This window comes from Styela clava, chromosome 5 (assembly GCF_964204865.1).
Source record: "Styela clava chromosome 5, kaStyClav1.hap1.2, whole genome shotgun sequence".
Lineage (NCBI taxonomy): Eukaryota > Metazoa > Chordata > Ascidiacea > Stolidobranchia > Styelidae > Styela > Styela clava.
Genome location: NC_135254.1, coordinates 4,374,957 through 4,951,672, shown reverse-complemented (window position 1 = coordinate 4,951,672; position 576,716 = coordinate 4,374,957). Strand labels below are relative to the sequence as shown.

Below are 576,716 nucleotides of genomic sequence, written 5' to 3'. Positions count from 1 at the left end.
TTTACCCGTGAACGCATTTAAATTTACAGAATATTTTTCATATCGTTGTTATTTTTACTGTGTTTTTGTTGAAGTACTCTCATACGACACTCGAAAATCGATATCTCAACATATAATGTCACTTGTTGCGCTTTGAAGTACTCGCCTGACCAGGTCGTCATGGCGTGTCATCAAGGATGCGGATGTCAGCAAAGGTCAGAGCGTTCGAGTACGAAAAAGATTTAATAATTTAAATAGTTTCAGTATTAAAAAACGAACTGGACCTTTGGATCTTTTTTGTTTGTGAGATTTTTTGAAGGAAGGTGTCTTTACCTTAGAAGCTAGGAAATTCATCTCTGAGGGAAGTTACAGGCGATCACCAGAGTGCCGAAAGCTACTAGGACGTTAGGGCAGGGGACGGCAACCTATGGCCCGCGAAGTGAAATAATCCGACCCGCGATGCTTCACTGTAAGTTAGCGACAAAACGGCGGCTGCAAATTATCACATTATTTTAACATTACAAAGACTATGCGAAGAACTAGGATTAATGATGAACATTTAGAAAATGTTCTAATCTTGGCGTCGTCCAGTGTGTCACGTGACGTCGAAAAGCTATCAAGCGTCATGCAACAACAAATGTCGTTTGTAAACTTTTTGCCTAGTAAGACAACTTGAGTTCACGTTCGTCGCAGTGTTCGCTCACTATTTAAAGTCTAAAATTTTAACATCTGATCTGTGTAAAAATGTGATTCATTAGCCACCCGGCGGCCCGCCAAGATTTGCAACTCTTAATTTTGGCCCGCGAACGACAAAAGGTTGCCGATCCCTGCTGTAATTATCGCTTAGAAGTAGTCAGTAAACACCTATTAGCGAGAGTTATAAACAACATCCTTAGTTCAAACTTCATTGATAAATTGAGTAGTAATCAGTAGTTATTTTTTCGGTACTCTCGTAGTATGTGTACCAGGTTGGGGTTAGGCCATAATTTTATTCCTACTTTTCTTATTTCAGTTATATTACGAGTTCGGGGATTGTCTGTGTTAGCCAAGTGAATATACCCCCTGTCCATAGGCTTCAGCCTCTTCACACAACTTGATGTAAAGTAGGCAAACAAAATTAGGTATCTCAACCAAGCAGCGGCACACTCAATTAAAAAAGTTTAACAGAAAATAATAATAAACAGGTCCAACTATATACGTTATGTAAAAAAAACACATTAAATACGTCAAGAAGACCTGGCATGTCTAGCAATCGTGCGCTTAAACAACTCATAGCTCATATTTTCGGTATTCCCGAAGTATGTGAACCAAGATGGCGGACGGACACCGGAGCATAGTATGTGTATCAGGTTAGAATTAGGCAAATGATCCCCGTAGTATTTGTACTTGAAATCATGGCCTAATCCTAACCTGGTACACATACTACGTTCCGGTGTCCGCCATCTTGGTACGCATATTTCAGGAGTATCATATTTTCAACTGAAAAATTCTCCAAAACATAGTAATATTATATTTATTAGTGATCGCTTACAGAGTTTCCGATTTACAGCGTCAGTTCGTGAACGAGTCATAGAAATCCGAATTGGCTGCATAGTGTTCCTGATCGTAAAAACTTCTCGCGTTCAAACCGAAGGTTTTGATGAAACGGGTAGTCTGCTATTCCGACCTTTACAACAAAGTAGTAACATAGTCGACTTATCAGTAGACTTACAATATATCAGAAGCAAAAAACGATACAGTGTAGACAACACAATTCTCTTTCTGAAGTAGTGAAGCGTTCAAACCAACAAAAATGTATTACAAAAAATATTAATGACTTTCATACAACATAGTCAGGACATTCAGGTCTACCGACCGGAACGGCGGGACAACTTACTGAAATTGTGATGGTCCCGCCGAGACGTATGGTGAGCCCACTTATCGGTGCCTGCTTGATCGATCCCTCGTTCGGAGCGAAAATGATGGAAAAGTATATTTACAAAAAGTAGTAACATAGTCGATTTATCGGTAGACTTATCATATATCCGAAGCAAAAAAAAACGGGGCGCTACGGATTGGACAAGCATTCTCTATAATTTTTTTCGCTTTCTGAACTAGTGAAGCGATCTGTTCAAAAACTAAATTGTATTAATATGAAATAAAAATAAAGTAATCATAACTGCCATTCCGCATAGCCGGGACATTTAGGTCTACCGACCGGAACGGCGAGACCCCCCGCCTAAAGCGAGACGTATGGTGAGCCTACTTATCGGTGCCTGCTTGGTGGAACCCTCGTTCGGAGCGAAAATGCTAGGAAAGTACATGGAACCAAACTTTGGTTTTAATTATATAAGATATGTCGAGGAATGTGCGTTAGTTGACGCATAAAGAACAAAATCAATATCCCTTCTATTTGCTTTCTGGGAGTAGCGAATTTATGCACGAACGAAGACAAAAATATTATTATTCCAGTTTCCCGACGTTTCGCTGAATAATATTTCTGAATAATTTTCTCTGTGTAGTTTATCAGATTTGTTTTTCATCATTTATTTGTATTCCTAGTATTGCTTTAGTTATTAAATGTTTTTTGCTAGTTTCGATCTCAGTATGTACCGTAGATACCGCAGAATAGATACCCGTGGCGACAATAGCAATTTCCCGCAGACTCCGAACAAGACTACAGAAAAGTAACGCTTTATATTTAATTGAATAATTGGCGTTCCAAAACTGTATATATACCAATATGGAGGTAACTACTTTTGTTCACCTACTTTACATCAAGTTGTGTAAAAGAACTGAAACCCATATTTACTAGGCTAACACAGACAGTCCAGACCTCGTAATAGAACTAAAAAAAGGAAACTCGGAGTGAAAATATACACACACCTGGTACACACACTATGGGAGTACCGAACAATTCACATAAAGGAACAATATAGCATTTATATGTCAGGTTCGGGTTAAGTTAGGCGGTAATGCACTGTAGCCCAAGGCCAACCATAAAAACTAGGTCTCTCGCTGCCATCTTACTGAGAGACCTTCTGGTGATCTTTGCAGAAAACAATGTACTGAAAAAAATTTAATTTCACTATCTTATATAACTAAATCAACTTCAGGGATTATTTTAGTCAGTGTCTAAGTAAGCAGTTTACTTATGTATTTATTATTTTGATTTTTGCGCAATGAATCGAACGGTCCCAGGCCATCGAAAGTTTCAATCCAAGTCTACGCCGCGTATGGTTAACATTCTGTAATGAACATTGTGCTAAGGCATAATTCCTGTCTTATACGCTTGCGTGATCACGCAAAATGCGTAACGTGATTGACGCATTTAATCCTAATAATATCATTTGTTTTCGTTCTAAATATTTTACGTTTTCACGCTTCAAATATAGTCAAAGGAGTTTATGTTCTCATAGTAGGCTTGAGTGTTTCAAATCGTCAGGACTTGTCGTGATATTTGTAAGGTTGCCAAGTGCATTGGATAATGATGGTAATTGATTCAATTGCTATTTAAAAGACTCCATTTGTAGAAGGCTATTTTTTGCCATAAAGACTGCAGGTTAGGGACTGATATACTCGTATATTGTGTTTGAATTGTTGCCTTTATTGCATGTAGCTTTGCTCGAATGGACATATGAATGGCCTCATTCATTTAGCGCTATTATGCTGTCACATTTGCAACAGGCTAGGAATAAGGCCGGTCATTCCATTGGTAATGGAATTAGCTATTGCATAGATTCTCAAAGTGCTTTGTACGGAGCTCCAGGGTTCAGGGAGAGAAAACTCGCGCGAGCTATCCGTTTATTTATTTAAATACCGGATATTTTTCAAATACAAAGGAGCAAATTGAGTCATTGAATAAAATAATTTCAGTTTTTCAGAAACAATAATCGGTAAGTAACAATGTCTTTTTTATTTTTATACATTTATTGCGGGGCTACGTAAATAATAGTCAGCCTCATCACGGGCTCCACAACAACAAAATTAAGATAACCTCTGGGCTATTGCCCACGGTTCGTAAATGAATGGTTAGGAATATGCAATTGCTATTTAAAAGGCAGTCTCTGTGGGACTATTTGTTTGCCATAATACTGCAGCATAGCAATAGGGACATATATCGTTCTTTGAATGACTGCCTCCATTGAACTGCTTGCACCTTAGGAATGGAAATTTGAATTGCCTCTTCCGTAGAGCGCTATTAAGCTGTCACGTTGGCAACAGGCCAGGAATCGGGCTGGCATGTGGGAATGGAATTGCATTTATCCTTTTACCACGCTGACTATATACCATTAAACGTGGCAAATGAAACACCCGATAAAAAACCCGTTAAAAAAAATAGGTATTTTTATACAAAAGAAAGGCGATACCAGTATTGAGAGCTTTTAGCAGAGGGCCGCGAGTCACGAAAGTTTGGGAAGCACTGTCTATAGTCTATACCAGGACTACTCAACCATTTTTACCGGAGGTCCGCATACAAAACTTCAAAAATATTGGGGGCCGGTCTTTCCAGAAATTATATTTCGGCATCTTTAAACACGCAATTCCTCGGCCGACTAATGATCATTAGCTAATCAATATTGTTTGTTATGGCGTTATAGTTCTTTTCATTTAGATTTAAATCTATAGAAGTAATTTTATAAAAATAAACTTCAAAAATGGAGCTAATGATCGAAAATAAAGAATTAGGCGCGGTCCGAATCAAATACCCGGAAGGTCCGGATTCGGACCGCGGTCCGCCAGTTGAGTAGCCCTGGTCTATGCAATGATTATATTCTCTACACACGTGATTTTTCTCTTCCCAGTTATAGGCCGAACAAGTTTGTTCTGGAACTTGAGTTTTAAAACGGCCGCGACCGAAAACAATCAACGTAGTAAATTTGCATGGGCTGGTATGGTACGAAGTATTGTCGGTTAGTTACATTAATTTTAAGTGAATTGACTGTTATTTACTTAATCCTTAGAGTGTAATGCATTTATCATTTTACCACGTTGACATTTTACCATTAAACGTGGCAAATAAAATCCCCGATGAAAAACCCGTTAAAAAAATAAGATATTTTTATACAAAAGAAATGCGATACCGAGTATTGAGAATGAGAGACAGGGAACCACCAAGCTATTCAATGCTTATATTATAAACTACGTTCGTAATTCACCTTTTCCCAGTTATAGGCAAAACAACCTTGTTCTGGAAATTAGTTTGAAGTGGTCATGGCCGGAAACAATTAACTCAGTGAATTTGCATGGGCTGGTATGACACGAAGTCTTGTCGGTATTTAGCAGCTTAGGTAATTCGAGAAGCCAATGAATCACAATTTCTACAACTCAAATTTCTTGTTCCGTACTGGGATTTTGATTGGGGGACAACCAGTGGGTATCAAGGCAAGCAGACGACTGTTAAAATTTTGGATTTTTTTTTTGTAACTTTTGCGGGTATCACTGAGCGGGAATCTAATCATAATTTGAAGCTAGATTTAATATTACTTATCGATTCCAATCGGTTAGTATGTTGATAGGTATTTGTCTGTCTGTATGTCTGCCTGTCTGTTAGATGCACGCGATATCTCACGAAAGCCAGATTGAATCTGCTCCAGATTTTGCATGTGCATTCAACATATGTCGGACCAGAAGCCTATTGATTTTGGGTGAATTATGTCGTATAATTAGCAAGTTATTAATTAATTAGTGATGGGACACAAGGTGTCACAAAGGAGTAAAAGCGCTGTTTCGAGGGATCCCCTAACTTTCGATCGATAAGTCTTCGGTCTCCGACCGATATTCTCGCTATAAGTATTACAACGAATAGTTACAGCATTGTAAAATCAAAAATATACGTTTAGCTAATCTTTTTAAAACAGCTTTTTCAAAATTTGCCTATAAGCTCCGATCTAAACACTTGATACACGATATTATTCCGAGGTTCCGAGCCTTTTTTGAAACGATACGTTGCTGCAACATGCTTTTTAACAGTCTTTTATGTTACATTGTGATTAAGCTAATACTCGTTACATTTGGTTATTGTTGTTTTTGCTAGGTTGTTACTAACACTCGTACTTATAATGTATTCCTATGTTATGTATGACATCACACAAGGGTCTGTCAAAGGCTTAAGCAGGGATATTGTTTTTATATGACGCTCATGCGCGCCGTTCGCTTCGAACGTTTTTATCATTCTATGTGTTTATTAGGGTTAGGTCATAATTTGATTCTAATTTTCCTTATTTCAGTTCTATTACGAGTTCGGGGACTAGCGAAGTGACTCCCGTAGTATTTGTACCTGAAATTATGGCCTAACACTAGCCTGGTACACATAATACGTTCCGGTGTCCGCCATCTTGGTTCATATACTAAGAGAAGATCTGTTATTTATTGGGAAATCGGGAATCTTTCCACTTCGGCATCGCCTACACAATTTATTACACTGTCATTGTTCGAGTTCCATAACGCGAATTTTCGAATAGATTTGCCACAACGCATATTTTCAAAAAATTCGCCACAACTTTGAGTTTTGGAAAGATTCGTCGCAACGTGAATTTCCGAAGGGATTTGCCACGACGCGAATTTTGAAAGTTATTTGTCACAACACGAACTTTCGAATTGTATTTTGAAGAAAATTATGAAATATCTACAGTAAAATACAAGTAACTTTTTTGTGTTTTTACCGTTTTTTCAAGGGCTCTTATGATACGTACAGCGAATTGTATTTATATTATATACATATCTAAAGCGTTCGACTCTTATGGCGTGTTTTATTTTTCGCCCGGGCTTGAATACTAGAAGCATACGAAATGTAATACTATTCTTATATCTGTCACGCTGTTTTAATTGTTGTATGCTGGAGGTATCGTTGACTTAACACATCATGAAATAGGTAATACTAAGGAGTTTATATCGAATTTAAACGAAATAAAAAAATATTCGCGTTATACCTGAGGCGTCAAACAAGCGTTTTCAATGGTGCGCCAATATTTTGACTTAGAGAGGTAAATACCGTTATATTTAGTTCAGATTAGCTCCAAGTGGCGAACCACGGATATCAGTTCAGTTCGACGTGTGTCTAGTCAGGGCCGGATCATGGCCTTTAGGGGTCTTAAGCAGCTGAGACTTGGTGCCCTACAGATAAAAAAAAATCAATAACAACAAAAATATAACCAGTTTTTTATGTTATCTGAAGTTGAAAACAGTAAGTTTCAGTATTGAAAGCCAAGTTATGATTAATTATATTTCAGGAAGAAAAGTAAGCAAATATCTACCAAACGGGCCAATATTGAAATCTTGACCATCTGACCAACTCGAAATTTTTTGATAAACACTGATGCACGACTGAAAATTCGACTTTATGTGTTGCTCCCGTTTTCTTGGTGCCCTAAGCACGTGCTTATTCTGCTTAATAGTTAATCCATCTTTGCGGCAAGGCAGCTTAATTTTGTGTCAAACAACGGATTTTCGTTTAGGTCCAGTTCGACGTGTAGTCCAGTAATCCTCTTGCACATTAAGCTTGTTTTCTTGTATTGTGGTATTGTATGACAACATAAAATATTCATGTTAGATATTTGATTATAGATTCTCAGTTTTCATACCGGCCAGACCAGTATATTCCCCAGTTTTTTATTTGAGAGAGGTTGTTTTCACATTAAAGGGATGATGGATATTTTGGGTTCCATTACATTTGAACCCACGTACATTTGAACCCATGACAATTGCACCTGCATACTATTGCACCTGAGGAAATTTGTTTTACGGATATTTGAACCCATACTAACCCTAACCCATGGGTTTTAGCACCCGCATATAGATTGAACTCGCGGATATACGCATGGGTTCAAATGTACGTAGGTTCAAATGTACGGTCACCAATATTTTGCTATTGCCGATAAAACTATTTATAACTTGTGTTATGTATTTGATCGATCATCTGCATCGGCGTATAATCCACTTTCTTGATATACAATTTTATTCAAGTTGGTAATTAGAGTGCGGTGTCACACCTTGAAATTTTAATGAAGGTGTTCACTCTCTTGGGGGTTGTAGGGAAATCACTGGGTCAGACTACCGATACTGTAAAAGATTTGATACTACTTCGTTTTGGCTTTTGTGACCATATATTTGAGCATTGCTCTCTTGTCTTCATGTATTGTTGTTTCGTATAACAACAGTTTGAATATAGGGCGCTCCAGAAGTATGTGTACCAATTGAGCGGGTCGGAGTGCTATTTTTAAATCCATCGGAGTCGAAGTATAAATTTATATCTCAGAATATTATAGAATAATTTTTCGAGCTTCCAAAATTTGCGAGTGTAAATTTTGAAATAAAACATATAAAGACTGGCACTCGATTAGGTTGCAAATTGTAGTAAAAATTTCGTTATATCAGAGTTAGGAGATGATGTCGGAGTCGATTTTTGTCTATCCGGAGTGAAGCGTTTTTTTGAATAGCTCGGCGGTCGATGTAACACCTCCGACTTCACACCTCTCTTTTAATATAAAATGTCTGTTTTTTCTCACTAGGTAAAAGCTGATGTCGGAATCAAATTTATTGTCTATCCGTAGTCAACATCCGGATTTTGGGATAGTTAGGAAACTGATGTGAATACCACCTGCTAAACAACTCGCGTTTGAGTAAACAATACAATACATATCACATTACTATAACAACATATTACACGTATTCGATGCCTGAATAGAGAACACTATGCGTAGCAATGAAGCTATTGTATTCAAATGGGTATTCAAAATTAATTGATTCGCGCGAATCTCAGTGTCGACTTATGGTAATTGTGGCGTGGTTTCCATGGGTTCACTTCGTTTGTTTCACACATTACCGGTGGCAATGATGATTCAAAATTGTAATAACGGAATTCTTATGAAAATTAGTTCTCATTAGAAACGGGTTCTCTCGTATCAGAAAACGTATGTGTGTCTCTAAGTAAGATATGTTAACAAATGCACCTATATGACGTCACATTTTTTGATTACGTCAGGATTTTATACGTTTTTCTATGTCACTACATACCGTCATCTCGTAAACGTAAACGAATGACCTCACGCTTGCTACACCAACCAATAGCAGTATCGGTCGATGGTATTCAACTAATCTATTGTCTAATAAGCGCCGGAGTTAGATTGTAAATCGTATATACCGCATATGCTCGTTTTACCGCCCGATCTATATTAAGGGCCCGTTTGAATAGCCGCCCGTGCGAACAGAACATAAAAATAAATAAGGGCCGGTGCTTGAATACCCGCCCGATGTAAGAGCTGATTTTTTAGTGGTAGAGAACAATAGAAAATAAGAAGCGCTTTTGTCACAACGCTGTTGAATTTTAAGCGCCGGTAGATAACACTCACGCCTTAGGCGTCCAAGTACATAACAGATAGCATTGATTACGTAACACCATGGTTCTCAAACTGGGCGTCGCGACACCCAAGTGCGTCGTTTCAATATTGATAGGGCGTCGCAAAACTTTTCTTTTTTTGTGGATTTGTACCAGCGGTGCGTAGAAAAAGTCAAAAGTTTCGTTATTCTCGTTTAAATCATACTTGAGAACTGGAAATAACAATATATTTATTATTGTAACGGTCGAAAACAACAAGCGCCCGTGGTTGAATGAGGGCCGGTTAGTGAGTTGGTTGAAAAAAATATGGGCCCGGGCTACAAAACGAGCAAATACGGTAAGCCGTAATGATTCAAATCTTTGAGAACGGTCTCTTTTGTATCGAACTCGAGTATGTGTTGGAAAACTAGTTTCATTATTTTATTTTTTTTATATCATAGGGCATCAAGATCTTGAGTTCTTAGGGTAGAGTATTTTATCCGGTCCACTTGTTGTTTCTGCTGAAATTACGACTATAGTTTTATAAATATAAATTGCTGTTGGAGATATTGATGAAAATAACGTCATAATGACCCTTGTTACATTGTGCTTCTTATTAGTCTAGCTTTTGTTTATTATATGTAACTGGACCACTCAGAAAAGTAATTATTGCCCGCTTCTGGCTTAGGGCCTATGAAGTCATGATCCGGCCCTAATAGCAAGAGAGCGTATGACCATTGTGTTATGAAATAAGAAAGCAGTGTGCGTGAAATATAATTACAGTTACGTTGAATAGGGCAACGCACGAAGGTCGAAATTAAAGGCTATTGTATCGAAATGAATGAGGGACCTTTCGCGAAGTTTGATCGGTTACTATACGGATTATTCATAGTAAAATATGTAACTGGTGAAAGCGGTTGATATAATTTTGCCAGTTTTTCGACTGTCTATTTATTTTATACGAAAGAGGCATAGCTAGCACGCAAAACGACTTCATTTTTCCTTTTAGAAGGAAAACTCTATTCCCTTCCTAGTTTCATTGTTTGATAAGGCTATTTCACGGTGTGTTTTTATTTTGTTGAGCATGGATTGTTTGAACGTAATGGGATTTAGAATTTACCAATTCAAATAACACTATAAATACCACTGGAATGGTAACCAGGAGGCCATGGGTGCTGAAAGCCGCTGGAAAGAAGGGCGGAGCCATAAAAGCTTGCGAACCACAGCTGAAGAACTTCAAAACGTTCGCTGCTTAGTGTTAGAAACTAGATTAAAAGATGAATAGAATAAGATTAAAGCAGATCTCCTTATGCAGTTAGATATTTAAAACTGCTTGCACAGGGCTAAAGTCGTGAATACCTGTCATTAAATAGGAAAAAAACAAGAAAAATCCGTGCAAGATGGACGACATTTTTGTGTATATACTTCAAAATTCACGTTAATTTTACTCATTTCAGTTATTCATAATTTAAAGATTAAAAGCGAGATATTTGGCGCATTAAGGAATATGGACATGCATATTTCATGACTTCACGACAAGAAGGAGGTTGGACCGACAATGAATACTGAGCGCCGATAAATGGAATGAAACAACGAACTGAATTTATTCAAATTGATCAAAATTTTTGGGAAATGTTGAAAATTTTGACTTTTTGAAAATTATATTGACTTTTTCTGGTAAATTAGACGAGTAAACTGTCGATTAAAGTAACACAAACTGAAATACGAAAATTTATCGGGATTTCAAAGAAAAATATAAAAAAATTCGACGCTTTTGGGATTTACAGTTGTGGCTTACTTCGAAGATTAAACGCTTTTGGACCGTAAACTGCCGCGTTCAAGGAAACTGAAAACATTCTATATTTGAAACAAAAACTGCAAAAGTTTTGTAGAGTGCGCGGAGTGTGTAAAAAAGTGTACTCAGAACTTTATCATTTCCGAAGAAACGCATTTGACTCTTTTGCGATATTTTTTCGAAAGATTCAGTTATTCGGAACCACAGACTGCTGCTTTCAAAGAGACTGTATAACGCTAAATATCTGCAATAAAAACTGCGATTTATCGCAATCAACGGACTGAAACAGGCACAAAGAAGGAGCAAAAATTTTGTGAAGTGAAAAGGAATAAGACTCAAAACTTTATCATTACAAAAGAGACGTGAAATAAACTGAAATAGAAAAGGAAAGGCTCTCACACCTTACCAGGATCAATCTAACGCAGGACAAAAGAAGGTGCAAAAAGTTTTCGAAATAAAGATAAGTGTGTAAAAGATACAAACAGTACTCTAACTTCATCACTTCTAAAGAGACATAGCTTAACTACAGTAAAGACTAGCAAGTAACACTTTACCACAATCGACGCCAAAAAACAAGCAAGCATACGAGAAACGACGAGCAGGCATCTGGATTGAAAAACCTGAATTTTTCAATTCAACCAAAATTCGTGGACTTGTGTTGCCAAAATGAAACCTCATATGAATTGGACTATACTTCTCCTTTCGACTTTACTTATACAAGCAAATGGACAAGAACCTCCGAATGAAAATGGTAAGTTATATTTTGTAGGTACTCCCGTAGTGTGTGTAGCAGGTTAGGGTTACTCCATATTTTTATTCCGATTTCACCTATTTCAGTTCTACTACGAGTTCGGGGACTGTCTGTATTAGCCAAGTGAATATATCGCCTACCCATAGGTTTCAGTCCCTTTACACAACTTTATGTGAAGTAGGCGAACAAAATTAGTTACCTCCATATTGGTACACATACTTCTAGAGCGCTATTATGTATGCGTGTTCTTCACGCCTAACAAGTTTATAGATAAGCAACCAATTTTACTTGCTTTCTAAGTTCACACTTTTCGTCAGTATATATACAGGGTGGTAAAAAAGTAACGCGAAAGTAACAGAAGTTAAGATGAAATGCTACTTAAAACATTTGACGACTAACACTTTTTAACAGTATTAAATTAAAGTGAAATGCTATTTAAACATTTCACGACTGACGCTTTTTGACAGTCAATCTTTTTGACGTTACCATGACGAATAATTTCCCTTAATATTGCGTAATTTTTTATCACCCTGTATATATATTTTCTTAGAATCTCTCATTTTTTCTCAAATTTCGATCTCAAATTTCGATATACTTCCGTATTGTCTGAAGTTGCTTGACGTTATCTGCTGGTAAACTCAGCAAATGCTGTCGCTGACTCGATGACTTCGATAGCCTTTGACGACCTCTCGTTCATTGCAGTTAAAATAATGTACTTTTTGTTTTCAGTGTATTTTATTTTTTTTGTTCAAATTCACAATATTTGTTGCGCAACAAAAATAAATCGGAATCTCCAGACAAGAATTCAGAACAATCACTGATAACCATAAACCACTAGATTTTGGAAGAACCGGAGGGTTGCTCAACAGACGTCAACAGACGCAAGGCCACAGCACGGCCCGCCAAGCCATTTAATGTGGCCCGTGTTATCGCTAAGCTTTTTTCCCCATTAAGAATAAAATCCTAAACAGACAGTTTGTGTTTAAAACGGCGCTCACATAAGTAGTAGAAGTACATGTTTTGCCTGGTGCTGTTATTACAACAGGGCTAAGGCTAAGCGATAGCTCCTCAACTGCTCTGTCCCACGGGTCTCCCGTTGGGAACTATGAGATAGTAACTCCTCAGTGGCTGTTAGTCTGAAACCGCATAAAACTATTTAATACACTTTGTATGGATCATGAAAAAATTGCTTCAGTAATTTATTTTGATATTTTTTTTCAGGAAAGACAAATGTCAATCCTGCCAGCGTCAAACCGCAACCAAGACAAAATGTAGATTCGGAAAAGCCTCCCACGGGTGAGTTAGGCTCGTGATTTCTAACTATGTTAATTTTAATACAAGAGCGTAGCCAGGTTTTTTTAATGGGGGGAGGGGGGGGGGAAATTTTAGAATTGCCAAGTTGAACCGAAAGAGCTAGCGAGGTGCTATGTGTGATACAGGATAAATGCTATTTCCTCCTTTTAAGTGAGTCGATGTGAAGTTCCTCAATAGCCACAAAACACAATTAAACGCTCTATCCACAAGCGCAGATCTCGCCCAAGCGATAATTCGGTGACTAAATAGTAATTCCGATAGTCTCAATTACTATTGGTGCTCCTAATTTATGGAATGTTATGGCTGGCTATGCCACTACTTGACAAGCAGAACATCCTGGGTTTAAAGGCTCGATAATACTCGAGCACCAATACTATCTTTTTTTACCCACCGGAGTCGGAGTTTATATTTTCGTACACCCCGAAATCTAAATTTTTCTTTTTATTCCGACATCATCGCTTGAACTAACTTCCTAATTAGAATACTAGATCAGGGGTGTGCAAACTGCGGGCCAAATGCGGCCCGCAAGAAGAAGTTGTGCAGCCCGCGGAGAAATAACAATTTCGAATGGTGTACCCGCAAAACGAGTATTTATTCTTTTTCGTCGCAAAGCCCATACCAGTCATATTAGCAAAACAAGCTAGCAAAATTCTGTCGCAAAATACATGATTTATATTACAAAAACGTGTTTCTCACTGCATTCGTTTGAAGTCGGTGTGACAAAAAAATTTAAATGGCAGTTCCTCAGAAGTTTATGCGTTTTAAATCTACTTTTTCTGCAAGAACCCCCTAATAATGTCGTAAGATCAATAGCAAATACCGGCAATTTTTGTGCTTGCAACTACCAGAAAGCCTAAAGTAAATAAAGGTGCGGCCCGCGGCTTCACCCAGTTAATTGTATTTGGCCCGCCAATAAAAAAGGTTGCACACCCCTGTACTAGATAATCATCTTTAAACGAGACAAGTCACTAATGCCCGGCTAAGTGTAAATTTGTGACTCGTTATCTCTGACTCCAAAAAGTTCACGACCTTTTGAATAATTGATCAAAGAGACTTCGTCCTAAATAGATACCGATGATGAAGGGTTGGTTTCGGACTTCTGGCCATTTGGGACAGTTGCTTTCAGCTTTAAAGTTGTTGCACAACAGAGTCGGTCTCTAACCCCAAGGAGATTACTTGGAACATATTTGTAGAAAAAGCATAACTTTTGAACAAAACAGTCTAGATTTCTGATTCTTTGGGTACGAGTCCAAGTTCGAACAAATACTTTTCTTTTAATTTATCTCTTGGGGGGGGGGGGGGGGTTAAAGGAGCCCAAAATAAATATATTGATTGGCATTGATTTGAGCAGACTTGTACAAAATAATAAAAAAAAACTCACCAAAAGTGAATGTACCAATATGGAGGTAACTAACTTTGTTCGCCTATTCTACATCAATTTGTGTAAAGGGACTGAAACCTATGGGCAGGGGTATATTCACTTGGCTAATACAGACAGACCCCGAACTCGTAATAGAACTGGAATAAAGTAAATCGGAATAAAATTATACTCTAACCTGGTACATACACTGCGGGAGTAACCAGAAAAAAAGTACTCGCCATAAAACACGTCATAAAATATTTCAGTCCCATAAAGACAGTGACAACTATTGTTTCCGATGTTGACTATTTTACTTGACGTCTATACTGTGTTGATACAGCTGTTTGCATAGTTTATTACAATCGTGATTCATCCAAGCCAGAGATTGTAAAAGCATATGTGGTGTGGTTTTCTGTCTTGTTATTCCAATTAAACATTGGCTTTGCGAAATTCTACTTGAGCTGCCATATTTGTCCATTTTATATCTGTCTGAGAGAGGTATTTTCTTTGCGTGTATATAAGAGTGGGCATTCCGTATAAAATCATACAAACCGGTTCGCACAAAGATTCCGAATCGACGCCATCTTGTTTTCAGTCGCCCGTTTGCATGTTGGATGATATGCTGTCTTATTACTTGGTTGAAACATTGGATTTGCGAAGTTTCACTTGAGCCCCACTTCACACGCCATTACAAAAACAATTTTGTATTATTATTGAATAGAATTTTTTTTGACGGGACATAAGCCTATGTGTATATATTCTCATCTGAAAGTAATTATAGAAATTCCGTAATAATTTTATCCTTCAATAGCGGCCCCTTGCGAGTGCGATATAATACATATTTCATGTTTCAGCTAAAAATAGCTCAAGAAATTTGTTGTTATTGCGATTAAATTTAGTTTTAGCACGAGGCTTATTGCTTTCCGCTTTTGCTTTTTTAACACTGTAGATATTGGTTATAAAATGTAACTTCAAACGTCACACTTATATAGCCCTTGAAACATGTATTATATCGCATTGCATGACATACGACGATGAACTAATGAGAAACATCCAGAATCGTCCCAGAGCTTTAGATGAAGGTGTCGAACCCCCTGGTACTGTGTGTATACCCGTATATGAAAGGAATTCGCAAAATTTCACTGAAATATTTTTACACAAAGCTTTCGCTTTGGCGACGAAAAAGTCTCGTAAAGCAGCCACTGATAGGGAGCTGCCACTATTTATTAGAAAGTAACGAAATCTTTCCGGTTCCGACCAAACTTTTTTTTACATCCTCCTGGAATTTGAATCCGAGATGTGTAAACTGCGATGCCAACACAGTTAAGTCTAATGCTCCAACCCTGACACGGGCAAACTATTGCCCACAGGCCAAATCCGACCCGTTGAGTAATTCAATCTGGCCCGTCTGATGCCGCCACAACCAAACTAAAACCTAATTTTGATGTTTTAGCTAAAAATAGCTCAAGTAAATTGTTGAGATTGCGATTAAATTTAATTTTGGCACGAGACTTATTGTTCTCCACTTTTGCTTTTGTAACATTGTAGTTATTGTTCGTAAAATGTAGCTTTTTACGTCACACTTAGATGGCCGCCAGTCTGCGTGGGCAAAATATTTGGATTCTGTCCCAAAACCTTGCTCACCCCTGCCTTAACCGCATGGCCACCGCACTATCAACAATTCACCTAACGTAATACTATATTCTTCAATAGGAACACCCGTCATTCCGATGGCGACGATCAAATTCAAAACAGCAACAACACAGCAGCCCACAATTCCGACGCCTGCTGGATCATATGGGGAAAGGAACACGGGACAAGCTCTCGCGTCTTTAGTGTTCATCGGTAAGTAGTTATTACAAGGATGGTCACGGTTTTTCGACCAGGTTTTTATCTTAACAAAGAAAGACCCAAATTTAGGGGGTCGGCCCAGCTAGATTAGGGTTGCAATACCGTCCGGAAAATTTTGCGTCCGGGAAGAGTTTAAAAAATGCTCAAATGTCTGGAATCCGAAATTTTACTGCACCTGCAATTGTACTGTGCACACTGCTAATACAGAACATTGTTATTTCGTACCGTGCGCATATTTTGTACTACAAGGTCATGAAAATAGTCATGCACTGTCCGGAATTTTGCTTTTTTAAATATGGTGACCCTAAGCCAGATGTCTGATATGGTACACTGACAAAAAATGTCGCACACCCCGGTCTATTGAGTGCGTCTCAATTTAGAATATATTTGATGCTTCGAGTTTAAAAATGGTACCTAACTCGGTTTTCGACATCGCTGACGAGGTCGCATTTTGGCTGTATGACGATTTTTTATCCTCTTTTTCAATATTTCACCCGCATTCGGGTTAGATATACTCAGTATGTTCCCTTTAGGGCAGGGATGGGCAACTTCTTTAGTCGGCGGGCCAGATGTGGGAAAATGAAGTCCTCGGCGGGCCGGATTATAACATGAATTGTATTCAATATCTTATTCGCTAATGCATGAACGAAAATTATAAATCGCGTTTAAAGTAAAGTTTAAACTTTACAAAAAATAGAGACCAAAAAACACATAATGAATTTATCATAATCTACTAAAACTGTAATAATGTAAAATCATAATGAACTGATGTACAGTCAGCGGGCCGGTCAAAATTTCGTCGCGGGCCGGACGCGGCCGTATGTTGCCCACCCCTGCTTTAGGGTGTAGTAGATATTTTGTTATTAGTGATGAAACTATTTGTAACTTATAAAAACGTGTTATGTATTTGGCTGATCATTTGCATCGTTACATGCGCCACTTTCTCGATATTCAGATATGATTTTATTCAGGTTAGAAATTAAAGTTTGGTGTCAAATCTCAAAATTGAAGGATTTTTGAAATTTTAGGGAGGGTGTTCGCCCCCTAGGGAAATCACTGGATATCCTTAAATATATTTTAATACTTATGACTAATATAGTCACCGCGAAATTTGAGCAAAATGTCAATAAATGTTGAAAGAATTGTACTGAATCATATCGAGGCCTGATGTTATAAAAACCAGCAAAATGTCACGTTGGAATGTCGAGCCACGTTCGATTCAGAATATATTTATTGCCAAATTAAAATTAATTTGAAAAGCGATGTTTTCACAACAATGGCAATTTAGCAAAACGCAAAACGTGTGGCGATCTATCGGGCCTTGTAAGATTGAATAATAAAAATGAGGATCTTTCGTACAAACCCCCCGCCAAAAAACAACCACGGCACCGCTTAGAATAAAAAAAAATAGGATACTCCTGAAATATGCGCACTAAGATGTCGCATAACCTGAACCCTAACCTGGTACACAACCTGAGTTCAGGTTGTGCGCCATCTTGGTGCGCTACTTCAGGAGGTCCAAAAATAGTAATTATCCAGCTAGGGTTAAGGTGAGGGATAGGAATGTAGTTCGCGCTGGGAATTTTGAAATCATACTTCGAACTCCAACTGGATAATTACTAATTTGTTATTTGAAAACGTGATTTCATTCAAACTTTGAACTCTTGTCTCTTTTTTGCAAACATAGTAAGGTAGAGTCTATAACAGTTGTTCCCAGTCTTTTATAGCTCGTGGCCTCCCTCTGGTGGCTTTCAGCACTCATGGGAATTCAAATTTTCAAATCATTTCTAACCCTACATCTAACCCCAAATGGATAATTACTAATTTGTTATTTCAAAACGTTCCGGGGGTGTTTTTATCAAATCTTACATTTTTGCATTAGTAGCGGGGGCTTTGTGTAAAATTGACAGCGAAACAAAGAAGTAGACTTTTTCTACCTTCAAGAACCGAAAACATAAAATTGATTAGTCCATTATTACGGCGCTTTTCTCGCAATAACAACAATTTAGTAAATCGATGTAGGAAAGGGGCGTAACCATGATTTTTAAGAGGGGGGGGGGGGGCTTCTAAAACAGGCGACCCGATTACGCCACTCGTTAAAATAGCCAACTTTTTTTTATTTGAAAGTATCAAAATCAACCAACCTTTTAGCACTAGTCGCAAATGAATTTGATTCCTGGTAGCATATCTTCTTTACGGGGTATCAGTGGATAGGATTGCAGGTGAGGCGGCTTCATATGGCGAACCACAGCCTGTCCTGTAAGTTTGGGCGATATGTAGACAATGCAGTACAAAACAATTCTGTCATAAATATATAATTTTACTACAGGCATTTACAAATTACTGTGGATGTCGACCGATATTTGGTAGTACAGTAAAGGCGACTTTAAATGGTACCCCACAATTGGCCAGCCTAACACATTGAAGGAAATTCGGTTAAAAATGAAACTCAGAGTTACAAATGGAATATCAAGTTTCATTCAGGGACGCCTGCGAAATTCGACAAAACAAATAACCATTTTTCTGCTGCGTAAAATATTCAATATATGGCCGATGCGAGCTGACATATTAATTCAATTGCGTTCATCGTAACTCGACTCTGCGTCGACTTACGTTGAAATAAAAGAACTTCTATTATGTTATTTTTATTACCTTTTCGCGCCATCATAGCGACGCTTAATTACCAAATCAGCACGTACGCGCGTAAATGAGTGCTTGAGGCTTGTTGAGACGAATGAAGAAAGTGTGCACCAATAAGATAGGAATGCGTGCCTTCGACGCCCACTAGCGGTTGTTATGGGCATTGAGGTCCGATTTCGAATCATTTCGTTATTTTTTCATCTCGGCAGTTGTTTTTTCAGTTTTTGTTATTATTTTTTTGGGGCTATTAGAATATTGGAAAAATTGCGCAAGTAATTCTACAATTTTAAGGGGAATTTATCGATACCATATATTGTTTTGGCCCTCACAGATGTATAAATGAAGTAAAAATATGTTAACAATTACTGAATGAAAAATAACAAACCTGGTTAAGATATATTGAGAATAGACTTCATGACAAAATTGAAATTGTAAAAGAACTTTATGGACACCCTGTATATATATATACTCATTTTTTTATGCTCGCATATGTTTGCTGTTTCAGGACAAGACACCATGGTATATCAAATGCTAAAGCCATATTACAAGCTTTCCTCTCCCACTTACCATAAGATAAAAGGAAAAAATTCTATCCTATTCTGTTTTTTACAGCTGTCGTTGTATCAATATGTGTCGTTGGCTGCATTGCGTTCATCGGTGGAGCGTATTGTTGGTACAAGTAAGTGAATGATTTGATTAAAACTTCTGCACGAGTGGCGTGTTTTGTTGTGAGAAGCTTTTTTGCAGTCTCTGTTTGTATGAATGATCTGACAAGGATGGGAATAGAATATATCCCCATTGCAAAATATGTCGGTTTGCATGTTCCCGTCTGTCACTCTTCTAAAGTGTAACCATTGCTGCAAGTATAACTGACCTTCTAATCCTAACTGCATAAGCCCTGCTCAGGAGAAATTGTTCACTTCGGCGTGTTTTGTTGTGAAAAGGTCTTTTCGTGGACTTTGTCTGTATGAATAATGTAATAGGAATAGGTGATAGCCAGTAGTGGGATTCAGCCGGTTCTATAGAGCCGTCTCACGGAATTTATAAAATCAGCGAACCGGTTAGCATTACATGACTTTTTGTAACAGAACCGCCTGAAAAATATGACTTTTGTATGAATGGAACCGGCTGACATAAAATTTGAATCCCACCACTGGTTATAGCCCCATCGCAATGTCTGTTCAAAGCAATGTTCCTTTTTGAACTAAGAGTTGGAACAGTTCTGATAAAAGATTTTTAATCGACAACAATTAGTGGTAGGGATGGGTATATGGGACCCCAACCCCTTGTAGACGGCTATGGGGCTTCCATATATATGAAATGAATATATGATTGGCATTTGAATGTTTCGCCAGACCATAGCAAGGTTTCCTTGGATAGGTTTATGCTAGCAACGGAGGATTATGGCTTTACCCTTGAGTTTTCTCAAAGCAGAGTTACCCCAATTAAAAGTAAAAAGAGCAAAGGCGGTGATAGAACAGTACAAATGACCACTGGGGCTATCTAACTGTCTATACCTATACTACAAACATATACTTCAAATAAGGGGATGTAGCTTGCTCAAATCTAGAAAGGTCAATTTTTTAAGGACCTCAACCTTCGATTTAGCGCACTTCTAATTAAGAATATATAGGTTTAAACTACATTGCTTATCTTCACTGTTGTACGTGTGACAAAAATGAGCTGTGGTATACGTTTGTGATAAAACGTTTTGTGTGACTAGATTTGCTGCGTAGACTTTTATCGCAATAACATATCTATAAATTGCTCATATCATACCTAAATACAGGGTGTCCATAAACTCCTTTTACAATTTCAATTTTGTTATGGAGTCAGTTTTCAATATATATATCTTAACCAGGTTTGTTGTTTTTTAATCAGTAATTGTTTAAGTATTCATATTTCATTCAATACATCTGTGAGGGCCAAAACAATATATAGTCTCGATAAATTTGCAGTTTTCAAACCTTTTTTGGACTTTATGAACACCCTGTATTCCTGTGATTAGTCACCGACATTGATCCCAACTAATTCAATGTAGTTTCAATGTTGTTTGTGCAACTTAGCCGAGACTTAGGCGGAAAAACATTTTGTGCTGCACAGGCATAGCTTGTGGAGAATTTGGCATTTTGAATTGTTGGAGGACGCAAGTTTTTAAAAATTGATGACGTCATAACAAGTATTTGTTAAATAAATTATTTGTAAATTCGAATTTAGATATCGTAGTATTATTTTACCTCATCGAAATATTTAAAAAAAATTCTAATTTGTTGACGTCATACCAGTGACGTTGCTATTTACATAATTACCCAAATTAAGAATGTGTGAAACTATAATTCACAATAATCGAATGAATAAATATAATTTCGATATAATTTGCCAAAAATTGAATTGGTCTGCACAAAAGTAATTCTGCCTAGTCACGGCTGAGTGATTTCTATACTTCATGATTGAATGCATTTTTATCTCTCTAATTCATCACACTGCATGATCGTAGGCACGCGGGCTTGTCTCCAGCTGCACGTCGTGTTTTTTATCGGACTTCCGATTCGAGTGTTCTAATTCACAATGAATACCGACCCATGGGAGAAACCAGTGAACCGAATAGTCACGTGACACCGTAAGTGTGGTTTGTTTGTTTGTTTGTTTTATGTCGTTCGTCTGCAATTACTAATGTTGTCGTAGTAAGTAGTGGATTCTTGTATATCACTGGCTGCTCACAGAAAGCCTTGCTAGTAGTGAAAGACGTAAAAAAAAACTTGAAGCGATGCGCAACTGATAAAAAAAAAGAATATGTGCTTTACTAATATGTCAAATGCTATTTCCGTTTTTCGTCTTCTATCTGGCAAATTTGTATGAAATTAAAGAAAAATACAAATATTTTCATCTCCCTCATGAGGTGTGTATGTACGAGCATTCGAAACGTTAGCTGAATTAAACATTTGTGAATATTTCTGGTAGAAACCAGACAAATATAGCGCATGACCATGTAATTTTTGTCGAAGATAAATAAAGCACGACCGGTGCTAGCCAAACTATATAATTTGCCGACGTTTCGAATTGCTTTTCTCTCTCTATATATATATACGCTAGACTCCTTTCCATATCAGGCTCTGATAAAAATTTTCTGAATAGAAATTCGAATTTATTTATCCTCGACATTCGCAGTTAATTAATGTGTTGTGCTGAGCTATGAGCCTTGCATTTTAATTCATGCTTTGCCAATGTCTGTCTTTGTGTCTTTTGATTTGACGACATCTTGAATAAAAATGGCTAAACGGGGTTATTTCTCGGTAGAAATCTCAAAGTATTAGCCAATCAACGTGCAATAATGATAGCTCAAGCATCTATAATTTCATATTATAATTGTGACCAAATAATTAATAGATTTAATTCAACGTATTCGCCAGTAACTGCATATTCTTCAAATAACTCTATTTCGCAAAAAATGATTTGAAATGGCGGAATCTTTCATGGACAATTTCAATATTACAGGAACAACAATATGTCAAGGTTAGCAGAGAAGACCGATTACCCAGCGTATGGAGTGACAGGACCGAATCCTCTAAGGCAGTCTTATAATAAAGGACCGGTAAGTTGATAAGTTTTTGAACACGTAATGGACTATTTTGCAAAGTCGTTTTTGTTGGCAATTTCTTCTTCTGTCAAACCCGGCGCCCTAGAAGTGTGCGTACTAATATGGAGATAACCAATTTTGTTCGCCTACTTTACATTAAGTTTTGTAAAGAGACTGAAATCTATGGACAGGAGATATCTTCATTTGGCTAACACAGACAGTCCCGGAACTCGTGATAGAATCAAAATTAGGAAAATCGGAATAAAATTATGGCTCAATCCTAACCTGGTACACAAACTACGGAAGTACCCAAATCTCTATTCTCCATAAGTGATGGACGATTGTATTTTTCAAATTTTCGACGCTAAAAGATCTGGCAACTAATAAATTGTTATCACTCACTTCCGTTTGAGACAAATGAAGGGGAGTTTTATTCAATTTTAATTTCCGACCGGATTGATTCGAAAACGCCTCTCCTGCTTCAGCATTCGCAATCCGCGAAAACTGTTAGAACTCGTATTAAAGCTGTTTGTCTTTCTCAGACGATAGACGGAAACCTCAATCGAAGTGCTGAAGTCTACCATTACCAACAACAAAAGCAAAAGTTGAAAGCCATAAGCAGGTATGTGATGCATCGAGTCAAAAAAATATTATCTGGTACTCTGGTAAAACAGACTAGAAATAGACGGTCACTCAAACCGTCGAGAAACCTATTTTAAACGACCCCTTCCTCACGCTTTTCTCCTTGAACAATGCCATGTACTGACTTCTGGCGAAATTTAACTAGCACTTATTTATTCAGGAGGACCATAATCTTTCCGGTTCCGCATTGACGACCCAATTTATTCTCCCTCATTTGTAATTTTTTTTGTCGTTTTCCACCACTAAACCGCCCCTGTGCTAAAGCCCACTGATATTGAACGATATTCAAGTTGCAACTAGTTTTGAAAGGACCTGGACTTTTTGGTTCGTCATTGCTTACCCAACTTATTACCTCCTCACTTATTTCTCTAACTAGTAATTTGGTTTCTGCGGGACTAACTACTTATCCTTCTTCTATACTTTTGTGCCGGCGGATCCGTATGCATAATATGCAAAAGTGCTGTAGAATATGTGAAGATAACTATCCTAGGTGATGCAAGATTCGCTTAAGATAACTAACTAGTAACCCCCCGTTTTCTAGCGCATCAAGCGAAACGAGTGGACGATCACGCCAAAGCACAAGCGATACATTGAACGACCCCATAACGTCGTCAGACGGTCATGACAATGACGAAGAGAATAGCGACGGAGAATACACTGTGTATGAATGTCCTGGATTAGCTTCCGTAAGTCGATGAGAGTTAAGATAGCCATAAGGATAATACAAAATAGCAATATTACTAAGGCGATCAGTGCGTTGTTAGCAAAAAAAATGTTAATTATACCGAATATCATATGAAGGTGTGCCCGTTAAATATTAGAAAATATCGACGTTTAAACAAATATTGGGTTCCAACATGATGAAGAAACACAAATATTAGACTTTTAGCGATTTTTTTTCATCTCCAAATACTAAAATTTGTGATATTTTTGTGCGTTAGTCGTGGAAAATAGTGATGGAGAATACTCTGTTTATGAATGCCCCTGGATTAGCTTCGGTAAGTCGATGAGAATTAAGACAGCAATTCAGTCAAAGAGCCATAAGGATAATACAAAATAGCAATATTACTAAGGCGATCAGTGTGTCGTTAGCAAAAAAAAGCAAGTTAATCGTGCCGAATGTCATATGAAGGTGTGCCCGTTAATTATAAAAAAAACAGCGACATTCAAACAAATATTGGGTCCCACATGATGAAAAAACACAAATATTAGACTTTTAGCGAATTTCTTTTATCTCCAAATACTGAAATTTGTGATCTTTTTGTGCGTTAGTCGTGGAAAATCGTAATGGAGAATACACTGTTTATGAATGCCCGGGATTAGCTTCGGTAAGTCGATGAGAGTTCCTGATTCTAACCTAACAATTTTGAAGTTGAGTTTTAAGACTCATAGTGACGATACAAAACAGAAATACGACTAAGGCCGACATTGGCAGACTACGGCCCGTGGCCCAAATCCGAACCGTTGGGTATTTAAATTTTAACCGCACGATGCTTATTGTTTCCTACTTTTGCTTTTGTGACAATGTAAATATTGTTCATAAAATGTAACTTTTTACGTCACACTTACGTGGCTCAACCCTGGACTAAGGGATGACTCCGTTGTGAACGTTGCAAATATTCCACTAAAATGTTAACTGTACCGAATGTCGTATGAACGCGTAAGGGCCGTAAACAGCAGCTTTCGAAGGAGATGGTTTTGAAATTTCTAAATGCTAAGTTAGATCGAAACACCTAGCGGGTTCGACCGTAGGCCGGAAAACGGTGGTTTTCAAAGTGTCTTGAATGTCTAAAATGCGTTTCGATATAGAAAAAATTGCTATGTATGACATAAAAAATGAGTTTTCTTCATTTCAAAATGGTGTTCTCAAATGTCTCCATTTAGTGTCCAAATAACAACAAAAACGTCTCCATTTCGTGTCCAAAAAGCAATGAAAATGTCTGCTCAAAATAAACTTACTCTTATATTTTCAGACTACAGACGAGCCGATGGAAATTCACAATCCATTATTCGCCGATTCCGAGTCATCGTTCACTTCCTATAACGAATCACAAACACTAGGTGGCGGGATATCCGTGTCGAAATATAACTATTCAGCAACAATAGCAAATCAAGGCTAACTTCGGACTGAGTCGTCATAAATAATGCCGTAAAAGAGCACGTCCACAAACCATGACGTCATTGAACGTAATATTTCGTCATTGGGACGTGATACAGTGACGAAACAATCCATCTAAATGCACGAACTTTTATTGAAAGACGCAAAATTTCCATGACTTTAATTTTTTTAGTTTTAGTTCTGTTAATTGGCGTTTTGGGATATTATAGCTTAGCTGAGTGCCGAGAAACACTGTTGTTCCGTGTGTACTCCCGAAGTATGTGAACCAAGATGGCGGACAACGGAACGTAGTATGTGTACCAGGTTAGGCCATAATTTCAGGTACAAATACTACGGGAGTCACTTGGCTAGTCCCTGAACTCGTAATAGTACTAAAATAGGGAAATTTGGAATACCATTATGGCCTAATTCTAACTTGGTACACATGCTACGTTCCGGTGTCTGCCATCTTGGTTCACATACTTCAGGAGTACCGTTCCGCGAGCTTCTTCAAACAGCAACCGAAATTTCGATCGTCGTGGCGATCTCGGTCGTGCTTCTGCGAGTCTGGGAGTTAAATTTTTCTCCCAACTGGCGACAAACAGGCGGACAGGCCCCGTGCCAATCCGAAAAACATGGCGTTTTCGTTAATATTCAATTTCTAATGTTTATTTGTTTTTGGCGCGATCGGGCACCAGCGCAATTTTGAGATACTGCTTGTTATTAGATAATATAATAAAGATTTCAAAATTTTCCTTTAATATATATTTTAGCTGCGGTGTAGTATGTGACCAACACCCATCGACTAATCAAAATGTCTTAAGAACTATACCTAGATAATGAGGGTTATTGGGTCACGCCTTCCTCTCACAAACAACAACGGCTAATATGACGTCACGTTTGTTACTGTGACGTAAATATAAAATAGTTCATCATTTTATGACGTTTTGTTTTTTTAGGTGCTATGACGTAGAAAAAAATATGACATCATAGAATGACGTCATATTATTTCCATTTTTCAATAGTTCTCTCCCAAAATCCCGTACGCCACTGGCAACAAGGATTGAAAACCATAAGCTAGGATAGAAAAGTTTCCGAAGGTCACATACTACGGCGGTGCTTTTTATTTTTTATAGCTTTGGATTTATTGTGCTGTTATTTAATTCTTGGTGAGCCAGCAGTTGCTATTCTGTTTCTTATCTTTATTAGGTGTTGGCGATTGAAATTTTTAATTCCGATTCCGGATAGCTAACTAATTTTTCGACTACTTAACTGCTTTTTTTTGTAGTGAAACGTGCAATACGTTGATTAGTTTTAGTTTTACTGTAGCAGACGGTGCTAGAAACTTTAGAAATATTTGAGCCATTTTGAAAAATTGTTATTGTTGTTACTTGAAATACTTGGATAAAAAATTTGGCTTTTTTTTCACTGATGGACCTGAAATTCTAGAAGAAATTCTAAGAACTTTCCATTTGTTATATTAATTTGTTTACAAAATGTCTTACTTCCTGGCAAAATTGTTGTTGCTGAAACATAAGTCACGTTTCATTTCGACTACTAATATCATTCAAATTTCAGTTTGCAGTTATGAAAAATTCAGTTCCAGCTTATTTGCCTGTGTTTGACTGGAACTCAACCCCCCAAAACGCAAAAATAACAACAAAAGTACTTTTACTCAAGGTTAGCGATTGGGTCATAGATTTTTGTCGGTGGACCATATAACCAGCTTCGGACATCTAGCTGAGTTACACAAAAAATAACAAGAAAAAGCAAGAGAAGAAATGTATTTTATGTAGTTTTCACTTTTCGATCTATATATGACATTTTTCAGCTGCTGTTTTGAGATATTTTATCATTTATTGCTCAAAGCTTTAAAAAATTTTTTAAAAACCAAACTTTACGTTCCGATTATATAAAAACCGACTCCATTGCTTGATTATATTTTCCCGTGTGTCCATACTTAAAACTTTAACAATTATTATTGGGTGGATTTTAGCTACACGTCGTGACGACTTTTTATTGTTGTTCCAGTGGACTTTTTCCAACTACACGTCGTGACGATTTGTTTACTTTGCACTGCACTGTCACGTGATATTTTAAAACCTGTTGCAATAAATAACACAAGCTCTTTAAAACCGTTTTATGCCAACAATTCGGGTATTTCTAGGAAAAGGCGAATGTTGAGATTAAAAGAAATTGTTTGAAACTTAAGATGGGAGATCAGAGCAATATTCACCAAAGTATATCAATGAAAAGTCACCACTCGAAATACATTTTTTCTAATTTTTCAAAACAAACTTCTAAAGATTTGCCTTTTTGGGTTGAAGCTAACGATTCTGTGGGCTCTCAATCACGGCATTGTTGCAGGAGTTTGGAATTTTTTAGTTGCATTCGTGGTAGAATTTTCAAATTTCCGGAAGTCGGTGACGAAGTTTTTGAATTTTGAATGTTATCGGAGTCAAGCAGGAGTTAGATCCGGAGTAGTTTTCGAATGGGTAAATTTGAAACAATGGCTCGGTGGTGAGGCGCATTGTGCTGAGCATTAGGAATACGCTTGCCGCCGCATCTCTGATTACCCTTCGTGGAATCGCAGGTTCGAATCTCATGCGGGGATGATCATGTGCGAGAGGATTGCTGGACTCCTCGCCGCCGTAGGGTGGTTCACGTAATCGCGCGTCGGTTGCGGCTTTCTCCACCATCAAGTCCAGGCTTCCGAAAACGAATAACTGGCTAACTAATCCCATACCCGACCTGGAATGGTAACCGGACGAGAGGCCATGGTTCGCCATATAATTAAGCTGTCTTGTCAACTGTCCTCTCCCCCGGGATAAGGGGCTCCCGAAGTAGGCGAACCAATATGGCGGACATCGGAATGTAATATGTGTACTAGGTTAGAGTTAGGCCATAATTTTAGGTATAAATACTACGGGAGGCTCTTGGCTAGTCTTCGAACTGATAATAGGACTAAAATGAAGAAAACTGGAAAAGAATTATCGCCCAACCCTAACCTGTTACCCATGTTACGTTCCGATGTCCGCCATCTTGGTTCGCATACTTCGGGAGCACCAGTACGTGTCGTCAATTTACCAAAAATAAATCAAAATTTGGAGTGAAATATCGCGCCCCACTGGACCCATAAAAACATGAATAATGCTACTAGCTGGAACGTTACCAGGAGTTTTCTAATATCAGAGACCGAAGACTTATCGATCGAATATTAGGGGATCCCCCAAAACAGCGCTCTTACTACATAGAGACACCTTGTGTCCCATCACTGATTAATTAATAACTCGCTAATTATACGACATAATTCATCCAAAATCAACAGGCTTCTGGTCCGACATATGATGGATGCACATGCAAAATCTGGAGCAGATTCAACCTCGCTTTCGTGAGATATCGCGAGTATCTAACAGACAAACAAACAGACAAACACCTATCAACATACTTATCGATTAAAATTGATAAGTAATAATGCTACTATCAGGGGCGTAACCAATAGTTTTCTAAGGCGGGGCTGACATTTTGGTACTCCCGTAGTATGTGAACCAAGATGGCGGACACCGGAATGTAGTTTGTGTACGAGGTTAGGGTTAGGCCATAATTTTAGGTACAAATACCACGGGAGTAACTTGGCTAGTACCCGAACTCGTAATAAAACTAACCCTAACCTGCTACACATACTACGTTCGGTGTCCGCCATCTTGGTTCACATACTACGGGAACGCCGGAACCTCTACTGCAGAAGTCGGCAAACTTTTCTCGTTCGCGGGCCAAAATAAAAGTTGCAAGTCATTGGCGGGCCACACATATTTTTAGAAAGACAAAAACCGAAGGAATAGCCAATAAATCACATTTCCCCACACAGATTTCAGGTAAATTTCAAGCAACGCGCGAAGACTGATCATTTGAATAACTTTTGTGTCATTAAACCATTTGCACTTAGCATCAACTTTTTTACGTTTTGTTGCCAATTGTGTAATCATAATCAATTATAGGACCATTAAACGAGTGATTGTGAATTATATACTTGTTAAGTTATAATATAATTTGGTGTCGCAAAACAAAATTCTGTCACGTAAAGAATATAATCGTCAATACTGCTGTTTTGTTAATATAATTCGATGAAGCGTCGCGGGCCGGATTATATTGCTCCGAGCCGTAGTTTGCCGACCCCTGTTCTACTGCCAAGTTAGACCGCAACAGCTAGCGAGTCCGAAAAACGTGCGCCTTGAGGGGTCTAAATGAGATTTAATCTAAGAAAAAATGGCTGTTAATGATACAAATGGTTTTCTGTCATATTTTCTAAATAATAATATAACGAAAATATCGGTCAGAGACCGAAGTCTTATCGATCGAAAGTTAGGGGATCCCCCAAAACAGCGCTCTTACTCCATAGTGACACCTTGTGTCCCATCACTAATTAATTAATAAATCGCTAATTATACGACATAATTCGCCCAAAATCAATAGACTTCTGGTCCGAGATAAGATGAATGCACGTGCAAAATCTGGAGCAGATTCAATCTCGCTTTCGTGAGATATCGCGTGCATCTAACAGACAAACAGACATACATACAGACAGACAAATACCTATCAACATACTTACCGATTAAAATCGATAAGTAATTACCGATTAAAATCGATAAGTAATTATGATCAAAAGCAATTTACTGCGTGAGTTGTGACAAATAAATAAGATACAATAATTTCAGTTTTACAATTCTTTTCCAAAATGGGCGGAAGGTAATCTCTCAAATGTTCTTGCCACAGTATCACATATGGCTGCACACGATTCAATGGCCTGACGTGTTTTACCCTTTACAGTATGCGAAGTCGACGCGTTATTTGCTTTTCGAAGAATGATCAATTCATCTTAGTTAAGATATTACATTGGATTACCAACTACTCGCCTTGAATTTCAACGTTAGGCAAGTAAATGAAGTTCAAAAATGCAATTATAATCTCTCTAAAATGGTAGTCACTCAAATTGGATGGGCTAGGAACACCCCTAGTGTAGATTTGAATACGGCAAAAATGTTACCGCAATATTTGTTATCAAAAGTCTTAAAGTCGTTATCAGTGCGCAATTTCTGTGTAGCTATTTTTTAGCATTGCTCTCGTTAATTCATCTGGTTATTCACGATTAAGTGCTATTCCAAGGACTTAAATTGGCGCTCCAGAAGTATGTGTTCCAATATGGAGGTAACTAATTTTGTTCTCCTACTTTACATCAAGTTGTGTGAAGAAACTGAAACCTATGAGTATATTCACTTGGCTAAAGAATCAAAATACGGCAAATCGGAATAAAATTATGCCCTACCTTTACCTGGTACACATACTACGGGAGTACCCTCAAGTTAAATATTTTATCAGCTTCAGCCTCCAAAAAGCGGGCCCACTGCATAAGTTTTGTGACGAGAATATCAGCAACGCTTGGTCTTGTGATTGACTCACATGGCTGAGCTTGAAATAAAAAAAATTGTCATAATTTGTTTTGGTTTGAAATCGTTGTCAGAGCAAATCAAAACATTGGCTCAATTAACACTGTTGTAACATACAGGCAGGGCCATATTTACCTTTAGGCAAAGAAGGCCAAACGTATAAGCCTGAAGCTTCGAGATTTCGACATTTGATTTTGAATTATCCTTCGTTTCCAACCCGCTTTCAAATTTTAAATGCGTAGTTTACGATTAAGCCGATTTGAAATTTATTATAATACTTTGACAACAAGAAAACGAGTTTGCAGGTTTGAGTTAACATCAGAAATTCTTCTCAAATTTCGAGGAGCTCAAAATTCCTCATAATTTGGGCAAGATAAATTATTTAGTTTATTGTATTTATTGCGGTTATAACAATATTGGTTTTGAAAGTCGTCTTTAATTGCCAATGTAGACCGTAACAGCTAGCAGGACTGGCTATGTATGATGCAAAATTTTTTTTTTCATATTTAACAATTTGAATTTCAAACGCAACCGCACCCCTAACTCTGACTGGATAATTACTGATTTTCTTATTTTGGACGTTGGCGGGAGGTTTTGACTTCGTACAAAAGATCCAAGTATAGATTTAATATCTGCTTTGCTTCTTCCGCGCCTTGTTATGAGCAAACGCAATAAATATTTAAAGCACATCAACGTCTTCACACGTTAAACATTAAAACTAGGTAATTAATTTTTATTACCGAGGCCAACCGGTAATTTGGTAAACAATGCGCGGAGAACGCTGACCAGTACAATATTTGTCAGCACGATAGCTAAGACATCGTAGTAGCCAGTGAGGTTGAGTAAACACATTGTATACACCGTGAGAATAACAAATATAAATATATAGGTTGATTAAATCTTATCTATAAATCTCTTCGGAGGAAAAATTTGAAAATCCTATTTTTGCTTATCGGCCCTTCTCGCGATAGAATAAAACAAATAATAAAAGATAATTATTATTACTTATCTATTTTAATCGGTAAGTATGTTGATAGGTATTTGTCTGTCTGTTAGATGAACGCGATATCTCACGAAAGCGAGATTGAATCGGCTCCAGATTTTGCATGTGCATTCATCTTATCTCGGACCAGAAGCCTATTGATTTTGGGCGAATTATGTCGTATAATTAGCGAGTTATTAATTAAATAGTGATGAGACACAAGGTGTCACTATGGAGTAAGAGCGCTGTGTTGGGATCCCTAACTTTCGATCGATAAGTCTTCGGTCTCTGACCGATATTCTCGTTTATTAATTGATATTTTTGCTGCATGTCGAATCGCCTCCCCTCTCTTTTTAAACGTAAAAATAAAGTTCCATAACATACATAGCAATTTTCCGTAGTTAGAAATGTGTTTTCTGAGCCTCAAGAAACCTAAAAACCGAACTTGGAAAATAAAAATTTCAGTCCCCCCCCCTCCCTCCCTCTTTAAACTTTCTTGCCACGCCTCTGTACTAGTGATCATCATTTAGTAGTCGGGCGCCTATTTCTAAAATGTCCGTAGCCTATTAACAATTGGGTAGCGTAGATTTTTGTTTTTTTATCAATTCTAAAAAAAACATCGTGTTTCAAAACAAGGGCTTGTTTTAAATTAATTTTTTTCTGTATTTTTCATTGAAATATCCCTTGCATCGCCGCGAAATTACGCCAAAACGTTGCATTCTGGCAGCTGCACACGCAGCAGGAACTGTGATTTTTAAAAATGTAAGTAAAAATTCCTATTCTGACTTTGACTCCTATTGCGTACATTTATCGCCACGTTTGTATCTACACCGAAGTCATAAAATTTTAACCGAAATGTTTATCCGAGATATCAAACAGACGTTTTGAGTGAGAAAGCTGATTAACTATTGGGTAACGTATGTCTGTACCAGAATATAATATAGGCAATGCCGAAAGAAGAATAAAACCCAGTCCTCATGAAAGTACCAGTGGCTCTTTGTGAAAATAATCCTCGCCTCCGAAATTACAAAACCTGACCATCATTTAGTAGCCGAGACCCTATTTCGAAAATGTCTGATCAAATATTGGGTAGCGAGTTTATGTTCAAACTCAGGGTGTAATAAATTTTCATTGAAAAGTTAAAAAACCGGGAGAATGTAGTCCTTCCAAAATTATTAGTGACTACACGTGGAAATGCTTGTTCTAAGCCACTAGTAAAGTGAAAGTATTCGTTTCTGCAAAAAGAGTCTTTTTTTTGTTGTTTTTTCCTTGCATGAGAAATTCAAAATTATTATAAAACGAAAGTGGGCCACGAGAGATAAAAAGGTTGAGAACCACTGTGCTAAGCGGAGGCGTGAAATCGTCGCAAATTCTCATTTGTCGAAATCGTAAGTGAATCTTACGTGCTCATTATTACATCTGTTAATACATGATTAATACTAATCCAAATGTTTATTCAAAAGGCGATAAATGAAAGTAATAACGTCGATTTAATGTGAAATTCAACACAAAACATGCTCAAAATCATGATTTCCAAACATCAACAGCCGCTTCCTTTCGATATAATGTTCGTTAACGACGAATTTCCCCAATAAAACATAAGTCGGTACCGTCCTGTAATTTGGTTACGGCTAATTTTTTTTGATTCTGTTTTTTTAAGGTTGGATTACGATAATAAGATCAGGTTATTTCACACATTTTTTTTATTTACTCTACGTTAGGGCGGACCCCCCCCCCTTTTTTTAAATGTAAAAAAAGGCATTTTTCGGTATTATTCATCGCTTTTAGGCCATCAACACTCTTGAAAACCCACGTTTTCCGGCCGGACTGAAACAGTCTAAATTGGAAATTTTAAAACCGCCAACAACCCTTTCTCTAAATCATGATATACAAACATAAACAGTCGCTTCCTCTCAGTATAACGTTTGGTAACGACGACGGTTCCCAATAAAAATATGTCGGTACTATCCGGGAATCGTCATGTTATTATGTTGTTGTTGTCGTTATGAAAAAAATTGCTCTTCTCATTCATCGATGGACCAATTTTTTTGATATTTTCAGTGATTAAATATTTTAATTCTTTTCTAGAATGCTATTATTTTTCTGTGTGCTCTATTGGATTCGTTTTCTTATGTGTCAGAAATTGCACACCTTGTGTTGGTTTCACGTTTTTGGTACCGGTATTCTACTGTGACAAATTGCATACACGTACTGCTTCATTTGGCTTCCGCGTTCATATATATTTGCCCCATCTCTTGTATTTTCTACTAATATAATTATGACCGGTAACCACAGGGTTAATTGAACGACGTGATAGACCGAAGACAACAAATGGCGGCAAAATATTCAAGGCATGTCAACTCATTCCATGGTTGAGATACTTTGCTAAAACATTCTCATGCGATGCTAAAAAACTCGTAAAATAAAACCTAATTTGAGTATTTCAAAACAAAGAAACAGCTTAGGAATAGGTCTCCAAGGATACCTAAGTCTTTAATTTAGAGTATTATAGACTGAATATTATTTCCCATAGATTTAACGCTAGTAAAGAAATTGGTTTACTAGTAAATTATGGTTGAATTTATGGTAATTTTTAAAGCTAGTAAGACAAACGTTTCTACACCTGGGAGACTTGTTTTCAACTTTGTGTTGTAACAGGTATTTTATAATGATAAAAAAGGGGTACTCCCGTAGAGTATGTTACATATTAGGGTTATGTCTTAATTTTATTCCGATTTTTTTTTATATTTTAGTTCTAGTACGAGTCCGGGGACTGTCTGTGTTTGCCAAGTGAAGATACCTCCTTCCGTCCCTTCACACCATTTGATGTAAAGTAGGCGAACAAAATTAGTTACCTCCATATTGGTACACATACTTCTGGAGCGCTGATAAAGGTCGACTGAGAACGCGAAAAATACTTCAATATTGGATAAAGTAGTTAGTTTTGTAAGGAGCATTTCTATATTATCATTTCAGTGTTCGCCAAATCAATAATTTTTCAAACATGAAAAAGGAAAGTCGATAAGACGGTTAATCATATCATGCAGAGGCAGTTGCTGGCTCCATTAAGGGTATTTTGTATTAATTTGAGTTATTGGACTGTTGCGACATAAAATTAATATTTAATGATTTTCTCCAATAGGAAACAGAATGCCGACATAGAGGCTTATCATAACATGGAATAAGATTAGAAACGGGTACAGTAGGTAGCTTAGTTTTAATACTGTGGGTTATTATCATATACAGGGTGTCCATGAAGTCTTTTTATAATTACAATTTTGTTATGAAGTCAGTTCTCAATATATCTTAACCAGGTTTGTTGTTTTTTATTCAGTAATTGTTCACGTATTTTTACTTCATTTAATACATCTGTGAGGTACAAAACCAAATATGGCATCGGCAAATTCCTTTTCCATTTTGAAAAATTTTAGGATTTTATGGACACTCTATATCAGGGTGGTCCAAACCCAGGCTCGCGGGCCAAACGTGATGTAGCAATATGTCAAAAGATTTTTCTGAATAATTTTATTACGAAACAACACGAAGTGCGATTTTTTTGATTACTCTCCGAATGTGACGCGGGCCACAGATAATAAAGCGGCGGGCCACATGTGGCCCGCGGGCCTGGGTTTGGACCACCCTGCCGTAGAGATACATAGCTTCAGGTGCTTATTGGCTGCTTGTACATCGCCATGTTCGGAGTAAATGGCGCGAAGAAGTGACATGTAGAAATACAATCGTTGTCTCTGTATCCCAAAATTCACCAACTCCATATATTTCAACGGGGCGGCATTTAACCAAGAAAATTCAAGAAACGCGATAAAAAAGCGCTAACATGAAAAATTACAAAAATTTCATTAAGCCGGTTTATGAATGGATACAGACTGTGCTCTCGTTACACCAACGGACCTACTCGTTCGCGCATTAATGAGCTAAATATTTTTGGACCAGGTTACAGCAGAAAAACACCGTTGTAACGGTCGAGTAAGCAAATAAAATGCGCGATAAATTACAAGATTTAGTGCCGAGCCAGGTTTTAACTATTGCGGGGTCTCACGCGAAATGAATTGCGTTTGCGTGAAGATGTGGATAGCAATCAAAAATTAGGATTTTGTATATAATTTAGTCTTCACATTTTAACTAAATACCGATTAGAGTAATTTTATTTCGCGAGTTTGCATTCGCGGAATGATAACGCTGACTCAACTTTCAGAATAAAAATGCTGACTCATACATGATTATGATTCACATTGGTTAAATTTAAGAATTTATATTTAGAGTTAGTTCGGGTCCTTCTGCGGCCATTTATGCTGCCGTGTCCAAGGCAGCATATGACTAGCAAATCATGGCGGTGCTTTTGAAAAAAGTTGAAAAATTTTGCCAAGAATAGGAACTGCTCCAAAAAGCATTGGAGCATGGCGAAAAATTCACAAATATATAACAAATAACTAACTAACTAACACAAATATATTTCTGTTAGTGTGCAGTAAGGCTCTTGCAATATATGCATACGGGTCCACCGGTACGTTGATAAGTGGTTATTCCCGCAGAAGATAAAGCATTAGGGCAAATCCATAACTTTTGAAAATTAATAAACAATTCTTGTAAATATATTACATAAACAAAAAGATAAATTCCTAACTCGAACAGATTTATTACTAATATTCTCTTCAATAAATTACACCGCCTATACCTTTCTTGGTACTCCAGGAGTATGTGAACAAGATGGGGAACACCGTAACGTAGTATGTGTACCAGGTTAGGGTTAGGTTATAATTTTATTCCGATTTTCCTTATTGTATTTCTATTACGTGTTCGGGGACTAGCCAAGTGACTCCCGTAGTATTTGTACCTGAAATTATGGCCTAACCCTAATCTGGTACACATACTACGTTCCGGTGTCGGGAGTACATACCTAGTTTAAAATCTAGAGATTACCGTTAAGTTAAAATAAGAAATGTGGAGTAAAAAACACGGGAGATGATGTCATAATTACAAAATAACATGCTACACCGAATCTTGACAAAATGGGAACACGGTTTTACCGCTAATCTAGAATTCACATTAGTTAATGTTTGACCTCGCTGACGATTTAATTTCGTAAAAAATAATCATCATTCTTTGATCAACTGTGGACATTGCATAGAATCGTTAATTTATACTCGAATTATACATGGCTCAAGGTTAATCCTAGCTAAAATATTTCGAGATACGAAGGCTCGTAATATTGATGAAATTATGAACATGTTATGTAATGGCGGTCGAGGGTACCCGTATCGCATGTGGTTGTTATTTATATATACAGTGTGGTCGCTAGAAAAGCAGAAAATTTGGTACTCTAGAAGTATGTGAACCGAGATTGTGGACACCGGAAAGTAGTATGTGTACCAGGTTAGGCCATAATTTTATTCCAATTTTCCTTATTTTAGTTATATTACGAGTTCGGGGACTAGCCAAGTGACTCCCGTAGTATTTGTACCTGGAATTATGGCCTAACCCTAACCTGGTACACATATTTCTTTCCGTTGTCCGCCATCTTGGTTCACATACTTCGGGAGTAACAAAAATTTGAGGGCCAGGTGAGGTCACGAATAAAATGCGTGTCTACTCATTTTTTTTCGATATGATTTTATTTCTAGTTTTAGTTTCTAGGTTGTTTTAGGTTGATACCTTTTAGGTTCTACTAGATTGAGACACTGCTCTGAAGTTCACAGACAACATTTTGAGCATCTTTGAGTGTAATATGACCTAATTATGCCTTTAAAAAAACTTTGTAAAAGTAATTTTTGTCAAAATGCTGTTTGACTAATTTTCTGTTTTCCTAGCGATCACCCTGTATAATTGAAGCGATGCTTCTTTTGAAGTTAACGAGCCTATGTTTATGAGTAATCGGCCGCCCTACAACTTTCTGTGAGTAAGATAAATCTAATACAGAGAGATTAGAACAGAGATTTCAAAAACATTTAGCTAGTTTCAAGGTAATTTCTTGGCATGTTATATATTGAATGTAGTGTTTCTTCGCTATATTTTGACCTGACAACCCATATTTTCAGATTTTAGTAACTGAGTTGCCTCTTAAAACCATTAATAAGCGGAAAACTATAAGGAACCTCTCGTATAGCGAGTTTCGAGGCAGCGTTTCTCGCATGTTGTTGTGTTGTTTTTTTGATAAATTTTTGGCTTGCTGACCCAAATTTTAGAAGTTTCAGTAATTTGAAATAGTGTTCGTGCTTTTTAGTTGCACTGAGGATTATACAGATAAAAAAGACCAAAAATTACGATAAGATCGTATTTTGCGAGTCACACACAGATCGTGGCTGTGATAATCTTAGGTTTATCATTAGTGGTTTGCGGACCGATTTTAGCGAATTTCAGTAATCGGAATTAGCCGCTCATTCATCATTTTCATTCACTTAGCGATGGTATTGTAGCCAGGGACTTAGCTTTGAAAAGGGAGACGTTTGAGGGACCCTCGTTCAAAATGTGAAAAAGCATTTTTCTGTATCAAACATAGTAATTTTTCGTGGCTTAAAACGCTTATCAGGTCCTCAAAACTCTTGGTAACAGTCTAAAAATAGGATCCCGGCAAAATTGAGTGTTCCTATTTTTCCCGATAAGAAAAGCAAGTCTAATGTTTGCGTTACGTGACCTAATGTGGGTCAACGTTCCCGGGCTTTTTTTTAATGTACATATTACTGTTCGCATAATTTATTTGATAGTAGTTGATTATCGCCCCACCATAAATTTGAATACCTGTTTCAATTTGCTTCTGTTTATTCCAGCTCAAGTTAAGTGATGATATTGCTACATCGTCTAGCTTAGTGATTCGATGATTCTCAACCTTTTATTCAAGCGACCCAAAACTTTTGAAAAATTGATTTTGCTTTGTGACCTAAGAATGTGCGCAAACACTAAACGACATGTGGTGCTTTTATGACCGTTAAATTTAATTACTCAAAATATCCAATCGTATATTACTTATGTTCAACACAATTCTATTAATTTTGATAGCGCACTTAGCAACTCGCCCCTTTCGGGACAGCTGCTCTGGGCCATCGCGCGCATAAAGATTTGATCGATAACACATTTTGGCGGGGAGCAGCGCAGCAATAACCGCGTGGCCCCGTTATTTTAACTATACAACTGAGCGAACCGACTTTAGTGCTTTGTCACTCTTTCGCTTGGAATACTTAATCACGTGACTATGAGATTGCGAAATGTAAACCCGACTTGTTTTGAGAAAAAACGAACTCCAGGGAGAAAGTAACGCAATAGCTGGATGGACTCGTGAGTCTCGTAGTATTTATTAGTTGCCGGATAAGCGAATAGAATAGAAGTTTCATGTTTGCTAAGGAGATGAAAGTCGATAATGCGGCATAATAATATGTTGGCTGGGTCGTGTTTCTTTGATAATAAGAACAAGGATGAAAACAATACCTATCCTGAATTTTAAAAATGATTTTAATATAAGTCCTCTTCTTAAAATAAGACCTAGTCGATAAATTTTTCGCATTTTGTATATTTAAAAATCTCGGAATTCTCTTCATTGTATTTTTGTTTTTGATGAATGAAAATAAAATACATCTCCCCAAATAAGCCCCAGTGGTATTTTTCGAAAGAAAATTAAAACACGGTACCAGTTTAGTAGGGTTTAAACCAGGGGTCGACAACCTACGGCCCGCGTGCCGGATCCGGCCCGCGGAGCAATATAATCCGGCCCGCGACGCTTTACTGAATTGTAGTAACAAAATATAGCTGTTTTGTCGATTATATTGTCTACGAAAAAGAATTTACGTGTAGACTAAATTATATTATAACGTAACAAGTATATAATTCACATTACTCATTTAATGAGCCTATAATTCAATTATAATTTAGACAAATGGCAACAAAACGCAGTAAAGTTGATGCTAAGTGCAATTGGTTTGATGGCGCAAAAAATATTCGAATGGTCAGTCTTTGCGCGCTGCTTAAAATTCAACTTCTGATCTGTGTGATAAAATATGATTCATCGGTCATCCATTCGATTTTCAACTTTCTAAAAATATGTGCGGCCCGCCAATGACCTGCAACCTTTAATTTTGGCCCACGAACGACAAAAGGTTGCCGGCCCCTGGTTTAAACAGTTATACCGCGAACTGATTCGAGCCGCAGGACGTGATTGAGAAAATACCGCGATTGCTAGAATAAACACCGTATGATTAGTAGTATTTATTAGTGGCCAAATTGGTAAAGGTGGAAAACTAGAATTCGGTTGGAAACCGAAGACTTATCGATCGAAGGTTAGGGGATCCCCCAAAACAGTAGTCTTACTCCATAGTGACACCGTGTGTCCCATCACTAATTAATTAATGACTCGCTAATTATACGACATAATTCATCCAAAATAGATAGGCTTCTGTTCCGAATTATGATGAATGCACATGCGAAATTTGAAGCAGATTCAACCTCGCTTTCGTGAGATATCGCGTGTATCTAACAGACAAACAAACAGACAAATACCTATCAACATACTTACCGATCTTAAGATCGGTAAGTATGTTATTAAGTATTTGTCTGTTTGTGCGTTTGTCTGTTAGACACTCTCGTATGTTACGCGATATCTCACGAAAGCGTTGTTGAATCTCTTCCAAATTTTGGATGTGCATTCATCGTATCTCGGACCAGAAGCCTATTGATTTTGGATGAATTATGTCGTTGATGAATTATATAGTTAGCGAGTTATAATTAATTAATGATGGGACTCACGGTGTCGCTGTGGAGTGAGAGCGGATGAATCAAAACTGTTTCTGTTTTGAGGGATCACCTCACTTTTGATCGATAGGTTTTCGGTCTCTGACCGATATTCTCGTTTGAATATGGGCCACTCTTGGTACTATAAAATGGTTGCACGTAAACTCACTCGGGCGTGGGTTTGCTTCCCCATTTGCAACTTTGCTCTGATCATCAATTTTTTTCAAAAATTCGAAATTATCAAAAAGAGATTTTATTCCTGAACGATGAGATCTACTGATACACGGAGATAGGGAGAATCGCTATTTTTCAAGCAATCGTATGACTCGGGCCAAAGTGATATTATATTGCTCGGAGAGAGTTTCCATCACATGTTAGTGAGCGCGCAATTTGCTTTGGGCAACTTTAAAAAGCTAAACATTGTTGGAATAAGCAAAGTATATACCTCTGATATACAGAGTGTAAGGAGAATAGGCCTTTTCAAGCAATCTCATGACCCGGGACACGGTCAAACGAGGACCGGAGGATAGGCAGTTTTGGGTCACATGACTACGCAAATTTTCTCCTATTCAAAGTTACGTTCTCCTCTTACGTTTGCCATGGTCACTTGTTGTAGGCTTACCATACGTCCCGCTTCAGGCAGGACAGTCCCGCTTTTTAGCGTCTTGTCCCGCCGTCCCGACAAGTCAGCCAAAAGTCCCGCTTTGGCTGAAGCCATCCAGCATATCACACGAACATGTTCTCGTTACTGTTGTTGCTGTGTAGCGCAACGCTAGCCTACTTACTGAAGGTGAATGAGTTATTTTGTTTGTTTCGTTGTTTCCCGCTAACAGTGTTAGCGAACGTATCACATGTAAAATCAATTCTAATCGAAGACAACATGGTCAATGAAGACAGCCAGGATGGCTTTAAATGTAGGCCTATGTAGTAAAATCGGAAACTGTGAAGTTACAGGATCACAGCTAAGGGGTCGTGTCTTTGGAGGCGTCCCGCTTTGAAGTAAAAAAAATATGGTAACCATAACTTGTCGTCAACGAGAGAGGGATGACGAAATATTCTATCCAGAGAAAATTACAATCTAGCCGTAACTTTCAAATCAATTTTTTTTATACCAGGGTGCAACCTGCGGTCCGCCGGCCAATTGCGGCTCACAAAAAAAAATGTGCGGCACGCGGAGAAGTGCCCATTTTGAACGGTGTGCGCCTCGCGGAAAAGAGTTTTAATTTAGTTTAAATTTGGTACGTACGGATATTCCAATGCCAACAAAAGTGCGACTCTTTTGTATCTATCCCTCCTCTATCAAAAGTTGTCTTATACCAGCGATGGGGAAAATACGACCGCGGGCCAAATCTGTCCCGTTGGGTAATTCAATCTGGCCCGTCTGATGATGCCACAACCAAACTAAAACCAAATTTCGATGTTTCAGCTAAAAAAAAATAGCCCAAGAAAATTGTTGAGATTGCGATTGAATTTAGTTTTGGCACGAGACCTATTGTTTTCCACTCTTTTGTAACACTGTAAATATTGTTCATAAAATGTAACTTTTCATGTCACACTAACATGTCCCGCCAGTCTAGATGGGCGAAATTTTGGACCCTGGTCCAAAAAACCTTGCTCACCCCTGCTTTAAACATTGTCATATTCGACTTGTTTCAGAATTTTTCTAGACGTCACGTAAGGTGACAATTAATTTTTCACATGGTTATAAGATAATTAGTGATAAAATAATTACTATATTGACGGAATTATTGAGAAAAGAATAAATCTACTAATTCTGTTGTTTTCTGACCAAAGAGATCATCACAAATTAGGTTATAAAGTGTAAGGAGAAATGGCTCAGGGCATATGCGGACCTAGCAATACTACAAACGTGGAATGAAGGATAGACAGTTACATGACCACGCAAATTATTTCTTATTCAAGTTACTTTCTCTGTTTACATTTGCTATGTTCACTTGTCGTCAAAGATACATTGCTCACGAAAGATTTCACCCAGAGAAAATTCCACTCTGACCCTACCTTTTTTATTTTATCAATTTTGGTGTTTTTGACCAAAAACTATCACAAATTGGGTTATAAAGTGTATTGAGAATTGGCCCAGGTTATATGCGGAAACGTGGAGCGAAGGATAGGCAATTGGTCACATGACCACGGAAAGTATTCCTTATCGAAGTTACGTCGTCTGTTTACATTCGCTATGGTCACTGCTCGTCAACGAAACATGAAACGAAAAATAAATGGTCAAGCGGGCAGACAACGCGTTCAATTATCTTGGTAGGATTTCGAGAAGACCGAGTTATTACTTATCGATCTTAAGATGGGTAAGTATGTTGATCTGTGTTTGTCTGTTAGATGCACGCCATATCTCACGAAAGCGAGGTTGAATCTGCTCCAAATTTTGCATGTGCATTTATCATAGCTCGGACAAGGAGCCTATTTATTGTGGATAAATTGTGTCGTATAATTAGCGAGGTATTAATTAATTAGTGATGGGACACGCGGTGTCACTATAGAGTCATGTATCGAAACGGCAGTTTCGATCGATAAGTCTTCGGTCTCCCACCGATATTCTCGTTTATTTATCGGTCTTCTTGCGTTATTAGTCGTATGAAACCCATCTATCGTTCAGTTAGGGAGGAGGGGATTCGGAATCTTGTAACAGCCAAGTTAGACAGTGACAGCTAGAGGAACCAGAAAACATGGGCTTCAAATATCAGGGACATGGGTTTTCAAAAATCTTCAAGCTACAAATGTTGCTATGTATGATACATAAAATTTTCTTTTTTTTGTTACCTTTGGAATGGGGGGGGGGGACTTGAGTCGTAGGCCTGGGGTTCCGATCCGATTTTACTTTTTTAACCCTAGACCTGAGCAGTGTCTTTCTATGACTTTAAAATTCAAAAGTGTTGCACATACGACGCTGCAATTGCAGACCTGTTACGTCTTAAAGCAACAATTTCTAGTAGACAGAAATTTTATTTTTAAAACTTCACTATTTTAAACTTTAAACCTGTACAGTGTTATCTTAGAGTTAGCCTAATTTCTAATAATAGACATGGGTACATGGGAAGGCCATATATCACCGGGAGTAGCCTTCTACTCATTCGGGATTGTATTCTGCGTCCAAAACTCATGGGCTTATTTCATACGAGGACGTAAATTTCATCGGATGCCTTCAAAAACGAATACAAAGTTTGGGAAAGTATATTCTAAGTGAGTACATGTTTATTGAAATATTTCGTAATTTTGCTTTGAACAAAAGTACGCAAAAATAGACGATGTTTTCTTAATAGAGTTGTTTCGCATCCCCCTAACCTGCGAGTTCTTTACTGGTTATACACATGCAATCGTTTAAATGGCATCACGATAGTTTTGTGAAGAAGGATATCAAACTACCACAAATGTTTTACTTATTTAAATAACTCACATCTTGGTATATCTAGTCTGACATTCCCACAAACGCTGTGGAGTTGAAATACCCATCAGATGCCGAGCCATTTAAAGGTTTATTATGAGCCAAATTTGTTTTCTACTCCGGGAACTATCAACTTAAAACTTTTTTTTTTTGAATAATTGGGAAATAATTGGAATTAACTCTCCAAAATTTGACACGAGCCGAAACAGCATTTAGTAATTCCACATTCCGCAAAACCACAATTTTTGTTGCTGGGAAACCTAGTGGATTACCTGCTAATTATTTTTTCTTATTCTACAGGGTGAGACAGTTCCCACTCGATTCATTCATGAAGATCATTTACGGCTTCGGGGCTGCAATGGCGGAACTATTTTACCCACCAGGTATAGTAGGCTCGTTCTGAGTTCATGAATTATAGATTGGCAATAATCTTCATGCCTGAAGAGACAATTACAAAATCAGAACTTCTTCGAATCCTTACTTAAAAAGTTGGAAAAATCAAGACTTCGATTTTTTAATTCAAAAAATATTTCGGCTAATATGACATAACTAGGCAAAACTTAAAGCTGTATACATGCGTCAACTGATACATAAAAAGTTATTATCTTGTCTGCCAACAAGGCCCGAGACGAGTCCCATCTCTTCAGTGGGCTAATAATTTTGGAAAGACCGGAATCCTCCCAGTTCGAAATTGCTCATTTTATTACACCAATAGATAATAACGAATAGGTATGAGGAAAGTGATTGTATCGCCGTTAGAGAAGGGAGTCTGGCCTCCTCCATATAGTTCCACATTTCTAACTGATATAATTAATGCGACTTGTATTACAGGCACAAACAAGTTAATCCTCCTTGATAGCAACGGAAATTGGGTCCATATGAACGAATGGCAACACTTCACGATGTATTCGGCATTTATGATCAGCGGAATTGTCGATATCATCAGCCAAAAACTTCTTAAAGAACGGGAAACAACTCTCGAGAAAACAATAATAGCCATGGCGTTTTATATTACTGCGCTACTGCTGTTTTTCCATAAGCACGGGAAGGTACGTTTTCTAATTAGTAAAAGTTTTACTTTTGCGCTATTATCACTAAGCTACCGCTATTATTTCATAAACATGTGAAGTTACGTTTTGTCATTTGGCGCAAGATGTTAATTTAGTACCTGCATTTAGTCAAAAGATGATTTAGAATTGCTTTGATACTTTCCCTTGGAAGAGAGCTCTAGCTAGACCAGGGGTTCTCGACGAGAGGCGATTTCTGGGTAGTTGCCATGGCGTTTTCCATCACTGCGCTACTGCTATTATTCCATTAACATGGAAAGGTACGTTTGAGATAGTTTTGTTTTATGGTAGTTTTACACTCTTACTTCAAATTCTATCTAGATCAGCAGAGTTCCTTCACTAAGGTTTGGGGGTATACCAGACCCCACTTGTAAATTTGATATAAAGAAAATCATTTTATAAAAAGATCCAATGTGACTACATAACAGATTACAGCGTCTTCTGTTGCGTAATAGGTGGTATTATACTCTCACTAAATTAGCTTAGCCTGGGTTAACTGGCATTAAAATTCCACGGTTCCGATTCCGTGGTCTTTATTTCATCCTGAATGCAAGAGCGCAATCAGCCCAATTATTTTTTTTTTTGGGGGGGGGGGGATATTTTGTTTGTATAATGACGTAATACAACGCTTACTCGTGCCTTTTGCTCCGAACAATGATAGATAAAAGCAGTCACTGATATCTAACATTTTCAACTCACCCGAGTACGCCTATGCCTGAATGCGATAAATTAGGCGGGCAATGTCGAACAGGAATAATTCCGGTCTTCCAAACCAAGAGCGTAGCCAGGGGGTGGTTTTGGGGGACGGAACCCCTCCCCCTCCTTTTGAAATGTGAATAAAATAAAAGCATCTTTCTGTATCATATATACATACAACTTAAAACGCTCTTCAGACCCTAAAGACTCATGAAAACATAAGTTTTCCGGCGTTCGGTCGGACCCGCTAGCTGTTTCGATTTAACTTGACATATGAAAATTTCAGAACCCCCTATTGAGAAGCTGAGAGCCTAGTTCGGAGCGAAACACGTAAAAGACGTCACATAGAAATTATGATAAGACCCATACATAGGTATTAAGATAAGCATAAGTCTTTCTAGAATTTTACCATGACGAATCTCCCCACACACGGTAGCCATTGTCCACATTATAATAAAAAACTATAAGTAGTATTTTACTTTTTATAGCAAATATCGTTGGGCGCCTCAGAAGTATGTGTACCAATACCAACTTTTGTTCGTCTACTTTACATCCAGTTGGGTAAAGGGACGGAAGCTTATGGGTAGGGGTAAATTCTCTTGACTAACACAGACAGCCAAGAAACTCGTAATAGAACTAAAATATGAGAAATCGGAATAAAATTATGGCTTAACCCTAACCTGGTATACATACATACTAGGAGAGTACTTATCTTTGCACTAAAATGCTACGAGAAGATTTCCCGCCTTGTGAGATATTTAACAATACTAGGTTAAGTTTTTCATTATTATAACGTCACACATGGAATATGACGACATTTTGTATTATAACGTCACATTTCGTAGTTTTTCTCCAATTGAGGCCCGAATAGCTCAGTGTTTAAACGACATTGTGAAATATGTCCGTCTTGTGTAGCAATAGACATAATGACATCATAATTCCTGCCCGATGATGCCATACTTTGTAATTTCTAATTTCAATGACCCCATCATCGAAGTGCTAAATACACTATATTATGTAACAATGTACCCAGTGTTTGCCACTCGAAATTACAAGCAAACAGTTCTCTATCGTATCATGTTTGCTCCCAACCCACGATCGGTTTTATGAATGAGCTGTTAGGTTGGCCCACTTCCGAGTCTGCTTGTGAGAAAATTTAATTAGATTTACATTTTGATGAATAACAGTTTTTCTTAAATATGCTAAAACGGTCACCCTACCCTAACATGACTATATAGATCACTTTAAAATGAATGCAAGTACCCACGATTGTATGAATGAATTGGGAGGTTGGCCCACTTTCAAGTTTGCTTGTGAGAAACTTCGGCGCTCCGGAAGTATTCGCACCAAGATGACGCACAACCTGAACAACTCTAACCTGGTACAATACTATGTTCAGGTTGTGCGCCATCTTGGTACGAATACTTCGGGAGTACCGAAAATTCAATGTAAGTTTCTCATGGAGATGACAGATATAGGTCCCGAGTACAACAATACTGCTGCTAACTAGATAATTAATAGAAGGGCTGCAAGAAGACACTAACTGATTAAGAACTCTATATATAGCTTTATACATTGTCATAGATAGTGCGATTCCAAATAGGGTCTTCAAAACGCTATTAAAAATTTCAAACAACCAACTATTTTTAGAAAATCTCTTATATTTTTATTATGTAACAATGTCCGTACGAGTTTTTACACTCGATACCACAGGCAAATAGTTCTCTATTGTCTTATGTTTGTTCTTAACCCACGATAGGTTTTATGAATGAAGTGTGAGGTTGGCCCACTCCCGAGTCTGCTTGTGTGAAATTAAATCAATTAGGTTTTCATCATGATGCGAGAGTTACGCTTGGTTGCTTGTGATTCTTGTCTTGTTAACTTGTTATTGGATATGAGTTGTTAACAAATATAACGAGAAAGTATTCGAACCTAGGAGAAAATCATTTACGTTTTGTTTAATCGTTCTCCACTATTTGACCAATAGAATTTGCATTTTAATGCAAATATGAAAAATACGATTATCTATTTAGTCGAGTCCCCCCCTCCCCCCCTAATTGTTAAATAGACTGTGTATGTTCGCTGTTTTTATACGAAGCTCATTGACGATGTCCCCTATAAACAACGCCCTATATAAGCAGAAACTGAAACCCAATTTATCGTACGCTCTGTTTTGAGATCATTCATCGACCGAGCGTAGGCGGTTCATCGGGAGGAAGGAGGTCCGACCATGCAATGTGAAAAATTAATATACCAATTTCTGAATTATGGAATACTTTCCCGATCAGCGAGATTTTGCGTACAATACTTCATCGCGTCAATTCGTCGTATTATACGTGCTCATTCGCGCTGTTCGCTACGAACAAGGCTCTCTACAAGCGGGCACATAAATTCAGTTTTATCGTGACGAAATTCATTAGTTCGCTTTCTTATCACGGACGAGTCTTATGAACTGTCATTCAAACTAAAAACAGCGTTTTTATTTGTTTGATGTTTGAGGGGCGGTCGCAAGAACAAATATATATCATTCCGTGTTTGATTAAGATCCGGTCGTTGGGTATTTCAAGAGTCCTTAGGGACTAAAAAGCGCTTCAAGCTACAAAAAATCGGAATGCATGTTGCAGAAAAATGTTTTTTTTTTAACATTTCAGAATTGTCGGAGACGTCCCTGTTTTGCAGACATTCATCGAACGAGAATAGGCGGTTAAGTAGTTAAAATATACCTAGTTTGAGTTACATCGATATTTCACTGATAACTGCAATTTTATTTTATTTTTTAAACGCGAATGTGAAAAAATCCATTATCAATTTCTTGATAATGGAATACCTCCCCCAATAAACGAGATCTTGGGCACGGTTTGTATTACGTATATTCGTTTTATAATACGAAGCTAATTCACGCCGTTCGCTACGAAAATCGCAATGTATCGTTGCGAATTCTCATACAGTCCGCTTTTCCTACCACATAAGAGTCTTATGAACTGTCATTCAACATTCATTCATTCACTGTTAACTGCAATTTTATAGTTTTAATGCGAATATGAAAAAAATCCATTATCAATTTCTTAATTCCGTAATCCGTTCCCCTCAACGAGATTTTGTTTATGGTTTTCGCTTTCCTACCACATAAGAGTTTTATGAACTGTCATTCAAACTGAAAACGGCGCTATCATTTGTTTGATGTTTGAGGGGCGGTCGCAAGAACAAATAGATCAAGATTCCGTGTTTGCTTGAGATCCATAATAGACTTGTTAGATTTCATATGTGAACTAAAGGGCAGTTCACTCTGTACCGCATTACACAATGGTATGTGACCAATGGGTCGTATTTGGGTATTCCCGTAGTATGTGAACCAAGATGGCGGATACCAAAACGTAGTATGTGTGCCAGGTTAGGGTTAGGCCATAATTTCAGGTACAAATACTACGGAAGTCACTTGACTAGTCCTCGAATTCGTATTAGAACTAAAATAAGGAAAATTGGAATAAAATTATGGCCCAACCCTAACCTGTACCACGTTCCGGTGTCCGCCATCTTGGTTCACATACTACGGGAGTACCCGTATTTGTACTGTTTTAAGTTTAGAGCACCGGCAATGCAGATCCAAATTTATGGAATGTATCTCCAAAAACACAACACATAAATGTCATAATTACTTATTATTATATGAAAGTAAAGAAAAACCTTCTCTGTCACCTTATGTAGTTTCATTAGCTCCTGAATTTTCACTCATTGCTCGTAACTTTGCCCGGAGATGTGTCTCCTTTATTTCTTAGTGGTATTTTAATAACAGTCAGGGGTTCTGTTTCACACACAGTTATTCTTCAGCGTTCGCCTACAAGAGATTTATGTATGAACTGAAGGATGATTCGCCTTGCACAGCATTTCACATTCCGTAGTGACACGTGACCAAGGGGTCGTATTTTAAAATTCGAAATTAGGGGTAGCTAATGGTTTCAGTTTTCCTGTTTAATTTGATCCTTTCCCGGACTTCAATCAATATTTACTAACGTATATTGCGTCGTCATGATTTTATATTGTATTCCTTATTTCTGAGAGAGTGCGCATGCCCTTGTATTGAACGAATTACTTTATTTTAAAAAGAAACAACATATCAATTAATAAAATGATCAATACGTACATTTCGTGTCCTATGAAAAAGCGTCTTGTCTTGTTAATGGTGAAAAATATTGCGAACACTTTGTTAATGTTTTCGGTTATCTTAATAACGATTGGACCATATCGAGTTCTGTTCCAATTAAAAGTATAGTATTACATCATTCAGCTTTAAATATGAAACACAAATAGCATTTTCCATTCCATAATGGTATTAGGAAGGTAAATGGTCATTGTCTATTTCGAAAAACGGTTGCCTTATCTTATTACAGCGTTCCCCTTCAGAAAAACAGGAACCAAACTGCACTGCAGATTGTTTTTGGGGGGTTTGCGAGAACTAGATGCCACTTTGCATTTATGAGTTTCTCGACTGCAATGCCGTTGAGAAAACAAAATCTTTTAGACTTAAAATAAAGACCTAAAAATCTGAAATAAAAATGGGGCAGTGTGAAAGTGCCTGAATGTGTTTGAAAGTCGATCAAAAAATATAACTCTATCAGAGTGGAATTCCCTCCAAACTCTTTAGCGCCATAAAATAATCTGCCGCATCATCCTAAACGCTTTTGGTAATTCATATGGGTGTTTTTGTACACAAAACAAAGATCTTACAAAGATTTGTAAGATGATATGCAGCAGAAAGTTTCTCATAAATTTAAACATTGATTAAATATCTGTGACCCACACTCTTTCGTTCCGTGATAAAATATAATTTTTGACCCAGTCATTGAAAAAAGGTTCGCCATCCCTGTACTATAACATGTAGAATGAAGTTAAACAGAAAAAAATAGTGACAAAAAAGGGGCGTTGAAATTTCGAAATCCGCATTATATACACTCTACATCAGTGCTCTTCAACAGGGGTTCCGCGGAACCCTAGGGTTCCGCAATACATGCAGTGGGGTTCCGTGAGTTTATAGGGTTCCTTGGGGGTTCCACGTTTTTTTTTTAGGGGAAATCATTTCTTGCTTCAGCATGTTGATGCGTCGTTGCGAAGTTGTTTAAAGAGTGTAGACATGAGTATGAGAATTCAAGAAAATTGCAAAGAAAATGCAAGAACAACCTAGTCATTGAATTTCACACTTGTTACCTTTTTTCTGTTTCGTTGTTGAAGTAGAAATATTTGATTTACAAATATTTTGTGTTACGAGTATTTCGTGTTTTATTTTTGTTATTTGGGGTTCCATAAAAAATGATATCAGGGGTTCCGCAATAACAAAAAAAAGTTGAAGAACACTGCTCTACATAATGTTACGTTACAAAAATCACCCAATTTATCAACTTTTCTCTTTAGGGAGAATTAGAACTGGAAGCACATGGCCTACTTCTGTACGCAAACCTTGCTGTGTGTGCGTCGTTAACACTGGAAGTATGGAGACCGTTTGATCAGAAATTGATATGGCTGCATACATTGCTGATCATGCAAGTATGGTTTAATTGAATTTTAATACTTTCAAACTAAGAACTGTAACCCAGGGAATTTCAAACTGGGGATCGCGATCCCGCAAGGGTGCGAGCAACGAATTTCAGAGGTCACAAAGAGTACACCAATTAACATAAAGTACTATATCTATTGTACTTTTTTTGACTTTTAATTCGAAACACATATATTAATGTGCCAATGTAGTGCGAAACACAAATATAAATGATCAGAGAAGAGGTGCTTCCATAACAATGCCGACTTAGATCGCAAGACAAGGGGTCGTGAAAAATTTTAATATATTGGAAAGGGTAACGAGACTAAAAGTTGGGGAAGCCCTGATGGAACATGTATTAATTCAAAAGTTCTAGAACGGGTTCGCTCTTGTGTCCAACTAACTAACAACTGGTTCCCTCGTTTCAGAAATCTACGCCAGACTTATAGCTTTAAAAATAGGAACGGGTTCGCCAAAATTAGGTATGGGGTATTAATTCCCTTTAGGGTGGTGTAGAGAGATCACTGACTGTAACCCTAAAAAGAATTCTTGTAAATGACGCAGGGGAGAGAAGTTGGATATTATAAAATTCGGTTCCAAATAAAAATCGGCTCCGAATTTACAAAAATTTTGACTCCGAACTCCGAGAAACAAATTTTAATAACAAGAGTTTCTGCAAAAACGTGTGTTTTCTTTAATCCGCTACTTGTGATGTGTACACAGAGTCGTTTTATTTTGAATAGCGTGGGAATAGTGGGAAGTCATATGAAAATTTTGTCGGAAAAATATTGAAAATGCGTATCCTTTTTAACCGCACATCAGAAATCAGGGTCGGGGTCAAATTTATGCAACTTTCGGGCGGATGAGTTTCCGGGTTCGACAAGCAGCCTGCCTGTGTCTCTACATCGAGGAAACGTGAAGGTGAAAATTTATAATTTTTTTTGCATTTAGATGGGAAGCTGGCTATTCCATCTGGCTTACATCTTATTCCGACCGATCGGCGGGGAGAAATGGGATTCCAACAACATGCACAATTTGATGATACTCCCGATATTCTACAGCTGGCACATATTCCTGAACTGCACGGTGATGGGAATCATCCATGTCTTGACCTGGATATACTACAGGGTGAGTTATTGCCTATTTTTATATCAAATATCGCCACTTTGTGACGCACCAGAAGCAGGCGTGGGGAAAAGATGCGCTCGATTTTTAGAGCTACCAGATTGCCTCAAAAAAAGAAATTTTAAAATGTATCAGTGGGGTTTGGTATTAGCAAACTTGTAGTAAAACATAGGGCGTATTATTACTCAGTGTCCCATTAAATTTAGGTTTATCATTCATTCATAGCCAGCCACCTGTGTCATGTGTCTGCGTGATCCGTAACGATGATAATACAAATGCAACGAATTTCAATTCTTAACCCTGGGATGTAAAATAACGACTTGCAAACGTGTATCGCAGTGGTCGGCAATTGTTAGGTAACACTGGCCCAAATATAGACATTTCCGGTGGAAGTCGCACTAATTTCCGCCCAATAACAATCGCCACATAATACTTCAAATTATTACTGGGCCAAATAATGACATTTCCGGTAGCTTGCGGGCCGAACTAAATTCCGTTCATGGAAAATCGCCAATTAAACCTCCAAATTATAACGTTCCTGCGACTCTTATGCCTGTGTTGATTATATCTAACGGTAGGCACACTTAGCTAATTACTACAAAACAAACGCCATACAACAGCGCAGATAATAAAAAATTTGTAAGCAACCCTTCTTTGTCTTCATGAATTGAAAGTGAGGCCGCTCAAAGACCACAGGAAATTTGTTTGCGGGCATTTGGCTCGAGTGCCGCAATTTGCAACCACTGGTGTGGCGTGTTTTGCGTTGCTTCGAACACGGTTTTGGACATGTAGTAACGTAACAAACTTCATTTTTTAACCCCAGGACGACTTGCAACCGTAAAAATACTTCGTTATATTTTGCATTGCTTCGAGCAAGTCTGTGGACAAGTAGTAACAAATGCCATTTCTAACTCTAATATATTAATGGACGACTCGCAATGGTAAAAAGCATGTTTTGAGTTGTCTGGAACAATGACATCGGACATGTAACAATATTGAATTCTTAAAACTGAAAAAAAACAGGATATTTTGCATTGCTCCGAATGGTTTTGGAAAAGAAATATCATTCATCAACGACAGAAATTAAATAAGAATTATGATCTGAATAGATCGGATTCGGATCGAGGCAAAAACCTTGTTTTTATAACACCGGCTGTGCTTTATATACCCTCAACGTAGATAGAGTAAATCGGTTGTTTCCTATAAGCTAAAAGAGAAATGTTCCTGACTTCATTATAATAACAATTTTGTCACGTACGAAGACGCGGAAAATCACCGAAGGAAAGCCGTGAATCAAATGTGTCAACGTTTTAACTGTTATTTCATTTTTTTGTGAATGGCCTGTTTTGACTTTCATCCGTACCGGTATTTATGGTGTTATTTTGATTGATAGATTCCAAATCTCATTATGCTTAAACAAGTCATGCTGCCAAAGTAAAAACACCATGTGAAATGACCTTATCAAGAAAGAAAGAACAGGATATTTTTTTTTTATATAAAGTGAATAATAAAACCAGTTTTGCGCCGAGCACTGTCCCCCCTTCTAACTGCTATGTGCCCCCCTAAGGGGCCACGTGCCCCTGATTGAAAATCGCTGGCCTAGCGATTGAAGCGTTGAAATTAATTGTATTGCAAACTTAGCTCCCACAGGGGTGGGTATCACAATGCTAGGCGCAAAACTGATTGTACTTTTGTCCTTTACAAGAAAACTCCCCGTTCTTCCCAGTTTCTTTTCGTAACAAGGTTATTTCAGAGGTTGTTACTTATCGATTTTAAGCGGTAAGTATGTTGATAGGTATTTGTCTGTCTGTTTGTCTGTTAGATGCACGCGATATCTCACGAAAGCGAAATTGAATCTGCTCCAGTTTTTGCATGTGCATTCATCTTATCTCGGACCAGAAGCCTATTGATTTTGGGCGAATTAGCTCGTAAAATTAGCGAGTTATCAATCAATTATTGATGAAGTGATCTAGATTTTTGAGATCCGCCGAGTGTGTGTGTGCGATGCGCAGTGCGCAAGTTACAAGAGCGGATGAATCGAAACTGCAGTTTCTGTTTTGGGGGATCCCCTAACTATCGATCGATAAGTCTTCGGTTTCCAACCGATATTCTCGTTTTCACTTTGTTGAGAATGAATTGTTTGAATAATTAACACTATATATACCACTGGAATAATAAACAGGGGGACATAAGTGATAAAAGCCTCCGGATAGGAACCACGAGCCATAAGAGGTTGGGAAACCACTGCTCTAGGTAAATATAAATGGACAACAATCGATTTATTCTTGTGGTCGTATAGCATTACTCATTTCATGAATATTTGTTCAAAGCAAATATCATAAAGAATGAACACGTGGGAGATAGCACATGTCATATTTCACATAAAACGCCGTACCCAGGCGTGAAAGATGACCTTCGGACCGTTGGCCGGGTTGGACGATCATTTTTTCCGATTCGGTTTCATATCTATGCGTCAAGATAACCGATATTGAATAATTATTGCGGATCTAAATTTCATAAAACTTTTCGTTCTGAACATAGTCGAGAAATATTTGCCACTTGGCCATATTTCACAAGGGCGTGCTCCGAAATCTGTTGACCTATTCATTCTAAATATTTAATAAATATTCATCAGTAAAGTACATGGCGCAGTGTGAAAATTATTAGTTAGTCGTTAATAACATCTCCGCCCAATATAATGAATAACTAAATACACATATCTGATGGTAATGGCTAACCCAAAACAAGTAACTCACGATGGTACAACAGTTCGTTGCCCGCGCATAACACGGCTAAAAAAACACAGCTCAATATACTTCATTTACGACGTAGAACAGTGGTTCTCAAAGTTGATTAAACGAAGGTCAAAATTAGAAGCGGAAGGATATTCGCGGGCCGAAAGAGGGCCTGCAAGGGGCCATTGCTTATAGTACTGCTACGTATTAATAAGATACCGGTACAATTGAACTATCAGAAATATACACATGCTCAAACTCTGATAATGACGTACCAATGCCGGTATCTAGAACGAAAAAAGTAGAAACAAATTGTTAAACTATTTTACTCAAGTTCGGCGGGCCATATTAAATCGATACGCGGATCGCGGTTTGGGGACCGCTGATTTAAACCTTACCGTGTGTACATATAGGTCTATAATTTGCCGCCAGTTAATATTTCAAAATACACCCGATCAAATCTTAGACACGCCTTTGACATCTCATTTGATGAGCTCATACCGTACCGATACGTACCGTTATTACATATTGGTTGGTAATTCGTCGACCGTCAGTATTTAAAATACACTCGAACGAATATTCCGACACGATTTTGGCAACTCATTTAACAACCGTACCGGTTATGCGCAATCGCCATTTCCATTATTTCGGCAAATGATTTTCTGTTATGATAGTTATACTTTAGAATGTAATTGCTGTCCTAATAATAAGTAAAATGTTGCCCCAAGACGTGGTCCATCATATTACTAATCACAGAATCTTGTTAAATTGTGTCTCGTGTTCATTGACTTGTCAAACGCCAAAATTCAATTAGGTAACATATTTCTATCCCCTTCGCGTGCGTGACATTCGTGAAGTTTAAACAACTTCAGTTCAAATAAAATATTGCGCAATAGCTTATAAGGTTATGTTTTTATCAGCTGTTAAGTTCATCTCAAACTCAAATAATTTTTTTATCAAAATTAATCACTGTGGCAACAAATCCGAGGTAGCAAGGAAGCAACGAGAATATCGGTCGGAGACCGAAGACATATCGATCGAAACTGCGGTTTCGATTCATGACTCTATGGTGACACCGCGTGTCCCATCACTAATTAATTGATAACTTGTTAATTATACTACATAATTCATCCAAAATCAATAGGCTTCCGGTCCGAGATATGATGAATGCACATGCAAAATTTGGAGCAGATTCGTTTTTGTGAGATATCGCGTAAAATACGAAAGTGTCTAACAAACAGACAGACAAACAAACAAATACCTATCAACATACTTACCGATTAAGATTGATAAGTAATGAGAACAGAAGGGACTCATAATGCATTGCACATGATCCTAATAAGCTCAGTAATATTTGGGTAAATATATTATACCTGGTTTACACTACCCAATTGGTACTTTTCCGTGATCGATATTAAATCGGAGACCATTAATATCGTATTTTTATCTTCCCTCGCATTTGATTGGTTTTTAAATCCGAACCGAAAATAGGCGATTTCTAAGGAAATATCAGGGGGTTAGGTCACTACCTGATTCTATTCCTTCTAAAAATACCGACAACTCATTGCGTTCAGAGCCTAGTTCGGAGCATACGCGTAAAATATTCAATAAATCGCGCAACTTATGATGGATGAGTTCAAGTTGTTGCAACTCGTGACACAATGCTCTCATAAATCAGTCTTCGCTATCCAGGCGTTAGTAACGGACGCTTATCGCTACTTCGAAAATGTTAATCACATAACTTGCTTCAAAGTTGTCAAAATAAGACAAACTAAGGCAACTTGAGGTTATTAGTTCACAGAGGAATTATTAGGTTGCAACTTGCAGCGCAATTTCAAGACTGACTATGATTAAAGAATATTGTCCTACAAATAGGCTAGTTTTTAGTTTTGTTTAGTCAGTCGTACTTCACAACATTATACATACGATCAAATTTTGTATTTATAAATGCATATTCTTTGGTATTTACTATAGCGTGAGTTCTATCGCTGTAATACGTTGCCTCCAAGCAAGGTGCAGTCTCAGATTCCGCCTCAAATAGTTGACATCGATTGAGGGCAATTCAAAATGTTGCAGAAGGGATTCAACCCTAGGGGAGACCTCAAGCTACAGTACCAGCTTGTAATGGCCGAACTGTTTTGGTATAATGACGTGATATAAAGCTTACCCGTGCCTTTAGCTCCGAACAATGCTAGATAAAAAGAGTCGCTGGCTGATCTCTAACAATATCTTAAAGAATCTCTCTACCGAGTTACTTCGCTGTGGAAGTTATCCGAGGTATACAAGCGCGCCTTCCATCTATCTCGGTTGGTTCATTTGATGGAAGAATTATTGATACCACGCCAGGAAAATAGTGTTGAGAACGAGGTATGAACTTACGTCTCACTGCAAATGCCGCAAAAGTTGCATGACCCCTCCCCCCCCCCCCCCCAACCTGGCTACGCCTATGCAAGCTTGGGGTAGATACCACCCTATAATAGCGCCGATTTTTGCCTCGATGCATCTGCATTTTGTCAGGTTTTAAAATATGACGTCTACATGGAAATTTATTATAATTGAACGTTCTTGTCCCGTATTATATTTGAACCTGTTTGACACGAAAATAGCGAACAACCTCGGGTTACTCGGGTACCTATATGTTTAATAAGGAAAACTAGTGTTTTGATACATTTTTTATCATCTTGCAATTTAGCGTATCGGGGGAAAAGACGGGAATTGTTTGCATATTTGGTCTTGCAAATTTGTTTGCCTAATGAATTGTAATTATGAGAGATTCCTGACGTATGAATGCCGAATAATGTACACATTTCCAAGGCGCATACTTTAACTGGATAGCATTTAATTTACTGAGCATTTTTAAAAGTCTGGTAAAGAAGGCTTGCATAACCATAAGTTTTTGTTATCATAATCTGAGTTCGTAACTGGCGTCGAAGTCAATTTTTTAAAACTCAGAGTGGGTAGTGAAAGCCAATTTTTTCATCGACAAGAACGTAACTAAATTTGTTTTGCAAAACACATTTAAAATGAGCTCTCTTTTATTTGCGCACATGCCGCCCGTTAAGCGAGAGTATAGTAACACACGAGTGCCAACTAGTGTCTCAATATTTATCAGAAGACGACTGCAGTACTATACATTTGTCACGTATCCATCGGGTAGCATATTCTGTTTACCTGAGGCAATACCTGCCTGTTGCGTGAAAGTGGTGGCATAATTAAAAATATTCATTTTTAAAAAATGTAATGGAAAATGTATTCACAAATTCCAAACAAAAAAAGCTTTAAGCAAATATCTGTCGACTACGGAGCTGTCAATACTCGAAATCGCCAAAACCACGGATTCGGCATAACATCCTAAATACTATCAATTAAACTTGAGAAATTATTATCAGCGCTGGTCCACAATTGATTAAGTTCCGAGATCGTATATTACTCCGACGATACCAGCGCTAAGAGCGATTGTGGGATATTGCTAAAGTGGCCCATCTATTACATTAAATACACTCATGCGCGTAGAATTTGGGATATTTTGTATAAAGCGTTTTCTCAAATCTCACTTTTTTGCATTAACTTCGTACAAAATATCCGAATTTTGCAAACCTAATAACATTAGTACTTACGGTTTGGGTCTTTGTCCTACAGATCATCACGGCTCTTCGAAATCTGCCATTATTGAATGATTCATTGACTTATTCAGAAAAAATCACAAATTTAATAATAGTAACCTATGTTTTAGTACCGGGTCAGCTCCAGCTACTCAAGAATTGATAATTCAGAGCTGCAATGCTGCATGCCATCACATTCTGATGACAACGATTCGACGAACGGTGGAACATTCAGAAGCGATTTCGACGAACCAATTCCAAAAAAAGATTACAGGTAAAGTAATTGCTAATGTTGGTATTTACGCTCTATTGTCGTTAATGTAAATGAGATGAAATAACTGACGACTGGTTATCAAGCGTAAGAAGATGCACCATAGTACCCAGCTTGCCTGGTAACAACACACAGACCCGTCATGGACTGGCTACTGCTTAGCTTTACCGGCAACTGCCTTCAAACGTAAAGAGGTGCGCAATCGTACTCCTGATTTAATAGCTTATCATTGCTTGACTCGCGCCTTTGCGTTGTTCACTTAACTGCCTGTTAGTAACCACATCCTCCGCCAATAATTCCGTGCATTTGGTTAACAACATGCACCCGTAATAGACAGGTCACTGATCACACTAGATGAGAGGCCGCGTAGTGGTTTGCCTTTTATTTCAGTCGTCTTATCAACTTTCCACATCTTTGGAATAAATATCTAAATCTTGGGAAAATTCATTTCTAGCATATTTACCTGTATGTGACTGAAACTCCCCCCCCCCCCCCCGAAAAAAAACAGCGATATACCAGTAGGCCTATTTAGCCTGACGGTTAGCAAATGGTTTATGTAATCGCTGTCTGGTTACATTTCCCACGACGATATTTGTGGAGCGACACATTCGCTATCATGGTACGCATTGCCTAACCTGATTAGGTCGTCTGAGCACCTTTCATCGCCTTTTCTACCCCTTATCCTCCATTATAAATATACAAAATCTTCATCATAAAACGAGCTAGCCCGACAGCCTACTGAATTACCTCTCTTCCAATCTTCAGAAAAGCAAACGGCGGCTTCCATGACGTCACTATGGATGAAGAAACAGCATTTATGACGTAACCCAACGCAAAAGCAACAGATTCACTACAGCGTGACGTTTCTAAAATAACTATCGTCTGCCTAAAATCACAGCACTATTTGTTCAAATGCACTATTGTAATTTTTCATCGTGTTTGCCAATACCTACCTTCAACTATTAATTGTATCTCTCTTTGCCTCATAAATACATAAAAAATATAGCATATGTCATGTGGATAATGAGTCAAATTTAGCTGCCTTCGATTGACACATTCTAATTTGAAATTGTTACCGCGTGAAATTAGAAACAATTTCAACTGTTTTAACCGTGGGCAACTAAGTGTACCCTAATATTCTATAATAGCACTTGTGCTTCCCCATTTAAAAATTTCTCAAACATGTGTATCCCACTTGTTCCCATACTATAACCTTGTCAAATTTTGTCACACTTGAGGGTAAATATATATAGTTGGGAAATTGGTATATGAAATCAGATCCAAGCTACGTCCTGGGATGAGATAATATAAAAACGTTGGACAAACGAAATAAGCGTATGGAGGGGGTTCAATATATATATAGGCTTATAGGGTGTTCGTGATGTCTTAATTTTTTTTTTAAATTGCAAAGGGAATTCATCGATACCATGTATTGTTTCGGCCCTCACAGATGTATTAAATGAATTAAAAATACTTAAACAATTACTGATTAAAAAACAACAAACCTGGTTAAGATATATTGATTGACTTCATAACAAAATTGAAATTGTAAAGAGACTTCATGGACACCCTGTATGTTCTTGGTAACAATAGATTCAAAACTTTGGCTGACAGCTTGAGTATACATACGAAACGAAACATGGGACACGACATGTTTAGGACACCCCCATTTGAACTGCTATATTTAAAAAACTTTTGCTAGACATGACTATTTGTATGTCAACACGGAATCAAATATTTCCTGATTGATGACCTTTCGAGATCTGGCCTTGTCTATAAAATTTCCACAGCTTCTGTGACTTCAAGTCTGACGGTTTACTTGCATAAAACTCTTGCCTGGCCCAGGGAGTACCCAGAAGGGTTAGGGGTCGGACTCTCTTTCCGAAATGTAAAAAAAAGCTTTTGTCTCCATAATACATAACAATTTTTCGTAGTTTGAAATGCTTCTTAAACATCCAAGACTTTTGAAAACCACGTTTTCCGGGTCCGCTAGCTGTTACGATATAACTTGAAAATTGGAAATGTCAGAACACTTCCTTTGGAAATTCCTGGCTACGCTCCTGGTACTGACAACCAGGCAGTAAAATTGGGGGAGGGGGGGGGTGGTATTTCGATTCAGCCCCAAGTCATCCAAATCCGACCTAGCTTTGATAAAAATTTTGACTCTGACTTCCCATTCGGATAACTCCTGTTACCGATTAAGTTCAGATAATGATTGGGATATTTTGTACAAACTCCCGTCACTGATGCAAAAGTTCGGGTACTCCTGAAGTATGCGCACCAAGATGTCGCACAACCTGAACCCTAATCTGTTACACAACCTGAGTTCAGGTTGTGCGCCATCTTGGTGCGCATACTTCAGGAGGACCTTTGAGACCCGCCCCACCCATGCATGTAAACCGGTGGACACGAACGACTGAAGCAACCTCTTTTTATTTGAATATTATGCGTACTTTCTTTAATAATTTCGTTTTACTAATTTAAAAATATAATAACCCTATTATGCCTATACTATATATTTTGCGAATGATTAGTTTGTGACTTGCCTCGATTAATGTATTTCACATATAGCCTAACAGAACAAACAATAATTGGGGGAATAAAGTTGGGGTAAATGGTGAGACAATTAAGATGTCTGGCGAACGCTTACAGTGAATGGTTGTGCAACCAGTGGCCCGCGGGCCAAATGTGCCCGCAAAGAAAAATTGTGCGGCCCGCGAAGTGCCAATTTTGAATGGTGTGCGGCCCGCAAAATGAGTTTTTATTTTAGTTTAGTTTGGTACGTACGAGTAATTTTAATCCTTTTGCGTTGCAAATTATATACCTGGGTCTAATTTATTATCAATGCCTATGACGTCACAATGCAGTTTTGTGCTTGCAACCACTAGAAAGTTTATGTTATTTAGGTGCGGCCCGCGGTTTTACCCAGTTATTTCTATCTGGCCTTCCTGTATTGAAGGTTACACACACCTGTTTTACAGGAACATGGTTTACGTAATCCTTGATTGATAACTTTCGATGAACCGACACCCTCCTGTCACAAAAAATATGGCAATGTTAATACGACGAAAAGGAGTGCAATTTCCTCCTGAATGCTTTAAAATGCTGTCACTGGCTGAGGGATTGCAATAGTCCTGTCAAGGCCCTCTTGATTTGAAAATGCTTTGCGATTAATAGTGTGTACCGATCACTTGCCGTGAGAATTATCAACTAATAGTATTTAACTAATTCTATATTATCTATTTAATTTTTGTGTAACGTTTCCAATATACCAAACCATTGTTATATTTTATTTCGAGTAATTAAATAAATAATTACTAATTAAAAGTGTTTTCGTATATATATATAGGGTAGACAGTGTCGTACCTAGGATCTCGTTAAAGTATACAAAAGTTTAAATCTGTGACGTCATCAGTAGGACGCATCCACATAAATTTTCGGTACTCCCGTTGTATGTATTACCAAGAAGGCATACAACCTGAACATAGTATGTGTACCAGGTTGGGGTTATCAGGTTGCGCGCCATCTTGGAAACATACTACGGAAGCGACCCAGGTTAGGCCATAGTTCCATTCCCATTTTCCTTACTTTAGTTCTATTACAAGTTCGGAGACTGTCTGTGTTAACCAAGTAAATATACTCCCTTCCCGTAGGCTTCAGTTCCGTTACACAACTTGATGTAACGTAGGCGAATAAAATTAGTTACCTCTATATTGGTACATACACTTCTGTTGCGCTCTCAAATACTGATGCGAGTCAAGGATCGGAAGGAAAGAAATTGAATTTCTGACATCTCGAACGATTCGCGTCCATTATTTTATACTAAGAATTCTTGATTAGCAATAGGCACATGAGAAATTAGATTTCAAGTAACATCAATTAAAATGTTTTCGAGAACGTCGGATTTATCGCGCTTTTGGCGTGGTGGATTTTCAATTATACGTCATATATATATCTAAATATTGTAGCTTACTACAGTAAATACTACAGTCACTACAGGGTGTTGAAAAAGTTGCGCGAATTTTTTTGTCATGGCAACGTTAAAAAGGTAATTGTTAAAAAACTTCAATCGTGAAATGTTTAATGGCATTTCACCGTAATTTAATTCTGTTAAAAAATTGTCTGTCGTTAAATATTTTAAGTAGCATTTCATCTTAACTTCTGTTAATTTTTCGTTACTTTTTTAACTGTATTTCTAGCTCTGGTACGCACAGGATTTCAAGGACCGGAAAGCAGGTTTTGATGTGTTATACCTATATAGCTTTATTTTTATACAAATTCAGTCAAAGCATTTGATTAATACAAAATTTTTGAGGGGGTAGTTCGATCGTCGCATGTCCCGCCAGTCCATATTACCCTAATTTAGATCCACCACATACAGAATAGCGGAGTATTTTGGTACAGACAAAATGAGGCGCAGATCTTACCACTACATGGCAGCTCCTGCCACGAACTAACCGATGGTGGCTCTTGCCATGAGTTATGGCGTTAGCACCGGATATTCACAAAGTCATGTACCAGATTTTAGTTTATCATGAGAATTATATCTACTTAAACCTAACCCCAAATCCATCCAAACTGTATCAATGAAATAACTTATCCAATATTTATCACCATCAGGGGCAGCCCTGCTATTACAGCCGACATGCCGTGGTTATGGCAGCAAAATGTTACCCGCTTTTGGTTTTCAATTTGCTCTCGCCTTTGTGGCAGCTAAAAAATCAGTCGCCACGGGTTTGATCATAAGGCCATGGTTTGGAAATCCCGCCATGATTTTGCGGCAGATTCAGACGCCACGAAATACTTGAAACTGCACTTGGACAATATAGTAGCTGGATTAATCCATTCTACTGCACTGATTTAAAGCTTTGCTTCAGGCCGTGGCTGTCCATATAATTAAGCTGTCTTGTCGGCTTTCCTCCCCCAGAATGAATATGTAAATCCTGTAATTACTTATCGATTTTAATCGGTAAGTATGCAAGCATGTTCGTACTCTTTCTAATCCTTACTTAATATGTACTGTGCAACTTCCCAGAAACGCCAACCAAAATGTACATGAACAGCACCGCTTCGAAATAATATAAAGGGATATCCCAATTCTGTAAACAACAAGGTTTATTATTGCCTTGCAGCGCCATCTTGGGGCGATGCTGTTCTCGCATAAAAACGTTTCGCGCTGTGCTAATTTTGTAGCCATAAGTCTTAAGCTATTTTAAGGTTGCCGCTGACAAATAGACCGAATGGTCATTTCGCGGTTATCCCGTCATTCTGTACAAATATTTTTTTTATTTTTCTTGTTTTCATTTTGTTATATTTTATCGGAATGACAAATAAAAAACGATTTGATTGATTGATAGGTTTTTGTCTGTTAGATGCACGCGATATCTCACGAAAGCGAGGTTGAATCTGCTCCAAATTTTGCATGTGCATTCATCATAGCTCGGATCAGAAGCCTATTGACGTTCGATGAATTATGTCGTATAATTAGCGAGTTATTAATTAATTTGTGATATGACACACGGTGTCACTATGGAGTAAGAGCGCTGTTTTGGGGCATCCCCTAACCTTCGATCGATAAGTCTCCGGTCACCGACCGATATTCTCGTTTCATAGTTATCCCATTGCAAAAAAACACTTAGACTGGTACAGAATTGTGTACTCACAAAATAAGTTTAAAAAATAGTTTGTTCCACAGCAAGCAAAAAGAGAAAATGTAAAAACAGGCGCAGGAGTTCAATTAACTGATTTACATTTGTGAGGCGAATCCTGACTTTTATCGGAAAAAATATTACAGGAAAATTAAGTATACTGGTGCACAACAAGCCTACCGGAACATTCAGATTTACCATCTATACAGCACCTTTTCCATATGTATATTAAATAACTTGTATATTAAGACATCTAGTTAAAATTTCAAATTCACCCAGGGTAAGAGTTTCAGAATGAAAGTCAAGATCATTATTTTTAAGTAACTGCAGTTACAGCACAGCATTTGATATGAAAAACATTCATCGCATCGGAAATAAAACATTCGTGCCAACATGAGTTGGAAAACTTGATAAACATTAGTGGCATTCAAAAGGAAAATTTACAAGCTAAATTTTTGAGAAGGACTGTTTACAACATACGGGAACTTGCAGCTGATTTCGTGTAACCATATCATTATTGTTGATAAAGGCGATATTTGAAACAATCCCAACCAAGTCCACGCAAGCCCGCAAATAGTAGAGATGAGGTAATTTTTTTAACCCTCAAAGCACACATTATTAGCTTTGTTCTGTTTTATCATTACTTTTAGCCTCTTTTCGCATTTTAAACATATATTTTATTTTCCCTAAAAGTCCTTTTTCTTCCGGTTCAGGGATTGTCTCTAGTTTTGTTCCACTCATTTCGGCTTCTATTTGTGGAGCGTAGAACATGTCAAATAATTCTTTAGCTTGAAGTGGAGGTTCATGGTGTTTTTCAGCTCTGCGAAAAAAAAAAATAATGTTTGGTACCGTAGTGTGTGTGCCAGGTTAGGATAAGGCCATAATTTTATTCTGATTTTCTTTATTTTAGTTACGAATTCGGGACTGTCTGTGTTAGCCAAGTGGATATACCCCCAGAGGTTTCAGTCCCTTTACACAACTTGATGTAAAGTAGACGAACAAAATTAGTTACCTCCACATTAGCACGCACACTTCTGGAGCACCTAATTTTTACCTTTAAATTATTGAAGCATTGACGCTAATTAAGAAAGGATTTTCCTATTTACCCCGGGAAAAGGAAAGCCGATATAACTGAATAATGACAAACCACAACCACTCGTCCGATTACCAGTCCATGTTAGGTGATTGGGTTAGTTAGCCAGTTGTTTGTTTTTTGAAACGTGAACTTGATGGTGGAGGAAGCCATTACCGCCCAGCGATTACATGAACCACCCTACGACGGCAAAGAGTTTGAATACACAAACTTGATTCGGTCTTACTCTTGTGTCTTGCACACTATGCAGGCCTCGTTCTTATATACAGGGTGTCCAAATAATTTTGCCCAATTTTATGGTAATAACAATAGTAAGTTTAAATAAATTTTATTGTATTATAAATAAGAACTACAAGCACAATAGGAACTATAAAAAAACATAAATTTTGGATAAACTGAAATAAATATGAAAAAAGACTGTTAATTAGGAACACTTTAAAAATTGTTAATTTTTTAGGTAACTTCAATCATCGCTTTCATAAGCATGAATTAGTGGCTTTCTTCTTCCCAATTTCAGTTTTAAAATGAAACTCCCGGCGATGACTTACACCAGGAATTTCCAAACATTTAAACTCTGGACTCCTTCGAATATATTAAAATTTTTCGCGACCATTGTGAAGTCAGCATTGTTATGCCAATGTCCTATGTATTCCGGATGGAATTTATTTTTTGCACTAGTTGTATATATTGTACTTTATGTGAGATTGGTGTATTCTTTGCGACCCCTCAAATATCTTGCCCCTCCCCCGCAGGGTCTTGCCCCCAGTTTGGAAAGTCCTGGTCCAATACAAAATAACAACTACAGGTGTACCCACCCTTGTTAACGAATCCGATGCCCGGCATGGACTGGTAACCGGGCAAGAGGCATTGGTTTGCCATTTGATTAAGCCGTCTTCTTGGCTCTCGTCTCCACCGGGATAAATTTCAAATCTTATCATAATTACACAACATTGACTCACTTGTAAGACACGTAAGGTTTTAGGTTGAAGTCTTTCAAATCCGGAACCATTATCATCGGAATTTTTTCTCGAACGGGAATAGTCTGACCAAGTTCATTTACTTCTTCTTCATCCAATTCACCCATCGCTGTGAGAAAGAGAAAAATTATTTTTTGTCATTTTACTTCAAGTTAGGGCTCTAAATCATATACTAAACATGGAGAGAGCACTCACGTGTGGAATAATTTTAGGCAGGCCCGTAGCCAAGAGGGGGCCTCAGGACCCCTTTATGAAATGTAGAAAATGCATGCAGCTAAACTTTTATTCTATACTTACACGTTTCCCAAGGTTTTGGCTCCTTTTTCCTATCAGTATATCTTCCTTGCATAGGTCGTCTGAACGAAGCCCGAGGTGTTCGCCTTCTATTAGTCGGCACTGCTTTTTCAATGCTTGATCTAATGACTGCGGTTAGTCTCATGGTTATAGTTATTATGCACTGAATAAAATAACAATTATTTTAGTATCAAGATTGAAAATAATTTGGCGAGAAAGAATTTTAAATTGGTAAAATAAGCAGTAAAGGAACTCAAGATAAAGAGCGTTAAGATAGGATTTTCAGTTTAATTTAGGACACAAAAACCGGGGCAGAGCCAGGAAAGCTAAGGGGAGGGTTAAATTTTGAATTAAAAGTTAGACCGTATCAGCTACTAGGTCCAACCGGGGGGGAAATCTTGTGTTTTCAATAGTCTTGAGGGACGAAACTTCGTTTCAAGCCACGGAAAAGGAAATGCTTTTTTTTACAATTTATAAGTAGAGAGGGGTTCCAACCTCAAAATCCCTGGCTACACCCCAGCAAACAACACAAAATAGCAAAAAGTTAATAGCACAATTACACCAAAAAATGCAAAACACATTGCGATACAAGAAAGCAGCAACATCAACACGAGGAAAATATTAAATACATTTCAGAAAAATAGATTTCAAAAGCTGGGATCGAGTCGAATTTTCATTCGACCTGACTATATCGGTGAATAACCTTGTTTCATAGTTTCAAGGTTAGGGGTATCGCTTATTGGAAATTGCACTCACAGGCCTATTTAAAACCCAGCAGTCAAAGCAACCACTTTTAACAGTTATCAAAAACAAACATTTATCTATGCAGCATTTTCCAACTATATTAGAGGCAGCCATTTTTTTATGTAAGTGTGCCATGAGTTTCTTCCCTTTTAATTCGGCGCTGCGCGAACAAGAAGTTTTAGAACCGCTGAACTAAGCCATTGGTTTAAAAAAAAGTTATAACTTATAAATAATAGCAAGAATAAATATTTGTACCATTATTGAACACGAAAAAAATGGAAATTTAAAAACAAAAATTGTCACACTTTTTTAGTTGTCCCACATTTAAGAAAAAGTAAGGTAGCCATATAGAAAATCGCATTATCGCAAAATATACTGTTAGATTGCAGATGTATTACGAAGGAAACACAACCAGGGTTCCCGCTAATTTTAGTTTAAAAATGTGCAAAACATAGTCCAAGGGCCACAACCTGGCCCGCCTTGTCGACAGTCCGATTTTTACCCGAAAAAAATCCGAACTCGTCAGTTTTTGTTTAAAAGGCACTGCGTAAAAATAAGTAATTTTTTGATTTTGTCGTTGCGTCAAATCGTTTGGCTTATGAGCGCACAATCGAAATGACATTATGCTAACTTATTTCCAACAGCTACAACTCATACGTCATGTTACAATTTGTAGGGTCGGCTTTCAATAAATTCATCATTTTAAGAGGCCGGCTTATATGCGAGGATATACGGATGTAAAATAATCTGGCATCAGGGTTTAATATAAACCAGCAAGGAATAAAGAAGGAAATTGCAAATCAATACATAAAGGAAGCTGTTGACATGGTTTATTACGGGCTATAATTTATCAATCTTGAAAAAATATATTTTTCGATTTTAAACTGCTGTATCTTTATTAAAATATTTTAGTTAAAATTGCTTAGAATTAGGTTTGATATCAGCTCAATTGCTCAATCACCTATTTTATGGTATTATTTTCAGACGGAACTTTCAACATTTATATATGCATACGATAATGCTGCTATTTTCAATTTTTCCTGAGAAAATAAGTTGAATTAGATTGCACTAAATAGATCAACAACACCTAAATTTTTAATAAAACTCAGGCGTCGTAAGATAGAAAGGGGCTGAGAAATTCATAAAGCGTGACCAGTCAGCATCATCATATTAAAATATACATAAGCCAATGCTGCTAATTTCAATTTCTTTCTGGGAAAATTGAGGTTGATTGAATTGCACTAAAATAAAATTTTCTAAATAATTTAGGCGTCATAAGATAGAATAGGGCCTAGCCATTTTTCCACTTCAGTGACTGACATTCCCTTCCTAGTTGCATAGTTTTCGACTTGATCTTTGGCAATTTTACCGACAGAAAAATAATTCGAATGCTCGTTCGCAAAGTACAACCCAGAGACGGATGCAGCCGGGTTCATAGCAAGCGATTCTGTCAATTTGACGCCAATTTTTTTATCTACGTTCATCAAATTCCACATGGTTAGTTTTTCTGTGTGATCGGGTTGGCTGGGGTATCCAGGTGCAGGTCGAATACCTTTATATTTAATTTTATGTAGTTCTTTCGCCTGTAAACGTTCTTCTTCGCTGTACCCCCATAAATTTTTACGCACGTCTTCATGTAGATATTCAGCGAATGCTTCTGCTAGTCGGTCGGCGATAGCTTTCGCCATTATACTGTTGAAATCATCATTATTTTTTTCAAATTCAGCGCACATTCCAGTCACGCCGAAACAACCGACAGCAAAAAATCCAAGATAATCTTTCACCCCCGATGAACGTGAGGCAATGAAATCTGACAAACAATAATACGGTTCGTTGGATTCATCGTCTTTTTCTGCTTGTTGCCGAAGCCCATAAAATGTCGCACTTGGGGTCAAAGGTCGTGGCATGCCATCTTCTTCAAATACATGAATATCGTCTCCTTCTGAACAAGCAGGGTAGAACCCAACTATACCTTGTAAAGTCAGTAGCTTCCTTTGAACAATTCGATCTAACAATTTTTGAGCGTCGTCAAAAAGTTTTTTAGCTTCCTCCCCAACTGTCTTGTCTTTAAATATTTTTGGGTATGCTCGATTTGGATATTTTCCTCGTAATTGCCAAACGTCGAAAAACGGTTTCCAGTCGATGTACGAAGTCACAATTTCGAGATTGAAATCAATAAACTCTTTTGTCCCAATAAACGTAGGCGTTGTAGGTTCACGGCACTTTTTCCAGTCGATAGCGAGCCCATTTTCTCTAGCTTTTTCCAACGATAGATATACTCTATCAAGTAAATTTTCATAATGGTTTGTGCGGACGTCTTCATACTCTTCAGCTATTTCTTGCACATAGACAGGTTTCAAATCCTCGTTAAGAAGTGAGGAACACACAACAACGCTTTTTGAAGCGTCAAGAACATGAATAGCCGGCTGGTTATACCTCGGAGAAATTTTCACTGCTGTATGAGCTTGTGATGTTGTAGCACCACCTATCAGTAACGGAAGTTTAAAATTTTGACGTTCCATTTCCTTTGCGACGTGTATCATTTCGTCTAACGATGGAGTAATCAATCCCGAAAGCCCAATAATGTCGGCCTTGTTCTGAATAGCAGTGTCAAGAATTTTTTGGCATGGTGTCATGACCCCTAGATCAATGACTTTAAAGTTGTTGCAGCCCAAAACGACGCCAACTATATTCTTTCCAATGTCATGGACATCTCCTTTTACGGTAGCGAGGACAATTGTTCCATTATATTGACTATTATCATCGACTTCAGTCTCTCCATTTTGGACTCCGTTCACCGCTAACCTTTTCTTCTCTTCTTCCATAAAAGGTAGCAAATACCCTACAGACTTTTTCATCACTCTTGCGGATTTGATAACTTGTGGTAAAAACATTTTTCCTGCGCCAAATAAGTCACCAACGATTCCCATCCCTTTCATTAGAGGACCTTCAATTACATTTAGCACTCTTGGATATCGTTCAACATTTTTTTTGCACTCCTCCGTGTCTTCAATGACATATTTATCTATTCCTTTCACAAGCGCATGTTCAAGACGTTTTTCTACTTCAAATGTTCGCCATTCTTCCGTTTCAATGACCTTTTTGCCACCACGACCTTTCGTTTCAGCGTACACTAGTAATTTTTCTGTTCCAGCCGAGTCTTTATTCCAAATTAATTTTTCGCAAAGATCAAGGAGTTCTTCATCAATGTCGTCATAGACAGGTAAATTACCAGCATTGACAATTCCCATGTCCATCCCTGATTTTATGGCGTGAAACAAAAATACTGAGTGCATTGCCTCTCTGATTGCGTCCATTCCACGAAATGAGAACGATAAATTTGACAAGCCGCCACTAACTCGTGCACCAGGAAGATGTTCTTTTATCAATTTTGTCGCTTCGATGAAATTTATTGCATATTTATCGTGTTCTGTCATTCCCGTAGCTATGGTCAAAATATTGGGGTCAAAAATGATGTCACAAGGGTTAAAGCCAACTGTTTTCACAAGGATATTATACGAGCGAGTACAAATTCGAATTTTATCTTGAATTTCTGTCGCTTGACCTTTTTCGTCAAATGCCATAACCACTACAGCAGCTCCGAATCTTTTCACGAGTGTTGCCTTGGCGATAAAATCCTCTTCGCCTTCTTTGAGACTAATACTGTTGACGATGCATTTCCCCTGCGTGCATTTTAACCCCGATAAAATAACTTCAAAGTTCGAAGAATCTATACAGAAAGGGACTTTAGCGACCTCTGGTTCTGCACTCAGCTGGTTGACAAATCTCGCCATTGCTCGTTTTCCATCTAACATTCCGTCATCCATGTTGATATCCAGAATTTGTGCTCCCATGGCAACCTGTTGCTTAGCGACCTCTACTGCTTCCTCGTAATTATTTTTCTGGATTAATTTCGCAAATCGACGCGATCCAGCGACATTACACCGTTCCCCAATATTAACGAAATTAGTGTATTTGTTCAAAATTGCAGGTTCAAGGCCAGAAAGGAACATGGAAGTGCGATCAATGTTTTTCGATATTTTTCTCGGCGGAATTTCACTCACAGCGTCTGCAATTGCTTTTATATGTGCCGGTGTCGTTCCACAACATCCTCCAACAATATTAACTAGTCCTGATGAAGCGAACTCCGCTAAATATTTTGATGTCATTTCAGGTGTTTCGTCGTATCCCCCAAAAGTGTTAGGAAGGCCTGCATTGGGGTAACAAATGATACTTTTGTCTGAGAAATTACTCAAAGCTTCAACAAAAGGTCGCATTTCTGCGGCGCCGAGAGCGCAATTTAATCCGATGCACATAGGTTTTCCATGAGAAATGCTGATCGCAAATGCTTCTACTGTTTGACCAGACAATGTCCTCCCACTTTTGTCTACAATTGTGCCAGATATAAAAACAGGAATATCTTTTACGTGAGAATAATCCTCCATTTCGATTACTTTTTCGACAGCAAAAATGGCTGCTTTTGCATTGGCTGTGTCAAAGATGGTTTCAATGAGTAAAATATCACATCCTCCATCAACGAGGCCTCTAATTTGTTCAGAATATGCCTCGACCAATTCATCGAAAGTTATGTTGCGAAAATCTGGTCTTTCTACCGACGGAGAGAGCGAAAGAGTACGATTTGTCGGACCTACGCTGCCTGCTACATATCTTTCTATTCCAGTCAACGCAGAAACATGTTTCGTAGCTTTTTTCGCTAAAATCGCAGACGCTTTGTTTAATTCATAAACAACATGTTCAAGTTTATAATCAGACTGTGCAATTGACGTTCCACTGAAAGTATTAGTTTCTACAAAATCAGCACCAGCTTTGAGGTAATCCACGTGAATATCGTAAATCAAATTTGGTTTTGTGAGACTTAGTAGATCATTATTACCTTTCAAAGAATGAGGGTGATCACAAAAACGTTCCCCGCGAAAATCTTCTTCTGTTAATTTATGTTTTTGAATCATAGTTCCCATCCCTCCATCAAAAATCATGATCCGACGTTTGAGTTCATTTTCGATTTTTACTCGAATGTTTGAAGAAATGTTGTTCACCTTGTCCTTCATTTTGGCGATTATTATGGTATCTTATAAATCTAACACTAGATATAATTACTGAAAACACAAATTGATATGAAATAAATGAAAGCAACTGCATTTTCAGATGTTACCAACTGCATTTTCAGATGTTACTATTACTGTATCAAGCATTACATTCACAGATTTACAAGGTACCGTAAGCCTGTAAGTTTTATAACATAATGTCAAGGTCTGTTTGCAGGTTTGTTAATTGTCCTCCATGGCGTCGATAATATCATGCCAGGTTCCACAAATAACTCAAATCTGAAATATCAATCAGAAGACTGGCCCACATTAAGTCACTAAGAGTTTGCCATATTATTTTCGTCCCTCTATCCTCGGGTCTTGTGTAGTTTCGTACGTAACGTACTTCTAGTAGGCGTAGCATAACAATTTTTTGACATGCCAATCCTAACCCTCACCTGACTACGCCATCCAAAAATTACGTCACAATCACGTCATTGAGCTTGCCAAATGCTCGTACGATCGCCCGAATTAGCATCGGCGCCGACGACGTCTGCGCGTCTTGGATGACAGTTCGCATAGTTTGAAGGGCTCTATTACGTCACTGTGACGTTGTAGTGACGTAATTTTTGGATGGTGTGGTCAGGTGGGGGTTAGGATTGACATGTGAAGAAATTGTTATGCTACGCCTACTAGAAGTACGTTAGGTATGAAACTACATGAGCCCCCTATCCTTTGGGTCCTGATCAAATATATGAATATCTGAATATGGAAGAGCCTGTCTTACAACACTGCTAACTTCTGAACTAATATTCTAACATATTTATGAATATCATTTTGACCATCCTGCACTGCATTTCAGCTTTTACTGCTAGATACCAAATCCTGCCTGGTTTGCCAAAATCGACATTCTGTGTTACAAACACCTTTTCAAAATGCTAAAATAAATTATCATTTCAGCAGTTTTTTTTTCTATTAAAGTCATTTTTTTTTTAAAGTTATAGGCTTAAAAATGTGATTTGCCGGATAGAGATCTTTCAAATAAATTACGCATTCTGGTCTCCGAATACCTACCCTAAATTGCAATGTTTGCAGCAAAATGACTAGTTGACGGCAAACCACATGAAAAACATGCTAAGAGAAACGTCTGACGCTCTGCAGCGAGTGGGACGAAAAAGACGTGCAGTCGGTTTATATAAGATCCTCGCATTCCAGGTCAGCGCTAGAGAGCAGTAAAATAGCTGAAGCGTGTCTATGGAATAAAAACGTAATCTCATAATAAAATCTTTTAAATGAAAATACAAATAGAAAAAATGTTGTACTATGTTATAAAATTTTGCTTAGATTATATTCCTTCTGTGAATATCGCATTTGGATAAAAGAAACGCAGGTTATTACTCATTGTTAAGGAAATATGACAAAGCAAATCCCGGGTACATTCGTTGGCAGAATCAAAAGAATACGTTCCATCATTGAAAATATTTCTTTTGAACCAAAATAAATATTATGTTTTTCAGACAAAGGGTATTGTATTTGGCCATAAATTATATTTAGTTTTATTTATTTTTTCCAGAATGGAACATATACTTCAAAAAATGCGCAACATTAAAATATTTGTTTTAGTTTCACATCTTTGCTTTTTTGCGCGTGGGCAATGCTCTTACCTTTAAAACTGTTTAGTCATGTTTCTTCAGCGCTCTGCTGCTTCTTCAGGTCTGTCAGTTCAGAGGTTGAAAACTTGTTAGAAATAGCGCGCTGTTTACCGAGAGCAAATTACAGTCGTTTTAATATTTATCTTAAGGAGCCAGTTCGCTATTTGATTAAGATGTTATTGTAATCTTTGATTAGACTGAAAGTACGATAGCCTACTACCTTCTGTACTATTATTGTACGTGGATCTTACTGGATATACTATCTGCATACCTACCTAATTTCACCTTGCAATCAATCACACTACTGCACTAACGTTACTTCAAGATGAACAAGGAAGTCCAAACCCAGATTCTGGCAGCTATCTCATCTCTTCAGGCCAAGCAAGAAGAGCTAATGTCACATGCAACTCTATTATCTGCCTCTAAAGACCATGGCAACCAGTCCCAGGATATCATTAAGTTCCAGAATGACGTGGCTCAAATCTCCTCCAAGATCCAGGAGATTATTAGCAGGCTGGAGACTTGTGAAAAGCAACAGGACGATTTAGAACAATACAGCCGAAGAAACTGTGTGATTCTCCATGGCTGTAGTTCTGTGCCAGAAACTGAATACCATAAGTTCGAAGACTTCGTAGTGAAAACTCTCAACGACAGCCTTAAACCCAACCATCCTATTGTGAACACTGACATTGATATTACTCACAAATTAAAATCAAGATCTCCGAAGAACCCCATCATCATCAAATTCGTCAGAAGATCAACGAAGAATATGGTGTATGGTAGAAAAAAAAAACTCAAAGGCAGCGGATTGTCCATCACTGAGTCCTTGACCTGTAGCAGGCTCAAGCTACTCAGCGCTGCCAAGGAAGCCTTCGGAAAACAAAAAGTGAGCACAATGAATGGGATTATCTACGCTTACCTAGATAAAAGGCGAGTAATATCTTCCTTAAATGATATCACTACTCTCTCTCGTCCCCTCTACTCCAAGGCTGCTGCCCGTTCAGTGGGACCAACCTCAAGACGTAGCGGTAGCCTATGAGCAGCGGGGAACGATTAACTCATTCCTAATCTCCATTTTTCTTATTTAAATAGGCTAGTGCTGTCTAATCAATGGTTCTGCATCTTTCAAACATCTGGAAACCTATATAGCCAGACTAGATATTTGACTTATTTATTCATTTTTATTTTTACTTTTATTTTGTTGTGCCACTGCCATGAAAACTAATTTAAAATACCCATGTAGAAATTGCCACAAATCAGTTCGAATCAATCAAAAAGGTCTTTATTGTGACATTTGTTCTTCTTGGATACATTTAAAATGTACCAATATTTCTGGACAACAATATGAAAACCTTGAATCTGAAGCTGATGAAATACCTTGGTGCTGTTTCCTTTGTGAAATAGACTGTATGCCATTCTCTTGTCTCTCTGATTCTGAAATATCTGAGTTATTTGTTCCCCTTCATACAGAAAAAGCTGAAGCCCAGGCACTTGCCAAAATTCTTGATCCTGAATACCTCAACAAACTGTTTCTTGAATCAGCCAATACTGATACTGATGAATTCAACAACATTGATAGTGTTTTCTTGTACAATTGCTCAAATCAATATATCTGCTCCAGTGATGTCAATGCCCTTAAATTCAACGACAGCCTTAAACTAAGTGGTTTCATGACTCTCTCCATCAATATCAGATCTTTAGCCTCTTTCAAAAACTTCACAAAATTTGAAGCACTAGTTAATTCACTGAATTGTAAGCCTCATGTAATTGCTGTAAATGAAACATGGATTGTATCTGGTACAAATGGCCATTTCAATGCACTGGATGGCTATGTTTTTATCTCTAATAGTAGATCTCATCACCGAGGTGGTGGTGTTGGTGTCTACATTCGAAATGATTTGAAATACATTGTCCGCAAAGATATTACTATAATGTGCGAAAAGGTTTTTGAATCTATATTCATTGACATATCATTGGAAAATAAAACAATAACCTGCGGTACTATTTATAGATCACCACTAACTGATGAATTGAACAATGCTAACTTTCGGAATCTCTTGTCCCAAGTTCTCTCAAAGATGAACAGGTTGAATTATAATTATATAATGGGTGACTTCAACTATAATCTTATTGATGAGTCCAATATGAATACCAGCCTATTTGTTGATATTATGCACAACATGGCCTATTATTCTTTGATAAACTGCCCCACCAGGATAACTTCAAGTTCTGCTACCTGTATAGACCACATCTGGACAAACGTATATGATAAAAAAATTAACAGTGCTGTTTTAGCAGAATGTGTTTCTGATCATCTGCCGATTGTACAATGCTCTCTTCTAGAAAAGCAAATTCAGACCAGAATTGAAACGCTTTATCGCCAGTTTACTTCGTCCAACTTGAATACTTTCATGAATGAACTGAATTCTATTGATATTGATGACTTCAGCAGCATCGAGGATCCCAACACTTGCTTTGAAATTTTTTTTGAAAAATTCTCCACTGCTTACTCTCAATCTTTTCCTTACAAAAAACAGACAGACAGATCAAACAAACCTTGGTATGATACTGAGTTACGGAAACTCAACAAAGTCAAACAAAAACTTTATAAGAAATTAATAAACAATAAAAACATAAATGACAAGCACAAATTACAGTTCAATGAATGCAGGAACCTTTATACTCGATTGCTCCACAAAAAGAAATCAAATTATTACAAATCTAAATTTGCTTCTCACAAAGGCAACATCAAGGCAGTGTGGAAAACAATTAATGAACTTATTGGTAAAAATAAAACAAATTCTTGTCCTTTGATTGGATTTGATTGCAGTAATACACAAACTGCAAATAAATTCAATGAACACTTTTCCCAAGTGGCACAAAGCCTGCTTGACTGTATGCCACAACCAGCTGGCTGTGACAAAAATTACATTTCATATCTTGGGAAGCAAGAATCCTCATCCATGTTCTTAAGGCCAGCTACATCATTAGAAATAAAAAATATTATACGCGATATGAAGCCCAAGTCAAGTTTTGGAATCGATGGTATTCCATTTAAAATATTGAAATATGTTCCAGAACATATTATTGATATCCTGACATATATATTTAATCTTTCACTATCTAGTGGATTATTCATTGAAAGCTTCAAGACATCCAAAGTTCTTCCTCTCTTTAAAAAGGGTAGTGTTTCAGATCTTGGAAACTATAGACCTATTAGTCTTTTACCATCATTTTCTAAGATTCTTGAAAAAATAATGTATAGTAGAATGTCAAACTACTTTGAAACTAACAATGTTTTCCACTCGCATCAATTTGGTTTCCGCAAGCATCACTCCACTGCTATGGCTGCTAATGTTTTGGTACACAAACTGACCAATGCGTTTGAATACAAACAACATGCAATTGGAATATTTCTTGATATCTCAAAAGCTTTTGACACCATTGACCATTCCATCCTCTTAAGTAAGCTCTATCACTATGGAATTAGAGGCGTTCCATTCAATTGGATCAAGAGCTACCTTCAAGACAGAAAGCAAATTGTGCAATATGACAACTCATTCTCTACAAATATTTGTGTCATGAAGCACGGAGTTCCACAAGGATCTTTACTTGGCCCATTATTTTTTCTAGCTTACATTAATGACATGTCCAGGTGTCTGAAATCCTCTGAGTCGATCATGTTTGCTGATGACACTAACTTGATTCTTCATGGGGAAAACCTTGAAGATCTATTCACAGTTGCAAACCAAGAACTAACCAACATTTGTAGCTGGATGTTAGTTAATAAATTATCTCTGAATGCTAACAAAACTAAATTTGTATTATTCCATCCAAGCAAGCATAAAAGTGTGAGTTGTTCAAAAAAACTACTGCTCAATGGCAATGAAATTGAAAGAGTGAAAGAAATAAAATTTCTAGGAGTTATCTTTGATGAAAATCTGTCATGGAAATCACAAATAATGCATGTTATTGGTAAAACAAAAAGAAACCTAGCAGTTTCTGCCAAAGTATCCCAGTGTGTTGATCAATCAGCTCTACTAGCAATGTTTCAATCATTACTACTTAGCCATATTCGATATTGTTGTTCAGTCTGGCTTCATGGTAATAAAACCCTTGTCTCAAAACTGCAGAGTATTTGTAATAATTTTTTAAGAATAGTTTTTGGTAAAAGAAAACGTGAAAGTGTAGAATCTTACTTCAAATCACTAAATATACTTAAGGTTGAAGATATGATGAAATTTGAAATATTATCTCTAGCTCACGACTTCCATAATAATGCGCTGCCCAATTGCTTTAATGACATACTTGTCAAAAATACCTCCAACCGAAGAAGCAGTTCTGATTTATTCGTACCTTTCATGAGTAAATCCGTGAGTCAGCATTCCTTGTCTTTTACTGGACCCAAACTTTGGAATTCTCTTCCCTTAAATTTGAAGACCTTAAAGTCCAAAAAATCTTTTCAAAAACAAGTCAAGTCTCATTTAGTTTCCAAATATTAAAAAATTACTACTGGTGGTATTCGTCGTATTCGATGACAAAAACTTGGGACACTCCACACTTGCACATTATTGTTTTAATGAAAATGTTGAACAGCTATAATAATATTGTTATATCTTGCCACGACTTGGCCAGAACTAGTTCAGCACCAAAGAAATGGTATTGTGACATGCTTGAGTATATATATATATTTTTTTAAATATATAGGTAGCTAACGTACCCGGATGATATTTTCTTTAAATAACTGCACACATTCTATCACTTCACGCTCGTGTTTTTATCTTTTTCTAGCTGTGATGTCCTTATCATACACGCTTGGTCTTATGTTTGAGTGGTGGTATAAGGGTTGTAGATAGTACAATATTGTTCCTGCAAGGTTACTAATTATTGCAACTAGGCGAGCAGTAGAGCTATGTTGGTTTCTCCCCTTCAGATTTTAATTTGCTGTGGGTCATTGTAATTGGATGTGGTTTTTATATCATTTATGTATGCATGCGTTTTATGTTAAGGCATGGTGTTTGAGTTGACTTGTTGGCCAAGGTATAGATAGTAAAATTTTGTGTGTTTTTTGCATGGTGTGATAAATTTTTCTCTGTCCCAAGCAGAATGTCATCATAGATCATCTATCCATCGCTATACAATGACAATACATCCCATTTAATTAAACAATTATTTTTTACCTGTAATAAATAGTTCAGAGCGTTCCCCTTCACCCAATCATTGAAACATCTACTCGCAGTTTTATTTTTTGTTTTTCAGGTTACTTCAAAGTGATTAAATGAAGTAAAACACATAAGAAAAAAAACAAAAAAAGACTCCGATATCCTGTGAAATAACAACCTTATTCCTATATCCTTGTCTGAAATCAATACCCAAGAATGAAAAACCTCACTTACACCCTTTGTAACCAATTTATTTCCACATCCTACTTTACTTAATTATAGTAATTTTAGTGTTACCGGTAACTTTAATTACTTACTACAATCTGGACTATAATTTGGCAATAATAGGCTCTAATTTGGGGAATGAAATGGTCTCGCCCACCTCTTCATGCACCCAATTCTGGCAACTTTGGTTGGGCAACTTGGCATTTGACTCCAACTATAATCAGCTTGGCAATATGTTTTCAATAGAATCTTCCTTTTATATCTTAATTAACGATTAGAAGATCGATCAATTTGGCAATGGCAATCATTACAAAAATATCAATATGGTGTGGCAGAAAATTTTTTTTTTCTTTTCTTGTATTTATTTATTTATTTTTTTTGTTTACTGTATAGTATACCCTAAATTTATCGCGTCTTATTCTTACTTAAATAAATTCTCAGTGGTTGTGTGTGTGTGTGTGTGGCTGGTGGGTGCATGTGAGCGTGTGTGAAATAACTTAATAATTTTAGGTGAGTAAACACGTACCACTTCCTCTCGGCAAAACCTTCCATCTTATATTTTGTACGTCATAAACCTTATCTAAGGTTTTGTTTGCTCCCCTGATTTCATAATCAGTTTTTATTTATTTGTTTTTATCTGTCAAATGTATTGTTATGCTGATTATGGAGTCGAAATATACTTATACTTATACTTATACTTATAATATAATTTTGACTGACTAATTATGTACAGCCCAGAGGCCGCATGTAGACGGTTGGGCCATGGTAACGTTGTTCAAATAGTCCATTATAAACTCAACTAGTACCATATTCTCCCAGACTGGATTCCATAGCAGGTGCACGCACGAGAGCGCTAGCGCTCCGCAAAAATGCTCGCGAGCGAATTCAATTTTGCACGCGGACAATTTGCAATTGCTCACCAATGTAAATCGGTTTAAATGGCTTTAAAATCAATAATCCAGTAATATGAAGATGCCAAAATATTATAACTCCACAATTGTCGACAAATACTAGCTTGCAAGATTTGGTCTAATCGAAAAATTGCGAAGCAAAAAAGACCATATCGTGTTGAATGGTAGGAATCCTGTGAGAATAGTTATGGACGAAAAGATCGCCTTTGCACCAACGCTGGTCAGGTACGGCTCTGATTCAGCGTATTTTTCATGCAATAATTTTACACGAATGTACTGAACAGTACCGGTATCTGAAGTCGCACAAACACTCTCAAAATCATCGACAAATTGTAGAAATAATGTTTGGGGTCAAAGGTCAAACAGCAATTTTTGGTCTGATTCATCGTATTTTTTATGCGATACCAGTAATTTTACGCGGATGTATTGAGAGGTATCTAATGTCAAAGTCAGTTGCACGCGGGCGCAGTTGTCTTGCAGTCGTGACTTATAATTGCACGCCAGGAATTCTTATCTGCACGCGGGAATTTTTGATTGCACGCCCGATTTCTCGTTCAAAAAGGCCATGAAATCCAGACTGGATATTCTCCACTACTGCCACTATCAAGTCAAGGTGTCAAGGCATCTGAAATTAATTATTTGGTATCTAATCCCACACACGACACAGACTGGTAACCAGACGACAGGCCATGCTTGTCTCTATAATCATCGAAATTACACATGACCTGTCACATGACCAAATTGCCGTTTTCGTTCAAAACAAATGCCAGATAGAAAATATTTTCCTTTGGTAATCAGATTATTCTTTTCCAAGGAATTCAATGATGGCGTTTTTAGATTGCGCTTCTTTGTAGTATTTTGCGCAACTTCATTTTACTTTATTTTCATCAATAGTGAGGGTCAACCATGTCCAGATGTCTCCCAAGGGCGGGGTGTTTGTTCATTGGCAAAATTGGATTCTCTAAAACGAGACAATGTTTCTCGATCTGTAAAGTGTGCCGTACTGCATTCAGTAATATGTACCTCAATTTCAACAGCTTTTAGTATTGTAATTAAACAAATAAAAAAGATTATGGCGTCACAAGGCTTACAAACTGAGAATATGTGCTCAATTCAAGAAGATGTTGGAAAACGTTTAAAAGATTTTAAATTTAGCAAAAGCAAGAACGCACGTGCAATAATTTTGAAAGTAAATATGTCTGAAGAAACTGTGGAAATTGAAGATGAACTTGATGACATCACAACTGAAGAACTGATGGAGGAATTACCTGAGCGACAGCCTCGCTATATAATTTATAGCTACGTGCATGAAACGTCTGATGGTCGCGTGATGTACCCACTTTATTTCATTTACTTCAAACCTACTGGCTGTAAACCAGAACAGGTTATGCGTTATGCCGGATGCAGAGACGAGTTATATAACCTCAGCGGAGCTGGAAAAATGCTGAGTCTTGATGAAAAAGAAAATTTAACGGATGAATGGGTACGAGCACAAGGAGGTTTGAAGTGATTGTTACATCATAAACTGTCTTGATTACTCATTTTTATCGGCTTCGGAAAACATTACTCATAGCCGAAATGTATTCATTATTTTCAGTCAGCAGCAATTAGTCATCAGAATATTGTTCAGGCTTTATTAATTCTGAATAAGTTGCCAAATTGATTTTTTATTATTTTAATATTATATTGAGAATATAATCAGTGTAAAACGACATTTAAAATGTACTTAAAAGCAATGATTGCCACGTTCTTTTATATGAAATAAGTAATGTATATCAGAAAATATGTTCTGAGAATAAATTTTTTTAGTGTACTGTTTATTATAATCTATAAGTACAATGATTCATGTTAATTTGAATGAAAAACAGTTTCTGAAAATTCAAGAAATTTTTCCCACTGTTGTAAAAATGCTCTATATTTCGTATTAGCATTCCAGAATATAATTTGCCATATTCATTCTGAGAGACAAAAACGCTGAGACGCTTAGTTGTGATATATACCTGAGTGCAATAATATCAAAAATGTTTTGTATTTCGATTATGTTATTTCTACGTAATGGTTGTTAAATCTTCATGCATATCTATGATGGCCTATTGGTTAGGTCTTGTATGACTATTTTGGTATGGAAAGCTAGAGATTTGTGCTGCAAATCCCCTTATAACCCAAACCATAAGCGTAGCCGGGTGGCTGAGAACCATGGCCCCCATCCAAGAATTTTTAGCATTTCTTTTTTTTTAAACACAATTTTTTGAGACAAAATTATTACGCCTTTTCCAACATCATTTTACGCTATTCTCGAACGATTAACTGAAAACCGACTCTTCCTGGCTTGCTTTGTATACCTTGGATAATTTTGACAGCTAAGCAAGTCTGTAGAGATAATGTTAAATATCAGTGCCTGCTTTTATCTTGCCTTGTTCGAAGCAAAAGGCACAAGTGAGTGTTGTATTATGTCTTTATGCGAAAAATATTGCTCCCCCCCAAATCTTGGGCTTGCTACGCTCTTGTTCTTTGCTGTAACTCTATACAGTTTCATTAGCTCTTGACACTTTATTCTGAATTTTTGTCAAAAAATTTCGATTTTGCTTTAAAAAATTCTTTTAGGAATATTTGAAATTGTAATAAATTGCAAGATACAATCCTGGAATATTGATCTTTCTAAACATGAAACCCTGGGATTGTAAAATTAAATTTAACACAACATTGGCTAACTTTATTCTGTTTTGATTAAAATTCCCAAAATTTTGACTTTGACTTGTATTGAACTGTAGTTATGCCAGTGTGCTAAACACTGAATATTCATGACATGGATAAAAAAAAGCACAACCGGTCGATGTAATTTGTCGAATTTCTATGCATTAAACGTCATGAGGGTATGATATGGAAAAGACGATAGTAAATTTTATTTTATTTGCTAACATCGGTTGTGCCACCTCTGGTGGTAATTACGCAACATTGGTTGCCGGTTGGGCTTTATTAATCCACTTGGTGGCGATTATGTGCCGCCGAATAATCATGCCTGTTATTTTTATCGTATTCTTAATTATGTATCTTCATTATTTAGCCCCACTAGCTTAATTAATAGAAATTACCAGTACAAATATGGCAACAGTCAAGTGCCTCACACGTCCGGAAGGAGGATTTTCATTTGAAAATTACACAAGGTAATTACCGTAATTATCTAGGCCTAAAATGTTTTGGGATTTTGAAAAGAACATTTTGTGATTAATTATCTGGCAGGTATATTGAATGGGGGGAAAACCACTGAATAGAATAAAACAAACCCTTAAGATTCATCGAGAACTGACGTCATAACAAAATCGAAATTGTAAAATGACTTTATGAAATTCAACCTTTTATTGTTTTATGCAGATTTATTTGTTTATATCTCAATATATTTCCTTCACTGAAATTTCCGCCAATGGCATGACCGCATGTGATTTGGGTGTGCTGATATTACATTGTGCAAGACTGCTTCGATAATCCAAAATATGAGTACCGTATCTATCAAAATCCACCTATCAGTCAATAATTTTTGTATATGCCTGTAAAATATAACTACCCTTTATATCACAAATTTACCGTAGTAATTCACTACTGAATATATAAGCATAAGGTTTCTCTTCCACATAGCATAAAGTAAAGATAGTTAGTTTTGCGCTACACCAACTGAAATATTTCTGCTGTAAAATTGAGTAACACACAACTTCTTCAATGGGAGCTCTTGTATTTGTGGCTTTGCCCCGACTTGCTTCTTGTTTTAATTAAACTCTTCTCGTGTATTATTTTGTCACTTTTCTTGTATAATAACTGTCAAAAAGAGGTAAAATAGCCTACAAAGTGAGTTTTCAAACATTTTCTAAAGATCAGTTCTATTTCCAACAAATTTACATAAAACTTTTTTTCCACAGGAACACTTTTCTTGAGAATAAAGGACTTGCTCTGCCTCGAGCGGTGAAAACCGGGACAACTATTTGCGGCCTCGTCTACGCTGATGGAGTAATTCTGGGAGCTGACACTCGGGCCACTGAAGGAAATATCGTTGCAGATAAAAACTGCTCCAAAATTCATTACATTTCACCCAATATTTAGTAGGTTTTTTGCTTTTCCTAATTATTCATTTAAGATGCCTGAACTTTAGTATAGTATCTCAAAATTTTACTTATATGCGTTTAGGAGGATCTACTTTATCTACCTCAGGGCTTCCGAAATTTTTTAGCTTGAGTCCCCTTCTAATGTATTAAAATTATCCACGAACCAAACCCTGTTAAGTCGGCATTGTTACGCAAGCCCTGATCTTATGAGTTAGGGTTTTCCAAAAATTATAGGTCGTGACCCCTTCGATATATTGAAATGTTTTGCGACCCCTGTTCACGTTTGAATAGCTAAACAGTTCGAGATACGCAAGTACGAAATTCTCCTCTGATCCTATGTATTTTCTCGAAATCGTGAAATTTATGTTTTGCACTAGTTATAATAATTGTGTTTGAAATAGAGCTCTGTGGCCCCTCGGTGGAACTACTGCTGGAGAGAGCAGGGCTACTCAACTGGTGGACCGCGGTCCGATTTCAGACCTTCCGAGTGTTTGATTCGGATCGCACCTAATTCTTTATTTTGGATCATTAGCTCTACTTTTTAAGTTTCATTTTATGAAATGACTTTTATAGTTTTGAATATATGTGAAAAGAATTATGACACCATAATGAACAATCTTGATTAGCTAACAATCATTAGCCGGTCGAAGAAATGCGCATTTTAGGATGCCGAAATATAATTTCTGGAAAGACCGGATCCAGATAATTTTAAAGTTTTGTATACAAATCTTCAGTAAAAATAGTTGAGTAGCCCTGCTATAGACCAGGGCTACTCAACTATTTTTACCGAAGATCCTTATACAAAACTTCAAGAATATTTGGGTCCGGACTTTCCAGAAATTATATTTCGGCATCTTCAAACACGCAATTCCTCGGCCGACTAATGATAATTAGCTAATCAAGATTGTTTGTTATGGCGTTATAGTTCTTTTCATATATATTTTTAAATCACTAAAAGTGATTTTATAACGAAAATTTTAAAAGGGGGGCTAATGATTCAAAATGAAGATTTATGCGCGGTCCGAATCGAATACCCGAAAGGTCCGGATTCGGACCGCGGTCGGCCAGTCGAGTAGCCATGCTATAGAGTAAAGCAATACAGAACTGTATATTGTTTTATAGCTGCTGTGGTGCTGGGACAGCTGCCGATACTGAAATGACAACACAGATGATTTCATCGAACCTAGAACTCCACCGACTCGATACTGGACGCGTCACCAGGGTTGCAACGGCAAATAGAATGCTAAAACAATATCTGTTCAGATATCAGGTACATGTCATCAACAATAGAGATACCAAATGGTCACACACATGACAATTTCAAGAAAATTTGCTTAAAATGTGATCAATCGCTCTCGCATCTACTAATAGGACAGGAGGCACATCTCAAAGCACTTTTTACTATTGCCTACTCATATTTATTATACATTGAATAAATAAGTCCTATGTTTTTAAATCACGGATGTGCAACCTGCGGCCTACAAGAAAAAATTGTGCGGCCCGTTGGCCAGATATGGCCTGCACAGAAAAATTGTGTGGCAAATGGAGAAATGTCAATTTTTGATGATGTGCGGCCCATGAAACTTGTTTTTAATTCTGTTTAATCTGGTACGTGCGAGTAGTTTTACATTTTGAGTGGGCCTGGGAGCTTTGTACAAAATATCTGAATAAATTCATACTTTTAAGCACGCTAGTCACAATTCTTATGTCAGTACAGGGAGTCCTCGGGTTACGACGGTAGCGACTTACGCTCGCGCACTCCATAACGCTGTTTCGAGAATACGAACACACTCCATAAAAAATATAAAAAATAATACTGTACTGTACAGTATTTGCTTTTATTCATGTGATATTTATTTGTTTTCTGTTTTTTTAATAAAATAATTCTTTGCATTATTTGTACATTTTATTACAGTACCATACTTTACAATACAGTACGATATGTAGTGGAGTAATTTATGTACTGTACAGTATAATGTTCCGACTTACACTGAAATTCGGGTTACACCGCGTCTCGGGAAGGGAACAACGTCGTAAGTCGAGGACTCCCTGTACATTCCCCTTTCAGAACTTCTTCTTTAAAAACGGTATCACTGACTGTCATTTCTTTACAGGGTTACATCAGTGCTGCTCTTGTACTTGGAGGTGTTGACTACGCAGGGCCCCATCTCTACAGCATACATCCTCATGGGTCAACCGATAAGCTGCCGTATGTTACTATGGGTACGTTGGGATAAAAATAAATCAAGAATTATTTCAATTAGATAAAATATATGCTTTATAGCCGTGTTTTTCAACGTATGGGTTGTGACACAAAACTGGGTCAACTGTAGGTCGCTTGTTTTTGTTTTTTCAACAAAAACCTATAAGTTACTAATTTATATTTTCTAGTAAATTTTATTGTTGATTATATATTTGGCATTACAGTGTTGCTCAATAGTATTTTATGTATGGGAAATATTACTGCGTAAAAACTTGTCAGCATTTATTTTGCTAAGTAAAGCCATGCCACCATTTCGAAAACTTGTTGATGGCCCTCTCACCTTTGGGGGTAATAAATGTTATTCAAACATGATTCTTTTATATTAGTCATCAAGTTTGCGGGTGTAAAAGTGCTACATGCTGATTAGTATTTGATTTATTAGTTGATTTGCTAATTAGTAGAGATTTTACAAAATTTATTAAAAAGAAGTTGGGGTCACTCGAAAAAAGTTTGGGAACCACTGCTTGATAGTAGTGCTTGGTACATAAATACTGGGTCCAGAGACGAGACAGAGTCACTTGTCATCAAAAGTTAGAGTACGAGCTCCCCAGGACAAAATGGCAATCGTTGATACTCCCGTAGTGTGTGTACCAGGTTAGCGTTAGGCCATAAGTTTATTCCGATTTTCCTTATTTTAGTTTTATTACGAGTTCAGGGGACTGTCTGTGTTAGCCAAGTGAATATACCCTCTGCCCATAGACTTCAGTCCCTTTACACAATTTGATGTAAAGTATGCGAATAAAATTAGTTACCTTCATGTTGGTACACATATTTCTGGAGCATATGATTACATATTATTGTCTCACCAACTTTCCTAATGTAAAAATAAATTGTCCAACGTAAAGCTTACAGAAAATCTTTCCATATATCGATTTTGGTATAGTAAATACTGAATCGTTCATTTTTTACAGGTTCCGGATCTCTCGCTGCAATGGCAACTTTCGAAGCTAGATATGTTCCTAATATGAAGGTAAGTGTTCATTTGAAAAGAGTTTCTGTCCTATTACACATATCATAGGGGGTGATATCATAAGAATATTTTCTTATTTATGCATTTCGCTCTGATTTTTTTTCGCCTAGCTGCTCTAATAGGTGATTGAATCAAATAGTATAGTCATCTTTATTCCTGCCACAGCATCCTTGCGGTACATGCATACAGATCCGCTTCCACAAAGGCATAGAGCAAGGAAAAGTAGTTAGTTAGTTTCCATATCTCTAACTGATAGTTCTCCAATGAGCTTTGTATATGCAGTCACTGATATATATAGAGATACTAAGTTTTGAAGCACTAGGATGTTCCTGAATACGTATTGCCTGCATGGAGGTATTCTCAAACTTATGTCATCAACATACTTGAATACAATATGCTAACTACTAAGCCAGGATTTTGCAAACGGGACCCTCGGCCTTCCAGGGAGGGCACGAAACTTCCTCAGGTTCTCATTTGTGTTAACCACATTAATTCAAAGTAAATTAAGGGTACTCCTGAGCTATGCGTACTAAGATGGCGGACACCGGAACGTAGTATGTCTACCGGGTTAGGCCATAATTTCAGCTACAAATACTACAGGAATCGCTTGGCTAGTCCCCGAACCTGTAATAGAACTAAAGTAGGGAAAATTGGAATAAAATTATGCCCTAACCCTAATCTGGTACACATACTATGGGAGCACCCTTCAGAAGGAGGTGAAGTATCATAGAAAATTGGGATCTACTGTACAAGGCGAACGTTCTCACATTATAAAACTCAACTCCTTTTTTTAGAAACAAGAAGCTATGCAGTTGGTCAGAGACGCAATAGCTGCAGGAATATTCAATGACCTTGGCTCAGGGTCAAATGTTGACCTCTGCATCATTAGCAAAGGAAATAAAGTGGAATATTTGAGACCGTATGACATTGCTAACGAAAAGGGTGTAAGGTGAGATATAATTTTATACTCTAGTAAATTTCACCCAATCTCTGGACCAGGAGTGGGCAACTTCTCTAGTCGGCGGGCCAGATTTGGAAAAATGAAGTCCTCGGCGGGCCGGATTATTACAAAAAATACTTCGGTATCCGATCTTTGTTAAATTAAAACTTAATATAAAATCTAATTTCTTGAATCTATTTATATTTAAAATCTAATAAAACAGATAACAGTGGTGGGGAATGTTTACAACGCTCTCTACTTTGACCTTATATTGTTTGTTTAACAACGCAATCGTGCTAACGCAATTGTTTGTTCACTAAGGCAATTGTTTATTTCACCAGCTCGCACTGACAGTGCGGTGAGAGTAGAGCGATCGGCAACTTTCAGGAATGATGCGTCGGACAGTCAGAGGGCCGTATGTTGCCCACCCCTGCTTTGGACTGTCTTACTAGGGATCCCGAATTCGGAAAATTAGCTCCAACTCTGGCATTTCAAGTCTTTAATTGTTGAGTGTGTCTTATGAATGAAGTTTTATGTTTCACTCTGAACAAGACTTCGAAACAACAACCCACTAAAAACAAATTCCAGAAAGCTCAGTTGTTAGGAGGGCTCTTTTAGCCTCTGTTTGAAATTTTGACTTCTTAGGTTTTTTGAAATTACAACTTAGGCTCATTGGCTGTTTATTGACATATTTTGCTCTGAACAAAAACTATGAACAGTCAGCCTTTGATATATATTGTTATACAAGGAGCTGCTTATGAATAGAAGGACCAGGATCTTCACAGTACTGACTCATCTTTTTCAAAGTTGGACCCCCGATCTTTCAATGTGATTTATATTGAAACTCTCAGTACTGGAGAGATTTCCATTTTCAATCTCGCTGCATTAAGACGAACGTAGGATAGGGATTTACATATTTATCCAGAGGGCGAGGAAACTGCTCGAACATATGGCGAACCACGGCCTCTCGTCCTGTTACCAATTCATGTCGAATATAGGATTAGTTAGCTGGGTATTCGTTTCCCATACATGGACTTGATGGTGGAGGAAGTCTTAACCGAGCAGCGGTTACGTGAACCACCTACGCTTAGCACGATGTACTACACCGCCGAGTCACAAATACTGACTAGTGAATAAATATTAAACCACAATTTTTTGTTATAGGCAAGGGGACTATCAATTCAAGCCTGGCACGACCGCAGTTCTTTCTAAAGTTGTCAAACCGTTGAAATTTGACGTCGTTTCTGAAACAGTGCAAGAAGAAATGGACACAAGTTAAAGCAGAAGACTAAACTGACTTAATTTAGACTGTTATGTCTGCGAAGGTTCCAATGTAAAGTAAAACTGTTTGGCTGTATATAGGATTGGCCATACTCGAATAGTTCGTGTTATAGGATTCTGTCTTTACGTTAATTTTAATTTGAATCCTGTCAATGTAGTATAAATGTGATTTCTGTGCAAAAATGGCGAATTTTTTGAATATTGTTCATCTCAAATTTAGTCAGCAGCCACATTTTTTGCAAATGCCCAGTTGTAATGATACTTGGATTGGCTAGTTTTTATATGTAGTGTTCACCACAAGTTTTTGTGATCTGGAATAGAAGTATGTGAGAATATGACAATAATCTTTGTGCTATGTGTGTCTTTCAGAAGTGTGTGCACTTGGCTTGAAGTTGGCGTATTGTGCTAAGATTAAAAACCCACTTGCCATTACATCTCTAATTATAGGGGTGCTTTTAGGTGAAAAAAATACACCTTGCCAGGGTTGGTTCCATCGAAGTGTCAAACTTGCTTAATATAAATTCGAGCATAAGTCAATGTATCAAACTTCTTTCTTCCATGCATGGAATTTTTCTGAAAGTTCAATGCTTTGTTTTCGTAGTTTTATGCTCGGCAGTGTGGCACATTGTGTTTAGCGTGAGAAATATGCTTGCCACGGCACCTCTGATTACCCTCGGGATAGGAACCCATGCGGGGGATGGTTATGTGCGAGAGGATTGCTTGACACCTCTCCAGTGAGGTAAAAGTAACTGCTGGTCGGTTAAGGCTTTTTCTGCATCTAGTCCATGCTTCTGAAAACAAATAACTGGATAAATAATCCCATACTCGACATGGTCTGGTAATCGGACGAAAGGTCGTGGTTCGCCTTGATAATTATCCGCTACCCTCTCCCCCCCGGTATTAACATGTAAATCATATACACAGTTCTAACTATAAGAGTGCTATAGAGGAGAAAAATGAGGGATCCTCGCCAAGATGGTCCATGAAATGAAACAATAAGAGCCTTCGTGGGTTGAGGTACATGTTTGTTTTTCTGGCGCAGTGAACCTCATCAAAGTGATTCGTTAGACAATTTTGGGAACAACCGAAAACTCACTGTAATTATTATAGCATATCCCAATGCAAAATTACACCATTAGCAGTCCAATACAGCACTGAACTAAGCAAAGGGGGCGCTCAAGAAGAATATGTACCAATATGGAGGTAACTAATTATGTTCACCTACTTTAGATCAGGTTGGGTGAAGGGACTGAAACCTATCGGCAGGGGGTAAATTCACTTGGCTATCACAGACAGTCCCCAAACTCGTAATAGAACTAAAATAAAGAAAATTAAAAAAAAATTATGGGATAACCCTAACCTGGTGCACACACATCGAGAGTAGATGGCACAAGTCGACACTCTTCTCCATCAGCCGGGGCCAATAAGGAGACGCATCGAATACGAGCATAGCGCTTTTTTATCGATAACAAAAACGAAATGGTGCGAGAAATCGAAAAATAAAAAAATGTGTTGTTTCAACTATCGGTGTTAAAATACTACTTGTGCCTTTATCACTAAAAATGCAGGTGTGGAAGGACGATATTACCGGGCACAGGCTTTACCTTTCATAAATAGGATTTACATATTTATCCAGGGGGAGAGTAAAGTCTATAAAAAGGCTTAACCATATGGAGAACCACTCCCTCTCGTCCGGTTACCAGTTCACGTCGAGTATGGAATTAGTTAGCCAGTTATTGGTTTTCGGAAGCATGGAAATCAGTTCATGATGCTTCAATATTACTAACTGCATGTCAACTAACTATTAGCATGATTGGGACTTTAATTTAACCCTTATTCTAACCATCTTGTACAAGTTGCAAGCATAAAGTGGGACCTATTAGATACTCCCCAAAAGTCCATGCTTCCGAAAACAAAATAACTAACTAATCCCATACCCGACATGGAATGGTAACCGAACGAGAGGCCGTGGTTCGCCATATGGTTAAGCCGTCTTGTCAGCTTTCCTCTCCCCCGGGATAAATGTAAATTCTAAAATTTATCGTTCAATGAGGGGGGATTTTACTTTATTTTTTTTTATTTTTTTTTTTTTTTTTTTTTTATTTATTTACGTGTAGTCTTACTAATTTCAGAGCTTGCTGGCAGAATTTTACGGTCTAGTGAAAAAGGCCAAATCGGACGCTCATTAGAATAATGAAACAAAAACGATCACGATGAAACCTACAAATAATAAACATTCATGCCCAGGTAACCACATTTGCTATAAGAGACCGTGTTAAGTTTTGTTTTGTTCATCCACTTTTAATTTTCCGTGTGGGATGGGTTTTAAATGAATAAGATATATCTATTATCGAAGCGCAAAACACTATCAAGTGTCAATCACCTTAGCCTGGGTCTGCGTTCCACCAAAATCGTGGTAGGGAAACTTGTTGAAATGGGAGGTAAAATTAAAGCTGTTCTTATCAGAAATTTTCACTTCGCTTATAACTTTGAAAAAGAAGCCACTGATAAGTGAAGAACGTATACGTGAAAAATCTGGGGAACATATAATAAATGAACAAAAACCATTTCGGCTGTGATTATGCAAACATTTCTTGTTTACTACCGTAACAGTGGCTAATCAGCAAGATGCAAAAAGTGACATAACAAGACAGTTTTAGCAGACGCTTCTGTCACTCAGACAGATTTTTAGGCATGGCTGTAAACATTACCTCGTCTTCGTGTTCTCGCACTGTATTTTGTTTGTTTTCAGCTGTGTTTCGGAAATTTATATATGAATCAAATAACTCAATGATCATTTTGTCTTCGTATGAGTAGTTTTTCAATTTCAGCAATCATAAATTAGTCTGAAAATAGCTGTGATAGACTAGACCTCTGTACCGGTGCTTTTAGATCAAAGGTGGTTGAATATTCTGAATCGGAATGATTGTTTGAAACCTATAAACCAGTTTATAGGCGGCTACTCGCGAAACCACACTTAAAGTGAGCATCAAAAATTTTGCAATGATGAAGTATAAGAAGGATTTTCCGGGGGTCAAAGGTCGGGGCAACGTCCATACTGTTAAATCCGTTATTTCTCGTTTTATTTTTGTTTTCTGATGCAGGATCCTAATAAAAAAAAGTCTAAAATTTTCGATATAATGATCTGAAATTTAACCGCGGGTAATATTTGTTTGTATAATAAATAAATAAACCAAAGTCTCATCTCGGCGGTTTTATGACATCCGAGCTCGATATGACATTCGGTTACATTGGTGACAGAATTTTGTCGAGAATTTATCTTCTTGCAGAATAGACCTGAGTCATTCAAAACCCATCCTACGCGCAAAAATAGAAGTGGCTTAAACAAAACGATTTTAACATTAGCTCTTATGAAGAATGTTGTCACCAGAGCAGAAATTTGCATTTTTTGTAATTTTATAGTTATCTTTCATTGCAGTCTTGACGTGTGCAGTTTCCAGAATAGTTTGATATTTTTATCATGATAAACATGATCAAGATTTGTGACAATCGTTCATTGAAAATATAATGGGCGTGGTGTTGCCGCTGACGTCACTCCACCTTGTCAGGGGCAAAGCGTGTATATAATATAAGCGAGGCAACGCTCAGACAATGGACGCCATCTTATGCCTATTGTTCTCGGCAATTTAACACGGCGCCTTATGAGAAGTTCCAACACAATTATTGAAACATACCTATTATTTTCACTAGTATTTTAGGTAGAAAAATTTTGAAGGTCGCGTTTTGACGTAGAACCTTAGCCGAACAAGACTATATCCTTTCATGTTGGCCAAATTACATTTATAGTACATTAAATTGTCTTTGAAGACAAGTATCCGGTTCCGAGTTGCTTCCGAAGTAAATTGGCCATTTTAATCATCATAATTAACCATTTGACAATGGCGTTCCTTATGACGTCACAGATGAAAAGTTGTATTTATTCGTCGAAATTACCGGCCGACCCAACTTTGCTTCAATGGCCGTTTCTATTTTCTGGTCAACATTTTTCGTCTATCAAGCTCCATAATGCCTTACTGCTCGGCTCCAAGCTGCGCTAGAAGAACAAATGACATTGTAGGATTGTTGCGGAGACATTTTACTGCCTCAAATTAGCGTATCACTATAAAATCTTTGAAAAAATGACCAAAAATGGTTCTACGCTGTGTTTGGGGTCAAATTTAACGCATTAGATAGTTTTTTATTCTTAATTTTTTTTATTTATTTAGATAGCATATATCTTAAAGTTCAAAACCCACCCTTCAGTTTCATTCTAGCCCTTATACCAGCGGACTTATTCGATTCGGTACAACAACACAACGAAAATTTCCTATAAGACTCCATTGTTTCGTGTTTCCCAAATATGGCACAAGATGGCGTCCATGAACTTGTTTAACATTAGGCAAGTTGGTTGCCGGCCGTTGGTCAGGGGTTCTCAACCTGGGGTTCGTGAACCCCCAGAAGATTTCCAGGGGTACTTGGACGGCAGTCAAGTGTTTGTGAGTTGCTGTTTTTTAATATCCTTTATTACTACCAGAGGAAAAAGCGTGTCAATTAAAATAAGATTAGATAGAAACATAGATTTTCCCTGATGTTGCGATTGTGACGCAACAATGTGAAATTCACGGCTTTGCAGGCAAACTGTGAAATCTCAAAAGACAGTGTGCTGCGAGCGTTGGAGAAAGTGATTATGCTTATTGAAACTTGGGAGAGATTTTAAGAATTCATTAGTTAGGCGGAGGACAAGGGCAATAATATCGACACATTGATTTAATTTAGTTACATCTGGTCAATAAATTGTTGTTTCAACAAATCGTTGTTCAATAAATCACAACTTTGTTTGGTGTCTGATTATCGGGGGTTCGCGTTGATTGTTTCGTGACTCGGGGGGTACTTGACAGAAAAAAGGTAGAGAACCCATGACCTAGACCAAGGATGTGCAACCTTTTTCGCAGGCGGGCCAAATATCAATAACCAGGTGAAACCGCGGGCCGCACCATTATTTAACAAATGTGCTCTATTGGTTGCAGGAACAAAATGACGTTTTTTTGTTATTGATCTCATGTCATCATTAAGAGTCATTGCAGAAATGATAAGGTGGAACGGATAAATTTATTAAAACTGTAATTCAAATATATCTTCACACCCAATTTAAACGAATTCAGTAAGAAATTTGCTGCTGGTTTACTTTCCTGACTACTTTTATCCAAATTTGCTTGAATAGAAGTGCTAGCAATTCGATATGACGCAAATGTTAGAGAAAAATATGTTGCCGAAATATGCCATATTTGAAACCATGACTTTTTTCAAATGTGGAAAGTTATCTTGGTTGAGATGTTTTCAGTGAAATACGCCAAGATTCATTTCCAAACAACTTTCTGTCAAATCTTATTCTAGGTTAGATTTAGACAAAATCAACTGATAGGCTGGAACCAAAACTCATTTAGCTTTGGTATCTTTTAATATTAAATTATTTTAAACTGCTCTACAGTTACCTCCGTGGGCCGCACAATTTCCCCTGCGGGCCGCATTTGGCCTGCGGGCCGCACTTTGCACACCCCTGACCTAGACAATGACATTCTGCCAACGCGTTGTGGTTTGTGAAATATGCGCTCCAGCTGCTTGTGTTTCTTATTATGTGATAACCGAATACCGGGATCACAACATACCGTGTTTTGACGTTTGAAAAAAGACTTATTTAAGTTAGTAAAGTTTATCCGGAATGGCAGTCTGTTCACGTATTCAGTCAGATTCACTTTTCCTTACTGGCTTTGCGCATATCCTACCGGGACAGCGAGCGACCTTTCTCCGGGGTATGATGACATGTTTTTAACCTAGTTAGAATACCGTTACTGATTAATGTAATAGATCGGAGTTATTTATCTTGGTTTTTGCATACAACTTATACTGCCGGGACCTATTTGCTAACATTATCGTTATGATTTAGTTTTCACCCTCTTGGTACCGGTACCGGTGGTTTGAAATAAATAACACGTCAGCATGCCTTTAGTAGATGGTTGCTAACTGTAAAGGTATAAATGCGTAAAACTAGTAAACAAAAGCGAGTGAAATGGTATATAGATAGACTATAGATAAAATACTGTCAATGTTACACGTCAAATTGTTGACTAATGAACGCCCCCTGACTAAAAAGATGGAAGAAATTTATTTTCCTTATAATATTTAGTCTAATGAGAAGGATGAGCCTGGGTAAATGCCGCCATTCTATTAATATCCGGTATCATTTTAGTCAGAAACAGTATTAAAGCTCCTCGTCTGACTATGTCAAGACGGTTTCTCTTGTTATCCAGAAGCGCGGTCACGGCACTGAACGCACGCTCTACCAAGTATGAGCTGGGGAAGGCAATGGAAATTTTTTTTAACACAATCCCACACGTGAGGATATTTCAACTTGATTTGATTCTGTAGCCAGAACGATTGATGCGAAACACTGAACTTTGGTTTGAGTTCAAAATCGCTTTGCAATGTTATAGGTTCCTCCTCAAGAATTCCATGTTCGGAAATATTACTAAATGGGTCAATTATCCATGACGGAATATCTAATTGAAATACATCCGTATGAGTATAAGTTTATTTCGACTCCATAATCAGCAAAACAATAAGATGAATGGTAAAAATAAATAAATAAAAACTAATTATGAAATCAGGAGAGCGAACAAAACCTTAGATAAGGTTTAAAACGTACAGAATGTATATAAGATGGAAGGTTTTGCCAAGAAGATGTGGTACGTGTTCACTCACCTAAAATAATTGAAATATTTCACACACGTACCCACACACACAACCATATAGAAGTTATTAAGTAAAGGGAACATGAAAAATTACATACTGGTAGTTAATAAAAAATAAATAAATAAAAATTACTTGCCACACCATATTAATAAATTTATGATGATTGCCACTGCCAAATTGATCAGTTTTATAAATGAGAGTGAACAGTAAAAATAAACTTTTTTAAAAAAATATATTGTCAAGCTGATTATAGTTGGAGTCAAATGCCAAAATGCCCAACCAAAGTTGCCAGAATTGGATGCATGAAGAGGTGGGCTAGATCCTTGAAACGAACTTTCATGTCATTGTGTAATTCCTGAAGAGACTTTCTGTAAGTGTCTATGTCATTATTAGGTATGCTCCTGCCACTAGTCTCTATACGTAGCCACTATATGTTGTAAGCGTGAGAATCGAAAAAATTCTCGCCGAGATAAATTTCGTTCATAGACCACAAGCTTATTATTGAACACGGACACTGCCGATTTTACCTTTATTAGATTTATTTCGTCTCTTTGAAGAGATAATTTCAGTTCATTAAATTTAGAAAATATGTCCGCTAAGTAAGCGATATCATTTTTGACCACTATATCATCATTTAGCGAGATTCGGATCGCAAGTTTGTAGGAATTCAACAACAGTATCGAAAAGTGAGTAAAATCGGGTAAGGCAGTTCCCCTTGGAAAGCCATCTTACTTCGGTGTGGAGTAGTAAGCGCTCAAATGCTTTTCATTGGTTTATTTTATTTACTGCCTTGATGACTATCGTCAAAGCAAAACTAAGACAAGCGCTCAAGTTCTTGGCCACCAAATGTTGTTGGTGAATTACATAGCGAAAGTCAGCATACTTGAGCTTTCTTCTTTCGGAAGTGTAATGAAGCCACGGTAAAGACCAGCCATAGCTGGAGCGCCATCAGTTGCACAATCTATGATATTGGTCAGAGGAATATTGTTATCTTCGAAATATTTTTTGACCACCCGAAACACTGTTTCGCCTCGAGTGTCTGATTCCAGCGATAGAGCCATTGTCAGCTCTTCGTATAAGACTCCATCGTGCACAAACCGAACACATCCGAGTAGCATTGATTCATTTCCCGGTAATGTGAACTCATCTAGTTGAATTCTGTATTTCTAATTAAACTGCAGAGCCTATCTTCTATATCAGGGGCCATTTCATCAACTCGTCTCTGTACTGTATTAATGCTCAATGGAATAGACTTGATAATTGTAGAAGACGCCTTGTAATGCAAAACCGTTACCAAAACTTCCTTTACTGGTGGTAGAAGTAACTCTTCACCAATCGTATGCGGTTTGCCTTTTTTTGCTATCATCAAAGACAAAATTGTAAGATGCAAGTAAACCATCATCGCTTTTCTGGGATAAATTTGAAAACATGTTAACCTACCATGTTTTTTTGCTTATTTAAATTATCCTAGAGTGTCTGAAAAAATGCAACATTTTTGTCTGCTTTATCCGGATGAATTTTTGTTAAATGCGGAGAAAGCCTGGACGGTTTCATCGCTTCATTAAAAAATGTTTTATTACAAAGCAAACACATCGGTTGCGAATCAGAATTTGAGGCTGGAATGAATCCATATTGGAGATAACTTGTGCTATATTGCCTCAAACTCATTGTGGTGCTTTGAAATTAATGTTAGTATACTGTTCTAATCTAAATCAGTTAAATAGCTTAGGTCACTATCTTAGATATCACTAACTTATGCAACACGAATTTTTAAATATTGTCAGGTGCAGCATGGCATCGCAACAGTTTTGACCTAAAACTGTGCCGTTTACCAAGTCAAGTAGCCTAGTTAGTTACTCAATGGCCCCAGAAAAAAAAATGAATTAACTAGTTGAGTCGCAACGTATAAATGGTCCTACCTTGAAACGCGGCAGTTTAATAAAACTGCAAGTTAATTAGGAACTAAACAACGAAACATGCCGGACAGAAGAAGAAGGAGAGCGGTGAATGAAGGATTAATACACGTCTGCCATGCGCCAGACTAGTATTGTTACGAAACAGTGCGGAATAAATAAAAAAAAGGCATAAGCTAATACGTCAAATGAGATCCCTCACACCAGAATTACGAGCAAACCTGGTCGAACAAATCAAATAACTGTAGTAATTAAATTATAGTTGTTGTCAGCGCCCCCAATCGCCCAGTTTAATATCAAGCGCCCCCCAATTTGCAGTCAGCCCCCTTGGTTGTCGAAACGCCCACAAAGGGGCGTTTTCGTCCACTTTGGGGACCGCTGGTCTTGGTGGAGTGACGTCAGCGGCAACACCACGTTCATTAAAATTTCAATATACGATTATCAAAAAATTTGACCATGTTTATTATGATAAAAATATCAAAAAATATATAAAAAGTATTCTATTCTTAAAACTGCACACGTCTACAATGACAGATAACTAGAAAATTACTAAAAATGCAAATTTCTGCTCTGGTGATCACATTCCTCATAAGAGCTAATGTTAAAAATCGTTTTGTTTAGGCCACTTTCATTTTTGCGCGTAGGATGGGTTTTGAATGACTAAAGTCTATTGCAGGGGTCACCAACTTTTCTGAAGCCGATAGCTACTTTCTGGGTACAGATTAAGCCGAGGACTACCATTTCAATGCACAGTTTAGTTTAGTTGGTGGCAATTTATACTATACGTATCGATGTTTGTTGCAAGCCATTTCCTTGAGATATAACTCCAAATATAGAACATTTTTAATACGCTTGTATTACGCTGATTTTAAGTGAAACAAACCAAAATGCGCTTGTAAATCAGCTTGTCCACTTCACTCAGCTGACAATGCTAAATGATCGAACAACGATTTTGTAAATATTTTTTAAAAATATTTATTAAAAATTAAATAAACGCTTGTATGGCGCAGCATCCAATTTTGTCAGATATTATATTTCGTGTAGTGTTTTGTTTAACGTAATCTCCTGTGATATATATGAACATGTTGAAAATAGTATACTTGTATTGTACCCTATTACACTGTTTTATATTTATAAATATAAAATTGTAAAAACAGCTGCATTTTGCAATAGCCAAACTTATTTTACCCTCTTTAATGTTTCAGTTACACGCAGTTTTATTTATCGATTTATTTTTTGTTACATTCTATTATTACCCTGTGCTTTTCTTTTTAAACAATAAGATAAAACAAAAGCCAAACTTATTTCACCCTTTATAATAATGCAGTTACCTGAATTGTTGATTGTGATTTGATTTTTTGTTGCACCCTATTACCCTGTGCTATATTTTTAAATATAAAACAGCAGACACGGCTAGATCAAACGAGAACCAAACTTAGTTCACCTTTTATAATAGCACAGTTGCGAGCAATTTTGATTATAGTTTTTACTGTATTTTTCCCTGCTATGGTCATATCATAGACTAAGAAATACACATACACCCGAAACGACTGCATTTCGCAACAATCAAACTCAGCCTACCCTTTACAATAACGCAGTTACATGCAATTTTATCTGCTATTCAAAATTTTTGTTTTACTGTATCTGTTTTTGTTTTACTGACTGCTCTGACAAACAAAAATTTAATACGACTGTCCAAAAGCAAATATAAACAAAATGGGGCCTAAAGCGTGATTATTATTTTAATCAGATCTAAAGACAGCCGTTGCAAAATGTAGTTTTACATAATCTACGGGTCATTCATATTCTATACTCTTTCACACACGATCCAACAATAACCTTATTATTCAAAAAATGAATATTATAAAATTAGGGTCCATAGGAAAGCAAAAAAATGTTTAAAAATGAGAGCATGTTTTCATCAACATATACTTTTATCTGTATCAATCAGTCCACAGCTCAAATATTTTATGCTGGTTTTATATTTCACAGACGACGCCAAACTCTGGCCAGGATGGTGTCCCAGTGAACACTCCCTGAAGTTTATTATCTGGATCTTTATTGACCACAATACCAATACTTGTGTGCGTTACATGGGATTTTGGATTATCAGGATACCACACTTCTGGTGGCAGAGTGACAGCCTCGCCATTTATCAGCAAGAGCTGATTGTTCTGTAAAAATCAAATAAAAATTTTAAAATCTGTTTCTTGAAATGATTAGACTAACAATTAGAACAGAAAATAAAACTGATAAGTAATCAACATGTTCTAAGTATGGTAGGTAAAGTTACATTGAAGTATTTAGGTGTTAGGAACTACATGGAAATCAATGAAGCCCAAAATTATCGAACATACTAGAATTCCAGTTTATGACATATCAATCTGACCTTATACTGCATGCCTGTGAACACGTCAGTTCCCAACAAACCAGCAGGAACCACTGAAAGTAGATAAGTGTGAAGTAGATTGTAATGCGTCAAGTCGTAAATATTCGCCGGTTTTCCGTAGTTCAATGATTTGCAAATTAATTCAGCATCTTTCAAGGTGACGTTATCAATTTTGTACGCAATTGCTCGGTAGCACTTCGAATTGTATACGACGCCACATTCAGCTGTAAAATATTAAATCATTGGTATGTTATATTCAGAAAATGGGGTCATCCAATTTCGATTCTTTCATTTCATAAAAATACTGTATTCTTTTATTTCAGAAGAGAAAACACAAAACAAATCACACGGTAGCAACAAAAAATGTTGTTCCGGAGGCGACAATAGCAGACACCTTTTTGATACGCGGAGTCGTAACTGAATATTGGTTGATTCAATCACTTAGCTACGGATGCGTATCCGATTCCTAAAGTTTTCAATAAGTCAAATCAATATTCAAATCGCGCTATGAAAATCTGTTTGTTACGTTTTGAAAAGTATAACTGGTATTGCATTCAAATTATCAAATCATAAAAACATAACGAAAATCACTTTGAATATGTTTCTTCTCATCAAGACTCTTCTTGATCAATCTGGCAATTTCTGCAAAAAATAGAAATATGTTTGCTTTAAAAGAGTAGGTTGAGGCGTATTTTGTGTTCCGTATCTTGAGGAGACTCTATACAACTTTGCCTTGTATATATATAGTGTATATAGTGACACCATAAAAGCGTCATACAGTTCGAAATAACAAAGTAGAAAACAAATACTGATACAATAGCATCGTGCATTGTGATTGCTGAAGTTATAAGATCGTGTCGCCAAAAAAATTTGAATAAATTCTCAATTAAAAAAATGTTTTGTTTTTCAAAATTAATCACAAAGTTAGACAAACTCACCGGATCCATCGTTTTTCTGTAAAATAAATATAAAATGCAGATATTTAATAAATTTTTCATGACTTGTTTTATATAGTATTAGTTCAGTCGCATCACATGTATCAGTCGAAAGAACGCTTCGCACATGATGAAAACCTTGACTACTGCTTGAGTCGTCGTTTTCTTCGAAAATAGTACAACTTTTCTTATCACTTACCTGATTTCCCAAACCTTATTCGGGGTGAAGTCGCAGAAACGTTTTATAAGAAATTACCAATTTTATATTTACCTGGCAATTTCCAACTTGAACGAGTTTCCCATTTTTAATCGTAGAAACGCAGGATCCAGCTGTCAAGCATAAAAGGGAATTTTCAAAGTTGGCAAAAAATGGCAAAACAATATTCCAAAATCAACGGATGTTTCTACGTCATTGGTTTCCTAATTTGGCGCTCGCGTAGTATTCGTACCAAGATAGCGCACAACCTGCTAAACCTAACCTAGTACACATACAATGTTTAGCTTGTGCGCCATCTTGGTACGAATAATACGGGAGCACCCTAACTGGATGGATATTATACCAGAAGCAAATCTTACCTGGTAATTTTTGCGCAAACAATCCACAGATAAGTGTGATTAAGTAAATTAATTCACCAAAATACATGTTTGTTCTGGAACGGTTTGATGTAGCTACTTAATGCTTAGATATGAAGTTAATATCTGTAAAACATTTATAGGTATGTTTACTAAGCTTATATGAAACATCGAATAGTCCACATTAGCAGCTTTCAATCCTTATTCACCCAACGTAAAAGTGCAATTGCGGACAAATCAACTTACCGTTCAACATTTTTTGGTATACGCCAATACCTTCTGCTATATCGCTAATTATAGAATAGTAAAATCGCCCGCATACTACAACAACCAAATTTGATCCAACTAGTCGCTATGATGCATGTGTAGCAACAAAACGAACAGTTCTGTTTGATAGCATTGCAACACTAAAACGTCACGTCAAATTGCCGATCTTTGCAAAAGACGAAATGGAACAAGCCTTGCCACGGAGACTATATCAGCTTTCTACATCATGGGATTGCAACCTGCATACCGCGGGCCAAATGCGCCCCTCCCACATTGAAGGTTACACACCCCTAAATCTACTTCATGCAATTTACGCTCTTTTCCGCCCGCCCGTGTATCATTCCATTTCTTTAACATTTGGCATCTAAGTTAGTACAAAAGTCAATAACATTTAACACTATCGTTTCCTATTCTGCTTGACGCTTTTTCTTGCGCTACATCTAAAAATAGTAAAATCGCCCAACATAGCAAAGTAACAAAACTTGATTCTTTTGTTGAAAAAGTGCAATTGGTGGCGATTTATACTATACGTATCGATGTTTGTTGCAAGTCATTTCCCTGGGATAAAACTCTAAATATAGAAAAATTTAAAATGCGCTTGTATTACGGAAATTTCAAGTGAAACAAATCGAAAGGCGCTTGTAAATCAGCGTGTCCACTTTACGCAGCTTACAATGCTAAGTAATCGAACAGCGATTTTGTCTCCGCTATTTACAAAAATAAATATATTGAAAATTAATTAAAAGCCCGCATGACCCAGCATCCAATTTTTGTTTAGCGTAATATCCTGTGATATATATAAAAACATATTGAAAATTATAATATTTGTGTTGCACCTCATTACCCTGTGCTATATTTTTAAATAAAAAAAAAAGCACTAACGGCTCTATTTCGCAAGAACCAAACTTATTTCACCCTTTATAATAAATCAGTTACGAGCAGTATTATTTATCGAATAATTATTTGCTGCATCAACCCGTGCTATGTATTTAAATATAAGATTGAACAAAAACCAACCTTGTTTCACCCTTTATAAAAGCGCTGTTACAGGGAGTGTCGATTATAATTTAACTTTTCGTGGCTTACTAGGGATGGCGGAATCGAGTCCGGATTCGATTACACACTCGAATCTTCGCGGAATCGACTAGAATCGATTCCGATGCATTGGAATCGATTCTCGAGGTTAAAACTTGGATTGCAAAGAATGTGTAAAGTTTTGTGTCAATTCCTTCACATATATGTATAAACTGCTTCACTGCTATGTTGAGTTGCTACGACGACGCAAACTTCACTATATATATATATATCGCTAGAAGGCTTTAACGTTTATTTAGTTTAAAAATCTCTGTGGGTTCTGAGGGATTCGTTTTTTTTGTGCGATTTTGTCTCCTGTGACAGATTGGATACCCATACTACTTAGTTCCGGTCTTCTTGGCAGTCCAAAATTTGAACATCGTGCTCTTGTTTGATTTCATATGGTATTGCTTAGGTGCGTATGTGTTTTCGGTAAGATATGTCGAGGAATCGGATAAGAATCGAATACTTGGCATCCTTACCTATTACCCGGTGCTATATTTTCAAATGTAGGATTAAATAAAAACCTAACCTACTTCACCTTTATAATAACGCAGTCACCTGACGTGTTGATTGTAATTTAAATTTTTGTTGCACCGTATTACTCTGCTATATTTTTAAATATAGAACAGTAAACACGACTAGATTAAACAAAAACCAAACTCAGTTCACCCTTTATAATAACGCAGATTTCAAATTTTTTCACTGTATTATGCTGCGCTAAAGTCGTAAATACAGAATTGTGAGCACAAAACAAAAACCAAACTTAGTTCACCCTTTATAAAAGAGTAGTTACGGAAAGTTTGGTTGTAGTTTAATTTTTGTTGCGCCCCATTCCCCTGTGCTTTATTTCGGACACGCGAAATGTACCTATAAATCGTCTTGTTATTTTTATGTTGTTGTTAGTATCTCATTTTCTTGTGATGAAAAATTGCCCAATCTTTAATTTACTGGATAAACTACTTTAAAAATGTCCAGTGGTTAAAGATTCAGTTTTTTTTGCTGGGATATCACTTATATTTATTTAAAACCGTTCTGTGGCCTGTATGGGATTCGTTTCATGTGTGCAATTATGTCATCAAAATTGCGCACCTTGTGGCGGTTCCGCCTTGGCTTTAATATTTGAAACGCAATTAATTTCATTTGATCGTCTATTCTATTTTTACTTCTACCCCTTCCTTATCAATATCGGATTCGAAAATGTCCAAAACAAAAACAGAATCTTTCACACATACGAGAAGTGTCATCTCAGTAATTAATTTAAAATATCACTCGATTCGGATTTGAAACTGTCACTAAAGGACTTCGGCTACCTCTTTCAAGTCCAAAAACATAATAAAAAATATAATATGTTTGTTGCACCAAATTACCCAGTGATATTATATTTATAAATTTTAATGGTGAAAACGGCTTCATTTTGCAAGAACCAAACTTAATTCACCCATGCTATATTTTAAATACAGAACAGTAAACAAGACTAGATTAAACAAAAACCAAACTTAGTTCACCTTTTATAATTCTTTTTAAATCACATATTATAATTAGTGTGGTGTTTTGTTTAACATAATCTCCTGCAATATATATAAACACCGGACAAATTAAATAATAGAATAGCTTGTTGCACCCTGTAACCCCGTGCTATTTTTATAAATGGTAAAATGGCTCTATTTCGCAAGAGCCAAACTTATTTCACTCTTCATAATATTTCAGTTACAGGCAGTGTACAGTTACAGGCAGCTATGTATCGATCAATTTTTTGTGGTATTCTATTATTACCTTGTGTTTTTATTTTAAATATAAGATAAAACAAAAACCAAACTAATTTCTTCCTTTATAATTATGCAGTTACAGGACGTTTTGATTATAATTCAAATTTTTTGTTGCATCGTATCACCCTGCGCTATATTTCAAATATAGAACAGCAAACAAGACTAGATTGAACGAAAACCAAACTTAGTTCACCTTTTATAATAGCGCAGTTGCGAGAAATCTTGATTTTATTTTAAATTTTTTTTGTACTGTATTATTCTGGGCTATGCTTATAACATAGACTAAGAAATACGTCCGTTCACCTTTTATAATAGCGCAGTTGCGAGCAATCTTGATTCCGTATCGCGAGCCACTTGCACGTGACAAAATTCTTTCCGAGCCGCAAACGCAAACGTTTGTACCAAATATTAATATCAGCTAAGTCATGATTTCGCTGTAGGTAATTTACATAATACATAAAAGTAGACTTACCATAATTTCTTGGGCATAATCCGGAACAAACTCAAAACTATGAATGAAATAACTGGACGAAAGGCCGAAGACCTGAGTTTGGCAAATTTATAAGCTTTAATATTGCATTACTCCACAGAATCTCAAGTTCTAGATTACTTTCAGCATAATATGACTCAAACAAAACCAAATGAAAGTTATTATGCCTTCTCCAACTCCAAGCATAATAAGGCCTCTAATGCAGCAATTGCTGTAGTTTCATTGAAGTCAATAGAATAATGACGCAATAAACGTCACTCATTATTCCCTATAACTAAAGAATTTCTCAAGCTATGCGCGATATTTTACTCAACCTAATGAGCTGAAAAAATTAAGATATAATCCTCGCGTTAAAGCAAAGTTATGCCTTTTGGAACGGAATTATTCATAATTTTGCTTCAGGTTGGAATTATTTTGAAAATTTCACTAAAGTAAAATTCCGGGACATTTTGCTAACCGGGACGGGACACCGGGACAGGCGTTTAAACCGGGACTGTCCCGGCCAAACCGGGACGTATGGTAGGTCTACATAAAAAGCAAGTTTATTAACATGAAATCAATCAATTTAATAATTGCTTTCTAGTTTCTGAGTAGGGCAGGCAAAATATTCGAATATCAAGTCGAATAATAGAGGAGTAGGTCACTATTCGAATATTTGGTAAAACTTGCGTTTTTTTGACGACCGCACGAGAACACACACATCACGTCGAAATTGAGTGTTATATTCGCGTTATAGTGTTTTTATTCATTTCTTTTTAAGACTAAGAAATACGTCCACATTGCGCAACAACCAATAATAGTTTGGTAGCGAGTTTATTCAATTGTAAGCGTTTTTGTTGCACTTCATTACCCAGTGCTATATTAATGACTATAGAATAGTGAAAACGGCTGTATTTTGCAACCATCAAACTTTGTTCAGCCTTTATAATAACGCAGTTACAGGCAATATTATCGAATATTTAAATTTTGTTTGTTTCACTGTATTATTCTGCGATACATTTATAAATATAGAACTGTGAGCACGAAACAAAAACCAAACTTAGTTGCCCCTTTACAATATTTCAGTTACGGATAGTGTTATTTATCGATTAATTATTTGTTGATTTACCCGTGCTATGTATTTAAAAATAAGATGGAACAAAAACCAAACTAATTTCACCCTTTATAATAATGCAGTTACAGGAAGTTTTCATTATAATTTAAATATTTGTTGCACCGTATTACCCTGCGCTATATTTTTAAATATAGAACAGCAAACAAGACTAGATTAAACGAAAACCAAACTTAGTTCACCTTTTATAATAGCGCAGTTGCGAGAAATCTTGATTATAGCTTACATTTTTATTGTACTGTATTATTCTGGGCTATGTCTATAACATAGACTAGGAAATACGTCCGTTCACCTTTTATAATAGCGCAGTTGCGAGTATTCTTGATTATAGCTTAAATTTTTATTGTACTGTAATATTTTGGACTATGCCTATAACATAGACTAAGAAATACGCCCACATTGCGCAACAACCAATAAGAGTCCAGTTGCGAGTTTATAATGTTTAGCATTTTTGTTGCACTCCATTACCCTGTGCTATATTTATGAATATATAATAGTAAAAACGGCCTTGTTTTGCAACAATCAAACTCTGTTCACCTTTTATAATAACGCAGTTACAGGCAATTTTATCTGCTATTCAAAATTTTTGTTTTACTATATTATCCTACGATATGTGTATAAATATAAAATTGGGAGCACGAAACAAACACCAAACTTAGTTTATCCTCTATAATAATAGTGCAGTCACGAAAGTTTGGTTATAGTTTTATTCATTTTGCACCCCATTCCCCTGTGCTATATTTCGTTTTGTTATTTTTATGTTGTTGTTATTATTTGATTTTCTTCTGGTGATGAAAAATCGCTCAATACTTTATTTACTGGATAAACTACTTGTCCAGTGGTTAAATATTGTATTTTTTGCTAGGATATTACTTCTATTTATTTCAAACATTTCTGTAGCCTCCAAAGCATAGGTTTCCAATTGCTACGTACGGAGCAAAGGGGTCCGCGAGCTGTTCGATTAATTATCAAAATACTGACGTGGACAAATTTGTAACTCTCCAAAGAAGCAGTAAAAAATTTGACAACAGTAGCGTTGAAATACGGAAAATATCGTAATATGACAAAAAGTCGGTAATTTGAATATAACAATATCTATAAGCAGGAGCTCATATATCAGGATTTTTGACATCCGACATATTTTTAATCCACACGAGAACAAAAAAGCAATTATCAGGCTTGTCCACGGGATTCTCATACGGTTGTCCACAAGAGCTTTGTTTTCTGGGCATAGTCCAGAATAATACTGTACAATAAAAATTTGGGCTATAATCAAAATTGCCCGCGATTGCGCTATTATAAAAGGTGAACTAAGTTTGGTTTTTATCTGGCCGTGTTTACTGTTCGATATTCAAAAATATAGCACAGGGTAATACGGTGCAACAAAAATTTAAATTACAATCAACAATTCAGGTAACTGCATTATTATAAAAGTTGAATTAAGTTTAGTTTATGACTAATCCTACATTTGAAAATATAGCACAGGGCAATAAAGTGCAACCAAAATTTAAATTATAATTAACACTTTCCGCAACTGCGTTATTAGAAAGGGTGAAATAAGTTTGTTTTATCTTATATTTAAAATTATAGCACAGAGTAATAATAGAATGCAACAAAAAATTAGTCGATAAATAACACTACCTGTAACTAAATTATTATAAAGGGTGAAATAAGTTTAGTTTTTGCGAAATGCAGCCGTTTTTACATTTTTTTATTCAGAAATCTAGCACAGGGTAATAGGGTGCAACACAAATATTATAATTTATATTATGTTTTTATATAAATCACAGGATATCACGCTAAACAAAACACTATACGAAATATAATTTGTAATTACAAATTGTATGCTGCGTCATGCGGGCTTTTATTAACTTTTATTTTTTTTTCTTATAAATCGTTGTTTGATCACAAAGCATCGTCAGCTGCGTGAAGTGGACTCGCTGATTCTACAAGCGCTGGTAGATTTGTTTTACTTAAAAATTGTGCAATACGAGCGTATTTCATATACTGAATTGTATATATATATATAAATATACATACATATTATATATATATACAGCAGTGGTTCCCAAGTTGGGTCCGCGCACCAATGGGGTCGTTCGCAGGGTCCGCGAAACAAACCTGTTATATGGCTGACAGTTCGATAATGCAAGATTAGTACTTGGATTTGCAAATATACATTTGTCGCCTTTTTCTGCTTCGCAATCACTGGTCGAGACACTAATTCTTCACTTTCTGTTTCGATCACGCGGTCCCACCCTGATGTCACAGAGTTGCAGGCCTGTGATGTCACAGAGAGTGTCCGATTGCTGCCATTACAAGTTAACTAATGCTGGACAATGATTAGAATTGCCCCTAATTGCACTTTAACGATGGGTGAATCAGGATTTAATGCTGCTAATGTGGGATAATCGATGTTTCATATCAGCTTACAAGAAAGTAAACATACTTTTAAATGTTTTACAGATATTAACTTTGCATCTAAGCAAGTTGCGTCATCAAACTGTACCAAAACAAATATGAATATTGTCAAAGTAATTTACCTAATCACTTTCATTTATGGATTGTTTGCACAAAAAATACCAGGTGAGACTTGCTTCTAGTATAATATCGAACAATTTTAGGAATTTAGTCAACCAATGACGTAGAAACAAATTCAGATTTTTGCGCAACAATTTTCCCTTTTATTCAACTTTGTGTGAAAAATCCCGTTTTATATTTGACAGCTGGATCCTGCGTTTCCAAGATTAGAAATGGGAAACTTGTCCAAGTTGGAGATTGCCAGGTAAAATTAAATTCGCTGTTTCTCATAAAACTTTTTGCGCCTTCACTCCGAATGAGGTTTGGTAAACCAATGACTGATAATGAAAGATGTACTGTTTTCGGCGTTCCAGAAGTGTGTGTACCACTATGAAGGTAACTTATATTGTTCGCCTACTTTACATCAGGTTGTGCAAAGGAACGGAAGCCTATGGGCAAAGGGGTATATCACTTGGCTATCACATACAGTCCCGAACTTGTAATATAACTAAAATAGGGAAAATCGGAATAAAATTATGACCTAACCCAAACCTGGTACACATACTACGAGAGTACCCTGTCAAAAGGGATGGCCCGAAGCTCTAATCAATGTTTAGATCCTGTGCGAGGCGTTCTTTCTGTACAACTAATACAATATAAAACAAGTCATAATCAATTCATTAATGATCTGCATTTTTATTTCACAGCAAAACGATGAATCTGGTGAGTTCGTCTGACTTCGTAGTATATTTTATAAACAAAAATGTATCACACTGCACGATGCTGTCGTATCAGTATTTGTTTTCTAATTTGGTATTTCGAACAACACGACGCTTTTTATAGTGTCACTATATTATTCAACTTATATAAAGTCGTCAGCGTCTCAATTTACGGAAGATAAAAATCGCTTTATCCGCTCTCCTAACTTGAAACATATTTCTACTTTTTTGCAGATATCGCCAGACTGATCAAAAAGAGTCTCGATGAGAAGAAACAAAGTAATTTGTCCTATGTTTTTATGATTTAATATAATATCTGTCACACTCTTCAAAACATAACGAATGAATTTGCATTGCGCGATTTGAATATAGATTTGACTTTGAATATATATTTGAAGAATCGGATCCTCAGTCGTCGCTGGGTCATTAAGAATCCACAAGATGTCTGAAATTGTTTGCTATACTCACCTCCGGAAACAAATTATTTTGTTTCTGTCGTATGATCTGTATGGTATTTTCTTTTCTGCTGTAAAACAATAAAGTATTTCTGAAGAAAGTATTATTAACTAAACAAACCTACGAAATATAAATTTGATGACATCAATATTTGAAGTCATTTTTTGAATATAACTACAATAATATTTTATAGATAAATGTGGCGTCGTATACAATTCAAAATGCTACCGAGCAGTAGTGTACAAAACTGATAACGTCACCTTCAACGTTACTGAACCAATTTGCAAATCATTCAACTACGGAAAACCGGCGAATATTCACGACCTTATGCATTACCTCTTACTTCGCACTTATTTACTTTCAGTGATCCCTGATGGAATGTCAGGGATTGACGTTTGGACGGGGATGGAGTATAAGGTCAGTTTGATAGATCACAAATCGGAATTCTAGTATTTTTGAATTTTCGATAATTTCTGGCTTTCATTGTTTTCCATGGAGTTCCCAACAGATAAGTAGTTCAATGTATTTTCTCCCACTATACTTAGAATATGTTGATCACTTTTATTACGAGTTTAATTTTCTATTGTAATTGTTAGCTGCATTATAATTTCAAGTAACAGATTTTAAAACTGCTTATTTGCAGAACAATCAGCTCTTGCTGCCAAATGGCGGGGCTGTCACTCTGCCACCAGAAGTGTGGCATCCTGGTTATCCAAAATCCGATGCGTCGCACACAAATGTTGTTATTGCGGTCAATAAAGATCCAGATTATGAATTTCAGGGAGTGTTCAATGGTGGACCATTCTGGGAAGAGTTTGGCGTCATCTGTGAAATATAAAACCAGCATAAAATAATCACAGTATTCTGTTGACTGATACTGATAAAAGTTTATATAAATAAAACGTGTTCTGATTTACCATAATGTTCTTGCTTTGCAATGGACATTTTATATTTATTGATTCTTGAATATTTGGGTTGTTGTTGGATTGTGTTTGACCATACATAGAATATGAATGAACCATAGATTTGCTGAAATTTTAATTTGCATTGACTGTCTTTCAGGCATTGTAATCCCATTTTGTTTATATTTCTATTTATGCTTTAGGATCAAAATTTGATTCGTCAGTGAAGTCGGCTTGTGGTTAAAATGAGTCAAAACAGAAGGCCGCTAAGTATGTCTTAACGAATGAAACTTACTTTTCAATACTTTTACTTCAAATATCCTTTACTATTATTAACCGTATAACCCATATATGAATTCCAAATATAACCAAACAAATATATGAACATGATTCCATCATGCACTGGTTTCTTTGTTGTTTCCTGCCAATTTATAGGAATCAAACAGAAAATGAAATGCTCGTAAATTAAATTACTCATGCATGAAAATGACCACGCCCATCATATTAAGGGGTATCTTGGGTACATCAGTAAAAGAATATTCGAAGCAAACCAGTTCAGTATGCTTTTGCTTTTAGTGTTAGTTTTGCTTGAGGCACACACTGGGTTTTACGCAAATCACAACAGCGCATGATTTGACATGATCACCGTTCTGAGGTCACATACAACGTTATTCAGCTCGTATTCTTTTCGAGTCACTAGTAATCCGTGTTACGTCTCCTTAATGATTAGTTGATGATTACTTTCTTTTACGACGGAAAGATTGCAAAAGTTCTGCAGTGAACATTTTTGTACGAAAAATATGCTACGAAGTATGACGAACTCACCTGATCCATCATGTTTGCTGTAAAATAAATTGAATATACACATCATTAATTAACAAAGTGGTTATATCATGTATTACATTGTATTAGTTCAGTTGTATTGGAAATCAGGACAAGTCGTAATCGACATAACCAATTCTCATCGAGATGTAGAGTCTAACACATGGGTGGGCAAGGTTTTCGGATCAAGGGCCAAACATTTTGCCTACCTAGACTGGCGGGCCATGTAAGCGTGGCGTAAAAAGTGGCATGTTATGAACAATATCTACAGTGTTACAAAAGCAAAAGACAGTAAGCCTCATGCCAAAACTAAATCCAATTTCAATCTCCTTGAGCTATTTTTTAGCGCAAACATCAAAATTTGGTTGTGTCCGCATCAGGCGGGCCAGATTGGACTACCCAACGTGCCAGATTTGGCCCGCGGGCCGTAGTTTGCCCATGTCAGGTCTAACACCATGCTCAACGCTGCATGGGACGTAACTATTGCCTGAGCCATTCAAAAATAACAAATCTTTACCAGTTACAGCTCTTCAAAACTAATTCGGAGTGGAGCCGCGAAAAAGTATTTATTCTATTCTAAACAAGAAGCTCTTGATAAAGGTTTGCTCTTATTATATCTTGGAGTAAAAATGACCGAGGTCTTAAATAGAGCAAACCTTAATACCTCGCCGGAAACCGGAAATACTTCGCCAATATATATCGGTCATAGTCGCTTTCGCACGCTTCAAACAAGCGAATCTCCCAAAAGCCCCATTAGGCAGCAGCCGACTGTTTTTTCGTTTCGCTTACAACGCGTTTGTCGCTCCTCGGTATGCGATCACATCTTTCTCTCTTTTCCCGAAAATAAGACCTGTCCTTCATTAAGACCCAGCCTGAATTTTAAAAATGATATTATTATAAGCCCTCCCCTTAAAATAAGACTTAGTCAATAACTCGAAATGTTTTTCGACTTAGTCCTGGTCGATAGCAGGAAATCTCTCCTACACGTTTTAAATGATTACTAATCTATGTTTTGCAGATATTTTGAATAAAAACGTGGTATTTATAAGAAAATGGATATCGGTTTTCATATTTTGTATATTTGAAAATCTCAAAGTGCTCTACCTTGTAATTTTGTTTTTGATAAATGAAAATATAAGACATCCCCCAAAAATAAGCCCTAGTGTTTTTTTCCGGAAGGAAATTGAATTAAGACCCAGTCTTATTTTCGGGGAAACACGTTAACTATAAACAAAGTATTATATATTTATCATAAGGTTAGTTTAAATCTGTTTTTCCCTTGGGGAAAAGTCTCCAGAATTGTTAAAAGACTCTGAGCATATGGAGGATCGATTCGGTTGGGATGTGGTGGGTAGGGTTGCCAACCGTCCTTTATTTCAACGGACAATCCTTTATTTGAGATTTTTGTTCTTGTTCTTCTTAAGATGATAATTGTACTTTATTTTTTCCAACGTCGTTTTGCCCGATAGTTATAGTACTGTGTTTGATATTGTTTCGTTCTTAAATCGCCTCCGTTTATGTATTTGCAAGCTTTTAATTATTCTTTTTAATTTCGCTTCGGCACGGCTCAAATAGCCAAATAAATACCAATTTTATTAACAATTTCAAATATTTTACATTAATTTTCCGAAGATGACAAGTGGCAACCCTCCAAGATTGAAGTGAATTTTAGTTCAATAACTAGAATTTTAACTAGAATATAATTGGTCTCTAAGATTTTAGATTATTTCTCAACTCTGCGATAACGTATTTGGAAAAAAGATTTGAATTTGATGAAAATTCAACATTTGGAAAATAATCTCTTTTGGATAATCTTTCTCCAAAATATCAGAAACTTGTAAAAATTGTAGAGCATTCGAAGCTAAAAGACAAACTTAATTTGCATATGTTTAATCTTGATAAAGTTGCACTCATTCAAAAACAATTTGGCACGATTCAAAGCACTAAACTGTTCACAGAATGCAGCTTGAGTGGGTCAATGTTAAATAAACATTTAATGAAAAATACATGAAGATTTTTTAATATATCTTTTTAGCTTGTATATAATTTGTAGTTCATTGTTTTATATTGTTCTTTTCTGCAAGTTACAAAATAAATGATGACGGTAATCTCTGTCCTTTATTGAGACTTTTCATAGTCGGCAACCCTAGTGGTGGGTCTGGGCACAATGGTAAGTGGGCACAGTTTGATGCTTGGAAAGGTATACATAGTCCTTGAGGCAAACGACATCTGTCAATGGAAATTTGTGATTAAGGAATAATAAACACAGAAAGTAAGATATTTACAGCCTCAAATAACACCTCTGCGATTTAACAAAAGGCAACCGCATGAGTTTGTAGCGACGTTTTTTCAATATGTGTTAAAACAATATTTATCACATTACATCAATAGTTACCATTCCAATTCTATAATTCCCATCACTTTTGCATATTTCATGAATTCAGCATCAGTATCATCCAATTCATTTGAATACATATCACCAGTTGGTTTCGATTATGAAATTTTTAGGTTATTATTAGAAACATAATCGTATACTAGCGAATGAATATGTTACACTAATATTAATAAATTAAGACATAATAATCTTATCTTACAGCTACCAGTACTTAAGATAAAATCATTTATATTAAAATATTAAAAACATTGGCAAAGTGTATTTAATTTATTCACATGCATTCCATATTTCCTATGCCTTTCCAAACTAAGTCGTGTGTTTCAACCCCTTTTTCTTTTAGCCTTATTACATCTGGTGCGACTTCCATTAATCCACGGCATTTCGTTTCATCTATTAAACCCGACAGTAGACAGAAGCAACATCAAAAGATCCATTTAGGGAGAAGTGGTATTTTGGTACTCCTGTCCACGTTTATTGAACAGTCTTGTAATTTCTAATAAACCGTTATAAGAATTATAAACTTGGCATTATAAAATAAACTTGATTTTATTCAATGGGTATGTTTTTGCTCGTATGACAATGCATTGTCGGAGTCTAGCCAAGGCCTTGTGAAAGTCGAATTGGTTAGCCCAGTGGTTCCCAAACTTTTTTGACCATCGCCCCCCTACACTAGTTTACACAACTTCATCGCCCCCCGGCACTACAAAAAATGGAAAGTCAGAAACGAATATATTGCAGACCAAATAAGTAGACAAATAATAGTTTATGGTGTTTTAATGAGATGGATGAGCTTGGTGTTCTTTAGCGAGTTTTCTTTATTATATCTGAAATTACCTAGTTTACTGATGGAAAGGCGATTTCATTGTTTTGATAGCAATAGTAGCACGGCTCAAAAAACCCTTTTTACTATAGTGATAGGTCGGAAATGAAAGAATCCAGAGTTCTACCTCCTCAAAAACCGCCGTGTACTCTTGTCTTATAGCATTTCTCTCCCTAAATTCACCCCATTTCACATTAAAATAATGAAAACAAAGTTAATTTTTCCAAAGTTATTATTATGATTTTCGTACATCTCATCATTCCTACAGCCTGATGACCTGCACCAAAATACTCGATACCCGATTCCTCATCCTACCACGGCCTCCAGTCCGATCACCACTCCATAGAATTAATCAGCTATTTGTTTTTGGATTCATGGACTCGGATGTGGAAGACGCTGTGACCGCCTATCGACTACGGCCCATGGATCGGCAAATTTTATCTCGCTCGCGAGACAAAATTTAGGGTTGCTAGTCTTTTGCGGGTCGCATATATTTTTTAAAAAGTAAAAACGGAACAGCGCGTGAAAATTGCGACAATTCGTGAACTCAACTTAATCATCTTATTAAAAAATTAATACAATGACCTTTAATGTGACACTTTCCTGTTGCTGCATCACTCTTGGTGGCTTTACGACGCCAAGATTGGAACATTTTCTAAATGGGCTAATACCAGTTTTTTGCTTGTTCTTTGTAATGTCCATTTTCGGAAATAATTGTTCGCACGAATATGTACTTCCGAACATCTAAGTGAATATTCTCGCATGGTTTGTGAAATTTAAATAAAGATTTTCTTCAAGAAGGTACATTCTTACAAAAATTACGCAGTAATGAATCTCTCGAATAGAAATATCCCTTGCCCTCAACATCAACTTTTTTTCTTCGTGTTACCATTTGTCCAATTAGAATTAAATTGTAGGCTCGTTAAACGAGTAGTTAGCTGTTCAATAGAATTTTCAGGATATAATAAAATTTAGTCTAAACGTGTCTCACGATAAATTCTGTTACGTGAGAAAATGTAATTTACTCCTCGAGCGTAGATTATAAATAAAATAAATTCATCGTCAAAACCGCCGTTTGGATGTTTACCCTTGTTTACATCGTGACATTGGCCAATCAGCAAAATGCAAAAATAAACGTAACAATACCCCCTTTCGCATCCGCTCAGACACACTCACTCAGACAGACTTTCAGGTGTGGTCGTGAACATTTCTCATTTTCCCGTTTTTGGATTATAATCGTTAGTTTTTTGTTGTTTTCCGGAAATTTAATTCTAAATCATATACGTCAATGATTACTTTGTCTTCCTATGAGTTTCAGTTTAAATACAGTAATCAAAAATTAGAGTAGAAATAGCTGTGATAGACTAGGCTAAAATTCTTTATCGGTACTTTTAAAAAACAGATTGTTGAATGATATATGAATTATGATGATAGTTTGAAACAAATATCCCATTCTACACAGGCAACAACTCGCAAAACCACTCTTAAAATAAGCACAGAAAATTTTAAAATGGTAAAGTATAGGAAGAATTTTCCGCGGTCAAAGGTCGGGGATAGGTCCATTCAGAGAATCGTCCCTGGCCAGATTATTTTACTCAGGCCGTATTTTGGACCTGCGACCACTGGGATACGCAAACTACCGTACCTTACTGCGGAGACGAGTACAGCAATCTTTTCGCGTGTGATAATCGACCACGAGATTCAAGCCTGTGAATGCATACAGAGTACAGAATTAAGTGCACTGTGCGCCGAGCAAAAACAGGTTACGCGAAATCGCCCCCCTCTGTATCGTTTTCGCCCACCGGGGGGCGATATCGCCCACTTTGGGAATCACTGGGTTAGCCGACTCTTGACGGAGCCAAATTGTTTAGTCAAGATCTCGTCGAATTCAAATTGTTTAGCCGAGGCACTGTTGGAGTTCAAATTGTTTAGTCAAGACTTTGTCGTAGTCAAATTAATTAGCCAAGAACTTCTCGGAGATCAAATTGTTTAGCCAAAATTTTGTCGGGTTCGAACTGTTTAGTCAAGGTCTTGTCTGGGTCTAACTGTTTAGCCCAGGCCTTGTAGGGGTCAAACTGTTTAACCAAGAACTTGTCGGAGATCAAAATCTTTAGCCAAGAACTCGTCGGAGTCAAACCAATACGTTCGTTGTTGCAAATCAATTGTTTAGCCAATATCTTGCCGGAGTCAAGTTATTTAGCCAATACCTCGTAGAAGTCAGATTGATTATCCAAGAACTCGTCGTAATCAAATTGTTTAGTTAAGACCTCATCGGAGTGTAACTGCGTTAGCCAAGTCCTTTTCGAAGTCAAATTGTTTAGGCAAGTCATTGTCAGAGTCAAATTTTTATGCCAAGTCGTCCTTGGAGTTAAATTGTTCAGCCAAGACCATGTCGCAGTCATACTGTTTGAATAGTACCACCAAGACCATCGCAAGCGGGCTTACCAGGACTCGTCGCAAAAAAGACCAGTTGAAAACTTGAAGTTCTCATGATTACTGGAACAAATTAAAAAAAATCGCTATAATATTCAACAAAATCGAGGTATCTGTGTGGAATTCGATAGTTCTTGCCAAGAGGATGATAAAGACGCATCTGTTCGATCCGTTCTTAATATATCTCGGATCGCTATTCGCTTCGTGTTCTGAAATTCTTTCGATCATGTGGAACAGCGACATCCACCTGGTCGGGCAGTTTACGACGAGTATGTGGCTTGGGAGATAGAATCGTTCAATCGTACCTAGAGAAATTTTTATGCGAACGATGCCACAAGTCTTTTCTATACAGAAAATAATCGAGTGATGCGCAAATCCTACAGCAAGTTTGCAATTGCAAGGTTTAAATGTGACCAAAGCAAAAACACGGGTCAATACGATTCATGTCGATTTCATATCTGTCCCATTGTTGCAGCGATGTTTTTTTTACCCAAGCTTGAAGCGTACATTTTAGCGTATCTGCTATATTCAAGCCAATGTGGTCCCCTGGTATGAAGTGCGTTTCTAAACAGCATGAACCCATCTTCCAATTTGCGGTTATATATTGTGCTGACACAGGCTAATGTACGCGGTCCACCGTTGTAACTAGGCTACAGGTCCGTCGTTAAAGCATCACGAGCAGCATCCATATAAAGCCGGTATAGGTATCTTTGTAAAATAGTTCCAGCTGGGTGAACGGTACCGTTTGTTTATTGTTCACAGAATCTCGCGATAGCCCTCTTTCTTAACATTGTAGACTGGCATAACCACTTTAGCTAGACAACTCGTTATTGCTTCTGTAACGCTATTCCAGTGAGCGCTTGATTTTGGATATTCAGCTCGTTTTCAAAGCAGGTTTGTATGTTGAATAGCGTTTTTGGTTATTCGCTTTCACGCATTCAAATTCCTGAAGATGATGACAGCGGAGATGATTGAGCAGACATGTTGTTCTTGTTGTGCATATTTTGGTTGAAAACTTTATGTTACACAATATACAGCTAGCATAATCTTTTTCTGAGGCTGTTTGTACGCGGAAATACTTCCACATCGTATACTTCACTCCGATTTTTTCAACAAACACCCACCTTCCCTTCCGCTATGTTAAACTATGAAGCCGACGACAACCGCGCGAATAAAGCAGAAAAAAGCCTTAAGAATCGAATACAGCTGCGAATGTGACAAAGCAATTAAGGCTGTGACGTTTAGGTAAATCTTCTAGAATATAAATTATGTAAAATCTCGCGACCCAGAAATCTGCTCGAATACTAGGCGTTATAGTTACAAAATGAACTGATGACCAACAGCAGATGCCAAGTTTTTACGCTGTGATACTTCCCAACATTTACTGTTGAGCAACACTTCAATCACTGAGTTTGAGGTCATTTTTTCTCGCTGTGTAGAACTCATTAAGTCGACGGAATTGACTGCTTCGAACGCTTGCGGAAAGTGGTATCGACTGCAAATGCATATGTTGTATAAATAAAGCCGCTGCTGGTACAGCCCTATAAATACATGAAGAATGCAAATAAAACACCGGCCCATCTCATGTCTCTCGGTAGCCTACTTCTACTGCATTAGATTAGATCAAGGTTTCCCAAACTGAGATTATATAAATTTTCCGGGAAGTCGTTCGGAATCAGGGTGAGATTAGTGCAGTGTAGCAATATTCCTTGCTGGTCGGGCATAGTTTCGGACTGGGTGGGATTGAGGTCAGTTTGACAGGTCACAAACTAAAATCTGAGTTTGATACATTTTTGTACATTTAACTACACCGGCTTCAATATTGGCTCAAACCAGTTTTTGGGCAAGTTGAGCAAGTGGGCAAAATAAAAATGCATTTGTATGATTGAGAGACTGTGTGAACAACAAAATTTAAAATATAGGATTTTATTGTAGACTTCGAATATACTGTGACGTGATGAACGATTTATCTCTTGGTATTTTTTGAATATAGTATTTTAAAATATGTGATATTTTCTGATTTTGACAAGTTTTCATGTAGTTCTGTGGCGGGACTGGAATTGTCCTATTTTTTATTGTTTTGTATTTTATTTATATTTAGTGTCTAGTTATGGCATATGCATTGGTGTGTGGAGTCTGAGCCTAATTCGCCCAATAGTTAGATTCAGTTACACGACTCCAACCACCACTGCATATGGTCAGCCTCTTCTTGCTTCTGCTGTCGCTGGGTGAGGAACGTATTTTGTCGCTCTTATTTTATCTGCTTTAAAAGTGGATTTTACACTATTTTAATAAAGTCTTTTGTTTGCATCGTGAACTTCGAACCTATTTGCGTGTCTTTGCAGCACACGGGATCTTCTGAAATAATTATTACTAGACTATATTAATGGCTAGCACCTACCGGTATTCCGGTTAAGTCGTACTGTTGCAGTTCTTTACATATGAGTGTTAACTTGTAGCGTTAACCTGTCGTATTTTGTCTCTGTCGAATACTTTTATTATGAAGTCTATTGCTGAAAGCAAATACTTTTATTCTTACTATGTCAGTCGCATTTACATTTCAAGCAACCGATTCTGTTGAAAACTGTTTGTTTAATTGTTACAGAGCAATCAGATTTTTGTATCAAGTGGAGGAACTATCACTCTGCCAACAGAGATATGGTATTCTGATAATCCTAAATCCGATCCATCCTCGACAAATGATGCTGTGCAAGTTTCTGAAATTGCAGAGGATGAACATCAGGGAATGTTCAATGACCCACCATCTTTGAAAACATACAGTGTCAGTTATAAGAACAATGAATAAGCAATGAGTCTAACTCTATTTCTAAAATAATTCTTTATTCTTATTAACGGTATAATTCTGAAATGGGCAAACTACGGCCCTCGGGCAAAATCTGGCCCGTTAGGTGATTCAATTTGGCCCGCCTGGTGCTGCCATAAATTTATGCTTTTTATCAATGCTGCATGCACTACATAGTTGTTGTTATTGAAATCGGTATTGTGCAATGGATAGGCTTGTTAGATTATGATAGTAATCTGTGTAAGTTCTATTTTAGGTTGCCACAGACTTTCCTGCTATGGGGACGTTAACAAAACTTGTAACACTGTAAATATATTTCTTTTCATAAAATGTAACTTTTCACGTCGCCCTTACATGGCCCGCCAGTCTAGGTTGGCAAAATATTTGGCACCTGGCTCAAAAACCTTGCCCACCCTTGGAATATAATCTATAACCCATGTCTTGAATTAGGAAGCTTGTCTATTGAAGAAACTCTTTGCTCAGAAAATGTAATTCATAGCTGTCTCACAGCATGTGATTTCTATATATAACCAAACATGGTAATAACTATTGATTCAACTATTTGTGCGTTTTCTTTGAGCCCCTCAAGAGTCGCTTATGGGGCCTATATTTTTCTTAATTATGATTAATGATTTCCCTAAATCACTCAAAAACTCTGATGCTATTCTATTTGCTGTTGACACCACCCCTTTCCTACAGGGGAAAAATTTACCAGACTTTCTTGAAAAAGCTAATGCTGGCTTAACTAATATTCAATCTTGGCTAACTGCTAACAAGATTTTTACGATCACCGATTTTTATCAAGATCCTCATTTGCTAAATCATTGAGCTGAAGTTACAAACTTTCTATCACTACCAAATATCCCACGTGACGTGTCGTGCGTCAAAACATTAGATTTTTACAAAGTATGGTCACTTCACCCCTTATTTCCTATGCATTAGCCGACAAGAAATGCGTCGAAACAGAAGATCAGTCAAGCGTTTACTATCTGCAACATAACAACGGTATGACAATGGTCATTTTGAATGGTATTAATGGTGCAATAAACACGTTTCACAACGAAGACTTTGATTGTGACGCAATAATGGGCGATTGAATAATGGCGCACATGAACTTTCGGTGTAAAAAAATGCACGACGAATCATAATATGTTTAATGGAAACGTGATGAATTGTAATTTGCAAGTTATGTTTTCCTTGCAATAACCAAGGCGAAAAGAGCCGCATGAAATCGTAGCAAGAGCTGCATGCGGCTCGCGAACCGCGGGTTGGCCATCCCTGGTCCAAGGCATTAACCACATCCAAGATTTCAAATAACAATCTTGGGCGAATGAACAGTTCGCCCTAAAGAAATAGAGATGCGGTATTACTTGTACCATTAGGGTTCTCTCACATCTGTTCATACGACTGTGTTATTCCTTAATTGTTTAATTAAGTAAACGTGCGTTATTGCGTTAACGCATAATTTTGCCGCACTGCGTCAACGCAATGAGACACGCTGCGTTGACCGAGATTTGAGTTGAGTTTAGATGCTTTGTTCTAAGGTTTGGTGATGACTTTAAGCAAAAATCAACGATTGCGATTACTGTTGTGATTGAGGAAACGGGATGATAAAAAAAGTTGTATATCACCGACCAACAGTATTACCCTTAAAGTTCCAGCAATATTGACTTTATCATAAAAGCAACATGCTGCTTCCATAATCTATTGAGGAGAGATGCAACAGTTGACGAAGATGTGAGAGTGGCTGCATGTCATACCCGGGAGTGATGGCCGTGCAACACAGAACGCTCACTCGGTTCGCCACACCTTTGCCAACTACTTTTCAAGGAAAGGTGATGTGCCCTGGCAAAGGCACCATTGCTGATTTTTGCGCAAATGCATGGACGATTACTGAAATAGAGTGGTTACACGAATCTTATACGTTAGTACAAATAGTTCAAACAAACGTTTTATTACAAACTTGTCAGCATCACACTCTGTGTGTAAATAAAGGTATGATTTAATCAGTGTCATCTGTTCTATAAAACAAATTAATTTGGTTTTTGAGTAAAATGGACAATTTGTATGATTTTATGTGTTAAAAATAACAACGGACGAGACATGAAAACAGGAAATTAGTTTATTTCAAAGAGAAGTGAGGTAAAACGCATTCGTTGGGTCGCCATATACAGTATAATCACAATTTATGAGTCAAGATGGCTGGATGTAGAAGTGAGGAGCGACCAAAACAAGAAAAATGATTAGTCCGTGGTTCATGGAAAGTTTCTAAAATGCATCATTCATAGTCAAATGATGTCAGGTCAGGACTGGGGCGTTTGGTACTAACTTTTATGTCGAGTCACAGCGCCTACTGCGGTGGTCCATCGAAAGTTGCAGCGGGTATACCTTTTTGGTCGAGCCACAGCGCCAACTGTTTCATTTTGGCGCGCAACGGTGGGCAAATTTTGTTTAAAATATTGATAAGCTCATATGAGATTTTTGCGTGTTTGCTTTGAGCTTACTGGTAATGTACTGTTAATCTGAGGCCGTAAATAAGAGAGAGGTTGTTAGGCCTCGTTAGCTTCAAGAAAAATGCTTTAGTAGCCCTCTGATATCCACTGTTCTATAAATAGCGCCATTTTGAGAGCGATATATGCGAGTTATCTACTACACTTATTGAAAAATGGCTGGACAGGCAACTAGAGTTTTAGATGTAGAGGATGTTTTATGGCAGTTGGAGAACGAGGAATTTATTCCAGAAGATGAGTCGGACAATGACAATATGAAAATGTCGGATTTTTCTGAAGAAGAAGACATTTTAGAAAGTCAAGCCGATGAAGTTTCGTACTAATTTGTTTAATAGATTTCAGTGAGATGAGATAAATTTATTTTGACTCAATCGATAACGTAACAAACAATTTATTACTTCAGATGATGAACCGTCAACTTCTACCGCTCCACCTGGAAGACGGGGAGGGGGCGCTCTGCAAGGGCGGGGGCAAGAAAAAGGGCTCGGCGGTCGTCGTCGCGTGGCATTCGCCCGTCTTACAACTAGACAAATTCTTTCGTTGGGAGGACAATCTCACCCTTTGGGGGACAAAGACGGGTACGCAATCGCCAATTGAAAGAAAACTCGATTCCGGTGACTTTCTTTTTTAAATTTTGACGAATTGACGAATCTCAACGCCGTTAGAAAACTCCAAGGTGAGTCTCCACAAATTTTTTGTTTCATTTTTGTGTTTACAATAAAGTATAGAAGTATAGTTAAATATAGAATTATATTATTTTTATCAAATCAATCAATGAAGTTACGACAATATCAAAACGCCGTATGCTAATTTCATTTTTTTTACAGCGGCCGCCGTTGCAACAGTGACTGAGTCGATGGAATGGGAGCTTGTCACTGCGGCAGAATTTCATTGTTTTTTTGGGCTAATAATGCTTATGGGAACAAGAGAGCTATGCTCAAATATATGGACACGTAGCGCCACCCAATGGCAATAATTTTGATGACGTCATAGCGAAAAAAAAAGTAATAGCCTTCTGGAGAAAAATTTTATCTTCAACCACTGAAAATTTCAAAGCAATTGGTCCAGTATTCGAAGAGAAAAGCGACTTTTTAAAAACGTGTCAAAGAACAAGAACAACAACAAGGATAACAAGAACAACAACAACATAATATTGAAACGATCGTTATGTCCACTACGTGTCCAATAATTCGTCTTCCAGTTGTCAATTTTTATTGGCAAAAGAAGAACTGGCTGCTAGATATTATTCCCTGCTTCAATGAAATCGTGACCAGAAAGCGTTTCAGGGAAATTATGAGGTATTTGCATCCATGCGACGAGATATTAGCACCTGATGCTGCAGATCCTGACAAAGACAAACTATTCAAAATACGGCAATTCTTGTTGCTGATTTTGCCACTCGTTCAAATTGAATATTCAATGGGCCGAGAAATATCAATTGACGAAACCTTGATCCCGTTCAGGGGCAGAATTAGTTTCCGCCAATTTATCAAATCAAAGCGGGCTCGCTTCGGGATCAAGGTTTGGGTTTCAGCTGAGTCTTCTATCTGCTTTGTATCGCGACTACAATTCTACACTGGGGAAGACTCAACTGCAAATCCAGAGAATGGACTTTCATCGCGTGTCATAAAGTACCTTATCGATCCGTTTGTCGGAATGTACCAACGTTTATATGTAGATAATTTCTACACTATTCCAGAACTTTTCAAATATTTGCTATCTAAGGGGCAGTGGCGTAGCATCCATCCCCGCGGTCGCGGGGGAGGGCACAGCGCAAAGGGGCCCCAAGAGGTTAGAAATTTAGGCTGCAAAACATGAAGCTGCACTGCAAAACCAGTAATGAACATCTTATAATGTTGATGTTAGTTCTGCTCAAATCGTTTTGTTACGTAACAGTGCCAGGGAGTCATCGATTTTCGGCGTCGTGTGGTTTGATCGTACCGGCACAATTACGAAGGCTGCCAGAATGATGTCGAAAGCAAAACCTCTCAGTGGCGCACAGAAACGCAGAAAAAGGGCAAAAGAGGAAGAACGTATGAAAAAAAATTAAAGTGACCAAGATAAACGAAATATTTGAAAAACAAAATTGAAACAAGTAGACTCGGGAATACCGAGCTTAACTGAGGAGGAATTAGGCCTAGCATCGCTGGTATCGGTAGAAAACTCCGGAAAACCAGATACGTGTTCAATCTCCAAAATTGATGGTGCCGGCGCGAATGAAAGTTCTTCCAAAACTTACACGACAATTATCACAGGTAAGCTACTGATTTTTGAAGCAAATTGAATAAGTTGCATAATTTGGTGTAAAAACGACTAAAACTTAATTTTTAGATGATGATTCGCTAACGAAGCTGACACAATGCCAGTATCCACTATCCATCGGACATGGGGAACTTAATTGGCGTTGAAATCAACGCACAAATTAAAAAAATTATAATAGACGCAGGCCCGTGTCGACCCCGAGGGCCTTTCCCGAAGAATACACAGCGGGAAAACAGATGTTTTCCGTACCATATTACACAAAACAAACAAAGAGAAAAGATTTGAGCATAGAACGACCATGGTTATGCTACTCTCCAAGACTTGAAAAGGCATACTGCGAACCATGTTGGTTATTTTCGAAAATTACGCAACATGGAGATAGCACAACGACGCACATAGAACTGTGTCTGTTATATCAAAAATGGAAAAGTGGTTCTACGATTGAGAAACTGGCCGAAGAGAAATTTCGACGCAGTAAGAATTTTTGGAGATTGATCGTTGAACGCTATATCTCTATCATACTTATGCTTTCGGCGCGAAATCTATCGCTACGGGGTCATAGAGAGAAACCTCTTCGAAGGTAATAACGGCAACTTTTTGGGGGTTGTTGAATTGCTTTCAAAATACGATAATGTTATGGGGAAACCTATTGAAATGCCTTCAGGGTCAGGGAAGTATCTCAGTTCCACGTGCCAAAATGAAATTATCCAAATGATTTCTGGCAGGCTGAAGCAGACAATCATTACGGAAATTAAAGTGGCTCGGATTTTCGTTCCGGATGTTCATAATAACCGGTCTGATTGGGACCCATAGGACCTCGCGACGCGTATGTGGGTCCGGCTCCCTTCAAAGATTACAGAACGTTGGCCGGCACCTTCCTTTGTTTGACGGAAGGCAGGTGGTTTGCCCCGTTTGTTCGATGAATAATCAAGTGGCGTCAGGAGACGGTAATGAAAAATCCTATGTTTCGTGCAGCCGTATCAAGTGCGATGTTCACCTTTGCTTTCTCGCAAACATACTTGTTTTGCAGTCTGGCATACTAAATTAGAATACTGGAGATAGATTTATTCTATTATTTTTGTAAATAGTGTTTTTTTTACGCATTTTGTTCATTGTATATTCATTTCGCATTTGACATTTTTTCTATTTTGTTTGCACCAGTGTTATTTTCTTATTGTGTTTACTTCTTTTTGTTTTCACATTTGTATTTAATAAACATATCTTCATGGTAATAACCACGCAATAACTAATGGGTAATAAAGTACGAACTCTCGACTAAACTTTCGGCTAAGTAGGTCAGATACAAAACAAAGTTTAGGTTTACGTCATTGGGAAGAATGTTATGTCTTTCTGTTTCATAATGGAAAGCGCGCAATAACACATTTATGAGCAATAAGGTGCTATCTAGGCCAAACATGCATGTCCGACTGATGTCTTCAACGTTTCGAGATGAGCGAATATTTTCGGCCAAGTATTTCAGATAGGAAACAAACAAAGTTCACTTCATCGGGCAGGATGTTATATCTTTCTGTTTCATGATAGAAAGCGCGCAATAATTCATTTATGAGCAATCAAGTGCGAACAGGCATGGCCGACTGCGTTTGTTGACGCGAAGGAGTGAAGCATGAACTTCCGTAGTTTGATAACAATTTGGCTTACGTAACTGGTTCCAGATTTGTTTTGTGGCAAACTTTGATCATAAAAAGACAAATAGAAGCATTGAAAGCACAATTTGAAAAACTTAATCCTTTAGGGGCCATGAAGTATAGAACATCAAAAACCTACGATAGAAAATTATCGCTTTTTTTGAATAAGTGAAATACCACGTAAATCCTTTATAAGCAGCGACGTCTAGCGAATAGATTTCTTGTCAATAGTTTCAGCAAACCTTGAGTGACGTCTTTGGGGTTTATGATGGAGGATTGATGGGCAAAAATGGGCCAGGGTCAAGCGCGGGCAGAAGGTTTTTAATTTTATTTATAGAGTTTCGTTGCATATGTCAATAATCAGTGCCATATGTTCTGTTTTTGCGTGCAACGTCGGGCTATCTTCCGAAAAGTTTCGATTGTTATTTAGCGTAAATTTAATTTTGTTGTGAATGTCAATATTCAGTGTCATATGTTCTGTTTTCGCGGGTCAATTGCGGGCAATCTTTTGAAATTGTTGTCCTGGAAAGACAAATTAATTTCGTTTTTAAGTAAAATGGACAATTTCTATCATTTTTTTTGTTAGATATAACAGCGGATGATACTTGAAATCGATCAAAAAGTTATGCTCGCGAAAAATGATTCAACTGAACTAATAATGATAGACGAATCAAATTATTGTGCCGAGTAGAACTTTCCATTTTTGTATAGTAGGAATTAGTTTATGTTAAAGGGAAGTGAGGTAAAACGCGTTCGTTGGGCCGCCATACACTGTATAATCACAATTTATGAGTCAAGATGGCTGCCGCGTTAATACTTTGTATTCGCTAGTTTATGTGCTGGATGTAGGAGAGAGGAGCGTGCATAAAAACAAAAAAAGGTTATTCCGCGGTTCACGGAAGGTTTCCAAAATGCATCATTCATATTTGCAAATGATTTCAGGTCAAGAATGAGGCGTTTGGTACTAACTTTTATGTCGAGTCACAGTGCCAACTGGCGAGCCATGGTGGCCAAATTATGTTCAAAATATTGATTTAATACTGCACAATTTTAAATAGAGTTTTGTTGCTTATGTTGATAATCAGTGTCATATGTTCTGTTTTCGCGCGCAACGTCGGGCAATCTTCCGAAATTTTCCAAATATTTTCTTCGGTCTGTACAATTAATTATAAAGCCTAATTTAATTTTGTTGTTTAAGTCAATATTCACTGTCCTACGTTCTGTTTTCGCGCGATCTTTTGAAATTTTTCAAATGTTGTTTTGGGACTTCTCAATTGTCAAGATACATTAATTTGGTTTTTGAGTAAAATGTACAATTTCTATCATTTTTGTGTTAGATATAACAGCGGACGAGACTTGACGTCGATCAATAAGTTATGCTCGCAAAAATGATCCAAACTGAACTAATAATAATGGATGAGTCGAATTTTTGTGCCGAGTAGAACGTTCCATTTTTGTATAGTAGGAATTAGTTTTTGTCAAAGGGAAGTGAGGTAAAACGCGTTCGTTGGGCCACCATATGCTGTGTAATTACAGTTTATGAGTCAAGATGGCTGCCGAGTTAATACGCAGTATTTGTTAGTTTAGGTGCTGGATGTAGGAAAGAGCGTAAAAATAATAGTCCGTGTCGCATGGAAAATACGGAAACATTTTTCACGTTTTTTGATTCAAGATTGGCTACGCTAAAGTGCGTTTTTCCTAATTTACTGCTAAATTTAACAGAGAGAAGCGAGCATTAAAAAAGATGATTGTAGTCCGCGGTTCATTGGAAATTTTCAAAGTGCATCATTCATAGTCGTGAATGATTTCAGGTCAGGACAGGGCTGGTACTAATCAGTAATCAGTAATCAGTAATAAAGCATAAAGGTATGGTTTATTCGTTGCTGATCCTGTTGTCGCCCTCAGCAAACCATGGGTTCCACTGTAACCAATAACCATGCGCCATCAGAATTTGACATTTATTGCCCATTGTTAGCTAATGGGCATCACAATAGCATTGTTGTGATACAATCCACTAACGCCATCTCCATGGCTACCGAATCAGTGGTGTTCGGAGTTGTCTTTTCTTTTGTTGAAGCCTAAGTGACTATTATAGTCACTTTGGTTGAAGCGAGCGATTGCTGGTTACAGCAGATCGTCTCGAGATATTTTATGTATTTTTTTCCTCAATTTATTTAAACTTAGTTCGTTTTTTTGTTTTTTAAATTATAGTGTTAGACTTATTTTATAGGTGCCGCTGCTCGATAACCAGTATTGGTTTCTCGCGTCTCCTTCACCCTGAAATATGGCCAATTTATAATTTAATTTATTGCAATTTGTATGTTTGTGCCTATTTTAAGTATGGTGAGAAATAAACTACTGATTACTGATTACTGATGAATCATTCATATTCGCAAATGATTTCAGGTCAGGACTGGGGCGTTTGGTACTAACTTTTATGTCGAGTCACAGTGCCAACTGGCGAGCCATGGTGGCCAAATTATGTTCAAAATATTGATTTAATACTGCACAATTTTAAATAGAGTTTTGTTGCTTATGTTGATAATCAGTGTCATATGTTCTGTTTTCGCGCGCAACGTCGGGCAATCTTCCGAAATTTTCCAAATATTTTCTTCGGTCTGTACAATTAATTATAAAGCCTAATTTAATTTTGTTGTTTAAGTCAATATTCACTGTCCTACGTTCTGTTTTCGCGCGATCTTTTGAAATTTTTCAAATGTTGTTTTGGGACTTCTCAATTGTCAAGATACATTAATTTGGTTTTTGAGTAAAATGTACAATTTCTATCATTTTTGTGTTAGATATAACAGCGGACGAGACTTGACGTCGATCAATAAGTTATGCTCGCAAAAATGATCCAAACTGAACTAATAATAATGGATGAGTCGAATTTTTGTGCCGAGTAGAACGTTCCATTTTTGTATAGTAGGAATTAGTTTTTGTCAAAGGGAAGTGAGGTAAAACGCGTTCGTTGGGCCACCATATGCTGTGTAATTACAGTTTATGAGTCAAGATGGCTGCCGAGTTAATACGCAGTATTTGTTAGTTTAGGTGCTGGATGTAGGAAAGAGCGTAAAAATAATAGTCCGTGTCGCATGGAAAATACGGAAACATTTTTCACATTTTTTGATTCAAGATTGGCTACGCTAAAGTGCGTTTTTCCTAATTTACTGCTAAATTTAACAGAGAGAAGCGAGCATTAAAAAAGATGATTGTAGTCCGCGGTTCATTGGAAATTTTCAAAGTGCATCATTCATAGTCGTGAATGATTTCAGGTCAGGACAGGGCTGGTACTAACTCGTATGTTAATTAATAGTGCGAACTGTTTTGTTTTGACACACCAAGATCAACAATCTTTGTTTTAAATAGTATTTTAGGGCTGCACAATTATTTAGCGGAAAATGAGTTTTTTTGCTGATTATTGTTAATAATCAGTGTCATCTGCTGTGTTTCCGCGCGCAGCGTCGGGCGACCTTTTGGCATTTTTCAAATGCTTAAAATTTTGTTTTGAAACTGCAAAATTGTAAAGAATTAATTTAGTTTTTGAGTAAAATGAATAATATGTATCATTTTATGTGTTAGAAAACAAAAAGTTATGCTCGATGAGAATGCTCCACAAACTGAACTATTAAATATGGATAAATTAAATTTTTGTGCCGAGTAGACTGTTTGATGTTTATATAGTAGAAATCAGCTAATGGCTAACGGAAATGACGCAAAGCGCTGTCACGGGACTCGTTGCCATATTCGGCTTTATAATACTTTATGAGTCAAGATGACTGCTCTGAACTTTTGATATCATTAAATATTTTTACAGATATTTTCTTTATAGCTAAGCATTTAGTTGCGTCATCAAACCTTTATAGGAGCAAACATGGATCTTATCAAAATTATTCTGGTCTTCTCTCTCATCTGTGGCTTGTTTGCGGAGCTAAAAGTACCGCGTAAGATTTGTTTTGTATACAAGTTTATAGGTTTTGCAAAACTGAATTGCAGGCAATCGTGTCTACATCCATTCCCGGCTTCTGGTACCAAAAATTTTAAACATAAGAGATTTTTCAAATTATTTGCAAAATTTATTACATTCAACGAGTGGAGCAACACTTATGATTTTTGGCGCATGATGATGTTATATTAAACTTTACGTTTTATTTTGACAGCTGGAACCTGCCGTTCCCAGATTGTAAAAGGGAAACTCGTCCAAGTTGGAGATTGCAAGGTAAAATTGAGTTTTTTTTTAGCTGTTTTCACTATTTGACTCTTGAGCTTGGCTTTGGCTAGCAGTCACTGTTATGTATGAAGTTACTATTTGTGAAGTGACTCTAAGCTTTTCTGAATTTCCAACCCAATTTTCAATCCGACTTCTGTATCTCACGCAACTAATATCATCTGAAATAACTTACGTGTTATATTCCCTTTACGAATCATCTGTATTTTATTTATTTCACAGAAAGACGATGGATCCGGTGAGTTTGTCCTACTTCATGATGTGTATTATGTTTAAAAATACTTTCGTGACTATAAAAGTATGACAGACTTTTGAGTCATAACTACGCAATGGTCAAAAAATATTCTTGGCGTGAAAAATAGTTAAAATATACTGTGGTTAAAAAATTAAACAAGGTCGTCCATGAAAAAAAAAACTGTGGACAATATAATATGACTGATTTAAAACGCCTTACCCAATCCATTAATAAAATGGAACATTTATTTACAGATATCGTCAGATTGACCCAGAAGAGTCTTGATGAAAAGAAAAAAGCTGAAAGTAATTTATATTTGTGTTTTTTGAATTATATTTGACTATAAAATAAGCCACAACCGTCAAAGCATTAGTATTTAATTTACTGAATACTTCAAGTATTGGACCCTGAGCTGCCACTGGGTGATTAACACAACCCCTAGTCTAGGATGGCCCAAGATTGGCAGCTCCGCGGGCCACAAAATTACTTTTGCATTGTTCGCGGGCCACAATAGTGCCAAAAACTTCGTTCGTTTAACTTCGCTAGTTGCCTCAGCAAGCCATAACACCAGTCAAGTCAATTCACTGACATTAGTGATGCAACAATATGTCAAAAGGTTTTTTGGTTAATTTTATGACGAAACAACACGAAATGCGATATTTTGATTCCTCTCCGAATGCGACGCGGGTCACAGATAATTAAGTGGCGGGCCAGATGTGTCCCGCGGGCCACATGTGTCCCGCGGGCCTGGGTTTGAACCACCCTGCCCTAGTCGGTCACGACCAACCATGTATTTGAACTTGATAGCTTTCATGATATCTGACACAGATTTGTGCTGTCGTTTTTTTATGTTTCGTCTTATTGATTTTGTAAAGCAAAGCGACAAAATCCCAGATCATTAAAATATTTTGAAATTCTAATTTTAAAAATTCAATGACAACAATAATATTGTTTTCAGACAAATGTAGCGTCATATATAAGACAAAATGCTTCCGAGCAGTTGTGTATGGTACAGACAACGTCACCTTCAATGGCGCTCAATCCGTTTGCAAATCGATGAACAACGGAAAACTCGCGAATATCTACGACCTCACGCATTTCCAGTCGCTGCTCCGTTATCTACGCCCAATGATCCCTGCTGGTGAGACGAGTACAGACGTCTGGACTGGGATGGAGTATAAGGTCAGTTGATGGATCACAATCCAGCGGAGTTTGACTCATTTTTGTAAACTTCGCTGTATCCAAAGCTTGTTCTTAAAAAAATTACAAAATAATCAGCAGGTTAACGATACCTTATATTTTATTAAGAGATTGGATCATTTGAAAAACCCAATATATAGAAACCTGGTCCACAAAATTATTTTTGCATTGTTCGCGGGCCACACTAGTGTCAAGAATAGGTAAATAATACAATAAAAAACAAACAAAAATTCTTTATACATTTAGTTTAAGATTTCGAAGTTCTTTTTACGAAGAAATTGATTCCGCAAATGTAAGTGCTTTCGAACATCAATAAGATTCTCAGAGAAAAATCCCTCAACTGTTGATAATGCTCATTGCTCATGATATTCTAAAATGCCGTTTTAGATAATATTCTTTCGTCACCGACATATCAAGCAAGCATTGTGGTATTTTCCTTCCCGTGTCCAGGCAAAAATCTGGTTGGATTGGTTGTTTTATTTTGAAAACTCATGTTTACAAAATAACTCACAAATACCTGCAGTTTGATTGATTACCAAATGTGAGGTACATGAAGGTAATTGCCAAATTTTCTGACATAGAGGCATCATTTTTTGTAATACTGTTTAGGATGGTTGAAAAAAAACAAGCAAAATTTATTATGTTAGGCCACATCATTAATATTTAGTTATCATGCATAAGCCAACCTAGGCTAATAGATTTCGCATTCGATTTTTAGTTTTCCATGATGCCTATATTAACATATATTCCCGACCAAAACGATAGAAAGCCAGAGCCAAACACATCACCCAACTTCGCTAGTCATTATCCTAGTTAATTCAGTGACATTAGTGATGTAACAATATGTCAAACGATTTTTCTGGTTATTGTTGTGACAAAACAGCACCAAATGCGATTTTTTGGTTACTCTTCAGCAAATACGACCCGTCCACAGATATTGAGACTGCGGGCCTGGGTTTGGACCACGCTGATATAGAATATGATTGTAATTTCAAATATATTGTGACGTCATAAACGAACGGTGCGAATGATATTCTGGTATTTGCCTAATATTTTAGAATTTGTGATATTTCCAGTAATTTCTAGTTTTCACTCATTTTCATGTAATTCTTAACACATCACTTGCCATACTTTGTCTATGATACTACCAAAAAACATATTACTAAAGGCCAGTATTTTCATTATTCATCTAATATGTCAGTTGCAAACAGATTTTGAAGCCGTTCATTCAATTGTTACAGAACAATCAGCTTTTGCTGTCAAGTGGAGGACCAATCACTATGACAACTGAAGTGTGGTATCCTGGTCATCCAAAATCCTATGCATCGTGGTCAGTTGTTTCTGTTGATATTAATAAAGTTCCAGAGTCTGCATATCAGGGAATGCGCAATACAAAACCATCCTACTCGCGCCACGGTGTCATTTGTGAAATATAAACCAGCTCAAAAAGTGGCAGAACTCCGTTGACGGACTGAATTATATAAACGACAAAGAGTTTTCACTTTTTCTTACTTATATATTTTTTTTAAATATTAACCCATGCCTTGAATTGGTCGCCTTGTCTACTAAAACTTTTTGCTCAGAAAATAAAATTCATAGTCTACATGTGATTTATGTATGTAACCAAACATCATATTAAAAATTGATTCGGTCATTTGTGAGTTTGTTATTATTTTGTAAATTTATGGGAATTATGCAAAAAAGGAAATGAACCGTAAAATAGCAAATTACTCATGCGTAAAAAAATGCCACGCCTACCAGATCTAGGGATATCTTGGGTTATGGCAGGTATATTAGGGAGAGAATCTTTGAAACAAACTTAGTCCAGTAGTAGTCTGATATTTGAGCGAATAAAAATCAACTGAGCTAGGAGGCTTACAAATATGACTTGGCATGATTATCATTTATGTGATTCAAATAAAACGTTATTCAGGAAAATTCTATTGAAGCTTTTAAATGTGACTCAGCATAATTCAAACAGCTAGAGTCAGGTAGAAGTCTGTAAACAAGAGATTCCCGACTTTTTATGGCTCGTGGTCTACTTCCTGAGGCATTTAGCACTCATGACTCCCTGTTTATTATTCCAATGGTATTTCTAGTGTTATTTCGATTGGTAGATTCTAAATCCGATTATTTTCAAATAATTCATGCTCCACAAAGTGAAAACACCCCGTGAAATAACCTTATCAAACAATGAATCTAGGAAGAACGGGGAGTTTTCTTGTCGAGGGGGAAAGTAAAATCAGTTTTGCGCTTAGCATTGTGGCCCCTTCAACTGCTATGTGACCCCCTTGGGGGACACGGGACCCTAGTTGGGACCCGCTGGTCTAGTCATCCGAGTGAGGGGTCAAGTCGATCATTAGACTTTTCTCCACGCCAAGTTCGAGTCATTCCATTGAATTGACTCGTGCATTGCATTAATGTAAACTCAAATCAAGTGTGTAAATAAGCTAAAACCCTTTTTCAGTGCATTATGAAGTCATAATACTTGTTGACTTACTTGTCTGAAAAGCGTGTTCTTATCATTTAGTGCGTATACATGGCAACGATTATCGTGCCAAACCCGTATTTTGACCGAATCGCGTTCATGTAAACACTTTGGTTCGATAGCCAATCATGATTCAGCGTGTTTGAACAATGCACGACGTTACCGATAACTTGTGGAATTATTAAAATTAGTAAAAACAGAATCGATTATAGACTAGGTAAAAACGACGTGGACTCAAAATCGATTCCGAGTCCAAAAATGCGTGGATTCGACTCTAATCCGAATCCCGGCTCATCCCTACAACAAGGTTACCTGATTGAGAAAAACAGTTCAACATGAAGCATCAAATATTCGTTTATTATCTGCATGGGAAACCGAAACAATTAGCACTGTTGATTCAATGTTGTTGTTTTATTACATACATTGCACAGTAACAAAATCAAAACCATTGTGTTGTGGCATGGTATAGGCAAGTTTTATAATATAAATGGATTTTTCCTACCAGAAAGCTTAATAAAGTGAAGGATATCAACTTAATGGAATGACTGCTGAGAGACAGTATCCCTGTAGAATTGTAGATGAACTAGAACAGTTGTTCTCATTCCCATTAGTTATATAATTCTTGTCTTCTCTTTGCTCATTGTCAGAAGAGAATCACCTTGGAATGTTTTTTGGGAATTGTATTCTGGACAAAAACATAAATGATTGTCGAAGTGCTGGCATACAATTTTCTACATGGGTACATAAAATTGTACATAGAACTATAGCCCAAGTCGAAAATCAAATCTGAATTGTTTGTTTCAAAGCAAACCAATCACAGCAAAAAAAAAAATTATAAGTCGTGTGTATCCATCCTACAATTTGATTTAAAAGTCATTTTTATACCTATTTAAAAGTCTGACCGAAATGGCAAAAATAATAACAAAGTTACTCACTTTCTAAAGGGTTTCGTAATCTAATCAATTCTTTTAGCATATTTTCACAGTACATAATTTCCAAGTTTTTATAGTCAGATCAGATTCTTCTTAGAATGTCGGTTATAACTATGCTGCTGATTATCCTGTTTGATTTTGTAATGTAATATAATTAGCTTAATGTGTGTCAAAGTTTTGACGCAAGGCAATCTCAAACATCTTTAAATAAAACTTCAGTCTGTCTTTCCAATGACGTTGTATTATAATACAATGTTTTATATTATTCATTTACAGCAAAAATTTTCACACGTTTCTATGTTAGTCCAACCCGAAGAATGGTGAAAAGTCCTATTTATAGTTTTCCAAAAGTTTAACAGAAATGTATGTCTGATACAAATCACTAGAATTACGAAGTGTTATGAAGGTTCAGACTTACTGAAGGGTCTGGTTCTCCAACCAATTCTTCTAGAATATGTTCATATTACATAAATTCAAAGTTTTTATAGTCAGTTCTTATTGGATACTCTTTCAGTACGTCATTTGCAAATGCTCATTGAGAAACAAGTTACAAACTTGAACGTTTAATTAGGATTTTTATATTATAATTCTGTTCTTACTCTTGCAGGATATCACTTCTCTATGCTCATTGTCAGATAAGAATCACCTTGGAATGTTTTCTGGGAAATGTATTCTAGACAATAGGATACGGTTTGTACAAAAAACTTAAATGATTGTCAAAGTGATGGCATACAATTCTCTTCATATATACATAAAATTGTAAATACAATTATAGGCTAAGTCGAAAAAGACATCTAAATTGTTTGTTTCATAGTAAGCCAATCACAGCGGAAAAATTCTAAGTCGTGTGAATCCATCCTAGAATATGATTTAGAAGTCATATATATATCTATTCAAAAGTCTGACCAAAATGGCAAAAAATAATATCAAAGGTACACACTTTCTAAAGGGTTTCGTTCTCTAATCAATAATTTTAGCATATTTTCACAGTACGTAATATTTCAGTTTTTATAGTCAGATCAGATGATTCTTAAGAATGTCGGTTATAACTATGCTGCCTATTATCCTGTTTAATTTTTTTGTATTGTGATCTAAATAGCTTAATGTGTGTCGAAGATTTGACACAAGGCAATCTCTCAACATCATTTAGTAAACTTTAGCCTGTCTTTCAAATGACGTTGTATTATAATACAATGTTTCATTTTAATCATTTACAGCAAAAATTTTCACAAGTTCCTATGTATGTCTGAAACAAATCAACAGACTTACGGAGTGTTATAAAGGTTTAGACTTACTAAAGAGTTTGGCTCTTAAACCAATTCTTCTAGAATATTTCCACAGTACATAAATTCAAAGTTTTTATAGTCAGTTCTTATTGCATACTTTTTTAGTACGTCATTTATAAATGCCTATTTTGAAAACAAGTTACAAACTTGAAAGTTTAATTAGGATTTTCATTTTACAATTCTTTTCTTATATTTGCAGAATATTACTTCTCTATGCTCATTGTCAGAAGAAAATCAGCTTTGAATGTTTGCTGGGAATTGTAATCTGGACAATAGGATACGGTTAGTATAAAAACTTAAAAGATTGTCGAAGTGCTAACATACAATTCTCTACCTATACACATATAAGTGTATTTAAAATTATAGCCCAAATCGAAACTGACATCCGAATTGTTCGAAATTGTTTGTTCCATAGCAAACCAATCACAGCGAAAAATATTCTAAGTCGTGTGAATCCACCCTAGAATATGATTTAGAAGTCATATATATATCTATTCAAAAGTCTGACCGAAATGGCAAAAAATATTATCAAAGTTACACTCTTCTGAAAGGTTTCGTTCTCCATTCGGATCTTTTAGCATATTTTCACAGTACATAATTTCTAAGTTTTTATAGTCAGATCAGATGCTTTTTAGAATGTCGGTTATAACTATGCTACTGATTATCCTGTTTGATTTTGTACTGTGTCAACATCAGCAGCAAATATTTTCAAACGTTTCTATGATAGTCCAACCCGAGAAATGATGAAAGTCATATTTATAGGTTTCCAGAAATCAAACAGAAATGTATGTCTGAAACAAAGCACCAGACTAACGGAGTGTTATAACGGTTTAGACTCACTAAAGGGCTTGGTTCTCCGAAAAATTCTTCCAGAATGTTTCCACAGTACATAAATTCAAACTTTTTATAGTCAACGTTCAATTGCATACATTTTTAGTACATCATTTGTAAATGCTCATTTTAAAACAAGCTACAAACTTGAAAATTTGATTATGATTTTCATTTTATAATTCTTTTCTTACTTTTGCAGGATATCACTTCTCTATGCTCATTGTCAGAAGAGAATCACATCTGATTGTTTGCTGGGAATTGTAATCTGGACAATAGGATACGGTTAGTACAAAAACCTAAATGATTGTTGAAGTGGAGGCATAGAATGATCACCTATATATATAAAATTGTACATAAAATTGCCAATTTCATCCTGCTGTAGCAAATCAAACAATATTATGTTTCTGTTCATCGATAAGCAGCTAAGATCTATTACATTTAATTAACAACTCCTTAATTTTCAGTTTTTTATTTGCGACCAAAATCTACATTATCACCTTAGAGATTCAACAATGGTGCATTTTCTTTTTTGCTGATAAAGTAAATTTTGATTAGTTGCTTCTGAAAGGTTCCAGGATTCAGCCATTTTTTATATTTTGTGCTCAGTTCATAACTGGCAAATGCCCTTACCGGTTTTGATATTTATGGCCTTGTTAGGTGGTATGGTAATACACCGATAATCTAGTTTGTTACTTTGCGAGTTGAATATATTGGCCACAAGACTCATGAGGATTATCAAAAAGATCTCCAACATACAATATTAATGTCTTTGACCCGACATCTTGGTCATAATATTTGTTTTACAAATCAAAGCATCAACATCACATCTGAACTTTCGGTATTTCATTATGTTTATAAAACTCTTCCCAAGTTCAAGTATTCCTATTGGACCTGCCATGCAATGACAATGGATTGCTATTTGGTTCTGGTTAAGTTAAAATAGTTATCTGCCACTAATGGATATATTTTATCTCGATATTGCAAATTATACAAAATTTAGTTTTTTCCTAGACTAAGTATGAGCCTATAACAGTGTGGGGCTCACTGTGATCGCATAAGACACGACTTGTCAATTTGTTTTTTAATGTGGTTGCTTTGTATCAAGTAATTGTAAATGTTTCCAGGTTGCAGCAGTAATTTGATAATCACTTCAATTTTTAATTGTTATCATGCCAGAGATTCAGATTCAGATAATTTATTTTTATCATGCAAGAATCAATGCAAACACAACACAAAAGTGTATGAAAAAATTGAAATATACACGTAAGAAATAACGTCAAATATTATTTACAATCGATAAGGGGTCGCGAAGGACTGTAACAGTCTTCGAGTCAGCGACACCTGTTGGCTGATTAATTCAGAGGGAAAAGACTAAAATATACTAATTTAATAATTTAAAAGTATCACAAAATGAAAATCATAAAATACCACTGGAGTAAGAAATGGCGAAACAGCGCCCTCATCATGGGCTTAACTGTGCGTTCACCGAACAATGACAAAAATGCTTATTAATATGAATAAGCAGAAAAAGAATGCGACTCGTTGTCAATAGCAAGCTCAAGCTGGAGTTTACGACTGTGGTGGGTTGAATACGGATTAAAAATCAAGAACTATTTTATCACTTCACACAATAATAGTTATATATGGTAACGTAACATGATAGATAAAGAGATAACAGTATAGCAATAGTTCATTGTTTGCTGTCCAAGATGATAGATAAATAAATAAAATATAATATTGGTAATGCTGAACCGATGTTTGGATCAATTGTGAATTTGTGACAGTCAACTCCAATTGCAGCTGTAGAGGAAGATGGATACACCTAGCAAATCCAGCGCTCCTTCTCCACCACCCAGAAGAAAGAGTCCAAGCAATCAACCTATGCGTACTGCTGCAACAATGACCAACACTATTGAGTTAGACGACGTTACAAATTTGGTGTCTGTTCTCGAAAGTACAGTCCTTAAGACTTTACGCATCGAGATACTTGCCATCATTGAACAACATATTGAGAAACATCTAGAAAGATCTACTTTTGACTCGACACATGCCATCACCAACAGTGCATGCTTAGAAGAATCTTTAACATCTTTGAAAGACTCTATAAACGAGATCAAAACAGAAGTAACATCCTTCGGTCTAATCAAAAATGAGATTCATGAAATAAAAGAGAGCCAGCACTTCATGTCAAAAAAGTTTGATGAGCTTTGTTCCAGCCAAAGTGAGCTCAAAAAATTAGCAATCAAAACAAAAAAAAGAGTGGCTGACCTAGAAAATCTAGTACAAGAACTAGAGGAGGAAATTGACATTTTAACAGAGCGACAGCAAGACCATGAACGTCGCTCCAGACTTGATAACCTGGAATTACACAACATACCATTCTCAACCGGTGAAAACTGTGAAAATCTGATTACCGACTTGTGTAAAAAAATTGATGTCCCCATACAATCATTCGACATCTCAAACTGCCATAGATTATCAAAAAATAATAAAAAAAAACCATCACCAATAATTGCCAAATTTATCAATAGAAAAACGAGAGACCGAATAATAAAGAATCGAAGCAAAATCAAATCACTTGACATTTCAACAGTTTTTCCAAAAATCTCCAGGTCAACCAAAGTATTTGTCATCGAAAATCTTTCGGATACCAATAAAGATCTATTTTTTAAAGCCAGGGATTTAAAGCGTGCTTGTGGATATAAATTTTTATGGACAAATAATGGAAGAGTTCTTATCAAAAAGAACCTGGATACTGCTACCATCCCCATAATCACTGAAGATGATCTGCTTTTAATAAAGTAGGTTATTATATGATATTCATGTCTATTTATTAACTTTTAATATTATCAAGTGTATATATATCCATTTTTCATATTCTCCCTAAGATAAATGGCTAATATTTCTAATTGTCTATGTGACAACATAGAAGTTTCAAATTTGAATGATATTCCAGTTGATATTGATTTAACAATTATTCACATCAACATTCGATCAATTCAAAAAAATATTGACCCATCAATTGAACTCTTGTCAAAATTCACTATTCCCCCTCATATAATAGCAATTAGTGAAACAAAATTACATACCGGTAATAGTCACTCCTCCAATATAAGCATTGATGGATACAGATTCATTCATACCCCTTCTGCTTCAAAAGCAGGGGGTGTGGGTGCCTTCATCAGAAACGACATTACTTATTGTGAAGTTAGTGACTATCAACTCAATTATCCAAATTCTGAAGACTTATGGTTCGAAATTAGCCTAACAAATGTATTCAATAATATGAGCATTGGCATTATTTATAAACATCCGAGAAGTGATATTCCTGAATTTACAAGCATTGTTGAAAAGTGCATCTCAAAATTATCTAAAAAACATTTTATAATAGTGGGAGATCTTACTATCAATTTACTCGCATCAAATACCAACACCCAAATTGCATCTTATTCTGATATGCTTACTTCCTATAATGCTATTTCTCTCATTTCAAAGCCTACTAGAGTTACACGTAGCTCTTCCACTCTTATAGACCACATGTATTCAAACATGACAGATGTGCAAGTTAATTCATATGTGATATCATCTGATATCACTGATCATTTTCCCATAATGTGCTGTCTTAAAGGCATTAAACCATCCACTATAAATGATGTCATATTATCAAGGGATATGTCTTCATTCTCTATCGATGAATTTCGGTCAGATATACTACACATAGTTGATGAACGCTTTGTCGCGTTAAACTTGAATTGTCATAATTTTGATAGACTATTTGCAGAATTTATGCATTCTATTGCTTGCCTAATCAACCGCCATGCCCCATTGAGACCACTGTCACGTCGACAAATAAAGGTAAAGCAAAAACCGTGGATAAATAAAAAATTACGTGACAGCATCTGTTTAAGACATAAGATGTTCAAATCTCACCACTTATGCGGCAATAGTTCTCAATCCTCATACTATAAAAAATATCGCAATTCACTAACACATGCCATTGAAGATGCCAAACAAATGTATTTTCAAAAATTGATTGCCCAAAACAAAGGCAACCCCAAGTGTACTTGGCGAATTGTTAATCAAATAGCATCTACTAAAAATAAAAAAACCAAAAGTGTTAATGAAATTGATTTGGAAAATGGCAGAACCATTAAAGATAAGTCCTTGATTGCACAAGAATTCAATAAATATTTTTCCACTGTTGGGTCCAACCCTGGTACTAAATTCTCCAATGATATGGATGGCTTTAAAATATTTCTAAGCAAGCGTGTAAATCAATCCATATTCTTAAGTCCTGCAACAGTGAATGAACTGACCATGGAAATAGTATGCCTCAATGAGGGTAAAGCGGTTGGCGCTGACAACATTCCCAGTCGTTTCCTTAAGTATGTGGCAGACATCATAGCACCTTGTATAACTGAGTTTTTTAATAATTCACTTCGATTGGGGATATTTCCATCTTCACTGAAAATTGCCAGAGTAATTCCAATCTTCAAATCTGGTAATACAAAACAAATTTCAAATTACAGACCTATATCCATATTATCTGCTGTTGATAAGGTTTTTGAACGTCTAATTTACAGGAGGCTAATGGACTTCTTTACAAAGCACGATGTTATAAATAAATCACAGTTCGGTTTTCAAAGCAATCACTCCACGTCACATGCCATCTTAGATACTATTTCTCATATATATGATAAATTAGAGAGGAAAGAATATGTCAGTGCAACATTTCTCGACCTTAAAAAAGCTTTTGATACTGTCAACCACAAAATTTTAATGTATAAGTTGTGGCATTACGGTATTAGGGGGGTAGCAAATCAACTCCTTACTAGTTATTTGACAAGTAGAACTCAATATGTTCAAATAGGTACATATTGCTCCTCTGTCTTACCTGTGACCCATGGGGTTCCCCAGGGTTCGTCCTTGGGTCCGGCTCTGTTCTTAATTTATATTAATGATCTTGCACGTAGCTCCACTCTATTTTCCAAATTATTCGCTGACGATACGAACCTTCTCGATAGTGATAAGTCTCATGTTGTGCTTCAATCCAGAGTGAAAACTGAAATACAAAAGGTTGCTCATTGGATGGAACTTAACAAACTAACATTAAATGTGGATAAATCAAAAACTATGTTGATAACTCCTAAAAAACCAAAACGCATTGATGGTTTAAAAATCCAAATTGGGGGGACTATTCTGGAAAATGTGGAATCGTATAAATATCTTGGTATCGATATTGACAATAAATTGAACTGGGATATTCACATATCCAACATTACCGTTAAATTATCTAAGGCGGTAGGAATGTTGTATAAACTTCGATCATACACCTCAGTGTCAACTTTACGTATGGTTTATTATGCTCTGTTCCAGTCCCATATCCAATATGGCATTGCGGCCTGGGGTTCAGCAAGCAAAATGTTACTGCATCGTATTGAAGTCATGCAAAACAGGGCAATCCGTGCTCTTACACACGCCGGACCTCGGTGCAATTTAGAATCCTACTATTATAAGATGAAAATACTTAAAAATGCAGATATTTATAAAACTGAAGTGCTGAAAATTATGCACCAACATCATAATAAAAAACTGCCGGCTGCATTCTCCGGCTATTTTGTTAAGCAAAGCGCCATTCACTCTCATGCAACTCGGTCTTCTGCCAATAGCTCATATTATATGACTCGCTATTCATCTAGCCGCACACAAAATTCCATTAAGTTCATTGGTATAAAACTTTGGAATATGCTTCCAGTTACCATACGCTCTAAGAACTATAATACATTTAAAAAAGAATTAAAAAATCACTACCTCAATGCTTATAACATCCAGTAGTCTAATTCACTGGTCATCAATCCTGTATTTGATGACAATTTTGCTGAATGTGATGTTTTTCTTATTTGTTCATATCATTCATTTCCAGCGTTATTGAATATTTTCACTATTCTTACACAAGCTACGTTACCCCAAATCTCTTCGCCGTGTACTTAACCTCTCGTATTGTGATTCTGTTGCCCAAACTTCATTATGTATTTATACCTCCAAAACTAATTCCCTTATTATGGTTTGCTGGGAATTCCCCGTAATTTATCTCCGCAAGGCAGCGTCATGTCAATCAGAAGCCCGACAGCTGTGACGGTGCCGACCCGAGCATGACGCTGACGATTTGAGCATTTTTTCCCCTCCTGACGCGCTCTTGTTTTTCTCTCGTTTCTCATGATTATCTTCGATTTAACTATTTTCTCCTAACTGACTTCCCCAATTCGACTTACATTTTCCAAATTGTGTTCATTCAAAAAATATATATGTTTAAATCCTGTTTATTTAACTTCATCTGCTGCTGTTTACAGCTATTTAGGTGTCGCTGACACGTTAACTTTATAGTTTATTCGCGACTCCTCGTCTATTGCAGTCGAATTATTGTACGTCTGTTATTTCTTCTCTCGATTTATTTTTACTGTTTATTTGTACAATATTTCTTGCATGACGGAAATAAATATCTGAATCTGAATCTGAATCAATTTTACAAGAAAATTGTACGAATCATCATTCCATTGCCGAACAAAACTGGGAGGTATAGCTAAACATACAGTACCGGCAGACCGGTGCGTTGACAAACAAACTCATCCACTCAAAGAAACAGACGAATAGCCCCCAAAGTAAACATTTTTCAATGCTTGTTTGAATGCATTGTAATTCTTGATTCGAATACTTTCAGATAATGAATTCGATAACATAAAACCTACATATTTTATTGAATTTTGGGTACGCTTTGTGGAAAAACGACGCACATAGTAGGAGCCACAGGCAGAAGAACGAGATCTGTGTGAATGAATACTGCTTTGCTTCGAAAAGTAGTCAGAAAATGTTACAGGGAGATCTTTGTTATGATGTTGGTGCATTAGTTTCAGAACCTCTATTTTATGAATATCTGCCAATTTAATAATTTGCAGTTCAACGTAGTTTGGGTTAAGTTGATCATGATGTCCACTACCAGAAACAGCACGGATGGGTCTAGTTTTATCAGCTGTGCCCCATGCAATTATGCCATATTGAATGTGGGTCTGAAAAAGTGAGTGATAAACCATGCGCAAAGTTGTTACCGATATAAAATGCCGAAGATTGTATATGATCCAAACCGACTTAGATAGCTTAGCGGCCAAGTTCGTTATATGCGTATCCCATTTCAATTGACTATCTAAATAAATGCCCAAATATTTAAAGGAAATGACATTTTCTAATAGAGTGTTGCCAATTCGAATTGGAAAATTCAATAGAGTTCTATTTTTGTGCGGTGAAATAAGCATAGTTTCGGACTTGGCGATGTTTATAGCTAGTTTGTTATCCCTCATTCAATTCGTTACTTTTAAAATTTCACTGTTCACTCTTGACTGAAGAGCTGGGAGATTTTGTCGCTATCGAGAAGATTCGTGTCGTCTGCGAATAGTTTTGAGAAGAAGGATGAACAATTGGCAAGGTCATTGGTGTAGATTAGGAATAATAAAGGCCCCAAATTAGAGCCTTGTGGGACCCCATGTGTTACAGGTAAGGTAGAAGAGCAGTATTTACCTACTTGAACATATTGACTTCTATCACTTAAGTAACTAGAGAGGAGCTTATTAGGTAAACCCCTGATGCCATAATGACACAACTTATAAGTTAATATATTAGGATTGACAGTGTCAAAAGCCTTCTTCAAATCGACAAAAATTGCACTAACAAATTCTTTTTTTTCTAATTTGTCATAGATAAAAAAGATGGTATCTAGAATTGCATGTGAAGTGGAAAGATTATTTTGAAAACCAAATTGATGTCTGTTTATTACATCATGTTTTTCGAAATAATTAGTAAGCCTAACATGGATCAGACGTTCAAATATCTTATTAATTGGAGAAAGGATTGAAATTGGCCTATAATTTGAAACAAGTTTTTTATTACCAGATTTAAAGAGCGGGATTACTCGAGCTACTTTAAGAGTTGAAGGGAAAATTCCAAAAGAGAGTGAGCCGTTGAACAATTTTGTTAAGAACGGTGCAATAAGGTCTGCGACAACTTTGAGGAAGCGAAGTGGAATGTTATCCGGCCCAACTGCCTTTCTCTCATTCAAATTAGGTAGTTCCACTGCCAGAATCAGTAGCGGGATTTAGAAAATGAATTTACTAACTTGATTACGAAGATACGGCTTAAAGTCACATACTTTATTGGAGAATTTGACAGCTAAGCTAGACCCGACTGTTGAAAAATACTTATCAAATTCAGATGCGATCGAGGGACCATCTTTTGAGATACTGTCGTTATCGAGACATCTACCTACAATTTCATCCATCGTATGATACGATTTATTTTTCGTAACAGTAATCTCGTTTACAATTTTCCATGTTGACTTTGGATTGCCCTTGTTTTGGGCTATAAGATTTTGGTAAAAAATCTGCTTAGGTTTGTCTATGGCTGAAGATAATGTGTTTCGATACTTTTTGAAAAAAGTGCACTGGCCCATTATTACCTCTCAAATAATGGGTTTTAAACAACTTGTTTCTATGCCGCAGACTATTGATCAATCCTTTGGTTAACCAAGGTTTTAACCGTAGCCGTTTTTGTTTACGCGATAATGGTCAAACCGGGGCATGACGATCAATGCAACTGACGAAAGACTGTATAAATTCGTCAAAGATGCTTTCAAAGTTATTAGCAATAAATTGAATTAGGGCAAACCGATTATTTAACATGTTATGAACCTCAGATCGAAAGGCATCAGTTGAAAATCTTGATATGTCTCTCGACAATATACAATTATTTTTTCTAGTGGGTTTGGTGCCACTTAGACAGCAAATGTGTGGAGAGTGGTCACTAATATCTGAAAGCATAACATAAGAATTAATTTTTAGATGTGTCAAGTTGCTGTACATATTGTCAATGAGGGTGGCTATTGTGCGGCCTACTCTTGTGGCTTTGGATATAATAGAAACAGCATTACGTGACACAAGCATATCAACATAGTTTGCTATGCGGGTATCATTGGATGCTGAAAATAGATTAATGTTTAAAGACTCCGACAATAAGAAAATTTTTTTTTGCCAATTTAGTTAAACATAATTCGAGAATATCTGTAATACTAGGAATGTCATTTTGTGGGTGCTTATATATAATACCAATTGCTAATTTATCAATAGTATTTTCTAAAGCGATTTCAAGCCACAAGTTATCGCAGTTCGGATATTGGACTCTGTATTCGAAAATTTCGGTTAAAGTTATATCATTTCTAACGAATGCACCAACACCACCTGCTCTAGTGGGAGATGGTGAATGGATGAAGCTATGGCCATCGATACTAATATTAGAAGAATAGTTATTTGATAATTTTGTTTCGCTTATTGCTATAATGTGTGGGGGTATTGACAAATGTGATAATGAAAAAGGTAATTGATCAATGTTTGTCTGAAAAGAGCGAATATTCGAATGGAAAATAATTAGATCCGAAAACATTCTAGTTGAATTGAAACTTCGATATTAATGCATTCAAAATTCATATTATTGGTCATCTAGGTGAGAATAAAAAAATAACAAGGAATAACATAAAAGATCAGATTGCTGAGAGATGAGCATTACTAGCTGAATGTAAAATAATACTAGTAAGATTGACTGACCTATTTGATATATGCCAGGTCATCCTTATTTCTGATCATATTTGTTTTAGTGACATCATTTTTCTTGATAAAAATTTTGCCATTATTAGTCCATAATCATTTATAACCACATTGTCTTTTAAGTTCCCTTGTTTGAAAATACAATGATTTGGCTGATTTAGTTAAATTCTCCACAATAAAAATATTAAAGAAATTAAAGATGTTTTTGGGATCCTTAGCTGTTCGCAGATTTTTACGATTCTTGATTATATTGGTTCGAGTTCTTCTTGAAGTAAAGCGAACAATTATTGCAGATGGTTTATCTTTGTTGTTGTTAGATAATCTGTGAGAGTTGTAAATATCTGAAGTTGATAATTTTACTCCAATCAGATTAGACAGATTGCATACAAGTAAGTCAGTGTTTTCATTATTTTTATATGTAATTCCATGAAACTCGAGGCATTCTAATCGCGGTCTTCTTTCTTGGTCTTCTACTCACTCATCAAGGTGGTCACATTCATCCTCAAGCTCTTCTACAAGTTCTTCTAGGTTTTGAATTTTTTTTGTTGTTTTTTAACCAAATCTTGAGTGGAATTAGGAGTGTTGTTGATGGAATCAAATTTGTCAGATAAAAATTTCTGACTGTCTTTTAGTTCAGTCTGGAGGCTATCGTACCAAGTTCGGTTATCATTTCTTTCATAGATGAATTCAAAATATGTTGGAAACTGCTGGTGGTGATATGAGAAGAATCTGATGGACTAGATCAGTGGTTCTCAAACTTTTTTAGTCCCAGAGCCGCATTTCAAACCTCAAAGTTATGAAGAGCCGCACACAAACAACGCAAAGTAAAAAAGCAACAAACCTTGAGCGCGTATTAAAAATACCAAGTCGTCGTAACAACAACACACGTAACAACTAGGGCTGGGCAAAATATTCGAATATTAAAATATTCGAATGGCATTTTACTATTCGAATATCCGGTACCACGTGACCTGCGCCGCTCTGCTTGGACACCGAACTCGCGCGTCTCCAACTCAATCGTGAATTGTGCGAGATTTCCCAATGGTGACAAATTTGAAAAGTCGTTCGTTTATCTTTGCACTTAACGTATCGTTTCAATTCCATATTTTGCAAATCCGACCGTTCTGAAAATTTAGAAACTTCAAACCAGATTAGTTATTTAAAATAAATTCCCCAGATTTCAAACTCCGCATGCTTGGTGACAAGTCATTAGCCTTTTCTTGCATTACCGAACATAAAGTTGATTAAAATTAAAAGTTGAAATCACTTTTCGGCGTTTCATTGTGAAAAAGGCGATTTTAGGTCGTTAGAAAACTCTAGGTATATGAATAGCATGGATTTTCAAAAATGACCAAAAGTTTTTCCAAAAGCTGGTATGAGTTATTTGTATGAAAAACACTCATTAAGTTGTAACCAGATAAGAAATGTCATGTCCTACTCCCTAAACACTTTCTATTAGCTCTTTATCCGTGGCCAAGTAATGTTTCGAATATGTAAACATTTTACTCGACCATGCATAGCCGTTGAGCCAAGAGTAGAACGTAAAATCTATCGTGAATTTCGTTGTGACAATGCACACTGATTCGTTCACGAATTGTTGCGTCTATTATCGTCGAAAATGATTACAATTGTTAAATTTTGAAGCATTTAGGCATAATAATTAAGCCTTACGGCATGACCTATTCAAAATCATTAGGTGAAATGCTGAATTTGCAAATTTCGTAAAGAAAATTGAGCATTACTCAGTAAGTATTTTAGCTATAATAACCATCGGGGTGTTGTTTTGTTGAAATAAAATCGTTAAAACTTGAAGGAATTAGTTATAATCCAACATTCAGGATTCACGCAATCGTAAATTTGCTAGGTTTGTCTATCTAATACTAAAATAACACGAACACCATAGAAAAGCATGAGAAACTCACTTACTGGTCTCGGTTATTACAGTTCACTTTAAACAGGCACAGTTAATTTACAAGCGGTGATAAGGAAGATCAATTCCACGGCAGCGGATAAAACTAAAATTGATTTGGTTTTGAAATCAGCCCTTAATGTATTCAACAGCTGTCGCTGATGTGAACGCAAGGGTATACTAGAAATATGAAACTTGTAATACGGCGACCCCTTAAAGGTCGGGAATATATAAAACCAACTTTAGGATATCGCTGCCGAAACGATCGCGGCGACAAAGACAGTCAGCGGATTATGATGAAATAAACCATTGACCAGTAAAAAAAAAGCTTTATTGTCAATTATTCAATGTTTCTATTATTTTCCAAATGGAGTATTGACCTCCGACTTTTTGGATCCCTGTTATGTATAAAAATATTCATTATTCGACTATTCGGTATTCGTTAACAATATTCAAATTATTCGATTCGAAAAAAGATTCGATTTTGCCCACCCTACCCTAACAGCCATTTAATTTGGCTTTGATTTCTAATAAGTTTGTCAAAGTGGGTTGTAATCGTGGAGGATGAAAGGTGCAATAGCTGCTTGATATGATCACCAGATGTTTCGGGACTATTTTCGATTGTTGGAACAAAATTAAAATGCTCTAAAAATTTAAATAATCATTGAGTTATTTGATTTATACATAATATTTGAAAATGCGACAAAAACTGAAAATCCACGAAAGCAAGCCAATGATTACAGCCATGTCTAAAATCTTTGCAAGTGAAAGTGTCCGAGTGGCCGCGAAAATGCTTACTGTTGCGTCACTATTGCATCTTGTAGATTAGTCAACGCTACGCTAATAAACACGGGGGAATCCATTCGACTTACAAATAGACTTCCGAATTTTAATTTCAGGTCAATGATGAGTTTTCAATGAAAAATTTTCTTTGAAAGTAATTAATTTTTGGAGCATCAACAAGAGCCGCAGGAAAGGTTGTCGAGAGCCGCATGCGGCTCTCAAACCCTAGTTTGAGAATCACTGGACTAGATGGTGATTGTTTGGTGGCCAAACATTCGTCAATCATCGAAGGTAATTGTATAAGAACGTGGCGAAGGATTGTTCTGGTTATAACTGCCATAAGAGTACTGTCTTCATCCCGTGATGTACTTGGAGATTCGGGATTAAGTCGTTTTGAAGTATCCATAGTATATATCGGATGATGTTCGAGTGATACAGAAGAATGGTCATGAAATAATAGTCTGCTCTTTGTTCTTCAGTGCAGGCAGACAAAGCAATACATTAATTATAAGTTACTAGTTAGTTAAATTAGCCTATTTCCATCTTAAACAGCGAATAATGAAATCCTGAAGTTTACTGATATTTTTATCTATAGGATTGCTGCTGTATATGCTTTAAAACAGATAATGCCTCGATTAGTCAGTTTTTTTTGTTTCCTAAGTTTCTGGTTTAATAGATATCCTTAGTTATCCTTGAACAATGGTTTTTGAACCCTCATGTCAAACAAGTTTACTGCTTGGCCATCATACCTTCAATATTAAGATTTTGAGTTTTAAAAGTGCAAAACCTATTCACCAATAGACAAATACAACTTTATTATTTTTAAATTAAAGGTTTATAATGGTTACTGATAGCTTTTTCTATAGTTGCTGTACTCCATCACTCAAGGTTAAGCCCCCATAAGATAATATATTAGAGAATTTTTTTAATAATACCAGTAACAATTTCAGTAATCTCTTTATTCAGTGTATTTGTGGAACAATATTATTCTTCCTGAATCAGAGATTTATATAGGAATATGTTTTAGAATTTTGATATGAACCACTTTGACTATCATTATTTGAAAAAACATTTGCTGTCCCATTCATCTAAGAACAAATACCAATGCAGATTTGTTTGGGTGTATGTTATACTTATTTAATAATGCAGATTTATATTATATTAAAGTTTTCTTTGAACAGTTTTATCTACTGTATTTAGCCAGTTGAAATTTATGATTCAATTTGAGCACTGCAATTTTGTATCACAACCTACTGTTTTGTTCAAGTGATTCCTTACTGAGATGCTGTATAATTAAGTAGGCTAGTGTGATAGAGTAGTTTTTAGTAGTGTTCAAATAACAAAATTCAATTAACTTTATTATATGAGATAGAATAGGTTTTACAAATTTTTTTCTGGGCGAAAGGAAATCCGATAAGACAGCCTATTCATATAGCCAACCATGGCCCCTTGTACACAGTACAGTTAGCAAGTCCATCCATGTCAGATATGGGATTAGTTATCCAGTTAGTTATTTCAGATGCACTTGATGGTGGAGAAAGACGTAACTGACCACCCTACGGCAGCGAGTAGTTCAATATCCCTTTCAAACATAATTATGTCCCACACAATTCGAATCTACAAACCCATGCAGTTGCAAGATTATCAGGTGTGCGGTAGCGAGTGTGTTCCCAGCGTTTAGCACGATGCCAAGTTGTGAATCTGTCTTCCGACTTTATAGTTATGATATAGGATTTGAATGAAGGTTAATAAAATCTTTTATTGCTTTTTGACTTGCAAATACTTTTTTGTTGATTATATAGCTGCAAATATTCATTTAGATGACGTTGTGATAAATAGAATTATTATGGCATTAATGTATTTCCGTTTTAGTTGTATTAATATTTGTAACAATACTTACGGTGAAGTTTAATTAGTCAGTATATTAATGAAACAACTTTGGGATTATCATTTGTTATTATTCAACCAATTATTCAACTAATCAGGATAAATCAAAAATAATTTTAATAATAAATACAACTTTTGGATATTTTTTTGAATAATAAATTTAAGATCAGAATTCTTTTTTATTTTAAAACTTAATTTTGCATGTTACAAAAACTACATTTTGTTAAAAGTAAAGTCTATTACGAAAGACAAAACAAACAGTGATGCGTGCCACAAGGAGATAGTAAACAAGAATTTTTATTATTAAGTGGCCTTATACAAATAGTGGTTTGTTTGCATTGATTCAGCTGAGATTTCATATTTTTGAAGTGTTCAGACCCCTTATCTATACATAAAGACATTACAAACATGATATTTCACAATTCTATGGTCTAGTTTGTTGAGCTATGTTTCATTTGTAAAAGTAAGGTCAAAGCTAACTTCTAATAGATAGATACATTAATGTTTGCAGTTCACGCTCGCTAATTATAATTTTTATATCTCAGTTTAGTGAGTGTACGAAGATGAATTCACAAGTAATAGACCAGACTATAGCAAAACAGTCAGACCGTCTCATGACATCATATGACAGGTTCAAAGAAAAAGGATTTCTTTGCGATTTCAACATCAACGTTGGTGAAAAATCATTCCGAGTGCATCGTACTGTCTTGGCAGCCTCTTCAGAATACTTTGAAGCAATGTTTTCAAGCAACTTGAAGGAAGTTCATGATGGTCAAGTTAATATGAAGGGGGTTGATCAGGATGGAATCGCACAATGCGTAGAGTTCATGTATAAAGGAAAAGCAGATTTAAAAATAGAAAACATTCAGCATATCCTGCATGCTTCCAATCTTTTACAAATGGTGGAATTAACAAATCTTTGTTTTCAATTCTTGAAAATTAAGATTTCTCCTATAAATTGTCTCTCTGTAATCAACCTGGCTCATATGTATAATCGCCATGATATAAAACAACAAGCCGAACAGGTCGTGATTGATAATTTCCAATCTGTTATTTCTTCCAAAATGTTTCCATTCATCACCAAATCAGATCTCTTGCGCTACATGAGAAATGAGACTTACCAAACATCATGGAAAGCCGTGGTGGCATGGGCAAATGGAAAAAAAAACGTAGATATTTCTGAACTTGTATGCATCGATCAAATTCCCTTCAAATTTCTTCTGGAAACTGTCCTTAAAGAACCCATTGTTAAAAACAATAAAACAGCTGAGAAATCGGTAATCACTGCATTATTTTCTGATGCTAAAAAACTCGAGACAAACCTTGATATTGACAACTGCTTTATATTGAAGAATCTTTTTGAAACCAATCTAGTTCCTGAACAAACGGCAGTTAAGGATACCATTACACGATTTTTGGAGACAAATTTTGAACAAATTAGTAAGAAAAATGAATTTCTGGATATCAGCAAGGATGATATACTAAGACTTTTCAAATCTTCAGTCACAAAGTATACTTCGGAGGCTGTCAAATATGAGTCGATGATGAAATGGGTGAAATACGATGTCAAAAACAGAAGAAAAATCTTCCAAGACTTGTTTAGTTTCATTAAAGTCAAAGATTTATCTCTCAAGTTTCTAAAAGAGACAGTTCGACTCGAACCTTTAGTAAGAAAGTCAGACAAGTGCTATGATCTAATAGTGGATGAATTCATATATAGAGCATCTTCAAAAGGTGAAGAAAAACCAAATGCAGATAATTCCTTGACTTTACCAGATTCAAAATCTTCAGAGGATGACGAGAAGGATCTTCTGACGTTGGATGTGCATCGGGTTATGGCACTGTCAGTTCCAGACCACCTAATGAAGGTTTATTATACTTTAAATACTGAAAAACAAAGATACCGTACTTTCCCTGTCAGTTTGTATGGAACGGCGGTCTTACAATGTGAATCTGAAATATCTCTCATTGAAACTCTCATTTTAGGGCTAATAATTAACCTCGGATATCTGCTGCATCAGCTCATTAATCGAAAAATTTGATAATACTGAAAAGCATTTTGTATTCATGTCTATGTCTAGGTGCAAACGGAATTGAACTAAATTTCAAGCCTTAGCGTTGCAAAAGCCACATGTATGAATAAATTATAAAATCTATAAAATGGAGTAGATTTTATATTACTTTGTCTAAATGATGTCTCTGAACCAGGTCTCAGTTACTGTATAATTTCATGATTCAGCATATTTGAATTTGCCCATGTCCGTGTTGTTTTTCCATAAACTCAACCTATCCGAGATATTTTATACATTAAAACTTTTTTTAAGATGTTATGTTACAAACAAGGCTATGTACTTGAAACGATTGATATCTATTGATATGTAAAGAGATAATTTATTCTGGAGAACCAGAGTTTTTTCTGTTAGGCATTGCCTGTCAACTAATTACACACTTGGGATGAGGGGTGGAATAGGGTTTAAATCTAAGATGTGTAATCTGTAATGCCTACAGTTAATTATAGCACTTCAACCACAAGGCCATGGCATGGCCCAAAACTCAAATAACCATCAATAACTCAATTAACTTTCAGTTCATTTTCATTTTACGAATACATATAATTTGTAGATATTATGGTACCTTTTAAATATTACCGAACCTCTTAATCACGAGCATTTTTGCTTAAAAAAATGAAACATTGATTTTGCTACAAGTTTTGGTTTTATTAATCCAGATGCAGAATCTCACTCTTCAAATCAAACTACTCCTGGTCTAAGAATTATCAATCAACAACCGCCTGATGGGAAGCTGTCATGGGATTTCTTGCAAGAATTACTGCCAGGATATGAAAGAATGGGTGCTATTGTCATCACCTACTCATTTCCTGCTGGATGTCTGAAGGTGAGTTATGAAACAAATTTAATTGTTGGTGGGAAAATAAATTATGGATTTTCTATATTCAACAGTCTTATTCAAGAAGGTTCTTATGCATAATATAAATCCCCACTGCGCATTAGAACTTCACTTGATTGAATAATCATTCCTTAATTAAATACCAGTGTAATAACTGAAGAATCACAATTTGTTGAAAAAAATATTTAGGGATATCTACAATCTAATGATTTGATATTCTATAATTCTTTGGTCCCTATACAAGCAACCACTGATATCTAATGATTTTTTAAGAAAAACCTATAATTTATGATTTTCATGCCTATATAGTATGATTTTCTAGTTCTGCATTTCCTATTCAATTTATTTCACTCTTGGAATGGGGATTTGAACCGAGATGTTCAATATGTAATGTCAGCATAGTTCAGCCTAACACTTTAACCGTTAGGCCATTTCACAGGCTTATATGGGTTGACTCTGGTTCGTGCTTTGTCCGTCTATACCTAATTTAGACTGGGTATGGTCATAGAATTCAGTTCTGATGGAAATCAATGCTTTGAAACGTTTGTTTTTGAGACAAAGATTAAATAAAGTATTTATAAATGCAGTAGAATCATAAAATAGTCATGTGAAGCTTGTTGAAATCTGAATAAAATTAAATTATTTATTTGAATTTAAGATGCTTGTAATTTAGTTCTTCTATTTTCACTTTGATTTAGGCCCAATGGTGCAATAAAATCATGGCATAGCCAAATATTTAACAAGATTCCCCATGGATAGGTCCTGATTTCAATGTATAATTGAGGTATGGAGTTTTCAAATTGAAATAATATATTGAAAATGAAAATACCAAGTATTTTGATGAAATTTTCATTTGACTTCTGGTGAATGTTCATAGATATTCTCATATTTATATCAGTTTTAACCAATTCCAATGTATTAGAGATGATTAGTTATGTTTTTTTCTTTAGGGAATTTCATATGAGGCACAAGATTTTGCTGAATATTTGCCAAATACTAATGATGGATGGATATATCTCAACTTACTCAATCAAGCATTCATTGCAGGATCGATTTTCAAGATTCAAGAAGTTGGTAATAGAAGAGGAAATCTTGTTTGGAGCGATGATATTCCTCATAAGACTAATAATACTGAAGGAACTGAGAAGTAAGTACTTTGCGTGTTTTGTGATTGATGAGTATTTACTGTATTTCAAAAAATATTGGCAGATAAGGAAGAATAAAACAAATTTTGAAATTTTGTTTACCCTGCGTATTGCACTATAATTCCATAGAACCAAGTTCTGCACTTTAAAACTCTAAGATCATGATCCAGCATTGTTTAACAAAAAACTTACCATACTTCTATTATTTTGTCTATGAGCATGTTCAAACATAGCTCATGAACTTATTCTTCTTCAGCAATGGTTATCCAGATCCGAACCATACAATGAAACTGATAGAAGCATTGGAGGTGAAAGGATTCGTGTTTGATGTATCAATACCGGTGAGATAATTGTATTAACTTGACACTCTGGAAAAATATTGCTGAGTCCACTCTCCCGAAATGCATCCATATAAATAGTCTTAAATTTCTGAAATAACAATTAGATAATCATCACTTGAAACTGAATTGAGTAATGAACTTGCTTTTGGTATCGAGGTAGATAAAAGGTCGCTCGTTTACATGAAGTTTACTCAGATTCAACAATTTACAATTCGATTTAATTCTAATATTCGATTTGAAAAGCCCAGCCCCAAAGACATCATAAAGTGCTCCACTGTCATATATGATATCACAATCACATGGTTTTCAAAGGTTTTGAAGTGCAAATTTGAAAGCGCTATCTTTAATGAGACACTCCGTGTGCTGTGCAGGTTTTATTGATAATATAAATCCAGGCCCCAATTTCAATTCTACCCAGTTCTTTTGATTTCAAGTAACTGCTTGGCCATTTCACTATTGTAGTACAAATGTGTAAGATAAAGTAATTTGAAAATATAGAGATAACAATTTTTCATACCCCTTTTTTGTTTATGTTCGTACCTCCGGACAAGGCTCTGTACAATCATCCACTGATATGTGAATGACTAACATTTTTTACAGATACTGTAATTTTACCAGTGACAAGAAATTAGTTTGGTAGTTTGGGAAATTAGTAGCTTGGATGGATATGATAGTTATAGCAAAAACAATATATTTGAATGAGCTGCCCTATCATAATGTACAGATTGACAAATTTTTGCTTCGTTTAATTGACTCTCATAAAAAAAAAATTTATTTCACAGAAATTCTGGAAAGCAAACTTGAGAGATTTCCTGCAACACTGATTGCACTGTTTCCTGCATAGGATAGTGAACTTTGATATTGAACTTGCCTTCATTAAAACTGCATCAAGGGCCAAGATAATAATTTCATTGCAGCTGTTATGCTAATGTTGTTTTTAATCAAATATTATAAATGATGAAGCAATAAAACTATAAATATTATGAGAAAATTTAATAATCCGAATTGTAATCGTGCAATTTCCATATCGGCTCAATTTTGTATTGACACTTGACAGATCATGATATTAGTAAAAATCATATTGCTTGGAATATTTTGGAATCAGAATTTGAGCTCGGAAAGTTATTTATTGTAGCCCCTTAAATGTTCAGTCAGTTGTTATTAATTCTAAATATTCTGATATTATTTTTTACCCTGCTTAATAACCAGTAAATATAATGATATCTATTAGGTTTTCTAATTTTTTACATTTTTATTATATCGCATTTGTGACAGTTTAAACTGAACTGATACTGTGATATAATAGTAATTTATTTTGATCTCCATTTATTCAATTCTAGCAAATTCTGCCCTGTAGACATGACTGACAAATACTGTGATTTATACCTACAGTATTTGCTTTTAATTCTCGTTTTATGCAAATTATACTAGAATTTTTAAGAAATATTAAAATATGCAATTGTTTATTGTTTCACAAATATAAAAAGAATACTTGATCCCGATTCAATGTTTTAGACAACATTTTCACATTGTCACCTCCCCAACAATTTTCTGTATCACCATCCACTGGTAAGTAATGAGCCATTGAGCCAACATAAGGAACTGTGATACCAACTGACGGAATTTAATGCTTTACCCACTGGGCCCATTGTATTAATGTTCATGTTGCAATTTTGTGTGAGCATTATGACATTTGCATATCCTACTGTTATAAATATTTTTCGGTACTCCAGAAGTATGTGAACCAAGATGGCGGACATCAGAACCTAGTATGTGTACCAGATTGGAGATAGGCCATATTTTATTTCAATTTTCCTTTTTTCAGTTCTATTACGAGTTCGAAACTTCCCGTAGTATTTGTATCTTAAATTATGCCCTAACCCTAACCTCGTTCACATACTTCGGGAGTACCTCTTTCAATATGAATTTTTACTTTTTATCATTCATTACTTTTGCAATTGAGCCCAAGTCTTACATTGTTCCTTGCATTCAATTGGAATAGGCTCACTCACTCTAACAATTATGTTCCCATTTTGGCATGACCTTTTCAAATTTTATTTATTACAAATTTAAGATCGTGCAATCACGTAATAGCATCAAGTCAAATTACACATTTTTTTCAATAAGTCACCGGAAGTTGACTTGCTCGACTGTTGGTATCCTCAAGTGATAAAGCTCGCATGGAAAAACACTTCCTTATTTCTCTCTTACCTATGTGTCGATATTCAATTGGACAGTTTTATATCTTTTCCGAGTATCAATATAGTGTTGTATATTTCATAATTGGATCTACTGCATATGTATACTTCATACAAGAAGTTCTGAACTCACTACATTCCATTCAGCTTGCAACACCTCCAACCATTCAGTCACCTGACCAGTTTTGGACATCACCAGTTGTGTTGCCAATTGTCAACTTTTCAGCTGTCAAAATGCTGAAAAACATGACTTGACTTTTATGTAATGCTTAGGTCAGTATTTCATAAATGTCATTCTCTCAGTCCCATCTACGAACTAACACTACAATAGCTCAGTTTTCATTTTCTCTTCTACCTAAGCTTGAATATGCCTTCCACTTTAAAAGATTTAAAGAATGCCATTGTTTCGTACCATTGTTGCCTAGTGTTTTACATGGCTCATTTTAATATTTATGGTCCTCTCCTTGTGCGTACCATTTGACCCACAAGGTGCTTCTCTCTTAGGAGTGATGTGATTTCCCTTCATAAATGAAAATTATGAATTTTAGATATCCGAAACAGAGAAATTTAAGTTCGTTTGATATATACAAAAAAAAATATTGAGAAATTAGATTACTGATTGTTTTATCTTTGTGTGCTTCAAGATGGAAATAACACTAATCGTTGTTTTTTCAAAAACACCTAGGATTGTTGTCCTTTTTTTATTACATTGAAATTGGTTTATGCAATTCACGAAATTTGAAGATTTTATATTTGGAACAATTTCTTTGATTATTGATTGTTTATATATCAGTGTTTCTAAAACTTTTAAGCCTAGTTTGAGAATTTATTTAGTTTCCCCACCTAAAAATAACTAGCTAACAATAAGCTACAATTAAAAGATAGTAAGGCAAAGGTACTGGTATATTTTATTCAAAAAACTTGTTGAAAATACAAGGCTGGAATGCAAATATCCAAAATAAAGAAATGTACGGTAAATAAAACTCCCCCTGTAGTTCCCACCGTTTGAGAACCATTTCTATATATAATAGATGTGTTCTTGGAATTATGCGTCTACCAGTTTTTTTATTTGATCTTGATTATTGTTCGTCTGCATGATTTCATTGAATAAAAGGTTGATTATATACAAGTAATGTATGCATATCTGATGAACACTCTTCTGAGAATTTAACCATCGTTGAAGTGACCACATTTTTCCGGTGGGCTCGAGAGCTTTTTTCTAGTCATGAGCGCGACTAGTTATTCAATGACAAACACTTTAGCCAACTATTACCAAATAACTTTCCATAGTTCATCTAGTTATTCATGTCAAGCATAACATATTGCCATGGCCCTGAGTTACTTCCCGTGTTATAACAGATTGGATATGGCGATAGCTATCTAATTATCCTCTCTATTTCTGGTCTTAGACAGTTGAGAAAGCAAAATTGAAGATTCCAATGCTTTAATTTGATGATTTGAATTTACTCCAGTCATTTTGTTATTGACCCAGTCAACTTCAGTCTAGTTGGTATTTAGTTTCAATATGAGTAGTTCTCAATTATTACATACGCCTTTTTATTTTAGGGTTATCACAAAGATCTCTAACATACGATATGAATTTATTTGATCTGACATTTCAGCCATAATAATTGTTCTACAAGTCCTAGTATTTACATATGAACGTTCTGGATTTCATTATCATTATAAAACGCTTCCCAAGTTCAAGTATTTTTATTTGATCTGTTATGCAATGACAATGGTTTGTTATTTGGTTCTCGTTGAGTTGAAATAATTATCTGCCTTTAAATGATATAGTTTAAATTTATATGGCAAATTAGACACGAGCACGAGACCTATAATATTGTGCACAAGGCACGACTCATCAATTTTATCCTTTTATACAAAATGTTATGATATTTACTTTTTTCTTTTTATCCACAAGTGATAATTGACTCAATATGTACTTTTATTTTTAATTCTATTTTGTTCTCATTATTCTTGTGGTTGCTTCGTATTTAAATAATGGTAAATGTTTCCAGGTAGCAGTAGTTCTTAAATTATTACATCTTGTTTATGCTTTTTGTTCATTTTATCAATGGTTGCTATTATGCTTTCTGAAATTTATAGTCTATTCTTAATCAAAGTTGCTACTGTATATGTCTAAAGTCAGATAATGCCTTAATTAAATGGTCTGTTTATAATTTGTTGTTTAGTTTCGATTGTGTTAATACTTATACCAATATTTCCAGAGCATCGTAATTTTTCATCATATCATTTATCTAAAAACCAACTTTGTTTTTCTTAAATAAAAGGTTTATAATGGTTGTTGATAGCCTTTAGCCTGTTATAGTAGCCTGTTGTTGTACTTCGGTACTCAAAGTCATTCCCCCATGAGATAATTTATTAAAGAATTTATTTTGTATCAATACAAATACCAATTTATCCATGATATTCTCATTGTTCAGTGTATTTTGGGAAACATTCTGATTATTTCTGAGATTTACGTAGGAATATGTTTTGGAATTTTGATGTGAACCACTTTGACTATCATTATTTGAAACAAACATTTGATGGCCTAACTGCATTCATCTAAGCATAATTACAATAACTCCAATGCAGACTTGTTTGTGTGTATTTTATGTTTAAATAATAATGCAGATTCATCTTTTTTAAATTTTTCTTTGGGCAGTTCTATTTACTGTACTTGGTCAGTTTAAATTTTATGAATCATATTAAACACTGCAACTTTGCTCCAGTTAATATACAGTTCTATTGAAGTGATTCCTTACTGAGATTCTACTTACTGAGATGCTGTATAAGTAAGTAGGCTAGTATGATAGAGTAGTTTTTGGTAGTCTGCAAATTACAAAATATCAATTAACCTCCTCATTACAAAGGACAGGATAGGATTTATAAATTTTTCTTGAGGTAAAGGAAAGCTGTATCTGTCTGCTGACTTTATAGCCATGATATAGAATTTGGGATTTGCGAGAAGATCAATAAAATTTTCTATTGCTCTGTGATTTGCAAATGCTTTCTTGTTGATTACATAGGGGGAAAATAGCATTTTTCATTTTAGTTTCCCCTGTAGGCTATTATCATTTATAAGAATAAAGTTTATACATTACTATGTTTCACACTTTTGTCGAGTAGATTTATTTGAGACATATTCAGTTGATGCCAAGATCAAATACACCTATGCAGATTTGTTTTAGTGAATTTATACGTATTCAATAATCCAGATTCGTCGAATGTAATTTTTCTATTTGTGCAGTTTTATATACAATAATTACTCTGTTGAATTTCTAGATTGATTTTGAGCGCTGCAATTTTCTTGTACAAAATATACAGTTTTGTTCTTAGTTTCCCCTTACTGAGTTGTTTATACATTTAAATAGGAGTGTACCCCAGTTTGTGAACCTTGGTAACAGAGATCTACTCTCTGTTTAGACCAGTAGTTTTTGAGCATGCCCTCTTGTCAGAAGTTGTCGAGTCCCATGCCCCACCTCATAAATAGGCTTACAATAAGCTCTAAATAATAGATAGTAAAGTGAAAGTATTTTTCATTCAGAAACCAAGTTGAAAATATGTGGATGGAACGTAAATAATGAAATAAATGAAAAGTTGTAAGCAAAATTTGCTGTTGTTTTCATCAGTGCAGTTGTATTTGACTGACAAGATGTTTAATTCGAGGTTTTGTGGTAGATAATCTAACATATATTTTTATTGTTTATAGCTTCACATCCCCTCAAAAAATTGTCTGCGCACCCCCTGTTTCAGAACCTCTGGTTTAGACAGCTTTATATACAGTTGTTAGACTATTGAAGTTTCTATATAAAGTTTGAGCACTGTAATTATCCTCCACCAAATATACAGATCAGTTCTAGTAGTTCCTTATTGAAGTAAGCTAGTGTAGAGTAGATTTTAGTAGTCACCAAATTACAAAATATTATTTGAATTTATCACATGAATCTAGTAATTATCGACCGTGTCTGCAGACTTTATTATGATATTAATACGATGATAAACAATTGAAGTGAGTTTCAGGGAAACCTTTCATTACTCTGTGGTCTGCAAGCTAGTTTTTTTGTATAAATAGTTGTAAATGTCATATAGAAGGAGAACAGCATAAATATAGAAAATATTTATTAATTTGAGGTTGTATGGATTATTCATTAAGATTGGAACTTTGTTACTTTGTTAAATCAATTTTGAATTCAGGCAATGCCAACCCTTTCCAGATCATCCCTAGAATTATCAAATGCAAAAATACCAATTCCATTAAGTTATTAATTTGGAATCTATGTTGTAAAAATATTTCTAAATTATTATTTTATAACAAAATTTGTTTAAAGCAAGGTCACACATGACATACTCCTATTGACAATATGGGTGATCACAAAAGTAACAAGTCTACTGAGAATATAATAAAAATGAGTATTGCCGTAGTATGTATACCAGGTTAGAGTTAGGCCGTAATTTCATCCCTAATTTCCTTATTTTAGTTCTACTACGAGTTCGGGGAATTTTGTCTGTTTGTTTTTGCCAAGTCAACATACACCCTACCCATCAGCTTTCGAACTTGATGTAAAGTAGATGAACAAAATTATTTAGCTCCATATTGGTACACATACTTTACATCAAGTTGTGTAATGTAAACAAAAGGTAGTAAAGAATTACACTTCAGCAAATATCGATTGGATTAAAGCTTTCTAAATCAATATTATCGGGAAAACAGCGATTAGGCAGTGAATTCACAAGAATCATTTACTAAAAATATGTTCTGGTTTTCATAATATGTGATATGTATATATTGTTTTTTCTCCTAGTCTTGTGACATTACTAAAATTATTTAGGATTATTATTAATTAATATTCAACTCATTAATATTAATTATAATAAATCAAATATAAATCTGATGAGATTCGTCAGTACAAGTTTTGGATATTAAATTGAAAATTAAAGTTGACTTAAGAATTTATGCCTTTTAAAACCTAATTTTGCATCTTAGAAAAACTAAATTTTGTTAAAAGTAGAGTCAATTACGAAATACAAAACAAACAGTGATGCGTGTCAAGAGGAGATAACAAATAAGAATTTATATTAGGTGGCCTCATACTAGAAGTGGTTTGTTTGCATTTATGATTACAGCAGCCAGTGATGTGATATCGGGACAAAGTACAGAACGTAACTTATTATTATTAAATACAAACCTCTTTTTGAACTGTTTAAAATTTGACCAAAATTTATGGCATTTTCAGGTTGAAAAAAATTCAATTTGTTAGTTAAGGCTATATCAATGAATCCCAAAATTTTTAATATTATTACCCATGAATCAAATTTCCAAAAGCTCAACTACCTCTTTCATAAAAATATCATAGTAAGTAGTAGTAAGTAGCATTCAAATATTTCTGCTACTTTGACAAAATCGATAGCAAAAAAAACGGGGGTAGTCAGCAGAGCAATAGTAGGGGTGTTGAAAATTTTCAGGTACCACACCTAACTGTCAACTTCAATGCATATAATCGAACATTCAATACTCTGTATCTTTACTTTTGCTGATAAACGTACTTTGTCACACAAGGTCCAGAATTCGATTTTGGATGTATAGTTTCATTAGAACAGTGACAAAATTTGTACTCGTATTCTACTCTGACCAAAGAATGTATTACTGGCAAGGTAACATTACAGAGAGATTTAATATTGTCAACCAAGAGTGATGTCATCAATACAGAAAAAAGGAGCAACAACAAAATTGTTTTGGTATGGTCAAGAGGGAGCGATACGACCATTATCATTCTCTACCGTAATTGCTATTGAGAGTTTTACAAATGTCTCGAAATCTTTGTGGTTATGTCAGTTTACTTGCGCAATTCCATGATTTCACACAATAGATCGAGGACCAAAGCAGTTGAACATGATCGATGTTTGAGGCCTTCTTAACATGTTAGATTTGAAAGGGGGTTTCCCTGGTAACAACAATGCCATCAATCAGATATATAGGTAACCTTATTTGATTTTCGTTAGAACATTTATCAAATCACGAACACCCGTTAAATCTAGTACGTTTAGAGAAAATGAAAAATAAAAAAATAGATTCAAAATATTTTTGCTTTGTTGCTTACTTTTAGCGGGGTATGTTGGAGCACGAAATCTGGCCGCACTGAACAACACAAGAACCTACAATCGGCCACTAATAAACTGTTTTAAAATGAACTTTTCCTCCGATCGGTTCCAAATTTTATGCCCACCACCTCAACCAGTCTGTAGTTAATTGGGTAGGCAATACCGAATCGGCAATATTCCGTCCCTTCCAAATGCAGTGACTGCTTGTACATGACGTTGGTCGAAAAAATACGCGAATAAGCGTCATAAAAATATGCTTGTATGCCATGTATATCTTATCAACTGTCTGGTCCTGATTAATAATAAATAACATTATTCTTATATTAATATATCCTATTCACTTAGAACGACTTTTGTGATTTTTTATTATATGGTTTTATCTGACGACCGTAAGCGGGCGCTAGATATCAGGTATTGAGAACATGGTCAAATTACCTATCATTGACTTACCATTAATTCAGTTTAAACCACCGAATTCAGTCAGTGAAAGCAGAATTAAACGATAAATGTTACCAGCAAGTCATTCTAAATCATCTAGTTAGTAGTTACAAACTTAAAAAATATTGTATTGTTTATTTTAAGATATATTCAATAATAAATGGATGCATGAATGAAATAAATAGGACCAATTAGGAAGAATTAACAATATACTAAGTAAATCCGTTTTAATTAGGACGACTTTAAGATGAAAAACGTATGAAAACAATAAGGGAGTATACAAATCTCAATTAATGTTTAAAATGACTTCTATATTTAATTGTTCAAAAATAGTAAGACAGATTCAATAAATGGGCTCAGTTAATTGTGTAGGTGTTCAGAATGTCAACTAGGTAAATGTTGCAGAAAAATAGGCATATTTTACTTGATCAAAAAAAGATTAAAGTTACTGGAGTGTTAGTGACTTATTGGTTTGTATAAGGGTCGAAAGTAACTTCCAGGGTAAGAGGGCATCAATTTGTCAAGTTTCATTCTGAAAGGTGCTGGATTCTAGACTGATAATGTTCTTACAGTGCTCTATAATTTACCAATTTCATCGTGATGCAGTAACTTAAACAATATTAGGTTTCTGTCCATTGATAAGCAGCTGATGAAGCAGCTAAGGCCTATGTCATTTATCTCACAACTTATTTCCAGTCTTCTATTTGTGACCAAAATCTACATTATCACCTTCAGAAGTTCAGCAATTGTGTATTTTCTTCGATTGATTAAGTTTTAATTTATTACCTTTTTATATTTTCTGCTCAGATCATAACTAGCCAATGCCTTACTCCATTATGATAGATATGGCCTTGTTAGGTGTTATCTTAATACACCAGATAATCTAGTTTGATATTATGTGATTTGCTTAGATTGGCCACAAGACTCATCAGGATTATCACAAAAATCTCTAACATACGATATTAATGTATTTGACTCAACATGCCAAAATCTCAGTCATAATTACAAGTCCCAACATCCGCACTTTTGGATTTTCATATTCATTATAAAATTCTTCCCAAGTTCAAGTATTCATATTTATTCTGTCATGCAATGGCAATTTTGAATTCAGGCATTACCAGCCCCATCCTACTGTGGGGCCAAGAGATAATATACAATTCACAAAATAACGGTTGGGGTGAGACTCAGAATAGTTCAGGTCGTTATATTCGGGAAAATAACAATGAGGTAGTGAATTCACAAGAATCATATACTAATAATATGTACTAGTATATCATAATATGTTCTAACAATATATTTATATAGATATGTATTGTTTTATTCCTAGTTTGCGGACAATTATTCATAGTGAATTAAAAATAATAAAACCTGATTTTGCATATTACAAAAACTACATTTTGTTAAAAGTAAAATCTAATATGAAATACAAAGCAAACAGGGATACGTGTTACGAGGAGATAACGAATAGGAATTTTTCATTAAGTGACCTCTTATTAAAAATGGTTTGTTTGCATTTCTGATTACGGCAACCAGCTATGTGAAATCAGGGACAAATTACAGAAGGTAACTAATTACATAGTACAAACCTCCTGTTCGACTGTTCACAACTTTGGCAAAATTTATGTCATTTTCAAGTTATTGAAATTTATTAATTAAGTATATGTATTCAAAATCCATATTCATCAACCTTTTTCAAGCGAAACGAAACATTGTTTCCTGCCAAATACTCTCATCACATGAACTTATATAAAACTCACCCAAAACTTCAAAATTATGGAATTGATAGGATTTGAGTTAAAAATTATAATAGACTCTATCAATAATTCAGAGTAAACATAAAAAGGCATATACACATAATTTGTAACAGAAGGTCCCATGAACAGCTGGTCAGATTAGTCTGGAAGTTTAGCAATATTTAGCTTGTTTATTTTATGTTATACGACTTTTATTAAATAGTGTCAGATTCATTGTAAGCAAGGTTTGTGTTATAATGTTATAAAAGTATCATGCTGATGTTCGCAAATTTATTATCTTGATTCATTTTATTAGAAATATATATTTTATAAGTCACGTCTGAAAACAGGGCAGTATGCCTAAATTTAGGCCTATCATTTATTGATCATTATATCTTGATGTTCATTTTTGTTGATATGACTGTGAAATGAATGAATAAATCTTGGAATCTGGCAAGCTCACATTAAATACATTAATACTACTACATTAATTAATTAAGTTACCAATCAATTTGTGCAATCAAAATCAGTCACATTTATTCAAATATTTCTCAAAATCTTGCAAGAAAGGTTTCATTTTTGATCTACATTTTCTTATAATAGTAATCACTGTATTGATGTTTATATTTAACAGGGTCGTAAATATACTCTAGAATTCTATTCAATAAGCAGTATAAAAGAGATTTTTAGCATTTATGCATTATTGTTACGTCAATGAACTAAATATTTAACTTTTCATTTTGAACTCTTGATCGAATTTGACAAATTTTGACTTGTCATCTTATGGTAGTGTATTTTATGGCTAAATTTATTGTCTCTTTTGAATAGGAAAATGTAAATTTATGTCTTCTTTAAATAAAATAAAGAGTGAAATATGAGTATATGATATAATGTGATAGAGTAAATACCAAAAAGATAAGAGGCAGAGTTGAAATAAAACAAACCAAAACCGATTCTAAAACATTATAACTTGTTAAATTCTAAAAAAGTCATGCATTTCGTGTTGCTTCGCTTCCATAAAAGTGTTATGAACAGATATATTCAAATTATTAGTGGCTGCTATAATTCTTAGTCTGGTCTGGCATATCCTACTCATTTAAAATTGTGGGAAAATTGCGGTGACTTCTTGAACCTTGTAATTGATTTAGCTGATATTTTTAGTTTTCAGCGCTCAGACCAATTATCAATATATCATGACAATACTAACTTGATATTTTGCCATTCTATGGTCCAGTTTGTTGAGCTATGTCTGATTCTAGGTTGTTTGTGAGCTGAGCTAGTAAAGTTGAAACTTTTTTTATTCAAGGCATGCTTGATAGAAACTAAACTACCATTTTCATATCTTACTTTAATGCTTAAATTGTAAAAGAAAGAAGATGAATTCACAAGTAATAAACCAGGCTAGAGCAAAACAGTCAGATCGTCTCATGACATCATATGACAGGTTCAAAGAGAAAGGGTTTCTTTGCGATTTCAACATCAACGTTGGCGACCAATCATTTCAAGTGCATCGTACTGTCTTGGCAGCCTCTTCAGAATACTTTGAAGCTATGTTTTCAAGCAACTTGAAGGAGGTCCATGACGGTCACATTAATATGAAGGATGTCGATCAGGATGCGATCGCACAATGCATAGAGTTCATGTATAAAGGAAAGGCAGATTTGAAATTAGAAAACATTAAGCATATCCTGCATGCTTCCAATCTTTTACAAATGGAGGAATTAACGAATCTTTGTTTTCAATTCTTGGAAATTAACATTTCTCCAATAAATTGTCTCTCTGTAATCAACTTGGCTCAAATGTATGATCGCCGTGATCTAAAACAACAAGCCGAAAAGATCGCGATTGATAATTTCGAATCCATTATTTCTTCCGAAATGTTTCCATTCATCACCAAATCAGATCTCTTGCGTTACATGAGAAACGAGACTTACCAAACATCATGGAAAGCTGTGGTAACATGGGCAAGAGGAAAAGATAACGTAGACGTTTCTGAGCTTGTCTGCATTCAGCAATTTCCCTTCAAATTTCTCCTGGAAACTGTCCTCAAAGAACCCATTGTTAAAAACAATAAAACAGGCAAGAAATTGGTAATCACTGCATTATTTTCTGATTTCAAAAAACTTGAGACAAACCTTGATATTAACAACTGCTTTATCTTGAAGAATCTTTCTGAAACCAATGAAGTTCCTGAACAAATGACAGTTAAAGATTCCATTAATCGATACTTGGCGACAAATTTTGACCAAATTAGCAAGAAAAATGAATTTCTTGATATCAGTAAAAAAGACATACTAAGACTTTTCAAATCTTCAGAAACAAATTATTCTTCTGAGGCTGTCAAATATGAGGCGATGATAAAATGGGTAAAACATGATGTCAAAAACAGAAAAAAAATCTTTCAAGACTTGTTTAGTTTCATTAAACTCAAAGATTCATCTCTAGAGTTTTTGAAAAAGACAGTTCGAATTGAGCCTTTAGTAAAAAATTCAGAGAGATGCTACGATTCCCTTGTGGATGAAATATTTTCACGAGCATCTTCAAAAGCCGAGGAAAAACCAAATGCAGAGAATCCCCTGTTCCAACCAAATTCAAGCTCTTCAGAAGATGATGAGGAAGAATCTTTCGCCACAGGGGGTGCATCGGGTTATGGCTCTGCCCAATCCAAACCACTTAATGGTAATGAAAGTAATACATTGAATACTAAAAGTCAGGAATAACGTGCCTTCTGTGTAAGTTTTCATAAATCGGGGGGTCTTAGACTGGGAATTTGGAATGTTCCCATCAAAATTCTCATTTTAGGGCTAAAATGTGACCTCTGACCCAGATTTGAGTTACTGGATAAACTCATGATTCAGCATATTTAAAGTATTGGTAAACCATAAACTCAACTTCTCAGAAAATGTTTGATGAATTCATTTTATAAGACATTAATTAACAAACGAGGTCATACACTTGCAGCCACTGATATCTATTGATTTGTAGGAAGGTACTTTATTCTGGAGAACCTGATTTTTTTTGTAAGGCATTGCCTGCCCAATCTATTATACACTTTGACTCAAGGAGGGTGGTATAGATATTAAACCTGAAATGTGTAATCTGTAATGCCATCTTACAGTTTAACCGCTAGGCCATGGCATTGTCCCAAAACTCAAATAATCACACAAAAGCTCACTTACATCCAGGAACCATAATTTTCATTCTTTCATTTTATAATTTTAATATATCATGGTACCCTTTAAATATCATCGAACCCCTCAATCGCAAGCATTTTTGCTTAAATAAGAACAAACATTATTTTTGCTACAAGTTCTGGTTTCATTCATCCAGGTGCAGAATCTCAATCTTCAATTCAAACTACATCTGGTCTAATAACCATCAACCAACAACCATCTGGATGGGAGATGAGAAGGAATTTATTGCTTGAATCACTGCCAGGATATGAAAGAGTGTGGACTAGTGTCATCACCTACTCATTTCCTGCTGGAAGTCTGATGGTGAGATATGAAACCAATTTAATTGTCGGTTGGAAAATAAACTATAGATTTAATCAAATCAAGATTCTTAATCAAGAAGGTTCTTATACATAATATTGATCCTCAAATGCAAATTAGTATATATATATATATATATATGAAAATCGATTTTATGCATCGAATGCCAGTGCAATAAAGAGGAATCACAAATCTTTGAAAGTAATATTTAGAAATGGCCTATAATTCTTGGTGCAATTATTGTACGGTAATTGTAAACTTTATGAATCGATTCATTGAGTGGTTACAAATATATATTTTATTGTGAGTGAGATGCAAAATCATTACATATGCCAAAAACTACTAAGTGGAGCAGGGGTGCGCAACCTTTTTTTAGGCGGGCCAAATAAAAGTAACTGAGTGAAACCGCGGGCCTCTAAACTCTACATACGTCTCTAAGTACATCTCTGGATACAAAAATTTGTAGTTTTTATTTAGTATTTCTCTGTTCTTTCTTCTCGCCATGTGTACCTTGCAGAATTTTCTACTTGTGAAAAGGTTTCCGTAATGGTAAAAAATTATTTTGTTCCAAGCCCCTTCGTAAGTAGAAAAGTTCGTAAGTATGGATGCTTTTTACCTGAAAATGCATTCATCCGCTCCAAGCCCCCATAAATTTTGGTATACTATTTGACTGGGCTAAGCGAAGACCACGGAGATGAGGTGGTCGGAGGAGGCGTTAAAAGTTGAAATCTAAGAGAGAGCGTAATGTACAAAAATGAGCACACGCACATGAAATTTAAAATTAGAATTTACTCTTTTTATTTTGCAGTTTTAAGAATTAGGACCGAAAGACTTCTTTTATTTTGCCATTCGGCGCTGATTTAAATATTTCATGTCGGCTGTTATGATTTCATTTTTGAATATATATTGATACCGTTAACTTAAACTGAACGATATTGTCATCAACGACGCCGCGATACATACTATATATTAATTATGAAATATTTTATAAGCTCTAGTCTAAATTGCAAGAAATGAAATAAATTTCCCCTGTGTTCGGTCACTATTAAATGAAAGGATGAATGCAATTAATTAAACAATTTGCTTCTAGATTTATTGCCGAGGTCGCACAAACTACCTTGAAAAAATTGAAATATACTATAATATTTGTAAAATATTTTTAATGAAAAATATCCGTGATGTGTAACAAGCACTTCAAGTCAGAGCTGATTGAAATCCTTTCATGCCGACTGTAATTTACTACCGACTGCCTATGAATACGTTAAAAAATGAAATAATTGTGAAGTGTTTTGGATCAAAACGTTGACCACGGGCCGGATGAATTGGACACCCGGGCTTCAAGCACTGCATTAACGTAAAATAAACAAATGTCACTACACGCGTTTTTTGTTTTCAATTTTCGGCCTTTCTTATGTAGAAACTCTTACGTTAGTCGAAACAATATTTTAACAAACAGAATTTTTGTAAGGTGAAGTTTCTACTGTACAGTATATACAAGCATAAAAAATTGTTTATATTTTTGATTGATCCTATGGTGCGATGTTCGGGTCTTGGCAGAAATGTTTAGTTAAGACGCAAAAATTTCTAAAGAAAACTGCTATTTAAAATTGTCACACCGAATTCAGTGAGAAACACGCTTTCATAACATTGTGTATATTTCAACGAGTTCTTGCTAGCTAGTTTCTTTGATATGTTAGTGGCACTCGGGTACTGGTATAGGGTATTGGCTATCCCCAGTAATTTATTTTTATTATTCATGACTTTTGCTCTGAACAAGGACCTATACAAGCAGCCACTGATATCTACCGTAATTATATTTAAAGAGCTATTATTATTTTTTCAAAGAATCAGGCATTTCTGGTTCGCGTTTATTTCACCCTGGATGAGGTGGTGGGCATGGGGATCTGAACCGAGATGTTCAATATGTGATGTCAGCTTAGTTCAGTCTAACGCTTTAACCGTAGGCCTTCGCACAGCCCAGAAGTTTGAATGCGGTATTGTTAATGTTTACAATAACCCACATGAGTTATTGCCTCCCATAGAAATATACAGAATCATGCAGTATTGGTATAATGCTTATAATATATGTGTTGACTCTGGTTCATGCTTTGTCCGTCTATGATTAATTTAAACTGGGTATCCTGATCGAATTCAGTTCTAATGGAAATCAAAGCATTAAAAAATTTGGTATTGATATAAAATTCAAATAGAAAAATAGTTTGTGTAGTAAAATCATAACATAGCAATATATAGATCATTCTTGTTGAAATCTGAATAATATCAAATAAGATGTTCATAGAATTTAGTTCATCTATTTTTAATTTAGAATTAGATTTAATGGTGCGGTGAAATCCTGACATAGCCATAATTTCTGATTTTCAACGTATAATTGAGTTATCCCGTTGTCAAGTTAAAATGATGTTTTAAAATTAAAATACCAAGTATTTTGATAGAAAGTTATTTGACTTACTTCTAGTGAATGTTCATAGATATTCTGATATTTATTTACGTTTTAACAAATCCCCAGGTATGATAGATGATTAGTTATGTTTGTTTCTCCAGGGTTTTTTATATGAAGCTCAGGAATACACGGAATATTTGCCAAATACTTTTGATGGAAACATATGTCACAACTTACTCCATCAAGCATTCAATGCAGGATTGATTTTCAAGATTCAAGAAGTTGGTGACAGACGAGGAAAAATTGTTTGGAACGATGAGTTTCCTCATAAGACTAATAAAACTGGAGGGCCAGAGAAGTGAGTGCGTTGTATGTTTTATGATTACTTACCCTACTTCAAATTAGGTTATTACTGGGTATTGCTCTACAACAAAATTCAAAGTTCTTTCAAAATATTAGTTTTGATAACTAAATTTCTATTCAGGAAAAATATTATAAAATTGTGTTTACAGCTCGAAGTACATTTAGGGTATTGCCGATTTTTAAAGATTTTTGAAGCATTAAAGGCATAATGGATACTTCATTTGAATTTATTCTTGATTTTTTGTGAACTATTCTCAAGTATCTTTAATTGTAAATGATATATTTTATTTGGAAAGACATACTATTTTTGATCTACCGGTCTCAAACATAATCAATCACTATGACCAAATGTATTTATTAAATAGATTAGAATTTAGCGTTTCCCAAACTTTTTCGGCCACGGAACACTTACACTTTTTATCTCGCCTCGCGGAACACTAAAAAATGAAAGGGTAAAAAGAAAAACGGTGTAATGTAGCGGTTCCCAATGGGTTCGTCGTGGCGAGTTGCCAAATGCGCCGCAAAAACTAACAGAATTATGTTGAACATACCTAAAATATGATTGAATATTTTACATATTTCATTTATTATAAATGTTTTATTGTTTCTCAATTTGAATGCTGTGTATATGAATCATTATACCTTTCTATATCGTTTACTTTCGATTACGTAGTGTTTGCCTCTTTAATGTTAAGTCTAATGGAGATAGACGTACTTTCTGCAACTTTGCGAGCTGCAGTTTATTGATCTGCTGAATCGAGTTTAGCGAACATGAGTAAATTTTTCAGCATTTCAAAGTAAAATCAGACAGAGATGACGGAAGAAGAGTTGACCATTTGCCCTCATTCTTTAAGACCTACCTGTTTGCCTATTGCTGCAAACTTGATAATGAACTTAACAGTCAAAGAGCTAAGGCCGACGGTTAACGAATATGCCCCTACCCTACCTTAGTTAGTCCGCTTTAGGCCAACGAGACACGATATTGAACGGTCAGTTGGGCGACAACTTCACGATCCCTAGATCGCCATGGCGACCCGTTTAGACGTATTTTGATTTATTTTCCACGGAACACTCGGAAGACGGAACACAGTTTGGGAAACGCTGGATTGGATATTTATATTATAATTCTAAAATGTTGTATTTTTGGCATCTGCATCATGGTTATGGTTCTTAGTACAAATGATATTCTTGTAATTCACTCCAATCAAACCAATGGTGACATGAGCAAGAAGTAAAGTCAATTAGGACAATTTTTGGTATACCATAATTTATCTTAAATTGTGAAATGACACAAAGTTTGAAATCCTTTTGGTATCGACGTCAAAGCCAGAGTCGTATTTTCGTCTTGTCAAAAAGTTTTGATTTCAGACTTTTGAAGCTAATGTCTAATGAAGCTAAAGTTTTCTCAAACTTTAAACAGAAACTATATTGGCCATTTGTAGCCATCATGACTTTTTCTCAATTGCTCAGACGAAATTTTGGTACTCCTGAAATATTTAACCAAGATGGCGAACACTGGAACGTAGTATGTGTACCAGGTTAGGGTTAGGCTATGATTTCAGGTAGAAATACTATGGGAGTCACTTGGCTAGTGCCCGAACTCGTAATAGAACTAAAGAAAATTGGAATAAAATTATGGCCGTACCAAACCTGGTGCACATACTACATTCCGGTGTCTGCCATCTTGGTTCGGGAACGACGAAAATGACTTTAAATCCCTAGAACCCAATTGTGTACTTCATTACCCCCCAGGCAGGATCTATCATTGTTAAATACAAAACTTACAAATTTTCAATTATTTTTTATTTAAGCAATGGATATCCAGATCTAAATCATACAAAGAAACTGCAAAAAGCATTGAAGGCAAGGGAATTTGAGTTTGATGCATCAATAATGGTGAGATAATTTATTCATTTGACACTCTGGCAAAATAATGCTTTGTCCATTTTCCCCAACATGCATTCATATAAATGGTCTTGAATTGCTGAAATAACAAAGTAGATAATTATCGCTTGAAACTAAATTGAGTAATGAACTTGCATTGGTATCTGAGGTAAATAAAGGATTGCTTCTTCACATGAAGTTTTGCCCGATTCTAATAATTTACAATTCGATTTGATTCAAATATTTGATTTGAAAAGCCCATCCCTATTTGAAAAAATTCAGATCCAAAAGCCCTTTCAATGAGACAGACACTCTATGTTAGGGGTGGGCAACTTCTCTAGTCGGCGGGCCACATGTGGGAAAATAAAGTCCTCGGTGGGCCGGATTATAACATGAATAGTATTCAATATCATATATTTATTCGCTAATGCAAGAAAGAAAATTATAAATCGCGTTTAAAGTAAAGTTTTAACTTTACAAAAAATAGAGACCAAAAAACACATCATTAGTTTTGTGGTTGGGAAATGTGGAGCTTGTGGAAACACAACATGTTTGCTGCCATATCATAGTGTACAGATTGACAAATTTTTCCTTTGTTCTATGCATAATAATTCTTTTTTTATTTCACAGAATTTCTGGGAATTTAGATAGATTTCCTGCAACACTGGTTCCACTGTTTCCAGCATAAGATAGTGAACTGAGATGTTAACTTTGATCTTGAACTCGCCTTCATTAAATCTACAACAAAGCCAAAACAATATTGCCAATGCAGCCATTGTGCAAATAATATATTTGATCAATTGTTACAAATAATGAACCGATAAAACTATAAATATTATGATGAAATTTTTTGTCAACATAGTATTTGGGAGATTTCCGTATGGGCATAACATAATATAAGTAAAACAACCAAGGCAGCCGAAGCGTAAGACTCAACTGTGCGGGCATCTCAGATTACACATCTTAGGTTTAAATTCCATGCCTCCCCCACCTCCACCCTACCCCCACCACACCCAGCGTGTGTTAGATTGGGTAGTCAATGCCGAAGCTTAAGATTTTAGTTCTTTCAAATTAATAGCAGATCTCTACTAAGTGGCTGCTAAATATTAATATTTTTGGGGCATTTTTTGATAAATTTGTAGCTTCCATTGCCCAAAACAGGACTTTGAACAAGCATCCAATGCTGAATATGAAACTTCTACATAGCAGGAAAGAACTTAAAATACTCCTGTTCAGCAGTGTATACAACACTTAGGGTGAGGTGTCTTATTGTGCTGGTATGAATTGAACATGGGTATTTTAATCAAACATGCTAACATAGTCAAGTCTAAACACTAGGCTAATACGATGCCTGTATTGTCAATATATTAAATTCGGTGTAAAGTCTATTTATTCGCATTATTTATTAATGAAAATATGTTGAATAAACTGACATTTTTTTGTCAACCCATATACTACAAAATTGGATACCGTAATATTTGAATCAAGATAGCGGACAAGGGATTGTAGTATGTGTACCAGGTTAGAGTTAGGTCAGAATTTCAGGTACAAATACTACAAGAGTCACTTGGCTATTTCCCGAACTCGTAATAGAACCAAAATAAGCAATATTGGATAAAATTATGGCCTAACCCTAACATGGTACACATACTACGTTCCGGTGTCTTCCAACTTGTTTCACATACTAAGGGAGTACCCAAAATTGTTCTGATAATTTGTGGCAGGTTATACCTCAACCAAAAATTACTTAATCAAGTCTGATATGATTCAAAATATGTCCAATCCAACCCTGTGTTATTGAGCTCATGAATTACGTTTTGTATAAATATTCTATTTTTGCTCTGGGTCATAATTGTTAATTAACCACAACTAAGTATTTTATTAATCCAAGTTTCAATGTTGTTCTTATGCATTTCATTATATTACTTTTAGGGCATATTGTAAACTTTTCCGTAGATTCCCCACTGCTGCTGCCACGACGTGCTTCATAAAAGTTCCTAATCCACTTTTGAACAGCTTGTATTGTAAAATTGATTTTTTGAATTAATAATGAACCTGATTGTAGATCAATTCCAACGTGTGTTGAATAGTGTGCTTGGCTAGCCTAAATTGTTCCTAGCTTTCTTTCTATCTTTTTGGTCGACAATATACGCTAACAACATAGGCCTCAGAGAAAACTAAAATTCGTTGGAGAAATTTATCAGCCTAGGTTGGCTATGCCTACTGATAGCCGTTACGTCCTAACAATATGATCCGTGCATGATTATCTCTTGCAGCCAGCTCGACAGTATCACAAAAACTGCTGGCTGCTCCAAAAGTATGTTTACCACTATGGAGGTACCGGTAACTAATTTTGCCTATTTCATATCAAATTGTGTAAAGGGAATGAAAACTGTGAGCAGGGGAATATTCACTTGGATAACATAAACAGTCTCCAAACTTGTAATAGAACTAAAATAGGTCAAATTGTAATAAAATTTTGGCCTAACCCTAACAGGGTGCTTATTCTACGGGAGTACCAATGTACCAAAGTTACCCTAGCAGACATCTCTCAGCAGACATCTCTCTCGTTTTTGAACGCCCCGATCACTGTTGCCAGAACTCAGATTTCAATTGAGCGATGCGAGAGTTTACGAAAAAGGCATCGATGCAAAATCAGCTGATGCTTTATGCGTTGCCAGATTAATCATAAAAACTGTGAATAATTGCCAAAAAATCACAGTTCTCCCCAAAATATAAGTGTCTCACAAATATATCCGCTTAGTATAAGAAAGACAAGTATAAGTGCTTATAATGGGAAGTAAACACAACGAGTTTAACAAATATTGGATAGGTGGAAGAGATACTTATTATCGTTTAAACCTGTCCCAGTCGTCAATTTTTAATAAAATTGGTAAAAAGACCTACTTTGCCTCCAAAAAGATGTGTCTTACAATCATAACTCTTCATTTATACATAAACAACAGTAGTACATTTAATAAAGTGTTTATACAACGAGTTTCAAAAAGTTTGTATGGGGGGAAGATATTTCTATTCTCGTTTAAACATGACCCGCTTGTCAATTTATGATAGAAATGGCAAAAAGACCTCTTTGCTCCAAAAAAAGAGTGTCTTGTAATTACGGTCCCCACATTTACAAAAGACCAGTAGTAGTACATATAATAAAGTGTTAATACAGCGAGTTTGAAAAAGTTTGTATGGGGGGAAGATATTTTTATTATCGCTTAAACATGGCCCGATAGTCAATTTATGAGAAAAATGGCAAAAAGACCTCTTTTGCCCCAAAAAATAAGTGTCTTGCAGTTATGGGCCCCACATTTACAAAACACCAGTAGTAGTACATATAATAAAGTGTTAATACAGCGAGTTTGAAAAAGTTTGTATGGGGGGAAGATATTTTTATTATCGCTTAAACATGGCCCGATAGTCAATTTTTGAAAAAAAAATGGCAAAAAGACCTAGTTTCCCCAAAAAATGAGTGTCTTGCAATTACGGGCCCCTCATTTACACAAGACCAGTAGTAGTACATATTATAAAGTGTTAATACAGCGAGTTTGAAAAAGTTTGTATGGGGGGAAGATATTATTATTATCGCTTAAACATGGCCCGATAGTCAATTTATGAGAAAAATGGCAAAAAGACCTCTTTTGCCCCAAAAAATGAGTGTCTTGCAGTTATGGGCCCCACATTTACAAAACACCAGTAGTAGTACATATAATAAAGTGTTAATACAGCGAGTTTGAAAAAGTTTGTATGGGGGGAAGATATTTTTATTATCGCATAAACATGGCCCGATAGTCAATTTATGAGAAAAATGGCAAAAAGACCTCTTTTGCCCCAAAAAATGAGTGTCTTGCAGTTATGGACCCCACATTTACAAAACACCAGTAGTAGTACATATAATAAAGTGTTAATAGAGCGAGTTTGAAAAAGTTTGTATGGGGGCAAGATATTTTTATTATCGCTTAAACATGGCCCGATAGTCAATTTTTGAAAAAAAATGGCAAAAAGACCTAGTTTTCCCCAAAATATGAGTGTCTTGCAATTACGGGCCCCTCATTTACACAAGACCAGTAGTAGTACATATTATAAAGTGTTAATACAGCGAGTTTGAAAAAGTTTGTATGGGGGGAAGATATTATTATTATCGCTTAAACATGGCCCGATAATCAATTTTTGATAGAAATGGCAAAAAGACCTATTTTGCCCTAAAGAATGAGTGTCTTGCAGTTATGGGCCCCACATTTACAAAACACCAGTAGTAGTACATATAATAAAATGTTAATACAGCAAGTTTGAAAAAGTTTGTATGGGGGGAAGATATTTTTATAATCGCTTAAACATGGCCCGCTAGTCAATTAATGATAGAAATGGTAAAAAAACCTAATTTGTCTCAAAAAATGAGTATCTTACAATTACGAGCCCCTCATTTACACAAGACCAGCAGTAGTACATATAATAAAGTGTTAATACAGCTAGTTTGAAAAATTTGTATGGGGGGAAAATATTTTTATAATCGCTTAAACATGGCCCGCTAGTCAATTTACGATAGAAATGGCAAAATGACATAGTTCGCCCTTAAAAAAATGTCTTATAATCAGGGTCCCCCATTTACACTTTGGGTAGTAGACACACTCATTGCATTGGATAATTAGTTGGTCTTAGTAGTAAGCCACCACACCACGTCAAGGTGCCAACTATCGTGATGGTTTTCATCTCAAAACTGGCGACGATCGAGAGAGAAAACCCTTAACTTTGGCATATATTGCAAAAGGTAAAATAGACTGATCATTTGTGTGTCCATGAAGCCGATGGATCTGAAAAATAATTGTAGTTAGGCATATAGTGAATATATAACGAAAAAATTTAGCATCGATTGCACTTCTCGCAATGCCATTCAATTTTGCAATCTCCCAGTGCCTCAGTTGGCACAGGAGTATTGCAACATTCCGGGTGGTACCATTCCAAACATGAAGTGCATTCTATCATAGTCTGATTTTGTATGTAGGGCAGTCGGCAGTTACAAAATATCTGAATATCCATAAATTTCGTATTGGTTTTATTGTGGTTTCGGCCGATATTAAAATTTGGTGAGAATCGTTTAGAACTTATGCCATCATAAATCTTTTTTCGCAGATTTATCTCATCGAAAACTATATCCTCTGGTCTAATTCTTTCGCATAAAGCTATGCAAAAACTTATTGCAAATGGTCCGCAAGATGCACCTAGCGTTTGTTGCTGGACGGGAGGAAATTCAATCTGTAGTTTGTTTGTTCCTAATGTTGGCCGCATGAGAAGCGAAATAGCATATTTGTCATTTTCTGTGTATTTCAAGTACGAACTATCATAGATTTGAATGGTATTCTGATTGAAAGAAAATATGTTTGACGCAGCTACCCAGTGATTATCATGCACGAACAAAATTTGAATAAACTTTTTGAAAGGAGCGTAGACCTTTGGGCCAGATATTGTGGTATAAAGTGTCGTGCTTTGAAGGCCGTCAGCATTCGGGTACTGCGATGACAAAATCAGCGATGCGGTATTTATAATGTCCGATGTGAACCAATCCCTTTGGAAATTGGTATTGGAGCTCAATATTTCAAAGTCAACGTTGGACATATGTACCAAGTTTCGAAAATCAATTTTGGGTGACCTAAATCGCAATGCCATTGACTGAGAAGACCCCTCACATATTATTTCCGTTTCCAATACATCATTATCAAGCAATTCTATTGGGCAAGAAGCTTTCAGAGGTCTAGACGGTGGCTGTAAATATATACCTTTCGATTTATCATTACCCATATTTCTACATATTTTACCCCATTTCTCAATTTCTTGGTCAATTTGGTCTCTGTTATCGACTTTCCTCTTTTTGGGACGAACAATCAAATTATCCTGATATTCCCTAATTAGGGAATCATGAAGTTGATCATACACTACAGCGATCTCGTCAAGACGTTTAAACCGCCTGTTGTTGAAACGAGTACGCTTTAGCTCCTGTTGACTTTTCTCCATGATTCCCTGTGTTCGATTATCTTTTGCTAAGTTCTGTTTGTTAGAGACCGATGATTTTGCGTAAAAATGCTTATACTTTTCATAGCCTATTGTTGTACCAAACCTGCCTAAATCACCTACTAGCAAATCGCCCCATAGACAAATTTTGGGTACATAAAACGTTTTAAATTTAGTCATTACTTCCGGACAATAAAAAGAGTTGGAACCACAAAAACCCGCATCAGTAGCAATTTTTGTAGCTCTAGCAATATCCAGATATAGTAATTCGGTAAAAGGATTACTCTCACTCCAGTCTGCATCTGGTAAAAGTTCACCCGATGCTTCATGATCGAAAACACATTCGGGTGGGGGTGGAATATTTTGTTTTTCGATACGCTTTTTCAAGTACGACCAGCTATTATCAACAAGATTCGAATTCAGGGATATCAATAATATTGTCAAATGATAAATAATTTTACGAAGTTTTTTAATTCCCTTATGAATTCCCGCTTTACTTTTGGAACCCTACACGCCAATTGCTTGAAATTTTTCATGGTATGACTGGTGCATAGGTGAAGAAAGGGTCGGGAAAGCATATCCAAATTTGCACTGCCTTGAATGACCGAATAACAGCGTGATATGTAGGCCTCTAAACTTTCGCGCATGTTTACCTGAATTATCGACTTAATGAGGGCCATACTACCATCACATATAAAAACTTTTGCGGGAAATCGTTTGGTCAATTTGGAAACATCAGAACGGAATTGTGACAAAAAGTTCGAAATATTTGCAATGTTGTGCCGATTCGTAACAAACGTTGCAACAGCAAATGGGGATTTGTCCTTTTGGGGATGGCGAGTAACTATTTCGTAAATGTAATATGGGCTTTGGGCACCAGAAGGCAGTAGTACCCCACCAGTAGCGTCAATATAAATTATATCATTTTGAGCATTTTGGATGAATATTCTTACAGACTGTTCCGACCACAACATAATACCTGGAAGAACTTGTGAAATTTGCTGCAAGGTTCCACGAATTAATTTATTGTTGCATTTTCTGGCCTGAAATTTTCTCAAACAGTCAAGCGAATTCCATTGATTATCGAAATCTGGGACATTTATCAATCTAGTCTCATATCAAAATATCTTCCCCCCATACAAACTTTTTCAAACTCGCTGTATTAACACTTTATTATATGTACTACTACTGGTGTTTTGTAAATGTGGGGCCCATAACTGCAAGACACTCATTTTTTGGCGCAAAATAGGTCTTTTTGTCATTTCTATCAAAAATTGATTATCGGGCCATGTTTGGGTCATTATAAAAATATTATCCCCCCATACAAACTTTTTCGAACTCGCTGTATCGACACTTTATTATATGTACTACTACTGGTCTTGTGTAAATGAGGGGCCCGTAATTGCAAGACACTCATTTTTTGGGGCAAAGTAGGTCTTTTTGCCATTTTTTTTATCAAAAATTGACTATCGGGCCATGTTTATACGATTATAAAAATATCTTCCCCCCATACAAACTTTTTCAAACTCGCTGTATTAACACTTTATTATATGTACTACTACTGGTCTTGTGTAAATGAGGGGCCCGTAATTGCAAGACACTCATTTTTTGGGGCAAAGTAGGTCTTTTTGCCATTTCTATCAAAAATTGACTATCGGGCCATGTTTAAGCGATTATAAAAATATCTTCCCCCCATACAAACTTTTTCAAACTCGCTGTATTAACACTTTATTATATGTACTACTACTGGTCTTGTGTAAATGAGGGGCCCGTAATTGCAAGACACTCATTTTTCGGGGCAAAATAGGTCTTTTTGCCATTTCTATCAAAAATTGACTATCGGGCCATGTTTAAGCGATTATAAAAATATCTTCCCCCCATACAAACTTTTTCAAACTCGCTGTATTAACACTTTATTATATGTACTACTACTGGTGTTTTGTAAATGTGGGGCCCATAACTGCAAGACACTCATTTTTTGGGGCAAAATAGGTCTTTTTGCCATTTCTATCAAAAATTGACTATCGGGCCATGTTTGGGCGATTATAAAAATATCTTCCCCCCATACAAACTTTTTCAAACTCGCTGTATTAACACTTTATTATATGTACTACTACTGGTGTTTTGTAAATGTGGGGCCCATAACTGCAAGACACTCATTTTTTGGGGCAAAATAGGTCTTTTTGCCATTTCTATCAAAAATTGACTATCGGGCCATGTTTAAGCGATTATAAAAATATCTTCCCCCCATACAAACTTTTTCAAACTCGCTGTATTAACACTTTATTATATGTACTACTACTGGTGTTTTGTAAATGTGGGGCCCATAACTGCAAGACACTCATTTTTTGGGGGAAAATAGGTCTTTTTGTCATTTCTATCAAAAATTGATTATCGGGCCATGTTTGGGTCATTATAAAAATATTATCCCCCCATACAAACTTTTTCAAACTCGCTGTATCGACACTTTATTATATGTACTACTACTGGTCTTGTGTAAATGAGGGGCCCGTAATTGCAAGACACTCATTTTTTGGGGCAAAGTAGGACTTTTTGCCATTTTTTTTTTATCAAAAATTGACTATCGGGCCATGTTTATACGATTATAAAAATATCTTCCCCCCATACAAACTTTTTCAAACTCGCTGTATTAACACTTTATTATATGTACTACTACTGGTGTTTTGTAAATGTGGGGCCCATAACTGCAAGACACTCATTTTTTGGGGCAAAGTAGGTCTTTTTGCCATTTCTATCAAAAATTGATTATCGGGCCATGTTTGGGCCATTATAAAAATATTATCTCCCCATACAAACTTTTTCAAACTCGCTGTATTAGCACTTTATTATATGTACTACTTCTGGTCTTGTGTAAATCAGGGGCCCGTAATTGCAAGACACTCATTTTATGGGGAAAACTAGGTCTTTTTGCCATTTTTTATCAAAAATTGACTATCGGGCCATGTTTAAGCGATTATAAAAATATCTTCCCCCCATACAAACTTTTTCAAACTCGCTGTATTAACACTTTATTATATGTACTACTACTGGTGTTTTGTAAATGTGGGGCCTATAACTGCAAGGCACTCATTTTTGGGGGCAAAAGAGGTCTTTTTGCCATTTTTCTTATAAATCGACTATCGGACCATATTTATGCGATAATAAAAATATCTTCCCCCCATACAAACTTTTTCAAACTCGCTGTATAAACACTTTGTTATATGTACTAATGCTGGTCTTGTGTAAATGTGGGGCCCATAACTGCAAGACACTCATTTTTTGGGACAAAATAGTTCTTTTTGCCATTTCTATCAAAAATTGATTATCGGGCCATGTTTGGGCCATTATAAAATTATTATCCCCCCATACAAACTTTTTCAAACTCGCTGTATTAACACTTTATTATATGTACTACTACTGGTATTTTGTAAATGTGGGGCCCATAACTGCAAGACACTCATTTTTTGGGGCAAAAGAGGTCTTTTTGCCATTTTTCTCATAAATTGACTATCGGGCCATGTTTATGCGATAATAAAAATATCTTCCCCCCATACAAAGACACATCTTTTTGGGGGCAAAATAGGTCTTCTTACCAATTTTATCAAAAATTGACGACTGGGACAGGTTTAAACGATAATGGGTATCTCTTCCATCTATACAATATTCGTTAAACTCGTTGTGTTTACTTTCTATTATAAGCACTTATACTCATTTTTCTTTTACTAAGCGGATTTATTTGTGAGACGCTTATATTTGGGGGAGAACTGTGATTTTTTGGCAATTATTTACAGTTTCTATGATTAATCTGGCAACTTATAAAGCATCAGCTGATTTTGCATCGATGCCTTTTTCGTAAACTCTCGCATCGCTCAATTGAAATCTCAGTTCTGGCAACGGTGATCGACGCGTTCAAAAACGAGAGAGATGTCTGCTGAGAGATGTCTGCTAGGGTAACTTTGGTTACCAATGTGGGTGTACCAATATGGAGGTAACTATTTTGTTAGCATATTTTGCATCAAATTGTGTAAAAGGAATGAAATCTATGGGCAGGGGAATATTCACTTGGCTAACATAAACAGTCTCCAAACTTGTAATAGAACTAAAATAGGTCAAATTGTAATAAAATTTTGGCCTAACCCTAACAGGGTGCTTATTCTACGGGAGTACCAATGTGGGTGTACCAATATGGAGGTAACTATTTTGTTAGCATATTTTGCATCAAATTGTGTAAAAGGAATGAAATCTATGGGCAGGGGGGTATTTACTTGGCTAATATGGACAGTCTCCAAACTTGTAATGGAACTAAAATTAGTCAAATCGGAATATAATTATAACCCTAACATGGTACTAATTCTACGAGTTCCAACTTCTGCATATATGTCAGAAAATTACTAATTACCCTAATGTACCAATATTCACCAAAATTTAGTAATCAATCAATCTGCAGAGATTTGTAAGATATTTTGCGTAATATATAATTTGTAATCTGCAATGCCAACACACGTAAGTCCGACGCTGGGCCATCGCGCAACCAGTAAGTTGTTGTTTTGCTTTCTCCATCGTGATGACATCTTGTTGTCTCAAATAGACTACAATTGGACTAGGAACTTGATGCTTTTAAATATGATTGAATAGAAATGATACAAAAGAGTTCAACAAGGTATTAGAATAAAATTTCATATGAATGTTTGTTAAGATGGACCGGGCAATAGTTGAGATGGTCCTCAACTATTGCCCGGTGTATACAGGCTCGATATGGCAACAGCTAGTTAGTTAACATTCCTATATTATTGCATAGTTGGGAAAGTCAATCCTTAAATTAATTCATCTAATTTTGAGAATTTGAATTTACCCCAGTCATCATTAAAGCAACTGTAGGTGTGTTGTAGATACTCTGGTACCATACCTGACTGTTAACTCCAATGCTATCATTGGAAATTTAATACTCCATCCCTTTACTCTTGCTGATAAAATGTACAAGGTCGAGAATTCTACATTGGATGTATAGTTTCATTAGAACAGCGACAAAATTTTTACTCATATTCTACTTCGACCATAAGATGTATAATGCTTCTGACAGGGTAACATTACAGAGACAGGGAGATTTATTATTTTGACAACCAAAACTAATGTCATCAATACAGAAAAAAGTAGCAACAATGAAATTATTTTGGTGTGGACAAGATGGAGTGATACGACCATAATTACATTATTATTCACTTCCGTGATTTCTATTGAGAGTTTTGCAAATGTTTTAAACTCTTTGTGGGTATGTCAGTTTACTTGCACAGACATTACTTTAGCAGAGTATGTCGGAGCAGGAAATCTGATCGCACTGAACAACACAAGGACCTACAATCGGACACTGACAAACTGTTTCTCAGATCTGTAAACTACTGGTTCCAAATTTAATGCCCACCGCCTCACCCGGGCTGTATAATAAACTGTGTATACAATACCAAATCAGCAAGATTCAGGTCCTTTTAAAAACATTGACTGCTTGTACATGGCATTGTTCGGAACGAACGAACGAAGGCGTGAATAAGCATCATGAAAATATATATATTTGTCCATGTGTTTCCTATCAACTCCAGATTAATTTTATCTGACATTATTCTTATATTAATATATTCTATTCACTTGAAACGACTTTTGTGATTTTTATTATATTGTTTATATGATTTTGTATGACGACCGTAAAGGGGCGCTAGATACCAGGTATTGATATCATGGCCAAATTATCTATCATTGAAATACCATTAATTCAATTTAATCACAGAATTCAGTCAGTGAAAGCAAAATTAAAAGCTAAATGTTATCAGCAAGATATACAATTTGGTTGGAGCGTAATGCTGTAATATTTCAAAACCATGACCCAAGTATAAATAATGTTATTATGAAAATTAGGAACTCACTTATAATGAGAAGAAATATAAAAAAAATGTGAAAGGAATTTTGTTATATAAAAGAACTTGGCATGATTTGTAATAACTTGTGACTAATTATAAAATTTTGAAAAAAAAAATGTTATCAGCAAGTTACTCTAAGCCTAAGGCATCTAGTTTTAGTAGTTGCAAAATGGAAATATTTAAGAAGTAGCTATTTTAAGCAGGAAGGCATTAAATAGGACTAATTAGAAAATGTTAACAAAATGTAAGTAAATTCATTTTAATTTTCTCATCCAATTTCAATTTTCTCATTCAATTTTGCGACGGAAAAAAAGATAAAGTAGTAGTGTATATAAAATTATAATCAATGTTTGAGATGCATTGTTATTTCATGAAGTATTATTACAACATTAGAACAGGACTTTAGTATTTAATCTTAAGACAAATTGAATATATGAAATATATGCACCCAATTAGTTCTATAAGATGTCAGTATGTCAACTCGTTAAATATTGCAGATGAATAGGCATAGGAAAAGGATAACTTATTTTGGAGTGCAAATGACTTATTGTTTATAAGGGCCGAGTATCCTCCAGGCAATTTGTTAAGTTACATTCTGAAAGGTGTTGGTCATGTTTGGTCTCTAGACTGACAAAGTTTATACAATGATGCATAATTTGGCATTTCATCCTTTCATGCCAAATTAAACAATATTGGGTTTCTGTCCATTGATAAGAAACTGATGAAACAGCTAAGATCTATTACATTGTAACAAATTTGCAACTTGTCACTTTAAATCATCGAATATTACCCCAATTAATCTTAAAAACTTGACTTTCGACTTAGCACCTGTAAATTTCCACCAGCATGAAAAGATTCATACTCACGAGACAATGAATTATCGCTATTTTTAAACTTAAACTAGGTCATTTCATAAACTTTACAAGATATTCGACCTAAATAATAGTGCCGATGAAATAATAAATTATCGTTCTCATCCAAAATTCCTCCTATCAAAAACGAGACAAACTAGAATTTGATTGATCAAGGAAAAACCTTCTTCCCGAAAAAGTAATAAATAGAGATAGACAAATTATCCACTAATTTGAGAAACCCCCAATTCCATTTACATAGACTGATCGGGACAAAGAAAATAGAGTGTTGGGAGAAAGGTCAGTTGTTCTAGTTAATTCTGCTGTTATCTTATGGACAATGCTATTTAAGGTACAATTTATATTTTATGATTTAAGTCGTGTTTTATAATTTCTTGTTATTGACGATCGTAATTGTTTAACCGGAGCAATAAAATTATACTAAAGGATGGATATTGAGTTGATCTGTTATATAAAATTAACAGGAGCTCCCAATTGAGTACGTATAACTTCTGATTACCATAATTGTTTTATATCGGAGTCTAGATAGTAGGAACACAATATATATCAAAGTAGTTAACTAGTCAACATCAACTAACGAAGAAGATAGCCAACAGCAATTTTGGTTACAACATTTAACTCACAACTTAATATTCAGTCTTTCACTTGCGACCATAATCTACATTATCATTATTGGAATTTTAACAATGGCGTATATTCTTTTTTGCTGACCGGATAAGTTTTAATTTGTTTTTTTTAAAAGGTTCCAGATTTCAACCATTTCTTTATATTTTCTTCTCAGTACATAACTGGCGAATGCCTTACTCTGTTTTGATAGATATGGCCTTGTTAGATGTTATGTTAATACACCAGATAATCTAGTTTGATATTTTGCGAGTAGATTATATTGGCCACAAGACTCATCAGGATTATCATAAAGATCTCCAATATGTGATATTAATGTATTTGACCCAACATCTTGGTCATAATAATTGTTTTACAAGTTCAAACATCCACATCTGATCTTTCTGATTTTCATTATCGTTATAAAATTTTTCCCAAGTTCAAGTACTCTTATGTGATGTCTCATGCAATGACAATGGTTTGGTATTTAACTCTGGTTAAGTTGTTGCAATTTATTCATGGGGGTTCTGATTGTTCAGTATAGTAGTGAAACATCAGAGGTTTACATAAGAATATGTTTTAGAATTTTGATGAAGACCACTTCGATTAGCATTAATGAAACAATTGCTGTCCTAGCTACTTTCAACTAAGCACAAATACGCCAATGCAGATTTGTTTGTGTGTATTTTATATTTATTCAATAATGCAGATTCGTCTTCTATTACATTTTTCTTTGGGCAGTTTTATTTCTGAAAACGTTGTGTTGAAGTTTCATGATTCATTTTAAGCACAGTAATTTTGTTCCACATAATATACTGTTCTGTTCAAGGGATTTCTTACTGAGATTCTACAATATTGTATAAGTAAGTAGGCTAGACTGGTAAAGTAGTAAAGTAGTTTGATAGCCGCCAAATTACAAAATCTCAATGAACTTAATTACATGGGATAGAATAGGATTTACAAATTTTTCTTAGAGAGGAGGGAATTTGATAAGACAGCCTAATTATACCTCTTGTCCAGTTATCAGTCCATGTCGAGTATTTGTAGTTAGTCAGTTGTTTATTTCAGATGCATTGACTTGATGGTTGGTAAAGACGTAATAGACCAGCCGTTACGTGAACCACCCTACTGCAGAGAGGAATCCAGCAATATTTTTGCACATAAGTATTCTGCAAACCAATGCACGGTAATTAGAGGTGTGGTGGCGAGTGTATTCCTAACGCTCAGCACGACACGCCACACTGCTGAGCCCATGAATCTGTCTGCTGACTTTATAGTCATGATATAGGATTTGAGTGAAGGTTTTTAAAGTCTTTTATTGCTCTGTGACTTGTCATGCTTTTTTGTGCATTATATAGCTGCAAATATTCATTTAGATGATGTTGGGGTAAAAAGCATGAATATGGAGCAATCAACTTATAATTTGGAATGGAAGGTCTATCTTTTTTTTCAATTTGTCATATTTTTATAAGAAAATTTGTTCAAAGCAAGGCCAGACATACTCTTATTGACAATATTGGTGACCATCAAAGTACCAGGTCTACTGAGAACATAACAAAGTATAGCAAAGAATTACACTTCAGCAAATATCGATTAGCTTGAAGCTTTCCAAATCAATATTATCATGAAAACAGCGATTAGGCAGTGAATTCACAAGAATAATTTACAAAAAATATGCTCTAGTTATCATTTTATGTGACATATATACATTGCTTTTTACTTAATTTTGTGACATTACTAAAATTATTTAGGATTAATATTAATCATCAAATTATTACTAATCATAATAAATCAAAATAAAACAGCGGTTAGGCAGTGAATTCACAAGAATCATTGACTAAAAGTATATTCTGGTTATCATAATATGTGACATATATATATTGTTTTGTGTTTTAGTCTTGTTACATTACTAGAACTAATTATGGTAATCATTAGTTATTAATCAACTAGTTTTTACTAATCACGATATATCAAAATGAATTTGATGAGATTCATAAATATAAGTTTTGGATATTTTCTCAAAAATTGAAGTTTAGATCTGAATTCATTTATTTCAAAACCTAACTTTGCATCTTACAAAAACTACATTTTGTTAAAAGTAAAGTCAATTACGAAATACAAAACAAACAGTGATGCGTGTCATGAGGAGATAACAAGTAAGAATTTATATTAAGTGGCCTCATACAAAGAGTGGTTTGTTTGCATTTCTAATTACGGCAGCCAGAGATGTGATATCAGGGACAAAGTAAAGAAAGTAACTTATTATAAAATACAAGCCTGTTGTTAAACTGTTCACAATTTAGGAAAAATTTATGACATTTTCAAGTTAAAAAACTTAAATTTGTAGTAAAGGTCTATATCAGTGATTCCCAAAAATTTGAATATTTTAAATCAAATTCCCAAACGTTCGATTACCCGTTTCATAAAAATACAGTAGTCCTATCGATTTCACTAATTCTTTGACTGAAAATAGCAAAAATACTAACAGATTTTGCATTTACCGACTATATGATGCTATACTTGCGCTAGCTCAACAGCCTATAATTTGTATGGCAACATCTTGATTACCCCAACATCTTGATTACCCCATAATAATTGCTAAATTACCCCCTTGGGGCTCTTCAATCCATCACAGTTTAGAAGCCAGGGGTCTATATGTTTAATATGCAATTGCACATGTTTTTGCAATCTCATTTGGGGAGACCCATATCCAGCTTGCTTCTGCCGAACTTTTGTCATGCTAGTTGAGTCACAAATAATCAAAAAATTCTGATTATACAGAGTTTTCTTCAGAAAACATGATATGGATAAGTAGTAAAACTTAATGATTGCTTGCATTTTTCAACAACCCACATATTGGCAAGAAGATTAATTTAAAAAATGAGGTGCAATTTATGGAAACTGGATCTGTAGTTGATGCACAAAGTTCAGGAAGACCAAGGAGAGCCGAAATAATTCCAAATTCCTTGTTAATGAGGCGCTGAGTTTGCCTCACTGATTTATATGCTTTCTGCCAAACAGCAATTTTGCACCTCATTTCTTGGATTCATCTTCTTGTCATTCTGTGGTTTGATGAAAAATGCAAACAATACTTGAATTTTACTACTTGTACATACTATGTTTTCTGGAGAAATGAATGCTGTACAATGATCAATGAGTACTTGAAAAGCAAAGTAAAATTGAAAGTGTATACTTACTTTTGAGATGCCCTGTATATTTCATTAGGATATATTTGAAATCAATTTGAAAATTGAAAATATTCTCATTTAATGTAAAGAAATTTTATTTGAAATAAGTGGCAGAAGCTACACAGTATGCAAATGTTTTTGAAGAAATTATAAATCATAATTATCACAAATAAATTTTGTGTAACAAGTTTGTGCTTTAACAACAAATTTCTGGTTTATGTAATCTAAGTTTTATTAAAAAAAATTCAAACTTCTTGTTCCAAGTCAAGTTGAGTCACTGCAAAGTCACAAATCAGGTTGAAATTGTCAGTTGTTTGACATCTGTAATTTCAATCTTGTTTTTTATAAAGGTTTTTTAAACATTGTATCATGTATAGGCAATAATTGCCCCAGGATCAACGTTAGGGGTTTGGGCTATAACTGCACTAAGCTGAAAATTTGTTTTGTCTATACAACATTAGGCAAAGTGGTAAATCACTATATAGCTTTATCATCTCTACAGCACTTGGCATTTCATTGGTTGCTCATAACTTTGCTAAGAGATCAGTGTCTTTTATTTATTGTAAGTGCGCATAATCTGTAATTCATTTGTAACATCAGGTTTCATGGCTCGTCGGTGTGGCGCATTGTGCTAACCGTTAGGTATACCCTCGCCACCGCACCTCTGATTGCTCTGCGTGGGATCGTAGATTTGAATCCCATGCGAAGACAGTTATGTGAAGAGTATTGTTTAGAGCAGTACAATGTGATAGTTATAGCAGTAATAAAAAAAAAACAATAATTTTCTTTTCAGATCCTACATTAGCGCTTAAATTGTATAAAGGATTTGTCAAAGTACGAAGATGAATTCACAAGTAATGAACCAGGCTAGAGCGAAACAGTCGGATCGTCTCATGACATCATATGACAGGTTCAAAGAGAAAGGGTTTCTCTGTGATTTTAAGATCAACGTTGGTGACAAATCATTCCGATTGCATCGTACTGTCTTGGCAGCCTCTTCAGAATACTTTGAAGCCATGTTTTTAAGCAACTTGAAGGAAGTTCATGATGGTCACGTTAATATGAAGGATGTCGATCAGGATGGGATCGCACAATGTGTAGAGTTCATGTATAAAGGAAAGGCAGATTTGAAAATAGAAAACATTCAGCATATCCTGCATGCTTCCAATCTTTTACAAATGGAGGAATTAACGAATCTTTGTTTTCAATTCTTGGAAATTAACATATCTCCAATAAATTGTCTCTCTGTGATCAACTTGGCTCAAATGTATGATCGCCATGATATAAAAGAACAAGCCGAACAGGTTGTGATTGATAATTTTGAATCTGTTATTTCTTTAGAGTTGTTTCCATTCGTCACTAAATCAGATATCTTGCGTTACATGAAAAATGAGACTTACCAAACATCATGGAAAGCCGTGGTGGCATGGGCAAATGGAAAAAATAACGTAGATATTTCTGAACTTGTATGCATCGAACAATTTCCCTTCAAATTTCTTCTGGAAACTGTCCTCAAAGCACCCATTGTTAAAAACAATAAAACAGCCAAGAAATCGGTAATCACTGCATTATTTTCTGATGCCAAAAAACTTGAGACAAACCTTGATATTGACAACTGCTTTATCTTGAAGAATCTTTCTGAAATCAATCAAGTTCATGAACAAACAACAGTTGAAGATTTCATTACTCGATTCTTGGAGACACATTTTGAACAAATTAGCAAGAAAAATGAGTTTTGTGATATCAGCAAGGATGACATACTAAGACTCTTCAAATCTTCAAGCACAAAGTATTCTTCTGAGGCTGTCAAATATGAGGCGATGATGAAATGGATCAAATACGATGTCAAAAACAGAGGAAAAATCCTCCAAGACTTGTTTAGTTTCATCAAAGTGAAAATTTTATCTCTCAAGTTTCTAAAAGAGACAGTTCGACTCGAACCTTTAGTAAGAAAGTCAGACAAGTGCTATGATTTGGTAGTGGATGAATTCATAAATAGAGCAACTTCAAAAAGTGAAGAAAAAACAAATGCAGATAATTCCTTGGCTTTACCAGATTCAAGCTCTTCAGAGGATGAAGAGGAAGCATCTTCTGCCATTGGAGGTGCATCGGGTTATGGCAAAGGTTTATTATACTTTAAATACTGAAAAACAAAGATAATGTACTTTCCCTGTCAGTTTTTATGAAATATCGGTCTTATAATGTGAATCTGGAATATCTCTCATTGAAACTCTCATTTTAGGGCTAATAATTGACCTCGGATTTCTGCTGCATCAGCTCATTAATCAAAATATTTGATAATATTGAAAAGCATTTCGTGTTCATGTCTATTAGAAGGTGCAAACATTGAAACATTGAACTAAATTTCAATTATGAATAAATTATAAAATCTATAAGATGGGGTAAATTTCATAATACTTTGTCAAACTGATGTCTCTGACCCAGGTCTCAGTTACTGGATCATTTCATGACTCATCATATTTGAAGTTGCCCATGTCAGTATTGTTTTTCCATAAACTCAAGTTATCAGAAATTTTTTTACAGTAAAATTTTTTTAAGATCTTATTTTACATAAAAGGCCATATACTTGAAGCCACTGATATTTATTAATATGTGAGGAAGTGCTTTATTCCAGGGAACCAATGCCTGCCTATCTATTATACACTGTGAGAGGGGGGGGGGGGGGCATAGGGTTCAAACCTGAGATGTGTAATTTGTAATGCATACAGTAAGTCAAGCGCTTCAACCGCTGGGTCATGGCATAGCCCAAAACTCAAATACCCACTTAATAACTCAATTAACTTTCAGTTTATTTTCATTCTACAAATACATATAATTTAGAGATATTATAGTACCTTTCAAATATTTCCGAACCTCTTAATCACAAGCATTTTTGCTTTAAAAAAATGAGACTTTGATTTTGCTACAAGTTTTGGTTTTATTATTCCAGGTGCTGAATCTCACTTTCCAAGTCAAACTACTTCTGGTCTAAGAATTATCAATCAAAAACCACCTGATGGGAAGCTGTCATGGGATTCCTTGCAAGAATTACTGCCAGGATATGAAAGACGGGGGGCTATTGTCATCACATACTCATTTCCTGCTGGAAGTCTGAAGGTGAGTTATGAAACAAATTTAATTGTTGGTTGAGAAATAAATTATAGATTATCTGGATTCAACAGTCTTATTCAAGAAGGTTCTTGTTCATAATATCAATCCTCATTGCACATTAGCATATTAGAATATCAATTGATTCAATAATCTTTCCTGAATCAAATACCAGTTCTATAAATAAAAAATCAAAATATCTTGTAACTTAGGGGCGTCCACAACCTAATCTTTTATTATCCTACAATTCTTTGGTACAATTATTGTAATTATGGGTTTTTCAAATTGCACAATTGGAAGCGAAATCATTACGCCAAAATGTGAAATGTTTACGTCAAAATTTTCTAAATAGAACATGATATGAACAAGAGCTCTGATGAAAAATAGACTGCTTTCTGTCCTTATTTTTTAATTTCATGCCATGAATTTCCAAAGACGGCTATTTTGATTGAATGGTAAAGACATCCCTAGTAATAGTACTGTCATGTTGCTTTTTTATGTGATGCCAATCATGCCTTTTGCTCTGATCAAATTCATATACAAGCAGCCACTGATATGATATTTAAGGAGATACTGTTATCTCAAAGGACCATGATTTTTTGGCGTTGCTTTTCCTATCTAATTTATTTCACCCTGGGTGAAGTGGTGGGCGTGGGGAATTGAACCAAGATGTTCAATATGTCATGTCAGCTTAGTTCAGTCTAACGCTTAAACTTGTTAGGCCTTTGCACAGCCCAAAAGCTTGAGAGCACTCAGAAAAGTATTGCTAAATGTTTGCATTCATTCACATGAGTTATTGCTTTTCATAGAAATATGCAGAATCAGGCAGTATTTTGTATAATGCTCTTATGATTTGAATTCAGTTTTAAAGAATTCAGTTTTAATGGAAATCAATGCTTTGAAAAGTTTCTTATTGAGAAAAAGTTTAAATAAAGAAGCCATTTATGAAGTAAAATCATAACATAGCCATATATAGATCATTCTTGTTTGTTTAAACCTGAGTAACATTACCTGTAAATCGATATTTATTTAGTTCTTTTATGTTTACTCTAGATTTAGATTCAATGGTGCAGTAAAATCATGACATAGTCAAATATTTAGTGGGCTTCCTAATAAGTCATGATTTTAATATATAATTAAGTTATTGAGATGTCAAGGTAATATATAATATATATACAAGTATAATATATTAAAAATGGAAATACCAATTATTTCAGAAAAATTTCTTTGACATTTGGTAAATCTTCTCGATATTGTCATATTTATATTAATTTTAACAAATCCTCAGATATGATTAGTTACATTGTTTTCTCCAGGGGGTTTCATATGAAGCTCAAGAATTCACTGAATATTTGCCCACTGATGATGGATGGATATGTCACAACTTACTCATTCAAGCATTCTATGCAGGATTGATTTTCAAGATTCAGGAAGTTGGTGACGGAAGAGGAAAAATTGTTTGGAACGATGAGTTTCCTCATAAGACTAATAAAACTGGAGGACCAGAAAAGTGAGTAATTTGTGTGTTTTATGTTTGATGGGTATTTACTTCCTAAAATGTTAAGAAATAGGAAGGAATAAAACAAATTCAAATTCTTGTTATGTATTGTACTACAAAACAATTCAAAATTCTTATTCTGGTATCTAAATCGTCATTTATGTGAAATAATAAAAAATGGGATTCACAACCCCTAGTATTTAAGTTATTGCTCATAATGACCTTGGGATTTTTTTTTTTAATTTTCAAAGCATAAAGACATATTGGTTAAAATAGTTTTCCTAAAAATTATTCAGATTTGTTTATTTGGATTTTACCAACCTTGCTCAAAAGAAAACTAAGCTCATTTTTATATGAAAATGATTTATTCAATTCAGAGTGATTTAATGTTTTTCAACTACCAGAATCTGATCTAAAATTCCAGACATAACCACTCAACCATTGTGACCACAACTTGTATTTATTAAATAGATTAGAATATTAAAAATATGATTCTGAAATGTTGTATTTCGGACATCTGCACTGTGGTTGTGGTTACCAGTACTAATGGTATTCTTATAAATCATTCTGATCAAGTCTTTGGACAAGTTGAACTTTGACATTTATTTGGAAGCCAGAGTCACATATATTCCTGCTAAGAAGTTGCAATTTCAGACTTTTGTAAAACTTCTTAACAGAAACTAAAACGGTCGCTTATGATAAAATTAAATGTTGGTGCTGCCGAAGTATTCTCACCAAAATGGCGCACAACCTGACATAGGTTACCGAGTTAGGGGTTTTCAGGTTGTGCGTCATTTTGATATGATTACTTCCGGGGTGCTTAAATGCTTGTCAACCAAGAGTTTGTAGCCATCATGACTTTTTCTTAATTGCTCAGACGAAATTTTCATGACTTCAAATCACTAGGTACAAGTTCTGTACTAAAATAAAAGTCATGATCTATCATTGTTAAACAAGAAATTCACCAAATTTCCATTATTTTTCTATGAACATGTTCAAACTGAATTCATAAATTCTCTTTTTTTCAGCAATGGATATCCAGATCCAAACCATACAATGAAACTGAAAGAGGCATTGGAGGCAAAAGGATTTAAGTGTGATGTAGGGGTGAGATAATTTTCTTCATTTGACACTCTGGGCAAAATATTGCTGTGTCCACTAACCATCATGCATTCATATAATAGTCTTAAATTCCCGAAATAACAAGTTGAATAATCATCACTCGAAACTGAATCGAGTAATGAATTTGCATTGGTATCGGGGGTAGATAAAAATTTTCTATTTGATTTGAAAATCCCAGCCTTGATGAGTACTATACTGTAAAAATAAAGTACTATACCATTCTAGATAATATCACAGTCACATGGTTTCAAAAGATTTCAAAAATGCTAATACAAGAGCAAATTCGAAAGTGCTATCTTAAATGAGACGCTCTATGTGTTTCGCAGTCTTTTGGTAATATGAGTCCATTTCCCACTTTTACCCCCACCCAGTTCTTTCGATTTCAAGGAATATCTTCGCCATTTCACTATTGCAGTGGATACAAAATGTGTGTATGGGTATGGTGATTTAAATATTATAGACATAAAAAGTTTTGCCTCCAGTAAAGGCACTGTTCAACCACTGATATGTAAATGAATAATATTTTTCAGAGATACTGGAATTTTACCAGTGACAAGAAATTAGTTTTGTAGTTTGGGAATTGTGGAGCTTGGATAGATATAATAAATATGACAAAAACATACCTTGTCTGAATCTTGTAATAATAACTATTTTTCACTCCATTAAAAATTTTCTTTCACCTTTCAGGCTTCTTTCGGTCTACTGAATAAGGTTGAAACAATATTGACATTGTAGCCATTGTGCAAAAGATTTTCGTGATCAATTAATTCATAAGATGGAAATTGCAAATATTTGTACCATTTCTGTATGAGCATATCATGGCCTAGGTGGCTAAAGCTTAACTGTGCTGGCATCCAGATTACACATCTCAGGTTTAGATTCCATTCCTCACCCAGGTTGTATTAGATTGAGTTGGCAATGTCGAACCAAAATTTTTTTTGTTTATTAAAATAAATAGTAGCTCCCTACATATTAATAGGTGGTTAGATACCAGTGGTTTCTAAAATTAAATTTTTATTGAGGCATTTTTTGATAAAATTTTGTAGCTTCCTATGCTCCAATGATGGAACTTCTATATTGCACGAAAGACCTTAAAATATTTAGAGTTTGGACCCACTATTTCTTACCATAGCTTACGTCGACCCATCTCGTGATTTTCTACAATGTAATTTTATTTTTGATAAATGAACACAAAAGACCTCTTCCGAAAATAAAAACATAGTGTTGTTCTTCAATGGCAAATAAATCTGAATCCTATCTAAATTTTGGGGAAACACGGTAAGAAGTGCTGTACAGTGTACGAAACTGCTATGCTGCAGGGGTCGGCAATCTTTTGTCACTTGCGGGCCAAAATAAAGGTTGCAAGTCATTGGCGGCCCGCACATATTTTTGGACAGTTAAAAAACGAACGGATAAGCGATAAATCACATTTTTTTCACACAGGTCAGAAGTTGAATTTTAAGCAGCGCGCGAAGACTGACCAGTTGAATATTTTCTGCGCCATTAAACCATTTGCACTCAGCATCAACTTTTCTGCGTTTTGATGCAAGTTGTCTAATTATAATTAAATTAATTAAATGCGTAATTGTGAGTTATATACTTGTTAGGTTAGAATATAATTTAGTCTACACTTGTCTCAAAATAAATTCTGTTACGTGAAAAATATAGTCATCAAAACAGCTGTTTTGTTACTATAATTGAGTGAAGCGTCGCGGGCCGGATTATATTGTTCCGCGGGCCGGTAGGTTTCCGACCCCTGTCTATGCGTAAAAAAAGCCACATGTTCATTCTTTGTGTAGCAAATTTTTGTTTCTGTGAAAAGATCGTAAAAAGGAAACTTTCACAGATTTGGATTTGAATTCAATTTAATTTCTTTAGTTTTTTTGTATTCGAGTCGCCACCGATCCTAATAACCAGTATAATTAATCAAAGCTTTCTACATCTTTTTACGACCCACTAAGATTCCTTTTGCGACCCACCAGTGGGTCGCGACCCATAGTTTGGGAACTGTCCTATAGCATTTATATGTATTATTTTTATAATTGTGCAACCAAGCTAAGTTCTGTATAATATAAGCTACTCCCGAAGTATGTGAACCAAGATGGCGGACATAAAAACGTATTATGTGTACCAGGTTAGGGTTAGGCCATAATTTTAGGTACAATTACTACGGGAGTCACTTGGCTAGTCCCCGAACTTGTAATACTAAAATGAGGAAAATGGAATAAAATTATGGCCTAACCCTAACTTGGTACACACATTACATTCTGGTGTACGCCAACTTGGTTCCCATACTGCGGGATTACCTATTATAAAGCCTTTGACAATATACAAATCAAGAGTTCCAGCAAAATAATTTCATGGAAATATGGGTCTTTGTATATTCTTACACGTCAAAATTGATTTGTCTATGTGCTCAAGTGTATTCTATACGTTCTCGAACAAGTTTAATATAAACTAATGTGTTATTATCTTTATAACAATTTATCCAATCAAAGCCAATACTGTACATACAAACATATATGTATTGTGAAAATAATGGTTCAATTAAGCATGTCACATACGCGAGATTTAAACAATTGGGGCTAGTTGTGGCACAACATTTTGAGTAGTCTAATTAACATATTCTCGCTTCATATTGTCTCAAAGTTCCTTATCCAGGACAACTTTTTATTGTAATAATGTTTTTTTCCAATTAATGATTAATCTGATTGTAGATCAATTTCATTGTGTTGCAGAGTGGTCTAAACTCAGTTCCTTGGGCCACGTGTGGCAGACAGCATCATTGCTTCAGGATGAACAAAAAATCGCATTTGGTGTTGCGTCAGAAAAATCTCTTGACATGTTACAATATTACTGATGTCTTTGAAATGCCTAGTGTTATGGCTAGCTGGGAAAATCAGTAAAGTTGAATAGTTTGCTTGGTCAGCCTAGATTGTTACTAGATTTCTATCTTATTGGTCTGCAATATACGCTAACAGTATAGGCTTCAGAGAAAACTGAAAATCTAATGAGAAATTTATTGGCCTGGGTTGGCTATGTCTACTGATAGCTGTTACGGCCAGACAGTAGGATCTCTGCGGCATTGTCTCTTGCAACCAGTCTGGCAGTATCACACAAACTGCTGGGCGCTCCAGAAGTATGTGTACCAATATGGATGTAACTAATTTTGCTCCAATTGCGGCCCGCGGGATGATAGTTTGTGGCCCCCGCCATGGTATTAAAGTTTTATGTTAGTGCGGCCCGCAAGTCACTTAGCTCAGTTAGCATGATTAATGCTTTTAATATAACAGCGTTTCCCGAACTGTGTTCCGCGGAAAACTAATGTTCCGTGAGCATCTCCCGAGTGTTGCGTGGAAAAGGAATTAAAAATACATTTAAATTGGTCGCCATGGCGATCTGAGAATCATGAAGTTGTTGCCCAACTGACCGTTTAAAATTGCGTCACCGTCGGTCTAAAGTGGACTAACTAAGTTAGGGTAGTGGCATTTTCGTTAACCGTCGGTTAGCTTTTTGACTGTTCACTTTTGACTTTGTTAAAGACAAACAAAGGCAAAAGGTCAACCGTTCTTCCTTCATCTCTACCTGATTTTACTTTGAAATGCTGAAAGTTTTTCGCGCATTTGCAACTCGCCACGGCGAAACCATCGGGAACCGCTACATTGCACCGTTTTTCTTTATCAATTTCAACCTTTCATTTTTTGGTGTTCCGCGAGGAGATATAAAAAGTGTAAGTGTTGCGTGGCCGAAAAAGGGAAACTCTCACGTAGGGCAAAACAAAATATTTTATCATCTATCCCCTGAAAGGAATATGCGGTGCGGTAACCTACCAGTACCATACCTGTAGGCCTGATATTCGATCGCGGGACCGCCTGAAATAATTTAAAAACAATGTTCCATGATTTTTGATGTCACAATCACCAACGCTTAGATTTATCTTGATACATTGTAACCATGTTTCCCATGTGGCGAAACATCACTGTCCATCGGATAAATGCTTGATTGAAACATCAGCGCAACAGTTATTACAAAATGGAATTTTTTATTCTTGGAACATCTCTAAACGTGTCGTTGAAAGTGAAGTTTCAGTGAACAGAAAGGTTGGTGATGAGCACAGACAATTTCAAAAAACTGGGAAATTTCTTTGTTGAGCATAGGAGCATCCCGACATGTTTTATCTGCACAGGTAAAGTTGCAGTGCACAAGAAATACAATTTAAACGAGTTGCTAAGCTTTTATTGTGGAAAACCTGATGCGGCCCGGACTCATCCAGACTCTGCCCTAGCGGCCCCCAGGTAAATTGAGTTTGAGACCCCTGCCCTAAGTACATGCTGGTCGCGCAGTTTGCACATGCTGCATATGGTAACAGCTAGATAGTTAACCTTTTTATATGATTGGATAGTTGAAAAAACCAAATCCTAATTTTATTCATTTATTATGAGGATTTTTATTTACTTCGGTCATTTTGCAAATGGATCGTCTTCACAACATGTTAGATATGACATCCCCAATATGCATAATGCTGATGTTACTGGTCTGGTAACATCACATTATTATTCTCTTGCGTCATTGCTATTCAAAGTTTCAAACTCTTCGTGGTTTTGTCGGTTTATTTATTATTTTTTTTTTGTTGGCATACTTACCATTTGCGCAATTCTATGATTTACCGCAAAAGACCGAGGACCAAAGCAGTTGCGTATGGCCGATGTCTCAGGCCTTTTTGACAAGTTATATTTGAACGGGGATTCCCCTTGGAACAACAGCGCCACCAATCAGATATATGAGTACTTTGAGATTTCTATTCAAAACATTTTTAAAATACGAACAGCCATTAAATCATTAAAAAATAAACCAAAAGTCCGTGCTGAAAGCAGCCACTGAATAACTGTTTTCAAACTGAACGCTTAGGGCAACCTATCATGAGCTATCCCTGGTATGAGCATACCAACTTGAGGTCCAATTTTCACTATGATGAACCAATATTTGTTTGACTAGATTCTTCAGGAATCATCATGTTGCCTAATGAGTAGTGGCCATGAAAGTTTCTGCAAGGTCATCATAGTTAGCTCTACAACTATACCGAACCAGATGATACAACATGTGCCTGCATAGATAATATCTCCAAACCAGCATTAACAACATACTATTTATCCACGAGAAATTTTGATCATGCATGCCTAATAATCAGAAGCGATGGCCCAGTAGTTAACGTGTATTACACATCTTTTATTCCATGCCCGCCACCTCATCTAATTTATAATAAATTGAGTAGACAATATCGACCCAAAAATATATAGGTTGTTTCAAAAAAATTAGCTCTTCACATGTCAGTGTCTGCTTGTACGTGGCCCTGTTAAGAGTGAAAATATGAAAAAATATTGCATCAGATTTCTACAGCCTTCCACAGCATATTCTCTAATAAAATGCTCTAACAAAATATGCTACTTATATATTATATATACTCCAAATGAAATTTGAATTGTGATATGCATTTGAGTGTTTTTTGAACCAATTTATATTAATATAATGAACATATTTCATGCTGAGATGGTTGTTGGTTTAAAGCTAGTGATGTTTGGAATAGGAGGTCATTTATTTTTTATAACATGTTTTCATGTATCCACTGCGAACATGACTATGGACACCAGGTTTTGTTTAGTATTGCTGGAAATCTATTGCCATGCTACGCATATTTGCATTACATGTATCCACTGTGAACATGACTATGGACATCAGGTTTTGTTTAGTATTGCTGGAAATCTATTGCCATGCTACGCATATTTGCATTACATGTATCCACTGCGAACATGACTATGGACACCAGGTTTTGTTTAGTATTGCTGGAAATCTATTGCCATGCTACGCATATTTTTATTACAAAATTCTCTAAATCTCATAATTTAAGATTGTATTTGTCATGTTGGGTGGATATGGTGCGCATACATATTCAACTTCATCCTAAGTTATGTTTGCCTCGGGTAGTTTGCTGTTGTTACGTTGTTTTGTTTTATATGATTGAATTCATTGAATGATTAGCTCCATATTCTCTTGACATTGATTTTCTAATAGGCATGCGGAATACTGGAATGCACAAAAAGTTCATTCTTAAAAATATTTTGAAGGCCTATATAGCCTTAAGTCACACTTTATTTCTGATCATTTATTATATGATACTCGTGGCCTCAAAAATTTTTCGAAATCAATGTTTCAAATTTTCGTTTCCGCTGAATATGAAAAAAATCTCTTTTTTGTTGATTTTCAAAGCCTGTACAGAGTTGTGAATAAAACACATGCTTGTGATTAAAGTTACTTCCAAAAGCAAATTGATATTTGAATTAGATGCACTAAATGTGAGTAAAATTGATTTATAATTTTTTTTGACCTTCTTCTCATAAAGTTACACTTTGTTTACCACCATTTTAATATTTTAACTTGTGACTTCAATTACTATTAAAAATCTTTGTCCAAAGTCGTTGGAAAGTTGCTGATCCTATTGTATTTTAGTTTTAAACCGTCCGGCTTACATATATATATTTATGCTCTTGGCAAAACCTTCCATCTTATATTTTGTACGTTATAAACCTTATCTAAGGTTTTGTTTGCTCCCCTGATTTCATAAACAGTTTTTATTTGTTTGTTTGTTTATCTGTCAAATGTATTGTTATGCTGATTATGGAGTCGAAATAAACTTATATTATTATTATGGAATAATAGTGTTCCCTCATAAATCCAATTTTTTTTGTATAGTTTTTCATTGTTTGCAAATATTACCCCTAATTACTGAGAGAGCCTAAGTAATTTTGAAAATTTGTTTTTCTGTCTGAAAACTTTAATTCTGTGTAGGATTGGTTATAAATTGTTAATATTTTCAATGGGGGAGCTTTTTTACCGTGTGGGATTTCGTTGAAAACTGCAGAATTATTAGTTTATTTTTTCTGCTTGATTCACAACAGCTGTAAGAGTGCTGGAAAAGTGGGTAGTTGTAAGTTGCCTTGAATGTATTTTTAGCTATTTTCTGTTTTACTTGCATTTTTCCTGAACTGGTGTATTTATATTACTATATTTGTTGTTATTATAAATATCCTTGATAAGCTGGATTATAAATCATATGGCGAACCATGTGCAGTTATTTTGTCACCAGTCTGCCAGTACAGCTGTACAGTCTGACAGTACGGTTAATCCAACTCTGGTATGGGAATACTGGCATTGTTTATTGAACTAATTGATTGCTTAAAATGTGTGGATTGATTAGTAAAACAAGCTGTACAGATCAGGAGTTACAGAATTATGAGATCTACCCTGTAATAGCAGAAAGACTAGCAGTTCTCTTGCATATACTAGGAATGGTACAAAACCGAAAAATGTTTGCATCATGTATGCTACAGTTAGGCCATGTCCGAATACCGCTGATAAAAACAGATTTCCTGCAGTATTACATTTTAACATAGAAAAATTATTAGATAAAGTACATGACTATGACCTGGTAGACTATTTGATTTTTTTCATTGCCAAAATAATGCAAGCCAGCCCCTCATAACCAAATAAAAATTGTTTACAAATTTGATTGTTGCATATGCATGAACTAACATAGAAAACTGTTGCCGGCCAAACTCTGTTGCACATTATTAAATTGAAAAGCAGATAATGTTATTTTAAAGAACTTATAAACATATCAGAGAATTAGTGAACAACAGGATATTTAAAAAGTCCAAGATTGTGCTCAGTAAATCAATTTGTATGACAAATTCAACATCCATATTATTCTTCAGATTCAGTATATTGAAATATTGGCAGCGCTGCGGTGTGTCTCATCATGCTAAGTGTTAGGAATATGTTCTGATTTCTCTGAGTGGGTTCGCAGGTTTGAATCCCATGTGGAGATAGTTATGTGCAAGAGAATTGCTGGACTCCTCGCTGCAGTGGGATGGTTCTTGTAACCGCTGGTTGGTTACGGCTTCCTTCACCATCAAGTCCCTGCTTCCGAAAACAAATAACTAGCTAATCCCATACCCGACATGGAATGGTAACCAGATGATAGGCTGTGGTTCGCCCTATGGTTAAGCCGTCCTATCGGCTTCCCTCTTCCCCGGGATCAATATGTAAATCCTATCCTATAGCTTGGTATGAGCAAGCAAACTGAAGAAACGATGATGATAATTTGTGGGCAATTACAAAAAAAATTGCCACTTCTGCAACACAGAATTTTCTAGGAAATATGAGCAACGGTCTAATTCCAGTTTTGTATCAGGTAACTGTAGTCGATAGATACCGTAAGTAGATAGATAGATAGCTTTCATTGGTAGTAGGTATATCGCATTAATATCATATATTTTGTGGGCAGTTGAGCGGGATTTATATAACATCTGGGTTGTGTTATCAATCTCAAAGTGTTGACAATTTTCATTAAAATCTGCTATATTGTTGCTCCTGGAACACAAGTAAAAATTCCCACACTATCAAAATACAATTGACTGCATTTTGCTTCAGTTATATTACTCTAAGTGGTTCCCAATTTTCTATGGTTCATGGCCCTCTTCCGGAGGTTTTTAGCACTAATGGCCCCTCTGTTTATCATTTCAGGGTTATTTATACTGTTATTATTATTGGTAGATTTCAAATCCCATTATGCTTAAACAATTCATGCTCAACAATGTGAAACACCTTGTGAAATAACCATATAAGGAAATGAAATGAAAGTAGTAGGGATGGGCAAAATAGAATACCGAATCCGGAGGATTCGAATCCCAAAGTATTCGAATCCAACGGGATTCGATAACAGGATTCGGTTTCCGCCTCTCCGGCGCCATGCGTCAATTTTTGTATTTCGGGTTTTTAATTTATCAATTATAGACGAGCGTGTTTCTCGCGAGGAAATCTCTCTCGTTTATTTAAACTTGTGTCTGCTCGCAAAGAACCCGTAAATCGATAAACATCAGACACTGTAATTTCAATCGGCATATTCAAGACAAGATGTCCGCAATATAGCACGGCGAAGACTCATTATTGCACCATTTTTGCGTTTTCCCGCTTTGCCATCTAGCTAGCGTATAATAATTATTTGTGCCGACTTACTGGTGATGGTGATATTCCGATAATCTGAATGCAACAATCTTTAATTGTTTACAGACGTGCCTTACTTCATTTTAAATTGATTTTTCGCGACCTACGAGTTTTTCCCAAAATGATGCACGTAAACCAAAAGCCAGGCATTAAATGTTATAACATTACTTGCGATTGATTTAGATCAAATATTAGTTACGAATAATTTTATCATACCATTTTCCAAAAAACAAAGTTATATCGCAAAACGCGAGCATCTGTCACATTTCAATTTCACTCTCAAAAGATTACATATTTCCCAGTCCGTTTCTATCGTTCAAGATAGACGCACGTTTGATCGAGTGTCTGTAGTATTTTAGTCGCTGATAAACTTTAAAAAAAGTTGCCGCGTCTGGCGAAGATAGTGACATATTGAATTTGAGTAGGACTAAGTCTGTGTAGATAATGATTAATGATAACGTTTTCATCGTTCAAGATAGATGCACGTTTGATCGAGTGTCTGTAATATTTTAGTCGCCGATAAATTTAAAAAAAAGTTGCCGCATCTGGCGAAGCTAGTGACATATTGAATTTGAGTAGGGCCAAGTCTGGGTAGATAATGATATGTAACGATAATCAAAGAAAATGAATTAGTCTTTAGATGTTATTACCTAATAACTAAGTACGAAATCGCGTTTACGGGAACTTGGTTTTACGTGTCTTGCTTGCACAGAATAAAAAGTTGATTTTAATTGATAGTGGTTAAAATTAATATTTTACAACAGCGCATAGGTTGCAGTGGCCACACGCTGGTTCTGCATCTAATTAATTCTCAGCGGGTGTGTTTCAGTACACTCGGCAGACTTACATTAATGATGATTTAACGCCGTTTCATGTCTATTTTTGTATTTAATCGCTTACTATTAAAATGTGTAAAGCGTGTCTTAATTTGGGATATCAGTATTTATTAGTATTTAGGAATTACATACATTTGGAACAATTGAAGGCAAAAAAGATTGTAATATTCCTCAATTTTATTGTCCTGGGAAATGCCTGTTTAGTGTCAAATGAAATTCAATGTTCAGGACATTTCTAAATAAATAATACGGTTCCCGTACATTTGAACCCAGGTACATTTGAACCCACGACAATTGCACCTGCATACTATTGCACCTATGGAGATTTTTTTTTGTTTTGTGGATATTTGAATCCATACTAACCCTAACCCATGGGTTTTAGCACCTGCATATAGATTGAAATCGCGCATATACACATGGGTTCAAATGTACGGTCACCAAATAATACATTCATAGTAAGTAATACATTTGCAATTTTACAACATCTAAATCCAGCAATGTGGAAATTCCCACTATTTGAATAAGTATGAAAATAGAATAGGATTCGGTATTCTGGATTCGATTTAACTATTCTAGAATAGTAAATTATTCTACATTGCCTATCCCTAGAAACTAGTAAGAATGGGGAGTTTTCCTGTAAAGGCAAATGGGAAATCAATTCTGCCCCCTCCTCCGACCGCTCTGTATCCCCCGGTTTGGGGTCGCTGCAGTAAATACTTTAGTGTGAGATAAATATTTTTTGATTCCAGGATACAATGAATGGCAAGGTTGGCATTAGGAAAAATCAATTATCTAAAATTAATATGAGTGACAGAACCTAGTTTGAATTGAACTTAGTGAACCTAGTTTGAATTGAACTTGGTGCTGATTTCTGAATTTTCAATTTGTAGACTAATAGCGTAAAACTGATTTGATATAAAATATTACCTGGAGCTGAATACGTAAACAGCTTTTAAAGTGTACCAATTTGTGCATGTAATTACAGCATCAGAGAATCAGATTATATTATGCTCTGAAATCTCAGCAGAGTTATGGATGACTTATTGTGATTTTTGATTTGGTAAATGATTGAGTACTATATCGTCACATATAAGCCTAGTTTAAAACTAGAGAAAAGTTGCCAAAATTGTGTGTCGGCTTATACATGCATAACTCTGATCGCACTCAAACGAAAAGACATGCTAACTTAATTCAATTCTGCAACAATTTGCTGTGATAGTAGGTCCATACGGCGTGTTACAATTTGCAGCGTCGGCTCATATGAGTTTTTTTTTTTTTTCACAAATTCACCCTTTTATGGGCGTTTTTATGGGATCGGCTTGTATGTGTGGATATATTCGATTGATTCGAATCGAATATTTTTGCCAAATCGAACCGAATAATCGAATATTATTGCGCAATCCTAAATCTGTCTCTATTATACAATAAACACCTACCCTTTGATGTTGTGGTAACGTATGTGCAGTTACATCTTACTTACTGCTGGTATTTTGCAATAAAATGTTTTCAGAGGTCACACACTTGTATGAACTTGTCAAAAAAATTGAAGGACTCCAAAATTTGGGTCTCAAACTGTTGAGTGTTAAGAGTAAAAATTGCACAAAAAAAAAATTGCAATCTGATGACAATATTTTTTGATGACTACAATATTGTTAGTGTACAACAGCCATCAAAATTCAAGAGTGCAATTATTGGTCTTGGTATATAGATGGATAATACAGTATTGCCATCATAAGAAATTACAAATTATATTGAAAGAAGGTATTGCCATCATAAGGATCCCAAAACAACTGTTTCAGCTTTGAGTTGCTCGTATCATGTTCTTATGATAACTAATTCAACAGCTTCAAATCGATTCTATTTATAGAACTATCGTTTTCTAAATTGCCTTTTTCTCCTTGTTCTCTCTCAAAAACGTCATTACCGATTATACCTTTCAAGTTATGATGACCATGCATGAAATGGCTAATCACGTGCCATCGTGCGGGCATTAGGAATGACATGTGTTATCACAAAATGAAGGCGAGGGAAATACCGGGAAACCAATTAAGCCGGGAGCGAGAGTGGTCTAAGCTCGAAACGCCGCTGCTTGTCCGATAAAAAACGTCCTGCAAAGGTGGTTTCCGCTTTCTGTACCTAATTTTAGCGATTCGAAAATCAATTCGAATAATTTGCGTTTCGATTTCGAATATTTGGTTCGCTTGGACAGCCCTAGACATCAGCTAAACGGAAAATGTGCATTGACAAATTCACATACTTTTATACCAAATCCCTTTTAATTTATACCAAGTTATTTATTCAAAATTTCATTTTGTATGAATACACAGTGAACTTTTCAGGGACTTGGAAAATATTATTAATACCTGCTTGGTTTAGTCTGGTGTAGAACTTTTAAATTTCAACTTTGTTGGAATGCTGTTTAAAAAATGGTCCACACCTTGAGCCAAATTATATTCCAGAGTTTACTTTGTTAAATTATAATGAAATTAGTGATTGATATATTTTTCCAGTTTCCATAGCCTTTCCCATTTACACTTTGAAAGTTATAGCCACATTGTAGTATATAAGCCAGAGTTATATTAGTGGTCGTGCTCGAAGACTGCGACAACCAGTGAACTCAACTCATTCGTCTTACTAAAAAAATAATTAAATATGACATTTAATGTGACACTGTCTTGTTGCTAATTCTAGTTCTCTGCTTGTTCTTTGTAATGTTCATTTTGGAAAATAATAGGTCACACATAATATATGTACTTCCAAACCTCGAAGTAAAATTTTTTATAAAAATCAAGCAGTTATGCATCTCTCGTAGGTTGCAGACCCATGGGCTACGCAAACTACCTCACGGCGGGGAGGAGTCCAGCAACCCTTTCGTGTGTGATTATCGCCCACTGGATTCAAACCTGGGAACACGCGCAGGGTACACCAATCAAATGTCAGATGCGCCAGCCGTCGAACAAAAACAGGTTTTGCAAATTTGTCCTTCATCGCCCTCTTCGACTTTTTCGTCCCCTTCTGTATCGCTTTCCCCAATTGGGCGCGGTACCGCCTACTCTGGGAACAACTGATCTAGACAAATACTTATTATAACTTATCAACACAATGTTTAATGTCGTTTGTGAGCTGAACTAGTAAAGTTGAAGCTAATTTGTAATAGATAAACGTGTGTTTGTGCATTTTATCCTCGATAAAAAAATAAACTATTATTTTCAGATCTTGGTTTAACGATTATATTGTAAGAGTCTGTTAATGTATGAAGATGAATTCGAAAGTAATAGACCAGGCTAGAGCAAAACAGTCAGATCGCCTCATGACATCATATGACAGGTTTAAAGAGAAAGGGTTTCTTTGCGATTTCAACATCAACGTTGGTGAAAAATCATTCCGAGTGCATCGTACTGTCTTGGCAGCCTCTTCAGAATACTTTGAAGCCATGTTTTCAAGCAACTTGAAGGAAGTTCATGATGGTCACGTTAATATGAAGGATGTCAATCAGAATGGGATCGCACAATGTGTAGAGTTCATGTATAAAGGAAAGGCAGATTTGAAATTAGAAAACATTCAGCATATCCTGCATGCTTCCAATCTTTTACAAATGGAGGAATTAACGAATCTTTGTTTTCAATTCTTGGAAATTAACATTTCTCCAATAAATTGTCTTTCTGTAATCAACTTGGCCCAAATGTACGATCGTCTTGATATAAAACAACAAGCCGTACAGGTCGTGATTGATAATTTCGAATCTGTTATTTCTTCCGAGATGTTTCCATTCATCACCAAATCAGATCTCTTGCATTACATAAGTAACCAGACTTACCAAACATTATGGAAAGCTGTGGTAACATGGGCAAAAGGAAAAGATAATGTAGATGTTTCTGAACTCTTCAAGATCGAGCAATTTCCCTTCAAATTTCTTCTGGAAACTGTCCTCAAAGAACCCATTGTTAAGAACAATAAAACAGCTGAGAAATCCGTAATCACTGCATTGTTTTCTGATGTCAAAAAACTTGAGACAAACCTTGATATTGACAACTGCTTTATCTTGAAGAATCTCTCGGAAACCAATCAAACTCCTAAACAAAGGACAGTAAAAGATTCCATTATTCTATTCTTGGAGACAAATTTTGAACAAATTAGCAAGAAAAAGGAATTTCTTGATATCAGCAAGGATGACATACTGAGACTTTTCAAATATTCAGAAACAAAGTATTCTTCTGAAGCTATCAAATATGAGGGGATGATGAAATGGGTGAAACATGATGTCAAAAACAGAAGAAAAATCTTCCAAGATCTATTTAGCTTGCTGAAACTTGGAGATTTATCTCTCGAATTCCTAAAAGAGACAGTTCGAATTGAACCCTTAGTGAAAAAATCAGATAAATGCAATGATTTGCTTATCGATGAAATATTTTCACGAGCATCTTTAAAAGCTGAAGAAAAGCCGAAGGCAGAGCAACCTTTGACTCTACCAGTTTCAAAGGATGATGGGGGAGGGTCTTCTGTCATTGGAGGGGCATCTGGTTATGGCACTGCCAGTTCCAGACCAGCTAATGGTAATAAAAATAAAGATTTATCATAAAGGTTTATTATACTATAAATACTGAAAAACAAAGATGACGCACTTTCCCTGTCATTTTTTATGAAACAGCCGTCTTACAATGTGAATCTGGAATATCTTTCATAAAACTCTCATTTGGCTAACAATTGGCCCAGAGTATACGCAACAGTGGCTAATTAATCGAAAAATATGGAAATATTGAAAAACTATTTGTATTGAAGTGCATTAAGAGGTGCAAACGAAACTAAATTTCAAGCCCAGGCTTTCCAATAGTCAGTCGCATGTATGAATGCATTATAAATTCTATAATATTTTTAGCATGTCTTTGACCCAGGCCTTTGGTATTGGATAAACACATCCTGGCACATTTGAAGTCAGTGGTGTTTTTTTACTTCATAACCTCAGACATTTGACACATTAAATATTTTTATAAAACATTAATTTACAAACAAGGCCATATACTTGCAGCCACTGATATCTTTTGTTATGTAAAACGGCACTTTATTTTAAAGACCAGATTTTCCCTTGTAAGGCATTGCCTACCCAATCTTTTACACACTTTGACATGACACAGGGTTTGAACCTATGATGTGTAATCTGTCATGTCATCCTACAGTTAAATCTAGCTCTTTAACCACTAGACCAGGGGTTCTTAAACTTTTTGAGCCGCGCCCCCCTTTGAAAAATCGTATAAATTTCGCGCCCCCATAAATTGAGGTACAAAAATGAATTCAACGAAACAAGATTTTATTCACAAATAACGTCAATGAGAGGGGTGAATCTGTTTTTGCGAAACTAGTAATTTGATTCGAGGAACTGTAGCAGATAACGCACATCGCATATCTGATTCACATTGTAGTTTGTTCCTTTGTTTTGTCTTTATATTCACCAGATTAGAAAACCTGCTTTCACAAAGGTGAAAACGGAAGAAGAGTGCGTATTGCTACGCTACCTACTCTCTTTTATATGTGTACATATTCTGCCCAGAAATCGGTTAGCTGCATGGCTTCAAAGTCGTCTTTTGCAGATGAATCAAATTTCATATCCAAAAATTCTTCTTGCAAGTCGCTAGGAAGAATGTCTTCATCAAGACGAAATGGATCTCTTGTCAGTCTCCATTCTGGAAGTTCTGTGTCATTTAAATCTGGAAAATAGTGTTCAAATTCTTCTTTTAAAAGACGAAGGTGGGACACAATATCGCTCTTGAAATCGCCGTCCAGCTTGATTTTTTTTCACCGCGTTTCCTTGTTGAGCTCGGCGATACCATAATTCCAGCTTCGCTATGTAAGCACGAATGAAACCGTAGTCAATTATTTGATTAGTTTATTCTATGCTAATACCGCCATACAATGAGATAAGCTTGAATTTATTTTCGAAATATTCGAAATTTCATATTCGAAAAAATTAATTTCGAATGTATTCGAAATAGTGAATTATTCAGTATTGGCCATCCCCGAATTCAGTAGTTTCGTCACATTGGATGGCGAAAAAAGGCGACACCTTTATTTTTCGATAACCTGAAGTTCAATATCGTTTGCGATCTCATCATTTCTTGTTTTAATTGTAGAATCCGAAAGAGAAATCTTTGCAAGCTTCTTACTGCTTGCCTCTCCCAAAACAAGACTCGCGGCTTTCAAAATACTTGGTTTTATCAGTGTCTCCCCTATTTTGTGTGGTTTTTTCTGCTTCGCAATCATAAGAGCAATTTCAAAGGAAGCTTCAACTACATCTGCAGAAGGCGACTGACAAAATGAATTTATACTACAACTCCTCATTCTTTTCAAAGAATCCTTTTTGCTTTGAAAAAAAGCTAAAGGCTTTTCCTGATGGGCAGGGTGCTTTGTTATGAAATGGCGCTGTAAGCGAGTTGGTCTCATAGCGTCATTGCTCAGATTTTCAAAGCACAAAATGCATTGCGGTACAACCTCGCCCTTCGCTGTCGTACATATAAAGCCATACCTAAGATAATCGTTATTATACTTTCTCTTTTTTCCGCTCATTTTGCAATACCACTTAATTTTAACAAAATCTAAACTAAACGCAATAAATGATTACGTAACAAACATAAAATCTCACTCAATTGTTTAACTACTTCGTAATATCACTATTGAGCTATTCAAAAATCAATCTATTGTTTCTTAAAATATAAAACGATTGCAGACTTCTTGGCTTGCTTAACTTCTCAAAGATTCAAAGCCAATACTTTCTGATTAGGTTACAAACAGTATACAAAATGTGGAAGTGCAAATAAATATGTGTACGTTTTCAGCACAAAGAAAAGATATAGATCACATGGTCAAAATTGTCAATTTTATTCAAAACTAAAAGCCGCTTACAGATGCTTATAGCCTAAGGTAGGTCATCACAGAGTTTGCGGTATCAACTTTTATTAATTATTGCAACTTAACTACAGGTCATTGAAAAACATAATGAAAATTAAGATATCCGATATACATAGGCTTACCATACGCCCCGCTTTTCAGCGTTTTGTCCCGCCCTCCCGATAAGTCAGACAAAAGTCCCGCTTTTCCAGCATAATACACAAACATGTCCTCATTGGTGTTGTTTCTGTGTAGCGCAGCGCTAGCCTACTTACTGGAGGTGAATGCGTTCGTTTCCCGCTGATTCCAATTGATGACAGCCGTATCGCATGTAAAACCAATACTAATTAGTCTAAATTCGAATTATTTGTACTGGTATCATTAACGTCAATTCCTTCCTAATTTTCGAACTGAACCCGATATTTTGACAGAACATGCGCATGAAATTTTGATAACAATATTGTCGATAAAGACAGCCGAGACAGCTTTAAATGTAGGAATGTAGGCCTATGTAGTAAAATCGGAAAATGTGAAGTTATAAAATCACAGCCATGGGGTCGTTGTCTTTCGAGGCGTCCCGCTTTGAAGTCACAAAAATATGGTAACCCTATTATAGAGGTATTTTTGGAAGCACAACTAAAAGCAGTCAAACAGGCTACACAAAACCACGAAAACATTTCCAGCCATGCTCGAACATCTGTCTGGCCGACCGCGATTGTAACATCATTGTTGACTTTTTGCTGATTGGTCATTGTTACGACACTAAACAAGGAAATCAATGATCGCAGAAACGTCAACACAAATGAACATTTTCAACGCATATGGTCACGCATGCTTATCCTATTTCGCCACCCGTAGTCTAGTGAGTAGTGACATTGAAAGAAAGGGGTCATTTTGCACCATTTTACGACACATTATTACATCGACATAAAGATATTGACCAATTAAATTGGCCAAGCAATGAAAATGTCCCAAGTGTGGTTTCTTGAAATCTTTCGCGCCACCCCAAATCTTACAAACTTTGCGCTCCCATTTTGCTTTGAAAAAACTCAAATGCCTTTGTAATTGGCAGGTTACTTTGTTTAAGGTTGGTGCTGTAAGCGAGTTGGTCTCATAACTTAATTGCTTATAGGCATAAAAACGCATTGGAGTATAACCTCATCGTTCACTGTCGTATGAATAAAGCCATACTTGAGATAATCGTCATCATACATACATACATACTGGTCATTTTGCAATACTTCGTAAATACAAGCTGAATTTTATTTAAAATGTGTTTTATGCGCTTTAATATATTTTCTCAAACTGGCTCACATCAGCAAAACTATTATTTTTATTCAAAACATTTAACTGTGTGCCGCTTACAGGTGTTAAATAGCTAATTTTAGGTGAGTCTATCGCAGCGTTTGTTGTATCATTTTATTATTATTGCATGTTATTTGATTTACTTACAACTAATTTTTGGAATACGACTAAAACTGCCCAATAACCACACTGATTGCATTGCGACTTAATGCTGATTTCAAATGGGCTTGTGACCTCTTGCGCCCCCCTGAGAGCTTCTTGCACCCTCTAGTTTAAGAACCACTGCACTAGACTATGGCATTGCCCAAAACTTAAATATCAAGACCATAGCCTAATTACCTAGGTACCATAATTTTCATTCTTTTAATTTATAATTTTTTTTATATATATCATGGTACCTTTTAAATATCATTGAACCCTCAATCACAAGCATTTTTCCTCAAATAAAAACAAACTTTTTTTTTGCTACATTCTATCCTTTTTAATATCGAAATATTGAATATTTCTTCAATCAAAAAATTGGACAATTGATTGAATAAAGTATAAATTCACCTTGGTAGCAAATTTGGAACTCAGTCAGAAACAAAGTTTATTGCAAGACTTTTATATAAAATTATTATTTAATAAAGTCTAGATTTCATATTTTCCCCAAAGCCTAGCTTAAATCATACCTGACATATTGTGATAATACCCAAGATGTTTGCTTTATATGAATGACATTCGGGAACATTTTGGTTCGTTTTATCAATTAATTTTGCTCTGTGGTTTTTTATTTCCCTGTCTAAATTGAAAAATCAATACTTTTAGGTTCTGTAGTACGAAGCGCTCCAAAGAAGGAAGTTGTAAAAGTCAGAGAAGCGTTTGAAGAAAGAATGAAGCAGATGGAATTAAAATATGAACAAGAAAAGTGGAAAATGGAGAAAGAGATAGAAAGGCTTAAAGGGAAAACCAAGGGTAAATTTAAGCAGCTATTTGATTGTTTTGGGTTTCTTTCAGTTTTTGTGTTGATTTTGCCACCAAAAGTACTATGTCACCTGAAATTGCAGTTTTTTTATATACGCCACCTTACTTTTTCTGATGAAATATGTGAATCAAGCTTAGGTTTACTGTGACGGGCTTTCAAATTTAGTTTTTTTTTTTAATTTAGTTTTGAAACATTCAATTTGTAAACTTGTTTCAAACTCGATTTTTGTGTGTTGGCCAATTCTTCTCTATCAACACAGCCCGATAGCATATACTCAGTATTATTCATGCCCAGTCCAACTCTAAAAGGTATTAATAGTATTTTACAGTCAATGTTCTATAGTAGTAGTAGTCGTATATTTCACGAAAAAGAGACTCCAGCCGTGACGTAAAGTGCGAATCGTATAAATAGCGTCGATTTCAAAATCGCCAGTCAGATGTGTGAAATTGTTGACGCGACTCAGACAGGAAATCAATAACATTAACTCCTTTATGAGGACTTATTATTGGTTTAGCATGTATTTTCAGTCATACATATCATCCCTGGCGCTGTGATGTTTTGATAAATATGATTTCGACTGCACCATACTTGGCAGAGGTATCGAGATTTTTTAAACGTGAAAAAAACGTAAAATTAATGGTAATTTTCATGTGTAACGACGCGCATTAGAATGTTTACGTCTTTCTACGTGCATTTTCGTCTGAAAAAGTAACATTTTTCGCATGGCGTGTGCAATAATAATTAGAGGTGTGACGTCATCAAAATTGTTAATTGAAGCCTTGAACTTGAAAATTCTGTAAATACAATCGTGAATTTTGGAGTAACCATTCTTGCTATAATAGTGGTTTTGGTGTTGTTCTGTTGGAAAATAACGAAAGAAAACGTTGAAATAAAAATTAATTAATTAGGAATAATTATTAACCCTCTACTAAACACAAAATCTCGCAAGTTCAATAAAAATTTTGGCATACAAAAATTTTTTTTTAGAGGAGTGCGTTTTACATATATTGCTGAATAGAACTCTAGCACACGCTATTTAAAAGCCTTGAGAGAAGCTTTAGGGTCTGATGGTTGACAAAAAAATAACGCATTTAAACTGGCACCAGACTGACCGGTTGGGTAGGGTTAATAATTCCAGAAGAAGAAAATGTTTAAGTCAGAAAAGAGTCGGAAAGAATGCGAAAAGAGCATAGAGAGGTAATGAAGCGAATGCAAATAGAAAAGACGAAAATAGAAATTGAGATCGGAAAGCTTAAAACTGAAGTAAAGGTTTTCTGGATTTCTAAATTGTTATTGGTAATTGCGGGCTGTCGTGACTGCGTTTTGATATTAAGAAACTGAATCCACAATCAAACTTCATGGATTGAAAAGTGACAATGTAAAATATTAAAAAATAAAACAGAGGAAAACACCATAGGTTTTGTTTTAGGAGGCACGCAACAGATTAAAAATGCTTTGATTGTGTAAATCGCAAAATTGACGGCACACGTTATGTTGGGTTGCCTTTTATCGTTTGTCGGGAAATATGAATTTCCCAAAAACATGAAGACCCTGGAATTTTTCCAACGATGATATTTCAAAAATAATCTTAAGTGCCAAATGAATAGTGACAAATTCCAAGGTCGCAAAAATCTGAATCCAATTTATTTATAATCCGGTCAATAGTTTATCGCGTATTTCATGTCCGTAGGTTACCGTAGTATTTTAGAGTAGTAGTGCTTTTATTTTACCTTAGTCGACACGATGAACATAATCAAAATAATGGCAAGACATTTTAAATGCCCGTATCAGCCACAGATTGAATATTTTGCGCAACAGAAAAATCATAATCCACTGAAAAATTCTATTTTAAAGAGTGTCGCAATCACAGCACTTGTTTTAGAGTCGTTGCATGGGAATTTTTTATCCCGATTTTTTGGAACCCCCCTTTTTAAAAGTCCTGGATACGCCCACGTAGAAGCTGCTGTGCTGATTTGTGCCAGATGAAACACTTCTTCGGGTCAGATCTGGCCTACGGGCTGTAATTTGCCCATCATTGTTCTAAATCAAGTGCAGTTGCACTGTTTTTTTAATGCACTCCACATTTAGGCTTTCAATATTATAGGTATATTAACCAGCCAAATACTCATGTTTATCGATGACAGTGAATTTTATAATATTTTGTCTGATGCATAGGCCGTCTAACCTGTAAACGGGCAGTTTCACTAGACTGCGAGATAACCGTCACTATCATATTATAGACGCAAAACCCATTTGTAAATTCCCAATGCTCAAAATACGATAATGGCACGACAGTTACGTTGGATTTGGCTTGACCAAGGTAAATCGAGATGAGAGAAAATGTGCTATGTTTATAGCATGAGCATAGAACGATGCCTATGGGCCTGTTTTACAGTAAGCCATGGTACAAACTGCTAAATTCAACATGGTTTGTCGAATCTTAGATGTTTTTGTACATCCTCTACCATACCTCAGCGACCCCGCGGACCCCATGACCTGTTTGCGATCCTACCTACTCATCACTCAGACCCAATTTGGGGTCGCGATCCCTGGTTTGGGAAACCCTGCACTAGACCATGGTATTGCACAAAACTCAAATAACCACACAATAGCTTAATTACATCTAGGAACCATAATTTTCATTCTTTTAAATTATAATTCGAATTTTCACATATCATAGTACCTTTTGAATATCATTGAACCCCTCAATCACAAGCATTATTGCTTAAATAAGAACAAACATTATTTTTATCATTTAGTTTTGGTTTTATTTATCCAGGTGCAGAATCTCAGTCTCCAAGTCAAACTACTTCTGGTCTAAAAATCATCAACCAACAACCATCTGGAGGGAGGATGTCATGGGTTTGGTTGCAAGAATCACTGCCAGGATATGAAGGAAAGGAGACTCTTGTCATCGTCTACTCATTTCCTGCTGGAAGTCTGAAGGTGAGTTATGAAACAAATTTAATTGTTGGTTGGAAAATAAATTATAGATTTACTGGAATCAAGATTCCTAATCAATAAGGTTTTTGTTCTTAATATCAATCCTCATTGCACATTAGTAAATTTGAACATCGATCAATTAAAATATATTTCCTGAAACAAATACCAGTGTAATAAATGGAAAATCACAATTTGGTAAAAGTAATATTTAGGGATGCCCACAACCTGATAGTTTGCCTAGAATTCTTCGGTACAATTATTGTTATTGTGAATTTCTTGGATCGATTGATTGAGGGGTCACAAATATATATCTTGTTGTCAATTCAGAAGCAAAATCATTATATTATATATGTTAAAATTTACTAAATACAACATGATGTAAACAAAAACACGGATGGAAAATAGAAAAATTTCTGTCATACCCTTTGATTTCATAAATGCTCCAAATATGGTGATTTTGATATAATGGCAAAGACATCCCTTATAATAGTACTGTCATGTTACTTTTTTATGCGATGCTTATTCATGCCTTTTGCTCTGAACAAGGCCCTATACAAGCAGTCACAAATATTTAGTAGGCTGATTCACGTAATCACTGGTCTGTTACAGCCTCCTCCACCATCAAGTCCATGCTTCCGAAAACGAATAACTGGCTAAACAATCTCTTACGTGTTATAGACTGGTAACCGGATGAGAGGCTGTGGTTCGCCACTTGATTACGTCTCTTATCGGCTTTTCTCTCCCCAGGATAAAACGTTATTTCTGTCATATCTTATATTTAATGAAATTTGAGCTATTTAGACAGAGCTATTTAAGGAGATATTATTATATTCGTTTTTGTTTGTGCGGCGCTGAATTATTAGGAAAAAAACTGCTAACGGTGGCATGGTGCACTAATGAAAAAAGATTTGGATAAAATTCAATATTGTGATCATTAATGTGTACTTTATGTTTGTAAACATATATGCCTAATGTCAACTTTTCTCTGCCTGATTTTATTTTGAAACTTTAAACAAACTCAACAGATAAATAAACTGCAGCTCGGGAAATTGCAGCAAGCAGTGTCCATCTCTATTGTTGCGTAACACTAGTGCACCGAGGTACACCCTTTGGTAACCACTGCGTTAGGCCGTTGCACAGTCCAGAAGCTTGAAAAAAGTATTGCTAAATGTTTGCATTCACTCACATTAGTTATTGCTTCTCATAGAAATATACAGAATCAGGCAGTATTTTGTATAATGCTTATATGGGTTGACTCTGGTTCATTCTTTGTCCATCTATAATTAATTTAAACTGGTATGCTGATTGAATTCAGTTCTAATGGAAATCAAAGCTTTGAAAGGTTTGTTATTGAGAAAAAGTTCGAATATAGAAGCCATTTGTGCAGTAAAATCATAACATAGCCATATATAGATCATGCTTGTTGAAACTTGAGTAAAATCACGACAAGCTAAATATTTAGCGGGCCTCCTTATAATTTCTGATTTCAATGTTCAGTTAAGTTGTTGGGTTGTCAAGTTGAATTAATCTATTAGAAACACCAAGTATTTTGTTAGAAAATTTTTAACTCTTGCTAAACTTTCATAGATATTCTGATATTTATATCAGTTTAACAAACCCCCAGGTATGAGAGATGATTAGTTTTGTTTTTTCCTCAGGGGGTTTCATATGAAGCTCAAGAATTCACTGAATATTTGCCAGATACTGATGATGGATGGATATGTTACAACTTACTCTATCAAGCATTCGATGCAGGATTGATTTTCATGATTCAGGAAGTTGGTGACAGAAGAGGAAAAATTGTTTGGAACAATGAGTTTTCTCATAAGACTAATAGAACTGGAGGACCAGAAAAGTAAGTACCTTGTGTGTTTTATGTTTGATGGGTATTTACTTCCTAAAATGTTAGGAAATAGGAAGGAATAAAACTGATTTTAAAATTTTGTTATCCCTTCGTTTTGCACTACATCACAGTTCTTTTGGGAGTCTAATTTTAACAGCTAAATAAAATTATAGGGAATAAATTTCACCAATAAGAATATTGGAATTTAATTTTTCACGATTTGCAAAGCATAAAAGGCATATTGGATAAAATAGCTTTCAAAAAATTAGTATGTTTTATCCAGTCGTTTTTTTCTTGTCTTTGCTCAGAAGAAAACTGAACGCATCTATCTTTATATGAAGATGATTTACTTCATTTAAAGGCACTTAATGTTCTTAAACTACCAGGGTCTGATCCAAAGATCCCAAACAACCACTCAACCATTAAGACTACGACTTGTATATATAGAATAGATTGGATATCTAAATTATGGTATTGGTACCAATGGTATTGTTATACTTCACCCTGAGCAAGGCTCCAGACAAGCAGTTCTGACAGACTTATCAAATCAATGATTTCTTATAATTCACTCTGACCAACTATGTTAATAAAACTGCCTGGTCATCGTGTACAGAAGATTATTTGCTATGAATTTATGAGTCAGCATGATTTTCATTTTCTCTGAAATTGTAATAACCTGTGACGGGAGCAGAGAGCGAAGTTAATTTTGACATTTTTTTGGTATCGATTTCAATACTAGAGTCGTATTTTCTAGTTCAAAACTAGAGTCGTATTTTCTTAATCATTTTTTTAATTTTAGAAGTTTTAATTTTGAAGCAAAAGTCGAAATTTCTGACATACATTAAGTTTTCTCAAATTTTTCAACAGAAACTAAAATGGCCTCTTATGGTAAAGTTAAATGTTTGTCGAACCCTAGTTTGTACCCATCGTGACTTTTTTTTGATTGCTCGGACGAAATCTTGGTACTTCCTAAAGTATGTGAACCAAGATGGCGGACACAGGAACATAGTATGTGTAACAGGTTGGGGTTAGTCTATAATTTCAGAGTCACTTGGCTAGTCCCCGAACTCGTAATAGAACTAAAATAAGGTAAATTGCAATAAAATTACGGTCTCACCCAAACCTGGTACGCATACCACGTTCCAGTGTCCACCATCTTGGTTCACATGCTTCAGGAGCGCCGAAATTTTTTTATTGCTAGAACCCAATTCTGTTTTTCAATACTCTCCGGGCAGGATCTGTTATTGTTAAACAGAAAACTTACCAAATTTCCATTATTTTTCTAGGAACAGGCTCAAACAGAGTTCATGAATTCTTTTTTATTTCAGCAATGGATATCCAGATCCAAATCATACAATGAAACTGAAAGAAGCATTGGAGGCAAAAGGATTTGAGTATGAGGATTCAATACCGGTGAGATAGTTTTATTCATTTGACACTCTGGCAAAATATTGCTTTGCCCACTTTCCCTAACATGCATCCATATTTATAGTCTTAAATTCCTGAAATAACAAGTTGGATAATCATCACTTGAAACAGAATTGAGTAATGAACTTGCATTGGTATCGGAGGTTGATAAAGGGTTGCTTGTTTACATGAAATTTTCTCCGATTCTAATAATTTACTATTTAAATTTTCGATTTGAAAAGCCCAGCCCTATGGACATAATAAGTACTATATCGTCACATATGATGTCACAATAACATGGTTTGAAAGCTTTCAAATGAAAACTCAAAATCGCTATCTTCAATGAGACACTCTGTGTGCTGTGCAGTTTCAATTAATAATATAAGACCAAGGCCTCACTTTTATCTCACCCCAGTTCTTATGATTTCAAGTAGTTGCTTTGCCATTTCACTATTGCAGTGCTAATTGTGTAGAATATGGTGATTTGAATAATATAGAAATTAATAGTTTTTTATACCGCGTTTATTTTTACGTTTTTACCTCCCGACAAGGCTCTGTAAAATCATCCACTGATATGGAAATGACTAATATTTTTCAAAGACACTGAAATTTTACCAGTGAAGTGAAGAAATTAGTTTTGTATTTTGAGGAATGTGTAGCTTGGATAGATATACTGAATATAACAAAACATAGCATGTTTGAATAAGCTGCCCTATTATAGTGCACAAATTAACAAATTCTGGCTTTTTCCAATATTTTCTCATAATAATTTTTTTTTCTATTTAGTACTGAAATTGAATAAGTTAAAGATATCCTAAAAGATTTCCTGCAACACGATTCCTCTTCATACAATACTGAACTGAGATATTGAATTCGTCTTCATCAAAACTACGACGAAGGGCAAAACAATGCCATCCACATTATCAATGTAGCCATTGTGCAAATGATGTTCTTGATCAATTAATTCATATGATGAATGACGAAAATTGTGAATATTTTGAGAAAATGTATCTGTGCCATTGTGAAATGAGTAAAATGACCTAGGCAGCTAAAGCACACGACTTACCGTAATTGTGCTGGCATCACAGATTACACATATCATGTTTAAATTCCATGCCCCCACCTCACCCATGGTGCATCAGATTGGTTAGGCAATGTTAAACCGAACCGAAATGATTTTGGTCATTCCATATAAATAGTAGCTGCTTACATAGCGTTAGATATCAGTGGCTGCTAAAATTAATATAGTTGAGACATTTTTGATAACTTTTGTGGCTACCAATACCTGGAATAGGACTCTGAACAAGTATCCAATGATGAATATGAAACTCATATATTGCTTGAAATACTCCTGTTTTGCACTGTGTACATCACTCTGGGTGAGGTGGCATTTAACCTGGGTTCTTTAATCAGACATGCCAACTTAATCAAGTCCAAATACTACGCTATTAGGATGATTGTATTGCCAATATATTGGATTTGGTGGAATCAATCAGCGAAACTCTATTTATACGCACGCATTCATTCTTTATTAATTATAATTTGTTGAATAAACTGGCATTTTTGTGTTAGTCAAGATACCGGAAAATTGTTCTGACAATTTTTGACAGGTTATACCGAAATGCCCATTGCGGCATACCTTAATAAAAAATTAATTAATCAAGTCTGATTTGATTTAAAGAATTGGTCCTCCCGAAGTATGTGCACCAAGATGATGCACAACCTGAACATAGTATGTGTACCAGATTAGAGTTATCAGTTTGTGCGCCATCTTGTTGCACATATTTCAGGAGGACCGAAAAATTCCCAAATCAACCCTATGTCATTGAGCTCTAGAATTACACTGTATAGATTATTGTATAAATATTTCTATCCTGGGTCCTGATAGTCAACCACAACTAAATCTATTATTATTCTTGAGTTTCAATGTTGTTCTTATGCATTTTATTATATTACTTCCATGGCATATTGTATACTTTTTCCATAGGTTCCCCACTGCTACTGTATATACCACATTCCAATAGATCTATACAATTGTTCTGATCTCCTAATTACCAACCACCACTGTATATATCTATCAATATTCAATATCATTTTCACGTTTTATTTTTATAGTTACGCAACCAAGCCAAGTTCTGTAGAATATAACGAACTCCCAAAGTATGTGAACTAAGAAGGCGGACACCAGAACATAGTATGTATACCAGGTTAGGGTGAGGTGATAATTTCAGGTAAAAATACTACTTGGCTAGTCCCCGAACTCGTAATAGAACTAAAATAAGGAAAATGGAATAAAATTATGACCTAACCCTAACTTGGTACACCACTATGTTCCGGTGTCGGCCATCTTGGTTCACATACTTCGGGATTACCTAACAAAGCATCTGACAATATACAAATCAAGAGTTCCAGCGAAATTATTTTTGGTAAAATGTGACTTTGTATACTTTTGCCCAACTATCAAGAGTTTTGAAGCAAATATACCACTGAGTTATTATTCCAGTAAACTACGGTATTTTTTTTTTTATGATTTTATAAATAATTTGACATGCATTCAAGTGTCTCTCAATTTGATGTTAAATTATGTGTGTTATCTTGCAAAATTGATTATCATGCTGAGATTGTTTTCTTCGCATGAAACCACTCTGGTTCAATCAACATGGTCGACTGCTAATTTTCGAGTTTTCTATTCCAAATGTATAAAACCAGTCCTAGAAACCGATTTATTACACCCTGGGTGAGATGGCTAGAACGGGGTCCTTGGTATAGAGCAGTGGTTCTCAACCTTTTATGACTCGTGGCCCCCTTTCGGAGGCTTTTAGCACTCATGGCCCCCACTTTAATATTCCAGAGGTATTAATAGGGTTATTTTCATTGATAGATTCCAAATCCCATTATGTTAAAACAATTTGCACAAAAGAGAGCGAAAACACCCTGCGAAATAACCTTGTTGAGCAGCAAACCAGGAAAAACTGAGATTTCTTTTAAAGTGAAAAGTAAATTCAGATTTCAGCCCATCCTTGTGGCCCCCCTCCAACTCCTTTGTGGCCCCCTTAGGGGCCCGAGGGCCCCTGGTTGAGAACCGCTGGTATAGAGACTTGCTCCAGAAGTGGGTGTACCAATATGGAGGTAACTACTTTGGTTCAACAACTTTCACAGGTTTCGTAAAACGCCCCAAACCCAGGGACGGGGGGTATATTTACTTGGCTAACACAGACAGTCCCTGAACTCATAATATGACTAAAATAAGAAAATCGGAATAAAATTGGTATGTTCTAGCCCTAACCTGGTATACATGCTATGTTCCAGTGTCCGCCATTTTGTTTCTCATATCGAACATTTCTGGTCCAGGAAAAGATACCTTATAGCTTCAACTTGACCACAAGCCCTCGTATTAACCAGCCAATAGCTGTAAACGGTTCCATTACATTTGAACCCACGTACATTTGAACCCATGACAATTGCACGTGTATGCTATTGCACCTATGGAATTTTTTTTTGTTTCACGGATAGTTAAACCTATACTAACCCTAAACCATGGGTTTTAGCACCCGCATATAGATTGAACCCGTGGATATACGCATGGGTTCAAATGTACATGGGTTCAAGTGTACGGTCACCGCTGTAAACATGTGTACAAAAAAGGCAATTTAAGCATGAACACACGTTGCAATTGTGAGGGGACAACAATCTTGCACATTATCAGCATCCAGTGGTGACACAAATACGATGCCATAGCAGTTTGAGCCAAGAAAAGCATGAACGAGACTTAACAATGAAGTCATTCCAGGCAGTTCAAGACCAGACATGTGGTTGAATTACCATTTCATTAATTCTGGAAGCATCTGAATAGCGAGGAAAATTGCCAAAAATGAAACTTCATTTTACAGTATGATAATAGCTATGAAATGAAAACTAAGACTAGTTATAGAATTCACCTACAGGGACATGGGTGGTTTTATACTCTATCCCCAATTGGTATAAGACTCTGTAACAGATGTGTGAATACTCCAACTTTATATTTATCCTCTTTTTTTTATATTTATAAATGTTCTATCAAGACCCGAATTTGGCCACCCCCCCCCCCCCCCAACCCAACAACAAAAATCTATCAACTAGGACTCTAAAACAACAAAATTTTAACTAGGACTCTAAAACAACAAAATTTTCAGAAGGAAAACACAATCACAGGCTTTTACAAAAATCTTGAAGTTGGACCATCGGATTTGAGAATACGACTCCAAATACTAACAAACTCCACATCCATGACTTTGGGCCCAAGGTCGGTGATTAAGAAGTGTAAAGGTTGATGCATGAGCACAATGTGAGAAAGCCCCGTTCCCAAATGTTAGGGACACTATATTGAACGGAGAGTAGCCAATTGACCATGCACTCGCTCAAAAGCCGGGCTATGTTAAACTGAGAATTTTTAAAACATAATAATTCTACAATAATATTTTCATAATGGAATATCGATATATGTTCTGAATACGATCATGCGCTCTCATATGTTCTAAATACGCTCACATCAAAAACATATAGAAATCTACCTACTGTACAGGGTTACCCAAAAGTAGGTATATGGTTATTGAACTATTTTATATGCTTTGAAGCTACTTGCACCTTATGTTACTTGTTAAGTACCACAAAAATTTCTTAATTTTTCAGATAATAAATCTAGTGTGAATTTTACATTAGTTTTCTAGCTGCTTGGAAGGTAATAAAAAATAAATAAAATAACTGTATACCTACTTTTGGGCCACCCTGTATATTCGATGAGTCCGGATTCGAAAATGCAAGAAAGTTAATTCAAGCAATAATTTAATTCTAATATCATTTACAAAAATTTAACATAGCCCTTTTAAGCCATACCACTTCATATTGAAGGAAATAACGTGTCAATTTGAGTGCTAACCAAAACCTCTTAAAAAGTGTTTCTTGTCTAGGGCAGTGGTTTTTCAACCTTAATGGAGAAGCGGAACCCGATAAACATTTCAAAGGCTTGAGGAATCCCTTTATATTATAATATGCCAATCAAAAAAAGTCTCTCATCAAACACACTTTTTATATCCGTGTACTTAATTATACATAAACGATAATAATATAGACTAGCGTAGTGGTCCCCAACCTCCGGTCCCGGTCAACAAAGCTTTTTTGCCGGTCTGCGTGAAATTTCATTCCAAAACACCCTTTTTATTGGGGGGTAATTCTTTGTAAAAATTGATGGGGTCATGGGGATTTCCCCTTATTTGGGTGCTAATCGAGAACATTTCTGCGTGTTGCATGTCTAGAGACAAATAAGTTTTTTTTCGCTCCAACAAAAACATAAAGTAACAACAGTAAGGTGAAGAAACATATATTCTCTCTCGATGTTTTTTTATGTTGTTGCTCGAGCTTCTTGCCTACAGCAGTGTTCGCCAAACTTTTGGAACCGCGAACCCTAGTTTTTAAATCTTATCGTTGGGTGCAGCGCTCAACTAAAATGATGCAATGGCTTTTAAGTTGAAGTCAATCATTAAAGATAGACCAGACTCTTTTCATATAGTTGCGGACTCCCTGTGCAGTCATCACTGACACCCAGAGGTCCGCAGACCCCAGTGTGGGAAACCCAGGTCTACAGCTTTGTGTGGAGTACTTTGTATGAACCAGATATATTTTGTCAATACTGAGTTTCAATAGAAACACAAGGAATAACAAAAGTAAGGGGCGCTCCGGAAGTATGTGTACCAATATGGAGGTAATTAATTTTGTTTGCCTACTTTACAACAAGTAGTGTAAAGGGACTGAAACCTATGGGCAGAGGGGGTATATCCCCTTGGCTAACATGGACAGTCCCCAAACTCGTAATAGAACTAAAATAAGGAAAATCTGAATGAAATTATGAACCTGGTACACATACTACGAGAGTACCCGAAATAACGAAATGAACTCCTAGATATCATCAGCATTTCTCTTAAAATGTCATTTTCTGTTTGCAATCGGGATAATTCTTCGTAATCTCGGAGAGAGCAGCATGCCTCATCACAGCAGCCATCTCGTGGATCTGAAACATGAAAAGATAATCAATGTCTTTTAAGATAAAACTGCCACCTTTTTTGTTTTGAAATAACTTGAACTTTCAGCGCCACCAGGTGGCTGAATTCTTTTGCTTGAATAATTACTGTCAAACCTCCAGCATTACTAATGACAAGAATGCCGAGTAAGAAAGATTTCAGTCCTTCAAACAGTAGTAGCCCCCTTACATACTGTTTGATATCAGTGGCAAATATATAATAAACTGAACTTGATTTAATCGAGATGCCTATTTCAGAAATCACGTAGTGTGTGTACCAGGTTCGAATTCCAATTTTCCTTATTTTAGTTCTATTACAAGTACGCTCACACTGTTTACATAAAAATGCTCAAAACCACCTGAGTTATTCCCACAATTTTGCGGTGGTCAAAGGTGACCGAAATTGTGGGATGGCAAATTGTAGGAATCAAGCACTACAACATAACTGTGGACTAGAGTAACCTTGGTCTCGTTACCTTATCAATGAGTTCCATATTCTCTTCTTGATGTTGTTTTTCTGCTTGATAAGCATTTTCAGTGATCTGAATGCTGAAAATGAAAGATATAAATGAATTATAAATGCTGCTAAGTCACGGTTAATTGATTTTGTTGAAATATTTGAAGCCAAGTAAAACTTCATAATTATTCTTTGTGAATATTATTCAGCTATACGGCTTCTGATTTTTAATATTAATTTACAAATACTATGATGCAGGGGTGTGCAACCTGCGACTGGCCCATGGGCCAAATGCGGCCCACAAGAGTGTCAATTTTGAATGGTGTACGAACCACGAAATCAGTTTTCAATTAAATTTAACTTGTTACGTGTGAGTAATTCCTATCCCTGTGTGTTGCGAAGCCTATACCTGAGTCTAGTTTATTCATGCCTACGACTTTACAATGTCGTAACAGGTTTCGCCCAGTTATTTCTATCTGGACCTCCTGTATTGAAGGTTGCACACCCCATGCTATAATGTGTTCTTCTTAGCTTTTAGAATTGTCGCTGCAATATGCCTAATCCACTTCACAACAAAATTGAAATTGTAAAGGGACTTCACGGACACCCTGGACATATATTATATAGACTGTTGCATTTGAATGTAAACTTTTGGAGCCGCTGCACTGAACTGGCCAAAACCTAGGATAAAAACCTTAATTTGCCATTTCTATGGGAAATGGGATTGTTCGTATTAGAACCATAAGGTATTCTGAAAGACTGAAACTTCAATTAAATGTTTATTAGTAATAATACAGCCATTTTATAGTAAAACAATAGACTTTCCTCTCCCTGAGATTATGAAATACATTGACAAGATCCACATACTTTTGGTGCTTAGTAAATTTCATCATCTGCTGTCTGTACTTGGTCATGATAAGTTCCAATGCGTTCTGGTGTTCGGTCAAACTTTGTCGCAATTCCTCGTTCTCATGTTGTAGGGACCGAATTGCATTATTTTCTTGCTGAATACCTTAAAGATAAAAATAGGAATTTGGCAAACATAATTTTGTTTCCATCAGAACTATTATTTGAGATTTACATTTGATTATTATTTACAATTTTGGATCAACATTCATATTTTTTCTCTTCAAAACTTCAAAACAAAGGTTGGACAAATTTCTTTGAACCATTTAAATTTTATTTTCATTGCATTAATTATTTAGTTTCAAGTGTTTGTCTTGGAATGTCACAAATACAAAGAGTGAAAACAAGAGTTAGAAATCTTGATATAAAACATCTTTCATACCCAAGACTAGAGTCTGTGTCCAGCAGCTTTATTCATTTCAATCGAATTTTTTTGATATGTGCTCCAGGCTGAGTTGAAAGGAGTTTGGGAAACCTCCATAGTCCTGGAATGGAGAGAATAATGATAAGAAATATATCTCTGTATCTTGAACTTCTTGTTTTCGAACTCCCGACACAGTCACTTTATTTGATACAAATCAGGGCGCATTGAAATAAAATTTTGATTTTATTACAGTATCAACATTAAATTACGACAAGTCTTCAAGTACCATACAAGTTTTACATTTCATGCACATCTGATCCATACTACCCAAAAACCAGGCCATGGGATTCCAATTGGCATACAATTCAATGAAAATTGTTATTGGCGAAAAACAAACTGTATTTCCATAATATTCTGTACCACAAACCATGTCTGCAAGTTGTAAACGTAAACCTTCTTGCAGTAACAAATATTTTATATATTTGAATTAGAACTATCAAAATATTATACCTTCAATCTTGTGACCGAATATCAAGCGTCAGCATGGAATTAATTACGGTACTTGATGATAACTTTTCTTTTCCTGGTACCGGTACAAAAAAGGAAGCTGACGGCTCTTGTGTGTTATATTCCTTTTTGCATTCATCTGCTTTGTCAGATATAAATTATTTTTCTAACAAATTCGCTTGCCAAGTTGATGATTTGGACAGTACCGGTACCGTACCGAAAATATTTCCCTAAAGCTAAATCGGCGCACTCGTTCACAAACATCTCTGGCATATATGGGCTTTGATCTCTGGGTATCTCTATCGCCCCTGATGGTGATACCGTCGCCATAAGAATCGTCAGTGATCACCTGAGTTCTGAATACAGTTAAATGGTTTGTAGTGGATTCTATTTTCTACTTATCTATGGCAGTGATCACCCATAGATATTACATAACAACAAGATGGCAAGCACCGTACTTTTACGCAACCCCGTGTAACTAACTCGTCCCATTATGGCGTCATATGGACGCCATTTTCGATCATTCGGCTCGGGTAGTGTAACGCAAACAAGCCTAATTTAAGTAGTTTTAAAAGGCTATTTGGGCAGATTTAAATCAGTAGTTATATTCCGAGGGCGCAGAAATCTGATAGGACGTCTCAATCAGTATCGAACCCAATACGGGGCACTTACATTAACAACCCACGCCGCTCGGTAACAAACATAATATAGACGCAACGCACGGTTAGTAAAGTTCATTTCGATTTTCTGTAACACCAAAACAAATATATAGGCAATGCAAGTCAACACAAACATATAGCCTACGGAAAATCGGGGAATTGGGCAAAATCTAAAACTATTCAAGACCTGATGATGCTAGGTCTACCAACCGTCCCGGGAACGGACGGGACAGTCCCGGAATCGACGTCAGGCCTCCCGGTTGTCCGGAATTTACTGATAACCAAGGCGTCCTGATGGCGCAACAAATCCTCCATGTTGATTTTTTCATTAGGATAGTAGACACCAGAGTTGGATCAATTGTAATTGATGTAATTAATTACAGTTTTCATGTAATTGTAATGGAAGCATTTTCATTCCGTGTAATTGTAATTTGCTAAAATTTTTGCTCAATTACACTACACAATTAAACTAAACTTAGTATTTTGGAAATGGATGAACATCAAACAAACTCTCCCGAAAACTGTGTTTTACCACTTCCTGCACCATTGTCAGAGTTTTTTTTTTTAAATCTTTGAGCATCACTGAGGCATGCTGTTATACCAAAATGTTATAATTATAAATGTAATTTGATATTTTTTGCACGGAGTAATTGTTATGTTATTAAAAAATTTAGGGAAGTAATTGTAATTAAACTGAATTGATCCCTCTCTGGTAGACAAACACAGTTTCACACTACAACAGGCCTAAATGACTAAAACAAACTAAATTTTTCGACAGTAAAGGCGACGTCAAATGGGACTGTAGCTAAATATTGATGTCAATGTTACATTATAAATTCGCCCTTTTTAGACACTTTAGCCGCATAATTAAATTGTAAACGTCCTTACCAATGGCAGTACAACGAGAAAGAGAGATTTCATTATTTTGTCAACCAAAAATACAACCACTCTAGCTACAAAAATATAGTCATCAATAAAATAGCCACAGCAAATAAACTGTTTTGGTATGGACAGGAGGGAGCGATACGACCATATGGTCATCGAAGTCAGCTATACGCTGATGTGATTAAGATTATCACTGAAAGATGACCAGTGGCAAAACTTGAACTATTACGATAATATTTTTACAATAAATTTGGGAACAAAATAAGGGTATCCTTAGATAAAAACAATGTAATAAATGTGTGTTTTTAAAACAAACAAAAAAAGCGTCGGGGGTGTCCGGTGTTGCATTCGTTACATAAAACAATCTAAAGAGGCCAGAATAATGTGATGGAAATTCATACTTAACTGCTTAATAAATTTGATGGGGTTTGGACGATAATAATCAGGAAGAAAAAATAGGCTGACTATATATACAAAGTGGATCAGGGAATTGATGTGAATGTGTGATGAGAATGTGTCTGAACGTGAAAAATAATAGAGTGCAACTCAGTGGTAGGCTTACATACACATTACTGAAAAAAACTAACACACTGGATAGGGCAAGAGAAATTTTATTCATAGCTTTGTCATAATCTGAAAATGTTATAATCTGAAAATAAAAAAAAGTAATCTGAAAATTGCATATGTTTGGGACTTTTACAAATTTGCACTCCAAAAATGTTAATACTTATCAATAAGTTTTAGCAGATGGGTTTGAAAACGTTTCTGACTCACACAAAAGGGGCAATCAATAGGAAAATTCAATAATTCACATCTTGCGAATCGTGTTTACAAAACGAAGCAATGACAATAGCAGGTATACCTAATACCTAAATATAAAAGACATGGAAAAGAATTGCTATTCGATTGACCAACAATAGAAATTTCAACAATTAAATAACAAAGACATGAAAAAGTCTACATTAATAGAAACTCCCGCAGTATGTGTACCAGGTTAAAGCTAGGCCCAATTTTTATTCCAACTTTCCTTATCTTAGTTCCATTACGAGATCGGGACTGCCCATGTCAGCCAAGCGATGGTGGCTACATATGAGTGCCTATTCATGAAATTGACTTTGACAAATAATCTTTGTTTTCATGTTCAATTTTAAGTCTTTCAATCGCTAAAAAAATATTTAATTTGTAAAAATTTGGATAATTAAAAAAACAAAAAATGGCACCCCTGTGTTATAATAAAAGTTTTATGTTGTTTTATATCCCCCCCCCCCCCCCCAAAAAAAAGAGATTTGGGTGAAATCCATTTGCCTCAGTTTTGGTGTGTAACTGTTCATCAGAAAACAATAATCAGAAGCCAGTAACAAAATGTGCGTTACACAGTGTAATGTGGTTCTGGACACATGCAACAGTAGTAACCATCAAATTGCGTCCTCTACAGTCTACAATACATCATATGCAAAAACAGCAGCCTTCTGTAGTCATTCTTGAGGCTTAGACAGCAGTCTCACACTCTTGTGCTGTATATGACCCAACATTATAGGCTTCTGACACAACTGGTTTGTCCTGGTGGCACCCGGAGTAGGATGTTTTGATGGAACCTAAAACGTAGGTGAAATGATTCATTTCAAACTGACAATCATTACAAATTACAGATCACTTTGGCATTCAAAACTCACTGTAGGCTTATTGTTCTTTTTTGAAATTTCATCTCAGTCAATATTTTAGCTAATTCAGGTTTTGATGATTTGAATTTTTTGATGAGGCTCATCGATATTGTCTATATCCCATTTTATTTTTTCCCATTTATATGTCCTCTTCGGTTCAAATTGATACTTTTAAAAATGAGTCTGAAAATGGAATGAGTTGTAGGTTATAAAATGAACCTATTTTTGAAATAGCAAGCGTTCAAATTGACAGTGACTTAACTAAACACGCATTCAGTTCAGAAGATCAGAATTCAAAAGATAAAGCATTATTTCCACTAAGCCCCGAATTGTCTATTCATATTGCTGCTAATTAGGCTACTATGAATTGTTGTGACCGCAGGACTCTAAGCAATCATGACAGTCAATCTTATACATTCAATGCACTGATTTCTGACTTTGCATTACTTAGGATGATTTAAATACAGTTTTCCTAATCCTTATTCGCTATTTGATTAAGGTTTAAACCCTAAAATAGTCTAACTCAAATATAATCGCTGTAATTTGAAGATCCTATCAGCAATATGTCAGATACGTCAAACAACAACACCAACAATGCTTTTTTCAACAACACTGAAAAGCCGAAGCCCAAACCACGTCTCACCAGAAGCCTACCAGATCCTGGCCTCTCTCCAATAGGTCCTACTATACACCAACTTGATAGACCTACTGACTTATACCTAAATCTACAAGAAGCAATACAGAGGAATATAGAGATCCAACTTCCTACTCTTATTGCTAAATGCATTGAGGATAATTTCAATGCCGGTAACATCTCCTCAGATTACTTACCTATGAGCCCTGACCTCAAAGTATGCTTGGAAGAACAAATGCATTCTTTGAAGGAAATCAAACAAGACATCACCTCAATCAGGGAGTCTCAAAGATTTCAATCAGATAAGTATGACGAGATAACTGCTAAACAGAAATTAATGGAAGACAACCTCAAAAAGTGCAATAAAAGAATTCGTGAACTCGAAGACCTAGTTTACGATCTTGAGGACGAACTGTTCTATACTACCGAAAAAGTTGAAGAACAAGAAAGGCGCTCTAGACTGGACAACCTAGAGTTCCATGGTCTTGCCCCTGTAGTTAATGAAGACACCGACAAACTGGTGATGGAGGTGGGCAAAATGATTCAGGTTGACATCAAACCCTGCGACATCTCCATTACTCATCGATCTCCAACGCATAACTCCAAAATTCATCAACCTGTTATTGCCAAATTCACAAACAGAAAGATCCGAAATAAAATTATCAAAAACCGTCACCTTATAAGATCTGCTGCGAAATCAACATCTCCATCAAACTTATCCAAAGCTTTCATTGTCGAGAACTTAACAGACAAAAATAAAAACTTATTCTACCAAGCGAAAGTCCTAAAAAATCGTTGCGGATACGCTTTTCTTTGGACATCCAATGGAAGAGTTTTGGTGAAAAAAAACAAAGAAACTAATACTTTATCAATAAATAATGAAGAAGATCAGATAAGTGCTAATATTTCATTAAAATCCTTTCATAATGTCTTTTTGCCAAATATTGTCAGATTCGAGAAACTTTCCAATTGTTTCAACTGCAACTCTTGTATATTTCATACCCCTATAATAAATGGCCATTTATATGTAGTCATATTCAATCCTCCCATTCAATAATTTAACTAACTATCCTCCCAACTCAAATTGGGAATCAACAAGTCTTTATTCCTGCGACGATTCAATTCAAAGTCAATACCTTGAAATAAGTCAGATCAATGAGGCTTCTTCCAGGTTCTTACCATCCGACCTCATTCTAATACATCTTAACATCAGATCACTTGCTAAATATGTTGATAACTTAATAGAATTAACTTCAAATTTTCATATTCTCCCCCATGTGATTGCTCTTAGTGAGACCCGGATCAATAATATGACCATGCCTGTTAATGTGGACATCCCAGGGTACACCTTTTATCATGTTCCCTCTCCAACTCAAGCAGGTGGTGTGGGTTTGTACATTAAAGATAATTTAGATTGCCAATTAGTCCAAGATTTTAATTTAACATTTCCTAACTGTGAGGATATATGGATCGAGCTCAAGTTCTCCCAACCCAGCTTGAATTTTCAGAGCCTCATTATTGGTGTTATCTACAACCACCCAAAAAGCAATTTACCATCTTTTACCCTAGCAATGGCTCGCCTATTCGAAATACTGGCTATGACTAAAAAAAAATTCATGATACTGGGTGATTTTAACATTAACCTACTCGACACGTATAATAATTCCATTGCCATGTATTTGGACATGCTCATGTCTTACTATGTTTTCCCAGTGATAACGATACCCACTAGACTCACCTCAACTTTTCACACCCTTATAGATCATATCTATACGAACACCATTAACCAATGTTCTTCATCATTTATTTTGCTCAGTGACATGACTGATCACTTTCCTATAGCATGCACAATCTCGGGTGTTAATGTTGGCTTAAAGACCAATACTCGCATGAAGCGCGATATGTCAAAATTTTGTATCGATTCTTTTAGGTCCGATGTTGAGTTGATGTGTAACAACTATACGGGTGCTACCTTTTGCAAAGAAAATTTCAATACCTCTTTCGATACCTTCCTTGGTCACTTGAAATGGTTAATTAACAAACATGCCCCCTTACGACCCTTATCTCGCAAAAATCACAAACTTTACTCCAAACCTTGGATCACTAAGGGAATTCGCAAGTCTATCAAACACAAAAATAACATGTACAAAAACAAGTTCTTGAGGGGTAGTCCATCCCAGCGTGATCACTTCAAAAAGTATAGAAATTTGTTGGTTCATTTGCAGAGGAAATCTAAAGAATTATTTTATCGTAATGTCCTCGTGAACAACCGAGGTGATGTTAAACGTACATGGAAAACGATCAATGACATTATTAAAATTAAGTCCAGAGATAACACCTCCGTCACAGAATTAAAGCTTGAAAATGGAACCAGAGTGACAGACCCTGTCCTGGTTGCCAATGAATTTAATAAGTTTTTCTCCACAGTAGGGAAGAAACTCGCAGATAATCTCCCTGATAGCCCAGTGTCTTTTGCCGGCTTCTTAGGTACTCCATTGCGAAATTCTTTTTTTCTTGAGCTTACGTCACCTGCCGAGATCTTGCAGATTATATTGAACCTAAAAAAGGGAAAGCTGTTGGGCCTGATGGTATTCCTTCCCACTTTCTTAAGTCTACTGCTGATATCATTTCGCCAGCGCTATGTTATTTTTTCAATTCGTCTTTTAGATTAGGTACTTTCCCTTCTTCACTTAAGATCGCACGAGTAGTACCAGTTTATAAGAATGGTGAAAATAATGATCCCTCAAATTACAGACCAATTTCAATCTTACCCTCCATTGGCATCATCCTAGAAAAATTATTACATAAAAGAATGCTCAATTTTTGTACAAAATTCAACTTAATCAATAAATGTCAGTTCGGATTTCTATCCGATCATTCCACAAACCATGCTATTCTAGATTTAATTTCCTATATATATGATAAACTGGACAAAGGTGAATTTGTTTGCTGTATTTTCTTAGACCTTAAAAAAGCCTTCGACACTGTCAATCATACTATTCTCTCACACAAACTGAGACATTATGGTTTTCGAGGTGCTACAGGCAACTTATTTTGTGATTACCTGTCCGGTCGACAACAATTTGTCGAGGTGGATTCCAATAGGTCTCCCATGCTCCCTATTCACTGTGGAATTCCTCAAGGTTCTGTATTGGGACCGCTTGCTTTCCTCGTCGCAATAAATGATCTGTCGTCCTGCTCCAACTTCTTAACCAAACTTTTCGCTGACGATGCCTGTTTGCTTTACAGCTCAAAAGATTTGAATACGCTCCAAGATAAAGTGAACTCTGAAATTAATAAAATACATGATTGGATGACCTGTAACAAATTTACAGTGAATGTTGACAAATCAAAAGTGATGTTATTCAGCCCGAAAACTCGCACTGACACGCAAATATCTCAATCAGAATTAAAGGAATCTCGCTCGAAATTGTCAACTCTTACAAATATTTAGGGCTCATTATTGACAACAAATTAAAGTGGAACACCCACACTGTTGAAATACATAGGAAACTTTCAAGATCAGTAGGTATTCTAGGAAAGCTCAGGCAGTATATACATGACGCAACCCTTCGAACCGTATACTTTGCCCTGTTCCAACCATATATACAATATGCTGTAGCTGCTTGGGGGGCTGCCTCCCAAACAAATTTGCATAAATTAAAAGTTCTTCAAAATAGAGCTGTTAGAACTCTCGCTAGAGCTCCTTTTCGTTCCAACCTAAACATCCTATACCATAAGACCAGGGTGCTAAAATTGTCAGACATCTACAAATTAGAGGTCTCCAAGATTATGCACCAATACCACAACAATAATCTACCCGCAGCTTTTGACAATTATTTTCTAAGTCTTAGTAATGTACATGAGCACAATACCCGCTCCTCGACTAAGTCTAATCTTTTTGTACCACGTTTTTCCCTAGGCTTAACACAAAATTCCCTAAAATACAAAGGTGTACTAATTTGGAACAGTATTCCCCTCAGTCTACGTGACTCCACTTATGACATCTTTAAATTTAAATTTAAAAAATTCATGCTCTCTTCTTACCTGTCACCTGCCAGCACCTAGAGTTGATGTGCTGTCAGCTTTCCTCTTTGTCATTGCCAGGATTGCTTGATCTGATCCACAGCCTCTTGAATTGATTGACTTGATACTTTTAATAATCAATTTTCTGCACTGTGGAAGAAACAATCATGTTTGTTTTTATTACTTCATTATTCTTGTTATTACTTCATATATTCCACAGTGGAATAAATTTTCATGCTTATTTTTCTATGTCACACTTTTGTCGTACTTTATATATTGCCCAGTGGAATGAATATTCACTCTTTTGTTGTTGCCTACTTTATATACTGCACAGTGAAATAAATTTTCATGCTTATTCTTGTTGAATTCGTTCTGCACCTTTGATACTGCACAGTGGAATGGATATTCATGGTTATTTCTGTCTATTTCTTAGTTTACTTCATATATTGCACAGTGAAATGAATCTCCATGCTTACTTTTTTTGAATTCTACAAGGACTGTTTAATTTTATGCAGAGAAATGAATAATCATGTCTTATATTTATTATACTTTTTATTTTGCACATGAGTTTGTTTCTATTCTTCCTGTAATCCACAGATATCTGTGGAAGTGCAGTCACACTCGAGGTTTCATGTTTTGAATTAACCAATATCTTTTTTTGCATTTGTTACCTGCAGTCAAACATAAGTGCTCTCACTTTTGTTGAAATTATACCACAATAGCCATGTGGTACATGATCTAAAATTATAAGTTATATTTCAGATCTCTTATTGCATTGTAATTGCCTTCAGTAGCCTATTTCAATAATATCAGCAGTCTGTTTGTGGATTTCTGCTAGATCTAACTTATGTTTGGTTCAACGATAATCTAGTATTTACCAGAATTTTGTTTACCTTTTTAACTTGATCTCTTTTTTTGTTCATGTATGAATTTGCCACCAGCACCCAGTCATCAGGCCACTGTAGAATTCCAATATTGTTTGTTATTAATGTCTTCCGAATGAGGTACTACCCCCAAAACAATGGCCCTTACTGTAGCTGACAAGCGTGGTTTCTTAGCCCGTTTATCCATAGTTACTTCATAATGCTATGGTTTATCACTCTGATATCTAATAAAACACGGTTGACATGGTTACCCCGCCTGTTGTGACTGGAGTCGCTTGCTTCCTTCGTTATGAACGAGACTCGGATATTCGGGTCGCCTGAATATATTCTATTTCCGTATTCTCTTAGTATTTAATGTTCGTCTTTTTACTCCTTTATAAAATTTGATGTTAGACTTCCTTGTAGGTGACGCTGCTCGATAACCATTACTGGTTTATCGCGTCTTCCTTCACACTAAAATGCATTTTTTTTCTTTTTTTACTTAATCCTATTCGTATAATGTGTATTTTCGGCATGTGTAAAAATAAACTACTGATACTGACACCTGAAGCCAGCGTTTAGAAAATCGTTGTAGTTCATCTTAACTTTAGATACCGGTAACTTTTCTGGGCTAACTTTAGTGAGTCGGATGGGCAACGTGATATAAATATTTAAATGTGACATCATCCTAAAACTCTGTACATCCTGCAAATTCCTAGCCTGTCTTTCCTGATGTCAGTTTGACATTAGGCCATTCGTTTTACTAACCTCACACAACGAAATGCCAGGGCCGGATTTCCAGCCTCTACAATTATTTCCCCATTCGTTCCTTCACTCGGCATCTGATGATAGCTTCAAGAGTTGCACTGTTTGCTATTCCCGCTGCAATTAGACGCCGAGCAGCCTATAATTTTATAGCAGAAGTTACCAGCCTAGCCGAGGATCACGCACAACCACCGTAACCTCGCAGGCGACGTTAATCGAAAATGGCGGCCAATTTCCATTGTTGCGCAACTTAGGTACATATGGGATCTCGTGATCTCGTGATGTTCGAATCCCATGCCGCATTGATTATGTGGGAGAAGAATGCTGGACTGGTGGTTCACGTAACGGCTGGTCGAATGGTCGAAGTTTGAGGAATCTTGGAATGTTAGATTTAAATGGGGGATTCCCCTGTGAACAACAGCGTCACCAATATATAGTTAATCTAATGTTTCTATTCGGAACATTTTTCAAATCATGAACACCCATTAAATCTAGAAAATTTAGGGAAAGGATTGAATGAGGTTAGATTGAAAATATGTCGGCTTTGTTGCTTATTTTAAGCGGGTCAATTCGGAGCAGACTATGATCGCACTGAACAAAACTCAGCGATATAAGCGGCCACTAAAGAACTGGTTCAAAATGAACACTTACAGCAAAATATAATGAATTATTCATGACATGAGTGTACTAATTTGGTCCAATTTTAACTATGCTGAACCAACATTTGTTCGACTAGATTCTTTAAGAATCATCATGTTCCCTAATGTGCGATGGCCATAAAAGTATCTGTCTATCATAGTTAGCTTCACAACTCTGCGAAACTAGAAGACACAGCATGTCCCTACATAGATAAACATGCACTAATATCCCCAAACCAGTAATAACAACAGACTAGTTATTCACGAAAAGTTTGGATTATGTATGCCCTAACAATCAGAAGCGATGGCTCAGTGGTTAACATGTATTACACATCTTTGATTCCATGCACACCACCTCATCTAGTGTGTAATAAATTGAGTAGACAATATCGACCCCAAAAAATATTTACAGTAGGTTGTTTCAAAAAAAATAGCTCTTTACATGTCAGTGTTTGCTTGCCCTGTTGGGAGTGAAAATCAAATTTCTATGGCATTTTATAGATTCTCTAATATAATGAAATTTGAATTGTGATATGTGTTTGTGTGCTTTTTAAACCTTTTAAATCTACATTAATATGGAGGACATATTTCATGCTGAGGTGGATTGTTGGTTTAAAACTAGTGATGTTTGGAATAGGAGGTAATTTATTTTTTATAACATGTTTTCGTGTGTCCACTGCGAACATGAGTATGGACACCAGGTTTTGTTTAGTATTGCTGGAAATCTATTGCCTTGCTACAAATATTTTTATTACAAATTTCTTTAAACCTCATAATTTTAGATTGCATTTGTCGTCATGTTGGGTGGATATGGTGCGCATACATACTCAAATTCATCCCGAGTTATGTTTGCTCTCCGTGTGGTTTGCTGTTGTTACATTGTTTTGTATTATAAGATCAAAATTAAATTCATTGAATGATTAACACCATATTGAGAAAGAGAGAGATTTATTTCGTCAACTAGAAAAAAACAGTCATAATAATAAATAAATAATGGCTATAAAAAAATACACTTTTTTCGGTATAGACTGGAAGGAGCGCTACAACCATGCGGCCATCGAAGTCAGCCCCCTTCAAAATTTATTTATTGTCTTGTCATTGTTTTTTTCTTCAAAGCAAGCAGAAAACTGGAATACACGAAAAATTTATTCTTACAGACTCAGATGATTTATTTCTAACATGCAAGAATAAACACAAAAATTAAAGCACAAAAAATTAACAAACGTGTATAATGACAATCATAAGAAATGTAATTATACAGAAAAGAATTCATACAAGTGAGAGATTCTTAGCAATAGATAAGGAGTCGCGAAAGACTGTGACAGTCATCTAAAATTTTGAAGGCTTATATAACCTTAAATCACACTTCATTTCTGATCATTTATTATATGATACTCGTGGCTTCAAAATTTTTTCAAAATCACGGTATCAAATTTTTGTTTCCGCCAAATATGGAAACAATCTCTTTTTTGTTGATTTTCAAAGCCTCTACAGAGTTGTGAATAAAACACATGCTTGTGATTAAAGTTACTTCCAAAAGCGAATTGATATTTGAATTTGGTCCCAAATTGTTGAGTTTGCATTAAATGTGAGTAAAATAGATTTTTGATTTTTTTTATGACATTTTTCTCATAAAGATTGTTGCCCACCGTTCTTTTGTACTTCAACTTGTGACTAATAAAAATCTTTGTCCAAAGTAGTTGGCAAGTTTCTGATGGTATTTTATTTTGTTTTTAAACCTTCAGACTTGCATATATTTTTCATGGAATCATAGTGTTCCCCCCTAATAAATCTAATCTTTTTTGTATAGTCTTCCATGGTTTGCGAATATTACCCCTAATTACTGAATAAGTCTAAGTAATAAGCTTAAGTAATGTGAAAAATTTGTTTTATTGTTTGTAAACTTCAATTGTGTGAAGGATTGATTATAAATTGTTAATTTGAAAAAAAAATATTTTTGATGGGAAGCTTTTTTTCTGTGTGGGATTTCGTTGAAACCCCCAGGATTATTAGTTCTTTGTTTTCTGCTTGATTCACAACAGCTGTATGAGTGCTGGGAAAGTTGGTGGTTGTAAGTGGCTATAAATCTCTTTTTAGCTATCTTCTGTTTTACTTACATTTTTCCTGAACTGATGTACAGATCAGCAGTACAGAATTATGAGAACTACCCTGTAATAGCAGAAAGGTTAGCAGTTTTCTTGCGTTTACTAGGAATGGTACAAAACCCAAAAATGTTTGCATCATGTATGCTACAGTTAGGCCGTGTCCGAATACCGCTGATAAAAACGGATTTCCTGCAGTATTACATTTTAACATAGATAAAATACTTCGATAAAGTACATGACTATGACCTGGTAGAGTATTTGATTTTTTTCATTACCAAAATAATGCAAGCCAGCCCCTCATGTCCAAATAAAAATTGTTTACATTGTTGCATATGCATGGACTAACATAGAAAACTGTTGCCGGCCAAACTTTGTTGCACAATATTAATTTGAAAAGAAGATAATGTTATTTTAAAGAACTTATAAACATATCAGAGAATTAGTGAACAACAGGATATTTAAAAAGTCCAAGATTGTGCTCAGTAAATTAATTTGTATGACAAATTTAACATCCATATTATTCTTCAGATTCAGTATATTGATATATTGGCAGCGCTACGGTGTGTCTCAGTTCTGATTACTCTGCGTGGTTTGCAGGTTTGAATCCCATGTAGAGATAGTCATGTGCAAGAGGATTGCTGGACTTCTCGCTGCTGTGGGAGGTTCGCCCTATGGTTAAGCCGTCCTATCGGCTTTCCTCTTCCCGGGATCAATATGTAAATCCTATCCTATAGCTTGGTATGAGCAAGCAACTGAAGAAACGATGATAACAATTTGTGGGCAACTACAAAAAAAATGCCACTTCTGCAACACAGAATTTTCTAGGAAATATGAGCAACGGTCTAATTCCAGTTTTGTATTACGTAACTGTTGTCGATAGATACCGTAAGTAGATAGATAGATAGCTTCCATTGGTAGTAGGTATATCTTATTAATATCATATATTTTGTGGGCAGTTGAGCGGGATTTATATAACACCTGGGTTGTGGTATCACTCTCAAAGTGTTGACAATTTTCATTGAAATCTGCTATATTGTTGCTGCTGGAACACAGGTAATAATTCACACACTATCAAAATACAATTGACTGCATTTTGCTTCAGTTATATTGCAGTGTCAGTATAAGTCAGTGGTTCCCAATGGTCCCCTTCCGGAGGTTTTTAGCACTAAGGGCCCCTCTGTTCATCATTTCAGGGGTATTTATAGTGTTATTATTATTGGTAGATTTCAAATCCCATTATGCTCAAACAATTCATGCTCAACAATGTGAAACACCTTGTGAAATAACCATATAAGGCAATGAAACTAGTAAGAATGGGGAGTTTTCCTGTAAAGGCAAATGGGAAATCAATTCTGCGCCTTGCCCCCTCTTCCGACCGCTCTGTATCCCCCGGTTTGGAGCCGCTGTAGTAAATACTTTTGTGTGAGATAAATATTTTTTGATTCCAGGATACAATGAATGGCAAGGTTGGCATTAAGGAAAACCAATTATCCAAAATTGATATGAGTGACAGAACCTAGTTTGAATTGAACTTAGCGCTGTTGTCTGAACCTTTCAATTTGTAGACTAATAGCGTAAAACTGATTTGATATAAAATATTACCTGTAGCTGAATACACAAACAGCTTTTAAAGTGTACCAATTTGTGCATGTAATTACAGCATCAGGGAATCAGATTATATTATGCTCTGAAGTCTCAGCAGAGTTATGGATGACTTATTGTGATTTTTGATTTGGTAAATTATTGAGTACTATATCGTCACATATAAGCCTAGTTTAAAACTAGAGAAAAGTTGCCAAAATTGTGTGTCGGCTTATACGTGCATAACTCTGATCGGACTCAAACGAAAAGACATTATGCTAACTTAATTCAATTTTGCAACAATTTGCTGTGATAGTAGGTGCATACGGCGTGTTACAATTTGCAGCGTCGGCTCATATGAGTTTTTTTTTTTTTCACAAATTCACTCTTTTATGGGCATTTTTAGGGGATCGGCTTATATGTGGGGATATATGCATATATTTGGCTTAATATACCAGGGAAGAGACATCAGTAGGGCTGTCCAAAATCGAATAATTTTTTGATTCGAATCGAATATTTTTGCCGAAAAATCGAATATTATTGCGCAATCCTAAATCTGTCTCTATTATACAATAAACACCTGCCCATCGATGTTGTGGTAACGTATGTGCAGTTACATCTTACTTACTGCTGGTATTTTGTAATAAAATGTTTTCAGAGGTCACACGCTTGTATGAACTGGTCAAAAAAATTGAAGGACTCCAAAATTTGGGTCTCAAACTGTTGAGTGTTAAGAGTAAAAATTGCACAATTCAAAAATTGCAATCTGATGACAATATTTTTTGATGACTATAATATTGTTAGTGTACAACAGCCATCAAAATCCAAGAGTGCTATTAGGAATGACATGTGTTATCACAAAATGAAGGCAAGGGAAATACCGGGAAACCAGTTAAGCCGGGAGCGAGAGTAGTCTAAGCTCGAAACGCCGCTGCTTGTCCAATGAAAAACGTCCTGCAAAGGTGGTTTCCGCTTTCTGTACCTAATTTTAGCGATTCGGTAATAAGCCGAAAAACGATTCGAATAATTTGCGATTCGATTTCGAATATTTGGTTCGCTTGGACAGCCCTAGACATCAGCTAAACGGAAAATGTGCTTTGACAAATTCACATACTTTTATACCAAATCCCTTTTAATTTATATCAAGTTATTTATTCAAAATTTCAATTTGTATGAATACATAGTGAACTTTTTAGGGACTTGAAAAATATTATTAGTACCTGCTTAGTTTACTCTGATGTAAAACTTCTAAATTTCAACTTTGTTAGAATTCTGTTTAAAAAATGGTCCACACCTTGAGCCAAAATTTTATGCCAGAGTTTACTTTGTTAGATTATAATGAAATTAGTGATTGCTATATTTTTCCAGTTTGCCATAGCCTTTCCCATTTACACTTTGAAAGTTATAGCCACATTGTATTATATAAGCCAGAGTTATATTAGTGGATGCGCTCGAAGACTGCAACAACCAGTGAACTCAACTCATTCGTCTTATTAAAAAGATGATTACATATGACATTTAATGTGACACTGTCTTGTTGCTAATTCTAGTTCTCTGCTTGTTCTTTGTAATGTTCATTTTGGAAAATAATTGTTCACACATATATATACTTCCAAACCTGGAAGTGAATTTTTTATGAAAATCAAGCAGTGATGCATCTCTCGAATAGAATATGAATTTTATTTCCTTATTGCATTGCATCCCAAGGTGCTCCATTTAAATATTTTCTACGCTATTGAAACCCTTCACTTAGCATCAACTTTTCTGCGTGTTGCCATTTGTCTAATTATCTGGCCCGCAGGCCATAGATTGCAGACCCATGGGCTACGCAAACTACCTCACGGCGGGGAGGAGTCCAGCAACCCTTTCGCGTGTGATTATTGCCCACAGGATTCAAACCTGGGAACACGAGCAGGGTACACCAATCAAATGTATGATGTGCCAGTCGTCGAACAAAAACAGGTTTTGCAAAATTGTCCCCCTATCGCCCCCTTCGACTTATTCTCATCCTTCTGTATCGTATTTGCCAATCGGGCGCAATATCGCCTATATTGGGAACAACTGATCTAGACAAATACTTATTATTAACTTATCAACACAATGTTTAATGTCGTTTGTGAGCTGAACTGGTAAAGTTGAAGCTAATTTGTAATAGATAAACGTGTGATTGTGCATTTTATCCTCGATAAAAAACCAAACTAATATTTTTAGATCTTAGTTTAAGGATTAAATTGTAAGTGTCTGTTGATGTATGAAGATGAATTCGAAAGTAATAGACCAGGCTAGAGCAAAACAGTCAGATCGTCTCATGACATCATATGACAGGTTCAAAGAAAAAGGATTTCTTTGCGATTTCAACATCAACGTCGGTGAAAAATCATTCCGAGTGCATCGTACTGTCTTGGCAGCCTCTTCAGAATACTTTGAAGCCATGTTTTCAAGCAACTTGAAGGAAGTTCATGATGGTCACGTTAATATGAAGGATGTCGATCAGAATGGGATCGCACAATGTGTAGAGTTCATGTATAAAGGAAAGGCAGATTTGAAAATAGAAAACATTCAGCATATCCTGCATGCTTCCAATCTTTTACAAATGGAGGAATTAACGAATCTTTGTTTTCAATTCTTGGAAATTAACATTTCTCCAATAAATTGTCTCTCTGTCATCAACCTGGCTCAAATGTATGATCGCCATGATATGAAAGAACAAGCCGAACAGGTTGTGATTGATAATTTCGAATCTGTTATTTCTTCTGAGATGTTTCCATTCGTCACCAAATCAGACCTCTTGCGTTACATGAGAAACGAGACTTACCAAACATCATGGAAAGCTGTGGTAACATGGGCAAGAGGAAAAGATAAAGCAGATGTTTCTGATTTTGTCAGCATCGAGAAATATCCCTTCAAATTTCTTCTGGATGCTGTCCTCAGAGAACCCATTGTTAAAAACAATAAAACAGCTGAGAAATCCGTAATAACTGCATTGTTTTCTGATGCCAAAAAACTTGAGACAAACCTTGATATTGACAACTGCTTTATCTTGAAGAATCTCTCTGAAACCAATCAAACTCCTAAACAAACGACAGTAAAAGACTCCATTATTCGATTCTTGGAGACAAATTTCGAACAAATCAGCAAGAAAAAGGATTTTCTTGATATCAGCAAGGATGACATACTGAGACTTTTCAAATCTTCAGAAACAAAGTATTCTTCTGAGGCTGTCAAATATGAGGCGATGATGAAATGGGTGAAACATGATGTCAAAAACAGAAGAAAAATCTTCCAAGACTTGTTTATTTTAATTAAACTCACAAACTTATCCCTTGAGTTTCTTAAAGAGACAGTTCGACCTGAACCCTTGGTTAAAAGATCAGAGAAGTGCCATGATTTGCTGATGGATGAATTTATAACTAGAGCATCTTCAAAAGCTGAAGAAAAACCAAATGCAGCGAAACCCTTGGCCTCACCAGATTCAAGCTCTTCAGAGGATGATGAGAAAGGAATTTCTACCATTGGAGGTGCATCAGGTTATGACACTGTCAGTTCCACACCACCTAATGGTAATAGGAGTGAAGGTTTGTCATATGTTAAATACTGAAAATTAGGGATAACGCGCCTTCCCAGTCAGTTTTCATGAATCAGGGTTCTCACACTGAATTTGGAATATCTCTTATCAAAACTTTCATTTTCGGGCTAAAGATTCGCTGCAGATTATTGGCTATCGGCGAAAAAATACGATAATATTGAAGACCTTTTTTATGTTCAAGTGCATTAATAATTACAAAACTGAATTGCACTAATTTTACAAGCCCTGGCTCTCCAAAACGTATCTATGAATAAATTATAAATTCTATAAAAATAGTAAATTTCAATTCAACTGATGTCTCTGACCCAGGTGTCTGTTACTGAATAAATTCACGACTCGAAGTTGCCTATGTCAGTATTGTTCTTCAATTCTAGTCTCAAATATGTGTTACATTAAATATTTTTAGAAGACGTTAATTAATAAACAAGGCCACATACTTGCATCCACTGTAGATATGTTAAAAGGCACTTTATTTTAAAAAAACATATTTTTCCTGTGAGGCATTGCCTACCTAACATGTTTGAACCAGTGATGTGTAATCTGTAATGCCATCTCACAGTTAAATTTAGCGCTTCAACTTCTAGACCAGGGTGGTCCAAACCCAGGCCCGCGGGCCACGAGAGGCCCGCTGCTTCATTATCTGTGGCCCGCATTGCATTTGCGGGAGGGTAAACAAAAATTCGTATTTGGTGTTGTTTCGTCATAATAATTGCCCAAAAAAATCTTTCAACATATTGTTACATCACTAGTGTCACTGAACTGACTAGTGTTATGGCTAGCTGAGGCAACTGCGAAGTTGGATAATGTGCTTGACTAGTTTAAATTGTTAACTGGCTTTCTATGTTTTTGGTCAGGAACAAAAAAGGGCTCAATAGAAAATTAAAAATCTATTGAGGAATCTATCAACCTAGGTCGGCTATGCCTGATAAATAAATATTGTTTTATGGGCGGACAATATAATTCCTGCCGGGTGGTTTATCGCAACCAGCCTAAACAGTATTTCAAAAAATGTCAGAAAAGTTAGGTATTACCCTCCTGTATCTCAAATTTGGAATAAAGTTCGGTAATCAGGTAATCTGCAGTTATTTGTAAGTTTTTTTGTAAACATGAGTTTGAAAAGAAAGCTGATCAATTCAAACAGATTTCTGACTGAATATAGGAGAGGAAATAACCCAATGCTTGCTTGATATGTGTGCAAGTTGTGTCGGTGACAATCTAAAACGGCATTTTCTCTGTTATGAAGAGTTTGAAATCTCACACTAAATGTAGATATTGTAAGATTGTTGCACATTTTAGTGAGTTTTTTGGTGGTTTTGCATATTTTAGCTTGATAAATGACAAATAATGATCAATGTGCAATAACAATAAAAGTGCTTGTTTTGTATTGCACTGTTGACTTATTCTTGGCACTATTGTGGCCCGTGAACAATACAAAAGTAATAGCGTGACCCGCGAAGCCAACAAACTTGGACCTCCCTGCACTAGACCATGGCATTGTCCCAAAACTCAAATAACCACAAAAATCACAAGCATTATTGCTTAAATAAGAACAAACATTTTTGTTTGCTACAAGTTTGGGATTTATTTATCCAGGTGCAGAATCTCAGTCTTCAAGTCAAACTACTTCTGGTCTAAGAATCATCAACCAACAACCATCTGGAGGGAGGATGTCAGAGGATTGGTTGCAAGAATCACTGCCAGGATATGAAGGAGAGGAGACTCGTGTCATCACCTACTCATTTCCTGCTGGAAGTCTAAAGGTGAGTCATGAAACAAATTTAATTGTTGCTTGAAAAATTAATCATAGATTTACTGGAATCAAGATTCTTAATCGAAGGTTTTTGTTCTTAATATCAATCCCCATTGCACTTTAACATATTTGAACATCGATCAATTAAAATATATTTCCTGAATAAATACCAGTGCAATATATAAAGAATCACAATTTGTTGACAGTAATATTTAGGGATGCCCACAATCTGATAGTTTGCCTACAATTCTTTGATACAATTATTGTTATTGTGAATTTCTTGAATCGATTCATTGATGGGTCACAAATATATATCTTATTGACAATTGATAAGCAAAATCATTATATACCGGTATGTCGAAATTTACTAAATATAACATGATGTAAACAAAAACGTGAATGGAAAATATAAAATTTTCTGTCATACCCTTTGATTTCATAAATGCTCCAAATATGGTGATTTTGATATATAGGCAAAGACATCCCTTATATTAGTACTGTCATGTTACTTTTTTATGCGATGCTTATTCATGCCTTTTGCTCGGAACAAGGCCCTATACAAGCAGTCACAAATTTTTAGTAGGGTGGTTCACGTAACCACTGGTCTGTTACAGCCTCCTCCACCATCAAGTCCATGCTTCCGAAAACGAATAACTGGCTAAACAATCTCTTACGTGTTATAGAATGGTAACGGGATGAGAGGCTGTGGTTCGCCACTTGATTAAGTCGTCTTATCGGCTTTTCTCTCCCCAGGATAAATATGTTAATTCTGTCTTATCTTATATTTAATGAAATTTAAGCTATCAGACACTGATATCTAATGATATTTAAGGAGATATTATCATTTCGAATTTTCTGGTTCTGCATTTCCTATCCAATTTATTTCATCCTGGGTGAGGTGGTTGGCATGGATTTGAACCGAGATGTTCAATATGTGATGTCAGCTTAGTTCAGTCCAACACTTCAACCATTAGGCCGACTGTTCCAAAACTTATTGTTTGTGCGGCGCTGAATTATTAGGAAAAAACTGCTAATGGTGCACTAATGGAAAAAATTTGAATAAAATTCAATATTGTGATCATCAATGTGTACTTTATATTTGTAAACATATAGGCGCCTAATGTCATATACGCCTAATGTCATATACGCCTTTTCTATGCCTGATTTTATTTTGAAACTCTAAACAAACTCTGTTCAACAGATAAGAAAAATGTAGCTTGGGAAATTGCAGTTTATTTATCTGCTGAACAGAGTTTGTTGCAGCAAGGGAAATTGCAGCAAGCAGTGTCTATCTCTATTGTTGCGTAACACTAGTACGTACATCGCGGCTGCGTTAGGCCATTGCACAGTCCAGAAGCTTGAAAGAAGTATTGCTAAGTGTTTGCATTCACTCACATGAGTTATTGCTTCGCATAGAAATATACAGAATCAGGCAGTATTTTGTATGATGCTTATATGGGTTGACTCTGGTTCATTCTTTGTCCATCTATAATTAATTTAAACTGGTATGCTGATTGAATTCAGTTCTAATGGAAATCAAAGCTTTGAAAGGTTTGTTATTGATGAAAAGTTCGAATATAGAAGCCATTTGTGCAGTAAAATCATAACATAGCCATATATAGATCATGCTTGTTGAAACTTGAGTAATATTAAACTCGTGGTTTGTTTAAATTTAATTTGTTCATAGAATTTAGTTCTTCTATGTTTAATTTAGAATTTGATTCAATGGTGCAGTAAAATCACGACAAGCTAAATATTTAGCGAGCTACCTTATAATTTCTGATTTTAATGTTAAATTAAGTTGCTGGGTTGTCAAGTTGAATTAATTTATTAGAAACACCAAGTATTTGGTTAGAAATTTTTTAACTTCTGCTAAACCTTCATAGATATTCTGATATTTATATCAGTTTAACAAACCCCCAGGTAGGAGAGATGATTAGTTATGTTTGTTTCTTCAGGGGGTTTCATATGAAGCTCAAGAATTCACTGAATATTTGCCACGGAATGATGGATGGATATGTCTCAACTTACTCTATGATGCATTCAATGCAGGATTGATTTTCAAGATTCAGGAAGTTGGTGACAGAAGAGGAAAAATTGTTTGGAATGATGAGTTTCCTCATAAGACTAATATGACTGGAGGACCAGAGAAGTAAGTACTTTGTGTGTTTTATATTTGGTGGTTACTTACTTCATAAAATGTTAGGAAATAGGAAAGAATAAAACGACTTTCACAATTTGCATAATGCACTACACACAAAGTTCATTCAAGAGCCCAATTTTAACAGCTAAATAAAATTTATAGGAAATAAATTTCAATTATTTTTGCCAATAAAATAATATGGGTTTTTTTTTTCACGATTTTCAATGCATAAAATCCATAGTGGATAAAACAGTTTTCCAAAAATTATTTAGATTCATTCCATCATTTTTGTCTGTCTTTATTCAGAAGAAAACTAATTTTTTTATTTGAAAATGATTTATTGAATTTACAGGGATTTAACGTTTTATAACTACCAGAGACTTATCAAACCAATGGTTTTTATATAATTCACTCCGACCAACTATGTTAATAAAACTGCCTGGTCATCGTGTACAGAAGATTATTTGCTATGACTTTATGAGTCAGCATGATTTTCATTTTCTCTGATATTGTAAGGATCTGTGACGGGAGCCGAGAGCGAAGTTAATTTTGACATTTTTTTGGTATCGAGTTCAAAACTCGAGTCGTATTTTATTAATTATTTTTTTAATTTAAGACTTTTAAAATTTGAAGCAAAAGTCGAAATCTCTGACATTAAGTTTTATCAAATTTTTTAACAGAAACTAAAATGGCCGCTCATGGTAAATTTAAATGTTTGTCGAACCATAGTTTGTAGCCCCATTTTGTCCTTTTCTCAATTGCTCAGACGAAATCTTGGTACTCCCTAAAGTAAGTGAGGCTATAATTTCAGAGTCACTTGGCTAGTCCCCGAACTCGTAATAGAACTAAAATAAGGAAAATTGCAATAAAATTATGGTCTTACCCAAACCTGTTACACATACCACATTCCGGTGTCCACAATCTTGGTTCACATGCTACAGGAGCGCCGAAATTTTTTTATTCCTAGAACCCAATTCTGTATTTCAATACTCTCCGAGCAGGATCTGTTATTGTTAAACAGAAAATTTGCCAAATTTTCATTATTTTCCTAGGAACATGCCCAAACAGAGTTCATGAATTCTTTTTTATTTCAGCAATGGATATCCAGATCCAAACCATTTAATGAAACTAAAAGAAGCATTGGAAGCAAAAGGATTCAAGTATGATGGATGGGTGAGATAGTTTTATTCATTTGATACTTTGGCAAAATATTGGTTTGCCCACTTTCCCCAACATGCATCCATATGAATAGTCTCAAATTCTTGAAATAACAAGTTAGATAATCATCACTTGAAACAGAATTTAGTAATGAACTTGCATTGGTATCGGAGGTTGATAAAGGGTTGCTTGCTTGTTTAAATGAAATTTCTCCGATTCTAATAATTTACAATTCGATTTAAATTTTCGATTTGAAAAGTCAGGCCCTTAGACATCATAAAGTACTATATCGTCATATATGATATCACAATCACATAGTTTTGAAAGCTTTCAAATGAAAACTCAAAATTGCTATCTTCAATGAGACACTCTGTGTGCTGTGCAGTTTCAATTAATAATATAAGACCAAGGCCTCACTTTTATCTCACCCTAGTTCTTATGATTTCAAGTAGTTGCTTTCCCATTTTACTATTGCAGTGCTAATTGTGTAGAATATGGTGATTTGAATAATATAGAAATTAGTAGTTTTTTATACCGCGTTTATTTTTATGTTTTTCCCCCCGGACAAGGCTCTGTACAATCATCCACTGATATGTAAATGACTAATATTTTTCAGAGATACTGTAATTTTACCAGACAAAAGAAATAGGTTTTGTAATTTGAGAAATGTGTAGCTGGATAGATATAATAAATAGAGCAAAAACATAACATGTTTGAATAATCTGCCCTATCATAGTGCACATATTGACAAATTCTAGTTTCATTTTATTGCCTGTTGTATTAATTCTTTTGTCTCTCTCAGATAAAGCCACGGAAAGTAAGAAAATAAAATGAATGAGTTTCCGGCAAAGATTTCCGGCAACACGATTCCACTGCATAGAATACTGAACTGAGATGTTGAACTCGCCTTCATCAAAACCATATCAAAGATCTTAATCAATTATTTCATAAGATGAAAATGCGAATATTTTGAGAAAATGTATTTGTCCGTTTCCGTATGGGCATATCATCGAACGGCTTAGGCAGCTAAAGCGTAACAATTAATTATTATTTTTGGGGCATTTTTTAATAATTTTTGTGGCTATAATTGCCCTGAACGGTAGGTACTCTGAACAAGCATTCAATCATGAACATGGAACTTCTATATTCCACGAAAGAACTTGAAACATTCCTGTTTAGCTCCGTATACAACACTCTGGGTGAGGTAGTGGGCATATGACTTCAATGCTTTAATATGCGATGCCAACATATTCAAGTTCATAACATTAGGCCAGTGGTCGGCAAACTTTATGTACTTGCAGGCCAAATATACACATTTCCGGTAGCGTGGGGGCCGCAATGTTTCTGCCTTAATTATAATTGCCTCATTAAACATAAAATTATGGTGCATTTGCTTTCTTATGCTCCGTTAAAAGCCTGCGACAATAAGAAGTGTATGTGAAGTTTTTTAATATATTACTCCACAAAACATTGTTTACTTAGTATCATTGTGAAGGATGATGTTGTTGTGGCAACATTTGCATTTGGCCTGTGGGCCGTAGTTTGCCGACCCCTGCATTAGGCTATTTGGGATGGTTGCATTGTCGTTATATTATATTTAGTAGAATCAATCAGCGAAACTCTCCATAAATTAAAATATGTTGAATTAACTGGCATTTTTGTGTCAGTCCGTACACTACAAAACTGTTCTGATAATTTGTGGCAGGTTATACCTGAATGCCAATTGGGGCGTACTTCAACCAAAAATTAATTATTCAAGTCTTGATTTGATTTGAAAAATGTCCAATCCAACCCTGTGTTATTGAGCTCATGGATAAGTTTAAATTTTATATTTCTGCCCTGGGTACTGATTGTTAATCACAACTAAATATATTATTAATCTAAGTATGTATAACTCTCAATGTCGTCCTTATGCATTTTAATATATTACTTTTATTATATAATATTATGGCCTATTGTATACTTATTCCGTAAGTCAATGACACCACATTTCAATATATTACTTTTATTATGGCCTATTGTATACTTATTCCGTAGGTCAATGACACCACATTCCAATAGATCTATACAATTGTTCTGATCGCCTAATTCTCAACCACCGCTGTATATATCAATCAATATTCCATACAATAGCATTTTTATATATTATTTTTATAATTACGCAACCAAACCATCTGACAATATACGAACCAAAAGTTCCATCAAAATAATTCAATGGAAATATGTGACTTCGTATACTTTTGCACATCAAAATTAATTAGCTATGTGCTCAAGTGTATTCTATGTGTTCTCAAACAAATTTAGTATAAACGAATGTGTTAATATTTTTTATAACAATTTATGCAGTCAAGCCAATGCCGTATATACAAACTATTTAAAGAAAAAATACCACTGAGTTATTATTCAAGTAAAATATTTTATATACTTCATATATATTATACCCTTTTTTTACTTTACTTTTTAAATTTGTATTCAAGAGTTTTTGATTCAAATCAATATTATATAATGTCTCATTTTGCAAAATTGATTATCGTGCTGAGATTATTTTTTTTGCATGAATCCACCACTCAAGTTTAAGATGGGAGACAGCTAATTTTTTATTTTCCCAAGTCCTAGAAACCAATTTATTACCGCCTGGGGGCTGTGATGTGGCCCAGTTGTAGACGCTCCAAAAGTATGTGAACCAAGATGGCGGACACCGGAACGTAGTATGTGTGTGTACCAGGTTAGGGCTAGACCATAATTTGATCCCAATTTTCCTCATTTTTTCAATATGAGTTCGGGGACTAGCCAAGAGACTCCTGTGGTATTTGTATTTTGCCTGAGCAATTTTACCTGTTCTCATCAACCCCCTCAACATGCTAAAACAGCATGTCACAAATGTGCAAATATTTCTCTTTCCTTATAAATGTTCTATTCAGTTTAATAATTCATTTGAAAAACTGCTCCAGTGTTGACAAAAAACAGACCCCTGATAACAAAATTTTGAGACACATTGATCTGACTGACGATAACAAAAATCAAATTGATAAATCATCTAGGACTCAAACAAAACACCTTGCGATTTAACGGGCTTTTACAAAAATCTTGAATTCGGATCATCGGATTTGAAAATATGACTCAAGCCTCCAATACTACCCAAGATCGGCGACTAATAGTGCGATGCATGAAACCAATGTGGGATCAGTTTGGGTTGAAAATCACGCCACAAGAACTTACCCAAATGTTAGGGACACTATGTTGAAAGAAGATTAGTCAATTGACCATGCACTCACTCAAAAGCTGGGCTATGTTAAATGGAAATTGGGAATTTTTAAAACATAATAGTTTAATGTTCTGAATAGGCTCATGTTTAACAAAACACATAGAAGTCGATATATATTCAATTCGTCTGGATTCGAAAAATGCAAGAAAGTTAATCTGAACAATAATTCAATAGATTCTCCATTCATATATCATTTTCAAAAATTAAACATAGGCCGTTTAGGCCATACCACTGGATGGTAGCTCTATATAACATTTTGATAATCTAAATTACTCGATAACAATCCGAAAATTAAGAATTTAAATTATCGAAAATAGAGTATTTTTAGTCGATATTTGAATGTTTCAAAAAATTGCATTTCATCTTAAATGGGCTTGTTTTTAACGGACGTTTGGAAACTTTTGAATAAAATTTCTAAATATAATAATAACCCAATTTTCATCTTCTCCATTTTGCAACAAGTCAAATAGGCTTTACTACAAGAGGGACTTAAAACTTGTATAAAATAAGCAAAATTGACTATGCCAATCAAGGCGCAAAAGAATTTAGATCACTGTGCTTTGACTTCATTGTTTAGAGCAGTGGTTTTTCAACCTTTATATAGGAGCGGAACCCCAACAAACATTTCCAAAGCTTAAGGGACACCTGTGAATTATGCCGATTAAAAATGTGAAAAAGCAATTTGATGCAGAGCACATGAAAGTCTCTCACGAAATACCTTCATCATATCATTACCCATGTTTCCAGTTATATAAAAACAATACAAATATAGTATTATAGACTGTCCAATTTAAATGCAAACATGATGAACACTAGAGACTGCACTGACAGTTGGAACCCGGTTGAAAACCACTGGTCAAAAGCCTTGAGTAAAGTACTTCAAATGAATTAGATATAGTTTCTCAATACTGTGCTCAAGCAAACACTGGCGATAACAGTAAGAAAGACAAAAGAAAGATATATCATCTCCCTAATTTTTTGACTTTTGAATTTTTTGGGGGTTGATTCTTTTTAAAAAAGCAAGCATCATGAGGATTCCCCCTTATTTGAGTGCCAATGACTTTTTTGCGTGTTGCATGTCTAGTGCGGAGTCCACGAATAACTTTTTTTTCACTTCAACTAAAACACAAAGTTTTACAGTGAGATGAAGGAACATATATTCTCTCCCGATTTTTCATGTTGTTACTAGAGTTACTTGCCTACAGCAGTGTTTCCCAAACTTTTGAAATAGCGAAGCCGTTTGTAAATTTATTTTTGACGGACCCTCACGCTAAGCCAGGGGTCTCCAACACGCGGGCCGCCAGCCATTTTTTGCGGCCCGCGTCATGGTTGGGACTTTTCCACAAAAAAACTAAATTAGTACGATGTCAACTTCTAGTAGGTTTTATCGTGTCATTTATCATCAAGAGTCCGGTCCGACAGACTGTAAAAGTGAAGCAAAATTCCCCAGTTGTCCACGTTCATTATATTGTTATAATGCAATTATAAATGCGATAATTTCATTTCGCATGTTCTTTGTGACGAAATAAACGAGTTTCGGTCAGTCCATTGTGCCCGAAGAAAGGTTCGCAAAGCTAATTGCACACTCACTTTGCATACCTGCGATTTTTGGCAGTTATCGACAGCAAGTCAGCCCTCCGCACACGACTAACGTACGAGCATTTGCATGTTGTCTTAAGACTAGAACACCAACGCAAAATAAGGCCAAACATCGAGACCAAATAACCAGCACAATTGAATGAATATGTTTCATGTCTCGTTTGCTATAAGATTCAAGTGTAATTTCAACACAATACGTTCAGATAACCATTTTTGTACCTAATTTCTTGGTTTTATAAATTTCAAAAAGTGGCCCGCGACATGTTTCGAGTTGGAGACCCCTGCGCTAAGCCATATCAATTTTTATGCCTTACTAGCAAGGGAGGATGAACAACACAAACGACAGTATTATGATGGATGAGTTGCACAATTTATCAATTATCGGAGAGCAATTTGTGGCGAGCAAACGCGTAGGCTCGACTCTATTACACAAGTGTCGGCCCATATTTTGGCATCATATTGGCAAGAATTGAAAATGCTGCCTCACACATGCTGGTCGTTGCATTGCAAAAGGCAATAAAATTTTTATTGCCTTTGCCTTTTAGGTTGAAGTAAATCAATAAAGATTAATCAGACTCATTTCATATAGTTACGGACCCCTGTGCAGTCATCACGAACCCCCGGGGGTCCGCAGACTCCAGTTTGGGAAAACTGGTCTACAGCCTTGTGCTGAGTACTTTGTATGAACCAGATATTTTCTCAATACTGAGTTTTGATAGAAACACAAGGAATAACAAGATAAAGGAACATAAACTTCCTCCCTATTGTAATATAATTATTTGACTGATTGTTGGGAGTAGTCTTAGGGTGATTCCCCCTCATGTATAACTGTCTTATCACTAGTAGTATCGTCAGTGAGCACCATTTCAGGTTCATTCTCTGGTTTTTCAGTCTTTCCAGAATCTTGCTGTTCAGTGGTTATAAGTCTTGATCCAAATGAACTCTTGGATATCATCAGCATTTCTCTTAAAATGTCATTTTCTGTTTGCAATCGGGATAATTCGTCGTAATCTCTGAGATATTGCTCATCATCAACATCCGCAGAATGCCTCATCACAGCAGCCATCTCATGGATCTGAAACATGGAAAGATAATCAATGTCTTTTAAGATAAAACTGCAACCTTTTTTGTTTTGAAATAACTTGAACCTTCAGCGCCACCAGGTGGCTGAATTATTTTGCTTGAATAATTATTGTCAAACCTCCAGCATTACTAATGACAAGATTGACAAGTAAGAAAGATTCCAGTTCTTCAAACAATAGTAGCCCATCACATACTGTTTGATATCAGTGGCAAATATACAATAAACTGAACTTGATTAATCAAGATGCCTATTTCAGAAATCCTGTAGTGTGTGTACCAGGTACGAGTTGGGTCATAATTCCGATTTTCCTTATTTTAGTTCTATTACGAGGACTGTCTGTGTTAGCCAAGTGAATATACTCCCTGCCCATAGATTTCAGTCCCTTTACACGACTTGATGTAAAATAGGCGAACAAAATTAGTTACCTCCATATTGGTACACACTGTTTCTACTCTAAGATTATACAAAAAATGCTCAATGTTACGCAAGGTTACTCACAAAATTTGCCATGCCACAATTTTGTGGTGGTTAGAGGGTTAATCGTGCATATATTTACAGCAATTAGGGGATTTTTGGCAGGCAATACCTAATGAATTTAGCTATGGGACTAATAACATGTTCTTTTACATCAAAACCAATCCCCAGAATCAAATTTGTGATAAACTGAAATGTGGGACCAGGAATGCGGGCCAGGGTAACTGAAATTGTGGGGTAACCAAGCAGTAAAGCACTACGACATAATTGAGGGTTAGAATAAACTTGGTCTCAATACCTTATCAATGAGTTTCATATTCTCTTCTTGATATTGTTTTTCTGCTTGATAAGTGTTTTCAGTGATCTGGATGCTGAAAACGAAAGATATAAATAAATCTAAAAATGCTCTCAAGCCATGGTTCATTGATTTTGTGGAAATATTTGAATCCAAGTAAAACTTCATAATTATTCTTTGTGAATATTATTCAGCTATACAGCTCTTAATTTTTAATATTAATTTACAAATACTATAATGCAGATGTGCGCAACCCGCGACTGGCCCATGGGCCAAATGCGGCCCACAAGAGTGCCAATTTTGAATGGTGTACGAACCGCGAAATCAGTTTTCAATTAAATTCAACTTGGTACGTGTGAGTAATTCCAATCCCTGTGCGTTGCGAAGCCAATACCTGAGTCTAGTTTATACATGCCAGGTACGACTTTACAATGCCGTAACAGGTTTCGCCGAGTTATTTCTACCTGGACCTCCTGTATTAAAGGTTGCACACCCCATGCTATAATGTGTTCTTCTTGGCTTTTAGAATTGTCGCTCCAATATGCCTAATCCACTGGTTCTTAACCTTTTCGGTGGGGTGGAACCCCATTGGAACATTCCATATGCTCAAGGTACCCCAGTACAATACTTAACACTAATACTTGCAAAACATAGTAAATTTGAAGTGTAGCAGGTCTGATAATAATGTTAAACCTAATAAAAAGTATATTTTGTTCTAAATACAAGTACAAGTATTCGATATTATTCAAACAATATATAGGGTGTCCATAAAGTCGTAAAATTTTTTAAAATTGGAAAGAAATTTATCGATACCATATATTGTTCGGCCCTCACAGATGAATTAAATGAAGTAACAATACTTAAACAATTACCGATTTAAAAAAAAAATGGTTAAGAGAACTGACCTCATAACAAAATTGAAATTGTAAAGGGACTCCATGGACACCCTGGACATATATTATATAGACTGTCGCATTTGAATGTAAACTTTTGGAGCCGCTGCACTGAACTGGCCAAAAGCCTAGGATAAATACCTTAATTTGCCATTTCTACGGGAAATAGGATTGTTCGTATTAGAACCATAAGGTATTCTGAAAGACTGAAACTTCAATTAAATGTTTATTAGTAATAATACAGCCATTTTATAGTAAAACAATAGACTTACTTCTCCCTGAGATTATGAAATGAATTGACAAGATCAACATACTTTTGGTGCTTAGTAAACTTCATCATCTGCTGTCTGTACTTGGTCATGATAAGTTCCAATGCGTTCTGGTGTTCGGTCAAACTTTGTCGCAATTCATCGTTCTCATGTTGTAGGGACCGAATTGCATTATTTTCTTGCTGAATACCTTGAAGGCAGAAATGGGAATTTGGCAAACATAACTTTGTTTGAGATTTACATTTTATTATTTTATTTACTATTATTCTAAAGCAAGGGGGTGTGCCACATTTTTTTTCGGTTGGCCATATGACCAACTTCATACAGTTAGCCGGGCCACACAAAAAATCAATGCGAGAAAGACAAAAGAATACGACTGTTGCTCAGCGTTCCAATAATAAAGACACAAGTCAAAAAAATGAAAACATGTATTTTTAACCACATGAGCAGCTTTTTGTAACATAACTGTTAGATCCGGACTTTATGCTTGATGGGGAAATTTGAGTGTTGACAAGGGCTTTATGCTTGATGGGGAAATTTGAGTGTTGACAAGGGCCCCACTGAATGGTTTGGTGGGTCGGGCTCCAGTGTTCGGTAAAAATAAAAAAACGAACAATTATGCCCGAAAATATCATACAGATAAAGATAATAGAATAAATATTGCGTTACAAAATGAACAAAGCTAGTACTGGTTCTTGTAAAAATTTGTCATACCTAAGACTAAAGTAGACCTCGGTCTGTGTCCAGCAACTTTGTTCAGTTCAATTAAATTTTCTTGATATGTGTTTCTCGCTTCCATCTCTTTCTTGAGAGTTGAAGCTTGTTCGACAAGACTTTCAGCAGCACTGTCATGATCCTGGGATAATAGATGAAATTAAATCACTTGGAAGTGTATTTTAGAAAGCATTGATAAGTTTGATTGTTGCAGTGCAGCCCACATAAACACTCCTTTTTAATTTAAAATATTTCTGATATGACGCATTCAGCATTACTGACGTGGACAATACTTTTATGATCTGTGCATTTAAAATATTCTTAAGAGTCTAACCAGAAAATAAGATTGAAAATCATTAGTTACCTATTGTGTATCCAGAGCCCTGAGAAGTTTAAAACAATTCAAAATACTATGGAGCTTCTTTTCCCAACCAAGGTGGACTTTTCTGAATTTGGTGCGGAACTCTTTATTATTACTATAACACTGATTTGATTAGCTATGACATTAAAAACTACTTGAAGTGTAGAAAACAGCTGGAGTATGACTCGTGCACAACAATAAGAATACCGTATTTGCTTGTTTTATAGCCCGGGCCCATATTTTTTTAACCAAACTCACTAACCGTGCCCTTATTCAAACCGGCCCTTATTCAGGCACTTTTTCTACGCACCCCAGGTACAAATCCGCAAAAGAAGAAAAGATTTGCGACGCCTTATCAATATTGAAACGACGCGACGCCCAGTTTGAGAACCACAGTGTTACGTAATTAATGCTATCTGTTATGTAATTGGACGACCGAGGCGTGAGTGTTATCTACCAGCGCTTAAAAGCCAGAACTTCTTCTTATTTCCTATCGTTCTTTACCACTGAAAAATCAGCTTTTACATCGGGCGGGTATTCAAGCACCGGCCCTTATTTATTTTTATGTTCTGATCACACGGGCGGCTATTCAAATGGGCCCTTAATCAAGATCGGGTGGTAAAACGAGCATATACGGTATATTAAAGCTAATTTACATATCAGCATTACATAATATGGGATTAGTTAACAAGTTGTTCTTATTTGCCTTAGATACATGGTATTTTAAACCTTTGAAAAAAAATTAATAAAACAATTAACTTTCCTAACCCTGGGATTTAAAAAAATGTTGATACTTTTGGTGCTCGATAAACTTCATCATCTGTTGTCGGTACTTGGCCATGATAAGTTCCAATGCGTTCTGGTGATCGGTAAAATTTTGTCGCAATTTATTGTTTTCATGTTGGAGAGATCGGATCGCAATATATTCTTGCTACCTTGAAATTAAAAATGCAAATTTATTTACCACATGAGATTTTATGCAATTTATTTACAGTGCAATTTGGTATTCCTGTAGTATGCGAACCAAGATGGCGGACACCAGAACATACTAGAAGAGTACCTGCAATTTATTTCATGCTGAATGCAAAAACTTTTGATTTGATCAAGGTTTTTATTTGGGAACTCTAAGCAAGACAATAGACAAGCACCCATGAAACATTCGCTTGATACTAGGCTGATTAGGGCTGATCTAGAAGTTCAAACCAGTCCATTACCGCAGTGTGTAATGTCTTGCTATTGCCTCATCTAACTAATCCTTACTTAGGATTAGCTCACTGGTGGGCCAATAATATGATAGCACCCCAAAAAAGTATATGAATGCAAGGTTTTCATATTCAAGATTTCAATATCCTGAATCAGACCCAACTATGATAGATTAGAATAGGGAAAGTAAAGTTTGGCAATAACAGTACAGAACCTAAAACAGGAGAAGGGAAAGAAATTCACATTAATTGCAAGGTTATTGATCCGATTGATTTAGTTGTTTCAGCCAGGACATTTTGGACAAATTTACTTTAAACCATTTAAATCTTATTTTGTTTTCATTGCATCAATTATTTAGTTTCAAGTGTTTGTCTTGGAATGATACAAACACAGAGTGAAAACAAGAGTTAGAAATCTTGATATAAAACATCTTTCATACCCAAGACTAGAGTAGAGTCCGTGTCCAGCAACTTTATTCATTTCAATCAAATTTTTTTTGATATGTGCTCCAGGCTGAGTTGAAAGCAGTTTAGGAAACCTCCATAGTCCTGAAATGGAGAGAATAATGATAAGAAATATAACTTCTTGTTTTCAAACTCCCGACACAATCACTTTAATTGATACAAATCACGGCGCATTGAAATAAAATATTGATTTTATTACAGTATCAACATTAAATTATGACAAGTCTTCAAGTACCGTACAAGTTTTACATTTCATGCACATTTGATCCATACTACCCAAAAACCAGGCTTGTCCATCGACCATCGGACATATTTTTTTGTCTCATCCCACCCCATGGGATTTCGATTGGTATACAATTCAATAAAAATTGTTATTTAGGTTTGGCGAAAAACAAACTGTATTTAGATAGATAGTTTATTTCGAACTCCATAACAAACATAAATTAAAAATGGAGAATTCTGGAGGGCAAGCAATACCTATAAAAAAGTTTAAAACATGAGAAGTATCTCATGTGCCTGCCCACCAGCACGCACACAAAAACATAAGCCCAATTAAAGGAGGCTTGGGCCAAACTTGACAAACAAAAAACACGATAGTGTTAAACTTTCGGGCTGTTGTACTTCAGTACTTTCAACAATTACGTTGATAATGACCCATACCTACAACCTCATGCATAGATAATGTGGGGAGTGGAATGTGATAAATTGGCGACGATAGTCATACTCATGAAGCCATGAAAGCTTTAAGAAAAGCCAAGCCACGAAAACTATACTGATTGCTAGATTGGGCATTGCGGAAAAGGTGATAAGTGGTTTAATATACAAACAAACGCAAAACCATGGCGGCAAATTCGGTGTGCAGACACTCATAAAAGCAATTATCAGGGAAAACACTAATCACACGTGAGCAGGTCTGTAGCCTAATCGATACATTGACGTGGCCAACATTGTTAAAACAGTACCGTAAAACCGGCTAACTTCGGATGGTTTCACTATACTTCAATCAATATCTCTGCCGTTTGTTGTCCAATTCGCGTCAAATTTGGAATATATTACATTGATGCAATTCTCTGCACATGCATTTAATTTTGTCGCCAATCGGATCATTTTTTCTGTCTTAATTGTCTCATTTTTCACTACACCACTAAACATCTAACTTCGGATGGGGAATCACCTCCATGCGTCACCGCAACTCGAGCGAAAATTGCGTGCGCGAAGACAAAACACGCTTTACGTCGTTGCGAAAATGCCAGATGTTCAATCCACGTCGCGAGTGGCGGTGATAATGATGATTGTAGGATTTCTGGTGCGGCACTTTCAAGTTGTTTTTATACTGAAATGTCTCGTTTTATTTTCTCTTATCCTAACTTTAGATCCGAATATTCACCGATCATAGCCGATAATGTTTGGATAGCGTTTGTATATTCCACATCGTATATAGTCGCACGATAAATATTATTGAGCATGCATATGACTGGATTCTTTACTAAATTGACCTATTAAAATGTCCGCCGTGCATAAATCACGACAAAACACAGATTTGGCAAAAATTACTTTAGTTTAATTCATTAAACGGAACTCACTTGCAAGTTTTGCAACAATGATTCTTGTTATTTATCGCTGATTATATATTTTTATATTTACGCAACAACTCGAGCGAAAATTGCGTGCGCGAAGACAAAACACGCTTTACGTCGTTGCGAAAATGCCAGATGTTCAATCCACGTCGCGAGTGGCGGTGATAATGATGATCGTAGGATTTCTGGTGCGGCACTTTCAAGTTGTTTTTATACTGAAATGTCTCGTTTTATTTTCTCTTATCCTAACTTTAGATCCGAATATTCACCGATCATAGCCGATAATGTTTGGATAGCGTTTGTATATTCCACATCGTATATAGTCGCACGATAAATATTATTGAGCATGCATATGACTGGATTCTTTACTAAATTGACCTATTAAAATGTCCGCCGTGCATAAATCACGACAAAACAACGATTTGGCAAAAATTACTTTAGGTAAATTTATTAAACGGAACTCACTTGCAAGTTTTGCAACAATCAGGGATGGCCATTTCCGAATACTAAACTATTCCGAATACATTCTAAAATAATGTTTTCGAATCTGGAATTCCGAATACATTCTAAAATCGAAAATAACACATTTTTGTTTTAGTTGATCAAAACCCAGTAAATTAGGAAATAAGCATCAATAGAAATATCAGATCGAAGCCACAGACCAACAGTATATGTACACATTACACAAAGTAATTGATAGGTCATAGCTATTAATAAAAAATAATAGCAACTTGTGACACAGTCAGTTTATTAAAATTATTCACTTTGTACAAATGACCATATGAAAAGATAGCCAAGGAGTTGTCTGACGCTTTCTATCATTAGTATCATGATATTACGATAATAGTCGAGTCTATTGACAAAAATACTACTTGTATTCAGATAATTGTGTATATTTTCTGAGAGTAATTAAATTTATTGGCAATACAGGCAACAACAATCGAAAATCCATCATGCCTTTAAAAATTCTAATATTTAAGCCTTGAGTATTCTACTACCTACCAGTATATTTGTATATAAATTTATGTGAACCATATTGTTATTATGTGTAACATATTGTTGTGTTTGGAGTTAGAAATAAATTAGTAGAGAATAGATGACCACCACTGCCAGCGCGCAGCCAGGATTTTCGAAATCGGAAATTCCCATTGCCGCCTGTAACACCCACCGCGATTCCGCACTCGTTAAAAGAGCCGTCTTGTCAGCGTATAATGATCATTCTGTTACGTAAAATATTCAATCCATGACAACTACGAGATTCTAAAATATCTTTATATATTAATTTAATGTGTCCAACATAACTCGCGGTTGCTTCTTCTTACGTCAAAAAAAAACATTACTATTCGGTCCACGGCAATCTGCGACCGAAAAGTACGAGATAAACTGCCTGATGTATTTAATTTTAATATGTATTTTTGCAATCTTGCCAACTCGTTATCGCCGTTAGAAAAATCTCAAATATTTATATAAAATCATGTTAAGTGTAGAGAATAATTCATTTCATACAATGAATATACATATAAAGTTTAGCAGTAAATTAGAAATACATATTCATCGCCGCGATTATGCCACCTGTTGAAAGAGTCGACTTTTACAACAAATAATATAACAACGAATATATATTTTTCTATTGTGCAAAGTGATGAATTCGTGACCGACACGGGCATATTTAAAATGTCTTGCTCTTATTAATTTAATTGTCTTCAATTTATCCTGCGGTTGCGTCGACAAAATAAAATCCTCACCACTCTTATATACCGTTGCAAACCACGGCCATAAAAATAAAAATGTGAGGTAAACTGTCCGATTAATTAAGTATTGTTTTTATCCGTATTTTGCGAATTCGGCAAATATTCAGATCTACTTGTTAACAGTGACTCCGCTCGATCGAAATGCTCAGAGTAAAATATCTCAGAGTAAAATTTATTTCATCACAATAAAATCGATTGAATATACTTTAGATTAATTATATTATATACATCCTCACAACCAGGGAAAAAGTCGCGTTTCATTCAAACCTTGTATCGTGTTAACACGAAAATATTCGACAGCAATTTAAATGGATAATCAGGCAAATCCCGCCCTCAATTAGTGACGATATGTTTCTAAACGCCGACCAAACATAATGTGTGCCAGAGGCACACGAAATTTTGCGATTTTCACTGCCTAGAAAAGCGTTTTTAAAATTTTCGCGGGCCTCAGTAAAACTTATGTTGTTTACGGTTTTATTTTCAGTATTTTAAATTGCCGCTTTTCAATCAAAAAGTTGCGTTGTCTTTAGAAACTCGCCGCCGATGAACGTATTTACCAGATTCACAATTCCGTGCGCATACAAAAATAAAATAAATGTTATCGTTATCGTGGAACAAATTTGTGGAAAATTTTCGTTTTAGAGAAAATAACACAATCGTAAAGGCCTTTACGGGCCTAAATAACACGTTACGCTGATGAGTGATGAAAACAATCACGCGCAAGTTTTCTATCGAGAATGTTTTCATTCAACGGAAACATCTTGAAAGCGGCGTCGAAAATGTGTGACGTCACACAAATATCCGATATTCTTATGAACGTGAATTCCGATATTCGAATGACGAGATATTCGAATACATTCGAATACTTTATTCGAATTGGCCATCCCTGGCAACAATGATTCTTGTTATTTATCGCTGATTATATATTTTTATATTTACGCAACATTTCTTGACTGCTTACAATTTTTCTGTTTTAAACCATGCTGCCGTTCCAAATGGTGGAATTTGAATCGACAAATCGAACGAAAATATTTTTCGTTAATTGCAATTTTAATAAATTAAATTACATTTCCAACATTCGACGGCATGAATTTAAGATCCACAAGAAACTGTTGATGTGTATATTTTAGCCGATATTGATCCAACCGAACAAAATATCGCTGTTATTTTCAAATATACGCCAACTCGTCGGCACCCGAATGTCTGACGTCAAATCTGTAACGGCGACGCAACATGACGTCGTCTTCGAAGCGAGCGACGTCAGGGTGACGTTGGTTCAATGTGTGCGTCAGATGCTATTATTTTGATGTAAAAAGACAATTTGAATTTTAATTGTTTTTCGAGTCTCCTGCGACATCTCGCGACCAGTCTAATTTCGTATATACATTGGTAACGCCCTCTATCGAATGACGGTATTTTGACGAAGTTAGCGCAGTTAGAAGTCATGATTCTAGCCGCTCGATAACGGAGTGTCAATTTTTTGCTAAAACGTGATTTTTCAATCAAATAATAAATAAAACTGCGCGATTGATCATGATAACAGATTCAGATATATAAGGACTCTCTATAGAAACTGCCAGAAGCACAATATGACGCAATTTAGTCGAGATTTAAACAATTGAAAATTTCATCCGAAGTTACAAGGCATCCGAAGTTAGCCGGTTTTACGGTACCGGTATACACACAGAAAACAAATCAAAAATATGCTATCAAATGAATGTTTAAAAATGTTGCGCATTGATATGATCATAAGTTGCACTACAAACGTTACACATGTATAGTTGAATACTCAGTTAGTATTCAAGCGGAATTTCTAGAAATAGCAGTATTTGCTGACAGTCCGAATTCAGTATCATACTCTTTGTCACAAAATAAAATATCTGAATCAATCCCTGATGTATTCATCTTTCGATTCTGTTATGATGTCCGTATTTCCATAATATTCTGTACCACAACCTGACAACCTATGTCTGCAAGTTGTAAACCTTCTTGCAGCGACAAATATTTTATCTAGAACTGTTAAAATATTATACCTGCAATCTTGTGACCAAATATCAAGCGTCAGCAGGGATCTCATTACCGTACCGGTACCGGTACTTGATAATTTTTCTTCTCCTGGTACCGGTAGCCATACTAACAAGGAAGATGACAGCCTTCTGTATGTGTGTTATTTTCGTATTTCCCTGCTTTGTCAGATATAAAATATTTTTCTAACAAATTCGCTTGCCAAGTTGATAATTTGGACAGTACCGGTACCTACCGGTATTCTAACAGATATCGGAAATATTTCACTGAAGCTAAATCGGCGAACTCGTTCAAAAACATCTCTAGGTATCTCTATCGCCCCTGATGGGGATACCGTCGCCATAAGAATCGTCAGTGATCGCCTGAGTTCTGAATACGGTTAAATGGTTTGTAGTGGATTCTATTTTCTACTTTTATTCCTTATCAGCTTAAAAGGCGACGAAAGTATTTAAAACCATGCCCGAACGCACAGGGTTACCAAGTCGTGGGGTAGTAGTCCGGCGGTTTTCTACTCCTATACCTCACGTCAGGTGTCTCCAACTCAAAACATGTCGCGGGCCACTTTTTGAAAATTATTGACCACGCGGGCCGTAAAGCAAGAAATTAGGTACAGGAATGGGTATCTGAATGTATTGTGTTGAAATTACACTTGAATCTTACAGCAAACAAGACATAAAACATATATATATATTCATTCACTTGTGCTGGTTATTTGGTCTCGATGTTTGGCCTTATTTTTCGTTGGTTTGCTAGTCTCAAGAAAACATGCAAATGCTCGTCCATTGGTCGTGTGCGGAGGGCTGACTTGCTAACTTTCATAGTCTAAAAAAACTGCTCGCAAATATAAGAACTGCCAAAAATCGCAGGTATGCAAAGTGAATGTGCAATTAGCTTAGCAAACCTTTCTTTCATTATTCGCTGTATAATTAAGATCTACAGGTATAAACCTTAAAATAGTCTAACTTAATTATCATCGCTGCCAATTGAACATCATATCAGCAATATGTCGAACACCAACACTGACAAGGCTACTCTCCTCAACACCCAAAAGCCGAAGCTCAAACCACGTCTCAGCAGAAGTCTACCAGATCCTGGCCTCTCTCCAATAGGCCCTTCTATACATCACCACGAGACACTCACAAACCTAAATTTAAATCTACAAGAAGCAATCCAGAGGAATATAGAGATCCAACTTCCCGCTCTCATTGCCAAATGCATCACAGATAATTTCAATGTCGGCAACATCTCTTCGGAATACCTACCTATGAGCCCTGGGCTCAAAGAGTGCTTAGAAGAACAAACGCACTCATTGAAGGAAATCAAACAAGACATCGCCCTAATCAAGGAGTCTCAAAAATTTCAATCAGAAACATATGACGAGATAACTGCTAAACAGAAGACAACCTCAAAAAGTGTTGTAAAAGAATCCGGGAACTTGAAGACCTAGTTTATGACCTTGAGGATGAACTGTTCTATACTACCGAAAAAGTAGAAGAACAAGAAAGGCGCTCAAGATTGGATAACTTGGAGTTCCATGGCATTGCCCCTGCACTAAATGAGGACACTGACAAACTGGTGATGGAGATGGGGAAAATGATTAAGGTTGACATCAAACCCTGCGATATCTCGATTACCCACCGTTCCCCCACACATAACTCCAAAATCCACCAACCCGTAATTGCTAAATTTACAAACAGAAAGATCCGAAATAAAATTATAAAGAATCGCCACCTGATCAAATCTGCTTCAAATTCAACTTGTATCCCAAATTCATCGAAAACCTTCATTGTCGAGAATCTAACAGACAGAAATAAAAATCTATTCTATCAAGCGAAAGTCCTGAAAAAACGTTGCGGATACGCTTTTCTGTGGACATCCAATGGAAAGGTTCTTGTGAAAAAAATAAAGATACTAACACTTTATCAGTAAATAGTGAAGAAGATTTGGAGAAGATCAGATAAGTGCAAACATTTTAAACAAATAATACTCTATTACAATGTATTTCTGTCCTACTTTGTCAAATTTGAGTTACTGTCCACTTTTTTCAACTGCCCCTTCCCACTTATTCGATAACGTAATGCATGTAGACTCTTGTATATTCATACATTTTATATTTAATGTCATTTCCCTTTCTTATTTCATTCACACATAGTCATAACCAATGCTCCCTATGAATGATTTAGCCACCTATCCCTCCAACTGGGAATCAGCTAGTATTATTCCTTTTGATGATTCAAAACCCAGTCGATACCTTGAAATAACTGATGCCAATGAGGTTTCCTCCAGGTTTTCACCATCAGACCTTATTCTAATACATTATAACATCAGATCGCTAGCAAAATATGTTGACAATCTAATTGAACTGACTTTGAATTTTCATTTCCTTCCTCATGTGATTGCTTTAAGTGAGACACGGATCAATAATAGGACCACATTTCTTAATGTAGACATCCCAGGGTACACTTTTTTCCATGTCCCCTCCCCAACTCAGGCGGGTGGTGTGGGTGTCTACATCAAAAATCATTTAGATTTCCAAATAGTTCGTGATCTTGACTTAGCGTTCCCTAACTGTGAGATTTTATAGACTTGCACGTAATTTACAGATTTACGGAATTACGGAATTATTTCGAGTTACGGAAGGGAAGTTACGAATTACGTAAAGTCGTAATTATTGGTCGAGCGCTTTCGCGATTGAAACGAGCTCTCTTCAAAGCAGTCAATTCCGTCGATTGTGAAAAGTGAAAGTTTAAAAAGAAGTTAAAGCTTCGGTATTTGCAGCCGTTTTTCTCACTTTTCTCTCTCTTGCCAATACGTCACCGTGATAATTAATGTCGCGCTTATCAAACAGCAATATGACGACGGAAGAGAAATTGCGTAATGAACCAACGCAACTTCGTCTTTTCGGCATCGGTAAAGCGATTGAGACGGCAGAGAAACAACAATATGACGGGATTTCCCGCGATCCGGTAAAAATCCTTTGCGGACCGTTGACGGTCCGCGGACCGGCGGTTGGGAAGCACTGTTTTAGAATACTTAAATCAAATCCAGAATCCTATTCTATTTTTATAGTTACCGTATTTAAATAGTGGGATTTCTCCACCACATGGATTGAAATTAAAAAAAAAAAAGCTAAATTGTAGCCTAAATGTTTAATGTATAACTATCTTTATGCAGTATTTAATTGAAAATGTCCTGATCATTGGATTATATTTAACCAAGGCAACGAGATTTAAGAATTTCGACGATCGTTTTTTTTTGTTTGTAACAGTTCAATATTCTCAATTTAACTACTATCAAATATGAGCCAGTGTGTTTATTCTGTGCGAGAACCATTTTCAATTACAAAATCTTGATGTTCTGTTACCGGTTTTATCGTTTTATATCAGTCCGGACTTGTCCTTGCTCAATATATTTTCCACAATGCCTCGCAATATTTCGGCCAAATATGATTAACTGTCTTTACCAAATGCGGCAACTTATTTTGATTCTTGAAAACCACCGACACTCGACCAAATTTGTGTCAATCTTGGCCGATAGGATCGTCGACTTGAGTTAGAAAAATAAGTTAATTTTTTCGTGCGTGCAAAATAAATGTCACAAAATGCATTTTTTTGCGATATAACTTTGTATTTTCGGAAAAGCCATATCATATAAGTACGATATTTAAATTATGCGCAAATAATTAATATTTGATCTAAATTTGTTGCAAATAATGTTACAACATTTAGGCCGCGACAGGATTTAATGTAAAATGAAGCATGGTAATCGGAATAACGTCAATAAGTCGGCATCAATAATTATTATAAAATGCTGACTAGGTAGTAAAGTCGAATAATGTTAAAAACGGTGCAATAACAAGTCTTCGTCGCGAGGCAGGAGCAAGTATAATCAAACGAGAGAATACGCTCGTCATGGCATTGATAAATTGGAAACCCGACATTTTTTTGAATACGATTTTAAAAAAGTCAACTATCGTTTCATAAATATCCGTATACCAGTGTCGGTAATGATAAAATTGATCGCATAAAATTGGGACGGTTAATTTGCGAATGTGATAAAGGAAATCAAAGCTAGCACAAAAGATAACAATCAGAATAAAATTAATTTGAATTCACTCTTGTCTTAACATCTGTCACCGGCGTGTAGTACTGCCAGGAATATGAAAACCCAAACTCGATGTCCCAATCGGAAATGAAGTGGATTCAATTGGTTGTTATGATAGGTTTAAATGTGTGAAAAAATATCGCAATTACGGGGTCATTACGTAATCGATTTGGCCGTAATTACGGAATCGATTTTTGTCAATTACGTGCAAGCCTATGTGAGAATATGTGGATCGAGCTTAAATTTTCACAACCCAACTCAAAACTACAGAGTCTCGCTATTGGAATTATTTACAACCATCCGAGAAGTAATATTCCATCGTTTACCCTAGCAATGGCTCGCCTTTTCGAAAAATTTGCAATGACCAAAAAATAATTTGTCATACTGGGTGATTTTAACATTTACCTACTCGACACCAATAGTAATTCCACTGCTGTGTATTTCGATATGCTCATGTCATACTATGTTCTTCCTGTGATTACTAAACCTACTAGGGTCACTTCTACCTCCCACACCCTCATAGATCACATTTATACAAACGCCAGATTCAGATTCAGATATTTATTTCCGTCATGCAAGAAATATTGTACAAATAAACAGTAAAAATAAATCGAGACAAGAAATAACAGACGTACAATAATTCGACTGCAATAGACGAGGAGTCGCGAATAAACTATAAAGTTAACGTGTCAGCGACACCTAAATAGCTGTAAACAGCAGCAGATGAAGTCAAATAAACAGGATTTAAACATATATATTTTTTGAATGAACACAATTTGGAAAATGTAAGTCGAATTGAGGAAGTCAGTTAGGAGAAAATAGTTAAATCGAAGATAATCATGAGAAATCATCATTTATTTTAATAAGCGACTTGACCGACCATTTTCCTGTAATGTGCACAATATCAGGTGTAGATATAAGCATCAAGACCAATACTCGCATGAAGCGCGATATGTCTAAATTTTGTAACAATTCTTTTAGATCCGATGTTGAGTCAATGTGTAGCAAATATGTGGGTGTTACCTTTTGTAGAGAAAATTTCAATTACTCTTTTGATACATTCCTTGGTCGCCTAAAATGGTTAATTAACAAACATGCGCCTTTACGACCCCTTTCACGCAGAGAAAACAAACTTTACTCCAAACCCTGGATCACTAGGGGAATTAGGAAGTCCATCAAACACAAAAATAATATGTTCAAAAATAAATTTTTAATGGCCAATACATCCCAGCGTGTCTACTTCAAAAAGTATAGAAATATGTTAGTACATTTGCAAAGGAAATCTAAAGAACTGTTTTATCGCACTGTCCTTGAGACCAACCGAGGTGATGCTAAACGCACGTGGAAAACGATCAATGACATCATTAAGATACAATCCAAAAATTCCATCTCCATCTCAGAATTGAAGCTCAAAAATCGAACCACTGTGACTGACCCAGTCCTGATTGCTAGTGAATTCAATAAATTCTTTTCAACGGTAGGGAAGAAACTTGCCGATGATCTCCCGCAAAGCTCAGTCTCATTTACCGACTTCTTGGGTACTCCCCTGCAAAATTCATTTTTTCTTGAACCTACGTCACGTTCAGAGGTCTTCCAAATTATAGCGAACCTGAAAAAGGGAAAAGCTGTTGGTCATGATGGTATTTCATCCCACATTCTTAAATCTGTCGCTGATATCATCTCACCAGCACTAAGTCACTTTTTCAACGCGTCATTTAGATTAGGTACCTTCCCTTCTTCACTTAAGATTGCAAGAGTGGTACCTATATTTAAGAATGGTAGTAATAATGATCCTCCAAATTATAGACCAATTTCAATACTACCCCTAATTGGCATAATCTTAGAAAAACTATTGCACAGCAGAATGCTCAATTTTTGTACCAAATTCAACCTAATCAACAAATGTCAATTCGGATTTCAAACCAATCACTCGACCAACCACGCTATTCTCGACCTAATTTCTTATATTTACGATAAACTGGATAAAGGAGAATTTGTTTGTTGTATTTTCCTCGATCTTAAAAAAGCTTTCGACACCGTCAATCACTCTATTCTCTCACACAAACTGAGACATTATGGTTTTCGAGGTGCTACAGGCAACTTATTCTGCGATTACCTGTTCGGTCGACAACAATTTGTCGAAGTGGATTCCAATAGGTCCGCGATGCTCCCCATCCACTGTGGAATTCCTCAAGGTTCTGTATTGGGACCGCTTGCTTTCCTCGTCGCAATAAATGATCTGTCGTCCTCCTCCAACTTCTTGACCAAACTTTTCGCTGACGACGCCTGTTTGCTTGACAGTTCAAGATTTGAATACGCTCCAAGACAAAGTAAACTCTGAAATTAAAAAAATATATGACTGGATGGTTTGTAACAAATTTACAGTGAATGTGGATAAATCTAAAGTGATGTTGTTCACCCCCAAAACTCGTACTAGACATGCAAACATCTCGATTAAAATAAATGGTATCACTCTCGAAGTTGTCCACTCATACAAATATCTGGGCCTTCATATCGACAGCCAGTTAAAATGGAACACCCACACTGCTGAACTACACAGAAAACTTTCAAGATCGGTAGGGATTCTGAGAAAGCTCAGGCACTATGTACAAGACGCAACTTTGCGAACTGTATATTTTGCCCTTTTCCAATCCCATTTACAATATGCTATAGCTGCTTGGGGAGCTGCCTCCCAATCAAACTTGCAGAAATTACCTGCAGCTTTTGACAATCATTTTGTTCAACTTAGTTCCATGCATGAGCATAACACCCGCTCCTCGTCAAGATCTAATTTATTTGTACCCCGCTATTCCCTAAGCAAAACCCAAAATTCCTTAAAATATAAAGGCGTTTTAATTTGGAATAGTATCCCCCAATGTTTACGCGACTCCACATACTCTACCTTTAAATTTAAATAACTCATGCTCTCTTCTTACCTGTCTCCTGCCAGGACCTTGAGTTGATAGGTTGTCAGCATTCAGTCTTGATATTGCCATGAATCCTCGATCTGATCCACAGATCCTAACAGTTGTAGTTGGCTTTTTGAATCTGTTATTTAATGTTTTCGTATCAAATGTTGATATGCTATTTTCTCAATTGTTGTTATTTTATATATTGATATAACCGTATAACTCGCCTTACACATTTTCGAACCATGTACCAATTGCTTTTATAGATAATATATTTCGTAAGACTAAGAGTCTTCATAAGAACATATAGATGGAGCTATAAACTCAAAATCCATTTATTGCTGCTGTTGATTAATATTTAAATCATCTTCTATTTGATTGATCAAATATTATTTTTTAAAACCGGTATGGCTATGTATTGCATACGCTAGGTAGGTGAGCTATCTTAATAATAACTCTTATCCTGCCGGAAGAATTTTTGTGTGTTTTTTTCTTTTAAGTATTTTCTTACCTGTTATTCATGTTATCTTGCTTTTTAACTTATTGGATTGCTTTTGCATTTAATTCTCAATTCTTCTTGGACTTTGTAATGACTCCAGCACCACCTCTTACTCACCTCAGCTCTACCTCATTCTCTATTTGAAGGTGAACTTAACAAAGTCCATGGTTACCGGCACCGTACTCTGTGTGGCCATATCTTTGAAATGTCGTTTCCATGGTTACATTACTGACGGTGCTCGGAGTCTAGTGTTGTACGTATTTGGTTGAATTTTGCTGTCTTTTTTTTTCTCATGATATAATGTTTGACTTCTTTCTCTCTCCTGTTTATATTTCTGTTAGATTAATTCACGGGTGTCGCTGCTCGTTAACCAGTTTTGGTTTTTCGCGATTCCTTTCGCCCTGAAATGCCGTATTTAAATTCCTTTTTTATATTTATTTGCATGAAGTGTTTTTTTTCTGTTTGGTGAAAAAATAAATTACTGATTACTGATCACAACGAATAGGAAGTTACGTACCATGTTGTGGCAAATACGGACAGCCAACAGAATAAACAAACCCAAAGGCAACTAGACCTCTTAGTTACAATTTTTGAAAAACTAATTTTTGTCTTATCTCAGGAAATAGCGAGAATGAACGCCATGTCGAAATTAGCAATTTTTATTAAGATGATAACTTGACGAGTTCAAATAAATGAACGAGGCATTTTAAACACAACACAACATACGTCGTCTTCATCCATCCATTCTTTAAAGTGCTGATGGATAATCACTCCCCATGGAAATTTATGCTTTGGGGATGTTTTGAGTTGAGAATCACAAATCACTACTGTCAAATGTTTTTTTCATGACCTGTTGGACTTTTTAATCACTTTTTGGATGTGATGTTTAATTGCTTGACATGTCAACGCATTGGAGTCTCATCCATATCGCATAATCTACTGAGAAAAAAATCATTAGTCTTTCGATTAATTATCACATAACGCTGAAAGTAAACACACAAGCGATCACGTGTATGACAACCAATCACAGATTGTTATTGATATCATAGTAGTGGTTCCATTACATTTGAACCCACGTACATTTGAACCCATGACAATTGCACCTATGGAATTTTTTTTTTGTTTCACGGATAGTTAAACCAATACTAACCCTAACTCATGGGTTTTAGCACCCGCATATAGATTGAACCCGTGGATATACGCATGGGTTCAAATGTACGGTCACCCATAGTAGTGTACCAAGCGCTGGTTCGAGTTGTAGCTGTTGGAATTTTAGTTAGCCGACCTCTCAGTTTGGCAACCCTTTTTCCGAGTTCATATCTCAGCTTATTTGCGAAAATATACAGTATGATTGATGGGTATCAATTTAAATTGGAATGGTAAATTTAAACAAAATGCAAACATAACATCACGAAGTAATACACCTCAATTCGGGATTGTCTCAAACATATAAGACAAATCAATATTCGACATTATAAATGTTTCAACCTTTCCAGAAAACGAATGGGTTAAAGAAACATGTTATTTATAATTATGAAACCATTTCCAACCAACAGAATAAACAAACATGCATTCTTCACTCAAGACACAACTGTAGGCAAAGAAGGTCGTTTGAAGTTACCTTTGGCTGTTCGTTCAGCCATGCCATACACTGGTTTCGCACGTTTGCTTTGAAGAGTCGGTTCAGGCTGACATCTAAGGGTTGTAGTATACCAGCCCTGACCATCATGATATGAATGCGGAGACATTAGGTCTGATTACATGTCCATCAAAACCAGTCCAGCGAACCGGTTCGATTCGGAAAAGTCAAAGTGGTCTCGATTACATGCCCAAACTAACCAGATAAGAACAGTGTTAGAGCTTTCGGACTACAGCAAATAAGTCATGATTTGCGAACACTGCATATATTTTTTTTCCAATAAAACCATAAATTCAATAAAAATGTTAATTAAATTATTGAAATTATATGCACGTTCTTGATCGAAGTTCTGTGAAGTTATTTGCAGAATATGATGAGGAGTTGCTTTCCCGTTGAAATTTGCCCAAAATCTAAGAACAAAACGTAAAATTAATTAAAGGCTTAAAAGGTAGACGTGTAAGATCATTTTGGCCGACCATTCAGCGTTCAACGTTGCAGAATACCAGCATTTTATGTCATACGATACATTCAAAAAATTACGGTAGGCCTGCAGTTACCGTACTAGTTAGTCCACTGGCAACCAAATTTTAATAATTACAATTTATCAACCGAACATTGTATGCTCATCATATGTAAATAAAAACAATTTCATTATTTAATATTGCCCTACTCCTCCGATGTTAGCGACACTGAAGCATCGAATTTTCACCTGTATGTACAGTTAGGGTACCGGTACCAGCTAGGTTGGGGTATGATGAAATTTCAAAAAAATTCCCAATGCAAACTGAAGATTATTAACAGAAGTCGTACTGTGCTCAGTTCATACCAATAAATCTTCGTGTGGTAACCTAAGTTTTGTTTATTACTTCACAAACTAATCCATCCACAAATACTAGGCTTTAATTAACTTAAACGTTAGCAGGACCTTAAAGCAGTTCACAATGAAATGATAAAGCACCAACAAAACATGACTCAGATAAAAGCTAGTCGAGTATGACTCGGCAGACAAATTACTGTTGCCAGTAAACAGGTAAGTTGAGAATACCAAAATATGCAATAATACAATATAAATTACCACACTCTACCCCCTTCAAAATTTAACAATTATATTCTCAATCGCCATATTTTTCAGGAGGCTTTCTCATTCTTGTCGGTCTTCCAACGCTGCCTGGAACAGGTACCTGGGTCATTTCCGCTTCAAATGTTGAAGGTTGGTTTTTGATCTGTGTTCTGAACTTCTTCAGATTCAATATTTTGTTCAATAGGAATTACCACCCCTTTTGACTTATTACTCTCATCATAAAGTGATACCCAATCAGTGCATCCGAGAGGGGCTAGATCTTGCGTTGATACTGTAGACTCTCGTCCATCTTTATATTTTATTGAAGCAAAGTTTGGATGAGCATCTAGTAAATCGACTTCTTCACATAAAGGATCATCTTTATTTCTAACAAATTTTCGAACCAAGACGGGCATTGATTTTATGGGAAACTTGAGAAACAATTCATGAGGAGTGGCATTAACAGAAGTGCACAAAAGAGAGCCACAGCATGAAGGGCTTCAGGTAACACACATTCCCACTGAGGATCCTTGAGTTCTTTATCTTTGAGTATCAATTTTACGGTTCGCCACAGTGTCTGGTTCATTCTCTCACATTGTGCATTTCCAGTAGGATGATATGGAGTTGTTCGGCTTGCACTAACTCCACGAAAATGCAAAAAGGACTTGAATTCATGAGATGAGAAAGATCCTCCTCTGTCACAATGCACAAAACTTGGAAAACCAAACAAGCAGAACAATCGAGATAAACACTCTAAAACCGTAGTGCTTTTCATGTCAGCACAGGGAAATGCAAATGGAAACCGACTCATTTCATCTATGATAACCAATAAATAAGGTCTGGGACCCTCCAATGGCCCTTTGAAGTCAACACTCAGTCGCTCCCACGGCTGCATTGCCTTAATAAGAGGTTTCTCTTCAGGCTTGAAAAAGCAGGGCTTTATCTCAGAACAAATTCGACACGTAGAGACGATTGGATAAAGGGATAACTTGGATAATGGCAAGGCATGTCATGGAATATTATCAATAAATGAATTGTAAGAGTGGTCATGAGAAATATAAAACACCCAAACGAGGATCAATACGGCCACAACTAATGAAAGCAACGTGGCCGCTCATTGACCTAACTCGAAAGCCAACAGGATTATTGGTAGTGGGCAAATATATAAAAGGGATAGCGCGAACGCAGTCCCCACTAGCAGAAATTACACGACCGAGTTATCCACATTTGGGATAATCGCTAGGGTCAATTTAGTCTGGGTGCAATGACTAAACCTCGCCTAGGCAGAACCGCCTTCGTGATCGCGGTTGACGGCCTCGTCAGGTAAGTAGGATTTGTGACGATTGGTTACGCATCATGAATGAATGTTCTATGCTAAGTGTTGAGAAGAACTTCTCAACATTAAAAACGATATGTGCAAAAGTTGCGATTTTAATTGATTCGTCTGTGGGTAACGTGGAATACGATTCATTGCGTTCACTCTTTTATGTGATACATCGCGAGTTGTTTGCCATCCGATGACAGAGTGAAGTTGAACAACTTTACAAAAAATAGCAAGGACCAGGGGATGGAATATTAAACTATAAACAAAGAGCCGCAGCTACGATACGTACCTTAAACAGGGAATAATGATATTTCCGAATCTTGGCGCTCATTCTATTGCTCAATCAATGGCAACACAATCTGAATGTGAAACTGCAAACAAGGAATCAATCTAGAGACGGTTGGATTAAGGGCTAACTTGAATAATGGCAAGGCATGTCATGGACTAATATCAATAAATAAATTAATAAATGGATTGTAAGATTGGTCATGAGAAATTTAACACACCCAAACGAGGATCAATACGGCCACAACTAATGAAAGCATCGTGGCCGCTCATTGACTTAACTCGTAAGCCAACAGGATATTGGTAGTGAGCAAATATATAAAAGGGATACCGCGAACGCAGTCCCCACAAGCAGAAATTACACGACCGAGTTATCCACATTTGGGATAATCGCTAGGGTCAGTTTAGTCTGGGTGCAATGACTAAACCTCGCCTAGGCAGAACCGCCTTTGTGATCGCGGTTGACTGCCTCGTCAGGTAAGTATGATTTGTGACGATTGGTTACGCATCATGAATGAATGTTCTATGCTAAGTGTTGAGAAGAAGTTCTCAACAATAAAAACGATATGTGCTAAAGTTGCAATTTTAATAGATTCGTCTGTCAGTAACGTAGAATACGATTCATTGCGTTCAAATTTTTATGTGACACATTGCGAGTTCTTTGCCATCCGATGCCGAATGAAGCTGAACAACTTTACAAGAAATAGCAAAGAGCCAGGGTTTGAAATATTAAACTATAAACAAAGAGCCACAGCCCCAATACGTACCTTGGACAGCAAACAATGATATTTCCAAATCTTGGCGCTAATTCTATTGCTCAATCAATGGCAACCCAATCTGAATGTGGAATTGCAAATAAGGAATTAAATGTAGAGACGATTGGATAAAGGGATAACTTGGATAATGGCAAGGCATGTCATGGACTAATATCAATAAATAAATTAATAAATGGATTGTAAGATTGGTCATGAGAAATATAAAACACCCAAACGAGGATCAATACGGCCACAACTAATGGAAGCAACGTGGCCGCTCATTGACTTAACTCGTAAGCCAACAGGATATTGGTAGTGAGCAAATATATAAAAGGGATAGCGCGAACGCAGTCCCCACTAGCAGAAATTACACGACCGAGTTATCCACATTTGGGATAATCGCTAGGGTCAATTTAGACTGGGTGCAATGACTAAACCTCGCCTAGGCAGAACCGCCTTTGTGATCGCGGTTGACTGCCTCGTCAGGTAAGTATGATTTGTGACGATTGGTTACGCATCACGAATGAATGTTCTATGCTAAGTGTTGAGAAGAACTTCTCAACATTAAAAACGATATGTGCAAAAGTTGCAATTTTAATTGATTCGTCTGTGGGTAACGTGGAATACGATTCATTGCGTTCACTCTTTTATGTGATACATCGCGAGTTCTTTGCCATCCGATGGCAGAGTGAAGTTGAACAACTTTACAAAAAATAGCAAGGACCAGTGGGTGGAATATTAAACTATAAACAATGAGCCGCAGCTACGATACGTACCTTAAACAGGGAATAATGATATTTCCGAATCTTGGCGCATCGCGAGTTCTTTGCCATCCGATGGCAGAGTGAAGTTGAACAACTTTACAAAAAATAGCAAGGACCAGGGGTTGAGATATTAAACTATAAACAAAGAGCCGCAGCTACGATAGGTAGCTTAAACAGGGAATAATGATATTTCCGAATCTTGGCGCTCATTCTATTGCTCAATCAATGGCAACACAATCTGAATGTGAAACTGCAAACAAGGAATCAATCTAGAGACGATTGGATAAAGGGATAACTTGGATAATGGCAAGGCATGTCATGGACTAATATTAATAAATGAATTGTAAGATTGGTCATGAGAAATATAACACACCCAAACGAGGATCAATACGGCCACAACTAATGAAAGCAACGTGGCCGCTCATTGACTTAACTCGTAAGCCAACAGGATATTGGTAGTGAGCAAATATATAAAAGGGATAGCGCGAACGCAGTCCCCACTAGCAGAAATTACACGACCGAGTTATCCACATTTGGGATAATCGCTAGGGTCAATTTAGTCTGGGTGCAATGACTAAACCTCGCCTAGGCAGAACCGCCTTCGTGATCGCGGTTGACGGCCTCGTCAGGTAAGTATGATTTGTGACGATTGGTTACGCATCATGAATGAATGTTCTATGCTAAGTGTTGAGAAGAACTTCTCAACATTAAAAACGATATGTGCAAAAGTTGCGATTTTAATTGATTCGTCTGTGGGTAACGTGGAATACGATTCATTGCGTTCACTCTTTTATGTGATACATCGCGAGTTGTTTGCCATCCGATGACAGAGTGAAGTTGAACAACTTTACAAAAAATAGCAAGGACCAGGGGATGGAATATTAAACTATAAACAAAGAGCCGCAGCTACGATACGTACCTTAAACAGGGAATAAACCTTAAACAGGGAATAATGATATTTCCGAATCTTGGCGCTCATTCTATTGCTCAATCAATGGCAACACAATCTGAATGTGAAACTGCAAACAAGGAATCAATCTAGAGACGGTTGGATAAAGGGATAACTTGGATAATGGCAAGGCATGTCATGGACTAATATCAATAAATGGATTGTAAGATTGGTCATGAGAAAGATAACACACCCAAACGAGGATCAATACGGCCACAACTAATGAAAGCAACGTGGCCGCTCATTGACTTAACTCGTAAGCCAACAGGATATTGGTAGTGAGCAAATATATAAAAGGGATAGCGCGAACGCAGTCCCCACTAGCAGAAATTACACGACCGAGTTATCCACATTTGGGATAATCGCTAGGGTCAATTTAGTCTGGGTGCAATGACTAAACCTCGCCTAGGCAGAACCGCCTTCGTGATCGCGGTTGACGGCCTCGTCAGGTAAGTATGATTTGTGACGATTGGTTACGCATCATGAATGAATGTTCTATGCTAAGTGTTGAGAAGAACTTCTCAACATTAAAAACGATATGTGCAAAAGTTGCGATTTTAATTGATTCGTCTGTGGGTAACGTGGAATACGATTCATTGCGTTCACTCTTTTATGTGATACATCGCGAGTTGTTTGCCATCCGATGACAGAGTGAAGTTGAACAACTTTACAAAAAATAGCAAGGACCAGGGGATGGAATATTAAACTATAAACAAAGAGCCGCAGCTACGATACGTACCTTAAACAGGGAATAAACCTTAAACAGGGAATAATGATATTTCCGAATCTTGGCGCTCATTCTATTGCTCAATCAATGGCAACACAATCTGAATGTGAAACTGCAAACAAGGAATCAATCTAGAGACGGTTGGATAAAGGGATAACTTGGATAATGGCAAGGCATGTCATGGACTAATATCAATAAATGGATTGTAAGATTGGTCATGAGAAAGATAACACACCCAAACGAGGATCAATACGGCCACAACTAATGAAAGCAACGTGGCCGCTCATTGACTTAACTCGTAAGCCAACAGGATATTGGTAGTGAGCAAATATATAAAAGGGATAGCGCGAACGCAGTCCCCACTAGCAGAAATTACACGACCGAGTTATCCACATTTGGGATAATCGCTAGGGTCAATTTAGTCTGGGTGCAATGACTAAACCTCGCCTAGGCAGAACCGCCTTCGTGATCGCGGTTGACGGCCTCGTCAGGTAAGTATGATTTGTGACGATTGGTTACGCATCATGAATGAATGTTCTATGCTAAGTGTTGAGAAGAACTTCTCAACATTAAAAACGATATGTGCAAAAGTTGCGATTTTAATTGATTCGTCTGTGGGTAACGTGGAATACGATTCATTGCGTTCACTCTTTTATGTGATACATCGCGAGTTGTTTGCCATCCGATGACAGAGTGAAGTTGAACAACTTTACAAAAAATAGCAAGGACCAGGGGATGGAATATTAAACTATAAACAAAGAGCCGCAGCTACGATACGTACCTTAAACAGGGAATAAACCTTAAACAGGGAATAATGATATTTCCGAATCTTGGCGCTCATTCTATTGCTCAATCAATGGCAACACAATCTGAATGTGAAACTGCAAACAAGGAATCAATCTAGAGACGGTTGGATAAAGGGATAACTTGGATAATGGCAAGGCATGTCATGGACTAATATCAATAAATGGATTGTAAGATTGGTCATGAGAAAGATAACACACCCAAACGAGGATCAATACGGCCACAACTAATGAAAGCAACGTGGCCGCTCATTGACTTAACTCGTAAGCCAACAGGATATTGGTAGTGAGCAAATATATAAAAGGGATAGCGCGAACGCAGTCCCCACTAGCAGAAATTACACGACCGAGTTATCCACATTTGGGATAATCGCTAGGGTCAATTTAGTCTGGGTGCAATGACTAAACCTCGCCTAGGCAGAACCGCCTTCGTGATCGCGGTTGACTGCCTCGTCAGGTAAGTATGATTTGTGACGATTGGTTACGCATCATGAATGAATGTTCTATGCTAAATGTTGAGAAGAACTTCTCAACATTAAAAACGATATGTGCAAAAGTTGCAATTTTAATTGATTCGTCTGTGGGTAACGTGGAATACGATTCATTGCGTTCACTCTTTTATGTGATACATCGCGAGTTCTTTGCCATCCGATGGCAGAGTGAAGTTGAACAACTTTACAAAAAATAGCAAGGACCAGGGGTTGAGATATTAAACTATAAACAAAGAGCCGCAGCTACGATACGTACCTTAAACAGGGAATAATGATATTTCCGAATCTTGGCGCTCATTCTATTGCTCAATCAATGGCAACACAATCTGAATGTGAAACTGCAAACAAGGAATCAATCTAGAGACGGTTGGATAAAGGGATAACTTGGATAATGGCAAGGCATGTCATGGACTAATATCAATAAATGGATTGTAAGATTGGTCATGAGAAAGATAACACACCCAAACGAGGATCAATACGGCCACAACTAATGAAAGCAATGTGGCCGCTCATTGACTTAACTCGTAAGCCAACAGCATATTGGTAGTGAGCAAATATACAAAAGGGATAGCGCGAACGCAGTCCCCACTAGCAGAAATTACACGACCGAGTTATCCACATTTGGGATAATCGCTAGGGTCAATTTAGTCTGAGTGCAATGACTAAACCTCGCCTAGGCAGAACCGCCTTCGTGATCGCGGTTGACGGCCTCGTCAGGTAAGTATGATTTGTGACGATTGGTTACGCATCATGAATGAATGTTCTATGCTAAATGTTGAGAAGAACTTCTCAACATTAAAAACGATATGTGCAAAAGTTGCAATTTTAATTGATTCGTCTGTGGGTAACGTGGAATACGATTCATTGCGTTCACTCTTTTATGTGATACATCGCGAGTTCTTTGCCATCCGATGACAGAGTGAAGTTGAATAACTTTACAAAAAATAGCAAGGACCAGGGGGTGGAATATTAAACTATAAACAAAGAGCCGCAGCTACGATACGTACCTTAAACAGGGAATAATGATATTTCCGAATCTTGGCGCTCATTCTATTGCTCAATCAATGGCAACACAATCTGAATGTGAAACTGCAAACAAGGAATCAATCTAGAGAAGGTTGGATTAAGGGCTAACTTGGATAATGGCAAGGCATGTCATGGACTAATATCAATAAATAAATTAATAAATGGATTGTAAGATTGGTCATGAGAAATTTAACACACCCAAACGAGGATCAATACGGCCACAACTAATGAAAGCATCGTGGCCGCTCATTGACTTAACTCGTAAGCCAACAGGATATTGGTAGTGAGCAAATATATAAAAGGGATAGCGCGAACGCAGTCCCCATTAGCAGAAATTACACGACCGAGTTATCCACATTTGGGATAATCGCTAGGGTCAATTTAGTCTGGGTGCAATGACTAAACCTCGCCTAGGCAGAACCGCCTTTTGTGATCGCGGTTGACTGCCTCGTCAGGTAAGTATGATTTGTGACGATTGGTTACGCATCATGAATGAATGTTCTATGCTAAGTGTTGAGAAGAACTTCTCAACATTAAAAACGATATGTGCAAAAGTTGCAATTTTAATTGATTCGTCTGTGGGTAACGTGGAATACGATTCATTGCGTTCACTCTTTTATGTGATACATCGCGAGTTCTTTGCCATCCGATGGCAGAGTGAAGTTGAACAACTTTACAAAAAATAGCAAGGACCAGTGGGTGGAATATTAAACTATAAACAATGAGCCGCAGCTACGATACGTACCTTAAACAGGGAATAATGATATTTCCGAATCTTGGCGCTCATTCTATTGCTCAATCAATGGCAACACAATCTGAATGTGAAACTGCAAACAAGGAATCAATCTAGAGACGATTGGATAAAGGGATAACTTGAATAATGGCAAGGCATGTCATGGACTAATATCAATAAATGGATTGTAAGATTGGTCATGAGAAAGATAACACACCCAAACGAGGATCAATACGGCCACAACTAATGAAAGCAACGTGGCCGCTCATTGACTTAACTCGTAAGCCAACAAGATATTGGTAGTGAGCAAATATATAAAAGGGATAGCGCGAACGCAGTCCCCACTAGCAGAAATTACACGACCGAGTTATCCACATTTGGGATAATCGCTAGGGTCAATTTGTCTGGGTGCAATGACTAAACCTCGCCTAGGCAGAACCGCCTTCGTGATCGCGGTTGACTGCCTCGTCAGGTAAGTATGATTTGTGACGATTGGTTACGCATCATGAATGAATGTTCTATGCTAAATGTTGAGAAGAACTTCTCAACATTAAAAACGATATGTGCAAAAGTTGCAATTTTAATTGATTCGTCTGTGGGTAACGTGGAATACGATTCATTGCGTTCACTCTTTTATGTGATACATCGCGAGTTGTTTGCCATCCGATGGCAGAGTGAAGTTGAACAACTTTACAAAAAATAGCAAGGACCAGTGGGTGGAATATTAAACTATAAACAATGAGCCGCAGCTACGATACGTACCTTAAACAGGGAATAATGATATTTCCGAATCTTGGCGCTCATTCTATTGCTCAATCAATGGCAACACAATCTGAATGTGAAACTGCAAACAAGGAATCAATCTAGAGACGATTGGATAAAGGGATAACTTGGATAATGGCAAGGCATGTCATGGACTAATATCAATAAATGGATTGTAAGATTGGTCATGAGAAAGATAACACACCCAAACGAGGATCAATACGGCCACAACTAATGAAAGCAACGTGGCCGCTCATTGACTTAACTCGTAAGCCAACAAGATATTGGTAGTGAGCAAATATATAAAAGGGATAGCGCGAACGCAGTCCCCACTAGCAGAAATTACACGACCGAGTTATCCACATTTGGGATAATCGCTAGGGTCAATTTAGTCTGAGTGCAATGACTAAACCTCGCCTAGGCAGAACCGCCTTCATGATCGCGGTTGACGGCCTCGTCAGGTAAGTATGATTTGTGACGATTGGTTACGCATCATGAATGAATGTTCTATGCTAAGTGTTGAGAAGAACTTCTCAACATTAAAAACGATATGTGCAAAAGTTGCAATTTTAATTGATTCGTCTGTGGGTAACGTGGAATACGATTCATTGCGTTCACTCTTTTATGTGATACATCGCGAGTTCTTTGCCATCCGATGACAGAGTGAAGTTGAACAACTTTACAAAAAATAGCAAGGACCAGGGGGTGGAATATTAAACTATAAACAAAGAGCCGCAGCTACGATACGTACCTTAAACAGGGAATAATGATATTTCCGAATCTTGGCGCTCATTCTATTGCTCAATCAATGGCAACACAATCTGAATGTGAAACTGCAAACAAGGAATCAATCTAGAGAAGGTTGGATTAAGGGCTAACTTGGATAATGGCAAGGCATGTCATGGACTAATATCAACAAATAAATTAATAAATGGATTGTAAGATTGGTCATGAGAAATTTAACACACCCAAACGAGGATCAATACGGCCACAACTAATGAAAGCAACGTGGCCGCTCATTGACTTAACTCGTAAGCCAACAAGATATTGGTAGTGAGCAAATATATAAAAGGGATAGCGCGAACGCAGTCCCCACTAGCAGAAATTACACGACCGAGTTATCCACATTTGGGATAATCGCTAGGGTCAATTTAGTCTGAGTGCAATGACTAAACCTCGCCTAGGCAGAACCGCCTTCATGATCGCGGTTGACGGCCTCGTCAGGTAAGTATGATTTGTGACGATTGGTTACGCATCATGAATGAATGTTCTATGCTAAGTGTTGAGAAGAACTTCTCAACATTAAAAACGATATGTGCAAAAGTTGCAATTTTAATTGATTCGTCTGTGGGTAACGTGGAATACGATTCATTGCGTTCACTCTTTTATGTGATACATCGCGAGTTCTTTGCCATCCGATGACAGAGTGAAGTTGAACAACTTTACAAAAAATAGCAAGGACCAGGGGGTGGAATATTAAACTATAAACAAAGAGCCGCAGCTACGATACGTACCTTAAACAGGGAATAATGATATTTCCGAATCTTGGCGCTCATTCTATTGCTCAATCAATGGCAACACAATCTGAATGTGAAACTGCAAACAAGGAATCAATCTAGAGAAGGTTGGATTAAGGGCTAACTTGGATAATGGCAAGGCATGTCATGGACTAATATCAACAAATAAATTAATAAATGGATTGTAAGATTGGTCATGAGAAATTTAACACACCCAAACAAGGATCAATACGGCCACAACTAATGAAAGCATCGTGGCCGCTCATTGACTTAACTCGTAAGCCAACAGGATATTGGTAGTGAGCAAATATATAAAAGGGATAGCGCGAACGCAGTCCCCACAAGCAGAAATTACACGACCGAGTTATCCACATTTGGGATAATCGCTAGGGTCAATTTAGTCTGGGTGCAATGACTAAACCTCGCCTAGGCAGAACCGCCTTTGTGATCGCGGTTGACTGCCTCGTCAGGTAAGTATGATTTGTGACGATTGGTTACGCATCATGAATGAATGTTCTATGCTAAGTGTTGAGAAGAACTTCTCAACATTAAAAACGATATGTGCAAAAGTTGCAATTTTAATTGATTCGTCTGTGGGTAACGTGGAATACGATTCATTGCGTTCACTCTTTTATGTGATACATCGCGAGTTCTTTGCCATCCGATGGCAGAGTGAAGTTGAACAACTTTACAAAAAATAGCAAGGACCAGGGGGTGGAATATTAAACTATAAACAATGAGCCGCAGCTACGATAGGTAGCTTAAACAGGGAATAATGATATTTCCGAATCTTGGCGCTCATTCTATTGCTCAATCAATGGCAACACAATCTGAATGTGAAACTGCAAACAAGGAATCAATCTAGAGACGGTTGGATAAAGGGATAACTTGGATAATGGCAAGGCATGTCATGGACTAATATCAATAAATGGATTGTAAGATTGGTCATGAGAAATATAACACACCCAAACGAGGATCAATACGGCCACAACTAATGAAAGCAACGTGGCCGCTCATTGACTTAACTCGTAAGCCAACAGGATATTGGTAGTGAGCAAATATATAAAAGGGATAGCGCGAACGCAGTCCCCACTAGCAGAAATTACACGACCGAGTTATCCACATTTGGGATAATCGCTAGGGTCAATTTAGTCTGGGTGCAATGACTAAACCTCGCCTAGGCAGAACCGCCTTCATGATCGCGGTTGACGGCCTCGTCAGGTAAGTATGATTTGTGACGATTGGTTACGCATCATGAATGAATGTTCTATGCTAAGTGTTGAGAAGAACTTCTCAACATTAAAAACGATATGTGCAAAAGTTGCAATTTTAATTGATTCGTCTGTGGGTAACGTGGAATACGATTCATTGCGTTCACTCTTTTATGTGATACATCGCGAGTTCTTTGCCATCCGATGACAGAGTGAAGTTGAACAACTTTACAAAAAATAGCAAGGACCAGGGGGTGGAATATTAAACTATAAACAAAGAGCCGCAGCTACGATACGTACCTTAAACAGGGAATAATGATATTTCCGAATCTTGGCGCTCATTCTATTGCTCAATCAATGGCAACACAATCTGAATGTGAAACTGCAAACAAGGAATCAATCTAGAGAAGGTTGGATTAAGGGCTAACTTGGATAATGGCAAGGCATGTCATGGACTAATATCAATAAATAAATTAATAAATGGATTGTAAGATTGGTCATGAGAAATTTAACACACCCAAACGAGGATCAATACGGCCACAACTAATGAAAGCATCGTGGCCGCTCATTGACTTAACTCGTAAGCCAACAGGATATTGGTAGTGAGCAAATATATAAAAGGGATAGCGCGAACGCAGTCCCCACAAGCAGAAATTACACGACCGAGTTATCCACATTTGGGATAATCGCTAGGGTCAATTTAGTCTGGGTGCAATGACTAAACCTCGCCTAGGCAGAACCGCCTTTGTGATCGCGGTTGACTGCCTCGTCAGGTAAGTATGATTTGTGACGATTGGTTACGCATCATGAATGAATGTTCTATGCTAAGTGTTGAGAAGAACTTCTCAACATTAAAAACGATATGTGCAAAAGTTGCAATTTTAATTGATTCGTCTGTGGGTAACGTGGAATACGATTCATTGCGTTCACTCTTCTATGTGATACATCGCGAGTTCTTTGCCATCCGATGACAGAGTGAAGTTGAACAACTTTACAAAAAATAGCAAGGACCAGGGGGTGGAATATTAAACTATAAACAAAGAGCCGCAGCTACGATACGTACCTTAAACAGGGAATAATGATATTTCCGAATCTTGGCGCTCATTCTATTGCTCAATCAATGGCAACACAATCTGAATGTGAAACTGCAAACAAGGAATCAATCTAGAGAAGGTTGGATTAAGGGCTAACTTGGATAATGGCAAGGCATGTCATGGACTAATATCAATAAATAAATTAATAAATGGATTGTAAGATTGGTCATGAGAAATTTAACACACCCAAACGAGGATCAATACGGCCACAACTAATGAAAGCATCGTGGCCGCTCATTGACTTAACTCGTAAGCCAACAGGATATTGGTAGTGAGCAAATATATAAAAGGGATAGCGCGAACGCAGTCCCCACAAGCAGAAATTACACGACCGAGTTATCCACATTTGGGATAATCGCTAGGGTCAATTTAGTCTGGGTGCAATGACTAAACCTCGCCTAGGCAGAACCGCCTTTGTGATCGCGGTTGACTGCCTCGTCAGGTAAGTATGATTTGTGACGATTGGTTACGCATCATGAATGAATGTTCTATGCTAAGTGTTGAGAAGAACTTCTCAACATTAAAAACGATATGTGCAAAAGTTGCAATTTTAATTGATTCGTCTGTGGGTAACGTGGATTACGATTCATTGCGTTCACTCTTTTATGTGATACATCGCGAGTTCTTTGCCATCCGATGGCAGAGTGAAGTTGAACAACTTTACAAAAAATAGCAAAGACCAGGGGGTGGAATATTAAACTATAAACAATGAGCCGCAGCTACGATAGGTAGCTTAAACAGGGAATAATGATATTTCCGAATCTTGGCGCTCATTCTATTGCTCAATCAATGGCAACACAATCTGAATGTGAAACTGCAAACAAGGAATCAATCTAGAGACGGTTGGATAAAGGGATAACTTGGATAATGGCAAGGCATGTCATGGACTAATATCAATAAATGGATTGTAAGATTGGTCATGAGAAATATAACACACCCAAACGAGGATCAATACGGCCACAACTAATGAAAGCAACGTGGCCGCTCATTGACTTAACTCGTAAGCCAACAGGATATTGGTAGTGAGCAAATATATAAAAGGGATAGCGCGAACGCAGTCCCCACTAGCAGAAATTACACGACCGAGTTATCCACATTTGGGATAATCGCTAGGGTCAATTTAGTCTGGGTGCAATGACTAAACCTCGCCTAGGCAGAACCGCCTTCGTGATCGCGGTTGACTGCCTCGTCAGGTAAGTATGATTTGTGACGATTGGTTACGCATCATGAATGAATGTTCTATGCTAAATGTTGAGAAGAAGTTCTCAACAATAAAAACGACATGTGCAAAAGTTGCAATTTTAAGTGATTCGTCTGTCAGGAACGTAGAATACGATTCATTGCGTTCACTCTTTTATGTGATACATCGCGAGTTCTTTGCCATCCGATGGCAGAGTGAAGTTGAACAACTTTACAAAAAATAACAAGGACCAGGGGTTGAGATATTAAACTATAAACAAAGAGCCGCAGCTACGATACGTACCTTAAACAGGGAATAATGATATTTCCGAATCTTGGCGCTCATTCTATTGCTCAATCAATGGCAACACAATCTGAATGTGAAACTGCAAACAAGGAATCAATCTAGAGACGGTTGGATAAAGGGATAACTTGGATAATGGCAAGGCATGTCATGGACTAATATCAATAAATGGATTGTAAGATTGGTCATGAGAAATATAACACACCCAAACGAGGATTAATACGGCCACAACTAATGAAAGCAACGTGGCCGCTCATTGACTTAACTCGTAAGCCAACAGGATATTGGTAGTGAGCAAATATATAAAAGGGATAGCGCGAACGCAGTCCCCACTAGCAGAAATTACACGACCGAGTTATCTACATTTGAGATAATCGCTAGGGTCAATTTAGTCTGGGTGCAATGACTAAACCTCGCCTAGGCAGAACCGCCTTCGTGATCGCGGTTGACTGCCTCGTCAGGTAAGTATGATTTGTGACGATTGGTTACGCATCATGAATGAATGTTCTATGCTAAATGTTGAGAAGAAGTTCTCAACAATAAAAACGACATGTGCAAAAGTTGCAATTTTAAATGATTCGTCTGTCAGGAACGTAGAATACGATTCATTGCGTTCACTCTTTTATGTGATACATCGCGAGTTCTTTGCCATCCGATGGCAGAGTGAAGTTGAACAACTTTACAAAAAATAGCAAGGACCAGGGGTTGAGATATTAAACTATAAACAAAGAGCCGCAGCTACGATACGTACCTTAAACAGGGAATAATGATATTTCCGAATCTTGGCGCTCATTCTATTGCTCAATCAATGGCAACACAATCTGAATGTGAAACTGCAAACAAGGAATCAATCTAGAGACGGTTGGATGAAGGGATAACTTGGATAATGGCAAGGCATGTCATGGACTAATATCAATAAATGGATTGTAAGATTGGTCATGAGAAAGATAACACACCCAAACGAGGATCAATACGGCCACAACTAATGAAAGCAACGTGGCCGCTCATTGACTTAACTCGTAAGCCAACAGGATATTGGTAGTGAGCAAATATACAAAAGGGATAGCGCGAACGCAGTCCCCACTAGCAGAAATTACACGACCGAGTTATCCACATTTGGGATAATCGCTAGGGTCAATTTAGTCTGGGTGCAATGACTAAACCTCGCCTAGGCAGAACCGCCTTCGTGATAGCGGTTGACTGCCTCGTCAGGTAAGTATGATTTGTGACGATTGGTTACGCATCATGAATGAATGTTCTATGCTAAATGTTGAGAAGAACTTCTCAACATTAAAAACGATATGTGCAAAAGTTGCAATTTTAATTGATTCGTCTGTGGGTAACGTGGAATACGATTCATTGCGTTCACTCTTTTATGTGATACATCGCGAGTTGTTTGCCATCCGATGGCAGAGTGAAGTTGAACAACTTTACAAAAAATAGCAAGGACCAGTGGGTGGAATATTAAACTATAAACAATGAGCCGCAGCTACGATACGTACCTTAAACAGGGAATAATGATATTTCCGAATCTTGGCGCTCATTCTATTGCTCAATCAATGGCAACACAATCTGAATGTGAAACTGCAAACAAGGAATCAATCTAGAGACGATTGGATAAAGGGATAACTTGGATAATGGCAAGGCATGTCATGGACTAATATCAATAAATGGATTGTAAGATTGGTCATGAGAAAGATAACACACCCAAACGAGGATCAATACGGCCACAACTAATGAAAGCAACGTGGCCGCTCATTGACTTAACTCGTAAGCCAACAAGATATTGGTAGTGAGCAAATATATAAAAGGGATAGCGCGAACGCAGTCCCCACTAGCAGAAATTACACGACCGAGTTATCCACATTTGGGATAATCGCTAGGGTCAATTTAGTCTGAGTGCAATGACTAAACCTCGCCTAGGCAGAACCGCCTTCATGATCGCGGTTGACGGCCTCGTCAGGTAAGTATGATTTGTGACGATTGGTTACGCATCATGAATGAATGTTCTATGCTAAGTGTTGAGAAGAACTTCTCAACATTAAAAACGATATGTGCAAAAGTTGCAATTTTAATTGATTCGTCTGTGGGTAACGTGGAATACGATTCATTGCGTTCACTCTTTTATGTGATACATCGCGAGTTCTTTGCCATCCGATGACAGAGTGAAGTTGAACAACTTTACAAAAAATAGCAAGGACCAGGGGGTGGAATATTAAACTATAAACAAAGAGCCGCAGCTACGATACGTACCTTAAACAGGGAATAATGATATTTCCGAATCTTGGCGCTCATTCTATTGCTCAATCAATGGCAACACAATCTGAATGTGAAACTGCAAACAAGGAATCAATCTAGAGAAGGTTGGATTAAGGGCTAACTTGGATAATGGCAAGGCATGTCATGGACTAATATCAACAAATAAATTAATAAATGGATTGTAAGATTGGTCATGAGAAATTTAACACACCCAAACAAGGATCAATACGGCCACAACTAATGAAAGCATCGTGGCCGCTCATTGACTTAACTCGTAAGCCAACAGGATATTGGTAGTGAGCAAATATATAAAAGGGATAGCGCGAACGCAGTCCCCACAAGCAGAAATTACACGACCGAGTTATCCACATTTGGGATAATCGCTAGGGTCAATTTAGTCTGGGTGCAATGACTAAACCTCGCCTAGGCAGAACCGCCCTTGTGATCGCGGTTGACTGCCTCGTCAGGTAAGTATGATTTGTGACGATTGGTTACGCATCATGAATGAATGTTCTATGCTAAGTGTTGAGAAGAACTTCTCAACATTAAAAACGATATGTGCAAAAGTTGCAATTTTAATTGATTCGTCTGTGGGTAACGTGGAATACGATTCATCGCGTTCACTCTTTTATGTGATACATCGCGAGTTCTTTGCCATCCGATGGCAGAGTGAAGTTGAACAACTTTACAAAAAATAGCAAGGACCAGGGGGTGGAATATTAAACTATAAACAATGAGCCGCAGCTACGATAGGTAGCTTAAACAGGGAATAATGATATTTCCGAATCTTGGCGCTCATTCTATTGCTCAATCAATGGCAACACAATCTGAATGTGAAACTGCAAACAAGGAATCAATCTAGAGACGGTTGGATAAAGGGATAACTTGGATAATGGCAAGGCATGTCATGGACTAATATCAATAAATGGATTGTAAGATTGGTCATGAGAAATATAACACACCCAAACGAGGATCAATACGGCCACAACTAATGAAAGCAACGTGGCCGCTCATTGACTTAACTCGTAAGCCAACAGGATATTGGTAGTGAGCAAATATATAAAAGGGATAGCGCGAACGCAGTCCCCACTAGCAGAAATTACACAACCGAGTTATCCACATTTGGGATAATCGCTAGGGTCAATTTAGTCTGGGTGCAATGACTAAACCTCGCCTAGGCAGAACCGCCTTCATGATCGCGGTTGACGGCCTCGTCAGGTAAGTATGATTTGTGACGATTGGTTACGCATCATGAATGAATGTTCTATGCTAAGTGTTGAGAAGAACTTCTCAACATTAAAAACGATATGTGCAAAAGTTGCAATTTTAATTGATTCGTCTGTGGGTAACGTGGAATACGATTCATTGCGTTCACTCTTTTATGTGATACATCGCGAGTTCTTTGCCATCCGATGACAGAGTGAAGTTGAACAACTTTACAAAAAATAGCAAGGACCAGGGGGTGGAATATTAAACTATAAACAAAGAGCCGCAGCTACGATACGTACCTTAAACAGGGAATAATGATATTTCCGAATCTTGGCGCTCATTCTATTGCTCAATCAATGGCAACACAATCTGAATGTGAAACTGCAAACAAGGAATCAATCTAGAGAAGGTTGGATTAAGGGCTAACTTGGATAATGGCAAGGCATGTCATGGACTAATATCAATAAATAAATTAATAAATGGATTGTAAGATTGGTCATGAGAAATTTAACACACCCAAACGAGGATCAATACGGCCACAACTAATGAAAGCATCGTGGCCGCTCATTGACTTAACTCGTAAGCCAACAGGATATTGGTAGTGAGCAAATATATAAAAGGGATAGCGCGAACGCAGTCCCCACAAGCAGAAATTACACGACCGAGTTATCCACATTTGGGATAATCGCTAGGGTCAATTTAGTCTGGGTGCAATGACTAAACCTCGCCTAGGCAGAACCGCCTTTGTGATCGCGGTTGACTGCCTCGTCAGGTAAGTATGATTTGTGACGATTGGTTACGCATCATGAATGAATGTTCTATGCTAAGTGTTGAGAAGAACTTCTCAACATTAAAAACGATATGTGCAAAAGTTGCAATTTTAATTGATTCGTCTGTGGGTAACGTGGAATACGATTCATTGCGTTCACTCTTCTATGTGATACATCGCGAGTTCTTTGCCATCCGATGACAGAGTGAAGTTGAACAACTTTACAAAAAATAGCAAGGACCAGGGGGTGGAATATTAAACTATAAACAAAGAGCCGCAGCTACGATACGTACCTTAAACAGGGAATAATGATATTTCCGAATCTTGGCGCTCATTCTATTGCTCAATCAATGGCAACACAATCTGAATGTGAAACTGCAAACAAGGAATCAATCTAGAGAAGGTTGGATTAAGGGCTAACTTGGATAATGGCAAGGCATGTCATGGACTAATATCAATAAATAAATTAATAAATGGATTGTAAGATTGGTCATGAGAAATTTAACACACCCAAACGAGGATCAATACGGCCACAACTAATGAAAGCATCGTGGCCGCTCATTGACTTAACTCGTAAGCCAACAGGATATTGGTAGTGAGCAAATATATAAAAGGGATAGCGCGAACGCAGTCCCCACAAGCAGAAATTACACGACCGAGTTATCCACATTTGGGATAATCGCTAGGGTCAATTTAGTCTGGGTGCAATGACTAAACCTCGCCTAGGCAGAACCGCCTTTGTGATCGCGGTTGACTGCCTCGTCAGGTAAGTATGATTTGTGACGATTGGTTACGCATCATGAATGAATGTTCTATGCTAAGTGTTGAGAAGAACTTCTCAACATTAAAAACGATATGTGCAAAAGTTGCAATTTTAATTGATTCGTCTGTGGGTAACGTGGATTACGATTCATTGCGTTCACTCTTTTATGTGATACATCGCGAGTTCTTTGCCATCCGATGGCAGAGTGAAGTTGAACAACTTTACAAAAAATAGCAAAGACCAGGGGGTGGAATATTAAACTATAAACAATGAGCCGCAGCTACGATAGGTAGCTTAAACAGGGAATAATGATATTTCCGAATCTTGGCGCTCATTCTATTGCTCAATCAATGGCAACACAATCTGAATGTGAAACTGCAAACAAGGAATCAATCTAGAGACGGTTGGATAAAGGGATAACTTGGATAATGGCAAGGCATGTCATGGACTAATATCAATAAATGGATTGTAAGATTGGTCATGAGAAATATAACACACCCAAACGAGGATCAATACGGCCACAACTAATGAAAGCAACGTGGCCGCTCATTGACTTAACTCGTAAGCCAACAGGATATTGGTAGTGAGCAAATATATAAAAGGGATAGCGCGAACGCAGTCCCCACTAGCAGAAATTACACGACCGAGTTATCCACATTCGGGATAATCGCTAGGGTCAATTTAGTCTGGGTGCAATGACTAAACCTCGCCTAGGCAGAACCGCCTTCGTGATCGCGGTTGACTGCCTCGTCAGGTAAGTATGATTTGTGACGATTGGTTACGCATCATGAATGAATGTTCTATGCTAAATGTTGAGAAGAAGTTCTCAACAATAAAAACGACATGTGCAAAAGTTGCAATTTTAAGTGATTCGTCTGTCAGGAACGTAGAATACGATTCATTGCGTTCACTCTTTTATGTGATACATCGCGAGTTCTTTGCCATCCGATGGCAGAGTGAAGTTGAACAACTTTACAAAAAATAACAAGGACCAGGGGTTGAGATATTAAACTATAAACAAAGAGCCGCAGCTACGATACGTACCTTAAACAGGGAATAATGATATTTCCGAATCTTGGCGCTCATTCTATTGCTCAATCAATGGCAACACAATCTGAATGTGAAACTGCAAACAAGGAATCAATCTAGAGACGGTTGGATAAAGGGATAACTTGGATAATGGCAAGGCATGTCATGGACTAATATCAATAAATGGATTGTAAGATTGGTCATGAGAAAGATAACACACCCAAACGAGGATCAATACGGCCACAACTAATGAAAGCAACGTGGCCGCTCATTGACTTAACTCGTAAGCCAACAGCATATTGGTAGTGAGCAAATATATAAAAGGGATAGCGCGAACGCAGTCCCCACTAGCAGAAATTACACGACCGAGTTATCCACATTTGGGATAATCGCTAGGGTCAATTTAGTCTGAGTGCGATGACTAAACCTCGCCTAGGCAGAACCGCCTTCATGATCGCGGTTGACGGCCTCGTCAGGTAAGTATGATTTGTGACGATTGGTTACGCATCATGAATGAATGTTCTATGCTAAGTGTTGAGAAGAACTTCTCAACATTAAAAACGATATGTGCAAAAGTTGCAATTTTAATTGATTCGTCTGTGGGTAACGTGGAATACGATTCATTGCGTTCACTCTTTTATGTGGTACATCGCGAGTTCTTTGCCATCCGATGACAGAGTGAAGTTGAACAACTTTACAAAAAATAGCAAGGACCAGGGGGTGGAATATTAAACTATAAACAAAGAGCCGCAGCTACGATACGTACCTTAAACAGGGAATAATGATATTTCCGAATCTTGGCGCTCATTCTATTGCTCAATCAATGGCAACACAATCTGAATGTGAAACTGCAAACAAGGAATCAATCTAGAGAAGGTTGGATTAAGGGCTAACTTGGATAATGGCAAGGCATGTCATGGACTAATATCAATAAATAAATTAATAAATGGATTGTAAGATTGGTCATGAGAAATTTAACACACCCAAACGAGGATCAATACGGCCACAACTAATGAAAGCATCGTGGCCGCTCATTGACTTAACTCGTAAGCCAACAGGATATTGGTAGTGAGCAAATATATAAAAGGGATAGCGCGAACGCAGTCCCCACAAGCAGAAATTACACGACCGAGTTATCCACATTTGGGATAATCGCTAGGGTCAATTTAGTCTGGGTGCAATGACTAAATTTTATTTTTTATTTTTTTTTAATTTTAAAAAGGATCAGAACAGCACTACTGGATCCAGCCCAACGCCTTCATTTCCTGGTAATGCCAATGGAAGCTAATCATTCATTTACCTTTATTTAAAAGGTTTGATCCATACCACGTGATGTGGTAGACCTCCAATCATCATATCCGTTATTTTTAGATGGTATTTCATGTTTTTTATCAATAAAATGGTTTGTAAATATGGCATTGTGCTCTTTATTTTGGGGAGAAATCCCGTAACATGAGGCTTCTTATATACTTTAAGCACATACCGTAATGGTATTTTAAAGTTGCATGGTCTTGGTAAAAACATTTTCTTTAAAATCAATCAAATTTCTTTTTTTTTTTGTTGTGCCTCATTACTTTTTGTTATATCCATCTTAAGTTCGTGCTTCGTAACCCAATATTTCTTTCCAATTCGTTTTAAGCGTTATGTTCCTTGTTCCATCATATGTTTCTAATTGAAGATCAGCAAATTCTGCCAAGTTCCTTATGACGTCTGCACTGATTTCTTCATATTCTCTTTTATTTAAATTTCTGTTCAGTTTATCTAATTTTCGTTTCATTTTTATTATTCTAACTTTCAATATCTGAAGACCTTTCCAAATCAACAGCTTATTTGTACCATCGTATTGATTTGTAAAAACGGTTTCTTTGGATAAAATGATGTTTTGTCCCGTTATATTTCGCAATTTGGCCTCCATATCCCTTATAATAGAATTTATGACAGTACAGTTTTGAAATATGTGTTTTGTGTCATCGTTTCCAACCCCACAAAACTTACATTTAACTTTAATGCCTTTAGTTGCTATGTATGCTCTATATCCGGTGTTTTTTTTCTTTTCTCCATAAAGAAATCCTTCTTTTCTGATTCGATAGGAAATGACTTTTTCATAGTTTGTAAAATATTGTTTAAAATCTTTGTGTGTTAAGTGAACGTCCGCCCATTCCGTTTCTTGTGCTTTCGCAGTTTCAACTGTTTTGTTATTTCTAAACAAGGTATATAACTTTTTCAAATTCATGTCTCCCCATTCCTCTTTGTTCAACTTGATTGTCTTTACTAATTCTAATAAGTTAGTCCATTTGTTAGGTGCTTTCATAGTATGTGGCATTGAATTGGTATAGAGATGATTGTTCAGTGTCCGAATTCTTGTTCCCAAACTATACAATGCCTCAAAATGCCAGAATTGAGACGGTTTTTCAATGATGGCCAGTTTTGCAACTTTTTCAGTTTTACATGAGTTTATTTTTGCTTCCAGATCAATTGTTCCAAATCCACCATGAAGTTTGTTTTTTTGAAGTTCAGTTCTCTTTATTGCTTCAAATGTTTCGGGGTACCATAAGAATTTATAGATGATGGCATTAATTTTCATTATCTGCTCCTTGGATACTGCTATTGTTCTTGCGCTGTGGAGAATTTGGGATATAGCCAAAGAATTTATTATAGTGTTTTTACCATACCATGTTAAATTTCTTGTTTTGCTCATATTCAATACTTTTGTGATTTTTGAGATCTTCTCGTTCCATGTTAAAGTTTCTTTGTTTTTACCAAAATACACTCCTAATATTTTTATATGATCCTTGATATATCCTTTATATTTTGTATTATTCACCATATCCATTGCTCTTTTGTTTATGCATAATATTTCCGTTTTATCTTGGTTTATTCTTTGACCAGTGGCTAATCTAAACTTTTCTAATTCAGCAAAGATATTGTCAATTGAGTGAATGTCCATTATCGTAAAACCCAAATCATCAGCGTACTGATCCATCTTATGTTGCTTTCTCCCCAGCTTGATACCCTTTATTAATTTATTTCCTTCTATTGACCTTGCTAGTGGTTCCGTGTTAATCGTATATAAAAGCATGCTCAAAGGGCATCCCTGTCGCAGTCCCCTCTTAATCATAATTGGCCTCGAAAATCTTCCATTTATTTCAATATTGCTTGTTATCCCAATGTATAGTTCCTTAATAAGCCGGATCAACTTTGTTCCAATATTAATTTTCTCTAATATTTTCATGAGGTAATTGTGGCAGACCATGTCGAACGCCTTCAAACTGTCTATTGATATAATTACACCCGGGAAATCTTTTTCTTTACAATGTCGGTCCACCGCATCAACATTATAATGCACATCGAATATGCTACGAGAAGGAATCGTACATTTTTGGGTTTCACTAATTATATTTCCTAATTTTGATTTAAGTCTGTTTGCTATTAATTTACTTAAAATTTTATAATCGGTGTTTAAGTTGGATATTGGCCGCCAGTTTTTTAGCAATTCTTCTTCTCCTTTTTTGTGTATGAGAATTACTTTCGCCAGTTTAAAGCTAGGGGGAAGTGAACCAGACATGATAATATTGTTGATTAATTGGGTGATATCTGTTTTTAATTGTTTCCAAAATTTCAGGTAAAATTCTTTTGATATGCCGTCAAAACCAGGTGATTTTCCGTTTTCCATTTCTTTGATTATTTTAAGGAGCTCTTCTTCTGTTGTCGGCTGCTCTATACATTCCACATCAGCGTCTGAAAGTATTGTCGGTTTCATTAGATTAATAAGTCTATTTTGTTCGCTTTTTCTTACTTCGGGGGTTTTCCCCCAGAGGTTGTGATAAAAAGATTCAACACCTTGCATGATATTATCTTCATCCTCGACACATATTCCTTGTTCATTAATAATTTTAGATATCGAGGTCTGTTTTGCCCTTCTTTTAATTCTTTGATAAAACGTTTTGGTTACGGTCTCACCTAGTTCTAAATCTGGCATTTTGGCTCTCAATTTCAGCGAATTCTGATTGGGTTGGCTTAACTGTTGTAATTGTTTCCGCATCACTTTCAAAATATTCAGAGTTTCTGGGTTATGATCGACATTGTTTATTAATTTGCTAATTTCTTCCGTTATCCTTTGCTTTTCACTTTTCTGAATCCGACTTTTTATAATTGAGTATGATATTGCCTCTTTTCTTATTTTGGTTTTGACCCAATCCCACCATAGTTGAATACTTTCAAACCGTTGTTTTTCTAGTTGAGATTCTTGTAGTAAGTTTTTAATGATATCTTGAAAGTCCAAATTATTGAAGTGTGTAGTGTTGTTTCGCCATGTTCCCCGTCCCCATCTGATTTTAGTTTTGTTCGATAAAATTATTGATGGAATCAAAATGTGATCAGAGATAAGGTTGACTGTGTGGCCTGTAGATTTTATATGTGGGTATAAATTGTTTGTGTTGTAGATTTTATCTATACGTCTACTCTGTTTGGCACTTGAGAAAGTGTAGATATTTTTATCGGGATGTCTCCTTCGAAAGGTATCACTAAAGCTATTTTGGTACACAAAACTTTTCAGGATTTTCTCCGCCTTGTTTAATTTATATGCTCCCCCATGAAGAATATCTTTTCTATCAAGTACACAATTGAAATCACCAACCATTATAACATGTTGGTTTAATGATGTGAACCTTTCCATTTTGTGCGTAAGTTCCTTATAATAGTCCGTCTGTTCCTTCCCTCTTACTGATGGACCATATATATTGAAAACGAATAGCTTTGATCCCGCGTAATTTAAAGTAATATAGTCGGTCCTCCATTCTTGTAATATGTCATACCTCATTATGATATTTTTTAATGAATTACTAACCATAATGGCTGTACCGCGTTTGAAATACTTATGTGAATTGTTCGAGACATCTATAGAATTGATGTAAATCTCAAATTCTAAATTTTTGGCCCAATCTTTTAATTGTCGTTTATTTATTTTATGTATTTCTTGCATGCATATGATCTGCACCTTTTCATCTTTTATAAAGTTTACTATTCTTGACATGTGTTTTGTCAGGCCATCGACGTTAATAGAAGAGATTTTTAAGTTTGAGTTTAGTTCCGTGCTTTTGTTTCGTTCTGTGTTTCATTCTTCTCCGTATTATCTTGCCTTGATTTTTTTTGCCGAATCGACTGTTTATTCCCTTTGAGTTCTGAGTTTTCAGGACTAGGATTTCCTCTTTTTTGTGCCGAGGGTGAATCTGGTCGCATTCTTTGAACATTATGACTTCTGGTTGTTCCTGTTTTACGGGTATTTCTTTGTGGTCTTGGAACAAATAAGTCTGCCAATGGAGATCCAACGTCATTCACATTGGCTTTGAATACGTTATCCGCACTCATCTGAGAGGGTGGTGTGGCTAGAAAAGTCATATTTTCAGCCCAATTTTTTGTTTGCAAGTTTTGATCAAATTGAACTTCTGGCTGTTCGGTGTCCAATGTACTTGTTTGGCTATTATTATCAGGTATGACTTCTATAATGGGGGAAATAATCTCTGTGATTTCAAATGGAACAGGTTTTCTTGTTTTACATTTTTCGTCTTTCTCTGCTATTTTTTCGCGATGTATTTGTGCTTCTGTGGTGATATTTTTGGGTTGTTTTGGAGCTTTCACGGAGCTAAAACCTCGCGGTTTGAAGAATGCGACTGCATTTAGTTCTTTCGCAACGTTATTAGAAGGTACATTGATAATGCTTCGGCGCTCTGGTGTAAGTGGTGAATTTTCTTTCTCCTGTGATTTTGACTTTGCATTAATTTTGTTACCACTTTCAGTTTGTTCCTTTGATTTTTCAGCGAGACAATGCTTTTGCAAGTGACCTGGTTCTTTGCACACACGACAACGTACTTCATTAACACAAGATGCTGTTTTGTGACCATTCTCAAAACAGTTATTACATCTAGGAACGTACAATTCTTTTGGCAAAAAGGTTTTGCATTTCATTCCGTCAATAAAAACGAAGGCGGGTAGTTTGTCGATTTTGAACTTCCTGATGGTGAAAGACGTATGACCATTGTGGACGTTGGTCCCCCTGTGCCAAAGTCTAGTTGCTTTGACTATTTCGCCACATCCTGTGCGCTTCATAGCCTCAATCGCCTTATTCGGAGAGGTCTCATATGCGATTCCGCGGACAGTGATCTTGACAGGTGGTTGAAACGGTAAGGAAAAGGTGATGGTCAAGTCTTCCAACAGCAGCTCGCCGTTAGTTTTTTCTAGTAGAGACTCTCTGCGAAGATCTACTCCTTCCACCAGTGGTTTGAAAGACATAATCCATTGATTCTTCGAGGACTCCCATAAGCAACCTATGTCATTGATGAAGTCTGCCGTTTGTGGTGTTATTGAAAGCAGCTCGTATAGCTCAGCAAACGACAGATCTTTAGACCCCTGTAATAAGAGCGTCCTTTCCCGCTGTGTTGTTGATTCCTGTGGTTCCTTGGAAAGTGCAGCAGCGTAAGACATCCTCCTTCCTTTTAATTCGCAATGTAGTAAATCCTCTTAATAGTCCAAGTCTACGTAGTTCCACAGATAATCCAGTAATCCTTCGTTTTTTTCACAGATAAAGGCAAGTACTTTTTCCTAACACAGTTAAAGGTTGACGGCCGAGGGCCTGGTGCTCGGGTCCTAGAACCGTTGCACACTCCCTTCCGAGAGGCCCCTTAAAATAAGCGCAGAGAGGGGCCTCTCACGGATAGCGGACAGAGCGGGGCTTCGAACCCGATACACCTCTGTTTTGGGGATACCAAGGGGCGCCAGAACAAACCCTCAGTACAACCAACTAAACCTAGCTAAGCAGGACCGTGGTCGCGGTTGACTGCCTCGTCAGGTAAGTATGATTTGTGACGATTGGTTGCGCATCATGAATGAATGTTCTATGCTAAATGTTGAGAAGAAGTTCTCAACAATAAAAACGATATGTGCAAAAGTTGCAATTTTAATTGATTCGTCTGTCAGTAACATAGAATACGATTCATTGCGTTCAAATCTTTTATGTGATACATCGTGAGTTTTTTGCCATCCGATGCAGAATGAAGCTGAACAACTTGACAAGAAATAGCAAGGACCAGGGGTTGAAATATTAAACTATAAACAAAGAGCCGCAGCTCCGATACGTACCTTAAACAGAGAATAACGATATTTCCGAATCTTGGCGCTCATTCTATTGCTCAATCAATGGCAACACAATCTGAATGTGGAACTGCAAGCAAGGACGGTGGGATAAAGGGATAACTTGGATAATGGCAAAGCATGTCATGGAATAATATCAATAAATGGATTGTAAGATTGGTCATGAGAAATATAACACACCCAAACAAGGATCAATACGGCCACAACTAATGAAAGCAACGTGGCCGCTCATTGACCTAACTCAAAAGCCAACAAGATTATTGGTAGTGAGCAAATATATAAAAGGGATAGCGCGAACGCAGTCCCCACTAGCAGAAATTACACGACCGAGTTATCCACATTTGGGATACTCGCTAGTGTCAATTTAGTCTGGGTGCAATGACTAAACCTCGCCTAGGCAGAACCGCTTACGTGATCACGGTTGACTGCCTCGTCAGGTAAGTATGATTTGTGACGATTGGTTGCGCATCATGAATGAATGTTCTATGCTAAATGTTGAGAAGAAGTTCTCAACAATAAGAACGATATGTGCAAAAGTTGCTATTTTAATTGATTCGTCTGTCAGTAACGTAGAATACGATGGCAACCCAATCTGAATGTGGAACTGCAAATAAGGAATGAATCTAGAGACGGTTGGATAAAAGAAATAACTTGGATAATGGCAGGGCATGTCATGGAATATTATCAATGAATGAATTGTAAGATTGTTCATGAGAAATATACCACACCCAAACGAGGATCAATACGGCCACAACTGATGAAAGCAACGTGGCCGCTCATTGACCTAACTCGTAAGCCAACAGGATATTGGTCGTGAGCAAATATATAAAAGGGATAGCGCGAAGGCAGTCCCCACAAGCAGAAATTACACGACCGAGTGATCCACATTTGGGATAATCGCTAGGGTCAATTTAGTCTGGGTGCAATAACTAAACCTCGCCTAGGCAGAACCGCCTTCGTGATCGCGGTTGACTGCCTCGTCAGGTAAGTACGGTTTGTGACGATTGGTTGCGCATCATGATTGAATGTTCTATGCTAAACGTTGAGAAGAAGTTCTCAACAATAAAAACGATATGTGCAAAAGTTGCAATTTTAATTGATTCGTCTGTCAGTAACATAGAATACGATTCCTTGTGTTCAAATCTTTTACGTGATACATCGCGAGTTTTTTGCCATCCGATGCAGAATGAAGCTGAACAATTTTACAAGAAATAGCAAGGACCAGGGGTTGAAATATTAAACTATAAACAAAGAGCCGCAGCCACGATACGTACCTTGGACAGCAAACAATGATACTTCCAAATCTTGGCGCTCATTCTATTGCTCAATCAATGGCAACACAATCTGAATGTGAAACTGCAAACAAGGAATCAATCTAGAGACGGTTGGATAAAGGGATAACTTGGATAATGGCAAGGCATGTCATGGACTAATATCAATAAATGGATTGTAAGATTGGTCATGAGAAATATAACACACCCAAACGAGGATCAATACGGCCACAACTAATGAAAGCAACGTGGCCGCTCATTGACTTAACTCGTAAGCCAACAGGATATTGGTAGTGAGCAAATATATAAAAGGGATAGCGCGAACGCAGTCCCCACTAGCAGAAATTACACGACCGAGTTATCCACATTTGGGATAATCGCTAGGGTCAATTTAGTCTGGGTGCAATAACTAAACCTCGCCTAGGCAGAACCGCCTTCGTGATCGCGGTTGACTGCTTCGTCAGGTAAGTATGATTTGTGACGATTGGTTACGCATCATGAATGAATGTTCTATGCTAAATGTTGAGAAGAAGTTCTCAAAAATAAAAACGACATGTGCAAAAGTTGCAATTTTAATTGATTCGTCTGTCAGGAACGTAGAATACGATTCATTGCGTTCACTCTTTTATGTGATACATCGCGAGTTCTTTGCCATCCGATGGCAGAGTGAAGTTGAACAACTTTACAAAAAATAGCAAGGACCAGGGGTTGAGATATTAAACTATAAACAAAGAGCCGCAGCTACGATACGTACCTTAAACAGGGAATAATGATATTTCCGAATCTTGGCGCTCATTCTATTGCTCAATCAATGGCAACACAATCTGAATGTGAAACTGCAAACAAGGAATCAATCTAGAGACGATTGGATAAAGGGATAACTTGGATAATGGCAAGGCATGTCATGGACTAATATCAATAAATGGATTGTAAGATTGGTCATGAGAAAGATAACACACCCAAACGAGGATCAATACGGCCACAACTAATGAAAGCAACGTGGCCGCTCATTGACTTAACTCGTAAGCCAACAAGATATTGGTAGTGAGCAAATATATAAAAGGGATAGCGCGAACGCAGTCCCCACTAGCAGAAATTACACGACCGAGTTATCCACATTTGGGATAATCGCTAGGGTCAATTTAGTCTGGGTGCAATGACTAAACCTCGCCTAGGCAGAACCGCCATTTGTGATCGCGGTTGACTGCCTCGTCAGGTAAGTATGATTTGTGACGATTGGTTACGCATCATGAATGAATGTTCTATGCTAAGTGTTGAGAAGAACTTCTCAACATTAAAAACGATATGTGCAAAAGTTGCAATTTTAATTGATTCGTCTGTGGGTAACGTGGAATACGATTCATTGCGTTCACTCTTTTATGTGATACATCGCGAGTTCTTTGCCATCCGATGGCAGAGTGAAGTTGAACAACTTTACGAAAAATAGCAAGGACCAGGGGGTGGAATATTAAACTATAAACAAAGAGCCGCAGCTACGATACGTACCTTAAACAGGGAATAATGATATTTCCGAATCTTGGCGCTCATTCTATTGCTCAATCAATGGCAACACAATCTGAATGTGAAACTGCAAACAAGGAATCAATCTAGAGACGGTTGGATAAAGGGCTAACTTGGATAATGGCAAGGCATAATGGATTGTAAGATTGGTCATGAGAAATTTAACACACCCAAACGAGGATCAATACAGCCACAACTAATGAAATAATCGTGGCCGCTCATTGACTTAACTCGTAAGCCAACAGGATTATTGGTAGTGGGCAAATACATAAAAGTGATAGCGCGAACGCAGTCCCCACTAGCAGAAATTACACGACCGAGTTATCCACATTTGGGATAATCGCTAGGGTCAATTTAGTCTGGGTGCAATGACTAAACCTCGCCTAGGCAGAACCGCATTCGTGATCGCGGTTGACTGCCTCGTCAGGTAAGTATGTTTTGTGACGATTGGTTGCGCATCATGAATGAATGTTCTATGCTAAATGTTGAGAAGAAGTTCTCAACAATAAAAACGATATGTGCAAAAGTTGCAATTTCAATAGATTCGTCTGTCAGTAACGTAGAATACGATTCATTGCGTTCAAATTTTTATGTGACACATTGCGAGTTCTTTGCCATCCGATGCCGAATGAAGCTGAACAACTTTACAAGAAATAGCAAAGAGCCAGGGTTTGAAATATTAAACTATAAACAAAGAGCCACAGCCCCACTACGTACCTTGGACAGCAAACAATGATATTTCCAAATCTTGGCGCTAATTCTATTGCTCAATCAATGGCAACCCAATCTGAATGTGGAATTGCAAATAAGGAATTAAATGTAGAGACGATTGGATAAAGGGATAACTTGGATAATGGCAAGGCATGTCATGGAATAATATCAATAAATGAATTGTAAGAGTGGTCATCAGAAATATAAAACACCCAAACGAGGATCAATACGGCCACAACTAATGGAAGCAACGTGGCCGCTTATTGACTTAACTCGTAAGCCAACAGGATATTGGTAGTGAGCAAATATATAAAAGGGATAGCGCGAACGCAGTCCCCACTAGCAGAAATTACACGACCGAGTTATCCACATTTGGGATAATCGCTAGGGTCAATTTAGACTGGGTGCAATGACTAAACCTCGCCTAGGCAGAACCGCCTTTGTGATCGTGGTTGACTGCCTCGTCAGGTAAGTATGATTTGTGACGATTGGTTACGCATCATGAATGAATGTTCTAAGCTAAGTGTTGAGAAGAACTTCTCAACTTTAAAAACGATATGTGCAAAAGTTGCAATTTTAATTGATTCGTCTGTGGGTAACGTGGAATACGATTCATTGCGTTCACTCTTTTATGTGATACATCGCGAGTTCTTTGCCATCCGATGGCAGAGTGAAGTTGAACAACTTTACAAAAAATAGCAAGGACCAGTGGGTGGAATATTAAACTATAAACAATGAGCCGCAGCTACGATACGTACCTTAAACAGGGAATAATGATATTTCCGAATCTTGGCGCTCATTCTATTGCTCAATCAATGGCAACACAATCTGAATGTGAAACTGCAAACAAGGAATCAATCTAGAGAAGGTTGGATTAAGGGCTAACTTGGATAATGGCAAGGCATGTCATGGACTAATATCAATAAATAAATTAATAAATGGATTGTAAGATTGGTCATGAGAAATTTAACACACCCAAACGAGGATCAATACGGCCACAACTAATGAAAGCAACGTGGCCGCTCATTGACTTAACTCGTAAGCCAACAGGATATTGGTAGTGAGCAAATATATAAAAGGGATAGCGCGAACGCAGTCCCTACTAGCAGAAATTACACGACCGAGTTATCCACATTTGGGATAATCGCTAGGGTCAATTTAGTCTGGGTGCAATGACTAAACCTCGCCTAGGCAGAACCGCCTTCGTGATCGCGGTTGACTGCTTCGTCAGGTAAGTATGATTTGTGACGATTGGTTACGCATCATGAATGAATGTTCTATGCTAAATGTTGAGAAGAAGTTCTCAACAATAAAAACGACATGTGCAAAAGTTGCAATTTTAATTGATTCGTCTGTCAGGAACGTAGAATACGATTCATTGCGTTCACTCTTTTATGTGATACATCGCGAGTTCTTTGCCATCCGATGGCAGAGTGAAGTTGAACAACTTTACAAAAAATAGCAAGGACCAGGGGTTGAGATATTAAACTATAAACAAAGAGCCGCAGCTACGATACGTACCTTAAACAGGGAATAATGATATTTCCGAATCTTGGCGCTCATTCTATTGCTCAATCAATGGCAACACAATCTGAATGTGAAACTGCAAACAAGGAATCAATCTAGAGACGGTTGGATAAAGGGATAACTTGGATAATGGCAAGGCATGTCATGGACTAATATCAATAAATGGATTGTAAGATTGGTCATGAGAAATATAACACACCCAAACGAGGATCAATACGGCCACAACTAATGAAAGCAACGTGGCCGCTCATTGACTTAACTCGTAAGCCAACAGGATATTGGTAGTGAGCAAATATATAAAAGGGATAGCGCGAACGCAGTCCCCACTAGCAGAAATTACACGACCGAGTTATCCACATTTGGGATAATCGCTAGGGTCAATTTAGTCTGGGTGCAATGACTAAACCTCGCCTAGGCAGAACCGCCTTCGTGATCGCGGTTGACTGCCTCGTCAGGTAAGTATGATTTGTGACGATTGGTTACGCATCATGAATGAATGTTCTATGCTAAATGTTGAGAAGAACTTCTCAACATTAAAAACGATATGTGCAAAAGTTGCAATTTTAATTGATTCGTCTGTGGGTAACGTGGAATACGATTCATTGCGTTCACTCTTTGTTGTGATACATCGCGAGTTCTTTGCCATCCGATGGCAGAGTGAAGTTGAACAACTTTACAAAAATAGCAAGGACCAGTGGGTGGAATATTAAACCATAAACAATGAGCCGCAGCTACGATACGTACCTTAAACAGGGAATAATGATATTTCCGAATCTTGGCGCTCATTCTATTGCTCAATCAATGGCAACACAATCTGAATGTGAAACTGCAAACAAGGAATCAATCTAGAGACGATTGGATAAAGGGATAACTTGGATAATGGCAAGGCATGTCATGGACTAATATCAATAAATGGATTGTAAGATTGGTCATGAGAAAGATAACACACCCAAACGAGGATCAATACGGCCACAACTAATGAAAGCAACGTGGCCGCTCATTGACTTAACTCGTAAGCCAACAGGATATTGGTAGTGAGCAAATATATAAAAGGGATAGCGCGAACGCAGTCCCCACTAGCAGAAATTACACGACCGAGTTATCCACATTTGGGATAATCGCTAGGGTCAATTTAGTCTGGGTGCAATGACTAAACCTCGCCTAGGCAGAAACGCCTTCGTGATCGCGGTTGACGACCTCGTCAGGTAAGTATGATTTGTGACGATTGGTTACGCATCATGAATGAATGTTCTATGCTAAGTGTTGAGAAGAACTTCTCAACATTAAAAACGATATGTGCAAAAGTTGCAATTTTATTTGATTCGTCTGTGGGTAACGTGGAATACGATTCATTGCGTTCACTCTTTTATGTGATACATCGCGAGTTCTTTGCCATCCGATGGCAGAGTGAAGTTGAACAACTTTACAAGAAATAGCAAAGAGACAGGGTTTGAAATATTAAACTATAAACAAAGAGCCACAGCCCCAATACGTACCTTGGACAGCAAACAATGATATTTCCGAATCTTGGCGCTCATTCTATTGCTCAATCAATGGCAACACAATCTGAATGTGAAACTGCAAACAAGGAATCAATCTAGAGACGGTTGGATTAAGGGCTAACTTGGATAATGGCAAGGCATGTCATGGACTAATATCAATAAATAAATTAATAAATGGATTGTAAGATTGGTCATGAGAAATTTAACACACCCAAACGAGGATCAATACGGCCACAACTAATGAAAGCATCGTGGCCGCTCATTGACTTAACTCGTAAGCCAACAGGATATTGGTAGTGAGCAAATATATAAAAGGGATAGCGCGAACGCAGTCCCCACAAACAGAAATTACACGACCGAGTTATCCACATTTGGGATAATCGCTAGGGTCAATTTAGTCTGGGTGCAATGACTAAATTTTTTTTTTTTTTTTTTTTTTTTTTTTTAAAAAGGATCAGAACAGCACTACTGGATCCAGCCCAACGCCTTCATTTCCTGGTAATGCCAATGGAAGCTAATCATTCATTTACCTTTATTTAAAAGGTTTGATCCATACCACGTGATGTGGTAGACCTCCAATCATCATATCCGTTATTTTTAGATGGTATTTCATGTTTTTTATCAATAAAATGGTTTGTAAATATGGCATTGTGCTCTTTATTTTGGGGAGAAATCCCGTAACATGAGGCTTCTTATATACTTTAAGCAATGGCATACCGTAATGGTATTTTAAAGTTGCATGGTCTTGGTAAAAACATTTTCTTTAAAATCAATCAAATTTCTTTTTTTTTTTGTTGTGCCTCATTACTTTTTGTTATATCCATCTTAAGTTCGTGCTTCGTAACCCAATATTTCTTTCCAATTCGTTTTAAGCGTTATGTTCCTTGTTCCATCATATGTTTCTAATTGAAGATCAGCAAATTCTGCCAAGTTCCTTATGACGTCTGCACTGATTTCTTCATATTCTCTTTTATTTAAATTTCTGTTCAGTTTATCTAATTTTCGTTTCATTTTTATTATTCTAACTTTCAATATCTGAAGACCTTTCCAAATCAACAGCTTATTTGTACCATCGTATTGATTTGTAAAAACGGTTTCTTTGGATAAAATGATGTTTTGTCCCGTTATATTTCGCAATTTGGCCTCCATATCCCTTATAATAGAATTTATGACAGTACAGTTTTGAAATATGTGTTTTGTGTCATCGTTTCCAACCCCACAAAACTTACATTTAACTTTAATGCCTTTAGTTGCTATGTATGCTCTATATCCGGTGTTTTTTTTCTTTTCTCCATAAAGAAATCCTTCTTTTCTGATTCGATAGGAAATGACTTTTTCATAGTTTGTAAAATATTGTTTAAAATCTTTGTGTGTTAAGTGAACGTCCGCCCATTCCGTTTCTTGTGCTTTCGCAGTTTCAACTGTTTTGTTATTTCTAAACAAGGTATATAACTTTTTCAAATTCATGTCTCCCCATTCCTCTTTGTTCAACTTGATTGTCTTTACTAATTCTAATAAGTTAGTCCATTTGTTAGGTGCTTTCATAGTATGTGGCATTGAATTGGTATAGAGATGATTGTTCAGTGTCCGAATTCTTGTTCCCAAACTATACAATGCCTCAAAATGCCAGAATTGAGACGGTTTTTCAATGATGGCCAGTTTTGCAACTTTTTCAGTTTTACATGAGTTTATTTTTGCTTCCAGATCAATTGTTCCAAATCCACCATGAAGTTTGTTTTTTTGAAGTTCAGTTCTCTTTATTGCTTCAAATGTTTCGGGGTACCATAAGAATTTATAGATGATGGCATTAATTTTCATTATCTGCTCCTTGGATACTGCTATTGTTCTTGCGCTGTGGAGAATTTGGGATATAGCCAAAGAATTTATTATAGTGTTTTTACCATACCATGTTAAATTTCTTGTTTTGCTCATATTCAATACTTTTGTGATTTTTGAGATCTTCTCGTTCCATGTTAAAGTTTCTTTGTTTTTACCAAAATACACTCCTAATATTTTTATATGATCCTTGATATATCCTTTATATTTTGTATTATTCACCATATCCATTGCTCTTTTGTTTATGCATAATATTTCCGTTTTATCTTGGTTTATTCTTTGACCAGTGGCTAATCTAAACTTTTCTAATTCAGCAAAGATATTGTCAATTGAGTGAATGTCCATTATCGTAAAACCCAAATCATCAGCGTACTGATCCATCTTATGTTGCTTTCTCCCCAGCTTGATACCCTTTATTAATTTATTTCCTTCTATTGACCTTGCTAGTGGTTCCGTGTTAATCGTATATAAAAGCATGCTCAAAGGGCATCCCTGTCGCAGTCCCCTCTTAATCATAATTGGCCTCGAAAATCTTCCATTTATTTCAATATTGCTTGTTATCCCAATGTATAGTTCCTTAATAAGCCGGATCAACTTTGTTCCAATATTAATTTTCTCTAATATTTTCATGAGGTAATTGTGGCAGACCATGTCGAACGCCTTCAAACTGTCTATTGATATAATTACACCCGGGAAATCTTTTTCTTTACAATGTCGGTCCACCGCATCAACATTATAATGCACATCGAATATGCTACGAGAAGGAGTCGTACATTTTTGGGTTTCACTAATTATATTTCCTAATTTTGATTTAAGTCTGTTTGCTATTAATTTACTTAAAATTTTATAATCGGTGTTTAAGTTGGATATTGGCCGCCAGTTTTTTAGCAATTCTTCTTCTCCTTTTTTGTGTATGAGAATTACTTTCGCCAGTTTAAAGCTAGGGGGAAGTGAACCAGACATGATAATATTGTTGATTAATTGGGTGATATCTGTTTTTAATTGTTTCCAAAATTTCAGGTAAAATTCTTTTGATATGCCGTCAAAACCAGGTGATTTTCCGTTTTCCATTTCTTTGATTATTTTAAGGAGCTCTTCTTCTGTTGTCGGCTGCTCTATACATTCCACATCAGCGTCTGAAAGTATTGTCGGTTTCATTAGATTAATAAGTCTATTTTGTTCGCTTTTTCTTACTTCGGGGGTTTTCCCCCAGAGGTTGTGATAAAAAGATTCAACACCTTGCATGATATTATCTTCATCCTCGACACATATTCCTTGTTCATTAATAATTTTAGATATCGAGGTCTGTTTTGCCCTTCTTTTAATTCTTTGATAAAACGTTTTGGTTACGGTCTCACCTAGTTCTAAATCTGGCATTTTGGCTCTCAATTTCAGCGAATTCTGATTGGGTTGGCTTAACTGTTGTAATTGTTTCCGCATCACTTTCAAAATATTCAGAGTTTCTGGGTTATGATCGACATTGTTTATTAATTTGCTAATTTCTTCCGTTATCCTTTGCTTTTCACTTTTCTGAATCCGACTTTTTATAATTGAGTATGATATTGCCTCTTTTCTTATTTTGGTTTTGACCCAATCCCACCATAGTTGAATACTTTCAAACCGTTGTTTTTCTAGTTGAGATTCTTGTAGTAAGTTTTTAATGATATCTTGAAAGTCCAAATTATTGAAGTGTGTAGTGTTGTTTCGCCATGTTCCCCGTCCCCATCTGATTTTAGTTTTGTTCGATAAAATTATTGATGGAATCAAAATGTGATCAGAGATAAGGTTGACTGTGTGGCCTGTAGATTTTATATGTGGGTATAAATTGTTTGTGTTGTAGATTTTATCTATACGTCTACTCTGTTTGGCACTTGAGAAAGTGTAGATATTTTTATCGGGATGTCTCCTTCGAAAGGTATCACTAAAGCTATTTTGGTACACAAAACTTTTCAGGATTTTCTCCGCCTTGTTTAATTTATATGCTCCCCCATGAAGAATATCTTTTCTATCAAGTACACAATTGAAATCACCAACCATTATAACATGTTGGTTTAATGATGTGAACCTTTCCATTTTGTGCGTAAGTTCCTTATAATAGTCCGTCTGTTCCTTCCCTCTTACTGATGGACCATATATATTGAAAACGAATAGCTTTGATCCCGCGTAATTTAAAGTAATATAGTCGGTCCTCCATTCTTGTAATATGTCATACCTCATTATGATATTTTTTAATGAATTACTAACCATAATGGCTGTACCGCGTTTGAAATACTTATGTGAATTGTTCGAGACATCTATAGAATTGATGTAAATCTCAAATTCTAAATTTTTGGCCCAATCTTTTAATTGTCGTTTATTTATTTTATGTATTTCTTGCATGCATATGATCTGCACCTTTTCATCTTTTATAAAGTTTACTATTCTTGACATGTGTTTTGTCAGGCCATCGACGTTAATAGAAGAGATTTTTAAGTTTGAGTTTAGTTCCGTGCTTTTGTTTCGTTCTGTGTTTCATTCTTCTCCGTATTATCTTGCCTTGATTTTTTTTGCCGAATCGACTGTTTATTCCCTTTGAGTTCTGAGTTTTCAGGACTAGGATTTCCTCTTTTTTGTGCCGAGGGTGAATCTGGTCGCATTCTTTGAACATTATGACTTCTGGTTGTTCCTGTTTTACGGGTATTTCTTTGTGGTCTTGGAACAAATAAGTCTGCCAATGGAGATCCAACGTCATTCACATTGGCTTTGAATACGTTATCCGCACTCATCTGAGAGGGTGGTGTGGCTAGAAAAGTCATATTTTCAGCCCAATTTTTTGTTTGCAAGTTTTGATCAAATTGAACTTCTGGCTGTTCGGTGTCCAATGTACTTGTTTGGCTATTATTATCAGGTATGACTTCTATAATGGGGGAAATAATCTCTGTGATTTCAAATGGAACAGGTTTTCTTGTTTTACATTTTTCGTCTTTCTCTGCTATTTTTTCGCGATGTATTTGTGCTTCTGTGGTGATATTTTTGGGTTGTTTTGGAGCTTTCACGGAGCTAAAACCTCGCGGTTTGAAGAATGCGACTGCATTTAGTTCTTTCGCAACGTTATTAGAAGGTACATTGATAATGCTTCGGCGCTCTGGTGTAAGTGGTGAATTTTCTTTCTCCTGTGATTTTGACTTTGCATTAATTTTGTTACCACTTTCAGTTTGTTCCTTTGATTTTTCAGCGAGACAATGCTTTTGCAAGTGACCTGGTTCTTTGCACACACGACAACGTACTTCATTAACACAAGATGCTGTTTTGTGACCATTCTCAAAACAGTTATTACATCTAGGAACGTACAATTCTTTTGGCAAAAAGGTTTTGCATTTCATTCCGTCAATAAAAACGAAGGCGGGTAGTTTGTCGATTTTGAACTTCCTGATGGTGAAAGACGTATGACCATTGTGGACGTTGGTCCCCCTGTGCCAAAGTCTAGTTGCTTTGACTATTTCGCCACATCCTGTGCGCTTCATAGCCTCAATCGCCTTATTCGGAGAGGTCTCATATGCGATTCCGCGGACAGTGATCTTGACAGGTGGTTGAAACGGTAAGGAAAAGGTGATGGTCAAGTCTTCCAACAGCAGCTCGCCGTTAGTTTTTTCTAGTAGAGACTCTCTGCGAAGATCTACTCCTTCCACCAGTGGTTTGAAAGACATAATCCATTGATTCTTCGAGGACTCCCATAAGCAACCTATGTCATTGATGAAGTCTGCCGTTTGTGGTGTTATTGAAAGCAGCTCGTATAGCTCAGCAAACGACAGATCTTTAGACGCCTGTAATAAGAGCGTCCTTTCCCGCTGTGTTGTTGATTCCTGTGGTTCCTTAGAAAGTGCAGCAGCGTAAGACATCCTCCTTCCTTTTAATTCGCAATGTAGTAAATCCTCTTAATAGTCCAAGTCTACGTAGTTCCACAGATAATCCAGTAATCCTTCGTTTTTTTCACAGATAAAGGCAAGTACTTTTTCCTAACACAGTTAAAGGTTGACGGCCGAGGGCCTGGTGCTCGGGTCCTAGAACCGTTGCACACTCCCTTCCGAGAGGCCCCTTAAAATAAGCGCAGAGAGGGGCCTCTCACGGATAGCGGACAGAGCGGGGCTTCGAACCCGATACACCTCTGTTTTGGGGATACCAAGGTGCGCCAGAACAAACCCTCAGTACAACCAACTAAACCTAGCTAAGCAGGACCGTGGTCGCGGTTGACTGCCTCGTCAGGTAAGTATGATTTGTGACGATTGGTTAAGTATCATGAATGAATGTTCTATGCTAAGTGTTGAGAAGAACTTCTCAACATTAAAAACGATATGTGCAAAAGTTGCAATTTTAATTGATTCGTCTGTGGGTAACGTGGAATACGATTCATTGCGTTCACTCTTTTATGTGATACATTGCGAGTTCTTTGCCATCCGATGGCAGAGTGAAGTTGAACAACTTTACAAAAAATAGCAAGGACCAGGGGGTGGAATATTAAACTATAAACAAAGAGCCGCAGCTACGATACGTACCTTAAACAGGGAATAATGATATTTCCGAATCTTGGCGCTCATTCCATTGCTCAATCAATGGCAACACAATCTGAATGTGAAACTGCAAACAAGGAATCAATCTAGAGACGGTTGGATAAAGGGCTAACTTGGATAATGGCAAGGCATGTCATGGACTAATATCAATAAATAAATTAATAAATGGATTGTAAGATTGGTCATGAGAAATTTAACACACCCAAACGAGGATCAATACAGCCACAACTAATGAAATAATCGTGGCCGCTCATTGACTTAACTCGTAAGCCAACAGGATATTGGTAGTGGGCAAATATATAAAAGGGATAGCGCGAACGCAGTCCCCACTAGCAGAAATTACACGACCGAGTTATCCACATTTGGGATAATCGCTAGAGTCAATTTAGTCTGGGTGCAATGACTAAACCTCGCCTAGGCAGAACCGCCTTCGTGATCGCGGTTGACTGCCTCGTCAGGTAAGTATGATTTGTGACGATTGGTTGCGCATCATGAATGAATGTTCTATGCTAAATGTTGAGAAGAAGTTCTCAACAATAAAAACGATATGTGCAAAAGTTGCAATTTTAATAGATTCGTCTGTCAGTAACGTAGAATACGATTCATTGCGTTCAAATTTTTATGTGACACATTGCGAGTTCTTTGCCATCCGATGCCGAATGAAGCTGAACAACTTTAAAGAAATAGCAAAGAGCCAGGGTTTGAAATATTAAACTATAAACAAAGAGCCACAGCCCCAATACGTACCTTGGACAGCAAACAATGATATTTCCAAATCTTGGCGCTAATTCTATTGCTCAATCAATGGCAACCCAATCTGAATGTGGAATTGCAAATAAGGAATTAAATGTAGAGACGATTGGATAAAGAGATAACTTGGATAATGGCAAGGCATGTCATGGAATAATATCAATAAATGAATTGTAAGAGTGGTCATGAGAAATATAAAACACCCAAACGAGGATCAATACGGCCACAACTAATGGAAGCAACGTGGCCGCTCATTGACTTAACTCGTAAGCCAACAGGATATTGGTAGTGAGCAAACATATAAAAGGGATAGCGCGAACGCAGTCCCCACTAGCAGAAATTACACGACCGAGTTATCCACATTTGGGATAATCGCTAGGGTCAATTTAGACTGGGTGCAATGACTAAACCTCGCCTAGGCAGAACCGCCTTTGTGATCGCGGTTGACTGCCTCGTCAGGTAAGTATGATTTGTGACGATTGGTTACGCATCATGAATGAATGTTCTATGCTAAGTGTTGAGAAGAACTTCTCAACATTAAAAACGATATGTGCAAAAGTTGCAATTTTAATTGATTCGTCTGTGGGTAACGTGGAATACGATTCATTGCGTTCACTCTTTTATGTGATACATCGCGAGTTCTTTGCCATCCGATGGCAGAGTGAAGTTGAACAACTTTACAAAAAATAGCAAGGACCAGGGGGTGGAATATTAAACTATAAGCAAAGGGCCGCAGCTACGATACGTACCTTAAACAGGGAATAATGATATTTCCGAATCTTGGCGCTCATTCTATTGCTCAATCAATGGCAACACAATCTGAATGTGAAACTGCAAACAAGGAATCAATCTAGAGACGGTTGGATAAAGGCTAACTTGGATAATGGCAAGGCATGTCATGGACTAATATCAATAAATAAATTAATAAATGGATTGTAAGATTGGTCATGAGAAATTTAACACACCCAAACGAGGATCAATACAGCCACAACTAATGAAATAATCGTGGCCGCTCATTGACTTAACTCGTAAGCCAACAGGATATTGGTAGTGAGCAAATATATAAAAGGGATAGCGCGAACGCAGTCCCCACAAGCAGAAATTACACGACCGAGTTATCCACATTTGGGATAATCGCTAGGGTCAATTTAGTCTGGGTGCAATGACTAAACCTCGCCTAGGCAGAACCGCCTTTGTGATCGCGGTTGACTGCCTCGTCAGGTAAGTATGATTTGTGACGATTGGTTACGCATCATGAATGAATGTTCTATGCTAAGTGTTGAGAAGAACTTCTCAACATTAAAAACGATATGTGCAAAAGTTGCAATTTTAATTGATTCGTCTGTGGGTAACGTGGAATACGATTCATTGCGTTCACTCTTTTATGTGATACATCGCGAGTTCTTTGCCATCCGATGGCAGAGTGAAGTTGAACAACTTTACAAAAAATAGCAAGGACCAGGGGGTGGAATATTAAACTATAAACAAAGAGCCGCAGCTACGATACGTACCTCAAACAGGGAATAATGATATTTCCGAATCTTGGCGCTCATTCTATTGCTCAATCAATGGCAACACAATCTGAATGTGAAACTGCAAACAAGAAATCAATCTAGAGACGGTTGGATTAAGGGCAAACTTGGATAATGGCAAGGCATGTCATGGACTAATATCAATAAATAAATTAATAAATGGATTGTAAGATTGGTCGTGAGAAATTTAACACACCCAAACGAGGATCAATACGGCCACAACTAATGAAAGCATCGTGGCCGCTCATTGACTTAACTCGTAAGCCAACAGGATATTGGTAGTGAGCAAATATATAAAAGGGATAGCGCGAACGCAGTCCCCACAAGCAGAAATTACACGACCGAGTTATCCACATTTGGGATAATCGCTAGGGTCAATTTAGTCTGGGTGCAATGACTAAACCTCGCCTAGGCAGAACCGCCTTTGTGATCGCGGTTGACTGCCTCGTCAGGCAAGTATGATTTGTGACGATTGGTTACGCATCATGAATGAATGTTCTATGCTAAGTGTTGAGAAGAACTTCTCAACATTAAAAACGATATGTGCAAAAGTTGCAATTTTAATTGATTCGTCTGTGGGTAACGTGGAATACGATTCATTGCGTTCACTCTTTTATGTGATACATCGCGAGTTCTTTGCCATCCGATGGCAGAGTGAAGTTGAACAACTTTACAAGAAATAGCAAAGAGACAGGGTTTGAAATATTAAACTATAAACAAAGAGCCACAGCCCCAATACGTACCTTGGACAGCAAACAATGATATTTCCGAATCTTGGCGCTCATTCTATTGCTCAATCAATGGCAACACAATCTGAATGTGAAACTGCAAACAAGGAATCAATCTAGAGACGGTTGGATTAAAGGCTAACTTGGATAATGGCAAGGCATGTCATGGACTAATATCAATAAATAAATTAATAAATGGATTGTAAGATTGGTCATGAGAAATTTAACACACCCAAACGAGGATCAATACGGCCACAACTAATGAAAGCATCGTGGCCGCTCATTGACTTAACTCGTAAGCCAACAGGATATTGGTAGTGAGCAAATATATAAAAGGGATAGCGCGAACGCAGTCCCCACAAACAGAAATTACACGACCGAGTTATCCACATTTGGGATAATCGCTAGGGTCAATTTAGTCTGGGTGCAATGACTAAACCTCGCCTAGGCAGAACCGCCTTCGTGATCGCGGTTGACTGCCTCGTCAGGTAAGTATGATTTGTGACGATTGGTTGCGCATCATGAATGAATGTTCTATGCTAAATGTTGAGAAGAAGTTCTCAACAATAAAAACGATATGTGCAAAAGTTGCAATTTTAATAGATTCGTCTGTCAGTAACGTAGAATACGATTCATTGCGTTCAAATTTTTATGTGACACATTGCGAGTTCTTTGCCATCCGATGCCGAATGAAGCTGAACAACTTTACAAGAAATAGCAAAGAGCCAGGGTTTGAAATATTAAACTATAAACAAAGAGCCACAGCCCCAATACGTACCTTGGACAGCAAACAATGATATTTCCAAATCTTGGCGCTAATTCTATTGCTCAATCAATGGCAACCCAATCTGAATGTGGAATTGCAAATAAGGAATTAAATGTAGAGACGATTGGATAAAGGGATAACTTGGATAATGGCAAGGCATGTCATGGAATAATATCAATAAATGAATTGTAAGAGTGGTCATGAGAAATATAAAACACCCAAACGAGGATCAATACGGCCACAACTAATGGAAGCAACGTGGCCGCTCATTGACTTAACTCGTAAGCCAACAGGATATTGGTAGTGAGCAAATATATAAAAGGGATAGCGCGAACGCAGTCCCCACTAGCAGAAATTACACGACCGAGTTATCCACATTTGGGATAATCGCTAGGGTCAATTTAGACTGGGTGCAATAACTAAACCTCGCCTAGGCAGAACCGCCTTTGTGATCGCGGTTGACTGCCTCGTCAGGTAAGTATGATTTGTGACGATTGGTTACGCATCATGAATGAATGTTCTATGCTAAGTGTTGAGAAGAACTTCTCAACATTAAAAACGATATGTGCAAAAGTTGCAATTTTAATTGATTCGTCTGTGGGTAACGTGGAATACGATTCATTGCGTTCACTCTTTTATGTGATACATCGCGAGTTCTTTGCCATCCGATGGCAGAGTGAAGTTGAACAACTTTACAAAAAATAGCAAGGACCAGGGGGTGGAATATTAAACTATAAGCAAAGGGCCGCAGCTACGATACGTACCTTAAACAGGGAATAATGATATTTCCGAATCTTGGCGCTCATTCTATTGCTCAATCAATGGCAACACAATCTGAATGTGAAACTGCAAACAAGGAATCAATCTAGAGACGGTTGGATAAAGGCTAACTTGGATAATGGCAAGGCATGTCATGGACTAATATCAATAAATAAATTAATAAATGGATTGTAAGATTGGTCATGAGAAATTTAACACACCCAAACGAGGATCAATACAGCCACAGCTAATGAAATAATCGTGGCCGCTCATTGACTTAACTCGTAAGCCAACAGGATATTGGTAGTGAGCAAATATATAAAAGGGATAGCGCGAACGCAGTCCCCACAAGCAGAAATTACACGACCGAGTTATCCACATTTGGGATAATCGCTAGGGTCAATTTAGTCTGGGTGCAATGACTAAACCTCGCCTAGGCAGAACCGCCTTTGTGATCGCGGTTGACTGCCTCGTCAGGTAAGTATGATTTGTGACGATTGGTTACGCATCATGAATGAATGTTCTATGCTAAGTGTTGAGAAGAACTTCTCAACATTAAAAACGATATGTGCAAAAGTTGCAATTTTAATTGATTCGTCTGTGGGTAACGTGGAATACGATTCATTGCGTTCACTCTTTTATGTGATACATCGCGAGTTCTTTGCCATCCGATGGCAGAGTGAAGTTGAACAACTTTACAAAAAATAGCAAGGACCAGGGGATGGAATATTAAACTATAAACATTGAGCCGCAGCTACGATAGGTAGCTTAAACAGGGAATAATGATATTTCCGAATCTTGGCGCTCATTCTATTGCTCAATCAATGGCAACACAATCAGAATGTGAAACTGCAAACAAGGAATCAATCTAGAGACGTTGGATAAAGGGATAACTTGGATAATGGCAAGGCATGTCATGGACTAATATCAATAAATGGATTGTAAGATTGGTCATGAGAAATATAACACACCCAAACGAGGATCAATACGGCCACAACTAATGAAAGCAACGTGGCCGCTCATTGACTTAACTCGTAAGCCAACAGGATATTGACAATAAAAACGATATGTGCAAAAGTTGCAATTTTAATTGATTCGTCTGTCAGTAACGTAGAATACGATTCATTGCGTTCAAATTTTTATGTGACACATTGCGAGTTCTTTGCCATCCGATGCCGAATGAAGCTGAACAACTTTACAAGAAATAGCAAAGAGCCAGGGTTTGAAATATTAAACTATAAACAAAGAGCCACAGCCCCAATACGTACCTAGGACAGCAAACAATGATATTTCCAAATCTTGGCGCTAATTCTATTGCTCAATCAATGGCAACCCAATCTGAATGTGGAATTGCAAATAAGGAATTAAATGTAGAGACGATTGGATAAAGGGATAACTTGGATAATGGCAAGGCATGTCATGGAATAATATCAATAAATGAATTGTAAGAGTGGTCATGAGAAATATAAAACACCCAAACGAGGATCAATACGGCCACAACTGATGGAAGCAACGTGGCCGCTCATTGACTTAACTCGTAAGCCAACAGGATATTGGTAGTGAGCAAATATATAAAAGGGATAGCGCGAACGCAGTCCCCACAAGCAGAAATTACACGACCGAGTTATCCACATTTGGGATAATCGCTAGGGTCAATTTAGTCTGGGTGCAATGACTAAACCTCGCCTAGGCAGAACCGCCTTTGTGATCGCGGTTGACTGCCTCGTCAGGTAAGTATGATTTGTGACGATTGGTTACGCATCATGAATGAATGTTCTATGCTAAGTGTTGAGAAGAACTTCTCAACATTAAAAACGATATGTGCAAAAGTTGCAATTTTAATTGATTTGTCTGTGGGTAACGTGGAATACGATTCATTGCGTTCACTCTTTTATGTGATACATCGCGAGTTCTTTGCCATCCGATGGCAGAGTGAAGTTGAACAACTTTACAAAAAATAGCAAGGACCAGGGGGTGGAATATTAAACTATAAACATTGAGCCGCAGCTACGATAGGTAGCTTAAACAGGGAATAATGATATTTCCGAATCTTGGCGCTCATTCTATTGCTCAATCAATGGCAACACAATCTGAATGTGAAACTGCAAACAAGGAATCAATCTAGAGACGGTTGGATAAAGGGATAACTTGGATAATGGCAAGGCATGTCATGGACTAATATCAATAAATGGATTGTAAGATTGGTCATGAGAAATATAACACACCCAAACGAGGATCAATACGGCCACAACTAATGAAAGCAACGTGGCCGCTCATTGACTTAACTCGTAAGCCAACAGGATATTGGTAGTGAGCAAATATATAAAAGGGATAGCGCGAACGCAGTCCCCACTAGCAGAAATTACACGACCGAGTTATCCACATTTGGGATAATCGCTAGGGTCAATTTAGTCTGGGTGCAATGACTAAACCTCGCCTAGGCAGAACCGCCTTCGTGATCGCTGTTGACTGCCTTGTCAGGTAAGTATGATTTGTGACGATTGGTTACGCATCATGAATGAATGTTCTATGCTAAATGTTGAGAAGAAGTTCTCAACAATAAAAACGACATGTGCAAAAGTTGCAATTTTAATTGATTCGTCCGTCAGGAACGTAGAATACGATTCATTGCGTTCACTCTTTTATGTGATACATCGCGAGTTCTTTGCCATCCGATGGCAGAGTGAAGTCGAACAACTTTACAAGAAATAGCAAAGAGCCAGGGTTTGAAATATTAAACTATAAACAAAGAGCCACAGCCCATATACGTACCTTAAACGGAGAATAATGATATTTTCGAATCTTGGCGCTCATTCTATTGCTCAATCAATGGCAACACAATCTGAAACTGCAAATAAGGAATCAATCTAGAGACGGTTGGATAAAGGGATAATTTGGATAATGGCAAGGCATGTCATGGAATAATATCAATAAATGGATTGTAAGATTGGTCATGAGAAATATAACATACCCAAACGAGGATCAATACGGCAACATTTAATGAAAGCAACGTGGCCGCTCATTGACCTAACTCGTAAGCCAACAGGATATTGGTAGTGAGCCAATATATAAAAGGGATAGCGCGAACGCAGTCCCCACTAGCAGAAATTACACGACCGAGTTATCGACATTTGGGATAATCGCTAGCGTCAATTCAGTCTGGGTGCAATGACTAAACCTCGCCTAGGCAGATCCGCCATCGTGATCGCGGTTGACTGCCCCGTCAGGTAAGTATGGTTTGTGACGATTGATTGCGCATTATGAATGAATGTTCTATGCTAAATGTTGAGATAGAAGTTCTCAACAATAAAAACGATATTTGCAAAAGTTGCAATTTTTATTGATTCGTCTATCAGTAACGTAGAATACGATTCATTGCGTTCAAATATTTTATGTGATACATCGCGAGTTCTTTGCTATCCGATGGCAGAATGAAGCTGAACAACTTTACAAGAAATAGCAAAGAGCCAGGGTTTGAAATATTAAACTATAAACAAAGAGCCACAGCCCCAATACGTACCTTAAACGAAGAATAATGATATTTCCGAATCTTGGCGCTCATTCTATTGCTCAATCAATGGCAACACAATCTGAAACTGCAAATAAGGAATCAATCTAGAGACGGTTGGATAAAGGGATAATTTGGATAATGGCAAGGCATGTCATGGAATAATATCAATAAATGGATTGTAAGATTGGTCATGAGAAATATAACATACCCAAACGAGGATCAATACGGCAACATTTAATGAAAGCAACGTGGCCGCTCATTGACCTAACTCGTAAGCCAACAGGATATTGGTAGTGAGCCAATATATAAAAGGGATAGCGCGAACGCAGTCCCCACTAGCAGAAATTACACGACCGAGTTATCCACATTTAGGATAATCGCTAGGGTCATTTTAGTCTGGGTGCAATGACTAAACCTCGCCTAGGCAGAACCGCCTTCGTGATCGCGGTTGACTGCCTCGTCAGGTAAGTATGATTTGTGACGATTGTTTGCGCATCATGAATGAATGTTCTATGCTAAGGAAGAAGTTCTCAACAATAAAAACGATATGTGCAAAAGTTGCAATTTTTAATTGATTCGTCTATCAGTAACGTAGAATACGATTCATTGCGTTCAAATCTTTTATGTGATACATCGCGAGTTCTTTGCCATCCGATGGCAGAATGAAGCTGAACAACTTTACAAGAAATAGCAAGGACCAGGGGTTGAAATATTAAACTATAAACAAAGAGCCGCAGCTCCGATACGTACCTTAAACGGAGAATAATGATATTTCCGAATCTTGGCGCTCATTCTATTGCTCAATCAATGGCAACACAATCTGAATGTGAAACTGCAAACAAGGAATCAATCTAGAGACGGTTGGATAAAGGGATAACTTGGATAATGGCAAGGCATGTCATGGACTAATATCAATAAATGGATTGTAAGATTGGTCATGAGAAAGATAACACACCCAAACGAGGATCAATACGGCCACAACTAATGAAAGCAACGTGGCCGCTCATTGACTTAACTCGTAAGCCAACAGGATATTGGTAGTGAGCAAATATATAAAAGGGATAGCGCGAACGCAGTCCCCACTAGCAGAAATTACACGACCGAGTTATCCACATTTGGGATAATCGCTAGGGTCAATTTAGTCTGGGTGCAATGACTAAACCTCGCCTAGGCAGAACCGCCTTCGTGATCGCGGTTGACTGCCCCTTTAGGTAAGTATGGTTTGTGACGATTGATTGCGCATCATGAATGAATGTTCTATGCTCTAAATGTTGAGATAGAAGTTCTCAACAATAAAAACGATATTTGCAAAAGTTGCAATTTTAATTGATTCGTTTGTCAGTAACGTAGAATACGATTCCTTGCGGTCAGATATTTTATATGATACATCGCGAGTTTTTTGCCATCTAATGGCAGAATGAAGCCGAACAACTTTACAAAAAATAGCAAAGAGCCAGGGTTTGTAATATTAAACCATAAACAAAGAGCCACAGCCCCAATACGTACCCTGGACAGCAAATAATGATACTTCCAAATCTTGGCGCTCATTCTATTGCTCAATCAATGGCAACACAATCTGAATGTGGAATTACAAATATGGAGTCAATCTAGATACGGTTGGATAAAGGGACAGCTTGGATAATGGCAAGGCATGAATATAACATACTCTAACAATGATCCCGACGGCCACAACTAGTGGAGCCATACGAACATAGCGTGGCCGCTCATTGACCTAACTCGTATGCCAACAGGATATTAATAAGGAGCAAATTGGTCATGAGAAATATAACATACCCAAACGAGGATCATTACGGCAACAACTAATGAAAGCAACGTGGCCGCTCATTGACCTAACTCGTAAGCCAACAGGATATTGGTAGTGAGCCAATATATAAAAGGGATAGCGCGAACGCAGTCCCCACTAGCAGAAATTACACGACCGAGTTATCGACATTTGGGATAATCGCTAGGGTCAATTCAGTCTGGGTGCAATGACTAAACCTCGCCTAGGCAGATCCGCCATCGTGATCGCGGTTGACTGCCCCGTCAGGTAAGTAAGGTTTGTGACGATTGATTGCGCATCATGAATGAATGTTCTATGCTAAATGTTGAGATAGAAGTTCTCAACAATAAAAACGATATTTGCAAAAGTTGCAATTTTAATTGATTCGTTTGTCAGTAACGTAGAATACGATTTCTTGCGGCCAGATATTTTATGTGATACATCGCGAGTTCTTTGCCATCTAATGGCAGAATGAAGCCGAACAACTTTACAAGAAATAGCAAAGAGCCAGGGTTTGAAATATTAAACTATAAACAGAGAGCCACAGCCCCAATACGTACCTTGGACAGCAAATAATGATACTTCCAAATCTTGGCGCTCATTCTATTGCTCAATCAATGGCAACACAATCTGAATGTGGAATTACAAATATGGAATCAATCTAGATACGGTGGGATAAAGGACAGCTTGGATAATGGCAAGGCATGAATATAACATACTCTAACAATGATCCCGACGGCCACAACTAGTGGAGCCATACGAAAATAGCGTGGCCGCTCATTGACCTAACTCGTATGTCAACAGGATATTAATAAGGAGCAAATACACAAAAGGGAGAGCGCGAACGCAGTCCCCACTAGCAGAAATTACACGACCGAGTTATCCACATTTGGGATAATCGCTAGGGTCAATTTAGTCTGGGTGCAATGACTAAACCTCGCCTAGACAGAACCGCCTTCGTGATCGCGGTTGACTGCCTCGTCAGGTAAGTATGATTTGTGACTACTGTTTGCGCATCATGAATGAATGAAACGATATGTGCAAAAGTTGCAATTTTTAATTGATTCGTCTATCAGTAATGTAGAATACGATTCATTGCGTTCAAATCTTTTATGTGATACATCGCGGTTCTTTGCCATCCGATGGCAGAATGAAGCTGAACAACTTTACAAGAAATAGCAAAGAGCCAGGGTTTGAAATATTAAACCATAAACAAAGAGCCACAGCCCCAATACGTACCTTGGACAGCAAATAATGATACTTCCAAAACTTGGCGCTCATTCTATTGCTCAATCAATGGCAACACAATCTGAATGTGGAACTACAAATATGGAGTCAATCTAGATACGGTTGGATAAAAGGGACAGCTTGGATAATGGCAAGGCATGAATATAACATACTCTAACAATGATCCCGACGGCCACAACTAGTGGAGCCATACGAAAATAGCGTGGCCGCTCATTGACCTAACTCGTATGTCAACAGGATATTAATAAGGAGCAAATACACAAAAGAGAGAGCGCGAACGCAGTCCCCACTAGCAGAAATTACACGACCGAGTTATCCACATTTGGGATAATCGCTAGGGTCATTTTAGTCTGGGTGCAATGACTAAACCTCGCCTAGACAGAACCGCCTTCGTGATCGCGGTTGACTGCCTCGTCAGGTAAGTATGATTTGTGACTACTGTTTGCGCATCATGAATGAATGAAACGATATGTGCAAAAGTTGCAATTTTTAATTGATTCGTCTATCAGTAATGTAGAATACGATTCATTGCGTTCAAATCTTTTATGTGATACATCGCGGTTCTTTGCCATCCGATGGCAGAATGAAGCTGAACAACTTTACAAGAAATAGCAAAGAGCCAGGGTTTGAAATATTAAACCATAAACAAAGAGCCACAGCCCCAATACGTACCTTGGACAGCAAATAATGATACTTCCAAAACTTGGCGCTCATTCTATTGCTCAATCAATGGCAACACAATCTGAATGTGGAACTACAAATATGGAGTCAATCTAGATACGGTTGGATAAAAGGGACAGCTTGGATAATGGCAAGGCATGAATATAACATACTCTAACAATGATCCCGACGGCCACAACTAGTGGAGCCATACGAAAATAGCGTGGCCGCTCATTGACCTAACTCGTATGTCAACAGGATATTAATAAGGAGCAAATACACAAAAGAGAGAGCGCGAACGCAGTCCCCACTAGCAGAAATTACACGACCGAGTTATCCACATTTGGGATAATCGCTAGGGTCATTTTAGTCTGGGTGCAATGACTAAACCTCGCCTAGGCAGAACCGCCTTCGTGATCGCGGTTGACTGCCTCGTCAGGTAAGTATGATTTGTGACGATTGTTTGCGCATCATGAATGAATGTTCTATGCTAAGGAAGAAGTTCTCAACAATAAAAACGATATGTGCAAAAGTTGCAATTTTTAATTGATTCGTCTATCAGTAACGTAGAATACGATTCATTGCGTTCAAATCTTTTATGTGATACATCGCGAGTTCTTTGCCATCCGATGGCAGAATGAAGCTGAACAACTTTACAAGAAATAGCAAGGACCAGGGGTTGAAATATTAAACTATAAACAAAGAGCCGCAGCTCCGATACGTACCTTAAACGGAGAATAATGATATTTCCGAATCTTGGCGCTCATTCTATTGCTCAATCAATGGCAACACAATCTGAAACTGCAAATAAGGAATCAATCTAGAGACGGTTGGATAAAGGGATATTTTGGATAATGGCAAGGCATGTCATGGAAAAATATCAATAAATGGATTGTAAGATTGGTCATGAGAAATATAACATACCCAAACGAGGATCAATACGGCAACATTTAATGAAAGCAACGTGGCCGCTCATTGACCTAACTCGTAAGCCAACAGGATATTGGTAGTGAGCAAATATATAAAAGGGATAGCGCGAACGCAGTCCCCTCTAGCAGAAATTACACGACCGAGTTATCCACATTTGGGATAATCGCTAGGGTCAATTTAGTCCGGGTGCAATGACTAAACCTCGCCTAGGCAGAACCGCCTTCGTGATCGCGGTTGACTGCTCCTTCAGGTAAGTATGGTTTGTGACGATTGTTTGCGCATCATGAATGAATGTTCTATGCTCTAAATGTTGCTAAACCTCGCCTAGGCAGAACCGCCTTCGTGATCGCGGTTGACTGCCCCTTTAGGTAAGTATGGTTTGTGACGATTGATTGCGCATCATGAATGAATGTTCTATGCTCTAAATGTTGAGATAGAAGTTCTCAACAATAAAAACGATATTTGCAAAAGTTGCAATTTTAATTGATTCGTTTGTCAGTAACGTAGAATACGATTCCTTGCGGTCAAATATTTTATGTGATACATCGCGAGTTTTTTGCCATCTAATGGCAGAATGAAGCCGAACAACTTTACAAAAAATAGCAAAGAGCCAGGGTTTGTAATATTAAACCATAAACAAAGAGCCACAGCCCCAATACGTACCTTGGACAGCAAATAATGATACTTCCAAATCTTGGCGCTCATTCTATTGCTCAATCAATGGCAACACAATCTGAATGTGGAATTACAAATATGGAATCAATCTAGATACGGTAGGATGAAGGGACAGCTTGGATAATGGCAAGGCATGAATATAACATACTCTAACAATGATCCCGACGGCCACAACTAGTGGAGCCATACGAAAATAGCGTGGCCGCTCATTGACCTAACTCGTATGTCAACAGGATATTAATAAGGAGCAAATACACAAAAGGGAGAGCGCGAACGCAGTCCCCACTAGCAGAAATTACACGACCGAGTTATCCACATTTGGGATAATCGCTAGGGTCAATTTAGTCTGGGTGCAATGACTAAACCTCGCCTAGGCAGAACCGCCTTCGTGATCGCGGTTGACTGCCTCGTCAGGTAAGTATGATTTGTGACGATTGTTTGCGCATCATGAATGAATGTTCTATGCTAAGGATGAAGTTCTCAACAATGAAAACGATATGTGCAAAAGTTGCAAATTTTAATTGATTCGTCTATCAGTAACGTAGAATACGAATCATTGCGTTCAAATCTTTTATGTGATACATCGCGAGTTCTTTGCCATCCGATGGCAGAATGAAGCTGAACAACTTTACAAGAAATAGCAAGGACCAGGGGTTGAAATATTAAACTATAAACAAAGAGCCGCAGCTCCGATACGTACCTTAAACGGAGAATAATGATATTTCCGAATCTTGGCGCTCATTCTATTGCTCAATCAATGGCAACACAATCTGAAACTGCAAATAAGGAATCAATCTAGAGACGGTTGGATAAAGGGATAATTTGGATAATGGCAAGGCATGTCATGGAATAATATCAATATATGGATTGTAAGATTGGTCATGAGAAATATAACATACCCAAACGAGGATCATTACGGCAACAACTAATGAAAGCAACGTGGCCGCTCATTGACCTAACTCGTAAGCCAACAGGATATTGGTAGTGAGCCAATATATAAAAGGGATAGCGCGAACGCAGTCCCCACTAGCAGAAATTACACGACCGAGTTATCGACATTTGGGATAATCGCTAGGGTCAATTCAGTCTGGGTGCAATGACTAAACCTCGCCTAGGCAGATCCGCCATCGTGATCGCGGTTGACTGCCCCGTCAGGTAAGTAAGGTTTGTGACGATTGATTGCGCATCATGAATGAATGTTCTATGCTCTAAATGTTGAGATAGAAGTTCTCAACAATAAAAACGATATTTGCAAAAGTTGCAATTTTAATTGATTCGTTTGTCAGTAACGTAGAATACGATTTCTTGCGGTCAGATATTTTATGTGATACATCGCGAGTTCTTTGCCATCTAATGGCAGATTGAAGCCGAACAACTTTACAAGAAATAGCAAAGAGCCAGGGTTTGAAATATTAAACTATAAACAGAGAGCCACAGCCCCAATACGTACCTTGGACAGCAAATAATGATACTTCCAAATCTTGGCGCTCAATCAATGGCAACACAATCTGAATGTGGAATTACAAATATGGAATCAATCTAGATACGGTTGGATAAAAGGACAGCTTGGATAATGGCAAGGCATGAATATAACATACTCTAACAATGATCCCGACGGCCACAACTAGTGGAGCCATACGAAAATAGCGTGGCCGCTCATTGACCTAACTCGTATGTCAACAGGATATTAATAAGGAGCAAATACACAAAAGGGAGAGCGCGAACGCAGTCCCCACTAGCAGAAATTACACGACCGAGTTATCCACATTTGGGATAATCGCTAGGGTCAATTTAGTCTGGGTGCAATGACTAAACCTCGCCTAGGCAGAACCGCCTTCGTGATCGCGGTTGACTGCCTCGTCAGGTAAGTATGATTTGTGACGATTGTTTGCGCATCATGAATCGATTGTTTGCGCATCATGAATGAATGTTCTATGCTAAGGAAGAAGTTCTCAACAATAAAAACGATATGTGCAAAAGTTGCAATTTTTAATTGATTCGTCTATCAGTAACGTAGAATACGATTCATTGCGTTCAAATCTTTTATGTGATACATCGCGAGTTCTTTGCCATCCGATGGCAGAATGAAGCTGAACAACTTTACAAGAAATGGCAAAGAGCCAGGGTTTGAAATATTAAACTATAAACAAAGAGCCACAGCCCCAATACGTACCTTGGACAGCAAATAATGATATTTCCAAATCTTGGCGCTCATTCTATTGCTCAATCAATGGCAACACAATCTGAATGTGGAACTACAAATATGGAATCAATCTAGATACGGTTGGATAAAGGGACAGCTTGGATAATGGCAAGGCATGAATATAACATACTCTAACAATGATCCCGACGGCCACAACTAGTGGAGCCATACGAAAATAGCGTGGCCGCTCATTGACCTAACTCGTATGTCAACAGGATATTAATAAGGAGCAAATACACAAAAGGGAGAGCGCAAACGCAGTCCCCACTAGCAGAAATTACACTACCGAGTTATCCACATTTGGGATAATCGCTAGGGTCAATTTAGTCTGGGTGCAATGACTAAACCTCGCCTAGACAGAACCGCCTTCGTGATCGCGGTTGACTGCCTCGTCAGGTAAGTATGATTTGTGACTATTGTTTGCGCATCATGAATGAATGTTCTATGCTAAGGAAGAAGTTCTCAACAATAAAAACGATATGTGCAAAAGTTGCAATTTTTAATTGATTCGTCTATCAGTAACGTAGAATACGATTCATTGCGTTCAAATCTTTTATGTGATACATCGCGGTTCTTTGCCATCCGATGGCAGAATGAAGCTGAACAACTTTACAAGAAATAGCAAAGAGCCAGGGTTTGAAATATTAAACCATAAACAAAGAGCCACAGCCCCAATACGTACCTTGGACAGCAAATAATGATACTTCCAAAACTTGGCGCTCATTCTATTGCTCAATCAATGGCAACACAATCTGAATGTGGAACTACAAATATGGAGTCAATCTAGATACGGTTGGATAAAAGGGACAGCTTGGATAATGGCAAGGCATGAATATAACATACTCTAACAATGATCCCGACGGCCACAACTAGTGGAGCCATACGAAAATAGCGTGGCCGCTCATTGACCTAACTCGTATGTCAACAGGATATTAATAAGGAGCAAATACACAAAAGAGAGAGCGCGAACGCAGTCCCCACTAGCAGAAATTACACGACCGAGTTATCCACATTTGGGATAATCGCTAGGGTCATTTTAGTCTGGGTGCAATGACTAAACCTCGCCTAGGCAGAACCGCCTTCGTGATCGCGGTTGACTGCCTCGTCAGGTAAGTATGATTTGTGACGATTGTTTGCGCATCATGAATGAATGTTCTATGCTAAGGAAGAAGTTCTCAACAATAAAAACGATATGTGCAAAAGTTGCAATTTTTAATTGATTCGTCTATCAGTAACGTAGAATACGATTCATTGCGTTCAAATCTTTTATGTGATACATCGCGAGTTCTTTGCCATCCGATGGCAGAATGAAGCTGAACAACTTTACAAGAAATAGCAAGGACCAGGGGTTGAAATATTAAACTATAAACAAAGAGCCGCAGCTCCGATACGTACCTTAAACGGAGAATAATGATATTTCCGAATCTTGGCGCTCATTCTATTGCTCAATCAATGGCAACACAATCTGAATGTGAAACTGCAAACAAGGAATCAATCTAGAGACGGTTGGATAAAGGGATAACTTGGATAATGGCAAGGCATGTCATGGACTAATATCAATAAATGGATTGTAAGATTGGTCATGAGAAAGATAACACACCCAAACGAGGATCAATACGGCCACAACTAATGAAAGCAACGTGGCCGCTCATTGACTTAACTCGTAAGCCAACAGGATATTGGTAGTGAGCAAATATATAAAAGGGATAGCGCGAACGCAGTCCCCACTAGCAGAAATTACACGACCGAGTTATCCACATTTGGGATAATCGCTAGGGTCAATTTAGTCTGGGTGCAATGACTAAACCTCGCCTAGGCAGAACCGCCTTCGTGATCGCGGTTGACTGCCCCTTTAGGTAAGTATGGTTTGTGACGATTGATTGCGCATCATGAATGAATGTTCTATGCTCTAAATGTTGAGATAGAAGTTCTCAACAATAAAAACGATATTTGCAAAAGTTGCAATTTTAATTGATTCGTTTGTCAGTAACGTAGAATACGATTCCTTGCGGTCAGATATTTTATATGATACATCGCGAGTTTTTTGCCATCTAATGGCAGAATGAAGCCGAACAACTTTACAAAAAATAGCAAAGAGCCAGGGTTTGTAATATTAAACCATAAACAAAGAGCCACAGCCCCAATACGTACCTTGGACAGCAAATAATGATACTTCCAAATCTTGGCGCTCATTCTATTGCTCAATCAATGGCAACACAATCTGAATGTGGAATTACAAATATGGAGTCAATCTAGATACGGTTGGATAAAGGGACAGCTTGGATAATGGCAAGGCATGAATATAACATACTCTAACAATGATCCCGACGGCCACAACTAGTGGAGCCATACGAACATAGCGTGGCCGCTCATTGACCTAACTCGTATGCCAACAGGATATTAATAAGGAGCAAATTGGTCATGAGAAATATAACATACCCAAACGAGGATCATTACGGCAACAACTAATGAAAGCAACGTGGCCGCTCATTGACCTAACTCGTAAGCCAACAGGATATTGGTAGTGAGCCAATATATAAAAGGGATAGCGCGAACGCAGTCCCCACTAGCAGAAATTACACGACCGAGTTATCGACATTTGGGATAATCGCTAGGGTCAATTCAGTCTGGGTGCAATGACTAAACCTCGCCTAGGCAGATCCGCCATCGTGATCGCGGTTGACTGCCCCGTCAGGTAAGTAAGGTTTGTGACGATTGATTGCGCATCATGAATGAATGTTCTATGCTAAATGTTGAGATAGAAGTTCTCAACAATAAAAACGATATTTGCAAAAGTTGCAATTTTAATTGATTCGTTTGTCAGTAACGTAGAATACGATTTCTTGCGGCCAGATATTTTATGTGATACATCGCGAGTTCTTTGCCATCTAATGGCAGAATGAAGCCGAACAACTTTACAAGAAATAGCAAAGAGCCAGGGTTTGAAATATTAAACTATAAACAGAGAGCCACAGCCCCAATACGTACCTTGGACAGCAAATAATGATACTTCCAAATCTTGGCGCTCATTCTATTGCTCAATCAGTGGCAACACAATCTGAATGTGGAATTACAAATATGGAATCAATCTAGATACGGTTGGATAAAGGGACAGCTTGGATAATGGCAAGGCATGAATATAACATACTCTAACAATGATCCCGACGGCCACAACTAGTGGAGCCATACGAAAATAGCGTGGCCGCTCATTGACCTAACTCGTATGTCAACAGGATATTAATAAGGAGCAAATACACAAAAGGGAGAGCGCGAACGCAGTCCCCACTAGCAGAAATTACACGACCGAGTTATCCACATTTGGGATAATCGCTAGGGTCAATTTAGTCTGGGTGCAATGACTAAACCTCGCCTAGGCAGAACCGCCTTCGTGATCGCGGTTGACTGCCTCGTCAGGTAAGTATGATTTGTGACGATTGTTTGCGCATCATGAATCGATTGTTTGCGCATCATGAATGAATGTTCTATGCTAAGGAAGAAGTTCTCAACAATAAAAACGATATGTGCAAAAGTTGCAATTTTTAATTGATTCGTCTATCAGTAACGTAGAATACGATTCATTGCGTTCAAATCTTTTATGTGATACATCGCGAGTTCTTTGCCATCCGATGGCAGAATGAAGCTGAACAACTTTACAAGAAATGGTAAAGAGCCAGGGTTTGAAATATTAAACTATAAACAAAGAGCCACAGCCCCAATACGTACCTTGGACAGCAAATAATGATATTTCCAAATCTTGGCGCTCATTCTATTGCTTAATCAATGGCAACACAATCTGAATGTGGAACTACAAATATGGAATCAATCTAGATACGGTTGGATAAAGGGACAGCTTGGATAATGGCAAGGCATGAATATAACATACTCTAACAATGATCCCGACGGCCACAACTAGTGGAGCCATACGAAAATAGCGTGGCCGCTCATTGACCTAACTCGTATGTCAACAGGATATTAATAAGGAGCAAATACACAAAAGGGAGAGCGCAAACGCAGTCCCCACTAGCAGAAGTTACACGACCGAGTTATCCACATTTGGGATAATCGCTAGGGTCAATTTAGTCTGGGTGCAATGACTAAACCTCGCCTAGACAGAACCGGGTGCAATGACTAAACCTCGCCTAGGCAGAACCGCCTTCGTGATCGCGGTTGACTGCTCCTTCAGGTAAGTATGGTTTGTGACGATTGTTTGCGCATCATGAATGAATGTTCTATGCTCTAAATGTTGCTAAACCTCGCCTAGGCAGAACCGCCTTCGTGATCGCGGTTGACTGCCCCTTTAGGTAAGTATGGTTTGTGACGATTGATTGCGCATCATGAATGAATGTTCTATGCTCTAAATGTTGAGATAGAAGTTCTCAACAATAAAAACGATATTTGCAAAAGTTGCAATTTTAATTGATTCGTTTGTCAGTAACGTAGAATACGATTCCTTGCGGTCAGATATTTTATGTGATACATCGCGAGTTTTTTGCCATCTAATGGCAGAATGAAGCCGAACAACTTTACAAAAAATAGCAAAGAGCCAGGGTTTGAAATATTAAACCATAAACAAAGAGCCACAGCCCCAATACGTACCTTGGACAGCAAATAATGATACTTCCAAATCTTGGCGCTCATTCTATTGCTCAATCAATGGCAACACAATCTGAATGTGGAATTACAAATATGGAATCAATCTAGATACGGTAGGATGAAGGGACAGCTTGGATAATGGCAAGGCATGAATATAACATACTCTAACAATGATCCCGACGGCCACAACTAGTGGAGCCATACGAAAATAGCGTGGCCGCTCATTGACCTAACTCGTATGTCAACAGGATATTAATAAGGAGCAAATACACAAAAGGGAGAGCGCGAACGCAGTCCCCACTAGCAGAAATTACACGACCGAGTTATCCACATTTGGGATAATCGCTAGGGTCAATTTAGTATGGGTGCAATGACTAAACCTCGCCTAGGCAGAACCGCCTTCGTGATCGCGGTTGACTGCCTCGTCAGGTAAGTATGATTTGTGACGATTGTTTGCGCATCATGAATGAATGTTCTATGCTAAGGATGAAGTTCTCAACAATGAAAACGATATGTGCAAAAGTTGCAATTTTTAATTGATTCGTCTATCAGTAACGTAGAATACGAATCATTGCGTTCAAATCTTTTATGTGATACATCGCGAGTTCTTTGCCATCCGATGGCAGAATGAAGCTGAACAACTTTACAAGAAATAGCAAGGACCAGGGGTTGAAATATTAAACTATAAACAAAGAGCCGCAGCTCCGATACGTACCTTAAACGGAGAATAATGATATTTCCGAATCTTGGCGCTCATTCTATTGCTCAATCAATGGCAACACAATCTGAAACTGCAAATAAGGAATCAATCTAGAGACGGTTGGATAAAGGGATATTTTGGATAATGGCAAGGCATGTCATGGAAAAATATCAATAAATGGATTGTAAGATTGGTCATGAGAAATATAACATACCCAAACGAGGATCAATACGGCAACATTTAATGAAAGCAACGTGGCCGCTCATTGACCTAACTCGTAAGCCAACAGGATATTGGTAGTGAGCAAATATATAAAAGGGATAGCGCGAACGCAGTCCCCTCTAGCAGAAATTACACGACCGAGTTATCCACATTTGGGATAATCGCTAGGGTCAATTTAGTCCGGGTGCAATGACTAAACCTCGCCTAGGCAGAACCGCCTTCGTGATCGCGGTTGACTGCTCCTTCAGGTAAGTATGGTTTGTGACGATTGTTTGCGCATCATGAATGAATGTTCTATGCTCTAAATGTTGCTAAACCTCGCCTAGGCAGAACCGCCTTCGTGATCGCGGTTGACTGCCCCTTTAGGTAAGTATGGTTTGTGACGATTGATTGCGCATCATGAATGAATGTTCTATGCTCTAAATGTTGAGATAGAAGTTCTCAACAATAAAAACGATATTTGCAAAAGTTGCAATTTTAATTGATTCGTTTGTCAGTAACGTAGAATACGATTCCTTGCGGTCAGATATTTTATGTGATACATCGCGAGTTTTTTGCCATCTAATGGCAGAATGAAGCCGAACAACTTTACAAAAAATAGCAAAGAGCCAGGGTTTGAAATATTAAACCATAAACAAAGAGCCACAGCCCCAATACGTACCTTGGACAGCAAATAATGATACTTCCAAATCTTGGCGCTCATTCTATTGCTCAACCAATGGCAACACAATCTGAATGTGGAATTACAAATATGGAATCAATCTAGATACGGTAGGATGAAGGGACAGCTTGGATAATGGCAAGGCATGAATATAACATACTCTAACAATGATCCCGACGGCCACAACTAGTGGAGCCATACGAAAATAGCGTGGCCGCTCATTGACCTAACTCGTATGTCAACAGGATATTAATAAGGAGCAAATACACAAAAGGGAGAGCGCGAACGCAGTCCCCACTAGCAGAAATTACACGACCGAGTTATCCACATTTGGGATAATCGCTAGGGTCAATTTAGTCTGGGTGCAATGACTAAACCTCGCCTAGGCAGAACCGCCTTCGTGATCGCGGTTGACTGCCTCGTCAGGTAAGTATGATTTGTGACGATTGTTTGCGCATCATGAATGAATGTTCTATGCTAAGGATGAAGTTCTCAACAATGAAAACGATATGTGCAAAAGTTGCAATTTTTAATTGATTCGTCTATCAGTAACGTAGAATACGAATCATTGCGTTCAAATCTTTTATGTGATACATCGCGAGTTCTTTGCCATCCGATGGCAGAATGAAGCTGAACAACTTTACAAGAAATAGCAAGGACCAGGGGTTGAAATATTAAACTATAAACAAAGAGCCGCAGCTCCGATACGTACCTTAAACGGAGAATAATGATATTTCCGAATCTTGGCGCTCATTCTATTGCTCAATCAATGGCAACACAATCTGAAACTGCAAATAAGGAATCAATCTAGAGACGGTTGGATAAAGGGATAATTTGGATAATGGCAAGGCATGTCATGGAATAATATCAATAAATGGATTGTAAGATTGGTCATGAGAAATATAACATACCCAAACGAGGATCAATACGGCAACATTTAATGAAAGCAACGTGGCCGCTCATTGACCTAACTCGTAAGCCAACAGGATATTGGTAGTGAGCAAATATATAAAAGGGATAGCGCGAACGCAGTCCCCTCTAGCAGAAATTACACGACCGAGTTATCCACATTCGGCATAATCGCTAGGGTCAATTTAGTCTGGGTGCAATGACTAAACCTCGCCTAGGCAGAACCGCCTTCGTGATCGCGGTTGACTGCCCCTTCAGGTAAGTATGGTTTGTGACGATTGATTGCGCATCATGAATGAATGTTCTATGCTCTAAATGTTGAGATAGAAGTTCTCAACAATAAAAACGATATTTGCAAAAGTTGCAATTTTAATTGATTCGTTTGTCAGTAACGTAGAATACGATTCCTTGCGGTCAGATATTTTATATGATACATCGCGAGTTTTTTGCCATCTAATGGCAGAATGAAGCCGAACAACTTTACAAAAAATAGCAAAGAGCCAGGGTTTGTAATATTAAACCATAAACAAAGAGCCACAGCCCCAATACGTACCTTGGACAGCAAATAATGATACTTCCAAATCTTGGCGCTCATTCTATTGCTCAATCAATGGCAACACAATCTGAATGTGGAATTACAAATATGGAGTCAATCTAGATACGGTTGGATAAAGGGACAGCTTGGATAATGGCAAGGCATGAATATAACATACTCTAACAATGATCCCGACGGCCACAACTAGTGGAGCCATACGAACATAGCGTGGCCGCTCATTGACCTAACTCCTATGCCAACAGGATATTAATAAGGAGCAAATTGGTCATGAGAAATATAACATACCCAAACGAGGATCATTACGGCAACAACTAATGAAAGCAACGTGGCCGCTCATTGACCTAACTCGTAAGCCAACAGGATATTGGTAGTGAGCCAATATATAAAAGGGATAGCGCGAACGCAGTCCCCACTAGCAGAAATTACACGACCGAGTTATCGACATTTGGGATAATCGCTAGGGTCAATTCAGTCTGGGTGCAATGACTAAACCTCGCCTAGGCAGATCCGCCATCGTGATCGCGGTTGACTGCCCCGTCAGGTAAGTATGGTTTGTGACGATTGATTGCGCATCATGAATGAATGTTCTATGCTAAATGTTGAGATAGAAGTTCTCAACAATAAAAACGATATTTGCAAAAGTTGCAATTTTAATTGATTCGTTTGTCAGTAACGTAGAATACGATTTCTTGCGGTCAGATATTTTATGTGATACATCGCGAGTTCTTTGCCATCTAATGGCAGAATGAAGCCGAACAACTTTACAAGAAATAGCAAAGAGCCAGGGTTTGAAATATTAAACTATAAACAGAGAGCCACAGCCCCAATACGTACCTTGGACAGCAAATAATGATATTTCCAAATCTTGGCGCTCATTCTATTGCTCAATCAATGGCAACACAATCTGAATGTGGAACTACAAATATGGAATCAATCTAAATACGGTTGGATAAAGGGACAGCTTGGATAATGGCAAGGCATGAATATAACATACTCTAACAATGATCCCGACGGCCACAACTAGTGGAGCCATACGAAAATAGCGTGGCCGCTCATTGACCTAACTCGTATGTCAACAGGATATTAATAAGGAGCAAATACACAAAAGGGAGAGCGCTAACGCAGTCCCCACTAGCAGAAATTACACGACCGAGTTATCCACATTTGGGATAATCGCTAGGGTCAATTTAGTCTGGGTGCAATGACTAAACCTCGCCTAGGCAGAACCGCCTTCGTGATCGCGGTTGACTGCCTCGTCAGGTAAGTATGATTTGTGACGATTGTTTGCGCATCATGAATGAATGTTCTATGCTAAGGAAGAAGTTCTCAACAATAAAAACGATATGTGCAAAAGTTGCAATTTTTAATTGATTCGTCTATCAGTAACGTAGAATACGATTCATTGCGTTCAAATCTTTTATGTGATACATCGCGAGTTCTTTGCCATCCGATGGCAGAATGAAGCTGAACAACTTTACAAGAAATAGCAAAGAGCCAGGGTTTGAAATATTAAACTATAAACAAAGAGCCACAGCCCCAATACGTACCTTGGACAGCAAATAATGATATTTCCAAATCTTGGCGCTCATTCTATTGCTCAATCAATGACAACACAATCTGAATGTGGAACTACAAATATGGAATCAATCTAGATACGGTTGGATAAAGGGACAGCTTGGATAATGGCAAGGCATGAATATAACATACTCTAACAATGATCCCGACGGCCACAACTAGTGGAGCCATACGAAAATAGCGTGGCCGCTCATTGACCTAACTCGTATGTCAACAGGATATTAATAAGGAGCAAATACACAAAAGGGAGAGCGCGAACGCAGTCCCCACTAGCAGAAATTACACGACCGAGTTATCCACATTTGGGAAAATCGCTAGGGTCAATTTAGTCTGGGTGCAATGACTAAACCTCGCCTAGGCAGAACCGCCTTCGTGATCGCGGTTGACTGCCTCGTCAGGTAAGTATGATTTGTGACGATTGTTTGCGCATCATGAATGAATGTTCTATGCTAAGGAAGAAGTTCTCAACAATAAAAACGATATGTGCAAAAGTTGCAATTTTTAATTGATTCGTCTATCAGTAACGTAGAATACGATTCATTGCGTTCAAATCTTTTATGTGATACATCGCGAGTTCTTTGCCATCCGATGGCAGAATGAAGCTGAACAACTTTACAAGAAATAGCAAGGACCAGGGGTTGAAATATTAAACTATAAACAAAGAGCCGCAGCTCCGATACGTACCTTAAACGGAGAATAATGATATTTCCGAATCTTGGCGCTCATTCTATTGCTCAATCAATGGCAACACAATCTGAAACTGCAAATAAGGAATCAATTTAGAGACGGTTGGATAAAGGGATAATTTGGATAATGGCAAGGCATGTCATGGAATAATATCAATAAATGGATTGTAAGATTGGTCATGAGAAATATAACATACCCAAACGAGGATCAATACGGCAACATTTAATGAAAGCAACGTGGCCGCTCATTGACCTAACTCGTAAGCCAACAGGATATTGGTAGTGAGCAAATATATAAAAGGGATAGCGCGAACGCAGTATCCTCTAGCAGAAATTACACGACCGAGTTATCCACATTTGGGATAATCGCTAGGGTCAATTTAGTCTGGGTGCAATGACTAAACCTCGCCTAGGCAGAACCGCCTTCGTGATCGCGGTTGACTGCTCCTTCAGGTAAGTATGGTTTGTGACGATTGATTGCGCATCATGAATGAATGTTCTATGCTCTAAATGTTGAGATAGAAGTTCTCAACAATGAAAACGATATTTGCAAAAGTTGCAATTTTAATTGATTCGTTTGTCAGTAACGTAGAATACGATTCCTTGCGGTCAGATATTTTATGTGATACATCGCGAGTTTTTTGCCATCTAATGGCAGAATGAAGCCGAACAACTTTACAAAAAATAGCAAAGAGCCAGGGTTTGAAATATTAAACTATAAACAAAGAGCCACAGCCCCAATACGTACCTTGGACAGCAAATAATGATACTTCCAAATCTTGGCGCTCATTCTATTGCTCAATCAATGGCAACACAATCTGAATGTGGAATTACAAATATGGAATCAATCTAGATACAGTTGGATAAAGGGACAGCTTGGATAATGGCAAGGCATGAATATAACATACTCTAACAATGATTCCGACGGCCTCAACTAGTGGAGCCATACGAAAATAGCGTGGCCGCTCATTGACCTAACTGGTATGTCAACAAGATATTGATAAGGAGCAAATACACAAAAGGGAGAGCGCGAACGCAGTCCCCATTAGCAGAAATTACACGACCGAGTTATCCACATTTGGGATAATCGCTAGGGTCAATTTAGTCTGGGTGCAATGACTAAACCTCGCCTAGGCAGAACCGCCTTCGTGATCGCGGTTGACTGCCTCGTCAGTTAAGTATGATTTGTGACGATTGTTTGCGCATCATGAATGAATGTTCTATGCTAAGGAAGAAGTTCTCAACAATAAAAACGATATGTGCAAAAGTTGCAATTTTTACTTGATTCGTCTATCAGTAACGTAGAATACGATTCATTGCGTTCAAATCTTTTATGCGATACATCGCGAGTTCTTTGCCATCCGATGGCAGAATGAAGCTGAACAACTTTACAAGAAATAGCAAGGACCAGGGGTTGAAATATTAAACTATAAACAAAGAGCCGCAGCTCCGATACGTACCTTAAACGGAGAATAATGATATTTCCGAATCTTGGCGCTCATTCTATTGCTCAATCAATGGCAACACAATCTGAAACTGCAAATAAGGAATCAATCTAGAGACGGTTGGATAAAGGGATAATTTGGATAATGGCAAGGCATGTCATGGAATAATATCAATAAATGGATTGTAAGATTGGTCATGAGAAATATAACATACCCAAACGAGGATCAATACGGCAACATTTAATGAAAGCAACGTGGCCGCTCATTGACCTAACTCGTAAGCCAACAGAATATTGGTAGTGAGCAAATATATAAAAGGGATAGCGCGAACGCAGTCCCCTCTAGCAGAAATTACACGACCGAGTTATCCACATTTGGGATAATCGCTAGGGTCAATTTAGTCTGGGTGCAATGACTAAACCTCGCCTAGGCAGAACCGCCTTCATGATCGCGGTTGACTGCTCCTTCAGGTAAGTATGGTTTGTGACGATTGATTGCGCATCATGAATGAATGTTCTATGCTCTAAATCAGGGGTTCTCAAACTTTTGATGTTGCGGAGCCCTTAAAAGGTTGAATATTATTCGCGGAGCCCCAAAATAAATGTTAAAATTGTTACTTTCAGATTAATATTCCTGGGCAAGTTAAATGTACTTTATAATTATTTTAAATGCTGAACCTTTTTTAATAGGGTTAACACAAGTCATAAATAAATCTAAATTTCATACTAAAGCTGTAAATTTGACACTTGACGAACATATTAATAAATTAGGGGTCGAATCTTTTCTCTTTTGACATTTTTGGAAGACATAAAAGGCCGTTAATAACGTTCGCGATTTCATTTCGTTACAATCGCCGATTTTTTTCGTCGGCATGTAAACATCTTTACGCCGGTGTTTATTCTCCCTAAATCAAATATTTCCCTCGGCATATACATGTATTGTTACACAATGACGACGTAAAATTGCTTTTTTGTTCTTATGGGGAATTATGAGTTCAATGTTAAAAACATGTTACCATATTATAGTCATCGGCGACAAAATGCTAAAAATAATAATCAATAAAGAGGTAAATCCACAACTCAAATTTCTTGATTGAAAAACCGCATTCTAAAATATTAAAACTTAAAATGGAAGATCACAGCAGACACAGCAGATTTCAGCAGACTCACTTCAGATTGAAAACGCGTTTATAGACATTGTAAATCACAAAAGTTGGTGTTATGTTAGCTTTTTATCGTAGTAACTGCGAAATCGAAACACAGTCAATTGTGCGCGCGATGTACCTGTTTTTTCCTATTCTGAAACTACCGACGCAGCCGCACGCAATCAATTGTGCGCGCGATCCGCGATGTACCTTTTTTCATTCTGAAACTACCGACGGAGCTGAATGCAATAAAATAATTTTCAATTGTTCGTATTTTGCCCAGACATTGTGATTTTTTAAACGGCGATATCTTGCTTAAAAATAATCTCAAGTGCGAAAGAACAAATCAAATTTGACAAATCCCAAGATCGCAAAAATACGACCCCAATTTATTTATAGTTGGCAGTTTATGACATATTTTATGTTATTTTAGAATAGTATTCTTTCATTTTAGTAATCATAATAGTAATCTCGAATCAAACGTGAGTAACGACATTATAACGACGAGTCACGTTAAATGCTCCATTGGTCATGGATTGAATATTTTACGTAACAGAAATTTCGTTATCCCTTTTTTTAATCGCAAAGAATGTCGCGCGGAAATTTCCGATTCCAATTTTATACCACCTCCCTCTTAAGAATCCTGGCTGCGACACTGCTTATAAATAATGTCATTATTTGATTCCGCCTCTTTACCATATTTCGAGGCTATATTGTTGTCAGATTTTATCAAAGCTGTCATTGCTTCTTTGAACAGTTACAAAATTTTGAGTCAGTATTTTGAAGAGTAATCGAATAGCTCGCGGAGCCCCTGGGTTTCTCTCGCGGAGCCCTGGGGCTCCGTACGGAGCACTTTGAGAACCTATGCTCTAAATGTTGAGATAGAAGTTCTCAACAATGAAAACGATATTTGCAAAAGTTGCAATTTTAATTGATTCGTTTGTCAGTAACGTAGAATACGATTCCTTGCGGTCAGATATTTTATGTGATACATCGCGAGTTTTTTGCCATCTAATGGCAGAATGAAGCCGAACAACTTTACAAAAAATAGCAAAGAGCCAGGGTTTGAAATATTAAACTATAAACAAAGATCCACAGCCCCAATACGTACCTTGGACAGCAAATAATGATACTTCCAAATCTTGGCGCTCATTCTATTGCTCAATCAATGGCAACACAATCTGAATGTGGAATTACAAATATGGAATCAATCTAGATACAGTTGGATAAAGGGACAGCTTGGATAATGGCAAGGCATGAATATAACATACTCTAACAATGATTCCGACGGCCACAACTAGTGGAGCCATACGAAAATAGCGTGGCCGCTCATTGACCTAACTGGTATGTCAACAAGATATTGATAAGGAGCAAATACACAAAAGGGAGAGCGCGAACGCAGTCCCCATTAGCAGAAATTACACGACCGAGTTATCCACATTTGGGATAATCGCTAGGGTCAATTTAGTCTGGGTGCAATGACTAAACCTCGCCTAGGCAGAACCGCCTTCGTGATCGCGGTTGACTGCCTCGTCAGGTAAGTATGATTTGTGACGATTGTTTGCGCATCATGAATGAATGTTCTATGCTAAGGATGAAGTTCTCAACAATGAAAACGATATGTGCAAAAGTTGCAATTTTTAATTGATTCGTCTATCAGTAACGTAGAATACGATTCATTGCGTTCAAATCTTTTATGTGATACATCGCGAGTTCTTTGCCATCCGATGGCAGAATGAAGCTGAACAACTTTACAAGAAATAGCAAGGACCAGGGGTTGAAATATTAAACTATAAACAAAGAGCCGCAGCTCCGATACGTACCTTAAACGGAGAATAATGATATTTCCGAATCTTGGCGCTCATTCTATTGCTCAATCAATGGCAACACAATCTGAAACTGCAAATAAGGAATCAATCTAGAGACGGTTGGATAAAGGGATAATTTGGATAATGGCAAGGCATGTCATGGAATAATATCAATAAATGGATTGTAAGATTGGTCATGAGAAATATAACATACCCAAACGAGGATCAATACGGCAACATTTAATGAAAGCAACGTGGCCGCTCATTGACCTAACTCGTAAGCCAACAGGATATTGGTAGTGAGCAAATATATAAAAGGGATAGCGCGAACGCAGTCCCCTCTAGCAGAAATTACACGACCGAGTTATCCACATTCGGGATAATCGCTAGGGTCAATTTAGTCTGGGTGCAATGACTAAACCTCGCCTAGGCAGAACCGCCTTCGTGATCGCGGTTGACTGCCCCTTCAGGTAAGTATGGTTTGTGACAATTGATTGCGCATCATGAATGAATGTTCTATGCTCTAAATGTTGAGATAGAAGTTCTCAACAATAAAAACGGTATTTGCAAAAGTTGCAATTTTAATTGATTCGTTTGTCAGTAACGTAGAATACAATTCCTTGCGGTCAGATATTTTATGTGATACATCGCGAGTTTTTTGCCATCTAATGGCAGAATGAAGCCGAACAACTTTACAAAAAATAGCAAAGAGCCAGGGTTTGAAATATTAAACCATAAACAAAGAGCCACAGCCCCAATACGTACCTTGGACAGCAAATAATGATACTTCCAAATCTTGGCGCTCATTCTATTGCTCAATCAATGGCAACACAATCTGAATGTGGAATTACAAATATGGAGTCAATCTAGATACAGTTGGATAAAGAGACAGCTTGGATAATGGCAAGGCATGAATATAACATACTCTAACAATGATCCCGACGGCCACAACTAGTGGAGCCATACGAAAATAGCGTGGCCGCTCATTGACCTAACTCGTATGCCAACAGGATATTAATAAGGAGCAAATTGGTCATGAGAAATATAACATACCCAAACGAGGATCATTACGGCAACAACTAATGAAAGCAACGTGGCCGCTCATTGACCTAACTCGTAAGCCAACAGGATATTGGTAGTGAGCAAATATATAAAAGGGATAGCGCGAACGCAGTCCCCACTAGCAGAAATTACACGACCGAGTTATCGACATTTGGGATAATCGCTAGGGTCAATTCAGTCTGGGTGCAATGACTAAACCTCGCCTAGGCAGAACCGCCTTCGTGATCGCGGTTGACTGCCTCGTCAGGTAAGTATGATTTGTGACGATTGTTTGCGCATCATGAATGAATGTTCTATGCTAAGGAAGAAGTTCTCAACAATAAAAACGATATGTGCAAAAGTTGCAATTTTTAATTGATTCGTCTATCAGTAACGTAGAATACGATTCATTGCGTTCAAATCTTTTATGTGATACATCGCGAGTTCTTTGCCATCCGATGGCAGAATGAAGCTGAACAACTTTACAAGAAATAGCAAAGAGCCAGGGTTTGAAATATTAAACTATAAACAAAGAGCCACAGCCCCAATACGTACCTTGGACAGCAAATAATGATACTTCCAAATCTTGGCGCTCATTCTATTGCTCAATCAATGGCAACACAATCTGAATGTGGAATTACAAATATGGAATCAATCTAGATACGGTTGGATAAAGGGACAGCTTGGATAATGGCAAGGCATGAATATAACATACTCTAAAAATGATCCCGACAGCCACAACTAGTGAAGCCATACGAAAATAGCGTGGCCGCTCATTGACCTAACTCGTATGTCAACAGGATATTAATAAGGAGCAAATACACAAAAGGGAGAGCGCGAACGCAGTCCCCACTAGCAGAAATTACACGACCGAGTTATCCACATTTGGGATAATCGCTAGGGTCAATTTAGTCTGGGTGCAATGACTAAACCTCGCCTAGACAGAACCGCCTTCGTGATCGCGGTTGACTGCCTCGTCAGGTAAGTATGATTTGTGACTATTGTTTGCGCATCATGAATGAATGTTCTATGCTAAGGAAGAAGTTCTCAACAATAAAAACGATATGTGCAAAAGTTGCAATTTTTAATTGATTCGTCTATCAGTAACGTAGAATACGATTCATTGCGTTCAAATCTTTTATGTGATACATCGCGGTTCTTTGCCATTCGATGGCAGAATGAAGCTGAACAACTTTACAAGAAATAGCAAAGAGCCAGGGTTTGAAATATTAAACTATAAACAAAGAGCCACAGCCCCAATACGTACCTTGGACAGCAAATAATGATATTTCCAAATCTTGGCGCTCATTCTATTGCTCAATCAATGGCAACACAATCTGAATGTGGAACTACAAATATTGAATCAATCTAGATACGGTTGGATAAAGGGACAGCTTGGATAATGGCAAGGCATGAATATAACATACTCTAACAATGATCCCGACGGCCACAACTAGTGGAGCCATACGAAAATAGCGTGGCCGCTCATTGACCTAACTCGTATGTCAACAGGATATTAATAAGGAGCAAATACACAAAAGGGAGAGCGCGAACGCAGTCACCACTAGCAGAAATTACACGACCGAGTTATCCACATTTGGGATAATCGCTAGGGTCAATTTAGTCTGGGTGCAATGATTAAACCTCGCCTAGGCAGAACCGCCTTCGTGATCGCGGTTGACTGCCTCGTCAGGTTAGTATGATTTGTGACGATTGTTTGCGCATCTTGAATGAATGTTCTATGCTAAGGAAGAAGTTCTCAACAATAAAAACGATATGTGCAAAAGTTGCAATTTTTAATTGATTCGTCTGTCAGTAACGTAGAATACGATTCATTGCGTTCAAATCTTTTATGTGATACATCGCGAGTTCTTTGCCATCCAATGGCAGAATGAAGCTGAACAACTTTACAAGAAATAGCAAGGACCAGGGGTTGAAATATTAAACTATAAACAAAGAGCCGCAGCTCCGATACGTACCTTAAACGGAGAATAATGATATTTCCGAATCTTGGCGCTCATTCTATTGCTCAATCAATGGCAACACAATCTGAAACTGCAAATAAGGAATTAATCTAGAGACGGTTGGATAAAGGGATAATTTGGATAATGGCAAGGCATGTCATGTAATAATATCAATAAATGGATTGTAAGATTGGTCATGAGAAATATAACATACTCAAACGAGGATCAATACGGCAACATTTAATGAAAGCAACGTGGCCGCTCATTGACCTAACTCGTAAGCCAACAGGATATTGGTAGTGAGCAAATATATAAAAGGGATAGCGCGAACGCAGTCCCCTCTAGCAGAAATTACACGACCGAGTTATCCACATTTGGGATAATCGCTAGGGTCAATTTAGTCTGGGTGCAATGACTAAACCTCGCCTAGGCAGAACCGCCTTCGTGATCGCGGTTGACCGCCACGTCATGTAAGTATGGTTTGTGGCGATTGATTGCGCATCATGAATGAATGTTCTATGCTAAATGTTGAGATAGAAGTTCTCAACAATAAAAACGATATTTGCAAAAGTTGCAATTTTAATTGATTCGTTTGTCAGTAACGTAGAATACGATTCCTTGCGGTCAGATATTTTATGTGATACATCGCGAGTTCTTTGCCATCTAATGGCAGAATGAAGCCGAACAACTTTACAAAAAATAGCAAAGAGCCAGGGTTTGAAATATTAAACTATAAACAAAGAGCCACAGCCCCAATACGTACCTTAGACAGCAAATAATGATACTTCCAAATCTTGGCGCTCATTCTATTGCTCAATCAATGGCAACACAATCTGAATGTGGAATTACAAATATGGAATCAATCTAGATACAGTTGGATAAAGGGACAGCTTGGATAATGGCAAGGCATAAATATAACATACTCTAACAATGATCCCGACAGCCACAACTAGTGGAGCCATACGAAAATAGCGTGGCCGCTCATTGACCTAACTCGTATGTCAACAGGATATTAATAAGGAGCAAATACACAAAAGGGAGAGCGCGAACGCAGTCCCCTCTAGCAGAAATTACACGACAGAGTTATCCACATTTGGGATAATCGCTAGGGTCAATTCAGTCTGGGTGCAATGACTAAACCTCGCCTAGGCAGATCCGCCTTCGTGATCGCGGTTGACTGCCCCGTCAGGTAAGTATGGTTTGTGACGATTGCTTGCGCATCATGAATAAATGTTCTATGCAAAATGTTGAGATAGAAGTTCTCAACAATAAAAACGATATTTGCAAAAGTTGCAATTTTAATTGATTCGTCTGTCAGTAACGTAGAATACGATTCATTGCGTTCAAATCTTTTATGTGATACATCGCGAGTTCTTTGCCATCCGATGGCAGAATGAAGCTGAACAACTTTACAAGAAATAGCAAGGACCAGGGGTTGAAATATTAAACTATAAACAAAGAGCCGCAGCTCCGATACGTACCCTAAACGGAGAATAATGATATTTCCGAATCTTGGCGCTCATTCTATTGCTCAATCAATGGCAACACAATCTGAAACTGCAAATAAGGAATCAATCTAGAGACGGTTGGATAAAGGGATAATTTGGATAATGGCAAGGCATGTCATGGAATAATATCAATAAATGGATTGTAAGATTGGTCATGAGAAATATAACATACCCAAACGAGGATCAATACGGCAACATTTAATGAAAGCAACGTGGCCGCTCATTGACCTAACTCGTAAGCCAACAGGATATTGGTAGTGAGCAAATATATAAAAGGGATAGCGCGAACGCAGTCCCCTCTAGCAAAAAAATTACACGACCGAGTTACCAACATTCGGGATAATCGCTAGGGTCAATTTAGTCTGGGTGCAATGACTAAACCTCGCCTAGACAGAACCGCCTTCGTGATCGCGGTTGACTGCCTCGTCAGGTAAGTATGATTTGTGACTATTGTTTGCGCATCATGAATGAATGTTCTATGCTAAGGAAGAAGTTCTCAACAATAAAAACGATATGTGTAAAAGTTGCAATTTTTAATTGATTCGTCTATCAGTAACGTAGAATACGATTCATTGCGTTCAAATATTTTATGTGATACATCGCGGTTCTTTGCCATCCGATGGCAGAATGAAGCTGAACAACTTTACAAAAAATAGCAAAGAGCCAGGGTTTGAAATATTAAACTATAAACAAAGAGCCACAGCCCCAATACGTACCTTGGACAGCAAATAATGATATTTCCAAATCTTGGCGCTCATTCTATTGCTCAATCAATGGCAACACAATCTGAATGTGGAACTACAAATATTGAATCAATCTAAATACGGTTGGATAAAGGGACAGCTTGGATAATGGCAAGGCATGAATATAACATACTCTAACAATGATCCCGACGGCCACAACTAGTGGAGCCATACGAAAATAGCGTGGCCGCTCATTGACCTAACTCGTATGTCAACAGGATATTAATAAGGAGCAAATACACAAAAGGGAGAGTGCGAACGCAGTCCCCACTAGCAGAAATTACACGACCGAGTTATCCACATTTGGGATAATCGCTAGGGTCAATTTAGTCTGGGTGCAATGACTAAACCTCGCCTAGGCAGAACCGCCTTCGTGATCGCGGTTGACTGCCTCGTCAGGTAAGTATGATTTGTGACGATTGTTTGCGCATCATGAATGAATGTTCTATGCTAAGGATGAAGTTCTCAACAATGAAAACGATATGTGCAAAAGTTGCAATTTTTAATTGATTCGTCTATCAGTAACGTAGAATACGATTCATTGCGTTCAAATCTTTTATGTGATACATCGCGAGTTCTTTGCCATCCGATGGCAGAATGAAGCTGAACAACTTTACAAGAAATAGCAAGGACCAGGGGTTGAAATATTAAACTATAAACAAAGAGCCGCAGCTCCGATACGTACCTTAAACGGAGAATAATGATATTTCCGAATCTTGGCGCTCATTCTATTGCTCAATCAATGGCAACACAATCTGAAACTGCAAATAAGGAATCAATCTAGAGACGGTTGGATAAAGGGATAATTTGGATAATGGCAAGGCATGTCATGGAATAATATCAATAAATGGATTGTAAGATTGGTCATGAGAAATATGACATACCCAAACGAGGATCAATACGGCAACATTTAATGAAAGCAACGTGGCCGCTCATTGACCTAACTCGTAAGCCAACAGGATATTGGTAGTGAGCAAATATATAAAAGGGATAGCGCGAACGCAGTCCCCTCTAGCAGAAATTACACGACCGAGTTATCCACATTCGGGATAATCGCTAGGGTCAATTTAGTCTGGGTGCAATGACTAAACCTCGCCTAGGCAGAACTGCCTTCGTGATCGCGGTTGACTGACACGTCAGGTAAGTATGGTTTGTGACGATTGATTGCGCATCATGAATGAATGTTCTATGCTAAATGTTGAGATAGAAGTTCTCAACAATAAAAACGATATTTGCAAAAGTTGCAATTTTAATTGATTCGTTTGTCAGTAACGTAGAATACGATTCCTTGCGGTCAGATATTTTATGTGATACATCGCGAGTTCTTTGCCATCTAATGGCAGAATGAAGCCGAACAACTTTACAAAAAATAGCAAAGAGCCAGGGTTTGAAATATTAAACTATAAACAAAGAGCCACAGCCCCAATACGTACCTTGGACAGCAAATAATGATACTTCCAAATCTTGGCGCTCATTCTATTGCTCAATCAATGGCAACACAATCTGAATGTGGAATTACAAATATGGAATCAATCTAGATACAGTTGGATAAAGGGACAGCTTGGATAATGGCAAGGCATGAATATAACATACTCTAACAATGATCCCGACGGCCACAACTAGTGGAGCCATACGAAAATAGCGTGGCCGCTCATTGACCTAACTCGTAAGCCAACAGGATATTGGTAGTGAGCCAATATATAAAAGGGATAGCGCGAACGCAGTCCCCACTAGCAGAAATTACACGACCGAGTTATCGACATTTGGGATAATCGCTAGGGTCAATTCAGTCTGGGTGCAATGACTAAACCTCGCCTAGGCAGATCCGCCTTCGTGATCGCGGTTGACTGCCCCGTCAGGTAAGTATGGTTTGTGACGATTGATTGCGCATCATGAATGAATGTTCTATGCAAAAATGTTGAGATAGAAGTTCTCAACAATAAAAACGATATTTGCAAAAGTTGCAATTTTAATTGATTCGTCTGTCAGTAACGTAGAATACGATTCATTGCGTTCAAATCTTTTATGTGATACATCGCGAGTTCTTTGCCATCCGATGGCAGAATGAAGCTGAACAACTTTACAAAAAATAGCAAGGACCAGGGGTTGAAATATTAAACTATAAACAAAGAGCCGCAGCTCCGATACGTACCCTAAACGGAGAATAATGATATTTTCGAATCTTGGCGCTCATTCTATTGCTCAATCAATGGCAACACAATCTGAAACTGCAAATAAGGAATCAATCTAGAGACGGTTGGATGAAGGGATAATTTGGATAATGGCAAGGCATGTCATGGAATAATATCAATAAATGGATTGTAAGCTTTGGTCATGAGAAATATAACATACCCAAACGAGGATCAATACGGCAACATTTAATGAAAGCAACGTGGCCGCTCATTGACCTAACTCGTAAGCCAACAGGATATTGGTAGTGAGCAAATATATAAAAGGGATAGCGCGAACGCAGTCCCCCCAGAAATTACACGACCGAGTTATCCACATTTGGGATAATCGCTAGGGTCAATTTAGTCTGGGTGCAATGACTAAACCTCGCCTAGGCAGAACCGCCTTCGTGATCGCGGTTGACCGCCACGTCAGGTAAGTATGGTTTGTGACGATTGATTGCGCATCATGACTGAATGTTCTATGCTAAATGTTGAGATAGAAGTTCTCAACAATAAAAACGATATTTGCAAAAGTTGCAATTTTAATTGATTCGTTTGTCAGTAACGTAGAATACGATTTCTTGCGGTCAGATATTTTATGTGATACATCGCGAGTTCTTTGCCATCTAATGGCAGAATAAAGCCGAACAACTTTACAAGAAATAGCAAAGAGCCAGGGTTTGAAATATGAAACTATAAACAAAGAGCCACAGCCCCAATATGTATCTTGGACAGCAAATATTGATATTTCCAAATCTTGGCGCTCATTCTATTGCTCAATCAATGGCAACACAATCTGAATGTGGAACTACAAATATGGAATCAATCTAGATACGGTTGGATAAAGGGACAGATTGAATAATGGCAAGGCATGAATATAACATACTCTAACAATGATCCCGACGGCCACAACTAGTGGAGCCATACGAAAATAGCGTGGCCGCTCATTGACCTAACTCGTATGTCAACAGGATATTAATAAGGAGCAAATACACAAAAGGGAGAGCGCGAACGCAGTCCCCTCTAGCAGAAATTACACGACAGAGTTATTCACATTTGGGATAATCGCTAGGGTCAATTTAGTCTGGGTGCAATGACTAAACCTCGCTTAGGCAGAACCGCCTTCGTGATCGCGGTTGACTGCCACGTCAGTTAAGTATGGTTTGTGACGATTGATTGCGCGTCATGAATGAATGTTCTATGCTTAATGTTGAGATAGAAGTTCTCAACAATAAAAACGATATTTGCAGAAGTTGCAATTTTAATTGATTCGTTTGTCAGTAACGTAGAATACGATTCCTTGCGGTCAGATATTTTATGTGATACATCGCGAGTTCTTTGCCATCTAATGGCAGAATGAAGCCGAACAACTTTACAAAAAATAGCAAAGAGCCAGGGTTTAAAATATTAAACTATAAACAAAGAGCCACAGCCCCAATACGTACCTTGGACAGCAAATAATGATACTTCCAAATCTTGGCGCTCATTCTATTGCTCAATCAATGGCAACACAATCTGAATGTGGAATTACAAATATGGAATCAATCTAGATACAGTTGGATAAAGGGACAGCTTGGATAATGGCAAGGCATGAATATAACATACTCTAACAATGATCCCGACGGCCACAACTAGTGGAGCCATACGAAAATAGCGTGGCCGCTCATTGACCTCACTCGTAAGCCAACAGGATATTGGTAGTGAGCCAATATATAAAAGGGATAGCGCGAACGCAGTCCCCACTAGCAGAAATTACACGACCGAGTTATCGACATTTGGGATAATCGCTAGGGTCAATTCAGTCTGGGTGCAATGACTAAACCTCGCCTAGGCAGATCCGCCTTCGTGATCGCGGTTGACTGCCCCGTCAGGTAAGTATGGTTTGTGACGATTGATTGCGCATCATGAATGAATGTTCTATGCAAAATGTTGAGATAGAAGTTCTCAACAATAAAAACGATATTTGCAAAAGTTGCAATTTTAATTGATTCGTCTGTCAGTAACGTAGAATACGATTCATTGCGTTCAAATCTTTTATGTGATACATCGCGAGTTCTTTGCCATCCGATGGCAGAATGAAGCTGAACAACTTTACAAGAAATAGCAAGGACCAGGCGTTGAAATATTAAACTATAAACAAAGAGCCGCAGCTCCGATACGTACCCTAAACGGAGAATAATGATATTTCCGAATCTTGGCGCTCATTCTATTGCTCAATCAATGGCAACACAATCTGAAACTGCAAATAAGGAATCAATCTAGAGACGGTTGGATAAAGGGATAATTTGGATAATGGCAAGGCATGTCATGGAATAATATCAATAAATGGATTGTAAGATTGGTCATGAGAAATATAACATACCCAAACGAGGATCAATACGGCAACATTTAATGAAAGCAACGTGGCCGCTCATTGACCTAACTCGTAAGCCAACAGGATATTGGTAGTGAGCAAATATATAAAAGGGATAGCGCGAACGCAGTCCCCACTAGCAGATATTACACGACCGAGTTATCCACATTTGGGATAATCGCTAGGGTCAATTTAGTCTGGGTGCAATGACTAAACCTCGCCTAGGCAGAACCGCCTTCGTGATCGCGGTTGACCGCCACGTGAGGTAGGTATGGTTTGTGGCGATTGATTGCGCATCATGACTGAATGTTCTATGCTAAATGTTGAGATAGAAGTTCTCAACAATAAAAACGATATTTGCAAAAGTTGCAATTTTAATTGATTCGTTTGTCAGTAACGTAGAATACGATTTCTTGCGGTCAGATATTTTATGTGATACATCGCGAGTTCTTTGCCATCTAATGGCAGAATAAAGCCGAACAACTTTACAAGAAATAGCAAAGAGCCAGGGTTTGAAATATTAAACTATAAACAAAGAGCCACAGCCCCAATACGTACCTTGGACAGCAAATAATGATACTTCCAAATCTTGGCGCTAATTCTATTGCTCAATCAATGGCAACACAATCTGAATGTGGAATTACAAATATGGAATCAATCTAGATACAGTTGGATAAAGGGACAGCTTGGATAATGGCAAGGCATGAATATAACATACTCTAACAATGATCCCGACGGCCACAACTAGTGGAGCCATACGAAAATAGCGTGGCCGCTCATTGACCTAACTCGTAAGCCAACAGGATATTGGTAGTGAGCCAATATATAAAAGGGATAGCGCGAACGCAGTCCCCACTAGCAGAAATTACACGACCGAGTTATCGACATTTGGGATAATCGCTAGGGTCAATTCAGTCTGGGTGCAATGACTAAACCTCGCCTAGGCAGATCCGCCTTCGTGATCGCGGTTGACTGCCCCATCAGGTAAGTATGGTTTGTGACGATTGATTGCGCATCATGAATGAATGTTCTATGCAAAATGTTGAGATAGAAGTTCTCAACAATAAAAACGATATTTGCAAAAGTTGCAATTTTAATTGATTCGTCTGTCAGTAACGTAGAATACGATTCATTGCGTTCAAATCTTTTATGTGATACATCGCGAGTTCTTTGCCATCCGATGGCAGAATGAAGCTGAACAACTTTACAAGAAATAGCAAGGACCAGGCGTTGAAATATTAAACTATAAACAAAGAGCCGCAGCTCCGATACGTACCCTAAACGGAGAATAATGATATTTCCGAATCTTGGCGCTCATTCTATTGCTCAATCAATGGCAACACAATCTGAAACTGCAAATAAGGAATCAATCTAGAGACGGTTGGATAAAGGGATAATTTGGATAATGGCAAGGCATGAATATAACATACTCTAACAATGATCCCGACGGCCACAACTAGTGGAGCCATACGAAAATAGCGTGGCCGCTCATTGACCTAACTCGTAAGCCAACAGGATATTGGTAGTGAGCAAATATATAAAAGGGATAGCGCGAACGCAGTCCCCACTAGCAGATATTACACGACCGAGTTATCCACATTTGGGATAATCGCTAGGGTCAATTTAGTCTGGGTGCAATGACTAAACCTCGCCTAGGCAGAACCGCCTTCGTGATCGCGGTTGACCGCCACGTGAGGTAGGTATGGTTTGTGGCGATTGATTGCGCATCATGACTGAATGTTCTATGCTAAATGTTGAGATAGAAGTTCTCAACAATAAAAACGATATTTGCAAAAGTTGCAATTTTAATTGATTCGTTTGTCAGTAACGTAGAATACGATTTCTTGCGGTCAGATATTTTATGTGATACATCGCGAGTTCTTTGCCATCTAATGGCAGAATAAAGCCGAACAACTTTACAAGAAATAGCAAAGAGCCAGGGTTTGAAATATTAAACTATAAACAAAGAGCCACAGCCCCAATACGTACCTTGGACAGCAAATAATAATACTTCCAAATCTTGGCGCTAATTCTATTGCTCAATCAATGGCAACACAATCTGAATGTGGAATTACAAATATGGAATCAATCTAGATACAGTTGGATAAAGGGACAGCTTGGATAATGGCAAGGCATGAATATAACATACTCTAACAATGATCCCGACGGCCACAACTAGTGGAGCCATACGAAAATAGCGTGGCCGCTCATTGACCTAACTCGTAAGCCAACAGGATATTGGTAGTGAGCCAATATATAAAAGGGATAGCGCGAACGCAGTCCCCACTAGCAGAAATTACACGACCGAGTTATCGACATTTGGGATAATCGCTAGGGTCAATTCAGTCTGGGTGCAATGACTAAACCTCGCCTAGGCAGATCCGCCTTCGTGATCGCGGTTGACTGCCCCATCAGGTAAGTATGGTTTGTGACGATTGATTGCGCATCATGAATGAATGTTCTATGCAAAATGTTGAGATAGAAGTTCTCAACAATAAAAATGATATTTGCAAAAGTTGCAATTTTAATTGATTCGTTTGTCAGTAACGTAGAATACGATTTCTTGCGGTCAGATATTTTATGTGATACATCGCGAGTTCTTTGCCATCTAATGGCAGAATGAAGCCGAACAACTTTACAAGAAATAGCAAAGAGCCAGGGTTTGAAATATTAAACTATAAACAAAGAGCCACAGCCCCAATACGTACCTTGGACAGCAAATAATGATATTTCCAAATCTTGGCACTCATTCTATTGCTAAAACAATGGCAACACAATCTGAATATGGAACTACAAATATGGAATCAATCTAGATACGGTTGGATAAAGGGACAGCTTGGATAATGGCAAGGCATGAATATAACATACTCTAACAATGATTCCGACGGCCACAACTAGTGGAGCCATACGAAAATAGCGTGGCCGCTCATTGACCTAACTCGTATGTCAACAGGATATTAATAAGGAGCAAATACACAAAAAGGAGAGCGCGAACGCAGTCCCCACTAGCAGAAATTACACGACCGAGTTATCCACATTTGGGATAATCGCTAGGGTCAATTTAGTCTGGGTGCAATGACTAAACCTCGCCTAGGCAGAACCGCCTTCGTGATCGCGGTTGACTGCCTCGTCAGGTAAGTATGATTTGTGATGATTGTTTGCGCATCATGAATGAATGTTCTATGCTAAGGAAGAAGTTCTCAGCAATAAAAACAATATGTGCAAAAGTTGCAATTTTAATTGATTCGTCTGTCAGTAACATAGAATATGATTCATTGCGTTCAAATCTTTCATGTGATACATCGCGAGTTCTTTGCCATCCGATGGCAGAATGAAGCTGAACAACTTTACAAGAAATAGCAAGGACCAGGGGTTGAAATATTAAACTATAAACAAAGAGCCGCAGCTCCGATACGTGCCTTAAACGGAGAATTATGATATTTCCGAATCTTGGCGCTCATTCTATTGCTCAATCAATGGCAACACAATCTGAAACTGCAAATAAAGAATCAATCTAGAGACGGTTGGATAAAGGGATAATTTGGATAATGGCAAGGCATGTCATGGAATAATATCAATAAATGGATTGTATGATTGGTCATGAGAAATATAACATACCCAAACGAGGATCAATACGGCAACATTTAATGAAAGCAACGTGGCCGCTCATTGACCTAACTCGTAAGCCAACAGGATATTGGTAGTGAGCAAATATATAAAAGGGATAGCGCGAACGCAGTCCCCTCAGAAATTACACGACCGAGTTATCCACATTTGGGATAATCGCTAGGGTCAATTTAGTCTGGGTGCAATGACTAAACCTCGCCTAGGCAGAACCGCCTTCGTGATCGCGGTTGACCGCCACGTCAGGTAAGTATGGTTTGTGACGATTGATTGCGCATCATGACTGAATGTTCTATGCTAAATGTTGAGATAGAAGTTCTCAACAATAAAAACGATATTTGCAAAAGTTGAATTTTAATTGATTCGTTTGTCAGTAACGTAGAATACGATTTCTTGCGGTCAGATATTTTATGTGATACATCGCGAGTTCTTTGCCATCTAATGGCGGAATGAAGCCGAATAACTTTACAAGAAATAGCAAAGAGCCAGGGTTTGAAATATTAAACTATAAACAAAGAGCCACAGCCCCAATACGTACCTTGGACAGCAAATAATGATACTTCCAAATCTTGGCGCTCATTCTATTGCTCAATCAATGGCAACACAATCTGAATGTGGAATTACAAATATGGAACCAATCTAGATACAGTTGGATAAAGGGACAGCTTGGATAATGGCAAGGCATGAATATAACATACTCTAACAATGATCCCGACGGCCACAACTAGTGGAGCCATACGAAAATAGCGTGGCAGCTCATTGACCTAACTCGTAAGCCAACAGGATATTGGTAGTGAGCCAATATATAAAAGGGATAGCGCGAACGCAGTCCCCACTAGCAGAAATTACACGACCGAGTTATCGACATTTGGGATAATCGCTAGGGTCAATTCAGTCTGGGTGCAATGACTAAACCTCGCCTAGGCAGATCCGCCTTCGTGATCGCGGTTGACTGCCCCATCAGGTAAGTATGGTTTGTGACGATTGATTGCGCATCATGAATGAATGTTCTATGCAAAATGTTGAGATAGAAGTTCTCAACAATAAAAATGATATTTGCAAAAGTTGCAATTTTAATTGATTCGTTTGTCAGTAACGTAGAATACGATTTCTTGCGGTCAGATATTTTATGTGATACATCGCGAGCTCTTTGCCATCTAATGGCAGAATGAAGCCGAACAACTTTACAAGAAATAGCAAAGAGCCAGGGTTTGAAATATTAAACTATAAACAAAGAGCTACAGCCCCAATACGTACCTTGGACAGCAAATAATGATATTTCCAAATCTTGGCACTCATTCTATTGCTAAATCAATGGCAACACAATCTGAATATGGAACTACAAATATGGAATCAATCTAGATGCGGTTGGATAAAGGGACAGCTTGGATAATGGCAAGGCATGAATATAACATACTCTAACAATGATCCCGACGGCCACAACTAGTGGAGCCATACGAAAATAGAGTGGCCGCTCATTGACCTAACTCGTTTGTCAACAGGATATTAATAAGGAGCAAATACACAAAAGGGAGAGCGCGAACGCAGTCCCCACTAGAAGAAATTACACGACCGAGTTATCCACATTTGGGATAATCGCTAGGGTCAATTTAGTCTGGGTGCAATGACTAAACCTCGCCTAGGCAGAACCGCCTTCGTGATCGCGGTTGAATGCCTCGTCAGGTAAGTATGATTTGTGATGATTGTTTGCGCATCATGAATGAATGTTCTATGCTAAGGAAGAAGTTCTCAGCAATAAAAACGATATGTGCAAAAGTTGCAATTTTAATTGATTCGTCTGTCAGTAACATAGAATATGATTCATTGCGTTCAAATCTTTCATGTGATACATCGCGAGTTCTTTGCCATCCGATGGCAGAATGAAGCTGAACAACTTTACAAGAAATAGCAAGGACCAGGGGTTGAAATATTAAACTATAAACAAAGAGCCGCAGCTCCGATACGTGCCTTAAACGGAGAATTATGATATTTCCGAATCTTGGCGCTCATTCTATTGCTCAATCAATGGCAACACAATCTGAAACTGCAAATAAAGAATCAATCTAGAGACGGTTGGATAAAGGGATAATTTGGATAATGGCAAGGCATGTCATGGAATAATATCAATAAATGGATTGTATGATTGGTCATGAGAAATATAACATACCCAAACGAGGATCAATACGGCAACATTTAATGAAAGCAACGTGGCCGCTCATTGACCTAACTCGTAAGCCAACAGGATATTGGTAGTGAGCAAATATATAAAAGGGATAGCGCGAACGCAGTCCCCTCAGAAATTACACGACCGAGTTATCCACATTTGGGATAATCGCTAGGGTCAATTTAGTCTGGGTGCAATGACTAAACCTCGCCTAGGCAGAACCGCCTTCGTGATCGCGGTTGACCGCCACGTCAGGTAAGTATGGTTTGTGACGATTGATTGCGCATCATGACTGAATGTTCTATGCTAAATGTTGAGATAGAAGTTCTCAACAATAAAAACGATATTTGCAAAAGTTGAATTTTAATTGATTCGTTTGTCAGTAACGTAGAATACGATTTCTTGCGGTCAGATATTTTATGTGATACATCGCGAGTTCTTTGCCATCTAATGGCAGAATGAAGCCGAACAACTTTACAAGAAATAGCAAAGAGCCAGGGTTTGAAATATTAAACTATAAACAAAGAGCCACAGCCCCAATACGTACCTTGGACAGCAAATAATGATACTTCCAAATCTTGGCGCTCATTCTATTGCTCAATCAATGGCAACACAATCTGAATGTGGAATTACAAATATGGAATCAATCTAGATACAGTTGGATAAAGGGACAGCTTGGATAATGGCAAGGCATGAATATAACATACTCTAACAATGATCCCGACGGCCACAACTAGTGGAGCCATACGAAAATAGCGTGGCAGCTCATTGACCTAACTCGTAAGCCAACAGGATATTGGTAGTGAGCAAATATATAAAATGGATAGCGCGAACGCAGTCCCCTCTAGCAGAAATTACACGGCCGAGTTATCCACATTTGGGATAATCGCTAGGGTCAATTTAGTCTGGGTGCAATGACTAAACCTCGCCTAGGCAGAACCGCCTTCGTGATCGCGGTTGACCGCCACGTCAGGTATGTATGGTTTGTGACGATTGATTGCGCATCATGAATGAATGTTCTATGCTAAATGTTGAGATAGAAGTTCTCAACAATAAAAACGATATTTGCAAAAGTTGAATTTTAATTGATTCGTTTGTCAGTAACGTAGAATACGATTTCTTGCGGTCAGATATTTTATGTGATACATCGCGAGTTCTTTGCCATCTAATGGCAGAATGAAGCCGAACAACTTTACAAGAAATAGCAAAGAGCCAGGGTTTGAAATATTAAACTATAAACAAAGAGCCACAGCCCCAATACGTACCTTGGACAGCAAATAATGATATTTCCAAATCTTGGCACTCATTCTATTGCTAAATCAATGGCAACACAATCTGAATATGGAACTACAAATATGGAATCAATCTAGATACGGTTGGATAAAGGGACAGCTTGGATAATGGCAAGGCATGAATATAACATACTCTAACAATGATCCCGACGGCCACAACTAGTGGAGCCATACGAAAATAGCGTGGCCGCTCATTGACCTAACTCGTATGTCAACAGGATATTAATAAGGAGCAAATACACAAAAGGGAGAGCGCGAACGCAGTCCCCACTAGCAGAAATTACACGACCGAGTTATCCACATTTGGGATAATCGCTAGGGTCAATTTAGTCTGGGTGCAATGACTAAACCTCGCCTAGGCAGAACCGCCTTCGTGATCGCGGTTGACTGCCTCGTCAGGTAAGTATGATTTGTGATGATTGTTTGCGCATCATGAATGAATGTTCTATGCTAAGGAAGAAGTTCTCAGCAATAAAAACGATATGTGCAAAAGTTGCAATTTTAATTGATTCGTCTGTCAGTAACATAGAATATGATTCATTGCGTTCAAATCTTTCATGTGATACATCGCGAGTTCTTTGCCATCCGATGGCAGAATGAAGCTGAACAACTTTACAAGAAATAGCAAAGACCAGGGGTTGAAATATTAAACTATAAACAAAGAGCCGCAGCTCCGATACGTGCCTTAAACGGAGAATTATGATATTTCCGAATCTTGGCGCTCATTCTATTGCTCAATCAATGGCAACACAATCTGAAACTGCAAATAAAGAATCAATCTAGAGACGGTTGGATAAAGGGATAATTTGGATAATGGCAAGGCATGTCATGGAATAATATCAATAAATGGATTGTAAGATTGGTCATGAGAAATATAACATACCCAAACGAGGATCAATACGGCAACATTTAATGAAAGCAACGTGGCCGCTCATTGACCTAACTCGTAAGCCAACAGGATATTGGTAGTGAGCAAATATATAAAAGGGAGAGCGCGAACGCAGTCCCCACTAGCAGAAATTACACGACCGAGTTATCCACATTTGGGATAATCGCTAGGGTCAATTTAGTCTGGGTGCAATGACTAAACCTCGCCTAGGCAGAACCGCCTTCGTGATCGCGGTTGACTGCCTCGTCAGGTAAGTATGATTGGTGATGATTGTTTGCGCATCATGAATGAATGTTCTATGCTAAAGAAGAAGTTCTCAACAATAAACACGATATGTGCAAAAGTTGCAATTTTAATTGATTCGTCTGTCAGTAACGTAGAATACGATTCATTGCGTTCAAATCTTTTATGTGATACATCGCGAGTTCTTTGCCATCCGATGGCAGAATGAAGCTGAACAACTTTACAAGAAATAGCAAGGACCAGGGGTTGAAATATTAAACTATAAACAAAGAGCCGCAGCTCCGATACGTACCTTAAACGGAGAATAATGATATATCAAAATCTTGGCGCTCATTCTATTGCTCAATCAATGGCAACACAATCTTAAACTGCAAATAAGGAATCAATCTAGAGACGGTTGGATAAAGGGATAATGTGGATAATGGCAAGGCATGTCATGGAATAATATCAATAAATGGATTGTAAGATTGGTCATGAGAAATATACCATACCCAAACGAGGATCAATACGGCAACATTCAATGAAAGCAACGTGCCGCTCATTGACCTAACTCGTAAGCCAACAGTTGAATGCCTCGTCAGGTAAGTATGATTTGTGATGATTGTTTGCGCATCATGAATGAATGTTCTATGCTAAAGAAGAAGTTCTCAACAATAAAAACGATATGTGCAAAAGTTGCAATTTTAATTGATTCGTCTGTCAGTAACGTAGAATACGATTCATTGCGTTCAAATCTTTTATGTGATACATCGCGAGTTCTTTGCCATCCGATGGCAGAATGAAGCTGAACAACTTTACAAGAAATAGCAAGGACCAGGGGTTGAAATATTAAACTATAAACAAAGAGCCGCAGCTCCGATACGTACCTTAAACGGAGAATAATGATATATCCAAATCTTGGCGCTCATTCTATTGCTCAATCAATGGCAACACAATCTGAATGTGAAACTGCAAATAAGGAATCAATCTAGAGACGGTTGGATAAAGGGATAACTTGGATAATGGCAAGGCATGTCATGGACTAATATCAATGAATGGATTGTAAGATTGGTCATGAGAAATATAACATACCCAAACGAGGATCAAAACGGCCACAACTAATGAAAGCAACGTGGCCGCTCATTGACCTAACTCCTAAGCCAACAGGATATTGGTAGTGAGCAAATATACGATAGGGATAGCGCGAACGCAGCCCCCACTAGCAGAAATTACACGACCGAGTTATCCACATTTGGGATAATCGCTAGGGTCAATTTAGTTCGGGTGCAATGACTAAACCTCGCCTAGGCAGAACCGCCTTCGTGATCGCGGTTGACTGCCTCTTCAGGAAGAATAGTTTGTGACGATTGATTGCGCATCATGAATGAATGTTCTATGCTAAATGTTGAGATAGAAGTTCTCAACAATAAAAACGATATTTGCAAATGTTGCAATTTTAATTGATTAGTCTTTCAGTAACGTAGAATACGATTCCTTGCGTTCAAATATTTTATGTGATACATCGCGAGTTCTTTGCCATCTAATGGCAGAATGAAGCTGAAAAACTTTACAAGAAATAGCAAAGAGCCAGGGTTTAAAATAATAAACTATAAACAAAGAGCCACAGCCCCAATACGTACTTTGGACAGCAAATAATGATACTTCCAAATAATGGCGCTCATTCTATTGCTCAATCAATGGCAACACAATCTGAATGTGGGGCTACAAATATGGAATCAAAGTTAGATACGGTTGGATAAAGAAATAGCTTGGATAATGGCAAGGCATGTCATGGACTGATATCAATAAATAGATTGTAAGATTGATCATAAGAAATATAACCTACTCTAGCAATGATCCCGACGGCCACAACTAATTGAGCCATACGAAAGTAGCGTGGCCGCTCATTGACCTAACTCGTAAGCGAACAGGATATTAATAGGGAGCAAATACACAAAAGGGAGAGCGCGAACGCAGTCCGCACTAGCAGAAATTACACGTCCGAGTTATCCACATTTGGGATAATCGCTAGGGTCAATTTAGTCTGGGTGCAATGACTAAACCTCGCCTAGGCAGAAGCGGCTTCGTGATCGCGGTTGACTGCCTCGTCAGGTAAGTATGATTTGTGACGATTGGTTGCGCATCATGAATGAATGTTATATGCTAAATGTTGAGAAGAAGTTCTCAACAATAAAAACGATATGTGCAAAAGTTGCAATTTTAATTTATTCGTCTGTCAGTAACGTAGAATACGATTCATTGCATTCAAATCTTTTATGTGATACATCGCGAGTTCTTTGCCATCCGATGGCAGAATGAAGCTGAACAACTTTACAAGAAATAGCAAAGGACCAGGGGTTGAAATATTAAACTATAAACAAAGAGCCGCAACTCCGATACGTACCTTAAACAGGAAATAATGATATTTCCGAATCTTGGCGCTCATTATATTGCTCAATCAATGGCAACACAATCTGAATGTGAAACTGCAAATAAGGAATCAATCTAGAGACGGTTGGATAAAGGGATAACTTGGATAATGGCGAGGCATGTCATGGACTAATATCAATGAATGGATTGTAAGATTGGTCATGAGAAATATAACATACCCAAACGAGGATCAAGACGACCACAACTAATGAAAGCAACGTGGCCGCTCATTGACCTAACTCTTAAGCCAACAGGATATTGGTAGAGAGCAAATATACAGAAGGGATAGCGCGAACGCAGCCTCCACTAGGAGAAATTACACGACCGAGTTATCCACATTTGGGATAATCACTAGGGTCAATTTAGACTGGGTGCAATAACCAAACCTCGCCTAGGCAGAACAGTCTAGTCAGTTAATTAAGTATTGATTTTGACAATTGATTGCGTATCATGAAAGAATGTCATATGCTAAATGTTAGGATTGAAGTTCTCAACAATAAAAATGGTGAGTGCCAAAATTGTAACTTCAATTGATTGATTTATCATTACCTTTAGGTGCGGAGTATTCGCGGGGATTCGTTATTTCCAGCGGAAATTGATATTCATAAAAAACTATAGTCGTAATATAGGCAAGCAAAATGATGAAAAACTTCGTTAGCAGCCCGGATCCGGCCTGCGGGTAGTAATTAACCCGCCTCTGGTTTATTCAATACGCCACAAAGAACACTCACGGTTAAAGAATAAATTTTTTGTCTTTTAAGTTTGCAAACGCTATAGCATATGTCGTAAAAGATCTATGATTACAAGTCTCTCAAGCAGGAAAAGAACCATTTCGATTTTTGTATATGTTTAATGCATGCCATTTTATACACAGTATGTATATATACCACAATGTGTTGCTGAACAACAGAACATACTAAACGAGCAAGGTAATCGGGTGCACCAAAAAATTCTTTTCAGTTTGTTCCATATATACCTCAGGAAGTGACGTCGAACAAAACACCACACGCAAATATAATGAGTAAATGAATTTTGGATGCTGCATCATGCTGAATTTTAGTCCCGTTAGTTTGCGAACGCTATAGCATATGTCGTAGAAGATCTATGAGTACGAGTCTCTCAAGCAAAAAAAAACAATCTCATTTTTTATCAATTTTCAAAGATGTTCAATGAATGCCATTTTATATACAATATGTAGATATATACTACAATGTATTGCCGTACAACAGAACATACTAAACGCACAGGGTAATAGGGTGCAACGAAAATATTCTATTAATTAGCTTGTTTTATATTTACCGCAGGAAGTGACGTCAAACAAAACACCACACGCAAATATAAACAGCTTTCAACTGCACAGATCTAATAAGTAAATAAAGTTTGGATGCTGCGGCATGCGGATGTTTTTATTTTTCATTTTTTAGATACAGCACAGATAAAATTGCTGTCTGGTCACTTGCTACGGCCAGTCGCATATAGCGAACTCGTTGATTCTACAAGCGCCTGCCGACCTGTTTTCAGTGAGTGGTTTGAAATCTGAGTGAACTTGATGTCGTACAACAATGGTTGATAGATGTTGCATATCTGCTTTGCGTATGTTTTTTAAACTATATTATGTCCATAAAGTCCCTTTACAATTTCAATTTTGTTATGAAGTCAGTTCTTAGTATATCTTAACTATATTTGTTATTTTAAATTCAGTAATTGTGTCTTTTTACTTAATTTAATACATCTATGAGGGCTAAAACAATATATGGAATCGATAAATTATCTTAGCAATTTTAAAAAATTTAAGACTTTATGGACACCGTATATAATTGTTGAAGATTCCTCCATGCTGATGTTGACATCTAATTAAGCTGTTATCTGTCTGAAACTGTGTACCCTTGATCAATGTTTTAACTCATAACAGCTGGATGGGAACTTTTTATTTATCTGTATTCGATAATGCAGGGCTGTGTAACCTTCAGTACAGGAGGGTCAGATACAAGTAACTGGGTGAAGCCACGGGCTTTCTAGTTATTACAGGCACAAAAGTTTGGTTATTGATTTTATGACATGCGTTGTTCGTTTCGCACAAGCTAGCTATTAGGGCATGCAACAAAATATACTCATTAGTTTGTTTCATATATACCTCAGGAAGTGACGTCAAACAAAACACCACACGCGAATATAAACTGCTTTCAAGTGCACAAATATAGAAAGTGAATGAAGTTTGGATTCTGCGTCACGCGGATGATTTTTAGGTTTCATTTTTTTCAATACAGCACGGATAAAATCGCTATCTGATCAATTGCTACGGCTAATTGCATATAGCGGACTCGTTTATTCTACAGGCGCCTGCCGACCTGTTTTCACTGAGTGGTTTTGAATCTGGGTGAACTTGATGTCGTACAACAATGGTTGATAGATGTTGAATATCTGTTTTGCGTATGTATCGTATGGACCTTTCCCCGAGCATCGACTTCCTTGTTTACTTTGTGACATTGGCCAATCAGCAAGATGCAAAAAGTGACGTAACAATGCCCCCTTTTGGCATCCGCTCAGACACTTTTCTCACTCAGACAGATTTTCAAGCGTGGTTGTAAACATTACCTCGTTTTCGCGTTTTTGAACTCTATTCGTTAGTTTTCAGTTGTGTTTCGGAAACTTAAATAAAAATCAGATAATTCAATGATCACTCTGTCTTCCTAGGAGTTTCAATTTAGTAACCTAAGAAAAATTAGTGTAGAAATAGCTGTGATACCCTAGCCTGAAACTCTTTACCGGTACTTTTAAAAAAACAGATTGTTGTGTGCGATGAATCATAAAGATGGTTTGAAACACATACCCCATTTTACAGGCGCCAACTAGCAAAAGCACTCCTAAAATAGCCCTGAAAATTTTGCAATGGTAAAGTATAGGAAGAATTTTCCGGGGGTCAAAGGTCGGGGAAAGGTTCATATCATGATTACGACATGCCTGTGTTTACATCCAATTCAGCAGTTATCTGTCTATATGTGTGTACGTAACTGTGTACGACTGCTCTAACTCAGAACCGGCACAGCTAGGTGGGAACTTTTATATATTACTTATGGATTTTAATGATAAGTTATTATGTTGATGGGTATTTGTGTGTTTGTCTGTCTGTCTGTTAAATGCACGCGACATCTCACGAAAGCGAGATTAGATCTGCTGCAGATTTTGCATGTGCATTCATCATATCTCGTACCAGAAGCCTATTGATTTTGGGCGAATTATGTCGCAGAATTAGCGAGTTATCAATTAATTGGTGATGGGACACAAGGTGTCACTATGGAGTAAGAGCGCTGTTTTGGGAGATCCCCTAACTTTCGATCGATGAGTCTTCGGTCTCTGACCGATATTCTCGTTTTTAATTTTTGTGCATTTTTTGATATACATCATAGTAATCGTGAATTTTGCCTATCTGTTTGAATTTGCGTCTTAAATAGATCAGGAACGCCGAAAAAAAGTCTCGAAAATACATCATCTCGATACCAACCATGAGCTCTGACAAGAGCTTATAAGATAAGCAACATAATACTTTCGGATATTTTTACAGATATTTACTTTATAGCTAAATATTTAGTTGCGTCATCAAAGCTTCCTGGTAGCAAACATGGACTCCGTCAAAATTATTCTGTTCATTCCTGTTATCTGTGCCTTGCTTGCGGAACTGAAAGTACCGGGTAAGATTTGCCTCGGATACGAATACTTGATTTTAAAATACTGAATTGCAGGTAATCTCCGGCTCAATCTGGTACCAAAAATTTTGAAATATAAGAGTGTAGAAACGCTTATAATCTTGTCACAAGATGTCGTTGAATTGAACCTGAAAATATCACATTTTATTTTGACAGCTGGATCCTGCGTTTCCAAGATCGTGAAGGGGAAACTCGTCCAAATTGGAGATTGCACGGTGAAATCAAGTTACTATTTTTTATCAGTTGTTTTACTGCTTGACTCTTAGCTAGGCTTTGGAAATGTAGCCACTGATACTGTTAGATCTAATATTTTTGGAAGAACTCGAAGCTTTTTTTTAATTTTCAACCCAATTTTCAATCCGACTGTTGCATGTGACGTAACTGGGGATGTAAGTTTCGAATATTTTTTTTCGAATCGAATTTTGAATCACAATGTTCCGATTCAGTATATCATCATATTATCGTTAACTTTCTTCAAATTTGATAGAAATATAGTATATTTTTCGATAAAATAACAAAAAATGAGCTTTAAGAATTGAGAAAGTTACTAGAAAAACACACTGCATGGATGTATCAACTACCAAATATATTACGACTGAGATTTATTTTTTGTTGCATAAAGGTATACTTAGTTACATTTACTTACATACAATTATGTTTGCAAATAATACCGGGTGTATAGCGACTGTTTCTTTCAAAATTTACCTTAAAATTCATCCCAATGATACGCGCTAGTTAGTACCGTATGTGCCCTAATTTTAAAAGAAGCAATGATAACGAGGGAAGCTTATCAGGTATTTTTTTATAAGGTATAAAGCAATGGTGTTTTATTATAATAATAATATCTAGATAATTTAATATTGTAAAACATTGTAACATTTTAAGTAGTCAAACAAAATTGAGCAAAACCATTGTTCCCTCCAAAGCTGCTACCATTATGAAATATAACGACTCTGGGAGTGTCACGGCTTTGGAAAGCTGTAAACGTAAGGACAATAAGGCGGCGCCTTTGTGTCGTGCAATCAATCGCCGTGTGTTATCTAAACCTTTTTTTTAAATAATCAAGCCCCTTTTTTTAAATTGTATCGAATCGATTCGAATTGAGATTGATTCGAATTGCTTCGATTCGAAATTCTGAAACTTACACCCACTTATATAATCTAATAAATTTACGTGTTATGTTCACTTTACTAATCATTTATATTATTTATTTTTTTTCACAGAAAGGCGATGGATCTGGTGAGTTCGTCCCACTTCATGATATATATTATGTTTAAAAATACTTTGTTGACTTTATACGTATGACAGACTTTTGAGTCCCAGTCACGGAATGGTTCAAAAATATTTTCGGCGTGTAAGATACTTAAAGTATGAAGTAGTTACAAAATTAAACAAGACTTTCGAGAAAAAGAAACTGTGAACAATATAATATGATGAAAATTGATTCAAAACGCCATACCCTCACCAAAATAAAATAATTCATTTTTTTTTTACAGAAATTGCCAGATTGATCAAGAAAAGTCTTGATGAGAAGAAAAAAGCTGAAAGTAATTTATATTTGTGTTTTCTGATTCATACATTGACTTTAACATAAGCCACACCCGTCAAAGCATCGGTATTTAATTTTATGAAGATTTAAGTATTGGACCCCGAGTTGTCCCTGGGTGATTAACACAACCCCTATGCTGTTACGACTTCTGTTAAGCCCACCAACCATGTATCTAAATTTGATAGCAATTATGACATCTGAAATAGATTTTTTCCGTCGTTTTTTTTTTAATTTTCTTTTTATCGAATTTCCTTTTTCCAAAATTGTTAAATTACAATATTTCCAAATTTCTATTTTGAAAGGAAATCTCACTGAATAAGCAGAGCGACAAATGATTAATCCCAGATTGATAAGATAATCTGAAATTTTAATAAAAAAGATTCGATGACAACAATATTGTTGTTTTCAGGCAAATGTGACGTCACATATAAGACAAAATGCTTCCGAATAGTTGTGTATGGTACACATAACGTCACCTTCAATGATGCCGGACCAATCTGCAAATCAATGAACAACAGAAAACTCGCGAATATCTACGAACTCGCGCATTACCAGTCGCTGCTTCCTTATCTTCGCTCACTGATCCCTGCTGGAATCGAATGGATTGAAATCTGGACTGGGATGGAGTATAAGGTCAGTTAAAAGATCACAATCTCAGCGGAGTTTGACTCATTTTTGTAAACATCATCGGGTCAAAGGTTGGCCCAAAGCTTGTCTTTAATAAAATTATCAAATAGTAAGCAGGTTAACAATGCCTTGCGATTTTTTAATGAATTGGATCATTAGAGAAAACTAATTATAAAATATGATTGTGATTTCAAATGTATTGTGACGCCGTCGACGAACAGTCTGATTGGTATTCTGGTATTTGACGAATATTTTAGAATTTGTGATATTGCCAGTAATTTCTGGTTTTCACTCATTTTGATGTAATTATTAACACATCATTTGCCATACATACATCGTCTATGATGACTACCTTCACTATAAAGCTCATTACTGAAAGCGAGCAAGTGTTTTCATTATTCACCTAATGCAGTGATTCTCAACCTACTTTCTTTCGTGGTTCATTTTTGTTTCCCAAAATACTTGTGGCCCATCAACTTTTTATTACAAGGCGAAAACTACAAAAAAAATCAGGATCTTTCTACGAAAATGAACACTCAAACGTTTCTCATTAAAATGAGAATTACATCCCAGTAGCAGAAAACAGCATCGTCATTGATTGCTGCTACAATCAAAATTGACTATTGTGACATAAACAGAATTATCAATGTTTATTAGTGCTGTGGCCCACCTCAAAATTCTTCTGTGGCCCAGCAGAACTGGATGAAAACCGGTGATCTAATACGTCAGTACAAAACAGATTTTGAGAACTTTCATTTCGTTGTCACAGAACAATCAGCTGTTGCTGTTAAGCGGAGAACCAATCACTATAGCAACTGAAGTGTGGTATCCTAGTTACCCGACATCCGATGAATCGCGTACAAATGTTGTTGTTCAGATCCATAAAGATCAAGAGTTTGGACGTCAGGGAATGATTAATGCAAAACCATCATGGTCAAAGTATGGTGTCATCTGTGAAATATAAAACCAGCTTAATAAAACCTGACAAAACTACGTTGAAAGACTGAATAATATAAACGGCAAAGAGTTTTCCCTTTTTATTACTTTTATTATTCCTTTACTAATATTAACCGTATAACCCATGCTTTGAATTGGTCGCTTTTTCTATTGAAAATTCTTGCTCAGAAAATAAAATTCATGGCTGTCTCGCTCGATGTGATTTCTGTACATTACCGAAAATATTAATAAATATTGATTCGATCATTTGTGAGTTTGTTATTATTTCATCAATTTATGAGAATCCACTAGAAAAAGAAATAGAAAAATAAAATGGAATATTAAACCGTAAAATAGAACATTACTCATGCGTAAGAAATATGACCATGCCTACCATATCTATAGATATCTTGAGTTAGGACAGGTATATTAGGGAGAGAATTTCTGAAACAAACTTAGTTAAGTAGTACTTAAGTGCTTTGCTTTTCCCACAATAGGCGAAGGAAAAACCAACTGCACTGGGAGGATCATAAATATGACTTAGCATAATTATCCTTTATAAAGTTCAAATAAAACGTTATTCAGAAAAATTCTGCCAACGTTTTTAAAATGTGACTCAGCATAATTTGCAAAGATAGAAAGCAAAACTCGGGTAGAAGTCTCTAAACAAGTTGTTCCCGAATTTTTATGGCTCGTTCTCTACTTCCGGAGACATTTAGCACTCGTGACCCCTGTTTATTATTCCAGTGGTATTTCGATTAGTAGATTTAAATCCGATGATGTTCAAACAATTCATGTTCAACAAAGTGAAAACATCCTGTGAAACTACGTTATCAAGCAATGGAACTAGGAAAAACAGGAAGTGTTCCTGTCGAGGGAAAAGTAAAATCAGTTTTGCGCCTAGCATTTTGGTCCACTCCACCTGCTCTGTGAACCCTTTGGGAGGCCAAGAACCGCCGGTAGGGACTCGCTGATTTAAACCCTGATTGCATGTATAGTCACCGGTCGTCATGGTCAGAGTTCAAGCCGATCATTAGTACTTGTCTTCAAGAGAGATAGTTAGTATGAGATTGAGTCATTCCATCAAATTGACTCATGTATTACATAAACTCGAATCAAGTCGATAAGCTAAAACCCGGTTTCCGTGCATTATCAAGTCATATTACTTGTTGACATACTTGTATGAAAAGCGGGCTTGTCCTTATTATTAAAGCGTAGCAGCTGTGCTGGGTCACTGGTTGCGATAATAATAAATAAAACAAAAAAGACTCCTGTGCCGTCACAAGCGAAAGACAAAATCAGTGTTACACGATAAACGACATCAGCGAATTTGAAAATGTAAGCGATCTACGCAAGACCAATGTAGGTTACTTGAGCCAACGTATAAAAGACAAAAGATCGATTCTTTTATTAATGAGCCTTCGGAAGAAATTGTAGCAAAGCTTGTAGATGTTGACGACCTATCGTTTAAAGGAGTGTTATTTAAAAAATTTTTGATGAATTTGATTCTGCACTTTACCGCGATTTCACTGTGTACAAAAAAAACAAATTGGTTTTCTACTCTCCTTGAAAAACGCTTCAACCACAATCGACCGCAGTTCGATCACGGCCTTTGATGAGTAGCGAGAACTCAATTCAGAACTTGTAAGCATGTTCACAAGTGAAGTGTTCAACCTCTATTCCTGTATTTGATTCTAGTATTTGTGGCGTCGTTTAATAAAGATTGAAACAATAATAAGTGGAACAGAAATGCAAGATGTACAATATTATGGAATAGAAGATGATGATTGAACCTAAAAACAAGACAGCAATGCTCGAATATATGGACACGAAAACCAAAACAAAGTGGTACGGGTATGCGATCTGTCTCAGTAGATTACAGGTAACGCAGTTTTGATGACTTCCCATGATTACCAGAACTAACGCATACGTGGAACCGCCATAGATGCACAATTTTGAATTGCGTGGATACGAAAGCCAATCACCTAAGTGAAATGGGTAGTATGTTGAATTTATTTGAAAACATAACATGGGCTTCACTGCAGTGTTAACTTTAAGCAAATTATGAGTGCGAAAGTGCTTCGCAGTCCAAAAAAAAAAGTGCGAAAGTGCTTTTGCCGATTTTAACAAGTTAGGTGCCCTAGCCTTTCATATAACCCATTTAAAACGGCATAGATACTCGAAAAAGCGCTCCTCCGGTTATTATTATGAATTAAAGAGAAGCCTTTTCGTTAACTGAGTTTCCTTTAAGCGAATTCATGTTTAATTAAAACAAGCGAATTCATCGGCAACGAAATGACATCTGCTAACACCTGCCGCGGACAAAACTTTCATGCAATGTATCACGGTGTCAGTTGCTTACTCGCGTAAACAGCAAAGACTTTCACATTTGTTACTCCTTCCATCTAACAGACATGCGGCCGGCTGGAAACCATATTAGTTACAGGGTGGATCGTTTGTACAAATCCGGTGCAAAATAACCCCCCCCCCCCCCAAATATAAATAGCAATCAACTAATTAGGGTTAGGTGCGCTGGAAATTCAACTTTTCGATTCATCCCTAAACCTAATCTGATAATTATTAATTTGTGATTTTGAACCACTTTGAAAGTCGCCACCCGCTGTTTTAAAAGATAGGTTGACCTACGTTCCCTCCGAAATATTATGCAGGATACTCCCCTGTTTTAGGGGATAGGTTGACCTACTTTCCTTTCAAACTTTTTTCTCCGAAATATTACACAAGATCACTTTGAAAATCCTCCCGTTTCGTGAGCTAGCGTGACCTAATTTCTCATTTACATTTATATTATACTATTTCAGAGCTTACCCAAAGACAAGTAATTTTTAAATGTCCACATGCCTTGGTTTGCGTGCGAGTTAGTTTAAATCGGGCAGAAAACATCATATATTGGCAAAATGTTTAGTAATGTCATGTACTTTCAGCATTCATAAATAGCACTCTTTGTAATGCTGCTGACCTAGTATCAAAATTCGCATCACAACGCCACTTGCGAGGTTTCCATATATTTCAATTACACTAATAGGAACGATGACATCAAAGAGTTTTCTTTTGCGAAGGTACACTAAATATACCGAGGGTGATCCTTGAGAAAAACATGAATATAAAAAATAAACGAATGATATGATAATAGATCCCAAATAATTTTGAGAGTGTCTCGAAATACCAATTCATTTGATAAATAATTTTTATTCGACCACATGAACGCTGATATCCTGAAAATTAATGTTGAAAGAGAATTACGCATTCTCAGATATCGGACATCCAGTCGCGATATTCAATCGTTCATATGCACAAATCTCACATTATTAGTAATTGCTACCCAAGTTTGTAAAGTTTAGAAACCAACAAACAGAAAATAACTAACCTAAAACACAATTAAAATTCAGTCGGCAATAAATTCGTCGCCAAGACGATGCCATACAAAACAAAAAATATTTGGTCGCGAGAGTTACGTGAGATGACCGTTGTTTTTTAAGCAGAATGTAAAAAAATTTATAATTATTAAACGGGAGTTACGACGCCCTTTACACATCGTGTGTATTAAACTTCCCTGGTAGGTACTTTGGTAAGTACTATTATTATTGTACCTATACACCTGTTGGAGTATTTCGGACAATTTCGAATTTAAAATAAATGAAAACCAGACATATAATAAAGACGCAAAAGTAAAATGAACATTTATTGAAAAAGTTATTATTTAAGAAAGACAACATGATCGTACAATTCCGCCAAAACCTCGATGTTCGCAAGTGAGATGATAAATAAATACTTCCCTGTATTCGATCAATTAACTTTAGCGTATCGTTGTTCTGCCAACAAACAGCCGGGTGCAAAATATTTCCGTCCTGTGATATGCTCACAAATATTCTCGATATTAATATCATACCCTCGAGTATGTACTTTCTATTAGCTCTGTAGTGATCCCTTCCATCCTTGGCCAAGTCATGTTTCGAATATGTGAACATTTTATTCGACCATACGTGGCCGGCGGGATGTTAAAATTGTAAACAAGAGAGAGGTAAAATCAATCGCGAATTTCGTTATAACGTCTCGTTTACGAATTGTTGCGCCTGTTATCGTCGAAAATGATTACATTTGTTGTATTTTGAGGCATTTAAGCAGTAATAATTAGGGCATGAAATCATCAAAATAGTCAAGTGAGATCTTGAAATTGCAAATTCCGTAAATAAAATTGTGAATTATTCGGTAACGAAATCAGCTTTAATAACCGTCGGGGTATTGTTTTGTTGAAAATTATTATTAATGTGAGAGCGCCAAAAGCATACAGTCCATACCGACGCGACTGCAATTTATATGGTCGCAATTGGTCTGGCGCGTTTATTAATAGTGTAAAATAAATTAAACGAATATCAATTATAACCAAGCCTGTCAGCGTGTTTATTTTCTGTTGGCAGGAATCGTAAAATACCATCTTGAGACAAATTCACTTCTATTATAAAATCTTAATTTTCAGTTATTATCGTTATACAAATAACATATGACAACTTTTTAATTTATCGTCGACCAAAAAACCGCCCCACACTCGTCCAAACGTGTGTCCAGCTTGAACGACAGGAACAGATTCATCGACGACCTTAATTAGGGAAAATATGTATTTTATTGGGAATGCAAAATAAATGTAACCAAACGCATTTTTTTGTGATATAACTTTGTATTTTCGGAAACGGGTTGCGGTGAAAGGTAAAATTTGATCTAAATTTATCGCAAAAATGTTTTATTTTAAATGTAACAAAACACATTTTGCGATATAACCTTGTATTTTCGAAAACGGGTGTCCTGAAAAGTAAAATATGATCTAAATTAATCGCAAAAATGTTTTATTTTAAATGTAACAAAACACATTTTCGCGATATAACCTTGTATTATCGGAAACGGGTGTCCTGAAAAGTAAAGTATGATCTAAATTAATCGCAAAAATGTTTTATTTTAAAAGTAACATAACACATTTTTCGAGATACAACTGTATTTTCGGATACCGGGTGTCATGAAGAGTAAAATATGATCTGAATTAACCGTAAATAATGATTCATTCCAAATGTATCATAACGCATTTTTTGCGAAATAACTTTGTATTTTCGAAAACGGGGCGTCACGAAAGTTATTAATCTAATGTTTTATCTATCGTCTAACTAACGCCTGGAACACATCATTTCCGGGGAGAACTCTAGCCCGCGAAACGTCATTTAATTTAAAATAGAGAATGTTTCACGCATTTCAAAACGGAAAATCACCAGTAAGTGGACAGGGATTCAACCCTCCGGATTCAGTATTCTATATCCCCCGTGTCAGAACTTTCTGAAGATTGGAACAAAGAACCCGTCAAACCGCCGCGGAAGAAGGGGAGTATTTTTTGCACTAATAATTAGGGCGTGACAATATCAAAATCGTCAAGAAACTGGTGAATTTGCAAATTCCATAAATAAAATTGTGAATTGCTCGGTAACATTTTAGCTATAATTATCGCCGGGGTATTGTTTTGTTGAAAACAGTTGAAACCTGAGGGAATTAGTTACAATTAGCGCCTGACCTCTATTAGGCACTCCAGCATTCGAAAAAAAAGCACTCGAGCCCAATCTTTTTAGCATTAAGTCGCATACGTAATATATCCTGTAAAAGAAGTGCTGTTCATTAACGTCATCTCGTCTTATGACCACGCAGAAATGCCTTTATTGCCGAATTATTCAATCACTATTTTAAATCAACATTCAGGATTGGCACAATTTCAGATTTGCAAAGTTTATCACCATAGAAATACATGAGAAAGTTAATCATCGTCTTAATAAATATCTGCATCACGGTATGGACAATAATATTACCATTCGCATAAAATTGGGACGGTAAATATACAAATCTTGATAGGTAATATTAAAGCCAACACAAATGTTAATTTGAGTCCTCAATGTCTTCAACAGCTGTTGCCGATGTGAACGAACCGGTAAACCCGAAATATAAAACTTCGATGTCCGCCAACCCACAAGAATTCATATTTGTAAAAAAGAGAGGGCGGGAATATAGATTACCCAAAACCTGGATATCGCCGCCAAAACGATCGGTGACAAGAACAATTAGCGATTACAAGGCTTTGTTGCCGATTTTTTAATGTTTCCACCACGTTTATTCGGTACTCCTTAAAAATATTCGATTCAAAAAAATATTGAATTTTGCCCACCCGTCCTCGCATATCAATGAGAAATAGTTGTGTAAATATTGCAAAATTACGGAAAATGCCACTCCTTTCAACATTGTGATTACAATAAAATGGCACTTAATGGTATTTTGTGAATTTGGTGATTTTGCAAATCTGTGACATGCTGCTAAAAGTTTCGTCTGATTTGAAAATCGTGCAGTTTGGTCACAATTCATCCAAAGTGACTATAACATGTTACTAACACTTTTATAGTCATTTTGAATTCATCGATATCATTGATAGTCACATGACCACTCTCTTCAAAGAAACGCACTGCGTATTATTCCAACATCTGGTTTCAATCACCCGGGAGCGTTTTTTGCGGGAGAAGCGGAATCGGTGTGCTTGTATAATAATCATATTATAAACAAGAATTTTGCCGTTTATGCAAAAGCTTTATCTCCTATGTCTGCATCTCATAGGTTAGAATTCCGGTAAATATCGTTATGATATGCAGAATTGAATTACAAAAGTACTAGTATGTTACTTATTTGTCAACTTAATACTCGAAAATATTTGTTAACTTTGAATTTTTATTCCATTCAAAATCGGAAAAAAGTGCTATTTCTCTTCAAAAGCGGAAAAAAGTGCTATTTCGCAGTCCCTAAAAAAAGTTGCGAAAGTGCTTCGCAATTTTCGCAAAAAAGTGCGCTAATAGTGAACACTGGGCTTCAGCCTACCTTGCCTAATAGTAAATTGGGAACTGCCAAGGCCAGATTTAGACAATGAGAGGCTCATAGGGCCTAGACGTAGGTTCTCAAAGGGAACCATACGCAGCACACGGGAACCGTTAAAGAAACCTGAAAGTTTGGATAGCTATTCATTTACTTATTAAGATACTGACTTGGCTGATTTTGTAACTCTCCAGCGGAGCAATAATGGAAAGAATTAATAAAATATTTTTTTTATAAATTCATCGCGGCACTCCGTAAATAATGTTCAACATCTCTAGATAATATACTTGGTTACTGGGCCGGTGTTCAAAACTCAATATGGAACTATGAATGAGAAACAGTCTATCTAAAAATAATAAGCGACGGTAACAATCGCCCGCCTGCTCGTATATGTTTCAGAAGATGTATTAAATAACATTGGAAGACTAGCAAGTGACGTAATTATAGACAAATAATTAGATTGATGTACCGAACAGAAGGATAAAATGTATTTCAGCTATCACTGCCGCACGACAAACGTTCATGGAGAAAGCACTCTGAAAAACGTAATTTACAGGCCTGAACGCTAGTCTTATGCGCTATTCTTGTTCAGTTTTACAACTGCATAGATAATTCGAATGAAACACTTCGTTAGGTGGGATCCGGCCTGCGGGTCTAATTTACCCGCCCGTGTTCTGTACAATATGCCCGAACTACAACTAAAAACACTCACAGTAAACGAATAAATTTTTGTCACGTTAGTTTGTCGTTAAAGATTTATGAGTACGAGTCTCTCAATCAAGAAAAAAAATCTCGTTTTTTAACGATTCTTGAAGATGTTCAATGAATGCTATAGACTTTGACAGGACTGGTATAGACTTTGCAACGCAAGGGAATGTAATTAGCTACTCGCACAAACTAGATTAATTTAAAATCTCGTTTCGAGGGCCGCACACCATTCAAAAGTGGCGCTTCTGACATAATTAGTGCGCGGCGAAAATTAACAGAATTGTGATAAACATAACTGAAATATGATTGAATATTCTACAAATTGCATTCATTTTAAATGTTTAACTGTTTCTTCTTTCAAATGCTGTGTGTATGAATCTATAAATTCATTTCACCTTTCTATGTCGTTTACATTTTGTTACCTATTGTCTGCCTATGTTGTTACGTAACAATACAGGTAACCATTATTTGCTGGAATTTCGTGATCTGCAGTCCATTTATCTGCTGAATCGAATTTATCGAACTATACGCGTCTGGCCATTGTTTACGTGCGATGAGGAGACCCGAGAAAGTAATCAACTGCCAGACTCGTACGCGATCAGCCCAGGTACTCGTCGTATGTTTATCTGGCATTCGGTACTGCTTTGTTTTGATCTTACTGTTATAGTTGAAGTCTTATGTTATGCTGTAATCTTGTGTGCATCACTCATTTTTGAACTTGCGAACTTAGAACAGAACATGGCACTGTCGGCAGTGGCATTATAAACCGTGCCATTGAATTGACCAGTGGATATTTAACGGATTACTCTTGTCGCATTTCGGATATATCTGTAACCGACTGTTATGTCAACTAAAGCTGAATTATCGAAGATGCTGGATGAAACTAAACAGGAGAAAATTCGCAGAAAATTGAACAATTGAAAGACAAGTCAACCAAACCATTTCATGAAGTCGCGGACGGCGGTTGGTTGAAGCACTTCCTGGAAATACAGCAAAAGCAAATGAAGGCTTTGGTTTCCTCACTTGGTTCTCAAGCTAGCAGTTCGAGAACTGAAACTCCCACGTTGAAAGGGCGCATATCAGCCAAATCTCCACCTGAGCTGACTGCTGATATTTCATTGTCGGGCCTTGACTCGTGGGGGATTATGTGGACCGATTACATGCAAGTTTCTGGCTACAATCAGGAACCACAATCGAAACAATTCGCTGTTTTTTGCGGATGTCTGTCGCAAGAAATGCTGTCCGTCGTAAAACACGTTATAAATATCAGCGAAGAGACCGAACATGAGTGATTTTTTTTGCATTTCAAATGATATTGCATAGACCCACATGTGTACAAACTTCGAAAGGTATAAAGTAGATACACATTGACAATCACAAAATTGATTTTTGTTTGAAAGCAGCATTTTTTTCGTGTAAGTGCTCCGTGAGTTTTTTTCCCGGTAAAATGGCGCCGCGCGAACAAAAAACCGCTGTCGTAGGCTGTTTAGGCATGGACTGTTCTGATGAACACAATTCGTTATTTTCAGCGGGAATTTATATCCATAAAAACCATAGTCGTAATATCAGCGGGCACAAGTGGGCCGGATGAAAACTTCGTTAGACCGGATCCGGCCCGCGGTTCGTAATTTACCCACCCTGGTCTATCTGTAACGTAGCGAGGGTTGAAGGTGACGGCGATCGGCAGTGTAGAAAAAGACCGTCTTCTTCGCTAACGACTATTGAACTGTCTTTGGAATACAAGCGAAATACTCGGCTATTCTGTTGTCCCAATATACATATAAATCAGTCAGAAATATCAACACCGCTACAACGGTGCACTAGTGTATTACAAGTGTTCAGATAGTGAGATCAGTCAGATGTGCTCATTTACAGTAAGATTCAATAAGATTTAATATGATCATGTGCAGTGCAAGTGAAGCAATATATACGGAATGAATATAATGAATAAAGTAACCAAAAAAAATACGATATAATGTACAAACGCACAACATAAGAGCGTCATACGACAGAACGATAGAACTAACGTACACGCATCAGTAACCAACGTAAGACATACGTATTACGTTACATATCCAATATGCCCGTCATACAACGAAGAACACTCACAGTTAACGAATAAATTTTTTGTCGCGTTAGTTAGCGAACGCTACAAATGTATTGTCGTACAACAGATTATACTAAAGGCACGGGGTAATAGGGTGCAACAAAAATATTCAGGAAGCGACGTCAAACAAAACACCACACGCGAATATAAACTGCTTTCAACTGCACAAATATAATAAGTGAATGAAGTTTGGATGCTGCGTCATGCGGATGTTTTATGTTTCATTTTTTAGATACAGCACAGATAAAGTTGCTGTCTGATCACTTGCTACGGCCAATAGCATATAGCGAACTCGTTGATTCTACAAGCGCCTGCCGACCTGTTTTCACTGAGTGGTTTTGAATCTAGGTGAACTTGATGTCGTAGAACAATGGTTGATAGATGTTGCATATCTGTTTTGCGTATGTATTGTAAACTATATCATGTTCAATCATTTAATCAGTGATTGTTCAAGTATTTTTACTTTATTTAATATATCTGTGAGTGCCAAAACATTGTTTTTATGTTGAGAAAAACTGCCAACTGTTTCATTTTGTCACACCAAGGTTGGTAAACTTTGTTTGAAATATTGTTTTAAGACTGCACAAATATAAATCGTAAATTGAGTTTTATTGGGTATGGGGTCATTGTCATCTATTTTGTTTTCACGTGCAACGTCGGGCGATCTTTTAAAAAAATTTCAAATGTTGTTTTGGGTCTGCACAGTTGTGAATGGCAAATCAATTAATTAATTAAAAGGAATGGTGTTTTTAGGATGCAGAATTATTAGCTGTAAATTGAGTTAGTTTTATTGCTTATGTCATCTGTTTTGATTTCGCGTGCAACGTCGGGTGATCTTTTAATTTTTTTTTTTTTTCAAATGTTCAAAATGCTGTTTCGAGACTGCACAATTGTAAAGAAAAATTACATTGGTTTTTGAGTAAAATGGACAATTTATATAATTTTTTGTGTTAGATATAACAACGGACGAGACTTGAGGTCGATCAAAAATTTACTATTAAAAATAGATGAATCAAATTTTTTTGTCGAGTAGAACGTTTGATGTTTGTATATTAGAAATTAGCTTATGGCTAAGGGAAGTTATGTTATACGCGTTTGTTGGACATGCTGCATAATCACAACTTATGAGTCAAGATGGCTGCCGCATTGATACTGAGTATTTGCTAGTAGAAAATAAAAAATAGTGGTTTGTGACGCGTGGAAAAATACCGAAGGATTTTACGTTTTATGATTCAAGATTCGCTGCGCTAAAGGCGTTTTTACTAATTCACTGCAAAATTTAGCAGAGAGGAGCGTGCATAAAAAGAAAAATGATTGTGGCCCCGCGTGTCATGGAAAATTTCCAAAACGTATTATCGCGTAATATGTAATTTTAAATGTCGTCAGGACAGGGGCGCGCCAAGGTGGCAAACTTTGTTTGAAATATTGTTTTGAGGCTGCACAATTATACCGCCCTAAATTGATTGTTATTGCTTATGTTAATATTCAGTGCCACATATTTTGTTTTTGTGCGCCAACGTCGGGCGATCTTTTGAATTTTTTTTAAAATGTAGGAGAGAGCAATCTGTGTTAATTGATGAAAATTCAAAATAATTGCTTTCAGGTTTGCAGTGAGTTCGTCTTCATTACTATTCATAACATTAGCATGTCGCTATTTCGGCGCAAATAGCAATAGAACCTGAGTTACTTCAAAGACTGGTATCCATTCGTGTAAATCTTTACGTGCGCAAAATTTAATGGGTGCAAATGTCTATAGATGCAAATATTTGTGGGTGCAAATGTACGTGGTTGCAAATGTGCCGGGTGCAAATGTCCGCTGGTGCAATTATCCCTGGTGCTAATATACGTGTGTGCAAAAATAGTGAAACCTGAGCATAAGAATATTTGAAACGCAAAGATGTGTTGTTTGGGGTAAGTGGGGGCATTCTCGCAACAGAATTTTCTTATCTTTACCAGCAGCGACAAATTAATTTGGTTTTTGAGTAAAATAGACAATTTATATCATTTTATGTATTAGATATAACAACGAACGAATATTGACGTCGATCAGAAAGTTTTGCTCGCAAAAAGGGCTTCAAACTGAACTATTAAAAATCGTTGAATTAATTTTTTTTGTCGAGTAAGGTGTTTGATTTATGTATACTAGGAATTAATTTATGGCAAAGGAAATACACGTAAAACGCGTTCGTTGAAACGCCATAGGCTGTATAATCACAATTTATGAGTCGTGATTGCGGCGACGTTAATACTGAGTATTCGCTAGTTTATGTGCTAGATGTAGGAGAGAGCGTAACAAGGAAAAATATTGGTCGGTGTTGCATGGAAAATTACCGAAACATTTTTCACATTTTATAAGTCCAGATTTGCTTCGCTAAAGGGCGTTTTGTTAATTTACTGTTAAATTTAACGGAGAGGAGTCAGCATAAAAAACGATTTTGGCCCGCGAGTCATAAAAAATTTCCAAAACGTATTATTGCGCAAAAGCCGTTAATTGTAGTTTTAAATGTTGTCAGGTCAGGGGTGGGTATATACTTTATGATGAGCAACAGTGCCAACTGCTACATTTTGGCGCGCCAAGGTCGGAAAATTTTGTTCGAAATAGTGTTTTTAAGGCTGCACAATTAAGAACGTAAATTGAGTTTTACTGCTTATGTTAATAATCAGTTTCATCTGTTCTGTTTTCGCGCGCCAACGTCGGGCGATCTTTTGAAATCTTTAAAATGTATGTAGGAGAGAGCGATCTGTGTTACTGGATGGAAATCTAAATTAATCGCTTTCGGGTTTCAGTGAGTTCGTCTTCATTACTATTAAAAACATTATAATGTCGCTATATTTGCGCAAATGGCAATAGAACCTCTTTTATTTTATTTATACAAAGACTGGTATGCATGAGTGTAAATGTTTATCGGCGCAAAATTCCATGGGTGCAAGTGTTCATAGATGCGAATATTCGTGGGTGCAAATGTCATGAGTGCAATTGTACGCGCAGGGTACGTAAGTGCAAATGTCCGCGGGTCAAATTTCCGCGGCTGCAAATGTCCATTGGCATAAATGTCTGTGAGTGCAAATGTACGTGGGCGCAAATGTCCATGGGTGCAAGTGTCTATGGGTGCAGATGTCTAAGGGTGCAAATTATGGATGTCTGCAAGTATAAATGTTCATGGGTGCAAATGTCTATAGGTGCAAATGCCTGCGGGTGCAAATGTCCGTGGGTGCAAATATACGCAGGTGCAATTGTACACGGATGCAAATATACGTGGGTGCAAATGTACGAGGATGCAAATGTTTGTAGATGCAAATGTCCTCGGGTGCAAATGTCCGTGAATGCATATGTCCGTGGGTGCAAATTCCGTGGATGAAAATGTCTATGGTTGCAAATGTTCATGGGTGCAATCTGTATGTGGGCGCAAAAATCTGCGGGTGCAAATGTATGGGTGCAAAGATAATGGAGCCAGAAAACAGGAATATTTGAAACAAAAAGATGTGTCGCTTTGGGTAAGTGGGGTTATGCTCGTAACAGCATTTTTTTGTCTATACATTAGCGACAAATTAATTTGGTTTTTGAGTAAAATGAACAACTTTTATCATTTTATGTGTTAGATATAAAACGGACATGAGTTGAAATCAATCGGAAAGGTATGCTCGCAAAAATGCTTCAAACTGAACTATTAAAAATGGGTGAATTAAAATTGGTGTGTCAAGTAAGGTGTTCTAAATTTTGTATACTAAGAGTTAGTTTATGGCTAAAGGAAGTGACGCAAAACGCTGTCACGGGACTCGTTTCCATATACGGATTTATTGGACACGTAGTGGACATAACGATCGTTTCAATATTATGTTGTTGTTGTTGTTGTTCTTTGACACGTTTTTAAAAAGTCGCTTTTCTCTTTGATTACTGGACTAATTGCTTTGAAATTTTCAGTGGTTGAAGATGAAATTTTTCTCCAGAAGGCTATTACTTTTTATTTATTTCAAATATTTCTGTTAGCTCTGTAAGATTTGTTTTTGTTTGCTATGACGTCACTAAACGTTCTGCGGATATCGGACGCCATTTTGTGTCCAACGGACCATCTTGCAATTTCAATTCACGCTGTCACAAGACAGGACCTTCTAAAGATAGAGAAGTTCTGGTACCGTAACACAGCGCGGTGACACTGAACTAACTCGTAGCTGTCAAAAGCTTGAAAATCCATACAAATATGAGAAATAAAAAGATGAAACTTGGCAGGTGGGTAGAGTTGTGTTTCTTTTAACCATATTTGAAAGTTTCGCGTTTCTACATTTGAAGGAGGGGGAATAGGGGGTGTGCATTTCCGATACGTCGATAATATCTTTGTCAACCAATTTGCGGCCACCGTGTTTTCGTCTGTTTGAATGCTGTGATGTGGTGCTTTGTTTATAATTTAACGAGTTTTGTTCGAAATAACCGTGTTCTTGAAATATATGACGGTCAGAAATGCAATTAGAAGCCCAATGTTTTCACGCTGTCACAAGACCAATAATTGTCAACCAATTTGCGACCACCGTGTTTTGTCTGTTTGATTGCTGTATGTCTGCGTATGCGATAGTCTCGGCGGAGCATAAACGATGATCAAGGCTTGAAATCCGTGGTCGCACACTGGTCGTTCGGTCGCAAATACGTCTTTCGAGTGCCGTACTTTGGGGATTTGTATAGCTTCAACCCTTTGTCGTAGAAAGTTAATACGAGGTTTAGCGTGTAGAATAAATGCCGCCAATGCACCCACGGTGAAAAAATTAACGGGTTAGATATATTGGTTTTTGTTTTATAGCGGTTTGAATGAAATTGTCCGCAGACTGGCTACACCACCCTAGGCCTGGTGAGTTGTCCGTGTAGTCGAATTGTCCATCAGCCCTAAACGGCTATGACAGTCACTGTACCAAAAATTGTACTCCGATTCGGCTGGTGTTAAGTTGACGCATGTTATTTAGTAACGTTTTTATGTGAAATGTTTGACTGTGGTTCGGTACCTGATCCGATAATACGGTACATAATTGACTCATATCACGAGATATTTCAACTGATGTTGCAATTGTCACAGGACCTAAAATATCTATGACAGTCCCTGTACCGTCTCGGTACCCCGATACAGGTACTGGTAAGTCACCGCCGGTATGTTAGTCGGTTGTCACCGCATATGATTTTTGGGGAATTGTTCTGCGTGTCCATATATTTGAGCATTGCTCTCTTGTAACTCTCTATGATTGTTTAAAAGCAGCTGGCTATTCTGAATCTAACATATCATTAAATATTTTTACAGATATTTACTTTATACCTAAGCATTTAGTTGCATCATCAAAGTTTTTTAGTAGCAAACATGAATTTCGTCAAACTTATTTTGTTCGTCTCTCCCATCTGCGGCTTGCTTGCGAATCTAAAACTTCCGGGTAAGATTTGCTATGAATTAAATTACTTAATTGATTTTAAAATACTGGCTTACAAAAAATCTTTGCCTAAATCGGCTTTTAGTACCACGATTTCTAAAATATGGGAGCTTTTTAAAATCACTCAAAAAATACCACATTTAACAAGTATAGCAACACTTGTAATTTTTGTCACAAGATATCGTTATATTTAACTTCACGTTTTCTTTTTGACAGCTGGATCCTGCGTTTCGAAGATCGTAAATGGGAAACTCGTTCAAGTCGGAGATTGCGAGGTGAAATCAAGATACTATTTTCATCAGGTGTTTTCACTGTTTGACTCTAAGCTATGCTTTGCCTAGCAGTCACTTTTATGTAAAAATTTAATATTTTTGAAGTGACTCAAAGATTTTCTGAATTTTCAAATCCAACTTCTGCATGCCACGTAACTAATATAATCTAAAACAACTTACGTGTTATACTGACTTTACTAATCATCTGAATTTAATATTTATTTAACAGAAAGACGATGGATCCGGTGAGTTCGCCCTACTTCATGATATATATTATGTTTAAAACTCTTTGAACCCTGGAAGTCGCTATAGCGGCTTTCCCGAGAAAGTCTTTTCACGCTGAAAGCCGCTTTAGCGGTACATTGTCGACAACATTTGTAGGAGTTGAAGATAGCTTTCCAATGATACCATTAGATTGAAATAATGTTGCACCATTCAAATTTTAAAATCATTTTTTTTCGTGATTTTCTTGAGACTACGTCAAGGTGATGTGAACAACGACCCAACACATTTACGCCGTTATGCAGCGACGTTACGCAATTACGTCGTCACGTAGCACGTTTGCGTTCCATACGAAAAACATTTGTTCTTCGCAAGCTCGTATCGTCATTTACGTGAGTTCGTACTCGTGAAGCGACCAACGACTTGTAAACGATACACGGGAAACTTTACGCATTACATCCAGCCTCAAATCTCTTCGACTAAAACACACAATATGCAGTGTTGTTGCCGTTTAGTTGCATAAAAATACGAAAAACAGTAATGGCAAAAAATAGCAAAATTGGTCTGACTAACTACACACAATATGCAGTGTTATTGCCGTTCAATTGCATAAATATATATGAAAAAATAAGAATAGCAAAAATACGGATTTCTAAAAACGGATTCATGGAACATATTGCTGGATGCACTGTTTAGAGCCAATACTGGACTTTATTGTGCCAGTCAGACCAATGGTTTTTTTTTTCATTTCCCAATCACAGGAAGACGTCGCAATGGGCGCATTTGAACACACTGTTTTGCTCTACTTCGGCAAATCTTCGTTGGGAGTTGTGGAGTTGGTATTTTTTGCCATCATGTGTATCTTTCGACAATCAACACACCTGTTGTTTCTACTGGCATTTTGGGGCCTGTATACATCATGGCGGACATTTAAAATCATCCGTTGTTTACTTTCCACTTCTGGAACTGAAGAAATTCGTGACTTTCTGGATAATGGTTTGCTTTCTCCAGCGAGCAGTTCGAAGAGTTGCTCCAAGAAATTATGAAAGCTGAATGGTCTCTTGCCGCGCAATTATGTGGCTTTATAGAATCCATCAGGACGTACGAGTTGTACGCGGCCCAAACAAAAAATTCCATAACTAGCCGACGTGGCCACTTGTAGTGCCGTCTGCATTTTGAAGTCGCGTCATCTGATCGTTCTTATCAGTGCCGCCCATGAATGTGTTGTAGCTTTTAACCACTTCTGGGCACGATATTTTTCAATTCTTTTTTGTTGAGATGCGTCATATCTTAAAACCTCTCTCTCGGGACAATTAAGGTGGGCTGTGATCACAAAGTATATCGTCTTTTTATCTTGCCATGCTATCACTCCGACGGTGCCATTGTAGAGTGTGTCTGACTTCCCTTTGTCAAGTTCGTTCTTTTTCTTTATCATCGTCTTTGGAAAATCTCGTCTGTTTATCATTGTGGTGCCGCAATCTCTCGTATTCCCTTTTTCCGGTGTATATTTCGGCGTTGCAAATATAGCCATTTTGGCTGTCACAAAGTAGAAAAGTTTTTAAACCCATTTTTCGTAGGCCTATCCTTAATGTACTAATTTGTTCTTTGTCGGGATCATACCTTCATCGAGTGAAAGATTGCAACCCGGAGTGTAGTAATGCTGGAAATTTTTCAAAATTGAATTGAAAATGGGCCGTGTTTTGTAGATTTTGTCTGTTTTGCCTAATGTAGAATCATCTTCGTCAACGCAATGCAGCACCGACCAAATTGCGAGAAATCTGTCTCGGGACATGATTTCTGCAAATCCCGGTGTATAGGTCATCCTAGCATCCTTTGTTTTCCAGTATTGTTCGTACCGGTCTTTATACAAAAGCATTTCCATGGTCGCCCGCAGAGCAAAAAAAGATTTCATCCAAGATTATGTTTTTCTTTGCGATTGAATTTGCAGCATTTAGATCGCAGTTTTTCCTCAATACATAATGAGCGTGCTGATTAGTCTTGTTGACCAACGACTCCCAAAGATTCTCTTCCCATAATATATCCAAATATTCAATTGGAGTCGAGTTAACGTTCATTGACGTTGGTAAGTTTTTCGGTCCATGGATGTTTGTTGGAGAAAACAGTCTATCAGTAAATCCGGTAGTATCAGTTGTTCAATCGAATGTCTTAAATTCCCATGCCGGTTCAGTATTTCCTGATGACATGTTTGCATATGCCCTTGCAGGCATATTATTGGCCGGTTCATAAGACCGCACGTTCTCAGACGTTAACGTAAAGACATCATCTTCCATCAGATCGTCATCAAATTCCGATTCGAAATCGTCGCTGTCAGGATAGTTGGAAACGTTCAGATTTTCTTCTTCCGACAGATGAATACTATTCAATATTTCATCGGGAAAAAGCTGTCGTTTAAATTCCATTGGAGTATTTGGTATCATTGGAGTATTTGGTTGTATTAAGCTTGCAGATATAGTACTGTAGCGTTAAATTAATATCATAGCCTACATTTTGATACTGGACACTTGATTACTGGATTATGAATGATTGAAACTCTTCAGCATTTGGGGTGGAATCTGTCAACTGAAAGCTCAACATCATTTTCGAGTTGTGGATTCAAGAACAACTGAGATGTCGTCTACTACAAAATCATGCGATGTTCCTCCAAACCCCCCAAAGCGTAAAAGTCCCACCGACCGTCAAGTTGCCAGTTCTTCAACAATTGCTGACATAACCGATCAAAACATCTTCAACCTAGTCTCTGTACTCGAGGGCACTATTCTTAAGACCCTGCGACTGGAAATACCAGCATTAATTGAACAACATATTGAAAAATTAGCTATGGATATTTCATCAACAACACCTACTAGTAAATGCATCCAGGAATCTCTATCATCTCTGGATGAGTCAATGAGGCAAGTTAACTCTTTGAACCCTGAAAGCCGCTATAGCGGCTTCCCGAGAAAGTCTTCTGACGCTGAAAGCCGCTTTAGCGGCTTCCGCATCCCGTAAGAGGTATGCAACTTTGAAACCTCATATCTCGCGACCCATTTATTATATTTAGACAAGTTTTACATCGTGTGAAAGATAATCTACAGGACTAAGTATAATTTTAAAATTGAGATAAAATATTGTGATCATGTTATGAAAATTGGCAAAATTAAAAAGCATAAAAAACTTCTGAAAATTGCTCAAATCTAATTGACAAAACTTCAATTTGTTTTCGATTAAACAGTACATTATCGACAAAATTTGTAGAATTTGAAGATAGCTTTCCAGTGATACCATTAGATTGAACTTATGTTGCACCATTCAAATTTTAGAAGCATTTTTATTCATGATTTTGTTTGTCGCAAGATCGAGGCGACGTCAAGGTGACGTAAATAACGACCTAACACATTTACGCCGTTACGCAGCGACGTTAAGCAATTACGTTGACACGTAGCACGTTTACGTTTCATACGAGAAACACTTTTTCCTCGCATGCTCGTAACGTCATTTACTTAAGTTCGTACTCGTGAAGCGACTAACGACTTGTAAACGATACACTGGGAAATTTACGCATTACATCCAGCCTCAAAATCGGTGCGACTAAAACACACAATACGCAGTGTTATTGCCGTTTTAATTGCATAAATATATGAAAAATACGAATAGCAAAAATAAGGATTTCTGAAAACGGAATGATGGAACATATCGATGGATGCATTGTTTAGCTAGCGCCATTGCTGAGTTTTATTGTGCCATATTTTCTTCTTCTGATAGATGAATACTATCCAATATTTCATCTGCACAAAGCTTTCGTTTAAAATCTATTGTAAATATAGCGATATCAGGAATGCAGCGTATATGCAGTAATTTCGAAAATCTAATGAGGCCGCAAAATGTAAAACACTGACCAGGTGAGCTAATGGTGCCACCATGTCTTCCGTGTACCCCTTATCAGTTTTTTTTTTATTCAATCTTCATGATATCCAACGGTGAATAATTAGCCTTGATGTTTCCGGCGGAACCTCATAAATGCATGAGGATCAAATATTTTGTTTTGGCCATTCATTTTCGTCCCATATCCAAATAGTAAACGTATATAAAATGGCCTTTATATTCTAGCAATTTTACTATGTTCAATAAAAATTCGTCTGAAAGGGTTTTATCTGCGGCCGAGGATATGATACTGATGCGATGATGACACAATCTGCACTCAAGCTGTGAACGACCAGATGTGCAATTGCGCAATATACCTCACGCAAAGAGTTACGCACGATACGTCGCATGCAATTTTGTTCGCAAACCATTTGAATCGATAGTACAAATTCTGCAATAAAATGAGTTATTCGTATGTTAAGAAAGTCATCCGTATATTCTCCGAAAGGCAATTTTGTATACTTTTCAAAATTTTACTTATATTGAAGATACATTTCTAAAAAATGTATTAAATATTACCAAAATACAAAAAAATAGTAGATGGGGCTAAAAAGAGACTTACACATCTCATCAAAACATCTCGTGAAAAATAATGCCAGTTAAAAATAAAAGACTAAATAAGCTTTTATATGACATATTACAGACCATCTGATATCTAATGGTTTAGAAGTTATTTTGATTTGAAATTAGGGAAATTACAATTTTTTAACGCGTCAAATCGATGCGACGCCGTGGGAGGTCAGGGTGAGAGAGTAGCATCGTTCTGGGGATTCAGAGTTCAAAGAGTTAAGACCCAGTTATCCTCGATCAGTGTTATCAAAGAAGAAGTTGGGGAGATAAAATCAAGCCAAGTCTTTATTGCAAAAAAAATCGATGAATTGAGTGCAAATTACAATGAACTCAATACCATTACAGCCAAAAACAACAAAAGAATTCGCCAACTGGAAAGAATTGTAGAAGATCTCGAAGAGGAGGTTGATATTCTTACAGAACGACAAAACGACCAAGAGCGAAGGTCAAGACTCAATAACTTAGAGTTCCATAATATACCATACACAGAAAAAGAAGATTGTGAAAATAAAATCATGAAAATAGCAGCTCGACTCAATATATCGCTACAACCTTTAGACATCACAAATTGCCACCGAATGTCGAAAGCTAACACTAAAAAACCTTCACCAATTATTGTCCAATTTGTAAATAGGAAAACCAGGTATCAAATATTGAAAAACCGTCGCCATCTTAAATCAGCAAACTTTCATGAAGATTTTCCACAATTCTCAAGATCCACCACAATTTTCGTTGTCGAAAACCTCAGCGACTACAACATGGACCTATTCTTCAAGGCGAAAGATCTGAAAAATAAGTGCGGATACAAATATCTATGGACGCACAATGGAAAGGTACTAATAAGAAAGAACACAATGACTGCTACCATCCATATTGAGAGTGATGCTGACCTTTCATTAATCAAGTAGGTCACTTAAACATAATTTGTACACTTCACAATGTATTCTTGGAAAAATTTATGTTTTCCTAAATATGGCTACTTGTCTTATATCACATTGCAATTATTTTTTGTCATCTTAAATGGCCAATTCTAGTAACTCTCAATTAGTTTTTTCCAGTGATGTCACAATGTGCAGTAATATAGAAGTTCATAATTTAAAGTCTATCCAATCTTTATCTGACTTAATAATTTTCCATGTAAATATTCGATCCCTACAAAAAATATTGATGACTTGATAACTCTTTTAAACAATTTTCCATCTCCTCCCCATATAGTAGCAATAAGCGAGTCAAAATTATCAAGTGACAATGTTTCTAATATTAATATGGATGGGTATAGTTTCATACACATGCCTTCTACCACCAAAGCCGGTGGTGCTGGTGCTTTTATCCGTGACGACCTTACGTATAATGAAATTTCAATTTATAATCTTAATTACCCGAACTGTGAGAATGTATGGTTCGAAATCACTTTGGCCAGTACTGACAATAAATTTATCGTTGGTGTGATATATAGACACCCTCGAAATGATGTTCCTCATTTTACTGACATGTTGGAAACTTCTCTCGCTAAATTGGCAAACAAACAATTTTTGATAATTGGAGATTTTAACATCAACTTACTTTTAACACCTAGTAACGCTCATATTGCAAATTATGCCAATATGCTCATTTCACACAATGCCACATCCCTAATCACTGACCCAACTAGAGTTAGCCGTACATCAGCAACTCTCATTGATCATGTATATACAAATATCAGAAACCTAAAAATAGATTCCCACATAGTTCTGTCAGACATCACAGACCATTTTCCGATCTTGTGCTGTCTGAGAGGCATCAAACCATCATACACATACAATCGCAGAATGTCAAGGGACATGTCAACATTCTCAATCGATCGCTTTCGTAGTGATGCAGAGGTAATTTTTGCTAATCAATTTGCTGGAATTAATTTAAATATCCAAAATTTTAATAATGTTTTTGACGACTTTATAAAGTCATTTGTTCACCTAATTGATCGCCATGCCCCACTTCGACCACTTTCTCGGCGTCAGAAAAGGTTACAATCAAAACCATGGTTAACTAAAGGGCTAAACGCTTGTATTCGACACAAAAATAAAATGTTTAAAACTCACTTCTTGAAAGGTAACAGTTCCCAGAGCTCTTACTTTAAACAATATAGAAATATTTTGTCAAGAACCATAGATAAAGCTAAACAAATCTATTATCAAAATCTTATTGCTACAACCAAAGGTAATCCCAGGTCAACATGGCAAATAGTTGGCCAAATCACAAATGCAAAAAAGAAATTGAAGCATAAAATTGATGAAATTAATACTGAAAACGGTTGTATAACTAGAGATGAACTTTTAATCGCAACAGAATTTAACAAATACTTCTCAACAATTGGGTCCAGCCTGGCTGATAAGTTTTCCAATGATACAGCTAACTTCGAACCTTTTCTCCGCAATCGTGTGAGCCAATCCATCTTTTTGAGCTCATCCACCGCGAATGAAATTTTAATCGAAATACAAAATATTAACGACAGGAAGGCTGTAGGACCAGACAACATCCCAGCGCGCTTCATCAAATTAGTTGCGGATATAATTGCCCCTTGTCTCTCAAGATTCTTCAATTCCTCGCTGTTACTTGGAATCTTTCCTTCATCTCTCAAAACCGCCCGGGTTATTCCTCTTTTCAAATCTGGAAATAAAAAATTAATTTCAAATTATAGACCAATATCAATCCTCTCAGCAATTGATAAAATGTTTGAGCGTTTGTTACATAAAAGACTCGCAAATTTTTTAACTAAATATGATGTAATAAATAAATATCAATTCGGTTTTCAGAGCAATTATTCTACATCACATGCCATTTTAGATACAGTATCATATATCTATGATAAATTGGAAAGAAAGGAGTATGTCAGTGCAACTTTTCTAGATCTAAAGAAGGCTTTCGATACTGTGAATCATGACATCCTGATTTCTAAGTTGAGGCATTATGGTATACGGGGAATTGCAAGCAAACTCATTTCTAGTTATTTGAATAATAGATCGCAATATGTTCAAGTGGGATCATACTGTTCTTCTCCCCTACCGGTGACGCACGGAGTTCCTCAAGGTAGCTGTTTGGGTCCTCTCCTTTTTCTCTTATATATTAACGACATAACTTATTGCTCTTCATTATTTTCCAAATTGTTCGCTGACGATACTAATCTCCTTGACAGCGACAAATCTTGTGCAGTTCTTCAGTTGAGAGTAAATACTGAAATTGCAAAAGTGTCAAGTTGGATGAAAGCCAATAAATTAACACTAAACATTGAAAAATCAAAATCTATGTTAATATCTCCATACCAATGCAAATCGAAAAATGTTTTGGAAATCTAAATTGATAATAAAAAATTGGAAAATGTCCATTCCTTTAAATATCTTGGTATATACATTGATAGTAAAATGAAGTGGGATATTCACTTGTCCAACCTGGCCGTTAAATTATCCAAGTCTGTTGGAATGCTATACAAGCTTAGAAGATACACATCGCTTACCACCTTACGCATGATTTACTATTCCTTATTTCAAAGCCATATCCAGTATGGCATAATTGCTTGGGGTTCAGCTGATAAAACCTTATTACACCGCATTGAAATTATTCAGAACCGAGCAATTCGTGCAATTTCTGCTGCCAGTTATATTTCACGACTTAGTCCTATTTATCATAGTCTTAAAATTATTAAATTAGCAGATATTTATGAAATTAAGGTATTGAAAATAATGCACCAACATCACTGCAAAAAACTCCCTTCTGCTTTCACCAACTATTTTTTAAAACAGAGCAACGTTCACTCTTATGAAACGCGTTCCTCTGTCGGGTGCTCATATTATGTAAATCGCTTCAGCACCAAACGAACTCAAAACTCGATCAAATTCGTTGGTGTTAAATTGTGGAATAACCTCCCTAATAACATTCGATCCAGTAGTTATAATTCTTACAAACATGCACTGAAAAGCCTATATCTTGATGCCTATAGGCCTAGTTGTCATTGATCTGAAAACATTACCTTCTGCTGTTTTCTATATCCATCCATCTTTTTGAAACTTGCCATTTTCTTCTGTCTGCATATTGTGTCCTGGTATTTCCTTACTATTTTCAGCCCAGTGCAATCGACACGAAGTATGCAGATCTCATAATTCATTCTGCACTAATCTGTAGAGCCAATAAATTACTAGCAATCGCTTTTACAGAAAATAGCCACAAATTCAACCCTAGCAGCAAACTCCCGTTGCTGGGTACGCCATCTTGGTGTAGACTGAACGCTGAGTCATAACGCTATTTCGCTGTGCTCCGTACTCAACGAGGCATAACCATTTTATAGATGTCGCTGTTGCGTCCGTCATGACATTCCGTGGTGTATTTTCGATTTGTTGATGTTTTTTATCTGTCTTGTGTTTTATTTAAAAGTAATCTTTTTTTATTCCAAAGTCATTGTGGCATTCCGTGGTTTATTTCGCATGTTTTGCCGCTCTTTTTCTTGTATGATTATAGCCTATTTCATGTTTGTTAATCATTCCACAGGGATTGTGGCATCCCGTAGTTACTCAGGTTTTTTTGTTGTTTTTCATTTTTCGAATGATTGTGTCCAATTAAGCCAATGTGTAATATTGAGTTCTATTTATTTTTTTGTCTTTTTGTATGATCGTGTTAATTTATTAAGTTAATGTGTAATATTGAGTGTACCGTTTCTTATATTTGCTGCTTAATTTCAGCTACAAGGTGTCGCTGACTAGATGACTCTATGAGTCTTTTCGCGACTCCGCGTCAACTGCAACAAGCCGATATCCATTTGACATTTTGTTACATTATATTATTTATTCATTTTTCATATCGCGCATTGTTTTTTGCATGACGAAAATAAATATCTGAATCTGAATCTGTAAATATAGCGATATCAAGAATCTAGCGTATTCGAAAATCGAATGAGGCCGCAAAATGTAAAACACTGACCAGGTGAGCTACCGGTGCCATGATGTCTTCCACGTTCCCGTTATCAGTTTTTTTTTTTTTCAAGTTCCATGATATCCAACGGTGAAGAATTAGCCTTGATGTTTCCGGCGGAACCTCATAAATGCATTAGAATCAAATATTTCCATTTGGCCATTCATTTGCGTCCCATATTCAGATAATAAATGTAAATAAAATGGCATTAATAAATTTCTAGCAATTTTATCTATCTTCGATCAAGATTCGTTTAAATATAAGAATTTTATCCGCGGCCGAGGATATGATACAAATGCAATGATAGCATAATCTGAACTCGAGCTGTGATCGACCAGATGCGCAATTGCGCAATCTACCTTACGCAGAACGGTACGCACGAAACGTCGCGTGAACGTCATCACGACAATGCCGTCGTCCCCATTTGCGTCGTTACGCAAACCTGGCGTCAAAATAGTTGATAAATTTGGGTCACAAACCATTGGAATCGATAGCAGAAATTTTGCAATAAAAGGAGTTATGCGGAAGTTAAGACAGTCATTTTTATATCCCCCGAATGGTAATCTTGTACACTTTTCAAAATTTTACATATATTGATGACACATTTCTAAAAAAGGTGCCAAATCTTACCAAAATACAAAAAATAGTGGATGGGACTAAAAATAAGCTTACACATCTTCTAAAAACATCTCGTAAAATATGATGTCAGTTATGAATAAAAGACTAGATAAGCTTTAATATGACATATTACAGACCATCTGATATCTAATGGTTCAGAAGTTACATTGATTTAAAGTTAGGAATATTTCAAATTTCTAACACTTCGAATCGATGCCACGCCGTGGGAGGTCAGGGTGAGAGAGTAGCGTCGTTCTGGGGATTCCGAGTTCAAAGAGTTAAAAATACCTCCGTCACCGTAAACTTATGACAGACTTTTGAGTCATAATTTCGCAATGATGCCAAAATATTCTCGGTGTGTAAGATAGTAAGTACTCACTGGTTAAAAAGTCAAACAAGGTCGTCGATGAAAAAATAACTGTGGACAATATAATATGATGAAAATTGACTCAAAACGCTTTACCCTGAACACAAATAAAATATGTCATTTTTTTACAGATATCGTCAGATTGATCAAAAAGAGTCGTGATGAGAAAGAAAGAGCTGAAAGTAATTTAAATTTGTGTTTTCTGATTCATAATTTGACTATCCTACACGTCAAATCATTGGTTCAATTTACTGGATATATTGGGTCACCCTGAGTCGTCACTGGGTGATTAATACAACCCCCCATTTGAAATAACAAATCGACAAAATCCTAAGCCCAGATCCTTAAAATATTCTGAAATTTCAATATAAAACATTCAATGACAACAATAATGTTGCTTTCAGACAAATGTGACGTCACATATAAGACAAAATGCTTCCGAGCAGTTGTGTATGGTACAGACAACGTCACTTTCAATGATGCCGAACCAATCTGCAAATCAATGAACAACGGAAAACCTGCAAATATTTACGACCTTGCACTTTACCAGATGCTGCTTCCTTATCTTCGCTCAATGATCCCTGCTGGTTTGTCATATATTCGGGTCTGGACTGGGATGGAGTATAAGGTCAGTTTGATAGATCACAAACGGAAATCAGGGTACCCAGCAGATTTTGTCTCATTTTTGTAAACTCCACCGGGTCCACGGTTGGCTCTAAGCTTGTCTTTAATAAAATTACCGAAAATGAGCAAGTTAACCATTTTTTAAGATCCATTAATAGATTGGATAATTATAAAAACTCAATATATAGAATAGGATTGTAATTTCAAATATATTGTGACGTCATAGACGAACCGTCCGATTAATATTTTGGAATTTGCCAAATATTTTGTGATTTCTAGTAAATTCTGATTTCACTAATTTTCATGTAGTTCATACACATCAGAACAGTATTTGAGACCGTTTTCTTAATTATTACAGAACAATCAGCTTTTGCTGTCAAGTGGAGGACCAATCACCATAGCAACTGAAGTGTGGCGGCCTACACACCCGAGAACCGACGCATCGCGAACAAATGTTGGTATTAGTGCCAATAAAGATCCAGAGAATGAACATCAGGAAATGTTCAATTATTCGCCATCCTGGTTTATCAACGGTTACCTTTGTGAAATATAAAACCAGCTCAAAACCTGATAAAACTTTGTTGTCGGGCTGTATGATATGGACGGTGCGACAAACTTTTCTTACTTATATTATCCCTTTACTATTATTAGTCGTATAACCCATGCCTTGAATTGGTCGCTTTGTCTATAGACCCATTTATTTGCTCAGAAAATAAAATTCATAGCTGTCTCTCTCAATGGGATTTCTGTATATAACCAACTATGATAATAAATATTGATTCGATCATTTGTGCGTTTGTTATTATTTTGCCAATTTATGAAAATTCACTAGAAAAAAAAGAAATGAACCATAAAATAGAAAATTATATTTAAGGCAAAAAGGTGAAGTTTTCATGATCATGATTGTGGTGGGTTATTCAACGACACCGGAGGATTAGCATGGAAATTTTATTTATTATAAATTATAATTGTGGCACATGAAATGTAGTGCCTATCTCTATATTAATAACAGATTGGGTATGAAAATAGCCAGCTATATGCATGAACATCAGGGCTGTGAACTGGAAAGTGGTTGAGGCATTTAAAAAAAGTTTATTGTTACAGGTATTTTGGCTGTTAGCTGTCAGTACTCTTCATTTCTTTTAAACATTCCCCTGATAAAGAATAATTCACTCACATTTTTATTTTGGATTTATTTGAAATAACACAAGCAAATCTATATTTTCGGTTTATGTTGCCAAAAGCTTCAGATTTGGCCCTGAACTGAAAATTTTTACATAAGTCGAGCTTAATTTTTAAATTCAAATTTGTTGGCAATTCTTTTATAAAAAAGTGAGCAAGCAGAACAATTTCAAGCAATATGCTTTATAACTGTACCATAACAAGCCAAATTTCGCATTATCGCACAAAAATTTATGCAATGTTGTTTTATGGAAGCCTTTGACAAAAACAGTGGTGATCAGTCAATTTTGTATGGTTGGTCGTCAAATTTCACATTATCGCACAGAAAATCATACAATGCTTTCCCAAACGTAAGGTCAAATAGATGTTTGGGAACAACCAGTCATGAGTTCGGGTCACATTGTTTGATGATTCAATTTCAGTCATCGTAGTTAATACTGACTGAGTGGATCGACTTGACAAAATGTTAGGTATAACTTATATTGACGTTAGTCATTGATTAAGTTTCAGTTTCTAGGCTTGAAGTACTTGGTTTCAAAATGAGTGGCGTTCAAAATACTCCAATGGACATTATTGTACATATTAAAGCTCTATTTCTTCCTTCTTTCTGGTAAACTGTATTCAGTGACACAAGGTTTAGAATTCTAGTTTGGATGTATAGTTTCGTTAAAACAGTGACAAAATTTTCATTTTTTGTTTGTACCCTGACAAGATGTATAATGAATGCATAATGTTACTGGTAGGCCAGGTAGGGTAACATTATATTATTATTCTATTCCATGATTGCTATTCAAAGTTTTCTAAATGTCTCAAACTGCTTGAGTTCATGTCGGTTTACTTACCACTTGCGCAACTCCATGATTCACCACAACGGACCGAAGACCATAGCAATCTTTTATTTTCAATTGATCGAATTAAAATTTGATTAGTTTCCATCCAATTTTGATGATTAGATCCCATTTTGAGAAAATAAACATTTGCATAGAAAAAAACAGAAAAACAAATTTTTGAAAAAATTATACAAACAAAAACATATAACCCAATCCCCATTTTACATCATAAATCCAATTGATTGATTGATATTCCAAGTCATATTGTCCATTTCGAATCATTTTTCATGTTGTTATTTGCAGTATATCATTTAAAGATTATATTTATTTTAGTTTATGGATTAGGCATATTGGCATGTAAACAAAACATTTTAAAATTATTACATATACTACTCTACTCATATATGCTAACAAATGCCACTGCCCCAATGCACGAAATATATACACCTGAACAGAAACATTTTCCCGCATATCTGAGTTTTCAATAATGTTTACTGAATATGAAATCAAGAGGTTTGCAATACAGTATTATATTTGTCCGGTTGTTACAATTATAACACATTTATGTTCGAGATCATCCATGTATTCAAAGAGAAGTAATTCCTCTCTTTGAGCACTGGTCATCTGGTTCAATGTCCCTATCAATTTGCACTTGAATAATATTCTCATACTACTTTCGGATATGTCAATTTCATCATATTTGACAGAATTTTTATATGTCCAAATAGCATATTTACCACATAATGCAGTTAACAATTTTGACTGAGAGTTTATACCATTCGCTATTATTTGATCTGGATTAAATGAATCCAATTCACACCATTCCCGAAAATCCCTGGCCCATTCATATGTAAAGAATAAATGAAAACTTGTTTCTTTAAAGCCATAATTACATAAGACACATGTACATGGTTCGTCATCAAACCAGTATTTCATTTTATCTGCTGTAGGTAAGCCATTTTGCAATAATTTCCAATTAAACTCTTTGCATTTGTTTGATAGTGAAGTTTGCCAAATTTTTCCCCAATTAATTGGCTTTGTCAAAAAATATTTCAAATTGATATACTCTGCTCGAGATTCAAAAAATCTTGTCTTTTTGTTTGCTTCTACTATTTTATGAATTTGTTTGGTGGTTAAATCATTCGAAACATTATATCGCTGGATGGGGATTTTTATTCCCCCCGAATTCTGATTTTCTGCCAAAATTTCTTTCCATCCCAATGGTATGCATTTCCAAATTTTCCGTAGTTCCCTACAGCAGGTTTTATATAGGTTTTTTTTTGCTGCCAAATTGCAAGTGCTTGTGGTGATAACATCTGCCACGCTTATTACATGTACTTCAACCCATTTTGATTTGGCTTCCAGAGTATTACCATCATTATCTACTATTAATTTATTATACCAAAGTATTTCTTGTTTAATTTCGACAATGTTAGTTTGATCACTTCTGCAATTTCTGCTGCCAGTTATATTTCACGACTTAGTCCTATTTATCATAGTCTTAAAATTATTAAATTAGCAGATATTTATGAAATTAAGGTATTGAAAATAATGCACCAACATCACTGCAAAAAACTCCCTTCTGCTTTCACCAACTATTTTTTAAAACAGAGCAACGTTCACTCTTATGAAACGCGTTCCTCTGTCGGGTGCTCATATTATGTAAATCGCTTCAGCACCAAACGAACTCAAAACTCGATCAAATTCGTTGGTGTTAAATTGTGGAATAACCTCCCTAATAACATTCGATCCAGTAGTTATAATTCTTACAAACATGCACTGAAAAGCCTATATCTTGATGCCTATAGGCCTAGTTGTCATTGATCTGAAAACATTACCTTCTGCTGTTTTCTATATCCATCCATCTTTTTGAAACTTGCCATTTTCTTCTGTCTGCATATTGTGTCCTGGTATTTCCTTACTATTTTCAGCCCAGTGCAATCGACACGAAGTATGCAGATCTCATAATTCATTCTGCACTAATCTGTAGAGCCAATAAATTACTAGCAATCGCTTTAACAGAAAATAGCCACAAATTCAACCCTAGCAACAAACTCCCGTTGCTGGGTACGCCATCTTGGTGTAGACTGAACGCTGAGTCATAACGCTATTTCGCTGTGCTCCGTACTCAACGAGGCATAACCATTTTATAGATGTCGCTGTTGCGTCCGTCATGACATTCCGTGGTGTATTTTCGATTTGTTGATGTTTTTTATCTGTCTTGTGTTTTATTTAAAAGTAATCTTTTTTTATTCCAAAGTCATTGTGGCATTCCGTGGTTTATTTCGCATGTTTTGCCGCTCTTTTTCTTGTATGATTATAGCCTATTTCATGTTTGTTAATCATTCCACAGGGATTGTGGCATCCCGTAGTTACTCAGGTTTTTTTGTTGTTTTTCATTTTTCGAATGATTGTGTCCAATTAAGCCAATGTGTAATATTGAGTTCTATTTATTTTTTTGTCTTTTTGTATGATCGTGTTAATTTATTAAGTTAATGTGTAATATTGAGTGTACCGTTTCTTATATTTGCTGCTTAATTTCAGCTACAAGGTGTCGCTGACTAGATGACTCTATGAGTCTTTTCGCGACTCCGCGTCAACTGCAACAAGCCGATATCCATTTGACATTTTGTTACATTATATTATTTATTCATTTTTCATATCGCGCATTGTTTTTTGCATGACGAAAATAAATATCTGAATCTGAATCTGTAAATATAGCGATATCAAGAATCTAGCGTATTCGAAAATCGAATGAGGCCGCAAAATGTAAAACACTGACCAGGTGAGCTACCGGTGCCATGATGTCTTCCACGTTCCCGTTATCAGTTTTTTTTTTTTTCAAGTTCCATGATATCCAACGGTGAAGAATTAGCCTTGATGTTTCCGGCGGAACCTCATAAATGCATTAGAATCAAATATTTCCATTTGGCCATTCATTTGCGTCCCATATTCAGATAATAAATGTAAATAAAATGGCATTAATAAATTTCTAGCAATTTTATCTATCTTCGATCAAGATTCGTTTAAATATAAGAATTTTATCCGCGGCCGAGGATATGATACAAATGCAATGATAGCATAATCTGAACTCGAGCTGTGATCGACCAGATGCGCAATTGCGCAATCTACCTTACGCAGAACGGTACGCACGAAACGTCGCGTGAACGTCATCACGACAATGCCGTCGTCCCCATTTGCGTCGTTACGCAAACCTGGCGTCAAAATAGTTGATAAATTTGGGTCACAAACCATTGGAATCGATAGCAGAAATTTTGCAATAAAAGGAGTTATGCGGAAGTTAAGACAGTCATTTTTATATCCCCCGAATGGTAATCTTGTACACTTTTCAAAATTTTACATATATTGATGACACATTTCTAAAAAAGGTGCCAAATCTTACCAAAATACAAAAAATAGTGGATGGGACTAAAAATAAGCTTACACATCTTCTAAAAACATCTCGTAAAATATGATGTCAGTTATGAATAAAAGACTAGATAAGCTTTAATATGACATATTACAGACCATCTGATATCTAATGGTTCAGAAGTTACATTGATTTAAAGTTAGGAATATTTCAAATTTCTAACACTTCGAATCGATGCCACGCCGTGGGAGGTCAGGGTGAGAGAGTAGCGTCGTTCTGGGGATTCCGAGTTCAAAGAGTTAAAAATACCTCCGTCACCGTAAACTTATGACAGACTTTTGAGTCATAATTTCGCAATGATGCCAAAATATTCTCGGTGTGTAAGATAGTAAGTACTCACTGGTTAAAAAGTCAAACAAGGTCGTCGATGAAAAAATAACTGTGGACAATATAATATGATGAAAATTGACTCAAAACGCTTTACCCTGAACACAAATAAAATATGTCATTTTTTTACAGATATCGTCAGATTGATCAAAAAGAGTCGTGATGAGAAAGAAAGAGCTGAAAGTAATTTAAATTTGTGTTTTCTGATTCATAATTTGACTATCCTACACGTCAAATCATTGGTTCAATTTACTGGATATATTGGGTCACCCTGAGTCGTCACTGGGTGATTAATACAACCCCCCATTTGAAATAACAAATCGACAAAATCCTAAGCCCAGATCCTTAAAATATTCTGAAATTTCAATATAAAACATTCAATGACAACAATAATGTTGCTTTCAGACAAATGTGACGTCACATATAAGACAAAATGCTTCCGAGCAGTTGTGTATGGTACAGACAACGTCACTTTCAATGATGCCGAACCAATCTGCAAATCAATGAACAACGGAAAACCTGCAAATATTTACGACCTTGCACTTTACCAGATGCTGCTTCCTTATCTTCGCTCAATGATCCCTGCTGGTTTGTCATATATTCGGGTCTGGACTGGGATGGAGTATAAGGTCAGTTTGATAGATCACAAACGGAAATCAGGGTACCCAGCAGATTTTGTCTCATTTTTGTAAACTCCACCGGGTCCACGGTTGGCTCTAAGCTTGTCTTTAATAAAATTACCGAAAATGAGCAAGTTAACCATTTTTTAAGATCCATTAATAGATTGGATAATTATAAAAACTCAATATATAGAATAGGATTGTAATTTCAAATATATTGTGACGTCATAGACGAACCGTCCGATTAATATTTTGGAATTTGCCAAATATTTTGTGATTTCTAGTAAATTCTGATTTCACTAATTTTCATGTAGTTCATACACATCAGAACAGTATTTGAGACCGTTTTCTTAATTATTACAGAACAATCAGCTTTTGCTGTCAAGTGGAGGACCAATCACCATAGCAACTGAAGTGTGGCGGCCTACACACCCGAGAACCGACGCATCGCGAACAAATGTTGGTATTAGTGCCAATAAAGATCCAGAGAATGAACATCAGGAAATGTTCAATTATTCGCCATCCTGGTTTACCAACGGTTACCTTTGTGAAATATAAAACCAGCTCAAAACCTGATAAAACTTTGTTGTCGGGCTGTATGATATGGACGGTGCGACAAACTTTTCTTACTTATATTATCCCTTTACTATTATTAGTCGTATAACCCATGCCTTGAATTGGTCGCTTTGTCTATAGACCCATTTATTTGCTCAGAAAATAAAATTCATAGCTATCTCTCTCAATGGGATTTCTGTATATAACCAACTATGATAATAAATATTGATTCGATCATTTGTGCGTTTGTTATTATTTTGCCAATTTATGAAAATTCACTAGAAAAAAAAGAAATGAACCATAAAATAGAAAATTATATTTAAGGCAAAAAGGTGAAGTTTTCATGATCATGATTGTGGTGGGTCATTCAACGACACCGGAGGATTAGCATGGAAATTTTATTTATTATAAATTATAATTGTGGCACATGAAATGTAGTGCCTATCTCTATATTAATAACAGATTGGGTATGAAAATAGCCAGCTATATGCATGAACATCAGGGCTGTGAACTGGAAAGTGGTTGAGGCATTTTAAAAAAGTTTATTGTTACAGGTATTTTGGCTGTTAGCTGTCAGTACTCTTCATTTCTTTTAAACATTCCCCTGATAAAGAATAATTCACTCACATTTTTATTTTGGATTTATTTGAAATAACACAAGCAAATCTATATTTTCGGTTTATGTTGCCAAAAGCTTCAGATTTGGCCCTGAACTGAAAATTTTTACATAAGTCGAGCTTAATTTTCAAATTCAAATTTGTTGGCAATTCTTTTATAAAAAAGTGAGCAAGCAGAACAATTTCAAGCAATATGCTTTATAACTGTACCATAACAAGCCAAATTTCGCATTATCGCACAAAAATTTATGCAATGTTGTTTTATGGAAGCCTTTGACAAAAACAGTGGTGATCAGTCAATTTTGTATGGTTGGTCGTCAAATTTCACATTATCGCACAGAAAATCATACAATGCTTTCCCAAACGTAAGGTCAAATAGATGTTTGGGAACAACCAGTCATGAGTTCGGGTCACATTGTTTGATGATTCAATTTCAGTCATCGTAGTTAATACTGACTGAGTGGATCGACTTGACAAAATGTTAGGTATAACTTATATTGACGTTAGTCATTGATTAAGTTTCAGTTTCTAGGCTTGAAGTACTTGGTTTCAAAATGAGTGGCGTTCAAAATACTCCAATGGACATTATTGTACATATTAAAGCTCTATTTCTTCCTTCTTTCTGGTAAACTGTATTCAGTGACACAAGGTTTAGAATTCTAGTTTGGATGTATAGTTTCGTTAAAACAGTGACAAAATTTTCATTTTTTTTTGTACCCTGACAAGATGTATAATGAATGCATAATGTTACTGGTAGGCCAGGTAGGGTAACATTATATTATTATTCTATTCCATGATTGCTATTCAAAGTTTTCTAAATGTCTCAAACTGCTTGAGTTCATGTCGGTTTACTTACCACTTGCGCAACTCCATGATTCACCACAACGGACCGAAGACCATAGCAATCTTTTATTTTCAATTGATCGAATTAAAATTTGATTAGTTTCCATCCAATTTTGATGATTAGATCCCATTTTGAGAAAATAAACATTTGCATAGAAAAAAACAGAAAAACAAATTTTTGAAAAAATTATACAAACAAAAACATATAACCCAATCCCCATTTTACATCATAAATCCAATTGATTGATTGATATTCCAAGTCATATTGTCCATTTCGAATCATTTTTCATGTTGTTATTTGCAGTATATCATTTAAAGATTATATTTATTTTAGTTTATGGATTAGGCATATTGGCATGTAAACAAAACATTTTAAAATTATTACATATACTACTCTACTCATATATGCTAACAAATGCCACTGCCCCAATGCACGAAATATATACACCTGAACAGAAACATTTTCCCGCATATCTGAGTTTTCAATAATGTTTACTGAATATGAAATCAAGAGGTTTGCAATACAGTATTATATTTGTCCGGTTGTTACAATTATAACACATTTATGTTCGAGATCATCCATGTATTCAAAGAGAAGTAATTCCTCTCTTTGAGCACTGGTCATCTGGTTCAATGTCCCTATCAATTTGCACTTGAATAATATTCTCATACTACTTTCGGATATGTCAATTTCATCATATTTGACAGAATTTTTATATGTCCAAATAGCATATTTACCACATAATGCAGTTAACAATTTTGACTGAGAGTTTATACCATTCGCTATTATTTGATCTGGATTAAATGAATCCAATTCACACCATTCCCGAAAATCCCTGGCCCATTCATATGTAAAGAATAAATGAAAACTTGTTTCTTTAAAGCCATAATTACATAAGACACATGTACATGGTTCGTCATCAAACCAGTATTTCATTTTATCTGCTGTAGGTAAGCCATTTTGCAATAATTTCCAATTAAACTCTTTGCATTTGTTTGATAGTGAAGTTTGCCAAATTTTTCCCCAATTAATTGGCTTTGTCAAAAAATATTTCAAATTGATATACTCTGCTCGAGATTCAAAAAATCTTGTCTTTTTGTTTGCTTCTACTATTTTATGAATTTGTTTGGTGGTTAAATCATTCGAAACATTATATCGCTGGATGGGGATTTTTATTCCCCCCGAATTCTGATTTTCTGCCAAAATTTCTTTCCATCCCAATGGTATGCATTTCCAAATTTTCCGTAGTTCCCTACAGCAGGTTTTATATAGGTTTTTTTTTGCTGCCAAATTGCAAGTGCTTGTGGTGATAACATCTGCCACGCTTATTACATGTACTTCAACCCATTTTGATTTGGCTTCCAGAGTATTACCATCATTATCTACTATTAATTTATTATACCAAAGTATTTCTTGTTTAATTTCGACAATGTTAGTTTGATCACTTCTCATAAGTTCTATATATTTAAAAGCATTTATAATACTAGTGTAATAGTTTGGAATTTGTCTTTTTCTTTGTAGTCTAAAATTGATATGCAGGTAGTCCAAATTTTCCAAGGAAAGTATGTTGCAGTAGTTTCTTATATATAATTTGGCTCTTTTAACCCATGGACGCTCTCCATTTTTCAATAATCTAAAAATTCACTGTACTTGGATCGCATTAATTATAAGCGATTGATTCTATTTTGTTTATCCACATTTCGCGAATAAATTCGTACCCAACTAAATACCATAATTTTGATAGGAGTAAAGATTTTGTAATCAGAATTCTTCCAATTATGGACAAATTTCCCCATTTCTATCTATTAATTACCTTCTGTAAATTGTTTACTACATTGGACCAGGTATTATCTCTAGAAGATATGCCATTTCCTATGAAAGCACCAAGAATCTTAACCTCTATACTACATTTCGTTTCGTTAAGTATTAGGCCAGTTGCAATTTGAAACTTTTCCAAAAATATTAAAGTCTCATTTATTGAGGACAGAGTCATAACAGTGAGTGTGGTATCATCGGCATATCCTTTGTATATTTCTTTTTCATTTGAGCAATTTTCAAATCCAATAATTTAACTGTTTAATTTGATGTTAGTAGCCAATGAATTTGAAACGAACAAATAAAGAAGTGGAGCCAAAGGGCATTCTTGGCGCACACCTCTATATTGCGGGAAGCTATAAATCCATTAAAAATTATTTTTGATCTTGAACTTTTGTGCAATGTTATATTGCATTTGATGAAATATGATCCAAATCCCATTTTATTAAAAATTTTGAGTAATAAGTCCCTATCCACTGTGTCAAAAGCTTTCTCCTGTAGAGATAACTGCCAAAGCTACATGATTTTGTTTGCCCAGAAAATGTCATCTCTGATTGAGATGAGATTTTCATGAATTGATCTACCCACAATGCAAGCATTTTGATCTTCGTCTCTGAGGTATGGTAAAACATATTTGAATCTAGTTGCAAGAATATTTGCGATTAATTTATATTCAAATGTTAATAAAGTTATAGGTCGCCAGTTTTTCAACTGCTTTTTGTTTCTTTTTTCTATGTAGAAGCGTTAATATTCCTAATTTTCTATTGTTCGAAAACTCTCTCTGATTGTGGTAACTTTTGAACAGAATCATTAGTATAGGTTTGATTAATTTCCAGAATTTCAAGTAAAATTCTTTGGTGAGTCCGTCTACCCCCGACTTGTTCAGTTTTAAATCATTCATAGCATTATCTAATTCTTCTGCTGTTATTTTGTGTTCTAACAAATTTTTATCCTCTGGTTTTATGCTTGTTGTTATGTTATCCAATAATTCTCTCTGTTCATCTAGTCTCACGTTTTTGTTCTTTTTATAAAGATTACAGTAAAATCGAATTTGCGCGTTTTGTATTTCCGTGAAGCTATTGGTCACACTACGATCTGGGTTTTCAATTTATCTAAATAATTTGGCTTTTCCCCCTTCCTTCACCAAATTTAAAAAGTATTTGGACGATTTTTCACCATTTTCGAACCAGTTAGTTCTTGATTTCACTATTGCGTCTTTAGTTTTTTGCTTATAGTGATCCCTAAGCTGTTTTTCTAATTCCACTACTTTTTTTAAATTTCTTCATCATCAGCATATCTTTACAATTCTTTGCATACCTCTTTATACTGGTCAGTTAATAATGTTTCGATAATACTTTCTTGCTGTTTTTTGAGTTTCGCACAAAAAATATTGATTATTTCCTAATTCCGTGTTATATTTCCAATATCCTGGACCTCGTTTTAATTCACTTAGTGAGGAAATTGAAAAATGAACTGGTGAATGATCTGACATTATAGTTTGTTTTATTTCAATACTGTGTATATTGCCAATGTGCGAAAACGGTATATACCAGCGATCCAATCTACTTTTTGATGCAAAAGAATTACTATTTATTTGCTTCCAGGTATACTCTTTTATATTACCTTTCAAGATTTTCCATACATTAACCAATTCCTATTTTGTGACCAAATTGGTAAGCTTTGTTGTACTACTTTCTGGTTTGTAATTTGTTTCTGGATATTTACTTTTTTGGCTTAGTCTCCCCCAAAATAAATGTAAGTCTGGTTATGAGTCTGATTAATAATTTGTTTTAATTTATTGTCTAAATATGTAAAAAATTCCACTCTATCTCTATTCGAATCAGGTGCATATACATTAACTATTATATGGTGTATGTCAAATGATTTCCAGCAAATTATGATAAATCTTCCAAATTCATCAATTTCTTGAAAATCTAAATCTTGGTACATTTTATTTAAAAACAAAATACCTACAAAACGCGATAAATTTGAGTAAGTTGTCCTTGTTATGTATGGAGATGTTCTTGTTACTTCCGATGACTCTTGCTGGTTGCCTAAATATAAATTTGTATTTTGTTGTGCGGTCGTTGGCTCTTGGGTTTCTGTAGTGGAATTTGCAGCTTCTTGTGCAAGTTGTGATACATCTTTTTTTTCTTAATATACAGTCTTTCTCTAAATGTGGTTTTCCGTTACCTCCACAGTACCTACACCGTCTTCTTCTTGGACACATCACCACTTCATGAACAAGCGAATGACAGATATAGCACCAATCACTGTATTTCTTCATGTTTCTGAGTCTTGTCGGATAGAATGTATGTATTTCTTCTCAAGTATACTTCTTGGGGAGCTTGATTATCGGTGGTATATCTTTTTCTAAAACTATTTTACATTTTCGCGTTCCATTTTCAATACCATCTTCATATACCATTCTTTTCATACTCTTAACTTTTCCGAATCCTGATAGAAGTTTTGTCATTTTTTTGTCAGAAATTTCATCTGGAACTTTGCTTACGGTGACTTTTGGTATATTTGAGTATACTTCCTCTGGATATGCAGTATATTTATTACTGTCGTTGTTAAAGTTGTATTTTATTCCATCCATTGCTTTTTGACAGGCTTCTGCCGTTTTGAATTTGATTCGCCATATTTCATTTAATGGATACATACACTTGATTGTGTTTTACCTACGGCTTCATAGATGGTATTTTTGACAGCTTCCGATCAAGTCATCCGTTGTTGTTGAATTTTATATTCACTGTATTAATTTGTTCTACATAGTCATCATCGTCGTCTCCCATTTTCCACAAAACTATTTAAATCTATTAGCGTACAAAACTTAATTAAACAGCGATCCTTCAGTGAAACAGCAGATTATGACTTCGTCTTCGAATACGACCATAGCAATCGGTTCGGTCGAAGTCTGAGCCCTTCCTGATATTTGAATGGGGACTTCCCCCGTGCACAACAGCGCTACCAATCAAATATATAGTTGATTAAAGATTTCCATTCAGAACATTTTTAAACCACAAACACCCATTAAATCTACAATTAGAGAAAAGAATAAATAAAAATAAATTAAAAATATGTCTGTTCTGTTATTTTTCAGCGGGGTAAATCGGAGCAGCGAATCTGACAAAACGAGGACCTACAATCGGCCACCGAGGAACTGTTTTTAAACTGAATGTTCCGTCGATCGGTAAACTGTGTGTTCTGAGTTTCATGCCCACTTCCTCAACCGTGCTGTAATGATTTGGGTAGGCAATACCAATTCGGAAAGATCCCGGTCCTTCCAAAAGCAGTGACTGCTTGTACATGGCATTGTTCAGAACGAAAGACGTGAATAAGCGTCATAAAAAGATGTTTGGCCATGAATATCTTATCAAATGTTTAGTCCAAATTAATCTAATCTGACATTGTTCTTATATTAATATATCTTATGCGCCTGAGACCAGGTTTGTAAATTCTTATAATATTGTTTGTATGGTTTTATCTGACGACCGTAAGTGGGCGCCAGGTACCAGGTATTGAGACCATGGTCAGATTACCTATCATTAAATCCGGTTTACCCACCTATTATTTGTACCGGTAAGTGAAAACAAAATTAAAAGCTAAATGAGCTTATGAGCAAGTCATTCTAAATCGTCTAGTTAGTAGTTATTAACTGAAAATACTGCATTCTCTAGTTAAAAAATATATTTAATAATAAATAATTTTGGTATGAAGGCATTGGATAGGACCAATAAATAAAAAAATTACCAATATAACTAGCGTAAGTAAATTCATTTAATTTTCTTATACAGGAAAATTTTAGGATGAAAAACACAATAACGAAGTATATGAATCTCAATTAATGTTTATGATGCATTGCATTTCCATTAAGTATTACAGCAATAGAACAGGACTTAAGTATCTTTTCTTCGAAACCGTAAGGCGTTACGATATTTGCACTCAGTTAAATGTCTAAGATTCCAGTATGTCAACTACGGTAGTTAGATGTTGCAGATGAATAGGCATATTTTACTTTTACTCTTAGGAAAGAGATAAACTTCTACAAGAACATTAGTAACTTATTAGTTTACGAAGGCGGAAAGTAGCCTCCAGGGCAGCAGTCAATTTGTTAACATACATTCTGAGTCGTGGTTGTATCGTCATGGGACTCACAGGGTTCTTACAGTGATTTCTAACTTGCTATGGAAACATGATGCATAGTAATCACCATAATTTACAAATTACAGCATCCTTATGACCTTATCAGGGTTTTCTTGTATCATGTAATATTTACTCCAATTTCAAATATCCTAATAAAATTCCAGTAAGGATTAGATGGGTCATATGTTTCATTCCATTGTTATATTAATATTGTGTTTATTTGTTTTACCTGTCATTGATCAATGAGTTCTACGCCGCTGCAACAAATTTGGTGATATTAGGTTTTTGTCCATCGATAAGTAGCTCTATTTAATTCTATTTATTTTGGTGGTTACTCCCAACCTAATATTTATTTCGTAGCTTGGTTTTTATTTTATTTAATATTATTATATTTAACCTAATATTTAGTTCGTAGCTTGGTTTTTATTTTATTTAATATTATTACTTTCTTTACTGAAAAAATTGTCCTAGTTAGGTCGTTAATCAATAAACTGCTGTTGGAATATTTTTCCTTAAAATTAAACAATATTTCTATTTTATCCCTAGAGTTGCTGCTGTATATCTTCCAAGCAAAGTATTCCCATTGATTAGATGGTCCTCTTATGAACTTCTGGTTATGAACCAGTTCTGGTACTTCATCAGTTGAAATTTATAAGTTCATTTGAGCACTGAAATTTTCTATACCTAATATACAGTTCTGTTGAAGTGGTCTGATTTGTATGCATTGCAGTAGAAGTATGCTAGTGTAGTGGAGTGGGTTTCAGTAACATGCAAATTCCTAATCAAATGTATTATATGTACCTATTGATTACATGGTCATGTCTGAGGAATTTATTACTTATATCAATACTATACTATAGAATTTGTGAGAGTTTATTGTATTTAGTATATAACCTCAAATATTCATTCAATTATCGCTGGGAGAACAGCATGAATACAGAAAATATATTTTATTAATTTGATGTCATATAGAATATGTATATATAAAGGTAGACATGTTAGCTATTTAAAAAAGATAACATTTTATTAGGCTTATGATAGGGGACGTTAGAAGTTAATTCCATATTACTGTTTGCAAATGCAAGATTCACTATTTCTAACTATTTATTTCTCTTGTCTATTTTGGATTTTGGTTATTTTCTGGAGTCAATTATTCTTTCCACAATATCAACTCCTCCATATTCATTCTAGTCATATAGAATAACAATAAATAAACTTATAGTTCTGAATACATCTCATAAAATTGTTTCTGTATTTTTTATGATAATATATAAGGAGGGGCTAAATTAACACATTTTTGTGCAGATTTATTTTATTCTTGTAGTTTTTAAACTTTATTGGCTATGTCCTTGTTTTTTTATAAAGCAGATTTATAGTTTTCCTGAAGGCAGTGAGCTGTATTTTTTATGAATAAGGTTGTTTCCATGTTTATTGTTTAAAGCAGAAGTTTTGATTCTTTAGTACCCGTGGAAGGTTTTAAGGTGGTATATGTGTTTCTCTTTCACAGAAATGTAGTAATGCAAAAATGGGTCCAGTTCATTTTTTGTTTGCTTAGCAATTGAAATGCAGAATTTATGTCAGCCCAATAGCCCGCGACTGAGGAGGCTATTCAAATGCTAATTGAACTCATATAAACGTCACTTCTTCTAGTCTACCGCCTATGTGACAAGCAATAGTACAATAAAGTCACAATAGCAATAGCCCTTAATAGCAAATACAAATAGTGAATAGGAACATTTATCATCCATATCATCAACTTCAGCATACCATAACAAGGATGAGCTATCTATCTTGGTGCTTTTTTGTTACTTATATGCAGCTTGTCACAATCTCCCGCTACCTCAAAGCATTCACTCAAAGTTTATTATGATATTGTAATATTTGCGTAAAGAATTACACTGTGAGAATTTCAAAATGATTGGCTCAAAGAGGTTTATGTCAGTATATTTTCAATGCTTGTACCTGATATTTTATTGGCATTTGATAGTTTTCTCAGTGATAGACTGACAGAGAATTTGTGAAATATGAAAATAATCTGCTTTCCTAGCTAGCTATAATTTTGTCTTGGCGGACTTTCTTTGTCTTGAAATTTTTGTGTATGGATAAGGTGGATTGAATACAGGAGGGATATTATTTTATACCGGTAAATAATTTTTCGAAGCAAGTGCATGCTAGCTTTAAGGTAAAAGAGACTATCCTTTGAGCGAAGTTACAGGTGATCACTGTACACTGAAACTGTATAGAATTATGGCAGCAAATTGCCAATTAGTAAGCATATGAAAATCTTAGGATAGGATAGGATTGGATAGGATTTACATATTTATCCTGGGGGAGATGAAAGCCGATAAGACGGCTTATCCATATGGCGAACCACGGCCTCTCGTCCGGTTACCATTCCAAGTCGGGTATGGGATTAGTTTTTACTGTATTGTTTGTTTTCGGAAGCATGGACTTGGTGGTGGAGGAAGCCGTAACCGACCAGCGGTTACGTGAACCACCCAACGACGGCGAGGAGTCCAGCAATCCTCTCGCACATAACCATCCCTGCATGGGATTCGAACCTGCGAACCCACGCAGAGTAATTAGAGGTGCGGTGGCGAGCGTATTCCTAACGCTTAGCCCGTTGAGCCACACCGCCGCGCCATCTTGCACAGGAAAAGTTTTCAATTAATAATTAGCCAATTTCTGGGTAAATATTATGAAACCTTCTATATGAGGCTAACAAATAGCACATTTCTTGATGCCAATGGAAGGCAGCACCACATTGTATAATTTCTTGTTAGTTAATTGTTCAGAACAACACTTTTATGCTTTCATCGTCAAAAGTTAACTGACAAGATTAAGTATTATTCAGTCACAAATAAGTCATTAGGAACGAACATATCAAGAAATGTTGAACATTCCTGGCTCATAGTATTAACCCACAGCCTTTTGTCCAGTTACCAGTCCATGTCGGATATGGGATTAGTTATTCAGTTATTTGTTTTCGGGAGCATGGACTTGACTTATGTGAAAGGTTGAAGTTTTTAAATCAAATGGTAATATATAAAAAATATTTCCATGAATCCATTAATTTTTTTTTTAAATTTACTTTTTTGAGTTTTTTAAAACATATGTTACCAGCTCTGGTTTGGATGTCATTAAATTGATGACTTTTTGGTGAAGTGTTGCGAGCAAATACTGACCTGCTAAGTCTACATATTGATGCTCTGGGACTGTCGACTTGAAGTTTGTACTGTCAAGGTAACGTCTGAAATTAGACAAAATGGAGAATATTTATCTTAAATTACAAAGAATGGCAGGCATTATTAACTCAGCGAGAGTGAGGAGGTATGAAGTCGAAAACCTCCGAAGAGGAATAAAAATGGAAAACAATGCTATGTGATGTAGCATTTAATAATAAATAAAATAAGTCCTCATTTTGTTAATATGTAAAACTTTGTAACTCTAAAGTTAGTTTTAGAGAAAACATGTAACCAGTTTATATTCGGGTTCAGGCAATTAAGATCAGGCACAGAAGCATTAGCCCAGCCCATATTACTGCACACACTTAAATTGAATTAAAGCAGCCTAAATTACGGTATACGCTGAGTCGGTATTACGTAAAAAAATAATAACTGAAATTGAATTAATTAAAAGTAAGATTTAGGTTTGAATTGAAATAGAGGAAAGTAAAGAGGTTATTGATTCAGTTTCTGTGTTTTTTTTTAATGCTGATATTCGGAAACCAGTGCCAAATTTTTATCAAACCTTTAAATACTTGAAAAAGGGTTTGGGCCAAAAGTAGGTTAACAATTATCGAATTGATTAATTGGTACTTTTGGTACACTCTGTATATTAAATATATAGCTGTAGCATACAGACATTTTTACTTTAATACTCAGTTTTATTTCTACTAGATGTGGAATTTACTAAAGTAATTGTATTGAAGAAATCAAAATTTTATATCACTTTGTCTGTGTTTTATGAGGCATACCTGAGCAAATATTGTGAACGCCTTATGTACACAATAAGCACCTAATTTCTAATATAATACCTGGCAGTATTACTAGTTTTATTGCCCACTGTTTGCAGATCTATTGACGTCAGGAAACTATGTGGAAATATGACAAACGCTAAATATGCGTTCAGTAATTTAGGATGCATGTCTTATATGAGCAAGACAAAATAGCTATGTCACATCTTATCAATTCATGAATTCAGTTTTATTGATATATATTATTATTCTAGTTGATACAAGAGATTCGTCTCATTATCATTTTTTTTAAATTTGATCAAATAAATCCAGAACATTCGAAAAAGATCAGATATGGCAATTCAAGTGACATAAAAATCCAACAAAAACATTTTTCCATTTCTATTTTCAAAATATTTTACCTGTGAAAATGTGTCATTCTACTTACTTGACTTTTTTGTATGTCTAAAATTGGGAAAATTTCCCATTTTTTATTTTTTGATTTGTTCAAATTTACCTTAAATTTAAATCAAATTTGTGCTAATATCATCAGCATTCACATCATCATCATATAAATTGTCTGAATCCATCATATTCCACATAGTATAAAAATTGTGACAATTTAAAGTAAAAATTTAAAAAAATTTTTAATCAGAAAATTTGTTCACATGGGTGACCACCAAAGTACCAAGCCTACTGGGAATATAACAAAATATAGCAAAAAATTACACTTAAGGAAATATCGAATGGCTTGAAGCTTTCCAAATCAATATGACCGGGAATGTTTATAGAACCCTAGCACCTTTATGGATTGCTTGTCGCCAATAAAGTAGAAAATATGAAGTATATTTTGCAGCAATTGATTCGCAATCATTTTCCTTGTGTAAGGGGACCAATATCCAGCTTGCTTTTACCTTACTTTCGTCATGCTAGTGGAGTTACAAGCATTAAAAAATTCTGATTATATATTTGATTAATATATATTAAAAATTAATTAAGTTTTCCTATTTAATGCAGAGAATTTTTTTTAAATAAGTGGCAGAAGCTACACAGTATAAGAAAGTTTTTGAAAGAAATTAGAAATTATAAAGTCATAATTATCACAAGTTAATATTCTTGGAACAAGTTTGAGCTATAACAACCAAACTCCAATTACATGATCTAAGTTTTAATCAAAAAATTTCCAACTTCTTGTTCCAAGTCGAGTCACTGCAAAGTTACAAGTCAAGTTGTTGCTGTTTTGATTCACAAATCCTGTACAAGGCATGAAATTATCAGTTTCATTGACATTGGTAATTCAAATCTTGTTTTGTATAAAGGTTATTTTGAACACAAAATCATGTATTGACATTAAGATCAACATCATGCGTTTGGGTTATTACTACATGAGGCTAATTTTTTTTGGCCCATAAAATTTAAAGCTAAGGGGCAAATCGTTAAATTTCTTTATATTCCCTATTGCTTCTGGCAGTGTTTTTTGCTCAGAGATCAGTCTCTTATGTTTAAGTGATTGCGCGAGAATTGGTTTTGAGAAATATTTCTTAAGAAAAAATATTTATGCAGTCAATGCTCATGTCTAAGTGGGTGTTGCAATGTATATGGAACGAAAAAGTAGGAGGCGTTTCTAATTTTAGGGCTAGTTTTGGTCTAGTCAAATTAGCATTAGACTAGTATTCAGGGCTGGCATAACGTCCTCATTTCTAAGATTTGTCCTCATTTCGAAGGTTTTGTCTTAGAAAATTTTTTTTGTACCTATTTCTAAGAAACGTCCTCATTTTGGCATGTGTCCTCAATATTGTCCTTATTTTAGGGGTTAAAGTTCTTACCTCTTATACTTGGGTATTGGTCAATATTTTTTCCCCTTATTTCTAAGAAACGTCCTTATTTTGTCATGTGTCCTCAATATTGTGCTTATTTTGGGGGTTGAGATTCTTACCTCTTTTACTTGGGCATTGTTCACTGTTTTTTTCTTTTTTCTAAGAAACGTCCTTATTTTGGCATGTGTCCTATTTTAGTCCTTATTTCAGGTGTAGAGGTTCTTCCTTCTTATGCGTGGGCATTGGCCAATTCGAATGATTGAATTCCTAGAAATGATATTTGAACCACATTGATTGCTGCGCACGTTATTGACATAGTAACAGCAAATTAATTGCCACAATGACAAAACAACTGTCCACCGGCAAAGATCAGTTCTTATAACTTAAATCAAAATAAACTAGTGAATAATAGCTTTGCAGTTGACTAATGGAATTATATAAGATTTGATAAGTCGAGCACTAATCGAGAATCAGTGCTTCAAACAAAATACCAATAAACCGGTAAATTATACTTTAAATTTGTGTCAAACAAAGCTTCTGGTGTGAAGTATTATTGGACACGGGTCACACTGTCATGCTTATTTTTGGTATTGTATGGATGACAACCCTGCCGGTATTGTATGCTTGGGTGTATCAGTGATTTGTGCAAATGAGGTTTGCATTCTTTTATTTCTTATATTATTAATATCATTGTAGATTAGTTGACCTATCCGAATTAAGTGCGTTCACAAATGACTGTCTTCATAATTAAGCGGCACGCTGGCTTAGCGCCACACCCCTTATATCACCAGAGTGAATAGGCAATGTTAACACTGCCATCTCTTCAAATAACAGTAGCATTATACATGCCAGTGGTGTACTTGTACAGGGTCGAGCGAAAAGTAAGAAAAATAATAATGTTCCTACTCAATAGTTACATGGTATTGATTATTAATGATTATTGAATACTAATATTATGGAGAAAGGGGAGAAAAAAGTATGTTATCAGTTAAATATGAATATTTGTTACACTATTTTTATTCCATAGTCCTTATTGATTATGTATATTAAATATATACCAGTATTAGGCCTATATTATTACTAAATTAATACTCAATTTTAATTTCGTGCAGACCGTTTTTTGAGAGGTCACAAAGCTAATTTAAAATAAAATTACCTGTTAGATTTGTATGCCTTATTTTGGATATTTACGTTGACTTATTGTTTAGAGCAGTCATGTCCAACCTTTATAGTGTCGCGGGATACTTTGACACGAGGAAATTCATTGTGGGCCGCAACGTTTTTACCAATGCCAGCCCAGTTCTGATTTGAGCGTTGCTAAATCAAATGTCTGGATTGCACAACACTTTTGGATTTCTGAACCCAACATGCACACAACAACCATAAAGCAAAATGCCAAACTTTCAAGCAATAATAAATATACATTAGCATGAAAAATCAAAAAAAAAATGTCAACAATTTTTATGCAAAATGCCAAACTTTTAAGCAATAATAAATATACATTAGCGTGAAAAATCAAAAAAAAAATGTCAACAATTTTTTTTTCAACTAGTTCAAAACTTGCTTTTGTATGTCATTGCTCAACTGCTTAATATCGGCAGGTAGTTTTGATACCGCACATCGCAACTGGCTTGTCAAATTGTGGTTCGCCAGCTCACTCCTGTGCTTCGACTTCATAATTTGTAATTTCCAAAAAAAGATTCGCACAAATATGTTTTTGAATATCAAATGGGAACATAAAAATGTTAAAAAAACTGTCGAATTTTTGTAAGTGAGCGAATGTCTCTTTATTTGCTTTCAACAACTTTGCGTCTTCGTCGCAACATTTACTCACACCTTATTGTTGCTGTCGAAGCTATATTGTAATGGAAAATGAACTGCGTTTTTCAATTCAAATTGAGTTTCACACAGTTCGAGCTTTGTGATAAACGTCTTTATATCTTCATAACAGTCTGTTATCAATTTCATAATAGGTAGAAAACTTATTGTATCGCCACAGATGTTACACGCTTGAGTTGCTCCCTGTAAAATTGGCACATAACAATGCTTTTCTTATGGCGGAGCCGCATGAAATTCAAGCCTCAAATCCAGTAAGATTTGATATCATACCAGGGAATTTTTATTGAAATATGTTCATACGTCCGTATTTATATAAAAACTTCAAGTGGGCCTCACGAATCCTTCCTTTGAGCCACATGCAGGCCGCAGGTTAGACATCTCTGGTTTAGAGATTGCTATTCCATCCATGTATTTTCAATGTGTTTTTTAAACAAACATACTTTCGCTTTACTATCTGTTATTTGTAGCTTATTGTTAGCCAGTTATTTTTTGAGGAGAGTCGCGGGACTTGAAAAGTTTTAAAAAAAGAGGACGTCTAAAAAAGTTTGAGAACCACTGTTCTATACCTACCGTATATTAAATATTATAATTGATTTCGTTCGGCTCAGTTGATAAATCTTTATCACATCGGGCTATTCCTACTGTTGGCAATTGTTCTGAAATCCCACCTATTTATCATAATTTTCGAACAATTTAAATGCCAGTTATGGAATCACTTATTGAATGTTATGGAATCAAAAAGTGTTAAAATTTATGAACTAGGGAACTAACAAATGCAACAAAAGTTTACCCATACTTACCAAATCTTTTTAAGCAGAATATTGTTCCGTTATATAAAACATTGTTTTCTGCCAGGTGCTCTTATCTCATTCATGAAATCATGTGAAACTCAAAAATTATAGGATTGATAGGGTTATTATCAAGAATTATATTAAACTTCATTCATAATTCAAAGTGCATTACCTGTATAAAATGGCGCGGCGGTGTGGCTCAACGGGCTAAGCGTTAGGAATACGCTCGCCACCGCACCTCTAACTACTCTGCGTGGGTTCGCAGGTTCGAATCTCATGCAGGGATGGTTATGTGCGAGAGGATTGCTGGACTCCTCGCCGTCGTTGGGTGGTTCACGTAACCGCTGGTCGGTTACGGCTTCCTCCACCACCAAGTCCATGCTTCCGAAAACAAACAATACAGTAAATCTAATCCCATACCCGACTTGGAATGGTAACTGGACGAGAGGCCGTGGTTCGCCATATGGATAAGCCGTCTTATCGGCTTTCCTCTCCCCTGGGATAAATATGTAAATCCTATCCTATCCATATACAAACAATTTGTATTATCAGGTCCCAGGAACAGTTTGATATTTTATTTCAATCCTGGTCAGAATTGTCTGGCAGTTTGGCAAAATTAACTGGTTTTATTTTATGTCATAAGACATTTAAATACTTTCAGATTTATGTTATAAATGTTACAATTACCTTGTTGATTTTGGTAAATTTACGATATTGATTAATTGGAGCTCCAGAAGTATGCGTACCAAAATGGCGCACAACCTGAATACAATATGTATTCCAGGTTAGGTTTCAGGATGTGCGCCATCTTGGTGCACATACTTCAGGAGCGCCAAATAATTTTATTAGAAATGAAAATTTTATTGCCTTAAAAAATGTCAGCATACTCAAGGCAAATCATTTATATCTATCATTACATCTTGATGTTTATTGTCGTCGATATGAAATGATTGAGTAAATAAACCTCGAAGTTTGGAAGTTTCATGGTTTTATGTTCACTTTCCTATAATAGTAAATACTGTATAAACATTTATATTGAGTAAGGTCAAAGATATACTCTAGAATTCTATCCATTAAGCAGTGGAGCAAAAGTTTTTAGCATTTATGCTTTGTTGGTATTGTGAATGAACTGCATATTTAACTTTTCATTTTGAGCTCTGCTATATTTATTGCCTCATGATCGAAGGCAAAGTTTGACTTGGTAGTGTATATTATAGATAGATTTATTGGCTCCTTTTAAATAGCGGAAATGTAAACTTATAATTTTTTTGACTGAATAGTGAATAGTGTATTGTAATATATAATATTATATGATAGAGTAAATATCTGAAAATTAAGCAAATCAAATCAAAACTCTTGAATTCAACTTTGCAATTAAGAATGGCTCAGAACAAAAGTCTGGTCAAAAATAAGGTTCGAGCTTGCAACAAATCTATTAACTGGTCTTGTTATATTTGTTAAATCAAATAAAAGTGTAATACATTTCAAGATGCTTCGCTCCCATCCAAAGTGTTATGAACATGGATTAGATTGGGTTATCAGTACCTGTGATATTGCTCAGTCTGACATTTCCTACTAAATTTAGGGAGAGATAGTGACTCCTTATTAATATATAATGACGATACTTGATATTTTACAATTCCATGGTCCAGTTTTTTCAGCTAAGTTTAATTTATGGTTGTTTGTGAGCTGAACTAGTGAAGTCAAAGCTAACTTCTGAAAGATACAGACATTTTTTATTCAAGCCATGCTTGATAAAAACAAAACAATTATTTTCAGATCTCAGTTTAACGCTTAAATTGTAAGTTTGGCAAAAGTACAAAGATGAATTCGCAAGTAATAAACCAGGCTAGAGTAAAACAGTCAGATCGTCTCATGACATCATATGACAGGTTCAAAGAGAAAGGGTTTCTTTGCGATTTCAACATCAACGTCGGTGAAAAATCATTCCGAGTGCATCGTACTGTCTTGGCAGCCTCTTCAGAATACTTTGAAGCCATGTTTTCAAGCAACTTGAAGGAAGTTCATGACGGCCACATTATAATGAAGGATGTCGATAAGGATGGGATCGCACAATGCGTAGAGTTCATGTATAAAGGAAAAGCAAATTTGAAAATAGAAAATATTCAGCATATCCTGCATGCTTCCAATCTTTTACAAATGGTGGAATTAACGAATCTTTGTTTTCAATTCTTGGAAATTAACATTTCTCCGATAAATTGTCTCTCTGTAATCAACTTGGCTCAAATGTATGATCGCCATGATATTAAACAACAAGCCGAACAAGTCGTGATTGATAATTTCGAATCTGTTATTTCTTCCGAGATGTTTCCATTCGTCGCCAAATCAGATCTCTTGCGTTACATGAGAAATGAGACTTACCAAACATCATGGAAAGCTGTGGTAACATGGGCAAAAAGAAAAGATAACGTACATGTTTCTGAACTTGTCAGCATCGAGCAATATCCCTTTAAATTTCTTCTAGGAACTGTCCTTGAAGAACCCATTGTTAAAAACAATAAAACAGCTGAGAAATCGGTGATCACTGCATTATTTTCTGACGTCAAAAAACTTGAGACCAACCTTGAGATTGACAACTGTTTTATCTTGAAGAATCTTTCTGAAACCAATCAAATTCCTGAACAAACAACAGTTAAGGATTCCATTAATCGATACTTGGAAACAAATTTTGAACAAATTATTAAGAAAAATGAATTTCGTGATATTAGCAAGGATGACATAATAAGACTTTTCAAATCTTCAGGCACAAAGTATTCTTCGGAGGCTGTCAAATATGAGGCGATGATGAAATGGGTGAAACATGATGTCAAAAACAGAAGAAAAATCTTCCAAGATCTGTTTAGCTTGCTGAAACTTGGAGATTTATCTCTCAAATTCCTAAAAGAGACAGTTCGAATCGAACCCTTAGTGAAAAAATCAGATAAATGCAATGATTCGCTTATCGATGAATTATTTTCACGAGCATCTTTAAAAGCTGAAGAAAAGCCGAAGGCAGAGCAACCTTTGGCTCTACCAGTTTCAAAGGATGATGAGGAAGGATCTTCTGTCATTGGAGGGGCATCTGGTTATGGCACTGCCAGTTCCAGACCAGCTAATGGTAATAAAAATAAAGATTTATCATAAAGGTTTATTATACTATAAATACTGAAAAACAAAGATGACGTATTTTCCCTGTCATTTTTTATGAAACAGCAGTCTTACAATGTGAATCTGGAATATCTTTCATAAAACTCTCATTTGGCTAACAATTGGCCTAGAATATACGCAACAGTGGAAATATATGGAAATATTGAAAAACTTTTTGTATTGAAGTGCATTAAGAGGTGCAAACGAAACTAAATTTCAAGCCCTGGCTTTCCAATAGTCAGTCGCATGTATGAATACATTATGATTCTATAAAATAATTTGAAATAGGTGAATTCTATAATATTTTTAGTATGTCTTCGACCCAGGCCTTTGGTATTGGATAAACACATGACCTGGCACATTTGAAGTTACCCATGTCAGTAGTGTTTTTTTACTCCATAACCTCCGACATTTGACACATTAAATATTTTTATAAAACATTAATTTACAAACAAGGCCATATACTTGCAGCCACTGATATCTTTTGTTATTTAAAACGGCACTTTATTTTAAAGAACCAGATTTTCCCTGGTAAGGCATTGCCTACCCAATCTTTTACACACTTTGACATGACACAGGGTTTGAACCTGTGATGTGTAATCTGTCATGTCATCCTACAGTTAAATCTAGCTCTTTAACCACTAGACCAATGGTTGGAAACTTTTTGAGCCGCGCCCCCAAATAGGGATGGGCAATATAGAATAATTCACTATTCTAGAATATTCTAGAACGTACGTATTCTAGAATATTCTAGAATAGTTAAATCAAATCCAGAATACCGAATCCTATTCTATTTTCATACTTATTCAAATAGTGGGAATTTCCACATTGATGGATTGTAATGTATTACCGGTACTATAAATGTATTATTTATTTGGAAATGTCCTGGACATTGGATTTTATTTGATTCTAAACAGGCATATCCCAGGGCAATACAATTTAGAAATATTACAATATATATTTGCCTTCAATTGTTCCAAATGTATGTAATCCCTAAATACTGATATGCTAAATTAAGACACGCTTTACTCACTTTAATTGTAAACTGTTAAATACAAAAATAGATATGAACGACGTTAAATCATTTTTAATATTATTAATGTTAGTCTGCCGAGCCTACTAGAACTGACCCGCTGAGAATTAATTAGATGCACGACCAGCGTGTGGCCACTGCAACCTATGCGGCCATTGTAAAATATTAAATTTAACCACTATCAATTGATATCAACTTTTTATTCTGTGCGAGCAAGACTCGTAAAACCAAGTTCCCGTAAACTCGATTTCGTACTTAGGTATTAGGTAATAACATTTAAAAAAAAATTCGGTTTCTATGATTATCGTTACATATCATTATCTACCCAGACTTGGCCCTACTCAAACTCAATACGTCACTATTTTCGCCAGATGCGGCAACTTTTTTTTAATTTATCGGTGACTTAAATACTACAGACACTCGATCAAACGTGCGTCTTTCTTGAACGATAAAAACGGACCGAAAAATATGTAATCTTTTGAGAAGGAAATTTAAATGTGCGTTTCGCGTTTTGTGGTATAACTTTGTATTTCGGATAATGGTATAATAAAATTATTCGTAAATAATATTTGATCTAAATTAATCGCAGGTAACATTTAACACCTTGCTTCTGGTTTACAAGCTTTACATGCATCACTTTTTGGGACTCTCGCAGGTCGCGAAAATCATTTAATGTAAATTGAAGCAAGGCACGTCTGTAAAGATCGTTGCAGTCAGTTTATCGGAATGTTACGAGTCGGCACAAATAATTATTATTATACGCTAACTAAATAGTAAAGCGGAAACGCAAAAATGGTGCAACAACGACTCTTCGCCGTGATGTGTGCATCGCCGCCGTCTCGTTATGAATACGCCGGGTGAGACTACCGTTATTTGGTGTTTACCGATTTTGCGGGTTCTTTACGAGACGCAAGTATAATTAAACGAGAGAGATTTCCACGCAAGAGAAAACGCTCTTTGATTAATAAATTAGAAACAGGAAATACAAAATTGTCGCATGGCGCATTGGCGCCGAAGAGACGGAAACCGAATCCTGTCATCGGATCCTTGTGGATTCGAATACTTTGGGATTCGAATCCTCCGGATTCGGTATTCTATATTGCCCATCCCTACCCCCAAATCTTACAAACTTTGCGCTCCCCTTTTGCTTTGATAAAAGTCAAATGATTTTGTAATTGGCAGGTTACTTTGTTTAATGTTGGCGCTGTAAGCGAGTTGGTCTCATAACTTAATTGCTCAAATTTTCAAAGGCATAAAAACGCATTGGAGTATAACCTCACCATTCACTGTCGTATGAATAAAGCCATACTTGAGATAATCGTCATCATACATTCTTCTTTTCTGTTCATTTTGCGATACTTCGTAAATACAAGCTGAATTTTATTTAAGACTGAACGCAATAAATATATGTTTTATGCGCTTTAATGTATTTTCTCAAACTGGCTCACATCAGCAAAACTATTATTTTTATTCAAAACATTTAACTGTGTGCCGCCTACAGGTGTTAAATAGCAAATTTTAGGCGAGTCTATCGCAGCGTTTGTTGTATCATTTTTTTATTATTGCATATTATTTGATTTACTTACTTACAACTAATTTTTGGAACTCGACTAAAAACTGCCAAATAACCACACTGATTGCATTGCGACTTAATGCTGATTTCAAATGGGCTTGTGACCTCTCGCCCCCCCCCCCCACCTGAGAGCTTCTTGCACCCTCCAGTTTAAGAACCACTGCACTAGACTATGGCATTGCCCGAAACTTAAATAACAAGACAATCGCCTAATTACCTAGGTACCATAATTTTCATTCTTTTAATTTATAATTTTTTTATATATCATGGTACCTTTTAAATATCATTGAACCCTCAATCACAAGCATTTTTGCCTAAATAAGAATAAACTTTTTTTTGCTACAGGTTTTGGTTTTATTTATCCAGATACAGCTTCTATCATTTTTAATATCGAAATATCGAATATTTCCTCAATTAAAAATTTGGATAATTGGTTGAACACAGTGTATTCACCTGAGTAGCAAATTTTGAACTCAGTCAAAAACGACAAAGTTTATTGCGAGACTTTTATATAAAATTATTATTCAGTAAATTCTAGATTTCATATTTGCCCCAAAGCCTAGCTTAAATCATATCTGACATATTGTGATAATACCCAAGATGTTTACTTTATATGAATGACATTCGGGAACATTTCGGTTCGTTTTATCAATTAATTTTGCTCAGTGGTTTTTATTATTCTGTCTAAATGAAACCAATACTTTTAGGTTCTGTAGTACGAAGCTCTCCAGAGAAGGAAGTTGTTAAAGTCAAAGAAGAGTTTGAAGAAATAATGAAGCAGATGGAATTAAAAAATGAACAAGAAAAGACGAGAATGTTAAAAGAGATGGAAAATCCTATAAAGAAAACGAAGGGTAAATTTAGGCAGCTTTTTTAATTGTTTAGGGTTTCTTTCTGTCTTTGTTCTGATTTTGCCACCAAGAGTACCACGTCAACAGAAATTGCAGTTTTTTTATTTACACCACCTCACTTTTTCTGATGAAATATTGGAACCAAGCTTAAGTTTATATAATAAATTTGCTACATAAATATGAATGTTTATTGTTTACTTCGACAAGCTTTCAAATTTAGTTTTTATTTAATTTAGTTTGGAAACATTCAATTTTTTTAAACTTGTTTCAACCTTGATTTTTGTGTGTTTGCCAATTCTTCTCTCTAATAATTTCAGAAGAAGAAGTTGTTAAAGTCAGGAGAGAGTCAGAAAGAATGCGAAAAGAGCATGAAGAGGAAATGAGGCGGGTGCAAAAGGAAAAGAGGAAAATGGAAATTGAGAACGAAAAGCTTAAAACTGAAAAGAAAGGTTTTCTAGATTTCTAAATTGTTATTGGTAATTGCGGGCTATGCTGACGTGACTGCTAATTGGCTGGTTGGTGTGGTGGCTAAGCATTAGGAATACGCTCGCAATCGCATCTTTGATAACCATGCGTGGGTCAACAGGATCGAATTTCTTGGAGATAATTATGTGCAATAAGATTGCTGGATACCTTGTCACCTTAGGGTAGTTTATGTAACCGCTGTTTGGGTAAACCATTGATGCGTCTGAAAACAAATAGCTGGATGAAAACTTATCCCATACCCAACATGGAGTGTTAACCGGACGAGCGGCCATGGTTTGTTATACTATTAGGCCGTCTCATTCACTTTCCTCTCCCGCAGGTTGAATATATAAATCTTATTCTATCATACCATACTAGCCATATTATTCTTTTACTGATTTTCCATCGAAATCATGAAACTGCGGTTTGTCTAGTATCCCAATTCCCAGCTTGGGGTCTTCAGTTGAACATTTACTGTCATGAGTGTTTTGAAAAAGTTAGTCAATATCAATAATTTTCACTCTTTTTTCAGATTTTGCTCAGCCTTCCAATATCTCTGCAACAAACCAGCTTGCTGTTTCCACTAGTGCAAACAAGTCCATTTTTTACAAAACTGCTAAAACCAAGTGTCAAGGTAAATTTTATTGAGAAATTTCTCCTGTTAAAAATTATTTTCAAATTGGTCAAATTTGAATCCACTTATTTTATTACAGCATACCTTTGAGGATCATATCAAAAACACAAAAGAGTGAAAATACAATTAGACACAGTAAATGTAAATCTGAATATGAATTTGTGTATTATCATACCTTGGCTATTAAACTTCTATATCACAGGCATTTCCTGTGACTTTATGAAAATCAAACAGTATTTCTGCTGTACGTTTTGATTTTATCAATCAAGGTGCAGAATCTCAGTCTTCAACTCAATAATCAAAGCTCTAAATCAGTGTGGAACTACTTTCTTGAGTGGGCCGGTTCTAGATTGCTTACTGGGCCGAAGGCTCAATATAACAAGAGAGCTGTGCTCAAATATATGGACACGTTAACCAGAGCGAAGCAGTATTCACCTTTGACGCCACCGGTACCCACAAAAAATTCCGAGTTTCGCGTAGAAATAATTTACAGAATCGAACCGGACAGCCAGTGTTCCCATGGATAAAATAATACAGCCAAATTTTAGACGAAATATCAGATCTCATGCGAAATTTAGAATCGAATAAAAGTAATAGCCTTCTGGCAAAAAAATCAATCTTCACTCACTCAAAATTTCAAAGCAATTGGTCCAGTATTCAAAGAGAAAAGCGATTTTTCAAAAATGATGGAGACAAATAATAACAATAACAACATAATATGGAAACGATCGTTATGTCCACTAAACGTGTCCAAAAACAGTTTATTTACAAACAAATAGCGTAACAGCAAATGTAGAATTAAAAATCTATTGTGCCAAGTGGCTCAAGGGAGAGGTTTTGCGGGTCGGAACTCCCCTCACCCCCTCTTTTACAATTTTTAGAAGACTGATAAAGTCATCAATGTCGCATGCAATTGCGTTTCGATAATAAGAATGTGAATCCACAACCAAAATTTCTGGATTGAAAAGCGACAATGTAAAATATTAAAAAATAAAAAAGGAATCACCATACACCATAATTTTTATTTTTGGACGCCCACGACGGACAGTTTTTTAATCCTAGCCCCTGAAATTTGTTACATTGAATTGTTCGAGAATACATAAATTTACAAACCAAGCCATATACTTGCACTTACTGATATCTATTGATATGTAAAAAGGCACTTTATTTAAAAGAACCAGACTTTTCCCTATATTGCTTTTCATGCGTCGTGATTTGTATTAATGGAAGGGATTGTTGTCGGGAGTTTAAGAGAGTCCCTGAGTCAGCATAAAACAATTTCCTTTGATCGTCCACAACGCGGTTAATTTCGATAAGAGTCCTTATCACCGCCCCTAACGGATAACATATTCATATCGTAAAGGTGATTAAAAGTCGTGCGCCGTTAATTGCCTCTACGGCGAAAGTGCACCAAATAATAAAGTTTTCACCATGCGACAACTAGCCGTAAATCGACACTGTTGCTGTTATATAAAAGAAACACAAGCGAAAACAAACAATCAAAGCCTGTACAAGCGTCACGAGTTAAACAACCAATCACAGACTGTACAAGCCATCAGCTGTATGATAAGACAATCCACTTTCACAAGTGAGTGTGTGTGTGCGCGACGCTTTTTATCGTGGGAACTTGGTATGGTTTGAAGCTTTTGGAATTACCGGCAAGTCAGCATAATATCATCACATTGCGTGATCAAATTCTGATACGTGAATGAGCCGATTTTTTTGGTGCAATCTGATGCGTGCAAGACGGTGCTAAGACAGTCCATTAGTTTGACAACTTTATTTTTGAGTTTTAAACTCGGCCTATACGCAACCATATACGGTATGTGCAATAAGATTGCTGGACTCCTTGTAGGGTGGTTCACGTAATCGCTGTTTGGGTACACCATCAAGTCCATGCATCTGGAAATAAATAGCTGACTGAAAACTAATCCCATACCCAACATGGACTGTTAACCGGACGAGCGGCCATTGTTTGTCATATGATTAGGCCGTCTCATTCACTTTCCTCTCCCGCAGGTTGAATATATAAATCTCATTCTACCATACCATACTAGCCATATTATTCTTGTTACTGATTTTCCATCGAAACCATGAAACTGCGGTTTGTCAGGTATTCCAGTTCCCAGCTTGGGGTCTTTAGTTGAACATTTACTGTCATGTGTGTTTTGAAAAAGTTAGTCAATATCAATAATTTTCACTCTTTTTTTAGATATTGCTCAGCCTTCCAATATCTCTGCAACAAACCAGCTTGCTGTTTCCACTAGTGCAAACAAGTCCATTTCTCAAAAGACTGCTAAAGTCAAGTGTCAAGGTAAATTTTGTTGAGAAATTTCTCCTGTTAATAATTATTTTCAAATTGGTCAAATATAAATCCATTTATTTTATTACAGCATCCTTTGAGGCCCATATCAAAAACACAAAAGAGGGAAAATACAACTAGACACAGTAAATGTAAATCTGAATATGAATTTGTGTATTATCATACCTTGGCTTTTAAACTTCTATATCACAGGCATTTCCTATGATTTTATAAATACCAAACAGTATTTCTGCTATACGTTTTGATTTTATCAATCCAAGTGCAGAATCTCAGTCTTCAAGTTAAAGATCAAGGCTCCAAATCGGGGTGGGCAATTACTTTCCTGGGCCGGAGTGGGCCAGTTCTAGATAATAGACTTGCTTACTGGGCCGGAGACTCAATATGAGACTATAAATAAAAACAGTTTATTGCATTTCGATAATAAAAAAGTGAATCTGCAACCACAATTTTTGGATTGAGAGGGGCAATGTAAAATATTAAAAAATAAAACAGAGGGAAACACCATAGGTTTTGTTTTAGGAGGCACGCAACAGATTAAAAATGCTTTCAAAATTGTGTAAATCGCAAAATTTACGGCACACGTTATGTTGGGTTGCCTTTGAAAATTTTATCGTTTCTGGGAAATATGAGTTTCCCAGAAACATGAAGACCCTGGAATTTTTCCATCGATGATATTTTAAAAATAATCATAAGTGCCAAATGAATAGTGACAAATTCCAAGGTCCCGAAAATCTGAATCCAATTTATTTATAATCCGGTCAATAGTTTATCGCGTATTTAATGTCCGTAGATTACCGTAGTATTTTAGAGTAGTAGTGTTTTTATTTTACCTTAGTCGACACAATGAAACAATGAACATAATCAAAATAATATGGCAAGCCATTTTAAATGGCAGTATCAGCCACAGATTGAATATTTTGCGCAACAGAAAAATCATAATCTACTGAAAAAGTTTATTTTGAAGAGTGTCACAATCGCAGCACTTGTTTTAGAGTTGTTGCATGGGAATTTTTTATCCCGATTTTTTGGAACCCCGCTTTTTAAAAGTCCTGGATACGCCCACGTAGAAGGTGCTGTGCTGATTGTGCCAGATGAAACACTTCTGCGGGCCGGATCCGGCTGTAATTTGCCCAACATTGCTCTAAATCAAGTGCAGTTGCACTGTTTATTAATGCTCTCCACAAAAAGGCTTTCAATATTATAGGTATATTAACCAGCCAAATACTCCTATTTATCGATGACAGTGAATTTTATAATATTTTGTCTGATGCATATGACATATTCGAAGCTGTCTATGTCAGTGTTGTTTTTTACATCATAATCTCAGAAATTCGATACATTAAATTTTTTTGATACATTTCTTTACATGAAAGGATACTCTTGCAGCCATTGATATGTAAAAAGGCACTTTATTTAAAAAAAAAAGAATTTTCCCTGTAAGGCATTGCCGGCCCAATTTATTACACACGTTGACATGAGGGGGAAACAGGGTTTGAACCTGAGATGTGTAATCTGTAAAGCTACAGTTAAGTCTAGCGATTGAACCACTAAACCATGACATAGCCCAAAGGGCGTTAACTACTAGACCAGGGGTCCCTAAGCTTTTTTCGGGACGACCCCAAAGACAACTTTCAAGTGTCCAGTGTGCATCCCCATTTGAATATATATATGTTTTTAATGGAACGTTAGAGCAGTGGTTCTCAACCGGGGGTCGATGGCCCCCCAAGGGGGCTACGAATCATCTCAAGGAGGGCCACGACACAAGGCTAAAAATTGACATACTTTCCATACTTTCCTTTTAAAATAAAATTCTTCGTTCATGCGGTATTTGCGATCGCAGGGTGTATTCACTTTCTTGTGAGGGAATTGTTTGATCATAATGGAACTTGGAATCTACCAATCGAAATAGTTTGCCGGTAGGCCGTCTAACCTGTAAACGGGCAGTTTCACTAGACTGCGAAATAACTGTCGCTATCAAATTATAGACGCAAAACCCATTTGTAAATTCCCAATGCCCAAAATACGAAAGTGGCACGACAGGTACGTTGAATTTGGCTTGACCAAAGTAAATCGAGATGAGAGAGAATGTGCTTGTGTGTAATTAGGGTGACAGCACATCTGAACCCATACATTTGACTCGTATATCCGCGGGTTCAGTCTACATGCGGATGCTAAAATCCATGGGTTAAGGTTAGTATGGTTTCAAATATCTGTAGGTGCAATAGTATGCAGGTGGGAATGTTTACGAGTTCAAATGTACATGGGTTCAAATGTAATGGAACCGTAATTAGCAATGAATCATTATGTCCACCTAAACTCCAAAACCACCATGACAAAAATCATTCCCAGGTGAAAGAGGTTGATATCGGTTTCTTGGATGTCAAGCGAGTTAAATTGACAAGACATTGTCCAAGTCCGGTTTTATCAGAGGAAAAGCCCGCTCTTAAAAGCAGCTATGAAGTAGCATATCAGATTCTTACCCACTAATTAGTAAGAAAGCTCATTCACTTCTAGTTCAATTTTCCGAGTTCAATGTTAACAGTGACATTTGTCTGGCTATATATTTAAAAGAGTTCCTATTGATTGAATACTAAAAAGCTTTTACTTTCTTGTCTGTGGTTTGCTTTCCCATTCCATAGAAGATCGTAAAAACATAATACAATCCAACATGTTTAGTTTTTTTGGATGGCGAACGAACAGGGGGCCACGAGTGCAAAAAGGCGCCGGAAGAGGGCCACGTCATGTGGTGGTATTAAGTAAAAATAAGCTAAAACCAAACAGTGATGTCACAATAAGCACCTACATTTTTTCATAGCATAAGCATAGAGCGATGCCTATGGGCCTGGTTTAATGTAAGCCATGATACAAACTGCTAAATTTAACATGGTTTGTCAAATCTTAGATAATTTGTACATTCTCTACCATACCTCAGCGACTCCATGACCTGTTTGCGATCCTACCTACTCATCACTCCGACCTCATTTGGGGTCGCGACCCCTGGTTTGGGAAACCCTGCACTAGACCATGGTATTGCCCAAAACTCATCTAACCACACAATAGCTTAATTACATCTAGGTACCATAATTTTCATTTATTTAATTTATAAATATTTTATATATCATGGCACCTTTTAAATATCATTGAACCCCTCGATCACAAGCATTATTGCTTAAATAAGAACAAACATTTTTTTTTGCTACAAGTTTTGGATTTATTTATCCAGGTGCAGAATCTCAGTCTTCAAGTCAAACTACTTCTGGTCTAAGAATCATCAACCAACAACCATCTGATGGGAAGTGGTCATGGGATTGGTTGCAAGAATCACTGCCAGGATATGAAGGAGAGTGGACTCGTGTCATCACCTACTCATTTCCTGCTGGAAGTCTGAAGGTGAGTTATGAAGCAAATTTAATTTTTGGTTTGAAAATGAATCATAGATTTACTGGAATCAAGATTTCTAATTAAGAAGGTTCATGTTCTTAATATCAATCCACATTGCACATCAGCATATTTGAACATCGATTGATTTAAATTTCTTTCCTGAGTTAATTAAATACCATTGCAATAAATGAAGAATCACAATTTGTTGAAAGTAATATTTAGGGATGCCCATAACCTGATAGTTTGCCTAGAATTCTTCGGTGCAATTATTGTTATTGTGAATTTCTTGAATCGATTCATTGAGGGGTCACAAATATATATATCTTATTGTCAATTAAGAAGTAAAATCATTATATATGTCAAAATTTACTAAATACAACATGATGTAAACAAAAACGTGGATGGAAAATAGAAAATTTTCTGTCATACCCTTTGATTTCATAAATGCTCCAAATATGGTGATTTTGATATAATGGCAAAGACATCCCTTATAATAGTACTGCCATGTTACTTTTTTATGAGTTGCTTATTCATGCCTTTTGCTCGGAACAAGGCTCTATACAAGCAGTCACAAATATTTAGTAGGGTGGTTCACGTAACCAACTGGTCTGTTACAGCTTCCTCCACCATCAAGTCCATGCTTCCGAAAACGAATAACTGGCTAAACAATCTCTTACGTGTCATAGACTGGTAACTGGATGAGAGGCTGTGGTTCGCCACTTGATTAAGTCCTCATATCGGCTTCTCTCTCCCCAGGATAAATATGTTAATTCTGTCATATCTTATATTTAATGAAATTTAAGCTATCAGACACTGATATCTAATGATATTTAAGGAGATATAATTGTTTCGAATTTTCTGGTTCTGCATTTCCTATCCAATTTATTTCATCCTGGGTGAGGTGGTTGGTATGGATTTGAACCGAGATGTTCAATATGTGATGTCATCTTAGTTCAGTCCAACACTTCAACCATTAGGCCAGCGGTTCCAAAACTTTTCGTTGTGCGGCGATGAATTATATGGAAAAAACTGCTAACGGCGCACTATGGGAAAAAATTTGAATAAAATTCAATATTGTGATCATTAATGTGTACTTTATGTTTGTAAACATATACGCCAAATGTCAACTTTTCTCTGCCTGATTTTATTTTGAAACTCTAAACAAACTCTGAAATTGCAGCAGGCAGTGTCCATCTCTATTGTTGCGTAACACTAGTGCACCGCGGTACACCCTTTGGTAACCACTGCGTTAGGCCATTGCACAGTCCAGAAGCTTGAAAGAAGTATTGCTAAATGTTTGCATTCACTCACATGAGTTATTGCTTCTCATAGAAATATACAGAATCAGTCAGTATGTTGTATAATGCTTATATGGGTTGACTCTGGTTCATGCTTTGTCCATCTATAATTAATTTAAATTGGTATGCTGATCGAATTCAGTTCTAATGGAAAGCAAAGCTTTGAAAGGTTTGTTGTTGATAAAAAGTTCGAATATAGAAGCCATTTGTGCAGTAAAATCGTAACATAGCGATATATAGATCATGCTTGTTAAAACCTGGGTAATATTAAATTGTTATTTGCTCAAACTTAAAGTGTAATTAGATTCAATCGTCCAGTAAAATCATTGCATAGCCAAATATTTAGTGGGCTTCTTCATTAGTTCTGATTTCAATGTATTATTGAGTTATCGGGTTGTCAAGTTGAATCAATGTATTGGAAATGGAAATATCAAGTATTTTGATAAACTAATTGTTAACCTCTGCTAAATCTTCATAGGTATTCTGATATTTATTACAGTTTAACAAACCCCCAGGTATGAGAGATGATTAGTTTTGTTTGTTTCTTCAGGGGGTTTCATATGAAGCTCAAGAATTTACTGAATATTTGCCATGGAATGATGGACGGATATGTCTCGGCTTACTCTATCGAGCATTCAATGCAGGATTGATTTTTAAGATTCAGGAAGTTGACGACAGAAGAGGAAAAATTGTTTGGAACGATGAGTTTCCTCATAAGACTAATAGAACTGGAGGACCTGAAAAGTAAGTACTTTGTGTTCTTTATGTTTGATGGGTATTTACTTCCTAAAATGTTAAGAAATAGGAAGGAATAACACAAATTCAAAATCTTGTTATGTATTGCACTACAAAACAATTCAAAGTTCTTATTTTGGTATCTAAATCGTCATTAATGGGAAATAATAAAAAATGGGATTCACAACCCCTGGTATTTAAGTTATTGCTCATAATGACCATGGGATTTATTTTCATTCAAAGCATAAAGACATATTGGATAAAATATTTTTTTTAAAAATTATTCAAATTTATTTATTTGGATTTTACCAACCTTGCTCAAAGGAAAACTAAGCTCATTTTTATAGGAAAATGATTTATTTAATTCAGAGTGACTTAATGTTTTTTAACTGCCAGGGTCTGGTCTAAAATTCCGGACATATCAACCTATCCATTATGACCACAACTAGTATTTATTAAATAGATTAGAAATTTAAATTATGTCTCTAAAATGTTGTATTTTGGGCATCTGCACTATGGTTGTGGTTCTCAGTACCAATGGTTTTCTTATAATTCATTCTGAATAAATCCCAAGAAAGGTTGAACTTTGACATTTATTTGGAAGTCAGAGTCATAATTTGTTCCTGTTAAGAAGTTGCAATTTCAGACTTTTTAACAGAAACTAAATTGGTCGCTTATGATAAATTTAAATGTTGGTGCTCTTGGAGTATTCATACCAAAATGGTGCAAGACCTGACATAGTATTGTGTACCAGGTTAGTTTTCAGGTTGTGCGTCATCTTGGTACAAATACTTCCGGAGCGCCTAAATGTTTGTCAACCAAGAGTTTTTTCTTCAAATCTCTAGGTGCAAGTTCTGTACTGCAATACTCTGAAGTCAGGATCCATCATTTACCAAACTTTCATTCCTTTTCTATGTACATGTTCAATGAGAGTTCATAAATTCGTTTTTTCAGCAATGGATATTCAGATCCAAACCATACAAGGAAACTGCAAAGAGCATTGGAGGCGAAAGGATTCACGTATGATCATTCAATACTGGTGAGATAATTTTATTCAATTGACACTCTGGCAAAATATTGCTTTCCCACTTTCCCCAACATGCATCCTTATGAACAGTCTTAAATTCTTGAAATAACAAGTTGGGTAATCATCACTTGAAACTGAATTGAGTAATGAACTTGCATTGGTATCGAAGGTAGATAGGGGATTGCTTGTTTAAATGGAATTTTCTCAGATTCTAATAATTCGATTTGAAAAGCCCAGCCCTAAATACATCATAGAGTGCTCTACTGTCACATATGATGTCACAATAACATGATTTTGAAGCTTTTAAAATGCAAATTCAAAAGCGCAATCTCCAATGAGACACACTATGTGCAGTGCAGTTTTTATTGACAATATAGGTTCAAGGTCCCACTTTTACATCCACCCAGTTCTTTTGATTTCATGTAGGTTCTTTGACAATTCGCTATTAAAGTGATGACAAAACAGTGTGTAGGATATGGTGATTTTAATAATATAGAAAATAATGTTTTTTTTTCACGGTTTTTACGATTTTACTTCTGGACAAGGCTCTGTACAAGCATTCACTGATATGTAAATGACTAATATTTTTCAGAGATACTGGAATTTTACCAGAGACAAAAAATTAGTTTTGGAGTTGGGAAATGTGGAGCCTGAATAGATATAATAAATATAACACAAGCATATTGTGTGTGAATAAGCTGCCCTATTATAATGCACAGATTTTTTTTTTTTTTATTGACTCACATAATAATATTTATTTCATTTCACAGAGTTTATGGGGGATATTGTGAATAAGTTAATGACAAGAAAGAATTTTCTGCAACACTGGTTTCACTTTTACTGCATGGGATACTGAACTGAGACGTTGACCTCGCCTAAATCAAAACTACATCAAAGGTCAAAGCAATAATGCCATTACAGCCATTGTGCAAATGGTGTCTTTGATCAACTAATTTATAAGATGAAAATGGTGAATATTTTGAGAAAATATATTTGTGCCATTGCTGTATGGCTAATGGGCATATCAATAAGTAGAATGCCCTAGGCGACATGGATATGGGCATTTTATGAAATATTTGAAACAGCCTAAAAAGCTAAAGCGTAAGACTTGACTTTGCTGGCATCGCAGATTACACATCTCATGTTTAGATTCCACTCCTCACCTCACCCAGAGTGTATTAGATTGGGTGGGCAATGACAAGCTGTATACATTCTGGTACTTTCAAATGAATACTAGCTCTTTACGTATTGTTAGATATCTGTGACTGCTAAATATATAAATATTTTCGAGGTATTCTTATGGCTACCATTGCCCTGAACAAGCATCCAATCATAAATATGGTGTACTCCCGTAGTATGTGAACCGAGACTATAGACACCGGAACGTAGTAAGTACAGGCTATAATTTTATTCTAATTTTCCTTGTTTTAGTCCTATTACGAGTTCATGGACCAGCCAAGTGACTCCCATAGTATTTATACCTGAAATTATCGGTATAGCCTAACCCTATTCTGGTGTCTGCCATCTAGGTTCACATACCACAGGAGTACCAAATGTGAAACTTCTATATCGCACAAAAGGACTTGAAATATTCTTGTTTATCACTGCATACAACACTCTGGGTGCCGCGGTGATTGAACTTGGAGGTGGTGGGCATATGACCTGGGTTCTTTAATCAGACATGCCAACTTAATCAAGTCCAAACACTAGGCTAACAGGATGGTTGTATTGTCAATATATTAGATTTGGTGGAATCAATTTGGTGAAAACACTATTTATTCGCATTAATTCTTTATAAATTAAAATAATATGTTGATTCAACTGGCATTTTTATGTCAGTCACAATACCTGAAAATTGTTTGGACAATTTGTAACAGGTTATACCCGAATGGGACCTCCAGAAATATGCGCACCAAGATGGCGCACAACCTGAACATAGTATGTGTGTACCGGTTATGATTCAGGTTGTGCGACATCCTGTTGCACATACTTCTGGAGAACCCCCGAATGCCCATTGGTTCATACTTTCTATTTCTACCATGGGTCCTTATTGCTATCCACAATTAAATATAATATTAATCTAAGTTTTAAAGTTGTTCTTATGCACTTTATTATAATATTTTTATGGCATATTGTATACTTTTCCCCTAGGTTCCCCACTGCTACTGTATATACCACATTCCAATAGATCTATACAATTGTTCTGATCTCCTAATTACAAACCACCACTGTATATATCTATCAAAATCCTATAGCATTTTCATGTTTTATTTTTATAATTACGCAACCAAGCCAAGTTCTGTAGAATATGAGGTAATACCGAAGTATGAACCGAGATGCCGGACACCATAACGTAGTATGTGTACCAGGTTAGGCCATAATTTTAGTAACAGATAGTATGGGAGTCACCTGGCTCGTTCTCGAACTCGTAATACAACTGAAATAAGGGAAATTGGAATAAAATTATGCCGTAGTATTTGTTACTGAAATTATGGCCTAACCTGGTACACATACTACATTCCGGTGTCTGCCATCTTGGTTCGCATACTTAAGGAGTACCTATTATGAAGCATTTGACAATATACAAATCAAAGAGTTCCATCAAAATAATTTTATGGAAATATGTGACTTTGTATATTCTTGCACATCAAAATTAATTTGTCTATGTGCTCAAGTGTATTTTATGTGTTTTCGGACAAATTTAATATAAAAGAATGTGTTAATAATTCATAACATTTATAACAATTATATTATATATTTCATAACAATTATGATCTAACCCTACAGGAGTATCGTGATTTCTGACTTTAAATCAATAATAATTCAGGAAATCTGCTTTCAGTTGACATTTCAATAACATTGTTTAATAAATAAATTGTATACCAAATTCAAACATTTTTATTCCTGGATATACCCAACATGATGGAGTATTAAGAATGTCCAATCTGATTCGAATCAATATTCAAGAAACAAGAACCTCATGTTCTTTACTGAACATTAAGAATATGTTCAAAAATGCTGTTTCCAATACTAGATTGTTGATTTGGCCAATCCCTACACCAGCAGTGTGCAACCTTTAGAAATAACTGGGTGAAACCGTAGGCCGCAACTTATTTAACATATGCTTTTTAGTTGTTGCAGGCACAAAATTTTTGGTTATTGATCCTATGACATGCGTAGTTCGCTTTGCACAAGCTAGCTATTAGGGCATTGTAACCTCATAGGCATAGATTGGACTCGGGTATAGGCTTCACAACGCAAAGTAATTGGAATTACTAAATTAAAAACTCCTATAGTTGGCTGCACCCGCACATCAATCAAAATTGGCACCCCCAATTGCTATAAAACCTCAAAATGCTAAAACAGCGTGTCACAGATGTGCAATATTCCAACTTTGCATTTTCCTTTTTCTTTATAAAGGTTCTATTCAGTTAAACATTCGTTTGAGAAACTGCTCCAGTGTTGACAAAAACGGACCCGAAATTGGACTCCCTGATAACAAAATTTCAGATAATTTGAAATTGACAAAAATCTATCAACTAGGACGCGAGAACAACAAAATCACAGGCGTTTCCAAAAATCTCGAATTCAGGGCCATCTGATTTTAAATTATGACTCAAGACTCCAATACTAACGAGCTCCATTTAAAATCCCTGACTTTGGGCCCGAGGTCGGTAATAAGGTTGATGCATGAGCACAATGTGAAACCAGTTTGCGTAGAAGATCATGCCCCATACCCAAATGTTAGGGACGCTACATTAAACCCTTTCGAGTGTTTCTTGTCTAGAGCGGTGGTTTTTTCAATCTCCATGGAAGAGCGGAACCCCAGTTATAAATCAACTGTCAATGTCAGCCTTGTGTGGAGTACATTGAATTAATTAGATATATTTTTCCAATTCTGAGCTAAACACAAAAGGAACATACAAGTATTTTCTCCAACTTTTCGAAATGCGCACCCCTGTTTGTTTATCTTATATTTGACAAACCCCCATGCTAATAAGCCATATCAATTTCTATGTCAAACCAGCGAGAAAGGATGAACAACACAAACAATGTTAATATGATGGATGAGGTTACTTTTCACTGCATAATTTATCAATTTTTGAAGTAATTTGTGGCAAGCAAACTCGTAGGTTCAACTCTATTGCAAGTCTCGACCCGTATTTTGTCATCATATTGGCAAGAACTGCTGCCTCGCACATAAAATTATTATTGCCTTTTCTGAGAGCGATGGATATTCGTCTGCAGCGCTCAATCAAGATGATGCAAAGGCTTTCTAGTTAAAGCCAATCATTAAAGATAGATCAGACTCTTTCCATATAGTTGCGGAACCCCTGTGCAGTCATCACTGACACCCAGAGGTCCGCAGACCCCAGTTTGGGAAACCCAGGTCTACAGCTTTGTGTGGAGTACTTTGTATGAACCAGATATATTTTGTCAATACTGAGTTTCGATAGAAACACAAGGAATAACAAGAGTAAGGGGCGCTCCGGAAGTATGTGTACCAATATGGAGGTAACTAATTTTGTTTGCCTACATTACATCAAGTTGTGTAAAGGGACTGAAACCTATGGGCAGGGGGTATATCCCCTTGGCTAACATGGACAGTCCCCAAACTCGTAATAGAACTAAAATAAGAAAAATCTGAATGAAATTATGAACCTGGTACACATACTACGAGAGTACCCTTTGAAGGAACATAAACTTCCTCCCTATTGTAATATAATAATTGTCTGGGAAGTAGTCTTAGGGGGATTCCCCCTCATGTATAACTGTCTCATCACTGGTAGTATCGTCAGTGAGCACCATTTCAGATTCATTCTCTGGTTTTTCAGTCTTCACTCTCAGATATCATCAGCATTTCTCTTAAAATGTCATTTTCTGTTTGCAATCGGGATAATTCTTCGTAATCTCTGAGATATTGCTCATCATCAACATCCGCAGCATGCCTCATAACAGCAGCCATGTCATGGATCTGAAACATGGAAAGATAATCAATGTTTTTTAAGATAAACCTGCCATCTATTTTGTTTTGAAATAATTGAACCTTTAGCGCCACCATGTGGCTGAATTCTTTTGCTTGAATAATTATTGTCAAACCTCCAGCATTACTTATGACAGGATTGCCAAGTAAGAAAGATTCCAGTCCTTCAACTAATAGTAGCCCATTACATATTGTTTGATATCAATGGCAAATATATAATAAACTGAACTTGATTAATCAAGATGCCTATTTCAGAAATCACGTAGTGTGTGTACCAGGTTCGAATTCCAATTTTTCTTATTTTAGTTCTATTACAAGTACGGGGACCGTCTGTGTTAGCCAAGTGAATATCCCCCCTGCCCATAGGTTTCAGTCCCTTTACACGACTCGATGTAATATAGGCCATAGGTTCTCAAAGTGCTCCGTACGGAGCCCCAGGGCTCCGTGAAAAAAACCCAGGGGCTCCGCGAGCTATTCGATTACTTTTCAAAATACTGAATTGGCTAATACATAAACTATACAAATTGCAATCGTATTTTTGTGATCTTGGGATTTGTCAAGCTTGATTTTGTTTTTTCGCACTCACGAGCAAGATATCGCCGTTTGAAAAATCATAAGGTCGGGGCAAAAACGAAAGATTAAAATTTATTTCATTGCATGCGGCTTCGTCGGTAGTTTCTGAATGGAAAAATAGGAACATCGCGCACACAATTGACTGTGTTTCGGTTTCGCAGTTACTACGACGAATACCCGAAGAAAACCCAACATAACACCAAATTTTGTGATTTACAATGTCTATGAAAGCGTTTTTAATCTGACGTGAGTCTGCTGAAACAAAACTTATAGTGTTATCTTCCATTTTTCCGCCATGCTGACGAAAACAATCGGCGATCGTAACAAAATGCAATCGAGTATGTTATTAGCGGCCATTTAAAAATGTCTAAAGGAAAAAGATCCGACCCCTAATTTATTAACATGTTTGTCAAGTGTCAAATTTACAGCTTTAGTATATATAATTTATTTTTGACATTTAGATTCATTTATGACTTGTATTAACCCTATTAAAAGAGGTCTAGCATTTAAAATAAGTACAGTACTTTTAACTTACTCATGAATATTATTCGGAAAGTAACTATTTTAACATTTATTTTGGGGCTCCGTGAATAACAGTCAACTTTTTCAAGGGCTCCGCAACACCAAAAGTTTGAGAACCCCTGATATAGGCGAACAAAATTAGTTACCTCCATATTGGTACACACCAGGGATGGCCAATATCGAATAGTTCACTATTTCGAATACATTCGAAATTATTTTTTTCGAATATGAAATTTCGAATACTTCGAAAATAAAATCCACTAATTGAAGCTCATCTAAATGTATGTAGGAATTTCCATATAATAAGCAATGGAATAACTGCTATCTACAAGTTAAACCTAGCTATATTACCAGGCCTTTCATATTTGCAGATTATTGCAGTATATATTTTATATACCACGAGTAATGTTAACAGAATTGAATTAATACGGCAATAGTGGTATCGATGATGGATTTGAATATTTGCGTAACACAAAATCATCTTAGTAAAACGCCCATACTTTTAAATACCAACCATTATCCGAATTATTTGCCAAAAAGTGGGATAAAGTATGAGTTATTTTTCCGACTTGTGACAACTTTTTCGTGAGTACAAAAATACGAATCAAAAATTAATTATATTCGGGAACTTTACCACACTTTTAAGTCCGCAGATCGCCGTTGTATGTTTGAGTAATAATACTTTTATTATTTTATAAATATGAAAATAGGAATCAAAAACTATTTATAATTGGGTAGTTTACCACACATTCTAAGTCCACAGATCGCCGTTGTATTTTGTAAATACGAAAATAGGAATCAAAAGTTAATATTAATCGCGAGTTTGCCACACAATTTATGTCCACAGATTGCCGTGATATTGTGCCGAATATATTTAGTTTTTGATTCTTATTTTACGAAAAATTGTCACAAGACGGAAAAAAAATTTATACTTTATCCTCGCTGTTGGGAACTAATTTGGATAATGGTTGCCATTGGTTTGTATTTAAAAGTATGGACTTTTTACTAGGATGATTTTGTGCTGCGCAAAATATTCGAATCCATGACCGATACCACTATTTAAAATGCCTGACCGTGTTAATTTAATTCTATTATCACAACTCAAATGTTGGTAAATCGGGCAGTTCACCACACATTTTAAGGCCACAGATCGCCGTTGCATTTTAGAATTATAATAGTTTTATTATTTTGTAAATACGAATCCGAAATTAATTATAATTGGGCAGTTTACCACGTATTTCATGTCCACAAATACCGTGGTATTTGGTATTAATACTTCCATTATTTTATCAATATAAAAATGGGAATCAATATTTAATAATATCGGTCAGTTTACCACACATTTTATGTCCACAGATTGTCGATACAACCATGAGTTACATTGAACAGAATTAAATTAATACGGCATGACATTTTAAATGCTGGTACCAGTCATTGATTGGATTATTTTGCGCAACAAAAAATCATCCTGGTAAAGGATCGATACTTTTAACTATCGTTATCAGAATTATTATGACTTGTTTTTCCAACTTGTGACAATTTATTGGATATCGTAACAATGACGGCTATAAATACCGTATTTCCCGGCTAAGAAGTCCACAAGGCAAATAGGACGATGTCTATTTTTAGCACTCAAAAAAGTTTTTTTCCATACAGGCCTCCAATAAGACGGGTAGAAAAATTGTGTCCCTGTTGTTCAGTTATGCTGATATGCGCTAATAATTTTATATGTTTAGAACCAGATCAAGTTAGTTTGGTAGAACCATACTTACAGAATTAACTATTTTTAACAATTGAGCGGTAAATTTAAGTTGTAAAACGGCAATCATTTTGGACAACCTATTAACCCGAATGTTGAAATAATTTTGGAATGTGATAAGTAATACACTGTACGTCCACGGGTTATTTCACAGCTGTGTTTTCCTGTCCCTGTCGTGTTCTGCTGAATCGGCAAAATGAAGGGGTTACAAATCACTTTCTCGGTGGCCGTGTTTCTCATATTAAAGTAACCATAACCGGTCTGCGATTAAATATCATGATTGGCAGACCCTAAGACCCAAATATAAAGTTACACAAATCATGCTTGAGAAGACTCATGCGAATAAAAACAGACCACATAGAACTACATATTTTCTCAATTAGACGCCCCCCTAGAAAAGCGACTTATTGCCGGGAAATACGGTAATTGTCAATTTTTCGACGTAATGGAAATGAATTTGTAAATTAAAAGCCTCGTAAACGAATGTCGGCAATGTCCACCCACGCAAACGTGCAAATGTGTCGCAACACCATGCGACGTACGGTCGCACAGAATATAAACAATCAAAGTGCCGATCGTCATTACAATACGTGAGACAGCGTAAAAAGTCGTTTGAAGATTCCTATAAAACGAAACACCACGATTACGGCGAAAAGTGGCTACTATTCGGAATTATTCGAAAAACAGCCGAAAAGGTATTTGAATACTTTGATATTCGAATACATTCGAATATTCGATTCGTTTTGGACAACCCTGGTACACACTATTTCTACTTTAAGATTATACATAAAAATGCTCAATGTTATGCAAGGTTACTCTCACAATTTGCCATGCCACAATTTTGTGGTGGTCAGAGTACACATATTTAACATCAATCCAAAGAATCAAATTACCACTAAACTGAAATGTGCGACCAGAATTGTGGGCCAGGCTAACTGAACTGTGGAACGGTATAACCAAGCACTACAACCATGGATGTAGCCAGGGGGTGGTTTTGGGGGTCGGAACCCCCCCTCCCCTTTCAAAATGTAAAAAAAAATAAAAGCATCTTTCTGTATCATACATAGCAATATTCCGTAGCTTGAAACGCTTGTTACAAGTTTTCTGGCGTTCGACCAGACCCACTACCTGTTCCGATCTAACTTGACAAATAGAAATTTCAGAACCCCCCCTTTCTGGCTACGCCCCTGACTACAACATATTTGTGGACTAGAGTAACCTTGGTTTCAATACCTTATCAATGAGTTCCATATTATCTTCTTGATATTGTTTTTCTGCTTGATAAGTGTTTTCAGTGATCTGGATGCTGAAAACGAAAGATATAAAAATAATTATAAATGCTGCTAAGTCACGGTTCATTGATTTTGTTTAAATATTTGAATCCAAGTAAAACTTCATAATTATTCTTTGTGAATATTATTCAGCTATACGGCTTTGGATTTTTACTATTAATTTACAAATACTATAATGCAGGGGTGCGCAACCTGCGACTGGCCCATGGGCCAAATGCGGCCCACAAGAGGGCAATTTTGAATGGTGTACGGACCGCGAAATCAGTTTTCAATTAAATTTAACTCGGTACGTGCGAGTAATTCCAATCCCTGTGCGTTGCGAAGCCAATACCTGAGTCTAGTTTATTCATGCCTACGACTTTACAATGCCGTAACAGGTTTCGCCCAGTTATTTCTATCTGGACCTCCTGTATTAAAGGTTGCACACCCCATGCTATAATGTGATCTTCTTAGTTTTTAGAATTGTCGCTCCAATATGCCTAATCCACTGGTTCTCAACCTTTTTGGTGGAGTGGACCCCATTGGAACATTCCATAGGCTCAAGGTACCCCAGTACAATACTTAACACTAATACTTGCAAAACATAGTAAATTTGAAGTGTAGCAGGTCTGATAATAATGTTTAACCCAATTTTAAGTATATTTTGTTCTGAATACAGTACAAGTATTCGATATTATTCAAACAATATATAGAGTGCCCATAAAGTCGTGAAATTTTTTAAAATTGGAAAGAAATTTATCGATACCATATATTGTTACGGCCCTCACAGATGTATTAATTGAAGTAACAATATTTAAACAATTACCGATTTAAAAAAAAATGGTCAAGATATATTGAGAACTGACTTCACAACAAAATTGAAATTGTAAAGAACTTCATGGACACCCTGTACATATATTATATAGACTGTCGTATTTGAATGTAAACTTTTGGAGCCGCTGCACTGAACTGGCCAAAACCTAGTATAAAAACCCTAATTTGCCATTTCTATGGGAAATAGGATTGTTCGTATTAGAACCATAAGGTATTCTGAAAGACTGAAACTTAAATTAAATGTTTATTAGTAATAAAACAGCCATTTCATAGTAAAACAATAGGCTTCCCTGTCCCTGAGATTATGAAATACATTGACAAGATCCACATACTTTTGGTGCTCATTTGGTAAACTTCATCATCTGCTGTCTGTACTTGGCCATGATAAGTTCCAATGCGTTCTGGTGGTCGGTCAAACTTTGTCGCAATTCATCGTTTTCATGTTGTAGGGACCGAATTGCATTATTTTCTTGCTGAATACCTTGAAGATAAAAGTGAGTATAGAATACATAATTTTGTTTCCATCAGAACTATTATTTGAGATTTACATTAATAATATTTACATCTTTTGATCGGTAATTACATTTTTTCTCTTCAAAACTTATACCATTTAAAGAAGGGGTCTGCAACGTTTTTTGTCGGTTGGCCATATAACCAACTTCATACAGTTAGCCGGGCCACACAAAAATTAGTTAATCCATGCAAAAATAGCAAAAAAAGAGCGGCTGCGGCTGTTACTCAGCCTTCCAGTAATAAATACACAAGGCAAAACGGTGAAAGGTTCAACGTGGTGACGAGAGTAAAGAGCATGTATTTTTTTCCCAAATGAGCGGCTATTCAAAAACAAACTGTTGGTTTCGAATTTTATGCTTGATGGGGAGAATCCGAGCGTTGTCAAGGGCCACACTGAATGGCTTGGTGGGCCGGGTTGTGGCCTGCAGGCTCCCTATTGCGCACCCTTGATCTAAAATAACCACTGATTTTAGACTAGTTCTTAATTAATTTCAAATTGAATTTTTCTGTTCATGCAGAGTTTAGTACAAAATAGGAAACGATCAATTAATGTCCGGAAATATCATACAGGCAAGTTAAGATAATAGAATAAATATTGCGTTACAAACATGAGCATAGCTAGTACTGGTTTTTGTAAAATTTGTCGTACTCGTACCTAAGACTAAAGTAGACCTTGGTCTGTGTCCAGCAACTTTGTTCAGTTCAATCAAATTTTCTTGATATGTGTTTCTCGCTTTCATCTCGTTCTTGAGAGTTGAAGCCTGTTTGGCAAGACTTTCAGCAGCGCTGTCATGATCCTGGGATAATAGATGAAAATAAAAGACTAATCTTTTGAAAGTGTATGTTCGAAAGCAATGATTAAGTTTTTCGACTGTTACAGTGTTGCCCACATACAGCCCACATACATACAGTTGAATGTTAAAAATATTTCTAATTTGACGAGGACAGCATTACGTGGACACTATTTTTATGATCTGTGCCTTTAAAATATTTAAAAAAAAATCTAACCAGAAAATAAGATTCAAAATCATTAGTTAACTATTGTGTATCCAGGGCCCTGAGAAGTTTAAAATAATTCAAAATACTATGGAGCCACTTTTCCCAACCAAGGTGGAATTTTCTGAATTTGGTGCGGAACTCTTTATCATTACTATAATACTGATTTGATTATGACATTATAAACTACTTGAAGTGTAGAAAAAGCTGGAGTGTGACTTGTGCACAACAATAAGAATACCGTATTTGCTTGTTTTGTAGCCCGGGCCCATATTTTTTTAACAAAACTCACTAACCGGGCCCTTATTCAAACCAGCCCTTATTCAGGCACGGGCGCTTGATGACTTAAATGGGAATAACGCAAATTTTGACTTTTACTACGCACCCCTGGTATAAATCCGCAAAAGAAGAAAAGTTTTGCGACGCACTTGGGCGTCGCATGCCCAGTTTGAGAACCACGCTGTTATGTAATTGGACGCCTAATGCGTGAGTATTATCTACCAGCGCTTCAAATTTAACAGCGTTGTGACAAAAGCGCTTCCCATTTCCTGTTGTTCTTTACCACTGAAAAATCAGCTTTTACATCGGGCGGGTATTCAAGCACCGGCCCTCATTTATTTTTATGTTTGTTCACACGGGCGGCTATTCAAATGGGCCCTCAATCAAGATCGGGCGGTCAAACGAGCATATACGGTATATTAAAGCTAATTTACATATCAACATTACATAATATGGGATTAGTTAGCAAGTTTTCTTATTTGCTTTAGATACATGGTATTTTAAACCTTTAAAAACAAATTAGTAAAACAATTAACTTTTCTAACCTTGGGTTTTTGAAAAATGTTGATACTTTTGGTACTCGGTAAACTTCATCATCTGCTGTCTTTGCTTGGCCATGATAAGTTCCAATGCGTTCTGGTGGTCGATCAAACTTTGTCACAATTCATCGTTTTCATGTTGGAGAAATCGGATCGAAATATATTCTTGCTACCTTGAAATTAAAAATGCAAATTTATTTACCATATGAGATTTTACGCAATTTATTTACAGTGCAATTTGGTACTCCTGTAGTATGCGAACCAAGATGGCGGACACCAGAACATACTACAGGAGTACCTGCAATTTATTTCATGCAGAATGCAAAAACTTTTGATTTGATCAAGGTTTTTATTTCTGATTTCTAAGCAAGACAATAGACAAGCACCCATGAAACATTCGCTTGATACTAGGCTGATTAGAGCTGATCTAGAGGTTCGACCCAGTCCATTACCGAAGTGTGTAATGTCTTGCTATTGCCTTATCTAACTAATCCTTACTTAGGATTAGCTCACTGGTGGGCCAATAATATGATAGAACCACAAAAAAAGTATATGAATGCAAGGTTTTCATATTCAAAATTTCAATATCCTGAATCAGACCCAACTATGATAGATTAGAATAGGAAATGTAAGATTGGACAATAACAGTACAGAACCTAAAATGGGAGAAAAGAAAGAAATTCATATTAATTGCAAGGTTATTGATCCGATTGATTTAGTTGTTTCAGCCAGGACATTTTGGACAAATTTACTTTAAACCATTTAAATCTTATTTTGTTTTCATTGCATCAAATATTTAGTTTCAAGTGTTTGTCTTGGAATGTCACAAATACGAAGAGTGAAAACAAGAGTTAGAAATCTTGATATAAAACATCTTTCATACCCAAGACTAGAGTAGAGTCCATGTCCAGCAACTTTATTCATTTCAATCAAATTTTTTTTGATATGTGCTCCAGGCTGAGTTGAAAGCAGTTTAGGAAACCTCCATAGTCCTGAAATGGAGAGAATAATGATAAGAAATATAACTTCTTGTTTTCAAACTCCCGACACAATCACTTTAATTGATACAAATCACGGCGCATTGAAATAAAATATTGATTTTATTACAGTATCAACATTAAATTATGACAAGTCTTCAAGTACCGTACAAGTTTTACATTTCATGCACATTTGATCCATACTACCCAAAAACCAGGCTTGTCCATCGACCATCGGACATATTTTTTTGTCTCATCCCACCCCATGGGATTTCGATTGGTATACAATTCAATAAAAATTGTTATTTAGGTTTGGCGAAAAACAAACTGTATTTAGATAGATAGTTTATTTCGAACTCCATAACAAACATAAATTAAAAATGGAGAATTCTGGAGGGCAAGCAATACCTATAAAAAAGTTTAAAACATGAGAAGTATCTCATGTGCCTGCCCACCAGCACGCACACAAAAACATAAGCCCAATTAAATGAGGCTTGGGCCAAACTTGACAAACAAAAAACACGATAGTGTTAAACTTTCGGGCTGTTGTACTTCAGTACTTTCAACAATTACGTTGATAATGACCCATACCTACAACCTCATGCAAAGATAATGTGGGGAGTGGAATGTGATAAATTGGCGACGATAGTCATACTCATGAAGCCATGAAAGCTTTAAGAAAAGCCAAGCCACGAAAACTATACTGATTGCTAGATTGGGCATTGCGGAAAAGGTGACAAGTGGTTTAATATACAAACAAACGCAAAACCATGGCGGCAAATTCGGTGTGCAGACACTCATAAAAGCAATTATCAGGGAAAACACTAATCACACGTGAGCAGGTCTGTAGCCTAATCGATACATTGACGTGGCCAACATTGTTAAAACAGTACCGGTATACACACAGAGAACAAATCAAAAATATGCTATCAAATGAATGTTTAAAAATGTTGCGCATTGATATGATCATAAGTTGCACTACAAACGTTACACATGTATAGTTGAATACTCAGTTAGTATTCAAGCGGAATTTCTAGAAATAGCAGTATTTGCTGACAGTCCGGATTCAGTATCATACTCTTTGTCACAAAATAAAATATCTGAATCAATCCCTGATGTATTCATCTTTCGATTCTGTTATGATGTCCGTATTTCCATAATATTCTGTACCACAACCTGACAACCTATGTCTGCAAGTTGTAAACCTTCTTGCAGCGACAAATATTTTATCTAGAACTGTTAAAATATTATACCTGCAATCTTGTGACCAAATATCAAGCGTCAGCATGGATCTCATTACCGTACCGGTACTTGATAATTTTTCTTCTCCTGGTACCGGTACCGGTAGCCATACTAACAAGGAAGATGACAGCCTTTGGATGTGTGTTATTTTCGTATTTCCCTGCTTTGTCAGATATAAAATATTTTTCTAACAAATTCGCTTGTCACGTTGATAATTTGGACAGTACCGTACCTACCGGTATTCTAACAGATATCGGAAATATTTCACTGAAGCTAAATCGGCGAACTCGTTCAAAAACATCTCTAGGTATCTCTATCGCCCCTGATGGGGATACCGTCGCCATAAGAATCGTCAGTGATCGCCTGAGTTCTGAATACGGTTAAATGGTTTGTAGTGGATTCTATTTTCTACCTTTATTCCTTATCAGCTTAAAAGGCGATGAAAGTATTTAAAACCGTGCCCGAACGCACAGGGTGACCAAGTCGTGGGGTAGTATAGGATATTGGGTAATTTTGCTGCTTTTGGTTAAGTTACGTGTTTATACTTAAAGTCATACTAATCTTAAAATTAGAAGCAATCTTACAGTCATAAAATACGTAACAATTAGACGTCCTGTAAGGTACGATGACGATAACGCGTCATGCCCTAAGGATACCAAAACCAGCATAAAAGCGACCAATCGTTAGGAGAGAAAAAAGGGATAACGATGGACAAGTAATTAACGAACTCGGGCTTGCAGTGAAACTTTGATTTTATGTGACTTATCAGTTATGACTTGGAACTGTTCTTTGTATTTGTAAATATACAATTGCAATATATGTATTCGGTACCAGGAGTATGTCTTCTTCATAAGATCAGATCAGAAACAACAGCAATACAGAAATTGTAGCAAAAATACAAATGTTCCCTAAAAATGGTATCCCCGACAGACGAACCAGCGCCTTTCTGAGATGGAGTCTGAAAAACAACCGTTAGAACTAAAGGTGACCCCAAAAGACATCAACTCCACAAGCAAGCCGAGGATAAAAAGATCAAGGAAAATGAAAAACAACAACCAAACCAAGATTCAGACAGTATGAAAAATCAAGGAATTACAAGCGAAATACCAAAGACTCTGACAAAAAGAAAAAGACTGTTAGATTTACAAGGTGTATGAGATTCACATTATATGGACTGTTATAAAAATATGTGTGTAAAACATTCACACTATATGAACTGTTTTACACCAGAAAAAAAACCGTAAAATCAAAAACTAGTCGGAACTCTTGACTACAAAAACAAATGAGAAAGATATGAAACGAAAGAACTTCAGAAAGTAACGCCCGCGAACCAACTTCAAGAAACCGCGCGATTGTAGCATTTTATATTGTACTATAAATATTTCAATTTCGTGTACAAAATGGACAGACATTCTTCTTCTTCTTCACAGGTATTTCACGTTTCCTTCTTTCTAATCTTTAAGGCGTTCTATATTTGGTATTAAACCCAACGAGGTTTACTCAAAAATATTTAATTTATTCGATTTTGGCAGATATTAGCATTCGTTTTCTTTAAATATACTTTACGTTGACTTTAACATTTTTTTCAAAATATGATTACAAATACGATCGTATTTCGAATCAGCGCTTCAGGATGTATTTGCATAAACGCAAGTGAAATCCTCATTTTTTATTTTTAAACGCCCAAAGAGGCTCATCACAATTATAGCCGGAAAGGCTCATAAACGCAACACGCGTATTTTTTTTATTTTTTTCAGCGCTTCAAAATTTATTAATGTGAAACGAAGTGTATTAAAGCTAAGCATTGGTAGTAATCTGTCACCTAAATTATAAAATAAACCAACGCCAAATCTTTTTCTTTCCATACACTGTATACACACACACATTCTGTCTCATAATCATAATTTCAACTTTCTTATGTTTTTATGAATTTTGTTGCATTTTGTGTATATATTTTCACTGCACGCCCAAGCTTGGCCACTGCTCCGCAGCTAAAGTAGGTGCATAGTATAGGATATTGGGTAATTTTGCTGCTTTTGGTTAAGTTACGTGTTTAGACTCAAAGTCATACTAATCTTAAAATTAGAAGCAATTTTACAGTCATAAAATACGTAACAATTAGACGTCTTGTAAGGTACGATGACGATAACGCGTCATGCCCTAAGGATACCAAAACCAGCATAAAAGCGACCAATCGTTAGGAGAGAAAAAAGGGATAACGATGGACAAGTAATTAACGAACTCGGGCTTGCAGTGAAACTTTGATTTTATGTGACTTATCAGTCATGACTTGGAACTGTTCTTTGTATTTGTAAATATACAATTGCAATATATGTATTCGGTACCAGGAGTATGTCTTCTTCATAAGATCAGATCAGAAACAACAGCAATACAGAAATTGTAGCAAAAATACAAATGTTCCCTAAAGTAGTAGTCCGGTGGTTGACTACTCCTATACCTTACGTCAGGTGTCTCCAACTCAAAACATGTCGAGGGCCACTTTTTGAAAAATATTGACCACGCGGGCCGCAAACCAAGAAATTAGGTACAGGAATGGGTATCTGAATGTATTGTGTTGAAATAACACTTGAATCTTACAGCAAACAAGACATGAAACATATATATATATTCATTCACTTGTGCGGGTATTTGGTCTCGATGTTTGGCCTTATTTTTCGTTGGTTTGCTAGTCTCAAGAAAACATGCAAATGCTCGTCCATTGGTCGTGTGCGGAAGGCTGACTTGCTAACTTTTAAAGTCTAAAAAACTGCTCGCAAATATAAGAACTGCCAAAAATTGCAGGTATGCAAAGTGAATGTGCAGTTAGCTTTGCAAACCTTTCTTTGGGCACAATGAACTGACCGAAACTCTTTTATTTCGTCACAATGAACATGCGAAATTATCGCATTTGTAATTGCAATATAACAATACAAGAGAGCTACGATATCCGCAGAACGTTTAATGACGTCATAGCAAACAAAAACAAATCTCACAGAGCTAACAGATAATTATTTAATATTTAAAATGAATAAAAGTAATATCCTTCTGGAGAATAATTTTATCTTCAACCACTGAAAATTTCAAAGCAATTGGTCCAGTATTCGAAGAGAAAAGCGATTTCTCCAAAACGTGTCAAAGAACAAGGACACTAAGAACAACAATAAGAACAACAACAACATAATATTGAAACGATCGCTATGTCCACTACGTGTCCAATAATAAAACATGAACGTGGACAACAGGGGGGAATTTTGCTTCACTTTTCATAATTTGTCGGACCGGACTCTTGATGATAAATGACACGATAAAACCTAGTAAAAGTTGACATCGTACTAATTTAGTTTTTTGTGGAAAAATCCCAACCATGACGCGGGCCGCAAAACATTGGCTGGCGGGCCGCGTGTTGGAAACTCCTGCCTTACGTGGATTACTATCCGGGAGACGTTGTTCGGCACATGATTATTGGCTTATTTGTCGTCCTTTCGGATTTTTTAACTTGGGATAATTATGGAAATCCCCCTTTAAAGTGAATTTCTTTCAGCGGAGACACGAGTCAGGTATCACTTTCCATGGTTGTCGGTGTTGACCGCCACCTTGCGACCATAGTGTATCATAAATTTTCTTGCACGTGAATGGTTGAAAGTACGTCATTTTCTTATAATTTGATATTGACATTGAAACACGATATGTATTGAGATTTGAGAAGACGGGTCAAAGCCTTTTTATACGATCCATATTTTGAAAACTACAGATAAATAATCTCAAGTTTTGAGCTGTAATGACGCAATAATATGCATGAATAAATTTCAAATGCGCAAGACTTCTGCGCAAAAAATGTCCTTGGTCGTTAGCAACAGGTTTGAAAAAAATGAAATTGCGCGTTTGTACTCAGTATATCTTTATAGAAAGTACAATTTTAATATTATTAAAGTGGGTATGAATGTCGGTAAGACGTTTTAGTCATTCGGCAAACCACTGCGTTTTGTTAGGATAAGTATCGTGCTACAACAAACTTCTGAATTGTAGTTTATGGTACCGGTACCGTACACAACAAAAGTCTGTTCCCTAACTTCTGAACTTAAAACCAAGCTACGATTTCTGAATGTTACCGTACGAATTATTGGAAGCAAAAGACAATTACTTGTTAAGTTAGATTCGATGACTTGAAGTGGTTGTTTCTAAATTTGCATATGCACATTTGTATTTAAATTTTTTTAATTATGCAATACAGAAATTATTTTGAGTTGGTATGCGTTTTTCATTTTTTATGGGATGGGCTAATTTTTTAACTTGTCAAACATGACTTGCATATGTTTCATATATGGGTTGATATATTTTATAATGTATTGTCAGACTGTCTGCCAATCAAGCTTATTTAATTGACTTTGTACTGCCAGCTGTTATTTGTTTTATTCCTTTAAAAAACGTGGCACGTGCGATGAAGCATTGCCTGTTTATGCTCGGTACTTCAAAAAGAAAACAAAACGACTACCCCGAGATAAAGTGATTGATTTATGGACCATTTTGCCAATACAGGGGAAAACACACTAGATGGAAAACACAGCTGTTATTAATTCGCAGACGTACAGGCAGCGCAGTACTTATCAAAGTTATTACACCATATTCACAGGTTATTTTAGCGTTCCAGTTATTGGGTTGGTCAAAATGATTGAAATTATTGTTATATTGTTAAGAATTAATACTGTGAGTATTATTCTACCTGAAGTGAACATACCTGGTTTTAATGATATAAAATTATTGATACATATTAGTGCCTAACTGACCAACAGAGAAGCAATTTTTCAGCCCCATCTTATTGGAGAGCTATATGGAAAAACCCTATTTTTCAGTGCTAAATATAGGCTTTGACTTATTTGATGGTTAGACTTGTTCGCCGGGAAATACGGTAACTCGCGGTATCAGTCTTAGCCATGAAAAAAGCTGGAGGACATTAATGTATGAAAGTATTCCACAGTGTATAAAACAGTGTTCCCTAAATTGTTTGATCCGAAATTGAAACAATATTTATTAGCGAAATATAATGTGATGCAATAATATGCAAATCTCAGTGTATGCAGTCGAATTCTTACAATGGATATGAATTCAGCATTCCATAGCTAGGCTTCTGTGGAAATTATTAAAGATGCTATTATATTATTACGGTACATATACTCTGAAGTGTTTATATAACGGTATACTGAATTGCCTGATTCTTACGAATTAATTTTTTGTCAAAATTACCAAATCCCTTCTCATATATCTCTCTTTTCGCTGTTGTATTACTGTTGACAATTTTTTATGATTTGCATTATTATGTGATATTCTTTTATCTTGTAATTTTCAGTCTCGTTTTGGACTTTTTGAGGAATTGATTTATTGAGATTATGCAATTATGATGCATGCACCAGAGTGTGGTAATCCTAATAGGAATTTTCCTCAGGGGTTGGTCGACCTTGAAGTCTTGCCCGCCCCCTTCCGAATATTATATTTCATGATTATTGGTTGTTTGTTTGTTTATTCTTACTGAAATATGCACTTAATCAAATATTCGGAAATAAATCATTAAATATTTGTATGGTTCAAGCCAAAGTGTTATGGACAGAGATAATTAGTGACTGCTATATTGCTCAGTCTGGCATATCTTACTTAGGTTACATTCTGAGAGAGATGGTGACTATTTGAACCTTGCAATTGATTTAGCCGAGATTTCTATTTTTCCAGCGCTCAGACCTCTTATCAATATACAATGAATGACAATACAAACTTGATATATTACAATTATATGGTCTAGTTTGTTGAGCTGTGTATGATTTGTGGTTGTTTGTGAGCTGAACTGGTAAAGTCAGAGCTAACCTGTATTAGATAAACACATTTTTTGTCGATTAATTCTTGCTAACAAGCAATTTGTAATTTTCATATCTCAGTTTAGTAAGAGTCTGTTAGTACGTAGTATGAAGATGAATTCACAAGTAATAAACCAGGCTAGAGCAAAACAGTCAGATCGTCTCATGACATCATATGACAGGTTCAAAGAAAAAGGATTTCTTTGCGATTTCAACATCAACGTTGGTGAAAAATCATTCCGAGTGCATCGTACTGTCTTGGCAGCCTCTTCAGAATACTTTGAAGCCATGTTTTCAAGCAACTTGAAGGAAGTTCATGATGGTCACGTTAATATGAAGGATGTCAATCAGGATGGGATCGCACAATGCATAGAGTTCATGTATAAAGGAAAGGCAGATTTGAGAATGGAAAACATTCAGCATATCCTGCATGCTTCCAATCTTTTACGAATGGTGGAATTGACAAATCTTTGCTTTCAATTCTTGGAAATAAACATTTCCCCAGTAAATTGTCTCTCTGTGATCAACTTGGCTCGAATGTACGATCACTCTGATATAATACAACAAGCCGAACAAGTCGTGATCGATAATTTTGAATCTGTTATTTCATCCGAGATGTTTCCATTCGTCACCAAATCAGATCTCTTGCGTTACATGAGAAATGAGACTTACCAAACATCATGGAAAGCTGTGGTAACATGGGCAAAAAGAAAAGATAACGTAGATGTTTCTGAACTTGTCAGCATCGAGCAATATCCCTTTAAATTTCTTCTACAAACTGTCCTTGAAGAACCCATTGTTAAAAACAATAAAACAGCTGAGAAATCGGTAATCACTGCATTATTTTCTGACGTCAAAAAACTTGAGACTAACCTTGAGATTGACAACTGTTTTATCTTGAAGAATCTTTCTGAAACCAATCAAATTCCTGAACAAACAACAGTTAAGGATTCCATTAATCGATACTTGGAGACAAATTTTGAACAAATTATCAAGAAAAATGAATTTCGTGATATTAGCAAGGATGACATAATAAGACTTTTCAAATCTTCAGGCACAAAGTATTCCTCGGAGGCTGTCAAATATGAGGCGATGATGAAATGGGTGAAACATGATGTCAAAAACAGGAGGAAATTATTTCAGGGCTTGTTTAATCTCATTAAACTTAAAGATTTATCTCTTAAGTTTCTGAAAGAAATAGTTCGACCTGAACCCTTGGTAAAAAAGTCAGATAAATGTTACGATTCGCTGATGGATGAATTATTTTCACGAGCATCTTCAAAAGCTGAAGAAAAACCAAAGGCAGATAAAATGACCATACCAGATTCAAGCTCTTCAGAGGATGATGAGGAAGGATCTTCTGCCATTCTAGGTGCATCAGGTTTTTGCAGTTTTCATGAATGGGTGGTCTGGTAATGTGGTCTGGTAAACTCTCATTTGGCTAACAATTGGCCCAGAGTATACGCAACGCAACGTTGGCTAATTATTCGAAAAATATTGAAAAACTTTTTGTATTGAAGTGCATTAAGAGGTGCAAACGAAACTAAATTTCAAGCCCTGGCTTTCCGATAGTCAGTCGCATGTATGAATACATTATAAATTCTATAAAATAATTTGAAATAAGTAAATTCTATAATATTTTTAGTATGTCTTTGACCCAGGCCTTTGGTATTGGATAAACACATGACCTGGCACATTTGAAGTTACCCATGTCAGTACTGTTTTTTCACTCCATAACCTCCGACATTTGACACATTAAACAAACAAGGCCATATACTTGCAGCCACTGATATCTTTTGTTATGTAGAACGGCACTTTATTTTAAAGAACCAGATTTTCCCTGGTAAGGCATTGCCTACCCAATCTTTTACACACTTTGACATGACACAGGGTTTGAACCTGTGATGTGTAATCTGTCATGTCAACCTACAGTTAAATCCAGCTCTTTAACCATCAGACCATTGGTTGGAAACTTTTTGAGCCGCGCCCCCAAATAGGGATGGGCAATATAGAATAATTCACTATTCTAGAATATTCTAGAACGTACGTATTCTAGAATATTCTAGAATAGTTACCGTATTTATTCAATTATAACGCGCACTCGTGTATAACGCGCACCTTTAAATTTTGAATGAAAATTGGTATAAAATTCTTTTTTTTATTTTTTCTCTACTAACTACTCTACTAAATCTTGAGGCAACTTTTGTGCAATTTTTGTTTTCTGGCGTAGTGCAAGTCCATGCCTTCTCATAAACTTTTGTGCCCAACCATTAGATGCTTTAAAGGTTGAATCTTTGCAAATCTTTTGTGCACGGAGTATGGAGCGAAGTGACGATGTACCCACTAGATCTCTGATCAACTATCCAATCATAAAGCTCCTTCTCCAACTCTGGGTACCGGGCTTGTCTCCCTCGCCGCGCTTTCTTTGTTTTGTTCATATCTTTTAGAACAACTTTCTGCTTTCTCCAATCTCTGACATTTGTCTCTGGTACATTGAATTCTCTAGAAGCTTTTCTATTTCCATGAGTTTCCGCATAATCAACAACCTCCAGTTTGAATGCAGCCCTATATGCAGAACGTTTTTGTCTTGCCATAATAGATAATGGGTAATATATAATGGGTATCTACAGTACAGTACGATAATGGCAAATAAATATTCTCAACGCAGCGGGAATGTCAAACGCATGCTGAGCTGTCGCATGTGCGTGTGCTTGCACAAAATCGAACGCTTGCACGAATGTCAAATGCACGCTGAGCTGTCGCATGTGCGTGTGCTTGCACGAAATCGTCCTGCATTGGAATGTGCATGCGCGAGCGCACGCACGTTTCAGATGTTTAAAACCACATTTTCAATACCGCATTTCTCAGACCTCGTGTATAACGCGCAGCATTGATTTTTGCCTAAAATTCAGTTCAAAATTTTGCGCGTTATAATCGAATAAATACGGTAAATCGAATCCAGAATACCGAATCCTATTCTATTTTCATACTTATTCAAATAGTGGGAATTTCCACATTGCTGGATTGTAATGTATTACCGGTACTATAAATGTATTATTTATTTGGAAATGTCCTGGACATTGGATTTTATTTGATACTAAACAGGCATATCCCAGGGCAATAAAATTTAGGAATATTACAATATATTTTGCCTTCAATTGTTCCAAATGTATGTAATCCCTAAATACTGATATGCTAAATTAAGACACGCTTTACTCACTTTAATTGTAAACTGTTAAATACAAAAATAGATATGAACGACGTTAAATCATTTTTAATATTATTAATGTTAGTCTGCCGAGCGTACTAGAACTGACCCGCTGGGAATTAATTAGATGCACGACCAGCGTGTGGCCACTGCAACCTATGCGGCCATTGTAAAATATTAAATTTAACCACTATCAATTGATATCAACTTTTTATTCTGTGCGAGCAAGACTCGTAAAATCAAGTTCCCGTAAACTCGATTTCGTACTTAGGTATTAGGTAATAACATTTAAAAAAAAATTCGTTTTCTATGATTATCGTTACATATCATTATTTACCCAGACTTGGCCCTACTCAAACTCAATACGTCACTATTTTCGCCAGATGCGGCAACTTTTTTTAAATTTATCGGTGACTTAAATACTACAGACACTCGATCAAACGTGCGTCTTTCTTGAACGATAAAAACGGACCGAAAAATATGTAATCTTTTGAGAGGGAAATTTAAATGTGCGTTTCGCGTTTTGTGATATAACTTTGTATTTCGGATAATGGTATAATAAAATTATTCGTAAATAATATTTGATCTAAATTAATCGCAGGTAACATTTAACACCTTGCTTCTGGTTTACAAGCTTTACATGCATCACTTTTTGGGACTCTCGCAGGTCGCGAAAATCATTTAATGTAAATTGAAGCAAGGCACGTCTGTAAAGATCGTTGCAGTCAGTTTATCGGAATGTTACGAGTCGGCACAAATAATTATTATTATACGCTAACTAAAGAGTAAAGCGGAAACGCAAAAATGGTGCAACAACGACTCTTCGCCGTGATGTGTGCATCGCCGCCGTCTCGTTATGAATACGCCGGGTGAGACTACCGTTATTTGGTGTTTACCGATTTTGCGGGTTCTTTAGGAGACGCAAGTATAATTAAACGAGAGAGATTTCCACGCAAGAGAAAACGCTCGTCTTTTAATAAATTAGAAACAGGAAATACAAAATTGACGCATGGCGCATTGGCGCCGAAGAGACTGAAACCGAATCCTGTCATCGGATCCTCCGGATTCGGTATTCTATATTGCCCATCCCTACCCCCAAATCTTACAAACTTTGCGCTCCCCTTTTGCTTTGAAAAAAGTCAAATGCTTTTGTAATTGGCAGGTTACTTTGTTTAATGTTGGCACTGTAAGCGAGTTGGTCTCATAACTTAATTGCTCAAATTTGTATAGGCATAAAAACACATTGGGGTATAACCTCACCGTTCACTGTCGTATGAATAAAGCCATCATTGAGATAATCGTCATCATACATTCTCCTTTTCTGGTCATTTTGCGATACTTCGTAAATACAAGCTGAATTTTATTTAAGACTGAACGCAATAAATATATGTTTTATGCGCTTTAATGTATTTTCTCAAACTGGCTCACATCAGCAAAACTATTATTTTTATTCAAAACAATAAACTGTGTGCCGCCTACAGGTGTTAAATAGCTAATTTTAGGCGAGTCTATCGCAGCGTTTGTTGTATCATTTTTTTATTATTGCATGTTATTTGATTTACTTACTTACAACTAATTTTTGGAACACGACTTAAAACGGCCAAATAACACGCTAAACCACGAAAACAAGGTAATGTTTACAACCATGCACGAATGTCTTTCGAGTGACCACATTGATTGCATTGCGACTTAAAGCTGATTTCAAATCCAGGTACAGATTCTATCCTTTTTAATATCGAAATATCGAATATTTCTTCAATCAAAAATTTGGATAATTGGTTGAACACTGTATATTCTCCATAGTAGCAAATTTTGAACTCAATCAAAAACAACAAAGTTTATTGCAAGAGTTTTATATAAAATTATTATTTAATAAAGTCTAGATTTCATATTTTCCCCAAAGCCTAGCTTAAATCATACCTGAAATATTGTGGTAATACCCAAGATGTTTGATTCATATGAATGATATTCGAGAACATTTTGGTTTGATTAATCAATTGATTTTGCTCTGTAGTTTTTATTAGCGCGGCAGTGTGGCTCATCGTACTAAGCGTTAGGAATACGCTCGCCACTGCCAATCATGAGTGCCAAATGAATAGTGGCAAATTCCAAGGTCACAAAAATTTGAATCCAATTTATTTATAATCCGGTCAATAGTTTATCGTGTATTTCATGTCCGTAGATTACCGTAGTATTTTAAGAGTAGTAGTGCTTTTATTTTACCTTAGTCGACACAATGAACATAATCAAAATAATATGGCAAGACATTTTAAATGGCCGTATCAGCCACAGATTGAATATTTTGCGCAACAGAAAAATCATAATCCACTGAAAAAGTTTTTTTTAAAGAGTGTCACAATCACAGCACTTGTTTTAGAGTCGTTGCATGGGAATTTTTTATTCTGATTTTTTGGAACCCCCTTTTTAAAAGTCCTGGATATGCCCACGTAGAAGCTGTTGTGCTGATTTTTGCCAGAGCAAACACTTCTGCGGGCCAGATCCGGCCTGCGGGCCGTAATTTGCCCATCATTGCTCTAAATCAAGTGCAGTTGCACTGTTTATTAATGCACTCCACAAAAAGGCTTTCAATATTATATTAATCAGCCAAATACTCCTATTTATCGATGGCAGTGAATTTTATAATATTTTGTCTGATGCATATGACATATTCGAAGTTGTCTATGTCAGTGTTGTTTTTCACATCATAATCTCAGAAATTCGATACATTAAATTTTTTTGATACATTTCTTTACATGAAAGGATACTCTTGCAGCCATTGATATGTTGAAAGGCACTTTATTCAAAAAAAAAAAAGATTTTTCCTTGAAAGGCATTGCCTACCCAATTTATTACACACTTTGACATAAGAGGCACAGGGTTTGAACCTGAGATGTGTAATCTGTAAAGCCTACAGTAAAGTCTAGCGATTGAACCACTAAACCATGACATAGCCCAAAGGGCGTTACCCACTAGACCAGGGGTTCCCAAGCTTTTTTTAGGACGACCCCAAAAGTGTCCAGTGCAACCCCATTTCAATATATATATTTTTTATGAAACGTTAGAGCAGTGGTTCTCAACCGGGGGCCGATGGCCCCGCAAGGGGCCTCGAATCAGCTCAAAGGGGGGCCACGACACAAGGCTAAAAATTGACCACAAAACGACTTCGTTTGAATGCTTTTCTTTTAAAATAAAATTCTCCGTTCATGCGGTATTTGCGATCGCAGGGTGTATTCGCTTTCTTGTGAGTGGATTGTTTGATCATAATGGAACTTGGAATCTACCAATCAAAATAGTTTGCCGGTAGGCCGTCTAACCTGTAAACGGGCAGTTTCACTAGAGTGCGAGATAACCGTCGCTATCATATTATAGACGCAAAACCCATTTGTAAATTCCCAATGCCCAAAATACGAAAATGGCACGACAGTTACGTTGGATCTGGCTTGACCAAAGTAAATCGAGATGAGAGAAAATGTGCGCAATGCTTGCATTGCTCGTGTGTAATTAGGGTGACAGCACATTTGAACCCATACATTTGCACCCGTATATCTGCGGGTTCAGTCTACGTGCGGATGCTAAAATCCATGGGTTAGGATGGTTTCAAATATCTGTAGGTGCAATACTAGTATGCAGGTGGAAATGTTTACAGGTTTAAATGTACATGGGTTCAAATGTAATGGAACCGTAATTAGCAATGAATCATTACAGCCATCTAAACTCCAAAACCACCATGACAAAAATCATCCCCAGGTGAAAGAGGTTGATATCGGTTTCTTGGATGTCAAGCGAGTTAAATTGACAAGACATTGTCCAAGTCCGGTTTTATCAGAGGAAAAGCCCGCTCTTGAGAGCAGCTATGAAGTAGCATATCAGATTCTTACCCACTAATTAGTAAGAAAGCTCATTCACTTCTAGTTCAATTTGAAGAGTTCAATGTTAACAGTGACATTTGTCTGGCTATATATTTAAAAGACTTCCCATTGATTGTATACTAAAAAGCTTTTAGTTACTTGTCTGTGGTTTGCTTTTGCATTCCATAAAAGATCGTATAATTCAATCCAACATGTTTAGTTTTTTTGTATGGCGAACGAACAGGGGGGCCACGAGTGCAAAAAGGCGCCGGAAGGGGGCCACGTCATGTGGTGATATTAAGTAAAAATAAGCGAAAACCAAACAGTGATGTCACATTAAGCACCTACATTTTTTTATAGCATAAGCATAGAGCGATGCCTATGGGCCTGGTTTACTGTAAGTCATGATACAAACTGCTAAATTTAACATGGTTTTTCAAATTTCAGATGTTTTGTACATCCTCTACCATACCTCAGCGACCCCGCCGACTCCATGACCTGTTTGCGACCTTACCTACTTATCACTCTGACCCAATTTGGGGTCGCGACCCCCCTGGTTTGGGAAACTCTACACTAGACCATGGTATCGCCCAAAACTTAAATAACCACACAATAGCTTAATTACATCTAAGTACCATAATTTTCATTTTTCTAATTTATAATTTGAATTTTTACATATCTTGGTACATTTTAAATATCATTGAACCCCTCAGTCACAAGCATTTTTGCCCAAATATGAACAAACATTAATTTTGCTAAGTTTTGATTTTATTAATCCAGGTGCAGAATCTCAGTCTTCAAGTCAAACTACTTCTGGTCTAAGAATCATCAACCAACGACCACCTGGTGGGAAGATGTCACGGGATTTGTTGCCTGAATCACTGATTATTGTCATCACCTACTCATTTCCTGCTGGAAGTCTGAAGGTGAGTTATGAAACAAATTTAATTGTTGGTTGGAAAATAAATTATAGATTTACTGGAATCAAGATTCTTATTCAAGAAGGTTGTTGTTCTTAATATTAATCCCCATTGCACATCAGCACATTTGAACATCGATTGATTTAAATTTCTTTCCTAAATCAAATACCAGTGCAATAACTGAAGAATCACAATTTGTTGAAAGTAATATTTAGGGATGCCCACAATCTGATAGTTTGCCTAGAATTCTTTGATACAATTATTGTTATTGTGAATTTCTTGAATCGATTCATTGAGGGGTCACAAATATATATCTTATTGAGCAATTGAGAAGCAAAATCATTATATATTTAATTTACTGAATAGGTCAAAATTTACTGAATACGACATGATGTAAACAAAAACGTGGAGGGAAAATATAAAATTTTCTGTCATACCCTTTAATTTCATAAATGCTCCAAATATGGTGATTTTGATATAATGGCAAAGACATCCCTTATAATAGTACTGTCATGTTACTTTTTTATGCGATGCTTATTCATGCCTTTTGCTCGGAACAAGGCCCTATACAAGCAGCACAAATATTTAGTATGGTGGTTCAGGTAACCACTGGTCGGTTACAGCCTCCTTCACCATCAAGTCCATGCTTCCGAAAACCGATAACTGGCTAAACAATCTCTTACGTGTTATAGACTGGTAACCGGATGTGAGGCTGTGGTTCGCCACTTGATTAACCAGGATAAAACGTTAATTCTGTCATATCTTATATTTAATGAAATTTGAGCTATTTAGACAGAGCTATTTAAGGAGATATTATTATATTCGTTTTTGTTTGTGCGGCGCTGAATTATTAGGAAAAAAACTGCTAACGGTGGCTCGGTGCACTAATGAAAAAAGATTTGAATAAAATTCATTATTGTGATCATTAATGTGTACTTTATGTTTGTAAACATATACGCCTAATGTCAACTTTTCTCTGCCTGATTTTATTTTGAAACTCTAAATTAACTCAACAGATAAATAAACTGCAGCTTGGGAAATTGCAGCAAGCAGTGTCCATCTCTATTGTTACGTAACACTAGTGCACCGCGGTACATCCTTTGGTAACCACTGCGTTAGGCCGTTGCACAGTCCAGAAGCTTGAAAGAAGTATTGCTAAATGTTTGCATTCACTCACATGAGTTATTGCTTTTCATAGAAATATACAGAATCAGTCAGTATTTTGTATAATGCTTATATGGGTTGACTCTGGTTCATGCTTTGTCCATCTATAATTAATTTAAACTGGTATGCTGATTGAATTCAGTTCGTAAGAAAATCAAAGCTTTGAACAGTTTGTTATTGAGAAAAAGTTCAAATAGAGAAGCCATTTGTGCAGTGAAATTATAACATAGCTATATATAGATCATGCTTGTTGAAACTTGAGTAATATTAAACTCGTGGTTTATTTAAATTTAATTTGTTCATAGAATTCAGTTCTTCTGTTTAATTTAGAATTTGATTCAATGGTGCAGTAAAATCACGACAAGCTAAATATTTAGCGGGCTTTCTTATAATTTCTGATTTTAATGTTTAATTAAGTTGTTGGGTTGTCAAGTTGAATTAATCTATTAGAAACACCAAGTATTTTGTTCGAAAATTTTTAACTTCTGCTAAACCTTCATAGATATTCTGATATTTATATCAGTTTAACAAACCCCCAGGTATGAGAGATGATTAGTTTTGTTTGTTTCTTCAGGGGGTTTTATATGAAGCTCAAGAATTCACTGAATATTTGCCATGGAATAATGATGGAGGGAAATGTTACAACTTACTCTATCAAGCATTCAATGCAGGATTGATTTTCAAGATTCAGGAAGTTGGTGACATAAGAGGAAAAATTGTTTGGAACGATGAGTTTCCTCATAAGACTGATAAAACTGGAGGACCAGAAAAGTGAGTAATTTGTGTGTTTTATGTTTGGTGGTTACTTACTTCCTGAAATGTTAGGAAATAGGAAAGAATAAAACTAATTTAAAAATGTTGTTATCCATTCGTATTGCACTACAACACAAAGTTTCTTTGGGAGTCCCATTTTAACAGCTAAATAAAATTATAGGGAATAAATTTTACCAATAAGGATATTGGAATTTATTTTTTACGATTTGCAAAGCATAAAAGGCATATTGGATGAAATAGCTTTCTAAAAATTATTTTGTTTTATCCAGTCGTTTTTTTCTTGTCTTTGCTCAGAAGAAAACTGAACTCATCTATCTTTAAATGAAGATGATTTACTTCATTTAAAGGCACGTTAATGTTTCAAAACTACCAGGGTCTGATCCAAAGATCCCAAACAGCCACCCAACCATTAAGACTACGACTTGTATATATGGAATAGATTGGATATCTAAATTATGGTATTGGTACCAATGGTATTGTTATACTTCACCCTGAGCAAGGCTCCAGACAAGCAGCTCTGACAGACTTATCAAATCAATGGTATTCTTATAATTCACTCTGACCAACTATGTTAATAAAACTGTCTGGTCATCGTGTACAGAAGATTATTTGCTATGACTTTATGAGTCAGCATGATTTTCATTTTATCTGAAATTGTAAGGAGAGAGAGAAGTTAATTTCGACATTTTTTTGGTATCGAGTTCAAAACTATGAGTCGTATTTTTTTAATTAATTTTTTCATTTTAGACTTTTTAATTTTGAAGCAAAAGTCGAAATTTCTGACATACATTAAGTTTTCTCAAATTTTTTAACAGAAACTAAAATGGCCACTTATGGTAAAGTTAAATGTTTGTCAACCCATAGTTTGTAGCCCCATCAGTAATTTTTTTTTAATTTCTTAGACGATATCTTAGTACTCCTAAAGTATGCGGACCAAGATGGCGGACACAGGAACATAGTATGTGTAACAGGTTGGGGTTAGGCTATAATTTCAGAGTCACTTGGCTAGTCCCCGAACTCGTAATAGAACTAAAATAAGGTAAATTGCAATAAAATTACGGTCTCACCCAAACCTGGTACGCATACCACGTTCCGGTGTCCACCATCTTGGTTCACATGCTTCAGGAGCGCCGAAATTTTTTTATTCCTAGAACCCAATTCTGTTTTTCAATACTCTCCGGGCAGGATCTGTTATTGTTAAACAGAAAACTTACCAAATTTCCATTATTTTTCTAGGAACAGGCTCAAACAGAGTTCATGAATTCTTTTTTATTTCAGCAATGGATATCCAGATCCAAACCATACAATGAAACTGAAAGAAGCATTGGAAGCAAAAGGATTCAAGTATGATGGATGGGTGAGATAGTTTTATTCATTTGACACTCTGGCAAAATATTGCTTTGCCCACTTTCCCCAACATGCATCCATATGAATCGACACCTCAAAACCAATCAGTGCTAAGTCCACTTTTCCAAAAAATGACATTTTTCAATTGCTGATTTTCCTGGACTTAGCTCTACATTTTGGTCTATTTGCCTTATCTCTAGGTGCTCTAGATCTCAAGTCAGCTATGGACATAACCCTGCTTTTTTTAGGGCATTTGAGAACTAAACAGAGCTGTGTCTAATATAGTGGACTTAGCTCTGGATAACTGCATTGTAAGTTGAGCTAAGTCCGTTTTTTTGGACATAGCTCCTCTCAAAAAATATAATACAAAGCGCTAAGTCCATACCAGCCTCTATAATAACATAATAAAGGGGCCCTAAGTCCAATAAAATTGTTTCTGGTTCAGAAAATTGAGAGCCAAAAAGGGTTGAGTCCAGAAAAACCCCTCCCCCAAAAAAATTGGGGCGGAGCACAAATTTTTTTATACCATCTAAATATGGCCTTCATTGTAACTTTGGTGGACTATAAAAACTAGACATCCTCGATGTAAGGTATTAGAGAAATAAAAAAAAGAAACAAAAAAAAACGTTTTTTGCGTTTTTCTCAAAACTAGAAAAATGGACTTAGCCCAATTTGGATTTTATGCGTCGGAATAGTCTCAAATTCTTGAAATAACAAGTTAGATAATCATCACTTGAAACTGAATTGAGTAATGAACTTGCATTGGTATCGAAGGTAGATAAGGGTTGCTTGTTCACATGAAATTTTCTCAGATTCTAATAATTCGATTTGAAATGCCCAGCCCTAAATACATCATAGAGTGCTCTACTGTCACATATGATGTCACAATAACATGATTTGAAGCTTTTAAAATGCAAATTCAAAAGCGCAATCATCAATGAAACACTCTATCTGCTGGGCAGTTTTCATTGACAATATAGGTTCAAGGTCCCACGTTTACATCCACCCAGTTCTTTTGAATTCATGTAGGTTCTTTGACAATTCACTATTAAAGTGATGACAAAACAGTGTGTAGGATATGGTGATATTAATAATATAGGAATAAATGGTTTTTTATTCCACGTTTTCATGTTTTTTACCTCCAGACAAGGCCTTGTGCAAGCATCCAATGATATGTAAATGACTAACATTTTTCATAGATACTGTAATTTTACCAGTGAAAAAAATTAGCTCTGCAGCTTGTAGGAAATATCAAGCTTGGATAAATAAATATAACAAAAACATGACTTCAACAGATTATGTCTGAATAAGCTGCCGTATTATAGTCAGTGTATAGATTAATAAATTCTAGTTTTATCTTATTGCCTCTTATCAAAATTATATTTTCATTTCGACATATTTTTCCTCCAGTAAAAATTTCCTTCAACTTCTTAGATTCCTCTCCTGTGGTTTTCACGTTGACGAGATCCAGAAAGATTTCCTACAACACTGATTGTACTGTTCCCCGCATAGGATACTGAACTTGCCTCATTAAATCTACATCAAATGCCAAAACAATATTACCATTGCAGCCATTGTGCAAATTATGTTCTTGATCAAATATTACAAATAAAGAACCAATGAAACTAAATATCATAACAACATTTTATATTCAGAATTGTATTTTGTGCCATTTGTGTAAGGCAAATTGACAAATAAGTAAAATGCCCTAGGCGGCTGGAGCTTAAGACTGCGCTGCACTGCGCTGGCATCGTTGATTACACATTGCACGTTTAAATTCCACACCCTCACCTCTCCCATGGTCTATTAGATTGAGTAGGCAAAAAGAAAAGATTTTGAACCTTTCAAATAAATAGTTGCTCCTCACATATTGTTAGATATCAGTGACTGCTATCATATAGTTTAATATTTTTGAGGCATTTTTTTGATAATTCTCTAAATATTCCTGTTTTTTCCACAGTCTACAACACTCCGGGTGAGGTAGCGGGCATATGATTGAACTTGGGTTATTTAATCAGACATCCCAACATAGTCGAGTCCAAACACAACGCTAATAGGATGATTGTATTGCCAATATATTTAATTTGGTGGAATCAATCAGCAAAACTCTATGTATTCGCATTAATTCTTTATTAATTATAATATGTTAAATAAACTGGCATTTTTAAGTTAGTCAAGATATCTGAAAAGTGTTTTGACAATTTGTGACAGGTTATACCCGAATGCCCATTGGTTCGTACTTTAACAAAAATTAATTAATCAAGTATGGTTTGATTTAAAAAATGTCCAACCCAAACCTGTGTTATTGAGCTCATGAATTACGCTGAATAGATTATCTGTATAAATATTTTTACCCTGGGTCCTAATTGCTATCCACAACTAAATATATTATTAATCTAAGTTTCAATGTTGTTTCTTGTGCATTTTAATATATTACTTTTATGATATATTGTATAATTATTCCGTAGGGTTCCCCGCTTCTGCTGTAAATAGATCTATACAATTCTGAGCTTCTAATTGCCAACCACCGTTGTATATATATCAACATCCCATTCAATATCCAATAGTATTTTTATAATCATTCAACCAAGCCTGTTCTGTATAATATAAGGTACTACCGAAGTATGTGGACCAAGATGGCCGACACCAGAACGTAGTATGTGTACCAGGTTAGGGTTAGGTCATTATTTCAGGTACAATTACTACGGGAGTCACTTGACTAGTGCCCGAACTCGTAATACTAAAATAAGGAAAATTATGGCCTTGGTGCACAACTATGTTCCAGTGTCCACCATCTTGGTTTACATACTTCGAGATTACCTAATATAAAGCATCTGACAATATACAAATCAAGAGTTCCAGCAAAATTCTTTTTGGAAATACAGGACTTTGTATACTCTTGCACTTCAAAATTGATTTGGCTACATGCTCAAATGTATTCTATGTGTTCTCGAACAAGTTTAATATAAACGAATGTGTTGATATTTTTATAACAATTTATGCAATCAAAATATTTCGTATATGTTTGCTACAATGCTGTATATATCTATCAATATCCTATTGAATATCCAATAGCATTATTATATATTATTTTTATATTCATGCAGCCAAGTCGATGCTGTATATACAAACTATCAAATATTCTTAAGCAAAATCACCACTGAGTTATTATTCAAGTAAAATCATTTATTTGCAAATATCCTACTTTGTATACTTTTCCACTGCATAAATATTTGTATTATGAATTTGTGATATGTATTGTTTTTCAAACCATTTATTCTTCATAAAAAGAAATGTATTAGCTTGCAAATTCCATAGTTCATACTGAGATAAATTCTTGGTTTAAAACTAGTGATATTTGGGATGGAAAACTATTTCTATGAATTGTTATCACATCTCCACTGCGAACAAGACTTTAGACAAGGAGCCAGCTTTAAAGAGACTGTCATAATGGAGACTCCATCATAGCGACGTAATCAAGTGAGCGACTGTCATAATAGCAACCGCATCAAAACAGCGACTGCCACAACAGCGACAAACCCTAACCCTCACGACCCTAAAAAAATGTGACACGACATAGCGTTACCGTCCAACGACCGACAAGGAAATTCAACTCAGTGAACACGAGTAAATTCGCTATCATAACAGTCGCTGTTTCAATGCGGTCGCCATTATGACAGTCGCTGTTTTGACAGTCGCACACTTAATTACGTCGCTATTATGAAGCCGTCATTATGACAGTCACTGTTTTGACAGTCGCTATTCGACCTGGATACCGTTCTTTTTAGTTTTGCATTGAGAAACCACTTTATCGCACCCTTGGTGAAGAGGTGGTAACGCATTCTAACTTATTAGCTCCGAAAATTAAGTCAACATAGAAAAAAAACTGATTTCTGTCAATTTTGAGAAATATATAAGATAAATTTGAATAAATATAAAATATACAAAAATGCTAGTACTAATATTATTCTTCCTAATCCAGTCTTGAACAATTTTTTATTATAATGATTTTTTTCGATTAATAATAAACCTGATTATAGACTAAATGTGTTTTTATTTTATCCCTTGAGAAAGTAAACCATGACAATGTGATAGAGGGGGAGTTTACCATCATTTCAATAAATAAAGAAGTAGACATTTGTGAAGAAAAAAAACTGAATACACATTAACTTTTAAAGTCTATTTTCAATATAATTAGAATTCGAAAATATTTTAGAATGTATTGGGAATGGTAGATTGATTGGTTTTGTCAATTCCACAAATAAAAATATTTTTAACATAAGTCAATCTAATCATTCTAATCAATCTAAATTCATTTTTTTCTTTGTTCGACGCTTATTTACAACTTTGGCCCTGAAGGCCTTGTACAACTATCCACTCATATCTAATATTTCGTAAAAAGCTAATATTTATTTAAAATGACCAGAATATCACTTGTTGGGTATTGCCCATCCAATTCATTTCACCCTGGGTAAAGTGGGGGTGACGGCATGAAACTCTAACCCGAAATGTGTGATCTCAATACCAACACAGTTAAATCGAACACGTTGGACAAGAGGGAATGACACCAGCGAATTTACCAATGTTCTTTTAAGATAGTTAACCAATGACCTAACCACCTGTTGGTCCTCAGATATTGCTCAGTTTATAGAAGGTTGGATATGGAAATAGCAATCTGGTTAACCTTTCCATATGCCTTGAGTTGGACAGTTGAAAAAGTCAAATTAGATAATTCAATACTAGATTTAAGTCATCTAATTTAATGATTTAAGTCTTGCCAATGACCCGACTTGACAAATTGTGAGATATGATACTGTGTAGTCATTGAATAATTTTTAGTCTAGTCCTCAGGCATGTAGTATTTAGTTTAAAATGAGTAGCAATCAAATAAGGCTCTTTTCCTTTCACATTGACAGAATCAAATAAAGAAAATTTCAAGTGTCAGCAGCGCAATAGCAAGAGTGTTGCAAACTCAGCATCTTAACAGCTACCCCATACATTCATAACTATTCCATATATCTTCACCCTTTCTGACAAAATGGACTTCGCGATAGAAGGTTTAGAATTCAACTCTGTATTTGGACGTATAGTTTATTGGACATTCACAAAATTGCTACCCCAAAATCCTCTCCTTAATTCTGTAATGCATAATTGTTGTTTTTTAAATTAATAAAACTGTTTATCGTCTCATCGGTGTGGTGCCTCATTCTAAGCGATGGGAGTACGCTTTTCCGGCACACATCTGATTACCCTGCATGGTTCGAATCCGTGGGGATAATTATATGTGAAAAGATTGCTGGACTCTCGCCAACACAGGGTGGTGTTACGGATTTCACTTGTATAAGTCTATTTTATAGGTATATTTTGATTTTCCCTCCCTCTCCCCTAAAAACAAATATATACAAATATTCGATTAACTAATCTCATACTCGACATGGACTGGTAACCGGACAAGACGCCCTGGTCCTCGCCTCCGGGAAAGAAGCATATGTAAATTTAGTATACTATCTTTTATCACTGACAGAACATAATGTTCATGGAAAGATGAAATTGTTAGGTCCTTCTTCAATTATGATTTAGAGTTTTCCAAGTGTTGTAAACTTTTTATAGTATTATTGTGACTTACTTATCACTAGCGCAATTCCATCATATAACGTACCAGGCAGGAGAAGGTAAATGCTTATAGTCGATGTCTTCTTGATTGTCATATTTGAACGGGGACTTCCCCCGCGCACAACAGCGCCACCAATCAGATATATAGTTGGTTGGGATTTCTATTGGGAACATTTTCCAAACCACGTACACCCATTACATCCAGAACATTTATCTTATTATTTGACATTGTTCTTATATTAATTTATCTCTGAAACGGATTTTGTATCTTTTTTCAATAGTGTTTATATGATTTAATCTGACGATCATAAGGGGGCGATAGATACCAGGTATTAAGACCATGGCCGTCATTAATTTATCAAAAGCATTTTAACCGCTGAATTTAGTCAGTGAAAGCAAAATTAAAGGTAAATGTTACCAGCAAGTCATCCTAAATCTTCTAGTTAGTAGTTACCAACTGAAAATTCTTTATTTTAAAAATATATTTAAGAACTATTTTGGTCATGAAGGCAGTAAATAGGACTAATTAAAAAGATTTAACAATAAACTAGATAAATTCATTTTAATTTTCTTATGCAAGACAATTTAGGATGAAAAACATATGAAAACAATTTTGAAGTATATAAAATCTCAACTAATGTTCAGGAAGCATTGTATTTCTATGAAGTACTACAACAATAGAACAGGACTTCAGTATTTATTTTTCGAAAATAGTAAGACAGATGCAATATCGGACAATTTGCACCCAATTAATTGTCTAAGATGTCAGTATGTTACTAGTTAATTGTTGCAGCTGAATAGGCATATTTTACTTATTGAAAAAAAAGGATATAAGGTACTGGAGTGTAAGTGACCTATTGATTTATAGGGACGGAATGTCACTTACGGGGGAACAGGGTATCAATTTGTTATGTTACATTCTGAGAGGTGCTGGTCATGGTTTGATCTCAAAGTTTTCACTGTTACCTATAATTTGCCAATTTCATCCTGCTGTAGCAAATTAAACAATATTAGATTTCTTTCCATTGATAAGGAGCTAAGATCTATTACATTTAACTAACAATTTAATTTACAATCTTCTATTTGCAACCAAAATCTACATTATCAGCTTGATATTATAACATTGGTGTATTTTCCTTTTTGCTGATAAAGTAAGTTTTGATTTGTTTCTTCTGAAAGATTCTGAATTTGGGCCATTTTTATGTTTAGTTCAAAACTTGTCGTATGTATCTGAATCATTTTCTTCATAAAATTAATTATAAAGTTAAATAATTGATATTTGATTTGTCATGCAATGGCAATGGTTTGCTATTTGGTTCTTGCTAAGATAAAACAATTACCTGCCCCTAATGGATATATTTCTTCTAGATATAGCAAATTATACAAAATTTGGTTTTTGTCCTAGAATAAGCATGAGGCCTATAAAAGTGTGGGGCCCACTGTGCATAGGGGATGACTTATCAATTTCATCCTTTTATACGAGAAGTTAAGATTCTTACTTCTTCTTCTTACTTTTCCAACAAGTGATAATTGACCCAAAGCCTATTTAAATTCTATTTTGTTCTCATTATTCTTGTAGTTGCTTCGTATTTAAGTCCTTGTTAATGTATCCACATAGCACTTTCGTTTTTGGTTGCTACCATGCCTCCTGAAATTACCTGATACTTTTAGTGACTGATACTGATACTAGAGTTTCTGTTGTATATGTTTTAAGTTAGATAATGCCTTGATTAGATGGTCGTTTAATTTCATGTTTCTGGTTTAGTTTCTATTGTGTTGATACTTGTAACAATATTTCCAGAGCATCATAATATATCATCATATTATTTATCTACCAAAACAACTTTATTATTCTTCGATTGAAGGTTTATAATGGTTACTTTTCCTATAGTTGCTGTACTCCATTACTCCACATTAAGCCCCCATGAGATAGTTTATCATAGAATTTCTCCTAATTAATTAATACCAGTAACAATTTATCCATTGGGTTCTCATTGTTCAGTGTATTTGTGAAACTTTTTTATTATTCCTGAATCAGAGATTTATATAGAAATATGTTTTAGAATTTTGATGTCGATCGCTTTGACTATTATTAATTACAACAAACAATTGCTGTCCCATTCATCTAAGCAAAAATACGCCAATGCAAACTTGTTTGTGTGTATTTTATACTTATTTATAAATGCAGATTCATTTTATATTGCTCCTTCGTTTGGGCATTTTTATTTGTGAAACTTAGCCAGTTAAAGTTTCATGATTCATTTTGAGCAATGCAATTTTGCTTCAGATAATATACAGTTAGTTACGTTTAAGTGATTCCTTACTGAGATTCTACTTACTGAGATGCTGTATAAGTAAGTAGGCTAGTGTAGTGTGGAGTAGTTTTTGGTAGTCTGCAAATTATGAAATCTCAATTAACCTCATTACATAGTTGGAATAGCATTTACTGATTTTTCTCGAGGGGAGGAAATCCTATAAGATAGCATAATCATACCTCTCGTCCAATTACCAGTCCATGTCGCGTATGGGAATAGTAGTTAGTCAGTTGTTTATTTCAGATGCATTTAGAGGTTACATGATTTACCTGCATTTATGGCTACAACGGGGAAATCCAGCAATCTTTTCTCACATAATTATTTTGCGAACTCATGCAAGGTAATCAGAGGTGCGGTAGCGAGTGTATTCCAAACACTTAGCACGGTGCGATACACAGTCGAGCCCATGAATCTGTCTGCTGTCTTTATATCCATGATATAAAATTTGAGTGGAGGTCGATAAAACTTTTTTATGCTCTGTGATATGCAAACGTTCTGTTGTTGATTAATTAGTTGCAAATATTCATTTAGATTTCAGATGATGTTTGGGAGAATAGCATGAATGTGACATTAATGAACTTGTGTTTTAGTTACTTTTGTAGGATATTAATATTCGTAACAATACTTCCAGAGAATTCCAATTAGTCAGCGTATTTGTGAAACAACTGTATTGGTATTCTTAAATTAGAGGTTTATACAGGAATATGTTGTAAGACCTCACTGTGCTCTATGTTGAGTAAAAAGTTTCTACATCATATTTTTATACAAAAATTTGTTCAAAGCAAGGTCACACATACTCCTATTGACAATATGGGTGATCCCTAAAGTACCAAGTCTACTGAGAATATAACAAAATGGGTATTCCCATAGTATGTGTACCAGGTTAGAGTAAGGCCTTCTTTTTATCTCGATTTTGCTTGTTTTAGTTCTGCTATGAGTTCGGGGACTGTTGACTGTTTGTTTTTGCCCAGTGAACATACCCCCTGCCCATAATAGGCTTCTCTCTCACTTTACACACTTTACCCCGTCACTTGATTTAAAGTAGGAGAACAAAATTAGTTACCTCCATATTGGTACACATACTTCTGCAGCACCATAAAATGTAGGAAAGAATTAAACTTCAGCAAATACCAATTAGCCTGAAGCTTTCCAAATCAATATTATCGGGGAAATAGGGATTAGGCAGTGAATTAACAAGAATCATTTACTAAAATTGTTCTGATTACCATAATATGTGACATATATAAAATAAATTCTAATTTTGTGACATTACTAAAATTATTTAAGATTATTATTAATCAACCAATTATGACTAATCACGATAAATTAAAATAAATTTGATGAGATTCATGAATACAAGTTTTGGATATTTTTTTGAAGTTCAGAATGGAATTCATCCATTTCATAACCTAACTTTACATCTTACAAAAACTACATTTTGGTAAAAGTAAAGTCTATTACGAAATACAAAACAAACAGTGATGCGTGTCACGAGGAGATATCAAATAAGAATTTATATTAAGTGGCCTTATACTAAGAGTGCTTTGTTTGCATTTCTGATAACGGTAGCCAGCTATGTGATATCAGGGACAAAGTACAAAAAGTAACTTATTTTAAAATACAAACCTCTTGTTGAACTGTTCACATTTTAGGCAATATCTGAGGTATTTTCAAGTTAGAAAAACTTAAAATTTTAGTGAATGTCTATATCAGTGATTCCAAACATTTTGAATATCGTTACCCCTAAATCAAATTACCAAAAGCTCAACTACTCCATCCATAAAAATACAATAGTCATATCGATTTCACTTTTTCGTTGAATATAAATGGCAAAAATACTAACAGCCTTTGCATCTACCGATCCGACTTTAAAATGCTATACTTGCGATAGCTCAGCATTTTAGCCTATAATCTGTATGCCGAAGTATTGTTATTATGTCCCAACAAAGTACGAGACCAGATGACTAGGCTCATTGACTAGATGCAGGCATCAAATGTTCAGCTTCTTCACAAACTAGTCAAATGTACGAGGTTTACAAAAAATATCTGGATTACTTCATAAAAATTGCCAAATTACCCCTTGGAGTTGAAAACCACCAGTTTGAGAGCCACTGGTTTATATGCTTCATATGCAATTATCCATGTACATGCAAAGTATGAGTATAATCTATTGTGTTGTCCATATATTTGAAGTTTGTATTTTTATTTCAAATGTTTATAGAATACTTCAGCATCTGTAGTAAAATATTATGATATTTTTATTCTGTTTTGCTTGCAATAACTCTGTGGCTAGATTTGCATTAAATTATCTCATGCCAGGTGATCCATATATATCTTGCTTCTGGCGTACTTTTGTCATGCTAGTAGAGTTAAACATTTGAAAATAAATATTTTTGAAATATATATATAAAAAAAATATTTTTGAAAGAAATTAGAAATTATAAAGCCATAGTTATCACAAGTTAATTTTTTGTAACAAGTTTGAGCTTTAACAACAGACTTCTGGTTTATGTAATCTATGTTTTAATCAACAAATTTCAAACTTCTTGTCACAAGTCGAGTCACTACAAAGTCAGCAGTCAAGTTACTGCTGTTTTGATTCACAAATAGAGTTTGAGTCATGAAATTTTCAGTTGCATTGACATATGTAATTTAAATCTTGTTTTACATGAAGGTCATTTTAAACATTATACAATGTGTTGGCAACATTTTCCCCTGTACCAAGCTGAATTTTTGTTTTATTTATACAACATTGAGCAAAGTGATACCTCACCCTATTTTTTTTTATAGTTAATGGCACTTCTGTAGTTCCTCGTATCTTTGCTCAGAGATCAGTATTTTTTTGAATAAATGATTACGCGATATCTTGCTTTAAGAAATATTTCTTGAGAAAAAATATTTATTTAGTCAATGCTCATGTCTAGGTATGTTTTAAAATGTGGAGGAAAGAGAAAATAGAAAACCTTTCTAATTTTGACTCTAGTTTTGGTTCAGTCACATTAGCATTAGCCCATTATTCCATGCATCAGTGATTTGTGCAAATTAAGTTTGCATGCTTTTGTTCCATTTATTTTTAAAGTCATTGTACATCATATGACACACCCAAATTCAGTGCATTTGCAAATGACTGTTATCAGAATAGGGTGGCGCGCTGGCCTAGCAGTTAAAGCATTAGCCTTGCCTCTGCCATGCCCCCAACCTCACCAGAGTGTAATAAATTAGGTAGACAATGTTATACCGAAAAGACTGTGGACCTCCCAAATAACAGTAGTTTTATACATATTGTGAGATATCAGTGGAGTTTAAACATGGCTTTGTGCTTATTCGATAATTACATGTTATTAGTTATTATTGATTATTGGATACTGATAAAATGGGCGGCCAAAAGTGGGTTATCTGTTATAAATTAATTATTTATGAATAATAATTGTTACACTTCTTCTAGTACATGGTTCTTTTTAGTTACGATATGTATATTAAATATATAACAATATAAAGCAAATGTTTTTACTAAATTAATACTCAGTCCTAATTCTAATGGATTTAAAATCTGTCAAAATAAATGTGTTGACTAATACAAAAGTTAAAAATCTATTTGTCAGAACCTGTTTTATGGCTCACTCTGAAATCCAGACACACAATAAACAGGCAAATTTTAATGGTAACACTCAGTAGTATTATAAGTTCCATTATCCACTGTTTGCATTTCTAGTGAAGTTAGGTTCCAAATATTGTGAAGTCCAAATGTTTAAATGAGTTTCATTCATTAAAATAACTGTTGTTAAGTTCGGATAATATACTTTAGAAAAGTCATACGATTATCAGCCCAGATGTGGCAGCAGTACTCCATGCATGGGCATATCAAGTAAAGTTGACAATTATTTGTTATTTAAACTTCTAGAGTCAAGCATAGGATAGGGTAGGATTTACATATTTATCCCGGGGGAGAGGAAAGCCGATAAGATGGCTTATCCATATGGCGAACCACGGCCTCTCGTCCAAGTCGGGTATGGGATTAGTTATATTGTTTGTTTTCGAAAGCATGGACTTGGTGGTGGAGGAAGCCGTAACTGACCAGCGGTTACGTGAACCGCCCAACGACGACGAGGAGTCCAGCAATCCTCTCGCACATAATCATCCCTGCATGGGATTCGATACTGCGAACCCACGCAGAGTAATTAGAGGTGCGGTGGCGAGCGTATTCCTAACGCTTAGCCCGTTGAGCCACACCGCCGCGCCATTTATTAAAAACCAAATAAAGTGCATTTGCAAATTGCTGTTACGCATACTTAATGAACTGAGTCATGAGATGATCACAACATTGCTAATAACTATGATTTATTACCTGTAAGTAAACTATCTTTACTTTTGCTACAGCATCCTTGCATTATATGCATACGGATCCGCCGGCACAAAAGATTAGAAGAAGGATAAATACCTAGTTAGTCTCGCAGAAACCAAATCATTAGCACAAGGAAACTATATTTTGGATTCGAGTGAAAATGATGAATAATCAACTTTCCAAATGTTAATATATGTCCAGAATGTTGTATACCTCAATATTAAGAAAAGTTATGCCTATACATATTTACGGTAAACGAGCAGTTTTATGCAGATATTTTACTTAAATAGTTTCATTTTTTGTTCTACATGAGGTGAAATCTGCTAACATAATGATATTAAGGAATACAAAGGTTGTAAATCACTATGTCGGTTAGTGTTTTATGGCATGTCTTTGAGCAAATTTTGTGAAATCCGTTACACAATAAACACGCAAATTTTAATGGTAATACCTGGTAATATTATAAGTTTTATTACCCACTGTTTGTATGTTGTATGACGTCAGTCGGTCAAAATAGCTACGCCCTGAAATGTTTGAGTATTTTTGTAGTCAAAGAAGAGCTGAATAGTGATTACGTGGGAAAAAACAAGCCCTGAATACTAAATATGTAGATAATAATATACGACAGGTATCCCACCTCAGCGGGTCAAATCAGCCACACCCTCAAATTATCAAATGATTCTGCGTTTAGATGTTTTAATTTAATTGAAAGTATTCTAAATCGAAGAGCATTTTACTCTGGCACAGTCCCTCATATTTTGGGTTCTTTTGTTACGATTTTAATTTTTTTTGATTTATTTGATTTTTTTTTTGATAAAACGTCAAATAGCCATTGGATAAAGTTTCATAATATTTATAAATCATACTTCATAAAAGATGTTACTGGTTGATTTACACTTTCCTATGATCTAATTTTCTGTTGTCAGTTTTATTTTTAAACTGAAATTGTTTTAAAATGCAAACTTCATTATAATATATTCTACCATTGTGTGTTTTTATTATAATATTGGCAAACTTATTTCATTGTATCAATACATGTTTATGCTTTTTGATATCTTAGCATATCATATTGTAGTGATACAGAAATTTTATATTACGTATGTATGTGATGTCACTCTTGAAGTATAAGGATTTAATTTTGAGCTCTGTCCTAATGTTGACAAATATTCCATTGAAAGATATCAAGAAACAGTATAGTTAGTCATGAAAGACGAAGTTACAAAAAGTTCAAGCGTAACTCTGTCAGAATTTTACTTATACAGGCTATAGAATGCTCTGTTGATGTGATAATTCTTTCTCTAAATAAGTCATCATTTTCATGCAATTTCTAACTCTTGATATTAAAAATGTATGATAAATTGAAAATACTCTTGTTTGGTGTAAAGAAATTTTGTTTGAAATAAATGATAGAACCTGTTGTAGTGTAAGTGTGTTCTTTAATGGAATTTTAAATTGCAATATTCATTTAATTTATAAAGTCATCATTATTAGGATCACAGGTTGAATATTGTGTAACAAGTGTAAGTGTCTCCAATACTATAGGGTTGCCATACGCAATATTTTTCCCTGGCATGTGTGGGATTTTAGTGGTCAAATTTGCATCGGGGAGAAATGTTAAAAAGTGCCTAATTGTCAGGGATTTTCGAATACAATGAATCCCTGCTACAATTCCTCGAGTTTTCAGATATTGCGCATCCATGAAATCCTATTTTTTCAGAGATATGTCACATTCTAGCATTTCTGTGCAACACGGATAGCGTCGCATTCGTGATGTCACATATGACCTGAATTGCCAGCATTTTGTAATCTGTATTTTGGTTGCACTACCTTTACTTGTATTTATTCCGTGCTAGGGTTTAGTCCAGCGTTTCTCGAACTGTGTGCCGCAAGAGACTTTCAAGTGTGCCGCGGCCCTTTTTGGAATTTTAGAAAATAATCTGTTTGCATTACACATAGGCATGCTTGCTACGGGCAAGCTTGGGAGAGTTGAGTATCCATAATTAATTAGACTGATATTATTATTGCATTTGCCTTGTCGTGGTATTAAGGGCGATTGTTTCGGCATAATTGTATTGTGATGTAAACAAGACGTCCACCTTCCACCATGTTGACTAACGTGTTCATTTAGGCAACAGGAAAGCAAGTTTGAACGAGTTCTGACTGTCTGCTTCCAAATTATATTCGATCATCGGTGCAGAGGCCATCAAAATAATCTAGCCATTTGATTCTCCATGGCTCTATTTATAAATAAAAACTCAAGTGGGCCGCATGGGCTGCCGCATGGACATTACTGGTTTAGAGATTGCTATTCCATCCATGTATTTTCAATGTGTTTTTTTGAACAAATCATACTTTCGCTTTACTATCTGTTATTTGTAACTTATTGTTTGCTAGTTATTTTTCGAGGTGAGTCGCTAGAACCACTGTTCAAGACCTATACTTAAAATTATAATTAATTGTGTTGAGCTCAATCAATAAATCTTTATCACATCGTACTATTCGTACTGTTTTCAATTTTTCTGAAATCAGTCCTATTAATCATAATTTTTAAACAATTTGAATGCCTGTTATGGAATCAATTATTGAATGTTATGAAATGAAATCAAAAAGTTATTTATATAAAAAAATTTATGAACTAACTAACAATTGCAGGAAAAATTTACCCGCATTTACCTTGGTGAATTTGATTTTGGTAAATTTACGATATTGATTAATTGGAGATCCAGAAGTATGCGTACCAAGATGGCGCATAACCTGAATACAGTATGTATTCCAGATTAAGGTTTAGGTTGTGCGCCATCTTGGTGCAAAACTTCAGGAGCGCCGAATAATTTTATTAGAAATGAAAATTTTATTGCCTAAAAACATGTCAGCTTACTTAAGGCAAATCAAGTATATTTATCATTACATCTTGATGTTTATTGTCGTCGATATGGAATGATTGAGTAAATAAACCTCGAAGTTTGGAAGTTTCCTGGTTTTATGTTCACTTTCCTATAATAGTAAATACTGTATAATCATTTATATTGAGTAAGGTCAAAGATATACTCTAGAATTCTATCCATTAAGCAGTGGAGCAAAAGTTTTTAGCATTTATGCTTTGTTGGTATTGTGAATGAACTGCATATTTAACTTTTCATTTTGAGCTCTGCTATATTTATTGCCTCATGATTAGAGCTCGACCGATATATCGGCCAACCGATATATCGGGCCGATATTGCGGATTTGCCGATATATCATATCGGCCCAACCGGCCGATATATCTGGCCGATATATATCAGCGTTAGTCGCTTTTCCACGTTCTAAAAAATGAGTATTTTTCCCCGGGAAATATCTGCGGCCGAGCGTTTTCTTTTTTCGCTTCTCTCATTTTGCCTCTTCTATATTTCTCTCTCTTTTTTATCTCTTCGTGCGGCGCAAAATCCTCGCCTTCGAAAATCTTGCGTCCCCACTAGGCTTGCACGTAATCGACAAAAATCAATTCCGTAATTACGGAAAAATTGATGACGTAATGACCCCGTAATTGCAATATTTTTTCACACATTTAAACCTATCATAAAAACCATTTGAATCCACTTCTTTTTCGAATGGGACATCGAAGTTTGGTTTTCATATTACCGACAGTACTACACGCCGGCGACAGATTATTAAAGACAAAATACCAAGGAGTGAATTCAAATTAAATTTATTCTGATTCTCATCTTGTTTTATTGTGTTGGCTTTGATTTTCCTTTATCACCTTCGCAAATTAACCGTCCCAATTTTATGCGATCAATTTTATCATTACCGACACAGGTATACGGATATTTATGAAACGATAGTTGCCTTTTTTTAAATCGACTTTCGTATTGAATAAAAATTTCGGGTTTCTAAGTTATTAATCAACGACAAGCGTATTCTCTCGTTTGATTATACCTGCGCTTGCCTCGCGACGAAGACTTGTTATTGCTCCGTCTTTTACATTATCCGACTTTGCTACCTATTAGCATTTTATAATAATTATTGATGCTGAATTATTGACGATATTCCGATTACCAAGCTTCATTTTATATCAAATCATTTCGCGGCCTAAATGTTATAACATTATTTGCGATAAATTTAGATCAAATATTAATTATTTAGCCGGCGATAAATTCTTACCCGTAACTCGTTGTAAATTAATGCTAATAAATTCTATTTTGTTTTTTAATGCGCTGTGATTTGTATTAATAAAAGTGATTGAGTCGGGAAAAGAAAGTAGCCTAGCCTTCTCTCCTTTTGAGCGATTATAGCGGCGGTAAAATTCGTTTCATGTCTGTTTCACGGAGAAAAAGAAATATATGCCTTCCGGAATTACAATCAACTATCACACATTCTTATTTATCATTATCAGCGCCGAATAAAAAAGATACCAAATCGTGAAGACAAAAAAGTCTGTCGGTGTTAATTGCGTTACGGTGATAACGCTTATAATAATATCGTTTTGACCGTGAAACCAAACGCTCAAACGGGGTGGCAACGCGTCATGCCGGCTCAAAACGGCTGCGAATACCGGAACTCTAACCTCTTCTACTTGTTAAACTTTCATTTTTTACAATCGACGGAATTGACTGCTTGGAAGGAGCACGTTTCAAACGCGAAAGCGTTCGACCAATAATCACGAGTTTACGTAATTTGTAACTTCCCTTCCGTAACTCGAAATAATTCCGTAAATTACGTGCAAGCCTACTCCCACCTACTACTGTATGGATCAAAATGGACTTCTATAAGCTTTTTACTGTCTGCCTTTTTCCTTTTGTGCATTAATGTGTGTTCTTATCATTTGCTGCGAAACTTTTATTAATGATGCAAGCACTGTGTAGGACTGCTTTATTTTTCAACATAAACTTTTGATTGACTGAAACTGAATGTTTCTTTCTATTTGTATTTACTGCGGGTTCAGGTTGTAGATATCGGTATGTTGATATCGGTTATCGGTCACTAGTTGGCCGATATATCGTTATCGGTATCGGTGCCAAAAAGTGATATCGGTCGAGCTCTACTCATGATCGAAGGCAAAGTTTGACTTGGTAGTGTATATTATAGATAGATTTATTGGCTCCATTTAAATAGCGGAAATGTAAACTTATAATTTTTTTGAATGCATAGTGAATAGTGTATTGTAGTATATAATATTATATGAAAGAGTAAATATCTGAAAATTGAGCAAATCAAATCAAAACTCTTGAATTCAACTTTGCAATTAAGAATGGCTCAGAACAAAAGTCTGGTCAAAAATAAGGTTCAAGCTTGCAACAAATCTATTAACTGGTCTTGTTATATTTGGTAAATCAAATAAAAGTGTGATGCATTTCAAGATGCTTCGCTCCCATCCAAAGTGTTATGGACATGGATTAGATTGGGTTATCAGTAACTGTGATATGGCTCAGTCTGCCATTTCCTACTAAATTTAGGGAGAGATAATGACTCCTTATTAATATATAATGACGATACTTGATATTTTACAATTCCATGGTCCGGTTTTTTCAGCTAAGTTTAATTTATGGTTGTTTGTGAGCTGAACTAGTGAAGTAAAAGCTAACTTCTGAAAGATACAGACATTTTTTATTCAAGCCATGCTTGATAAAAACAGAACAATTATTTTCAGATCTCAGTTTAACGCTTAAATTGTAAGTTTGGAAAAAGTACAAAGATGAATTCACAAGTGATACACCAGGCTAGAGTAAAACAGTCAGATCGTCTCATGACATCATATGACAGGTTCAAAGAGAAAGGGTTTCTTTGCGATTTTAACATCAACGTTGGTGAAAAATCATTTCGAGTGCATCGTACTGTCTTGGCAGCCTCTTCAGAATACTTTGAATCCTTGTTTTCAAGCAACTTGAAAGAAGTTCATGACGGTCACATTAATATGAAGGATGTCGATCAGAATGGGATCGCACAATGCATAGAGTTCATGTATAAAGGAAATGCAGATTTGAAAATAGAAAACATTCAGCATATCCTGCATGCTTCCAATCTTTTACAAATGGTGGAATTAACAAATCTTTGTTTTCGATTCTTGGAAATTAACATTTCTCCAATAAATTGTCTCTCTGTAATCAACTTGGCCCAAATGTATGACCGTCGTGATATAAAACAACAAGCTGTACAGGTCGTGATTGATAATTTCGAATCTGTTATTTCTTCAGAGATGTTTCCATTCATCACCAAATCAGATCTCTTGCTTTACATAAGTGACCAGACTTACCAAACATTATGGAAAGCTGTGGTAACATGGGCAAAAGGAAAAGATAAAATAGATGTTTCTGAACTCTTTAAGATTGAGCAATTTCCCTTCAAATTTCTTCTGGAAACTGTCCTCAAAGAACCCATTGTTAAGAACAATAAAACAGCTGAGAAATCCGTAATCACTGCATTGTTTTCTGACGTCAAAAAACTTGAGACAAACCTTGATATTGACAACTGCTTTATCTTGAAGAATCTCTCTGAAACCAATCAAACTCCTAAACAAACGGCAGTAAAAGATTCCATTATTCTATTCTTGGAGACAAATTTTGAACAAATTAGCAAGAAAAAGGAATTTCTTGATATCAGCAAGGATGACATACTGAGACTTTTCAAATCTTCAGAAACAAAGTATTCTTCTGAGACTATCAAATATGGGGGGATGATGAAATGGGTGAAACATGATGTCAAGAACAGAAGAAAAATCTTCCAAGATCTGTTTAGCTTGCTGAAACTTGGAGATTTATCTCTCGAATTCCTAAAAGAGACAATTCGAATTGAACCCTTAGTGAAAAAATCAGATAAATGCAATGATTTGCTTATCGATGAAATATTTTCACGAGCATCTTTAAAAGCTGAAGAAAAGCCGAAGGCAGAGCAACCTTTGGCTCTACCAGTTTCAAAGGATGATGAGGAAGGATCTTCTGTCATTGGAGGGGCATCTGGTTATGGCACTGCCAGTTCCAGACCAGCTAATGGTACTAAAAATAAAGATTTATCATAAAGGTTTATTATACTATAAATACTGAAAAACAAAGATGACGTACTTTCCCTGTCATTTTTTATGAAACAGCGGTTTTACAATGTGAATCTGGAATATCTTTCATAAAACTCTCATTTGGCTAACAATTGGCCCAGAGTATACGCAACAGTGGCTAATTAATCGAAAAATATGGAAATATTGAAAACTTTTTGTATTGAAGTGCATTAGGAGGCACATTTGAAGTTACCCATGTCAGTAGTGTTTTTTTACTTCATACCCTCAGACATTTGACACATTAAATATTTTTATAAAACATTAATTTACAAACAAGGCCATATACTTGCAGCCACTGATATATTTTGTTATGTAAAACGGCACTTTATTTTAAAGACCAGATTTTCCCTTGTATTGCATTGCCTACCCAATCTTTTACACACTTTGACATGACACAGGGTTTGAACTTGTGATGTGTAATCTGTCATGTCATCCTACAGTTAAATCTAGCTCTTTAACCACTAGACCAATGGTTGGAAACTTTTTGAGCCGCGTCCCCAAATCTTACAAACTTTGCGCTCCCCTTTTGCTTTGAAAAAAGTCAAATGCCTTTGTAATTGGCAGGTTACTTTGTTTAATGTTGGCACTGTAAGCGAGTTGGTCTCATAACTTAATTGCTCAAATTTTTAAAGGCATAAAAACGCATTGGAGTATAACCCAATAAAGCCATACTTGAGATAATCGTCATCATACATTCTTCTTTTCTGGTCATTTTGCAATACTTCGTAAATACAAGCTGAATTTTATTTAAAACTGAACGCAATAAATATATGTTTTATGTGCTTTAATGTATTTTCTCAAACTGGCTCACATCAGCAAAACTATTATTTTTATTCAAAACATTGAATTCAAAACAATAAACTGTGTGCCACTCACAGGTGTTAAATAGCTTATTTTAGGTGAGTCTATCGCAGCGTTTGTTGTATCATTTTTTTATTACTGCATGTTATTTGATTTACTCACCCACAACTAATTTTTGGAACTCGACTAAAAACTGCCAAATAACCACACTGTTTGCATTGCGACTTAATGCTGATTTCAAATGGGCTTGTGACCTGTCGTGTCCTCCAGAGAGCTTCTTGCACCCTCCAGTTTAAGAACCACTGCACTAAATATGGCATTGCCCAAAACTTAAATAACAAGACAATAGCCTAATTACATCTAGGTACCATAATTTTCATTCTTCTAATACAAATTTTTTTTTATATATCATGGTACCTTTTAAATATCATTGAACCCTCAATCACAAGCATTTTTGCTTAAATAAGAACAAACTTTTTTTTTGCTATAGGTTTTGGTTTTATTTATCCAGGTACAGATTCTATCGTTTTTCAATATTGAAATATCGAATATTTCTTTAATCAAATATTTGGATAATGGGTTGAACACAGTATATTCACCATAGTAGAAAATTTTGAACTCGGTCAGAAACAAAGTTTATTGCAAGACTTTTATATAAAATTATTATTTAGTAAAGTCTAGATTTCAAATTTTCCCCAAAGCCTAGCTTAAATCATATCTGACATATTGCGATAAGCCGATAATACCCAAGATGTTTACTTTATATGAATGACATTCGGGAACATTTCGGTTTGATTAATCAATTAATTTTGTTCTGTGGTTTTTATTATTCTGTCTAAATGAAACCAATACTTTTAGGTTCTGTAGTACGAAGCGCTCCAGAGAAGGAAGTTGTAAAAGTCAAAGAAGAGTTTGAAGAAAGAATGAAGCAGATGGAATTAAAAAATGAACAAGAAAAGAGGGAAGAGTCGGAGAGAATGCGGAGAGAGCACGAAAAGGAAATGAAGCGGGTGCAAGAAGAAAAGAGGAAAATGAAAATTGAGATTGAAAAGCTCAAAACTGAAAAGAAAGGTTTTCTAGGTTTCTGAATTGTTATTGGTAATTGCGGGCTTATGCAGAAGAGACTGCTAATTGGCTTGGTGATGTGGCTAAGCATTAGGAATACGCTCACCTTCACATCTCTGATTACCATGCATGGGTTCGCAGGATCGAATTCCTTGCGAGTTAATTATGTGCAATAAGATTGCTGGACTCCTTGTAGGGTGGTTCACATAACCGCTGTTTGGGTACACCATCAAGTCCATGCATCTGAAAATAAATAGCTCGCTGAAAACTAATCCCATACCCAACATGGACTGTTAACCGGACGAATGGCCATGGTTTGTCATACGATTAGGCCGTCTCATTCACTTTCCTCTCCCGCAGGTTGAATATATAAATCTTATTCTACCATACTAGACGTATTATTATTGTTACTGATTTTCCATCGAAACCATGAAACTGCGGTTTGTCTAGTATCCCAATTCCCAGCTTGGAGACTTTAGTTGAACATTTACTGTCATGAGTGTTTTGAAAAAGTTAGTCAATATCAATAACATTCACTCCTTTTACTTATCGATTTTAATCGGTAAGTATGTTTATAGGTATTTGTCTGTCTGTTAGATGCACACGATATCTCACGAAAGCGAGATTGAATCTGCTCCAAATTTTGCATGTGCATTCATCATATGTCGGACCAGAAGCCTATTGATTTTGGATGTATAATTAGCGAGTTATTAATTAGTTAGTGATGGGACACGCGGTGTCACTATAGAGGCATGAATCGATCAATAAGTCTCCGGTCTCCGACCGATATTCTCGTTTTTTTTTCATCATAACCTCAGAAATTTGTAACATTAAATATTTTTAAAATACCATAATTAACAAACTAAGCCATATTCTTGCAGCTACTGGTATCTATTGATATGTTAAATGGTACTTTATTTAAAGAAAAAAAAAAGGAATTGCCGGCTCAATTTATTACACACTTGGGTATGAAGGGGCACAGGGTTTGAACCTGTGATGTGCAATCTGTAAAGCCTACAGGTAAGTCTAGCGATTGAACCACTAGACCATGACATAGCCCAAAACTCAAACAACCACACAATATCTTAATTACTTCTTACTTCTAGATATCGTAATTTTCATACTTTATAATTTTTACATATCATGGTATCTTTTACATATCATTGAACCCTCAATTACAAGCATTTTTGCTTAAATAAGGACAAACCTTATTTTTATCATTAAGTTTTGGTATCATTTATCCAGGTGCAGAATCTCAGTCTCCAAGTCAAACTATTTCTGGTCTAAGAATCATCAACCAACAACCACCTGGTGGGATGCTGTTATGGAATGTGTTGGAAGAATCACTGCCAGGATATGAAGGATGGAAGACTCTTGTCATCACCTACTCATTTCATGCTGGAAGTCTGGAGGTGAGTTATGAAGCAAATTTAACTGTTGGTTGGAAAATAAATTACAGATTTACTGGAATCAAGATTCCTAATCAATAAGGTTTTTGTTCTTAATATCAATCCTCATTGCACATTAGTAAATTTGAACATCGATCAATTAAAATATATTTCCTGAAACAAATACCAGTGTAATAAATGGAAAATCACAATTTGGTAGAAGTAATATTTAGGGATGCCCATAACCTGATAGTTTGCCTAGAATTCTTCGATACAATTTCTTGGATTGATTGATTGAGGGGTCACAAATATATATCTTGTTGTCAATTCAGAAGCAAAATCATTATATTATATATGTTAAAATTTACTAAATACAACATGATGTAAACAAAAACACGGATGGAAAATAGAAAAATTTCTTTCATACCCTTTGATTTCATAAATGCTCCAAATATGGTGATTTTGATATAATGGCAAAGACATCCCTTATAATAGTACTGTCATGTTACTTTTTTATGCGATGCTTATTCATGCCTTTTGCTCTGAACAAGGCCCTATACAAGCAGTCACAAATATTTAGTAGGCTGATTCACGTAATCACTGGTCTGTTACAGCCTCCTCCACCATCAAGTCCATGCTTCCGAAAACGAATAACTGGCTAAACAATCTCTTACGTGTTATAGACTGGTAACCGGATGAGAGGCTGTGGTTCGCCACTTGATTACGTCTCTTATCGGCTTTTCTCTCCCCAGGATAAAACGTTATTTCTGTCATATCTTATATTTAATGAAATTTGAGCTATTTAGACAGAGCTATTTAAGGAGATATTATTATATTCGTTTTTGTTGTGCGGCGCTGAATTATTAGGAAAAAAACTGCTAACGGTGGCATGGTGCACTAATGAAAAAAGATTTGGATAAAATTCAATATTGTGATCATTAATGTGTACTTTATGTTTGTAAACATATATGCCTAATGTCAACTTTTCTCTGCCTGATTTTATTTTGAAACTTCAAACAAACTCAACAGATAAATAAACTGCAGCTCGGGAAATTGCAGCAAGCAGTGTCAATCTCTATTGTTGCGTAACACTAGTGCACCGAGGTACACCCTTTGGTAACCACTGCGTTAGGCCATTGCACAGTCCAGAAGCTTGAAAGAAGTATTGCTAAATGTTTGCATTCACTCACATGAGTTATTGCTTTTCATAGAAATATACAGAATCAGGCAGTATTTTGTATAATGCTTATATGGGTTGACTCTGGTTCATGCTTTGTCCATCTATAATTAATTTAAACTGGTATGCTGTTTGAGGAAATCCAAGCTTTGAAAGGTTTGTTATTGAGAAGAAGTTCGAATATAGAAGCCATTTGTGCAGTAAAATCATAACATAGCCATATATAGATCATGCTTGTTGAAACTTACTAAGTAATATTAAACTCATGGTTTATTCAAATTTAAGTTGTTCATAGAATTTAGTTCTTCTATGTTTAATTTAGAATTTGATTCAATGGTGCAGTAAAATCACGACAAGCTAAATATTTAGCGGGCTTCCTTATAATTTCTGATTTCAATGTTTAAATAAGTTGTTGGGTTGTCAAGTTGAATTAATCTATTAGAAACACCAAGTATTTTGTTAGAAAATTTTTACCTTCTGCTAAACTTTCATAGATATTCTGATATTTATATCAGTTTAACAAACCCCCAGGTATGAGAGATGATTAGTTATGTTTGTTTCTCCAGGGTATTTCATATGAAGCTCAAGAATTGAAGAATGAATATTTGCCGTGGGATGATGGACTGATATGTCTCAACTTACTCAGACAAGCATTCAATGCAGGATTGATTTTCAAGATTCAGGAAGTTGGTGACAGAAGAGGAAAAATTGTTTGGAACGATGAGTTTCCTCATAAGACTAATAAAACTGGAGGACCTGAGAAGTAAGTACTTTGTGTGTTTTATGTTTGGTGGGTATTTACTTCCTAAAATGTTAGGAAATAGGAAAGAATAAAACTGATTTTAAAATTTTGTTATCCCTTCGTTTTGCACTACATCACAGTTCTTTTGGGAGTCTAATTTTAACAGCTAAATAAAATTACAGGGAATAAATTTCACCAATAAGGATATTAGAATTTATTTTTCACGATTTGCAAAGCATAAAAGGCATATTGGATAAAATTGCTTTCTAAAAGTTATTTTGTTTTATCCAGTCGTTTTTTTCTTGTTTTTGCTCAGAAGAAAACTGAACTCATCTATCTCTATATGAAGATGATTTACTCATTTAAAGGCACTTTATTGTTTCTAAACTACCAGGGTCTGATCCAAAGATCCCAAACAACCACTCAACCATTAAGACTACGACTTGTATATATTAAATAGATTAGATATCTAAATTATGGTATTGGTACCAATGCTATTGTTATACTTCACCCTGAGCAAGGCTCCATACAAGCAGTTCTGACAGACTTATCAAATCAATGGTATTCTTATAATTCACTCTGACCAACTATGTTAATTAAACTGCCTGGTCATCGTGTACAGGAGATTATTTGCCATGACTTTATAAATTAGTATGATTTTCATTTCATCTGAAATTGTAATAACCTGTGAGGTGAGCAGGGAGCGAAGTTAATTTTGACATTTTTTTGGTATCAATTCAAAACTAGAGTTGTATTTTTTCAATTATTTTTTTAGTTTTAGGCTTCTTAATTTTGAAGCAAAAGTCGAAATTTCTGACATACATTGGCGTACAAATTTTCTAACACAAACTAAAATGGTCACTCATGATAAATTTAAATGTTTTGACTTTTTCTCGATTGCTCAGACGAAATTTTGGTACTCCCAAAGTATTTGACCAAGATGGCGGACACTGGAATGTAGTATGTGTACCAGGTTAGGGTTAGGCTATAATTTCAAGTAGAAATACTACGGGAGCAATTGGCTAGTCTCCAAACTCGTAATAGAACTAAAGGAAATTGGAATAAAATTATGGTCGTATCTAAACCTGGTACACATACCACATTCCGGTGTCCACCATCTTGGTTCACATGCTTCAGGAGCGCCGAATATTTTTTATTCCTAGAACCCAATTCTGTATTTCAATACTCTTTATTGTTAAACCGAAAACTTACCAAATTTCCATCATATTTCTATAAACATGTTCAAACTAAGTTCATGAATACTTTTTTATTTCAGCAATGGATATCCTGATCCAAACCATACAATGAAACTGAAAAAAGCATTGGAGACGAAAGGATTTGAGTATGATGGATCAATATGGGTGAGATAGTTTTATTCATTTGACACTCTGGCAAAATATTGCTTCCCCACTTTCCCCAACATGCATCTATATGAATAGTCTCAAATTCTTGAAATAACAAGTTGGATAATCATCACTTGAAACTGAATTGAGTAATGAACTCGCATTGGTATAGGAAGTACATAAAGAGTTGCTTGTTTACATGAAATTTTCTCCGATTCTAATAATTCGATTTGAAAAGCCCAGCCCTAAAGACATCATAAAGTGCTCTACTGTCACATATGATGTCACAATAACAGGATTTTGTAAGGTTTTAAAATGCAAATTCAAAAGCGCAATCTTCAATGAGACACTCTATCTGCTGGGCAGTTTTTATTGACAATATAGGTTCAAGGTCCACTTTTACATCCACTCAGTTCTTTTGATTTCAATCAGTTGCTTTGCCATTTCACTATTGCAGTGGTGACAAAACAATGTGTAGGATATGGAGATATAAATAATAAAGAAATGTTTTTTCTTCCACGTTTTTCCCTCTGAACAAGGCTCTGTACAAGCATCCACTGATATGTAAATGACTAATATTTATCAGAGACACTGTAATTTTACCAGCGACAAGAAATAGGTTTTGTAGTTAGAGAAATGTGTAGCTCGGATAGATATAATAAATATTGCAAAAACATAACATGTTTGAATAAGCTGCCCTATCATAGTGTACATACTGACAAATTCTAGTTTTGTTCTATTGGCTGTTGTATGAATTCTTTTTACACTGCTACTACATATTTTTGATTACTGTCACATTTTCTTTTCACTTTCAGTAAATCGGATTCCACTGCGTCCTGCACAGGATACTGAACCGAGATGTTGAACTCGCCTTTATCAAAACTACAACAAAGGCCAAAACAGTATTACCGTTATAGCCATTGTGCAAAGATGTTCTTGATCAATTATTTCATAAGATGAAAATGCGAATATTTTGAGAAAATGTATTTGTCCGTTTCTGTATGGGCATAACATCGAACAGTGAAACGGCCTAGGCGGCTAAAGCATAACATTTAACTGCTGGCATCGCAGATTACACGTCTCAGGTTCCAATCTCACGCCCCCCACCCCACAGGGTGTAAGATTGGGTAGGCAATGTCGAACCGAAAAGAAAACAAATATTATCTCCTTACATGTCGTTAAATACCAGTGGCTGCTCAAAATTAATATTTTTGGGGCATTTTTTGATAATTTTTGCGGCAATAATTGCCCTGAACGATAGTCTGAAGTTCTGAACAAGCATCCAATCGTGAATATGGAACTTCTATTTTCCACAAAAGAACTTGAAACATTCCTGTTTAGCTCCGTATACAACACTCTGGTGAGGTGGTGGTCATATGACTTCAATGCTTTAATATGCGATGCCAACATATTCAAGTTCATAACATTAGGCCAGTGGTCGGCGAACTTTATGTACTTGCAGGCCAAATATACACATTTCCGGTTGCGTGGCGGCCCGCAATGTTTCTGCCCTTATTATAATTGCTTCATTAAACATAAAATTATGGTGCATTTGCTTTCTTATGCTTCGTTAAAAGCCTGCCACAATAAGAAGTGTATGTGGAGTTTTTTAATATATTACTCCACAAAACATTGTTTACTTAGTATCATTGTGAAGGATGATGTTGTTGTGGCAACATTTGCATTTGGCCTGTGGGCCGTAGTTTGCCGACCCCTGCATTAGGCTATTTGGGATGGTTGCATTGTCGATATACTATATTTAGTAGAATCAATCAGCGAAACTCTCCATAAATTAAAATATGTTGAATTAACTGGCATTTTTGTGTCAGTCCGTACACTACAAAACTGTTCTGATAATTTGTGGCAGGTTATACCTGAATGCCAATTGGGGCGTACTTCAACCAAAAATTAATTATTCAAGTCTTGATTTGATTTGAAAAATGTCCAATCCAACCCTGTGTTATTGAGCTCATGGATAAGGCTGTATAGATTGATTATCTGTTTAAATTTTATATTTCTGCCCTGGGTACTGATTGTTAATCACAACTAAATATATTATTAATCTAAGTATGTATAACTCTCAATGTCGTCCTTATACATTTTAATATATTACTTTTATTGTATACTATTATGGCCTATTGTATACTTATTCCGTAAGTCAATGACACCACATTCCAATAGATCTATACAATTGTTCTGATCGCCTAATTCTCAACCACCGCTGTATATATCAATCAATATTCCATACAATAGCATTTTTATATATTATTTTTATAATTACGCAACCAAACCATCTGACAATATACGAACCAAAAGTTCCATCAAAATAATTCAATGGAAATATGTGACTTCGTATACTTTTGCACATCAAAATTAATTGGCTATGTGCTCAAGTGTATTCTATGTGTTCTCAAACAAATTTAGTATAAACGAATGTGTTAATACTTTTTATAACAATTTATGCAATCAAGCCATTGCCGTATATACAAACTATTCAAATAAAAAATACCACTGAGTTATTATTCAAGTAAAATATTTTATATACTTTTAATTTTTTTACCTTACGTTTTAAATTTGTATTCAAGAGTTTTTGATTCAAATCAATATTATATAATGTCTCATTTTGCAAAATTGATTATCAAGCTGAGATTATTTTCTTCACATGAATCCACCACTCAAGTTTAAGATGGGAGACAGCTTATTTTTTATTCTCCCAAGTCCTAGAAACCAATTTAACCAATTTATTACCGCCTGGGGGATGTGGCCCAGTTGTAGACGCTCCAAAAGTATGTGAACCAAGATGGCGGACACCGGAACGTAGTATGTGTGTGTACCAGGTTAGGGTTAGACCATAATTCGATCCTAATTTTCCTTATTTTGGTTTCATTATGAGTTTGGGGACTAGCCAAGTGACTCCTGTAGTATTTGTATTTTACCTGTGCAAAAGTTTGGGAAACACTGCTGTAGACAAGCAACTTTACCAACAACATGAAAAATTGGGAGAGAATATATGTTCCTTCATTTCAATGTAAACTTTGTGTTTTAGTTAAAGTGAAAAAAAACTTATTCGTGGACTTCGTACCAGACATGCAACACGCAGAAAAGTGATTAGCACTCAAATAAGGGGAAATTCTCATGACAGTGGTACCCTACATGGTACTCCTGAAGTATGCTCACCAGGATGTTGCACAACTTGGACCCTAACCTGGTACACGACCTGAGTTCAGGTTGTGCGCCATCTTGGTGCGCATACTTCAGGAGGTCTGGCAACACAAATACTATGCCATAGCAAGGAGTCCAGAAATCCTATCCTCCAATTGGCTTAAGCTCTGGGCAATGTTGCAAATATACTCTCAATCTTCGCGCGAGGCTTTGGGTTCACTAACACACTGTTTGAGCCAAATACTAAGCGAGGCTTTAAAATGAAGTCATTCCAGGCATTTTCAGGGGTTGAATTACCATTTAATTAATTCTGGAAGTATCAAAATTACCAAAATAAAACTTCATTCCACAGTATGATAATAACTATAAAATGAAAAACAATTCACTGCTTTCGTCAGGAAGTAAAACTAGCTATAGAATTCCACCTACTGAAACAAGGGCGATTTTACCTGTTCTCATCAACCCCCAATTGCTATAAAACCTCATAATGCTAAAACAGCGTGTCACAGATGTGCAATATTCCAACTTTGCATTTTCCTTTTTCTTTATAAAGGTTCTATTCAGTTAAACATTCGTTTGAGAAACTGCTCCAGTGTTGACAAAAACAGACCCGAATTTGGACTCCCAGAATTTCAGATAATTTGAAATTGACAAAAATCTATCAACTAGGACTCGAGAACAACAAAATCACAGGCGTCTCCAAAAATCTCGAATTCGGGCCACTTTTTTCAAATTATGACTCAAGACTCCAATACCAACGAACTCCATTTAAAATCCCTGACTTTGGGCCCAAGGTCGGTGATAAGGATGTAAAGGTTGATGCATGAGCACAATGTGGAACCACTTTTATGAGAAGATCATGCCCCATTCCCAAATGTTAGGGACGCTACATTGAACCTCTTTCTAGTGTTTCTTGTCTAGAGCGGTGGTTTTTCAACCTCCATGGAAGAGCGGAACCTCAGTTAAGATTTCGAAGGCTTAAGGAACTCCAGTGTAATGACAATCAAAAAATGTGAAACAGAAATTTGATGCAGAATTATGAAACTCTCTCATGAAACACACTTATTATATTATTCATGTATTTAATAATATAGATTTATTACTATAGACTATCGGATTTAAACGCAAACCGCTGGACTGTACTGGCGGAAGGAATCCCGGTTATAAATCACTGTCAATGTCAGCCTTGTGTGGATTACATTGAATTAATCAGATATATTTTCCCAATACTGAGCTAAACACAAAAGGAACATACAAGTATTTTCTCCAACTTTTCGAAATGCGCACCCCTGTTTGTTTATCTTGTATTTGACAAACCCCCATGCTAATAAGCCATATCGATTTCTATGTCAAACCAGCGAGGAAGAATGAACAACACAAACAATGTTAATATGATGGATGAGGTTACTTTTCACTGCACAATTTATCAATTTTTGAAGCAATTTGTGGCAAGCAAACTCGTAGGTTCAACTCTATTGCAAGTCTCAACCCGTATTTTGTCATATTGGCAAGAACTGCTGCCTCGCACATAAAATTATCATTGCCTTTTTGAGAGCGATGGATATTCGTCTGCAGCGCTCAACCAAAAAGATGCAAGGCTTTCTAGTTAAAGCCAATCATTAAAGATAGATCAGACTCTTTCCATATAGTTGCGGAACCCCTGTGCAGTCATCACTGACACCCGGAGGTCCGCAGGCCCCAGTTTGGAAAACCCAGGTCTACAGCTTTGTGTGGAGTACTTTGTATGAACCAGATATATTTTCTCAATACTGAGTTTCGATAGAAACGCAAGGAATAACAAGAGCAAGGGGCGCTCCGGAAGTATGTGTACCAATATGGAGGTAACTAATTTTGTTCGCCTACATTACATCAAGTTGTGTAAAAGGATTGAAACCTATGGGCAGGGGGTATATCCCCTTGGCTAACATGGACAGTCCCCAAACTCGTAATAGAACTAAAATAAGAAAAATCTGAATGAATTATGAACCTGGTACACATACTACGAGAGTACCCTTTGAAGGAACATAAACTTTCTCCCTATTGTAATATAATATTTGTCTGGGAAGTAGTCTTAGGGGGATTCCCCCTCATGTATAACTGTCTCATCACTAGTAGTATCGTCAGTGAGCACCATTTCAGATTCATTCTCTTGTTTTTCAGTCTCTTCAGAATCCTCCAAATGAACTCTTAGATATCATCAGCATTTCTCTTAAAATGTCATTTTCTGTTTGCAATCGGGATAATTCTTCGTAATCTCTGAGATATTGCTCATCGTCAACATCCGCAGCATGCCTCATCACAGCAACCATCTCGTGGATCTGAACATGTAAAGATAATTTAATGTCTTTTAGGATAAAACTGCCACCTTTTTTGTTTTGAAATAACTTGAACCTTTGGCGCCACCATGTGGATGATGTATATTGCTTGAATAAATATTGTCAAACCTCCAGCATTACTAATGACAGAATGCCGAGTAAGAAAGGTTCCAGTCCTTCCAACAATAGTAGCCCATTACATATTGTTGGATATCAGTGGCAAATATATAATAAACTGAACTTAATTAATCAGGATGCTTATTTTGATACTCCCGTAGTGTGTGTACCAGGTTAGGGTTAGGCCATAATTCCGATTTTCCTTATTTTAGTTCTATTATGAGTTCGGGGACTGTCTGTGTTAGCCAAGTGAATATACCCCCTGCCCATAACTTTCATTCCCTTTACACAACTTGATGTAAAATAGGAAAACAAAATTAGTTACATCCATATTGGTACACACTGTTTCTACTATAAGGTTATACAGAAAAATGCTCAATGTTACGCAAGGTTACTCCCACAAATTGCCATTTTGTGGAAGTCAGAGGGTTAATCTTGCATATATTTGCCGCAATTACGGGATTTTTAGCATGCAATACCTAATGAATTTAGTTATGGAACTAATAACTTAACTAATATGTTCTTTTACATCAAAACCAATCCCCATTATCAAATTTGTGATAAACTAAAACGTGGGACCAGAATTGTGGGCCAGGGCACTGCAACGTAACTGTGGACTAGAGTAACCTTGGTCCTGTTACCTTATCAATGAGCTCCATATTCTCTTTTTGATATTGTTTTTCTGCTTGATAAGCATTTTCAGTGATCTGGACGCTAAAAATGGAAGATATAAATAAAATTATTAATGCTGCTAAGTCACGGTTCATTGATTTTGTTGAAATATTTGAATCCAAGAAAAACATCATAATTATTCTTTGTGAATATTATCCAGCTATACAGCTCTTGATTTTTAATATTAATTTACAAATACTATAATGCAGGGGTGCGCAACCCGCGACTGGCCCATGGGCCAAATGCGGCCCACAAGAGTGGCAATTTTGAATGGTGTACAGACCGCGAAATCAGTTTTTAATTAAATTCAATTTGGTACGTGCGAGTAATTCCAATCCCTGTGCGTTGCGAAGCCAATACCTGAGTCTAGTTAATACATGCCTACGACTTTACAATGCCGTAACAGGTTTCCCCCAGTTATTTCTATCTGGACCTCCTGTATTAAAGGTTGCACACCCCATGCTATAATGTGTTCTTCTTAGCTTTTAGAATTGTCGCTCCAATATGCCTAATCCACTGGTTCTTAACCTTTTTGGTGGAGTGGAACCCCATTGGAACATTCCATAGGCTCAAGGTACCCCAGTACAATACACTAATACTTGCAAAACATAGTAAATTTAAAGTGTAGCAGGTCTGATAATAATGTTAAACCTGATAAAAAGTATATTTTGTTCTAAATACAAGTACAAGTATTCGATATCATTCAAACAATATATAGGGTGTCCATGAAGTCGTAAAATTTTCCAAAATTGGGAAGAAATTTATCGATACCATATATTGTTTCGGCCCTCACAGATGTACTAAATGAAGTAAAAATACTTAAACAATTACCGATTTGAAAAAAAAATGGTTAAGATATATTGAGAACTGACTTCACAACAAAATTGAAATTGTAAAGGGACTTCATGGACACCCTGGACATATATTATATAGACTGTCGTATTTGAATGTAAACTTTTGGAGCCGCTGCACTGAACTGGCCAAAACCTAGGATAAAACCTTAATTTGCCATTTCTACGGGAAATAGGATTGTTCGTATTAGAACCATAAGGTATTCTGAAAGAATGGAACTTCAATTAAATGTTTATTAGTAATGATACAGCCATTTTATAGTAAAACAATAGACTTTCCTCTCACTGAGATTATGAAATACATTGACAAGATCCACATACTTTTGGTGCTTTGTAAATTTCATCATCTGCTGTCTGTACTTGGTCATGATAAGTTTCAATGCGTTCTGGTGGTCGGTCAAACTTTGTCGCAATTCATCGTTCTCATGTTGTAGGGACCGAATTGCATTATTTTCTTGCTGAATACCTTGGAGACAGAAATGGGAATTTGGCAAACATAACTTTGTTTGAGATTTACATTTTATTATTTTTTTTACTATTAAGGGGGGTGTGCAACATTTTTTTTCGGTTGGCCATACAACCAACTTCATACAATTAGCCGGGAAACACAAAAAAACAAAGCGAGAAAGACAAAAGAATACGACTGTTGCTCAGCGTTCCAATAATAAAGACACAAGTCAAAACAATGAAAACATGTATTTTTACCCACATGAGCAGCTTTTTTAACATAACTGTTAGATTCAGATTTTATGCTTGATGGGGAAATTTGAGTGTTGACAAGGGCCACACTGACTGGTTTGGTGGGCCGGGCTCCAGTGTTCAGTAAAAATAAAAATCGAACATTTATGCCCGAAAATATCATACAGGTAAAGATAATAGAATAAATATTGCAGTAAAAAATGAGCAAAGCTAGTACTGGTTCTTGTAAAAAAGTCGTACTTAAGACTAAAGTAGACCTTGGTCTGTGTCCAGCAACTTTGTTCAGTTCAATAAAATTTTCTTGTCGCAATTCATTGTTTTCATGTTGCAGAGATCGGATCGCAATATATTCTTGCTACCTTGAAATTAAAAATGCAAATTTATTTACCACATAGTATTTTATGCAATTTATTTACAGTACAATTTGGTACTCCTGTAGTATGCGGACCAATATGGCGGACACCAGAACATACTAGAGGAGTACCTGCAATTTATTTCATGCAGAATGCAAATATTTAATCAAGGTTTTTATTTCTGATCTCTGAGCAAAACAGTAGACAAGCACCCATGAAACATTCGCTTGATACTAGGCCAGCATTTCCCAACCTTTTTTGGTCGCGGACTATTTTCTCACTGGCAAAAACCTTTGCGGATTCAACGTGCGTTTATTGCAACCGTATCCTGTATGAAGAAGTAATAAAACCAAACACAACAGAATTTTAACAAATTTTGAAATCAGAAAAATTTGCGAACATATTAATGTGAGAATATATGGCCCGATTATATTTAGTTTTGTTAAATATTTTTTGCGAACTTGAGAATTTGTTATCTGTTATAAATTTTCAGAAAGTACATCTTGATTTAGTACCTATTAAAAACGTAATTAAAGTATATTAGTAAATCGAAAAAAGTATTCATCGTCTTGCTTTAATATTAATTTAATTGTGATCATTATAATATGCTGTTCTGTTAACGAAATAAAAGCAATACTACTCAGAAAATACTATGACAATCCGTGGACACAAAAATGCGTGGTAAAGTGCCCGATTATATTTTGTATTGATTCGTATTTTTGTGAATTCGACAAATCTGAGCTGTTCGTACAACACTTACGGCGCTCCAGTACTGTACATACCAATGTGGAGGCAGTAAAGCAAAGAATCCTAGGGGGAAATGCCCTGATACATATACTACGGTAGCACCCGAAATTTTGCGATTTGCAATGTCTAAAAAGCGATTTTAATCGGTCGCGGACCATCATAAAACAAAATTTATGGTGTTTTACGTTTTATTTTTGATATTTTGTATTTCCGCTTTTCCATTTAGAAAATTTAGGTTGCCACCATTGACACCAGAAAAAAAATAATTATTCCTCGCTGCTCGAGCTCGCGAGAAACGCCACTTAGCTATCCACGCGTGTGCCGACTTGTGTTTTTGTCGGGAATCCGCAAGTGAGTTGTGTAATCCAATCATTTGATTAAGCGACGCGCAAGTGACCTGTCGCTTCACCTGTTATCAAATTTTCGAATAGTAAATTGCTATTCTAATAGTTTAATTGTCGAATATATGCCCAGTCCTAGTCAGTATCCAGTAATTATTGACTCGATTAATTGTATGTGAATAAACTTGCTTTTTATGTTTTATGTAAATTTTAACGTAAATCGTAACTTGGCTAATGGATAAGTTTCGCAAAGACGTTTGCGGCCCGCAGTAAATTTCTGGCTCGTTGCGGACTCGTTCAAACGCTCTGCGGACTCATTTGAGACCGCGGACTCGCGTTGGGAAACACTGGACTAGGCTGATTAGGACTGATCTAGAAGTTCAAACCAGCCCATTACAGCAGTGTGTAATGTCTTGCTATTGCTTCATCCAACTAATCCTTACTTAGGATTAGCTCACTGGTGGGCCAATAATATGATAGCACCCCAAAAAAGTATATGAATGCAAGGTTTTCATACTTAAAATTTCAATATCCTGAATCAGACCCAACTATGATAGATTAGAATAGGAAAAGTAAGGTTGGACAATAACAGTACAGAACCTAAAACAGGAGAAGGGAAAGAAATTCATATTAATTGCAAGGTTATTGATCCAATTGATTTAGTTGTTTCAGCCAAAACATTTTGGACAAAGATACTTCAAACCATTTAAATTTTATTTTGTTTTCATTGCATTAATTATTCAGTTTCAAGTGTTTGTCATGGAATGTCACAAATACAAAGAGTGAAAACATGAGTTAGAAAATCTTGATATAAAACATCTTTCATACCCAAGACTAGAGTAGAGTCTGTGTCCAGCAGCTTTATTCATTTCAATCAAACTTCCTTGAATTGTGCTTCAGGCTGAGTTGAAAGCAGTTTGGGAAACCTCAATAGTCCTGGAATGGAGAGAATAATGATAAGAAATATATCTTGAACTTCTTGTTTTCAAACTCCCCACACAATCACTTTAATTGATACAAATCACGGCGCATTGAAAAGAAATGTTGATTTTATTAACATTAAATTACGACAAGTCTTCAAGTACCGTACAAGTTTTACATTTCATGCGCATTTGATCCATTCTACCCAAAAACCAGCCTTGTCCATCGGACATATTTTTCTGTCTCATCCCAACCCATGGGATTTTAATTGGTGTACTATTCAATAAAAATTGTTATTTCTGTATTTCAGTATTTAGGTTTGGCGAAAAACAAACTGCGTACTGTATTTCCATAATATTCTGTACCACAACCTGCAAGTTATAAACCTTCTTGCAGTAACAAATATTTTATATATTTGATTTAGAACTTTTAAAATATTATACCTTCAATCTTGTGACCAAATATCAAGCGTCAGCATGGAATTAATTACTTGATAACTTTTCTTTTCCTGGTGCCGGTCCCGATAGCCATACTAGCAAGGAAGGTGACAGCCTTCCGGATGTGTGTTATTTTCGTATTTTCCTGCTTTGTCAGATATAAAATATTTTTCTAACAAATTCACTTGCCAAGTTGATAATTTGGACAGTACCGGTATTCTAACAGATACCGGAAATATTTCACTAAAGCTAAGTCGGCGAACTCGTTCAAAAACATCTCGTTCAAAAAACATCTCTCTATCGCCCCTGATGGTGATACCGTCGCCATAAGAATCGTCAGTGAGTGTGAGTGTGAGATTTATTGCCACAAAAACAAAATCAACACTAATATAAACAATAATAGATAATAATATAATAAAGAAAATATTTCATCAGTAATAAACAGCGATTGATTATTGTTTTGTGCGGGTCGTTGTGCAGGACCGATTAAGGTCATCTAGGCTCCCGACCCTTTTGTAAATGCTGTATATAAGGTTATCATGGCATAATATAGTACCATGGGTAAATGCAAACGGGATTAAATAAAATATATATAAGATAAAGAAATGAGTTAATGAGTCGGCAATTTAAAGTTATTATTATTAAAGTTATCAAAGGGCAATTTAGGATTTTGAGTGGTCATGTACCTATGTAACCGATCATGTCCAATGAAAGAATTAAAACAGTCAAAGATTTAAAAAAACCTTTTTTTTTTAATTGGACACAGACCGAGATCAAAAATTGAAAGATAGGGACAAGAAAATAATATCATCACAGATTCAGTAATGGAGTGCATGACGTAAAAGTATCATTTGACTCCTTTTGGCACCTTAATTAGTTCACATGAAGAAGCAGGGGGAAAATAATAACAATCGATGAATATTGTTTATTTGCTACCAGCATTCATAAGTATTTATACATACTTGAATAAGGATTCGAATATTTATGCATTATCCACAATTAAATATACAGCTCACTTGTAACACAATGAGTTTAACAATATAAAAAGGTTATTAGGTAAATTAATTTACGAAATGAAAGCATGGAAAAACACAGTGACAATCACTGAATACTGTATGGTGGCTACCAACATTCATAAAGATTTTTATAAATATGAATTAGAAATGGAGTATCTATGTATGATCCACAATTAAATATGTTATTGATAATGCAGTTCATCACTTATTATATAATTAGTTTGGAATTATCAGTGATCACCTGAGTTCTGAATACAGGTAAATGATTTGTAGTGGATTCTATTTTCTACCTTTATTCCTTATCAGCTTAAAAGGCGATGAAAGTATTTAAAACCGTGCCCGAACGCACAGCGTGACCAAGTAGTGGGGTAGTAGTCCGGTGGTTGACTATTCCTATACCTTACGTGGATTACTATCTCGGAGACGTTATTCGGCTTATTTGTCGTCATTCGGATTTTTTATCTTGGGATAAATATGAAAATCCCGTTTTATCGTGAATTTTTTTCAGCGGAGACACGAGTCAGGTATCACTTTCCAAGGTCGATCGGTGTTGACCGCCACCTTGCGACCTTAGTGTATCATAAATTTGCTTGCACGTGAATGGCTGAAAGCACGTCATTTTTTATAATTTGATATTGACATTGAAACACAATATGAATTGAGATTTGAGAAGACGTGTCAACGCAATTTTATACGATCCACATTTTAAAAACTCCAGATATATAATCTTGAAAATAAATAAATGCGAGTTTTTAGCTGTAATGACGCAATAATTTGCATGAATAAATTTGAAATGTGCGAGACATCTGCGCAAAAAATGTCATTGGTTGTTAGCAACAGGTTTGAAAAAGTGGAATGGCGCATTCCTTAGGATAGGATAGGATAGGATTTACATATTTATCCCGGGGGAGAGGAAAGCCGATAAGATGGCTTTTCAATATGGCGAACCACGGCCTCTCGTCCGGTTACCATTCCAAGTCGGGTACCGGTATGGGATTAGTTTTACTGTATTGTTTGTTTTCGGAAGCATGGACTTGGTGGTGGTCCTGGTGGAGGAAGCCGTAACAGACCAGCGGTTACATGAACCACCCAACGACGGCGAGGAGTTCAGCAATCCTCTCGCACATAACCATCCCTGCATGGCATTCGAACCTGCGAACCCACGCAGAGTAATTAGAGGTGCGGTGGCGAGCGTATTCCTAACGCTTAGCCCGTTGAGCCACACCGCCGCGCCACCTTCTCCGTATAGGTACCGGTATCTTTATAGAAAGTACGTTTTAAATTCCTAAATTTTAATCATATATTGGCAACATTTGCCTCAACATCAGCGTGGCCTATTTCAAGTTATTGCTGCAACAAGCTATTTGATTTTGTCAATAACACATCAATCGAAATCCAATCAGAGAGAGAGAGATTTATTGTTTTGTCAACCAGAAACAAGCAAAAAAATATATACAATATACACAAAGTTAATTCGGTATAGACTGGAGGGAGCGATACGACCATAAGGTCATCTGAGTCAGTCAAAATAAATTGAAGATTTTATATTCATTTTGAGCACTGCAATATTCATCGATTTTATATATCTACCTGAGCATTTTCAGTTTGCAAACTGTGGTGGAACAATCATTTATTGCTCTGTGGTTTGCAAGCTAGTTTTAATTGATAATAGTGCAGAATATTTTATTTACTAGATGTCATATAAATTATAACTAAGGCAGGGCCAGACCCAAATATGGATAAAGGAAACTTGTCGTGTTATGTGTTGAGGGGGAGGCTAACTCCTTATCTTTTTTTGAGCGCATATTGGAAGGATGTTGTAGCTAGAAAAAACATGACTACACCATGTGTTCTGCTGCACAATAACACAAATGTATTTCTGTAATGTCAGAATGTTTTGTCTAACCAAAGCCCAAAGGTATTTGTTTTTCAAATAAACTAGGACACCAGAAGCAGAAATAATAAAATACAATAATTGTTAGATTCATTGTTGCTTACATAAATTTGTATAGTCATATATATCGATATCCCTTCCCATTTTTGTCAAAAAATGAAGTCATTACTATGATGAATACTGTTCAATTACTTATCATAACTGTTCATTACTTATTACTTTAATTATCATATTTTGTTTTAGGTTAAATAGCACAGCCTGATAAGGCTGATACTCAAAACATATCATCTAATATTTTGATCCCATAATTGGTAAAATGGCTGAATCTGGTAAAATACGAGAAATCGATTCCTCAGATGAATCTACAGAATTTTCAGATGCAGACGATCAAATTTCAGTTCGAAATGCATTACAAGTATCGAGGTCTTCGATGCCTGGGACGGTACAAGAATTTGGTAAAAATATTTTCCAAAGTCTCGTAAAACATTCAGAAAAACATGGAACTGTGGTAGCTCCAACGTTCGTTTTCAAGCAAACCATTAAGGAAGGTGAGGATAAGTTCTGCCAGAAATTATCGTTTTGTTGACTGCCCTCTTAATGGTTAATTATTGGATCTTATTTATGTCTATTGCCTACAAATAAAAACATATTTTCATAATATTTGCTTTTTGTCAATATTACATAAATGACATTTTACCTTATTTGGGGTGAATAAATACAAGTACAAATAAATTTTTCTGCAATTCAATAACCATTTCATATATCCTTTAGTTGATATTTTATGCAAAATAGTGAAATTTTGTTAATTTTATTTGTCATATTCTTTGGCTCGTACGGAGTTACTTCCAGCCATGCCTGAAATAACAACAGCCAAGAAAATGCCCCTTTTGTAACAATGGAGCTTAATTGAAAAACTAAAAATAGGTAAATAAAAAAAAACATTAAAAATTGAAAAAGAACTGTAGTACTTAATTTGTCTAATACTCAGGGAGGATATTTCATTGTTTTTGTACAATAATAGCATGTTTCAACCAAACTTTTTTTACAGTAAATAATAAATAAATACCAATCTGACTATTGTGCTTTATCTCAACAGGGGACAATATAGAAACCAGTATTGCTGGAAGTTCTGGTTTTACGCTTGATCGAAGCAGCAATACATATGAAAAAACCTCAACAACCAAGCAAAAGGCAGCAACGTCTAATGATGCAGTAGAAAATGAAACTAAAGGAGAAATACCATTCCATTTTGAAGGTAAGTTTACACGATTTGGGTGGATTCTACCTTTCCCAGGAAACTTTTGGGCTGATCTGGACACAAACTTTGCATGTAAGTGTTTATATCAGGGGTTGGCACGGTTTTTGGATCAGGGGCCAAAAATTTTGCCCACCTAGACTGGCGGGCCATGTAGTATGACGTAATGAGTCTCATTTTATAAACAATGTTTACAGTGTTAGAGAAGCAAGTGGAAAATAATAAACCTTGTGCCAAGACTAAATTTGATGTGCACGTTCGAAAGAATATATTTCTATAGACAGCTGCATGTAAAATGCATTACACTGAGATTAAATTTTTGTACTCGCTCGTCAGATTATTATTTGGACAATGTACCACTCGGCAACGGAGTTGCAAATTGATTATAACATTTTGGCCATAACACAGACACAGTATCATCCTTCATATTGATGATAAGTAAATAAAACCAATGCATTGTTAGATAATTTATTAAAAAAACGTCATACATGTCCCGTTGTGGCAGGCTTTTTTTTAACACAGCAATAGAGTGTGCAATTGCACCATGATATGAAGTTTCATGTGGCGATTGTTCTTAGGCGAAAATAATGTGGCATTCGCGCTACAGGAAATGTGTGTATTTAGTATTTAGCCCCCAGTGGCTTAGATGTACAAAAATACTAGATTTGTACTAAATGTGTTTCACACACAATTCAAATTATCTATCAAAGACATACTATTTTATGTTTTACAGATTCAATTCGCGTCGATCATAACCTGTTGCTGCTTTATAATGAAAGACTAGCAAAGTATGGTGAAGTTTACAGAGGCTTGCAGACTCATAAAGGTTCTCGAGGATTCGATACAATCGCCATAAAATCTATCAAACTCAGCGATGAAAATAGGAAAGAAGTGGAAATCATCCGAAAGCTTCGTTCCCACCCAAATGTGATAACTGTCCTCCAATCTGGGACTTATTTCTTTGGTCCAATAGAACATTTATTCATCGCAATGGAATACTTTAAATCTAAAACCTTGACAGACTTTGTCAAAGACGATCCAAAGCCTAAGACTGACGAAGTCAAACATAAACAAATAGAACAATTTGTTGAAGCTGTCGATCATATCCACATTAACGAAGTTCTACATCGCGATCTCAAACCAGATAATATCTTGGTATCGGACAATGGTAGAATTCTCAAAATAATTGACTTTGGTTTGGGAAAACAGTTAAGAAAAGGACATTTTTTAACCAAAATGAGCACTTTACGTGTTGGCACTGATGGTTGGAGGGCTCCGGAAATATACCTTTCTGACATTTGTTCTAAACAATCGGACATATTTTCTTCCGCACTCGTAATCCATTTCATTTCGACTGATGGTTCCCACCCATTCGGTAATGACCCAGATTCATGGAATCTCAATATCAAACGATATCAAGGATGTGACCTGAGCAAATTAGAAGGGGATCTAGAGGATTTGGTTGGTTGGATGCTCAGATTCCGACCACAGGATCGTCCAAATACCGAACAAATTCGGAAGCATAAATACTTTCGTGGCCAACTTGTTTGTCCTTACCCCAAGTTAAGTAAGTAACATGTCACTGCGTTAGTTCCAACTTGAATAAAATTTTAAAAATTATATCAGAAAGTTGTAGACCAAGATTAATTTTGTTACACTGTAACCAAAGTTTATCATCGTACATTCATTCTCATGAATTATTCAAACCGAAACCTAAATTATATCCAGAATATATTAGTGTTTGTGAATCCTCTAGTTTGTTTGACATATCAATTTCAGTTATTTTCAGACTGACATTTATTACTAATTATCATGTGTAAATGAATGATATCAATACTTTCAGGTCTCACAGTACCAAAAACTTACAAAACGGAAATTGTGAAAGTCTGGCGAGAGTCTGAAAAAATGAAAACACAGCTTGAAGAAAAAATGAAGCAGATGAAACATGAAAATGAACAAGAAAAAAGAAATATGACGATTGTTTTGGGTATCTTTTTATTTTTTTGTTGATTTTGCCATCAAAAGCACCACATCACCTGAAATTGCAATTTGTTCATGTACACAGCTTTACTTTTTCTGATAAAATATGTGACCAAAGCGCAGGTCATATTATAAGTTTGCCACATAAAAATAAATGTTTACATTGCTAGGCCTCCAATTTTTTTTCTAATTTTTAAAACTCGCAGTTTGTTTAAACTTGTCTCAACATTGAGGGTCTTATAATTACAGGAAAAGAAATTCGGGACGTCAGAAAAGAGTCAGAAAGATTGCGAAGAAAGCATGAAAAAGAAATGAAGCGGGTGCAAGCAGAAAAGTTGAAAATGGAAATTGAGATTAAAAAGCTTAAAACTGAAAAGAAAGGTTTGCTAGATTTCTAAATTGTTATTGGTAATTGCGGGCTGTATGCAGAAGAGACTGCTAATTGGCTCAGTGATGTGGCTGAGCATTTGGAATACGCTCACAATCGCACCTCTGATTACCATGCGTGGGTCAACAGGATTGAATTCCATGTGAGTTAATTATGTATGAGAGGACTGTTGGATTGCTGTCGTAAGGTAGTTTATGTAACCGCTGTTTGGGTGTGACATCCTCCACCATCAAGTACATGCATCTGAAAATAAATACCTGGCTATCTAATCCCATACTCCACAAGGACTGATAATTAATCCGACGAGCGGCCATGGTTCTCCATATGATTGGGCCATTCTTTCAATATCAAACTAATTTGCTGTTTCCACTGCATATACGTCCATTTATCACAAGGTTGCTAAAGCCAGTTGTCAAGATAAATTTGTTTGAGAAAGTTCTCCTGTTCATTTTTTTTTCGAATTGATCAAATTTTAATCGATTTTTCTTATTACTCTATCACAGGCATTTCCTGTGAGTTTATGAATACTAAACAGTATCTATGCTATAAAGGGTTAGTTGCAGAATCTTAGTGGTGTTCAAGTAAAAAACCAAGACTCGAAATCAAATGCATTTTCAGGTTCCACATTTAATTAATGGCTAATGCACCCAAGCACAAAAAAGTTTCCATTAACATATTAACAAGCCAAATACATTCGTCGATAACAGTAATTTGATAATAATTTGGCTAACTGACGCCCCTGATAGAGGCATATGTTATTGAATAAATAAATGAATAAATACATATTTTAAGCTGCCCATGTCAGTGTTGTTTTTTTACATTATAATCTCAGAAATTTTAAACAATCATTTTTTAATATGTTTCAAACAAGGGCATATACTTGCAGCCACTGATATCTATTGATATGTTATTTTCAAGAACCAGATTTTTCCCTGTAAGGCAGTGGTCACTAAAGTGTGGGTCTCGACCCCAAGTTGGGTCGCCTTGAATATTTCGGGGGTCGCCAACCCAATTTATTACACACTAGGCATGAGTGGGGTATTAGGTTCGAACCTCAGATGTGTAATCTGTAATATATATCGTAACTTTCATTCTTTAAATAAATATTTTTTACATCACCTTTTGAATATCATTAAGTCTCTTTAATCAGCCATTTCTCATGGTTCACTCATGGTTTTATTAATCCAGGTGCAGAATCTCAGTGTTCAAGGCAAACTACTTTTGGTCTAAGAATCATCAACCAACAACCATCTGTTGGCAGGATGTTATGGGATTTGTTGCGAGAATCACTGCCAGGATATGAAGGACAGGAGACTCTTGCCATCACCTACTCATTTCCTGCTGGAAGTCTGAAGGTGAGTTATGAAACATATTTAATTGTTGGTTGGAAAATAAATTATAGATTTACTGGAATCAAAATTCTTAATCAATTTTTTATTCCTATTATCAATCTCCATTCCACTCCAACATATTTTAACATAAATCAATGGAAATATCTTTCTTGAATAAAATACCAGTGCAATGAATGAAGAATCACAATTTGCTTAAAGTAATATTCTGGAATGGCCACAACCTAAAAGTTGGATATCCTATAATTCTTTGGTGCAATTATTGTAATTATGGATTTCTTGAATCGATTCATTGAGTGGTTACAAACAGGTGCGCAGCCAGGATTTTCAAAAGGGGGGGGGGATTGGGTCAAATTGGGAAATTCCCAGTGTTGTCTTTAACAGTCACTACGATGACGCGCCCGTTAATAGAGCCGCCTTATATATTGAATTCATTGTGTCCAACGAAACTCGCGGTTGCGACTTCTTACGTCAAAATAAAAATATTCCTACAGTAAAATACAACAGCGATTTTTGGACGTAAAAATATGAGATAAGCTGCCTGATGTATTTAATTTTAATACGTATTTTTGTAATCTTGCGAACTCGTTATCGCTGTTATTAAAATCTCGATATCTGATATAAAATCCCGTTTAGTACAATTTTATTTCATACAATCAATATACATATAAAGTATACCAGTAAATCAAAAATACAAATTCAACGCCTCGAAATCCACGCCGAACAGTCGCCGTGATTACGCCACTTGTTAAAAGAGCCTACTTTTTCACCAAAAAATGATTTTTCTCTTGTGCAAAGTAGTCAATTCATGACTGGTAGGGGCATATTTAAAATGTCTTGCTTTATTAATTTAATTCCGTTTTTTTGCGAATTCGACAAATTTGAGATGTACCTGTAACACTGACCCCGCTCAATCGCAATGCTGCCACACCGATTATTTTTAAAGATAAAACGTTCCGAAAAATCTGTAAATTTGCTGTAAAATCTCACAAAGTTTTATTTCAGCACAATAAAAATTGTTCAAATGTACTTTAGATTATTTATCTTATATAACATCACAAACCGGGGAAAAGACGCGTTTCCAACCTTGTATAATGTTAACACATACATTTTCGACGACAATTTCAAAGTAATCGATAAAAACGTAAATTCCACCCACAATTGACCGTGCTTCAATTTTAGTGACGATGTGTTTCTAAACCACGACTAAGCACAAAATTTTGCAATTTTCAATGCCTAGAAAAGCGTTTTTAGACTGTTGCGGGACTCGACGAAACTTATATTGTTTATCGTTTTATTTTCAGTATTTTATATTGCCGCTTTTCCATCAAAAAATCCAGATCACGGAGTTACTCCTTAATTTGTCTTAGAATCTCGCCGTCGATGAACGTATAATAACTCTCACCGAATTCACAATTCCGTGTAAAAATAAAGTACAAAAATAAAATATTTATCATCGTTACCGTGGCCCAAATTTGTGATTTAGAGAGAATAAACACCAATGTAAAGGCGTTTACGGCCTAAATAACACGCCACGCCGATGAAAACAATCCGCCATTTCAGCAGAAGGCATTGGTACGCGTTATCGGCGATTTTTTCAGTTTCCAAAAAAATTCAAAAGGGGGGGACGCCAAAAACCCCTGACTGTGCCACTGGTTACAAATATATATCTTATTTCGAAATTAAGAAGTAAAATCATTAGAATGTCAAAATTGACCTGATAGAACATGTGAACAAAACTTTCGATGGAAAATAAACTGTTTTCAGTCATATTTTTTGGTTTCATAAATTCTTCAAATATGGCTATTTTGATTAAATAACAAAGACATCCCTAGTAATAGTACTGTCTATCACTTTTTCATGCTGTCCTTATTCATGCTTTCTGTTCTGAACAAGGTCCTATACAAGCAGCCATTGACATCTCATGACATTTAAAGAGATATTATTATTTCAAACGATTAGGATTTTTTGGTTCCACATTTCCTATCCACCTCATTTCACCCTGGGTGAGGTGGTTGCCATGGAGATTTGAACCGAGATGTTCAATATGTGATGTCAGCATAGTTCAGTCCAACACGTTGACCGTTAGGCCATTGCACAGCCAAAAAGCTTGAAAGCAGTATTGCTAAATGCTTGCATTCGCTCACATGAGTTATTGCTTCTCACAGAAATATAGAGAATCAGGCAGTATTTTGTATAATGCTAATATGGATTGAGTCTTGTTCATGCTTTGTTAATGGGTAATAATTAATAATAAATGAGTAATAATTAATTTAAACTGGATATGCTGATGGAATTCAGTTCTAATTGAAATCGAAGCTTTGAATGGTTTGTCATTGTAAAAAAAATATCATAACACAGTTAAATATATAGATCGTGCTTGTTGAAACCTGGGTAATATTGAACTGTTATTTGTTTAATTACAGATGTTCATAGAATTTAGTTCATTTATCGTGCAGTAAAATCATGACATAGCTGATAAGTAGGCCTCCTCCTAAGTCCTGTTTTCAATATATATCTGAGTTATCGAGTTGTCAAGTTGAAGTAATTTATTGAAAATGGAAATATCAAGTATGTTGATGGTAATTTTTTTGACTTTTGCTGAATCTTCATAGATATTCTCATATTTATATCAGTTTCAACAAATCCCCAGGAAGATAATTGGAAGATAATTAGTTATGGAAGATAATTAGTTAATGTTTTGTTATTTCAGGGAGTTTCATATGAAGCTCAAGAATTCACTGAATATTTGCCATGGGATTATGATGGAGACATATGTTACAACTTACTCTATCAAGCATTCGATGCAGGATTGATTTTCAAGATTCAGGAAGTTGGTGACAGAAGAGGAAAAATTGTGTGGAACGATAAGTTTCCTCATAAGACTAATAAAACTGGGAGATCAGAGATGTAAGTACTTTGTGTGTTTTATGCTTGATGGGTATTTATGGCACTTTACAAAATGGTGGCAGGTACGAAAGAATAAAATTAATTTTAAAATTTTGTTATCCCTGCATATTGCAACTACAACACAATTTAAAGTTCGGATTTTGGTTGCCAAGTCGTAATTTGTGGGAACGAAACATAAAATGGGATTCGCCCTGGTACATTTAGTTGTCGATAATGACATTGGTATTTAATTTTCGAGATTTTCTAAGCCTAAAGGGCATGAAAAAGTTTCTAAAAATTGTTTTGAATATTTCAATTTTTGAGAACTTTGATTAGAAGAAAACTAAACACATCAATATATGGAATTGATTTGGACAATGTTTATAATCTACCAGGGTCTGATCTAAAGATCCCAGACATAACCACTCAACCATTATGACCACGACTCTTATCTATTAATAAATATATTAGATCAGGGTGGTCCAAACCCAGGGCAGCTTCATTCTCTGTGGCCCTTGTCGCATTCGGAGAGTAATCAAAAAATCGCATTTGATGTTGTTTCGTCATAAAATTTTTTGTGACAATTGTTACTTCATTAATGTCACTAAATTGACCAATGTTATGGTTAGCTGATGCAACTAGCAAAGTGGAATGATGTGCTTAGCAGTCTCAAGTTATTGATTGCAAATATATGCTAACAATTTTTGCATCATAGAAAACTAAAAGTCAAATGCGGATTCTATTAGTCAAGGTTGGCTATGCCTGATAGCTAAATATTAATGTTATGGCCTAACAATATAATTTATGCTGGGTGTTTTTTGCAACCAGCCCAAACAGTATTACAAAAATTCTGCCAATATGTCAAAAAATTTAGTAATTACCGTCCTATGCCTCAAATTTGGTAATCAATCAATCTGCGATTATTTGTAAGTTATTTTGTGAACATGAGTTTGAAAGGAGGCTGATGAATTCAAACAGATTTTTAACTGGATGTGGGAGGGAAAATACCACATGCTTGCTCGATATGTCTGTGACAAAAGAATATAATTTAAAACAGAATTTTAGAATCTTATCGATGAGCATTCTCAAAGGTTAAGATTTTTCTTCCAAAATCTTAGCAATGTTCGGAAAGCATTCACATTTGCGGAAACATTGTTTCCTTATGAAGAGTTTGAAATCTTACACCAAATGTAGATAAAGAATTACTTTTGCAGGTTTTAGTAAGTTTTTAGGTGGTTTTTACATCCTTTAGCTTGATAAATGACAAATACTGATTATTGTGTTTGCAAAAAATTGTTCGTTTTGTATCGCAATGTTTACCAATTCTTGGCACTATTGTCTCCTGTAAACGGGGCTGTCCAAGCGAACCAAATATTCGAAATCGAATCGCAAATTATTCGAACAGATTTCTTAAATTGCTTTTTTTTCAGCAATGGATATCCAGATTCAGACCATACAAGAAAACTGATAGAAGCATTGAAGGCAAAAGGATTTAAGTTTGATGATTCAATACCAGTGAGATAATTTTATTAATTTTACACTCTGGCAAAATATCGCTGTACCCACTTTCCCCAACATGCATCCATATACGTGTAAATTGTCTTTAATTCCTGAAATAACAAGATAATCATTATTTGAAACTGAATTGTGTAATGAACTTGCATTGGTATCGGAAGTAGGCAAAGGGTTGCATGTTTACATGACGTTTTTTCAAATTCCAATTATTTACTATTTGATTCAAATGTTTAATTTGGAACGCCCGGCCCAAAGAACATCAAAAAGTACTATAGAAGTCATAGATAGTATCACATGGTTTTAAAAGCTTCCAAAATGCAAATCCAAATCTTTAATGAGACATTCTGTGTGCTGTGCAGTTTTTATTGAAAATTTAAGTCCAAGGCCACTTTTCTACCTCCATCCATTTTTTGATTTCAAGTAGTTTCTTTGCCATTTCACTATTACAGTGGTGACAAAACAACTATGTGTATGATATGTTGATTTGAACAATATAGAAATAAAAGTTTTTTATTCTACGCTTTTACCTCTGTACAAGACTTTGTACAAAAATCCACTGATTTGTAAATGACTAATATATATCAGACATATTGGGATTTTACCAGTGACAAGAAAATTTTTTTAGTTTGGAAAAAGCGGAGCTTGGATAGATATAAGAAATCATACCTTGTTTGAATAAACTGCCCTATCATAGTGCACAGATTGACAAATTCTAGTTTTATCCCATTCCTTCTTGTATTAATTATTTTGCCTTTCTCAGCTAAAGTCATGGAGAGTAAGAAGATCAAATGCATGAGTGGAAGACAATTAACATTTCCTGCAACACTGATTGTACTGCATAGGATACTGAACTTCATTGAAACTACAAAACAATAATTCCATTGCAGCCATTGTGTAAATCATATTCTTGATCAAATATCACAAATAATGAACCGATGAAAATATTAAAATTATGAGACAATTTAATATTCAGAATCGTACTTGTGCCATTCCTGTATGGGCATATCATTAAATAAGTAAAATGGCCTAGGCTGTCAAAGCATAATACTTAACTGCTGGCATCGCAGATTACACGTCTCAGGTGCTCCCAGGGTGTAAGATTGGGTAGGCAATGCCAAGCCGTAAAGAATTTAATGCTTTCAAATAAATAGTAGCTCCCTCCTCACATATTGTTAGATATCAGTGGCTTCTAAAATTAATATTTTGGAGGCTTTTTCGATAATTTTTGTGGCTTTCATTGCCCTGAACAAGCATACAATGATGAATATGGAACTTCTATATTGCCCGAAAGGACTTGAAATATTCTTGTTTAAAACGCTCAGGGTGAGGTGGTGATTGAACTTGGGTGGGGGGATATGACCTGGGTTCTTTAATCAGACATGTCAACGCAGCCAAGTCCAAACACTAGGCTAATAGGATGTTTGCATTGCCAATATTTTAGATTTGTTAAAACTCTATTTTCCCATTAAGTTTTTATAAAATTGAATATGTTGAATTAACTGGCATTTTTGTGTCAGTCTCGATACTTTTAGTGGCAGATAATTCCCGAATGCCCATTGATTCATACTTGAATACTTTTTTCCGTAGGTCCAAATAGTGACTGTAATAATGGCGACCGCATTAAACCAGCGAGTGACAAACCCTAACCCTAACGACCTTAAATTTAATGTGACACAACACACCTCCCAACGACCGACCAGGAAATTCGACTCAGTGAACACGAGTTAGTCGCTGTTTTAATGCGGTCGCCATTATGACAGTCGATCACTTGATTACGTCGCTATTAGGGGTGGGCAAAATCGAATATTTTTTTCGAATCGAATATTCTTAACGAATACCGAATAGTGAAAATAATAATAACATGATCTCTTTCAACGAAATAGTAAGTATATTTGTGAGCTTTCGTTAGATCATGGTCTAACTTCTTCAAACAATACAAGGTATAACTGTAAATATAAAGATCACAAGAATTTAATTTATTTTAAAATTAAGTTTTCTATAACTGATTTAGATGCTATGGTAATTTAATTCATACCATCTCCGAACTGTCGGTCTAACTGATGTAGTTGGGTTGAAGTTCGTCTATTTGTGTGGTTTGCTTTTGAACCATGTTTGTTTGTGTTGTTGCTGTTTTTTTGATAGTACTGTTTGTGAGTTCTGAGTGTTTCTTGTCTAGAGCAGGGGTGTGCAAACTGCGGCCCGCGGAGAAATAACAATTTCGAATGGTGTACCCGCAAAACGAGTATTTATTCTTTTTCGTCACAAAGCCCATACCAGTCATATTAGCAAAACGAGCTAGCAAAATACACGATTTATATTACAAAAACGTGTTTCTCACTGCATTCGTTTAAAGTCGGTGTAACAAAAAATTTAAATAGCAGTTTCTTCAGAAGTTTATGCGTTTTAAATCTACTATTTCTGCAAGAACCCCTATTAATGCCGTAAGATCAATAGCAAATATAGGCAATTTTTGTGCTTGCAACTAACTACCAGAAAGCCTAAATTAAATAAAGTTGCGGCCCGCGGCTTCATCCAGTTACTTGTATTTGGCCCGCCAATAAAAAAGGTTGCACACCCATGGTCTAGAGCAAAGATTTTTCAACCTTAATTGAAGGAGAGGAACCCCAATAAACATTTCAAAGGCTTAAGAACCCCTGTGTAACTGAATATACATTATAATATGACAATCAAAAAATGTGAAACGGAAATTTGATGTAGAGTAGAGCTAAGATCTGAAGCCTGAACCCGGAATTCGAGCCGGGTCTGGCTGTTCTGTCGCTGACTTTTTTGTTAAAAGAAGCGTTTTTGCCACGAAAGACCGTGGTCTGCAAAAAACAGAAGTTGCCCCATCAACACGACACTCTTGCAATGACAATTCAGAGATCTCCTGATTAAAATATAAAATTTCGGGTTTGCTTCGGGCTCGGGCCTGCAAATCCAGTTAATTAGTCGGACACCGGTCGGGTTCCATACCCACGGGCCTGGGCCGGAATTGATCTTAGCTCTAATGTAGAGAAAATGAAAGTCTCTCATGAAACACACTCATTATATTATATCCGTGTATTTAATTATATTTAAACAAGATAAATGTAATAATATAGACCAGGGCTACTCAACTGTTTTTACCGGAGGTCCGCATACAAAACTTCAAAAATATCTGGATCCGGACTTTCCAGACATTATATTTCGGCATCCTCAAGCACACGATTCCTCGGCCGACTAATGATTATTAGGTAATCAAGATTGTTTGTTATGGTGTTATAGTTCTTTTCATATATATTTTTAAATCTATAAAAGTGATTTTATAAAATGAACTTCAAAAGTGGGCTAATGATCCAAAATGAAGAATTATGCGTTCGGATCAAATACCCGAAAGGTCCGAAATCGGGCCGCGGCCCCCAGTTGAGTAGCCCTGATATAGACTACAGGATTTCAATACAAACCTGCAAAACCCCTGGACAGCCTACAGTCTTGTGCAGAGTACTTTGTATGAACCAGATATATTTCCTTAGTACTGAGTTTCGATAGAAACACAAGGAATAACAAGAGTAAGGGGCGCTCCGGAAGTATGTGTACCAATATGGAGGTAACTAATTTTGTTCGCTTACATTACATCAAGTTGTGAAAAGGGACTGAAACCTATGGGCAAGGGGTATATCCACTTGGCTAACACAGACAGTCCCGAACTCAAAATAAAACTAAAATAAGAAAAATCTGAATGAATTATGAACCTGGTACACACATACTACGGGAGTACCCTTCGAAGGAACATAAACGTCCTCCCTATTGTAATAAAATAACTGTCTGGGGAGTAGTGTTAGGGGGATTCCCCCTCATGTATAACTGTCTTATCACTAGTAGTATCGTCAGTGAGCACCATTTCAGATTCATATTCTGGTTTGTCAGTCTTTCCAGAATCTTTCTGTTCAGTGGTTATAAGTCTTGATCCAAATGAACTCTTAGATATCATCAGCATTTCTCTTAAAATGTCATTTTCTGTTTGCAATCGGGATAATTCTTCGTAATCTCTGATATATTGCTCATCGTCGACATCCGCAGCATGCCTCATCACAGCAGCCATCTCGTGAATCTGGAACATAGAAAGATAAACAATGTTTGTTAGATAAAACTGCAACCCTTTTTTGTTTTGAAATAACTTGAATCTTCAGCGCCACCATGTGGTCGAATTTGTGTGCTTGAATATTTCTTGTCAAACCTGCAGCATTAACAATGACAAGATTGCCAAGTAAGAAAGAGTCCCGTCCTTCAAATATTAGTAGCTCATTACATATCGTCAGATATTAGTGCGTAGTGTCTGCTTGTACACCTGCAGGGCAAATATATAATATACTGATCTTGATTAATCAGGATGCTCATCTTTTCTACTATAAAATTAAAAGTACCTTATCAATTAGCTCCATATTCTCTTCTTGATATTGTTTTTCTGCTTGATAAGCATTTTCAGTGATCTGGATGCTGAAAGTGGAAGATATAAATAAAATTATAAATGCTGTCTACCAGTGGTCCTCAATCTTTTTTCTTTCATGGCCCATTTTTATTGCCCAAATATTCTTGTGGCCCATTAACTTTTTTATTGCAAGGGGAAAACTGGAAGTGAAATCAAGATCTTTCTGCGAAAACTGGCACTTCAACGTTTTTTATTTGAATTGGAATTACCACCTATTAGCAGTAAACAGCATTGTCATTGATTGTAGCTAAAATCAAAACTAACTATTGTAATATAAATAAAACTAGCAATTTTTATCAGTTCTGTGGCCCAACTCAAAATCCACTGGTTTATAACCAGTGGTTCTAGTCACAGTTGATTGATTTTGATATTTTAAGCCAATTGAAAGTTCATTATTATTTTTCAACATTAGGATAGAAAATAGCCTAAATATTCATCCACGAGAAGGGAAAAGACAATAAGACAGCTTGATCATATGGCTAACCATGTCCTCAGGTATGGGATTAGTTTTTGTGGGCATGGACTTGAGTATAAATGGAATAAATGTATTTATCAGCATTAAATGTATTTAATCAGACTTTCCTCTCACTGAGATTATGAAATACATTGACAAGATCCACATACTTTTGGTGCTTAGTGAACTTCATCATCTGCTGTCTGTACTTAGTCATGATAAGTTCCAATGCGTTCTGGTGGTCGGTCAAACTTTGTCGCAATTCATCATTCTCATGTTGTAGGGACCGAATTGCATTATTTTCTTGCTGAATACCTTGAAGATAAAAGTGTGAATTTAGCAAACATAATTTTTTTTTTATCAGAAGTATTATTTGAGATCCACATTTGTTTAAAACAGTGGTTTCCAACCTGGAGACGGGGCGGGTTTTCAAGGGGGTCGCGAAGGTCTTGCCAAACAGTAGAAAATAGTACAAAGCTCTAGGTTAAATATTGCCAATAGAACGAGAAGAAGTCTGGAATTGACTCTCGTTTGCCTCCGAAAGAGGCAAGCTGCGCGAGTTGTATATGGCATGTTAACCATTGTGACGCCACACGAACTCGTCTGCATTTCCGCGCCGTGACGCGGTAAACACACAGGCTTCGAAGCAATGCTGTGGAACAGGATTTCAATACCAAGGGGTCTACTGCAGGGTAGGCTTGTAGTTTGTGAAGATTATCATACATCTTGAGATTAGCTTTGTCAAAAACTCAAACCACGAATTACGCAGTTGGCTACGCGGTTTCAATGCCAGCCATCACAGCTGCAGCTTGATGAAAAATTAAATTACACAATATTCACTTTACCGCTTATTTTATTGGAAAGTACAGAAAGTGAGGCAGAGGGTCGCGAGGTATGTGTAAACCACCAAAGGAGGTTGCAAACCAAAAAAAGTTGGGAACCACTGGTTTATACATTTTTACAATATTTACATTTTTTTCTATTCCAAACTAATAATAACTTCCACCACTTCCTTATAACCACTAATTTAAGATAATTAATTCTTAATTACCAATTTCGAATTGAAATTTCAGTACAAGATAAAAAAACGATCACGTCATGTCCGGAAATATCATACAGGCAAGCAAAGATAATCATAAAAAATATCACATTAAAAACATGAGCAAAGCTAGCACTGGTTCTTTTAAAAATTTGTCTTACCTAAGACTAAAGTAGACCTTGGTCTGTGTCCAGCAACTTTGTTCAGTTCAATCAAATTTTCTTGATATGTGTTTCTCGCTTCCATCTCTTTCTTGAGAGTTGAAGCCTGTTCGGCAAGACTTTCAGCAGCGCTGTCATGATCCTGGGATAATAGATGAAAATAAAAGAATAATCTTTCGATAGTGCATGCTAGAAAGCACTGAAAATTTGTGACCTCCAGAAGCATGTTGGCTCCGCCATCTTGGTTCACATACTACAGGAGTACCAAAATTTGTTTCAATTGTGTGGCCCGCATAAACCCTGGCTGATCGAAATATCACTTAGTTGGTTCATAATCCAGGGTGCAATAACTTTCAAAAGATTTTTAGATGCTCGTGGCTTTCAAACTAATAAAATTATACTTGGGTCTGACCAGGAGAGAAGATTAGAAATCACTAATTTAACTAGTACATTCACAGGGCCTTTTAGTGGTTTAGAATGATTCGAAAGACTATGACATCACAATTTTCCCAACAGAGAAGGAATTTGATATATTAGTAAACATACATACATACATATACAGACATACCAATATTTTTCACTATTAGTCTACTATAATACTGATCAACGTAAGTTAATTTATAGTTCAACATTACAGGTACTCGCACTTCTGCTCTTGGACATTGGAGTAAGCAGTAACAAACCAGCCTTTACATGAACTGACATACAATAGCCACAAGTCAGTATTCTAATATCTGAAGAAACAGAACGGTTCATGTGACCGCTGGTCTGTTACAGCTTACCACACAATCAAGTCCATGCATCTGAAAACTAATAACTGGTTGAATGAGCTTCATATCCAATATGGCCCGCGAACCAGACAAGAGACTGTGGTTCGCCATGTAATTAAGCTTTCTTAGGACTAGGATAGACTGATAGAATTTACATTTTTATCTCGGGGGGGGGGGAGAAGAAAGACAATAGCATGGCTTAATCATATGGCAAACCACAGTCTCTCGTCCGGTTACCAGTCCATGTCGGGTATGGGATTAGTCAGCCAGTTATTGACTTTCCCTTCCCAGGGATAAATATCAAAACCTGAATCAGTAAAAAAGCCGGAAGTCTGCCTCAAGAGGATTGAATTATATGTAGAAGCCTTTATTAACTGTCAAAACATTGAAATACTCTACCTTCAATCTTGTAACAAGATATTTAGCGTCCGCAAGCAACGACTCGATGGTGATATTCATTTTTGCAAACTAGTCGATGTACAAGGAAACTAGACTGATTGCTCTTCAAAAAATACCCTTTTTTCTTTTTCAATATGCCAGATTTTAAATTTACTTTTTGCAAAAAATCGTTTTCTATGTTGATAACTTAAAACAAGATATATGATATAACTAAAGATATTTTGCTCTAAAATACAGTTATCCAAAAAAATGTATTGAAAATGCATTTTTAGCAATAAAATAAGAAAAATGACGGTCTGAATGTAGGACATCAGGCATAAATTTGGTAACTTGAGGAAACAAAGAATGTATCTCTATCGCCACTAACGGTATTATTCCCACAAATCGTTCATGGTGAACTGACCTTTTAAAAGTTTTCACGAGTGGGTGAATGTTTCAGGTATTTTTGTTTATGATAACATTTATTATAAATTTGCAATAAAACAATATAGACGGCTTCTTCCCCAGTTAACCACATTATCAACCACTTTCTTCTCGAGGCGCCAGCAGCCGATCGAAATATAAGGACTTTGATCGAAATGATAAAAACATTTTGGAAGATTTGCGCGAATTGAGGTACTTTTGCGCGAATACAGTTTGGGATCAAACGGGGCTTTGAGAAGATATTTGGAATAGCCTGTTTTTTTTTATACACGGGCTTTGTCCTTTTTTATTTTAAACAAGGCTCTTAGGAGGCTGACACTGCGATACAAAGAGATACTGATTCATAATTACCAGAATGAATCGGGTGCAGAATGGAGAACAGTTACCGGTACAGTTCAGTTACATTTCACAGCATACCGTACCCGGCACCGGTACGGTACCGGTAGCGTTCGACTGGAGGTTATTATTTTATGTAGGCTACCGGTATCATTCTCAAAAACAGCCGCACAAGAATGCAAGCTCTAAATCATTACCGGTACATTTTTGTAAATAAGAAGTTGAATGCCTGTTACCTTCGGGAGTGCAGACGGTTGTAATTGTACATGTCTGCTTTAACGATTCTGTCTGTTGTAGCAAGTCTATGCATGCCACTTTCTCACATACTGTACATAGCCTAGTTCATTTTCTCATGATTAACTTTTGTTTTGTAAAAAAATTTCACTGATCAATCAATTTTTTCTGTAATCACGCATAAGAATTAATTTGAAAGATATCGCTCGATTTTACATCGTGTCTTGATTTTATTGTTTTCTTTTGACTGTTTTTGGTGGACGGGCACGCACTCGTCTGTTTTTTAACTTTTCTATTAAGTTATGCCCAGGTCCTCTGCATTTTGTTTGTCTGTTTGTTGTTGTTTTGTTTCTTTCAGAGTGACCAAAAAAAAATTGATTGTATCTCCGGGCCAGACTGGATTCCATGGCAGGTGCACGCCCGAGGGCGCTAGCGCTCCGCAAAAATGCACGCGAGCGAAATCAATTTTGCACGCCGAAAATTTGCAATTGCTCACCAATGTAAATCGGTTTAAATAGTTTTAAAATCAATAATCCAGTAATATAAAGATGCCAAAATATTATAACTCCACAATTGTCGACAAATACCAGCTTGCAAGATTTGGTCTGATCGAAATATTGCGAAGCAAAAAGACCATGGACCTTTCCCCAACCTTTGACCCGCGAAAAATTCCTCTCATTGTTACGTCCTTTTTTGCATCTTGCTGATTGGCCAATGTCACGAAGTAAACAAGGAAGTCGATGCTCGGGGAAAGGTTCATATCGTGTTGAATGATAGGAAATAGGAATCCCGTGAGAATAGTTATGGACGAAAAGATCGCCTCCGCACCAATGGCCAAGTACGGCTCTGATTCAGCGTATTTTTCATACAATAATTTTACACGAATGTACTGAACAGTACCGGTATCTAAAGTTGCTCAAACACTCCCAAAATTAGTGACAAAGTATGAAAATAATGTTTGGGGTCAAAAATCAAACTTCCATTTTGCTCTAATTTGACGTATTATTTATCCATTAATTCTACGTAAAAACACTACCAAAATTAATGACAAAGTATGTCCATTTTGCTCTGGTTCAACGTATTTTTTATCCAATAATTTTACGCGGATGTACTGAACAGTACCGGTATCCAAAGTCGCACAAACACTCTCAAAATTAGCGACAAACTGTAGAAATAATGTTTGGGGTCAAAGGTCAAACGTCCATTTTTTCTCTGATTCAACGTATTTTTTTATCCGATACCGGTAATTTTACGCGGATGTATTGAGAGGTATCTGATGTCAAAGTCAGTTGCACGCGAGTGCAGTTGTTTTGCACGTCGTGAGCTATAATTGCACGCCAGGAATTCTTATTTGCACGCGGGAATTTCTGATTGCACGCCCGATTTCTCGTTCAAAAAGGCCATGAAATCCAGACTGGTCTCCGGGTATAACATGTAAATCTTATCCTATTTCTAAAGCTTCTGCGTCTAAAAATTAATAAAAACTATATAAATTTGCAAATGGTGTTGTAATTCAGTAATATCATACCTCTTTGTATATAATTTTGATTTGTTTGTTACCTAATTAGGCACATAGACACATTTTTACTTGGTGAAAATGAATACCGGATTCTTGATTCTTTATTTAGTATCATTGCTTGACAATGTTTTCATCTTCTCAGAATATTTTAGATATAGTATTAAACGGACAAATAATCATGTTGCCTACTATTAAGGGGTCGTTACTAACTTTATTTTTACTCACTATTTGTAACCTTTTATGTGAGATATCGGCAGAAGCAAAATTCAATGACATTCGGTGTCGCTGCACTTGCAAACAACTTATTGCTCTCAATATTCCGAGAAAGGTTTATACAAAAGATGCAGTTCAAGAAAAATGTAACTGTTTAGATGTTGTCGTTCCGGAATTGAATTGGGCAAATATATCTGGCGTAATGCTGGAACAATACTGCCTCTTGTGTCAGTGTAAATATGAAGTACGAAGCACTAAGACTATGGAGGTTGTTGTCCTGATGTATCTGATTTTAATTGGAATATTATTCTCATATTTGGCAATTGTTGGATTAGTTGATTTTATCGGTAAAAAGCGGAATCGAGAACAAGGAGTTGAAACTCAGAATTTAGTCAGTGAAGATCGACCCTCGACTTCATCTGAAACTGCCGAAAATATGCGCTTTCGCAGCCATCGGAGGCAGCATAGTTCTACAAGTTCTATGATGATGAATCGACTAACAAACGCACAAGTAGAGTGGAAGCGACAACTAAAAAGCCAACGGGATAAAGTCTTTGAGAGTAGAAATATTCTGCAATAATGGGAAAAGATTGCACGAATTCCTCGCCGATGAAAGGATGAATTGATTGGATTTTCTTTGCCTCTACAACACAAAAATAATCCAAACTACTTGAGATTGATATTAGAAAGTGGTTCCTCATACTCATTTTTCTATTTTTCACAATATGTGTATGCAAGTCTAGGTAATAAAGGCTTGTGTTAGAATCCAAATCAATTAGCCGACACCTCTTTGTTACCCCCTATTTTTTGCATCGGACTGTTTAGTAATTCTCGACCCGGTGACGAGACTATAGACTCACTTACTATCATATGATTAAGCCCTCTTTTTCTGGACTAAAATGAAGATCATATTAAAGCAATTCTATAAAACCTCAGTCTTAAGGTCTAGTTTACTTTTGTTACGTAGGAAGCCAATTCGGGACAACCAACATGCTCTTTTTATACTGCATCGAATTCTTGGCCATATTGAATACTTTATTTAGAAACCTAAAACTTCTCTAGGTTTTTTACTAGGAACTTAGACTTGCAGTTTTTTTGTGATTCCTGTGCACAAGTTATTCGTGATTAATTTTTTTTGTTTTTGTTTTGTGCAATAGTCAACTTATTTTAGCAGCAAGTTTTAGTTTGTGTTTCAGTCAAGATAGTTATCCAAGATTATACCAATAAACAGTATTTCCTGGTTATTAAGTCGCTTCTCTCGACCCAATTTTTTGACCTGATTTTAGGGGGGGCTGTCTTATTGGGCGGCTATTATTTTATTTTTTCTTGCTTCTTGGAGTCTTTTTTTACGCACATAAAATTATTAGTGCATATTGTTGCTAACTAACCAACAGAGAAGCAATTTCACTGTCCGTTTTTATTGGAGCTTATATGGAAAACAAACACTTAAAAATCATTATGTGAGTAACAAGTGTCAGTGGCTGTCTGCTACTCTTCTATCTCTAATCTAATTTCTCGTGAGGGCAATCTTGTTTTGATTAAACCTGAATTGAAAGCTATTTCACCTTTGGGAATCAATGATGCTTGAATAGTTTCTGGGTCATTACTTCCTGGGGTCAAATCTTGTGTAAAAAAAATAAAACATAATATATTTTATATTTGAACCATGCAGAAAATACTTTATCAGTGTATTCAAAATTTCTCTCTCTGTTGTGATGTGATATTATAGCAATTTATTACTTATTTAGATCAAAGTAATATCTAAATTTTCTAATCTATCTTTTGGTATCGCATTGGAAATATGGATTTGAAAGACGTAAAGTTTGGAGATGAAATGAAGGATGAGTTTCTCTTGGATAAATCATGTGCTTTTGTGAACCATGGATCTTATGGGCCAACTCCTAAGAGAGTGGTGGAACAGAAAGTCAAGTAAGTTCTCATTTTTGAATATTGGGATTTATCAGTTATTAGTGTTCACTTTTTCATAATGCTAAAAATACACTGTGCATACACAATGTAAAAAAGGCATTTCAGGATGACGGTCAACACAAAATTAGTAATATTGGTTATCAAGCAACGGTGCCGTAATATATGATTAAACTATGATATTATCAAAACTCTCATTTATGCTGAAATACATGATATTGACTGAAATAATTTTGCATACTCAAAGACAGTAATTTTATGTAATATTATTTATTGATATCCTTGTAGAATAGAATTTTAAATCTATATGAAAAGCCTTGCCACTCAATTGTAACTCAGTTAAATGTATATTAATAATGTACAGGATTTTCATATTTTTACTGGGGGGAGAGATAAGCCCATAAAGCAACGGGCAAACAGCGGCTCACGAGCCGCATGTGACTCGCCAGGGTTTTTATGCGGCTCTTCTCGCTAGCAATAGTAATATATTATCCAAATTTAACTATGAGAAACTGTAGCGCAACAGTTTTTAAATCATTATGCGGTTGAACGAAGTTTTCTACTATGATTAAGACAAATTCTGTTTTAGTATGAAAATCGTAGCGTGGAATTTAATTTAAATCGGTCAAACGACTAATCTTACGTTCTAATATTATTAATTTCAAAAATTATGCGGCTCTCACATATTTCTGACTTGCTACATGCGGCTCTTATACTAAAAAATTTTGCCCACCCCTGCCATAAAGCCTAATTGTGCAGAGTATTATTAATTAAGATGCCAGGACAGGTATTAGGAGATAGGTAACAAGTAGTTTATCATTTCAATTGCCTGGTATTTTGAACCACTAACTAGCATAACAGTAATCTGTAGTTTACCACCATGGCATCCGAACCTGATAAATCATCTTAACCCTGTGAGCTCCTGATAAATCATCTTAACCCTGTGAGCTCCTATCCCCCAAGCCAGGGGTGGGCAAATTACGCCTGCAGGCCAGATCTGGCCCACCGAAATGTTTCATCCAGGTCCAGTGTGGGCTGCTGAAATTATAACTATAGTTTTATGGATATAAATTCTGTTAAAAATCTAGATGAAAATAACATCATAATGACGCTGATAGTTACATTCTGCTTAATATTATTATACAAACAGTAGCCTAGCTGACAGACAAGTAGTTGTAAGTAAACTGTTTTTATTCATAGTTTTTCATAATAGGCCTCTGGCCCAGTAACCAAGTCTGTTATCTGTAGCAGACTCACTCAGAAAAGTAATTGCCCACCCCTGCACCAAGCAAATAATTTAAGTAAACCATTGTATAAGTACAATTCTCTCTGACAGGGTGACTCAAAAAAGAGAACTTATAAATTTTGAAGGATATTTATTTAACATTTGATTTCTGTTTGTGTATGATTGTATCCAAAAGTTTTAGTAATCTAGGACTGTTTGAAATTTATGTTCTCTCTAGAACAGTTGTTCTCTTTTTAATTTTTTAATCCTCGCCCCCTTTTAATGACTTGTCAAGTCTTGTGCCCCACCTCGAAAATAACTAGCTGACAATAAGCTACATATAACAGATAGTAAGGCGAAAGTATGTTTTATTCGAAAAACATGTTGAAAATACGTGGATGGAATCACAATCTCTAACCAAAGAGTAAAAGAATGTAAATATCCAAATTAAAGGGGGCAATATCGAATCGAACAAATATTTTAATTTTTAATTAGCGCTCCCTCAAAATATTATCCATGGCCCCCTTGTGGGGCGCGCCTCATCATTTGAGAACCCCTGCTCTAGAATATTTTCCAGATGACTTGGGTTCTGTTTTTTTTGGACCATCCTATGACACTATCAACTTATTTCAGGTTCATATATGAGCAAGAAGCGCAGCCCGACCTCTGGTTCCGATTCAACCTGGAAAAATACTACGATGCTTCTCTCACAGCTGCTGCGGAATTTCTTGGAGTTAATAAATCGAACTTGGTGCTTGTTGACAATGTGACTACAGGTTTGAAGTTTGCAAATGTCAAATATTAGGCCGATTTTATCGCAACTTAAACGGCTTACTCCACCATCAAGTCCATGCTTCCGAAAACAAAAATAACTAACTAATCCCATACCCGACATGGACAGATAACCGGACGAGAGGCCGTGGTTCGCCATATGGTTAAGCCGTCTTACCAACTTTCCTCTCCCCCGGGATAAATATGTAAATCCTATCTTAACCAAATTTTGATGTTTCAGCTAAGAATAACTCAACGACATTGTTGAGATTAGAATTAAATTTAGTAGGTTCAGAGCAAAATTTGCACCAACTGTCTTACCCTTAGCTGAGTGTTAGAAAACTATTTTAATTTATTATTATTTCTCAGGCATCAACACTGTGGTGAAATGCTTGAAATTTGAGCCAGGAGATCAGATATTGATCCATACTCACACTTACAATGCAGTTAAGAATATCGCTGACGAACAAGAGGACTTTATCAAAGGTAAGAAGAAGTACTGTTATTGCGCACTATGTGTGACAAGAATGTCGAAATCGAACTGTAAAATAATAGGGTGTCCACAAATTATAAAATTGCAAAGGGAATTTACTGATGCTATATCGTTTTGGCCCTCACAGTTGTATTAAATGAAGTAAAAATACTTGAACAATTACTGAATAAAAAACAACAAACCTGGTTAAGATATATTGAGAACTTCATAACTTTTGTTACTTGATAACAAAATTGAGACTTGTAAAAGGGACTTTATGGACACCCTGTATATTTGAATACCACAGTCAAAGAATCTGATTATTAGTGTTTATTAGAATATCGGGACTTTGGTATACGGTCTTAGCAGTTATGTGATCTCTGTGATAGGAACTGAAATCCATGAGGATGTTTTTATGCAATTTTGGGAACTCCAGAAAAATGTGCATCAAGATGGTGCACAACCTGAACATAGTATGTGTACCAGGTTAGGGTTCAGGTTGTGCGCCATCTTGGTGCACATACTTCGGGGGCGCCCAATTTCGATCATGTTAAGCAAGTGGGATTACGAACCAAAGTGGTTTTATAACGTTGAAACCACATACCAAAGTGGCACGAATATTGTTTATCTTGCACACAATTTTGTTGCCTATGTCGGGACTTTTCATCGACTTTTCAATTTAATGTTATAGCTCGTATGCTTATCTCGAATCCTTAAATTTCTTTCCAAACAGGTGTTAAAGTTGTCACTGCTGAAATCCCACTTCCCATAAAATCTGAGGATGATTTGGTAGATGTTTTCCGCAAAGCATTGGATGAAAATCCTAAGATCAAACTTGCAGTTCTGGGTGAGTTTACGGCATGTTCATTGTCGATATTATCACAAAAAAGGCCTATATCATTTTCCCAACCACTACTTACTTATTCAAGTCTTATTTGACTTGCACTTTTGAGTGCTTAATGTGTACTTTCCAACAAGCCATCAGTGGGCATCGGAGGTGCGTTGGTTTGTTGTCATGACTACATTTATTTGAATGGATCGAGTACATAAAATGTATGATAGATTTTTCAAAATTTACCTGCATGTAAAGTGTTAATTTGAAACATTGAAATACCAGAACTTATCAGCCCGAATTTACTGTATGTTTGTATATACCAGTTGCTCTTAAACCGTAGAGCGTAGACAATTTTTTGAGGGGTCGTGAAGCAAAATAAAAATATTTGTCAGATTTGATCTTGCCGGGCTTATTTTGAATATTTACATTTCTTTATTGTTTAGAAATTTCAGAGAGCTGTTGTGCCTTTTATTTTTCTTATTATCTGCTAGATTACTCTCGCCTTTCTATCTGTTATTGGTAGCTTATTCTTAGCTAGTTATTTTTGAGGTGAGACGTGAAACTTGACAAATTCCAAAAAAGGCCCTGGTATATTGTATATACCATTTATCTATTTTAATATTTCAGACCACATAACAAGTCCGTCAGCTATAATATTTCCTGTTGAAAAACTGACCAAGTTATGTCGTGAACGAGGCGTCCTAACATTGATAGATGGCGCTCATGCACCTGGTCAAATAAAACTCAATGTTGCCGAAGTTGGAGCCGACTTTTATTCAGGTAGTTAATCGTTTGCTTGAAATAATATTTCAATATTTTGTCATTCGTTAGGATTCTGACATCGAAAGATTTAGATCAAATGAAATTTTGAATTGAAAAGATGTTTGTAGGAACTCCGATAATCGAAACATTATTTCAAGTTATATGTGCTATAATGGTCTGGTTTTGTCATGAAAATTCGTTTTCCCAGTAGTTATGAGATCGAAAAACAACCGTATATCCTTGTATAAAAACGTTCCTGAAAGGATGAATTTATGAAAATTTGCATATCAGCCGACCCTACAAATTGTAACATGCTGTACAGTTGCCGGTTGCAGAAGAGAATTAATAAAAATGATAACAATTATTGTAATGTTTTACTTTTATTAATAATGGTAAGAAGCCTCTCTAAATCATTCATCCTTCAAATTCATCTTACTTTGAAACTCTTCAATGCAGTTAGAGTTATGCGCATATAAGCCGACCCCTTAGTTTTGCAACTTTAGTTTTGAGTTTTGAACTCTGCTTATATGTGAGGATAAAGGCTAATTAATTGATTGCTCAAAAATATTTTTATCTTTTTTAGCAAACTTTCATAAATGGTGTTACGTGCCTCGTTCATGTGGATTTATTTGGTTTTCTGATGACTTCCACGGCCAGCTACGCCCTCTAGTGACGTCACATGGATACAAACACTCATTGGACGACCAGTTTAACAATCTTGGAACCCGGGATATTTCAAGTTACTTCTGTATTCCCCACGCTCTTAAGTTTTATAAAGAGATTGGTGGCTTGGTGAGAACTTTTATCTTAAATCAAAATTGCATATTCAGCTCAGAAGTGCGCTAGTTTTTATATATACCTATTTACTTCTTTGCTTCGAAGGCCCTGCAAAAGCTACTATTCTTTGTAATATTGTTTCTTTTTTATAAAACATTTATACAGACACTAGTAGGTGTTTGGTGAGGTTATATTTTGGGAGGGCCAAAGTATTTCTGGTTCGGCATTGACTACTCAATTTATTAATCCCTGGGTGGGTCTGGTATAGTTTAGTACCACATCTAGTTGGCCTGGCTCAACAATTTTTGCATATGTCAAACCTAACCCCACCTGACTACGTCACCGAAAAATTACGTCATTTGGACGTCACAGGTGCGTAATAAGACCCAGCAAAGTATGTGGATGGTCGTCCAAAACGCGCAGACGATCACCCAAAATCGAGCAATCTAGTTCTCTCGTTTTTTTGTCACAACGATCACCATAGGAGAGAGATCATCGGCGTTAGAGAGTTCGTTATCGGCAGCGCAGATGCCATTTTGGGCGATTGTAATTATACCTCGGCAAGCCATATCACGTGATGGTGACGTCGTAGTGACGTAATTTTTGGATGGCATAGTCAGGTGGGGTTAGGAATAGCATATGCAAAATTGTATGCTACGCCCACCGGAAGTACTTGTGGTACTAAACTATACTAGACCCGATTTTTGAACTAGGATTACTGTATAATTACATCCAGGACTCTACTTTTTGAATTCCACTGTAGTTAATATTATAATTATGCATTTTTTTGCCTGCCTGTGACACCAGCATACTAAGTCCCATTTCCCAACAAGCTAACTCAGGGGTTCCAAGCCTTTCACAATACACGCCTTCTTTTGTCTTTTTTAGATCTCTTCATCCTCCACGAACCATAAAAACTTCTTCGTTCAATCTTTCATGCAAAATTTCTAGTGATATGTGTGACTTGTATAAAAAAGTATTACAATGATTCTAAATATTAGCAAATAGGACGAAGTAAAATTTCCACCTCTAAAACAATATAATTCTTTAATTCTCTTTGTCTGCTTGAGAAACATTGCACTGCCCAGCAGCAGTTTATTTTTTCCAAGCCACTGAAAATCTATTATACACAAATGGCAAGAAAAAATAGTGAGCACACAGTTCAACAAGGAAAGGGAACTCAGGAAAAACTAGACTACCACAATCTTTAATGCTTCTTAAATTTTATCCTTGTTTTCCAGGAAGCCATTCAAGCTCATGGCAGAGAACTCACCAAATTTGCTGCTAAAATTCTCTGTGAAGCCCTCGGCACAGAAGAGTTAGACATTCCGGATTCCATGAGAGCTCCTTGCATGACAACTATCAGATTGCCTTTGAAAAAACCTGCAAAGTATGTATTGTACATTGTTTTTTTGTACCAATGTGGTTGCGTTGAATATAGATAGTTGTCAAACGGTGGGATGTTGACAGTTTTCTGAGGGAACGTGAAGCTAATTAAAAATCAAAATATTTGGAAGATTGGATCTTGCCCACCCAGTATATTTTACTAGAATTGTTCGACTACAGAATTGTTTAGTATCGAGTCGACTACCGAGGTATCACTGTACGAATATCCACTGCTGTGTAAGAAGGTACTTTATTTTAAATAAATTGCACTTATTGCAATTATTACACTCGGGTGAGATGGTGGTCATGGGCGATACCAAAATAACCAAGTCTACTGCTTCAAATACCAAGCCAGTGCACTTGGATTTAAAAAATTTTTACATTTGAAAACTTTTACATAATTCAGCATTCCAACAGATGCAATAAGCGCTCGCAAAGCAGTTGCACAGTTGCTTGTTAAACTGTACAAAGAAAACGGAATTGTGATCATGCTGGCAAGTTTTAACGGATTTCAGTCAATTCGTGTTTCTGCAAATATTTACAACACAGAGACTGACTATGTTAGAGTCAAAGATACGTTACTTGAAGTTTTATCGAAAATGAAAACTCAGGATTAAATTTGGGTTGGTTTGTTGGGGAATGGATAATTTCGCAACTGAATTATTGTCGGATAATTATTGTCTGATGTGGCATGTGTTAGGAATTGTGAATCACCACAATGCAATTCAAATAGTGCTTTTTCACTATTAGATAAAGGCTCATAGCTGAACATACTATAATATTCACAGTAAAATAGCCCATTTGTGATTCCACAGCCATCATTGGAGCATACATTAATCATGTTTCAGACTTGAAGAAATTTGGGATTTGACGAAAGATTTTTATACAAAATATGGGATGCAGGCATGTTTCAATTATTGCAATGAAACAACATTTCTACGTTTGTCCTTTAATGTGTACAATTCCAAAGCAGACTATGTCGCTATCAAAGAAAGCGTTGTTAAATTTGTTAACGAAGACCTGAAACATTTAAAGCTGTAGAATAAAGTAAATTCAGTATTTTTCAATTCTATGGTGGTGCATGGTGACTTGTTTCTCAACTGAAATTAAAAAACGTATGTGGTGTATTCAAACATGCTACTAATTCAGATTCCCATGCCCGGAAAATATTCATTGACCATTCAATGATTCAAAGTGCTTTTTTTTCATGTGTGTTTGGAAAATTCACAGCAGGAAATTTCGTCGTAGGAAATCTCGCCGCAAGAAATTTCGCCATAGGAAATCTCGTCGCAAGAAATGTCGCCACATAGGAAAATTTGTTGCATGAAAAATTGCCGCAAAAGCATTTTGCTGTAAAACAAGTATTTGTGATAAAAACAGTTATGTTTATAGGGTTAGAGTATGCTCCTGACTAACGAATCTTTTTTTAATAAAACTTAATTGTTTTTGTCACGAATACTCGTTTTACAGCAAAATGCTCTTGCGGCGGATTTTCCTATGCGGCGAGATTTCCTACGCCGAAATTTCCCAGAATCCTTTCCATGCATTCAATTTCTCACGCTGAATAAAAACCATTCTATATGCAGTTACCAAAGCCACCAAGGAAAATTTTCTATTTGGGTATGCTTGGTCAAAGCTGTACGTCATGTTAATTCCATTTTTCGTTGTATACAAATTCCTTCATACACTAAGAAAAACTATTGATTTATTTTTGAATATATCCGATATTTCATACTCAAAATAGTGAATTATTAGGTATTGGCCATCCCTGGTTCAAATTATTCGCTTTGTTAAATTGCCATCTTGTGAGAATGGTATGGTCTGAAATTTTGGATTCGTTATGACATCGGTCATGAAATAGACAGTATACAAAGATAGGTGGGTAAATTTTAATTTTAAAATTTGCTAAAACGTGAGCTAGAAGAGACTAGTTGAGAACTTCTATTCTAGAAGAATTTCACTTTTTTGTATTTTGGTGGCTGCTTGTCTGGAGGCAATTTTTGAATATGAAAAAAAAGTGTTTTGCCAGCCATATCAATCACTTTGGATGGAAGGTATTAATAAGGATTTTAAGAAACAAACTGCACAGAAAAGAATCTTAAACATACACCTCTGCTCAGTTCTTGTTTAACACAAAGTCGACTTATAGATCAATTTGTTTAAAGTACTGCATCAATCGCAAACTTTCTATCAGTAGGTAAAGTTAAAAAGTGCCTCATAAATGTCATTACTTCTATTTTTTCAAATTTTTCCTGAGGGTCATTGTTTGGCCACATATTTTTCAAATAAGTTTGAAAAAATTATGCCTCAACCTACTTCATGCACACTTATAGGAAGCCTTGTTTTCTTGCTACATGTTTTTGCCAAGACCTGCTATGAGCATGACGCCTTCCCACTCACTGTCTGTGATATGATTTGTCAAAATGTTCAAGTAATTTCGTATACTGTCTTGCATTGCATGTATCATAATAATTTATGAATTAGGCTTCATAGTCTATTGATTATGGTGTCCTGCTCATGTATCTTATTCAACGTATATATCTTAATGCAGTAATAATAACAAGCATTATTTTAATAACAAATTCTTCTTTGAAGTTCAAAAATGAGCCATAACTCAAAAAAAATCAAGATAAATGGCAATTTCATTTTTTGTTGCATACTAAGGATAGAACATTTCGAAAATACCTTGAAATTTATTTTGAAAAAATCTCATTTTTAAATAAACTCTATAGTGAAATTCTGAAATTCAAAATTTTTGACTATTAGGTACCTATTTTATAACAGTGATTTGAAAGGTTGAATACTACAACATATTTTATATTATTCCTGGAAAATGGATACTGCATGGATTTTAGAACTTCATAATGTGAAATTAATTTTCACTTTCGTAATTAATAATCCTGGCCCTCACCTTTAATATGCATGAATCATTGTTTTTTAATTGTAAAGGGTTTCTTTTATTCTCTTTTCTCATCTCTGAATAACCTGTTTTTAATAGATGTTGGACCAACCATCTAATAAGAATCTTACGAAAAAGCCTAAAAAATGTCTAAAATTCATCTGTTATGAAGTCATGCCATTCAAATCTGCTTTGTCATTCGGTATAGTTTTAAAAGCATCAATTAGAGGAACCCTCATCAATCTTTATCTTCGAATTATAGAGTCCAAATTGAACCTAGAAAACTAGACAATAAATACATTTGCTTCTTTGCTCTAAACAAGGATTTAGATAAGCAACCTTCTGAAGCTGAATCTTTCCATTTATCATATCAAAGCTCACCTTATTTCTCCCACTATGGGTTACACGGGGCTAAAACCTGGGGTAGTTGATCTTTCTGCTATCAATAAGGTCTCAATTTAAATCAGTGGTTCTCGAACTTTTTAAGCCGCGCTCCTTTTTTAGAATTTGTCAAGTCTTGCGCCCCACCTGAAAAATACTAGCTAACGATAAGCTTCAAATATCAGATAGTAAGGCGATAGTATGTTTTATTCAAAAACACGTTGAAAATATGGATGAAACACAAATAACCAAAATAAAAGAATCTAAATATCCAAAATAAGGCGAGCAAGATCAAATCTAACCTATTTATATTTCCAATTAACTTACGTCCCCTCAAAAAATTGTGGCCCATCGTTTGAGAACAACTGATTTAAATCATCCCAGTTCTTCAACATGAAAATTTTTTTATTAAATAAATTTAAACTAATAATATTATTTTTATTTTTTAGGCTCACTGAAGCAGACGTGATGACTAAAGACATCTTCAAATTTCACAAAACCCAAGTTACAATTTCAGTTTATAACGACCAATTTAGAATCCGTCCCACAATCAATATATATAATAGTGAAAATGATTTGATGCAGCTAAAAAATGCTGTGGTAACATATTTGAATGAAAATTATGCCGATTATATTGAATATAAATTGCCTTGTAATTAGAAAGGTGTAATGTTATAACAGGGTATATCATTTTAACTGGGGACCTGTTAGTTCCAAATATACCCAATTTTGGTGCTTGAAATTTATGGTGAAAATTATTGTTTGCGTATTTGCCTTTAATTGTTTTTTGTATAGCAGCCGCTTGAATCTGAGATGATTAAAAGATTTTTCAAAGTGGTGGTTAAATGAAATTTAGAATTTCACTGTTTTTTTTAACTAATAAAATTAACTCTTGTGCTGTTTCATATATGGTTTAACTGTTTAATATATTAATTTATAAAGTCCGAGCTAAACTTCAATATTTAGGAATAATAATTTCTTCCCCAGAGTAAACTCTTTACTCTACATTGGTTGACAGCCCTTTGATATTTGTTGAGTAGTGCCTATGTATATTTTACTTTTGATCAAGTGCCTTTTAAGACTTTGTGATTATAACTTGAATCAGACTTTTGCATGTATTGTGATTTCTGTGAGCCAGGGTTGGTGTCCATAAAGTCTTGTCACAATTTCCATTTCGTTATGAAGTCATTTCTTGATATATGTCAACCATTTTATTAACACTCGCAACCTTTGTCGGCATCGCCAATATAAGGCTGACAAATCAAACCCTGTTACGAAAATTCTTTTTCGTTATATCAATGATTTCTGTAAGTGTAAAAAATATATGAAAACCTGTAACTGCATTTTCATAATGGACTGAAATTTCACCCAATATTCACTATGCATATTCAAATACTGTCTTCTCCCGTGTGGAAATGAGCAAATCTACGAGATTTTTTAATAAAGACAAACTTAGTTGTAGCATATTCCTTTTTTCATTTCAAACTATCCCATTTCTGCATAAATTGCACTAAATATAATACAGCTATCACCAATTTGCCTCATTACATTTATTCTATTAATTATACCCACAGTGTATCATATATAGTCGATTATTAATAAATATTGTTACTGAGTATATATTTCTATGGTTTTAATTATGTTAATGCAATTGCTTTTGTGCAGTGAAAGAACAAATCAATTCTATTTCATATTCTGATAATACAAAAATATGCATGTGCAATTATTAATAGCAGGTGAAAATTAAATTAAAAATGCTATGCTAATATGCTTCATGGTCTGTTGATTTTGGGCTTTTTAATGGGGATGCCGAAACAAATAAGGTAGATAAAAGGGAATTTTTATATTTATCTTCAAAAGAGGTATAAAATCTTTCAAACATCAGCTTCCCATATGGTTAACAGTCCCAACCATATCTTGCACTGCTGTAGTTCACCATTACCTTTTTCACATGCATTGACTCGATGGTTGCAGTTTGTGAACAAATCTACAAAGGTGAAGTAATAGGCAGCACTGTGGATCAGGATTTGAATCCATGAACTCTTGTAGTCAGAGGTGTGATGGTAATTTACCTCTCACCCTTAAGAGGGACTGATATGATAAGAAGGGGTATTTCAACCCATTATTAGTATTGGTTTACCTCCTTGTCATTTTCCGTCACCTGAAAGATTGGAACAAGAAAAAGCATTTAGATCAATGAAAAATTATTTCCAGCATAAATGTATGTAAAATGAACTTCGTCTCGTAAATATTGTGCTTGCAAGTAGCACTTTCTGCAAGACATACAAGCGCATATCGTTTCAGAATTGCACTGTCACATTTGGGCTCCCAAATATAGTTGAAGTAGGTATAGGTAAATAGACGGTGTGGCTAAGCGCTCGGAATTCAACCGCACTTCTGATTACCCTGTGTGGGGATAAAGGATTGCTGGGCTTCTCGCTGCCGTAGGTTGTTCACATAAGGGTGGTTTTCACCGAACCACTGGTTGGTTACGCCTTCCTCGACCACCAAGTCCATGCATCCGAAACAAATAACTGACTAACTAATCCCATACCCGACATGGAATTGTAACCGGACGAGTGGCCGTGGTTCGTCACATGATTAAGCCGTTAAGTCGTCTCATTCCTTTCCTCCCACCCTGGATATATATATATATATGCAAATTCAATTTTAGTCGTGGTCGTTATAATAAGGAAACAGAAAAATGTATGTATGTATGTTTATTTGCCTCAAAAATGTAACAGTGTCTGCATAATAATTAAACAGTAAAACAGAGACGGGATAGATACATGTTCAAGACCTTACTGGTCTAAGATACAGTTGTGCGACATGTACCCCTAGAATGTGCCCCCGAAGTGTGCAATCTTCAAAATCTATAGATTTCAAACCAGACATGAATTTATTTGGTACCCTACAATTTAAAAAAAAATGCATAACTTTGCAAATCTCAGGCTCAACAGAATTAATTGCGAGTATAAATATATATTATGGAGACATTTTCATGCAGGTTCCGGATTTCATCCGGAGCCACTCCTGCACAATACCAACGCTCGATCGGATATTTCACCTCATTGCAAAACATTACTCGCTACGCGATTTACTCACCTGCAATCTGTTATATTTTGTCGTTATTGCTGCATTATTTCAAAATATTGATTACTTCTACGTGTTTAAAGTGAAGAAAAAACGTTTAAAATGGATTTTGATGCAAACGCTTTGCAGGATGTCACGGAACAGCTGAAAAATAATCCAGATCTTGCAAGAATGCTGATAGAAGAACAACAGAAAATGGAAGCGCAAAACCAATTGAAGGTCATCGTCAATAAACTGACATCAGACTGTTGGAATATATGTGTTGATAGAGTTGGAAACAGCCTTGGAAGACAAGAAACATGTCTCACAAACTGTGCTGAAAGGTTTTTAGAATCTGACCAGTTTATAAGGCAGAGAATGAGCTCTCAAAAACAGTAATCATTTTTGAAAAACCTAATTACATTTCAACCTTTTAGGAAATTGAAAGTCAGGATAAAAGCCTTTTTGCTACTTGAAATTATATCCTCCTGAGATCATTAATTGTTGTCTGAATCCAAAATGTTTAAATATGAGTGTATTTTCCGTATGTTCTGCGATACTTATGTCAGGTTTGGTCAGCTTCATTCAGACTTTGACACGATTTGGAACCACCAAGGCGTGACTGATCAGAATATTCTTGCCTGAAAATAAATGTGTCAGTGCTGCTATTTTTCGCTTTTTGACTCCCAGGTTATTTTGAGGTCAAATTGTGTTAATTTAACTAAGCCATTATTGTCTTTTGAAAAATAGCGTCTCCTATAGTGTACAGTCTGACAGTGTACCACACTTGGAGACTAGACCCCATTTTATAATTCCTCATGGCCATGTAATTTTGTTGTCATTTCCAATCTGTGTTACCAACGATCCGATCATTGTTACAAAATGTACTTTCTGAGTTTGAATCAGTTCTAAATTATTTTCCTGTAATTTTCTTTTTGTGTCTTTTTAGTCAAAAATAATTAAATAATAATGGATGCGGATTTAGATGATTTGCTGAACGATGCTTTGTCTGACTTTGATAAAAAGCCAACAGAAGTAAAAGTACCTGTAGAAGGAAGTGAAGAGAAAAAAAATTCACCAGGTTCTTCGAAGGTAAAATGCTGATAGAATGAATTTGGAGAACCATTTTTTTATGCACAGTTTTCTTTGCACCTCTTTTGTATGGCACCTTTTACTCCAAACATGGCCAGGGATGATGCGAGGCGCAGTTCTTACCACTCCATGGCAGCTCCTGCCACAAACGAACCGCGGCAGCTCTTGCCATGGTTTTATAGCGCTATTCAGTATTCAGTTATAACGGTATATTCACAAATTGATATACCCAATTTTAATTGATCATGCGAAATTATATCTACTCAAACCCTAACCCTAACCCCAAATCCATCAAAACTATCCATAAGAAAAACGTTCCAACTTACCCAATATTTATCACCATAAGGGACAGCCCTGTCTTTACGGCCCACCTGCTGATGATGGCCGCTACGGCCAAACCCATGGCGACTAACTTTCTAGCTGCCACAAACCAATGACAGGCTGCCATTGCCGCGGCAGCAAATTGAAAACCAATGGCAGGTAAAATTTTGCTGCCGTAACCACGGCAGGTGGGCCGTGAAGGCAGGGCAGTTCCTTATGGTGACAAATATTGGGTAAGTTGGAATGTTTTTCTTATGGATACAGTTTGGATGGATTTGGGGTTGGGGTAGTAGTAGATATAATTCCGCATGATCAATTAAATCTGGTACATTAATTTGTGAATATACCGTTAATACTGAATAGCGCTATAAAGCCATGGCAAGAGCTGCCGCAGTTCGTTCGTGGCAGGAGTTGCCATGAAGTGGTAAGAACTGCACCTCCAACCGGTACTGAGCTGCTATTTCTCTAAAGGCTTTAAAACAAGCATTCTGTGACATGCAAAAGGCACAATGACTTTTGAAAAAACCAGAATACTATCTGTTTGGAAATTTATAAAACCCTCTGGTTGTATTGATGGATATGGAGGTTGAATTTAAGATCCAAAGATGCGACGAGTAGCGATTTTTCTTTTGAATCGGCTTCTTTTATAATAAGGACCTTTATTAGTTTCCTCAAAGTAAAACTGTAGAAATGTCTGTAAAACAATATTTTTATATTCAGTCTTTAGAACCTCCAAAAGATGTTCCTGCCAGTTCACCCTCGTCTTCAACCTCTCAGAATGTGAGCGTGCCCCCTCCATCAGAAATATTTGATCAATTTTTTGACAATGAAGTTTCTCAAAGACTTCAACAAGAGTGGGAATCCGCAATGAAAGAATTAGTTAATGATGACCCAGAACTTGCGTCACAGTTGAAGAATCTTCCAAGTACTATGGAAAATGCTGCGTCAGGTATGATATGAACAAATGATATATATCAGTATCAGTTCTCCAATTTCAAGATGCCCTGACATTTAGTTCAATAAACACCATTTGATGACACCATTAGCACATAGTTTGGTTCAGTGTGCTTTATCCGCTTCAGTGTCTTTTGTTCGCTGCCTCTCCTAGATATGGCAAAAAACTGATATGGGTTTGGAACCTATCGATTCTATATAAATAAGCTGCTATCCCATTATACATAGGTTCAACTTGGGGACATTATGCTACAACACACTGGGGGAGGCCCCCAATTATGCCTCAGGAAATTGGCTCTCTGGGCAAGATAGCCAAGATATTTAAATTGAGTCTAATGAAGGAAATTTGTCTTTATACACCAATAAGAGGCGACAATGGTGTTTTAATCCAAGATTTCAATCTGCGATGCTAACATACTGGTAGTTAGGTACAGCGCTCTAGGCATCATAGGGCCTTTTTTACTACCCTGTTCAAATCTAATGTTTATTTTGTCTTTTGTTATATTTTTTAGGGGGTGCCGTGCCTTCTGCAATGAGTTCTTCAAGCAATACCGGGCCATCTGGAAGCAGCGCAGGTCAACGACAAGCTAGCCCTGCAGATTTGAACAAAGTGATGGAAGACACAATTTCTGGAATTGGGAGTAGCGCTGATGAACTAAAGAATATGACAGGTGCTACCGAAGAGGAAAAACTGCTCCAAGAAATGAGAAATTTAGGGATGGGGGGAGGGTTGAGTGACATGATGGGTCAAATGGGGGACATGGAAGGGATGGAGAATAATTTTATCTCTATGATGGAAAACATGATGGAGAATTTATTGTCTAAAGACGTTTTGTATCCCACAATGAAACAAATTTCGGAGGTATACCCTGGCTGGTTAGAGTCTAACAAGGATAAAGTACCTGAAACAGACTTCAAGCGCTATGAGCAGCAAAGTCTTGTTATCGTTAAAATTTGTAAAAATTTCGAGGCCGATAATGAAAATGACACCAAAGAAGTGAAAAAGCAAAGGCTGAACGAACTTATGGCTTTGGTAGAAAAAATGCAAGAATGTGGCAACCCTCCCCAGGAATTATTAGAAAAATGTGGTGGGGAGACACCCATGGACATGAGCAGAATATTTGGGGCTGGAGGAGGGGGATTCCCAGGTGGCGGGAACATGTTTGGGCCAGATATGAATCCTGAAAATTGTGCAATTATGTGATTAATTTTCTAATTATTTTTAAATATTTTCAATTGATTATTTATTGATAATTATTAATGTGTTTCAATTTGCTTCATTTAAATTTCATTTCATTAACACTGATATAATTTTTTAAACAAGATGATTGTCAACTATAAGTGTGTTGCCAGATTTATTTTTCAAATTTGTATCGCTGGTTTGAGTTGAAATGGGATTGAAGCCTTGTTTGACGGTGTCGACACCCACCTAAAAAGATCATGGGACTAAAAAGTTGTTTGGGAAAAAAGAAGACTCCCATTCTGATGACTCAGTAAAAAAAGTTAGCGGGATGATGGTTTTATTCAGTTTGAATACCACTATAATGCTAGAAATGATGCCGATCTCCACAGTTCTGAAAGGTTTTACAGGTTTATTTCTTATTAAATTTGGAAAAAAGTTTTTAGAGGTGACTTCGATTTTTTGCCTCACTGTGAAGAATACCAGCATTTTTTACATACTTGACAGCAATGTTCCCTCTAATTTTTGTAGTATGTGTGCGCACTTTTTTGGAAATGACTAATATTTGTGCAAAAACCAATGAAGAAATTTTGGCGTTCTAACCGTGTAATGGGTGGGCCAACAACAAACTTTCTCAACCTGCCAACCGAGAGCATACGTTACGTTACATCAAAATACGTCTGTGCGCAGTAAATCTATTCTTGTGCGCAGCCTCTGAAAGCTGTGTGCGCGCGCACACCTTAGAGGGAACACTGCTTGACAGACATAATGGTCGGCATGCGTACTTTTCCTTATAATTTACTTTGACCTCTAGCACTATAATATTGGAAATGATGCGGAATCCTGCAGCTCTGAAAGGTAGTACAGTTCGAATTATATTTCTTAAGTATTTAAGAGGTGACTTGGCTATCTGCCACATGGTAGGGTAGGGAGTACTCCGATTCTCCACAAACTTGACAAACATAAACATAATGGTCAAAAGGAAGACAGTACAGTGACACCCAAGCAATTGTGAGGCATATGCAGGTCTTCTTTCAAATCTTTAGGTTTGTCAGGAATTCTGCTGCCTTTAATTCTATCAATGCTCGACGGTGTGTCTCATCGCGCTAAGCGTTAGGAATACTCGCACCTCTGATTACCTTGCATGGGTTAAATCCGATATGGGGTTAAAATATATCGAAGAGGATTTCTGGACTCGCCGCGCGTGGTGGTTCAAGTAACTGCTGGTCAGTTATAGCTTCCTCTACCACCAAGTCCATGCATTTGAAATAAATAATTGGCTAACTAATCCCATGCCCGACACGAACTGGTGACCTTATGGACCTGGGACGATAGGCCGTCAAGTGATTGGGCCGTGTTATCGGCTTCCCTCCCCACACCTAAACTTTTGAATACCAGCTAAACAGATTTCAACTACTTGCTCGAAACAACAACTCCTTAAAAACTCAACAACCCTAACTCGTTTACCAAACAGAAGAACTTTATCACTAGTCTAAGAGGATTTGATACTTCTTGTTCTAACGCAGCGAGGACAGGTTAAAAACTAGGGCCTGCTCCCAAAATCAAGTTCAAGCTTCTGAACACAAACACAACATTTCAATTAGTCAGTTCATTTTAGAAAAATGCAATTTCTATTACTCATGCATAATATTTTGAAGAAAAGGTTTTGGTGTAAAAACTCATCTAAAGTTGTTAGTAAAGCATAGCTATTGCAGGTATAAAAACTGAGTATAAAATGTGAAACAAGATAAAATGTCAGTAAACATGATAACTGAATTATATAGGATTTACAAAACGATGGATGAATGGTGCAATGTGATAATGGTAGTTAGGACATCGATTATTTAAAAGCTAAATTATTCTTCCATGGCAATTATAAAATGGTGCTGGGTTCGGAATAGAAAAGGATAATAGGAATTGAGACAGACCATTTGACGTCTGATAGATATATGTAGAAAACTTTTTTAAGAATGGTTTGTTTATTATAAGATAATCTGATTGTACAATATTTTCGAATTTCAACCAAAAAAGTATTCAGAAATATCCATAATTCAACTCCATAATTTGTTTATGACATACCACTTCTATCAGACTTTTGAAAAACTATAAATAAGACTTTCACCATTCAATAATTAAATGCACATTCACACATCATTAATTTTTTTGATCATTCTATATGTAATGACGAAAATATGCATATTCATTGTTAAGTACCGTTTTAAAGAATCGAAATTCATGATTCTTGGCCTTAATCACTGCTTAAATTTTCAAAAATTGGAAGAAAGTGATGGCAGTTCAGGTGACACTAAAATACATCTCAAATGTAAGTGAATTAGCAGTTAAGAAGCCCTGTTTTTCAAGGACATTTGTAAATTGGCAGGTATGAAGCCTTGTTTCTAAGGACATTTGCAAATTAGCAGTTAAGAAGCCCTGTTTTTCAAGGACATTTGTAAATTGGCAGGTATAAAGCCTTGTTTCTAAGGACATTTGCAAATTAGCAGTTAAAAAGACCTGTTTTTCAAGGATATTTGTAAATTAGCAGTTTATGAAGCCCTGTTTTTAAGGACATTCTGCATGGTGAACATGCATTGAAATTTCTGCCAAAAAAAAAAGCTTTCAAACAGATATTGGGATATTCATTTGTGAAATTACGACCTCATGACATAGTTCACTGCCAATAATGAAGTGAAACAAATATCAGCAGCAATGATGCGGAACTGCGTCCACAATTCCACATAGTTTGCCCAGTACTTGTAATCTAGGTTAAATAGTACGACTAGGAACCATAAAGCAAGAGCACACTTTGAACCAGAGTTGAGATTTGATCCAGACATGAAGCAGAACGCACAGAGGCAAAAGAGAGCACTGTAAATAAGAAAAAAAATTTACAACATGATAATTGTGGCACAATAGCCTTTGACACTAGACTGACCTGTGTTGGACAGCAGTCTACTCATCTTGAGTCCCAAATTCCATGGCCCCCACCTCACCAAGGTTACAGTAAATTGGGTAGGCGGAGCCAAACCAGAAAGATTCCAGATCTTGAAAAATATTGGTAGCTTCTTTCATACTGTTAGGTATCAGTGACTGCTTATACAGGACCATGTTCAGAAAGAAAATCTTGAATAGCTATGTCACACTATATACCCGGGTTGCCAGTGGGCCTGCCATCTCCACATGCAGACTTGGGACTGGGGCGATGATGCTCGATAACCCCCCATCGGTCCTAGACTATGTGGTATGAATGAACAACGATTAAGATAATATTATTATGTAAGCTTTATAGAGAAACTAGGACTGTTTAATTTGAGCTGTGGTTGAATCTTTAGAGTCGAAATTCCAGATTTTCCATAGTGATAAAACAAGTCAAAAGTTTCCGCATAAACTCAAAAAGCTTTAATTTTACCAAGCATTCTTCACGGGCCATGAAAAACAGCTGGTATACGCCAAAGTTAATTTTCTCAAGGTTCGGACCTGGAGTTTAGAATATGTGGTCGTACAAAACCACAATTTGTTCAACCCGGAGTCTGAGTTCGATTCTAAATTTTCTCAGATGTGGGAAATAATTAATTAATGCCCTGGCCAATTCCAATCAAGTTGGGATGGTTAGGCATATATGGCTTTAGTTATATCGAAGAATCATTAATAAAACATACCAATACACAATGACGATGATTTCTTCATAATTCATCAATTGTGACGGAAGCAAACTCATGACCTTTGCCCTCTCTGTAGGCCATGAATAAAGCAGGTAAGCTTCAGATATCAGACACATTCCTACGGTGAAGTTGCCTAAAACAAATTTGTAAATTTTCTAATTTGAAACTCAAAAACTTTATATGTTTCTTTCATACCATGAATAGCTCGACAGAATTTACTGATGATTGTGCTTAATTCCAATCAATTTATTCATAATGAATTTGCAGCGGTCAATTTCAAAGTTACACTTTATTAATCAATTCTCCTTATTTATAGCATTTGTATAACTATGCCAGAAGAAAATATTTTATCTAATAACCATATTGAGCTGCCAGTGCACGGGCCCATTTGGCTTACATCTATATAATATGACGGGATAATGTCACAAAATTTCATTTTATCACTCTCAGTCATTGCCTCATTTCAAATATTGGTAAAAGATATACTCACCAAGCTGTGCAAATCTTCTATGGGATGCTTTCATGTCAGCAAATCCGCCAGATAGCAGTAGATACGATGCCATTACGCCGAGATATCTGCTAACAATCTTTAGCGCCATCATTTGGTTGGTTCTATTCCATATCCCAAATGATGCGAAGGCAACAAATGCCATCTGGAACAATAAATAACAATCCTGTCATATGGTGTTGTCACCAGACTATGACCCTTGTTAATAGAAAAATAAGACTCCAGATTTGTCATGAACTACTTAGCCTTCTCATTCTTGTAAAAATGTAGTAGGTTCGCAGATTTACATTGTTTGTTGTACTATGCAAATACATGAAAATACTTATAGGGGATATATGAAACATGAAACCCTGTATGGGTCATGTAACCCTGGGGTAGGTAGCAGACTTTACTTGGAACTCATTTATTATTCATAATAGACATTTCCAAGTTGAAATTTCGCCTCCAGAATAAGTAAGACATAAATAATATCAAAAATTATTATTCCATATTACGTTATGCTTAACGATAGGTGGCAAATATTTAAATAACATAATAAGTCAGAAGAAAAGTTGATGAAAAGCAGACAGAATGTTTGAAACCCCTCGACAAGATAAAAAACCCGCAACGCAAGAGATAAGTATGAGTTTATTTTGACTCCATAATCAGCAATGGACGATAAAATATTTGATAAAAACAAAATAAATAAACTGATTATAGAAACCGGAAAGCAAACAAAACCTCAAGTAAGGTTTGATTAAAGAGTACAGATTTTAGGGGGAAAGGTATTGATAAAAGAAGTAGTACGTGTTCGTAGTATTAAAAAAGTATTGAAACTTTTTACGGCACACACACACACACACACATAATCGAAAAATCTATAGTGATCCAGGTGCTAGAATACACCTGCATATTATTGGTGCGTATTATACAAGAAGAAATGTTGAAGTCCCATTGCTCATGATTGAGGCTGTCTGCGGTAGCCAAATAAAAGATTGATCCATCACAAAACTGATGTGTACCATATTGTTGTTTTAACTAAAACGTGTTAGATCTTAGAGACATTTAAAATTCCTATTCCACAGCAGGTGAATTGTAGAAACATCAAACTAGGTAAAGAAATTAATCAGGTTTTACCTGAGCAGCTGAAAGCTGAGAAGCAAATCTTCTTTTTCCTTCATCAAAACTCATCAGACTTCCAAGTATAATGCAGACTCCAATGTGAGCATAAATCGCATAGTCAGGAACATGGTGCAACCTTAAAAGTGAACGAATAAATTGTAATAATGGACATGGCACAATGTATAAGTAGTCTAGCTATATGAGTATATTGGCTGCAAACTATAGATTCAATATAAATGCTGAATAATTTCAGTAATTATAATAGACTCGTACATGTCATAGCATATGTGTTTTAGGCCAGTGTGGTCTTGTGTATACATCCCGTCTTCAATGTTGATATTTACTAACTCCTGTGTTTTTGCTTTTACGAGATGAATAAACATACATACATACATATCAGTGGCTGCCTGTACAGGGCCTTGTTTAGTGCGAATGTCATATGTGAGCATAGCATAGAAATTTTTTTTTAATAAGTTTAATATTGCTATTTCAGTTTTTCATTTCACAAGTCCCTTGGGGAGTTAAAGTGATTAAATAAAAATTGAAATAAATTACTTTACCTTCCCCTCCCATCCAACTCTCCCAGTAACATGGCAGTACTGAATGCTTCCCAGAAAGGGAAACGAGTGATGATTATTCTTGATGATGTGTACACAAATCGACGAGTGTCTCGTCCAAAGTTTTCAAACGGCATTGTGATATCTCAAATAACTTTATGCTACGGCCACTAGAAATAAAAATAAAAAAAAGTACTTTAGCCTAAAGTTTAGGTACGAAACTACACTGCAGCACTCAGACCTGAATAATCATAGTTACGGTACCGGTACCGCAGACCACAAACCAGTACCGGTACATGTCTGTAAGCGATACCGTAAGGTACGGTACCACTACCAGTACGTTACCGTACCGTACCGCCGGTACCGGTACCACCTCAACACTAGAAACCGTATACAAACTACAAAGGTGAGTTACCCGTAATATTCTACTTTTTGTATGACAGTATTAAGTGCCATATAATCTAGTACCAGCTGTTTTGAATGGAAAAAACTACCGGTACCGGTACGGTACCGTTTACTCATTGACGGCGACAGAAAACTGGAAACAAAAAAAGTTGTGCTGCAACACTCGTGATTTGAACGTTTTGCTTGGAATGTAGGACCAACCGGTACACTGCAAGTTCCGTACTGTAATGCGTGACGTAACAATTTATGCATGTACCGTACCGATCCTAACCCACACTTGGCTACGACATCCAAAAATTATGTCATTTGTGTGTCACAATTACGTCATACAGCTTGCCAAAGCACAGCACGATGACACCATTATAGTTCGCTCACGCTGTTTTCGTCTTTGTTTATTTGGGTTACACGGTTCTCTCGTTACGCTTGAGTGATGCGTCATGGAATTCTCTCAACGCGATGTCAGGGTTGCCATATTGGCTATTTTAACGCCAAATTTGCCATTTTTCAAACGCGTTTGGCGTCAGAATTTCCGTTTGGCTTTTTTCAAGTCTATTCTAGTGTCTATTATTAAAATCATATGGAATACAATATTTAGTGTGTAACAACTGAACAATAGCCTATTAGGCTACCTGTAGCCTATTACTTAGCTACTTAGGAATTCCTGGAGCATCGATTTTCTTGTTTGTTACATTAACTCTTAACAATACCCAATAAGAAATAATTCCAGTTTCTGCAGCTGCTCAAGCAGGGTTGTAAACATTGCCTCGTTTTTATGGTTTTGCGTGTTATTTGTTAGTTTACGTTCTGTTTCCAAAAAATAGTTGTACAACCCCATCTTCATTATGCCTGATATGGTTTATGTGAGCTTTCAGCTTTAGTTTAATTCTGTAATTGCAGTAACGATGTGATTAACTACGCTAAAATTACTGAATTAGATATCAGTGGTCCACCTGTGAGCGGCAGGGGGTTAGATAATTTTTTAATAAAATTGATGGTTTATAAATTTTAAAAGTGGAAAAATTTTCAATAGTAAAGTACGATATAGGGAGAATTTTTTTAAGGTATAGCACAAGTTTAAGTAGAAACATATTGTAGGTATATTACATACTGACAGACTGAAGCGGCACCCTGTATTGTATATATTGAATGGTAAAATAGTGCTGTCCGCTTGATATTTATTTTACTTTCTGCAGTTCTATAGGAACTTTACTTTCTATTCGTGTGCCTCACTGAATGAACTGATGGCTCTACATCATCATCAGTACGTTGCCAAGGGCTTAAAATCTGACGGCTTTTGTACTTAGTAAAATGGTTGGCTTTTTTCATGTCTTGATTTGGCTTTTTTTGATCGCTTCAGTCTGGCAATCCTGCGCGATATTGTGACGCGTGTAGTCCTCAGCTATCTGGCTGTAACCGATGTTTAATGAGGATGTAGGTTATCGGACTGATATGATATCGTTATATATTGTTTAAATGTCTTGTGCTTTTGACAGAAATCGATTTCTTCTGCGAGCAAAACTTCTAAAATAACATCTTGAGACAACTTATTTCTGTTACCAAATTTTAATTTCCAGTCATCATCGTTATACATACCACGTGTGCCAACTATTTTAATTTATCTTCGACTAAATTACCGCCTGACACTCAACCAGGTGTGTATCGCGCTTGGGCAATAGGAACGGTTTTATCAACTCGAAATCCAAGATATGTATTCTATTGGCAGCGCAAAATAAATGTAACAGGATAGGATATACATATTTATCCCGGGGGAGAGAAAAGCCGATAAGACGGCTTATCCATATGCCGAACCACGGCCTCTCGTCCGGTTACCATTCCAAGTCGGGTATGGGATTAGTTATATTGTTTGTTTTCGGGAGCATGGACTTGGTGGTGGAGGAAGCCGTAACCGACCAGCGGTTACGTGAACCACCCAACGACGGCGAGGAGTCCAGCGATCCTCTCGCACATAACCATCCCTGCATGGGATTCGAACCTGCAAACCCACACAGAGTAATTAGAGGTGCGGTGGCGAGCGTATTCCTAACGCTTAGCCCGTTGAGCCACACCGCCGCGCCCAAAACGCATTGTTTTGCGTTATAACTTCGTATTTTCGGAAACCGGGTGTAGTGAAAGGTAAAATTTTATCTAAATTTATCGCAAATAATTTTTTATCGTCCAACGTCGGATAAAGTAAAAATAACATGATCTCTTTCAACGAAATAGGAAGTATATTTGTGAGCTTTAGTTAGATCATGGTCTAACTTCTTCAAACAATACAAGATATAACTGTAAATATAAAAGATCGTATAAATTTAGCATATTATTGAGTTTCCTATAACTGGATATGGATGCTATCGTATCATTTTAGAATAGCCGGTCTAACTGATTTGGTTGGGTTGGGCTTCGTCTATTTGTGTTGTTTCCTTTGTTTGTAAATGAACCATATTTGTTTGTATTGTTGTTGTTTTTTTGATAGTACTGTTTGTCTTTTGGTTTTATATTTGCGTTAAGGCCACTTCTCCGTTTGAGTTTTAATCTTTTCTATTGATTCCCTGTGGTTGCCGAGTCTTCATTTTGTCAATCCAGAAATTCTCTTTGTTTTTCCTGTAGAGTTCGTCGTGGTTTAGTGAGTCAATTCCCAGGATACTAAAATCGATGGCAACAACGTCGGGTACTCAGCATTTTCCGGGAGAACTCGAAAAGTCATTCAATCTAAATTAAAAAAAGTTCACTATTCCAAAAAATTGAGATTGTTGCAATCGGAAAATCGCCTGTAAGGTGGCAGTCGGCACCAATAATAAAATGGTGCAATAACGCCGAGTTTGCTCTCTGTATATTCAAGCTAAGATCACGGTGTTTGATGTCTGCCGCAATGGCTATTGAGGGCTCTTTGGGAAAAAACACAAGTGTAATCACACGAGACCGAGTTTTCGTAGCGAGCTAATAACACTCGTCGTGGCAGATGCCACGACCTCCTACTTTATCCTAATGCCTAATATATATTTTCATTTATTTCAACCAACAAAACCCTTCCAAATACGCAAATAAATTCGAACGGAAATCCTCTTCGGTAAGCTTCAAAATATAGCAAACTGATGACGTTTTCTGATGTTTAGGGGGACGGTCGCTATTGCGCGCCTTTTCGGTACCGTACGTTTTGACTTGTCGTACTTGCTTGGAAGAGCGCGTCGTGTGTAGGGGTTGCTTTAACAGTATTTTTCATGGTATTGATTAAATACAGATTAACTCATTGCTAAGAATGACGGAGCATTGGGACTGCTTCGTCGCAGAGTGTAATTCTAACTGGAGAAACTCCGACCTGTATTACTATGTTCCACTAAAAAAGGAGCTTTTGTCACATTATAAGAGCTTCTTCCGAATAGATTAGAGGCGCTGGCAATGTGTCTGCTCATTGCACTGGAGTGATCCAAGGCGAAATTCGCAACATTTGCCTGATATTAGGGTGCCTACTGGTCTTAGACAAAGGAGGAGTGCTAGAGACCGTAGATCTGTAAAAAGAAGTGCAAGGCAAAGTAGGCACAACAAACTACTACAACCTCGTGAGATCTTGCAGAATGTCAAGGAAAGTCTTAAGTGAGGCGAATGGAGAAAATGCTACACTTTATGTTCACATTGGTCAGCCAGCAGGTTACTGAAAATGAATTACTTCTCAGTGGAAATTTCAGATTGGGAAATACGATAGAAAAGCTAAAAAAGGATTTGAGGGAAAGCGAGAAAATGAGAAATTTGAAACAGAGAAAGGTTGACAGAATGATGGAGGACAAATGGAAGTTTAGCTGGGACAGTGTGCTAGGACAGTTATTTCAGGTGTTTCACAGGCATGAGTCGAGACAGTTTTGAGACTTTGTTTAACTGCTTTGAGCCATACCTACACCTAATCAAATATCAACCGTGTGTTAGCAATGAAAGTTGCAAGCGGAAAGTTAGTAAAAAAACGAGCTCTTCACAACCCTATCCATCTGCAGACATGCTCTGCATATGGAATTTGCCGGCTGGATGCTCAAAGTTTTGGCCTCAACAATGAGCAGAATTTTTTGAAGTGTTTGGCAATGCACTTTTTAGTATGGTGGACTTGCAGCCTTCACATGGATTAATGAAAACAGTTATGCCTCCAATTTACCAAGAATTAGGATTCGGCCATATAACACTGGTCTTGGATGCAACGGAATTCAAAAAAAAACCAATTTTCCGATTTGAATTTAAACACAATCTTTTTTTTTTGGATTACAAGCAATGTCATACTGTTAAAACGCTAGTTTGCTTAGCTCCTCATGGTGCTTTAACAATGGTTCCAGATTTATATCCAGGATCTATCACAGACACAACTCTAACACCAATAACAGGCTCACTTAAAAATTGCTTACTTCATGATGGAATATTAACTGACAAGGGCTCGTATTGAGTGGTTGTAGTTAGTTTTACATGCTTTATAAAATCTCACAATAAATTGGCAATGTTGACGACCATATATCTAACGAAAGCCCAATTTAGCGATGTACCAAATGAGGCCCACTCAAGTACTTATCCTGTGTGAGATAGAATTGTAATCCAGTCATTTCAACGCATTAACATTTAGGTTCTATAAGCATATATCAGTGTTAAACAGAAGGATTCTGTTGTTCAGGTTTTGCGATTAGTGAACTTGCTGCGGAGAAAGGTGCAGGGCACAACAGACCTCCAATGAAAACAGGAAATCAATTTTCCGAAGGGTTAATGTGATGACAATTACAAGATCGCATGTCTGAGGATTCATGTGGAAAGATGGTACGCATCATGGTTTAAGTAGTACCTCTGGCTTATCCTAAGGAAAATTAGTATATATGAAACCTACTGGTTTCTGCAATGATTCTACAATGCACATGATTTAAGCACAGATTAAGTGAGCAATTGGAACAGAACATTCTAATTCCGTTGCTACACTATTATTGGTCATAGAATGGATGATTTTCTCCAGTTAATACATCTGTTCATAAACATCAAAACAACCATATCTGCTATTCAAGTTTCATTCATAAAATAACAAAATTTTTATTCTTAGGATTGGATACCTTCGGAACTATGAGATTTTGAACAGCGTATTGGCATGTAATCGAATGGCAATTGCTCAATATTACATGGCGATTTTTGGCCTATATCGGACCGGTAAGACAGTTCTCATATAAAAATGTTATTGCTTTGAAAGTGCGTACTAGCGATTATGAATATTCTTTTGACGAAACGAATTTAGGCCAAACATATCTTTTAGAATACTACCTTTTATATTAAATTTAGGCGTCACCAACCTCCGGTACCACAAAAAAAAAGCTTTGTATATATTTTTCAGGCAAAGAAGGAGTAACCAGTCACCAAAGACAACAATTGATATTTAAAATCATAATTTTTATTATAACTTTCTACTTGCTTGTTCCAGATGCAGAAATAAATGTTTCTACATTCTTACATTAGTGTGCTCAGTGTTAGGGTTTTCTCGCAGCGAATATTGATCTTGCACAAAATCCTGACAATTACAGCAATTTTAGACGAACCCAACAAATGATATTGCTTTGTATTGTGAGCATTTAGAAAAATTTTCTTTCTTTTCTCAGCAGCTATGTACCTAGGGCTGGCTGCTTGCGTAGCAAAACCATCGTAAATAGCAGCAAGAAGTTTTTTTTTCGCATATTGACCCATTGAAAGCTATTTAGATAGATGAGGCACCAAGTTCGTTTCTGAATATCATGAAAATATGATTTTATGTCATTGATTCAAGACACAAAGTTGCAGATTCAGTACACCGATGTCTACGCGATCTTAAAGTTTGGCACAATGCACTTAGTTTCCACCCAGAGTTTAATGTGGAATGTCTCTCGATCTGATTCTTGTGTTTTTAATCACACTTCGTTGCCTGACTGGTGTAACCTAACACATACAACACAATGACTGAACTACAAACTTAATACCAAATTCTGTTAACATGTGACTGTATCCACATACAACTTGTTTTTATTAACAGCTGTAATAGCTATTTTAGACCAATGTGGTTCAGATATAAATTAGTAGTAACATTCTATACTGGAATAAAATTGCTTTTGTTGCAGCATTTTGATGATCTCAAAGTTGATTGCTGGCGGTCCGTGCAAATTACCAAACAGACTTACCTGTATATCCGTGATGGGCTGAATTGCAATGCAGCTCTTCCTGAAATGTTTATGCCATCTCATAGGCAAGTCTGTGCATTGTTGTTCCAGTAATGCAGACCCATGTTTGGCAATATAAATAAGTTGGAAAAATATGGCTATAACGTGGGAACACAATCCCGATTTCCCAACCAAGCATGTGCAGCAGCTGCTAGCTAGAGGGTACACCATGTATGAACACAGCTCTTGTGATCATGTTACTGTATGATTTATGTACATAGGCACGTACATAAACATTTTCGCCACATTGTTGGGAACTTATTGTATCCATCTGAAATATATCGAGAAATACATACATAATAAACTGGGTATAATGCAAAATTTACAGATCAATATCATGAATGTCTGTGAGGAAACTGAACAGTGAATTTAACACCTACGCAAAGCAGCAAATGACAAATATTTTTTCTTTAACAAAGTGATTTCGAGAATTTTTGTGGAACCACTTAGAGCTATGACAAGAAGAAGTGGCTTTGTTTTATCAAAGATTACGTATATAATAACCTTTCTACTTCTAAAGCTTGAATAACCTTTTTGCAAAATACTTCCAGGAATTTTTGATGAGACATAATGGTCCAGCTGGCATTGAGTGAATGGTGGTAAGAAGTTCAATGTCCCAGTTAGATGTAGAAAGAACTTCATCATAGTCCAATCTCCGACTGTAAATTAAATATGCAATAACGAGGATATAGTCTACCGTACGCAGAAATATTACATCAATATTTTAATAAATAAAAATTGATATATATACCGAAATATATGCCTGTCTGAATTCCACTTGATCCTTTTAGCTAAGTATCTTTTAGACAGTTCTGGATATTTGCGAAATAGTGTGGCTCGTTTCATTACTTCGTCATTGGTGCCGGAGACTTTTTGCCCAATGCTACATAAAAAAGATTTGTCGGACTCCATTACAGGTACCGTGTGACCATTCGGTAAGTTATGGAAACTTTCAGATTTTCAAACTTTCACAATTACATTCACCTCATGTGTGTATGTTAAGTACGCATCAGCAAAACAGAACTATTAGATTTGGGTAAAAGGTCTTGTTTATTTACCTTTACCGTGGCACACTCTACCTAGTACGGCACTGGAGTAGCCTACAGGCCACAGGGTACCGTACGGTACCGATACTGAAAATAAGGTAGGCTACCGGTACCGTACAACCATCTCTTTGCAGTATTGTTAAATACCAGGGAATCGTATCAAATTTAGTCGACATCTAATCCAGGATGATTCAAAACTAGGCCACAACCTTAGACCACGGTGATCTATTTCGGTGATTTTCAACCGGTGTTCCGCGAGAGACCTTCAGGTGTTCCGCAAAAAATTACTTTTTTTGAAGGAATATTACGTCATAAATGAAATTCAATCAGCCGATGAACTTATACAAATTACGCAAGGCTGCGGGTTGATGTACTTCTAGAAACTTTCTGGATTGGGGCCTCCAGAAAATTTCCAATTCTTGCTAAAAAGTGTTTTCAATGTTGCTACCATTTTTCACTGATCGACCTAGAGATGGACAAAATAATCGAATAGCGAATGGGAAATTAAAACATTCAAATAATATTTTACTCTTCGTATATCCGATACCACGCGACCTGTACCGCTCTGCTTGGCACGAAACTCGCGCGCCGGTAAATCAGTCGCTTGAATTTTGCAAAAAGTGCGCCAACAACATTTCGTAAATGTAGAAACGTCAATTCAAATAAGGTATTTAGAATAACGTTCTTGGACTTAAGATGGTTTTAATCATTCCACGCATGACCGGGATATAAAAATCATTATTGGAAATTTAGAGTTACAAAGACGTTTTCAATACGTTTTTGTTCAAGGTGTGCCCTTATTCCAGAATTTAAATAAGCATTTATGATTGACGCAATCACAAATTGCACTGTGGGTCTGGGACGTTGCAAATGCCGATGCAAATGATGAAAATCTGGTTAAAATTTATTTGGGCTTTGAAATCACTCCCTAATTTCATTAACATATGTCGCCGATGTGATAGCATAGTTATACTAATAATATGAAACTTTGATCTCCGCTGACCCAAGAAAATTAATAATAGCGTACAAGAACGCATCGATTTTGACGAAATTAACCAGTAAAAATCGTTTTGTTGCCGATTTTCAATCTTTCTATTGATTTCCAAACCGGCCTCCGACGTTCTGGAATCATGTTGTGTGTAAAAATATTGTTATTGGACTATTCGGTATTCGTTAGAAATGTACGAATTATTTGAGTCGAGAAAATATTTGATTTTGCCCACCATTTTATTGGCCACTATGAAAGTTAAAAAACGTGGGAAATAAAGAGTCGTTTAAAAAAAGCTGCGTGTTTGTGTCACTCTAATTCCAGTCAGAATCAAATATTTAAAAAACTCACCGTAACAGCCCCAAATATCACACTAAAATACCATTCCTGTTTCTAGCTTATTATAGTATGCATAAGCGAACTCGCAAAAACATTTACGTGTACCATACTTTAGCTCTGAATCGGAACGTGTCACGTCTTTTTCAGCTAAAGAGAACAAGGTATATTATCAATTTCGTTCTTTTATTTTTATGTCGAAATGATCGATGTCAGTTAATTGCATAATATAGTTTAATAACAAAAATCTCATTTGGTGTTCCGCCATAATTTTACGACTATAAAAAGTGTTCCGCGGTACAAAAGAGGTTGAAAATTACTGATCTATTCTATAGTGTACCTTAAACCAGTGGTCACCAAAGTGTGGGTCGCGACCCCAAATGGGGTCGCCTTAAATATTTCTGGGGTCGCCGAGTGCCCATCGTTGTCTTTTCTTTTATTATTTTTATTATGTGTGTGACTTCTCGGCTTAACGCTAGATACTTCAAACAAAAGAATGAATAACAAGCACGCAGACAGGTAATATCCGACCGGTTCGGTCCGGACTCCGACCACCATCGAGTCGTGAAAAAAAGAGCTTCCCGCCTCTTGATATTACCTTCCCTGACGGTTCCAGGCTACCGTCATATTGATAATTACAATTTATTAAATGGCTGATAAACATGAAAGAAAAATATCGTATGATCAATCTTTTTGAAAGCTTGGCTTTTAGTGCTATGAGTCTGCTAAAATCAAAGCACCGAAATCGATTAAACGTAGAACACGATTTGCGTTTAAGCTAAGCAACATTAAGCCACGAATGCAAGATCTCGTTGGAAGGAAGCAGTCGCATTCTTCACACTGATTAAATATGGTTGTTGTTGGGTTCCGAATTTGATAAATATTTTTTTCGTGTCTGTAAGTGAACTTATATATATATATATATATAACTTGGGGTCGCGAGTGCTTATCATACGTAATAATATTGTAGATGGGGTCGTGTCTCAAAAAGTTTGAAGACCACTGCCTTAAACTCATTGCACCCTGCGAAACAACAGCATGAAATCGCGAAAACAAAGAAAAATCGCCTTGTCCCCCAAAGTGTCAAGTTGGTAATCCCTCTCGTTTTCGAAACGACAGAGCGGAGTTGCCAGAAAACGATGTGTCACGAGTTTTATTATCCGCGTGTTTCAATTTAGTTTGTCTTTTTATATTTGCATATGCTTTTCGAGGACCCTTAATTTGGATATACTTTATCCGACCGGTTCGGTCGGACTCCGACCACCATCGAGTCGTGTAAAAAAGAGCTTCCAGCCTCTTCTTCGCTCGACTGAGTTGGATGTCGGACGTGTTTTCCTGTGTTCTCTGTTTTAAGTGTTTTTAACTGCGAAGCTGCTTCATAATAAACCACAAATCCGGAATCTGAGTCTTCTGATTCTTTAAACACACAGAATAAAAATTTAGCTGTGACAGATGTACGATGACATGACCAATAAAACACGGCGGAAAATGAGACAAAACTGGGGGCCCATTCGATAATCTTCGTTACCATATAACGTGTAAAATCACCAACGTTGAAAAAAAAAAGGTTGTACGAGGTTTATAACCATTTGATATCGCAAGACCGTGATTGGTGTTCAATGAAACACGACATGATGCAGAAAATTTAGCGCTCAATTTAATTAGCACGTAAAATCGTATTAGTCTTTAGACGACAGTCGACAATCGGTGTCCTGTTGCAAAGTTTTCCCGGTGGATAAGATAGTGAGATTAGACTTTTAATGATCTTCTGAAAGATGGTGATAGAAAAGCAATACCTACCGCACTAGTCTCATGGTACCGGTATGACTATCTAACGTTGGTGCCTCAAGTAATTATTAGGATAGGATACGGCTTAATCATGTGGCAAACTACGGCCTTCGTTCGGTTACCGGTATTAGTCTGCCAGTTCATGTCAGGTACCGGTACGGGGTTAGTTAGTCAGCCTCATAGGTCACAGTTTGCACACCCCTGATTTACATGACCGGCATCAGGTTAATGTATATCTTCGCAGGCGTGTTAGAACTTCTACAGGTGAGTAGCCGCAGCGTAGACTAGCGGTACACAGACAGTTCGTTGAACAGTTTTCTTTTACTCGTTCATCAAACTAATATTTCACCATTGGCATGTACATACTCACGATTTCATGAAGACTTGGGTATTCGGTGCTGAGTCGTTGACTAGACTCATGTTGGAATTATGTCACTACCTACTCATCAGTATATCTTGTGCTGCACGAAAGTGTCGAAGACTCTTCAAGGCGTTGTATCAACTTTATATCCGGACTGTTATAAGTTTATGCTACTCAACCGCAGGTATACCATACTACACGTTAAAAATACCTTAACTAGATTCGAATATCTTGTACCCGTAATTATGGCCACTGGGAGTATAATTTTAAATTTTGGAAAAAGCTTGGGCATCTAGCTGGTTAGATTGGCTATTCAGCCGTGTACTCGACTGATTAGATTTCTGCTTTGTTCTGATCACGCACGATGCCTAATATTTTACATTGATAATAAAATATCCAGCATTGCTATTAAATAATCTAAATGAGTAGGAATGCTGTATAGCAGGGATCTGCAAACTGCGGACCGCGAATAAATTTTTTTGCAGCTCGCGAACGACCTCACAGTTAATGCATAAAACAAATTAGTCTTAATAAATTTATTATTATTGTCTCCATACAGATTTATCAATCCAATTCAAGAGTCCTACTGCACAGTAACACAAACATATTTCGGTATCGTTTCGTCCGACCAAATCAGACTTCCTCAGAGAAGCATTATGTTGTAACAACGGTTGTCGTACGATTTGTTTTGTAGTAGTAGCGTAAGTGTAGCATATGTCAGTTATAATTCGATAATTATCAGTTAAGATCATTTCGATTTTAGAAAATTGGCTTTGAAGGTTTGGGAAAATCAGAAAGTGGAAGTCATCTCTGAAAATCTTAAATTGCAACTCAAAAACAGAACTGCTGATTTTGATTATTTTTCCCTCGCATTTGATGAAAGCACGGATGCATGCGATACAGTGCAACTTGCCATTTTCATCCGCGGTAGTACAGATAATTTGGACGTAATTGAGGAGTATGCCGAATTAATTCCGATGAAGAGAGATGACAAGCGATATTGAAATGTACCGGTAGAATGCAGCTAGACCTGTCCAAATTTATTTCCGCTACTACCGATGGTGCAATTGCCGTTTTACAAAATCATACTTCAATATGGGGTGTACTAGGTTATTGTGTATTGAACTGTAAGTCCTTTCCCCTTGTTTACTTTCTATTCCGGATCCGTATGTGGCTGTTGCTACAAGGATGCGTGACTGAGATAGTATTATGAAGATAAATAACAATAGGAACCCGGCAACCACAAGGAATCAACATAAAATACTGTAACTCAAATAAAAAGACTTTAAAAGAAACACAAACAAAAGGTTCAAATTCAAACATCAGAACACATATAAATGGACAAACCTGGAAACCCCCAGTATCAATTTCTGAACCGGCAAAGTAGAGATGTACCTAACCGACCAATGTATAATGTATTTCTGTAATTTTTATCCTACAATTTTTAACTAATTACTGATCTTTATTATTTGCAGCCATAGCTTGTTTTATCTGAAGAAGTTAGACTATGATCTAACGAAAGCTCATAAACATACTTGATATTTCGTGGAAGGAGATTATGTCATGTAACTTCGTTGGGCCTTTTCAACACAATTATTAAATTACAATGCATAATTCATCAGGAACTTTTGGCATCGAGGGTGACACATTTAGACATGGTGACTTTAATGTCCACTGTTGCTGAAAATATAAAATTTATTTTGGCAAAAGACCTTAACCACCACCAATTCAAATGTTTACTGGAAGAAATGAGTGCGCAGCATCATGATTTGTTGTATTTTTGTGGAGTTAAATCAGGGTGGTCCAAATCCAGGCCCGTGGGCCACATGTGGCCCGCGTCGCATATGCGGGCATTTAAACAAAAAATTGCGTTTGATGTTGTTTCGCCATGAAAATAACCAGAAAAATCTTTTGGCATATTGTTATACATCACTAGTGTCACTGAATTGATTGCTGTCATGGTTAGCTGAGGCAACTGGCAAAGTTGAATAATGTGCTTGGCTAGTCTAAATTATTTATTGGTTTTCTATCTTTTTGGTCAAAAATATCTGCTAACAAAATAGGCTTCATAGAAAACTAAAAATCGAATGAGGAATCTATTGGCCTAGGTCGGATATGTCTGATAACTAAATAGTAATGTTATAGCCGAAAAATACCATTCCTGCCGGATGGTTTTTCGCAACATAAAATTCGGCAATCAATCAATTTGCAGTTATTTGTAAGGTATTCTGTAAACATGGGTTTAAAAAAAAAGAAAGCTGACCAATTCAAACAGATTTCTGACTGGATAATAGGAGAGAAAATACCGCTTGCTTGATATCTCTGCAAGTTGTGTCGGTGAGAGTCTGAAACGGCAATTTGTCCTTATGACACCTTCTGTAGTAAATGTAGATTTAGTAAGAATGAATTGCAAAACGAAAAATTGTAACCTTCTTAAAACAAAAAATGCAGGTTTTGGTGTTGAAGAATTTGGCGATCCTTAGTCTTTCTCACATGAACAAGCTTAACTTAAAACTGCAAGGAAAGGGACAATTCACTAATCGGATGGATGCTGCGTATCTGGGAAAATCAACTCATCAGTTCCAAATTTGCTTATCAGTAATCGTTACTACTAAAACTCAATTTGAATCTCGACTTTTGGATATAAAAAATCAGAAAGACGTAGTCGATTTATTTGCCATGACATTTTCAGTTGATGTCAAAACTGAGCCACATAAAATGCAAATAATTGAACTTCAATCATCCGATATCTTTAAGGTCAAATACGATTCAGTTCCGATCGATTTTATAGAGAATATGTGCAGAAATCTAGTTATCCACATCTGTAGGACAATGCAAATCGTGTAATGTGTAAGTTTGGAAGAACATATTGCTGTGAGCAGCTTTTTTGTCGGATTGCCATTTGAAGGATTTACTGCAGATATCCTCAACAAAGTTGCCAGTTGATTTTAACGCTTCGGCCATCACATAGACCATAGGTTCTCAAAGTGCTCCGTACGGAGCCCCAGGGCTCCGTGAGAGAAACCCAGGGGCTCCGCGAGCTATTCGATTACTTTTTAAAATACTGAATTGGCTAATTTTACTATTAGGATTACTGAAATGAAAGACTACTATTCTGAAATAACATAAAATACGCGAAAAACTGCCAACTATACATAAATTGCAGTCGTATTTTTGCGATCTTGGGATTTGTCAAGCTTGATTTTGTTCTTTCGCACTCACGAGCAAGATGTCGGGGCAAAATACGAAAGATGGAAATTTATTTCATTGCATGCGGCTCCGTCGGTAGTTTCAGAATGGAAAAATAGGTACATCGCGCGCACAATTGACTGTGTTTCGGTTTCGCAGTTACTACGACGAATAACCAAAGAAAACCCAACATAACACCAAATTTTTGATTCACAATGTCTATGAACGTGTTTTTAATCTGACGTGAGTCTGCTGAAACAAAACTTATAGTGTTATCTCCCATTTTAAGTTTTAGTTTTAATATTTCAGTATGCCGCTTTTCAATCAAGAAATTTGAGTTGCGGATTTACCTTTTATTATTTATTATTTTTAGCATTTCGTCTCCGGTGTCTATAATATGGTAACATGTTTTTCACATTGAACTCATAATTCCCCACGAGAACAAAAAAGCAATACTCGTCGTCATTGTGGAACAATACATCATACATGTATATGTCGAGGAAAATTTTTGATTTAGGGAGAATAAACACCGCCATGCTGACGAAAACAATCGGCGATCGTAACAAAATGCAATCGAGTACGTTATTAGCGGCCTTTTAAGTCTTTCAAAAATATCTAAAGGTAAAAGATCCGAACCCTAATTTATTAATATGTTCGTCAAGTATCAAGTTTACAGCTTTAGTATATATAATTCATCTTTTACATTTAGATTCATTTATGACTTGTATTAACCCTATTAAAAGAGGTTAAGCATTTAAAATAAGTACATTACTTTTGACTTACTCAGAAATATTATTCGGAAAGTAACAATTTTAACATTTATTTTGGGGCTCCGTGAATAATAGTCAACTTTTTCAAGGGCTCCGCAACACAAAAAGTTTGAGAACCCCTGACATAGACACAACACCATTTTTCACATTGATGATAAGCATTGATGTATAAACAATGCATTGTGTTTGATAATAAATGTAAAAACGTCCACATACACGTCTCAGTATAACAGGAGTTTAACAGAAAAATGGGAGTCGAGAGTGCACTATAATTTGAGGTTTATTGTGGCCATTGTTTAGATACGAATCTAATGCACCAAAGCCTGTTTCAACACACTTTGTAAAGATATGGATTCGACCCACGGTGTTGTATTCTTCCATACGGCTGTGCGATGGTTGTCCAGAAGAATTTGTGGAAAATCACTAGCCCAGTTCTGGTGGTCCATGTATGAATCCTAACTGGCTGAACTAGCTTTCCGAATTCTGCTACCGGTACCACTTGTCACAACTTTCCTGGGCGAAAGCGGCTTTCCAGCTCTTCTTCATATGCAAACAAAGGCCCGAAATCGAATGGAAGTCGAGGATAATTTGAGATTAGCTTTGTCAAAAATCCAACCACGAATTACGCAGTTGGCTACGCGGTTTCAATGTCAGCCGTCACATTGAGTAAAACTGCAGCTTAATGAAAAAATAAAATAACACAATATTCACTTGGCAGCTTATTTTATTGATAAGTATAGAAAGTGAGGTGGGGTCGCGAGGTATGTGTAAACCACCAAAGGGGGTCGCAAGCCAAAAAATGTTATGAACCCTGTGCTAATAGCTCATATTACATAACTCGCTATTCCTCAAACCATACGATTTGAAAACGGTATCAAATTCATGGGTGTGAACTTATGAGATTCAATTCGTTCTAGAATTATACCTTATTCAAACAAACGTTAAAAAAAACTTCATTTTGAAACATTACCTTGATCGTAAATATATACTCCTTGATGCTCATAAATGTCAGTAATTCACCAGCCCTTAGGTCATTTTCTGACTAATTTGTCACTTTTTCCTAGTTGATTCTCACTATATTTAATTTATGTTTACTATATTAAATTCATTCAGCCAGTCATAATGCTATATTATTATTTTTTTTCTCGATGTTTGTTTTAAACGTAACCTGGTATTCAACTGGGCAAAAAGGCGTTAGCCGCTGATACGATGACGCTTTAGTAGTCTCTAGCGGCTCCCCGTCAATTGTGGAAATATTGCATATTTGTTTATTTAAATTGATCGCGATCAATAGCCGAGAACTGTCTCAGATTACTGGTTTTCACCATCTTTCCCGTCATTTCAGGCCGCAGATGTCAATAAATCAGTGTTTATTCCAAGTGGTAAGCTGCGATCTTTGCACAATGCTTTTCCTCTATATACCGTATCTGAAGCTCTGGCGTCCCAACCTTGAGATCATGCTGTATCTTCTGGCTTTCCAAAAGAAAGCTTTCTGGATCTGTGTCTGAACGCTTCATACGATGCATATGCTGATGACAGAGGTGGAGAATAAATTTTTGGTTTCTGTTTTCTGCTACATATATTTACTGATGAACTCCGAGGAGGTATCATTGTTTGAATGCTTTCTTGATTTTCAGTGCGTGTGTAACGTATTTTCTATTTCTGGAATTTCCAAACACTCAATTTGAATCTCTGTTGGCGTTGTGTTTTCACCAGTTTCTAAAAAGCCACAGAAAAGTTTATGTGAAAAAGGCGTTACAAGACAGAGCGAATGTGAAAAACAACCCGAAGGAGTGGGTGGTGCTGTGGCCAAAAAACGTAGAGTAGTAAATATTAACCATATTTTTGACCTACGCTAGAGTCTGGTTCAGGAAAATTAAAAATTATTTGATAAAGGAACATGCCAGTTCGATTCTGCATAATATCAGGCATTAGAATGTCAAAATTACTGTAGATGTACGGTGGTCATTCTGCGCTGTTACATACCAGACATGGTGAAATCTTCAACAGAAAACATGTTCGTGTCATTGTGCAGTGTGTCAAATTGCTCCGGGATCATACTATAAATTCTGTGAGATAACTTATCTGCTGTATTCTCGTTTATTGTTTATCTCAAGTTGGGATCGCTTTGGTAGTTCATAAACATTTATCTTAACACTCCCAACAACATAAAAATACTAGAGGTCATTAGGGTAATTGAGTTTTAGACACCAGAACTAAAGGGTCAAGGAATCAGTACAATAACAACCAGTGGTCTACGATCATTAAAAAATGCTCTTCTTTGATCGTTGACTGATAATTTCTGAAGACTATTGTTGGAAAGAGATATTATTAAGAAAAAATACGAGTTTCAGTTATTTCTAATTTGAAATTATTTCATGGAAACATAATATGATAAAAATTGTGGCCCTTCCCCACACCCCTGTCCAAACCAAGCTCATGGCTGCCGTACTATGGATACGCCACTGACAATGAAAAATATTAATTCATAATGTAATCTTCAGAGACTAACAAATAAATGTGAGAACAAACCCAAGTTCCACGAAGCGTCGCATTGCCACACATCGTTCATATCTAAAATAAATTGAAGTAAATATGAATAGAATAAGACCAAGAGAGCTATTTTATAATGATGATGAATACTAACAACATAATATTAAAACGATCCTTAGGTCCACTACGCGTCCAATAAACACATAAGGTTCACGTAAGGCTAGTCAGTTTAGGCTTCCACCGTCGAGTCCATGCATCTGAGACTAGTAAATGGCTGACTAATCCCATATTTCAATAACACATAGGCCAACCAGACATTTCCGAGATTTTTTTCAGCAATTTACAACCTGCATCGACATATATCTTTTAATCTCGATTACGCCATCAGGACCATGAAGTATTATAATATGCCTATTGAAAATGGCTCAAAATTTCCTACAACCTCATCTTCATGAGAAACACCTTGCAGCTGGAACCATCAGTTTGGTTAGGTTATATTTTTTTTGAAGTAGTGTCCCGAATTCCTCTACTCTCGCTTAACTGCAGAATTCCTTTGAAATATGAAAATCACAGTTGATATTGACATATATTAAATTACTGTCATCAAATCTGTGGGAAATTAACCTAATACTTCTTTCAGCATGTTGACTCTCTTTCAAGTTGCTTCCAACTGGATCGATTAAATATACTATACGCTCAGTAACGTTGATCACCTAACAGAAAAGATTTCAAATTACTTTCAAGTAAATAATCAAGGGAATGAAAAGCGAAGTTGGCAATACCAAAGGTTTTCATTAATCATTATTTACGTTCCATATTTCAACAACAACTTCATAGTCCTTCAACTTCACATTGGATATTTTTTTTAGCAAAAACCTTAATCACAAAAGAGCTCAAACACACATCAAATACAGCAACTTTGTTAATTAGCTCTATTTTATCTACCAAAATTTTGCAAAAGAAATAAGAGATCTTTGAAAGCAATTGACGGAAAGGAACAGGTCTATTTCTCTCCAAGATATTTTTTTTTAACAAAAATGAGACTAGACTCTAGTTTAGAGTCTATTATGTAGACTTCTTTCATGTATTTCAATTTAGTAAATCATATACACCTATGGAGACTATATTGAAGAGAGAACAAATGCTTATCATTTAATTGGTTACAATTCAAATTTGTTTTTCAGTCGTCAAGAAGTATAGTAGATTTATCTATATTCAGCAAGAAAGATGGAATTTGTAAAAAAAAAATAACATTTGCTTGGATCGTAAATGGGCAAATTAAAATATTAAATTTTTCTTCATTTCGATATATT

The 576,716-nt window shown here is 36.3% G+C and overlaps 28 protein-coding genes, 4 long non-coding RNA genes, 98 other non-coding genes and 4 pseudogenes across 138 annotated transcripts; 22 read left to right on the top strand and 112 right to left on the bottom strand.

Moving 5' to 3' along the window:
- The first annotated feature begins 10,732 nt into the window (after positions 1 to 10,732).
- On the top strand, positions 10,733 to 27,431 carry LOC120345024 (uncharacterized). Of its 2 annotated transcripts, XM_039414394.2 has the most exons (9): positions 10,733 to 11,820; positions 13,042 to 13,116; positions 16,208 to 16,339; positions 19,598 to 19,664; positions 21,483 to 21,605; positions 22,481 to 22,577; positions 23,105 to 23,184; positions 23,746 to 23,890; positions 25,178 to 27,431. In XM_039414394.2, exons 1-9 carry the CDS (start codon positions 11,736 to 11,738, stop codon positions 25,322 to 25,324), a joined length of 951 nt encoding a protein of 316 aa, XP_039270328.2. In that variant the 5' UTR covers positions 10,733 to 11,735; the 3' UTR covers positions 25,325 to 27,431. The 2 variants fall into 2 exon arrangements, with proteins under 2 accessions (XP_039270328.2, XP_039270329.2); XM_039414395.2 differs by lacking the exon at positions 21,483 to 21,605.
- LOC144422907 (uncharacterized) lies at positions 27,195 to 49,458 on the bottom strand. The gene is made up of 2 exons (XR_013475438.1): positions 49,336 to 49,458; positions 27,195 to 27,405 (listed from the first exon to the last, which is right to left on the bottom strand). It is a non-coding gene; the product is annotated as an uncharacterized LOC144422907 (long non-coding RNA).
- LOC120345023 (transmembrane protein 45B-like) lies at positions 43,484 to 60,096 on the top strand. Its single transcript, XM_039414392.2, has 7 exons — positions 43,484 to 43,674; positions 44,177 to 44,259; positions 44,708 to 44,925; positions 51,046 to 51,177; positions 52,118 to 52,294; positions 58,760 to 58,902; positions 59,665 to 60,096. Exons 1-7 carry the CDS (start codon positions 43,517 to 43,519, stop codon positions 59,723 to 59,725), a joined length of 972 nt encoding a protein of 323 aa, XP_039270326.2. The 5' UTR covers positions 43,484 to 43,516; the 3' UTR covers positions 59,726 to 60,096.
- Positions 60,097 to 64,540: 4,444 nt separating this feature from the next.
- Positions 64,541 to 67,069, bottom strand: LOC120344036 (uncharacterized). Its single transcript, XM_039413117.2, has 3 exons — positions 66,915 to 67,069; positions 66,600 to 66,726; positions 64,541 to 65,367 (listed from the first exon to the last, which is right to left on the bottom strand). Exons 1-3 carry the CDS (start codon positions 67,054 to 67,056, stop codon positions 65,166 to 65,168), a joined length of 471 nt encoding a protein of 156 aa, XP_039269051.2. The 5' UTR covers positions 67,057 to 67,069; the 3' UTR covers positions 64,541 to 65,165.
- Positions 67,070 to 67,074: 5 nt separating this feature from the next.
- LOC120344035 (methionine synthase-like) lies at positions 67,075 to 72,785 on the bottom strand. The gene has a single exon (XM_039413116.2). It carries the CDS (start codon positions 72,722 to 72,724, stop codon positions 68,921 to 68,923), a length of 3,804 nt encoding a protein of 1,267 aa, XP_039269050.2. The 5' UTR covers positions 72,725 to 72,785; the 3' UTR covers positions 67,075 to 68,920.
- An 8,883-nt stretch (positions 72,786 to 81,668) lies between these two features.
- Positions 81,669 to 83,714, top strand: LOC120344670 (glia maturation factor beta-like). The gene has a single exon (XM_039413969.2). The coding sequence runs from the start codon at positions 81,723 to 81,725 to the stop codon at positions 82,158 to 82,160; it is 438 nt and encodes a 145-aa protein (XP_039269903.2). The 5' UTR covers positions 81,669 to 81,722; the 3' UTR covers positions 82,161 to 83,714.
- Positions 83,624 to 90,542, top strand: LOC120344669 (proteasome subunit beta type-7-like). The gene is made up of 7 exons (XM_039413968.2): positions 83,624 to 83,814; positions 84,562 to 84,741; positions 85,867 to 86,014; positions 86,859 to 86,967; positions 87,919 to 87,977; positions 88,772 to 88,926; positions 90,082 to 90,542. The coding sequence occupies exons 1-7, from the start codon at positions 83,753 to 83,755 to the stop codon at positions 90,194 to 90,196; spliced, it is 828 nt and encodes a 275-aa protein (XP_039269902.1). The 5' UTR covers positions 83,624 to 83,752; the 3' UTR covers positions 90,197 to 90,542.
- A 9,885-nt stretch (positions 90,543 to 100,427) lies between these two features.
- LOC120345079 (uncharacterized) lies at positions 100,428 to 102,887 on the bottom strand. Its single transcript, XM_039414468.2, has 6 exons — positions 102,762 to 102,887; positions 102,457 to 102,515; positions 102,189 to 102,204; positions 101,842 to 101,892; positions 101,251 to 101,474; positions 100,428 to 101,035 (listed from the first exon to the last, which is right to left on the bottom strand). Exons 1-6 carry the CDS (start codon positions 102,826 to 102,828, stop codon positions 100,841 to 100,843), a joined length of 612 nt encoding a protein of 203 aa, XP_039270402.2. The 5' UTR covers positions 102,829 to 102,887; the 3' UTR covers positions 100,428 to 100,840.
- Positions 102,888 to 109,949: 7,062 nt separating this feature from the next.
- On the top strand, positions 109,950 to 112,553 carry LOC120344921 (uncharacterized). The gene is made up of 6 exons (XM_078113217.1): positions 109,950 to 110,055; positions 110,196 to 110,254; positions 110,697 to 110,712; positions 110,943 to 110,987; positions 111,358 to 111,581; positions 111,808 to 112,553. The coding sequence occupies exons 1-6, from the start codon at positions 109,989 to 109,991 to the stop codon at positions 112,000 to 112,002; spliced, it is 606 nt and encodes a 201-aa protein (XP_077969343.1). The 5' UTR covers positions 109,950 to 109,988; the 3' UTR covers positions 112,003 to 112,553.
- Positions 112,554 to 131,578: 19,025 nt separating this feature from the next.
- LOC144423063 (uncharacterized) lies at positions 131,579 to 135,023 on the top strand. The gene is made up of 6 exons (XM_078113260.1): positions 131,579 to 131,701; positions 131,918 to 131,976; positions 132,208 to 132,223; positions 132,475 to 132,525; positions 133,179 to 133,402; positions 134,662 to 135,023. Exons 1-6 carry the CDS (start codon positions 131,632 to 131,634, stop codon positions 134,854 to 134,856), a joined length of 615 nt encoding a protein of 204 aa, XP_077969386.1. The 5' UTR covers positions 131,579 to 131,631; the 3' UTR covers positions 134,857 to 135,023.
- Positions 135,024 to 137,750: 2,727 nt separating this feature from the next.
- Positions 137,751 to 162,085, top strand: LOC120344627 (putative E3 ubiquitin-protein ligase DTX3). Its single transcript, XM_078112677.1, has 7 exons — positions 137,751 to 137,772; positions 138,326 to 138,386; positions 139,157 to 139,239; positions 155,909 to 156,075; positions 157,038 to 157,234; positions 157,489 to 157,573; positions 158,356 to 162,085. Exons 1-7 carry the CDS (start codon positions 137,751 to 137,753, stop codon positions 158,395 to 158,397), a joined length of 657 nt encoding a protein of 218 aa, XP_077968803.1. The 3' UTR covers positions 158,398 to 162,085.
- Positions 162,086 to 169,422: 7,337 nt separating this feature from the next.
- LOC144411715 (uncharacterized) lies at positions 169,423 to 171,640 on the top strand. The gene is made up of 2 exons (XM_078112675.1): positions 169,423 to 170,729; positions 171,381 to 171,640. Exons 1-2 carry the CDS (start codon positions 169,427 to 169,429, stop codon positions 171,638 to 171,640), a joined length of 1,563 nt encoding a protein of 520 aa, XP_077968801.1. The 5' UTR covers positions 169,423 to 169,426.
- A 2,483-nt stretch (positions 171,641 to 174,123) lies between these two features.
- On the top strand, positions 174,124 to 177,160 carry LOC120344638 (uncharacterized). The gene is made up of 3 exons (XR_013475326.1): positions 174,124 to 174,303; positions 176,120 to 176,204; positions 176,823 to 177,160. It is a non-coding gene; the product is annotated as an uncharacterized LOC120344638 (long non-coding RNA).
- A 16,458-nt stretch (positions 177,161 to 193,618) lies between these two features.
- LOC144422823 (uncharacterized) lies at positions 193,619 to 197,769 on the top strand. The gene is made up of 4 exons (XM_078112674.1): positions 193,619 to 194,900; positions 195,727 to 195,893; positions 197,201 to 197,394; positions 197,760 to 197,769. Exons 1-4 carry the CDS (start codon positions 193,619 to 193,621, stop codon positions 197,767 to 197,769), a joined length of 1,653 nt encoding a protein of 550 aa, XP_077968800.1.
- Positions 197,770 to 211,659: 13,890 nt separating this feature from the next.
- On the top strand, positions 211,660 to 226,405 carry LOC120344635 (uncharacterized). Its single transcript, XM_078112673.1, has 6 exons — positions 211,660 to 212,953; positions 217,392 to 217,538; positions 220,328 to 220,494; positions 222,150 to 222,346; positions 223,663 to 223,747; positions 224,528 to 226,405. The coding sequence occupies exons 1-6, from the start codon at positions 211,660 to 211,662 to the stop codon at positions 224,531 to 224,533; spliced, it is 1,896 nt and encodes a 631-aa protein (XP_077968799.1). The 3' UTR covers positions 224,534 to 226,405.
- A 1,443-nt stretch (positions 226,406 to 227,848) lies between these two features.
- Positions 227,849 to 231,259, bottom strand: LOC144411734 (uncharacterized). The gene is made up of 3 exons (XR_013475451.1): positions 231,118 to 231,259; positions 230,270 to 230,342; positions 227,849 to 229,784 (listed from the first exon to the last, which is right to left on the bottom strand). It is a non-coding gene; the product is annotated as an uncharacterized LOC144411734 (long non-coding RNA).
- Positions 231,260 to 246,423: 15,164 nt separating this feature from the next.
- LOC144423070 (uncharacterized) lies at positions 246,424 to 257,074 on the top strand. The gene is made up of 5 exons (XM_078113275.1): positions 246,424 to 249,419; positions 251,024 to 251,190; positions 253,139 to 253,332; positions 254,418 to 254,496; positions 255,284 to 257,074. The coding sequence occupies exons 1-5, from the start codon at positions 248,096 to 248,098 to the stop codon at positions 255,308 to 255,310; spliced, it is 1,791 nt and encodes a 596-aa protein (XP_077969401.1). The 5' UTR covers positions 246,424 to 248,095; the 3' UTR covers positions 255,311 to 257,074.
- Positions 257,075 to 257,376: 302 nt separating this feature from the next.
- On the bottom strand, positions 257,377 to 511,775 carry LOC120344644 (FGFR1 oncogene partner 2 homolog). Of its 6 annotated transcripts, none has more exons than XM_078112955.1 (7): positions 458,133 to 460,552; positions 456,786 to 456,894; positions 455,909 to 456,075; positions 263,075 to 263,216; positions 262,406 to 262,550; positions 261,202 to 261,274; positions 257,377 to 260,420 (listed from the first exon to the last, which is right to left on the bottom strand). In XM_078112955.1, exons 4-7 carry the CDS (start codon positions 263,157 to 263,159, stop codon positions 260,148 to 260,150), a joined length of 576 nt encoding a protein of 191 aa, XP_077969081.1. In that variant the 5' UTR covers positions 263,160 to 263,216; positions 455,909 to 456,075; positions 456,786 to 456,894; positions 458,133 to 460,552; the 3' UTR covers positions 257,377 to 260,147. The 6 variants fall into 6 exon arrangements, with proteins under 6 accessions (XP_077969081.1, XP_077969082.1, XP_077969080.1 ...); XM_078112956.1 differs by having other exon boundaries at positions 455,909 to 456,071; XM_078112954.1 differs by lacking the exons at positions 455,909 to 456,075; positions 456,786 to 456,894; positions 458,133 to 460,552 and adding exons at positions 264,204 to 264,370; positions 265,078 to 265,186; positions 270,464 to 271,340.
- On the bottom strand, positions 275,438 to 278,658 carry LOC120344646 (uncharacterized). The gene is made up of 3 exons (XR_013475481.1): positions 277,496 to 278,658; positions 276,676 to 276,896; positions 275,438 to 276,168 (listed from the first exon to the last, which is right to left on the bottom strand). It is a non-coding gene; the product is annotated as an uncharacterized LOC120344646 (long non-coding RNA).
- On the bottom strand, positions 281,835 to 281,997 carry LOC144423171 (U1 spliceosomal RNA). Its single transcript, XR_013475665.1, has one exon. It is a non-coding gene; the product is annotated as a U1 spliceosomal RNA (small nuclear RNA).
- On the bottom strand, positions 282,598 to 282,760 carry LOC144423199 (U1 spliceosomal RNA). The gene has a single exon (XR_013475693.1). It is a non-coding gene; the product is annotated as a U1 spliceosomal RNA (small nuclear RNA).
- Positions 283,362 to 283,524, bottom strand: LOC144424220 (U1 spliceosomal RNA). The gene has a single exon (XR_013476584.1). It is a non-coding gene; the product is annotated as a U1 spliceosomal RNA (small nuclear RNA).
- Positions 284,269 to 284,431, bottom strand: LOC144424152 (U1 spliceosomal RNA). Its single transcript, XR_013476516.1, has one exon. It is a non-coding gene; the product is annotated as a U1 spliceosomal RNA (small nuclear RNA).
- Positions 285,038 to 285,200, bottom strand: LOC144424151 (U1 spliceosomal RNA). Its single transcript, XR_013476515.1, has one exon. It is a non-coding gene; the product is annotated as a U1 spliceosomal RNA (small nuclear RNA).
- LOC144424150 (U1 spliceosomal RNA) lies at positions 285,807 to 285,969 on the bottom strand. The gene has a single exon (XR_013476514.1). It is a non-coding gene; the product is annotated as a U1 spliceosomal RNA (small nuclear RNA).
- LOC144423825 (U1 spliceosomal RNA) lies at positions 286,576 to 286,738 on the bottom strand. The gene has a single exon (XR_013476191.1). It is a non-coding gene; the product is annotated as a U1 spliceosomal RNA (small nuclear RNA).
- LOC144424017 (U1 spliceosomal RNA) lies at positions 287,327 to 287,489 on the bottom strand. Its single transcript, XR_013476381.1, has one exon. It is a non-coding gene; the product is annotated as a U1 spliceosomal RNA (small nuclear RNA).
- Positions 288,090 to 288,253, bottom strand: LOC144423288 (U1 spliceosomal RNA). The gene has a single exon (XR_013475782.1). It is a non-coding gene; the product is annotated as a U1 spliceosomal RNA (small nuclear RNA).
- On the bottom strand, positions 288,842 to 289,003 carry LOC144423123 (U1 spliceosomal RNA). Its single transcript, XR_013475617.1, has one exon. It is a non-coding gene; the product is annotated as a U1 spliceosomal RNA (small nuclear RNA).
- On the bottom strand, positions 289,592 to 289,754 carry LOC144424014 (U1 spliceosomal RNA). Its single transcript, XR_013476378.1, has one exon. It is a non-coding gene; the product is annotated as a U1 spliceosomal RNA (small nuclear RNA).
- On the bottom strand, positions 290,355 to 290,517 carry LOC144424013 (U1 spliceosomal RNA). Its single transcript, XR_013476377.1, has one exon. It is a non-coding gene; the product is annotated as a U1 spliceosomal RNA (small nuclear RNA).
- Positions 291,118 to 291,280, bottom strand: LOC144424077 (U1 spliceosomal RNA). Its single transcript, XR_013476441.1, has one exon. It is a non-coding gene; the product is annotated as a U1 spliceosomal RNA (small nuclear RNA).
- Positions 291,869 to 292,031, bottom strand: LOC144424128 (U1 spliceosomal RNA). Its single transcript, XR_013476492.1, has one exon. It is a non-coding gene; the product is annotated as a U1 spliceosomal RNA (small nuclear RNA).
- LOC144424076 (U1 spliceosomal RNA) lies at positions 292,632 to 292,794 on the bottom strand. Its single transcript, XR_013476440.1, has one exon. It is a non-coding gene; the product is annotated as a U1 spliceosomal RNA (small nuclear RNA).
- On the bottom strand, positions 293,395 to 293,557 carry LOC144424075 (U1 spliceosomal RNA). Its single transcript, XR_013476439.1, has one exon. It is a non-coding gene; the product is annotated as a U1 spliceosomal RNA (small nuclear RNA).
- On the bottom strand, positions 294,146 to 294,308 carry LOC144423824 (U1 spliceosomal RNA). Its single transcript, XR_013476190.1, has one exon. It is a non-coding gene; the product is annotated as a U1 spliceosomal RNA (small nuclear RNA).
- Positions 294,897 to 295,059, bottom strand: LOC144424028 (U1 spliceosomal RNA). Its single transcript, XR_013476393.1, has one exon. It is a non-coding gene; the product is annotated as a U1 spliceosomal RNA (small nuclear RNA).
- LOC144424094 (U1 spliceosomal RNA) lies at positions 295,648 to 295,810 on the bottom strand. The gene has a single exon (XR_013476458.1). It is a non-coding gene; the product is annotated as a U1 spliceosomal RNA (small nuclear RNA).
- Positions 296,399 to 296,561, bottom strand: LOC144424012 (U1 spliceosomal RNA). Its single transcript, XR_013476376.1, has one exon. It is a non-coding gene; the product is annotated as a U1 spliceosomal RNA (small nuclear RNA).
- On the bottom strand, positions 297,162 to 297,324 carry LOC144423118 (U1 spliceosomal RNA). Its single transcript, XR_013475612.1, has one exon. It is a non-coding gene; the product is annotated as a U1 spliceosomal RNA (small nuclear RNA).
- On the bottom strand, positions 297,913 to 298,075 carry LOC144423114 (U1 spliceosomal RNA). The gene has a single exon (XR_013475608.1). It is a non-coding gene; the product is annotated as a U1 spliceosomal RNA (small nuclear RNA).
- On the bottom strand, positions 298,676 to 298,838 carry LOC144424074 (U1 spliceosomal RNA). Its single transcript, XR_013476438.1, has one exon. It is a non-coding gene; the product is annotated as a U1 spliceosomal RNA (small nuclear RNA).
- Positions 299,439 to 299,601, bottom strand: LOC144424073 (U1 spliceosomal RNA). The gene has a single exon (XR_013476437.1). It is a non-coding gene; the product is annotated as a U1 spliceosomal RNA (small nuclear RNA).
- LOC144423838 (U1 spliceosomal RNA) lies at positions 300,190 to 300,352 on the bottom strand. The gene has a single exon (XR_013476203.1). It is a non-coding gene; the product is annotated as a U1 spliceosomal RNA (small nuclear RNA).
- LOC144423104 (U1 spliceosomal RNA) lies at positions 300,941 to 301,103 on the bottom strand. Its single transcript, XR_013475599.1, has one exon. It is a non-coding gene; the product is annotated as a U1 spliceosomal RNA (small nuclear RNA).
- LOC144423580 (U1 spliceosomal RNA) lies at positions 301,704 to 301,855 on the bottom strand (annotated as a pseudogene).
- LOC144423408 (U1 spliceosomal RNA) lies at positions 308,048 to 308,210 on the bottom strand. Its single transcript, XR_013475902.1, has one exon. It is a non-coding gene; the product is annotated as a U1 spliceosomal RNA (small nuclear RNA).
- Positions 308,595 to 308,757, bottom strand: LOC144423486 (U1 spliceosomal RNA). Its single transcript, XR_013475980.1, has one exon. It is a non-coding gene; the product is annotated as a U1 spliceosomal RNA (small nuclear RNA).
- Positions 309,346 to 309,508, bottom strand: LOC144423116 (U1 spliceosomal RNA). Its single transcript, XR_013475610.1, has one exon. It is a non-coding gene; the product is annotated as a U1 spliceosomal RNA (small nuclear RNA).
- On the bottom strand, positions 310,097 to 310,260 carry LOC144423210 (U1 spliceosomal RNA). Its single transcript, XR_013475704.1, has one exon. It is a non-coding gene; the product is annotated as a U1 spliceosomal RNA (small nuclear RNA).
- On the bottom strand, positions 310,829 to 310,992 carry LOC144423237 (U1 spliceosomal RNA). Its single transcript, XR_013475731.1, has one exon. It is a non-coding gene; the product is annotated as a U1 spliceosomal RNA (small nuclear RNA).
- LOC144423287 (U1 spliceosomal RNA) lies at positions 311,582 to 311,744 on the bottom strand. The gene has a single exon (XR_013475781.1). It is a non-coding gene; the product is annotated as a U1 spliceosomal RNA (small nuclear RNA).
- On the bottom strand, positions 312,345 to 312,507 carry LOC144424016 (U1 spliceosomal RNA). The gene has a single exon (XR_013476380.1). It is a non-coding gene; the product is annotated as a U1 spliceosomal RNA (small nuclear RNA).
- On the bottom strand, positions 313,096 to 313,258 carry LOC144423823 (U1 spliceosomal RNA). Its single transcript, XR_013476189.1, has one exon. It is a non-coding gene; the product is annotated as a U1 spliceosomal RNA (small nuclear RNA).
- LOC144423282 (U1 spliceosomal RNA) lies at positions 313,846 to 314,008 on the bottom strand. Its single transcript, XR_013475776.1, has one exon. It is a non-coding gene; the product is annotated as a U1 spliceosomal RNA (small nuclear RNA).
- LOC144423579 (U1 spliceosomal RNA) lies at positions 314,610 to 314,763 on the bottom strand (annotated as a pseudogene).
- Positions 320,984 to 321,146, bottom strand: LOC144424084 (U1 spliceosomal RNA). The gene has a single exon (XR_013476448.1). It is a non-coding gene; the product is annotated as a U1 spliceosomal RNA (small nuclear RNA).
- Positions 321,735 to 321,897, bottom strand: LOC144424219 (U1 spliceosomal RNA). Its single transcript, XR_013476583.1, has one exon. It is a non-coding gene; the product is annotated as a U1 spliceosomal RNA (small nuclear RNA).
- Positions 322,497 to 322,659, bottom strand: LOC144424072 (U1 spliceosomal RNA). Its single transcript, XR_013476436.1, has one exon. It is a non-coding gene; the product is annotated as a U1 spliceosomal RNA (small nuclear RNA).
- On the bottom strand, positions 323,260 to 323,422 carry LOC144423163 (U1 spliceosomal RNA). The gene has a single exon (XR_013475657.1). It is a non-coding gene; the product is annotated as a U1 spliceosomal RNA (small nuclear RNA).
- Positions 324,024 to 324,186, bottom strand: LOC144423835 (U1 spliceosomal RNA). Its single transcript, XR_013476200.1, has one exon. It is a non-coding gene; the product is annotated as a U1 spliceosomal RNA (small nuclear RNA).
- LOC144423207 (U1 spliceosomal RNA) lies at positions 324,776 to 324,938 on the bottom strand. Its single transcript, XR_013475701.1, has one exon. It is a non-coding gene; the product is annotated as a U1 spliceosomal RNA (small nuclear RNA).
- Positions 325,538 to 325,700, bottom strand: LOC144424071 (U1 spliceosomal RNA). The gene has a single exon (XR_013476435.1). It is a non-coding gene; the product is annotated as a U1 spliceosomal RNA (small nuclear RNA).
- LOC144424070 (U1 spliceosomal RNA) lies at positions 326,791 to 326,953 on the bottom strand. Its single transcript, XR_013476434.1, has one exon. It is a non-coding gene; the product is annotated as a U1 spliceosomal RNA (small nuclear RNA).
- On the bottom strand, positions 327,542 to 327,704 carry LOC144423248 (U1 spliceosomal RNA). The gene has a single exon (XR_013475742.1). It is a non-coding gene; the product is annotated as a U1 spliceosomal RNA (small nuclear RNA).
- Positions 328,288 to 328,450, bottom strand: LOC144423512 (U1 spliceosomal RNA). The gene has a single exon (XR_013476006.1). It is a non-coding gene; the product is annotated as a U1 spliceosomal RNA (small nuclear RNA).
- LOC144424227 (U1 spliceosomal RNA) lies at positions 329,036 to 329,198 on the bottom strand. Its single transcript, XR_013476591.1, has one exon. It is a non-coding gene; the product is annotated as a U1 spliceosomal RNA (small nuclear RNA).
- Positions 329,783 to 329,945, bottom strand: LOC144423339 (U1 spliceosomal RNA). Its single transcript, XR_013475833.1, has one exon. It is a non-coding gene; the product is annotated as a U1 spliceosomal RNA (small nuclear RNA).
- Positions 330,622 to 330,784, bottom strand: LOC144423470 (U1 spliceosomal RNA). The gene has a single exon (XR_013475964.1). It is a non-coding gene; the product is annotated as a U1 spliceosomal RNA (small nuclear RNA).
- On the bottom strand, positions 331,340 to 331,502 carry LOC144424087 (U1 spliceosomal RNA). The gene has a single exon (XR_013476451.1). It is a non-coding gene; the product is annotated as a U1 spliceosomal RNA (small nuclear RNA).
- LOC144423273 (U1 spliceosomal RNA) lies at positions 332,021 to 332,183 on the bottom strand. Its single transcript, XR_013475767.1, has one exon. It is a non-coding gene; the product is annotated as a U1 spliceosomal RNA (small nuclear RNA).
- Positions 332,702 to 332,864, bottom strand: LOC144423128 (U1 spliceosomal RNA). Its single transcript, XR_013475622.1, has one exon. It is a non-coding gene; the product is annotated as a U1 spliceosomal RNA (small nuclear RNA).
- On the bottom strand, positions 333,442 to 333,605 carry LOC144423272 (U1 spliceosomal RNA). The gene has a single exon (XR_013475766.1). It is a non-coding gene; the product is annotated as a U1 spliceosomal RNA (small nuclear RNA).
- Positions 334,282 to 334,444, bottom strand: LOC144423833 (U1 spliceosomal RNA). Its single transcript, XR_013476198.1, has one exon. It is a non-coding gene; the product is annotated as a U1 spliceosomal RNA (small nuclear RNA).
- On the bottom strand, positions 335,023 to 335,185 carry LOC144423469 (U1 spliceosomal RNA). The gene has a single exon (XR_013475963.1). It is a non-coding gene; the product is annotated as a U1 spliceosomal RNA (small nuclear RNA).
- LOC144423832 (U1 spliceosomal RNA) lies at positions 335,732 to 335,894 on the bottom strand. Its single transcript, XR_013476197.1, has one exon. It is a non-coding gene; the product is annotated as a U1 spliceosomal RNA (small nuclear RNA).
- On the bottom strand, positions 336,467 to 336,629 carry LOC144423216 (U1 spliceosomal RNA). The gene has a single exon (XR_013475710.1). It is a non-coding gene; the product is annotated as a U1 spliceosomal RNA (small nuclear RNA).
- On the bottom strand, positions 337,180 to 337,342 carry LOC144423127 (U1 spliceosomal RNA). Its single transcript, XR_013475621.1, has one exon. It is a non-coding gene; the product is annotated as a U1 spliceosomal RNA (small nuclear RNA).
- LOC144423338 (U1 spliceosomal RNA) lies at positions 337,927 to 338,089 on the bottom strand. The gene has a single exon (XR_013475832.1). It is a non-coding gene; the product is annotated as a U1 spliceosomal RNA (small nuclear RNA).
- Positions 338,766 to 338,928, bottom strand: LOC144423468 (U1 spliceosomal RNA). Its single transcript, XR_013475962.1, has one exon. It is a non-coding gene; the product is annotated as a U1 spliceosomal RNA (small nuclear RNA).
- LOC144423830 (U1 spliceosomal RNA) lies at positions 339,485 to 339,647 on the bottom strand. Its single transcript, XR_013476195.1, has one exon. It is a non-coding gene; the product is annotated as a U1 spliceosomal RNA (small nuclear RNA).
- On the bottom strand, positions 340,220 to 340,416 carry LOC144423535 (U1 spliceosomal RNA; annotated as a pseudogene).
- Positions 341,093 to 341,255, bottom strand: LOC144423196 (U1 spliceosomal RNA). Its single transcript, XR_013475690.1, has one exon. It is a non-coding gene; the product is annotated as a U1 spliceosomal RNA (small nuclear RNA).
- On the bottom strand, positions 341,833 to 341,996 carry LOC144423271 (U1 spliceosomal RNA). The gene has a single exon (XR_013475765.1). It is a non-coding gene; the product is annotated as a U1 spliceosomal RNA (small nuclear RNA).
- LOC144423829 (U1 spliceosomal RNA) lies at positions 342,673 to 342,835 on the bottom strand. Its single transcript, XR_013476194.1, has one exon. It is a non-coding gene; the product is annotated as a U1 spliceosomal RNA (small nuclear RNA).
- On the bottom strand, positions 343,413 to 343,576 carry LOC144423403 (U1 spliceosomal RNA). Its single transcript, XR_013475897.1, has one exon. It is a non-coding gene; the product is annotated as a U1 spliceosomal RNA (small nuclear RNA).
- Positions 344,253 to 344,415, bottom strand: LOC144423437 (U1 spliceosomal RNA). Its single transcript, XR_013475931.1, has one exon. It is a non-coding gene; the product is annotated as a U1 spliceosomal RNA (small nuclear RNA).
- On the bottom strand, positions 344,972 to 345,134 carry LOC144424018 (U1 spliceosomal RNA). The gene has a single exon (XR_013476382.1). It is a non-coding gene; the product is annotated as a U1 spliceosomal RNA (small nuclear RNA).
- On the bottom strand, positions 345,685 to 345,847 carry LOC144424019 (U1 spliceosomal RNA). The gene has a single exon (XR_013476383.1). It is a non-coding gene; the product is annotated as a U1 spliceosomal RNA (small nuclear RNA).
- LOC144423464 (U1 spliceosomal RNA) lies at positions 346,425 to 346,588 on the bottom strand. The gene has a single exon (XR_013475958.1). It is a non-coding gene; the product is annotated as a U1 spliceosomal RNA (small nuclear RNA).
- LOC144423164 (U1 spliceosomal RNA) lies at positions 347,147 to 347,309 on the bottom strand. The gene has a single exon (XR_013475658.1). It is a non-coding gene; the product is annotated as a U1 spliceosomal RNA (small nuclear RNA).
- Positions 347,887 to 348,050, bottom strand: LOC144423211 (U1 spliceosomal RNA). The gene has a single exon (XR_013475705.1). It is a non-coding gene; the product is annotated as a U1 spliceosomal RNA (small nuclear RNA).
- On the bottom strand, positions 350,099 to 350,261 carry LOC144424088 (U1 spliceosomal RNA). The gene has a single exon (XR_013476452.1). It is a non-coding gene; the product is annotated as a U1 spliceosomal RNA (small nuclear RNA).
- Positions 350,839 to 351,002, bottom strand: LOC144423173 (U1 spliceosomal RNA). Its single transcript, XR_013475667.1, has one exon. It is a non-coding gene; the product is annotated as a U1 spliceosomal RNA (small nuclear RNA).
- LOC144423208 (U1 spliceosomal RNA) lies at positions 351,679 to 351,841 on the bottom strand. The gene has a single exon (XR_013475702.1). It is a non-coding gene; the product is annotated as a U1 spliceosomal RNA (small nuclear RNA).
- On the bottom strand, positions 352,392 to 352,554 carry LOC144424086 (U1 spliceosomal RNA). Its single transcript, XR_013476450.1, has one exon. It is a non-coding gene; the product is annotated as a U1 spliceosomal RNA (small nuclear RNA).
- Positions 353,103 to 353,266, bottom strand: LOC144423384 (U1 spliceosomal RNA). The gene has a single exon (XR_013475878.1). It is a non-coding gene; the product is annotated as a U1 spliceosomal RNA (small nuclear RNA).
- LOC144423124 (U1 spliceosomal RNA) lies at positions 353,844 to 354,007 on the bottom strand. Its single transcript, XR_013475618.1, has one exon. It is a non-coding gene; the product is annotated as a U1 spliceosomal RNA (small nuclear RNA).
- LOC144423289 (U1 spliceosomal RNA) lies at positions 354,563 to 354,726 on the bottom strand. Its single transcript, XR_013475783.1, has one exon. It is a non-coding gene; the product is annotated as a U1 spliceosomal RNA (small nuclear RNA).
- Positions 355,310 to 355,475, bottom strand: LOC144423364 (U1 spliceosomal RNA). Its single transcript, XR_013475858.1, has one exon. It is a non-coding gene; the product is annotated as a U1 spliceosomal RNA (small nuclear RNA).
- LOC144423097 (U1 spliceosomal RNA) lies at positions 356,025 to 356,187 on the bottom strand. Its single transcript, XR_013475592.1, has one exon. It is a non-coding gene; the product is annotated as a U1 spliceosomal RNA (small nuclear RNA).
- LOC144423410 (U1 spliceosomal RNA) lies at positions 356,765 to 356,928 on the bottom strand. Its single transcript, XR_013475904.1, has one exon. It is a non-coding gene; the product is annotated as a U1 spliceosomal RNA (small nuclear RNA).
- LOC144423366 (U1 spliceosomal RNA) lies at positions 357,485 to 357,647 on the bottom strand. The gene has a single exon (XR_013475860.1). It is a non-coding gene; the product is annotated as a U1 spliceosomal RNA (small nuclear RNA).
- LOC144423385 (U1 spliceosomal RNA) lies at positions 358,233 to 358,392 on the bottom strand. Its single transcript, XR_013475879.1, has one exon. It is a non-coding gene; the product is annotated as a U1 spliceosomal RNA (small nuclear RNA).
- Positions 358,948 to 359,111, bottom strand: LOC144423514 (U1 spliceosomal RNA). The gene has a single exon (XR_013476008.1). It is a non-coding gene; the product is annotated as a U1 spliceosomal RNA (small nuclear RNA).
- On the bottom strand, positions 359,668 to 359,830 carry LOC144423365 (U1 spliceosomal RNA). The gene has a single exon (XR_013475859.1). It is a non-coding gene; the product is annotated as a U1 spliceosomal RNA (small nuclear RNA).
- On the bottom strand, positions 360,415 to 360,577 carry LOC144423476 (U1 spliceosomal RNA). The gene has a single exon (XR_013475970.1). It is a non-coding gene; the product is annotated as a U1 spliceosomal RNA (small nuclear RNA).
- On the bottom strand, positions 361,134 to 361,296 carry LOC144423452 (U1 spliceosomal RNA). The gene has a single exon (XR_013475946.1). It is a non-coding gene; the product is annotated as a U1 spliceosomal RNA (small nuclear RNA).
- Positions 361,846 to 362,008, bottom strand: LOC144423475 (U1 spliceosomal RNA). The gene has a single exon (XR_013475969.1). It is a non-coding gene; the product is annotated as a U1 spliceosomal RNA (small nuclear RNA).
- LOC144423450 (U1 spliceosomal RNA) lies at positions 362,565 to 362,727 on the bottom strand. Its single transcript, XR_013475944.1, has one exon. It is a non-coding gene; the product is annotated as a U1 spliceosomal RNA (small nuclear RNA).
- LOC144424027 (U1 spliceosomal RNA) lies at positions 363,284 to 363,446 on the bottom strand. The gene has a single exon (XR_013476392.1). It is a non-coding gene; the product is annotated as a U1 spliceosomal RNA (small nuclear RNA).
- Positions 364,023 to 364,182, bottom strand: LOC144423369 (U1 spliceosomal RNA). Its single transcript, XR_013475863.1, has one exon. It is a non-coding gene; the product is annotated as a U1 spliceosomal RNA (small nuclear RNA).
- LOC144423449 (U1 spliceosomal RNA) lies at positions 364,738 to 364,900 on the bottom strand. Its single transcript, XR_013475943.1, has one exon. It is a non-coding gene; the product is annotated as a U1 spliceosomal RNA (small nuclear RNA).
- On the bottom strand, positions 365,457 to 365,619 carry LOC144423159 (U1 spliceosomal RNA). The gene has a single exon (XR_013475653.1). It is a non-coding gene; the product is annotated as a U1 spliceosomal RNA (small nuclear RNA).
- LOC144423368 (U1 spliceosomal RNA) lies at positions 366,196 to 366,355 on the bottom strand. Its single transcript, XR_013475862.1, has one exon. It is a non-coding gene; the product is annotated as a U1 spliceosomal RNA (small nuclear RNA).
- Positions 366,911 to 367,073, bottom strand: LOC144423427 (U1 spliceosomal RNA). Its single transcript, XR_013475921.1, has one exon. It is a non-coding gene; the product is annotated as a U1 spliceosomal RNA (small nuclear RNA).
- On the bottom strand, positions 367,629 to 367,791 carry LOC144423827 (U1 spliceosomal RNA). The gene has a single exon (XR_013476193.1). It is a non-coding gene; the product is annotated as a U1 spliceosomal RNA (small nuclear RNA).
- LOC144423826 (U1 spliceosomal RNA) lies at positions 368,369 to 368,531 on the bottom strand. The gene has a single exon (XR_013476192.1). It is a non-coding gene; the product is annotated as a U1 spliceosomal RNA (small nuclear RNA).
- On the bottom strand, positions 369,688 to 369,850 carry LOC144423525 (U1 spliceosomal RNA). The gene has a single exon (XR_013476019.1). It is a non-coding gene; the product is annotated as a U1 spliceosomal RNA (small nuclear RNA).
- On the bottom strand, positions 370,453 to 370,615 carry LOC144423504 (U1 spliceosomal RNA). The gene has a single exon (XR_013475998.1). It is a non-coding gene; the product is annotated as a U1 spliceosomal RNA (small nuclear RNA).
- LOC144423577 (U1 spliceosomal RNA) lies at positions 371,205 to 371,346 on the bottom strand (annotated as a pseudogene).
- LOC144422686 (uncharacterized) lies at positions 392,747 to 404,993 on the top strand. 2 transcript variants are annotated; one of them, XM_078112393.1, is made up of 6 exons: positions 392,747 to 392,865; positions 393,079 to 393,137; positions 393,364 to 393,379; positions 403,902 to 403,952; positions 404,175 to 404,398; positions 404,753 to 404,993. In XM_078112393.1, exons 1-6 carry the CDS (start codon positions 392,796 to 392,798, stop codon positions 404,945 to 404,947), a joined length of 615 nt encoding a protein of 204 aa, XP_077968519.1. In that variant the 5' UTR covers positions 392,747 to 392,795; the 3' UTR covers positions 404,948 to 404,993. The 2 variants fall into 2 exon arrangements, with proteins under 2 accessions (XP_077968519.1, XP_077968518.1); XM_078112392.1 differs by having other exon boundaries at positions 393,079 to 393,164.
- LOC144422762 (uncharacterized) lies at positions 410,194 to 411,426 on the top strand. Its single transcript, XM_078112557.1, has 3 exons — positions 410,194 to 410,346; positions 410,569 to 410,792; positions 411,147 to 411,426. The coding sequence occupies exons 1-3, from the start codon at positions 410,232 to 410,234 to the stop codon at positions 411,339 to 411,341; spliced, it is 534 nt and encodes a 177-aa protein (XP_077968683.1). The 5' UTR covers positions 410,194 to 410,231; the 3' UTR covers positions 411,342 to 411,426.
- On the top strand, positions 428,157 to 443,044 carry LOC144422820 (uncharacterized). Its single transcript, XM_078112671.1, has 8 exons — positions 428,157 to 430,283; positions 433,626 to 433,772; positions 434,087 to 434,218; positions 434,767 to 434,868; positions 437,081 to 437,182; positions 440,415 to 440,581; positions 442,421 to 442,614; positions 443,002 to 443,044. The coding sequence occupies exons 1-8, from the start codon at positions 428,990 to 428,992 to the stop codon at positions 443,042 to 443,044; spliced, it is 2,181 nt and encodes a 726-aa protein (XP_077968797.1). The 5' UTR covers positions 428,157 to 428,989.
- LOC120344631 (uncharacterized) lies at positions 460,969 to 479,263 on the top strand. Its single transcript, XM_078112925.1, has 5 exons — positions 460,969 to 465,336; positions 471,801 to 471,946; positions 473,679 to 473,875; positions 475,157 to 475,235; positions 476,660 to 479,263. Exons 1-5 carry the CDS (start codon positions 464,073 to 464,075, stop codon positions 476,684 to 476,686), a joined length of 1,713 nt encoding a protein of 570 aa, XP_077969051.1. The 5' UTR covers positions 460,969 to 464,072; the 3' UTR covers positions 476,687 to 479,263.
- On the top strand, positions 492,679 to 501,062 carry LOC120344626 (uncharacterized). Its single transcript, XM_078112618.1, has 5 exons — positions 492,679 to 494,460; positions 496,179 to 496,391; positions 497,631 to 497,797; positions 499,517 to 499,713; positions 500,969 to 501,062. Exons 1-5 carry the CDS (start codon positions 493,167 to 493,169, stop codon positions 501,060 to 501,062), a joined length of 1,965 nt encoding a protein of 654 aa, XP_077968744.1. The 5' UTR covers positions 492,679 to 493,166.
- LOC120332886 (suppressor of IKBKE 1-like) lies at positions 505,934 to 511,818 on the bottom strand. The gene is made up of 6 exons (XM_078112960.1): positions 511,704 to 511,818; positions 511,121 to 511,228; positions 509,092 to 509,210; positions 508,474 to 508,618; positions 507,271 to 507,343; positions 505,934 to 506,515 (listed from the first exon to the last, which is right to left on the bottom strand). The coding sequence occupies exons 4-6, from the start codon at positions 508,518 to 508,520 to the stop codon at positions 506,363 to 506,365; spliced, it is 273 nt and encodes a 90-aa protein (XP_077969086.1). The 5' UTR covers positions 508,521 to 508,618; positions 509,092 to 509,210; positions 511,121 to 511,228; positions 511,704 to 511,818; the 3' UTR covers positions 505,934 to 506,362.
- A 2,986-nt stretch (positions 511,819 to 514,804) lies between these two features.
- On the top strand, positions 514,805 to 526,931 carry LOC120332839 (uncharacterized). Its single transcript, XM_078112952.1, has 9 exons — positions 514,805 to 515,108; positions 515,657 to 515,815; positions 516,549 to 517,382; positions 517,659 to 517,802; positions 518,045 to 518,176; positions 519,372 to 519,538; positions 522,246 to 522,442; positions 523,852 to 523,936; positions 524,697 to 526,931. Exons 1-9 carry the CDS (start codon positions 514,877 to 514,879, stop codon positions 524,730 to 524,732), a joined length of 1,986 nt encoding a protein of 661 aa, XP_077969078.1. The 5' UTR covers positions 514,805 to 514,876; the 3' UTR covers positions 524,733 to 526,931.
- Positions 526,932 to 527,038: 107 nt separating this feature from the next.
- Positions 527,039 to 531,475, bottom strand: LOC120332858 (FGFR1 oncogene partner 2 homolog). The gene is made up of 5 exons (XM_039400185.2): positions 531,228 to 531,475; positions 530,059 to 530,200; positions 529,029 to 529,173; positions 528,340 to 528,412; positions 527,039 to 528,026 (listed from the first exon to the last, which is right to left on the bottom strand). The coding sequence occupies exons 1-5, from the start codon at positions 531,285 to 531,287 to the stop codon at positions 527,754 to 527,756; spliced, it is 693 nt and encodes a 230-aa protein (XP_039256119.2). The 5' UTR covers positions 531,288 to 531,475; the 3' UTR covers positions 527,039 to 527,753.
- A 2,268-nt stretch (positions 531,476 to 533,743) lies between these two features.
- Positions 533,744 to 535,706, top strand: LOC120332686 (proton-transporting V-type ATPase complex assembly regulator TMEM9-like). Its single transcript, XM_039399990.2, has one exon. The coding sequence runs from the start codon at positions 533,864 to 533,866 to the stop codon at positions 534,530 to 534,532; it is 669 nt and encodes a 222-aa protein (XP_039255924.2). The 5' UTR covers positions 533,744 to 533,863; the 3' UTR covers positions 534,533 to 535,706.
- A 23-nt stretch (positions 535,707 to 535,729) lies between these two features.
- LOC120332696 (uncharacterized) lies at positions 535,730 to 547,156 on the top strand. 2 transcript variants are annotated; one of them, XM_039400009.2, is made up of 9 exons: positions 535,730 to 535,881; positions 537,737 to 537,879; positions 538,244 to 538,360; positions 539,080 to 539,193; positions 539,809 to 539,961; positions 540,527 to 540,735; positions 541,962 to 542,110; positions 542,955 to 543,153; positions 545,836 to 545,969. In XM_039400009.2, the coding sequence occupies exons 1-8, from the start codon at positions 535,754 to 535,756 to the stop codon at positions 543,145 to 543,147; spliced, it is 1,206 nt and encodes a 401-aa protein (XP_039255943.2). In that variant the 5' UTR covers positions 535,730 to 535,753; the 3' UTR covers positions 543,148 to 543,153; positions 545,836 to 545,969. The 2 variants fall into 2 exon arrangements, with proteins under 2 accessions (XP_039255943.2, XP_039255935.2); XM_039400001.2 differs by lacking the exon at positions 542,955 to 543,153 and having other exon boundaries at positions 545,836 to 547,156.
- Positions 547,157 to 548,455: 1,299 nt separating this feature from the next.
- LOC120332725 (uncharacterized) lies at positions 548,456 to 549,417 on the top strand. Its single transcript, XM_039400038.2, has one exon. It carries the CDS (start codon positions 548,582 to 548,584, stop codon positions 548,855 to 548,857), a length of 276 nt encoding a protein of 91 aa, XP_039255972.1. The 5' UTR covers positions 548,456 to 548,581; the 3' UTR covers positions 548,858 to 549,417.
- On the top strand, positions 549,410 to 552,167 carry LOC120332716 (peroxisomal biogenesis factor 19-like). Its single transcript, XM_039400027.2, has 3 exons — positions 549,410 to 549,550; positions 550,592 to 550,820; positions 551,338 to 552,167. Exons 1-3 carry the CDS (start codon positions 549,428 to 549,430, stop codon positions 552,027 to 552,029), a joined length of 1,044 nt encoding a protein of 347 aa, XP_039255961.2. The 5' UTR covers positions 549,410 to 549,427; the 3' UTR covers positions 552,030 to 552,167.
- A 1,432-nt stretch (positions 552,168 to 553,599) lies between these two features.
- LOC120332647 (transmembrane protein 101-like) lies at positions 553,600 to 558,000 on the bottom strand. The gene is made up of 5 exons (XM_039399946.2): positions 557,834 to 558,000; positions 557,289 to 557,409; positions 556,155 to 556,317; positions 555,662 to 555,797; positions 553,600 to 554,870 (listed from the first exon to the last, which is right to left on the bottom strand). Exons 1-5 carry the CDS (start codon positions 557,965 to 557,967, stop codon positions 554,654 to 554,656), a joined length of 771 nt encoding a protein of 256 aa, XP_039255880.2. The 5' UTR covers positions 557,968 to 558,000; the 3' UTR covers positions 553,600 to 554,653.
- Positions 558,001 to 576,716: the final 18,716 nt, after the last annotated feature.

What these genes read in the sequence shown, in the direction of transcription:
- LOC120345024 (XM_039414394.2), top strand. Translation starts at nt 11,736, where the DNA reads ATGAAACCTCATATGAATTGGACTATACTTCTCCTTTCGACTTTACTT. An exon ending in CGCGTCTTTAGTGTTCATCG is followed by an intron (nt 16,340 to 19,597) that starts GTAAGTAGTTAT and finishes TGTTTTTTACAG; the next exon opens with CTGTCGTTGTATCAATATGT. An exon ending in AATGTCCTGGATTAGCTTCC is followed by an intron (nt 23,891 to 25,177) that starts GTAAGTCGATGA and finishes TTATATTTTCAG; the next exon opens with ACTACAGACGAGCCGATGGA.
- LOC120345023 (XM_039414392.2), top strand. Translation starts at nt 43,517, where the DNA reads ATGGGTACATGGGAAGGCCATATATCACCGGGAGTAGCCTTCTACTCA. An exon ending in TTTGGGAAAGTATATTCTAA is followed by an intron (nt 43,675 to 44,176) that starts GTGAGTACATGT and finishes CTTATTCTACAG; the next exon opens with GGTGAGACAGTTCCCACTCG. An exon ending in GGAACTATTTTACCCACCAG is followed by an intron (nt 44,260 to 44,707) that starts GTATAGTAGGCT and finishes CTTGTATTACAG; the next exon opens with GCACAAACAAGTTAATCCTC.
- LOC120344036 (XM_039413117.2), bottom strand. Translation starts at nt 67,056, where the DNA reads ATGAGACTAACCGCAGTCATTAGATCAAGCATTGAAAAAGCAGTGCCG. An exon ending in GCCAAAACCTTGGGAAACGT is followed by an intron (nt 66,727 to 66,914) that starts GTAAGTATAGAA and finishes TCTTTCTCACAG; the next exon opens with CGATGGGTGAATTGGATGAA. An exon ending in AAACCTTACGTGTCTTACAA is followed by an intron (nt 65,368 to 66,599) that starts GTGAGTCAATGT and finishes TTTTTTTCGCAG; the next exon opens with AGCTGAAAAACACCATGAAC.
- LOC120344035 (XM_039413116.2), bottom strand. Translation starts at nt 72,724, where the DNA reads ATGAAGGACAAGGTGAACAACATTTCTTCAAACATTCGAGTAAAAATC.
- LOC120344670 (XM_039413969.2), top strand. Translation starts at nt 81,723, where the DNA reads ATGGCGTCACAAGGCTTACAAACTGAGAATATGTGCTCAATTCAAGAA.
- LOC120344669 (XM_039413968.2), top strand. Translation starts at nt 83,753, where the DNA reads ATGGCAACAGTCAAGTGCCTCACACGTCCGGAAGGAGGATTTTCATTT. An exon ending in TACATTTCACCCAATATTTA is followed by an intron (nt 84,742 to 85,866) that starts GTAGGTTTTTTG and finishes ATTGTTTTATAG; the next exon opens with CTGCTGTGGTGCTGGGACAG. An exon ending in GCTAACGAAAAGGGTGTAAG is followed by an intron (nt 88,927 to 90,081) that starts GTGAGATATAAT and finishes TTTTTGTTATAG; the next exon opens with GCAAGGGGACTATCAATTCA.
- LOC120345079 (XM_039414468.2), bottom strand. Translation starts at nt 102,828, where the DNA reads ATGTATTTTGGTGAATTAATTTACTTAATCACACTTATCTGTGGATTG. An exon ending in GTTTGCGCAAAAATTACCAG is followed by an intron (nt 102,516 to 102,761) that starts GTAAGATTTGCT and finishes TATGCTTGACAG; the next exon opens with CTGGATCCTGCGTTTCTACG. An exon ending in TCACAGGCATGCAGTATAAG is followed by an intron (nt 101,036 to 101,250) that starts GTCAGATTGATA and finishes TGATTTTTACAG; the next exon opens with AACAATCAGCTCTTGCTGAT.
- LOC120344921 (XM_078113217.1), top strand. Translation starts at nt 109,989, where the DNA reads ATGAATATTGTCAAAGTAATTTACCTAATCACTTTCATTTATGGATTG. An exon ending in TCTCGATGAGAAGAAACAAA is followed by an intron (nt 110,988 to 111,357) that starts GTAATTTGTCCT and finishes AATATTTTATAG; the next exon opens with ATAAATGTGGCGTCGTATAC. An exon ending in GGACGGGGATGGAGTATAAG is followed by an intron (nt 111,582 to 111,807) that starts GTCAGTTTGATA and finishes GCTTATTTGCAG; the next exon opens with AACAATCAGCTCTTGCTGCC.
- LOC144423063 (XM_078113260.1), top strand. Translation starts at nt 131,632, where the DNA reads ATGGATCTTATCAAAATTATTCTGGTCTTCTCTCTCATCTGTGGCTTG. An exon ending in TGCGGAGCTAAAAGTACCGC is followed by an intron (nt 131,702 to 131,917) that starts GTAAGATTTGTT and finishes TTATTTTGACAG; the next exon opens with CTGGAACCTGCCGTTCCCAG. An exon ending in TGAAAAGAAAAAAGCTGAAA is followed by an intron (nt 132,526 to 133,178) that starts GTAATTTATATT and finishes TATTGTTTTCAG; the next exon opens with ACAAATGTAGCGTCATATAT.
- LOC120344627 (XM_078112677.1), top strand. Translation starts at nt 137,751, where the DNA reads ATGGCAAAAAATAATATCAAAG. An exon ending in GGCAAAAAATAATATCAAAG is followed by an intron (nt 137,773 to 138,325) that starts GTACACACTTTC and finishes TTATATTTGCAG; the next exon opens with AATATTACTTCTCTATGCTC. An exon ending in TTCCTGCTGGATGTCTGAAG is followed by an intron (nt 156,076 to 157,037) that starts GTGAGTTATGAA and finishes TTTTTTCTTTAG; the next exon opens with GGAATTTCATATGAGGCACA.
- LOC144411715 (XM_078112675.1), top strand. Translation starts at nt 169,427, where the DNA reads ATGAATTCACAAGTAATAAACCAGGCTAGAGCAAAACAGTCAGATCGT. An exon ending in CCAATCCAAACCACTTAATG is followed by an intron (nt 170,730 to 171,380) that starts GTAATGAAAGTA and finishes TCATTCATCCAG; the next exon opens with GTGCAGAATCTCAATCTTCA.
- LOC144422823 (XM_078112674.1), top strand. Translation starts at nt 193,619, where the DNA reads ATGAATTCACAAGTAATGAACCAGGCTAGAGCGAAACAGTCGGATCGT. An exon ending in TGCATCGGGTTATGGCAAAG is followed by an intron (nt 194,901 to 195,726) that starts GTTTATTATACT and finishes TTATTATTCCAG; the next exon opens with GTGCTGAATCTCACTTTCCA. An exon ending in TTCCTGCTGGAAGTCTGAAG is followed by an intron (nt 195,894 to 197,200) that starts GTGAGTTATGAA and finishes TGTTTTCTCCAG; the next exon opens with GGGGTTTCATATGAAGCTCA.
- LOC120344635 (XM_078112673.1), top strand. Translation starts at nt 211,660, where the DNA reads ATGAATTCGAAAGTAATAGACCAGGCTAGAGCAAAACAGTCAGATCGC. An exon ending in CAGTTCCAGACCAGCTAATG is followed by an intron (nt 212,954 to 217,391) that starts GTAATAAAAATA and finishes CAATACTTTTAG; the next exon opens with GTTCTGTAGTACGAAGCGCT. An exon ending in GCTTAAAGGGAAAACCAAGG is followed by an intron (nt 217,539 to 220,327) that starts GTAAATTTAAGC and finishes TTATTTATCCAG; the next exon opens with GTGCAGAATCTCAGTCTCCA.
- LOC144423070 (XM_078113275.1), top strand. Translation starts at nt 248,096, where the DNA reads ATGAAGATGAATTCGAAAGTAATAGACCAGGCTAGAGCAAAACAGTCA. An exon ending in TAATGGTAATAGGAGTGAAG is followed by an intron (nt 249,420 to 251,023) that starts GTTTGTCATATG and finishes TTATTTATCCAG; the next exon opens with GTGCAGAATCTCAGTCTTCA. An exon ending in GATTCAAGTATGATGGATGG is followed by an intron (nt 254,497 to 255,283) that starts GTGAGATAGTTT and finishes TGTCTCTCTCAG; the next exon opens with ATAAAGCCACGGAAAGTAAG.
- LOC120344644 (XM_078112953.1), bottom strand. Translation starts at nt 262,683, where the DNA reads ATGAAGTTGGTCATATGGCCAACCGAAAAAAAATGTGGCACACCCCCT. An exon ending in AAGTTTACTAAGCACCAAAA is followed by an intron (nt 261,275 to 262,405) that starts GTATGTTGATCT and finishes TTTCGTTTTCAG; the next exon opens with CATCCAGATCACTGAAAACA. An exon ending in ATATGAAACTCATTGATAAG is followed by an intron (nt 260,421 to 261,201) that starts GTATTGAGACCA and finishes TCCATGTTTCAG; the next exon opens with ATCCATGAGATGGCTGCTGT.
- LOC144422686 (XM_078112392.1), top strand. Translation starts at nt 392,796, where the DNA reads ATGAATTTCGTCAAACTTATTTTGTTCGTCTCTCCCATCTGCGGCTTG. An exon ending in TGCGAATCTAAAACTTCCGG is followed by an intron (nt 392,866 to 393,078) that starts GTAAGATTTGCT and finishes TCTTTTTGACAG; the next exon opens with CTGGATCCTGCGTTTCGAAG. An exon ending in TGAGAAAGAAAGAGCTGAAA is followed by an intron (nt 403,953 to 404,174) that starts GTAATTTAAATT and finishes TGTTGCTTTCAG; the next exon opens with ACAAATGTGACGTCACATAT.
- LOC144422762 (XM_078112557.1), top strand. Translation starts at nt 410,232, where the DNA reads ATGATGAAAATTGACTCAAAACGCTTTACCCTGAACACAAATAAAATA. An exon ending in TGAGAAAGAAAGAGCTGAAA is followed by an intron (nt 410,347 to 410,568) that starts GTAATTTAAATT and finishes TGTTGCTTTCAG; the next exon opens with ACAAATGTGACGTCACATAT. An exon ending in GGACTGGGATGGAGTATAAG is followed by an intron (nt 410,793 to 411,146) that starts GTCAGTTTGATA and finishes TAATTATTACAG; the next exon opens with AACAATCAGCTTTTGCTGTC.
- LOC144422820 (XM_078112671.1), top strand. Translation starts at nt 428,990, where the DNA reads ATGAATTCGCAAGTAATAAACCAGGCTAGAGTAAAACAGTCAGATCGT. An exon ending in TCCTATAAAGAAAACGAAGG is followed by an intron (nt 433,773 to 434,086) that starts GTAAATTTAGGC and finishes TAATAATTTCAG; the next exon opens with AAGAAGAAGTTGTTAAAGTC. An exon ending in GCTTAAAACTGAAAAGAAAG is followed by an intron (nt 434,219 to 434,766) that starts GTTTTCTAGATT and finishes CTCTTTTTTCAG; the next exon opens with ATTTTGCTCAGCCTTCCAAT.
- LOC120344631 (XM_078112925.1), top strand. Translation starts at nt 464,073, where the DNA reads ATGAAGATGAATTCACAAGTAATAAACCAGGCTAGAGCAAAACAGTCA. An exon ending in AGGATCTTCTGCCATTCTAG is followed by an intron (nt 465,337 to 471,800) that starts GTGCATCAGGTT and finishes TTATTAATCCAG; the next exon opens with GTGCAGAATCTCAGTCTTCA. An exon ending in TTCCTGCTGGAAGTCTGAAG is followed by an intron (nt 471,947 to 473,678) that starts GTGAGTTATGAA and finishes TTGTTTCTTCAG; the next exon opens with GGGGTTTTATATGAAGCTCA.
- LOC120344626 (XM_078112618.1), top strand. Translation starts at nt 493,167, where the DNA reads ATGAATTCACAAGTGATACACCAGGCTAGAGTAAAACAGTCAGATCGT. An exon ending in GCTCAAAACTGAAAAGAAAG is followed by an intron (nt 496,392 to 497,630) that starts GTTTTCTAGGTT and finishes TCATTTATCCAG; the next exon opens with GTGCAGAATCTCAGTCTCCA. An exon ending in AAAACTGGAGGACCTGAGAA is followed by an intron (nt 499,714 to 500,968) that starts GTAAGTACTTTG and finishes TTTTTATTTCAG; the next exon opens with CAATGGATATCCTGATCCAA.
- LOC120332886 (XM_078112960.1), bottom strand. Translation starts at nt 508,520, where the DNA reads ATGACCAAGTACAGACAGCAGATGATGAAATTTACAAAGCACCAAAA. An exon ending in AAATTTACAAAGCACCAAAA is followed by an intron (nt 507,344 to 508,473) that starts GTATGTGGATCT and finishes TTCCATTTTTAG; the next exon opens with CGTCCAGATCACTGAAAATG. An exon ending in ATATGGAGCTCATTGATAAG is followed by an intron (nt 506,516 to 507,270) that starts GTAACAGGACCA and finishes TTACATGTTCAG; the next exon opens with ATCCACGAGATGGTTGCTGT.
- LOC120332839 (XM_078112952.1), top strand. Translation starts at nt 514,877, where the DNA reads ATGGCTGAATCTGGTAAAATACGAGAAATCGATTCCTCAGATGAATCT. An exon ending in TTCCTGCTGGAAGTCTGAAG is followed by an intron (nt 519,539 to 522,245) that starts GTGAGTTATGAA and finishes TTGTTATTTCAG; the next exon opens with GGAGTTTCATATGAAGCTCA. An exon ending in AAAACTGGGAGATCAGAGAT is followed by an intron (nt 522,443 to 523,851) that starts GTAAGTACTTTG and finishes CTTTTTTTTCAG; the next exon opens with CAATGGATATCCAGATTCAG.
- LOC120332858 (XM_039400185.2), bottom strand. Translation starts at nt 531,287, where the DNA reads ATGAATATCACCATCGAGTCGTTGCTTGCGGACGCTAAATATCTTGTT. An exon ending in AAGGTCTACTTTAGTCTTAG is followed by an intron (nt 529,174 to 530,058) that starts GTAAGACAAATT and finishes TTTATCTTCAAG; the next exon opens with GTATTCAGCAAGAAAATAAT. An exon ending in ATATGGAGCTAATTGATAAG is followed by an intron (nt 528,027 to 528,339) that starts GTACTTTTAATT and finishes TCTATGTTCCAG; the next exon opens with ATTCACGAGATGGCTGCTGT.
- LOC120332686 (XM_039399990.2), top strand. Translation starts at nt 533,864, where the DNA reads ATGTTTTCATCTTCTCAGAATATTTTAGATATAGTATTAAACGGACAA.
- LOC120332696 (XM_039400001.2), top strand. Translation starts at nt 535,754, where the DNA reads ATGGATTTGAAAGACGTAAAGTTTGGAGATGAAATGAAGGATGAGTTT. An exon ending in GTGGTGGAACAGAAAGTCAA is followed by an intron (nt 535,882 to 537,736) that starts GTAAGTTCTCAT and finishes AACTTATTTCAG; the next exon opens with GTTCATATATGAGCAAGAAG. An exon ending in ATAAAGAGATTGGTGGCTTG is followed by an intron (nt 540,736 to 541,961) that starts GTGAGAACTTTT and finishes CTTGTTTTCCAG; the next exon opens with GAAGCCATTCAAGCTCATGG.
- LOC120332725 (XM_039400038.2), top strand. Translation starts at nt 548,582, where the DNA reads ATGGATTTTGATGCAAACGCTTTGCAGGATGTCACGGAACAGCTGAAA.
- LOC120332716 (XM_039400027.2), top strand. Translation starts at nt 549,428, where the DNA reads ATGGATGCGGATTTAGATGATTTGCTGAACGATGCTTTGTCTGACTTT. An exon ending in ATTCACCAGGTTCTTCGAAG is followed by an intron (nt 549,551 to 550,591) that starts GTAAAATGCTGA and finishes TTTTATATTCAG; the next exon opens with TCTTTAGAACCTCCAAAAGA. An exon ending in TATGGAAAATGCTGCGTCAG is followed by an intron (nt 550,821 to 551,337) that starts GTATGATATGAA and finishes TATATTTTTTAG; the next exon opens with GGGGTGCCGTGCCTTCTGCA.
- LOC120332647 (XM_039399946.2), bottom strand. Translation starts at nt 557,967, where the DNA reads ATGCCGTTTGAAAACTTTGGACGAGACACTCGTCGATTTGTGTACACA. An exon ending in GAGTTGGATGGGAGGGGAAG is followed by an intron (nt 557,410 to 557,833) that starts GTAAAGTAATTT and finishes TTCACTTTTAAG; the next exon opens with GTTGCACCATGTTCCTGACT. An exon ending in ATCATCGTCATTGTGTATTG is followed by an intron (nt 554,871 to 555,661) that starts GTATGTTTTATT and finishes TCTTATTTACAG; the next exon opens with TGCTCTCTTTTGCCTCTGTG.